Source organism: Hypanus sabinus, chromosome 6 (genome assembly GCF_030144855.1).
Source record: "Hypanus sabinus isolate sHypSab1 chromosome 6, sHypSab1.hap1, whole genome shotgun sequence".
Taxonomy (NCBI): Eukaryota; Metazoa; Chordata; class Chondrichthyes; order Myliobatiformes; family Dasyatidae; genus Hypanus; species Hypanus sabinus.
Window position 1 is genome coordinate 137,706 of NC_082711.1, and position 576,716 is coordinate 714,421.

The 576,716-nt window shown below is 45.7% G+C and overlaps 2 protein-coding genes and 2 long non-coding RNA genes across 9 annotated transcripts; 2 read left to right on the plus strand and 2 right to left on the minus strand.

Annotated features, from left to right (window-relative positions):
* Positions 1-26,177: 26,177 nt before the first annotated feature.
* Positions 26,178-30,429, plus strand: LOC132395231 (uncharacterized). Its single transcript, XR_009512544.1, has 3 exons — positions 26,178-26,265; positions 26,855-26,985; positions 28,259-30,429. It is a non-coding gene; the product is annotated as an uncharacterized LOC132395231 (long non-coding RNA).
* An 18,533-nt stretch (positions 30,430-48,962) lies between these two features.
* On the minus strand, positions 48,963-479,749 carry LOC132395227 (plectin-like). Of its 6 annotated transcripts, XM_059971513.1 has the most exons (34): positions 479,622-479,749; positions 439,085-439,223; positions 271,470-271,531; positions 265,783-265,872; positions 259,841-259,918; positions 258,891-258,983; positions 245,247-245,413; positions 233,670-233,785; positions 231,008-231,114; positions 230,046-230,165; positions 229,868-229,963; positions 229,302-229,429; positions 205,924-206,017; positions 198,151-198,305; positions 192,965-193,274; positions 192,531-192,608; positions 190,421-190,582; positions 190,093-190,197; positions 185,895-185,990; positions 181,555-181,680; positions 180,804-180,956; positions 180,106-180,260; positions 175,598-175,724; positions 173,898-174,081; positions 160,456-160,613; positions 147,974-148,152; positions 147,034-147,172; positions 138,781-139,137; positions 137,613-137,696; positions 125,568-125,672; positions 110,583-110,681; positions 93,226-96,606; positions 70,612-81,585; positions 48,963-49,479 (listed from the first exon to the last, which is right to left on the minus strand). In XM_059971513.1, the coding sequence occupies exons 2-33, from the start codon at positions 439,209-439,211 to the stop codon at positions 71,383-71,385; spliced, it is 17,634 nt and encodes a 5,877-aa protein (XP_059827496.1). In that variant the 5' UTR covers positions 439,212-439,223; positions 479,622-479,749; the 3' UTR covers positions 48,963-49,479; positions 70,612-71,382. The 6 variants fall into 6 exon arrangements, with proteins under 6 accessions (XP_059827496.1, XP_059827499.1, XP_059827501.1 ...); XM_059971516.1 differs by lacking the exons at positions 439,085-439,223; positions 479,622-479,749 and adding an exon at positions 411,166-411,271; XM_059971518.1 differs by lacking the exons at positions 439,085-439,223; positions 479,622-479,749 and adding an exon at positions 374,489-374,522.
* LOC132395230 (uncharacterized) lies at positions 309,926-318,203 on the plus strand. Its single transcript, XR_009512542.1, has 3 exons — positions 309,926-310,467; positions 311,353-311,409; positions 318,072-318,203. It is a non-coding gene; the product is annotated as an uncharacterized LOC132395230 (long non-coding RNA).
* Positions 321,894-323,073, minus strand: LOC132395229 (small ribosomal subunit protein eS10-like). Its single transcript, XM_059971519.1, has one exon. It carries the CDS (start codon positions 322,759-322,761, stop codon positions 322,234-322,236), a length of 528 nt encoding a protein of 175 aa, XP_059827502.1. The 5' UTR covers positions 322,762-323,073; the 3' UTR covers positions 321,894-322,233.
* Positions 479,750-576,716: the final 96,967 nt, after the last annotated feature.

The following is a 576,716-nucleotide window of genomic DNA, read 5'->3' on the forward strand; positions in this document are numbered from 1 at the left end:
CGTTGTCCTTTCCCGAGACATACCAGATGTCCGTCGTGTATTTGGAGATGTAGGACAGATGTCGCTGCTGGTGGAACGACCAGGAATTGGACGCCTTCATGAACGCAAAGGTAAGTGGTTTGTGGTCCGTGAACGCGGTGAAGGGCCTACCTTCTAAGAAGTACCTGAAATACCGGATTGCCAGGTATAGTGTCAACAGCTCCCAGTCGAAAGCACTGTATTTGAGTTCGGGTGGTTATAGGTGTTTGCTGAAAAACGCCAGGGGTTGCCAGCGACCCTCGATGAGTTGTTCCAGCACTCCACCGACTGCTGTGTTGGATGCGTCTACTGTAAGGGAGGTAGGGACGTCTATTCTGGGGTGCACTAGCATTGTGGCGTTTGCCAAGGCGTCTTTGGTTTTAACAAAAGCGGCTGCGGCCTCTTCGTCCCAGGTAATGTCCTTGCCCTTACCCAACATCAGGGTGAACAGGGAGCGCATGATTTAGGCTGCTGAGGGGAGGAAGCGGTGGCAGAAAATCACCATACCCACAAATTCCTGCAGGCCTTTGAGTGTGTTGGGTCGGGGAAAGTGGCGGACCGTGTCTACCTTGGCGGGCAGAGGGGTTGCCCTGCCTTTAGTAATCCTGTGGTCCGGAAAGTCAATGATGTTGAGTCCGAACTGGCATTTGGCCGGGTTGATCGTGAGGCTGTATTCACTCAGTCAGGCGTAGAGTTGATGGAGGTGGGACAGATGCTCCTGACAACTACTGCTGGCTATGAGGATGCCATCCAAATAGATGAATGCAAAGTCCAGGTTGTGTCCCACCACGTCCATGAGCCGCCAAAACATCTGTGCGGCATTCTCTAGGCCAAACGGCATTCGGAGAAATTCGAGAAGGCCGAACGGAGTGATGAGTGCTGTTTTGGGGATGTCGTCCGGATGCATTGGGATTTGATGGTATACCCGGACGAAGTCTACATTGGAAAAGATCCTTGCGCTGTGCAGGTTTGCTGCAAAGTCCTGAATGTGCGGCACAGGGTAGCGGTTCGGTATTGTAGCCTTGTTCAGTCTGCAGTAGTCGCTGCATGATCTCCAGCCCCCTGTTGCTTTGGGCACCATGTGCAGGGGGGAGGCTCGTGGGCTGTCCGACCGCCGTATGATCCCCAATTCCTCCATCCTCTTGAACTCCTCCTTCGCCAGTCGGAGCTTGTCCGGGAGAAGCCTTCAAGCACGGGCGTGGGGGGGTGGTCCCTGGGTTGGGATGTGGTGCTGTACTTCGTGTCTGGGCATGGCTGCTGTGAACTGCGGTGCCAGAACTGATGGGAAGTCCGCCAGGACTCTGGAGTATTCGTTGTCAGACAGCGTAATGGAGTCCAGGTGTGGGGCTGGCAACTTGGCTTCACCCAGGGAGAACATTTGGAAAGTCTTGACGTGGACTAGTCTCTTCCCTTGCAGGTCGACCAGCAGGCTGTGAGCTTGCAAAAAATCTGCCCCCAGGAGTGGTTGGGCCATGGCGGCCAGTGTGAAGTCCCACGTGAACCGTCTGGAGCTGAACTGTAGCTGCAACGTACGGGTGCTATAGGTCCGTATTGTGCTGCCGTTTGCGGCCCTCAGGGCGGGTCCTGGTTCTCTGTTAGGGGTGTCATAACTCGTCAGAGGTAAGACGCTTATCTCGGCTCTGGTGTTGACCAAAAAGCGGCATCCCGACTATTTGTCCCAGACATACAAGAGGCTGGCCCTGGCGTTTCCCGGGAAGTTGCAGGGCGGGCTACAGCGGCGGGCTTCTGAGCCCCACCGCTGGTAGTAGAAGCACCATTGTTCGTTGGCCTCTGCACTCCTGCCTCTGGGTTTTGTGGGCTCTTCTGCCGGGCCTGGTCTGGTCTGCTGTTGGGCGTGTGGCTTGGTGATCTGTGCAACGGACGCCCAACTCTCCTTCTTGGCTTTCCAAAGCACATCTGCCTGGGCCGCCACCTTCTGGGGGTCACTGAAATCTGCATTGGACAGCAGCAGGGGCATGTCCTCAGGCAGCTGCTCCAGGAACGCCTGCTCAAACATGAGGCAGGGCTTGTATCCTTCAGCCAGAGCCAGCATCTCATTCATTAATGCTGGCAGCAGCCTGTCTCCTAAACCATCCAGGTGCAGTAAGCGGGTAGCTCGCTCGCGCCGTGAGAGACCCAAAGTCCTTATGAGCAGGGCTTTGAATTCTGTGTATTTGCCATCCTCCGGGGGTGGCTGTGTGAACTCCTCAACCTGGGTGGTTGTCTCCTGGTTGAGGGAGCTCACCATGTATTAGTAACGTGTGGAATCCGAGGTTATCTGCCGAATGTGGAATTGGGCTTCTGCTTGTTGGAACCATAGGTGAGGTTGCAGCATCCAGAAGCTTGGCAGTTTTAATGAAACTGCATGAACAGATACGGCGTCGTTCACTTTCGGTCCAAATATTGTTTGGGCTGTCGGGTTCACCATTTGTAGCGGTGTGCTACACACAGCGCTGGAATAACGACACGCAGACGGTGAGTTGCAGTTGTGTAAAAGATTTATTCAAACTTCACGGCCTCGCTTTTAAGCCTTCCTGTTTCTGCCCTCCCCGGGTGGGAATGCTGTTAGGAGTGCATATTCACAGTCCCTTACCGTGCGCGGGCTTTTCCCCTTGTTGGTGAAGAAGGCCTGGCACCCTTTTTGGGGCCGGCCTCTCTGCTGGCACATGCCATTTTGTGAGCCGGTTCAAGTGCACTGGAAAGTCGTTCACCACAACACATTTATTTCTATTATGAAAGTGCGTGAATATACATTTTCCAACATTATTTCATTTGCCACTTCCTTGCCCATTCTCTTTATCTTTCTGCCCTTCTGTATCCTAGCTGTTTCCTCAATACTAACTGCCTTTCCAGCAATCTTCGTTTCGTCTGCAAATTTGGCAATAAAACCATCCATTATCTAAATTATTTATATGAAGCATAAAAAGATGTGGGCCCAGCACCAACTCTTGAGGAACACTGCTAGTCTGGCCCTGTGGCTCAGAAGGCTACAGAAAGGAAGAGGATGGCAGCCGTGATAGGGGACTCTATGGCTAGGGCGTCATATAGCCGATTCTGTGGATGCAAGAAAGAAGTACGGATGGTAGTTTACCTCCCAGCTGCCAGCCTTCAGGATGCTTCTGATCGCGTCCACCATATCATAGAAACATAGTTGTGCCGAACAAGTTCTCACCTGAGAAATTACCTAGGATTACCCATAACCCTCTATTTTTCTGTGCTCCATATACCTGTCCAGGAGTCTCTTAAAAGACCCTATCATATCGGCTTCCACTGCCCATTCCACGTATTCACCACTCTCTGCGTAAAAAAAAATTACCCACGACATCTCCTCTGTATCTACTTCAAAGCACCTTAAAACTGTGCCCTCTCATGCTAGACATTTCAGCCCTGGGAAAAAGTCCCTGACTAGCCACACGATCAATGCCTCTCATCATCTTATACACCTCTATCAGGTTTCATCCTCCGTCGCTCCAAGGAAGAAAGGCCAAGTTCACTCGACCTATTCTCATAAAGCATGTTCCCAAATCCAGGCAACATCCTTGTAAATCTCCTCTGCATCCTTTCTATAGTTTCCATATCCTTCCTGTAGTGAAGCGACCAGAACCGAGCACAGTACTCCAAGTGGGGTCTGACCAGGGTCCAATATAGCTGCAAAATTACCTCTCGGCTCCTAAACTCAACTCCGCGATTGAAGAAGGCCAATGCACTGCATGCTTTCTTAACCACAGAGTCAACTGCTCAGCAGCATTGAGTTTCCTATGGATTCGAACCCCAAGATCCGTCTGATCTTCCACACTGTAAAGAGTCTTACCATTAATACTATATTCTGTCAACATATTTGACCTACCAAAATGAACCACCTCACACTTACCTTGGTTGAACTCCATCTGCCACTTCTCAGCCCAGTTTTGCATCCTATTCATGTCCCGCTGTGACCTCTGACAACCCTCCACAACCTACAACCTTTGTGTCATCAGCAAATTTACTAACTTATCCCTCCACTTCTTCATACAGGACATTTAAAAAAAAAACACGAAGAATACGGGTCCCAGTTATGCCTGCCTTTTTGTTGGCTTTGTGGAACAGTCTATGTTCCAACTCTATATGGGTACCCATCTCCCTCTTTTCCTTCACTTCATCAACGACTGCATTGGCGCTGCCTCCTGCACGCGTGCTGAGCTCGTTGACTTCATTAACTTTGCCTCCAACTTTCACCCTGCCCTCACATTTACCTGGTCCATTTCCGACACCTCCCTCTCCTTTCTTGATCTTTCTGTCTCCATCTCTGGAGACAGCCTATCTACTGATATCTACTATAAGCCTACAGACTCTCATAGCTACCTGGACTATTCCTCTTCCCACCCTGTCTCTTGCAAAAATGCTATCCCCTTCTCACAATTCCTCTTGTCTCCGCCACATCTGCTCTCAGGATGAGGCTTTTCATTCCAGGATGAAGGAGATGTCTTCCTTTTTTAAACAAAGGGGCTTCCCTTCGTCCACCTACTCTCAAATGCATCTCTCCCATTTCCCGCACATCTGCCCTCACCCCATCCACCCGCCACCCCACTCGGGATAGGGTTCCCCTTGTCCTTACCCACCACCCCACCAGCCTCCAGGTCCAACGTATAATTCTCCGTAACTTCCGCCACCTCCAACAGGATCCCACTACCAAGCACATTTTCCCTCCCCCCTTTCTGTTTTTTGCAGGGATTGCTCCCTACGTGACTCCCTTGTTCACTCATCCCCCCCCCATCCCTTCCCACCGATCTCCCTCCTGCCACTTATCCTTGCAAGCGGAACAAGTGCTACACCTGCCCTTACACTTTCTCCCTCACCACCATTCAGGACCCCAGACAGTCCTTCCAGGTGAGGCGACACTTTACCTGTGAGTCGGCTGGTGTGGTATACTGCATCCGGTGCTCCCGGTGTGGCCTTTTATATATTAGTGAGACCCGACGCAGACTGGGAGACCGTTTCGCTGAACACCTACGCTCGGTCCGCCAGAAAAAGCAGGATCTCCCAGTGGCCACACATTTTAATTCCACGTCCCATTCCCATTCTGATATGTCTATCCATGGCCTCCTCTATTGTTAAAATGAATCCAAACTCAGGTTGGAGGAACAACACCTTGTATACCAGTGGGTAGCCTCCAACCTGATGGCATGAACATTGACTTCTCTAACTTCCGTTGATGCCCCTCCTCCCCTTCTACCCCATCCCTGACTTGTTTAGTTGTTTGCCTGTTCTCCATCTCCCTCTGGTGCTCCTCCCCCCCCCTTTCTTTCTCCTGAGGCCTCCCGTCCCATGATCCTTTCCCTTCTCCAACTCTGTATCACTTTCGCCAATCACCTTTCCAGCTCTTAGCTTCATCCCACCCCCTCTGGTCTTCTCCTAACATTTTGCATTGCCCCCTCCCCCCACTACTTTCAAATCTCTTACTATCTTTCCTTTCGGTTAGTCCTGACGAAAGGTCTCGGCCCGTAACATCGACAGCACTTTTCCCTATAGATGCTACCTGGCCTGCAGTGTTCCACCAGCATTTTGTGTGTGTTGTTTGAATTTCCAGCATCTGCAGATTTCCTCGTGTTTATTCTATGAGGCCTCTGCTTTTGATATAAAAATGAAGTAGAAACATTGTAAAAGCCTATATTTCTTTTAGTAGTTGCAGTCAATTTCCAATGTTTTGTTTACAGTTCACATTCAAACATATTTTTAAATACAACATTACTGCATTCATTTGAAATATTCAACAGGCTGATGGACAGTACTTGTTTAATGAACGTTTCTTTTAACACTTACAGCATTGAGAAGATGGTTCTCAGGTTTAGCATGTTTCAGCATTCAAATCTGTTTGAAAGGAAGCGCAAATTTTAAATTGATTTATTTTGCAAGCCATTCCATTTTCTAAGGGTAATTATGCATGCTCCTACAGTTCACATTTGCGAATTTCCTTCCATACAGTTACTGTTCATAGCAGTAATTTCGATAACCCCAAATGCCCCAAGTGTCAATAGACTGACAGGGAGCTACATGCTCGGAGAGACAGCGCGGGATACCGGCTGGATCGAATTGCTTTGCTGAATGTGATAAATAGAAGGACATTTGTTAAACAATATAAGATGAAGAAATGATGCCTATAACGAAACGCTATTTTGGTGAATACCTCTCCCAGTTTTCACCATTACTGTCATCAGATCTTCCATTGTTTAGACTTTCGCAATTAAAACTCTGATTTATTTAGGGATTTATTTTGGATGCCGTCATTAGCTCACTAAGGCAAATTAACTATGTTGAAATCGCCATGTTCATGAGGATATCACATAGAGTATAAAAACCCGGGTAGCTACAGTCTTACATATTATTCCGAAAAAGAATTATTCATTGGACTGAAGAATAAAGGAGCAGGTCGCTTTTCGAAGAAGATGTGGAAAGTTTACCACACCGTACACGGAATACTACATGCGATCATTGCCGTCATCGGAGTTCCTGGTAAGTGAGCTCAATATTACAAGTTGCGAAATTACCTGCATCGTTTGATTCTTCTCCTTTTCCTTTTATGATAACGTTAAAGCCGTTCCAATTGTAGTCCATACCCATGATACCGCTTTGTTCGTTAAATTTAGTTCCAGTCAATATGGCGCCTGCATTCAACGTTCCTTCGGGGGACATCTCCTGGATAGATCCTGAAACCATATATTTCACTTTGTAATATCTTATACGTTTGCCTTCGAATCGGATGTGATTCTGGATCTCTTGGAGCCTGTAATTTGCTGTTTGGGGATCATCTGTGTGTTCCAGCGCTCTGCAGTCTCCGAAAGGATACCGGGAAGCAGAGGCAGCGTGCGCGAAACATGGCTAGAAGATTGCTGGACGGGGCACGATCCGAAGTTCCACTCCATTTCGCCGATCAAAGCAACAAGGGAGATTGAAACATTGGGGCGAATATGGAAACTTGGAAATCATTTGGGAGTTTCAGCGGTGCGCAGTCTCCGAAAGGATTCCGTTAGGCAGAGGCAGTGTTTGAGATCTTCATGGCGGGAAGGCATTTCGATTACATTTCGCCGATTAAAGCAACGAGGGAAATTGAAGCATTGAGGCAAGTGAGGATGGGTGACCGCTGTCTACGGAGAAGGAAAGGGTCTGCCGCTCGGCCCACAGAGTGTTGCTCAGGTTTTCTGCGTTGTGCATATAAATTTGGACTTTTCTTCAGTCTTATAGTGTTTTTTAAAAATATATTCTGTACTTTTCGCCCGATCTTTCTTTTTTTTTGCTGTTCCATTTGATTCGTTCGTTTTTTTTTCTGCAGGATGAGGTATGTGGGGGCTGACGTGCCTTGACTGTTTTGTTCATTTTGTCCCAATGCCTTGTATAATATTTTGTGGGGCGTTGTGGTGCTGGGGGTTCGTGATCGTATTGGTTTTCTTTCTTAGTTTCATGGCTACCCGGAGAAGAAGGATTTCAAGTTGTAATACAGCGATAATAAATTAACATTTGAACCTTTGATGTACTGAATTATCTCCTTGCATTGATCCTGTTGAGTGTGCTAACAATTGCCCACTATTGGCAAATCGCTGGAGACTGAAATAAAAACTTTATTGCTTTAATAAGCTACCAAGTAACATTGATACGAAATCTCAGTGAAGCAGTTATTTGAGTAGAAACATAGAAAACCTACAGTACAATACAGGCCCTTTAGCCCACAAAGTTGTGCCGAACATGCCCCTACCGTAGAAATTACTAGGCTTACCTATAGTCCTCTATTTTTTCCAAGCTCCATGTACTTATCCTAAAGCCTCTTAAAAGACCCTATTGAATCCGCCTCCACCACCGTTGCTGGCAGCCCATTCCATGCACTCACCACTCTCTGAGTAAGAAACTTACCCCTGACATCTTCTCTGTACCTACTCCCCAGCACCTTAAACCATATAACAATTACAACAAGGAAACAGGCCATCTCGGCTCTTCTTGTCCATGCCCAACACTTACTCTCACCTAATCCCACTGGCCCACACTCAGCCCATAACCCTCCATTCCTTTCCTGTCCATATTCCTATCCAATTTTACTTTAAATGACAATACCAAACCTGCCTCTACTACTTCTACTAGAGTCTCGTTACACACAGCTACCACTCTCTGAGTAAAGAAATTCCCCCTCGTGTTACCCTTAAACTTTTGCCCCCTAACTCTCAACTCATGTCTTCCTGTTTGAATCTCCCCTACTCTCAATGGAAAAAGCCTATCCACATCAACTCTGTCTATGCCCCTCATAATTTTAAATACCTCTATCAAGTCCCCCCCTCAACCTTCTACACTCCAAAGAATAAAGACCTAACTTGTTCAACCTTTCCCTGTAACTTAGGTGCTGAAACCCAGGTAACATTCTAGTAAATCTTCTCTGTACTCTCTCTATTTTACGGACATCTTTCCTATATTTCGGTGACCAGAACTGTACACAATACTCCAAATTCGGCCTTACCAATGCCTTGTACAATTTTAACATTACATCCCAACTCCTATACTCAATGCTCTGATTTATAAAGGCCAGCATACCAAAAGCTTTCTTCACCACCCTATCCACATGAGATTCCAAACCTGTGTCCTCTTGTGGCAACCATTTCAGCCCTGGGAAAAAACCTCTGACTATCCACACGATTAATGCCTCTCATCATCTTGTACACCTCTATCACATCACCTCTCATTCTCCTTCGCTCCAAGGAGAAAAGGCCGAGTTAACGTGGAACACTTCATTTAGTTGTTTTTGACATATTGTCAGGAATAAAACCCAGTGATCACATATCACCCTAGGAGACTATGGTGTTGGGAGTCATATAAGTGTGGTTACTAAACAGAGATGAATTGCTAAGCGGATACCAGTGGTTTTAGAGTGTCTGTCACTGTGAATCTCTTATCAATGTAATAATTTCCCATATGGACTATCACTTTGCTACCTGAAGAAATAATTGTTCCATCAATTATTGTTCCTCAATACCCGAAGCCTGGACTGACACCTTGCCCTACTGTCCTGTTTATTATTTATTGTAATGCTTGCACTGTTTTGTGCACTTTATGCAGTCCAGTGTAGGTCTGTAGTTTAGTGTAGCTTTCTCTGTGTTTTTTTTATTATGTAGTTCAATCTAGTTTTTTTTTTGTACTGTGTCATGTAAACCATGGTCCTGAAAAAAGTTGTCTCGTTTTTACTATGCACTGTACCAGCAGTTATGGTTGAAATGACAATAAAAGTTGACTTGACTTGACTTGACTTGAATTGTTCCTGAAACCCTTATCTCTGGGTCACAGAAGGTACATTTTTTTGACAGGACGGCCATGGTTAAATTTGTAAAACTTGTTTCCATATGTGGTTGCCATAGAGGCATAAAGCACAGAAAATGAATTCTCCCTCACATATACGGACCTAGATACATATCTAAGCAAGTTCCATTTGCAATGAACGTCAAAACTCCAAAAACTAAAAATAAAATGAAACGCGCCCACATCTGGGATCCACTGGGGAATTAAATATATCAATATTCAATATTGTCGGATAATAACTATCCTCTTCTTTCTTTTTCTGCAGTGAACTTGTTAGCGATTGTAATCCTCATCCGAGGGAAGTGCGGGCTCTCAACATGCACCACGCGCTACCTGATTGCTATGGCAGCGGCAGATCTATTGGTGATTATCAGTGAAGTCATTTTACGCCAAATCAATTTTCAATACTTCCCAGTGAGTTTTCTACATATTACCCCCGTGTGCAGTCTTATTGTTGCGTTGACTCGTGTTGCCACGGATAATTCTGTCTGGTTCACAGTTACTTTCACTGTTGATCGATATGTCGCCATCTGCTGCCAAGTATTTAAGGCAAAATACTGCACCGGGAAAACTGCAGCTGGCGTTCTGGCAACCACTGGTATTCTCCTCTGTCTGAAGAACATCCCATTCTACTTTACACGCAAACCTGGACGAATCGTCGACAATGTACCGTGGGGATGCTTAACCAAGCCAACTTATTATACTGAATTCGGGTGGGTAGGATTTGACTCGTTCGATAAGGTTTTAACGCCATTTCTCCCTTTCGGTTTAATACTGTTGTTCAATGCTCTGACAATCAGGCACATCTTAGTGACCAGTCGGGTCCGTAAGGGGCTTTGCGCTCAAAAGGATGGAAAGAGTGGTAGTGACCCAGAGATGGAGAGCAGGAGGAGATCTATGGTCTTACTTTTCACTCTCTCTGGTAGTTTCATACTCCTGTGGATGATGTTCGTTATATTTTTTGTCTTCTATCAGGTCACGGGATCAGAGTGGAATGACTCTGAATTTCTCATGTTGCAAGTAGGATATTTGCTGAGGAATGTCAGCTGCTGCACGAACACGTTTATTTATGTGGTGACCCAGTCTAAGTTCAGGGATCAGGTGAACAGTATCGTGAAATATCCGGTCACCACTCTACTTAAGTTCATTCATACAATCCGGGCCCTTAGTGCAAACCATTAGAGTCTGTTGTGCTTCTGGCTCGGAATCCTGCTCCTGAAATTCACCATCCAATCACAATGTGCTCTTCTGGGCTGAAAATCCATCTGGTTGTCAGCTCTAGGATGTACGCCAGCTTGGAGTACCATAGAATTCAACAGACCACTCTTAATCCCTATGCCTCCAGGAGAGACCTGTCTCACAGCCGCTGGGTATAATGGCTCTTCTTCCAACATTAATCCCCACCTACCGTTGATCTCTCACTCACTTCTACCTCTCAACTTTCTTTCTCTATTCTGAGACACCACCTCCCTCCCACCTCACGCTCTGGGAACACCCCAACACCACGCTCACCTCTGGCCCTTCCAATACGTTACCTCCTCTTACCATAGAGGTCTTCACCATCCTATATCTGACCTTACCCTCTCTGAGAAAGGATGCTCTGTCCGCAGCATGGACCTCAACTTTGTCGTGCTATTCTTGTACCTCAATGTGTTACACCATGACACAAACTCCTTTTCTGTTGCCTCCGTCTCTGAACCCACTGTTTTGGCAACCTCTATCCTCATCCAAATTCGGCCTCACTAATGCCTTATGCAACCTCACCATAACAGTCCAACTCTTATACTCACTTTGATGTATAAAGGCCAATGTGCCAAAAGCTCTCTTCACTACCCTATCTACCTGTGATGCCACTTATAGGGAATTTTGTATCTGTATTCCCAGATCCCTCTGTTCTACTGCACTCCTCAGTGCCCTGCTATTTACTATGCATGTTCTACCTTGGTTTTCCTTCCAAAGTGCAATACCTCACACTTGTCTGTATTAAACTCCATCTGCCATTTTTCAGCCCATTTTTCCAGCTGGTCCAAATCCCTCTGCAAGCTTTGAAAATCTTCCTCACTGCCAACTACACCTCCAAACTTTGTATCATCAGCAAATTTGCTGATTCAATTTACCACATTATGACAGTGTGACGTGATGAGGATGTTAGGAGAATTCAGGGTGACTTGGATAGGCTGGGTGAGTGGGCAGATACTTGGCAGATGGCATTTAATGTGAATAAGTCTGAGGTTATCCACTTTGGGAGTAAGAACAGGAAAGCAGATTATTATCTGAATGGTGTAGAGTTGGGTAAGGGAGAAATACAAAGAGATCTAGGCGTCCTTGTTCATCAGTCACTGAAGGTGAATGAGCAAGTGCAGCAGGCAGTGAAGAAGGCTAATGAAATGTTGGCCTTTATTACAAAGGGAATTGAGTACAAGAGCAAGGAAATCCTCTTGCATTTGTACAGAGCCCTGGTGAGACCTCACCTGGAGTATTGTGTCCAGTTTTGGTCTCCTGGGTTAAGGAAGGACATCCTGGCTGTAGAGGAAGTGCAGCGTAGATTCACGAGGTTAATTCCTGGGATGTCAGGACTGTCTTACACAGAAAGGTTAGAGAGACTGGGCTTGTACACGCTGGAATTAAGGAGATTGAGAGGGGATCTGATTGAAACATATAAGATTATTAAGGGATTGGACAAGATGGAGGCAGGAAATATGTTCCAGATGCTGGGAGAGTCCAGTACCAGAGGGCATGGTTTGAGAATAAGGGGTTGGTCATTTAGGACAGAGTTAAGGAAAAACTTCTTCTCCCAGAGAGTTGTGGGTGTCTGGAATGCACTGCCTCAGAAGGTAGTGGAGGCCAATTCTCTGGATGCTTTCAAGAAGGAGCTAGATAGGTATCTTATGGATAGAGGAATCAAGGGATATGGGGACAAAGCAGGAACCGGGGATTGATAGTAATTGATCAGCCATGATCTCAAAATGGCGGTGCAGGCTCGAGGGGCCGGATGGTCTACTTCTGCACCTGTTGTCTATTGTCTATTGTCTATTATCATCCAGATCATTGATATAGATGACAAATAACGATGGACCCAGCATTGATCCCTGTGGCACCAGTAGTCACAGGCCTCCACAGAGAAGCAATCCTCCACTACCACTCTCTGACTTCTCCCACTGAGCCAATGTCTAATCCAATTTACTACCTCACCATGTATACCTAGTGACTGAATCTTCCTAACTAACCTCCCATGTGGGACCTTGCCAGCCTTACTGAAGTCCATGTAGACAACATCCACTGCTTTCCCTTCATCTATTTTCCTTGTAAACTCCTTGAAAAACTCTAATAGATTTGTTAAACATGACCTACCACGCATAAAGCCGTGTTGACTCTCCCTAATACGTCCCTGTCTATCTAATACTTGTAGATCCTATCTCTTAGTACTCCTTCCAATAATTTACCTACTACCGATGTCAAACTTACCAGCCTATAATTTCCTGGATAACTTTTAGAGCCTCTTTTAATTTTATTTATTGTTTTTATAATTGCTCATGCCCAGTTAGAACTGTAGGGGTGCCAGCCAGGATAGGTGAATGCTCCTCTTGCAGAATATTGAAAGACAGGGAGTCCTCCTGCATACCTGGTGATTTCACCTGTATGATGCAAATCCAGCTGCAGCTTCTAACACTCTGCATTAAAGAGTTGCATCTGGAACTGGAAGAACTGGAAGAGATCTTTAAGAGACGTTTGGATAAGCACATGAATATAAGGAAGATGGAGGGATATGGACATGATATAGATAGCAGTGATTAGTATTTAGGTGACTTTGATTTGCTTTTTAGCTGGTTCAGCGTAACACTGTGGGCCAAATGCCCTAATCCTGTGTTGTATTATTCGATGTATTTTGTTCTATGTTCTGTCTCTGGATCAGAAATAGGAAGATCCTACAGTTTAACATGTGGCTAAGGTGTTGGTGTAGGAGAAATCGCTTTAGATTTTTGATTCACTAGGCTATCTTCCAGAAATGGTTGAACATGTACAGAAGAGATGATTTGCACGTAAACTGGATGGGGACTAACATCCTAGTGGGAAGGTTTGCTACTACTACATGAGGGATGTTTAACTAAGAGTTGCAGAGGGTTATGAACCAAAGTGACGGACAGATAGCAGAGTAGTGATGGAGATGATATTGGTAATCTTACCTAAAATGTCTGGAATAAAAAGATTGTGCATTGTTGGACTACAGTTCTGAGTTGCATCTTTCTCAATGCAAGAAGTATTGTAGGAATGGCAGATGAGATCAGGGCATGGATTAACACATTGGATTATGATATTATAGCATGAAGGCAGGGCAGGGCTGACAGCTCAACTTTCCAGGGTTCCGTAGTTTTAGATGTGATACAGTGGGCGGGATTTAAGGGGGAGGGATGGCGTTCCATAGTCAGGAAAAATATGATGGCAGTGCCCTGTCAGGACAAACTGATGAAATCATCCAGTGAGACTTCATGGGTAGAACTGAGGAATATGAAAGGCATGACCACATTAATGGCATTATATACCACATGAGAAGTAGAGGAATTTAGAGGAACAGATTTGATGATACCAGAATTGATTGTAATAGTAGCTGATTTTAACTTTCCACTGGGACCCTATACTGTAAAATGACTAGAAGAGATAGAGTTTGTCAAATGTGTTGAGGAATGTTTCCTTAATCTGTGCATAGAAGACCCAACGAGAAATTGTGCAACATTTGATTTCCTATTAGGGAATGAGACAGGGCGGGCGACAGAAGTTTGTGTAGTGGAACCCTTTGTATCTAGTGATTATAATGCCATCAGTTTCAAGGTAATTATGGAAAAGGACAGTCTGTTCTTCATGTTGAAATTCTAAATTGGAGGAATGGCAGTATTGATGGCATCAGAAAGGATCTCACAAATATGGATTGTTTTCTGGAAAACATGCAGATGGTAAGTATGGGGGTGATTGATATGTTAATGGCCTAAGGTAGAAGGAGATGAGTTATTAACTTTAAATTTTCTGCATAAACACTCAGAGAGTTGACCTGCATGTGCATGTAATGAGAGCTGTATAACTCATTTCCTTCTAGCTTAGGCCACTAACTTATCAATCACCTATCTGTGGACACTTTCTGGAGGTCCAAGATCCATATTCTTCTTGACCGCTGGACTAAGTGTGTAAATGTTGGAAGGGACTATGTTGAAAAATAAATGTGCTAGGTTTTCTAAAATTAACATCTTTTACCTTAGGCCACGATCATATCAATCACCCCTTGTAGCAGCCCGTCGAAAGTGAGATTTTAAGGCTTGCATGTGTTTGCCAAAATAAATGGTAAAATAACAGGTTTAGGGAACCTTGGTTGTCTGGAGATATTGAGGCCCTGGTTAAGAAAGAAAAGAAGATGCATTGTAGGCAGGTAAGATCTAAGGAGATACTTATGGAGTGTAAGAAATGATAGACATCACATAAGAAATAAATCAGGTGGCTAGAAAGGCATGATTTTTCTAGCAGTCAAGATAAATGAGGACCTTAAGGGATTCAATGGAAGACTTAAGAGCAAAAGGATTGCAAGTGACAAAATTGGTCCTCTGGGAGATCACAGTGGCAAACTTTGTGTGGAGCCAAAAAGGGTGGGGGAGATCTTAAATGGAATTTTTTGCATCTGTGTTTATATCGGAGATGACCACAAGAGTCTATAGAAGTTAGGCAAAGTAGCAGCGATGTTCCTATAAGGAATACTGAGGAGTAGGCATCTGCTGTCTTGAGGCAAATCAAGGTAGTTACATGAACAGGGCCTGACAAGATGCTTCCTGTTACCCCATGACAGGCATGTCCAGAAACTGCAGGAGTCCAGGAAGGGATATTTAAATCATTCTCTGCAACAGGTGAGTACCTGAGGATTTGGAAGATAGCTAATGTTACGTTAACCATATAACCATATAACAATCACAGCATGGAAACAGGCCATCTTGGCCCTCCTAGTCCGTGCCGAACCCTTAATCTCACCTAGTCCCACCTACCCGCACTCAGCCATAACCCTCCACTCCTTTCCTGTCCATATACCTATCCAATTTTACCTTAAATGACACCTGAACTGGCCTCTACTACTTCTACAGGAAGCTCATTCCACACAGCTATCACTCTTTGAGTAAAGAAATACCCCCTCGTGTTTCCCTTAAACTTCTTCCCCCTAACTCTCAAATCATGTCCTCTAGTTTGAATCTCCCCTACTCTCAATGGAAACAGCCTGTTCACGTCAACTCTATCTATCCCTCTCAAAATTTTAAATACCTCGATCAAATCCCCCCTCAACCTCAACGTTGCTGCTTAAAAATGCTTTAAGAATTGTAATGCCATGGTAAACATTTTTACTGCTGTGCTGTGGGTATGTCATTTTAACAGTTCTGTAATAGCAGACTGTTACATAGAAACATAGAACATAGAAAACCTACAGCACAATACAGGCCCTTTGGCCCACAAAGTTGTGCTGAACATGTTCCTACCTTAGAAATTACTAGGCTTACCCATAGCCCTCTATTTTTCTAAGCTCCATGTACCTACCTAAAAGTCCAATGCACCGTATGCCTTTTTAACCACAGAGTCAACCTGCGCAGCTGCTTTGAGTGTCCTATGGACTGGGACACCAAGATCCCTCTGATCCTTCACACTGCCAAGAGTCTTCCATTAATACTATTTTCTGCCATCATATTTGATATACCAAAGTGAACCACTTCACTCTTATCTGGGTTGAACTCCATCTGCCACTTCTCAGCCCAGTTTTGCATCCAATCAATGTCCCACTGTAACCTCTGACAGCCCTCCACACCATCTACAACACCGCCAACCTTTGCATCACCAGCAAACTTATTAACCCATCCTTCCACTTCCTCATTCAGGTCATCTATAAAAACCACGAAGAGTAAGGGTCCCAGCACAGATCTTTGAGGCACACCACTGGTCACTGATCTCCATGCAGAATGTAACCCATCTACAACCACTCTTTGCCTTCTGTGTGCAAGCCAGTTCTGGATCCACAAAGCAATGTCCCCTTGGATCCCATGCCTCCTTACTTTCTCAATAAGCCTTGCATGGGGTACCTTATCAAATGCCTTGCTGAAATCCACATACACTACATCGACTGCTCTTCCTTCATCAATGTGTTTAGTCACATCCTCAAAACATTCAATCAGGCTTGTACGGCACAACCTACCCTTGACAAAGCCATGTTGACTATTCCTAATCATATTATACCTCTCCAAATGTTCATAAATCCTACCTTTCAGGACCTTCTCCATCACCCTAACAACCACTGAAGTAAGACTCACTGGTCTATAATTTCCTGGGCTATCTTTAATCCCTTTCTTGAATAAAGGAACAACATCCACAACCCTCCAATCCTCCGGAACCTCTCCCTTCCCCATTGATGATGCAAAGATCATTGCCAGAGGCTCAGCAATCTCTGCCCTCACCTCCCACAGTAGCCTGGGGTACATCTCATCCAGTCCCAGTGACTTATCCAACTTGATGCTTTCCAAAGGCTCCAGCACATCCTCTTTCTTAATATCTACATGCTAAATGCAGCATGTTCTGTTCTGCTTTCAGATTGTTTGGGTTGGAGCTGAGAAAAGAGGCTTGTTGTTCAACTTAGTAATGTGGTGTCACCAAATTAGACTGGTAGAATTGGGAAAATGTTCTAGGAATTGCTGGGCAAAGAGGTCGTTGCTGGTGGGAGCTGGGAGAAGATGAGAGGGAATGGAAGATGCCGTCCCTGTTCCACAAGATGCTTTGAGCAGATGAGTGGCTTTGAGGGGGAAGGACCAGTACTCCCGTGAGAGAGCCCATTTGTTCAAGATGGATTTCGAGCGACCGTCGTAAGATGATGTGTGCTTTCCAGCATGTGAGTTACAGACATGTTCAAGATTTGAGCTCCACCATGCACATTAAATATAATGGCCACTTTTTTTTTCTTTCTTTAAAACATAGAAACATAGAAAACCTACAGCACAATACAGGCCCTTTGGCCCACATAGTTGTGCCAAACATGTCCCTACCTTAGAAATTACTAGGCTTACCCATAGCCCTCTATTTTGCTGAGCTCCATGTACCTATCCAAAAGTCTCTTAAAAGACCCTAGCATATCCGCCTCTACCACCGTTGCTGTTTAATAACTGCTTAAGTTAACATTCTTAAATATACTTCTAATTAATTGCATGCAGTATATAATCTATTATTTCTTGCCACAAGCGATTGCCAGGGGCAATCACACAGCTTTCACATGTCTGAGTTTTGTGTGGGCGAGACATCCCATCCTCACAAAGTTATATACACCCTAGCCTTACGAAGCCCGTAAAGGTGGGTTTCTCACCGTGGAATCCAGTGGCTGTTAGCGAGGGGCTAACGAGCTGCATTTCCAGAGACGCCCAGTAAAAGTCATTAGCAGTGTGCCAGCTGTTGAAGGGTGTGAGGGAAGAGAATTAAGTACAGATACTATTTCAAGAGAGAAGGCGTTGGAAAATCTGAAAGACCTAAGGTTATATAAATTGCCCAGACCTGATGAACTGCATGACAACATTCTAAAAGTGGAAGCATTAGAGACTTTGGAGACATTAGTAATGATCTTTCAAAAATCATTGGATTTATGCATGGTGCCAGAGGACTGCAGAATTGCAAATGGCAGTCCTGTCTTTAACTAAGGACGAAAGCAGCAGAAAGGAAATTGCAGCAGTTAGCCGAACCCCAGTGACTGGGAAGATGTTGGAGCCAAGGTTAAGGATAAGGTTACGGAGTACTTGGAAATAGACAATAAGACAGAACAAAGTCAGCATAGTTTCCTTTAGGAAAGATCTTGCTTGATGATCCTATTTGAATTTTTCAGGAGATTACACATAGAATAGATAAAAGGGATGCCGTCCATGTTGCACATTTGGAATTTCAGAAGGCCTTTCACAAGGTGCCACACATGAGGCTGCTTTACAGTATTATATATGAATGCACATTATAAGAAATAAAGTGGATGAGCTTGAGGCTAAGTTGGAAATTGGCAGGTATGATGTTATAGGAATAACAGAGACATGGCTGCAAGAGGACCAGGGCTGGGAAATGAATATGCAAGGGCATATGTCCTATCAAAAGGACAGACAAGTGTGTAGATGGGTGGCTGTGTTGGTGAGGAATGAAATTCAGTCCCTTGTGAGGGGTGACATAGAATCAGGAGATGTAGAGTCAGTATGGATAGAACTGAGAAATTGTAAGGGCAAAATGGCCTTAATGGGAGTTATCTACAGGTGCTCAAACAGTAGCCTGGATATAGGGTGCAAGTTGAATCAAGAGTTAAAATTGGCCTGTTGCAAAGGTAATGCTATGGTTGTCATGGGGGATTTCAACATGCAGGTAGACTGGGAAAATCAGGTTGGTCCTGGACCCCATGAAAGGGAGTTTCTGGAGTGCCTCCGAGATGGATTCTTAGAGTAACTTGTACTGGAGCCTACCATGTTGGCCTTCATAACAAGGGGAGTTGAGTATAGGAGCAAAGAGGTCCTTCTGCAATTGTACAGGGCCCTGGTGAGACCACAGCTGGAGTATTGTGTGCAGTTTTGGTCTCCAAATTTGAGGAAGGACATTCTTGCTATTGAGGGAGTGCAGTGTAGGTTCATGAGGATAATTCCCAGGCTGGCGGGAATGTTGTATGTTGAAAGATTGGAGCGACTGGGCTTGTATACACCGGAATTTAGAAGGATGAGAGGGAATCTGATTGAAACATATAAGACTATTAAAGGATTGGACACGCTAAAGGCAGGAAACATGTTCCCGATGTTGGGGGAGTCCAGAACCAGAGACTACAGTTTAAGAATAAGGGGTAGGCCATTTAGAACGGAGTTGAGGAAAAACGTTTTCACCCAGACAGTTGTGGATCTGTGGAATGCTCTGCCTCAGAAGGCAGTGGAGGCCAATTCTCTGGATGCTTTCAAGAAAGAGTTAGATAGAGCTCTTAAAGATAGCAGAGTCAAGGGATATGGAGAGAAGGCAGGGACAGGGTACTGACTGTGGATGATCAGCCATGATCTCAGTGAATGGTGGTGCTGGCTCAAAGGGCTGAATGGCCTACTCCTGCAGCTATTGTCTATTAACAGGTTAAGAGCCCATGGTATTAAATGAAAGTTACTTGCGTGGTTAGAGCACTGGCTGATTGGTAGGAGGCAGCGAGTGGGAATACAAGAAACAATTTTTGGTTTGCTGCCAGTGACTGCTGCTGTTCTGCATGAGTCAGTGTTGGGGCCTCTTCTTTTTATCCTGTATATCAGTGATTTAGATGATGGAATAAATAGCATTGTTGCCAGGTTTGAAGATGATACAAAGATTGCTGGAGGGACAGGCAGTGTTGAGGAAATTGGTAGGCTGCAGAAGAACAGATAGGTTAGGAGAATGGGTAAGAGTGTGACAAATGAAATAAAATGTTGGAAAATGCATTGTCATGCACTTTTATAGTAGAAATAAATGTGGAGATTAATTCCTAAATGTGGAGAAAGTCCAAAAATCTGAGATGCAAGGGGACGAGGAGGTCCTTGTGTAAAACCCCCTAAAGGTTAACTTGCAGGTAGATTTGGTGTTGAGCAAGGCAAAGGCAATGTTAGCATTCCCCTCAAGAGGTCTAGAATATAAGAGCAGGGCTGTGATGCTGAAGCTTTATAAGATTCTGATGAGGCATCATCTTGAGTATTGTGAACAATTTTGGGCTCCTCATCGAAGTAAAGTTTTGCTGGCATTGGAGGCGGTTCAGAGGAGGTTCACAGTTTTCTTCCGGAAATGAAAGAGTTATCATACGAGGAACGTTTTATAGCTATGGGTCTATAATCGCTGGAATTTAGAAGGATGATGGGGGGGGGGGTTTCTTATTGAAATGTTTTCAAATATTAAAAGGCCTCGACAGAGCAGATAGGGTGTTTCCCATTGTGGCTGAGTCTAGGACAAGGGGGCACAGCCTCAGGATGGAGGGACATCCATTAATCTTGGTTTTCTTCCAAAAAAATCATTAGAAGCGGGGATTGTGCAGGAGGATAGGCATATTGCTCATGTGGTTCCATTGTTTAAAAAGGGTTCCAAGAGTAAACCTAGCAATTATCAGTCTGTAAATTTGACATCAGTGGTGGGTAAATTAATGGAAAGTATTCTTAGAGATGGTATATATAATTATCTGAATAGACAGGGTCTGATTAGGAACAATCAACATGGATTTATGAGTGGAAGGTCATGTTTGACAAATCTTATTGAATTTTTTAAAGAGGTTACTAGGGAAGTTGATGAGGATAAAGCAGTGGATGTTGTCTATATGGACTTCAGTAAGGCCTTTGACAAGGTTCTGCATAGAAGGTTAGTTAGGAAGGTTCAATCGTTAGGTATTAATATTGAAGTAGTAAAATGGATTCAACAGTGGCTGGATGGGAGATGCCAGAGAGTAGTGGTGGATAACTGTTAGTCAGGTTGGAGGCTGGTGACTGGTGGTGTGCCTCAGGGATCTGTACTGGGTCCAGTGTTGTTTGTCATATACATTAATGATTTGGATGATGGGGTGGTAAATTGGATTAGTAAGTATGCAGATGATACTAAGATAGGTGGTGCTGTGAATAATGAAGTAGGTTTTCAAAGCTTGCAGAGGGATTTAGGCCTGTTAGAAGAGTGGACTGTAAGATGGCAGATGGAGTTTAATGCTGGTTAGTGTGAAGTGCTACATTTTGGTAGGACTAATCAAAATAGGACATACTTGGTAAATAGTAGGGCACTGAGGAATGCAGTAGAACAGAGTGATCTAGGAATAATGGTGCATAGTTCCCTGATGTTTAAATCTCATGTGGATAGGGTGGTGAAGAAAGCTTTTGGTATGCTGGCCTTTATAAATCAGAGCATTGAGTATAGGAGTTGGGATGTAATGTTAAAATTGTATAAGGCATTGGTGAGGCCAAATTTGGAGTATTGTGTACAGTTCTGGTCACTGAACTGGACAGATATCAACAAAATAGAGAGAGTACGGAGGAGATTTACTAGAATGTTACCTGGGTTTCAGCACCTAATTTACAGAGAAAGTTTGAACAAGTTAGGTCTTTATTCTTTGGAGTGTAGAAGGTTGAGGGGGGAATTGATAGAGGCATTTAAAATTATGAGGGGGATAGATAGAGTTGACGTGGAAAGGCTTTTTCCATTGAGAGTAGGGGAGTTTCAAATAAGAGGACATGAGTTGAGAGTTAGGGGAAAAATGTTTAGGGGTAACCAGAGGGGCAACTTCTTTAATCAGAGAGTGGTAGCTGTGTGGAACGAGCTTCCAGTAGAAGTGGTGGAGGCAGGTTCAATATTGTCATTAAAAAAAAAATTGGATAGGTATATGGACAGGAAAGGAATGGAGGGTTATGGGCTGAGTGCAGGTCAATGGGACTAGGTGAGAGTAAGTGTTCAGCATGGACTAGAAGGGCTGAGATGGCCTGTTTCCGAGCTGTAATTGTTATATGGTTATAAGGTTAAAACGGAGATGCAGAGAAATTTCATCAATCAAACGGTGGTGAATTTGTGGAATTTATTACAGAAACATAGAAACATAGAAAACCTACAGCACAATACAGGTCCTTTGGCCCACAATGCTGTGCCGAATATATACTTACTTTAGAAATTACCTAGGGTTTCCCAAAGGCCTCTATTTTTCTAAGGTCCATGTACCTATCCAGGAGTCTCTTAAAAGACCCTATCGTATCTGCCTCCGCCACCATTGTCGGCAGCTTATTTCACGCTCTCACTACTCTCTGCTTACAAAATTTACCCCCCCCCCCACCCCGTACCTACTCCCATGCACCTTAAGACTGTGCCCTCTCATGTTGGCCATTTCACCTCTGAGCAAAAAGCCCCTGATTATCAACACGATCAATGCCTGTCATCATCTTATACACCTCTATCAGGTCACCGCTCATCCTCCGAAGCTCTAAGGAGAAAAGGCCGAGTTCACTCAACCTATTCTCATAAAGCATGCTCCCCAGTCCAGTCAACATCCTTGTAAATGTCCACTGTACCTTTTCTATAGTTTCCACATCCCTTCTGTAGTGAGGTGACCAGAAATGAGCACAGTAGTCCAAGTCAGGTCTGACCATGGTCCTATTTAGCTGCAACATTACCTCTCGGCTCTTGAACTCAATCCCACGGTGGATGAAGGCCAAAGCACTGTATGCCTTCTTAACCACAGAGTCAACCTGCGCAGCTGCTTTGAGCGTCCTATGGACTCGGACCCAAAGATCCCTCTGATCCTCCACACTACCAAGTCTTACCATTAATACTATATTCTGGCAACTTATCTGACCTACCAAAATAAACCACCTCACGCTTATCCAGGTTGAACTCCATCTGTCACTTCTCAGCCCAGTTTTGCATCCTATTGATGTCCACTGACACCTCTGACAGCTCTCCACGCTATCCACAACACCCCCAACCCTTGAGTCATCCCTCCACTTCCTCATCCAGGTTATTTAAAAAAATCACGTAGAGGAAGGGGCTCAGAACACGTCCCTGAGGCACACCACTGGTCACTGATCTCCATGCAGAATATGATGGGTCTCCAACCGCTCTTTATCTTCTGTGGGCAAGCCAATTCTTGATCCACAAAGCAAGGTCGTTTTGGATCCCATGCCTCCTTACTTTCTCAATAACCATATAACCATATAACAATCACAGCACGGAAACAGGCCATCTCGGCCCTCCTAGTCCGTGCTGAACTCTTAATCTCACCTCGTCCCACCTACCCGCACTCAGCCCATAACCCTCCACTCCTTTCCTGTCCATATACCTATCCAAATTTTACCTTAAATGACACAACTGAACTGGCCTCTACTACTTCTACAGGAAACTCATTTCACACAGCTATCACTGAGTAAAGAAATACCCCCTCGTGTTTCCCTTAAACTTCTGCCCCCTAACTCTCAAATCATGTCCTCTCATTTGAATCTCCCCTACTCGCATTGGAAACAGCCTATTCACGTCAACTCTATCTATCCCTCTCAAAATTTTAAATAACTCGATCAAATCCCCCCTCAACCTTCTACGCTCCAATGAATAGAGACCTAACTTGTTCAACCTTTCTCTGTAACTTAAGTGCTGAAACCCAGGTAACATCCTAGTAAATTGTCTCTGCACGCTCTCTAATTTATTGATATCTTTCCTATAATTCGGTGACCTGAACTGTACACAATATTCCAAATTTGGCCTTACCAATGCCTTGTACAATTTTAGCATTACATCCCAACTTCTGTACTCAATGCTTTGATTTATAAAGGCCAGCGTTCCAAAAGCCTTCTTCACCAACCTATCTACATGAGACTCCACCTTTAGGGAACTATGCACAGTTATTCCTAGATCTCTTTGTTCCACTGCATTCCTCAATGCCCTACCATTTACCCTGAATGTTCTATTTGAATTATTCCTGCCAAAATGTAGAACCTCACACTTCTCAGCATTGCCTTCAAGCAATGCTGAGAAGCAATAAGCAATAAGCCTTGCATGGGATACCTTCTCAAATGCCTTGCTGAAATCTGCTCTGACTTCATCAATGTGTTTAGTCACATCCTCAAAAAGTATTCATTCAGGCTCATAAGATACGACGTGTCTGTGACAAAGTCATGCTGACTATTTCTAATCGTATTATGCCTCTCCAAATGTTCGTAATTCCTGCCTCTCAGACTTTTTTCCATCAGTTTACCAACCACCAAAGTAAGACTCAATGGTCTATAATTTCCTGGGTTATTGCTATTCCCTTTCTTAGATAATGGAAAAACATATACAACCCTCCAATCCTCCAGAACCTCTCCTGTTCCCATTGATGATGCAAAGATCATTGCCAGAGGCTCAGCAATCTCCTCTCTCGCCTCCCACAGTAGCCTGGAATACACCTAGATATGGAATATGGCTAGCATGAGAGGGCCTAGTTTTAAAGTGCTTGGAAGTAGGTACAGAGGAGATGTCGGGGTAAGTATTTTTATGCAGAGAATGGTGAGTGTGTGAAATGGGCTGCCGGTGATGGTGGTGGAGGCAGAAACGATAGGGTCTTTTAAGAGACTCCTGAATGACTACATGGAGTTTAGTAAAAGAGGGCTATGGGTAAAGCCTAGGTAGTTCTAAGGTAGCTTTGTGGGCTGAAGGGCCTGTATTGTGCTGTATGTTTTCTACGTTTCTATGTTTCTATCTCGTCTGGTGGCTCAGCAATCTCCCTCACCTCCCACAGTAGCCTGGGGTACGTATCATCCAGTCCCAGAGACTTATTCAACTTGATGCTTTCCAAATGCTCTGCACATCCTCTTTCTTTAAGTCTACATGCTCAAGCTTTTCAATCCGCTGTAAGTCATCCCTACAATCGCCAAGATCCTTTTCCGTAGTTAATACTGAAGTAAAGTATTCATTAAGTACTTAAGCTATCTCCTCCGATTCCATACATTCTTTTCCACTGTCACAGTTGATTGGCCCCTTCCTCGGACATCTTCTTATTCTTCACATACTTGTAGAATGCCTTAGGCGTTTCTTTAATCCTGCTAGCCAAGGGCTTCTCATGGCCCTTTTTGGCTCTCCTAATTTCATTCTTAAACTCCTTCCTGCTAGACTTATAGCTTTCTAGATCTTTATCACTACTTAGTTTTTTGAACCTTTCATAACCTGTTCATTTCTTCTTGACTAGATTTTCAACAGCCTTTCTATACCACGGTTCCCATACTTGACCCTTCTTTCCCTGTCTCATTGGAATGTACCTGTGCAGAACTTTACACAAATATCCCCTGAACATATGCCACATCTCTTTTGTACATTTCCCTGAGAACATCTGTTCCCAATTTATGTTTCCAAATTCCTGCCTGATAGCTTCATATCTCCCTTTACTCCAATTAAACACTCCCTAACTTGTCTGTTCCTATCCCTTTCCAATGCTATGCAAAAGGAGATAGAATTATGATCACTATCTCCAAAATGCTCACCCTCTGAGAGACCTGACACCTGACCAGGTTCATTTCCCAATTCCAGATCAAGTACAGTCTCTCTAATCCACATATTGTGTCAGGAAACTTTCCTGAAAACACCTGTTTGGTTGCTTCCTCTTGTTAATTTTTTTTCCTGTAAGTAATTTCTCACACACCAACTGAAAATGGTTCATATGCATCAAGTCCATACCTCCCTGACCCTGTAAATCAGTAACCTTTTCTCTAATGGTTTTTACCTCCTTCAGTGTCCTCCTTCCAGCTATCTCGCTTGGCTTCAACATTTTGCCAGTATTCTAGGATTTCCTGTCATCAACTATCTCACTCAGCTTCTGTTTTATGTCGAAATTTGTTTTCCGTTTCTCATCTGTGCCGTTTGGTTTAGCGTTTTGTCATAATTCTATCAAATCCTCAATCCAACTGCAACTGTTTTTTGTAATTGTTTGAACTTATTGTTGACAGCTTCCATTTGGGTGATTTTCCACAGGACATCCACAGCAGTTTTCCCTTAAGGGGAAACAGCCAGGGTGACCAACAAACTCTTCATATTGTGGCCACTTCCTCAACACGTATCCGCTCTAATCAAAACTATCCAAGTCCTTTTGACTTGCAGAGATTCATTCATTTTTCATCCTGGGTTAGTAACTGCTAACTACCCAGCTCCATATCTCTCGGTACTGTTACATACCCCGTATCTTGTGACTGTCTTATGACCATGATGTAATTGAGTATCTTGTGAGCATGATGTAATGGTCTTGTGATGGTAGGGTGATGTAATTTCCCACCAGTGTGAGGTCACGTGATGACATGCTCTCAACAGGTATATAACAGGAAACTCTTGTTGTTACGCAATTGAGTTGAGTTGTTTAATTCGTCAGTTACTCCGATATGCTGCGTATTTGTCTCATGATGCTGTTTCGTTTTAAAGTGGAGTTTTACTTTCTATTCTAAGGTACAGAATCATTGTGCTGGCAGTTTTGTCAATTGTTGCCAGTTTTGTTTGGTGTATCTTTGATTTAATTTTAAAGTATTGGAGAATGAAGACCTTACTAAAGTACGGGAACCGGAAGGATCGAGTAAAGTTGGTGTCATTCCGTGGTTTAATACAGGATTGACCTGATTGAATCTTTGTTCAGAAAATAGTGACCTGCACTGAGATAACCCCTGCCTATGAGAGTAGGAAGGTTTGTGCAGAGTTCATTTGCCAAGAAAAACGTCAGTTCCTTTAAGCTGTTTTTATTTTCTTCGTTGTGAATCCATTGGACAAGGCATCTCTCGACTGTGATCAGCAGATACTTCATTTTCTTCGGAGGAATTGCAGTAAAATCTCTCCTTACTGACTGTATAAATCAGTTGGACTTTTGAATTTACCACTTTAAGAATGTGTTTGAATTTACCACTTTAAGAACTGTTCCAGAGTTGCTATATAGCAGTTAACTTCTGGTTAAGTTAGTCGTTAGTTGCTATTGTTGAGCAGAGTTTAATAAATTTTTATATTTGTTTATAAAAACCTGACTCAATTCTATATTCATCGTTGCCAGACACGTAACAGTACCTCATCCACGTCATCCGACTCGAGTCTCCTGCTGAATGAAGAGATTTATCCTCAAGCCCGCTCACAGGGATACGGATTCTATTACAAGAATCACTCCTTCTAATGATGATCAATAAGGTACAGAGAATCTGTATTTACCGAGAAGTAACTTTTATTGTCTCAACTGAAAGGCAAGTGGGTTCACAAACTTACTACTGTACCTGTCTGCACCATACTAGAATCCCTGGCCCTTCGTGAACAGTCAATGAAGAGAAAAGGTGTTACTTGGGAAAGGAGTCTATGCTGGCCAGGCGTTCCTTCTGGTCCTGATCTTCGCGGGTCTGTGGTGTTCTCCTTATCCATGATGGTTTGTCTCTGGTTACAGGAGAGTTATTGCCCCTGTATATTTGGAGCTCCTGACTCTTATAGTGTTCCTCAGCAGTTGAACTGGTGGATCTTCATCCCATTGGCTCAAGGTCACCTGACTACCTGACTACAGTCGTGATGGGAGATTTTAATTTCCCAAATATAGATTGGTATCTCCCTAAAGTGAGGGATTTAGTTGGGGTGGAGTTTGTTAGGTGTGTTCAGGAAGGTTTCGTGACACAATATGTAGATAAGCCTACAAGAGGAGAGGCTGTACTTGATTTGATATTGGGAAATGAACCTGGTCAGGTGTCAGATCTCTCAATGGGAGAGCATTTTGGAGAAAGTGATCATAATTCTATCTCCTTTACCATAGCATTGTAGAGAGATAGGAACAGACAAGTTAGAAAAGCATTTAATTGGAGTAAGGGGAATTATGAGGCTATCAGGCAAGAAATTGGAAGCTTAACTTGGAAACAGATGTTCTCAGGGAAAAGTATAGAAATGTGGCAAATGTTCAGGGAATATTTATTTGAAGCTCTGCACAGGTACGTTCTAATGAGACAGGGAAGTTATGGTAGAGTGCAGGAACCGTGGTGTACAAAGGCTCTAATAAATCTGGTCAAGAAGAAAAGAAAAGCTAACAAAAGGGCTAAGTAATGTTAGAGATCTAGAAGATTGTAGGGCTAACAGGAAGGAGTTTAAGAAGGGACTTAAGGGGCAAAAGTTTAAGGGTAACACGAGGGGGAATTTCTTTACTCAGAGAGTGGTAGCTGTATGGGACGAGCTTCCGGTAGAAGTGGTAGAGGTAGGTTTGGTATTGTCATTTAAAGTAAAATTGGATAGGTATATGGACAGGAAAGGAATGGAGGGCTGAGTGTGGGTCAGTGGGACTAGGTGAGGGGGGACATCACGTGATGACGTAGGATCGAGACGCTGGAACCCAGCCCTCCCGTAAAAAAGTTAATAAATTAATGTCTAAGTGAAGAAAAGTTAATTAATACTTTTTTAAGGTTACTTATAAACTATTCCGGATTGTTTTAAGCTATGCCTCATAAACAGAGGACGAAGAAAACTGCTACCGCGAAGACCGCTCAAGTTGGAACAGAATCAAGGCCTACTTCTACCGAAGAACCGCGGACTCAGGTACAATACACCACCGGTGAAACAGAAAAGGAGACTGCGGCAGCATCGGCCATTTCTAAAGGGAAAGATCAACGAGAACTGGGCAAGCGTAAAGGAACGAGCATGCGCAAAAGAGAACAACCAGAACTACAAATCCCAGCAACGACTGAAACCGACAGTGAAAGTGAGTCTGAGAGAGAGACAGACTCTCTGGAAAAAATCAGATGAAGATGGAGAAGATGAAAGTTCCTCTGAAAGTACAAAAAAGACTTTGAGGCAAATAATGCATAAATTAGAAAAATTAAATGCATTAAAAGTAATTAAAAGTGGGACTAGGTGAGAGTAAGCGTTCGGCACAGACTAGAAGGGCCAAGATTGCCTGTTTCCGTGCTGTAGATGTTACATGGTTATATGGTTAGGAGAGCCAGGAGGGTCCTTGGTGGGCAGGATTAAGGAATACCCCAAGGCATTCTACAATGTGAAGAGCAGGAGGATAAGACATGAAAGAATAGGACCTATCAAATGTGACAGTGGGAAAGTGTATATGGAAATGGAGGAAATAGCAGAGGTACTTAATGACTACTTCTGTATTCACTATGGAAAATGCTCTTGGTGATAGTGACGCCTTGCAGCAGATTGAAAAGTTTGAGCATGTAGATATTAAGAAAAAAGATGTGCTGGAGCTTTTGGAAAGCACCAAGTTGGATATGTACCTGCATGCCAACTTTTTGTGATTCATGCACAAGCACTCCCAAGTCCCTCTGCACAACAACAAGCTGCAATCTTTCACTATTTAAATAATAATTTGCTCTTCTATCATTCCTTCCAAAGTACATGATCTCACATTTACAAACGTTGTATTCCATCTGCCAGAACTTGGCCCACTCACTTAACCTATCTATATCCCTCTGCAGACTCTCCACATCCTCTGTACAATTTGCTTTTCCACTTATTTTAGTGTCATCAGCAAATTTTGCTATGCTACGCTCAGTCCCCTCTTCCAAATCATCAATATAAATGGTAAACAGCTGCGGTCCCAGCACCGACCCCTGTGGCACCCCACTCACCACAGACTGCCAACCGGAGAAATACCCATTTATACCAACTCTCTGCCTTCTATTGTTATGAATTCACTATCCATGCCAATACATTTCCTTCGACTCCGTGTATCCGTATCTTATTTATAAGTCTCTTGTGCTGCACCTTATCAAATGCCTTCTGGAAATCCAAGTTTATGCCATCCATCTGTTCCCCTCTATCCATTACACTCATTATGTCCTCAAAGAACTCCAAAAAGTTTGTCAAACAGGACCTGCCCTTTCTGAATCCATGCTGCGTCTGTCTAATGGAATCACTCCTTTCTAAATGTTCCTCTACTTCTTCCTTAATGATAGCTTCAAGCATTTTCCTGACTACAGAGTTAGCTGACTACAGCTAACTGGCCTATAGTTACCAGGCTTTTCTTTTAAAAAGTGGCGTGACATTTCCTGCCTTCCAATCCACCGGGACCTGCCCAGAGTCTGGAGAGTTTTGACAAATGATTGCCAGTATGTCTACTATAACCTCCGCCAATTCCTTCAGTACTCTGGGATGCATCCCATCAGGACCAGGAGACTTACCTACCTTCAGGCCCTCTAATTTAGACAATAGGTGTAAAAGTAGACTATTCAGCCTTTCGAGCCTGCACCGCCATTCTGAGATCATGGCTGATCATCTGCTATCAATCCCCGGTTTCTGCCTTGTCCCCATATCCCTTGATTCCCTTATCCATAAGATACCTATCTAGCTCCTTCTTGAAAGCATCCAGAGAACTGGCCTCCACTGCCTTCTGAGGCAGTGCATTCCACACCCCCAGAACTCTCTGGGAGAAGAAGTTTTTCCTTAACTCTGTCCTAAATGACCTACCCCTTATTCTCAAACCATGCCCTCTGGTACTGGACTCTCCCAGCATCTGGAACATATTTCCTGCCTCGATCTTGTCCAATCCCTTAATAATCTTATATGTTTCAATCAGATCCCCTCTCAATCTCCTTAATTCCAGCGTGTACAAGCCCAGTCTCTCTAACCTTTCTGCGTAAGACAGTCCTGACATCCCAGGAATTAACCTCGTGAATCTACGCTGCACTTCCTCTACAGCCAGGATGTCCTTCCTTAACCCTGGAGACCAAAACTGGACACAATACTCCAGGTGAGGTCTCACCAGGGCTCTGTACAAATGCAAGAGGATTTCCTTGCTCTTGTACTCAATTCCCTTTGTAATAAAGGCCAACATTTCATTAGCCTTCTTCACTGCCTGCTGCACTTGCTCATTCACCTTCAGTGACTGATGAACAAGGACTCCTAGATCTCTTTGTATTTCTCCCTTACTTAACTCTACACTGTTCAGATAATAATCTGCCTTCCTATACTTACTCCCAAAGTGGATAACCTCACACTTATTCACATTAAACGTCATCTGCCAAGTATCTGCCCACTCACCCAGCCTATCCAAGTCACCCTGAATTCTCCTAACATTCTCCTCACATGTCACACTGCCACCCAGCTTAGTATCATCAGCAAACATGCTGATGTTATTCTCAATGCCTTCATCTAAATCGTTGATGTAAATCGTAAACAGCTGTGGTCCCAATACCGAGCCCTGTGGCACCCCACTAGTCACCACCTGCCATTCCGAGAAACACCCATTCACCGCTACCCTTTGCTTTCTATCTGCCAACCAGTTTTCTATCCATGTCAATATCTTTCCCCTGATGCCATGAGTTCTGATTTAACCCACCAATCTCCTATGTGGGACCTTATTAAATGCCTTCTGAAAATCGAGGTACACTACATCCACTGGATCTCCCTTGTCTAACTTCCTGGTTACATCCTCGAAAAACTCCAATAGATTAGTCAAGCGTGATTTGCCCTTGGTAAATCCATGCTGGCTCGCCCCAATCCTATCACTGCTATCTAGATATGCCACTATTTCATCTTTAATAATGGCATCTAGCATCTTCCCTACTACTGATATTAGGCTGACAGGATGATAGTTCTCTGTTTTCTCCCTCCCTCCTTTCTTAAAAAGTGGGATAACATTAGCCATTCTCCAATCCTCAGGAACTGATCCTGAATCTAAGGAACATTGGAAAATGATTACCAATGCATCCGCAATTACCAGGGCCACCTCCTTTAGTATCCTAGGGTGCAGACCATCTGGACCTGGGGATTTGTTAGCTTTCAGTCCCATCAGTCTACTCATCACTGTTTCCTTCCTAATGTCAATCTGTTTCATTTCCTCTGTTACCCTATGTCCTTGGCCCATCCATCCATCTGGGAGATTGCTTGTGTCTTCCTTAGTGAAGGCAGATCTAAAGTACTTATTAAATTCTTCTGCCATTTCTCTGTTTCCCATAACAATTTCACCCAATTCATTCTTCAAGGGCCCAACATTGTTCTTAACTATCTTCTTTCTCTTCACATACCTAAAAGAACTTTTGCTATCCTCCTTTATATTCCTGGCTAGCTTGCGTTCGTACCTCATTTTTTCTCCCCGTATTGCCTTTTTAGTTAAGTTCTGTTGTTCCTTAAAAATTCCCAAACATGTCTTCCCACTCACCTTTGCTCTGTCGTACTTCTTTTTTTTAATGCTATGCAATCTCTGACTTCCTTTGTCAACCACTGTGGCCCCTTCCCCCCTTTGAATCCTTCCTTCTCCGGGGCATGAACTGATTTTGCACCTTGTGCATTATTCCCAAGAATATCTGCAGTTGCTGTTCCACTGTCTTTTCTGCCAGGATATCCGTCCATTTAACTTTGGCCAGCTCCTCCCTCATGGTTCCATAGTCTCCTTTGTTCAACTGCAACACTGACACCTCTGATCTGCCCTTATCCTTCTCAAATTGCAGATAAAAAGTTATCATATTATGGTCACTGCCTCCTAATGGCTCCTTTACTTCAAGATCGCTTATCAAATCCTATTCATTACACTAAATCCAGAATTGCCTTATCTCTGGTCAGCTCTCGTACAAGCTGTTCCAAGAATACATCCTGTAGGCACTCTACAAACTCCCTATCCTGGGGTCCAGCACCAGCCTGATTCTCCCATTTCACCTGCATGTTGAATCCCCCGTAACTACTGCGACATTACCTTTGCCACATGCCAATGTTAACTCCCTATTCAACTTGCACCCAATATCCATGCTACTGTTTGGGGGCCTGTAGACAACACCCATTAGGATCTTTTTGCCCTTACTGTTCCTCAGTTCTATCCATACAGACTTTACTTCTCCTGATCCTATGTTCCCCCTTGCAAAGGACTGAACCTCATTCCTCACCAACAGGGCCACCCCACCCCCTCTGCCCACATTTCTGTCCCTATGGTAGCACGTATACCCTTGTACATTCATTTCCCAGGTCTGACCTCCCTGCAGCCATGTCTCCGTTATCCCAACAACATCATAGTTACCCATTTGCACCTGAACTTCAAGCTCATCTGCCTTATTTCTGACACTTCGTGTATTCAGATATTTTTAGCCCATTTCTCCTCTCTCTGTTTAAATCGCTGCCTATTGTGCTTAACCCAGCTCTCCGAACTCCCATTGGGCTATATGCCCCTTGAATTTTGTCGTCCTTCCTAAATTTACTTATTCTTTTCTGCACATTTAACTCCATGTTCCGTTAGACCATCCCTGTGTACATGTGTCCTCCTTATCACTTGTTCCGCCTCACCTTTCTCTACTACACACTTAATATTCCAGAACCGTGTAGTCCCCACCTGTCCTTTATTCTTCATCTCGCTATCCTCTTGCACATTCTGGATCCCTGCCCCCTGCAAATTTAGTTTAACCTCCCCCCCCCCCCCACCGAGCTGCACTAGCAAACTTTCCTACAAGAATGTTAGTACTGCACCAGTTCAGGTGTAAACCGTCCTGTCGGAACAGATCCCACCTTCCCTGGAACAAAGCCCAATTATCTAAAAACCTGAAGCCCTCCCTCCTGCACCATCCTCTCAGCCACGTATTAATCTGTATAATCCTTCTGTTCCTTGCCTCACTTTCATGTGGCACAGATAGCAATCCTGAGATTGTTACCCTGGAGGTCCTGCCCTTCAGCTTCTCACCTAACTCCCTGAACTCACTACGCAGGACCCCCTCACTCATCCTACCCATGTTGTTTGTCCCTACATGGACCACAACATCTGGGTTCTTGCCTTCCCTCTCGAGAATAACCTGCACCTGATCTGAGATGTCCCAGACCCCGGCACCAGGAAGGCAACATACCATCCGAGACTCCCGATCTTCCCCACAAAATCTCCTATCTGTCCCCCAGACTATAGAATCCCCTATCACTACCGTTCTCTTCTCTTCCCTCCTCCCCTTCCTAGTCAAGGGTCCAACCTCAGTGCCAGAGACAGGACCACTGCAACTTGTTACTGGTAGGTCATCCCCACCAACAGTATCCAAAATGGTATACTTATTGTTGATGGGAACGGCCACAGGGGTGCTCTGCTCTCTCTGTCATCTCCCCCTGCCTCTCTTGACTGTCACCCATTTGCCTACCTCCTGTCTTTTCGGTGTGACTACCTCCCAATAACTCTTATCTATCTCTATCTCTGCCTCCCGAATGATCAGTAGTTCATCCAGCTCCTGCTCCAACTCCCTAACTCGATCTGATAGGAGCTGCAGCTGGATGCACCTTTTTCAGGTGTGGTCATCAGGGACAACTCTGTTGACTCTGACCTCCCACATACTGCATACGGAGCACACCACTGCTCTAACTGTCTCCCCCATTACCTGATCCCAGAATAGTCAGAATAAATGAAAAAAGTACCTGCCGACCTCACCTCTTTTACCTCAGCAAGCACGTACTCAGGCTCACTGATTTCCTCTCACCAAAGTCCCGTCACGCTGAAGCCCACTGAGCCAAAGCCCAGCACTCTGCTCTCGCGCGCTCCGCTGCCCGCACCAACGCTGTGGGCAGGATAATTTCCACAATCTTGGTGTCTGCAAATATTCCACAAGATTCCACAATCTTCGTGTCATCTGCAAATATGCTGATCCAGTCAACCACATGATCATCTAGATCATTGATATAAATCACAAAAAATGAACCAGCACCAATCTCTGCAGTGCACCACTACTCACAGATCTAATCAGAGAGGCAACCACCTACTACCACTCACTGGCTTCTCCCACAAAGCCAATGTCTCATCCAATTTACTACCTCATCTTGAATGCCAAGCAACTGAACTTTCTTGACGAACTGCCCATGCGGACTTTGTCAAATGTCTTGCTAAAGTAATTGCATTTGCATTCCTCACCACTGACTCAATCTGCAAGTTAACCTTTAAAGTGTTCTGCACAAGGACTCCCAGGTCAGAATCAGAATCAGAACCAGGTTTATTATCATTGGCATGTGACGTGAAATTTGCTAACTTAGCAGCAACAGTTCAATGCAATACATAATCTAGTAGAGAAAAAATAATAGAAATAAAAAAAATAAAAAAACTAATAAACAAGTAAATCAATTATGTATATTGAATAGATCAAAAACTGTGCAAAAACAGAAATACTGTATAATTTAAAAAAGTGAGGTAGTATCCAGAGATTCAATGTCCATTTAGGAATCAGATGGCAGAGGGGATGAAGCTGGTCCTGAATCACTGAGTGTGTGCCTTCAAGCTTCTGCACCTTCTACCTGATGGTAACAGTGAGTAAAGGGGATGCCCTGGGTGCTTGAGGTCCTTAATAATGGACGCTACCTTTCTGAGACACTGCTCCCAGGAGATGTCCTGGGTACTTTGTAGGCAAACACCCAAGATGGAGCTGACTAGATTTACAACCCTCTACAGCTGCTTTCAGTCCTGTGCTGTAGCCCCTCCATACCAGTGATGCAGTGATGCAGCCTGTCAGAATGCTGTCCACAGTACAACTATAGAAGTCTTTGAGTGCATTTGTTGACATCTCAGATTTGCATCCCTTTGCATCTCAGATTTTTGGATCTTCTCCCCCTTCAGAAAATAGTCTGCATATTTATTTCTACTATCAAAGTGTATGGCCATGCATTTTCCAACATTGAATTTCATTTACCACTTTCTTGTCCATTTTCCTAATCTGTCTGAGTCCTTCTGCAGCTTACCTGTTTCCTCAACACTACCTGCTCCTACCCCAATCTTCATATCATCTGCAAATTTGGCAACAAAGTCATCTATTCCATTATCTAAATCTAGAGCATAAAAAGAAGCAGTCCCAACAACAACCCCTGTGGAGCATAAATTGTCCCTGGCAGCCAACCAGAAAAGAATCCTATTATTCCCACTCAAAGCCTCCTACCAATCAGCCAATGCTCTAACCATGCCAGTACCTTTCTTGTAATAGAATGGGCTCTTAACTTGGTAAGCAGCCTCATGTGTGGCACCTTATCAAAGGGCTTCTGAAAGTCCAAATATACAACATCCACTGCATCGTCTTTATCTATCCTACTTATGATCTCCTCAAAAAAATTCTGACAGGTTCTACAGATTTTCCCTTAAGGAAAGCATACTGACTTTGTCATATCTTGTCCTGTGTCACCAAGTACTCCATAACCTCATCCTTAACAATTGACTCCAACATCTCAACCACTGAGGTCAGGCTAACCGGTCTATAATTTCCTTTCTGCCTTCCTCCTTTCATAAAGAGTGGAGAAGAACTGCAATTTTCCAGTCCTCTGGCCCAGAATCCAATGATTTTTCAAGTATCCTGCCAAGTATCCTGCCATTTACTTTGTACTCTGCCTTGGAGTTTGTCCTTCCAAAGTGTACCACCTCAAACTTCTCTGGGTTGAACTCTATCTGCCACTTCTCAGCCCACTTCTGCATCCTATCAATGTCTCTCGGCAATCTTTGACAATCATCTACACTATCTACAACACCACCAACCTTTGTGTCGTCTGCAAACTTGCCAACCCACCCTTCTACCCCCACATCCAGGTTGTTAATAAAAATCACAAAAAGTAGAGGTCACAGAACAGATCCTTGTGGGACACCACTAGTCACAACCCTCCAATCTGAATGCACTCCGTCCACCACGACCCTCTGCCTTCTGCAGGCAAGCCAATTCTGAATCCACCTGGCCAAACTTCCCTGGATCCCATGCCTTCTGACTTTCTGAATAAGCCTATAGTGTGGAACCTTGTCAAATGCCTTACTAAAATCCATGTAGATCACATCCACTGCACTACCCTCATCTATATGCCTGGTCACCTCCTCAAAGAACTCTATCAGGCTTGTTAGGCACGATCTGCCCTTCACAAAGTCATGCTGACTGTCCCTGATCAGACCATGATTCTCTAAATGCCCATGGAATCTTTTTCAACAGCTTTCCTACCACAGACATAAGGCTCACTGGTCTATAATTACCTGGACTATCCCTACTACCTTTTTTGAACAAGGGGACAACATTCGCCTCCCTCCAATCCTCTGGTACCATTCCCATGGACAACAAGGACATAAAAATCCTAGCCAGAGGTTCAGCAATCTCTTCCCTTGCCTCATGGAGCAGCCTGGGAATATTCCGTCAGGCCCCTGGGACTCATCTGTCCTAATGTATTTCAACAACTCCAGCACCTCCTCTCCCTTAATATCAACATGCTCCAGAACATCAACCTCATTCAAATTGTCCTCACTGTCATCAAGTTCCCTCTCAGTGGTGAATACCGAAGAGAAGTATTCATTGAGGACCTTGCTCACTTCCACAGTCTCCAGGCACATCTTCCCACTTTTATCTCTAATCGGTCCTACCTTCACTCCTTTCATCCTTTTGTTCTTCACATAATTGAAGAATGCCTTGGGGTTTTCCTTTACCCAGCTTGCCCACGCCTTCTTGTGCCCCTTTCTTGCTCTTCTCAGCCCCTTCTTAAGCTTCTTTCTTGCTGCCCTATATTCCTCAATAGACCCATCTGATCTTTGCTTCCTAAACCTCATGTATGCTGCCTTCTTCCACCTGACTAGATTTTCCACTTCACGTCACCCATGGTTCCTTCACCCTACCATTCTTTATCTTCCTCACCGGGACAAATTTATCTCTAACATCCTGCAAGAGATCCTTAAACATCGACCACATGTCCATAGTACATTTCTCTGCAAATACATAATCCCAATTCACACCCGCAAGTTAGACAATAGACAATAGACAATAGGTGCAGAAGTAGATCATTCGGCCCTTCAAGTCTGCACCGCCATTCTGAGATCATGGCTGATCATCTACTATCAATATCCGGTTCCTGCCTTGTCCCATATCCCTTGATTCCCCTATCCATAAGATACCTATCTAGCTCCTTCTTGAAAGCATCCAGAGAATTGGTTTCCACTGCCTTCCGAGGCAGTGCATTCCAGATCCCCACAACTCTCTGGGAGAAGAAGTTTTTCCTTAACTCTGTCCTAAATGACCTACCCCTTATTCTCAAACCATGCCCTCTGGTACTGGACTCTCCCAGCATCTGAATCATATTTCCTGTCTCTATCTTGTCCAATCCCTTAATAATCTTATAAGTTGCAGTCAGATCCCCTCTCAATCTCCTTAATTCCAGAGTGTACAAGCCCAGTCTCTCTTACCTCTCTGCGTAAGACAGTCCGGACATCCCAGGAATTAATCTTGTGAATCTATGCTGCACTTCCTCTACAGCCAGGATGTCCTTCCTTAACCCTGGAGACCAAAACTGTACACAATACTCCAGGTGTGGTCTCACCAGGGCCCTGTACAAATGCAAGAGGATTTCCTTGCTCTTGTACTCAATTCCCTTTGCAATAAAGGTCAACATTTCATTAGTCTTCTTCACTGCCTGCTGCACTTGCTCATTCACCTTCAGTGACTGATGAACAAGGACTCCTAGATCTCTTTGTATTTCTCCCTTACCTAACTCTACACGGTTCAGATAATAATCTGCCTTCCTGTTCTTACTCCCAAAGTGGATAACCTCACACTTATTCACATTAAATGTCATCTGCCAAGTATCTGCCCACTCACTCAGCCTATCCAAGTCACCCTGAATTCTCCTAACATCCTCATCACATGTCACACTGCCACCCAGTTTAGTATCATCAGCAAACTTGCTGATGTTATTCTCAATGCCTTCATCTAAATCATTGATGTAAATCGTAAACAGCTGTGGTCCCAATACCGAGCCCTGTGGCACCCCACTAGTCACCACCTGCCATTCCGAGAAACACCCATTCACCATTACCCTTTGCTTTCTATCTGCCAACCAGTTTTCTATCCATGTCAATATCTTCCCCCAATGCCATGAGCTCTGATTTTACCCACCAATCTCCTATTCTAGCCTTATAGCCTTATAGCCTCATAAATTGCCCTCACATTAGGGTTACCTAACACTATATCTAGTATGGCATTCTCCCTCGTCGGCCTCTCTACATACTGTGACAGGAATCCATCCTGGACACACTTAACAAAGTCTGTCCCATCTGAACCCTTGGAACTAATCAAGTGCCAATCAATATTAGGGAAGTTAGTCACCCATGATAATAACCCTGTTATTTTTGCACCTTTCCAAAATCTGTCTCCCAAATTGCTCCTCGGTATCTCTGCTGCTACCAGGGGGTATAGAATACCTCCAGTAGAGTAACTGCTCCCTTCCTGTTCCTGACTTCCACCCATACTGACTCAAAAGAGGATCCTGCTACATTACCCACCCTTTCTTGCAGCTGTAATAGTATCCCTGACCAGTAATGCCACCCCTCCTCCCCTTTCCCCCCCCCTCTCTATCCCTTTTAAAGCACTGAAATCCAGGAATATTGAGAATCCATTCCTGCCTTGGTGCCAGCCAAGTCTCTGTAATGGCCACTACATCATAATTTCAAGTATGTATCCAAGCTCTCAGTTCATCATCTTTGTTCCTGATGCTTCTTGCATTGAAGTACGCCCTTCTACCTTATTACCTTTATACCCTATATTCTGCTGCTCTTTCCTCAAACTAGGGTGCAGTTCATCTGGTCCGTGTGGCTTATGTACCCTTAGGTCTTTCAGCTTTTTGAGCACCTTCTTCCTTGTAAAAGTAACTGCACTGATTTCTCTCCCCTCACACCCTTAAGCATCTGGCACACTGCTAGTGTCTTCCACGGTGAAGAAGGCTGATGCAAAGTATTAATTTAGTTTATCTGCTATTTCTTTGTGCCTTGTTATTATTTCTCCAGCCTCATTTGCTAGAGGTCCTGTATCCACTGATATCTCTCTATTTTTTACATACTTGAAAAAGCTTTTACTATTCTCTTTGATATTGTTTGGTAGCTTGCTTTCATATTTTTTATCTTTGCCTCTTAATGATTCTTTTAGTTGCTCTCTGTAGGTTTTTAAAAGCTTCCCAATCATCTATCTTCCTGCTTTTCCATTAGCTTTGACTTTGTTGTCAGCCTCAGTTGTACTATTTTGTCATTTGAGTATTTCTTCATTTTTAGAATACATTAAGAATGCACCTTCCTCTTTTTTCCCCCAGAAACTCACACCATTGCTGCTCTACTGCCATCCTTGCCAGTATCTCCTTCCAATTTACTTTGGCCAACTCCTCTCATACCACTGCAATTTACTTTATTCCACTGAATTACTGCAACCTCAGACATTACTTTCTTCCTATCAAATATAAAGTTGATCTCAATTATATTGTGATCTCTGTCTCCTAAGGATTCTTTTACTTGCAGCTCCCTAATCACATCCAGTTCATTACATAACACCCAATCCAGTATCATCGATTCTCTATTAGGCTCAATGACAAACTATTCTAAAAACCCACCTTGTAGGCATTCCACAAAGACACTGTCTTGAGATCCATTACCAACCTGATTTTCCCAATCGAACTGCATTTTGTAATTTCTTTCAATGTTCAGTCTCTTCCAATAACTTTCACACAACTGATGTCAGGCACACTGGTCTATAATTAGGGTCTCCACTGACTCTGCACACTGGTCTTTGCTGAACATCTATGGCTCCTCAGTAGAGATCGTTAAGAGTGTCAAATTTCTTGGTGTTCACCTGGTGAAGAATCTAACCTGGTCCCTCAACACCAGCTCCACATTAAGTCACCCGATGCACATTCTCAGTCACCGATCCAAAATCACCACTCACAAAGCTAACCAGTTCCAGTCCCCCCAGTCCCCCCACCTCCACCCTCCCCAACTGGTCAGTCCACTGTCCAACCCTACCGGTGAGTCCGCCACCCTCCCACAGAGGGCACGGAGCAACCACTCCCTGCTGAACATCAACGGCTTCTCAGTAGAGATCGTTAAGAGTACCAGATTTCTTAGTGTTCACCTGGCGGAGAATCTCAGCTATGCCCTCAATACCAGCTCTATAGCAAAGAAAGCCCAGCAGCGTCTTAACTTTCTGCAAAGGCTGAGAAAAGTCCATCTCCCACCCTCCATCCTCATCAAGTTCTACAGAGGTTGTATTGAGAGCATCCTGAGCAGCTGCATTACTGCCTGGTTCGGGAATTGCACCATCTCAGATCGCAAGACACTGGAGCGGATGGTGAGGTCAGCTGAGAAGAGCATCAGGGTCTCTCTTCCCACCATTACAGACATTTACACTACATGCTGCATCTGCAAAGCAAACAGCATTATGAAGGACCCCATGCACCCCTCATACAATCTCTTCTCCCTCCTGCCATCTGGGAAAAGGCACTGAAGCATTCGGGCTCTTACGACCAGACTATGTAACAGTTTCTTCCCATCAGACTCCTTATTACCCGGAGCCTGGACTGACACCAACTTACTGCCCTCTACTGTGCCTATTGTCTTGCTTATTATTTATTGTAATGCCTGTAGTGTTTTGTGCACTTTATGCAGTCCTGGGTAGGTCTGTAGTCTAGTTTTGTTTCCTGTGTTGTTTTTATGTAGTTCAGTCTAGTTTTTGCACTGTTTCATGTAGCACCATGGTCCTGAAAAACGTTGTCTCATTTTTACCGTGTACTGTACCAGCAGTTATGATCAAAATGACAATAAAAAGTGACTTGACTTGACTAATTTCCTTGTTTATTTTAGAGTCTTTCTTAAACAGTGGACATTACCTATCCTCCGATCCTCTGGTACCTCATCTATCGCCAAAGATGATTTGGGTATCACTGCTAGGGCCCTTGCAATTTCTGCACTTGCCTCCCATAGGTTGAAAGGGAATATCTTGTCGGGACCTGAAGATTTATCCATCCTAATTTGCCTCAAGATACCAAACACTTCCTCCTCTGTAATCTGTATAGGGTCCAAGAGATCAATGCTGTTTTGCCTCACTTCTATAGACTCTGTGTCCATCTGCTGAGTAAATACAGATGTAAAAGTATCATTTAAGATCTTCCCCATCTCCTTTGGCTCCACACATAGAGAACCATCTTGATCTTCCATATGACTGGTTTTGTCCTTTGCTATCCTTTTGCTCTTAACATATCTGCAGAATTCCTCAACATTCTCCATCACCTTGCCAGCTGTGGCAACCTCATGCCATCTCTTAGCCCTCTTGAATTATTTCTCAAGTATTCTCTTGCATTTCTTATGCTCGATAAGCACCTCTTTGTTGGGAGTAAGCCAGCAGTGAGAGTAGGAGCATCAGGCTTTGACTCAAGAGGCTTCGATGAGAAGAGACTGAGGCCAAAGAAACAGGTTAGTGAATTTGGTCTTGGTTGCCCATTGTACAGTGCAGGCAGTATGGCAGATACAGCAGTGGAATGCTCCTCCTGTAGGATGTGGGGATTCATGGAACTTGACAGTCTCCCTGATGACTACACCTGCAGGAAGTGCAGGTGCATTGAAGAGCTGGAGTTGGATGAACTTAGGATCATCCAGGATGCAGAGCATTTGATAGATATGACCTTTGAGCAGGTGGTTACACACAGAGTGTAGAATTTGGGGAGTAGATGAATGAACACCACAAGAGGTAAAGGGAGAAGGAAGTCAGTGCAGGGTTCCCCTGTGGCCATTCCCCTCAGCAACAGGTATACACTTTTGGATGCTGCTGTGGGAGATGACCGATCTGGGCAAGGCAGCAGCAGTCATACCAATAGCACTGTGGTCAGTTGTGAACCTCAGAAGGGTAGGGTGAAGTCAGGTGGCAATGGTTATGGGGACAGATAGGACATTCTGTAGCAGCAAAAGAGACACCTGTATAGTGATATGTAGATATGTCAACCAGAGGAGTGGCTGTATTTGATCTGGTACATAAGAACATATGAACATGGGAAATAGGAACAGGAGTCGGCTATCCGGCCCATCGAGCCTGCCCCACCATTCAATAAAATCATGGCTGATCTGTCCATAAACTCAGCTCCATCTACCTGCCTTTTCCCCATAACTCTTAATTCCCTTACTATGTAAAAACCTATTTAACTGTTTCTTAAATATATTAAGTGAGGAAGCCTCAATTGCTTCCCTGGGTAGAGAATTCCACAGATTCACCACTCTCTGGGAAAAACAGTTTCTCCTTATCTGTCCTAAATTTTCTCCCCTGAATCTTGAGGCAATGTCCAGAACCTCTCCTGTCCCCATTGATGATTCAAAGATCATTGCCAGATGCTCAGCAATCTCCTCCCTTGACTCCCACAGTAGCCTGGGGTACACATCATCCAGTCCCGGTGATTTACCCAACTTGATGCTTTCCAAAAGCTCCAGCACATCCTCTTCCTTAATATCTACATGCTCAAGCTTTTCAGTCCACTGCAAGTCAGCACTACTATCACCAAGATCCTTTTCCCCAGTGAATACTGAAGTAAAGTATTCATTAAGTACTTCTGCTATTTCCTCTGGTTCCATGCACACTTTCCCATTGTCATGATAGTTCCTATTATTTCACGTCTTGTCCTCTTGATCTTCACATACTTGAATGCCTTGGGGTTTTCCTTAATCCTGCCCACCAAGGCCTTCTCATGGCCCCTTCTGGCTTCCTAATTTCTTTTTGAAGCTCCTTCCTGTTAGCCTTATAATCTTCTAGATCTTTAACATCACCTAGCTCTCTAGACCTTCTGTAAGCTTTTCTTTTCTTGACTAGATTTATTACAGCCTTTGTACATCACGGTTCCTGTACCCTACCATAACTTCCCTGTATCATTGGAACATACCTGTGCAGAACTCCACACAAGTATCATTAAACCATATAACAATTATAGCACAGAAACAGGCCATCTTGGCCATTCTAGTCCATGCCGAATGCTTACTCTCACCTAGTCCCACTGACCCTCCATTCCTTTCCTGTCCATATACCTATCCAATTTTACTTTAAATGACAATACCAAACCTGCTTCTACCACTTCTACTGGAAGCTCGTTCCACACAGCTACCACTCTCTGCGTAAAGAAATTCCCCCTTGTGTTACCCTTAAACTTTTGCCCCCTATCTCTCAATGCATGTCCTCTTGTTCGAATCTCCCCTATTCTCAATGGAAAAAGCCTATCCAGGTCAACTCTATCTTTACCCCTCATAATTTTAAATAACTCTATCAAGTCCCCCCTCAACCTTCTACGCTCCAAAACATATCCCCTGAACATTTGCCACATTTCATCCGTACATTTCCCTGAGAACATCTGTTCCCAATTTCAGCTTTCAATTTCCTGCCCGATAGCCTCATAATTCCCCTTAGTCCAGTTAAACTCTTTTCTAACTTGTCTGTTCCTAGCTCTCTCCAATGCTAATGTAAAGGAGATAGAATTATGATCACTATCTCCAAAATGCTCTCCTACTGACAGATCTGAGACCTGACCAGGTTTATTTCCCAATACCAAATCAAGTACTGTCTTTCCCCTTGTAGGCTTATCTGCATATTATGTCAAGAAACCTTCCTGAACATGCCTAACAAACTCCACCCCATCTAAACCCCTTGTTCCCAAATTGATATTTGGGAAATTAAAATCTCCCTTCACAACAACTCTGTTATTATCACACCTTTGCAGGATCTGTTTCCCTATCTGCACCTTGATATCTCTGTTACTATTGGATGTCCTATAACAAACACCCAGTAAAGTTATTGACCTCTTCTTGTTCCTAACCTCCACCCACAGAGACTCTATAGAGAATCCCTCCATTACGTCCACCTTTTCTGCAGCTGTGACACTATCTCTGATCAACAGTGCCATGCTCCCACCTCTTTTGCCTCCCTCCCTGTCCTCTTTGAAACACCTGAAACCTGGCACTTGAAGTAACCATTCTGTCCCTGAACCATCCAAGTCTCTGTAATGGCCACCACATCATAGCTCCAAGTACTGATCCATGCTCTAAGCTCACAATACTCCTTGCATTAAAATAGACATATCTCACACGGTTGGTCTGAGCGTTTCTCTTCTCTATCACCTGCCTATCCTCCCTCAAACACTGTCTCCAAGCTTTCTCTATTTGTGAGCCAACCACCTCTTCCCCAATCTCTTCAGTTCGGTTCCCACCCTCCAACAATTCTAGTTTAAGCTCTCCCCAGTAGCCTTAGCAAACCTTCCCGCCAGGATATTGGTCCCCCTGGGATTCAAGTGCAACCTGTCCTTTTTGTACAGGTCACACCTGCCTCAAAAGAGGTCCCAAAGATCCAGAAATCTGAATCCCTGTCCCCTGCTCCAATCCCTCAGCCACGCATTTATCCTCCACCTCATTCTATTCCTATACTTACTGTGCGTGGAACAGGCAGTAATCCCTAGATTACTACCTTTGTGGTCTTGCTTCTCAACTTCCTTCCTAACTCCTTGTAGTCTTTTTTCAGTACCTCCTCCTTTTTCCTACCTATGTCATTGGTACCAATATGTACCACGACTTGTGGCTGTTCTCCCTCCCACTGCGGATATCTTGGATGCGATCTGAAACTTAATATTAATGATAAGACTCTTGGCAGTGTGAAGGATCAGTGAGATATTGGAGTCCATGTCCATAGGACACCTAAAACTGCTGTGCAGGTTGACAGTGTTGTTAAGAAGGCGAATGGTGTGTGGCTTTCATCAACTGTGGAATTGAGTTCAAGAGCTAAGAGGTAATGTTGTAGCTATATAGGACCCTGGTCAGACCCCACCAAGAGTACTGTGCTCAGTCCTCGTCACCTCACTACAGTAAGAATGTGAATACTGTATTGGGAGTGCAGAGATTTACAAGGATGTTGCCTGGATTGGGGAGTATGCCTTATGAGAATAGGTTGAGTGAATTTGGCCTTTTCTCTTTGGAGTGATAGTGGATGAGAGGTGACCTGATAGAGGTGTATAAAATGATGAGAGGTATTGATCATGTAGATAGCCAAAGGCTTTTTCCCAGGGCAGAAATGGCTAAACACAAGGGTGCATAATTTTAAGGTGCCCAATCAACAGCCTCACCTTGCTAGGTATCTTACTACACATTGCCTCTGTTTGTTAACCAGCTACCTTATCTTCAGCACTATCACTCCAGTTCCATCCCTCTGCCAATTTAGTTAAAACCCACCCAAACTCCTCTAAACTTCCTGCCCACAAGTATATTGAACCCCCAGGTTCAAGTATAATCTGTCCCTCTTGTACCAATCATGCCGTCCCTAGAAGAGATCCCAGTGATTTATAAACCTGAACCCCTGTTCACTGCATCAGTTCTTCAGCCATGCATTCACCTGCCAAATCATCCTATTCTTACCCTCATTGGCATGTGGCACAGGCAGTAATTCAGAGATTACTACCCTAGTGGTTCTGTTTCTCAGCTTTCTACATAGCTCCATAAAATCTCTCTTCAGGACCTCGTCACTTAGTCTACCTGTGTCATTGGTGCCAATATGTACCAAGATTTCTGGCTGCTCGCCCTCACCTTTGAGAATGCTCTGCTCCAATCCGAGACATTCCTGACACTGGCACCAGGAAGGCAACATATCATCCAGATGTCTCTATCGTGCCCACTTGCACTGGCAGCTTGTTCTACACTCATGGGAGGCTCATTTGAGAGATTAGAGGCATGGAATATATGGTGAATTGGCTATTTGGGTTCAGACTTGGCTTGCCCATTTAAGTCAGAGGGTAGTGGTTGAAGGGACTTATTCTGACTGGATATCTGTCATTAGTGCTGTTCCTCGGGGATTTGCTGTTTATGATATACAGTAAATTACCTGGATGGAAATGTAGATGAGTGGGTTAGTAAGTTTGCAGATGATACAAAGATTGGTTGTGTTGTGGATAATACTGGCAAAGAATACAGCAGAATATAGATTAGTTACAGATATGGAGAGAGAAATGCAGATGGAGTTTAACCTGGCCAAATGTGAAGTGTTTCACTTTGGTAGTCTAATGTAAAGAGACAGTACACTGTTAAGGGTCTTAACCTTAACAGTGTTGATGAGCAGAAGGATCTTGGGGTCCAAGTTCATTGTTCCATGAAAGTAGCTACAGAGGTTAATAGGGTGGTTAAGAAGGCATTTGGTGTGCTTGCCTTTATTAATCGAGACATTGAGTTCAAAAGTCAGGTAGTTATATTTCAGCTTTATATAACTTCACTTAGGCTGCATCTGGAGTATTGCATATAGTTCTAGCCACCACATTATAGCAAGTATGTCTAGGCTTTGGATTAGAGGTTTACCAAGATGGTGCCTGGATTAGAGGATTATAATGCTATAATGAGAGATTGGACAAACTCCCAGCCCCAAAGGTGGGGAATGAGACAATGTTTGGCTGCTGGAGCAGACTTGGAGACAATTTGAAGTGGCAGAACCAAGGTGAAGAAGATTCATGGTGGCAGGGCCTGGTCCAAGAGTGAGGAATGAGCTAATGTTTGGCCATTGCTGGAGCAGACTAGGAGGTGATTCATTGCAACAGCACTGAGGTGAGGCAGAGTCAAGGTGGTGGGACCGTCTGAGAGTGAGGATCAACCCAAGGTTTGCTGATTTAAGTGCTGGGCCGGATTTAGGAAGAGCTGCTGTTTAGCTTGCTGCTCCATGAGGTTTACTTGATTCTGTACAGAACCTGGACCATCTGCAGTGATGACTGGCTTCATGGCTGTGGATTCACTTCAGTGAACTTCAGTTCTGAATGTTACTTGCTTACTTTTATTGTTTGCATGATTTGTTTTTTTCTCTGTACATTGGGTGTTTGATGGTCTTTTTTTAATGGATTCTATTGGGTTTCTTTGCTTTGTGGCTGCTTGTAAGGAGACAAATCACAGGGTGTATACAGTACATATACTTTGATAACAGATGGACTTTGAACTTGGGTTGTTTTCTCTGGAACAGCGCAGGCTGAGAGAAGATCTCATAGAAGTTTGTAAGATTATGAGGTGCATAGATGGAGTGGATATTTCCAGAGTTAAAATGTTTAATACCAGAGGGCATGTATTTAAGATGTGAGGGGCAAGTTAGTGGTGGGAACCTGGAATGCACTGCCTGGGATAGTGATAGAGGCAGATACATTGGAGACTTTAAGAGATGTTTGGAGAGGCACATGAATCTGAGGAAAATGGAGGGAGATGGGCATTGTGTAGGTATAAGGAATTATAGTTAGCTATTTGATTTAATTGGCTTGGCACAATACTGCGGGCAAAAGTGCATGTTCCTTTGCTGCACTTTCCTATGTTCTGTGTACTAATAAGGGAGAATGTCCTGGTGATACTCAGAGAGGACACTGTGGTGGGCTCATAAACGGGCAATTTGGATGTTCAGAAATATGAAAAATGGAATTACACTGATGGGATTATACTGTAGGACCCACAATAGCCACTGAGAGACAGAGGAACAGATATGTAGACAGATGGCAGAAAGGTGCAGAAACAACAGGGTGGCATAGTGGGGGACTTCCCTCAATGTTGATTGGAACTTCCTTAATACTAGAAGCCTAGAGGAAAATCAAGGACAAAATAGATTGGGCTTAATTTTGGGAAATGAACCAGGCCAGGAACATATTAGGAATAGTGACCATGACTCATTATGTTTTAAGACAATTATGAATAAAGCTAAAATTGGATCTTGTGGGAAGATACTAAAATGGGGGAGGGAAATTACAACAGGATAAGACAGGAGCAGAAGGATGATGATTGGGCACAACTCCTGTTGGACATGTCCACATCTGACATGTGGGAGTTGTTTAAAGACAAGATTAGACTTTAAGATCATCAAGTTCTGTTAAGTAGTGAAGACAAGGATGGTAACACAAGGGATGACCCAAGAGGTCCCAGATTTAGTCAGAAAGGAAGCATACATAAGGGTTAGAAAGCTAAAGTCATACTGTTCACTTGTGGAACATAATAATCACAGGAAAGTGCTCAAGCAGATGTGCAGAATCAATGAGAATCCCAAGGCATTTTATACTGCTATACAGTATCCCATCCCTTTGTGTTACAGAAGGCTGACTGTATAATTACCCAAGCAACACACACAAAATGCTGGTGGAATGCAGCAGGCCAGGCAGCACCTGTAGGAAGTACAGTCGATATTTCGGGCTGAGACCCTTCATGAGGACTAACTGAAAGAAGAGATAGTAAGACTCTTCTTTCAGTTAGTCCTGACAAAGTGTCTGCCTGGCCTGCTGCGTTACACCAGCATTTTCTGTGTGTTGCTTGAATTTCCAGCATCTGCAGATTTCCTCGTGTTTGCGTGTATAGTTACCCACCTATGGTTCAGGGTCCCTAATTGCTCTGTTACTTACTGTGTTCAATGTTATTGTGCTGGATGGTCAATCATTATTCAGTCTTATATATACATATATATATATATTAATTTCTCTTTTATTTGTACTTCTACATTGAGGCCATTAAACAAGTTATCTTCTGTACAGTTGTTAATTTCAGTTCTGGATTACAATTAGTTAGTTTGTTAAACTCACTGTTTTAATATAAACAGGATATTTCCGCTGGCTAGAGGTTTCCTGACAAGTTAGTAGAGCATGCATAACAAAAATTTTCATCATCAAAACAATGAATGGGAAATGGTCAGATTCTAGAGAGGATATAAACTGCGAGCAAGTTTTGGAGGTCTGGCTGATGTTCTGAGATGAAGGGCTTGATTCCAATCAACTCCACAGTAGTTCCATAAGTTCGCATTCAATCCTTTCAGGATGCGGATCATGGAAGCCTCATGAAGGAATAGTGACTGTCCCTGTGATTCTGTATTTGTCCTGGCTGAGTTTCCGGAATGTTCTGGAGAGACAACTCAATCTGAGCGATGTCTGATCATACTCCATGTAACTTTGCACCACCTCCCAAGTAACTGATGTCCACAGGAACTATAAAGGGAACAGATGCATCAAATGTTAAAGCAAGAAAACATGTACAAAATGTGCAAAAAGTGATCCCCAGGCTCATTGAGCCTGTTCCACCATTCATCCTGGCTGATCTGCCAATTCATACTATCCCATATCCCTCAATTCCTTAAAGTCCAAAAATCAACCAATTTGTATTCTAAATGTAGCCAATAAGGCAGTCTTAATGGAGTTGATTTGTTTTAAGATAATTGCAAGTCAGGGACCTAAGCTGGATCAGGGCTAATTTTAAGGGAATTAGGAGGATCTCATGGAGGCTAACTGGGTGAGCCTGTTTGAAGGGATAGTAATGAATAAAAAGTTGGTGGTTTTGAGAGTGATATCAAGAGCCTTGGCAGTACATTACTGTTATGGTGGAAGGTAAACTTGGCAAGTTTAGGGCACCCTAGCTAATGAGAAATATTGAGGCTCTGATTAAGAAAGAGGAGGAAGCTACAATGGGTTTTGGAGATCAGGGTTGAGTGAATCCATTGATGACCAGACAAGGATTAAAAATGCTCTTTATTTTCTCGCAGCTCAAGTAAGAAGAGAGTAAATCAGGTCAGAGCCTAATAGAAGTTGTGATAAGGATAAAAGAAGCAGATTTGGGCAAGGCCAGTCTTTTTGGACTGCACAGGTGCATAAAGTGTCATAAACTCAGCTGCAAATACATAGAGGGTAGGCTCAAGCAGAGTAGCCATTTTGGAGCAACCATTGTCAGAATGTGCCAGTGATAGAATGTGGAGGCTTTGGCTTAATAAGCTTCAGTGTGAACTTGCACATGTAAAGGGGGTTTCTTTTTTCTCTTTGTTACTGTTGGGAAAGGGTTTCCTTTTGTTAACTAGCAGGAATGCTAATTTACTGATAACGAGAATGGTATTCCTTTGTAAACCAAATGGGGATTAATGTTCTTTCTTCTGAGTCTGTAAGCTTTTGTTGACGGGCTTTTGGGCAGATCGGCGCGAGGGGGTCGAGAGAGAGGACGCAATGCTCTAAGCTGGGCGAGGATCGGACCCCAAAGGGGGGTCCGAGGCCGGGAGATTCTCCGGGGGGGGGGGGGGGTGATGAAGCTAGATGTGCTTGGTTGACCACTCGGAGGGTCCTGAGCTGTTTGGAGAGTTGAGGAGTTCGGAGGGTCCTGAGCTGCGAGTCGAGGAGTTCAGAGGGGATTGAATGGTGGCCAGAAGACTTCAGTAATTGAGCTCCAACGGTTGTGCACGAAGTGGTTTGGACTTTGATAAGTTTGGCGCCTTTTCTTTAATTTTCTCTTCATATATACTGTATCGTTATTAATCACTTAGTTATAGTAACCTTTATAAATTGTACTCATTTAATCGCATATGGTGTACTGTCTGTTTTTGGGTGAGGCGGGGACATCACACAGCATCCACACCAGCTGATTACCCAGTTTGGCGGGGCCGAAGGCTGCTCCCCCTAGACAAGAACGAGCTGAGCGAGCCTGAGGCGACCCAGGGAGTTACATTGTGGGGTGCTCGTCTGGTGTTGATTTCTGTGGAAGCTGTGTGATCACCCTCTTTAAATTGTGTCTGCGGCGAAGAGCTGGTGTGCCTTTGTGGGTGTGCGATTGCTGGTTATCGCTGTGTGTGTGTTGGGTGGGGTGGTTGCTGTTGGTAGCCTGGAGGTCGTTGTTCGATTTCCGACTAGTGCTGACGAAATGGTGGTGGGACCATGGGTTGTCCGTACTGTTTGGAGATTGAGGAGTGACAGGTTGGGATGTTTCAGCAGTGGTGAGCTCCGCCCGGTTATTGGAATAATGTCCAGCCCTAAAGGGGCGGAGGCGTGGGCGGAGCGGACCTCTCAGTTGTTGGGTGAGTGGCAGTGCTTGGCTGAGGAAAAGCGACAGGGACGGGTTGGAAGTTTGAGTAGGTGGGCTGGTGACTTTGTTAGAACTGTCAGGCGCAATTACCTCGAAGTGACTGCTGCCAGTTCTGGGAAAGTGTGGGAAAATGCGTGTGGTTCGACTGGAAGTCAAATGCCGCAGCTGGGGGGCTTATTATATCTGTGGCAGGAGATTGGTGGGAAGTTTTTAGGGTATCCCTTTTTGCCTAGAGGGGCAGATAAATTGCTTGTGGTGCTAAGGGGATCTGTCAAGGGGATCAGTTGTTCCGTTGATTCGAGAGGTGTCGGGAAACTTAGAGGAGGCCCAGTGGGGGAACGGCTTGGGGTCTCTGGGGGAGCACGTTCCCAGCAATGTACCAAGGAACTCCCGAAAGGAACAGAACCTATTCCTGAAGGCTTAGAGAGGCCATGCGCACAGGTGTTGTTACGGATGGATGGAAGTCAAGTTAAAGCCATCCTCGGCACCGGGGCGCCGGTGAAGTTGCTGTACAGTTTGTTTCATAACCGTTATTGGAAGCATTTACCCTTGACAACATTGAGGACACTGGAGATTCGGGGTACCAGTGCCGGTGATTATCCAGACAACGGTTGTTGGTCAGTGAAAATGGAGTTCTTAGAGGCAAATGTGGAGGAGACTGAGGTTCATGAATCGTTAATGTTGATGTGTCCGGACCCTGTTGAGACGGGCAGCGTTTCTGTTCTAGAGAGAACCAAAATCCTGCTGGTGTGTTTGGGAGCCTGCCCGGTGGAGGCGGGTGAGCGCTGTTTGGAGGCATTGTCGATGCACCCAGGGTTTTGAGCTGTTTGTGCGGACGTGTGTAGCAGCATTGGGCTGATACCGAATTCAAACAAGAGCCAGCGGTGGTACGGCCTGGGGGAAGAATCTGAGGGTGAGACCCTCTTCGTGGACGCTGCGAAATACCACAAGGGAGGGGAGTTGACTGCTGAAGACACCTCGGAGAGAGAGAGGTTGCGGCGACTGGCCCCTACAGTCGTGGAAGATGTAGGCAGCGTGTGTATGGATTATATTGCGTTGAAGAGGTGCACTGTCAGTGACCAGAATATGGCCCTGAGGGCCAGAGAGGCGATGGCCTGTCTGAGTGGTGTGAAGTGGTTTAAGGTGCTGGATCTGAGGAGTGGATGTTGCCAGATCCCGATGAGTGGGGCCAACAAGGAGAAGACGGCCGTTATAAATTCCCTAGGAGTCTTCGGGTCCGAAAAGATGCCACAGGGCATATCTGGAGCCCTTGCAACCTTCCTGTGGGGCAGGTGGAAGACCATAGGGGATGTGGAGGCGTTTGGAGTTTTGGTGTATGTGGATGATCTCTTGGTATTTGGATTTGCCTCAGGAGAATATGAAGTGAGGTCGTTGCAGGAGCAGCTGAGAACTACCGAGTTCAAGTGTTTTCGGGACATGTGCCAGGGCTGGCGAAGGTCGCAGCTCGTGAGAGACTGTCTCTACGGAATCAAGTTTGAAATGAAGACGGAGAGACTGGAGAAAGTGATCTGGAACCATTCGGAAGACTTACAAGTTGCAGAGAATGAAGAAAGTTGTCTGACTGAGGGTAATAGCAAACTGAGAACCCGGAGAGGGGAGTTTGCAGAGGTGAAGAAATTACAGACGAATCTCAGAAGAGAGAAGCGGAAGCTTGAAGGGAACCTGAAGATGACCATCGACAGTTCAAATGAAGTGCAAAACTTGAAAGTTGATCTGGAAGAAGTCATGAGGAAGAAAAAGCTGGAGAGATGTGCAGTGAATACTGAACAGGAGGCTGAAGAGACTGCGGGAGCAGTGCAGGCCACGTGTTTCCGTTTGGAGAAGATCAAACAGCAGCTACCAATCACAGGAATGAGGAAGAATACAGATTCGATGGATGATGTGCTGGATGTGTGGTACATGCTGCCTTTTGCTGACTTTCCCTCGATTGAGGAAGAGACCTTTGGCCCTTCTCCCATTGAGTCAGGTGTAGCGGGGAGGGTTAGCTGTGTGCAGTGTGGGGCATGAGTGAGAGGTTGAGAGAGGCCCAAGGTATCCCCAGTTGTGTCCGAGCCTGAAGGGTTTAGGTGAGGGGGTACGGAGGCCTCAGAAGGGTTAGGGAACTCCCAGATAGTTGGCCTAAGTAGCACCTGAGGAACAGGGCGTGAGGGTTACTGTGTGGGGAGGAGATGTCACTGTTTGTGCTTGGGTTACGGTGTGTTGGCAGGAAAGGTGGCGAGTTATTTAGTAGTCATGAGGACATGACTTTTATTTGGTGGAGGAAGTGTGTAAAGGGGGTTTCTTTTTTTTTCTTTGTTACTGTTGGGAAAGGGTTTCCTTTTGTTAACTAGCAGGAATGCTAATTTACTGATAACGAGAATGGTATTCCTTTGTAAACCAAATGGGGATTAATGTTCTTTCTTCTGAGTCTGTAAGCTTTTGTTGACGGGCTTTTGGGCAGATCGGCGCGAGGGGGTCGAGAGAGAGGACGCAATGCTCTAAGCTGGGCGAGGATCGGACCCCAAAGGGGGGTCCGAGGCCGGGAGATTCTCCGGGGGGGGGGGGGGGATGAAGCTAGATGTGCTTGGTTGACCACTCGGAGGGTCCTGAGCTGTTTGGAGAGTTGAGGAGTTCGGAGGGTCCTGAGCTGCGAGTCGAGGAGTTCGGAGGGGATCGAATGGTGGCCAGAAGACTTCAGTAATTGAGCTCCAACGGTTGTGCACGAAGTGGTTTGGACTTTGATAAGTTTGGCGCCTTTTCTTTAATTTTCTCTTCATATATACTGTATCGTTATTAATCACTTAGTTATAGTAACCTTTATAAATTGTACTCATTTAATCGCATATGGTGTACTGTCTGGTTTTGGGCGAGGCGGGGACATCACACAGCATCCACACCAGCTGATTACCCAGTTTGGCGGGGCCGAAGGCTGCTCCCCCTAGACAAGAACGAGCTGAGCGAGCCTGAGGCGACCCAGGGAGTTACACACAATTAAGAAGAGCCAAGCATTTCTCTTTTTTGGTATAGGATAGTCAGGAAGGAATGCTCCTTCTGTCAGATGTGGGGAATTCAGGATACCTGTTGGTTTCCCCGATGACAACGTCTATGGGAAAGGCACCCAACTTTACAGCTTGACTGACTGGGCCAAGGAGCTGGATCTGGAGTTGGATGTACTCAGTACCATTTGAGAAGCTGAAAATATTATAGGCGAGATACTTGAAGAGGTAGTCACACCCAGGGTGCAGAAGAGATTTACAAGGAGCATACCTTATGAGAATAGGTTGAGTGAACTCAGCCTTTTCTCCTTGGAGCGATGGAGGAGATGTCAGGGGTAAGTTTTTTAATGCAGAGAGTGTTAAGTACCTGGAATGGGCTGCTGGCAATGGTGGTGGAGGCAGAAAAGGTAGGGTCTTTTAAGAGACTCCTGGATAGGCACATGGAGCTTAGAAAAATAGAGGGCCATGGGTAACCTTAGCTAAGAGCATGTTCGGCACAGCTTTGTGGGCCAATGGGCCTGTATTGTGCTGTAGGTTTTCTATGTTTCTATAAGACCATAAGATATAGGAGCAGAAGTAGGCCATTCAGCCCATCGAGTCTGCTCCACCATTCAACATACCCCGACATCTCCTCTGTACCTACTTTCAAGCACTTTCAAACTGTGCCCTCTTGTGTTAGCCATTTCAGCCCTAGGAAAAAGCCTCTGACTATCCACACAATCAATACCTCTCATCATCTTATACACCTCACATGGCCCCTGCTGTCTTTTCTAATTCCCTTCTTTCGTTCTTTTCTGACTTTTTTTATACTCCTTATGCACTTTGTTTGATCCTTACTAAGACCACAAGACCATAAGACACAGGAGCAGAAGTGGGCCATTCAGCCCATCGAGTCTGCTCCACCATTCAATCATGGGCTGATCTAATTCTTCCAGTCATCCCCACTCCCCTGCCTTCACCCCATACCCTTTGATGCCCTGGCTAATCAAGAACCTATCGATCTCTGCCTTAAATACACCCAATGACTTGGCCTCCACAGCCACTCATGGCAACAAATTCCACACATTTACCACCCACTGACTAAAGTAATTTCTCTGCATCTCTGTTCTAAAAGGACATCCTTCAATCTTGAAGTTGTGCCCTTTTGTCCTAGAATCCCCTACCATGGGAAATAAATTTGCTATATCTAATCTGTTAAGGCCCATTAACATTTGGAATGTTTCTACGAGATCCCCCCTCAACTTGAAGCCGCTCACTCTCTCCACTTCTGATCCCTCTATGAGGATTGGTATTTGTTCCTTCGTCTTCCCCTTCCTGAAGTCCACAATCAGCTCTTCCTTCTTATTGGCGTTGCGTGCCAGGTTGTTGCTGCGGCACCACTCCACTTGTTGGCATATCTCACTTCTGTACGCCCTCTTGTCACTACCTGAGATTCTACCAACAATGGTTGTATCATCAGCAAATTTATTGATAGTATTTGAGCCATGTCTAACCACACAGTCATGTGTATATAGGGAGCAGAACAGTGGGATAAGCACACACCCCTGAGATGTGCTAGTGTTGATTGTCAGCAAGGAGGATACATTATCACCAATCTGCACAGATTGTGGTCTTCCGGTTCGGAAGTCGAGGATGCAATTGCAGAGGGAGGTACAGAGGCCCAGATTCTGCAACTTCTCAATCCCGCTAGGATATTAGTCCCTCTCCAGTTCAGGTGCAAACCGTCCCTTCTATACAGTTCCCACCTTCCCTAGAAGAGAGCCAACGATCCAAAATCTTATGCCCTTCCTCTTACACCAACACCTCAGCCACATATTAAACTGTATAACCATCCTAGACCTGGCCTCACTAGCACGTGGTATGGGTAGCAATCCTGAGATCACAATGCTGGAGGTCCTGCCCTTTAACATAGCACTCCTGAACTCCCTATGCAGAACCTCATTCTACCCACGTCATTGGTAGCTACATAAGACAATAAGACATAGGAGCAGAATTAGGCCGTCTGGCCCATCGAGTCTGCTCTGCCATTCAATTATGGCTGACCTTTTCATTCTATCTCCTTCACAACCCCAGTTCCTGGACTTCTCCCCATAACCTTTAATGCCATGTCCAGTCAAGAACCTATCAATCTCTGTCTTAAATACACCCAATGACCTGGCTTCCTCAGCTGCACGTGGCAACAAATTCACCAACCTTTGGCTAAAAAATTTCTCCACATCTCTGTTTTGAAAGGGCACTCCTCTATCCTGAGGCTGTGCCCTCTTGTCCTCGACTCTCCCACCATGGGACACATCCTCTCTATATCTACTCTGTCTAGGCCTTTCAACATTCAAAAGGATTCAATGAGATTCCCTCTCATCCTTCTGGATGCACTTCTTGCTGTTGTAGTTGTCAGGGTCACTGTAGGACACCTTGCCTTCCCACATCCTGCAAGAGGATCATTCCACTATCCTGCCTGACATCCCTACTGTTCAAGCTCAGCAGATATAAAGAAGAGTAAGAAAAAAACTTGAGCTTCTCTTTGCATTCTCTGAGTGAGGCCTCACTTCGCAGAAGCCTTGAAGAACTAAATCCTCAAGATCACCACTCAGAAGATGGCTGATGCAACAATGGCTGCTGCGCTTGCCCCTTTCTTCCTTTAATTTGCTCTTGCTAATCAATCCTAAATGGTGATTGCACACTTGTCAAAGCCCCTTTTCGCTTTACTGACCAGCTGTTGCCTTTTATCCTCAGGCAGTACATCTGATAGAAGTTCCCTCCTCTCAAAACTTTCAATGTCCAGATTGGCCAGATACAGTATATACATATGCACTGACAGTAATCAGTTTTTCTCTATATCAATCATACATTTCATTGTACTGCTGTAAAGTTAACAAATTTCAGGGCAAATGCCAGTGATATTAAACTTGATTATGGATAAAGATAGATCTGGTCCTCAGACTGAATTCTAAACTGGAAAAAGGCCAAATTTGAAGAAATGAGAAAGGATCTAAAAAGTGTAGATTGGGACAGGTTGTTCTCTGGCAAGGGTGTGATTGGTAAGTGGGAGGCCTTCAAAGGAGAAATTTTGAGAGTGCAGAATTTGTATGTACCTGTCAGGATTAAAGGCAAAGTAAATAAAAATAAGGAACCTTGGTTCTCAAGGGATATTGAAACTCTGGAAAAAGAAGAGAGATGTATGACATGTATAGGAAACAGGGAGCAAATAAGGTGCTTGAGGAGAATAAAAGTGCAAAAAATACTTAAGAAAGAAATCAGGAGGGCTAAGGTGAAATTTTGAGGGTATAGAATCATTATGTTCCTGTTAGGTTGAAAGGAAAGGTTGAAAGTTTGAGAGAGCCATGGTTTTCACGGGATATTGGAAACTTGGTTAGGAAAAAGAGAGATATCTACAATAAATATAGGCAGCATGGAGTAAATGAGGTGCTCGAGGAATATAAAGAATGTAAGAAGAATCTTAAGAAAGCAATTAGAAAAGCTAAAAGATACAAGGTTGCTTTGGCAAGTAAGGTGAAAATAAATCCAAAGGGTTTCTACAGTTATATTAATAGCAAAAGGATAGTGAGGGATAAAATTGGTCCCTTAGAGAATCAGAGTGGACAGCTATGTGAGCCGAAAGAGATGGGGGAGTTTTTGAACAATTTCTTCTCTTCGGTATTCACTAAGGAGAAGGATATTGAATTGTGTAAGGTAAGGAAAATAAGTAGGGAAGTTATGGAAGCTATGACGATTAAAGAGGAGGAAGTACTGGCGTTTTTAAGGAATATAAAAGTGGATAAATCTCTGGGTCCTGACAGGATATTCCCTAGGACCTTGAGAGAAGTTAGTGTAGAAATAACAGGGGCTATGACAGAAATATTTCAAATGTCATTAGAAATGGGGATGGTGCCAGAGGATTGGCTTATTGCTCATGTGGTTCCATTGTTTAAAAAGGGTTCTAAGTGTAAGCCTAGCAATTATAGGCCTGTTAGTTTGACGTCAGTGGTGGGTAAATTAATGGAAAGCATTCTTGGAGATGGTATATATAATTATCTGGATAGACAGGGTCTGATTAGGAACAGTCAACATGGATTTGTGCGTGGAAGGTCATGTTTGACAAATCTTATTGAATTTTTTGAAGAAGTTATGAGGAAAGTTGACGAGGGTAAAGCAGTGGATGTTGTCTATATGGACTTCAGTAAGGCCTTTGACAAGGTTCCGCATGGAAGGTTAGTTAGGAAGGTTCAATCGTTAGGTATTAATATTGAAGTAGTAAAATGGATTCAACAGTGGCTGAATGGGAGATGCCAGGGAGTAGCAGTGGATAACTGTTAATCAGGTTGGAGGCCGGTGACTAGTGGTGTGTCTCAGGGATCTGTACTGGGTTCAGTGTTGTTTGTCATATACATTAATGATCTGGATGATGGGGTGGTAAATTGGATTAGTAAGTATTCAGATGATACTAAGGTAGGTGGCGTTGTGGATAATGAAGTAGGTTTTCAAAGCTTGCAGAAAGATTTAGGACAGTTAGAAGAGTGGGCTGAGTGATGGCAGATGGAGTTTAATGCTGTTAAGTGCGATATGCTACATTTTGGTAGGAATAATCCAAATAGGACATATATGGTAAATGGTAGGGCATTGAAGAATGCAGTAGAACAGAGTGATCTAGGAATAATGGTGCATAGTTCCCTGAAGTTGGAATCTCATGTGGATAGGATGGCGAAGAAAGCTTTTGGTATGTTGGCCTTTATAAATCAGAGCATTGAGTATAGGAGTTGGGTTGTAATGTTAAAATTGTACAAGGCATTGGTAAGGCCGAATTTGGAGTATTGTGTACAGTTCTGGTCACCGAATTATAGGAAAGATGTCAACAAAATAGAGACAGCACAGAGAAGATTTACTAGAATGTTACCTGGGTTTCAGCACCTAAGTTACAGGGAAAGGTTGAACAAGTTAGTTCTTTATTCTTTGGAGTGTAGAAGGTTGAGAGGAAACTTGATAGAGGTATTTAAAATTATGAGGGGGATAGATAGAGTTGACATGGATAGGCTTCTTCCATTGAGAATAGGGGAGATTCAAACGAAGACATGAGTTGAGAGTTAGGGGGCAAAAGTTTAAGGGTAACACGAGGGGGAATTTCTTTACTCAGAGAGTGGTAGCTGTGTGGAACGAGCTTCCAGTAGGTGGTAGAGGCAGGTTCAGTAAAATTGGATAGGTACATGGACAGGAAAGGAATGGAGGGTTATGGGCTGAGTGCTGATCAGTGGGACTAGGTGAGAGTAAGCGTTTGGCAAGGACTAGAAGGGCCGAGATGGCCTGTTTCTGTGCTGTAATTGTTATATGGTTATAAAAGAAGACATGTGGTTACTTTGGCAGTCAAGGTGAAGGATAATCCAAAAAGCTTCGACAGGTATATTAAGCGCAAAAGGATAGTAAGGGATAAAATTGGTCTTCTTGAAGATACAGAGTGGTGGCTATGTATGGAACTAAAAGAAATGGAGGAGATCTTAAAACGTTTTTTTTTGCATCTGTATTTGCTAAGGAAACTGGCATGGAGTACTAAGAGATAGGATCTACAAGTATTTGGATAGACAGGGACTTATTAGGGAGAGCCAACATGCCTTTGTGCGAGGTAGGTCACATTTAACAAATCTATTACAGTTTTTCGAGGAGGTTACAAGGAAAGTGGATGAAGAGAAGGCAGTGGATGTTGTGTACATGAACTTCAGTAAGGCCTTTGACAAGGTCCCACATGGGAGGTTAGTTAGGAAGATTCAGTCACTAGGTATACATGGAGAGGTAGTAAATTGGATTAGACACTGGCTCAATGGGAGAAGCCATACAGTAGTAGTGGAAATTGCTTCTCTGAGTGGAGGGCTGTCACTAGTAGTGTGCCACAGGGATCAATGCTGGGTCCATTGTTATTTGTCATCTATATCAATGATCTGCATGATAATATCGTAAACTGGATCAGCAAATTTGCTGATGATACAAAGATTGGAGGTGCAGTGGACAGTGAGGAAGGTTTTCAAAGTTTGCAGAGGGATTTGGACCAGCTGGAAAAACGGGCTGAAAAATGGCAGATGGAGTTTAATGCAGACAAGTGTGAGGTATTGCATTTTGGAAGGACTAACCATGCTAGTACATACAAGGTAAATGGTAGGGCACTGAGGAGTGCAGTAGAACAGAGGGATCTGAGAATACAGATACAAAATTCTCTAAAAGTGGTGTCACAGGTAGATAGGGTCGTAAAGAGAACTTTTGGTATATTGGCCTTTATACATCAAAGTACTGAGTATAAGAGTTGGAATGTTACGGTGAGGTTGCTTAAGGCATTGGTGAGGCCGAATTTGGAGTATTGTGTGCAGTTTTGGTCACCAAATTACAGGAAGGATATTAATAAGGTTGAAAGAGTGCAGAGAAGGTTTACAAGGATGTTGCCAGTACTTGAGAAAATGAGTTACAGAGAAAGGTTGAATAAGTTATGACTTTATTCCCTGGAGTACAGAAGAATGAGGGGAGATTTGATAGAGGTATATAAAATTATGATGGGTATAGATAGAGTGAATGCAAACAGGCTTTTTCCACTGAAGCTAGGGGAGAAAAAAAACAGAGGACATGGGTTAAGGGTGAAGGGGGGAAAGTTTAAAGGGATCTTCTTCACACAGAGAGTGGTGGGAGTGTGTTATGAGCTGCCAGATGAAGTGGTAAATGCGGGCTCACTTCTAACATTTAAGATAAAGTTGGACAGGTACATGGATGAGAGGTGTATGGAGGGATATGGTCCAGGTGCAGGTCAGTGGGACTAGGCAGGAAAATGGTTCTGCACAGCCAAGAAGGGCCAAAAGGCTGTTTCTGTGCTGTTATGTTCTATGGTCAGAGTCTGATTAGGAGTAGTCAGCATGGCTTTATGCGTGAGAAGGTGTGGTTGATCAACCTTTGAGAGTGTTATGAAGAGGTTACCTAAAATGTAGATGAGGTTAGGGCAGTGGATATTGTCTATTTGGCCTTTAGCAAGGCCTTCAACAAGGTCCCACATGGTAGGCTGGGCTGGAAAGTTAGGTTCTATTAAGTCCAGTGAGTTAGTTAGGTGGATTCAAACTTGGCTCAGAAGTAGGACAGACAGTGAGTGGTGTCATAGATCGACAAGGTGAGGAAAAAGGTATTCAGCTTGCTTCACAGTCAGGGCAGTGATTAAGGGATATTAGTTTGTAGTTGCCTGAGTTGTTGGTGATGCTGTACATGGAGTACTATATATAGTTTTGGTCACCCTGTTATATATGTTGTTAAACTGGAAAGAGTGCAGAAAAGATTTATTATAAATGAATGTATAATAAGATATGAGCACATTGTTGTGGGTTGAATAGTTATGGGTAGAGCATAGGAACTCCAAGGGTAAAAACACCCTTATGGGAGTTATATTCAGACCCCCAAGCAGTAGTAAGGATGTGGTCTACAAATTACAACGGGTGTAGGGTGACTGCACTGACCCTGGTAACGATAGACCAGTAAGTTTAATGTGCATCGTAGGCAAGATAATGGAAACAATCATAAAGAATGAGATGGGAAAGCAGCTGATAAGAACAGGCATGTTAGTAGAAAGCCAGCATGGTTTCAGAAAGGCGAAATCATATTTTACTAACAAGCTGGAGTTCTATGAAAAGGCAACTAGAATTTATGATACAAATAGAGTGGTTGATCTCATTTACCTGGACTATTAGAAGACTTTTGACAAGGTAATCTAAGTGAGGTTAATAATCAAATTACAGAAGATAGGGATTCAGGGTAAGACGTATGAATAGAACCATAGAACATTACAGCACAGAAACAGGCCTTTTGGCCCTTCTTGGCTGTGCCAAACCATTTTTCTGCCTACTCCCACTGACCTGCACCTAGACCATATCCCTCCATACCTCTCTCATCCATGTACCTGGCCAAGTTTTCTTAAATGTTAAAAGTGAGCCTGCATTCACCACTTCAACTGGCAGCTCATTCCACACTCCCACTACTCTCTGTGTGAAGAAGCTCTCCCTAATGTTCCCTTTAAACTTTTCCCTTTTCACCCTTAACCCATGTCCTCTGGTTTTTTTTCTCCCCTAGCCTCAGTGGAAAAAGCCTGTTGGCATTCACTCTATACCCATCATAATTTTATTCACCTCTATCAAATCTCCCCTCATTCTTTTACGCTCAAAAATGTGTGCAGAACTGGCTCAAAAACCGAAAACAATGAGTAATGGTGAGAGGACCTAGTAGATGTTAGAAGTGGGGTTCTGCAGGGTTCAGTTTCGGGGCCGTTGGTGTTTCTAATTTACATTAATGATTTGGATAAGCACGTAACAAATAAACCAGAAAAGTTTGCCAATGACACATAATTAGATGGACAGGCTGATAGCATTCGAATGGCAGAATCAATATAGTTAGATCTACAGAAAATCCAGATGTGGGCAGATAAATAGCAGATAAAACAATGTAAGCAAATTTAAAATATTACAAATAGGAAGCAGAAATATTAGATATAAATGTACAATGGGAAGTCTTGAGTTAGAAAGTGCACTGTATGAGATAGTTTTTGAGTGTCCTGATTTATTCGTCACTATCAACATCCAGACAATGCACAGAAGTAATTAGGAAGGCTATATAATGCACTCAGTGGAGTTCACATTTAGGGACATTCTCCTTAAGCTGTATAATGCATTTCTGAGGCCAAACCCTGAATACTGTGTACAATTTTGATCTCCATATTGTGTGAGGGATGTGAAGGGCCTGGAGCGAGCTCAGAGAAGGGCAACTAGACTCATTCCAGGTCTGCAAGGTATGAGCTATGAAGAAAGATTAAAAGAATTAAATCTGTTTAGCCAAGTAGATATAGGAGACATGTTCAAGATCATTAAGGGTATAAGGAAGGTGGATGCCAGCAGCTACTTCAAAGTTCCATCAAAGAAGACACGGGGCCATAGGTAGAGACTGGTTAAAGGGAGATTTCAGATTAACACCAGGAAACATTTCTTTACACAGTGAGTTGTGGACACATGTGAACAAACTACCTAGTCGTGTAGTTAAGAGTAATACCTTAGAAACTTTCAAATCTAAACTTGATAGTTATTTTGACATATTATGTGAATAGGAATTTGGCAAGGCAAACATGAGGAAATCTGCAGATGCTGGAAATTCAAGCAACACACAGAAAATGCTGGTGGAATGCAGCAGGCCAGCAGCATCTATAAGGAGAAGCGCTGTCGACGTTTCAGGTCGAGACCCTTTGTCAGGACTAACTGAAAAGAAAGATAGTAAGAGATTTGAAAGTAGGAGGGGGAAGGGAAAATGTGAAATGATAGGAGAAGACTGGAGGGGGTGGAGTGAAGCTGAGAGCCTGCAAGGTGATTGGCAAAAGGGATACAGAGCTAGAGAAGGGAAAGGATCGTGGGACAGGAGGCCTAGGGAGAAAGAAAGGGGAAGGGGAGCACCAGAGGGAGATGGAGAAGAGGCAGAGTGATGGGCAGAGAGAAAAAAAACTAAATATATCAGGGATGGGGTAAGAAGGGGAGGAGAGGCATTAACGGAAGTTAGAGAAGTCAATGTTCATGCCATCAGGTTGGAGGCTACCCAGCCGGTATATAAGATGTTGTTCCTCCAACCTGAGTGTGGCTTCAGCTTGACAGTAGAGGAGGCCATGGATAGACATATCAGAATGGGAATGGGACGTGGATTTAAAATGTGTGGCCACTGGGAGATCCCGCTTTCTCTGGTGGACAGAACGTAGGTGTTCAGCGAAACAGTCTCCCAGTCTGTGTTGGGTCTCACCAATATATAAAAGGCCACATCGGGAGCACCGGATGCAGTATACCACACCAGCTGACTCACAGGTGAAATTTCGCCTCACCTAGAAGGACTGTCTGGGGCCTTGAATGGTGGTGAGGGAGGAAGTGTAAGGGCAGGTGTAGCACTTGTTCCACTTGCAAGGATAAGTGCCAGGAGGGCGATCGGTGGTAAGGGATGGGGGGGATGAATGGACAAGGGAGGCGTGTAGGGAGTGATCCCTGTGGAAAGCAGAAGTGGGGGGGGGGGAGGGAAAGATGTGCTTGGTAGTGGGATCCCGTTGGAGGTGGTGGAAGTTACGGAGAATTATACGTTGGATCTGGAGGCTGGTCGGGTGGTAGGTGAGGAGAAGGGGAACCCTATTCTGAGTGGGGTGGTGGGCGGATGGGGTGAAGGCAGATGTGCGGGAAATGAAATTGGCAAGCTTTGTTGGGCTGAATGGCCCGTAATTGTCAAAAACTTTCTAATGTTCAAACTTTCTAGGTACAGACAGGATGTCGGGGTAAGTTTTTTATGCAGGGAATGGTGAGTGTGTGGAATGGGCTGCCGGCAGAAACAATAGGGTCTTTTAAGAGACTCTTGGATGGGTACATGGAGCTTTGGAAAATAGAGGGCTATGGGTAAAGCCTAAGTAGTTCTAAGGTAGGGACATGTTCGGCACAGCTTTGTGTGCCGAAGGGCCTGTATTATGCTGTCTGTTTTCTATGTTTCTATTGTTCTGAAGGGAACCTTTACTGGTTGGCTGCCAGTGTTTAGTGGAATTCCACTGGTGGTGGTGTCAGGACTGCTTCTTTTTACATTATAGGTCAGTGACATGAATGATGAAATTTAAGACCTTGGTCAGACCCCATTTGTAGCTCTGTGTTCAGTTCTGCTCACCTCACTACAGCAAGGATGTGGTCACTAAAGAGAGAGTGCAGCAGAGATTTACAAGGATGTTGCCTGGATTAGAGAACACACCTTATGAGAATAGGTTGAGTGAACTTGGCCTTTTCTCCTTGAAGTGACAGAGGATGAGAGGTGACCTGATAGAGGTGTATAAGATGATGAGATACGTTGATTGTGTGGATAGCCAGAGGCTGTTTTCCAGGGCTGAAATGGCTAACATGAGTAGGCAGAGTCTTAAGGTGCTTGGAAGGTACAAGGGGGATGTCAGAGGTAAGTTTTTCACACAGAGAGTGGTGGGTGCATGGAATTCACTGCCAGTGAAGGTGGTCAAGGAGGGTACAACAAGGTGTTTTAAGAGACTCTTACGCGGAGCTTAGTAAATAGGTACATGGAGCTTAGTAAAATAGAGGGCTATACAGTAGGGAACTTCTAGGCAGCTTCTACATGGCCAGCACAACATTGTGGGCTGAAGGGCCTGTAATGTGCTGTAGATTTTCTATGTTCCATGGAATTGATGTCTTTGTTGCAACATTTGCAACCAATACAAAGGTAGGTGGAGGGGCAGGTAGTGATGAAGAAGTATTGAGGTTATAGAAGGACTTAGACAAGATTAGGAAAATAAGACCATAAGACATAGGAGCAGAATTAGGCCATTTGGGTTAGGGCATCTCGGACTTTTCTCCTTCGAGCGACAGAGGATGAGAGGTGACCTGATGGAGGTGTACAAGGTAATGAGAGGCGTTGATCATGTGGATAGTCAGAAGCTTTTCCCCGGGGCTGAAATGGCTAGTGCGAGAGGGCAGTTTTAAGGTGCTTGGAAGTAGGTACAGATGAAATGTCAGGGGTAAGTATTTGACGCAGAGAGTGGTGTGTGCATGGAATTGACCGCTGGCAACAGCAGTGGAGGCGGAAACGATAGGGTCTTTTAAGAGTCTCCTGGATGGATACATAAGAGTTTGGAAAAATAGAGGTCCATGGATAAGCCTATGTAGTTCTAAGGTCAGGTAAGCTTTGTGAGCCAAAGGGCCTGTATTGTGCTGCAGGTTTTCTACGTTTCTATTTGGCCCATTGAGTCTGCTCTGCCATTCAATCATGGCTGATCTTTTTTTTTCTCCTCCTCAACCCCATTTCCTGGCCTTCTCCCCATAACCTTTCATGCTATGTCCAATCAAGAGCCTATCAATCTCTGTCTTAAATACACCCAATGACCTGGCCTCCACAGCTGCACATGGCAACAAATTCTGGTGAAAGTAATTTCTCCATATCTCTGTTTTGAATGGACACCCTTCTATCCTGAGGCTGTGCCCTCTTGTCCTAGACTCTCCCACCATGAGAAACATCCTTTCCACATCTGTATAGGCCTTTCATCATTTGAAAGGTTTCAATGAGATCCTTTTGAATGAGATAAGGTTTTAATGTAAGAAGACTGAACAAAGCATATGAGCTTAGAGAATGGATCAGTACTTGGAGCTATGATTCCTTCCAGCTGAGGCAACACTTCACTTGTGAGTCTATTGGGGTCATCTATTGTATCTGTTGCTCCTGGTGCAGCCTCTTCTACAACAGCGAGACCTGATGCAGATTAGGGGACCACTTCGTCGAGCACCTCCGCTCTGTCCACCACAACAGACAGGATCTCCCAGTTGCCACCCACTTCAACTCTGCTTCACACTCCCATTCAGGTATGTCCATACATGGCCTCCTCTACTGCCATAATGAAGCCAAACTCAGGTTGCAGGAGCAACACCTCATCTACCGTCTGGGTAGTCTCCAGCCCCTTGGCATGAACATTGAATTTTCCAACTTCCGCTAATTCCCTCCCCCTCCCATCCCAGTTTCACTCTGCCTCCTCCTCCAGCTGCCTATCACCTCTCTCATGATTCTGCCTTCTACTACTACAAAGTGTTTTCCCCTTACATTCCTTCTTCACCTTTCCTGCCTATCCCCTCCCCCACTCCTTGATCTTTCCTCTTACTGGTTTTTCACCTGGCACCTTATAGCCTTCTCCTTCCCACTCTTCCCACCTTCCCACCTTCTTTATAGGGCCCCTCCCTCTTCAGTCCTGACGAAGGGTCTCAGCCTGAAACATTGACTGCTTGTTTCCACGATGCTGTCCGACTTGCTGAGTTCCTCCAGCTTGCTGTACGTGTGTCTTGGAGCTATGATGTTGTGGCCATTACAGATACTTGGAAGGCACAGGGGCAGCAATGGTTACTTAGAGTGCCAGGCTTTAGTTGTTTCATAAAGGACATGAGGGAGGCAAGAGGTGGAGGTGTGGTACTGCTGATCAGAGATAATGTCACGGCTGCAGAACGTCATGGAGAGATTGTCTACTGAGTCTCTGTGGGTGGACGTTAGAAACAGGAAGGTGTCAATAATGATGTTTTTTCATAGACTACCCAATACTACCAGGGACATCGAGAGCAGATAGGGAGACAGACTCTGGAAAGGTGTAAAAATAACAGGGTCGTCATGGTGGGAGATTTTATTTTCCCAAATATAGATTGGCATCTCCCTAGAGTGAGGGATTTAGTTGGGGTGGAGTTTGTTAGGTGTGTTCAGGAAGGTTTCATGACACAATATGTAGATATGCCTACAAGAGGATAGGCTGTACTTGATCTGGTATTGGGAAATGAATCTGGTCAGGTGTCAGATCTCTCAGTGGGAGAGCATTTTGGAGATAGTGATCACAATTCTATCTCCCTTACCATAGCATTGGGGAGGGAAAGGAACAGACAAGTTAGGAAAGCCTTTAATTGGAGTAAGGGGAAATATGAAGCTATCAGTGGTGAGTGCGTGGAATGGGCTGCCGGCAGTGGTGGCGGAGGCAGATACGACAGGGTATTTTAAGAGATTCCTGGATAGGTACATGGAGCTTTGAAAAAGAGAGTGCTATGGGTAATCCTAGGTAATTTCTAAAGTATGTAAATATTCGGCACAGCACTGTGGGCTAAAAGGCCTGTATTGTGCTGTAGTTTTTCTATGTTTCTATCCTCCCTCATCCTTTTAAATTCCAGCAAGAATAGACCCAGAGCTATCAAACATTCCTCATATAATAACCCTTTCATTCATGGAATCATCCTTGTGAACTTCTCCAATTTAGCACATTTCTTCTAAGATGAGGAGCCCAAAACTGTTCACAACTTCTAAAAATGGGCAAAGAAGTGGCAGATGGAATAGTGTCAGGAATTATATGGTCATGCACTTTGGTAGAAGAAATAAAATAGAGAAAAAAATTCAAAAACACAGATGAAAAAGGAATTGAGTGCTTGTGCAGGATTCCTTAAAGGTTAATTTCCAGTTTGAGATATTGGTGAAGAAGGCAAATCAACTCAAGAGGAGTAGAACATAAAAACAAAGATGTAATGTTGAACCATTTTAAAGCACTGGCAATCCTCACTAGAGTATTGTGAGCAGTTTTGGGCCCCTTATCTTAGAAAGGATGTAAGAGGATGCAAGGGAGCTTGACAAACCTGATTCCAGGATTGAACAGCTGTTCATATAAAGAGTGTTTGATGGCTCTGGCACTGTATTGACTGGAATTCAGAAGAATGAAGGGTGACCTAACTGAAACCTATTGATGGTGAAAGGCCCAAGAGAGTGGATGTGGAGAGGATGTTTAGTATGGTGGGGAAGTCTCAGACCAAAGGACACAACCTTTCGCAGAAATGAGGGGAAATTTCTTTATATAGCTAGTGGTAAACCTGTTGAATTTGTTGCCACAGCTGGCTGTCGAAGACAAGTTTTTATGTATACTGAAGGGAGAGGGTTATAGATTCTTGATTGGTCAGGGCATGAAGGGATATAGAGAGAAGGCAGGCGCTTGGGGCTGAGAGGGAAAATGGATCAGCCTTGATGAAATGGTGAAGCAGACTTGTTGGACCAAATGGCCTAAGTTTGCTCTCAGAATTAGCCATTTGGAAGCTTTTGGATAGATTCATGCATTAAGCCAAATTTAGGCCAATATAGGCCAAATTTGAGCCTAGCTGGGTGGGCACTGTAGTCAGCATGGACTGGTGAAGCTGAAGGGACTGTATGTATGCTGTACTGCTCTGACTTTTGAGTATAAAAACAAATGCTACAAGTCTTAAAAAGGAAAGCAACACTGAAAGGGAGGCCTTGCATTTTGAATCAGGTTTTAATGTTATGAAATTTGTTGTTTTGCAGCTATAATTTAAAACAAGTAAATAAATAATGCAAAAGAGGAATAGTGAGGGAGTGTTCATGGACTGTTTAGAAATCTCATGAAATGTAGGGCATGAGGCATGATCTTATAAAGGTGTATACAACCATGAGGTGCATAGATTGGGTGAATAAACTGTCTTTTTCCCCAAGATTGAGGAGTTAAGAACATGAGGCCAGAGGTTTAAGGTGAGAAGGGAGAAATTTAATAGGAACCCGAGGGGCAATTATTTCATCCAGACGGTGGTCAATATATGGAATGAGCTGTCAAAGGAAATGATTAAGGCAGGTACATTAACAATATTTAAAAGGCACTTAGACAGGTACATGGATAGGAAAGGAGTGATACAGGCTGAATTGGGTCAAATGGGATTAGTGTAGTTGGGCAGCACAGTTAGCATTGTCAGAGCTTGTTTCTATGGTGAATGTTTCTGAGTTTGTGATTTCCAATACATTTATCAGACACAATTTCCATCATGACCTCCTTCTACTCTCCAGACTTGCTGGCTGGAAATGTTACCCTCAATGTAATTTAGGAAATCCAAAGCCCCTTCCCCAGAAATAGAGAGCCTGTTCACCAGAAATCATTCCCCTTCCTCAGAGTCTCTTCGCCATACAAGGTGATCAGTTTCACAGGAACTGCTTTGAAACAGAATCTCACAGGACAGCTAAAAATTCATCACTGTCACACTGTCTATCTTAAAATAAATAACTATCAAGAGGGCTAGAATATAAAAGCAAGAATGTAATACTGGAACTTGATAAAGCACTGGTGAGGTCTCACTTGGAGAACTGTGAGCAGGTTTGGGCCCCTTAGAAATGATGTGCTGAAACTGGAGAGCGTTCAAAGGAGGTTCATGAAAATAATTCCAGGAGTGAATGGCTGGTCATATGAACAACATTTGATGGCTTTGGGCCTATGTTCACTAGAATTCAGAAGAATGAGGGGTGACCTCATTGAAACCTTTCGAATAGTGAAAGGCCATGGTAGAGTGGATGTGGAGAGGATGTTTCCTGTAATGGGAGAGTCTAAAACCAGAGAGCAGAGCTGCAAAATAGAGGGGTATCCTTTTAGAATGGAGGTTATGAGAAATTTCTTTGGTCAGAGAGTGGTGAATCTGTGGAATTCTTTGTCATAGACAGCTGTGGAGCCAAGACTGTATGTATATTTAAGGCAAAGGGTTATGGATTCTTGATTGGTCAGGGCATAAAGGGATATGGGGAGGAAGCATGAAGGGATACGGGTGTAGGAGATTAGAGCTGAGAGAAAAATTGGATCAACCTTGATGAAATGGCAGAGCAGATTCAATGGGCCAAATGGCCTAATTCTGCTCCGATAACTTATGGTCTTGTATCTGCCAGCAGAGAAACAGAGAAAAGTCATTGTCAGAAGAAGCATTCTCAGGAAGTTCTACTCACCTGCAGGGCTCTGCTCTTGTATGGAACTGGACAACTCAGCCTAGACTGTTCCTCGTTCTGCATGTGGACAGGGAGATGCAGGAGATACGCTCAGTGGCAGGCAGGCTGATTGGTCTTTATGGCTTAATGGACAGTTCTGGTTCACACAGGGAGTCAGAATTCACTCATCCAGAAATGGTTACTCCAGCCAGTCAGTGCAATGGTTAAAAATGTGATGAAGAAAGCTCAAGAATTCTTCCCGCAGAGTGCAACCTCAGCCTGAGTGCAGGGCTTGATACTCGAAAGACGCACCTTATTAATATTTGGATTAACAGCATCAAGCCTTTATTATAGTTCAGTTAATATTTGCAGCATTTGTCTGGTAATAGAAAGCAGAGATAGCTGGGCACGCTGTGAGTCAGTGCATTCATTGAGAAGATTACAATCCTCCCAGCCATCACTGGGAGGGGGCAGCTGTATTCTGGGGTTAATCTGCCCTGCTCTACAAATAGCAACAGGACTTTCCAGTGGGAGCGGCCAACAGAATCAAATCAAGTCTCCATAAATAGATCCTTTTCAGTTCAAACATATACAGAACATTCAATCTGATCCATTTCAAATTTCAAGATTTATATAAAACTCAGAGGAACTGACGTGATGGGAAATTAAAATAAATTTCTTTGCAATTAGAATGATTCTGATTCTTGTAGTAAAACAGAGGCCATTGGTAGGTGTTTGCTAATTGTGGAGCAGGGTATTGTTTAGAAGTTAGAAAAGGGTAGGGGTGTGGTGTTACATCGTCACGACGCCCTGCAGCAGGGCCTGGGGGAAGACAGAGCTCCCCACTAGGCTGGAGAGAGATTGAGGAACAGTAAGATTCAATCCCCTTCCTCCAGGGACACTGGCTGACAGCCTCCGGCCATAGCTGGGTGATGTGTAGGAGGATGAAGAGAAGGACATGGAGTAACCAGATCCTGTAGCATCAAAGCTTCCACGCCTGGAACCTGTCCTGGAGCCTGTTCGAGAACCTGATCGGGAGCCTGCAGAAGAGCCAGTCCCACTCACATTGTAGGGACTGTAGTATCCTTTGGTGGACTGTGAGGAGGCCTCCAACAAACGCAGACCTGAACCTTCCTCAATCATAGATCGATCCATCGCATCCTTGTAAGAGATCTTCAGTTTGGTTTTGGGGCAAGTTATATACTTTACATAGGCCCCAACATCTCTTAGTTTTTGCACAGTGCGGCTATCAATGGTTCCCTTCTGTAAAGCTTCATCCAAGGACACCCGGCCAGGCACATCTGGTTCAATCAATCCTCCAGTCAGGTACTGCACCTCCAGGAATCTTTGACCAGCTTCATAATACAGCCACCCTTTCTTCAAGGCCTGAGCAGCAGACATCTTGGTCTTGGTTCTTGGATCCTCAAATCCATGGAAAGCCTTCTGAGCCAGATTGATCCTGTCCACCATAATTTTGTCAACAAGATTTTGGCCAACAGCTTCTGTGACCGAATACTTCTCTCCTGTATTGGGATCAATGATTCCTCCAGTGCATGCTTGAGCCTCAAGCAGACGCTGCCCTGTGATATTGTCCACTAGGTTTCGGTGCATTGCCTCTGTAATGGAAACTTTCTCAAGGGTATCAGTGTCCAAGATGCCAGCAACTGGACCAGTCTCCTCTGTTGGGTCACTCCATGCAACTATATGGCTTCTCATTGGACTTGCTTGTTGGCTTGTATATGAAGATGAAGATCCAACTGAGGAAGACCTTGAGCGGAATCCACTCATGTTTCCTGATAACATATCAGCAAATTCAGTTATGGACAAAGCGCCTGAGCGATACAGGTCCAAAGAGCCTTGGTCAATCAAACCTTTGGCTAAAGCATCATCTATGTCATATTGTCTTCCAGATCTCCTGTCAGTTATCATTGACTTTACAACTCCATCTGATGAAGATATGGTTACTTCCTCCCATTCACACTCTTGCTCAGACAGTTCACTGTATGTCTGATGGTCAATCAGTCCTTTGCGATAAGCTTCATAGACAGACATTTCTTTGCCAGTTTCAGGATCTACAATGACTACCCGTCGCTTGCGGACTGATGACTTGGAGGATGTCTTCCTCTCTCGCTTCTTCTCTTTCAAAGGCAATAGACAAAGTCCAGTGTCAGGATCCACAATACATCGCTCTTTCAGCTGCAAGTAGGTCAGATTTTCCTCTGTGTTTGGATCGAAGAAACCTTTAGTGTCATCACCTGGATCTAACAATATCTTGTTCATCTCCTCATCAAACAGTCCACGCTTGTAGGCCACTTCCACTGGGAGCCGATGGCTGTGTTCTGGGTCAATAATGCCTCCTGTAGCAATTTGCGACTCCAGCAAACGGATTCCATGGTCTTTCAGAATCAAACCTTTCTGCATAGCTTGGAAGAGAGACACCAATTTCCCTGAGTAAGGGTCTCTGTAGCCAGTGACAGCACGCTCCGCTGACAGAAGCTTGTCTTTAAATTCTGGTCCAACTACTCCCATCTTAACTGCATCAGCAACAGTTAATTTTCTGTTTTTGATTGGGTCTATCATGTAACCTGTTGCTGCTTGGGCCTCCAACAACTCGAAAGCAGTCCCGGGTCTGATCATGCCTTTCTTCATAGCTTGGTAAATAGACAGCCTCTCCTTGGAGGCCTCAACAAATACACCTGAAATACAACTTGTGCCTTCTAGGTATTTCTTGATACTGTCACTAACCTCTTCAACTGTGGTCTCACCTTCTTCTAGCTTTTGAGCTAAGGAATTTCCAATGATATTTGATTCTATGAGTTGGTCCATCGTGATTTGCTTGCGTAGACCCTTAAATATTATCCTTTTTCTGTCTGTCAGATTCAACAGACGATGGCCTGACTTTTCATCAGTTCTGCATTTCGTAAGGAGTTGAGTGTAACTTGATGCATCATTGGTGCTTGGATCAAGGAATCCTTGAGTGCCTGTGGCTGAGTCAGTGAGGAGGCTGTAGGTTTCACGGTCCAGATAGCCACGTTGAAAGGCAACCTCCAGAGGCAGATGATGGCTGTACTGTGGGTCAATTATTCCACCTGTGGCTAGCTGAGCATCGAGCAACTTCAGAGCATAGTCTTTTACAATAAGCTCTTTCTTCATGGCCTCAAATAGAGAGATGATCTTGGCAGTGTATGGGTCTCGGTAGCCGGTGACAGCTCTTTCTGCTGACAGCAGCTTGTCGTGTAATTCAGGACCCACTACACCTTCCCTTACAGCCTCATCCACAGTCAGTCTCTTATTCCTCACTGGATCAAGGATAAAGCCAGTGGCAGCCTGAGCCTCGAGAAGGGAGTGAGCCACTTCTGGTTTTACCCAGTCTTTTTTCATTGCTTGATAGAGATTAGACACCTCCTTCTCTGCAGACTTGTACACACCACTGACAGCACCAGTGCCAAACAGGAACTTTCTCACGCGCTCCATTTCACACACCTGTTGTATGGTCAGCTGCTTCTCCTTCAGTTTGGTGAGAATTTCCAGATCAATAATTCCTGAGGCATAGAGATGATCGGCACTGACCTTGCCTCGGAAGCAGTTGAAGGAGATCAGTTCACCTCCCCGTCGGATTTCCACTTGCTCAACAATCTCAATGATGATTAAAATGAGACGCTCATGTGTTAGCCTTCCCATCTGAAATTCCTTTGTTAGTCGGCTCCTCTCTTCTTCTGAGATGTAATCAGATTGTAAGATCTCCCAAACTGACATAGACTTTCCACCCAAAAGCCCTGAAGGAATTTCTACTTTTGTTCTCTCAAACTCCTGTTGCATTTCTGTCTCATTATAGATTTTGCTTTCAACCACACTTGGCTTCTCTGCCTCAGTCATGGGCAAGAGGCACAGACCTGTTTCTGGATCTAAAATGCACTTGCTCTTCAACTGTTGGTAAGTGACATCTTCCTTTGTGTTGGGATCAATATATTTCTTGGTGTTGTCATGAGCATCAAGGAACCTTTTGTTCATGCCCTCATCAAACATTCCTCGCATGTAGGCCACGTCAACTGGTAGCCGATGGCTGGTTGTAGGATCAATGATGCCACCAGAAGCCACCTGTGCCTGCAGGAGCTGCACTGCATGGTCCTTGGGTACAAGGCCCTTCCTCATTGCTTCAAATAAGGAGATCATATGCCCAGTGTAGGGGTTTGTGTATCCTGTTACTGCTTTCTCTGCAGCCAGAAGCTTCTCGTGGAGTTCCGGTCCAACAAGACCATTCTTCACTGCGTCATCGACAGTCAGGGTGAGATTGTTCACAGGATCAACGAGGAATCCTGTTGCTGCTTGAGCTTCCAATAAAGTTTCTGCAGTGGACTGACACAACAAATTCTTCTTCATTGCTTGGTAGAAACTCATTTTCTCTTGGGTGGGCTCTACAAATACTCCAGCAATACTATCCGAGCCCTGAAGGTATTTCTTTACTGACTCCAGCTTGCTCACATCTTCTGGTGTTACCTTTCCTTTCTCCAGTTCATCAAAGGTCTTTTTGTCAATGATCTTTGATTCCATCAACTCGCTGGCTGGAAGCTTGTTCCTCAGCCCAGCAAATGTAATTTGAGGCTTTTTCTTCACCTCACATTCTTCAATAATTGTTACAACAATTGTAATAATTTTCTCTATAGTTACTTTACCTGACCTATACTGCCGGATTAAATCTCGGCGTTGATCTTCAGTGAAATACTCTGAATTGATCAATTCCCATATGGTGACATTTTTTCCAGAGAACTTTCCGGATGGGACACTCACCACAGCCTTTTGGAAAACGTCCTTGGTTACCTCCTCAGGGTGGACATCCACTTTCTTCATTGCTTCTTCTGTCAGAGGTAACAGACAAAGTGATGTCTGAGGGTCCTTTCTGCACTTCTCCTTTAGCTGCTGGTAAGTGACTTGTTCATCTGCATTTGGTTCAATGAAGCATCTCATGTCATCACTTGCAGTGGACATCAACCTGTTCATGTCTTCATCAAACAGCCCCCGTTCGTAGGCCACATCAATCGGCAGTCGATGGCTGGATCTGGGATCAATGATGCCACCAGATGCCAACTGTGCCTGCAAGAACTGCATTGCATAGTCTTTGGGTACAAGGTCCTTTCTCATTGCTTCATATAAGGAAATCTTGTGCCCAGTGTAGGGGTCGCTGTATCCTGTTACTGCTTTCTCTGCAGCCAGAAGCTTCTCGTGGACCTCTGGCCCAACAAGACCTTCCTTCACTGCGTCATCAACAGCGAGGGTGAGATTTTTCACAGGGTCAATAAGGAATCCTGTTGCTGCCTGAGCTTCCAGTAAGATCTCCGCTATCCTTGGTCTCAACAGATTGTTTTTCATTGCTTGGTAGAAACTCATTTTTTCTTGGGTGGGCTCTACAAACACACCAGCAATACTGTCTGAACCCTGAAGATATTTGCTTATTGACTCTAACTTGCTCACATTTTCTGGTGTTATTTTCCCTCTCTCCAGTTCATCAAATGTTTTCTTGTCAATGATCTTTGATTCCAACAACTCGCTGGCTGGAACCTTGTCCCTTAGACCAGTGAAGAGGAGTAGTGGTTTTTTCTTTGCTTCTTTCTCTTCAATCACCGTGATAACAATTTTGATAATCTTCTCTACTGTGACCTTTCCTGACCTATATTGTCGGATCAAATCCTTCCTTTGTGCCTCCGTAAAATATTCTGAGTTAATTAGCTCCAAGATGCTGATGGTTTTCCCAGAGAAAATGCCAAATGGAACAGATACTGTTGTCTTGCCAAAAGTATCTCTTGTCTGCTCTTCGTCGTACACAGTTTTGGATGTTACTGCTTTTTCACTCAAGGGAAGCAAAAATAGACCTGATGTGTCGTCCTTTATGCACTTATCCTTCAGCTGCTGGTAGGTGACACGTTCGTCTATGTTTGGGTCATAGAAACCTCTCGTGACATCACTCGGAGTGGACAGAAACGTGTTCATGTCCTCATCAAACATTCCTCGCTTGTAGGCCACATCAACTGGCAGCCGATGGCTGGTTCTGGGATCAATGATGCCACCAGATGCCATCTGTGCCTGCAGGAGCTGCATTGCATGCTCTTTGGGAACAAGTTCCTTTTTCATTGCTTCAAATAAGGAAATTTTACACCCAGTGTAAGGGTCGGTATATCCCATTACTGCTTTCTCTGCAGCCAGAAGTCTCTCGTGGAGTTCTGGTCCAATGAGACCATCCTTCACTGCATCATCGACGGTGAGTGTGCGATTCTTCACAGGGTCAATGAGGAAACCTGTCCCTGCCTGAGCTTCCAGTAAGATCTCTGCTATCCTTGGTCTCAACAGATTCTTCTTCATTGCTTGGTAGAAGCTCATCTTTTCTTTGGTGGGCTCTACAAACACTCCAGCAACACTGTCCGAGCTCTGAAGGTATTTCTTCACCGACTCCAATTTACTCACATCTTCTGGTATTAACTTCCCTTGCTCCAGTTCACCAAAGGTCTTTTTGTCAATGATCTTTGATTCCAACAACTCGCTGGCTGGAACCTTGTCCCTGAGCCCAGTGAAGAGTAGCTGCTTCTTGGTCTCAGTTTCATCGATGGTGGTGATGATGAATTTAATAATACGTTCAATGGTGATTTTTCCTGATCTGTATTGCCAGATTAAATCTTGCCTTTGATCTTCGGTGAGATATTCTGAATTGATCAATTCCCAAATGGTAATGGTTTTTCCAGAGAACCTCCCAGACGGGACACTCACTACAGCCTTTTGGAAAATGTCCTTGGTTACATCCTCAGGGTGGACATCCACTCGCTTCATTGCTTCTTCTGTCAGAGGTAACAGACAAAGTGATGTCTGAGGGTCCTTTCTGCACCTCTTCTTCAGCTGCTGGTAGGTGACTCGTTCATCTGTATTTGGTTCAATGAAGCCTCTTGTATCATCACTTGGAGTGGACACAAACCTGTTCAAGTCCTCATCAAACATTCCCCGCTGGTAGGCCACATCAATTGGCAATCGATGACTGGTTGTGGGATCAATGATGCCACCAGATGCCACCTGTGCCTGCAAAAGCTGCATTGCATGTTCTTTGGGGACAAGGTCCTTTCTCATTGCTTCAAATAAGGAGATCTTTCGCCCAGTGTAGGGGTCGCTGTATCCCATTACTGCTTTTTCTGCAGCAAGAAGCTTCACATGGAGCTCTGGCCCAACAAGACCTTCCTTCACTGCGTCATCAACAGTGAGTGTGAGATTTTTCACAGGGTCAATGAGAAATCCTGCCGCTGCCTGAGCTTCCAGTAAGATCTCTGCTATCCTTGGTCTCAACAGATTGTTTTTCATTGCTTGGTAGAAACTCATTTTTTCTTGGGTGGGCTCTACAAACACACCAGCAATACTATCTGAACCCTGAAGATATTTGCTCACCGACTCCAACTTGCTCACATCTCCCGGTGTTACTTTCCCTCTCTCTAGTTCATCAAATGTTTTCTTGTCAATGATCTTTGATTCCAGCAATTCACTGGCTGGAATCTTGTTCCTGAGCCCAGTGAAGAGGAGAAGTGGTTTTCTCTTTGCTTCTTTCTCTTCAATTACCGTGATAACTATTTTGATAATCTTCTCTACTGTGACCTTTCCTGACCTATACTGTCGGATCAAATCCTTCCTTTGTTCCTCTGTAAAATATTCTGAGTTAATCAGCTCCAAAATGCTGACGGTTTTCCCAGAGAAAATGCCAGCTGGAACAGATACTGTTGTCTTGCCAAAAGTATCTCTTGTCTGCTCTTCATCGTACACAATTTTGGATGTTACTGCTTTTTCACTCAAGGGAAGCAAAAATAGACCTGATGTGTCATCCTTTATGCACTTATCCTTCAGCTGCTGGTAGGTTACACGTTCATCTATGTTTGGGTCATAGAAACCTCTCGTGACATCACTCGGAGTGGATACAAATGTGTTCATATCCTCATCAAACATTCCTCGCTTGTAGGCCACATCAACTGGCAGCCGATGGCTGGTTCTTGGGTCAATGATGCCACCAGATGCCATCTGTGCCTGCAGGAGCTGCATTGCATGCTCTTTGGGAATAAATTCCTTTCTCATTGCTTCAAATAATGAGATTTTACGCCCAGTGTAGGGGTCAGTATATCCTATTACTGCTTTCTCTGCAGCCAGAAGTTTCTCGTGGAGTTCTGGTCCAATGAGACCATCCTTCACCGCATTATCGACGGTGAGTGTGCGATTTTTCACAGGGTCAATGAGAAAACCTGTCCCTGCCTGAGCTTCCAGTAAGATCTCTGCTATCCTTGGTCTCAACAGATTCTTCCTCATTGCTTGGTAGAAGCTCATCTTCTCTTTGGTGGACTCTACAAACACTCCAGCGATACTGTCTGAGCTCTGAAGGTATTTCCTCACCGACTCCAATTTACTCACATCTTCTGGTGTTACCATCCCTTTCTCCAGTTCATCAAAGGTCTTTTTGTCAATGATCTTTGATTCCAACAACTCACTGGCTGGAACCTTGTCCCTGAGCCCAGTGAAGAGTAGCTGCTTCTTGGTCTCAGTTTCATCGATGGTAGTGATGATGAATTTAATGATATGTTCAATGGTGATTTTTCCTGACCTGTATTGCCAGATTAAATCTTGCCTTTGATTTTCGGTGAGATATTCTGAATTGATCAATTCCCAAATGGTAATGGTTTTTCCAGAGAACCTCCCAGACGGGACACTCACTACAGCCTTTTGGAAAATGTCCTTGGTTACATCCTCAGGGTGGACATCCACTCGCTTCATTGCTTCGTCTGTTAGAGGTAACAGACAAAGTGATGTCTGAGGGTCCTTTCTGCACCTTTCCTTCAGCTGCTGGTAGGTGACTCGTTCATCTGTATTTGGTTCAATGAAACCTCTTGTATCATCACTTGGAGTGGACACAAACCTGTTCATGTCCTCATCAAACATTCCCCGCTGGTAGGCCACATCAACTGGCAGCCGATGGCTGGTTCTGGGATCAATGATGCCACCAGATGCCACCTGTGCTTGCAAGAGCTGCATTGCATGTTCTTTGGGTACAAGTTCCTTTCTCATTGCTTCAAATAAGGAGATCTTGTGCCCAGTGTAGGGGTCGCTGTACCCTGTTACTGCTTTCTCTGCAGCAAGAAGCTTCTCATGGAGCTCTGGTCCAACAAGACCTTCCTTCACTGCATCATCAACAGTGAGGACAAGATTTTTCACGGGGTCAATAAGAAATCCTGTCGCTGCCTGAGCTTCCAATAAGATCTCTGCTGTCTTTGGTCTCAACACATTCTTCTTCATTGCTTGATAGAAACTCATTTTTTCTTGAGTAGGCTCCACAAACACTCCAGCAATACTGTCTGAGCCCTGAAGATATTTCCTCACCGACTCCAACATGCTTACATCTTCTGGTGTTACCTCTCCTCTCTCCAGTTCACCAAAGGTCTTTTTGTCAATAATCTTTGATTCCAACAACATGCTGGCCGGAACCTTGTTCCTGAGCCCAGTGAAGAGTAGCTGCTTCTTGGTCTCAGTTTCATCAATGGTGGTGATGATGAATTTAATGATATGTTCTATGGTGACTTTTCCTGACCTGTATTGTCGGATTAGATCTCGACGTTGATCTTCTGTGAAGTACTCAGAATTGATCAATTCCCAAATGGTGATGGTTTTCCCCGAATAGATCCCATATGGCACAGACACAATGGCTGTGTTGAAGATGTCCTGTATCTGTTCCATAGTATATCCTCCCTTTCTTGTTTCTGCTGCCTTGGTCAATGGTAAGAGGCAAAGGCCAGATTCTGGATCCTTCAGACACCTGTCCAGCAGCTGAATGTACGTTAAGTTCTCCTGTGTGTTAGGGTCAAAGAATGCCTTGGCATCATCACTATCACCTGAAACTATCTTGTTCATGTCTTCATTAAATACACCCTGTTTACAGGCCTGGGCCAGGGGAAGGCGGTGGCTATTGACTGGGTCAACGATACCACCGGTGGCAACTTGTGCCTGCAGTAAGCGGATTGCATAACTTGAAGGGATCAAGTCTTTTTGCATTGCTTCAAACAATGATATTTGGTTGCCTGTGTAGGGATCCCTGTAACCAGTCACGGCCCTCTCTGCAGAAAGTAGCTTTTCCTGGAGCTCTGGTCCCACTAGCCCTTCCCTGATTGCCTCATTTACAGGCAGCTTCCTGTTCTTTATTGGGTCAATAATGAAGCCTGTTGCTGCCTGAGCCTCAAGTAATACTGTCGCTGTTGTGGGCTTTAATTGATTCCTTTTCATTGCATGGTAAATGCTCATTTTGTCCTTTGAGGGTTCAATGATCAGTCCTGCAACACAGCTCTTTCCTTCAAGGTAGTTCTGAACACTCTCCTTTTGTGAGAGCTCCTGTACCGTGACTGAGCCTTTCTTTAGTTTGTCTAATTGCTTCTTGCTGAGAATGCCAGCCTGCTGTAACCGAGCTGCTGGCACTGGTTGCCGAAGGCCACTGAAAGTGAACTTGTCCCTGGCACTCTCTGAGACAGAGTCCACCACATCTCTACCATTTGAAATAGCCCCAAGTGGGGCTTGGACCATTGCAGTGTCTTTGGCAACAGTTTCAAGCTTCTGAGCTTTCAGTTGCTCCAGCTTTTCTCTCAGAGCCTGATTCTCATCAGCTAGCTGTTTCTCTTTCTCCAGTCTCCTCTTTTCCATTTCTTGAAGTTCTCTCTGCTTCTCGTGGACTTGCTTTTCAGCCTCTTGCTGCTTCCTTAAGGCTTCTTCCATACTAGCCTGAAGGTGGACTTTGTCTTCCTCCAGTCTCTTCATTTCCTTCATTTGTTCGCCCTTCAGAGACTTTGATTTCTCCAGCTCATCTTCACACAGCTGTTCTAACTTCTCCTTCTCAGCTTCAATCATCCTTTCTTTTTTGATTAACACCTCCTTCTCATTCAAGAATGTTTGCTGAAGGGCCTGAGTTGTCTGGATGATTTCTTTCTTTTGTCCTGCCTCCATCTGTAAAAGCCAAGAGCAAGAAATTCATCAATGACAAAACATCCAGCAGTGATCCAGCGTTAACCAACAACTCCAGTTACATAGTTTGGAAAGACTTTGAAAGATTTAGGAGGTTAAGGGCCAAATACTGGCAGTTGGGACTAACTGGGACAGGCATCTTGCTAAGCACAGAACAGTTGGGCTTGTTTCTGTGCTGTATAACTCTATGATTCTATGCTCTATTTCAGAAAAACACAGGGCAATGGGTAACCCTAGGTAATTTTTAAAGTAAGTACTTCTTCGGCACAGCATTGTGGGCTGAAGAGTCTGTATTGTGATGTAGTTTTTCTGTTTCTATGTCTCTTTAAGAACTTGAAACAGGAATATTCAGTGATCCCTTGTATATCATTCTTCAAGATCATGTCTGATCATTTATCTAAGCTCTACTTTTCTGCATTAACCCGATATTCTTCAAATACCTTCATCTATAAACCTTTATTGATCTTTGTCTTGAAGATACTGAGCAATTGAATTATAGCAGCCCTCTTTGGTAGAGAATCCATAGACACAAAACAGGAACGGATCCTTCATCCACCAAATTTGTGCTGACTATGATGACAAGACAGCACCTAGACCAAGTCCCTCCCATTCCTTGCTTGTTCCTCTGAAATGCCTTTGTAATTACTGGCCTCTCTGGTTTGAATTCTCCTAAGTTCTGTCCTGAATAGCTGAGCCCTAGTTTGAAACTGACCCAGTTCTAGACATATCAGCTGGTGAACATCACCACTGCAGCCAGACTGTACACACCTTACACATATCAATGAGATCAGCTCTCATTCTTCTAAACACTTCAGAGGGAGGCTGAAATGCCACTGAGGGCAGGCCTAAAAGGTGCCAAGAGCAGGCTTAAACACTATTGAGGGCAGCCCTTAATGCTATGAGGCATAAACTCATAAAACAAGGAACACACACAAAAAGCTGGTGGAACACAGCAGGCCAGGCAGCACCTATAGGAAAAAGCACACTCAACGTTTCGGGCTGAGACCCTTCGTAAAGACGTGGCCCAAAATGTCGACTGTGCTTCTTCCTATAGATGCTGTCTGGGCTGTTGCGTTCCACCAGCTTTTTGTGCGTGTTGCAAGGCATAAACTCTCTTGGTTTAAGGCTAATATTCCAGTTGCCTCACAGAACAAACCCAGCATAGCAAGAATACTTTCTTTGGCAGTTTAACAGGGGCACGACTGCGCAAGCGCGTGTAAGTCGGACCATGAGGCAGTGGGAGAACTCAAAGGGAGCAGTTAGATGGAGTGGGCAACGTTGTAGCAGGCGACAGAGTAGAGGGAGACAGGGTAGGAAGGCTTTGTCTCCAGAGGCTTCGACGAGCAGAGGCTGAGGATGAGCTTCACTCCAAGTGAGGTAAGGCTGGGTAAGTTACTTTAAAAAAAAGAATGTTTCAAAAGTTGAGGCAACATATTGGGTAGGTCATGTCAGCTGAGATCGGCCCCGTGGTTTGTTCATCCTTCAGCATGTGGGAAATCAGGGATACTTCCAGTGTCCCTGACGACTATGTGTGCAGGAAGTGTGTCCAGCTGCAGCTTCTGGCAGACTGCATTGAGCGGCTGGAGCTGCGATTGGATTCATACTGGAGCATCCGCAATGCTGAGAAAGTCATGAATAGCACGTTCAGTGAGTTGGCCACACCACAGGTAAAGGCTACACAGGCAGAAAGGGAAGGGGTGGCCACTAGACAGCATAACAGTAGGCAGGTAGTGCAGGAGTCCCCTGAGGTCATCTCCCTCCTAAACAGATATATTGTTTTGGATACTGTTGAAGGAGAGGTCTATTCAGGGGAAGGCAACAGCAGCCCAGTTCATGGCATCATGGGTGGCTCTGCGGCACAGGAGGGAAGGAAAAGGAGTGGAGAGCTATAGTTACAGGGGATTCGATTGTAAAGGGAATAGACAGGCGTCTCTGCGACTTCAAATGAGACTCCAGGATGGTATGTTGCCTCCCTGGTGCAAGGGTCAAGGATGTCTCTGAGCGGCTGCAGGACATTCTGGAGTGGGAGGGTGAACCGCCAGTGGTTGTGGTGCACATAGGTATCAATGATATAGGTAAAAAAATGGGATGAGGTCCTACAAGGTGAATTTAGGGAGTTAGGTGATAAACTAAAAAGTAGGACTACAAAGGTAATAATCTCTGGATTACTCCCAGTGCCACGTGCTAGTCAGAGTAGAAATAGGAGGATATTTCAGATGAATATGTGGCTTGAAAAATGGTGCAAAGGGGAGGGATTCAAATTTCTGGGGCATTGGAATCAGTTCTGGGTGAGGTGGGACTGGTACAAACAGGACGGTCTGCACCTGGGCTGGACTGGAACCAATGTCCTAGAGGGAGCATTTGCTACTGCTGTTCAGGAGGATTTAAACTAATGTGGCAGGGGGATGGGAACAAGTGCAGAGAGACAGAGGGGTGTAAAATGAGGGTAGAAGCAAAAAGTAGTAAGGTGAAAAGTAAAGTGGCAGGCAGGCAAATCCAGGGCAAAAATCAAAAAGGGCCACTTTTCAACGTAATTATATAAGGTCTAAGAGAGTTGTAAAAATAAACCTGAAGGCTTTGTGTGTCAATGCGAGGAGCATTCATAACAAGGTGGATGAATTGAATGTGCATAGTTATTAATGAATATGATATAGTTGGGATCACAGAGACATGGCTCCAGAGTGACCAAGGATGGGAGCTCAACATCCAGGGATATTCAATATTCAGGAGGGATAGACAGGAAAGAAAAGGAGGTGGGGTAGCGTATCTGGTTAGAGAGGAGATTAACGCAATAGAAAAGAAGGACATTAGCCTGGAGGATGTGGAATCGATATGGGTAGAGCTGCATAACTCTAAGGGGCAGAAAATGCTGGTGGGAATTGTGTACAGGCCACCTAACAGTAGTAGTGAGGTTAGGGATGGCATTAAACAGGAAATTATAAATGCATGCAATAAAGGAACAGCAGTTATAATGGGTGACTTCAACCTACATATAGATTGGGTGAACCAGATTGGTAAGGGTGCTGAGGAAGAGGATTTCTTGGAATGTATGAAAATTGGATAGGTATACGGACAGGAAAGGAGTGGAGGGTTATGGGCTGAGTGCGGGTAGGTGGGACTAGGTGAGATTAAGAGTTCGGCACGGACTAGGAGGGCCGAGATGGCCTGTTTCCGTGCTGTGATTGTTATATGGTTATATATGGTATACGGGATGGTTTTCTGAACCAACATGTTGAGGAACCAACTAGAGAGTAGGCCATTCTAGATTGCGTATTGAGCAATGAGGAAGGGTTAGTTAGCAATCTTGTCGTGCGAGGCCCCTTGGTTAAGAGTGACCATAATATGGTGGAATTCTTCATTAAGATGGAGACTGACATAGTTAATTCAGAAACAAAAGTTCTGAACTTAAAGAAGGGTAACTTTGAAGGTATGAGGCGTGAATTAGCTAAGATAGACTGGAAAGTGATACTCGAAGGGTTGGCGGTGGATATGCAATGGCAAGCATTTAAAGATCGCATGGATGAACTACAAGTGTTCATCCCAGTTTGGCAAAAGAATAAACCAGGGAAGGTAGTGCACCCGTGGTTGACAAGGGAAATTAGGGATAGTATCAAGTCCAAAGAAGAAACATATAAATTAGCCAGAAAAAGCAGCACACCTGAGGACTGGGAGAAATTCAGAGTCCAGCAGAGGAGGACAAAGGGCTTAATTAGGAATGGGAAAAAAGATTATGAGAGAAAGCTGGCAGGGAACATAAAAACTGACTGTAAAAGCTTTTATAGATATGTGAAAAGTAAAAGATTGGTTAAGACAAATGTAGGCCCCTTACGGTCAGAAACAGGTGAATTGATCAGGGGCAACAAGGACGTGGCAGACCAATTGAATAACTACTTTGGTTCTGTCTTCACTAAGGAGGACATAAATAATCTTCCGGAAATAGTAGGGGACTGAGGGTCTAGTGAGATGGAAGAACTGAGGGAAATACATGTTAGTAGGGAAGTGGTGTTAGGTAAATTGAAGGGATTAAAGGCAGATAAGACCCCAGGGCCAGATGGTCTGCATCCCAGAGTGCTTAAGGAAGTAGCCCAAGAAATATTGGATGCATTAGTGATAATTTTTCAAAACTCCTTAGATTCTGGATTAGTTCATGAGGATTGGAGGGCGGCTAATGTAACCCCACTTTTTAAAAAAGGAGGGAGAGAGAAACCGGGGAATTCTCAACCAGTTAGCCTGACATCGGTGGGGGAGAAATGCTAGAGTCAGTTATCAAAGAAGTGATAACAGCACATTTGTAAAGAGGTGAAATAATTGGACAAAGTCAGCATGGATTTGTGAAAGGAAAATCATGTCTAATGAATCTTACAGAATTTTTTGAGGATATAACTAGTAGAGTGGATAGGGGAGAACCAGTGGATGTGGTATATTTGGATTTTCAAAAGGCTTTTGACAAGGTCCCACACAGGAGATTAGTGTGCAAACTTAAAGCACACGGTATTGGGGGTATGGTATTGATGTGGATAGAGAATTGGTTGGCAGACAGGAAGCAAAGAGTGGGAGTAAACGGGACCTTTTCAGAATGGCAGACAGTGACTAGTGGGGTACCGCAAGGCTCAGTGCTCGGACCCCAGTTGTTTACAATATATATTAATGATTTAGATGAGGGAATTAAATGCAGCATCTCCAAGTTTGTGGATGACACGAAGCTGGGTGGCGGTGTTAGCTGTGAGGAGGATGCTAAGAGGATGCAGGGTGACTTGGATAGGTTAGGTGAGTGGGCAAATTCATGGCAGATGCAATTTAATGTGGATAAATGTGAGGTTATCCAATTTGGTTGCAAAAACAGGAAAACAGATTATTATCTGAATGGTGGCCGATTAGGAAAAGGGGAGATGCAACGAGACCTGGGTGTCATTGTACACCAGTCATTGAAGGTGGGCATGCAGGTACAGCAGACGGGGAAAAAGTCAAATGGTATGTTGGTATAAATAGCAAGAGGATTCGAGTACAGGAGCAGGGAGGTTCTACGCAGTTGTACAAGGCCTTGGTGAGACCGCACCTAGAATATTGTGTGCAGTTTTGGTCCCCTAGTCTGAGGAAAGACCTTCTTGCCATAGAGGGAGTACAAAGAAGGTTCACCAGATTGATTCCTGGGATGGCAGGACTTTTATATGAAGAAAGACTGGATCGACTAGGCTTATTCTTGCTGGAATTTAGAAGACTGAGGGGGGATCTTATCGAAATGTATAAAATTCTAAAGGGATTGGGCAGGCTAGATGCAGGAAGTTTGTTTCCAATGTTGGGGGAGTCTAGAACGAGGCGTCATAGTTTAAGGATAAAGGGGAAGCCTTTTAGGACCGAGATGAGGAAAAACTTCTTCACACAGAGAGCGGTGAATCTGTGGAATTCTCTGCCACAGGAAACAGATGAGGCCAGTTCATTGGCTATATTTAAGAGGAAGTTAGATATGACCCTTGTGGCTAAAGGGATCAGGGGGTATAGAGAGAGAGCAGGTACAGGGTTCTGAGTTGGATGATCAGCCATGATCATACTGAATGGCAGTGCAGGCTCAAAGGGGCTACTCCTGCACCTATTTTGCATGTTTCTATGTAATATCTTTTATTAGATGTGGAGAACAGACCTGTACATGTACAAGGTACTATCCTTTTCACACCAACCTCTCTCTCTTGAGTTTTTCCATAGTCAATATCTCCACTTTCTTTTGAATTTTTGATCAAACCCTTGATGTTACTTTATATTCTGGCCTTCCCTGCACATACCATTTACCTTTAAAGAAGCAGTTCATGTTTTGTAGACACAAAGTACACTGCAGATGCTGTGGTCAAATCAACACGTACAAACAAGCTGGATGAGCTCAGCAGGTCAGGCAGCATCCGTTGAAATGAGCAGTCAACGTCTTGGCCTGAAACGTTGACTACTCATTTCAATGGATGCTGCCCGACCTGCTGAGTTCATCCAGCTTGTTTGTACATGTTTTGTAGAGGTGTACCACATAGAAACAAGCCCTTTGGCCAACTATGCTCCTCCTAGCCTTTTTTACCAGTCTATACTAATTACATTTTCCCACAGTAGGCCCACAGTGGCCTGAATCTTCTGATCTCACAGGACTCCCATGTTTGTGCAAATAATCTGTAAGTAGCTGCTTTAACTGGGTCTCATTATTTTATATTGAGATCATCCATCTCCCAATTTCTAGATTTGTTATAGCCACCTTACACTTACTGCATCTTATCACTATCCCCAAAATAGTCATGCACAGACATTCCCACAATCTGCCTGGCTTCATTTCCTGACTTGACCTCTCTACCTATTGGCTCTCCTGGATACATTTTGCCTCCCCCTTGGTCTCTCACATCAAGCTGATCTCAGTTATTACTGGGGAAGTTGAAATTTCCTTCTGTCTAATAGTTAATTCTTGCTGCTCTGTGTGATTTGTCGACACATCTGTTCCTCTAACTCCCACTCACCATTAGGAAGTCTGTGTTAAACATAGAAACATAGAGCCTCCAGCAAAGTGATTATTCCTTTCTTTCTAGACAAGGAGTCTGAGACAGAGTTTGGCAGCATGGATCGTCAAAGAGTTGTAGAACTGTGCAGCATGGAAACAGACCATTTGGCCCAACCCATCCACTCTGACCCATGGGCACCTTTTCATAATCCCATCTCACAGCAAGTGGTCTACTGTACTTTATGCCTAAACACTGCCCACGGGCTCCCTTCCCTAATCCCATTTGACAGCAAGTGCTCCACTTTCCTTTACGCCAAACACTAACCATTAGCTCCCTTCCCTAATCCCATGTTACAGCACTTGGTCTACAGCCCTTTATGCCTAAACACTGACCCGTGCAATCCCATCTCACAGCATTTTGTCCACAGTCCTTTATGTCTAAACACTGACCAACACTGACCTGTGGGCTCCCTTCCCTATTCCCATCTCATAGTAAGTGATCCACTGTCCTTTATTTCTAAACAATGTTTGATTAAATAGACATTAGCTCAATGCAACTACTCTCTGGAGCATGTTCCAAGTACTCACCACTCTCTGGGTGAAGAAATTCCTTCACCAATGCTGTCTGTCTCTTCCCCCTTACCCTAAATCCCTGCAGTTTATATCATGAGGAAAGGTTTCCTGCCATCTACTCTGTCTGTATTCTCCAGGAACATATATACACCGCAATCATGTCTCTTCTTAACTGCTTCTGCTCCAGGAAGAACAGACCCAGCCTCTCCAAACTCTTTTCAGATGGAACTATCCCAACCCTGGCAACAATCTGCTGGAGGAACTTTGCAGGTCAAGCAGCATCTGTGAGGGTGGGCTGGGGTATCAGAAGGATCATCAATGTTTTAGGTCAAGATCTGAAGAATCAAGAATACTTTTCCCTCCACAGACAGCCATATCCAGCAGGCAGCGTCGGGAGCTGGCAGCGGAGTGAGAGGGCTTTGGCTCCATGGGCTTCAGTGGTAACGGGAAGAGTGAGGCAGTTGTTGATTGCAAAAGGAGGTAGTGTGTGTGAGGCCAGTTTTCTGCAGTTGGTGTCAGATGTGGGAGGTCCTGGAGTCTCCTGGCGTCCCGTACGGCCCCATCTGCACCCGGTGCATCGAGATGCAACTCCTAAGGGACCATGTTAGGGAACTGGAGCTGCAGCTCGATGACCTTCGTCTGGTCAGGGAAAGTGAGGAGGTGATAGAGAGGAGTTACCGACAGGTGGTCACTCCGGGGCCATGCGGGACAGAGAAATGGGTCACAGTAAGGAGGGGGAAGGGGAAGAGTCAGGTACCAGAGAGTACCCCCTGGGCTGTACCCCTTGACAATAAGTATTGTTTGAGTACTGTTGGGGGGACAGCCTACCTGGGGGAAGCGACAGTGGCCGTGCCTCTGGCACAGAGTCTGGCCCTGTGGCTCAGAAGGGTAGGGAAAGGAAGAGGAAGGCAGTAATGGAAGGGGACTCGATAGTCAGGGTTCAGAAAGGTGATTCTGTGGACGCAGGAAAGAAACTCGGATGGTAGTTTGCCTCCCAGGTGCCAGGGTCCAGGATGTTTCTCATCGTGTCCAAGATATCGTGCGGTGGGAGAGAGAACAGCCAGCGTTCGTGGTACATATTGGTACCAATGACATAGGTAGGAAAAGGGAAGAGGTCCTAAAAGAAGACTACAGGGAGTTAGGAAGTAAGTTGAAAAGCAGGACCTCAAAGGTAGTAATCTCGGGATTACTGCTTGTGCCACACGACAGTGAGAATAGGAATAGAATGAGGTGGAAGATAAATGCGTGGCTGAGGGATTGGAGCAGGGGGCAGGGATTCAGATTTCTAGATCATTGGGACCTCTTTTGGGGCGGGTGTGACCTGTACAAAAAGGACGGGTTGCACTTGAATCCCAGGGGGACCAATATCCTGGCGGGCAGGTTTGATAGAGCTGTTGGGGAGGGTTTAAACTAATTTGGCAGGGGGGGTGGGAATCAGAATGAGAGTGCAGGGATTAAGGTAGAAGGACAAGAGCATGATGCTAAGAGTTCTGAGTTGATGCGGAAGGACAGGCAGGGGACAGAACATAATTGTAGCCAGTTAAAGGGGTTGAAATGTGTCTATTTCAATGCTAGGAGTATTAGGAACAAGGAGGATGAACTTAGAGCATAGATTAGTATGTGGAACTACGATGTTGTGTCTGTTACTGAAACTTGGTTGGAGGAAGGGCAGGATTGGATGATCCAGGTCCTGGGGTTCAGGTGTTTTAAAAAGAATAGGATGGGAGGTAGAAAAGGGGGGAGGGGGGTGGCTAGTGGCATTGCTGGTCAGGGATAGTATCCGGCTATAGAAAGGGAGGATGCTGCAGAAGGAGTGTCCACAGAGTCAGTCTGGGTGGAAGTCAGAAATAGGAAGGGATCCATCACTGTGCTGGGAGTAGTCTATAGGCCCCCAAATGGCCCTCGGGACACCAAGGAGCAGATAAGCAGGCAGATTTTAGAATGGAGCAGGAAATACAGAGTAGTAGTTATGGGTAATTTCAACTTCCCTCATATTGACTGGCACCTCCTGAGTGCAAGGGGGAGAGATGGGGCTGAATTTGTCAGGTGTGTTCAAGAAGGATTCCTGACACAGTATGTGGACCAGCCGACGAGAGGAGAGGCTATACTGGATCTAGTTCTGGGTAATGACCCTGGTCAGGTGACAGATGTCTTGGTGGGGGAGCATTTTGGTGAGAGTGACCACAACTCCCTTAGCTTCAGCATAGCAATGGAAAGGGATAAAATCAGATGAAATAGTAAAGTGTTTAACTGGGGAAGGGTTAACTTTGAAGGGATGAGGCAGGAACTAGCGAGAGTAAATTGGAAACAGATGTTCAAAGGGGTAAGCACAGAAGTAATGTGGGAGAAGTTCAGGGACCATTTGAGCTGGGTTCAGGATAGGTTTGTCCCACTGAGGCAAGGAAAAAATGGTAGGAAAAGGGAACCGTGGCTGACGAAACGTGTGAGGCAACTCGTCAAGAGGAAAAAGGAAGCATATGTTAGATATAAGAAGCAGGAAGTAGGAGGGGCTTATGAGAAATATAGGGTAGCCAGGAAGGAGCTAAAGAAAGGATTTATGAGAGCTTGAAGGGGTCATGAGAAGGCCTTGGCATGTAGGATTAAGGAGAGCACCAAGGCGTTCTATGTGTATGTAAAGAATAGGAGGATGATGAGAACGAAGGTGGGACCGCTAAAGGATAAAGAGGGCAACGTGTGCCTGGAGGCGGAGGAGGTTGGGGAGGTCCTAAATAAATACTTTGCTTCAGTATTCACAAGTGAAAAGGATCTTGATCAGGATGAGGTCAAAGTAGAGCAGGTCTGTGTGCTGGACAGTGTGGAGATTAAGGAAGAACTGCTGGATCTTCTTAAAAACATTAAGATTGATAAATCCTCAGGGCCAGATATGATACACCCCAGGTTGTTGTGGGAATTGAGAGAAGAGATCGCAGGAGCATTAGCCATGTTCTTTGAATCCTCTTTGGCTGCAGGGGAAGTGCTGGAGGACTGAAGAATGGCAAATGTAGTTCCCTTGTTGAAAAAAGGTAACAGGGAGAAACCTGGAAACTATAGACCAGTGAGTCTTACATCAGTGGTATGCAAACTACTGGAAAGGATTCCTAAGGATAGGATCTATGAGCATTTGGAGAAGTACAGTCTACTCATGGATAGTCAACATGGCTTTGTGAAGGGAAGATCATGCCTCACGAGCCTGATTGAGTTTTTTGAAGAGGTAACAAAAGAAATTGATGAAGGTAGGGCAGTGGATGTGGTCTACATGGACTTTAGCAAAACATTTGACAAGGTCCCTCGTGCGAGACTCATCCAGAGAGTCATGAGACATGGGATAAGTGGAACCTTGGCTGTTTGGATAAAAAATTGGCTTAAAGGAAGAAAGCAGAGAGTAGTTGTGGAAGGAAAGTATTCTGCCTGGAGGTCAGTGACTAGTGGAGTGCGGCAGGGATCTGAACTGGGACCCCTGCTATTTGTGATTTTTATAAATGACCTGGATGTAGAGGCGGAAGGATAGGTGAGTAAGTTTGCGGATGACATGAAGATTTGAGGAGTTGTGGATGGAACTGTGGGCTGTCGAAAGTTACAAGAAGATATAGACAGGCTGCAGAGTTGGCAGAGTTGGGCAGAAAAATGGCAGATGGAGTTCAATCTGGACAAGCGTTAGGTGATGCATTTTGGAAGGACAAACCAGAAGACTGAGTACAGGATTAATGGTCAGTTACTTAAGAGTGTGGATGAACAAAGGGACCTTGGGGTTCAAATCCATACATCCCTCAAGGTCGCTGCACAGGTTAATAGGGTAGTTAAGAAGGCCTATGGGATGCTAGGCTTCATTAACAGGGGGACTGAGTTCAAGAGTAGAGAGGTCATGTTGCAACTCTACAAATCGCTGGTGAGACCACACTTAAGAGTATTGTGTTCAGTTCTGGTCACCTCATTATAGGAAGGATGTGGAAGCTATGGAGAGGGTACACAGGAGATTTACCAGGCTGTTGCCTGGATTGGAGAACAAGTCATCTGAAGCAAGGTCAGCAGAGCTGGGACTTTTTCCTCTTTGGAGCGAAGAAGAACGAGAGGGGACTTGATAGAGATCTACAAGATTATGAGAGGCATAGATAGGGTGGGCAGTCAGTACCTGTTTCCCAGGGTACCAACAGCAAACACCAGAGGGCATATGTACAAAATTAAGGGAGGGAAGTTTAGGGGAGACATCAGGGGTAAGTTTTTTTTACACAGAGGGTTGAGAGTGCCTGGAATGACTTGCCAGGGATGGTGGTGGAGGCTAAAACATTAGGGGTATTTAAGAGCCTCTTGGACAGGCACATGGACGAAAGAAAAATGGAGGGTTATAGGGTAGTGTGGGTTTAGTACTTTTTTTTTAAGGATTATATGGATCGGCACAACATGGAGGGCTGAAAGGCCTGTACTGTGCTGTAGTGTTCTATGGTTCAATGCCGCTTCACCTACTGTGTTGGTCCATCAGTTAGGTTGTTGCTCCAGATTCCAGCATCTGTGGTTTCTGGTATCTCCATTCCAGACCTACGTACAATGAAGTCAGGTTAGAGGAGTTAAGTATTCAGTAATATTACCTCTTTGGTTTTTAACTGCAGCAACTCTGCTTCTTTCCTCAATTTCTCCTTCTCACTTTCCAGCTCAGCGATGGCTGCTTGCAGTTCACCAGCCTCTGTCTTGCTTTGCTTCCACTGTAGTTCCAGTTGCTCTAGAATGCTGTTCTTTTCTTTGCTGCTCTGCTCAGTTTCGCGAAGCTTCAAGCTGATCTGCATTGCGTCATCTTTGAACTTCTGGGCTTCCCGCTGTGCTTTGGCTTGGGCCTCCGTCAGTTCTGAGACCAAAGCCTTCAGCTGTTTTGCTTCTTCACTGATCTCCTCTTGCCGCCTGCGTTCAGTGAGCAATGCTTTCTGGAACTCCTCTGCCTCCTCATCTCGACGTTGCTGCATCTCCTGCTTGGCTTCAGAGAGTTTCTTGGCTTGTTCCTGAGCCTGGTCTCTCTGCTTCTGCAGCACTTCAGCCTTCGCTCTCAGCCTGCTTGCCTCCTGAATAGCCTGCATCTTCTCCTTCAACATCTTCTCTGCAAGAGCACGCTGCTGGGCCAAGTCTTCTTCAGCCAGTTTCCTCTGACGGGCAGTCTCCTGAGCCTCCACGCTCAGCCTGGCTGCTTCCTCTGCTAGCTGCTTCATCTTCTCAGCTTCCTCAGCAAGGTGTTTCTGCGTATTGTCCTTGTCTTTTAGCACCAGCATTTTGTTCTCCTCCTCAATCCTGCTCTTCAGTTTCATTAGTTCCTCCATCTGGATTTTGACCTTGAAGAGCTCCCCCTCTGCTTGATTCTTCTGCTTCAGGGCTTCTGTCACCTCTGACTTGAGACGCTGCAGCTCCTCGTCTAGCACTTCCTTCTGGTGGTCAGTCTCGTCCAATTGAAACTTGACCTTGGCCAACTCCTGCTCAATGTTTGCCTTCTGCCTCAGGGTCTGCTCTGCAAATTTCTTGTGCTTCTCCATGTCCATGTCGGCAGCTTGCTTCTGCTTCAGTGCTGCCTGCTCAGCCTGCGCCCTCTTAACTGCTTCCATCTCTGCTTCCTTCCTCAACTTTTCAGCATCCTGCTGGGCTCTGGCCTTCTCTCCTGCCTCCTTCTCTGCTTGCAGCTTCAGACGTTCGGCCTCTTCGGCCTGCTGGCGGCAGAAGGCAGCCTCTTGCTCTGCCTTCAGACGGGCTTGCTCGGCCTCCTCAGCCAGCTGCTTTGCTCGCTCTGCCTGTTCTTTCAAGTTGCTCACCACCGTTTGCTCCTGCATCCTGCTCTGCAACAGCTCCTCCTCCTTCTGCTGCACCATTGCCAGGTGAGCTTTCTCCTCGGCCAAAATCCGCTTGTGTGCAGCCTCCTGGGCCAAGCTAATCTGCTTCTCTGCCTCCTGCTCCGACAGCTCCTTCTGCTTCCAGGCTTCCTCTGACTTCCTTTTCAGACGCTCCACTTCATCCAGGGCTGTCTTGCGCTGGCGTGCAGCTTCTTCCTCTGCAGCAAGGATCTCTTTAACTTTTCTTTCTGCCTCCTGCCTCTTCTTTGCCTCCTGCATGGCCATTTCTCGCTGCCTCTCAGCCTCTTTCTCAGCCTCCTGCTTGCTGTGTTGTGTCTCTTCAGCAACCTTCTTCACTTTAGACAGCTCGATCTCCAGATCAGATTTGCCCTCAGAGGCTTTCTCAAAGTTCAGTTTGAGGATCCGAATCTCTTCCTCAATAATTCTTCTGTGTTTTAATGTCTCCTCCACAATAAGCTTTTGCCGCTCCAGCTCAAGGTCAGAGTTCTTCCTTAGCTGTAAGATTCTTTCCTCAATATCTTGCTTGTGCTGTGTGGCTTGTTCTTCCAGAAGCTTCCGTTGGAAGGCCTCGTCTTCAGCCAATCGCCGCAAGCGCTCGTTCTCAGCCTCTTTCTCTTTAAGAGCCATCTCTGCCTCTGTCTTCAGACGAGTGCCTTCGTTAATGGCTGCCAGCTTCTCCTTCAGGATGCGGTCAGCCTCACTCCTCTGGTGGGCTGCATCATCCTCAGCCAACTGCCTCTGGCGCTTGGCCTCATCTGCATCTGCCCGCAATCTGGCTGCTTCATCTGCCAGTTGCTTCATTTTCTCAGCCTCCTTCTCCAGAATCTGTTTGGTCTTCTCTGAGTTGGACCTTGTCTCCTCCTCTGTCTTTGCTTTAAGCAGCAGCAGAGCCTCCATCTCAGTCTTGACCCTGGCTAGCTCTTCCTCTAGAAGCTTCCTCTGACGGAGAACTTCGTTCACCTCGTTCTTCAGCCGGTATAGTTCCTCCTCCAAGAGCAACCTCTGCTGTTCACCACTCTCTGTCTCTGCCCTTAACCGGATCAGCTCCTGCTCAGCCACTAGCTTCTGCTCAGCTGTCTCATCTGCCAGTTTCCGCTGTTTTTCCAGCTCTTGTTCTGCCATCTCCTTCTGCCGCAAGGCTGACTCCTCCATCTTTGCTCTGCGCCTTGCCTCCCGATCTGCCTCCTCTTTCTGTTTCTCAGCCTCCTCCTGAGCCAATGTCTTCTTGTGAGCTACTTCCTCTGCCTGGAGCCTCAGTCGAAGAGCCTCGTTGGCCTTCTGCTGCCATTTCTCCAGCTCCTTCTCTGCTTCTTTCTTGGAATTCTCTGCGTCTTCCTGTTGCTTCTTTAACCTGGCTGCCTCCTCCTGTAACTGGGTAACAGTCAGGTGCTCCTGCTTGAGAGAAATCTCCAGCTGCATGGTTTTCTGTTCAAATGACATGCGTTTGCTCTGGAGTTCTGCAGCAGCACTTTTCTGGGCCACTTCCTTGGTGACCTGCAGCTGCTTTTCCTTCTCCAGCTCTGCCTGCTTCATCTTCCTTTCTACTTCCTCTGCCAGGTTCTTGAAATGCTGCAAGTCCTCCAAAGCCTTTTGTTTCTCTCGAGCTGCGTCCTGCTCTGCCTGAATCTTCAGCTTCAGTTCCTCCTCGGCCTGCTTCTTCTTCTGAGCTTCATCGTTGACTTGCCGCCGAAGCCTTTCTGCCTCATCATGTGCTACTTTCTTCTGCCTGTCTGCCTCATCAGCACGGGTCTTCAGTTGCTGGAGCTCAGATTCTGCAGCTGCTTTCTGCTTCTGTGCCGTTTCCAGCTGGATATGGATCATCCGAATCTCTTCCTCAATCTTGGTGCGGCTCAGGAGCACCTCCTCCACCATCTTGGTCTTTTTCTTGATCTCCATCTCGGAGGAGCTCTTGAGTTGCTGGAACTCTTGCTGCACATTCTGCTTTTGCTGTTCGGCATCCACTGCCACTGCCTCCCTTCGGGTGACCTCCTCCTCGATCCTCTGCTGCAGTTCCTTGGCTGCCTTCTCGGCTTCAGCTTTGGCCTTGGCATGTGCTGCAGCCAGCTGCTTCTGGCTCTCCAATTGAGCCTCGACCTCCTCTAACCGTTTGAGTTCCTCCTCCTTCAACTTTTCTGCAGCTTTCTAAAGATGAGAAAATGAGAATGGTTAGCAAACAGTGGAAAATGTTTGGTGAAATAACAAACCCTGGCACTGAAATCCATTGCCACACTGTCTACATCTGGTATTTTTAAAACACAGGTTGATATGTTCTTGATTAGTACGGATACCAAAGGTTATGGGGAGGGAGAAGGAGAATGGGGTTCAGAGGAATAATAAATTAGCCATGATGAGAAGGCACAGCAGACACAATGGGCTGAATTGCATAATTCTTTTATGCTTTATGGGCTTTATAAACACACCCATGGGCTAGATATACTCCTGCTGAATATATGGCACATACCCTCATGGGACAATGAGAAGGACAGAAGTGCAGCCTGCCCTAAGGGGAAGGATCTCTGCAAATCCAGTGGGGGGTGGCGGTGGAGAGGATCTCTGCAACAGTGGAAGGGGAGAGAAAGATTTCTGCAAACCTGGGGGGGGGGGTGGTGGAGAGGGGTCTCTGTAACACAGTGGGAGGGGAGAGGAATCTCTGCAAACCTGCGGGGGGAGAGAGATCTCTGCAAACCCAGGGTGGGGGGGGGGCAGAGAGGGTTATCTGAAAACCTGGGGAGGGGAGAGGGATCTCTGCAAACCCGGGGGGGGGGGGGCAGGTGAGAGATCTCTGCAAACCCAGGGCGGGGGAGCAGAGGGGGTTATCTGAAAACCTCGGGAGGGGAGAGGGATCTCTGCAAACCCAGTGGAACAGGAGTGGGACCTTTGGAAACCCAATGGGATGGGGGAAGGACTTCCACAAATGAAGCATGAGAGGGTCAGGGATCTCCACAAATGTAGTGCGAGTGTGGAGAGAGGAGGAGGTTCTCTGCAAACAGAGCAGGAAAGGGGAGAGGGATCTTTGCAAATACAGCAGGAAGAGAAAAAGATCTCTGCCCTCTCAGTGGGGGGAGGAAGCCAGCGGAAGGGGAGAGGGATCTCTCACTGGAAGGGGGAAGGGAGTGCTGGACTGTCATTTGGAGGGGGAGGGAGTGTCCCTCTGTCACTAAGATTGGGAAGAGAGTGCCACTCCATCACTGGTAGGGGAGAGGAAGGTTTGGACTGTTCCTGGGAGGGGGCAGAGAGTGTCGACTGTCACTGGAAAGGTTGGGGGAGTGCTGGACTGCCACAGGAAGGGGGAAGGGAGTGTCCCTCTGTACTGGGAGGGGGCAGAGTGTCCGACTGTCACTGCAAAGGGGGAGGGAGTACAGACTGTCACCGGGAAGGGGGAGGGAATGTTGCTCTGTCACAGTGACAGTCTAACACCACCCTTTCCAAGTGACAGACTGGCATTCCCTTCCCCTTCCATGTAACACTCTGACACTCCCTTCCCATCTCCCAGTAACAATCTGACACTCCTTCCCTCTCCCAGAGAGTCCAGCACTCTCTCCCCCCTCCCAGTGACAGGCTGACACTCCCAACACCCTGCCAGTAACAGACTGACACACCCAACCTCATCCCAGTGACAGGTTAACACTCCCTTCCACCTCCCAGTGACAGGCTGACACTCCCAACACCCTGCCAGTAACAGACTGACACACCCAACCTCCTCCCAGTGAAAGTCTGACACACCCTCGCTCCTTCCAGTAACAGACTGGCACTCCCTCCCCACTCCCAGTGACAGACTGATACTCCCAACGCCCTGCCAGTGACAAACTGACACTCTCAACGTGCTCCCAGTGACTCATTGACACTCCTAAAGCCCTCCCAGTGACAGGCTGACAGTCCCACCCCCATCTCATAGAAACAGAAAAAACCTACAGGCCAATACAGGCCCATTGGCCCACAGAGCTGTGCCAAACATGTCCTCAGCTGAGAAATTACTTAGGGTTACTCACAAGCCCTCTATTTTTCTATGCTCCACCTTAAAACTGTGCCCTCTCATGCTAGCCATTTCAGCCCTGGCTATCCACATGATCAATTCCTCTCATCATCTTATACACCTCTATCCAGTGACCTCTCATCCTCCATTGCTCCAAGGAAAAAAGGCCAAGTTCACTTAACCTATTCCAGTAAGGGATGTTCTCCATTCGAGGCAACATCCTTGTACATCTCCTCAGCACCCTTTCTATGGTTTCCACATCCTTTCTGTGGTGAGATGACCAGAACTGAGCACAGTACTCCAAGTGGGGTCTGACCAGGTTCTATATCGCCGCACCATTGCCTCTCGGCTCCTAAATTCAATCACATGATTGATGAAGACCAATGCACCATATGCTTTCTTAGCCACAGAGTCAATCTGCACAGCAGCTTTGAGTGTCTTATGGACTCATACCCAAAGATCCCTCTGATCCTAACACTGCCAACAGTCTTACAATTAATATTATATTCTGTCATCATATTTGACGTACCAAAATGAACCACCTCACACTTATCAGAGTTGAACTCCATCTGCCACTTCTCAGCCCAGTTTTGTATCCTATCAATGTCCCACTGTAGCCTCCGACAGCCCTCCACACAATCCACAACACTTCCAACCTTTGTTCAACAAATTTACTAACCCATCACTCCACTTCCTCATCCAGGTCATTTATAAAAATCATGAGGCATAGAGGTCCCAGAAAAGAGACCCATTGGTGACCGACCTCCATGCAGATTATGGCCCTTCTACATTTACTCTTTGCCTTCTGTGGGCAAGCCAGTTCTGGATCCACAAACCAATCTCCCCTTGGATTCCAAGTCTCTTTACTTTCTCAATAAGGCTTCATGGGATACCTTCTCAAATGCCTTGCTGAAATCCATATACACTACATCTACCGCTCTACATTCATCAATGAGTTTAGTCACATTCGCAAAAAATTCAATCAGGCTCGTAAGGCATGACCTGCCTTTCACAAAGTCATGCTGACTATTCCTAATCATATTATGCCTCTCCAAAAGTTCATGAAACCTGCCTCTCGGGATTTTCTCCATCAACTTACCAACCACTGAAGTAAGACTCACTGGTCTATAATTTCCTGGACTATCTCTACTCCCTTTCTTGAATAAGGGGACAACATCCGCAACCCTCCAATCCTCCGGAACCTCTCCCGTCCCCACTGATGATGCAAGGATCATCGCCAGAGGCTCAGCAATCTCCACCTTTCTGGGGTACATCTTGTCCGGTCCCAGTGACTTATCCAACTAGATGCTTTCCAAAAGCTCCTGCACAAACTCTTTCTTAATATCTACATGCTCAAGCTTTTCAGTCCGCTGTAAGTCATCCCTACAATCGTCAAGATCCTTTTCTGTAGTGAATACTGAAGCAAAATATTCATTAAGTAGCTCTGCTATCTCCTCCAGTTCCATACACACTTTTCCACTGTCACATTTGATTGGTCCTACTCTCTTACATCTTATCCTCTTGCCCTTAACATACTTGTAGAATGCTTCAGGGTTTTCCTTAATCTGGTCTGCCAAGGCCTTCTCATGGCACCTTCTGGCTCTCTTAATTTCTTTCTTGAGCTCCTTCCTGCTAGCCTTGTAATGTTCTACCTCTCTATCATTACCTAGCTTTTTGAACCTTTCGTAAGCTCTTCTTTTCTTCTTGACGAGATTTACAACAGCCTTTGTCCACCACTGTTCCTGTACCCTACCATCCTTTCCCTGTCTCATTGGAATGTACCCATGCAGAACTCCGTGCAAATATCCCCTGAACGTTTGCCACATTTCTTCCATACATTTCCCTGAGAACATCTGTTTCCAATTTATGCTTCCAAGTTCCTGCCTGATAGCCTCATATTTCCTCTTACTCCAATTACACACTTTCCTAACTTGTCTGTTCCTATTCCTCTCCAATGATATGGTAAAAGAGATGGAATTGTGATCACTATCTCCAAAATGCTCTCCCACTGAAGATCTGACACCCGATGAGGTTCATTTCCCAATACCAGATCAAGTACAGCCTCCCCTCTTGTATGATTATCTACATATTGTGTCAAAAAACCTTCTTGAACACACCTAACAAACTCCACTCCATCTAAACCCCTTGCTCTAGCAACATGCCAATCTATATTTGGGAAATTAAAATCTCCCACCATGACAACCATGTTATTATTACACATTTCCAGAATCTGTCTCCCTATCTGCTCCTCGATATCCCTGTTACTATTGGGTGGTCTATAAAAAACACCCAGTAGAGTTATTGACCCCTTCCTGTTCCTAACCTCCACCCACAGAGACTCTGTAGACAATCCCTCCATGTCTTCCTCCTTTTCGGCAGCCGTGACACATCTCTGATCAACAGTACTGCGACCCAACTCTCAGTGACAGTCCAGCAATTCCATCCCCCCTCCCAGTGACAGACTGGCATTCCCTCCCCCCTCCCAGTGATAGTCTAACACTCCCTGCCCCCTCCCAATGGTTGTCTGTTACTTCCCCGCTCCTCCCATTGATAGTCCAGCGCACCCTCCCTCTTACTGAGACAGAAAGACACTCCTTCCCCCCTCCCAGCGACAGACCGACACACCCTACACCCCTCACAGTGACAGACCGACACTCCCTCCCCATCTCGGTGACGGAATGACACATCCTCCCCCCTCCCGGTGACAGACCGACACACCCTCCCCCTCCCAGTGACAGACCGATACACCCTACACCCTCACAGTGACAAACTGACACTCCCTCTCCATCCTAGTGACAGACCGACACACCCTCCCTCCTCCCAGTGACAGACCGACACACCCTCCCCCTCCCAGTGACAGACCGACACTCCCTCAGTAAGGCATTTGATAAGGTTCCACACGGTAGGCTTATTCAGAAAATCAGAAGGCATGGGATCCAGGGAAATTTGGCCAGGTGGATTCAGAATTGGCTTGTCTGCAGAAAGCAGTGGGTCGTGGTGGAGGGAGTACGTTTGGATTGGAGGGTTGTGAGTAGTGCTGTCCCACAAGGATTGGTTGTGGGACCTCTACTTTTCATGATTATTATTAACGACCTGAATGTGGAGGTAGAAGGGTGGGTTGGCAAGTTTGCAGACGACACAAAGGTTGGTGGTGTTGTGGATAGTGTAGAGGATTGTCGAAGATTGCAGAGAAACATTGATAGGATGCAGAAGTGGGCTGAGAAGAGGCAAATGGAGTTCAACCCGGAGAAGTGTGAGGTGGTACACTTTGGAAGGACAAACTCCAAGGCAGAGTACAAAGTAAATGGCAGGATACTTGGTAGTGTGGAGGAGCAGAGGGATCTGTGGGTACATGTCCACAGATCTCTGAAAGTTGCCTTACAGGTAGATAGGGTACTTAAGAAAACTTATGGGATGTTAGCTTTCATAAATTGCGGGTTAGAGTTTAAGAGTCGCGAGGTAATAATGCAGCTCTATAAAACTCTGGTTAGGCCACACTTGGAGTACTGTGTCCAGTTCTGGTCGCCTCAGTATAGGAAGGATGTGGAAGCATTGGAAAGGGTACAGAGGAGATTTACTATGATGCTGCCTGGTTTAGAGTGTATGCATTATGATGAGAGATTAAGGGAGTTAGGGCTTTACTCTTTGGAGAGAAGGAGGATGAGAGGAGACATGATAGAGGTGTACAAGATATTAAGAGGAATAGACAGAGTGGACAGCCAGCGCCTCTTCCCCAGGGCACCACTGCTCAATACATGAACATGGCTTTCAGGTAAGGGGTGGGAAGTTCAAGGGGGATATTAGTGGAAGGTTTTTTACTCAGAGAGTGGTTGGTGCATGGAATGCACTGCCTGAGTCAGTGGTGGAGGCAGATACACTAGTGAAATTTAAGAGACTACTAGAGAGGCATCTGGAGGAATTTAAGGTGGGGGTTATATGGGAGGCAGGGTTTAAGTGTCGGCACAACATTGTGGGCCCAAGGGCCTATACTGTCCTGTACTATTCTGTGTTCCCTCCCCACTCCCAGTGCCAGACACACCCTCCCCCCCATTGACAGACCAACACTTCCTCCCCCCCCAGTGACAGAGCGACAATCACTCCCCGTCCCAGCGACAGACTGACACTCTCTCCCCAAACACAGTGACAGACCGACACAACCTCTCCTGCCCAGTGACAGACTGACACTCCCTCCCTCCTCCCAGACAGACACTCCCTCCCCCCTCCCTGTGCCAGACCGACACACCCTCCCCGTTTCAGTTACAGACCGACACACCCTGCCCCCTCCCAGTGACAGACTGATAGACCCTCCCCCTTATAGTGACAGACCGACACAGTTCACCCCTTCCAGTAACAGGGTGAGGGAGTGTCCCTCTGTTACTGGGAGTGGGATGAGAATGTCAGACTGTCTCTGGGAGTGGGAAGGGAGTGCTGGACTGTCACTGGGAGAGGGAAAGGTATGTCCCTCTGTCATTGGGAGAGGGGAGTAAGTGCTGGACTGTTACGGGGAGAGGAGAGGGAATGTCTGTGTCATGGGGAGATGGGAGGGTGTGGCGGACTGTCACTGGTAAGGGGAGGGAGGGTAGTGCCTCTCTGTCACTGCGAGGGGGGGGGAAGGAGTACCTTCCCAGTCTGTCACTGGGAAGGGATAAGGGGAGTCGGAGTGTCACTGGGATGAAAGAGGGATCTCAGATCCTGTTAAGCAAGGATTGCTGGATTGTCAATATGAAAGGCAGGGTTATGCTAGATTGCTGGAGAGAGGGAGAGGGAAAAGGCACTGGACTTCAAAGGGAGATGGTACTAGATTATGACACAGCACAGAAACAGTCCATTTAGTCCATGTCGTCCTTTCCCACCATGATGTCGAGGTAGTCCAATCCCATTTTATTGCATTGGACTTTTCCCTCTATGACTTTTCTCTCCATATTGGTCCAAAAGCCTTTTAAACATGGTATTTTTACCTGACTCCACTGCCAGTGATACCACTCTGTATGTGAAAAAAACTGATCCCTAAAATCTCTTAAATTTTACCCCTCTTGCCTTAAACCCGAGTCCTTCAGTTTCCAACTCTCTTCCAGGGAACAATATCTACTCTATCTCTTCCATTCAGTATTTTATAAATCTCCGTAAGTCACCCCTCAATCCCTCCATTCCAATGGGAACCAGCTCAGCCTAGCTAATTTCTCCTTATAACTGCTGTCTGCACTCCAGGTAACATCCTGCTGAATCTTTTCTGCACCCTGTCACAGTGCAGCTTCCTTTCAGCACTGACCTTCCCACATTCTTAATTTTATGTTCCCTCCCCATAATGTCACCCCTTAGCCTTGTACATTCTAGGGACAGCCGTCTCCCTGTAACTCAAGCTCTCCAATCTGAGTAACATTCTTGGAATAACAGTCAGCAGCAAAGACACAGGCCTTCCAGCCCAACTGATCTATACCAACCATGGTGCCTACCAAATTAGTCCCATTTGCCTGTATTTGACCCATATCTCTCTAAACCCCTCCTATCCAGGTAATTGTCTAAATGTATTCTAAACATTATTATTGTACCTGCCTCAGCCACCTCCTCTGACAGCTCAATTCATACATGGACCACCCTCTATGTGAGGAATTTGCTCTTCAAGTCCCTTTTAAATCTCTCACCTAAAACATCTGCACTCTAGTTTTTAGCTCCCCTTCCCTGGGAAACAGACTATATGCGTTCACCCTATTGACTCCTCTAATGATTCTATACTCCTATATAAGGGCACCACTCAATATCCTACATTCCAAGGAATAAAGTTCTAGCCTAACCAACTTCTCCCTTAAACTCAGGTCCTCTAATTCCTGGCAACACCCTTATAAATTTTATATACAATCTTTCTGATTTAATGATGTCATTACTGGAACAGACTGACCAAAACTGTACACTATGCTCCAAGTGCAGTTTCCAATCTCTTGTACAAGTGTAACATAATATCCCCTGTACTCAGTGACCTGACTGATCAAAACCACTATGCCAATACTTTCTTCACCACCCTGTCTATCTATGACACTGCTTTCAACAATGTACTTGTGATCCTAGGTCCCTCTGTCCTACAAACCTCCTCGGGGCTGACAATTCCTACCGATGTTTGACTTCCAAAGAGGGAACACTTGGCATTTATCCACATTAAACATCATTTGTTAATCACTCAACTGATCCAGATACCCCATTTGTCAATCTTCAGCCTACTCAGCTGATTCCTCTATAATTCTTGACAGCCTTTACTGTCCACTAAGACCACAAGACACAGCAGCAGAATTAGGCCATCTGGTCCATCGAATCTGCTCCACCATTCAATCATGGCTGATCCTTTTGTTCTCTCCTCCTCAACCCCAGTTCCCGGCCTTCTCCCTGCAACCTTTGATGGCATGTCCAATCAAGAACCTATCAATCTCTGCCTCAAGTACACACAACGACCTGGCCTCCACAGCTGAATGTGGCAACAAATTCTACAAATTCACCACCCTTTGGCTAAATAAATTTCTCCACATCCTTGCTTTGAAAAGATGCCCCTCTATCTTGAGGATGTGGCCTCTTGTCCTAGACTCTCCCACCACGGGAAACATCCTTTTCACATCTACTCTCTCTAGGCCTTTCAACATTCGAAAGGTTTCAATGAGATCCCCTCTCATCCTTCAGAATTCCAGTGAGTACAGACTCAGAGCCATCAAATGTTCCTCATACGATAATCCTTTCATTCCTGGAATCATCTTTGTGAACCTCCTCTGGACCCTATCTAATGCCAGCACAGCTTTTCTAAGATGAGGGGCCCAAAACTGTTCACAATACTCAAGGTGAGGCCTCACCAGTGCCTTATAAAGCCTCAGCATCACACATCCTCTTTTACAATCATCCCCAAACTTAATAACTGGGCCTTGTATATCATATCCATTTTTGCATCTTTTTCAGTTTAATGAGATTCTTCCTATCAATGAGTGAGCAGATCTGCGCTCACTACTTCAAGTGTGGTCTCACCAACATCCTAACTCTTGTACTCAGTGCCCTGACTGTTGAGAGCAAGTATGTTAAACAGCTTCTTCACCACCAGTGTTGCCACTTTCAGCAGCTATGTACCTGCACCTCCAGATCCTCTAGTTCTACAACTCTCCCCCCCCACTGCCCCCAGAACACTGCTATTCACTGTACAAGGCCTATCTTTCTTTAACTTGCCAAAATTTTTATTTATTTTATTTACTGATACAGCATGAAGTCTTCCCTTCTGGCTCTCTGAGCCAGACCACTCAGCAGAAGCTGACAAGCCCAAGTAACCATAACCTAACACAAGACAATTTACAATGACCAATTAATTTATCCGATACATCCTTGGAGTATGAGAGGAAACCAGAGCATCCAGGGAAATCCCAAACATTCCACAGGGAGGATGTACAGACTCCTTACAAAATGGCACCAGAATTGAACTGCAAACTCTGGATGCCCTGAACTGTAATAGTGTCACACTAACTGCGAGGCTATCGTGGTTTTAATGTATCACTTCACACTCGCCTCAGCTAAATTCCGCCTGCCATTCATCTGGCCACTTTGCAACTTTCCCTGCTGTGACCTCAGATTACTTCTTCACTATCACCACACCACCAGTGAACCCTCTAACCATAGCACCTAAATTCTCACCCAAAACGTTAATGTAGAAACAGGGGCCCAGCACTGACTCCTGTGGCACACCAGTCAAAAACCAACTATACACAACAACCATCTCCTTCCACATGATTAATTTTGTTGCTAATTAGCTAGCTCACCATGGATGACATTTGGCCTAACCAATGTTTTATAGAGTTGTACCAAGACCTCCCTGCTTTTTTATTTTGTGCCCTTCTAATGAAGATGAATATCTCGAATGCCTCCTTCACCACCCAGTGTACCTGTGCTGCCAACTTCAGGGACTGTGCCCTTTGCTCCTTTCAGTACTTCTCAGGGCTCTGTCATTTCCATGGGGAACACTGCTATAATCCCATTAAAGGAAGGTAAGAATGTAGCATCCTACTGGGAAAAGGGAGGGATCACTGGAGTTCCAGTGTGAGAGAGGAGGGAACACTGGGTTGTGGAGGGAGGGATGGGAGGGTGTTGGTCTCTGGGAGATATGGCTGCTTCGATGCCATGGGACGAAACAGCAGCAGAACATCATGAGACATTGGGTGTAGAACCACAGTAAGGTGGAGAAGAGATACAACAGTGATACAGCACTGAACACAATAAGGGAGGGTGATGGATATTCAGGTGATTAACATTCACACAATCAAACAGCCTGACCCAGATCCTGGTCTCCTGAACCTCCAGGATCCCAGAACAATCCCAATTAAGGAACTATCCAGATCCAAGATCCAGAACAGACCAGATGCCAGCATTGTCCAGCTGCAGGAAATGGAATATTGTCTGCCTGAGTCAGAGTGGGTTTACAACCCAGAACATGGACCAGCAGAACCTGGGACAGGGGCAGCCCTGTGGTACATGGCCAAACTGCGGCAGAGAGAGAGAGAGAGAGAGACAGACAGACAGATTGATGGTCAGGCAAGATGGAGCATGCAGTTACGATGGTAATGGCTGGTGTGACAAACTGCATTTACCTCCGTGACTGCCCCAACACATACATTTGGGCAGGCAGCTGCTGCATTGGAAAGGTGAGAAGCAGAGCAAAAATAAGAATGTGTCTTCCAGCAAAGAAAAGGCAGCTTAAAATCACCAATACCAGTCAGTGTGGGTCATGCACAGTGCCACATACCCATGGGAACATTGACCATTCTCTCGTCAAATCCATCCCCTCTTTATCACTCTACACACTTCCACATTCACCTCACTTCACAATCTTTTACACACTCTCCCCACACCGACTTACACACCGCCCCTCATACACTACAGACCCACATACACACTCACTACCCCTCATTCACTACACATCCACTTTACACCCTACACACTCAATTATTCACTCACGCCAGCCCTTATACTCAGTCCATCAGCATTCTTCTACACTGCTTGTGCCACGTGACAGTGAGTATAGGAATAGAGTGAGGTGGAGGATCAATGTGTGGTTGAGGGTTGGAGCAGGGGGCAGGGATTCAGATTTCTGGATCATTGGGACCTCTTTTGGGGCAGGAGTTACCTGTACAAAATGGACGTGTTGCACTTGAATCCTAGGGGGACCAATATCCTGGCAGGGAGGTTTGCTAAGGCTACTGGGGAGAGTTTAAACTAGGATTGCTGGGGGGGGGGGGGGGGGTGGAAACTGAACTGAAGAGACAGAGGAAGAGGTAGTTGGCTCACAGATCGAGAAAGCTCAGAGACAGTGCGAGAGGGAGGATAGGCAGGTGATCGAGAAGGGACACGCTCAGACTGATGGTTTTAGATGTGTCTATTTTAATGCAAGGACATTGAACAAAGCAGATGAGCTTAGAGCGTGGGTCAGTACTTGGAGCTCTGATGTTATGGCCATGACAGAGACTTGGATAGCTCAGGGGCAGGAATGGTTACTTCAAGTGCTAGGCTTTAGATGTTTCAGAAAGGACAGGAGGGAGGCAAGAGGTGGGCGTGGGGCACTGATGATCAGAATAGTGTCACAGCCATAGAAAAGGAGGAAGACATGGAGGGATTGTCTACAGAGTGTCTGCAGGTGGAAGTTAGGAACAGGAAGGGGTCAATGTCTCTACTGGGTGTTTTTTATAGACCACCCAATAGTAACAGGGATATCGAGGAGCAGATAGGGAGACACAGTCTGCAAAGGTGTAATAATAGCAGGGCTGTGGTGGTGGGAGATTTTAATTTCCCAAATATCGATTGGCATGTCCCTAGAGTGAGGGGCTTAGATGGGGTGGAGTTTGTTAGGTGTGTTCAAGAAGGTTTCTTGACATAATATTTAGATAAGCCTACAAGAGGAGAGGCTGTACTTGATCTGGTATTGGGAAATGAACCCGGTCAGGTGTCAGATCTTTCAGTGGGAGAGCATTTTGGAGATAGTGATCACAACACTATCTCCTTTACCATAGCATTGGAGAGGGATATGAATAGACAAGTTAGTAAAGTGTTTAATTGGATTGAGGGGAAATATGAGGCTATCAGGTAGGAACCTGGAAGCATAAATTCGGAACAGATGTTCTCAGGGAAATGTACGGAAGAAATGTGGCAAATGTTCAGGGGATATTTGCGTGGAGTTCTGCATAGATACGTTCCAATGAGACAGGGAAAGGATGGTAGAGAACAGGAAGCATGGTGTACAAAGGCTGTTGTAAATCTAGTCAAGAAGAACTAATGAAAGGTTCAAAAAGCTAGGTAATGATAGAGAGCCGGAAGATTATAAGGCTAGCAAGAAGGAGCTCAAGAAAGAAATCAGGAGAGCCAGAAGGGGCCATGAGAAGGCCTTGGCAGACCAGATTAAGGAAAACCCCAAGGCAGTCTTCAAGTATGTTAAGAGCAAGAGGATAAGATGTGAAAGAATAGGACCAATTAAGTGTGACAGTGGAAGATTGTGTATGGAACCGGAGGAGATAGCAGAAGTACTTAATACTTTGCTTCAGTATTCACTATGGAAAAGGATCTTGGCAATCGTAGGGACGGCTTACAGCAGACTGAAAAGCCTGAGCGTGTAGATATTAAGAAAGAGGTTGTGTTGGAGCTTTTGGAAAGTGTCAAGTTGATGAGAGGAATTGATCATGTGGACAGTCAGAGGCTTTTTACCAGGGCTGAAATGGCTAGCATGAGAGGGCACAGCATTAAGGTGCTTAGAAGTAGGTACACAGGGTCTTTAAGAGACTCCTGGACAGGTATATGGAGCTCAGAAAAATAGAGGGCTATGGGTAACCCCAGGTAATTTCTCAGGTAAGGACATGTTCGGCATAGCTTTGTGGGCCGAAGGGCCTTTATTGTGCTGTACGTTTTCTACTTTTCACACACACATCAATGAGATCCTCATAGCTCGTGCACACCACCACTCCGACTCTTCCCTCACAGATTATTTCACCCATTCACACTCATTAACCTAGCAAATCTCACTCACTCAACTCACATTCCATCTCTCTAATACTTATCCTCCTCACAATTATTGTTCTGCCACTGCACACTCACTCTCACACTTATGTACTATTACTCTTCCTTCTCACTCCATACTGAATGCATCATGGATCACAAACCCATAACCCCTCACACATGGATCCTCCACATCCTCACACACTCCCCTTACCCCCTCCTGAACACTCCCTACACATCTCTCTCTCACACAAACCTCCCACATCACATCACCTCAGACACCCTTTGTACACTCACCCTTTCTTACATATCTCTTGCACACCCATATTCCCTCCCACAACCTCTGGATCACCAGATAATGCATCATGGGACAGAGGTCACCATTTAACAAGAAACCTTGTGGGGAAGGAAGGAGGTCAGCAGGTGTCGGGTCGTGACCCTGCGTTCTTGATGTGACGAAGTCCTGAGGGTCAAAGGGAATCCTCACACCAATGATGCATTACCTTTCACAGTTAGTGATGCTGTTATGTCTGCTGGTGTTTTTCTGCCTCTCTTTGCCTCATTCTCTGCCTTACGCAAAGGCTGGAAGTTTTATTTTATTTCAGAAATCAAAAATGGAAGCCCAGAATTACAGCACAAGTCAACCTCTGCTTGACCTATCTCACCCCTTACCTTCACCCTGACCCCTCACTGGCTCTAACCACACTCTTCCTGAACCTTCACCTTTCTCCCACAATCTGACCTCTCTTGCACACCTTCCAATCATCGTCTCAGTGACCCGTCACCATGACCCCTCATCTTCACGTTGACCCATCAAAGACTGACCCCAACCCTCAGCCTTGCCCCTCACCCTGACTATTCACCTACAACCTAATCCTTCACCATCACTGTGACTGACATGACCGTCACCCACACTCTCACTGTCTCCTTACCTGACCTGACCCAAACACTAACCCCTCAACCACACTCTGATACATCACCCTAATATCTGATCTACATACCCCTCACACTAAGCATCCCAGCCACATCATACAGAATATAATCCCAAATTGCTCACTGGAACCTCTGACCACCCTTGCCAACCACTCACTAAACACTGTAACCTGATCTTGCTCAGTGAACCAACCTCAACATACAGCTTGTCCCTTACCTCCTCGTTTTCAAGTCTGTGAAGGTTGACAGTGATGAACTTGAGGTATTGGCTGGACAGAGTCATCAGCTCGATGTAGCGCGTCCGTAGATCGACAACCTACAAACAGACAAGACCGATCAGATGTTGGCAGCTTGGCTGAAGCAGAACATGGGATCCAGGGTGAGGCGATGTTGTAAAAGGATGAAGAATGCATGGTTTTATAGCATACTTGATGTTTGCTGGACATAGGGTAGGGAAGTCTGGGTACAATTATATGAGATATTAGTTTGGTCACATGGGATCCAGGGTGAGCTAACTTGCTGAATACAAAGTTGGTGGAGAAAGCAGAGAGGATCATCATGTAGCGTTACGACCCGTGGCATGCTGCAGGGATCAGTGCTGGGTGCACTGTTGTTTGTCATCCAAATTAATGATCTGGAGGAGACAGTGACTGGCAGGAACTCAGGAGGCCAGGAAAAGAGTGAACAGTTGATGTTTCTGACCGACCCTTCAGGAGGACTGATTAGGGGCCAGATGAAGGGTCTAACCCTGAAATATTGACTGTTTACTCCTTTCCGTAAATGCTGGAGGAGCGCAGCAGGCCAGATAGCATTTTGTGTGTATTACTTTGATTTCCAGCATCTGCAGATTTTCTCTAGTTTGTGAATGGCAGGAGATAGACCAAGGAGTACAGGAAAATTAATGACCTGGATGAGACACAAAATGCTGGAGGAACTCAGGGGTCCAGGCAGCATCTAGGAAAAGAGTACAGTTGATGTCTTGGGCAAAACCCTTTGGCAGGACTAATGATTTGGATGAGACCTGAAATGTCGAGTGTACTGTTTTCCTAGATGCTGCCTGGCCTGCTGAGATCATCCAGCAGCTTGTGTGTTGCTCGAATTTCCAGCATCTGCAGATTTTCTCTCGTTTGTGATTTTCATTCATCAAGGCAGTGAGTACAGGAAGTCCAACAGGTGTTGGTGAGTCCACACCTGGAGTGGGTATTGCTCTGGTTGTCTAGCTGTATCTACTTGGCGCACTTTTTACAGTGGTGCATTCGCAGTCGAATTGGTGGAGGCGGCCTCATACAGGTCCAAGAGAGTGAGAGATTTAAAAAAGGGGCTCTCATAGGATTTAGTTGTTTTTTTTGGTGGTGCAGTTGTGATTCATTAGGAAGGGTAATTAAAAATAAGGTGGTGAGAAGCAGAGTGGCCGTTATTAGAGGGGACCATTGTTAGAAGGCAAAGCTTTGGTTCATCGGGTTTCAGTGAGGACAGGGTAATGTAAGAATCTGGTGAGTTTCTTCTCAACCAGAGGGTGGTGAATTTATGGAATTCGTTGCCACAGGCAGCTGTGAAGGACAAGTCACTGGATACATTTAAGGTGAAGGTTGATAAGTTCTTGATAAGTCAGGGTGTGAAAAGTGATGGGAAGAAGGCAGGAGAACGTGGTTGAGAGGAAAATGGATCAGCTGTGATGAAATGACAGAGTAGACATGAAAGGCTGAGTAAAACCAGAAGACTATAAGATTGGGGCACAATTTAGGGAGCTAGGTAGATAGCTGTGAAACAGGACCTCCACGATAGTAATTTCTGGATTGCTGCCTGTGCCACATGCCAGTGAGGGTAAGAATAGAATGATATGGCAAGTGAATGCAGGGGGCAGGTTCAAATTTGTGGATCATTGTTATCTCTTCTGGGGAAGGTGTGACCTCTACAAAAGGGGCAAATTACACCTAACTTGAAAGGGGCCAAAATTCTTGCGGGCAGGTTGGCTAGAGGTGTTTGGGTGGATTTAAACTTTTTTTAGTGGGGTATGGGAACCAGAGTGATAGTGCAGAAGATGAGGTGGCTGGCTTACAAACAGAAGCAATGTGCAATGAGAGTTTTAGCAAAGAGAGGCTTGTGATAGGACAAAATTGCAGTCAACAGGATAAGTTGCAATGAAAAAGGTGGACAATATTGAAAAGGGTGAATACAGGACTGATGGTGTCATATTTGAATGCACGCTTATATGGAATAAGGTAGATGGTCTTGTAGCACAGTTGCAGATTGACATTTTTGAATTTAAAAACGCAAACACGAGGGAATATGCAGATGCTTGACATGTTTGATTTAGGCATCACTGAATCAAGGCTGAAAGAAGATTATAGCTGGGAGCTTAATATCCCAGGATACACATTGTTTCAAAAGGACAGGCAGGAAGGCAGAGGAGACAGTGTTGCTCTTGATAAAAAATGAAATCAATTCACGAGAAGGTTCTTGGGAAACTAAAAAGTCTGGTAGACAAGTTCCCTGGGCCATATTGTGTACTTCCTTGTGTGAAAGGTGAAAAGTTTAAAGGGAATATGGGGGGAAGCATCTTCACTCAGAAGATTTATGAGAGTGTGGAATTAGCTGCCAGCACAAGTGGTGCATACAAGCTCGATTTCAATGTTTAAGTCAAGTCTGGATAGCACATGGATAGTAGGGATTATGGAGGGCTATGGTCCTGGTGCAAGTCAATGTAAGTCAATGCGTCCGAGATATCTTGAAGTGGGAAGATGAACAGCCAGAGGCCTTGGTACATATTGGTACCAACGACACAGGTAGGAAAAGGGAGGAGGTCCTGAAACTAACAGGGAGTTAGGAAGGAAGTTGAGAAGCAGGACCTCAAAAGGTAGTAAACTCAGGATTTCTGCCTGTGCCACACAACAGTGAGTATAGGAATAGAGTGAGGTGGAGGATAAATATGTGGCTGCGGGATTGGAGCACGGGGTAGGGATTCAACTTTCTGGATCATTGGGACCTCTTTTGGGACAGGCATGATCTGTACAAAAAGGTCAGGTTGCATTTGGTTCTGAGAGGGACCAATATCCTGGCAGGGAGGTTTTTTAAGGCTATTTGGGAGAGATTAAACTAGAATTGCTAGGGGGTGGGAAATAAACTGAAGAGACGGAAGAAGAGGCAGGTGAAGGTAGGTAATTCACCTGAACCTGATGGTGTACACCCTAGGGTTTTGAAAGAGGTGGCTGAAATGATTGTGGAGACATTAGTAATGATTCTTCAAGGATCACTGGATTTTGGAATGGCTCCAGAAGACTGGAAAATTGGAAATGTTACTCCAGTCTTCAAGAAGGGAGAGCAGCAGAAGAAAAGAAAGTACAGGCAAGACGTGCAAAAACACTGGATGAACTCAGCAGGTCGGGCAGCATCCGTTGAACGAAGCAGTCAATGTTTCGGGTTCAGACCCTTCGTCAGGACTAAAGGAGGGGGCAGGGGCCCTATAAAGGTGGGGGGAGAGTGGAAAACCAATTAGAGGAAAGATCAAGGGGTGGGGGAGGGGAAGCAGGGAGGGGATAGGTAGGAGAGGTGAAGAAGGAATATAAGGGGTGGTTAGATCTTAGTGCTTTCCCCTTAGATTCCTTCTGCACCTCTCCTACCTATCCCCTCCCTGCTTCTCCTCCCCCACCCCTTGATCTTTCCTCTGATTGGTTTTCCACCCTCCCCCCACCTTCTTTATAAGGCCCTTGCCCCCTCCTTTAGTCCTGACGAAGGGTGAACCCGAAACGTTGACTGCTTCTTTCAACGGATGCTGCCCGACCTGCTGAGTTCATCCAGCCGTTTTGTATGTCTTGATTTGACCACAGTATCTGCAGTGTACTTTGTGTTTAAGTACAGGCAAGTTAGTCTGACTTCAGTGGTTGGGAAGAGGTTGGAGTCGATTGTTAAGGATGTGGTTTGGGGTACTTGGAGGCACGTGATAAAATGGGCTATAGTCAGCATGGTCTTCTCAAGGGAAAATTTTGCCTGATAAATCTGTTGGAATTCTTCGAAGAAATAACAACCAGGATAGATAAAGGAGAATCAGTTGATGCTGTGTATTTGGATTTTCAGAAGGCCTTTGACAAGGTGCCGCACATGAGGTTGCTTAACAAGCTACGAGCCTGTGATATTACATGATAAAGCAGTGGCGGACACTTGGAACTTCCACAAGTAAATGTCGATCGGCAATCGCCTCTGATTTGGGCCGGCATTTACGTGCTGGGTGGCACCTAATTAATTAGCTTGTTTATTTCAGCTTTTTTCTTAAAGATGTGCTGGGTACGTGCTGGCTACTGCTGCACCCCTGCATGCTTCGCGGCCCGATATCGGTCCGCGGCCTGGAGTTTGGGGAGCACTGTTTTACACTTTATGTATCCAAAAAATCTTTTGGTGTCCTCCTTAATATTATTGGCTAGCTTACTTTCATATTCCTTCTTTACCTTCTCAATTACTTTTTTAGTTGTCTTCTGCTGGTTTTCAAAAGCTTTCCAATCCTCTAACTTCCCACTAATTATTGCTCTAATATATGCCCTCTCTGGCTTTTATGTAGGCTTTGACTTCTCTTGTTAGCCATGGTTGTGTCACCTTGGCTTTATAATATTCCTTCCTTTTTGGGATGTATTTATCATAAGCCTTCTGAATTGCTTCCAGAAATTTCAGCCATTGCTGCTCTGCCATCATTCCTGCTTCTTTTCCAATCAATTCTGGCCAACTCCTCTCTCATGGTCTGAAATTCCCTTTACTCCAATGTAATACTGATATATCTGATTTTGGCTTCTCCTTCTCAAAATTCAGGATGAATTCAATCATGTTATGATCACTTTCCCCAAAAGGGTTCTTTTACCTTAAGCTCTCTAATCAATTCCGGTTCATTGCACAACACCCATTCATAAAAACATAGAAAACCTACAGCACAGTACAGGCCCTTCAGCCCACAAAACTGTGCCGAACATGTCCCTTCCTTAGAACTACCCAGGATTACCCATAGCCCACTATTTTCCTAAGCTCCAAGTATCCATCCAGGAGTCTCTTAAAAGACCCTTTCATTTCTGCTTCCACCACCAGTGCTGGCAGCCCATTCCACACACTCACCACTGTGTAAAAAATTTACCTTTAACATCTCCTCTGTACCTACTTCCAAGCACCTTAAAACTATGCCCTCTCGTGCTAGCCTATCAGCCCTGGACTATCCTCACGATCAATGCCTCTCATTATCTTATACACCTCTATCAGGTCACCTCTCATCCTCCGTCATTCAATGGAGAAAAGGCTGAGTCCACTCAACCTATTCTCATAAGGCATGCTCCCCAATCCAGGCAACATCCTTGTAAATCTCCTCTGCACCCTTTCAAAAGTTTCTACATCCTTCCTGTAGTGAGGTGAACAGAACTGAGCACAGTACTCCAAGTAGGGTCTGAACAGGGCCATATATAGCTGCAACATTACCTCTTGGTTCTTATACTCAATACCACGATTGATGAAGGACAATGCTCTGCATGGCTTCTTAACCACAGAGTCAACCTGCATAGCAGCTTTGAGTGTCTTATGGACTCAGACCCAAAGATCCCTCTGATCCTCCACACTGCCAAGAGTCTTACCATTAATACTATATTCTGTCATCATATTTGACCTACCAAAATGAACCACCTCACACGTATCTGGGTTGAACTCTATCTGCCACTTCTCAGTCCAGTTTTGCATCCTATGATTGTCCCACTGTAACCTCTGACAGCCCTCCACACTATCTACCACGCCCCCAACCTTTGTGTCATCAGCAAACTTACTAACTCATCCTTCCACTTCCTCACCCAGGTCGTTTATAAAAATCACAAAGAGTAGGGGTCCCAGAACAGATTCCTGAGGCAGACCACTGGACTTACCCAGCTTGATGCTTTCCAAAAGCTCCAGCACATCCTCTTCCTTAATATCTACATGCTCAAGATTTTCAGTATACTGCAAGTCATCCCTACAATTGCCAAGATCCTTCTCCGTAGTGCATACAGAAACAAAGTATTCATTAGATACCCCTGCTATCTCCTCCGATTCCTTACACACTTTTCCACTGTCACACTTGATTGGTCCTATTCTCTCACACCTTATCCTCTTGCTCTTCATATACTTGTAGAATGTTTTGGTGTTTTTTTTAATCCTGTCTGCCAAGGCCTTCTCATGGCCCCTTCTGGCTCTCCTAATTTCTTTCTTCAGTTCCTTCCTGCTAGCCTTATAATCTTCTAGATCCCTATCATCTACTAGTTTTTTGAACATTTCATAAGCTTTTCTTTTCTTCTTGACTAGATTTACAACAGCCTTTGTGCACCACAGATCTTGTACCCTACCATCCTTTCCCTGTTTCACTGGAACGTATCTATGCAGAACCGCATGCAAATATCCCCTGAATATTTGCCACATTTCTTCCATATGTTTCCCTGAGAAAACCTGTTTCCAACTTAGGCTTCCAAGTTCCTGCCTGATAGCCTCATATTTCCCCTTACTCCAATTAAACTTTTCCCTAACTTGCCTGTTCCTATTGCTCTCCAATGCTATGGTAAGGGAGATAGAATTGGAACCACAATCTCCAAAATGCTCTCCCACTGAGAGAACTGACACCTGACCAGGTTCACTTCCCAATACCAGATCAAGAACAGCCTATCCTCTTGTAGGCTTATCTACATATTGTGTGAAGAAACCTTCCTGAACACACCTAACAAACTCCACCCCATCTAAACCCCCCACTCTAGGGGGATGTCAATCAATATTTGGGAAATTAAAATCTCCCACAACAACCCTGCTATTATTACTCCTTTCCAGAATCTGTCTCCCTGTCTGCTCCTTGATGTCCCTGTTACTCCGTAGACAACCCCTCCATGACTTCTTTGAAAATATCAGATATTAGCTAATATTAGAAATATTAGAAAATATTAGCTCTTTTGGAAGAAGACAACGAGGCTTTGAGAGGAAGTGCGGCGGCGGCCATTTTCAAATTGCTTCTCAAATCGGGAGTTAGCGTGAAGGGGGCCTGGGAAGGAGGGAAGATATAAAAAGATATAAAAAGCGGGCAGCTTCGTTTGCGGGCAGCAGAATGAGCCGGGAGCAGAGTGTGTGGCTTGGGCTCAGAGGGCTTAGGTGGAAGAGGGCACAGTAGGCTTATCTTTTAGTTCTTGTTATTTTCAGTTATTCAGAAAGTATGAGTGTGAGGGCAGCTTGTTGTTCTAGGTGTCAGATGTGGGAGATCCTGGAGTCTCCGAGCCTCACGGACATCCACATCTGCGCCAGGTGCACTGAACTGCAGCTCCTGAGGGACCGAGTTAGGGAACTGGAGCTGCAGCTCGATGACTTTCGCCTGGTCAGGGAGAGTGAGGAGGTGATAGAGAGGAGTTACAGGCAGGTGGTCACTCCGGGGCCACAGGAGGCAGATAGGTGGGTCACGGTCAGGAAGGGGAAGAGGCAGGTACTAGAGAGTACCCCGGTGGCTGTACCCCTTGACTATAAGTACTCATGTTTGAGTACTGTTGGGGAGGACAGCCTACCTGGAGGAAGTGACAGTGGCCGGACCTCCGGCACAGAGGACAGCCCTGTAGCTCAGAAGGGTAGGGATAGAAGAAAGAGGACCATAGTAATAGGGGACTTGATAGTCAGGGGTTCAGACAGGCGGTTCTGTGGAGGTGATCGGGAGTCCCGGCTGGTAGTTTGCCTCCCTGGTGCCAGGGTTCGGGACGTTTCTGATCGCGTCCAAGATATCCTGAAGTGGGAGGGTGAGGAGCCAGAGGTCATGGTACATGTAGGTACCAATGACATAGGTAGGAAAGGGGAAGAGGTCCTGAAACAAGAGTATAGGGAGTTAGGAAGGCAGTTAAGAAGAAGGACCGCAAAGGTAGTAATCTCGGGATTACTGCCTGTGCCACGCGACAGTGAGAGTAGGAATGGAATTAGGTGGAGGATGAATGCGTGGCTGAGGGATTGGAACAGGGGGCAGGGATTCAAGTTTCTGGATCATTGAGACCTCTTCTGGGATGGACGTGACCTGTTCAAGAAGGACGGGTTACACTTGAATCCTGGGGGGACCAATATCCTAGTGGGGAGGTTTGCTAGGGTTGCAGGGCAGACTTTAAACTAGTAAGATGGGGGGGGGGAATCAATTTGAGGAAACTATGGGAGAGGAGGTTAGTTCACCAGTAGAGCAAGTAAGTAGACAGTGTGTGAGGGAGGAAAGGCAGGTGATGGAGAAGGGATGCGCTCAGCCCGAAGATGTAGGGGAGAAGAAAGAAAAGGATAATAAATTTGAATGCATTGTTAGGGATGAAAAGAGAGGAGGAGGTGGAGAGTATCTTAAATGTATCTATTTTAATGCTAGGAGCATTGTAAGAAAGGTGGATGAGCTTAAAGCGTGGATTGATACCTGGAATTATGATGTTATAGCTATTAGTGAAACATGGTTGCAGGAAGGGTGTGATTGGCAACTAAATATTCCTGGATTTAGTTGCTTCAGGTGTGATAGAGTAGGAGGGGCTAGAAGAGGAGGTGTTGCATTGCTTGTCCGAGAAAATCTTCTGGCGGTGCTTTGGAAGGATAGATTAGAGAGCTCCTCTAGGGAGGCTATTTGGGTGGAATTGAGGAATGGGAAAGGTGTAGTAACACTGATAGGAGTGTATTATAGGCCACCTAATGGGGAGTGTGAGTTGGAAGAGCAAATGTGGAAGGAGATAGCAGATATTTGTAGTAAACACAAGGTGGTGATTGTGGGAGATTTTAATTTTCCACTCGTAGATTGAGAAGCTCATTCTGTAAAAGGGCTGGATAGTTTAGAGTTTGTGAAATGTGTGCAGGATAGTTTTTTGCAACAGTACATAGAAGTACTGACTAGAGATGGGGCAGTGTTGGATCTCCTGTTAGGGAATGTGATAGGTCAGCTGACAGATGTATGTGTTGGGGAGCATTTCGGGTCCAGTGATCACAATAGCATTAGCTTCAATATAATTATGGAGAAGGACAGGACTGGACCTAGAGTTGAGATTTTTGATTGGAGAAAGGCTAACTTTGAGGAGATGCGAAGGGATTTAGAGAGAGTGGATTGGGTCAAGTTGTTTTATGGGAAGGATGTAATAGAGAAATGGAGGTCATTTAAGGGTGAAATTATGAGGGTACAGAATCTTTATGTTCCTGATAGGTTGAAAGGAAAGGTTAAAGGTTTGAGAGCACCATGGTTTTCAAGGGATATTAGAAATTTGGTTCGGAAAAAGAGGGATGCCTACAATAGATATAGGCAGCATGGAGTAAAGGAATTGCTCGAGGAATATAAAGAATGTAAAAGGAATCTTAGGAAAGAGATTAGAAAAGCTAAAAGAAGATACGAGGTTGGTTTGGCAAATAAGGTGAAAGTAAATTCGAAAGGTTTCTACAGTTATATTAAAAGCAAGAGGATAGTGAGGGATAAAATTGGTCCCTTAGAGAATCAGGGTGGTCAGCTATGTGTGGAGCCGAGGGAGATGGGAGAGATTTTGAACGATTTCTTCTCTTCGGTATTCACTAAGGAGAAGGATATTGAATTGTGTAAGGTGTGGGAAACAAGTAAGGAAGTTATGGAACCTATGACAATTAAAGAGGTGGAAGTACTGGCGCTTTTAAGAAATTTAAAAGTGGATAAATATCCGGGTCCTGACAGGATATTCCCCAGGACCTTGAGGGAAGTTTGTGTAGAGGTAGCAGGAGCTCTGACGGAGATCTTTCAGGTGTCATTAGAAACGGGGATTGTGCCGGAGGATTGGCTTATTGCTCATGTGGTTCCATTGTTTAAAAAGGGTTCTAGAAGTAAGCCTAGCAATTATAGACCTGTCAGTTTGACATCAGTGGTGGGTAAATTAATGGAAAGTATTCTTAGAGATAGTATTTATAATTATCTGGATAGACAGGATCTGATTAGGAGTAGCCAGCATGGATTTGTGGGTGGAAGGTCATGTTTGACAAACCTTATTGAATTTTTTGAAGAAGTTACGAGGAACGTTGACGAGGGTAAGGCAGTGGATGTAGTCTATATGGACTTCAGCAAGGCCTTTGACAAAGTTTCACATGGAAGGTTAGTTAAGAAGGTTCAGTCGTTAGGTATTAATGCTGGAGTAATAAAATGGATTCAACAGTGGCTAGATGGGAGATGCCAGAGAGTAGTGGTGGATAATTGTTTATCGGGATGGAGGCCGGTGACTAGTGGGGTGCCTCAGGGATCTGTTTTGGGCCCAATGTTGTTTGTAATATACATAAATGATCTGGATGATGGGGTGGTAAATTGGATTAGTAAGTATGCCGATGATACTAAGGTAGGAGATGTTGTGGATAATGAGGTGGGTTTTCAAAGCTTGCAGGGAGATTTATGCCAGTTAGAAGAATGGGCTGAACGTTGGCAGATGGAATTTAATGCTGAGAAGTGTGAGGTTCTACATTTTGGCAGGAATAATCCAAATAGAACATACAGGGTAAATGGTTGGGCATTGAGGAATGCAGTGGAACAGAAAGATCTGAAGGTGGAGTCTCATGTAGATAGGGTGGTGAAGCAGGCTTTTGGGACGCTGGCCTTTATAAATCAGAGCATTGAGTACAGAAGTTGGGATGTAATGTTAAAATTGTACAAGGCATTGGTAAGGCCAAATTTGGAATATTGTGTACAGTTTTGGTCACTGAATTATGGGAAAGATATCAATAAATTAGAGAGAGTGCAGAGAAGATTTACTAGGATGTTACCTGGGTTTCAGCACTTAAGTTACAGAGAAAGGTTGAACAAGTTAGGTGTCTATTCATTGGAGCGTAGAAGGTTGAGGGGGATTTGATCGAGGTACTTAAAATTTTGAGAGGGATAGATAGAGTTGACGTGAATAGGCTGTTTCCAATGAGAGTAGGGGAGATTCAAATGAGAGGACATGATTTGAGAGTTAGGGGGCAGAAGTTTAAGGGAAACATGAGGGGGTATTTCTTTACAGAGAGTGATAGCTGTGTGAAATGAGCTTCCTGTAGAAGTAGTAGAGGCCAGTTCAGTTGTGTCATTTAAGGTAAAATTGGATAGGTATATGGACAGGAAAGGAGTGGAGGGTTATGGGCTGAGTGCGGGTAGGTGGGACTAAATGAGATTATGAGTTCGGCACGGACTAGGAGGGCTGAGATGGCCTGTTTCCGTGCTGTGATTGTTATATGGTTACGTTCGAAAATATCTGATCCCCTATTGGACTCAATTGTGAGGAGCTCTAAAAAACTATCTCATAGGTAATCTAGAAATTTCCCCTCTTGGAACCCAGCATGAATCTGATTTTCCCAATCTCCCTGCATATTGAAATCCCCCAGGACTATTGTAATGTTGCCCCTTTGACATACATTTTCTTTCCCCCTTTGTAATTTGTAGACCACATCCTTACTCCTGTTTGGGGATCTCTATACTTCTCTCATCAGAGTCATTTTACCCTTGCAGTTCCTTAGCTCTTTCATCAATGATTCTATACCTTCTGATCTTATGTTACCTCTTTCTAATAATTTGATTTCATTTTTTACCAACAAAGCAACGCTACCCATTCTGCCTTTCTCTCTGTCCTTTCAATACAATGTGTATCCTTGGACATTAGGTTCCCAACTGTAATCTTCTTTCAGCCATGATTCATTGATGCCTACAGCATCATACATGCCATTCTGTAACTGTGTAACAAGTTCATTTACCTTATTCTATTTTCTGTGTGCATTTAAATATAACACCTTCAGTCCTATATTCACCCTTTTTGATTTTGTTCTCTTTTACATTGCAACTCATCCTGTTGACTGCTATTTTGCCATATCAACAGCCTTTCCTGACTACACATTGCTTTCTGTTTGTAAACCAACAACTTCACCTTCAGCACAATCACTCTGCTTCCCAACCACTGTCAAACTAGTTTAAACCCTGCCGAACAACTCTATCCAATCTGCCCAGAAAGATATTGTATCCTGTCTGGTTCAGGGGTAACCTGTCTCTTTTGTAACGGTTGTATCTTCCCAAGAAGAAATCCCAATGATATATAAATCTGAACCCCTTCCTCATGCACCAATGTCTCAGCCGTGCATTCACCTGCTAAATTATCCTATTCCTACCCTCAATGGCACGTGGCACAGGCAGCAATCCACAGGTTACTACTCTGGAGGTCCTGTTTCAAACCTTTCTACCTAGGACCCTAAAATCTCTCTTAAGGACCTCCTCACCTTGTCTACCTTTGTCATTGCTGCAAATATGCACCAAAACTTCTGACTGCTCACTTCACCTTTGAGAATGCCATGGAGAGAAAAAAATCAGGTATGAGCTCAGTCTAGCCAGGAATATAAAAGGGGATAGCAAAAGCTTTTTTAGCTATGTGAAGAGAAAGCAGATAGTTAAGAACAATGTTGGCCCCTTGAAGAATGAATTGGGAGAAATTGTTATGGGAAACAGGGAAATGGCAACAGAATTTAATGCATACTTTAGATCTGTCTTCACCAGGGAGGACACAAGCAATCTCCCAGATGTATGGATGGGCCAGGGTCATAAGATATCAGAGGAATTGAGACAGATTGACATTAGGAAAGAAACTGTGATGAGTAGACTGGTAGGACTGAAGGCTAATAAATCCCCGGGTCCAGATGGTCTGCATCCGAGGCTTCTAAAAGAGGTGGCTCAGGAAATTGCGGATGCATTGGTAATCATTTTCCAATGTTCCTTAGATTCAGGATCAGTTCCTGAAGATTGGAGAGTGGCTAATGTTATCCCACTTTTCAAGAAGGGAGGGAAGGAGAAAACGGAGAACTATCGTTAGCCTAACGTCAGTCGTGGGGAAGATGCTTGAGTCCATTATTAAGGACGAAATAGTGGCACATCTTGATGGCAGAAATAGGATTAGGCCGAGCCAGCATGGATTTACCAAGGACAAATCATGCTTGACTAATCTGTTGGAGTTTTTTGAGGGTGTAACAAGGATGTTAGACGAGGGTAAGCCAGTGGATGTTGTGTACCTAGATTTTCAGAAGGCATTCGATAAGGTGCCACATAGGAGATTGGTGAGTAAAATCAGAGCTCATGGCATTGGGGGCAGGGTTTCAACGTGGATAGAAAACTGGTTGGCAGATAGAAAGCAAAGGGTAGCAGTGAATGGGTGTTTCTCAGAATGGCTGGAGGTGACTAGTGGGGTACCACAGGGCTCTGTATTGGGACCACAGCTCTTTACGATTTATGTCAATGATTTAGATGAGGGCATTGAAAACTATATCAGCAAGTTTGCTGACGATACTAAACTGGGTGGCAGTGTGACATGCGAAGAGGACGTTAGGAGAATACAGGGAGACTTGGATAGGCTGAGTGAGTGGGCAGATACTTGGCAGATGTCATTCAATGTGAATAAATGTGAAGTTATCCACTTTGGAAGCAGGAACAAGAGGGCAGAGTATTGTCTGAACGGTGTAGAGTTAGGTAAGGGAGAAATGCAAAGAGACCTAGGAGTCCTAGTTCACCAGTCAATGAAGGTGAATGAGCAAGTGCAACAGGCAGTGAAGAGGGCAAATGGAATGTTGGCCTTTGTTACAAGGGGAATTGAATACAAGAGCAAGGATGTTCTTTTGCATTTGTACAGGGCCCTGGTGAGACCACACCTGGAATATTGTGTACAGTTTTGGTCTCCAGGTTTAAGGAAGGACATTCTGGCAATTGAGGAAGTGCAGCATAGATTCACTAGGTTGATTCCTGGGATGGCAGGGCTGTCCTACGCAGAGAGATTGGAGAGATTGGGCTTGTACACGCTGGAATTGAGGAGATTGAGAGGGGATCTGATTGAAAGGTTTAAGATAATTAAAGGATTTGATAGGATTGAGGCAGGAAATATGTTCCAGATGTTGGGAGAGTCCAGTACCAGAGGGCATGGATTGAGAATAAGAGGTCAGTTATTTAAAACAGAGTTGAGGAAGAGCTTCTTCTCCCAGAGAGTTGTGGAGGTGTGGAATGCACTGCCTCGGAAGACGGTGGAGGCCAATTCTCTGGATGCTTTCAAGAAGGAGCTGGATAGATATCTGATGGATAGGGGAATCAAGGGATATGGGGACAAGGCAGGGACTGGGTATTGATAGTGAATGATCAGCCATGTTCTCAGAATGGCGGTGCAGACTCGAGGGGCCGAATGGTCTAGTTCTGCACCTATTGTCTATTGTCTATTGACTCAATCTGAGACATGCCTGATCCTGGCACCAGGGAGGCAACATACCATCTGGGTGTCTTTGTCATACCTACAGAATCTCAGCTCTGTTCCTCTGACTGGGGAATCTCTTGTCAACACTGCAGTCTACTTCACCTCTCTGCCCTTCTGAGCCACAGCACCAAACTCATTGCCAGAGATCCAGTCACTTGTGTCTCCCCTCGGTACGTCATCCCCCTCAATAGTATCTAGAGTTTTATACCTATTATTGAGGGGAATGGCCACAGGTGTATTCTGCTCTGGCTGTGCATTTCCCCTCCTCCTGACAGACAACCAGTTATCTGTCTCCTGCAGTCTAGGCTGACTACCTCCCTGTAGCTCCTGTCTATCACATCCTCACTCTCCCGTATGTCGAAGGTTATTGAGCTGCAGCTCCAATTCCTTAATATGTTCTCTCAGGAGCTGCAGCTCGGTGCACCTTGTACAGATGTGTTTATCTGGGAGACTGGGGTATTAAATTAGGAAGAGCATGAGACAGGAGTTGGGAGAGTTAACGGATCTAAATATTAGCTTTTATTTGTCACATGTACATCAAAACATCCAGTAAAATGTGTGGCTTCTGTCAACAACCAACAGTTTGCGCTGTTGGGGGCAGCCTGCAAGTGTCACCATGCTTCCTGTGCCAACATAACATGTCAACAAATTATTGACCCTCACCCATATGTCTCTGAAATGTGGGATGGAGCCGAAACACCCGAGAAAATTATGCTGAATTGTTGCCTGACCTTGCTGAGCTCCTCCAGCATTTTGTGTGTATTTCTTAAGATTTCCAACACTTACAGAAGCTCTTCTGTTTATGGGGAGCTAATGTTGTTCTGAATGACAGAAAGGACAAGCCAGGAAACTGCAGGTCGAGTGTCAAATGAAAGAAGAAATTTTGCAGTTGACGCTAAGTGAAGTTTTTAAGATTGAAAGGGATAGATGGGAATTGTTCAGGTCACTAGAGGTGGGAGAATGGTGTGTAAAAAGCACGTAGCTCCCACCTCCTGAATTATGCTGTCGGATGCAGACACCAATTTCTGCTTCTTCACAGGAGATGCCACTGGTTCACTCTGAACCTTGTATGTCACAAGCTGTAGTTCATAATCCTGAAACAACAAAACATTACATTAGGATTCAATCATGAGTACAAACTACCCCACCAAACACTCACTGTGACCAGTGGGTGTGCAGTGCACTAGTGTAAACTATCCCACAAAACCCTTGATGTGACCAATCGATGTGCAGTGCACCAGTGTAAACTACCCCACAAAACCCTAACTGTGACCAATCGATGTGTAGTGCACTAGTGTAAACTATCCCACCAAACTCTAGCTGTGACCAATGAGAGTGCAATACATCAGTACAAATGAACCTGCCAAACTCGATGTGACACATGGGTGTGCAGTGCAGCAGTGGACATTGCCTCACCAAACCTAAGCCTAGGTGTGACCAATATCCTTGTGGGCAGGATTGCTAGAGCTGTTTGGGAGTGTTTGGCGGGGTATAGTAACCAGAGTGATAGGACTAAGGAAGGGATAGTTGGTTGACAAATAGAGGCAGTGTATACTGAGGATAGAGCAAAAGTGCAGTCAATGGAATGAGTTGTAATGTAAAATGGGGACAAAATCAAATAGGGTAATGAATACAGGACTGAAGGTGAATGCATGCAGAATATGGAATAAGTTAGATGAACTTGTAGCATAGTTACAGACAGATACGTATGACGCTGTGGGCATCATTGAATCATGGCTGAAAGAAGATTATAGCTGGGAACTTAACATCCAAGGATACACTCTGTATTGAAAGGACAGTGCAACAAGTATTGTAGGTAAGGCTGATGAGATCAGGGCATGGATCAACACCTGGAATTATGATACTGTAGCCATTAATTAGACTTGGTTGCAGGAGAGACAGAACCAGCAGCTCAATATACCAGGGTTCCATTGTTTTAGATCTGACAGAGTGGGAGGAATTAAAGGAGGAAGGGTGGCATTACAAGTCAAAAAGTACGTTGTGGCAGTCCTCTGTCAGGACAGACTGAAGAACTCGTATACTGAGGTGTTACGGGTGGAATGAGGAAATAAGAATGGTATGACCATGTTAATGGGACTATATTACAGGCCACTCAACAGTCTGAGGGATTTAGAAGAACAAATTTATAGAGAGATTGTGGACTATTGCAAGAAACATCAGGTTATTAAAGTAGGTGATTTTAACTTTCCACATATTGACTGGGACCCACATACTATCAAAGGACTAGGTGGAATAGAGGTTGTCAAATGGAAAGTTCAGGAAAGATTCCTCAATAAGTACATAGAAGACCCAGTGAGAGAGTGTGCAGTACTGGATCTGCTATTAGGAAATGAGACAGGGCAGGTGACAGAAGTTTGTTTAGAGGAACACTTTGCATCTAGCGACCACAGTGCCACTAGTTTTCCAGTAAATACGAAAAAAGATAGGTCAGGTCTGCGGGTTGAATTTCTAAATTGGAGAAAGGCCGATTTTGATTGTATCATAAGACCATAATACACAGGAGCAGAATTAGGCCATTTGGGTTGTCGAGTCTACTCCACCATTTAATTATGGCTGATCTTTTCTTCTCCTCAGCCCCATTTCCCGGCCTTCTCGCTGTAACCTTTGAGGTCATGTCCAATCAAGAACCTATCAAACTCTGCCTTAAGTACACGCAATGACCTAGCCTCCACAGCTGCCTGTGGTAATAGATTACACAAATTCACCACCATCTAGCTAAAGAAATTTCTCCACCTCTCTGTTTTAAATGGATACCCCTCTATCCTGAGGCTGTGCCCGTTGGTCCTAGACTCCCCCACCATGGGAAACATTCTTTCCACTACTACTCTCTCTAGGAATTCCAATATTTGAAAGGTTTCAATGAGATCCCCTCTCAAAGTGAAGTGATGATGGTGACTCCTTTGCTTGCATCTTTGGAAACAGCTCTATTTCCATCTTTAATATCTTTATTTTTCCCTTTCAGAGTTCTTTTGAAAACCCTGACCTGGAGTTATACGCTGACTATGTTTCTTTGTGGGAATGGGACCCGCTCTCAGGACTTCATAACTGGCAGTTGTTTGGCATGCCAAGGGCTCAGCCTACAAGTTCGGCTTGGCTTTGGAGGCTAGGATTTCAGGGCTCTGGAGATGGGCGGATCGAAGGTTCGGTGTCATGGCAGGAGACCCATGTGTCTTCGGGGGAGTCAGAATATCTATGGCTGTGTGCCCGGAGACTTGAGATTTTGGTTGTTTGTTATGTCTCCCCACTCGCTGCGAAAACGGAGACACCTCTTTCTCTCCTTATTAGGGAGAGAGAGAGCTTGTGGTATGTTGAATGTTGGGTGAACAGTGTAGTCTTTGGGTTAACTGCATGTCTGTGTCTTTACTGTTGCTTTGTTCACACTTGAGTGCTTGGGAGTGGGTGCCAATGCATTTTTTTGCCAGTGGGGGCAGAGGGATTTACACGTGGGAGGGAGGAGAGCTGGAGGGGACTTTGGGGTTCTAACATTTAACTGTCGTTCATTCTTTTGGCACTCCTCTGTTTACATGGATGGTTGTGAAGAAAAAGCATTTCAGGTTTTATATTGTATACATTTCTCTGACATTAAATGTACCTTTGTAACCTTTGAAATCCTTCTAAATTCCAGTAACTACAGATGCAGAGCTATCAAACATTCCTTGTATGAAAACCCTTTCATGCCTGGAATCATTCTGGTGAACCTCCTCTGAACCCTCTCCAATGCCAGCATAATCTTTTCTTAGATGAGGAGCCCAAAACTATTCACAATATTTAAGGCGAGGCTGCACCAGTGCCTTATAAAGCCTCAGCATCACATCTCTGTTCTTGTATTCTAGACCTATTGAAATGAATGCTAACATAGCCTTCTATAACCTGCAAGTTAACCTTCAGGGTATTCTGCACAAGCAGTCCCAAATCCTTTTGCATCTCAGAGTTTTTGATTTTCTCCCTGTTTAGACAAGTGTCTGCACATTTATTTCTACTGCCAAAGTGTAAGACCATGCATTTTCCAATACTATTTCATTTGCCACTTCCTTGCCCATTCTCCTAATCTGTCGAAGTCCTTCTGCAGCCTACCTGTTTCCTCAGCACTACCTGACCCTCCATCAATCTTTGTATCATCTGAAAACTTGGCAACAAAGCCATCTGTTCCATTATCCAAATGGTTTATATACAGCATAAAAAGAAATGGTCCCAACACTGACCCCTGCAGAACACCACAATCCATTGGCAGTCAAATTTTACTCCCACTTGCTGCCTCCTACCAATCAGCCAATGTTCTAACCATGCCATTAACAACCCTGTAATACCATGGGCTCTTAACTTGATAAGCAGCCTCATGTATGGCACTGTGGCAAAAACTATCTGAAAGTCCAATTATACAACATCCACTGCACCCTCTTCATCTACTTGTAATCTACTTAAAGAATTCCAACAGGTTCGTCAGGCAAGATTTTCACTTAAGGAAACAATGCTACTTTGTACTATCTTGTCCTGTATCACCAAGTACTCCATAACCTCATCCTTAACAATTGACTCCAACATCTCCCAACCACTGAGGTCAAGCTAACTGGTCAATAATTTCCTTTCTGCTGCCTTCTTCCTTTCTTAAAGAGTGGAGTGACATTAGCAGTTTTCCAGTCCTCCGGCACTATGAAAGAGTACAATGATATTTAAAAGATCAATAGGAGTTCCTCTACAGTCTCTACAGCTACCTCTTTCAGAACCCTAGGTTTCAGTTCATCTGGCCCGGGTGCTTATGTAGCCTTGGACAATACAGCTTTTTGAGCACCTTCTCCCCTGTAATAGTAACTATGCTCACTTCTCGTCCCTCACACCCTTCGACATCTGGTACAATGCCAGTGAAGACTGATGCAAAGTACTAATTTAATTCCTCTGCCATCTCCTTGTCCCCTGTTATTATTTCTCTGGCTTCATTTACTAGTGGTTCTATATCCATTCTCATCTCATTTTTAATTTTCACATACTTGAAAAACTTTTATTATCCACGTTGATATTGATTGCTAGCTTGCTTGCTTTCATCTTTTCCCTCCTAATGATTCTTTTAGTTGCTCTCTATTGGTTTTTGTCATCTGCTAATTTTTGCATTGTTGTATGCCCTCTCTTTCACTTTTCCACTAGCTTTGACTTGCCTTGTCAGCCATGGTTGTACTATTTTGTCATTTGATAATTCTTCATTTTTGGAATATATCTATCCTGTACCTTCCTCATCTTTCTCAGAAACTCATGCCATTTCTGCTCTGTTGTCATTCCTACCAGATCTCCTTCAAATTTATTTTGTTCAACTCCTCTCTCATACAACTGTAATTACCTTTACTCCACTGAAATACTGCTACATCAGTCTTTACTTTCTATCTAATTTCAAGTTGAACTCAATAATATTGTGATCACTGACTCCTAAGGGTTCTTTTACCTTAAGCTCCTTAATCACCTCCAGTTCCTACATAACACCCAAACTGGTATAAATGATCTCCTAGTAGGCTCAATGACAAACTGCTCTAAAAAGCCATCTTGTAGGCATTCAACAAACTCACTCTCTTGAGATCCTCTCAAGAGGATACAGAGTATATGAGGTACAGACAGAAGATTCTGTGGTCATGACAGAGACTCCCAGATGGTTTGTTGCCTCCCGGGTGCCAGAGTCAGGGATGTCTCTGATCATGTGCACAGTATTCTGAAGTGGGAGGGAGATCAGCCGGATGTCATGGGACACATCAGTACCAATGACATAGGTTGAAAGAGTCAGGAGGTCCTGAAGAGTGAGTACAGAGAGCCTGGTAGGAAGTTGAAAAACAGGATCTCGAGGGTAGTAATCCCCAGATGCCACATGCCAGTAAGGGTAAGGGGAGGAGGGAAGAGAAGAGAGTGGTAGTGATAGGGGATTCTATAGTCAGGGGGCGGATAGGAGATCTTGTGGGGAAGATCAGGAGTCTTGAATGGTATGTTGCCTCCCTGGTGCTGGGGTCCAGGACATCTCAGATTGGGTGCAGGTTATTCTCGAGAGGGAGGGCAAGAATCCAGATGTTGTGGTCTATGTAGGGACCAACGACGTGGGTAGGATGAGTGAGGGGGTCCTGCGTAGGGAGTTCAGGGAGTTAGGTGCGAAGCTGAAGAGCAGGACCTCCAGGGTGACAATCTCAGGATTGCTACCTGTGCCACGTGTGAGTGAGGCAAGGAACAGAAAGATTATACAGATTAATACATGGCTGAGAGGATGGTGCAGGAGGGAGGGCTTCAGGTTTTTAGATAATTGGGCTTTGTTCCAGGGAAGGTGGGATCTGTTCCGAAGGGACAGTTTACACCTGAACTGGAGCGGTACTAACATTCTTGCAGGAAAGTTTGCTAGTGCTTCTCGGGGGGGGGGTTTAACCTAAATTTGCAGGGGGCGGGGATCCAGAATGTGAGAGAGGATAGCGAGATGAAGAATAAAGGATAGGTAGGGACTACACGGTTCCAGAATATTAAGTGTGTAGTAGAGAAAGGTGAGGCGGAACAAGTGATGAGGACACATGTACAGAGGGATGGTCTGATGGAACATGGAGTTAAATGTGCAGAAAGAATAAGTAAATTTAGAAAGGGCAACAAAATTCTAGGGGCGTATAGCCCGATGGGAGTTCCGGGAGCTGGGTTAAGCACAATAGGCAGTGATTCAAACAGAGAGAGGAGAAATGGGCTAAAAATTCTATATCTGAGTGCACGAAGTGTCAGAAATAAGGCGGATGAGCTTGAAGCTCAGGTGCGAATAGGTAACTATGATGTTGTTGGGATAACGGAGACATGGCTGGAGGGAGATCAGACCTGGGAAATGAATGTACAAGGGTATACGTGCTGTCGTAGGGACAGAAATGTGGGCAGAGGGGGTGGGGTGGCCCTGTTGGTGAGGAATGAAATTCAGTCCTTTGCAAGGGGGGACATAGGATCAGGAGAAGTAGAGTCTGAGTGGATAGAACTGAGGAACAGTAAGGGCAAAAGGATCCTAATGGATGTTGCCTACAGGCCACCAAACAGTAGCATGGATATTGGGTGCAAGTTGAATAGGGAGTTAACATTGGCATGTGGCAAAGGTAATGTCGCAGTAGTTACGGGGGATTTCAACATGCAGGTGAACTGGGAGAATCAGGTTGGTTCTGGACCCCAGGATAGGGAGTTTGTTGAGTGCCTACAGGATGTATTCTTGGAACAGCTTGTACGAGAGCCGACCAGGGACAAGGCTATTCTGGATTTAGTGTTATGTAATGAACAGGATTTCATAAGCGATCTTGAAGTAAAGGAGCCATTAGGAGGTAGTGATCATACTATGATGTTTTTATCTGCAATTTGAGAAGGATAAGGGCAGCTCGGAGGTGTCAGTGTTGCAGTTGAACAAAGGAGACTATGGAGCCATGAGGGAGGAGCTGGCCAAAGTTAACTGGACGGATATCCTAGCAGAAAAGACAGTGGAACAGCAATGGCAGGTATTCTTGGGAATAATGCACAAGGTGCAAAATCAGTTCATCCCCTGGAGAAGGAAGGATTCAAAGGGGGGAAGGGACCACAGTGGTTGACAAAGGAAGTCAGAGATTGCATAGCATTAAAAAAAAGAAGTACGACAGAGCAAAGGTGAGTGGGAAGACATATGATTGGGAAATTTTTAAGGAACAACAGAACTTAACTAAAAAGGCAATACGGGGAGAAAAAATGAGGTACGAACGCAAGCTAGCCAGGAATATAAAGGAGGATAGCAAAAGCATTTTTAGGTATGTGAAGAGAAAGAAGATAGTTCAGAACAATGTTGGGCTCTTGAAGAATGAATTGGGTGAAATTGTTATGGGAAACAGAGAAATGGCAGAAGAATTTAATAAGTACTTTAGATCTGTCTTCACTAGGGAAGACACAAGCAATCTCCCAGATGCATGGATGGGCCAAGGACATAGGGTAACAGAGGAATTGAAACAGATTGACATTAGGAAGGAAACGGTGATGAGTAGACTGATGGGACTGAAGGCTGACAAATCCCCAGGTCCAGATGGTCTGCATCCTAGGGTACGAAAGTAGGTGGCCCTGGAAATTGCGGATGCATTGGTAATCATTTTCCAATGTTCCTTAGATTCAGGATCAGTTCCTGAGGATTGGAGAATGGCTAATGTTATCCCACTTTTTAAGAAAGGAGGGAGGGAGAAAACAGAGAACTATCATCCTGTCAGCCTAATATCAGTAGTGGGGAAGATGCTAGAGTCAATTATTAAAGATGAAATAGTGGCATATCTAGAAAGCAGTGATAGGATTGAGCCGAGCCAGCATGGATTTACCAAGGGAAATCCAGTGGATGTAGTGCACCTCGATTTTCAGAAGGCATTTGATAAGGTCCCACATAGGAGATTGGTGGGTTAAATCAGAGCTCATGGCATTGGGGGGAAGATATTGACATGGATAGAAAACTGGTTGGCAGATAGAAAGCAAAGGGTAATGGTGAATGGGTGTTTCTTGGAATGGCAGGTGGTGACTAATGGGGTGCCACAGGGCTCGGTATTGGGACCACAGCTGTTTACAACTTATGTCAACGATTTATATGAAGGCATTGAGAGTAACATCAGCAAGTTTGCTGATGATACTAAGCTGGGTGGCAGTGTGACATGTGATGAGGATGTTAGGAGAATTCAGGGTGACTTGGATAGGCTGGGTGAGTGGGCAGATACTTGGCAGATGACGTTTAATGTGAATAGTTGTGAGGTTATCCACTTTGGGAGTAAGAACAGGAAGGCAGATTATTATCTGAACGGTGTAAAGTTAGGTAAGGGAGAAATACAAAGAGATCTAGGAGTCCTTGTTCATCAGTCACTGAAGGTGAATGAGCAAGTGCAGCAGGCAGTTCCCGGAATGGCAGGACTGTCATATGTTGAAAGATTGGAGCGACTGGGCTTGTAGACACTGGAATTTAGAAGGATGAGAGGGGATCTGATTGAAACATATAAGATTATTAAGGGATTGGACACGCTGGAGGCAGGAAGCATGTTCCCGCCGATGGGTGAGTCCAGAACTAGAGGCCACAGTTTAAGAATAAGGGGTAGGCCATTTAGAACAGAGATGCGGAAAAACCAGAGAGTGGTGGATGTGTGGAATGCTCTGCCCCAGAAGGCAGTGGAGGCCAAGTATCTGGATGCTTTCAAGAGTGAGTTAGATAGAGCTCTTATAGATAGCGAGGTCAAGGGATATGGGGAGAGGGCAGGAACGGGATACTGATTGTGTATGATCAGCCATGATCACAGTGAATGGCGGTGCTGGCTAGAAGGGCCGAATGGCCTGCTCCTGCACCTACTGTCTATTGTTACGATATTAATTGGGATTTCAATATGCAGGTAGATTGGGAAAATCAGGTCGTTGGTAGAACTCAAGAGGGGGAATATCTCAAATGCCTGCAAGATGTTTTTTCAGAGGAGTTTGTGTTTGAGCCCAGCAAGGGATCAGCTATTCTGGATTGGGTGTTGTACAATGAACCTAAATTGACTGGAGAGTTTAAGAGAAAGTAATCCTTCAGACACAGTGATGGCAGAACAGCAAAGGCTAGCGTTTCTGGGAGCAATTTGGAAGGTATAGGATAGACACATCCCAAAGAAAAGATGCAACTGTGGCTGACGAGAAGTTAAAGCCAATATAAAAGTCAATGAGAGTGCATATGATTGAGCAAAGTGCTGGAGAGATTATTACGGGGATAAGGAAATGACATTTTATTTTGGCTTTGACTTTTCTTGTCAGCCAGTTAAGTCATCCTGGCTCTGATCAATTTCAGTTCACTGCAGACACCCAATCTAGAATAGCTAATCCCCGAGTGGGCTCAAGCAGGAGCTGCTCTAAAAAGCCTTGTGATCGGCATTTTAGAAATTCCCCCTCTTGGGATCCAGTGCCAAACTAATTTTCCCAATCTATCTGCATATTGAAATCCCCCATGACTATAGTAACATTGCCTTTTTGACTTGCATTTTCTATCTCTCGTTGTAACTTGCAGACCACATCCTTGCTACCGTTTGGAAGTCTATATATAATTTCCGTGTTAGATAATGTGTGTGTATATTAGATGATAATCAGGGTAGTTAGCTCAGGACTGCTGGGTTGAGTTAAGAATTGGGAAGGGTAAAAGGACCCTAATGGCAGTTGTATACAGACCTCCACAGCTGGGATGTGGATTACAAATTACAGCAGGAGATAGAAAAGGTGAGTCAAAAGGGGAATGTCACGATAATCGTTGGGGATTTTAACATGAAAGTGGATTGGGAAAACCAGGTCAGTACTGGATCTCAAGAGAGAGAATTTGTAGAATGTCTAAGGGATGGCTTTTTAGAACAGCTTGTTGTTGAGCCCACTAGGGGATTGGCTGTTGTGCAATGATCCGAGGTGATAAGAGAGCTTAAGATTAAGGAAACCTTTAGGAACAGTGATCACAACATGATCGAGGTCACTATGAAATCTGAGAAGGAGGATCTAAATTCCAATGTGTCAGTATTTCAGTGGAATAAAGGAAATTGCAATAGCATGGGAGAAGAACTGGCCGAAGTTGACTGGAAAGGGTCATGAGCAGGAAAGACAGCAGAGCAGCAATGGCTGGAGTCTCTGCAGAAAATGAGGGAAGTGCAAGACAGAAATATTCCAAAGAAGAAGAAATTTTTGAATGGAAGTACACTACCGTGGTAGACAAGTGAAGACACAGCCAAAATAAAAGCAAAAGAAAGGGCATACAAGGAGGCCAAAGTTAGTGGGAAGATAAAGGAATGGGAAGCTTTTAAAAACTTGCAGAAGGAAACTAAGAAGGTCATTAGGAAGGAAAAGATGAATTATGAAAGGAAGCTGATGACTAATATCAAAGCAAATACTAAAAACTTAATTTTTGAGTATATAAAGGGCAAAATAGGGTTGAAGGTAGATATAGGACCAAAAGAAAATGATGCTGGGGATATTATAATGGAGACACAGAGGTGGCAGAGGAACTGAATGCATATTCTGCATCAGACTTTACAGTGGAACACATCTGCAGTATACTAGACATTCAAAAGTGTCAGGGAGGTGAAGTTCATGCAGTGAAAATTATGACTGAGAAGGTGCTCAGGAAGCTTAATGGTGTGAGGGTGGATAAACCTCCTGGACCCAATAGAATGCACCCTCAGGCTCTGAAGGAAGTAGCTAGAGATTGTGGAGGCATTAACAGTGATCTTTCAAGAATCTATAGATTCTGACATTGTAGCAGATGACTGGAAAATTGCAAATGTTACTCCGCTCTTTAAGAAGGGTGTAAGGCAGCAGAAAGGAAACTATAGACCTGTTAGCCTGACATCAGTGGTTGGGAAGTTGTTGGAATTGATTGTTAGGAATGAGATTATGGACTACCTGGAGGCGCATGACAAGATAGGCCAATGAACCCTGAAAGGAAAATCCTGCCTGACAAACCTACTGAAATCATTTGAGGAAATTAGTGGCAGCGTAGATAAAGGAGATGCAGTAGACACGGTGTACTTGGATTTTCAGAAGGCCTTTGACAAGGTGCCACACATGAGGCTGCTCAGAAAGATAAGAGCCCATGGAATTACAAGGAAACTACTAGCATTGGTAGAGTATTGGCTGATTGGCAGAAAATAGAGAGTGAGAATAAAGGGATCCTATTCTGGCTGGCTGCCGGTTACCAGTGGAGTTCCACAGGGCTCGGTGTTGGGACCGCTGCTTTTTACAATGTATGTCAATGATTTGGATTATGGGATTAATGGATTTGTGGCTAAATTTGCTGATGATACAAAGATAGGTGGAGGAGCGGGTACTGTTGAGGAAACAGAGAGCCTGCAGAGAGACTTAGATAGTTTAGGGGAATGGGCAAAGAAGTGGCAAATGAAAAATAATGTTGAAAAGTGTATAGATGGTCATGCACTTTGGTGGAAGAAATAAACGGGCAGAATATTATTTAGATGAGGAGAGAATTCAAAATGCAGAGATGTAAAGAGACTTGGGTGTCTTTGTGCAGGATACCCTAAAGGTTAACCTCCAGGCTGAGTTGGTGGAGAAGAAGGCGAATGCAATGTTGACATTCACTTCTGGAGGTATAGAATATAAGAGCAGGGATGTGATGTTCAGGCTCTGTAAGGCACCTGGGACACAACACTTAAGAGTATTCTGTGCAGTTTTGGGCTCCTTATTTTAGAAAGCATATACTGACATTGGAGTGGGTTCAGAGAATACTCATGAGATTGATTCCAGGAATGAAAGGGTTACCGTATGAGGAATGTCTGGCAGCACTTGGTTTGTATTCCCTGGAATTCAGGAGAATGGGGGGGAGGGGGATCTCATTGAAACATTCCAAGTGTTAAAAGGCCTGAACAGGTTAGATATGGCAAAGTTATTTCCTATGGTTGGGGAGTCTGGACAAGATGGCATGACTTCAGAATTACAGGACATACATTTAGAACTGAGATGTGGAGAAATTACTTTAGAGCGTGGTAAATCTGCAGAATTTGTTGCTACGAGCGGCTGTGGAGGCCAAGTCATTGAGTGTACTAAGACAGAGATAGCTAGGTTCTTGACTAGCCAGGGCATCAAAGGTTATGGGGAGAAGGCAGGGAAGTGGGGATGACTGGAAGAATTGGATCAGCCCATGATTGAATGGCCGAGCAGACTCAATGGGCTGCCTGGCCTACTTCTGCTTCTATATCTTATGGTCTTATGATGTGTATGTGTGTGTGTGTATCTACCTATGCCTGTGTGTAAGGCAGGTTGTGAGTTTCAGTGTGTGTGTGTGTGTGTGTGTGTGTGTGTGTGTGTGTGTGTGTGTGTGTGTGTGTGTGTGTGTGTGTGAGAGAGAGAGAGAGAGAGGGAGAGGGAGAGAGGGAGGGAGAGGGAGAGGGAGAGGGAGAGGGAGAGGGAGAGGGAGAGGGAGAGGGAGAGGGAGAGAGAGAGAGAGAGAGAGAGAGAGAGAGAGAGAGACTCAGTGAGGGATGGGTAATGCAGCCACTCTGCTCCCTGGCCTGGATATCAGGGCTTACCTTGATGGCATCAATGTACTGCTTGGCAAACTTCTCGCACTCTTCCACCTTCCCTCGGTTTTTCTCCACCTCCTGCAGAATTTTCTAATAAACCCAAAACACCCAGATTAGCTGAAGTTCAATTATCATTCAATCATTATGAATATAACTATATGAAACAGTATTCCGCTGGGACCAAGGTTCAAAATACATTACCAAAACATATAGCACAAATAGCATATATGTTTCTGATATTAGAAAAATACAGACACATAGAAATAAGTAATATAGCCCAAATCCCTAAGTGACATGTCTGTAGATTTATGGGAAGTTGTCCTTATCCAGGTTGTTCTTTCTCTGACTGAACACTAGAGGACAGCACCAAGCAAATCCTGGAGAGCAGCACCAACAGGAGGTGCCAGTCATCAAACTAGTATGGATTGCAGCGTGCCCCAGAGAGGCCTCTCCCACACAGCCTTGGTGCCTGCTCCCCAGGATGACTGCAACATATGACTCTATCGCATGGTCCTAGCCCTCACCACAACCTTGCTAATGCAGCTCCCCTGCTGTTGGATTCCCCCTTGAACCAGTGAACCTGACTTAAATTGTTAAATGACACACTACCTCAGTACAACGGCACTTAACTAGTCCAGGTCACAACACAACTACTGTGTGTATAAGTCCAATCATTACTATTGAGCAACTCGCTGATGGGATAGTTCTGCAGAATTTGATCTTCTTAGTATCCAGAAGTGCCTTGTGATGGTAAAAAAAGATGTATAGGATGAACAAATACACCTTTGATTGCACACAGAATTGGCTGCTGCATCCAAGTGGCCCTATCTTACCAGAGCTCAAAGGCACAAAGCAACCAATACCAGTGACACAGAAGAGTGGTACTGATCCCAGTGCTGAGTATTTTCCTGGACCTACAGGCACACTCCAAGTCCGTCTCCCAAATTACAGTCCAACAAGTAGCCTGTGTCCACCGACCTCCAGTGCCCATAACAAATCCCTTTTCCTAGTGTCATTGTCTGGTCAACCCAATAATGATGGTTACTCATCACCCCTCCAGTGATCACTCCTAGTAATTGAGGATACCACCGCCGTGGTCCCTCTTAGTTACCGTGGTTAACACCCACCCCTCACCCCCACTAGTGACCCTGGTCACTCCTCACCCACACATTACCTCCTCCTGTTGCAGCTGCTGCTTCAGGCCTTTGCTGTCCCGTATGGGTACAGCCTGGATTTTCTCCTGACGTTCCTTGGCACTCTGGATCCAGTCCATCAGCCAGTCATGAGCCTGGCGGTAGTAGGTCAGCTGGCGTCCGAGCTGCTCCAGCTCCCTTGAGCGGGTGTCAATCTGAGTCTGGATCCCATTCCAGTGCTCCAGGAGCTGCTGTATACATTCGCGGTATCGATCCAGGTCCACATCTCGCTCACTGTGGCTGCGCATCATCTGCTCACTCACTGCCTTTGCTTTCCCCAGCTCACCTTCCAGGTTATCAAAGAGCGGCTGGTGACCTTCCACCTCTGTCCGCATTCCCTAAACAGGATGAAATTCCCAATGGGTAAGTACCTCTGAGCTTGGCACTGGAACCAGAATCTGGGCCCTTCACTGTCAATTTCCAATCCCACACACACAGAGCCCCTCCCCATCCTCATCAAGTCCTACACAGGCCCCTTCCCCTTAGTGTTATCATCCTCTCACCATCCTCTTCCAGTCCTCCACCCCCCCCTTCCCTTTCCAATCCCACACTCCCCCTTCCCATTCAGTACTACACCCCTTCCCCATATCCAGTTCTACATTGATCCTTTCCTTCCCAATCCCACACACCCCTCCCCATCCAGTCCTACCCAGCTCCACCCTTCTTCTTAGTTCTGTAACACCCTCACCGTCATCTTCCTATCCTAAGCTTATGGGGTGCTAGCTTTCATAAGTCGAGGGATAGAGTTTACAAGTCGCGATGTAATGATGCAGCTCTATAAAACTCTGGTTAGGTCACACTTGGAGTACTGTGTCCAGTTCTGGTCGCCTCACTATAGGAAGGATGTGGAAGCATTGGAAAGGGTACAGAGGAGATTTACCAGGATGCTGCCTGGTTTAGAGAGTATGCATTATGATTAGAGATTAAGGGAGCTAGGGCTTTACTCTTTGGAGAGAAGGAGGATGAGAGGAGACATGATAGAGGTGTACAAGATATTAAGAGGAATAGATAGAGTGGATAGCCAGCTCCTCTTCCCCAGGGCACCACTGCTCAGTACAAGAAGACATGGCTTTAAGTTAAGGGGAGGGAAGTTCAAGGGGGATATTAGAGGAAGGTTTTTTACTCAGAGAGTGGTTGGTGCGTGGAATGCACTGCCTGAGTCAGTGGTGGAGGTAGATATACTAGTGAAGTTTAAGAGACTACTAGACAGGTATATGGAGGAATTTAAGGTGTGGGGTTATATTGGAGGCAGGGTTTGAGGGTTGGCACAATATTGTGGGCCGAAGGGCCTGCAATGTGCTGTACTATTCTATCTTCTATGTTCTAAACATATGTCCCTTCCCATTCAATCCCCTACATCCTTCACCTTCCAGTCCCACCCCGCCCCCAATCCTTTGCAATGGAACAGAGGGACACAGGAATACAAGGGCACAGTTCAACAAATGCAGTGTTTCAAGTGGTCACGATGGTGGAAAAGGTACTTAGCACATGGGCCTCCGTCAGTCAGGGCACTGAGTATAGGGGTTGGTATAGTATTTGAGAGGGGTTAGCCAGGCCAGGCCTTTATTCATTGGAATGTAGGAAAACCTTACAAAACAATAGACAAGATGGATGGCAATAATCTATTCCCCAGGGTACAGGAGTCCAAAACTAGGGACATAAATTTAAGTTATAAAGGAAAGATTTAAAAGGTACCTGAGGGGCAACTTCATGAAGAGAGGTGAGTAAATGAATTGAACTGCCAGAGGAACTGAATGAGGGGTGTATAATAAGCTGCTATATAGGACCCTGGTCAGACCCTACTTGGAGTACTGTGTTCAGTTCTGGAAGGATGTGGAAACTATAGAAAGAGTGCAGAGGAGATTTACAAGGATGTTGTCTGGATTGGGGAGCAAGCCTTATGAGAATAGGTTGAGTGAACTTGGCCTTTTCTCCTTGGAGCGACAGAAGATGAGAGGTGACCTGATAGAGGTTTATAAGATGGTGAGAGGCATTGATCGTGTGGAAAGTCAGAGGCTTTTTCCCAGGGCTGAAATGGTTGCCACAAGAGGACACAGGTTTAAGGTGCTGGGGAGTAGGTACAGAGAAGATGTCAGGGGTTAAGTTTTTTACTCAGAGAGTGGTGAGTGCGTGGAATGGGCTGCCAGCAATGGTGGTGGAGGCAGACACGATAGCGTCTTTTAAGGGACTTTTGGATAGGGCTTGTATTGTGCTGTAGGTTTTCTATGTTTCTGTGTTAAGCAGTGCTTGGATAGGTGAAGGAAATAGGGACTATTGGCTGTGGTCAGCATGGAATTGTGGGCTGAGGGGCCTGTATCTATGCTGAATTGCCCTATGACTCTAAGTAATGTAATCAATGCCTCAAACAATGAAATCTACCAAATGTTGATAGGACCAAATAGGGTGGATGTGGAGAGGAATTTTCCTATGGTGGGGGTATCTGGAACTAGAGGGCACTACTTTAGAAAAGAGGTAAGGAGAATTTGTTTTTTAGCCAGAGAGTAGTAAACTTGCAGAATGCTCAGCCACAGACTGCGTTGGAGGCAAAGTCCATGGGTATATTTAAGGTGGAAGTTGATTGTTTCCTGGTGATTCAGGACATCAAAGGATATGGCAAAAAGGCAGGTGTATGGGGTTGAGTGGAATCCAGCATCAGCCATGATGGAATGGCGCCGAAAACTCAATGGGCTGAATGGCCTAATTCTTCTCCTATGTCTTATGGTCTTATGGCAGGTTGTTTTGAGGAAGTAGAGAGGCTACAGGACTGAGACAGATGAGGAGAATGGGCAAAGAAATGGCAGGTGAAATCAGTGTTGGAAAGTGTATGGTTATGCACTTTGGCAGAAGAAGTGAAAGGGTCGACACTTTATAAATAGTGAGAAAATAGTCAAAGGGACTTGGGAGACCTTGTGTAGGAATGCCTAAAGGTTAATTTGCAGGTTGACTCTGTGGTGAGGAAGGCAAATGCAATGTTAGCATTCATTTCAAAAGGACTAGAATATAAAAGCAAGGATGTAATGTTGAGATTTTATAAAGCACTGGTGAGGGCCCCTTATCTTAGAAAGAATGTGCTGAAACTGGAGAGGGTTCAAAGGAGGTTTATGAAAATGATGCCAGGATTGAATGGCCTATCATAGAAAAAGCATTTGATGGCTCTGGGCATTCAGAAGAATGAGAGGTGACCTCATTGAAACCTATCGTATGATGAAAGATTTTTCTTCGGTATTCACTAAGGAGAAGGATATTGAATTGTGTAAGATAAGGGAAACAAGCAGGGAGGTTAGGAAACTATGACGATTAAAGAGGAGGAAGTACTGGCGCTTTTAAGGAATATAAAAGTGGATAAATCTCTGGGTCCTGACAGGATGTTCCCTAGGACCTTGAGGGAAGTTAGTGTAGAAATAGCAGGGGCTCTGACAGAAATATTTCAAATGTCATTAGAAACGGGGATGGTGCCGGAGGATTAGTGTATTGCTCAAATGGTTCCGTTGTTTAAAAAGGGTTCTAAGAGTAAACCTATCAATTATAGGCCTGTCAGTTTGATGTCAGTGGTGGGTAAATTAATGGAAAGTATCCTTAGAGATGGTATATATAATTATCTGGATAGACAGGGTCTGATTAGGAACAGTCAGCATGGATTTGTGTGTGGAAGGTCATGTTTGACTAATCTTATTGAATTTTTTGAAGAGGTTACGAGAAAAGTTGATGAGGGTAAAGCAATGGATGTTGTCTATATGGACTTCAGTAAGGCCTTTGACATGGTTCCGCACGGAAGGTTAGTTAGGAAGGTTCAGTCGTTAGGTTTTAATATTGAAGTAGTAAAATGGATTCAACAGTGGCTGGGTGGGAGATGCCAGAGAGTAATGGTGGATAACTGTTTGTCAGGTTGGAGGCCAGTGACTAGTGGTGTGCCTCAGGGATCTGTACTGGGTCCAATGTTGCTTGTCATATACATTAATGATCTGGATGATCGGGTGGTAAATTGGATTTGTAAGTATGCAGATGATACTAAGATGGTGGTGTTGTGGATAATGAGGTAGGTTTTCAAAGTTTGCAGAGAGATTTAGGCCAGTTAGAAGAGTGGACTGAGTAATGGCAGATGGAGTTTAATGCTGATAAGTGTGAGGTGCTACATTTTGGTAGGAATAATCTGAATAGGACATACATGGTAAGTGATAGGGCATTGAAGAATGCAGTAGAACAGAGTGATCTAGGAATAATGGTGCATAGTTCCCTGAAGGTGGAATCTCATGTAGATAGGATAATGAAGAAAACTTTTGGTATGTTGGCCTTTATAAATCAGAGCATTGAGTATAGGAGTTGGGATGTCATGTTAAAATTGTACAAGGCATTGGTAAGGCCAAATTTGGAGTATTGTGTACAGTTCTGGTCACCGAATTATAGGAAAGATGTCAACAAAATAGAGAGAGTACAGAGAAGATTTACTAGAATGTTACCTGGGTTTCAACACCTAAGTTACAGAGTAAGGTTGAACAAGTTAGGTCTTTATTCTTTGGAGCGTAGAAGGTTGAGGGGGACTTGATAGAGGTATTTAAAATTATGAGGTGGATAAATAGAGTTGACGCGGATAGGCTTTTTCCATTGAGAGTATGGGAAATTCAAACAAGAGGACATGAGTTGAGAGTTAGGGGGCAAAAGTTTAGGAGTAACACAAGGGGGAATTTCTTTACTCAGAGAGTGGTTGCTGTGTGGAACGAGCTCCCACTAGAAGTGGTAGAGGCAGGTTCGGTATCGTCATTTAAAGTAAAATTGGATAGATATATGGACAAGAAATGAATGGAGGGTTATGGGCTGAGTGCAGGTAGGTGGGTCTAGGTGAGAGTAAACGTTCGGCATGGACTAGAAGGGCTGAGATGGCCTGTTTCCGTGCTGTAGTTGTTATATGGTTATATTACATCCTCTCTAGTTAGTACCTCTGTATATTGATTTTAAAAACTTTCCTGAACACATTTTACAAATTCTAACCCATCTAGACCTTTAACAGTACGGGTGTCCCAATTAATATGTGGAAAATTAAAATCCCCTGCTATCACAACTTTATGTTTCCTGCAGCTGTTTGCTATTTCTCTGTAGATTTGCTCCTCCAATTCTCACTGACTATTGGGTGGTCTATAATACAACCCCATTAATTTCCACACGATCAATGCCTCTCATCATCTTATACACCTCTATCAGGTCACCGCTCATCCTCCGTCGCTCCAAGGAGAAAAGGCCGAGTTCACTCAACCTGTTTTCATAAGGCATGCTCCCCAATTCAGGCAACATCCTTGTAAATCTCCTCTGCACCCATTCTATGGCTTCCACATCCTTCCTGTAGTGAAGCGAACAGAACTGAGCAGTATTCCAAGTGGGGTCTGACCAGGGTCCTAAATAGCTGCAACATTACCTCTCAGCTCCTAAATTCAATTCAACAATTAATGAAGGCCAATACACTGTATGCCTTCTTAACCACAGATTCGACCTGTACAATGAGTGAATTTGCAGATGCTGGAAATAAATAAAACACAAAACGCTGGCAGAACTCAGCAGGCCAGACAGCATCTATGGGAGGAGGTAGTGATGACGTTTTGGGTTAGCATTTTTTCTCCCTTTCCCCCTTTCTGTCAATTCCTCCGCTTCCGCCACATCTGCTGTCAGGATGAGGCCTTTCATTCTAGGACAAAGGAGATGTCTTCCCTTCATCCATCAACTCTGCCCTCCATCGCATCTCCCGTATTTCACGCACCTCTGCCCTCACCCCATCCCCCCGCCAGCCCACCAGGGATAGAGTCCTCCTGGTCCTCACCTTTCACCCTACCAGCCTACAGATCAAACGTATAATCCGCTGTAACTTCTGCCACCTTTTACATGATTCCACCACCACCCACATCTTCCCCTCCACCCCACTCTCGGCTTTCCGCAGGGATCGCTTCCTCCGCGACTCCCTTGTCCATTCATCCCCCCCATCCCTCCCCACCAACCTCCCTCCGGGCACTCATCCCTGCAAACGGAAGAAGTGCTATACCTGCCCCCACACTTCTTCCCTCACCACCATCCTAGGCCCCAGACAGTTCTTTCAGATGAGGCACCACTTCACCTGCGAGTCAACTGGGGTGATATACTGTATCCGGTGCTCCCGATGTGGCCATTTATACACTGGGGAGACCCACCGCAGACTGGGAGACCGTTTTGCCGAACACTGGTGCTCAGTCCTCCAGCAGTGGCGGGATCTCCCTGTGACCACACACTTCAATTCCACAGACCATTCCCACTCTGACATGTCTGTCCCACACACTTCAATTCCACAGACCACTCCCACTCCGACATATCTGTCCATGGCCTCCTCTACCGTCAGGATGAGGCCACACGCAGGTCAATGGAGCAATACCTTATCTCTCGCCTAGGTAGCCTCCTACCTGCCTGCATGAACATCCAACTCACAGACCTCGGTTGATACCCCTGCCCCCACCTTACCCCCATCCCTATCTATTATTTTAGTCTGGTTCTCTTTCTCTCTCCTTTTTCCCCCCTCACTATAATCTCCCCCCATCCCTACCTCTCTTTCTCTTTTATTTCCCATAATTCTCCACCTTCCCCCAGCCCATTTCCCTCCAGCCTATCACTTCCCAGCTCTCTACTTTATCCCTCCCCCCACTTCTTATCCCCCCTCGACCATCCCATGTTACTTCACTCCTGATGAAGGGTTTCGGCACGAAACCTTGTCATTACCTCCTCCCACAGATGCTGTCTGGCCTGCTGAGTTCTGCCAGCATTTTGTGTTTTTTTAAAATTCAACCTGCACAGCTGCTTTGAGTGTCCTATGGACTCAGACCTCAAGATCCCTCTGATCCCCCACACTGCCAAGAGTCTTACCGTTAATATTATATTATGTCTTCATATTTGACCTACCAAACTGAACCACTTCACACTTATCTGGGTTGAACTCCATCTGCCACTTCCCAGCCTATTTTTGCATCCTATCAATGTCCCGCTGTAATCTCTGACAGCCCTCCACACTATCCACAACACCTCTAACCTTTGTGTCATCAGCAAACTTACTAACCCATTCCTCCGCATCCTCATCCAGGTCATTTGTAAAACTCACAAAGAGTAAGGGTCCCAGAACAGATCCCTGAGGCACACCACTGGTCTCCATGCAGGGTATGACCCATCTACAACTATTCTTTGCTTTCTGTGGGCAAGCCACTTCTGGCTCCTAACTTTCTCAATAAGCTTTGCATGGGGTACTTTATCAAATGCCTTGCTGAAATCTATATACACTACATCTAAATGCGAGATGCAAAGGGACTTGAGAGTCCTTGTGCAGAACACAAGGTTAACTTGCAGGTCGAGTGGTGGTGAGGAAGGCAAATGTAATGTTAGCATTAATTTCAAGAAGTCTAGAATACAAGAGCAGGGATGTGATGCTGAGACATTACCTTGAGGGTTCAGAACAGTTCTGGGCTCCTCATCTTAGAAGAGATGTGCTGATGTGCTGGCATTGGAGAGGGTTCAGAGGAGGTTCATGAGGATGATTCTGGAAATGAAAGTGTTCTCATAGAAGGAACGTTTGAATGCTGTGTCTGTACTCGCTGATATTCAGAAGGATGGGGGGGGGGGGGGGGGAATCTCATTGAAAACTTCCAAATGTTTAAAGGCCCAGACTGAGACAAGAGAGCACAGCCTCAGGATAGAAGGGTGTCCATTTAAAACAGATGCAGAGAAATTTCTTTAGCCAGATGGTGGTGAACTTGTGGAATTTATTACCACAGGCAGTTGTGGATGCCAGGTCTTTGGGTGTATTCAAGGCAGAGCTTGATAGGTTCTTAATAGAACACAGCATCAAAGGCCACGGGCAGAAGGCCAGGGAGTGGCGTCGAGGAGCTGGAGGGAGAAAAGGATCAGCTGTGACTGAATGGTGAAGCAGACTTGATGGGCCAAGTGGCTTAGTTCTCCTCTTATGTCTTATGGTCTTATATTATGATCACTCCCCTAAGGGTTCCTTTTCCTTAAGCCCCCTAATCAATTCTGGTTCAATGCACAACGTCCAGTCCAGAATCCTCCACATCCTCCCTGGTGAATATGTAAATTATTAAGTTACATTCTTCATTCAGAACCTCTCATATTCCTTAGCTACACACATAACTTATCTCTAATCTTTCCATAGCTACCCTCTTCTTTCTAATGAATTTTGAAATGGTCTCAGGATTCTCAATGTCACTGCACAAACCTACCTTCAGCTGATGTGTGTGGACCTCCAGTGACTTGGTATCAGCAGGAACACTGTTCACCTCTCGCAGCCGCCTTTCATATTTTCTCACCAGCTCTTCAGCCTCCTGCGTACTGCGGATGACCACCTCAATAGTCTTCAATCTGCAGGCAGAAGTTGTGAGATCCTGAGCAATGGGCAAACAGGTTGCTAGCCTTGCTGCACTCCCCATGGAACCAGGCTGATCATAACAGTAGAATGTGTAATATACAAGACATTGGTCAACAACATCTCCCGGTTCTGAGCTTCTGTACTTTGCAATGCAATGCAAAGTCAGTGACCGACAGAGTCCACAAGTGTAGGAAACAGTGCTAGAGGAACTTGGACCTGCGGAAGGAAGTGGGTAGGTGATTCACCTGGATTCTCTTTTCAGATACTGCCTGATCTGCTGACTCCCTCTGAAACTGGGATGTTTGTTCACAATTGTGTAATCAGATTACACCCTCAGAGGGTAGATCTTTTAGGGAAACTGCAGAAGTAGAAGCCTATGGTGTCCATTCAGCCCCTCGACCCTGCCCTGTCTCTCATTCATGGCAGATATTCCAAATTCAGTACCCTGTTCCTGTCCTCTCCCCATATTCATTGCCCACTTTAGCTCAAAGGACTAATAACTTCAATCAAACATACTGATGACGTGTCCTCAACTGTTTTCTAAGGTGGAGAACAGGTTTGCCGTACTCCAGAATGACCCACAGCATTCTCTAATCTCTTATTCCTGACTTCCCTGCCACCAAGAGCATCCTACCACCATCCGGTCTGTCCCATTCTGCATTAGTGAGGTTCCGACCAGAACTGACGATAGACCAGGCTGCACTGATCTCCATCTGTCAGCTGTACATTGCAGAACCAGCCTGGTGCATGCGGTCTCTATACAGTCTAACCCACATCACCCAGCATCGACTCACTTCTCCAGGTACACCGAGGACAGGCTATAGACTCGATCCATCTTCTGCAGAGTGAGGTCAAGCTCAGAACGGAGCACAGGTGCACTGCTCAGCTGTTCAGGTGCAGACAGTACCTTCTCAGTCTTCTCAGTTACCGCGTCCAGGTTCGTTTTAATCCCAGCCAATTCCGAGTGGATTTTCTACCGGAGAAAGATAGACACAGAGAGATGCAATTAGAGACAGATTGAGAAAGAGAGAGAGACAGATTGAGAGAGACAGAGAGAGAGAGAGAGTCCGGGGCTCACATTATTGAGGGGCATGACTGAGGGAGGGTCACACTATGGGAGAGGCAGTACTGAAAGAAGCTCACACTGTTTGAGGTCTCTCTTCTAAAATTGAAGATTTGTGGTAAAATCATCAAATAACAGCTTTAGAGACTGCCCAAAGGCTTTGAGAGTGTAGAGAAAAACCTCAGCAGTGGTCTGGAACAGTTCCCTTTCCTGGAAGGATTCTGCTTTTGGTCCATGTCTCTTTGGTGCTGAGTGGTGGGTGCAGCTGGTGGATTGTCAAAGCTTCGAGTCTAACTTTGCTGGGAGCGAGGATGGATTTATTCTGGTGGTGACGCCAGAAAAACACCTCCCATTTGGAGTGCCTAGCTCAGGGCGACTGAGTGAAGAGCACTTTGGAGCAGCCAGTGGGAGAATGGAGTGGCCCAGGAGATGCTTTCATTTACAGTGGCATGGATGATACGGAGGTTCACCCTGCCTATCTGCTTGTTCCTCCCCTCCCCCTCCTGTCTCAACTCTGAACGCTTTCTTTTGACTCTTTGCTGGTGTTCCACTGAGTGTAGACAATGTAACATCCCAGAGGTGGTGGTAAACTCTTGAATTTTGACTGCGTTAGAATTTTGGGTTGTAGCTCCGAGGAGCTGACATGGCAGTCGTATGTGGAGGCTTTGAGCTCACGAGGAGGACCACCTGTTCAAATTACTGACTTTAAAGAACACTGTGCAATGTATTCCCACTTCAGTAAGTAGGAATGTCGCCATAAAAGCCATGGTTGGCGGTTGTACGGGCATTGTTGTATCAGTGGTTTTGAATGGGAAGACTATTTCCTATTTGAAGTCGGCGATGAGTGTGTTTTTGGCCCTGCAGGTTGACCCCAGTGCAGATGGTAATACTCACAGACGTTCACCCTCATATCCCTGATAAGGCCCTCTTCCCCTACCTGCACTCCCTAGGCGAAGTGAGATCAAAAATAACTTCTGTGGGCTATGAGCACCTATTCTCATTTCAGCAACAACTGCTTTTGCGGTTGGAGTGCTGTTGGGATGCCGAGGGACAATGTCATATACATTTTGTGGAGCATTATTACACCATCCTGTGGTCTACAGGCCGCCCAAGGTGCCATGCCTATAAAGAGCTTAGGCATATTTGGAAGAATTGCCTGAACTGTCAGGCTGTTAACTCTGCCTTGGAGGCACAAGGTGATACCACTGGGCCTTCCCCCGTTGACCCCACTCCTGCTTTTCCTCCCCCGTGCCATTGGCTGTGGAAACCTGGGATGGGCACGGTGCAAATGACGGTAAGGGGTGGTTTCAGGTGGCAGTTTGGAAGGTATGAAGAAGAAGCATCTGAAGGCTTTTCCCCCAGAGAAGGAGTGGGTGGTTATTGTTGAACTGAGCACACAGGGTCCTGTGGCTCCTGAGATCATAAGACAGAGACAGAGGTGGAGTTAAGATCGCACCGAACTGTCCTTTGCTTGCATCTTCAGAAACAGCTTCATTTCTATCTTTAATATCTTTATTTTTACCTTTCAGGGTTCTTTTGAAGACCCTGACCTGCGGTTACACGCTGACTTCGGTTCTTTGTGGGAATGGGACCCATTCTCAGGGTTTCAGGATTGGCTGTTGTTCGGCACACCTGAGAGTCTCGGCCTGAGAGTCCAGCTCGTGTTTGGAAGCCTAAGATCTCAGGGCTCTGGAGACAGGCAGATCGAGGGTCAGTATCTTGGCAGGAGACCCGTGTGTTGTTGGGGGTGTTGGAAAATCTTCTGCTGTGTGCCCAAAGACACGAGATCTTTGCGATCTTCCGATGCAGAGCTCGATAAAAGCGATGTAATGGACTTTTAACGTCGTAAGCTGTTTGTTATGTCTCCCTGCTCGCTGGGAAAATGGAGACACTCCTTCTCCCTTATTAGGGAGAGAGAGAACCTGTGGCACGGCGAATGCCGGTGTGACACACAAAGTCTTTAGGGTAACTGCAAGTCTGTGTCTTTGCTATTGCTTTGCTCACGCTTGAGTGCAATGCTTGCTTTTTCTTGCCAGTGGGGGGAGGGGGGGGAATTGTTGCTCACTGCCGCTTATGCACAGGATTGGGGAGCTGAGGGGGGGGACACTTCTGGGTTTTTATGTTTAACTGTCATTTATTCTTTGGGACACTTCTCTGTTTTCATGGATGTTTGTGAAGAAAAAGCATTTCAGGATGCCTACTGTATACATTTCTCCGACATTACATTGGTCCTTTGAACCTTTGAACAGAGGAGCAGAATTAAGCCATTCAGCCCATCAAGTCTGATCCACCAATCCGTCATGGTTGATCTTGGATCCCACTCAATCCCATACATCTGCCTTCATGCTATATCCTTTGATGCCCTGACTGATCAGGGAACTGATCCAACAAGAACCTGGGAAGTTGGGGGAGGGAAGGTGGTGCCAGAGACTGAGAATGCCTCTGAAATGGAAGTCATTGTACCTCAGCATATCTGTGGCCTGAAACGATGGAGGGATGTGTTCCCTGAGACTGGAGATTAGTGACCACAATATGAGGATGATTTATCCACACTAAAGGTCGTATGCACAGCGTATAATCCCTCAGAGCTGGAGGAAAGCCCTATTGTACAGGGGCTCTAGGCTGCGATGGCATCTCCTGACCATAAGCTGATGAATGGCGCACTGTAGAAGAGATATGTCGGGAGACAGACGTGCTTTCAGTTGAGGCTGCACACTCAGAGCACCTATTCCCTGGGGAGGGGCAAAGCCCTGTAGAACAGGGGTCACTTGTGGGGAGAGTCAGAGTGGGTTAAGTTTCCCAGATTGCGGCCTCATTCGAGGTCAAGTGCCCTGCTGAGGAGTGTCTGGTCCATGAGGGGAACTGAAGCAACCCTGGATCACCTTCCCATGTAGCTAATCAGAGAGGGAGTGCTCCAAGGGGTGAGGAGGGAGTGCTGATTCTGGGCAGGGTGACAATGGAGTGGATATGGGCATGACCCAGCTGGTTCTTAACCTGGCTCTGGGAGGGAATTGGGATCTCGGGGCAGAGGGACTTAATGGGTACTTTGCATCTGTCTTTACTGTGGAAGACTCTAGTGCCAGAGGTCGGTGAGTGGAAGGGAGCAGGAGTGAATGCCATTGCTATTACAAAGGACAATGTGCTAGGCAAACTCAAAGGTCTTAAGGTGGATAAGTCACCTGGGCCAGATGGACATCATCCAGAGTCCTGAGGGAAGTTGCTGAAAAGATAATGGATACATCGGCCATGATCTTTCAAGAATCATTTGATTCCGGCATGGTCAGAGGACTGAAAGATTGCAAACATCACACCACTCTTTAAGAAGGGAGGAAGGAAAAAGAATAGAAATTATAGGCCAGTTAGTCTAACCTCAGTGGTTGGGAAAGCATTGGATTCTATTACTAAAGATGAGGTTTTGAAGTACTTGGAGACAAATGATAAAATCAGCATGGTTTCTATAAAGGGAAATCTTGCCTGACAAATCTGTTAGTGTTCTTTGAAGAAGTAACGAGAAGGTGGACAAAGAAGAGGCAGTGGATGTCATTTACTTGGATTTTCAGAAGACATTTGTTAAGGTGCCACAAATGAGGCTGCTTAACAAGATAAAATCATATGGCATTATAGGAAAGATACTGGCATGGACAGAGGAATGGCTGACAGGTAGGAGACTGCGAGTGGAAATAAAAGTGGCCTTTTATTGGTTGGCTGCCGATCAATAGAGGTGTTCCTCTGGGGTCAGTATTGGGACTGCTACTTTCCACATTTTTTTGTCAATGATTTAGATAATGGAATTGATGGCTTTGTGACAAAGTTTGCAACTAATACAAAAATAGGTGGAGGGGTAGACAGTGCTGAAGAAGCAATGTGATTGCAGCAGGACTTAGACAAATTGTAAGAACGGGCAATAAAGTGGTAAATGAAATACAGTGCAAACACGAGGAAATCTGCAGATGCTGGAAATTCAAAAAACAACACACACAAAATGCTGGTGGAACACAGCAGGCCAGGCAGCATCTATAGGGAGAAGCGCTGTCGACGTTTCGGGCCGAGACCCTCCGTCAGGACTAACCGAAAGGAAAGATAGTAAGAGATTTGAAAGTAGTGGGGGGAAGGGGAAATGCAAAATGTTAGGAGAAGACCGGAGGGGGTGGGATGAAGCTAAGAGCTGGAAAGGTGATTGGTGAAAGTGATACAGAGCTGGAGAAGGGAAAGGATCATGGGACGGGAGGCCTCAGGAGAAAGAAAGGTAAGAAAGGTGGGGGGGGGGGGGGGGAGCACCAGAGGGAGATGGAGAACAGGCAAACAACTAAATATGTCAGGGATGGGGTAGAAGGGGAGGAGGAGCATCAACGGAAGATAGAGAAGTCAATATTCATGCCATCAGGTTGGAGGCTACACAGCCGGTATACAAGGTGTTGTACAACCTGAGTTTGGATTCATTTTGACAATAGAGGAGGCCATGGATAGACATATCAGAATGGGAATGGGACGTGGAATTAAAATGTGTGGCCACTGGGAGATCCTGCTTTTTCTGGCGGACCAAGCATAGGTGTTCAGCGAAACGGTCTCCCAGTCTGTGTCGGGTCTCACCAATATATAAAAGGCCACACTGGGAGCACCGGATGCAGTATACCACACCAGCCGACTCACCGGTGAAGTGTCACCTCACCTGGAAGGACTATCTGGGGCCCTGAATGGTGGTGAGGGAGGAAGTGTAAGGGCAGGTGTAGCACTTGTTCCGTTTACAAGGATAAGTGCCAGGAGGGAGATTGGTGGGAAGGGATGGGGGGGACGAGTGGAGAAAGGAGTCGCGTAGGGAGTGATCCCTAAGAAAAGCAGAAAGAGGGTGGGTGGGAAAAATGTGCTTGGTAGTGGGATCCCGTTGGAGGTGGCAGAAGTTACGGAGAATTATACATTGGACCTGGAGGCTGGTGGGGTGGTAGGTAAGGACAAGGGGAACCCTATCCTGAGTGGGGTGGCGGGTGGATGGGGTGAGGGCAGATGTGCGGGAAATGGGAGAGATGCGTTTCAGAGCAGAGTTGATGGTGGACAAAGGGAAGCCCCTTTGTTTAAAAAAGGAAGACATCTCCTTCGTCCTGGAATGAAAAGCCTCATCCTGAGAGCAGATGCGGCGGACAGAGGAATTGTGAGAAGGGGATAGCATTTTTGCAAGAGAGGGTGGGAAGAGGAATAGTCCAGGTAGCTGTGAGAGTCCGTAGGCTTATAGTAGATATCAGTAGATAGGCCATCTCCAGAGATGGAGACAGAAAGATCAAGAAAGGGGAGGGAGGTGTCGGAAATGGACCAGGTAAATTTGAGGGCAGGGTGAAAGTTGGAGGCAAAGTTAATGAAGTCGACGAGCTCAGCATGCATGCAGGAGGCAGCACCAATGTAGTCGTCGGTGTAGCGAAGGAAAAAAGGGGGATGGATACCGGTATAGACTTGGAACATGGACTGTTCCACAAAGCCAACAAAAAGGCAGGCATAACTGGGACCCAATATAGGTGCCCATGGCTACACCCTTGGTTTGGAGGAAGTGAGAGGAGCCAAAGGAGAAATTATTGAGAGTAAGAACTAATTCCACTAGACGGAGGAGAGTGGTGGTAGAGGGGAATTGGTTAGGTCTGGAATCCAAAAAAAGCAAAGAGCTTTGAGACCATCTAGGTGGGGGATGGAGGTATATAGGGACTGGACGTCAAAGGTGAAAATAAGACGGTGGGGGCCAGGGAACTTAAAATTATTGAAAAAATTCAAAGCATGAGAAGTGTCACGAACATCGGTGGGAAGAGATTGAACAAGGGGGGTAAGACAGTGTCAAGGTATGCAGAAATGAGTTCTGTGGGGCAGGAGCAAGCTGAGACGATAGGTCTACCTGGACAGGCAGGTTTGTGGATCTTGGGTAGGAGGTAGAAATGGGAAGTGCGGGGTGTGGGAACTATGGGGTTGGTGGCAGTGGATGGGAGATCCCCAGAGCTGATAAGGTTGGTGATGGTATAGGAGACAATGGCCTGGTGCTCCTTAGTGGGGTCATGATCAAGGGGTAAATAAGAGGAGGTATCAGAGAGTTGTCGTTGTGCCTCAGCCAGGTAGAGGTCAATACGCCAGACAACAACAGCTCCCCCCTTATCAGCAGGTTTTATAGTGAGGTTGGGATTGGTGCAGAGGGAGCGGAGAGCAGAGCGTTTGCAAGGAGTGAGGTTGGAATTGGAACAGGGTGTGGTGAAGTCAAGATGGTTGATGTCCCATCAGCAATTAGCAATAAAGAGATCCAGAGCAGGCAGAAGACCAGAGCGGGGTGTCCATGAAGAGGTGGAGGGTTGAAGACGGGAGAAGGGGTCATCAGAGAGTCCTCATCAAAGAAGTCGGTGGGGGTAGGAAATACAGTGTTGGGAAATGTATGATAATACAGTTTGGTAAAAGGAACAATAGTACAGACAATGATCTAAATGAGAAAAAGGTTCAATCATCAGAGGTGAAGAGGGACTTAGAAGTTCTCATGCAAGACTCCCAGAAGGTCAGAATGAGAATCAGAATCAGGATCAGGTTTATTATCACCAGCATATGACGTGAAATTTGTTAATTTAGCTGCAGCAGTTCAATGCAATATCTAATATAGAAGAGGAAAAAAAGTAATAATAATAAATAAAATAAAAATAATAGAGAAGATTTACTGGAATGTAAAAGAGATGTAAAAGATTTACTAGAATGTTATCTGGGTTTCAGCACCTAAGTTACAGGGGAAGGTTGAACGAGTTAGGTCTTTATTCTTTAGAGCATAGAAGGTTGAGGGGGGACTTGATAGAGGTATTTAAAATTATGAGGGGGATAGATAGAGTTGACATGGATAGGCTTTTTCCATTGAGAGTAGGGGAGATTCAAACAAGAGGACATGAGTTGAGAGTTGGGGGCAAAAGTTTAAGGGTAACACGAGGGGGAATTTCTTTACTCAGAGAGTGGTAGCTGTGTGGAATGAGCTTCCAGTAGAAGTGGTATAGAGGCAGGTTCAGTATTGTCATTTAAAGTAAAATCGGATAGGTATATGGACAGGATAGGAATGGAGGGTTATGGGCTGAGTGCGGGCCAGTGGGACTAGGTGAGAGTAAGCGTTCCCAGACTGTTTCCGTGCTGTAATTGTTATATGGTTATAATAGTAAGTAAATCAATTACAGTATACGCATATTGAATAGATTTAAAAAGTGTAAAAAAACAGAAATTCTGTATATTAAAAAAAAAGTGAGGTAGTATCCAAGAGTTCAATGTCCATTTAGGAATCAGATAGCAGAGGGGAAGAAACTGTTCCTGAATCGCTGAGTGTGTGCCTTCAGGCTTCTGCACCTCCTACTTGGATTTACAGGTTGGGTCTGTGGTAAAGAAGACAAATGCAATGTTGGCATTTAGCTTAAGGGGGAATATAAAAGCAAGGAGATAATGCTGAGCTTTTATAAGACACTAGTCAGGCCTCACTTAGAGTACTGTCAACAGTTTTAGAGCCCGTATCTCAGGAAGGATGATTTGTCATTGGAGAGAGTCCAGAGGAGGTTCAAGAAAATGATTCCAGGAATGAAAGGGTTAACATATCAGGAGCATTTGGGAGCTTTAGGCCTGTACTCACTGGAATTTAAAAGAATGCAGGTAGGGGGATCTCACTGAAACCTACTGAATGTTGAAAGGACTAGACAGGGTGGATGTGAAGAGGATGTTTCCTATGGTGGGAGTATCCTGAACTAGAGGGGACAGCCTCAAAATTGAGGGGCGACCCTTTAGAACAGAGGTAAGGAGGAATTCTTTCAGCCAGAGAGTAGTAAATCTATGGAATGCTCTGCCACAGACTGTGGTGGAGGCCCAGTCTGTGAATATACTTAAGGCAGAAGTTGATTGTTTCCTGATCGGTAAGGGCATCAAAGGGTCTGGTGAGAAGGCAAGTACATGGGGTTGGGAGGGATCTGGGATCAGCGATGATGGAATGTTGGATCAGACTCAATGGGCTAAATTGCATAATTCCGCTCCTATATCTTATGGTCTTATAGCCCTGGTGATGTGGTGGGGTCTCCCATTAGGATGGTGATGAGGAGTGAGGTGGTCACGTTGAGTGCAGATGGTGACAGCTTGGAGCGTGACAAGAGTGTGGGATGTGGTGTGGGAGAAGAGGGGTCTTTTTTTCAAGCTGAGATGGAAGACTTCCTTGACTCCAGCACTGAGACACAACCTGTCTCTGTGGATGAGATCCAGAAGTTCATGAAGACCTACTGGAGGAAACTGTTTTAAGGCCCAGCTAGCCACTGATCACTAGTCAGGTCTACAAGAGGTCTTTCAGTCTAGCCACACTATCCTCCAAAAGAAAGGGAGGGAGTTGAAATTACCCGCAAGGAGATGCTCCAATTTAAGAGACCCCTGGAGTCCCTGGAGAAGTGTTGTAAGGTGAAGACAGGAAAGGGCTTGAAGGAAAGCTCTGCTTCTTCTTCCTAGGGCTCTGGTGAGAGATCTCAATAAAGTGTGTCAGGAAGTTAAGTGTTGTAACCCTGAACATCAGTGGCGATGGGGGGGGGGGGGTTCTCTCCAGATTTCATAGTCTGAGACGGGAGATAGGGCTGAGCTTCTTGCAGGAACCTGCATCGTTCCAGAGATGAATCCACCTGGCTCCTGGAAAGGCGAGGGCAGGGTCCACATGAGCCACCTCAGCTCCACTTCCAGTGGGGTGGCCATCTTATTGACCCTTTTTTTCCCAGCCAGAGATATTTCAGGTTCAGGAACTCATGCCAGGCTGCCTGCTTCACCTTGCTGTGCACCAGGATGGTGAGCCAATGCATTTAGAGGGGATGGAGGCACGAGGAATGACTGACTGTACATCTCCAGGGCGCTGCCTCCTGGGCCGCAGTACTGGCTGACTCCACGTGGCTGGTTGTGTGCTCAGACCACCTCCTGGTGTGGGCAGAGTTCAACGCCCTACCTACAAAGGTTGGGTCTGTGTACTGGCATTTCAACCACAGGCTGTTGGAAGATGGTCGTTTCTAGGATTTGTTCTGTCAGTTTTGGAGGACCTGGCAGGAAGAACAGGGGAGTTTCCCTCTCTGAGGCTGTGATGGGATGTGGGCAAGGCTCACATCTGACTGTTCTGCCAGGAATATACTCATGGGTTGATCACGCAGTGCATGTCTTGGATCGGTTGGCTTGAGAAGGAGCTGATTGATTTAGAGTCCCAGCCAGGGCCGACCAATGGAGATCCGCCCCTCTGGGATGAGTACCAAAGGAAGGAGGCGCTGAGGCACCTGCAGCTCGAGAGATCCCGAGGTGCTTATGAGAGGTCGCGGGTCTAAATTCAACAGGATCTGGACCATGCCTCATCCTTCTTCTACTCTCTCGAGAAGGGGAGCTGTGTCCGCAGGCAGCTTGTGGAGCTGCTGGCAGATGGCTCCTTCGTCACAGACCCGGTGAAAATAGCTGTGGAAGTACATTCCTTTTATGAGGCTCTATTCTCGCCAGACCTGTGCAGTGAGGATGCACACAGGGTTCTGTAGGAAGATGCCAAGGGGTTCTAGCTGCCCCACTATCTTCGGTGGAGCTGACCAGTGTCCTCAACCAGCTGCAGAGAGGCAAATCCCTGGGACAAGATGGTTTGACTGTTGAATTTCTCCAGCCCTTCTGGGACATCTTAGGGGCTGATTATGCTGGGGTATTGGGGAAGAACATGGCGGTGGGTGAGATGACCCTCTCTTGGTGCAGAGCAGTTGTAACCCTGCTGCCAAAGACAGGGTATCTTGATTGCCTAAGGAATTGGCACACAGTATCTCTCCGCAGTGTGAAGTACAAGATCTTTTCCCAGGCAATGGCCGCCGTCTGGACTCTGTGCTGGCTCAAGTGGTCCACCGTGATCAGACCTGCATGGTCCCAGGGCAGTCCATTCAGGACAATATCCACATCATCACGGATTTGATTTACCTGTGCTGAGAAGCTGGTCCTCAGTCACCCTTCTCTCCCTTGACCAAGGCATTTCCCAGGGTGGACCTCGAGTATTTTTCTTTGGGACTTTGCATGTGTTTGTGCTTGGGCCACATTTTGTGCTTTGAGAAGGGCTGCATCAGGGGTGCCCCATGTTGGGGCAGTTATACTCTGTTTGTGTGGAGCCATTCCTGTGCCTTCTCTGTAAGAGGGTAACTGGTTTGGTTTTGCATGAACCAGACATGGAGATCATCCTTTCAGCTTACACCGACAACATCCTCCTTATGGCCACCATCCCACTGACTCGTAGAGAACGCGAGACTATGAACAGGTCTGCTTGGGTGCTTCATCTGCAAGGGTCAAGTGGAAAATATATGCAGGCCTCTTGGTGGGTCAATGGCAGGTGGATCCCTACCAGAGGGGTTGAGACCCTTTGCGTGGAGCACCACACACCTCCTCTACTTAGGAGTCTACCTGCGCTCGATGGAGGAAGCCTGGCTGGCAAACTGGTGGGATTTGGGGAAAAAGACCTCTACCCAGCTGGGATACTGGTCAGGCCTCCTTTGTGCAATCTCGTACTGGGGAAGAGAGTTGTAATAAATCAGCTCATTGCCTCCATGATATGGTCCTGGCTGGTTATTTTAGTCCAGAAGAAGCCGATGGATTTCTTTTGGGGCAATAGGAGGCATTAGGTCTCTGGTGTGGTCCTGATCACGGAGAGTGGTCAGTCATTAGTGTGCATGTGTACCCTACTCAGGACCCTGTACAGTGACCACTCTCTGAGATGGTATGCACTGGCAATGCACCTCCTCTGCTGCGGACACTGTCTTCCAGCGAACAGTATTAGCTGTGCTTCTTTGAGGGTACTGCCTCGCTTTTACTGAGCTGTTAAGGGTATGGGGTGTACTCATCCAGACAGAGTGCTCCTAAGTGCTCTAGCTGAGAGGGGGATTGGTCCTTCCTATCACAGTGGATGCTGAGGGGGCTCAGGGAAGCAGAGGGGTTCCAGCTGCACCTACATCTGATTGGCTGGAATTGCTTGTTGGACACAGGCCTTGGGATAACATGTGGGAGAGGGTCCTGCATAACATGAACCATCTTACAGGGATGCCCACCGTGCCCTTCCATGATGCTCCAAGGTGTTTCATGTACAGGCTGCTCCTGCACACCTTTCACTTCCTTGCCTTCGTCAGCTGACCAGGGTTGCCTTAGCAGCCTGTTTCACTGTCTGGCAGCAGAGGAGGTCCCCAGTGGAAATCTCTCAATGCTGGGGTCCTTCCCCGTACATTGGGGACCTGGGGTAGAGGTGGTGCACAGGGCAGTACTGTACTCTAGGTTTTTAAGCAGGTTCACTGACACCCCATCCACCTATCCATTCTGTGGGCAGGAGGAGTCAGTATAACATGGAGTGTATATGGAGTGTAAGAGGTTGCAGATCCTGTTAGAATATCTGAAGAGGCTGCTCATCAGGTTCTGGTTGTACTTCAGCCCAAGCTCCTTATCTATGGAAACCCAGTCCGGAAGCGGGTAGCTTGCTCCTGGGCCGTTCACAGGTCTAGCTGGTGGAAAGTCGAGGACTCTGCTAGAGCCAAATGCCTGCCCCTTTTCCAGGGTTACACAGGGGACTTCTTTAGCCAAAGGGTGGTGAATTTGTGGAATTTATGCCACATGCAGCTGTGAAGCCCAGGTCATTGGGTGTATTTAAGGCAGAGATTGATAGGTTCATGATTGGACATGGCATCAAAGGTTACCAGGAGAAGGCCGGGAACTGGGGTTGAGGAGGAGATAGAAAAAAGGATCAGAGCCATGATTGAATAGCGGAGCAGACTCAATGGGCCAGATGTCCTAATTCTGCTCCTCTGTCTTATCAACTTATTTCCGGGAGCGATGGGCCCCACCCCAGTGAATTGACGGTTTTAGACACTAGTAATCAAATTTTAATTTGAATTTATTCACTGTCTTGTTTATAGTTAATGTTTGTAATTTGTATATTTGTTGTGAAAATAAATTTCCATAGTTTTGTAAAACATAAGGGGAGATACTAAGGGGCAACATGATGTGGGGTAGACACAGGACAATGTGATCCTCTGTCCAGCTAAGCACCTTGGGAATGTTCAACTGCTCTTCCACAGTGGTGTCTTCACCTGGCTCACTAGGCTGTGACAGCCTGGGATAAATAGCAGTGAGTCTCACCATTACCGGCACACAGAAGGTGAAAATAATTAATCTGCGGCACCCCTCACCAATCCAACATCATGGTGTTCCCAGTGGGCTTACCCGCTGTTCAATCATCCGTTGTGTGCAGTCCCGCAGGGGCTCTCGGTCCAATGGCTGCCTGATCTTGTGCACTGTTCGATCTTCACATCGATCCAGCTGTAGGCGAATATCCTTCAGCTGCGTCACAAACTTCTTACAGCTCTGCTCAACTTCCTCACCTACAGCACAGGGAAGAAGGTTAGACCATCCCTCCAGAAAAAATCTGTCCCTCACTCTCCCAGCATCTAAAATTACTATAGTCTCATTTTCTCCCACTGACAGCATTTTCATTCTCAGTCTGGAAAGGATTCTGATTGTGTGGCAAAAACATCATGTGTGGTCCTATTCAAAAGTCTGAATGACTACCATCCAGTGGCCCTCACTTCACACATCATGAAGACCCTAAAGACGTTGGTCCTACCTCACCTCAGACCCCTAGTCAGATCAGCACATGATCCCCTGCAGTTTGCCTACAAGCAGCACTGTGAGGATCATCTTTTTTGATTTCTCAAGTGCCTTCAATACCATACAGCCCTTCTTGCTGGGAGAAAAACGCCATTCCATGTAGGATGGCACTTCCATTGTATCTTGGATAATGCATTACCTGTCTGGCAGACCAAAGTACGCGTGGCTTCAGAGCTGTGTGTCAGACATGGCTATAAGCAGCACTGGGACCACATTGGCTCCCTTCCTGTTTACCCTGTATACTTTAGATACGACACTGAGTCATGTCACCTGCAGAACTTTCCTGCTGCCTCAGCAATAGTTGGATGTATAAAGGGAGGATAGGAGGTTGAATACAGGGCCCTGGTGGAGAACTTTGTCAAATGATGCAAGCTGAATCATCTGCAGCTCAACATTAGTAAGACAAAGGAGACGATGATGGTCTTAAAGAAGATTAAGCTTGCATCACTCCCTGTTACTACTGATAGTGAAGATGTGGTTGTGGTGAGGACCTTCAAGTACCTGGGGGTACACCGGGATGGCAGTCTTGAGTGGAGCACCAACACAGAGGCTGTGTGCAAGAAGACCTACTGAACGTTGAAAGGACTAGATAGGGTGGATGTGGAGAGGACGTTTCGTATGGTGGGGGTATCCAGAACTAGAGGGAAACCCTTAGATCAGAGATAAGGAGGAATTTTTTTTAGCTGGAGTAGTAAATCTGTGGAATGCTCTGCATAGTCTTCATTGGAAGCCAAGTCTGCATGTATACTTAACGTGGAAGTTGATTGTTTCCTGATCAGTCTGGACATCAAAGGAGTAGGCAGGTGTATGGGGTTGAGTAGGATCTGGGATCAGCCATGATGGAATGGCGGAGAAAACTCGATGGGCTGAATGGCCTAATTCTGCTCCTATGTCTTATGTTATTATGGTTCAAGGGCCAGAGCTGACTCTACTTTCCAAGGAGACTGAGATCCTTTGGAGTATACAGGCCTCTCCTTCACATGTTCTACCAGTCTGTTGTCACTACTACAATCTTCTATGCAGTGATGTGCTAGGACAATGACATCAACACAGGTGATACCAACAGACTCAATAAACTGATTAGAAAGGCTGGCTCTGTTACAGGAGTTAAACTGGTTGCATTGGAGGCTGTGGTGGAACAAAGGACCCTAAAGAAAATCCTGGCACTTCTGGACAATGTTTCTCACCCTCTGCATGCCACCTTGGCTGAACAGAGGAGCACTTATAGTAACAGACTGAGACAACTGCCCTGCTCCAAACAGTGCTCTATGAGGTCATTCTTATCCTCGGTTATTCAGCTCTATAATGAGTCAACCTATAGCTGGGGAAGTGATGACCCCTTCCTGTTAGACTGTTTGTGGTAACTTACTTCTTATTCTTTCTACTTCTATTCTATTGAACTGAATCAAACTGACTTTATTTCTTACATCTTTCACATACATGAGGAGTAAAAATCTTTACGTTACATCTTCGTCTGAATGTGCAATGTGCAAGTTATAGTAATTTGTATAAATAATATGTACAGTAAGATATACAACAGAACCGTCAATATAGCTTAGAAATGCAGTTGTGCCAGCATATATTAATCAATCTGATGGCCTGGTGGAAGTAGCTATCCCAGAGCTTGTTGGTCCTAGCTTTAATGCTGTGGTACTGTTTCCCAGATGGTAGTAGTGGAATAGTTTATGGTTGGGATGACTCAGGCCCCTAATGATCCTTCGGGCCCTTTTTACATACTTGTCTTTGTAAATGTCCTGAATAGTGGGAAGTTCACATCTACAGATGTGCTGGGATGTCCACACCACTCTCTGTAGAACCCTTGCAATTAGGGGAGGTACAGTTTCTGTACCAGGCAATGATACAACCAGTCAGGATGCTCTCAATTGTGCTCCTGTAGAAAATTCTTAGGATTTGGGGACTCATTCCAAACTTCTTCAACCGTCTGTTATTTCACATGGTAGGGGATCTTAGGACAAGAGCCACGATTTCAGGATTGAAGGACGTCCACTTAGAACAGAGATGTGGAGAAATTACTTTAGTCAGAAGGTGGTAAATCTGTGGAATTTGTTGCCACGAGCAACTGTGGAGGCCAAGTCATTTAAGGCAGGGATAGATAGATTCTTGAATAGCCATGGCATCAAAAGCTACAGGGAGAAGGCAGGGGAGTGGGGATGACTGGAAGAATTGGATCAGTGCATGATTGAATGGCGGATCTAACTCGATGGGCCGAATGGACTACTTCTGCTTCTATATCTTATGGTCTGAGGTAAAAGAGGTGCTATTGTGCTTTTTTCACCACACAGCCGGTATGTACAGACAAAGTGAGATCCTCAGTGATGTGCATACCGAGGAACTTGAAGCGGTCCATCCTGTCAACTCCAGATGCACTCATGATAATAGGGGTTAGCCTGTCTCCGTTCCTCCTATTGTCCACAACCAGCTCCTTTGTTTTTGCAACACTGAAGGAGAGGTTGATTTCTTGACTCCACTGTGTCAGGGTGATGACTTCTCTGCAGGCTGCCTCAATATTATTTGAGATAAGGCCAATCAATGTAGTATGTTGCATGTGGCAACAAATTCCACAAATTCACCATCCTTTGGCTAAAGAAATTTCTCTGCTTCTGTTTTAAAAGGGGCCCCTTTATTGTGTGACTGTGCCCTCTTGTCCTTGACATTCCCACCAGGGGAAACAACCTTTCCACATCTACTTTGTCTAGGCCCTTCAATATTCGAAAGGTTTCAATGAGATTCCCCCCCCCCCCCCATCCTTCTGAATTCCAGCGAGTACAGACCCAGAGCCACCAAACATTCCTTGTCTGATCAACCTTTCATTCCTGGAATCATATTTCTGAACCTCCTCTGGACCTTCTCCAATGCCAGCACATCTTTTCTAAGATGCAGGGCCCAAAACTGTTCACAATACTCAAGGCGAGTGCTTTATAAAGCCTCAGCATCACATCTGAGCTCTTGTATTCTAGACCTCTTGAAATGAATGCTAACATGCATTTGCCTTCCTCACCACTGACTCAACCTGCAAGTTTACCTTTAGGGTGTTCTGCACAAGGACTCCCAAGTCATTTTGCATCTCAGATTTTTGGATTTTCTCCCCGCTTAGAAAATAGTCTGCAAGATATTATGAGGAATAGATAGAGTGGACAGCCAGCACCTCTTCCCCAGGGCACCACTGCTCAGTACAAGAGGACATGGCTTTAAGGTAAGGGGAGGGAAGTTCAAGGGGGATATTTGAGGAAGGTTTTTCCACTCAGAATGCACTGCCTGAGTCAGTGGTGGAGGCAGATACACTAGTGAAGTTTAAGAGACTACTAGACAGGTATATGGAGGAATTTAAGGTGGGGGATTACATGGGAGGCAGGGTTTGAGAGTCAGCACAACCTTGTGGGCCGAGGGGCCTGTAATGTGCTGTACTATTCTATTTTCTATATTTTTCTACTACCAAAGTGCATTTTCCAACATTGTATTTCATTTGTCATTTTCATGCCTGTTCTCCTATCTTTCTATGTCCTTCTGCATCCTTTCTGTTATAAGGCCATAAGACCATAAGATACAGTCAAGTCACTTTTTATTGTCATTTCGACCATAACTGCTGGTACAGTACACAGTAAAAATGAGACAACGTTTTGAGGACCATGGTGCTACATGAACAATATAAAAACTACACTGAACTACGTAAACCAACACAAAAGCTACACTTGACTACAGACCTACACAGGATTGCATAAAGTACACAAAACAGTGCAGGCATTAAAATAAATAATAAACAAGTCAATAGACACAGCAGAGGTCAGTAGGCTCCCCCGTTGGCTTGGGGGAAAATAGGTGCAGAAGTAGGTCATTTGACCCATTGAGTCTGCTTCATCGTCCAATCATGGGCTGATCCAATTCTTCTAGTCATCCACACTCCCCTGCCTTCTCCCCATAACCTTTGATGCCCTGGCTAACCAAAAACCTATCTATCTCTACCTTAAATGCACCCAATGACTTGGACTCTACAGCTGCACATGGCAACAAATTCCACAGATTTACCACCCAATAACGAAAGTAATTTCTCCGCATCTCAGTTCTAAATGGATGTCCTTCAATCCTGAAGTCATGCCTTCTTGTCCTAGACCCTTCGATCATGGGAAATAAATTTGCCATATCTAATCTGTTCAAGCCTTTTAACATTTGGAATGTTTCTATAAGATCTCCCCTCATTCTCCTGAACTCCAGGGAATACAGCTGCCAGACATTCCTCATATGGTAACCTTTCATTCCTGGAATCAATCTCATGAATCTTCTCTGAACCCTCCCCAATGTCAGTATATCCTTTCTACAATAAGGAGCCCAACACTACCTGCCCCTCCACCAATTTTCGTATCATCTGCAAACTTGGCAACAAAGCCATCTATTCCATCATCTAAATCATTTATATACAGCATAAGAAGAAATCATCACAACAATGACCCCTGTGGAAAACCACTAGTCACTGGCAGCCAACCAGAAAAGGATCCTTTTGTTCCCACTTGCTGCCTCCTACCAATCAGGCAATGCTCTAACCATATTAGTAAGTTTCATGTAATACCATGGGCTCTTAATTTGGTAAACAGCCTCATATATGGCACCTTGTCAAAGACTTTCTGAAAGTCCAAATATACAACATCCACTATGTCCCCTTTATCTATCCCACTTGTAATCTCCTCAAAGAATTCCAACTGGTTTGTCAGGCAGGTTTTTCCCTGAAGGAAATCATGCTGACTTTGTACTCTCTTGTCCTGTGTCACCAAGTACTCCATCATCTCATCCTTAACAATTGACTCTATCATCCCCCCAACCACTAAGTATCTATCTGTCTATCTAAGATCATAAGACATAGAGGCAGAATTAGGCCATTCAGCCCAATTCAAATCTGCTGCTGTCTGATTTATTAACCCTCCCAAACCCCAATATTCAATAGACTTCAATGAGATACACCCTCATTCTTCTCACCAGCATATTACTGGGACTGGAGGATAAGTTACGAGGAGATGAAGCTGGGACTGCTTCCCCTGGTGTGAAGGAGGTTGAAATTTATACAATTATGAGGACTATAGATAAGATGGATGATCACAGTCTTTTCCTTGGGTTAGGAAATAAAGAACTATAGGGCAGAGGTTTAAATTGAGGGAGGAGATTTAATCAGAAGCTGAGGGGCAAAATTTTCGCTGTAAGGATGGTCAGTATATGGAATGAATTGCCAAAGAAAGTGGCTGAGGTAGGTACATTAACAACATTTGGAAGGCATTTGGGCAGGTTCATGGACAGGAAAGCTTTAGAGGGAAATGGGCCAAGTGGCAGCAAAAGCAACTAGCTTAGATGAGCATCTTGGTCAGCATAGAGATGGGCCGAATGACCTGCTGTGCGCTGTATGACTGCGCCTCTACGAATGCATTCACTGTGAATCTCTAAAAGGTTAGTCAGGTGATCCCAGCCTTCAGGAAGGATAAGGCAAAGGAACACACACCGATCTTCATAGAGGGATCAGAAATGGAGAGAGCGAGCTGTTTCAAGTTCCAGGGTGTCAAGATCTCTGAGGACCTAACCTGATCCCTACATATCAATGCAGTTATAAAAGAGGCAAGACAGCAACTATACCACATTAGAAGTTTGAAGGAATATGTCAACAAATACACTCAAAAACTTCTATAGATGTACCATAGAGAGCATTCTGACAGGCTGCATCACTGTCTGGTATGGGGGGGGGTCTACTACACAGGACCAAAAGAAACTGCAGAGGGTTTCAAATTTAGTCAGTTCCATCTTGGGTACTAGCCTACAAAGTACCCAGGACAGCTTCAAGGAGTGGTGTCTCAGAAGGGCAGCATCCATTATTAAGGTCCTCCAGCACCCAGGGCACGCTTTTTTCTCACTGAAGTAGGAGGTAGAGAAGCCTGAAGGCACACACTCAGCGATTCAGGAACAGCTTCTTTCCTTCTGCCATCCAATTCCTAAATGGCCATTGAACCCTTAAACATGACCTCACTTTCTTAGTATACGTTACTTATGTTTTTGCATGATTTTTAATTTATTCAATATATGTATACTGTTATTTATTTATTCTTTTATATTATGTATTGCATTTGTACAATGTACTGTGTATGTAATCAAAATGGCTTCTTTGGTTTGCTAGAGTAGGAATGCTTTTATGTCTGATAAGTGTTTTCTCTCGCAGTTGTTTAGCTTTGGACTTGCTGATATGGGGATTGTATTCATTTGTTAACCAATGGGGAATGTTATTTTGTCTTGTGAGGCTGGGAGCTTGGGGGTTTTGCGGTCTTTTCAGGGGAGGCAGGAAAGAGACGCCGAAGAAGGTGGACGTGCGCTGCACTGCTCGGTCGACCACCGGTTTGTCCCAGGTGTGAGGACATGGAGGTCGGAGGAAAGTGACCAGGGGTCGAAGGTAAAAGGTATTGGGCAGGTGGAATTGGTAGCTAGACGGTGTGGTAAAGAGGTAGAGTTCAGTTGGATGTTGGTTCGTACGAGTGCTGACGTCAGGACGTTGGGACTGCCGGTGACGGTCAGTGTACCGGGGGAGGCGGGGCCGTGGGGGCTCCACACCCTCTCCGAGGATGAGGATGACGAGACACCGGCGGAGGAGCTAGAGCTAGAGGCGGCCCCTAGAGAGGTGCCTGTCACTAGTAAAGGGGGGTCGGAGGGGGAAGGTGTGACTAGGCTCCGCCCCCCAGGTAGGGTGGAAGCCTCGGAGCTGGCAGCCGCACTTAACTCCCCGGTGGGAGTGGCCGAGGGGCCACGGTTGAAGCTGGGGGTGTTCTCCGGAGCCAAGCCTACCCCGGATGGGGTGGTGGACTATGAGACCTGGATCGAGCATACGTCCTTGATGTTAGAGGAGTGGCCAGGCTCGGAGGAGGAGAAGAGGTGGCGATTGGTGGGAAGTTTGAGGGGTGCGGCAGCCAAAACCGTCCGGGAGTTGAAAGCTGAAAAGCCTGGGGTTTAAGTGGAGGAATGCATTGAATTTTTGGAGGGAGCGTTTAGGTTGTTGGGGAACCCTGGCTGCTTTTAACAGAGTTCCAACGCCTGGAACAACGGAGAGGGGAAAAGCTCTCTGAGTACATATTTCGGATGGAGGGGATGCTTACGGGGTTGCGGCGCTGGGGGGTAGTGAAGGTGCCTGACGTGGCTAGCGTGAGGATGAGTCAGATATTCAGTGGCTCTCTGGAGGAGGACAAGGTGGCGTGGACTATCCGGCAGGCTTATAGGAAGGGCCCCCCTCCATCCTTCGGGCAACTGATCAGAGAGGTGCGGGAGGAAGAGAGAGCGTTGGGGCGGAAAAGGGGCTCGGGCCACCGGGAGCAATCCTCAGCAATACAGGAAGTGGTGGCTGGGTGGAGGACTGAAAACCTCCAGGGGAGTAGGGACCCCCTCTGGAAGGGAAGAACAGGGAAGGTACTCACTCCCGGGGGCGGCCCATGCAGTGGGTTGGGAGCTGGGGCCGTCCTGGGAGAGGAGGGGCGGCAGGCAGTGTGTGCTTTAACTGTGGGAAAGAGGGGCATTTCAGGCGGGACTGTGGGCGGCCGAGGGTGTGCTATAGCTGTGGAGAGGAGGGACATTTGCGGTGGGATTGTGAGAGAGAAGGAACCCCGTGGAGGGCAAGCCCCCCTGTGACTAAGAAGTGAGAGGTATCGGGAAACTTAGGAGAGGCTCAATGAGGGAATGGACTGGAGCCTCTGGAGGAACATGTTCCCAGAGATCAGCCAGGGGACCACCAGGTGCCCACGCCTCTATTCCAGATGGGCTGGTAGGACCCCGTGCCAGTGTGTGTCTACGGATAGAGGGAGTTTACTCAAAAGCCATTCTTGATATGGGGTCGCAGGTGACCTTATTGTACCAGTCTTTCTACAACAAATATCTAAAGCATTTGCCCGTAACCCCATTTGACGCCCTGCAGATTTGGGGTGCGAGTTAGGGTGACTACCCATACGATGGGTACCTGTCGGTGAGATTGGAGTTCTCAGAGGGCGATGTGGGAGTGTCCAAAGCCATTGAGACGTTGGTGTTGGGTGTGTCTGGATCCGGTGGAAACTAGTGGTGCTGCCCTCCTGGTGGGGACCAACTCCCCCGTTGTGCGATGGTTCCTGGGAGATTGTAAGGAAAAAGGGGAGGAACACTTTCTGGAGACTCTCTCAGTGCATCCAGTGTTTTGAACCATATTCGAAGAAGGGGTTGCCCCCTAAGGGCTGGACCCAGAGTGTAAACGAGGGACGGTGTGGTGTACACAGGCGAGGCCCAAGGTGATTCGACCGGGGGAGGGGGGGGGAGCGCTTGTGATGGGGACCCCCAGATTCCCCGGAGTGCTGATAAGCGAAGCCATGTTAGTAGACGCCCCGGACGATCTTGAAGGGGAGACACGATTTCCAACGGGTGCGCTGGTGAGGCCCGAAGTGCAGAGACCAGGGGTGGTCCTTGTGAGGCGTATAGCCGTAAGTGTCAGGAACACCATGGCAAGAGAAATCACCTTTAAGAGGGGAATGCCACTGGCGCATCTGTTCCCAGTGACGGTAATGTCTAGCACACCAGCGAGGACCCCTAACGGGAGGGGATTGGAGCATCGAGGGGAGCTGACCGCTGAAGCCTTTAACTTCGGGGATTCTCCAGTGTTGCCGGAGTGGAAAAGCAGGCTAGAGGAGAAGATGCTGAAGATGGAAGCTGTTTTTTCTCGGGGCGAGTTTGATGTGGGCTGCTCCAAAAGCACTCGCCACATCATCCGGGTGATGGAGGACACCCCGTCCCGAGAGAGATCGCGGCGGCTGGCCCTGGCAGATGTTGAGGATGTGCAGCAGCACTTGTGCAAGTTGAAGGAAGCCAGAATCATAGCTGAGTCTCGAAGTCCTTATGCGTCCCCAATAGTGGTGGCACGGAAGAAGAATGGGATGTGTGTTGACTACAGGACTTTGAATCGGCGAACGGTCCCTGATCAATATACAGTCCCGAGGGTCGAGGATGCATTGGCCTGCCTGAGTGGAGCAAAACGGTTCAGTGTGCTGGACTTAAGGAGTGGGTATTATCAGATCTCGATGAGTGAGGGTGATAAAGAGAAGACAGCCTTTATCTGCCAGCTGGGGTTCTTCCAGTTCGAACGAATTAGGGGCCCCAGCCACCTTCCAGAGGCTCATGGAAAGGACTGTGGGGGATATGAATCTGTTGGAGGTGCTGGTGTACCTGGACGATTTGATAGTGTTTGGATTGACTTTGGAGGAACATGAAGAGCGGCTGTTAAAGGTATTAAGCCGGCTTAAGGGGGAAAGGCTGAAGCTTTCCCTGGACAAATGCCAGTTCTGCAAGTCGTCAGTCAGCTACGTTGGCCATATCATTTCGCAAGAGGAAGTGGCTACTGATCCAGCCAAGATAGAGGCCGTGACCACCTGGCTGAAACCACAGAAAGTGAACGCTCTGCACTCATTTTTGGGGTTCTGTGGGTATTACCGCCGATTCGTGAAAGGATATGCCAGAATGTGTCACCCGTTGACTCAGCTGTTGTGTGGCTATCCCCTGGTGGGAAAGAAAAGGAAGGGGGACCGGAGGCAAGACGCTGGAGGATACTGGAACCCGGCGAAACCTTTTGGTTCGAGATGGGATGATCGATGTGAAGAAGCGTTCCGACCTTTGAAAAGGGTGCCGACCCAGGCCCCGGTGCTGGCTTTTGCCGATCCCCAGAAGCCATATGTGCTGCACACAGATGCCAGCCGAGAGGGTCTAGGGGCTGTTCTGTACCAGGAGCATGGCAAAGCATTGAGACCGGTAGCATTTGTCAGCCGAAGCTCGTCGCCATCTGAGAGAAACTATCCCACTCACAAGTTGGAATTCCTGGCGCTGAAGTGGGCGGTGGTGGACAAGTTGAGCGATTACCTGTACGGAGCCAAGTTTAGGGTGAGAACAGATAACAATCCTCTAACTTATATTTTGACTTTGGCTAAGCTGGATGCCACAGGACATCAGTGGCTGGCGACCTTGTCGGTATATGATTTCAGCCTGAAGTACCGCCCAGGAAGCAGGAATGTCGATGCGGAAGCTTTGTCATGTCAGGAGCCGGGGGAACAGGAGAAGGACGAGGAGTGGGAGAGTGTCCCTGTCCCTGGAGTGAAGGCGATGTGTCAGTTTGCTATCACTGTGAAGGCCGAGGGAAGAGGGAGGCTGGAGCGAGTTGTGGACCATTTGGGGGTTTTTGACGACGCCATATCCCTAGCTTACTGTGACCTGACCACACTGCGGACTAAACAGTTGCCGGAACTGAGTCCGGGGGAAGTGGCAGCTGCTCAGCAAAATGACCCGGGTCTTGGCACTGTGTGGAGAGCGGTCGAGAAGGGGGATGGGGTGTGGGCCGAGAAGGAGAAACACCCATTTGTGCCTCTGTTGTTGAAGGAGTGGCCTCGGTTAAAGTTAAAGAACCGAATCTTGTACCGGGTCACGGCATCTCAGGACCAACCCCGCCGTTGGCAACTGGTCATGCCGGAGAAGTATCCGCAGACTGTACTCCAGGCCTTGCATGATGATTCTGGACTCTTGGGGGTGGAAAAGACCTATGGATTACTCAAAGACCGGTTCTACTGGCCCCGGATGAGGGGGGAGGTGGAAGAATACTGTAGGGGATGCAGTCGTTGCATCCAGAGGGAGAACCTGCCGGCGTTGGTGGCTCCACTGTCGCACTTGCAGTGCGGGACCTCTGGACCTGGTATGTATGGATTTTCTGTCGATTGAGCCTGACACCAGCAACACTGCGAATGTCTTAGTCATCACTGATCATTACACTCGCTATGCTCAGGCATTTCCCACTAAGGATCAGAAGGCGACGACAGTGGCGAAGGTGTTATGGGAGAAGTATTTTGTTCATTATGGCATTCCCAGGCGAATCCATAGAGATCAGGGGCGGGACTTTGAGAGCCGCCTTATCCATGAATTACTGACTATGCTTGGGGTTGAGAAATCCAGGACTACCCCTTATCACCCACAGGTTGATCCTCAGCCAGAGAGGTTCAACAGGACCCGGTTGCATATGCTTGGGACGCTGGAGATTGGGCAGAAAAGTAAGTTGAGTCGTCATATTGGACAATTGGTCCACTGTTACAACTGTACTCGCAATGATGCTACAGGGTACTTGCCTTATTATCTGATGTTCGGGCGGGAAGCCAGGTTGCCCATTGACTTGTGTTTTGGGGCTGAAGTGGGTGAATTACCCGGGAAGCCCTATCTGAAGTATGTGTCCAATATGAAGAGGGAGTTACAGAGGACGTACGAGTTGGCCGAGGCAGCGGCTACCAAACAAAATCAGAGGAATAAGATGAGTTATGATCAAAAGGTGAAGTTTGCCCAATTATTGCTGGGCGACCGGGTCTTTTTACCTAATTTGGGACTCCCTGGTAAGCTCAAGTTGGCAGATCGATGGGCGGCCAGCACCTATGTAATAGAGAGCCAGATGCCGAATCTACCAGTTTACCCGGTGAAACCTGAGGATGGGAAAGGGCCTATCAAGGTACTCCATCGGAATCACCTGCTGCCCCTGGGTCAAGTGGTGCGGTTGGACAAGGAGTCAGAGTGGGAGGTTGTGCCTAGTACAAGGACTCTGCAAGGGCACGCAGCGAGGGATGAGCCTGCTGCTGAAAAGCCGAGACAGGTCCTTAACCCTGGAATGGATACAGATTCAGAAGATGACGACTCAGTGGCCCCTGCTCCCATTCGCTGGCGTTTCAGTATCAGAAGAACAGGCTCCTGGCCCTTCCCCTACTGAGTTGGGCAAGAGGAGGTAAGGTGTTGATGGTCAAATGGAGAGGCAACCAGCATTGGGGGGAGAGAGGGTGGAACCAGAACATGAGCCAGAGGGTTCTCAGGTGAGGGGGGAACCCCATGAGGGAGGGAGTGAGGATCTGACAGGTAGACCTGGGGTGTCCGAGGCAGAGGGTTCACAGGTGAAGAGGGAGCCCAGTGAGGCGGAAGGGTTGGCAGAAGGGGTACGCAGATCTCAGAGGAGTAGGCGCCCCCCAGAGAGGTTGACATATGTGGTGCCAGGAGAACCGAGTGTGATTTCTGGGTTTTGTGTGTTGCAAGAAGCCTTGGGGAACTCTGGTAATGTCATGGGGACATGACATTTGCTGGTGGGGGGGAGAATGTACAATGTACTGTGTATGTAATCAAAATGGCTTCTTTGGTTTGCTAGAGTAGGAATGCTTTTATGTCTGATAAGTGTATTCTCTCGCAGTTGTTCAGCTTTGGACTTGCTGATATGGGGATTGTATTCATTTGTTAACCAATGGGGAATGTTATTTTGTCTTGTGAGGCTGGGAGCTTGGGGGCTTCGCAGTCTTTTCAGGGGAGGTGGGAAGGAGATGCCGAGGAAGGTGGACGTGCGCTGCACTGCTCAGTCGACCACCGGGGTGGTCCCATGTGTGAGGACGTGGAGGTCTAAGTGACGAGGGGTCGAATGGTTCGAAGGTTGAGTTCCAATGATGTGCACTAAACTGACTGAACTTTGATGTTGGCACCTTTTACTTTATTTTCTTTTCCTTCATATATACTGTATTGCATAGTACTCTTTTAGTTTTAGTAAAATCTTTAAAGTGTATTCCATAACGGTATCTGGTGTGAGTTTGATATTGTGTGTGTACGCACGGCATAAACTTGATTCTCACAGCACCTGCGTGTACGGGAGGTGGGGTAGTGAGTGGCTGGATCTCCTTTTCCCCTAGACATATACAAGCCTGTTGGGTAAGTGTTACACATTGAACTGCCGCTGCTAAGTTAAATTTCACAACACATGTCAGTGATAATAAACCTGATTCTGAATCATTCCTGACCAGTTAATGACACTCCTGTGGTGTCTACATCACTCCCGGCTGGTGTATGTGAATGCCCGTCAGTCTATTTCACTGCCCTACAGTAAATCCTATTCCCCAACAGTCTACATGACTCCTCACTAGCCTACATCAATTCCAGGCAGTTATGTAACTCCCTACCTCTCTCGAAGCTCCATAGCAGCTTCTCATAATGTTGTATCGTCAGTTTGTATTCCCTCTCAGTCTGGAGCCTGTCGTCTGGTCCAAACATGTGAGAATCCTGACTCAGCTGCAGGAAGTCCTGATAGCGCATGTCGATGTTGGAGAACAGGCGTTTGCACTCCTCAAGGTCCAGACTTCGGAACTGCAAAGGGTGGTTTACATCCATCAAAGGCAAGCAAAAGGGGCAATGTTGTTTGTAATATACATAAAAGATCTGGATGATGGGGTGGTAAATTGGATTAGTAAGTATGCTGATGATACTAAGGTAGGAGGTGTTGTGGATAATGAGGTGGGTTTTCAAAGCTTGCAGGGAGATTTATGCCGGTTAGAAGAATGGGCTGAACGTTGGCAGATGGAGTTTAATGCTGAGAAGTGTGAGGTTCTACATTTTGGCAGGAATAATCCAAATAGAACATACAGGGTAAATGGTAGGGCATTGAGGAATGCAGAGGAACAGAGAGATCTAGGAATAACAGTGCATAGTTCCCTGAAGGTGGAGTCTCATGTAGATAGGGTGGTGAAGAAGGCTTTTGGAACGCTGGCCTTTATAAATCAAAGCATTGAGTACAGAAGTTGGAATGTAACGTTAAAATTGTACAAGGCATTGGTAAGGCCAAATTTAGAATATTGTGTGCAGTTCTGGTCACCGAATTATAGGAAAGATATCAATAAATTAGAGAGAGTGCAGAGACGATTTACTAGGATGTTACCTGGGTTTCAGCACTTAAGTTACAGAGAAAGGTTGAACAAGTTAGGTCTCTATTCATTGGAGCATAGAAGGTTGAGGGGGGATTTGATCGAGGTATTTAAAATTTTGAGAGGGATAGATAGAGTTGATGTGAATAGGCTGTTTCCATTGACAGTAGGGGAGATTCAAACGAGAGGACATGATTTGAGAGTTAGGGGGCAGAAGTTTAAGGGAAACATGAGGGGGTATCTCTTTACTCAGAGAGTGATAGCTGTGTGGAATGAGCTTCATGTAGAAGTAGTAGAGGCCAGTTCAGTTGTGTCATTTAAGGCACAATTGGATAGGTATATGGACAGGAAAGGAGTGGAGGGTTATGGGCTGAGTGCGGGTAGGTGGGACTAGGTGAGATTAAGAGTTCGGCACGGACTAGGAGGGCCGAGATGGCCTGTTTCCGTGCTGTGATTGTTATATGGTTATTATATGGTTACATGGAAGGAGAGGAGGGAGAGTGGAGGACAGGGAGACATTTTGAGTGGAAGGCAGTAACGTATCAAGGAGTTGGGGTGGTGGGAAGTATGAGGCAGCAAGTTGGTAAGTGAGGATGGATAAGCATGAGGTTGATGGTAGAGGGGAGGCAGGAGGGTTTGACGAGGTGGGGAGGGCAGGGGTGAGGAAGGAAGAGTAGACAAGGATGAAGACACTGGAGGCAGAGGGTGAGTGGGAGAAGTGGATGAAGTAGATAGGTGACGAGGACTGGAAAAGTGTGAGACATGATAGGAGGAGGAGTGGATAAAGGAGAATGACAAGAAGGGTGGTAGCAGGATCGTCAATGGTGAAAATTAGGATGAGGGTGAGTGAAGTGCGTAAAGCACGCATGAGGAGGAGGGACAGACAGTGGGGAGGGACAGCTGGGGAAGAATGGTTGGGGAGGGAGGGACAACATGAGGGGGCAGATGAGGGATATACTCACCACCAGCAGAGTCCAAGATCGCACCAGTTGCATGTCGCGGTTTAGGTACAGCCAGGGCAGGAGGCTCTGCATGTCAGTGTGCAGCCTGTGCCACTCGCTCACCAGGGTCTGGTGTGTGCTCTCCAGCCTACAGAAAGCAGAGATACCGTCAGCAAGGTTGACATCGCCTCTGGTTCCTCTGTTACCAGTATGGACATGACAAGCACTCTAACCAAACAAAGGAGTGTTACTGAGAGCCCAGGTCAGTGGTCTGGGCAGGCCATCACAGTAGATGAGTCAGTAACAGGAGAGATTTTGCAGATGATCAGTGCAGTACAGGAGAAGGGAGGAATTGAATGGGATGCAGAATGAGTGAAGTCAAGCCCACTCTCAATTAAATTTAGAGGCTATAGAGGAAGAGCAGCGTAGATTCACGAGGTTCATTCCTGGGATGTCCGGACAGTCTTACACAGAGAGGTTAGAGAGACTGGGCTTGTACATGCTGGAATTAAGGAGATTGAGAGGGGATCTGACATTGCAACATATAAGATTGCAATGATCGCACTCTATGCTGCTATGACCTTGCACCTTATTGTCTGGCTGCTCTGCACTTTGTAATTATAATGCCATATGCTGCATTCTGTTCTTGATTTTCCTTGTACACTGAAATGAATTGATCTGTATGGACAGCTAAATATTTTGCAACATATAAGACTATTAAGGGATTGGACAAGATAGAGGCAGGAAATATGTTCCAGATGCTGGGAGAGTCCAGTACCAGAGGGCATGGTTTGAGAATAAGGGGTAGGTCATTTAGGACAGAGTTAAGGAAAAACTTCTTCTCCCAGAGAGTTGTGGGGGTCTGGAATGCACTGTCTCTGAAGGCAGTGGAGGCCAATTCTCTGGATGCTTTCAAGAAGTAGCTAGATAGGTATCTTATGGATAGGGGCACCAAGGGATATAGGGACAAGGCAGGAACTGGGTATTGACAGTAGATGATCAGCCGTGATCTCAGAATGGCGGTGCAGGCTCGAAGGGCCGAATGGTCTACTTCTGCACCTATTGTCTGTAAATTGGTTTATTATTGTCATGTACTGATGTCCAGTGTTTTAAGACCATAAGACATTAAAAGCTGAAGTAGGCCATTCAGCCCACTGAGTCTGCTCCACCATTCCATCACAGCTTATCACATACAAGAAGCCAGGTGTATGGGGCTGAGTAGGATCTGGGATCAGCCATGATGAAATGGCAGAGCAGACTAGATGGGCTGAATGGCCTAATTCTTCTCCTAAGTCTTATGATCTTATTTATTATCCCTCTCAACCCCATTCTCCACCCTTCTTCTCATAACCTTTGATACCTTGATTAATCAAGAATCTATCAACCACTTCTTTAAACATACCCAATGACTTGGCCTCCACAGAGGTATATGGCACTAAGTTCCATGAATCACCACCCTCTGGCTAACCCATTTTTGTTCTAAATGCACGTACCTCTATTCTGTGGCTGTGTCCTCGTTCTGGACTCCCCCACTATAAGAAAAATCCTCTCCATACCCACTCTAACCAGATCTTTCAATCTTTAGTAAGTTGCAATGAAATACCCCTAATTCTTCTAAACTCCAGACCCAGAGCCATTAAAAGTCCTGTTTTGCATGCTGTCCATACAGATCAATTCATTTCAGTGTACAAGGAAAATCAAGAACAGAATGCAGAATATGGCATTATAATTACAAAGTGCAGAGCAGCCAGACAATAAGGTGCAAGGTCATAGCAGCATAGAGTGTGAGGTCAACACTCTGTTATGGTCCGGTCCGTTAACTACTCATTTCAGTTCATTTCCTTTTCCTTGTGTTCCACTGGGCTCCTTGATTAGGGCATCTGATCCTCATTCGAACTGGCAGTATAGAAACTCCAGCTTACATCTACTCGCTGTTGGTTTGCCACCTCAGCAGAAAGGCTTTGCAAGTTCCTAGCCCGAGTCAAGTTCTGAGTCGCCGAGAATAAGGGGCCATCTTCCGAGCCACTGAGAATAAGGGTTTGTCTTCTAAGCCACCACGAGTAAGGGACCCTCTTCCAAGCCACTGAGAGTAAGGGACCGTCTTCTGAGCCACTGAGAATAAGAGACCATCATGAGCTTCTCCGTGTCATGATTGTCAGTATTGTCAGTCATTGGTTGGTTTAGTCGACTCGTTCCCAGCTGAGTAGGTCCGGCTGTTTGCCGCTACTCCGAGTTGGGAATTTTGTTTCTTCGTATCTAGCTGAGGATTGCTGGCCGCTTGCCACTCCTCTGAGCCAAGATATGAATCGTCTGTCTTTGTTTGGTGTTGTCATCTCCATGTTCCAGTTCCAGGCTCCGAGTTCGAGTCCAGTAAGGGCTCCGATTTCCAGCCTGGTCCAAGTAATGTCCAAGTCCGCCTCCATCTCAAGTCTCTGTGCCTGTGTCTTGCACTTGGGTCCACTCCTTGAATTGCACCAGCCACCTCCTTGCAACACACTCATCTTTCTGTACTATAGAACTATTTAATAGTTGTATAACAGTGGGGTAGAAACAGTCCTTGAGACTGGTGTTTGCAAGTTTTTGTATCTGCTGTCTGATGGGGGCTGGTGAGGGAGGAGAAGGGAGAATGTCTGGGAAGGGGGAGGAGACAGAGAATGTGTGGGGAGGAGGGAGTAGAGAATGTCTGGGGGGAGAAGAGAGAATCATTGGGAAGGGGAAGAAGAAAGATTGTCTAGGGAGGGTGAGGACAGAGAATGTCTGGAGAAGAGTGAGGAGAGAGAATGTCTGGGGAGGGGGGAGAAGATAATCTCGGGGGTGTGTGGGGTCAATGATTATGCTGGCTGCCTTACTGAGGCAGTGAGAAGTGTAGACAAGAATCCATGGAGGGGAGGCTGGTTTCCATGAAGTGCTGAGCTGTGTGCACAACTCCCCTATAGTCTCTATTGTTCACAGGCCAAGCAGTTACCATATCAACCCCTGTTGTACCCAGACAGGATACTTTCCATGGTGCATCGATAAAAATTGGCAAGGGGTGATGAGGACATGCCAAACTTTTTTAGACTTATGAAGAAATTGAGGCACTGGTGAACACAGATCTAATGCTCCACATTGACCCCTCTGGAGCATCACACTGAACACAGGATAGTACAGCACAGGGGCAGGCCCTTGGCCTTAAATGTCTGCCCTGTCCACACTATCAAATTAAACGGCTCATTTGTCTGCAAAGTCATAAAAATATAGAAAACCTACAGCACAATACAGGCCCTTTGGCTCACGAAGCTGTTCTGAACATGTCCCTCCCTACCTTAGAACTACCTAGGCTTTACCTATAGCCCACTATTTTTCTAAGCTCTGTGTAGCTATCCAGGAGTCTCTTTAAAGGCCCTATCATTTCTGCCTCCACCACTGCTGCCGGCAGCCCATTCCACGCACTCACCACTCTCTGCATAAAAAACTTACCCCTGACATCTCTATACCTGTTTCCAAGCACCTTAAAACTATGCCCTCTCGAGCTAGCCATTTCAGCCCTGGGAAAAAGCCTCTGACTATCCACACAATCAATGCCTCTCATTATCTTGTACACCTCTATCAGGTCAACTCTCAACCTCCGTCGCTCCAAGGAGAAAAGGCCGAGTTCACTCAACCTATCCTCGTAAGGCATGCTCCCCAATCCAGGCAACATCCTTGTAAATCTTCTCTGCTCCCTTTCTATGGTTTCCACGTCCTACCTGCAGTGAGGTGATCAGAATTGAGCAGAGTACTCCAAGTGGGGTGTGACCCGGGTCCTATATAGCTGCAACTTATCAAATGCCTTGCTGAAATCCATATACACTAAATCTACGGCTTTACCTTCATCAATCTGTTTAGTCATGTCCTCAAAAAATTCAATCAGGCTCATAAGGCATGACCTGCCCTTGACAAAGCCATGCTGACTATTCCTAATCATATTATGCCTGTCCAAATGTTCATAAATCCTGCCTCTCAGGATCTTCTTCATCAACTTACCAACCACTGAGGTAAGATTCACTGGTCTATAATTTCCTGGGCTATCCCTGCTCCCTTTCTAGAATAATGGAACAACATCCACAACCCTCCAATCCTCTGGAACCTCTCTCGTCCTCATTGATGATGCAAAGATCATTGCAAGAGGCTCAGCAATCTCCTCCCTTGTTCCCCACAGTAGCCTGGGGTACATCCCATCCGGTCCCGGTGACTTATCCAACTTGATGCTTTCCAAAAGCTCCAGCACATCCTCTTCCTTAATATCTATATTCTCAAGCTTTTCAGTCCACTGCAAGTCATTCTATAATCACTAAGATCCTATTCTGTAGTGAATACTGAAGCAAAGTATTCATTAAGTACCTCCTCTATTTCCTCCAGTTCCATACACTTTTCACTGTCACACTTGATTAGTCCTATTCTCTCTCACTCCCTCCATTCCCTGCCTGTTCATGTACTGCCCAAACACCAGATAGAGGGTAGAAGAGTGGGAGTGTCTGAGGAAGCGTGTGAGGGAGGGGCATATTTACCTGCTCACTGCATCCAGAGCCTCTTTGTTTGTGGGGGGCACCATAAAGCAGACGGACGGAACAAGAGCTTCGCTCCCTGACCCACTCACCACCTTCCACTTCGATGCTTGGCTGTTGTCAACGAGGACATACTCATCTCCTTTATTCACTGTAATCTGGGTGTCCAAAACACAGTTCAACACTCACAGGGTCCTAGAACACTGCTCCTCTCTCACCCAATACACTGTCTCCTGCTTCCCCCCTTCTCTCCCCCATTCTTGCCCTTTAGGGTTAGGGTTACTCCCCCTTCTTCCTCCCCTTTTCCCAACTCCCACCCTTCCTTCACCCTGCCATGCTCCCGTTTCCCCCCTCTCTGCCCCTACTTCAGCCCTCTCCTCTCCCTCACTCTTTCCCAACTCCCACTCTCCTCTCACCCTCCTCATCTCTCCCCATTCTCCCCTCCCCTCTCCCTCAATCCTCTTTCACATCTCTACCCAACTCCCAAACTCCCCTTCACCTCCCTTCCATTCCCATTCTCTCCTTCTCCCTTCCCCTGCTACATTCACATCTCTTCCTCCCCCACACCCTTTCCACTTTCTACCTCCCATTCCCACCCCCTCCCTCCCTCCTCTCCTCATCCCTTCCCTCCTCTCTACCTCCCCCTCACCTGTTTCATCCTCCCTCCCTCCTTTCCCTACATTTCCCCTCTCTCCCCTCACCTCCATTTGCTTGTAGTCACAAACTGCCTGGACCATCAGCTTCGCCTTCAGAGGATGCCCTGGGTTACGAGGCTTTAGCTGGATGATGGTCTTTGCCCGTTTGCTCAGGCCGTTCAGGTGTGCTCTGTAATCTGAGAGTTGTTCCTTCTCGCCCTGAAGCCAATATAAGCAGCAGGCATGTTACAAGGAGTGAGGCAAGTGTCAGGGTGATAGGTAGTGAATGTGACAAGGAGTGAGTGTGACAGAGCTAAGATGGGGAATGTGTGTGACAGGGTGTGTGTGATCTGGGTGACAGGGAGTGAGTATGACAAGAGGGTGACGAGTGAATGTGACAGGAGATGACGGAGCATGAGCGTCACAATGAGTGAATGTGACAGGTGTGACGGGGAGTGAATGTGACAGTGCGGTGTGATGGGAAGCGTGTGACAAAGACAGGTGACAGGTGTGAGTGTGACGGGGAGAGAGCGTGACAGGAGATGTGACAGGCACTAAGTGTGATGTGTATGTGACAGGTGGGTATGAAGGGGAGTGAAATTAACGGGGGTGAAGAGGAATGAGTGTAACGGCAATGGGGGGCGAGTTCAATGGGGGAGCGAGTGCGACGCAGGGGCAAGGGCGATGGAGTGCGAGGGTGAAAAGGGGGCATGGGTGATGGTGGGGCGAGGGTGACGGTGGTTGGCAATGACTGGGAGGCTGAGTGTGACGGGGGTTCTGACATATATGGGCTGTCAGGAGGTTCAGGGTGACCTACAATGGAATCCTGCAGCAGGTCCTCGAGTCGGGTCACTGTTTGGGATCGATCACACGTGTATTTCTTCCTCATTGTCTCCTGAAGCTTCCTGAGAAAATTCTCTGCATCCTTCACATCTGCAAAATACTGCAGAGAGTTCAAGAGAGGTCAGTGTGTAATCATACAACATGACTCCCCCACATCTGTGAACCATGAGCTCCACTCCTCTGTCATCCTTCCTAATCTACCCATCCTCCCAAGGCCCCATTCTCAACCTCGTCTCACAGAAAATTGCAGCCTCATTCACATAATTCATCCTGCTCTCCGGTTTCTCCCTTGCTCAACACCTCAAGAATCTTTCACACCCTCTCACACCTTTGTATTAAATAATCAGTGTTCCAAGTACTAGAATTTGTTCCTGAAGTTCCCCTGTACCTCCTGGACAAGGACAATGTATCTCAGTCTCTGAACTGTTGTCTCCATGTTTAGTTTTCGATTTTTTTTTTGTGAGAATTTTTTTGATGGAGTACCTGGAGAGTTTTATTTCACTGATAGCTGAACTGGAAACAGAAAATACAAGAAACACCCAGCAGGTCAGCCAGCTTCTGGAGAAGAATTGGGAACAGGAAACACCCTCAGATAACTCATTTTCCATCATTCTGGTCCCCGTGAAAGTCTGGATCCTGAATTGTTAACTGTTCTTGTCTCCACAGATGCTGCCTGCTGTGGTGATATCACGTGCAATGATGAGCCAGTACTTGATTGGCCAGAGCACTGAGCATGCGCAGGATTGCAGAATGTTCCAGCATGAGGCTGGGTTAAGATGTGTTTGTTTATTACTGTAAATAAATGTTCTCTAATTTTTCCAGAATATGATTCTTCACTGTTAACCCACAGTACGTTTAAACTGAAATAACATAACATGGTGTCAGAAGTAGTTCTGGAAGAATAATACGGGAAAATCGAGAATCAAGAAATGAAGATAATGCAAAAAAAAGAGAAGATAAAAGTTTGATGTACATAGTCTTCTCCTTTCGCTTGTTCTTTCTTTCCTCTCTTTTCTAGAAGTGTATACCTCAGATAAATATTGTGATTTGTGGCATATATGACTATATGATATACATGTACAATATCTGAAGTACATCTTATGGAAATGTTTGATGATGAACTTCAATAAAAAATAAATTACAAAGAAAAGAAAAAAGTTTGAACTGTAAACGGTAAAATGGAAGGTTTTCAACCCTCACCAAAAATTCAACTGACTGGCAATGTAGCTGAGAACTGCAGGATATTCAAGCAACAGTTTGAACTGTACTTATCAGCGATCGATTCTGAAGAAAAATCTCAAAAATACAAAGCTGCACTTTTGCTCCATGTAATTGGGAATGATGCAGTAGAGGTATATAATAATTTTGTCTTTGAAGATGGAGATAATTTCAATTTAAAGTTGATAATGGACAGATTTGAAACATTTTGTATACCTAAGTACTTTGTATACAGAGGAGATTTACCAGGATGCTGCCTGGCTTAGAAAATATGGATTATGATTAGGGATTAAGGGAGCTAGGGCTTTACTATTTGGAGAGGAGGAGGATGAAAGGAGACATGATAGAGGTGTACAAGATATTAAGAGGAACAGACAGAGTGGACAGCCAGCGTCTCTTCCCCAGGGCACCACTGCTCAGTACAAGAGGACATGGCTTTAAGGTAAGGGGAGGGAAGTTCAAGGGGGATATTAGAAGGTTTTTCACTCAGAGTGTGGTTGATGCATGGAATGCACTGCTTAAGTCAGTGGTGGAGGCAGATACACTAGTGAAGTGACTAGACAGGTATATGGTGGAATTTAAGGTGGGGGGGTTATATGGGAGGCAAGGTTTGAGGGTCGGCACAACATTGTGGGCCGAAGGGCCCGTATTGTGCTGTACTACTCTATGTTCTATGTTCTAAGCGTAATTTAACATATAAGCTATATAAATTCTTCACGTGTGCACAGAGTTGCTGAAACAATTGATCAGTATGATACTGAGTTAAAGTGTAGTAGAATGTGAATTTGGATTGCTCACGGACTCTCTCATTAAAGATAGAATAGTTTGTGGCATTCAAGATAATGCTCTGAGAGAAAGGCTGTTGAGAGAGCAAGATTTAAATTTTGAAAAAGCTTTGGCACTTTGCAAAGCTTCTGAGACTGTGATGTTACAGGCTGAAGAGCTTTTTGTCGAAAACTGCAATATAAGTGCTGTAAAAAAGCGCAAATATATCAAGAAATACAATAATACATCGACAAAACTGACAGAGAGCAAGGCAGCATTTGAAAGAAAAATGTCATGTGATCACTGTGCACTGGAACGTTGTCCAAATCAGTGTCCCACATAAGGCAAAATTTGCAATGGCTGCGGTAAGATTAACCATTTTTCATGCTGTTGTAAAAGTAGAAAGAAGGAAAATAAAATGAAACAAGTAAATGCTGTGATTGAAGATGAACATGAGGAGTTTTATATAGATGCACTTCGTGAAAATAAACAAAATAAGAATGATTGGACTATTCCATTGCAAGTGAATCAAAACAATATTCTGTTTAAACTTGATACTGGAGCGCAAGTAAATGTTCTTGGAGAATCTGAGTTTAACGCTTTAAAGCCAAGATCTAAGTTAGACATTCCAATTAAAGGAACATGCATGGCAAATGTATCACACAAAAATATTATGCATACACTTTCACTTGCGTTCATGCCAAAAAAGTGTACAGTCAATTCTAGGTTTATCTGCTTGTGAAAGACTTAAATTTGGTTAAAAGAGTTTTAGTCTTGGATAGTGACACAGAGCTGAAGTGACAGAATGTTGCATTACAGTCAGCAGAAGGTGATGTAATTCAACTGCAGGTCCAGCTCATGGAGGCAAATACTGACACGGAAAATATAAAAGCAGTAGCTGCAGTGTCTGAGACGACCAAACAGAAGGCAATTGATGATTTGAAAAAGCAATGGCAAGAGGAGTTTGCTTCAATGCAAGCAATAATGAAAGAGACACTGAGAGAATGAGATTCAGTTTCATCACCGTCTAGAGCAAGAACGTTCACAGTGGGCACAGTATAAGGAAAAAGTGAAAGCACATGTGACTTAAATGAAGAAAAGAAGGTTTGTATTTCATTACAAATGGAAATGGAAAGTGAATTGACTGATCTAAGGAGATGTTTGTCTGAAGGACGAGACAAAGTGAGGATACAAGATAAAATGAACACATGGACACAGACCAGATCATACATGTTCCAAACAGAGGAGGGAGCAGTGTTAAGAAGAAATCACAAAGACCTTAAGACAGAGTCAACTTCAGAGTTTCAGTTATCTGATATAGAAGTGTTTTGATTAACACTGTTAATTGTTTTTTTTTCTTTTTAAGGATGATGTGGTGATATCACGTGCAATGATGTGCCAGCACATGATTGAACAGAGCACTGAGCATGCGCAGGACTGCCAGAATGTTCCAGCACATGGCTAGGTTAAGACGTGTTTGTTTATAACACATGGTACATTTAAACAGAAGTAACATTCGGCACGGACTAGGAGGGCCAAGATGGCCTGTTTCCGTGCTGTGATTGTTGTTATATGGTTAACATAACACTTGCCCTGGCATCCCAACAAACTCTGGAGTGCCTGGCCACTGCCATCTCAAACACCACATACATCTCCACTCATCTACAGCATGCCGGCCTCTCCCACAGCACCTCACCTCAGTCTCTCTCTCTGGCCCCTGCCCGACACCTCCTCCTGACCCATGTCCACTCATCCACAGCATGCCAACCACTCCCATCCCCCCAGTCTCTCTCCACCAACACATCACCATTCATCCACAGTGTGCCAGACCCTCTCCCCCAGCCGATCACCAATCATCCAGTTTGCCAGACCCTCTCCCCCCAGCCCATCACCATTCATCCACAGTGTGCCAGACCCTCTCCCCCCAGCCCATCACCATTCATCCAGTGTGCCAGACCCTCTCCCCCACCCATCACCACTCATTCACAGTGCCAGACCCTCTCCCCCACCCATCACCACTCATTCAGTGTGCCAGACCCTCTCCCCCCACAACCCACCACTCATCCAGTACCAGACCCTCTCCCCCCACAACCCATCACCACTCATCCAGTGTACCAGACCCTCTCCCCCCACAATTCATCACCAGTGTGCCAGACCCGCTCCCCCTCAATCCATCACCACTCATCCAGTGTGCCAGACCCATTCCCCCCAACCCATCACCACTCAGCCACAGTGTGACAACTTCCCTCTGAGTTCTTCTTCTGACTCACCTCCACTCATCCACTATGGCTCTTACCCACCCCTCCTCTCTATGGAGAGCAGTGCACATACCTGGAAGTAGGCTGTGTTCTCCTTGAGGTGAGCCTCAATGCAGCAGCATAGCTGCAGTATCCAACTCCACTGCGTCTGCAGAGCTGCCATAAAAGCCTGGCAACACAAGATGGGTGTGTCAAAGACCAGAATGAGAGAGCAGCAACAGGCCATTTGTCTCTGCTACCTGCCCACCTCCCCGCACCCCCCGCTCTGACCACAGACATGGCTGCCACCTTCACAACGCTACTCAGGAAGGATCAATAAATGTGGTTCCCCACTTCAACTGATCATATCTCTACCTGCCCTTTTCTCATAAGGCCACAGGGCCCTGAACTGGGCAGTTTTGGGGGAATTAGGCATGATCTAACTGAAGTTGGCTAGGTGAGCAAACATCAGCTGAAGAGAAAGGAATTGATAGCAATAGGAAGATGTTTAAATATGTTTAGCAAGAGTTCAGCAGCAGCAGGTCAGTAGAATGGAGAGATGGAAGTGGAATGGACAGAGAGAGAGAACAGTAGAATGGAGAGAGGGGACAATGGAATGGAGAGAGTGATCAGACATGATGAAATGGCAGAGCAGACTCGATGGGATGAATGGCCTCATTGTGCTCCTATGTCTTATGGTCTTATATTCTTTTACGCAGAGAGTGGCAAGTGCATGGAATGAGCTGCCAGCGACGGTGGTGGAGGTGGATACGACAGGGTCTTTTAAGACACTCTTGGATAGGTACATGCAGCTTAGAAAAATAGAGGGCTATGGGCAATCCTAGGTAATTTCTAAAATAAGTACATGTTCAGCACAGCATAGTGGGCCGAAGGACCTGCATTGTGCCATAGGCTTTCTATGTTTCTAGCTAGTGTCTTCCACAGTAAAGACCAAAGCAAAATACTTTTTAAGTTCATCTGCCATTTCTTTGTCCCCCATTACTATCTTACCAGCATCATTTTCCAGTGGTCCAATATCAACTCTCACCTTCCTATTACATTGGGAAGTTTTTAAAAACCAACAGAAGGCAACTAAAAAAGGTACTCAGAAGGTAAAGATGAAATACAAAAGTAAGCCAACCAATAATATTAAAGAGGATACTAAATATTTCTTCAGATACATAAAGTGTAAAAGAGAGACGAGAGTGGATATCGGACTGCTGTTAAACAATGCTTGAGAGGTAGCAGTAGGGGACAAACTGAATAACTATTTTGCATGTCTTCACTGTTCATGTTGTGCAGTTGGATGTTCATAAGGCCTTTGACAAGGTGCCATGCATGAGGCTGCTTAACAAGCTATGAGCATGCGCATTACAGGAAAGATTCTAGCATGAACAAGAACATAGAAATCTACAGCGCATTATAGGCCCTTTGGCCCACAATGTTGTGCCGACCATGTAACCAACTCTAGAAATTGTCTACAATTTCCCTACCACATAGCCCACTATTTTTCTTAACTCCATTTACTTATCTAAGGGTCTCCTAAAAGACCTATTGTATCCACCTCTACTACCATCGCTGGCAGTGCATTCCATGCACCCACCATTCCCTGTGTGAAAAAATTACTTCTGTCATCCCCCTTGTACCTTAAAACTGTGCCCTCTCATGTTAGCCATTTCAGCCCTACTAAAAGCCTCTGATTATCCACATGATCAATGCCTCTCATCATCTTAAACACCTCTATCAGGTCACCTCTCATCCTCTGTCACTCCAAGGAGAAAAGGCCAAGTTTGCTCAACCTATTCTCATAAGGCATGCTCCCCAATCCAGGCAACATTCTTGTAAATCTCCTCTGCACTCTCTCTATAGTATCAGCATCCTTCCTGTAGTGAGGTGACCAGAACTGAACACAGTACTCCAAGTGGGGTCTAGCAAACATCACCTCATGGATCTTGAACTCAATCCCACAGTTGAGGAAGGCTGTCACACCATACACCTTATTAACAACACTGTCAACCTGCACAGTAGCTTTGAGAGTCCCATCGACATGGACTCCAAAACCTTATTGATCCTCCACACTGCCAAGAGTCTTACCATTATTATATTGTCTTCAAATTTGACCTACCAAAATGAGCCACTTCAGACTTATCTGGGTTGAACTCCATCTGCCACATCTCAGCCCAGTTCAGCATCCTATTGATATCCCACTGTAACCTCTGACAACCCTCTAGACTATCCATAATAATCCTAATTTTTGTGTTATCAGTAAACTTACTAACCCACCCTTTTACTTCCTCATCCACATCATTTATAAAAAAACACAAAGAGAAGGGGTCCCAGAACAGGTCCCTGCAGAACACCACTGGTCATTATCCTCCATGCAGAATATGAACCATCTACAACCATCCTTTGCTTTCTTTGGGCAAGCCAATTCTGGATCTACAAAGCAAGGTCTCCTGGATCCCATGCTTCCTTATTTTCTGAATGAGCCTTGCATGGGGAACCTTATCAAATGCCTTACTGAAATCATATAAACTACATACACTGTTCTACCTTCATCAATGGATTTTGTTACATCCTCAAAGAATTCAATCGGGCTTGTAAGGCATGACCTGCCCTTGACAAAACCATGATCTGATTATTCTTAATCAGATTATGTCTCTTCAAATACTCATAAATCCTGCCTCTCAGAATCTTCTCCAACATTTACCCTCCACTGAAGTTAAAACTCACACTTGCCCACCACTGAAGTAAGACTCACTCATGGATAAAGCAGTGGCTGATTGGCAGGAGACAAAGAGTGGGAATAAAAGGAGCTTTTTCTGGTTGGCTGCCAGTGACCAGTCATGTTCCACAGGGGTTTGTGTTGGAACCGATTCTTTTTATGTTGTATGTCAATGATTTCGATGATGGAATTGACGGCTTTGTTGCAAAGTTTGCAGACAAGATGGAGGGGCATGTAGTTTTGAGGAAATAGGGAAGCTACAAAAGAATAGACAGATTAGGAAAATGGCAAAGAAATGGCAGATGGAATACAGTGTTGGGAAGTGAATGGTCAGACACTTTGGTAAAAGAAATGCAAGGGTTGACTATTTTCTTAATGGAGAGAAAATACAAAAAACTAAGGTACAAAGGGACTTGGGAGTCCTTGTGCAGGATTCCCTAAAGGTTAATTTGCAGGTTGAGACTGTGGTGGGGAAGGCAAATGCAATGTTAGCATTCATTTCAAGAGGACTAGAATATAAAAGCAAGAATGTAATGTTGAGACTTTATAAAGCACTGGTGAGACTTCACTTGAAGTATTGTGAGCAGTTTTAGGTCCCTTATCTTACACAGGATGTGCTAAAACTGCAGAGGGTTCAAAGGAGGTTCATGAAAATGATTCCAGGATTGAATGGCTGGTCATATGAAGACTGTTTGATGGCTTTGGGCCTGTATTCATTGGAATTCAGATGAATAAGGGGAGAACGAAATGAAACCTATTGACTAGTGAAAGGCCTTGATAGAATGGATGTGGAGAGTATGTTTCCTATGGTGGGAGAGTCTAAGGCCAGGGGACACAGTCTAGAATAGAGGGGCATCCTTTTACAATGGAGAAGAGAAAGGATTTCTATAGCCACAGAGTAGTGAATCTGTGGAATTCTTTGCTACATGCAGCTGTGCAGGCCATGGTTATGTTAGGCAGAGTTTGATAGCTCCTTGACTGATCACAGCATGAAGGGATACAGAGAGAAGACAGGAGTTTGGGGCTGAGAGGAAAATTGGATCAGCCATGATTAAATGGTGGAATAGACTCGATGAGCCAAATGGCCTAATTCTGTTTCTATATCGTATGGTCTTCTCGAATGGACAGAGGAGACAGTTCAACACACAGAGGGACAGAGGAAAAGAAAGAGGGGACACTGGACCTGAGGGAGGGGACACTGGACTGGAGTGAGGGGACAGCGGAACGGACGGAAGGAACAGGGTGAGGGGACAGTGGAACAGGGTGAGGGAGGGGATAGTGGAACAGAGGGAGGGGACAGGGAACGGAGGTTGTGGACAGTGGAACGGGGTGAGGGAACAGTGGAATAGAGGTTTTGGACAGTGGAACGGGGTGAGGGGACAGTGGAACGGGGTGAAGGAACAGTGGAACGGGGTGAAAAACAATGGAACGGAGGTTGTGGACAGTGGGACAGGGTGAGGGAACAGTGGAACAGGATGAGGGGACAGTGGAATGGAGTAAGGGACTGTGAACAGAGAGGGACAACCTAAAGGAGAAAAGGAAAGTGGGGTGAGGGTTAACAGCTTACATCGATTGTCTGCTTGGCTGGATGTCCATCTCTCAGCAGCTTCTCTCCCATGTTTTGGATGGAGCTCACCTTCCTCTCCCTGGACTCCAGCTCCTTCATCAGGCCCTACGAAACACAGTGTGTAAATTCACCCGTGAAACTCACAACCACCGAGATCGTATCCATGGAAGTGGCACCCGCAGAGAGCTTGTAGTCACAGAGCTCACACCTACTGATACGGCACCCACTGACTCGCACCCATAGAAATCACACATACACTCACATTGGCACCCAAAGTTCACATCAACAGTCACACTGAGACAGTTGGTTGCCCCTGCCACTCCCATACCGAGTAGTTGTCCTTCTTGGCAGCTATGTTGGTGTTGCGCTCACTCCAATCGTACTTCACCTCCTCCTCCTCCTTGTCGTTGAGCCACATCAGCTCCTTGGTCGCCATGGAAACAAATGTGTTGAGGCTCTCTAGGTGACGAAGGCGTGACTTGGAGGAGTTCTGGTGAGAAACCAGAGTCGGTGAGTGATACAGGTGCATGTGGGTTAGACTGGGCCAGGGTGTAGAAGGGAGCAAGATTTCGGGTTGAAATGCAGTGTGGAGCTGAGGTGTGCACCTGCTGTGGGGAACTGAATGGTGGTTTTATGTTAGGGTGGGGGGGTGTGCCCGGTTTGTGTTGGGAAAGGTGCATGTCTGGTTTGTGTTGGGAAGGGTGCGTGCCCAGTTTGTGTTGGGAGGGTTGTGTTGCCTGGTTTGTGTTGGGGGGGTGCGTGTCTGAGTTGTGTTGGTAGGGGTGTGTGTCCAGTTTATGTTGGATGGGGTTGTGAGACTGGTTTGTGTGTGGGGGGCTCTGGTGTGTATTGGAAGGGGCGTGTGTCCTGGTTCTGTCGGAATGAGGGAGATCCAATTTTTGTGTTGGGAGGGATTGTGTCCAGATTGCATTGAGAGGGGTGTGTGTGAGTCTGGTTTGTGTTGTGTGGGGTGGGTGTGCGTCCGGTTTGAGTTGGGGGGGGGGTGTCCGGTTTGTGTTGAGTGGGGTGTGTGTCTAGTTTGTGTCGGTAGGGGTGTGTTTGTGTCTAGTTTGTGTTGTGAGGGGTGAGTGTATCTGGTTTGTGTTGGGGGTGTGTGTCCGGTTTGTGTTGGGAGGGGTGTGTGTCTAGTTTGTGTCAGAAGAGGGGTGTGTGTGTGTCCAATTTGTGTTAGACGGGGTTGTGTGACTGGTTTGTGTGTGAGAGGCACCCCGGTGTGTATGGGAAGGGGTGTGTGTTCTGTTTGTGTCAGAGGGAGGGAGATCCGTCTTTTGTGTTGGGAGGGGTGTGTGTCTGATTGGTGTTGGGGGTGTGTGTCCAATTTGTGTTGTGGGTGTGTGTCCGGTTTGTGTTGGGGGCTGTGTGTCTAGTTTGTGTTGGGAAAGGTGTGTATCTAGTCTGTGTTGGGAAGAATGTGTGTCTAGTTTGTGTTGAGAGGGGTGGTGTTTGTGTTGAACGGGGTTGTGTAACTGGTTTATATGTGTGGGGGGCTCAGTGTGTCTTGGAAGGGGTGTGTGTCCTGTTTGTGTCAGGGGAAGGGAGATACGGTTTTTGTTTTGGGAGGGGTGTGTCCGGTTTGTGTTGGAAGCGGGGTGTGGTATTGGAAGGAGTGGGGTGTTGGGAGAGGTGTGTGCCCAGTTTGTGTTGGATGGGGTTTTGTAATTGGTTTGTGTGTGAGGGGCCCCAGTTGTGTATTGGAAGGGGTGTGTGTCCTGTTTGTGTCAGGGGAAGGGAGATTCGGCTTTTGCGTTGGGAGGGAGATCTGGTTTTTATGTTGGGAGGGGTTGTCCGGTTTATGTTGGGAGAAGTGCGTGTGTTTGGTTTGTGTTGGGGGGCTTGTGTCCAGTTTGTATAAGGAGGGGGAGTGTGTCCATTTTGTGTTGAGGGGTGATGTGTCTGGTTTGTGTAGGAATGGAAGTGTGTGCCTGGTTTGTGTTGGGAGACAATGAATGGGTGTGTCCAGTTTGTGCTGGGAGGGGGGTTGTGTGTCCAGTTTGGTATAAGGAGGGGGAGTGCGTCCAGTTTTTGTTGGGCAGGGGTGTTCGGCTTGTGTTGGGTGGAGAGAGTGTGTATGTGTTGGAGCGGGATCCAGTTTCTACTAGGAGGGGGTTCTGGTCTGGGTTCACAGGGGTGTACAGCTTGTGTTGAGAGGGGTCCATTTTGTGTTGTGAAGAGTCCAGTTTGTGTTGAGAAGAGTCCAGTTTGCATTGAGAGGGGTCCAGTTTGTGTTGAGAGGGGGTTTCCTGGTTTGTGCTGGGAGGGGGTTTCTGGTTTGTATTGGGAGAGGGGTTCTGGTTTGTGTTGCGAGGGGTCCAGTTTGTGTTGGGAGGAGGTCCGGCTTGCGTTAAGAGGGGGAGGGAAGGAGGAGGAGTAGATGTTGTGGAGGGGAAGTGACAGGTGGTTGGGAATGAGACACTCACCAGCAGCTTGGCATACTGAAGGTCCAGTTTACTCAGATAGTCGCAATACGCAGTGTGGCTCCCAGCCGACAGGTGAGCCTGTGGGACAAGCAGTGCCATTAGTTCTCACACCCACTGACTGCCATGTCTCCTCCACCAGGCCCAATAATCTGGCATCACGCCCACCCCCCATCTTCCAAGTGAATCTGATGTGTACGTGCATGTGCCTGCATGTATCTGTGTGCACATGCAAGTGTGATGTGTGTTTGTGCCCACAGTCTGTGCATGCATGGATGAGAGTCTAAAAGCATGCATGCGCTGTTGTGAATATGTGTGTATTGTGTGATGTGTAAGCGTGTACATAAATGTCTGTGTGTGCATTTGTGAGAGAGTGTGTGTGTGTGTGTGTTAATGTTCACATGTACATGTGCATATGTATATGTGAGACTTCTCACCTCATCAGCTCGTGCCCTCTCGATTTTGGGCCGGAATTCCTCGATGGACTGGTGCAGGCCGCGGTGGCTGCCTAGATTAGACTGCACTGTGGGCAGGTCCACACCCCACTCAGCCACGTCGAGACCTCGCTGGTTCTCCTCCACCCACAGCAGCAGGTCCTGGATATACTGGAGGGCAGCTCCGTCTACAGCCAGAGCCACCTTTGCTGTGGAAACACTGGGGACCTGAATAGCCGTTTGTACCCCTGAGCGGAATCGCAGTGAGTAGTCGGTTCGAGTGGCCACAAGGAACTCATGGAGACGGAACACCCTGAGAACGGGAACATGCATTACGGGCGTAGAAACACAGTCCAGTCCACCCCACCCCATACCAGCTCACTCACCCCTCCCTGAAACACCAGGCACCTGGGAACTGGACAAAGTGCGGAGGAGGAAGGGGAGTGAGGATAGAGATGGGGTGGGAGAAGAGGGAAGGGGAGGCAGTATGGAGGGAAGGAGGTGGGAGAGGAGAGAGAAAGAAGGCAGGTGAAGGTGGGAGAGGAGGGAGAGAGTGAGGATGGGAGAGACAAGATGGGCAAAAGGGCATGTCCATGTTTTCTTTGGCAGTTTAACAGGGGCACGACTGCGCAAGTGCATTTAAGTCAGACCGTGAGGCAGCGGGAGTATTTAAAGAGAACAGTTAGATGGAGTGGGCAACGTTGTAGCGGGTGACGGAGTAGAGGGGGACAGAGTAGGAAGGCTTTGTCTCCAGAGGCTTTGGTGAGCAGAGGCTGAGGATGAGCTTCACTCCAAGTGAGGTAAGGCTGGGTAAGTTCCTTTCAAAGAAGAAAGTTTCAAAAGTTGAGGCAAGTAACTGGGTAGGTCACGGCAGCTGAGATTGGCCCCGTGGTTTATTCATTCTGCAGCATGTTGGAAATCAGGGATACTTCCAGTGACCCTGACGACTATGTGTGCAGGAAGTGTGTCCAGCTGCAGCTTCTGGCAGACTGCATTGAGCGTCTGGAGCTGTGATCGGATTCATACTGGAGCATCCACGATGCTGAGAAAGTCGTGAATAGCACGTTCAGTGAGTTGGCCACACCACAGGTAAAGGCTACACAGGCAGAAAGGGAAGGGGTGGCCACTAGACAGCATAGCAGTACGCAGGTAGTGCAGGAGTCCCCTGAGGTCATCTCCCTCCTAAACAGATATACTGTATTGGACACTGTTGGGGGAGATGTCTCATCAGGGGAAAGCAGCAGCAGCCGAATTCATTGCACCATGGGTGGCTCTGTGGCACAAGAGGGAAGAAAAAGGAGTGGGAGAGCTATAGAGATAGGGGATTCGACTGTAAGGTGAATAGATAGGTGTTTCTGCGGCTGCAAACGAGACTCCAAAATGGTATGTTGCCTCCCTGGTGCAAGGGCCAAGGATGTCTCTGAGCGGCTGCAGGACATTCTGGAATGGGAGGGTGAACAGCCAGTGGTCGTGGTGCACATAGGTACTAACGATATAGGTAGAAAATGGGATGAGGTCCTACAAGGTGAATTTAGGGAGTTAGGAGATAAACTAAAAAGTAGGACCACAAAGGTAATAATCTCTGGATTACTACCAGTGCCACGTGCTAGTCAGAATAGAAATAGGAGGAAATTTCAGATGAATATGTGGCTTGAAAATTGGTGGAAGGGGGAGGGATTCAGATTTCTGGGGCATTGGAACCAGTTCTGGGGGAGGTGGGACTGGTATAAACAGGACAATCTGCACCTGGGCTGGACTGGAACCAATGTCCTAGGGGGAGCGTTTGCTACTGCTGTTCAGGAGGATTTAAACTAATGTGGCAGGGGGATGGGAACAAGTGCAGAGAGACAGAGGGGTGTAAGATTAGGGTAGAAGCAAAAAGTAGGAAGGTGAAAAGTAAAAGTGGCAGGCAGGCAAATCCAGGGCAAAAAGCAAAAAGGGTCACTTTTCAACATAATTGTATAAGGGCTAAGAGTGTTGTAATAACAAGCCTGAAGGCTTTGTATGTCAATGCGAGGAGCATTCATAACAAGGTGGATGAATTGAATGTGCAGATAGTTATTAATGAATATGATATAGTTGGGATCACAGAGACATGGCTCTAGGGTGACCAAGGATGGGAGCTCAACATCCAGGGATGTTCAATATTCAGGAGGGATAGACAAGAAAGAAAAGTAGATGGGGTAGCATTGCTGGTTAGAGAGGAGATTAATGCAATAAAAAGGTAGGACATTAGCCTGGAGGATGTGGAATCAATATGGGTAGAGCTACATGACACTAAGGGGCAGAAAACGCTGGTGGGAGTTGTTTACAGGCCACCTAACAGTAGTAGTGAGGTTGGGGATGGCATTAAACAGGAAGTTAGAAATGCGTGCAATAAAGGAACAGTAGTTATAATGGGTGACTTCAATCTACATATAGATTGGGTGAACCAAATTGGTAAGGGTGCTGAGGAAGAGGATTTCTTGGAATGTATGCGGGATGGTTTTCTGAACCAACATGTTGAGGAACCAACTAGAGAGTAGGCCATTCTAGATTGGGTATTGAGCAATGAGGAAGGGTTAGTTAGCAATCTTGGCGTGCGAGGCCCCTTGGGTAAGAGTGACCATAATATGGTGGAATTCTTCATTAAGATGGAGACTGACATAGTTAATTCAGAAACAAAAGTTCTGAACTTAAAGAAGGGTAACTTTGAAGGCACGAGGCGTGAATTAGCTAAGATAGACTGGCAAGTGATACTTAAAGGGTTGGCGGTGGATATGCAATGGCAAGCATTTAAAGATCGCATGGATGAACTACAACAAGTGTTCATCCCAGTTTGGCAAAAGAATAAACCAGGGAAGGTAGTGCACCCGTGGTTGACAAGGGAAATTAGGGACAGTATCAATTCCAAGGAAGAAACATACAAATTAGCCAGAAAAAGCAGCACACCTGAGGACTGGGAGAAATTCAGAGACCAGCAGAGGAGGACAAAGGGCTTAATTAGGAATGGAAAAAAAGATTATGAGAGAAAGCTGGCAGGGAACATAAAAACTGACAGTAAAAGCGTTTATAGATATGTGAAAAGTAAAAGATTGGTTAAGACAAATGTAGGTCCCTTACAGTCAGAAACAGGTGAATTGATCAGGGGCAACAAGGACGTGGCAGACCAATTGAATAACTACTTTGGTTCTGCCTTCACTAAGGAGGACATCAATAATCTTCCGGAAATAGTAGGGGACTGAGGATCTAGTGAGATGGAGGAACTGAGGGAAATACATGTTAGTAGGGAAGTGGTGTTAGGTAAATTGAAGGGATTAAAGGCAGATAAGACCCTAGGGCCAGATGGTCTGCATCCCAGAGTGCTTAAGGAACTAGCCCAAGAAATAGTGGATGCATTAGTGATAATTTTCAAAACTCCTTAGATTCTGGATTAGTTCCTGAGGATTGGAGGGTGGTTAATGTAACCCCACTTTTTAAAAAAGCAGGGAGAGAGAAACTGGGGGATTATAGACCGGTTAGTCTGACATCAGTGGTGGGGAAAATGCTAGAGTCAGTTATCAAAGATGTGATAACAGCACATTTGGAAAGAGGTAAAATCATTGGACAAAGTCAGCATGGATTTGTGAAAGGAAAATCATATCTGACGAACCTTATAGAATTTTTTGAAGATGTAACTAGTAGAATGGATAGGGGAGAACCAGTGGATGTGGTATATTTAGATTTTCAAAAGGCTTTTGACAAGGTCCCACACAGGAGATTAGTGTGCAAACTTAAAGCACACAGTATTGAGGGTATGGTGTTGATATGGATAGAGAATTGGTTGGCAGACAGGAAGCAAAGAGTGGGAGTAAAGGGGACCTTTTCAGAATGGCAGACAGTGACTAGTGGGGTACCGCAAGGCTCAGTGCTGGGACCCCAGATGTTTACAATATATATTAATGATTTAGACGAGGGAATTAAATGCAGCAACTCCAAGTTTGCGGATGACACGAAGCTGGGCAGTGGTGTTAGCTGTGAGGAGGATGCTAAGAGGATGCAGGGTGACTTGGATAGGTTAGGTGAGTGGGCAAATTCATGGCAGATGCAACTTAATGGGGATAAGTGTGAGGTTATCCACTTTGGTTGCAAGAAAAGGAAGACAGATTATTATCTGAACGGTGGCCGATTAGGAAAAGGGGAGGTGCAACAAGACCTGGGTGTCATTGTACACCAGTCGTTGAACGTGGGCATGCAGGTACTGCAGGCGGTGAAAAAGACAATGGTATGTTGGCATTCATAGCAAAAGGATTTGAGTACAGGAGCAGGGAGGTTCTACTGCAGTTGTACAAGGCCTTGGTGAGACCGCACCTAGAGTATTGTGTGCAGTTTTGGTCCCCTAATCTGAGGAAAGACATTCTTGCCATAGAGGGAGTACAGAGAAGGTTCACCAGATTGATTCCTAGGATGGCAGGACTTTCATATGAAGAAAGACTGGATAGACTAGGCTTATACTCACTGGAATTTAGAAGATTGAGCAGGGATCTTATTGAAACGTATAAAATTCTAAAGAAATTGGACAGGCTAGATGCAGGAAGATTGATTCCAATGTTGGGGAAGTCCAGAACGAGGGGTCACAGTTTAAGGATAAAGGGGAAGCCTCTTAGGACCGAGATGAGGAAAAACTTCTTCACACAGAGAGCGGTGAATCTGTGGAATTCTCTGCCACAGGAAACAGATGAGGCCAGTTCATTGGCTATATTTAAGAGGAAGTTAGATATGACCCTTGTGGCTAAAGGGATCAGGGGTATGGAGAGAAAGCAGGTGCAGGGTTCTGAGCTGGATGATCAGCCATGATCATACTGAATGGCAGTGCAGGCTTGAAGGGCCAAATGGCCTACTCCTGCACCTATTTTCTATTATTCTATGTTTAATACAAACAATCTACAACCACCCATTGCCTTCTGTGGATAAGCAAATTGTGGATACACAAAGCATGGCCCCCAGACCCCTTCAGTCCCTCAGTTACGTCATCACTGAAGCCCTCTGTTGATCTCTTCCCTGACACCCTCTCAGTAAAAACACCTTGCTGATCCCCTCACTGAATGCTTCTCATTGACCCCGTCCCCACCCTCTGTTGCAGCTCCCCGTCTTGCTTCCATTGCCCTCTCCCTTGTTATCCCTAACATTCTCCTTGTTGCCCCTATTATTCCCCTCTTTGCAGCACCCACCTGCGATACATGGCTTCCGCCTGCGGGTGCCGGCCATCCTTCAGGGACTGGACATCGTTAAAGAGGCTACGGATCAGTCCGTCCACTTTGTCCAGGTCATGTTCTAGCACCGCTGTGTTGATGGGAGCCTTCCCGGCATTCGCCAGGCGGATATCCTGTCCAAGGTAACAGTACACATCATTCCTCACACTTTCCCCACATCACTCCTCATCCCAAAGCTGCCCTACTGAGGGATTCTCCCACTGTGGTGGTCTGTACTGATGGAATGACACACTGTGGCAGTCCATTACTGATGGAGTGACACAGTGATGGCCCGATACTGATGGAGTGACATACTATGGCGGGACACCACTGATGCAATGACACACTGTGATGGTCCAGTACTGATGGAGTGACAGACTGTGATGGGCTGGTACTGACAGAGTGACACACTGTGGGGAAACAGAACTGATGGAGTGGCACACTGTACTGGTCCAGTGCTGATGGGGTGACATACTGTGGTGGTCTGGTACTGGTGAAGTGACACACTATCAAAGGAGGGGTGGCCAGTACCAATGGCTTGAAGGTCTAGTACTGGTGGGCAAAGCCACTGTTGTGAGAGGGTGGGGGAACAGTACTGAGCATTCGGAGCAAGAAGGCTGCGAGTGAACGGCTGATTTTTCGGAGCGAGGGAGTTTTTTTAACTACTCGGGTTAAAGAGAGGCGAGATTGCGCAGGCACATGATGTCAGCCAGTAGAGCGCAAAAGGTTTAGAAAGAAGACCACCATATCCAGCGGGCAGTGTTGGAGTGGGCAGCAGAGTGAGAGGCAGCAGAGTGATAGGGCTTTGGCTCAATGGGCTTAAGTGGAAACGGGATGAAGCAGGGTAGGAAGTATGTGTGTGAGGCCAGTTTTCTTTGCTCAGTGTCAGATGTGGGGGTCCTGGAGTCTCCCAGCCTCCCGGATGGCCATATCTGCATCAGGTGTATCGAGCTACAGCTCCTGAGGGACTGAGTTAGGGAACTGGAGATGCAGCTTGATGACCTTTTGTCTGGTCAGGGAGAGTGAGGAGGTGATAAGAGAGGAGTTATAGGCAGGTGGTCACATTGGGACCACGGGAGACAGACAAGCGGGTCACAGTCAGGAGGCCCTGAAAGAAGGCTACAGGGAGTTAAGAAGGAAGTTGAGAAACAGGACCACAAAGGTAGTAATCTCGGGATTACGGGCTGTGCCAAACAACAGTGAGTATAGGAATAGGATGAGGTGGAGGATAAATGTGTGGCTGGGAGATTGGAGCAGGGGGCCGGAATTCAGATTTCTGGATCATTGGGACCTCTTTTGGGGCAGGTGTGACCTGTACAAAGAGGACGGGTTGCACCTGAATCCCAGGGGAACCAATATCCTAGATGGTAGGTTTGCTAAGGCTACTGGGGAGAGTTTAACTAGAATTGTTGGGGGGTGGGAACCGAACTGAAAAGACTGGGGAACAGAAGGTTTGCTGACAAATAGAGAAAGCTCGTAGACAGTGCAAGAGGGAGGATACGCAGGTGATAGAGAAGAGACGTAATGCAAGGAGTGCTATGAACAAAGTGGATGAGCTTAGAGCAGGCATGGGCAAACTACGGCCCGCAGGCCATATGCAGCCCATTAAGCTTTTTAATCCGGCCCGCAGAACTTGATGAAATTATATTAATAAACCTTGTTAACGTTTTCTCCCCGCAATTCTGGCGTTTTCCCAATAGATGACGCACTCTATATACATTGACCTTTGTTGAGGTGCAGTGTATTACTCCACATTTGCGCTTTACTTTGTGACCTTGTGGCGACCCATTTCCTGGCACATCCGAACCGGCTCACAATTAGCCAGCGTTCCGGCTAAGGGAGATAGCCTGCGGGGATTTGCGAGCACAGAGCTCCGCATATTGGCGTGCTCTCACTGTTCTGTCATTGTGCGGGTCCTTGTTGAGTTTTGGCACAGGGGACAATTGAATAAGAAGGAGCAGGACAAGTAGACCTGCATCTCCTACCGTTTTTGAAATAAAGACAGTCAGGAGGAGAGTGATGATGATAATATCTTGAAGGATAACAGAATTTTCAGTGCTTTAAAATAATAACTGTTACTATTAAAAAAAGCTGTATTTTATTCATTTAATTTTCAGTGTTTTAAAAGACATTTCAATAAATAGCTAAATACCATGGGACTTCAAAGACAGAAATTTTGTTGTAATGCATTTGTTCATTTTCAATTGAAATTAAAGCACATGTTTTCTACATATCCCATGATATTTTATTTTCTCTTATGAGGTGTATTACCAAAACACTCGTCCATCTGCTCCTGGTCCGGCCCCCCTGTCAAATTTTAGAACCCTTTGTGGCCCTCAAGTCAAAAAGTTTGCCCACCCCTGGCTTACAGCATGGATCAGTACTTGGAGCTATGATGTGGTGGCCAGTACAGAGACTTGGACGGCTCAGGAACGGGTTTGGTTACTTCAAGTGCCGGGTTTTAGATGTTTCAGGAAGGACAGGGAGGGAGGCAAAAGAGGTGGGGGTGAAGCACTGTTGATCAGAGATAGTGCCATGGATGCAGAAAAGGTGAACACCATGGAGGGATTGTCTATGGAGTCTCTGTGGGTGGAGGTTAGGAACAGGAAGGGGTCAATAACTTTACTGGGAGTTTTGTAAAAGGCTGCCTAATAGTAACAGGGATATCAAGGAGCAGATAGGGAAACAGATCCTGAAAAGGTGTAATAATAACAGAGTTGTCGTGATGGGAGATCTTAATTCCCCAAATATCGATTGGCATCTCCCTAGAGTGAGGGGTTTAGATGGAGTGCAGTTTGTTAGGTGTGTTCAGGAAGGTTTCTTGACACAGTATGTAGATAAGCCTACAAGAGGAGAGGCTGTACTTGATTTGGTATTGGGAAAAGAACCTGGTCAGGTGTCAGTTCTCTCAGTGGGAGAGCATTTTGGAGATGTTGATCATAATTCTATTTCCTTTACATTAGCATTGGAGAGAATTAGGAACAGAAAAGTTAGAAAAGTGTTTAATTTGAGTAAGGGGCATTATGAGGCTATCAGGCAGGAAATTGGAGGCTTAAATTGGAAACAGATGTTCTCAGGGAAAAGTACGGAAGAAATGTGGCAAATATTCAGGGGATATTTGTGTAGAGCTCTGTGTAGGTACATTCCAATGAGACAGGGAAGTTATGATAGGGTACAGGAACCGTGGTGTACAAAGGCTGTAATAAATCTAGTCAAGAAGAAAAGGAAAACTTACAGAAGGTTCAGAAAGCTAGGTAATGTTAGAGATCTAGAAGATTATAATGCTACTAGGAAGGAGATTAATAAGGAAATTAGGAGAGCCAGAAGGGGCCATGAGAAGGCCTTGGTGGGCAGAATTAAGGAAAACCCCAGGGTATTCTACATTGTGAAGAGCAAGAGCATAAGACGTGAAAGAATAGGGCCTATCAAATGTGAAAGTGTGTATGGAACCGGAGGAAATAGCAGAGGTACTTAATGAATACTTTGTTTCAGTATTCATGATGGAAAAAGATCTTAGTGATTGTAGTGATGACTTGCAGCAAACTGAAAAGCTTGAGCATGTAGATATTAAGAAAGAGAATGTGCTTGAGCTTTTGGAGAGTCACCAAGACTGGACGAAATGTACCCCAGGCTACTGTGGGAGGTGAGGGAGGAGATTGCTGAGCCTCTGGTGATGATCTCTGCATCATCAATGGGGATGGGAGAGGTTCCCGAAGACTGGAGGGTTGCGGATGTTGTTCATTTATTCAAGAAAGGGAATAGAGATAGGCCAGGAAATTATAGACCAGTGAGTCTTACCTCAGTGGTTGGTAAGTTGATGGAGAAGATCCTGAGAGGCAGGATTTATGAACATTTGGAGAGGTATAGTATGATTAGAAGTAGTCAGCATGGCTTTGTAAAGGGCAGTTCATGCCTTACGAGCCTGATTGAAGTTTTTGTGGATGTGACTAAACACATTGATGAAGAAAGAGCAGTAGATGTAGTGTATATGGATTTCAGCAAGGCATTTAATAAGGTACCCCATGCAAAGCTTATTGAGAAAGTAAGGAGGCATGGGATCCAAGGGGGCATTACTTTGTGGATCCAGAACTGGCTTGCCCACAGAGTGGTTGTAGATGGGTCATATTCTGCAGGGAGGTCGGTCACCAGTGGAGTGCCTCAGGGGTCTGTTCTTGGACCCTTACTCTTCGTGATTTTTATAAATGACCTATATGAGGAAGTGGAGGGATGGGTTAGTAAGTTTGTTGATGACACAAAGGTTGGAGGTGTTGTGGATGGTGTGGAGGGTTGTCAGAGGTTATAGCAGGACATCGATAGGATGCAAAACTGGGCTGAGAGGTGGTAGATGGAGTTCAACCCAGATAAGTGTGAAGTGGGTCATTTTGGTAGGTCAAATATGATGGCAGAATATAGTATTAATGGTAAGACTCTTGGCAGTGTAGAGGATCAGAGGGATCTTGGGATCCAAGTTCATAGGACACTCAAAGCAGCTGCACTGGTTGACTCTGTGGTTAAAAAAGCGTATGGTGTATTGGCCTTCATCAATCGTGGAATTAAATTTAGGAGCCAAGAGGTAATGTTGCAGCTATATAGATCCCATGGAGTACTGTGCTCAGATCATCTCACTACAGGAAGGATGTGGAAGCCATAGAAAGGGTGCAGAGAAGATTTACAAGGATGTTGCCAGGAATGGGGAGCATTCCTTATGAAAACATTTGAGTGAACTCAGCCTTTTCTCTTTGGAGCAAAGGAGGATGAGAGGTGACCTGATAGAGGTTATAAGATGATGAGAGGCATTGATTGTGTGGATAGTCAGAGGCTTTTTCCCAGGGCTGAAATGGTTGCCAGAAGAGGACACAGGTTTACAGTGCGGGGGAGTAGGTACAGAGGAGATGTCGGGGGTAAGTTTTTTACTCAGAGAGTGGTGAGTGGGTGGAATGGGCTGCCAGCAACGGTGGTGGAGGTGGATATGACAGGGTCTTTTAAGAGGCTTTTAGATAGGTACATGGAGCTTAGTAAAGTAGAGGGCTATAGGTAAGCCTAGTAATTTCTAAGGTAGGGATGTGTTCGGCACAACGTCGTGAGCCGAAGGGCCTGTATTGTGCTGTAGGTTTTCTATGTGTCTGTGTTTCTATGGTGTGACACACTATGGTGATCTGGTACTGATGGATTGACAACACTGTTGGGGGGGTAGGGGGGTAGTACATTGAAGTGACACACTATGTGATCCAGGACCAGTAGTGATGGACTGACACACTGTGGGGAGTATCACACTGTGATGGTCTAGTACAGATGGAGTGACACACTGTGGGGAGTGAAGATAGTACTGATGGAGTGACATACTGTGCTGGTCTGGTACTGATGGGAGTGATACACTGTGGGGAGACAGTACTGATGGAGTGACACACTGTGGGAATGGGGGTTGAAGATAGCACTGATGGAGTGTTTGCTTCACCATTTCATCATGACTGATTCAATTTTTCTCAGTCCCAGTCTCTTGCTTACTCACTGTATCCCTTCATGTCCTGACCTACCAGGAGTCTATCAACTACTACCTTAAATATATATAAAGACTTGGCCTCCTCAACTCCCGGTGGCGAAGAATTCCACAGATTCACCCACCCTCTGGCTAAAGAATATCCACCTTATCTCCATTCTAAAAGTATGCCGCTCTGTTTTGAGGCTGTGTCCTCTGGTCTTAGACTCTCCCACCATAGGAAACATGCTCTCCACATTCAAAATATCAAGGCCTTTCACCAAACGATAGGTTTCAATAAGGTCACCCCTCATTCTTCTGAATTCTGGTGAATACAGACCCAGAGGATGTAGATATAGGAAGGATGTGGAAGCATTGGAAAGGGTACAGAGGAGATTTACCAGGATGCTGCCTGGTTTAGAGAGTATGGATTATGATCAGAGATTAAGGGAGCTAGGGCTTTACTCTTTGGAGAGAATGAGGATGAGAGGAGACATGATAGAGGTGTACAAGATATTAAGAGGCATAGATAGAGTGGACATCCAGTGCCTCTTCCCCAGGGCAGCACTGTTCAGTACAAGAGGACACGGCTTTAAGGTAAGGGGAGGGAAGTTCAAGGGGGATATTAGAGGAAGGTTTTTCACTCAGAGAGTGGTTGGTGCATGGAATGCACTGCCTGAGTCAGTGGTGGAGTCAGATACACTAGTGAAGTTTAAGAGACTACTAGACAGGTATATGGAGGAATTTAAGGTGGGGGGTTATATGGGAAGCAGGGTTTGAGGGTCGGCACAACATTGTGGGCCGAAGGGCCTGTACTGTGCTGTACTATCTATGTTCTATGTTCAGAGCCATCAGATGTTCTTCCTATGACAAGCCATTCAATTCTGGAATCATTTTCATGAACCACCTTTGAACCCTTGCCAGTTTTAGCACATCCTTTTGGAGGGACCCAAACCTGCTCACAGTACTCTAAGTGAGGCCTCACCAGTGTTTTATAACATTTCAACATTACAACCTTGCTTTTATATTTTAGGCCTCTTGAAATGAATACTAACATTGCATTTGCCTTCCCCGCCACTGACTCAACCTGCAAAGTTTGTAGACAATGTGAAGCTACATGGAGGAGCAGGTAGTTTTCAGGAAATAGAGAACAGAAGGACCCAGACAGATTAGGAGAATGGGCACAGAAGTGGTTGATAGAACATAATGTCGAGAAGTGTATGGTCATTCACTTATGGTAGAAGAAATGAAAGGGTGTACTATTTTCTGAATGGAGAGAAAATACAAAAATCTGAGGAGCAAAGAGATGTGGGAGTCCTTTTGTAGGATTCCCCAAAGGTTAATTTGCAGGTTGAGTCTGTGGTGAGGAAAGCAAAAGCAATCTTAGCATCCATTTCAAGAGGACTCGAATATAAAGGCAAGGCTGTAATGTTGTGACTTTATGAAGCACTGATGAGGTCTCACTCCATGTACTCTGAGCAGTTTAGGGTCCCTTATCTTGGAAAGGATGTGCTGAAACTGGAGAGAGTTCAAAGAAGGTAGACGAAAAAGATTACAAGATAAAACAGCTTGTCATATGAAAATTGTTTGATGGCACTAGGCTTATATTCACTGGAATTCAAAAGAATAAGGGGTGACCCAATTGAAATCTATTGAATGGTGAAAGGCCTTGATAGAGTGAATGTGGAGAGGATGCTTCCTATGATGGGAGAGTCTAAGACCAGTGATCACAGCCTCAGAATAGACAATAGACAATAGGTGCAGAAGTAGACCATTCGGCCCCTCGAGTCTGCACCGCTATTCTGAGATCATGGCTAATCATTCACTATCAATACCCAGTCCCTGCCTTGTCCCCATATCCCTTGATTCCCCTATCCATCAGATATCTATCTAGCTCCTTCTTGAAAGCATCCAGAGAATTGGCCTCCACCGTCTTCCGAGGCAGAAAGAAAGGCATCTTTTCAGAATGGAGAGGAGGGGGATTTTCTTCAGCCAGAGAGTGGTGAATCTGTGGAATTCTTTGTCACGAGCATCTGTGGCCAAGCTTTTTTATATATTTAAGGCAGAGGTTGACAGATTCTTTGTTGGCCAGGGCATGCAAGAGATATGGAGAGAAGGCAGGAGATTGGGGCTGAGAGGAAAATTGGATCAGCCATGATGAAATGGCAGAGCAGACTCGATGGGCCAAATAGCATAATTCTGCTCCTATGTCATAAGGTCTTATCCCACCCCTCACCCCTTCTTCTTCCTGATCTACTCACTCTCTTTACACTTACCGCTTTGAGGAGACTGTCTGCGTGTTTTAACTGTTCCTCACAGACATTTGAGTCCTGCTCAATCTTCAAGATGATCCGCTGGAATCGCTCCAACCTGTCAGTGACATTTAGGTAGGCGAAACAGTTAATGGGTGGCCTGTTCATTGTGGGCTGAATGGCCTGTTCCTATGCTGTACTGTTCTATGTTTTAATGGGTGCAGGAGTTGAGAATGCATTCATCAGTTGGCAGCCCAATTGAAGGGGTATATGGAGCTCAAAGGAAAGGATCAGGAAGTAATACAAGGCAGCAGTTTGGATAAACAGAGAACACTACAGCATATTACAGGCCTGTATGCTCACCGTGTTGTGCTGATTGTTGGGTTAATCTAACCTTCTCTCCCACAGAGCCCCCTCCATTTTCCAATCAGAAAAAGCATCAGCTGAATAAAGTCTGACTGGTGCATTGGAACATCAGTGCAGTTAGCAGAACGCTTATTACAGCTTGGAGTGTTCCAGAATTGGAGTTCAATTCCGACGTCCTTTGTAAGGAGAGCCTCTACTTCCTCCCTGTGGAATGCACAATCCAAAGATGTAGCGAATAGGTTATGTCAAATGGTCATGTCAATTGTCCTGTCATTAGGTTAGGGTTAAATGAAGATGTCAGGGCTCGTTGGAGCAGTGTTGTTCGAAAGGCTGGAAGGGCCTACTCTGTGCTGTATCACTAAATATGAGAAAATAAATTACACATGGTCTGACAGCATCTATGGCGGCAGAGGGATGGTAAAATTATCTAGTTGGGGCCTTCCATCAGTCCTGAGACACTGTCCCAAAACACCGACCTCAGACACCATCCTGAGACACAGCTCCGGCACCAATGAGATACAGACCTCAGACACCGTCCTGAGACACAGCCCCGGCATCAATGAGATACAGACCTCAGACACCGTCCTGACTCACCGACCTCAGACACCGACCCGACTCACTGACCTCAGACACCGACCCAAATCAGCGACCACGCCTCAGGTCAGCGCGCATGGTTGGTTCCTCAGGTTAATGTCACCAACCTGAGGCACTGACCAGACGCACTGCTCTGAGGCACTGACCTGAGACACCAACCCGAGGCACCAATGAGATACAAACCTGAGACACCATCCCAACTCACCGACCTCAGACACTGTCCTGACTCATCGACCTCAGACACCGTCCTGACTCACCGACCTGAGACACCGTCCTGACTCACCGACCTGAGACACCGTCCTGACTCACCGACCTGAGACACCGTCCTGACTCACCGACCTCAGACAACGTCCTGACTCACCGACCTCAGACACTGTCCTGACTCACCGACCTCAGACACCGTCCTGACTTACTGACCTCAGACACCATCCTGACTCACCGACCTCACTGACCCAACTCAATGACCTCAGACACCGTCCTGACTCATCGAACTGAGACTCAGACCCGACTCACCGACCTCAGACACTGACCTCTGACACTGTCCTGACTCATTGACCTGAGACAACCGTCCTGACTCACTGACCTCAGACACCGTCCTGACTCAGTGACCCTAAGGATTAACTTGAGGCATTGACCTTAGACACCGACCTGAAGCACCAAAATTGAAGAAAGACCAATTTTGCTGGTATCAGAAAAGATCTGACTTAGCTTTGTCTCAGCTTTGACCAGTGGCCAATCTGGACATCAGAGGTTAGGAGAGGAAGGTACTTCAATCAGGTCCACCAGCCAAGGATAAAAAGCAGGAGCAGTTCGTGGTAGTGTAATAGAGCTTTGACCAGCAATCATTCAGCATCTGGGATTGATTAGTAAGAGTAAATTAAATGAAGGCAGGGGCAAGCATAGTGCCCATTGTCTGAGTGGACAAAGTCAGAGTGGTCGTAAGGCTTTAGGTCTTTGAGGTTTCAGCAAAGAGAGACTTCACTCAGAGAAAGCAAAGAAAAGTGTTTTTTTCCCTTCTCTTCTTTATAACTGCTCATTGGCTTCAGAAGAGATGCCAGGCAGGATGGTAAAATATTTGTCTTGCAAGTTGTGGAAGGCAGGGAGACCTCCAGTGTCTCTGATAGCTACAACTGCGAGAAGTGCATCCAGCTGCAGTTTCTAAAAAACCACGCTAAGGAGATGGAGCTTAAACTGGATGAACTCCCGATCATTAGGGAGGCTGAAGGGGTGATACAGGACTTATAGAGAGGTAGTTACACCCAAGGTGCAGGACGTAGGAAATTGGGTACAGTCAGGAAGGGGAAAATGGTTAAGGAGCCAGTGTACAGTACCCCTTTGGCCATCCCCCGCAACAACGGGCATATCACTTTGGATACTGTGGGGGGGGGGGGGGGGGTGGATGATCTAATAGAAGAAAGTCACAGTGCTTGGGTCTCTGACATTAAAATGAGTCTACCTCTGTGATTTGGAAGGGAAGGGATTAGAGAAGAGGCATACTGTGGTGAGAAGGGATTTGTTAGGGGAATGGCCAGGAGGTTCTCTGGAGGAGAATGAGATTCCTGGATGAGGGTCTGGGAAAATCTCGGATCGAGTCCTCAGCATTCTTAAGTGGGAGGGTGAACAGGAAAAAGTTGTGGTCCATATAGATGTGCATAGGGAGTACAAGGAGTTTGGTGCTAAGTTAAAGGGCAGGGACTATCATGGTAGTGATCTCAGGATTGCTAACAGTGCCACATGCTAGTGAAGCTAGAACTAGGAAGATTATACAGTTTAATACGTAGCTAAGGAATGGTGTAGGAGGCAGGATGGGCATAAGATATTTTGATCATTGTCCTCGCTTCCAGTGAAGGTGGGACTTATACAGAAGGGATGGTCGTACCTGAACTGGAGTGGGACTAACATCCTAACAGGAAAGGTTGTTAATGCTGCACAGGGGAGTCTAAACTAGAGTTGTAGGGGGGCAGGAACCAGAGTGCCATAATATTTAGGGGAGAGGGTTGTGCAGGCAGATATTGGTAACTCAGACAAAGCTATGAATCAAAAGATTGAGCATGGTGCGACTAGTGCCCCATACTGCCTAAATTTCAATGCAAGAAGTATTATAGCAAAGGCGGATAACAGTGCTGAAGATGAGGTAGCTGGTTTACAAACAGAGGAGAGATAGGGCAAAATTGCAGTCAACAGGATAAGTTGCAAAAAGGCAGATAAAATTATAAAAGATGAATACAGGACTGAATGCGCACTATACGGCATAAGGTAGATAAACTTGTAGCGCAGTTTCAGATTGACAAGCATGATGTTGTAGGCATCACTGAACCATGGCTGAAAGAAGATTACAGCTAGGAGCTTAATGTCCAAGGATACACATTGTATTGAAAGATCAGGCAGGAAAGCAGAGAGGGTGGTGCTGCTCTCTTGGTAAAAGTGAAATCAAATCATTAGAAAGAGGTGACATAGGTCAGAAGATGTTAGAACATAGAAATCTACAGCACATTTCAAGTCAATTGGCCCACAATGTTATGTCAACCATGTAACCTACTCTAGAAACTGGCTAGAATTTCCTTACATCATAGCCCTTTATTTTTCTAAGTGCCACGTACCTATCTAAGAGTCTCTTAAAAGACCCTACTGTATCCATCTCTACCACTGTCATTAACAGTGCACTCTACACATCCACCATGTTCTGGGTGAAAAACTTATGCTTGGTATTCCTCCTGTTCCTACTTCCAAGTACCTTAAAACTATGACCCCTTGTGTTAGCCATTTCAGCCCTGGGAAAAAGCCTCTGGCTATCCACACGGTCAATGCCTCTCATCATCTTAAACACCTTGATCAGCTCACCCTTTATCCTCCATCGCTCCAAGGAGGAAAAGCCAAGTTCACTCAACCTATTCTCATACTGCATGCTCTCCAATCCAAGGACTTACATCTTTGTAAATCTCCTCTGCACTCTCTCTATAGTATTCAAGTCCTTCCTATAGTGAGGTGACCAGAACTGAACACAGAACTCCAAGTGATGTCCAAAAGATCTTATATAAGTTTAACATTACTACACAGCTTTTGAACTCAATCCCACAGTTGAAGGCTGTCACACCATATGCCTTATGAACAACACTGTCAACCTGCACAGCAGCTTTGAGTGTCCCATCAACATGGACTCCAAATCCTTATTGATCCACCACACTGCCAAGAGTCTTACCATTAATATTATATTTCGTCTTCAAATTTGTCCTACCAAAATGAACCACTTCTCACTTATCTGAGTTGAACTCCATCTGCCATTTCTCAGCCCAGTTCTACATCCCATCGATATTGCACTGTAACCTCTGACAACCCTCCACACTATCCATAACACCCCCAGCTTTTGTGTCAATAGGCAATAGACAGTAGGTGCAGGAGTAGTCCCTTCTAGCCAGCACCGCCATTCACTGCGATCATGGCTGGTCATACACAATCAGTATCCCGTTCCTGCCCTCTCCCCATATCCCTTGACCCTGCTATCTATAAGAGCTCGATCTAACTCTCTCTTGAATGCATCCAGAGACTTGGCCTCCACTGCCTTCTGGGGCAGAGCATTTCACATATCCACCATTCTCTGGGTGAAAAAGTTTTTCCACATCTCTATTCTAAATGGCCTAACTCTTATTCTTAAACTGTGGCCTCCAGTTCTGTACTCACCCAACAGCGGGAACATGCTTCCTGCCTCCAGCGTGTCTAATCATTAATGTATATTGTAAACAGCTGCGGTCCCAGCACCGAACCTTGTGGTACCCCACTGGTCACATCCTGCCATTCCAAAAGGGACCCGTTAATCGCTACTCTTTGTTTCCTGTCAGCCAGCCAATTTTCAATCCATATCTAATTTTCAATACTCTGCCCCCAATACCATGTGCCCTAATTTTGCCCACTAATCTCATATGTGGGACTTTATCAAAAGCTTTCTGGAAGTCTAGGTACACTACATCCACTGGCTCTCCCTTGTCCATTTTCATAGTTACATCCCGAAAAAACTGCAGAAGATTAGTCAAGTATGATTTTCCCTTCATAAATCCATGCTGACTCAGACTGATATTTCTACTGCTATCCAAATGTGTCGTAAATTCCTCTTTTATAATTGACTCCAGCATCTTTCCCACTACTGACGTCAGGCTAACCGGTCTATAATTCCCTGTTTTCTCTCTCCCCCCTTTCTTGAAAAGTGGGACATTAGCCACCCTCCAATCAGCAGGAACTGTTCCTGAATCTATATAACATTGGAAAATGATTACCAATTCATCCACAATTTCTAGAGCCACCTCTTTAAGTACCCTGGGATGCAGACCAACAGGTCCCGGGGGACTTATCAGCCTTCAGACTCAACAGTCTATCCAACACCGTTTCATGCCTAATATAAATTTCCTTCAGTTCATCCTTTACCCTAGTTCCTTTGGCCACTATTACATCTGGGAGATTGTTTGTGTCTTCCCCAGTGAAGACAGATCCAAAGTACCTGTTCAACTCGTCTGCCATTTCCTTGTTCCCCATAATAAATTCACCTGTTTCTGTCTTCAATGGCCCAATTTTGGTTCCTCCTTTATATTCCTGGCTAGTTTACCTTCGTACCTCATTTTTTCTTGGCGTATTGCCTTTTTTGTTATCTTCTGTTGCTCTTTAAAAGCTTCCCAGTCCTCCGGTTTCCCGCTCATCTTTGCTATGTTATACTTCTCTTTTATTTTTACACTGCCCTTTACTTCCCTCGTCAGCCACGGCCGCCCCTTACTCCCCTTAAGATCTTTCTTCCTCTTTGGAATGAACCGATCCTGCACCTTCTGCATTATTCCCAGAAATACCTGCCATAGTTGTTCCACTGTCTTCCCTGCTAGGGTATTGTTCCATTGAACTTTGGCCAGCTCCTCCCTCATAGCTCCATAGTTCCCTTTGTTCAACTGTAATACTGACACATCTGATTTTCCCTTTTCTTTCTCAAATTGTAGGTTAAAACATATCATATTATGGTCACTACTTCCTAATGGTTTCTTTACCTCGATCTCTCTGATCAAATCCGGTTCATTGCTCAACACTAAATCTAGAATTGCCTTCTCCCTGGTAGGCTCCAGTACAAGCTGTTCTAAGAATCCATCTTGGAGGCACTCCACAAACTCCCTTTCTTGGGGTCCAGTACCATTCTGATTCTCCCAGACTACCTGCATGTTGAAGTCCCCCCATGACAACTGTATCACTACCTTTGCGACATGCCAATTTTAACTCTTCATTCAACTTACACCCTACATCCAGACTGCTGTCTGGGGGCCTGTAGATAACTCCCATTAGGGTCTTTCTACCCTTAGAATTTCTCAGTTCTATCCATACTGACTCCACATCCCCTGATTCTATGTCCCCCCTTGCAAGGGACTGAATATCATTCCTCACCAACAGAGCCCCTCTGCCAGTCAGTTTGTCCTTTCGATAAGATGTATATCCTTGAATATCCACTTCCCAGGCCCTGTCCGCTTGAAGCCATGTCTCAGTTATTCCCACAACATCGTACTTGCCAATTTCCAACTGAGCCTCAAGCTCATCTACTTTATTCCTTATACTTCGTGCATTCATATATAATACTTTTAATTCGTTACTCCCCTCACCTTTCATATCAATTCCTATTTCACTTGGCCATACTGTATGATCTCTTCTTGAGCTTTCTACTCCGTTGATTCTGTTGTGCTTTTTAACTTTTCTTATTTTCACTTTCCCTTTAACTCCATCCTTATATTTCCAGTTCATCCCCTCCCCCCCCACTACTTAGTTTAAACACATCTGTGTTGCAGTGGCAAACCTGTCTGCCAGAATGCTGGTCCCCCGCCTATTAAGGTGCAACCCGTCCCTTTTGTACAATTCATCCCTACCCCAAAACAGATACCAGTGGTCCAAGAATGTAAATCCTTGCTTCCTGCACCGGTTCCTCAGCCACACATTCAGATCCATTATCTCCCTGTTCCTGCCCTCTCCAGCACAAGGAACTGGAAGCAAACCAGAGATAACTACCCTGGAAGTCCTGCTTTTCAGCCTTCTTCCGAGTCCTCTGAAGTCCCGTTGCAGAATGTCCTTCCTCTTCTTCCCGATGTCATTTGTGCCGATATGCACTACTACTTCCAACTGTTCACCTTCACCCTTGAGGATTCCCTGCAATCGGTCCGTAATGTCCTGGATCCTGGCACCAGGGAGGCAACATACCATCCTTAAATCTCGCCTGTTGCTGCAGAAACCCCTTTCGGTTCCTCTTACTATGGAGTCCCTACTACCACAGCTCTTCCTGATCTCTGACTCCTCGGCTCTGCTTCTGCACCAATTTTCGGCTTGCAGACCTGTCCGCCTCTCAGACTGGCAGTATCTTCTGTCCTGACAGCTTCCAAGAGGGTGAACCTGTTTACGAGAGGTACATCCCCTGGGGTCTCCTGTACTTCAAACATCCTTTCCTTCCTCAACGTCACCCCCTTTCTCTCTTCCGGTATCCTCAGTGTAACAACCTCACTGTAGGTCCTGTCCAGGAAACTCTTGTTTTCACAGATAAACCTGAGGTCATCCAGTTTTTTCTTCAGTTTTGCAACATGCTCCTTCAGCAGCTGAATCTGGACACACTTTCCACAGCTGTAGCAGCTGGGGGCACAATCAGTGTCCCTGACCTCCCACATCATGCACGTAGCACACTGAATCAGCTTAGCGGTCACGTCTTCACCCTCTCCAATTGTGTCACCAGCCAACATACTAACCCACCCTTCTAATTCCACATCCAGGTAATTTATAAATATCACACAGAGGAGGGGGTCACAGAAAAGATCCCTGAGGAATACCACTTATCACCATCCTCCATGCAGAATATGAACCATCACAACCACCTTTTGTCTTCTGTGGACAAGCCAATTCTGAATCCACAAAGCAAGGTCTCCTTGGATTCCATGCCTCATTACTGTCTGAACGAACCTTGGATAGGGAACCTTATCAAATGCCTTACTGAAATCTATATACACTGCATCCATTGCTCTACCTTCATCAATATGTTTTGTTACATCCTCAGAGTATTCAATCAGGCTCATAAGGTATGACCTGCTCTTGACAAAGTCATGCTGTCTATCCCTTATCAGATTATGCCTCACCATATGCTCAATAAATCCTGCCTCTCAGGATCTTCTCCAACAACTTGCCAACCACCGAAGTAAGACTCAATGATCTATAATTTCCTGGGTTATCTCTACTCCCTTCCTTGAACAAGTGAAGAACATTTGCAACCTTCCAATCCTCTGATACTTCTCCCATCCCTACTGATGATGCAAAGATCATTGCCAGAGCCTCAACTATTTCCTCCCTTGCTTCCCAAAGTAGTCTGGGGTATACCTCGTCCGGTACCAGCGTTTGATCTAACTTAATACATTTCAAAAGCTCCAGCACATCCTCTTTCTTAATATCTCTACACTTAAGAATTTCGGATTGCTGTAAGTCAGCCCCACAATTGCCAACGTCCTTTTCACTGGTGAATACTGAAGCAAAGTATTGATTGTACATCTGCTACTTCCTCCGACTCCATGTACAAATTTCCACTATTGCAGCTGATTGGTCCTATTTTTACATTACTCATCCTCTTGCTCTTCACATACTTGTAGAATGTCTTGAGGTTTTCCTTAATCCTGCTCCCCAAGGCCTTCTCATGGCCACTTATGGCTCTCCTAATTTCATTGTTGAGCTCATTCCAGGCACCCTTGTAATTTTCTAGAGCTCTAACAGTACCTAGTTTCTTGAACCTTTCGTAAGCTTTTCTCTTCTTCTTAATTAGATTTTCTACATCCTTTGTAGACCATGGTACCTTTACCGTGCCATCCTTTCCCCGTCTCAATGGAACATACACTAGAACACCACACTACCCCATAACCCTCTTTTTCTTTCATCCATGTGCCTGTCCAAGAGGCTCTTAAATACCACTAATGTTTTAGCCTCCACCACCATCCCTGGCAAGTCATTTTAGGCACTCACAACCCTCTGTATAAAAAACTTACCCCTGACGTCTCCCCTAAACTTCCATCCCTTAACTTTGTACATATGCCCTCTGGTGTTTGCTATTCATGCCCTGGGAAACAGGTACTGGCTATCCACCCTATCTATGCCTCTCATAAACTTGTAGACCTCTATCGTCACCGCTCATCCTTCTACACTCCAAAGAGAAAAGTCCCAGCTCTGCTAACCTTGCCTCATAAGACTTGTTTTTCAATCCAGGCAACATCCTGGTAAATCTCCTCTGCACCCTCTCCATGGCTTCCACATCCTTCCTATAATGAGGTGACCAGAACTGAACACAATACTCTAAGTGTGGTCTCACCAGAGATTTGTAGAGTTGCAACATGACCTCTCTACTCTTGAACTCAATCCCCCTATTAATGAAGCCCAGCATCCCATAGGCCTTCTTAACTACCCTATCAACCTGTGCAGCGACCTTGAGGGATGTATGGATTTGAAGCCCAAGGTCCCTCTGTTCATCCCCACTCTTAAGTAACCGACCATTAACCCTGTACTCAGCCTTCTGGTTTGTCCTTCCAAAATGCATAACCTCACACTTATCCGGACTAAACCCCATCTGCCACTTTTCTGTCCAACTCTGCATCCTGTCTATATCCCCTTGTTACTTTCGACAACCTACAGCTCCATCCACAACTCCTCCGATCTTCATGTCATCTGCAAACTTACCCACCTATCCTCCGCCTCTTCATCTAGGTCATTTATAAAAATCACAAATAGCAGGGGTCCCAGGACAGATCCCTGGGGCACTCCACTAGTCACCGATCTCCAGGCAGAATACTTTCCTTCCACTACTACCCTCTGCTTACTTCCTGTAAGCCAATTTTTTATCCAAACAGCCAAGATTCCACTGATCCCATGCCTCATGACTTTCTGGATGAGTCTCTCATGGGGGACCTATGCAGAACTCCACGCAAATGTTTCCTGAACATTTGCCACATTTCTGCCATACATTTCCCTGAGAACATCAGATCCCAATTTATGTTCCAAGTTCCTGCTTAATAGCATTATATTTCCATATAACCATATAACAATCACAGCATGGAAATAGGCCCTCCTAGTCCGTGCCGAACTCTTAATCTCACCTAGTCCCAGCTACACGCACTCAGCCCATAACCCTCCACTCCTTTCCTGTCCATATACCTATCCAATTTTACCTTAAATGACACAACTGAACTGGCCTCTACTACATCTACAGGAAGCTCATTCCACACAGCTATCACTCTCTGAGTAAAGAAATACCCCCCTCGTGTTTCCCTTAAACTTTTGCCCCCTAACTCTCAAATCATGTCCTCTCGTTTGAATCTCCCCTACTCTCAATGTAAACAGCCTATTCACACCAACTCTATCTATCCCTCTCAAAATTTTAAATACCTCGATCAAATCCCCCCTCAACCTTCTACTCTACACTCCAATGAATAGAGACCTAACTTGTTCAACCTTTCTCTGTAACTTAAGTGTTGAAACCCAGGTAACATCCTAGTAAATCTTCTCTGCACTCTCTCTAATTTATTGATATCTTTCCTATAACTGTACACAATATTCCAAATTTGGCCTTACCAATGCTTTAAACAATTTGCCCCTAACCCAATTACTTTTTCCCCCCCAAACTGTCTGCTCCTATTGTAATGGAGCTATTGTAATGGAGATAGGAGTTGTGATCACTACCTCCAAAATGCTCTCCCACAGAGAGCTCTGACACCTGACCAGGTTCATTTCCCAATACCAGATCAAGTACAGCCTCTCCTCTAATTGCCTCATCTACATATTACGTCAAGAAACCATCCAGAACACACCTAACAAACCACCCCTTCTACACCCCTTGATCTCAGGAGATGCTAGTCAATAGTAGAAAAGTTAAAATATCCATCACAGCACTATTATTATTGCAGCATTCCAGAACCTGCCTCCCTATCTGCTCCTCAATGCTCTGTTACTATGGGGGGTGGGGGGGGACATATAAAAACCACTCAGTAGAGTTATTGCCCCCTTTCCAGTTTCTGACTTTCACCCACAATGACTCAGTAGACAATCCCTCCACGACTTCCTCCTCTTCTGCAGCTATGGTACTATCCCGATCAGCAATGCCACTCACCCACCTCTTCTGCATCCCTCCCTGTGCTTTTTAAAACATTTAAAGCCTGGCACACTCAGCAGCCATTCCTGCCCCTGAGACATCAAATGTTGATTTATTGCTAAGGGACTATGCTCCCTGGAGCGTAGAAGAATGAGGGGAGATTTAAAAGAGGTATATAAAATTATGATGGGTATAGACAGAGTGAATGCAAACAGGCTTTTTCCACTGAGGCTAGGGGAGAAAAAAACCAGAGGACATGGGTTAAAGGAGCAGGGGAAAAGTTTAAAGGGAGCATTGGTGGGGGGGCTTCTTCACACAGAGAGTGGTGGGAGTGTGGAATGAGCTGCCAAATGAAGTGGCAAATGCGGGCTCACTTTTAGCAATTAAGTAAAACTTGGACAGGTACATGGATGAGAGAGGTATGGAGGGATATGGTCCAGGTGCAGGTCAGTGGGACTAGGCAGAAAAATGGTTCCTCACAGCCAAGAAGGGCCAAAGGCCTTGTATCTGTGCTGTAATGTTCTATGGTTCTATGATAAAAAGTCCCTGGTGGGAGTTGTATACAGACTCCCAAACAGTGATAAGGATATGGCCTACAAATTAAAACAGAAGATAGAAAATGCATGTCAAAAGGGAAAATCAGGTTGGTGCTAGATTACAGGAGGGGGCATTTTTAGAGTACCTACAAGATGGCTTTTTAAGAGTAGGTTGTGGCTGAGCCTACTAAGGTATCAGCTATTCTGGAATAGGTGTTGTACAATGAACCAGAATTGATTAGAAAGCTTAAAGTAAAAGAATAAAAACACATAATGCTGGCTGGCAGAACTCAGCAGGCCAGACAGCATCTATGGGAGGAGGTAGTTATGACGTTTCGGGCCGAAACCCTTCATTAGGAGTCAAGGAACCTTGAGGAAAAAGTGTTCATAATATGATTGAATTCACCCTGCAATTTGAGAAGGAGAAGCTAAAGTCAGATGCATCAATATTACAGTGGAGTAAAGGGAATTACAGAGGCATGAAAGAGGAGTTGGCCAGAATTGACTGGAAAAGAACACGGGCAGGGATGACGGCAGAGCAGCAATGGCTGGAATTTCTGGAAGCAATTCTGAAGGCACAAAATATATACAATCAAAAGGGAAGAAGGAAAGACGACACAACTGTGGCTAACAAGAGAAGTCAAAGCCAACAAAGAGAGGGCATATAATACAGCAAAAATTTGTGGGAAGTTAGGGGATGGGGAAGCTTTTAAAACCCAATAGAAGACATCAAAAACAGTCATTAAAGAAGGTAAAGATGGAATACGAAAGTCAGTTAGCCAATAATATTAAAGAGGATACCAAAAGTTTCTTCAGATACATGACGTGTAAAAGAGGGGCAAAAGTGGATATTGGACTGCTGGAAAATGATATTGGAGAGGTACTAATGTTGGACAATGAAATAGCAGACAACTGAATAAGTATTTTGCATCAGTCTTCTCTTCAGAAGACACTAGCAGTAAAGTGGAAGTTCCATGTGTCACCCAGGGCATGAAGTGTGTGAAGTCCATATAACCATATAACAATCACAGCACGGAAACAGGCCATCTTGGCCCTCCTAGTATGTGCCGAACCCTTAATCTCACCTAGTCCCACCTACCCGCACTCAGCCCATAACCCTCCACTCCTTTCCTGTCCATATACCTATCCAATTTTACCTTAAATGACACAACTGAACTGGCCTCTACTACTTCTACAGGAAGCTCATTCCACACAGCTATCACTCTTTGAGTAAAGAAATACCCCCTCGTGTTTCCCTTAAACTTCTGCCCCCTAACTCTCAAATCATGTCCTCTAGTTTGAATCTCCCCTACTCTCAATGGAAACAGCCTGTTCACGTCAACTCTATCTATCCCTCTCAAAATTTTAAATACCTCGATCAAATCCCCCCTCAACCTTCTACGCTCCAATGAATAGAGACCTAACTTGTTCAACCTTTCTCTGTAACTTAATTGCTGAAACCCAGGTAACATCCTAGTAAATCATCTCTGCACTCTCTCTAATTTATTGATATCTTTCCTATAATTCGGTGACCAGAACTGCACACAATATTCCAAATTTAGCCTTACCAATGCCTTGTACAACTTTAGCATTACATCCCAACTTCTGTACTCAATGCTTTGATTTATAAAGGCCAGTGTTCCAAAAGCCCTCTTCACCACCCTATCTACATGAGACTTCACTTTCAGGGAACTATGCACAGTTATTCCTAGATCTCTCTGTTCCTCTGCATTCCTCAATGCTCTACCATTTACTCTGTATGTTCTATTTGGATTATTCCTGCCAAAATGTAGAACCTCACATTTCTCAGCATTAAACTCCATCTGCCAATGTTCAGCCCATTCTTCTAACCGGCATAAATCTCCCTGCAAGCTTTGAAAATCCACCTCATTATCCACAACACCTCCTACCTTAGTATCATCGGCATACTTACTAATCCAATTTACCACCCCATCATCCAGATCATTTATGTATATTACAAACAACATTGGGCCCAAAACAGATCCCTGAGGCACCCCGCTAGTCACCAGCCTCCATCCCGATAAACAATTATCCACCACTACTCTCTGGCATCTCCCATCTAGCCACTGTTGAATCCATTTTATTACTCCAGCATTAATACCTAACCACTGAACCTTCTTAACTAACCTTCCATGTGGAACTTTGTCAAAGTCGCCATAAATAGGAGGTTCTTAGGAAACCGAAAGGTCTGATTGCGGTTAAGAAATGACCAGGTGGTATACTGGGAAAAGAAGTTGCGGTGAAGGAGTACAAATACTTGGGTGTTCACCTCGACCACAGACTTGAATGGAAATCTACCAGCAAGGCTGCTCACAAGAAGGGGATGAGCAGACTCTATCTTCTAAGGAAGCTGAGGCAGCAGGATGTTGGAGATCTTTTACCAGCCTGTTGTAGTGAGTGCAGTCTTCTTTGCAGCTTTATGCTGGGGAAGCAGCATCGGTGCTGGTGATGCAAAAAGACTAAATAAACTCATCAAAAAGGCTAGATCCATCCTACGCTACAAACCACTCTTTTGAGTTATTGGTGGAGAGGAGGTCACTGAACAAACTATTATCCACTATGGACAATCTGGCATATCCTCTCCATGGCCTACTATGGAGCACCCTTTCGAACAGGCTCATTCAGCTCCGCTGTTACAAGGATTGTTGCAGAAAATCTTTCCTACCAAATGCTATATACAGAAGTTCATCTCTGTACGACAGGAGAACTCACTTCATAGTATTACTTCATACATTATTTATAGGAAAGATATCAATAAATTAGAGAGAGTGCAGAGACGATTTACTAGGATGTTACCTGGGTTTCAGCAATTAAGTTACAGAGAAAGGCTGAACAAGTTAGGTCTCTATTCATTGGAGCGTAGAAGGTTGAGGGGGGATTTGATCGAGGTATTTAAAATTTTGAGAGGGATAGATAGAGTTGATGAGAACAGGCTGTTTCCATTGAGAGTAGGGGAGATTCAAACTAGAGGACATGATTTGAGAGTTAGGGGGCAGAAGTTTAAGAGAAACACGAGGGGGTATTTCTTTACTCAAAGAGTGATAGCTGTGTGGAATGAGCTTCCTGTAGAAGTAGTAGAGGCCAGTTCAGTTGTGTCATTTAAGGTAAAATTGGATAGGTATATGGACAGGAAAGGAGTGGAGGGTTATGGGCTGAGTGCGGGTAGGTGGGACTAGGTGAGATTAAGGGTTCGGCACGGACCAGGAGGGCCGAGATGGCCTGTTTCCATGCTGTGATTGTTATATGGTTATATGTTATATTATTCTTGCACATTATTACAAATTATTGCACATTTGTAAATTATTAGTGTATATAATTATTCTGTACTGTATTATTAAGTCTGCACACTGCTGTGTGTTTTTAAATGTTATTGCTGTAACAACAGAATTCCCACTTGGAAACAATAAAGTATTTATTATTATTATCCTCATTATTATTATACTCCCCAGAGTCCTGAAAGAGGTGGCTGACGAGATTGTTACAAACAAGAAAAAATCTGCAGATGCTGGAAATCCAAGCAACACACACAAAATTCTGGAGGAGGAATCTCTGGAAAAGAGTACAGTTGAAATTTTGAGTTGAGCCCCTTCAGCAGGACCTCAGAAGAGTTTTGGCCTGAAACATTGAATGTACTCTTTTCCATAGATGCTGCTTCGCCTGCTGAGTTCCTCCAGCACTTTGTGTGTGTTGCTGAAGAGATTGAGGAGGTAATAGTAATGATCTTTCAAGAATCACTAATTCTGCAATGGTCCCAGAAGACTGGAAAATTGCAATGTCACTCCACACTTCAAGAAGGGAGAGAGGCAGAAGAAGGAAAACTATAGGCCAGTTTGTCTGACTTAATTGGTTGGGAAGATGTTGGAGCCAATTACTAAGGATGAAGCTTCAGGGTGTTTGGATGCACATGATAAAATAGGCCATAGTTACGAGCCCATCATATTACAGGAAAGATTCTAGCATGGATAAAGCAGTGGATGATTGGCTGGAGACAAAGAGTGAGAATACAGGGAGCCTTTTCTGGTTGGCTGCCGGTAACTAGTGGTGTTCCACAGGGGACTGTGTTGGGACAGATTCTTTTTACATTATATGTCAATGATTTGTCTGATAGAATTAATGGCCTTGTGGCTAAATTTGCAGATGATATGAAGATTGGTGGAAGGGAAAGTTCTGAGGAAATAGGGAAGCTACAGAAGAACTTAGACAAATTAGGAGAATAGTCAAAGAAATGGCAAATGGTATACAGTGTCGAGAAATATGTGTTCAGGCACTTTGGTAGAAGAAATGAAAAGACTGACTATTTTCTTAATGGAGAGAAAATACAAAAAACTACAGTGCAAGGGGATTTGGGAGTCCTTGTGCAGGATTCCCTAAAGGTTAATTTGCAGGTTGAGTCAGTGGTGAGGACTTCGATAGCTCTGAGCCTACATTCACTGGATTTTGAAGAATGACGGGTGACCTCATTGAAACTTATTGAATGGTGAAAAGCTTTGATAGAGTGGATATAGACAGGATGTTTCCTGTGGTGGAAGAGTATAAGACCAGAGGACACAGCCTCAGAATAGTGGGGCATCCTCTTAGAACAGAAATAAGGAGATATTTCTTTAACCAGAGAGTGGTGAATCTATGAAAATCTTTGCCACAGACAGCTGTGGAGATCGCCTTTATGTATATTTAAGCCAGAGGTTGATAGATTCAAGATTGGCCAGGGCATGAAGTGATACGGGGAGAAGTCAGGATATCAGGGCTGTGAGAAAAATTAGTTTAGCCATGATGAAATGGTGCAGCAGACTCAGTGGGACAAATGGTCTATGTCTGTTTGAGATGTCTCTAGTTTAACACAAAGAGTATTGAGAATAAAGCGGATGAGCTTAGAGCATGGATCAGTACTTGGAGCTATGATGTGATGGCTCAGGGACAGGAATGATTACTTCAAGTGCCAGGTTTTAGATGTTTCGGAAAGGACATGGAGGGAGGCAAAAGAGGTGGGGGCGTGGCACTGCTGATCAGAGATAGTGTCATGGCTGCAGAAAAGGTGGATGCCATGGAGGGATTGTCTACAGGTGTCTGTGGGTAGAGTAGAGGTTAGGAACAGGAACGGGTCAATAACTTTACCGAGTGTTTTTTATAGGCCGCCCAATAGTAACAGGGATATCGAGGAGCAGATAGGGAAACAGATCCTGGAAAGGTGTAATAATAAGCGTTGTTGTGATAGGAGATTTTAATTTCCCAAATATCAATTGGCATCTCCCTAGAGTGAGGGGTTTAGATTGGGTGGAGTTTGTTAGGTGTGTTCAGGAAGGTTTCTTGACACAATATGTAGATAAGCCTACAAGAGGAGAGACTGTACTTGATTTGGTATTGGAAATGAACCTGGTCAGGTGTCAGATCTCTCAGTGGGAGAGCATTTTGGAGATAGGGATCATAATTCTACCTCCTTTTCAATAGCATTGGAGAGAGATAGGAACAGACAAGTTAGAAAAGCGTTTATTTGGTGTAAGGGGAATTATGAGGCTATCAGGCAGGAAATTGGAAGCTTAAATTGGCAACAGATGTTCTCAGGGAAAAGTACAGAAGAAATGTGGCAAATATTCAGGGGATATTTGTGTGGAGTTCTGCATAAGTATGTTCCAATGAGACATGGAAGTTATGGTAGGGTACAGGAACCGTGGTGTACAAAGGCTGTAATAAATCTAGTCAAGAAGAAAAGCTTACAAAAGGTTCAGAGAGCTAGGTAATGTTAGAGATCTAACAGGAAGGAGCTTAAAAAGGAAATCAGGAGAGCCAGAAGGGGCCATGGTAGACAGGATTAAGGAAAACGCCAAGGCATTCTACAAGAATGTGAAAAGCAAGAGGATAAGACTTGAAAGAATAGGACCTATCAAGTGTGACAGTGGGAAAGTGGTATGGAACCGGAGGAGATGGCAGAGGTACTTTATAGATACTTCACTTCAGTATTCACTCTGGAGAAGGATCTTGGTGATTGTAGTTCTGACTTGCAGCAGACTGAAAAGCTTGAGCATGTAGATATTAAGAAAGGGGATGTCCTGGAGCTTTTGGAAAGCATCAAGTTGGATAAGTTGCCGGGACTGGATGAGATGTACCCCATGCTACCTTGGCAGGCGAGGGAGTAGATTGCTGAGCCTCTGGTGATGATATAACCATATAATAACCATATAACAATTATAACACTGAAACAGGCCATCTCGGCCCTCCTAATCCATGCCGAAGTCTTACTCTCACCTAGTCCCCCCAACCTGCACTCAGCCCATAACCCTCCATTCCTTTCCAGTCCATATACCTATCCAATTTTTTTTAAATGACAAATCGAACCTTCCTCTACCACTTCTACTGGAAGCTTGTTCCACACAGCTACAACTCTCTGAGTAAAGAAGTTCCCCCTCATGTTACCCTTAAATTTTTGCCCCCTAACTCTCAACTCATGTCCTCGTTTGAATCTCCCCTACTCTCAATGGAAAAAGCCTATCTACATCAACTCTATCTATCCCCCTCATAATTTTAAATACCTCTATCAAGTCCCCCCTCAACCTTCTATACTCCAAAGAATAAAGACCTAACTTTTTCAACCTTTCTCTGTGACTTAGGTGTTGAACCCCAGGTAACATTCTAGTAAATCTCCTCTGTACTCTCTCTATTTGATGTTTGAATTATCAATGGGGACGGGAGAGGTTACGGATGGTTGCAGGTGTTGTTTCTTTATTCAAGAAAGAGAGTAGAAATAGCCCAAGAAATTATAGACCAGTGAGTCTTACTTCAATGGTTGATGATGGAGAAGGTCCTGAGAGGCAGGATTCATGAACATTTGGAGAGGTATAATATGATTAGGAATTGTCAGCATGGCTTTGTCAAGGGCCGGTTGCGCCTTACGAGCCTGATTTAGTTTTTTGAGGATGTGACTATACACATTGATGAAGGAAGAGCTGTCAAAGGTTACAGCAGGACATTGATAAGATGCAAAACTGGGCTGAGAAGTGGTAGATGGAGTTCAACCCAGGTAAGTGTGAAGTGGTTGATTTTGGTAGGTCAAATATGATGGCAGAGTATAGTATTAACGGTAAGACTCTGGGCAGTGTGGAGGATCAGAGGGATCTTGGGGTCAGAGTCCATAGAACGCTCAAAGCAGCTGCACGGGTTGACTTTGTGGTTAAGAAGGCATACGGTGTATTAATCATGGAATTGAATTTAGGAGCCAAGAGGTAATGTTGCAGTTATATAGGACCCTGGTCAACTTGGGAGTACTGTGCTCAGTTCTGGTCACTTCACTACAGGAAGGATGTGGAAGCTATAGGAAGGGTGCAGAGGAGATTTACAAGGATGTTGCCTGGATTGGGGAGCATTCCTTATGAAAACAGTTGAGTGAACTCGGCCTTTTCTCTTTGGAGCGAAGGAGGATGAGAGGTGACCTGATAGAGGTGTATAAGATGATGAGAGTCAATGATTGTATGGATAGTCAGATGCTTTTTCCCAGGGCCGAAATGGTTGCCACAAGAGGACACAGATTTAAGGTGCTGGGGAGTAGGAGATGTCAGGAGTAAGTTTTTTACTTAGGAGAGTGGTGTGTGCATGGAATAGGCTGCTGGCAATGGTGGTGGAGGCAGATACGATAGGGTCTTTTAAGAGACTTTTACATAGGTACATGGAGCTTAGAAAAATAGAGGGCTATGAGTAAGCTGAGTAATTTCTAAGGTAGGGAAATGTTCAGCACAACTTTGTGGGCCAAAGGGCCTGTATTGTGCTGCAGATTTTCTATGTTTCTAACTTACCAACCACTGAAGAAAGAACCACAGAAAAAGGGAGGGCATAGTAGGTATAGGCAAGTAGGAACAGATGAGGTGCTTATGGGCTATAAGCAATGCAAGAGAACACTTAAGAAATAAATTCAGAAGGCATGAAGTTGCCCTAGCAGACAAGTTGAAGGAGAATGTTAAGGCATTCTACAGATATGATAAGAGCAAAATAATTGCAAGGGACAACGTTGGTCCTCTGGAAGACCAGAATGGTAATCTGTGTGTGGAGCCAAAACAGATTGGGGAGATCGTAAATGAATTCTATGCTAATGCATTTACCTGGGAGATGGATACACAGTCTACTGAAGTGAGGCAAAGTAGCATCAATTTCTTGGACCCTGTACAGATTACAGACGAGGAGGTATTTGATGTTGCCAAGTCTGGAACACCTGAGTAGTGTGAAAAGACTGAATAGGATAGGACTTCATTTCTTAGAATGTACAAGATTGAGACGAGATTTGATAGAGATATACAGAATTATGAGATGCACAGATAGGGTAAATGCAAGCAGGATTTTTCCATTGAGGTTGGGTGGGACTGTAACCGGAGGTCATGGGTTAAAGCTGAAGGTGAGATGCTCTCCAAAGTCCGCTCACTGGACAATAAAATGGACTACATCCAACTCCAACGAAATACTCGGCAGGAGTACAGAGTTTGCTCTGCATATGTCTTCACAGAGACATGGCTCACTGATGGAATTTCGGACACTGCCACTCAGATAGACGGGCTAGCCTTGTTTCGTGCGGACAGGGCTGCAGCTTTCTTGGTAAGACTCGCAGTGGTGGTGTGTGTATTTACATCAACACGGAATGGTGTAAGAACTCTGTGCAACACACACAAAATGCTGGTGGAACACAGCAGGCCAGGCAGCATCTATAAGAAGCACTGTCGACGTTTTGGGCCGAGACCCTTCGTCAGGACTAACTGAAAGATAGTAAGAGGGGGAGGATAGTAAAAGTAAGAGGGGGAGGGGAAAATGCAAAATGATAAGAGAAGACTGGAGGGGGTGGGGTGAAGCTGAGAGCCGGAAAGGTATAGAAGCTGCCTGGCCTGCTGTGTTCCACCAGCATTTTGTGTATGTTGCTTGAATTTCCAGCATCTGCAGATTTCCTTGTCTAAGAACTCTGTGCTAGTTTCCAGACACTGCTCATCATTAGTGGAGGTTGTGGCTGTTCGATGCAGACCATTTTATTTGCCACGGGAATTAATCTCTGTCCTTATATTTGGTGTCTACATTCTCCTCAGTGCTAATGCTAAGGAGGTGCTCTGTGAACTGTACAGGGCTATTAGCGAACTACAGAATGCACACCCTGATGGACTGTTTATTGTCGCCGGTGATTTCAACCACATGAATCTGAAGTCAGTGCTCTCCAAATTCCATCAGTATGTAGACCTTGCAATGAGGGGAGAGAACGTGTTGGACCTGGTTTACACAAACATCCCCGACGTGTACCGGGCAGAGCTCCGCCCCCACCTCAGATACTCAGACCACATCTCTGTTTTGCTAATCCCAGCATACAGACCTCTTGTCAGACGCTCCAGACCAGTTCAGAAACAGGTGAAAACCTGGCCAGCAGGAGCTATCTCTGCTCTTCAAGGCTGCTTTGAGCACACTGACTGGCACATGTTCAGGGAGGCTGCAACCGATGGCAACTCTACCAACTTAGAGGAGTACACAGCATCAGTGAACAGCTACATCAGCAAGTGCATTGATGATGTTTCTCTGTCCAAGACCATCACTATACGTGCCAACCAGAAACCATGGATGACCGCGGAGGTGCGTGCGCTGCTGAGGACCTGCGACTCTGCCCTCAGCGCAGGCGACAAGGCAGCTCTAACAACAGCAAGGGTCAAACTGTCCCAAGCCATCAGAGGGGCAAAGCGTGCACACGCCCAGCTAATCCACAGCCACTTCCAGAACAGTGGTGACACGCGGCACATGAGGAAGGGCATCAGTCAGTCAGTCAGTCAGTCAGTCGGGATCGGGAGCAGCATCTCCAACACCATCACATTGAGCACAGGGGCTCCCCAGGGCTGCGTGCTCAGTCCACTGCTGTTCACCCTGCTGACCCATGACTGTGCTGCAACACACAGCTCGAACCATATCTTCAAGTTCGTCAATGACATGACTGTAGTGGGTCTTATCAACAAGAACGACAAGTCAGCTTACAGAGAGGAGGTGCAGCGGCAAACGGACAGGTGCAGAGCCAACAACCTGTATCTTAGTGTGATCAAAACAAAAGAGATGGTTGTTGACTTCAGGAGGGCTGGGAGCGACCACGCCCCGCTAAACATCAATGGCTCCTCGGTAGAGACCTTAAAGAGCACCAGATTTCTTGGTGTTCACCTGACGGAGAATCTCACCTGGTCCCTCATCACAAGCTCCTACAGCAAAGGAAGCCCAGCAGCGTCTCTACTTTCTACAAAAGTTGAGGAAAGTCCATCTCCCACCCCCCATCATTATCACATTCTACAGGGGTTGTATTGAGAGCATTCTGAGCAGCTGCATCACTGTCTGGTTCGGAAATTGCACCATCTCAGATTGCAAGACCCTGCAGTGGATAGTGAGGTCAGCTGAGAAGATCATCGGGGTCTCTCTTCCCGCCATCATGGGCATTTACACTACACACTGCATCCGCAAAGGAAACAGCTTTATATAGGATCCCATTTACCCCTCATACAATCTCTTCTCCCTCCTGCCGTCCGGGAAAAGGCTCCAAAGCATTCGGGCTCTCACAACCAGAATATGTAACAGTTTCTTCCCCCAAGCTATCAGACTCCTCAATACCCAGAGCCTGGACTGACATCTTGCCCTGTTGTCCTGTTTATTATTTATTGTAATGCCTGTACTGTATTTGTGCAATCTACGCAGTCCTGTGTAGGTCTGTAGTCTAGTGTAGCTTTCTCTGTGTTGTTTTTTTACGTAGTTCAGTCTAGTTTTTGTACTGTGTCATGGTCCTGAAAAACGTTGTCTCATTTTTACTATGTACTGTACCAGCAGATATGGTCAAAATGACAATAAAAGTGACTTGACTTGACTTAAGGGGAACATGAAGGGAAATTTCATCACTCAGAGGGCCGTGAGAGTGTGGAATGAGTTGCCAGCACAAGTGGTGGATGCAGGTTTGATTTCAACATTTAAGAAAAGTTTGAATAGGAATATAGATGGGAGGGGTACGGAGGGAGATGGGGCTGGTCAGTTCAAATGATTAAGTGGTTTTAAATAGACTAGATGGGCTGATGGGCTTGTTTCTGTACTGTATCTTTCTGTGACTCTATGACTCTGTTATCCCTGGTGATGTCGGAAGGGTAATAACAGTATCTGAACCTGGTGGTGTGCAATCTAAGGCTCTTGTATCTCCTGCCTGATGATAGTAGCAAGAAGTGAGCATGGCTTGGGATGCTAAGAGTCTCTGATGATGGATACTGCTTTCTTGCAGCAAAACTCTGTGTAAATGGATTCAGTGGTGAGAAAGCCTTTGCCTATGATGGACTGGACTGTATCCCCCACCACTTTCTATAGATTTTTCCATTCCTGTGCATTGGTGGTTCCATACCAGGTCATGATGCAACCAGTCAGGATACTCTGCACTGTGCATCTATAAAAGTTTGTCATAGTTTTAGAAAACATGCTGAACCTGTGCAAACTTCTACAACAAAAGAGACATTGTTCTGCCTTCTTTGTGGTGATACGTAAGTGCTGGTCCTAGGACAGATTGCTAATAAAAGGAATTTAAAGTTACTGACTCTCTCCAGCTCTGATCCCCTAACGCCTATTGGGCAATAGAATTGCGAATTAGGACAACGGGCTTGAGAATTGGGTCAATGGGATTATGGGAATCATTGTACGGAAGTAGCACAAACATAATGTGCTCAGTGGTTATTTTGTACTGAAACTGTACTACAAAGATGTGATTCCCCAATGAACCTCGGCAGCCACATAGACTCAGCATCAGCACTGACCTCTCAAACTCGCTGCGCAAAATTCTCTCCCTCTCCAAGATGGAGACGTGAAGCTTTCCCCATTCCTTCTCCACATCGATGGGATAGTAACCAGCAGGAACTTTCAGCTGACCGTCTTGTACAGCAGCCTAAACAACAGCACAATAAGACAGGACTCAGTGATTATTGTGTCCGGGTATGAGGAGGGACTGACCCAGTAGTGGGGAGAAGGGAAGGTCCCAAATTCAGGAAGGGACACAGTCATAGACTGAGGGTGAGGAATTGACCCGGTTGGCTGGGGAGTGGTGTAGAAGGAAACATCACAAATCCAGGAATGGACACAGGCACAGAACAAAAAGAAGTGGCGCAGACTGAGGAGGAGGTACTGACTCAAGGGAGGGGTGTGAGGAGAGATATAGATCCAAGGGGAGGTCACAGACATAGATTGAGGGGGAAGAGCGAACTGGGCAGTGGAGTTGAGAAGGGGCACTCATCCAGTCCTTCTGGGAATCTTGGAGAGTCTGTACTCCTCCTACTCACAGTCACATTTCAAACAGAGAATCAGGCAGGCTAAAGCAACCACCAACCTCAAAGGATTTGAAGACAGTTTTGCTCCTGTTTTTCTCAATCTCTTTAATGGGCAAATCAGATTCTTTAAACTTCAGGAACTGTCTCCAGAGAACCTAAGAAATACAATGTTCACTGTTACAGTAATGGCAATGATCAAAGCCCATTTAATCCCCTTCCAACTTGCTTTCCACTTACCTCCATCTCCTCATAAGTCCCTGGGAACCTCCTCTCCTCAAACATTGTAATGTGGTGTCGGATCCACTGTAGCAGCAAGGTCACCAGCTCGTAATATTCTTGCCAGTGAAGTTCAATCTCCTGCAGTTACAAAACCTTGTATGAGTGGGGAAGTGTATGATGAGAAATGGTGGTCAGGATGTGCAATGGGATACGGTAGTTGAAAATGCGGGCCAGATGAATGATTGGAGATGGTGGACAGGAACATGTGGACCAGGTGTGCATATGAGGTGATGATAAGAAACACGTGGGCCAGATGTGAATGTGATATCGTGATCAGGAACATGTGGACCAGATGTGCATTGGGAGATGGATGACTGGGAATGTGGGCCAGATGTGCAAATGAGATGGTGATCAAGAATATGGATTAGATGTGCCATGGTAGATGGTAGTTAGGAATGTACAGCAGAGGTGCCATGGAAGACGGCGGCCAGGAAGGCAGGGCAAAGGTGCCATGGAAGATGGCAGCCAGGAATGTACAGCAGAGGTGCCATGGTAGATGGTAGTTAGGAAGGCAGGGCAGAGATGCCATGGAAGATGGTAGTTAGGAAGGCAGGGCAGAGATGCCATGGTAGATGGTAGTTAGGAATGTAGGGCAGAGGTGCCATGGTAGATGGTAGTTAGGAATGTAGGGCAGAGATGCCATGGTAGATGGTAGTTAGGAATGTAGGGCAGAGGTGCCATGGTAGATGGTAGTTAGGAATGTAGGGCAGAGATGCCATGGAAGATGGCAGCCAGGAATGTACAGCAGAGGTGCCATGGTAGATGGTAGTTAGGAAGGCAGGGCAGAGGTGCCATGGAAGACGGCGGCCAGGAAGGCAGGGCAGAGATGCCATGGAAGATGGCAGTCAGGAATGTGGACCAGATGTGCATTTGAGAATATGGCCCAAATGCTGCTTCACCAACAATTCAACAGTACTCACGTTGGCTCGGACCCCTGATTCCACACTGGGGACCCTTGGTAGGGCATCATATAAAGAAGACACATAGGTGATGATTGACTTCTCATCCGGATGGGGGACGTCCACATCTACAGGAGAGAAGTGATGAAAATCAGTGAGAGAGTGCGGAATGTGAAGCAGGAGGGAGAGGAGGGGGAGGGAGAGAGTGGGAGGGAGGAAGGGAGGGGGAGAGAGGGAGAGGACATAAGATACAGTAACTCCAGGAACTCCAGCTGGGAGCTTAATGTCCAAGGATACACAAAGCATCGAAAGGACAGGCAGGAGGCAGAGCAGGTGGTGTGGTTCTGTTGGTAAAAATTGAAATCAAATGAAACAGGTGACATATGGTCATTAGGTGGTGAATTGTTGTAGACGGAGTTAAGGAATTGCAAGGATTAAAATGACCCTGATGGGAGTTGCATATAGACCCCCAAACAGTAGTTAGGATGTGGTCTAGAAGTTACAACAGAAGATGAAAATGAATGCCAAAAGGGCAGTTAGAATAGTCATGGGGGATTTCAATATGCAGGTATATTGGGAAAGTATGGTAGGTGCAGGATTCAAAGAGAGGGAATTTCTAGAATGAGATGGCTTTTTAGAGCAAGTTAATGAGAAGCATTAATCGTGTGGATAGTCAGAGGCTTTTTCCCCAAGCTGAAATGGCTAGCACGAGAGGACATAGATTTAAGGTGCTTAGAAGTAGGTACAGAGGAGATGTCAGGGGTAAGCTTTATACACAGAGAATGGTGAGTGCGTGGAATGGGCTGCCGGCGGTGCTGGTGGAGGTGGAAATGATAGGGTTTTTTAAGAGACTCCTGGATAGGTACATGGAGCTTAGAAAAATAGAGGGCTATTGGTAAAGCCTAGGTAGTTCTAAGGTAAGGACATGTTTGGCACAGCTTTGTGGGCCAAAGGGCCTGTTGGTGCTGTAGGCTTTGTATGTTTCTATGTTTTCTGTGGTTGAGTCCACTAGTGGATCAGCTCTTCTGCGGTGGGTGTTGTGCAATGAACCAGAATTGATTAGAGAGCTTAAGGTAAAAGAACCTGAGGGGAAAGTAATCCTAAAGTCAGATATATTATTACAGTAGAATAAAGGGAATTACAGAGGCATGAGAGAGGAGTTGGCCAGAATTGATTAGAAGAGAACACTGGCGAGGATGATGGCAGAGCAGCAATGGCAGGAATTTTTGACAGCAGTTTGGAAGGCACAGGATATATACATCTCAAAGAGGAAGAAGTATTCTAAAGGAAAGATGACACAACCATGGCTAACAAGAGAAGTCAGAGCCAACATAAAAGCCAAAGGGAGGGCACACAATAGAGAAAAAATTAGTGGAAAGTTATGGAATTGGGAAACTTTTACATACCAACAGAAGGCAACTAATAAAATCATTAAGAAAGTAAGCTAACCAATAACATATAAGAGGATACCAAATGTACATAAAAAAGAGGTGAGAGTGGATATCAGACTGCTGGAAAATGATGCTGGAGAGGTAGCAATGGGGGACAACAAAATGTTGGAAAAAAACTGAAAAAGTATTTTGCATCAGTCTTCACAGTATGGTGGAAGTTCCAGGTGTCAGAGGTTATGAAGTGTGCGATGTTACCATTACTGGAGAGAAGGTTCTTAGGAAACTGAAATGTCTAAAGGTAGATAAGTCACCTGGACCAGATGGTGTATAGCCCAGGGTCTGAAAGAGATGGATGAAGGGATTGTGGAGACATCAGTAATGATCTTTCATTGACTCTGTAATGGTTCCAGAAGACTGAAAAATTGCAGCTGTGGAGGCTAAATCTTGATAGATTCTTGATTGGTCAGGGCATGAAGGGATATGACGGGGTGGGGTGGGAAAGGCAGTGAGATTGGGGCTGAGGAAAAGTGGATCAGCCACAATGAAATGGCGTAGCAGACTCAATGCGCCAAATGGCCTAATTCTGTTCCTATATCTTATGATCTTAAAAGTGGTCTTCCTTGAATCTCTGGTGTGAGGAGGATCACAGAGGATTAGAATATTACAAACTGTTTAAGAAGGGAAGGTGGTAAAAAGGCAGGGTACGACAGACTCATTAATAAACTTGACAGCTAGTACATTTTAGACTCCGTTATTAAGGATGAAATTTCGGAGCAAGATTTACAAGTGTTGTTATGTTTAATGTAATGTGTAAGTTAGAAGTAATTTATATTAAGATTTATATTAACTTACAATTGTCATTTTTGTATAGTACTCTGCTACTGGAGTAAAAGGATAATCCTCTTGCATTTATACCTTGGGAATATGTGCCCATTGGAGTGTGTGACCGCAGAAGAGTGGTCACATTGGACTGTGCAACAGCAGAAGAATGTGACTGCGGGTGTATGGAAGTGTGAGCGACTGTGGGAGTATGTACTCACAGGAGTGTGTGTGTGCCTGCGTCTATGGGAGAGCATGAGACCACAGGAGTGCATGTGCCAAAAACAGTATGTGTGTGCCAACAAGAGCGTGTGCCCTGATGGAAGTTAGCTGGAATACGATAGCAAGGGAGAGACAGAGAGACAGAGACTGAGGGAGTCTTAGAGAGACAGAGATAAAGGTGGGGCATAAGGACTCGGTGAAGAGAGGTGGGCTGCAAGGAGAGAACAAGAAGCCATTGTAATTGGTCTTACCTTCAGGGTCCAGCAGTCTAGTGACACCGAACTCCTTCTCGGCGACACTGAAGGCTTGCTCCAGGTTCTCCTGGTTCTTCTGTCGGTAAACCTTATTCATGTCAATCAGCATTGGCCTGGGGATGAAGGACAGATAGACAGCCATCAAGGGGAGAGGATGACAGGATGATCCTGTAGATGCACAATCAATAGGGGGAGGGAGGGATAGGATGGTCCCTGTGATGTGGAAGGACAGATATACAACTATCAACAATACCACAACCTCTCACTCAATGGTGTGATAACATTGATTCAGGATTATTGACTTCAGAAGGAGGAAACCAGAGGTGCTTGAGCCAGTCCTCATTGAAGGATCAGAGTTGGAAAGGCTCAGCAACTTCAAATGCCTCTGTTTTTATTTCAGAGAGCCTGGCCTGGGCCCACCACTTTAGCGCAATTACGAAGAAAACAAGGCTGCAACTCTTCTTCCTTGCAAGTTCATAAAGATATGACATGACATCTAAAACTTCGACAAACTTCTGTAGATGTAAGGTGGGAAGTATATTGACTGTTTTATGGACTGGTATAGAAACACCAACGCCCTTGATTGGAAAATCTCAAAAAGTAGTGGATACGGCCCAGTCCATCACAGGTAGAGCATTCCCCACCACTGGATATACCTAGTGCTGTTGCACGAAAACAGCATCCATTGTCAAGAACCCCTACCATCCAGGACTTGCTCTCCTCTGGCTGCTGCTATTATTAGGAAGAAGGCACAGGACTCACACCATCAGATTCAGGAACAGTTAGCATCCATCAGACTCTCAAACCAAAGGGAGTAATTTCACTTGCCCCTTCAATGACGTGTTTACACAACCTATGTACTCACTTTCAAAGACTCTTTATCTTAGGTTCCCAATATCTGTTGCTTATTTATTTATAATTATTAGTAGTAGTATTTCTCTTATAACCATCTAACAATTACAGCACGGAAATAGGCCATTTCTGCCCTTCTAGTCCGTGCCAAACGCTTACTCTCACCCAGTCCCACTAACCCACACTCAGCCCATAACCCTCCATTCCTTTCCTGTCCATATACCTATCCAATTTTACTTTAAGTGACAATATTGAACCTGCCTCTACCACTTCTACTGGAAGCTCATTCCACACAGCTACCATTCTCTGAGTAAAGAAATTCCATCTCATGTTACCCTTAAACATTTCCCTCCAGCTCTCAACTCATGTCCTCTTGTATGAATCTCCCCTACTCTCAATGGAAAAAGCCTATCCGCATCAACTCTATCTATCCCCTCATAGTTTTAAATACCTCTATCAAGTCCCCCCCTCAACCTTCTACGCTCCAAAGAATAAAGACCTAACTTGTTCAACCTTTCCCTGTAACTTAGGTGCTGAAACTCAGGTAGCATTCTAGTAAATCTCCTCTGTACGCTCTCTGTTTTGTTGACATCTTTCCTATAATTCAGTGACCAAAACTGTACACAATACTCCAAATTTGGCCTCACCAATGCCTTGTAAAATTTTAACATTACATCCCAACTCAATGCTGTGATTTATAAAGGCCAGCATACCAAAAGCTTTCTTCATCACCCTATCCACATGAGATTTCACCTTCAGGGAACTATGCACCATTACTCCTAGATCACTCTGTTCTACTGCATTCTTCAATGCCCTACCATTTACCATGTATGTCCTATTTGGATTATTCCTACCAAAATGTAGCACCTCACACTTATCAGCATTAAATTCCATCTGCCATCATTCAGCAAACACGAGGAAATCTGCAGATGCTGGAAATTCAAACAACAACATACACAAAATGCTGGTGGAACACAAGAGGCCAGGCAGCATCTATAGGGAGAAGCGCTGTCGACGTTTCGGGATGAGAGCCTTCGTCAGTCCTGAAACCCTTGGCCCGAAATGTCGACAGCGCTTCTCCCTATAGATGCTACCTGGCCTGCTGTGTTCCACCAGCATTTTGTGTGTGTTGTTGCCATCATTCAGCCCACTCTTCTTACTGGTCTAAATCTCTCTGCAAGCTTTGAAAACCTATTTCATTAACCACAACGCCACCTACCTTAGTATCATCTGCATACTTACTAATCCAATTTACCACCCCATCTTCCAGTTTTTTTTCTCTTCTTTTTTTGTATTTGCATAATTTGTCGTCTTTTGCACAATGGTTGTTTGTTTGCTCTCTTGGATGCAGTCTTCTATAGATTACATTTCATCACTGCTCACAAAGAAATGAATCTTATGTGACATATATGTACTTCGATAATAAATTCACTTTGGAGCTTTGATCAGCAGGAGGGAGGGACAGGATGGTAGAAATGGAGAGGAGGAGATTGCAGGAGAGGAAGAGGGGGATAGAGAGAGGATGAAGAGAGACTAGAGAATTCATGACCAGTTGGAGGGCTGGAGAGGATTAGAAAGATTGGGAGAAAAGTGAGAGGAAAGGGAGGAAGAGGAGTAGACTAAAAGATAGAGAGCGAGAGAAAAGGTAGAGAGGAGATATCAGAGGTAAGTTTTTTAGCAGAGAGTGGTGAGTGCGTGGAATGGGCTGCCGGCGATGGTGGTGGAGGTGGATACGATAGGGTCTTTTCATTTTCAATCTTTTTTTATTGATTTAAAAAATAAGGATAAATACATATCAGAGAAGTTGTATCAAATACATATTTCAATAAAAGTACGAACAAAGAAAGGAATATTGTCAAAATCACGTATAGTATAATATTGAGCTAATATAAAAAAGGAACCACAACTCCTCTTAACAATTCTTTAAAAAAAGAGTCAAAATCTCTATTATTGAGAAGAAAAAAACCCGCTAAACTAACCTAAAACCAAAAAAAAAGACTGAGCAGTCCATTTTGAGGATATAATTACAAAAAAAGGGGAAAAAACCTTTTGGTCAGATCTGAAACTTCACGGAGAAGAAAAAAAAGATTACAGTACCGAAAAAAGTTAAAAAAAAAGAAAATTTAGATCATATGAAAATATTGAATGAGAGGTCGCCAGGTTTGCTCAAACTTAAAAGATGTATCAAATGTCTGACTGGTGAGATGGAGGAACTCAGGGAAATACATGTTAGTAGCGAAGTGGTGTTAGGTAAATTTAAGGGATTAAAGGCAGATAAATCCCCAGGGCCAGATGGTCTGCATCCCAGAGTGCTTAAGGAACTAGCCCAAGAAATAGTGGATGCATTAGTGATAATTTTTCAAAACTCCTTAGATTCTGGATTAGTTCCTGAGGATTGAAGGGTGGCTAATGTAACCCCACTTTTTAAAAAAGGAGGGAGAGAAAAACTGGGGATTATAGACTGGTGAGTCTGACATCGGTGGTGGGGAAAATGCTAGAGTCGGTTATCAAAGATGTGATAACAGCACATTTGGAAAGAGGTGAAATCATCGGACAAAGTCAGCATGGATTTGTGAAAGGAAAATCATGTCTGACGAACCTTATAGAATTTTTTGAAGATGTAACTAGTAGAGTGGATAGGGGAGAGCCAGTGGATGTGGTATATTTAGATTTTCAAAAGTCTTTTGACAAGGTCCCACACAGGAGATTAGTGTGCAAACTTAAAGCGCACGGTATTGGGGGTATGGTATTGATGTGGATAGAGGATTGGTTGGCAGACAGGAAGCAAAGAGTGGGAGTAAAGGGGACCTTTTCAGAATGGCAGACAGTGACTAGTGGGGTACCGCAAGGCTCAGTGCTGGGACCCCAGTTGTTTACAATATATATTAATGATTTAGACGAGGGAATTAAATGCAGCATCTCCAAGTTTGCAGATGACACGAAGCTGGGCGGCGGTGTTAGCTGTGAGGAGGATGCTAAAGGATGCAGGGTGACTTGAATAGGTTATGTGAGTGGGCAAATTCATGGCAGATGCAATTTAATGTGGATATATGTGAGGTTATCCACTTTGGTTGCAAGAACAGAAAAACAGATTATTATCTGAACGGTGGCCGATTAGGAAAAGGGGAGGTGCAATGAGACCTGGGTGTCATTGTACACCAGTCATTGAAGGTGGGCATGCAGGTACAGCAGGCAGGGAAAAAGGCAAATGGTATGTTGGCATAAATAGCAAAAGGATTTGAGTACAGGAGCAGGGAGGTTCTACTGCAGTTGTACAAGGACTTGGTGAGACCGCACCTGGAGTATTGTGTGCAGTTTTGGTCCCCTAATCTGAGTGCAAAGAAGGTTCACCAGATTGATTCCTATGATGGCAGGACTTTCAAATGAAGAAAGACTGTATCGACTAGGCTTATACACACTGGAATATAGAAGATTGAGGGGGGATCTGATTGAAACGTATAAAATTTTAAAGGGATTGGACAGGCTAGATGCAGGAAGATTGTTTCCGATGTTGGGTAAGTCCAGAATGAGGTGTCACAGTTTAAGGATAAAGGGGAAGCCTTTTAGGACCGAGATGAGGAAAAACTTCTTCACACAGAGTGGTGAATCTGTGGAATTCTCTGCCACAGGAAACAGTTGAGGCCAGTTCATTGGTTATATTTAAGGGGAAGTTAGATATGGCCCTTGTGGCTAAAGGGATCGGTGGGTATGGAGAGAAAGCAGATACAGAGTTCTGAGTTGGATGATCAGCCATGATCATACTGAATGACAGTGCAGGCTCAAAGGGCTGAATGGCCTACTCCTGCACCTATTTTCTATGTTTCTAATTTTCTCCAAGCTTAAACATGATATAATGGAGGAGAGCCCAAAAAAAAAACAGTAGGTGGATTGGGATCCTTCCAATACAACAGAATAGCTCTCCTAGCCAATAAAATTGAAAAGCTAATATACGTTGAGCGGATGCAGGAACATTTCCTGCTTCCTTTGGAGTGATCCCAAAGATTGCTGTAAGTGAATTAAGTTGTAGGTCCAAACCTAAGACTTTTGATAATGTTCTAAAAACATCTCTCCAAAAATGACTTAACTTTATACAAGACCAAAACATATGAGTTAGGGTAGCCACCTCAGCGTTACATCTATCACAGGTAGGATTTATATTAGAAAAAATATGCACTAGTTTATCTTTTGACATATGCACCTTGTGCACTACCTTGAACTGAATCGAGGAGTGACGCAAATAGATGAATTGTTAACTAAATGATAAATTTTATTCCATTGATCATCTGGAAGTGACTCCTGAAGTTCCAATTCCCAAACATGTTTAACCTTATCATTAGACATCATTCGAAAATTCATTAGCCATTTATATATAATGGCTATCAATCCTTTTTGAAATGGTTTAAGCTGAATAGTAGAATCCATCATATTTGGTAAATGAGCAAATGGATAATTCAGTAACAAACTGCGTAAAAAATTCCTAACTTGTAAATATCTAAAAAAATTGTGCATTAGATATATCATATTTATCCACTAGCTGTGAAAAAGACATTAACCAATTCTCTAAAAACAAATCTGAAAAAGTTTTAGAGACTCCTGGACAGGGATATAGAGCTCAGAAAAATAGACGGTTATGGGTAACCCCAGGTAATTTCTCAGGTAAGGACATGGTTGGCACAGCTTTGTGCTGTATTGTGCTGTAGGCTTTCTATGTTTCTAAAAGTGATAATAGGGAAGAAAGAGAAATTAAGAAATGGGACTGAGGTGTCAGTGGAGGAGAACTGCAGGACAGGTGACCATAATTCTGATACTCTTAAATTAGTTGTGGAAAAATACATAAGTCCACAAGCTGAAGTCCTAAATTGGGTCAAGGCCAATTTTGACAGTACTAGAAATACAAAACTCCAAACGCAACCTCACTAGTGGCTTGTACACACAGCGTCCTAACTGATAAGGTTGCCGCTAAGTTAACAGATTTCACAACATATGCTGGTGATATTAAACCTGATTCAGGTTCTGATGAAGGCCAGCATGGTAAATGTCTTCTTTAGCACCCTATTTTTCTCCAACACCTTTCAGCAAACCACCTACTTATACCCCTAGATCCATGAGCTCTGTACATCTACACCTCTGATATCACAAGCAGGCAACTTGGTACACAGAACTTTGTAACTGCAGCAGCCGGGAAGAACAGGCTGAGGATTTGTGCATTGGAAACTCACACTCAGCATCACACCAGATCTGTAGTTTTGGTCAGACCACCAGTGTCAATCAGGTCACTGGTTACAGTCAGCTCAGTCTGGTTACCAATGCCTGTCAGATCACCAATCCTCCAACTTTGATAAGGAAACAAGTGACTAGCTTATTTCTGAGGAGTGATTACAAACCATAGTTTGAACGATTGTAAGATAGTGAGAATGTACATTGACCTGGATGGAGTTCAGCCAGTGATATGGACAAAGGAGAAGGTTATTTTAAAATTTTGTGGCTGGCACAGACTGACCAGTAGGGTTGGACATTGGCTGACCAGTGTGGAGGGTGGTGGATTGACCGGTGAGGTTGGACGGTGGACAGACACTACGGTGGGGAGGGTGGTAGACTGATCGGTAGGGTTGGACAGTGGACTGACCAAGTCAAGTCAAGTCACTTTTTATTGTCATTTCGACCATAACTGCTGGTACAGTACATAGTAAAAATCAGACGACGTTTTTTCAGGACTATGGTGTTACATGACACACTAGTCTAAGCTAAGTAAAAAACAACACAGAGAAAAAATACACTAGACTACAGACCTACCCAGGACTGCATAAAGTGCACAAAACAGTGTAGGCATTACAATAAATAATAAACAAGCCAATAGGGCAGTAAGGTGTCAGTCCAGGCTCTGGGTATTGAGGAATCTGATAGCTTGGGGGAAGAAACTGTTACAGAGTCTGGTGATGAGATCCCGAATGCTTCGGTGCCTTTTCCCAGATGGCAGGATGGAGAAGAGTTCGTATGAGGGGTGTGTGGGGTCCTTCATAATGCTGTTTGCTTTGCGGATGCAACATGTAGTGTAAACGTCCGTAATGGTGGGAAGAGAGACCCAGATGATCTTCTCAGTTGGCCTCACTATCCACTGCAGGGTCTTGCGAACTGAGATAATGCAATTTCCAAACCAGGCAGCGATGCAGCTGCTCAGGATGCTCTCAATACAACCCCTGTAGAATGTGATGAGGATGGAGGATGGGAGATGGACCTTCCTCAGCCTTCGCAGAAAATAGAGACGCTGCTGGGCATCTTTGTTATAGAGCTGGTATTGAGGGACCAGGTGAGATTCTCCACCAGGTGAACACCAAAAAAATTTGGTGCTCTTAACGATCTCTACTGAGGAGCTGTTGATGATCAGCAGGGTGTAGTGGCTCCGTGCCCTCCTTGGGAGGGTGGTGGACTGACCGGTAGGGTTGGACAGTGGACTGACCAGTAGGGAGGGTGGAGGTGGGGGGGACTGGAACTGGTTAGCTTTGTGAGTAGTGATTTCGGATCAGTGACTGAGAACGTGCATCGGGTGACTCAACATTTGCTCACCTCCCACAGCTGAGAGTTAAAAGCTCAGCACACACAAGCTTTGCTCGGAGCAATACAAGCTTTTAACTGTTCCTCAGGACATGACAATAAACTAATTTCAAATCCTGTCAGCCAGCTGAACAAGTTGCCACATAGAAAGAAGTGGAGCAACTCTGCTCTGAAGCTGAAGCTCATCTGGATAGAGGGGACTAGGAGAGGGGCAGTGTTGGAGGGACAGAAGAGGGAAACAGGGACAAAGAGCAAGAGTGTGGGGGTGAGAGAGGGGGGTTGAGGGGGTGGGAGAGAAGGGGAGAGTAGGGATAGAGATGGTAGGTGTGAGTGGAAGAGAGAGAGAGAGAAAGAGAAAGAGAGAAAAGTAGAGGGTGTGGGGTTGGAATGGGGGAGGGGGACGTGTTGTGGTAATAAGTAGCAAGGGGATGGGAGAATCGGAGCAGGGTTGAGAGATCTTGCTTACACCTCGGTGAGCCGTAGATTGGAGCAGAAGGAGTAAACTGGCCCAGACATCCTTGCGCTATGTTGCTGACCAGGAGCTGAAGGAACATCCTCACATATCATCACCACCCGGTCCTCAGAGTCCGAGGCCGATCCTGAGGTGCTGCTGAGGTGAGGCCTCCTCTTCCTCCTCCTCGTCCTCTTCAGAGAATATAACATTATTCTGAAGCACTGCTATCCCTGCCTGTCCCAGCTCTTCACAAGCACTCTCCTAGCTGAAGCTAGCCACTGTGTGAGACAGTGGTGGGTGAGGCAGGGTAACCTGATCCGCAGAGGGAGGGGGAAAACATCCCTGCAGGTAATGTTTAAAATCAGCCACTTCCTCTGAGTGCAGGCAGCTGGGACACTCCCTGCACGAACATCTTTGTTTGTGTTGGAAGATTGCATCTTTGCAACAGGCTCAAACAGAGATCAGAAACAAGGAGAAAAACTCAAATCCCCATCAATCAGTCACTCCTTGGGAGGGAATGGTGAGAGAGAAAGGGAGTGACAATGTAGAAGAGAGAGAGAGAGGGCAAAAGGGAGAGGCAGCAAAAGGGGGAGAGCGTGCAAAAGGGAGAGAGAGAGGGGCGGTAAAAGGGAGAGACAGGCAGCAAAAGGGAGAGTGCTGGAAAGTGTCAGGGTGAGACTCAGAGAGTTACGAAGAGTGGGGACTGAAGCTCAAGAGTGGGGGAGAGGTGGTGTAGAGATTGGGGAGAGAAGGAAAGGACAGAGGGAGAGAAGAGGAAGAGGAGAGGGGAGAGGGGGAGAGAGGGGGATGAGTGAGTGACGAGAGAGGGGGAGAGGGAGGGGGATGCGTGGGTGACGAGAGAGGGGGAAGGGGAGAGGGAGGGGGATGGAAAATGGGGAGAGGGGATGAGAAAACCAGAAAAGGTTTCCTTTATCCCCCTCTGTATTGAACCCTGCACAAGGACTCCCAAATACCTTTGTACCTCAGATATTTGAATTTTCTTTCCATTTAGAAAAGTCTACACCTTTATTATATCAAAGTGCAAAAACATACACATCCTTGCATTATATTAAATCTGCCTTTTCTTTTCACATTCTCCTGTTGGCCATGGTGGACTTAAAATATGGAAGAAAATGTCGAACTCGATTGGGTCAAGGACAGTGGAAGCAGACAGATCAAATGTATTTGTTCCTGCCATGTGCTTGGAGAGGGAGGCTGCCATTTTGTGGAGCTGTTTCACATCCTCCATTTTGTGAGATGAAGTTGCTTCGCTTTCTGTATTGAGACAATGCGGCTTCAGGTTATCTGCTGAACTCGAGATCATCTCCAAAGAAGTTATTTGTGAGGTGTTCTTTGATAAAATATCACATGCAGGTTTCTAAGTGCTGGGGTTGGTGCCTGCCTGGACTGATTCAATCTGGTTACTGAAGAGAACAAAGAGCCATAAATTACCAACTGCGACCTAGACAATAGGTGCAGAAGTAGACCATTCGGCCCTTCGAGCCTGCACCACCATTCTGAGATCATGGCTGATCATCTACTATCAATACCCGGTTCCTGCCTTGTCCCCATATCCCTTGATTCCCCTATCCATAAGATACCTATCTAGCTCCTTGCTGGAAAGAGGGCAATAAATGGATGCTGGCATAGAGCAAAGCCAATAAAAAGGTGTTAAAGGTTAATCAAATGGCCTATAGCCAGTGACACTGGAATGCAATTTTTGAATTGGTAAGGGATGAATATAAAAAGTGGTCACTTCCAGCATGCTATCAGCGATAACTCTCTCAAGAGACCCACCAAAGCAAGGAGAAACCCCCACGCTAGAAGCCGGACGAAGAAAGGATCAATCATCTAGGCAACAGAGATCCCCTATTTCTTTGTTATAAATTGGACAAGTGGTCTGAGTGAATATTGCAACACAGGAAACATTAGAACATGTTCTAAGTTGTTGGCCCGGGGTCATCATAGTTATGTTATTGTTTGTCCAGGGACTATAAAGTGTGAGCTTCGATTAATTACAAGTTGCATAATGAATTTCCTTACCTACTTCCGTTGACGATCTAAATCTATCGTCAGCACACCAAATCTATCCTCCTCTAGCCTCCCTGCTTCCTCAACACTACTTGTCTTCCATATATCTATCACAAAGCCAATAATTCCATCATCAAAATCAATTATGCATAGTGTAAAAATAAGTGGTCCCAACACAGTCCTCTGTGGAACACCACTAGTCACTGGCAGCCAACCAGAAAGTAGACACAAAGTGCACTGCAGATGCTGTGGTCAAATCAAGACTTACAAAAAAGCTGGATGAACTCAGCAGGTCAGGCAGCATCCGTTGAAAGAAGCAGTCAACGTTTCGGGTCGAAACCCTTCGTCAGGACTAAAGAAGGAGGGGGCAGGGGCCCTATAAAAAAGGTGGGGAGAGGGTGGAAAACCAATCAGAGGAAAGATCAAGGGGTGGGGGAGGGGAAGCAAGGAGGTGATAGGCAGGAGAGGTGAAGCAGGAACCTAAGGGGAAAGCACTATGGGTAGTACAAGAAGGCAGTCATGAGAGGTGATACGCAGCTAGAAGAGGAGACAGAGTAGAGGTGGGATGGGGAAGGGAGAGAAAGTAGAAACCAGAAAGTATTCCTTTTATTTCCACTCTTTGCCTCCTACCAATCAACCACTGCTTTATTCATGATAGAAACCTTTTTGTAATACCATGGGTTTTAACTTGTTAAGCAGCCTCATGTGTGGCACCTAGGCTTCTGAAAAGCCTAGTACACAACATCAACTGATTCTCCTTTTTCTATTTTGCTTGTTATTTCTTCAAAGAATTCCAACAGATTCCAACAAAAATTTCCCTTGAGTAAACCATGCTGACTATGACCTATTTTATCATGTACCTCCAAGTACCCTAACATTTCATTCTTAATAATCGACTCCAACATCTTCCCAACACTGAGGTCAGACTAACTGACTTAGTTTCCTTCTTAAAGAGTGAAGTGACATTTACAATTTTCCAGTCTTCCAGAACCAATCCAGAATCTAGAGATTCTTGAAAGATCATTACTAATGCCTCCATAATTTCTTCAGCCACCTCTTTCAGAACACTGGGGTGTAAAACATCTGGTCCAGGTGACATATCTACCTTCAGACCTTTCAGTATCCCAAGAACCTTCTCTTTAGTGATGATAACTTCACACACTTCATGACTTCTGACACCTGGAACTTCAACCGTACTATGAATGTCTTCCACAGTGAAGACTGATGCAAAATACTTATTCAGTTCAATTGTCAAAATGCTGGAGGAAGTGCTGCATGGCCTGTGGTGTTCCTCCAGCATTTTGTGAGTGTGATGGGTAGGTGTGTGATGTGACTGTGTGTTTGTGTGTGAGACAGTGTGTATAGGTATGCTTTGTTGGTGTAACTGTGTATAAATGAGTGTGTGTGATTGTGTATATACTTGTATGTGTGTGTATGTGTGTCTATGTACATGCATGTATGTGTGTGTGAGACAGTGTGTATATGTGTCTCTGCATTGTGTGAGTGTACACGTGTGTGTCTGCGTCTGTGTCTCTCCCTCTCAGTGTGCATCTGTGTATGTGTGTTACTGTGTATGTATTTGTGTGTATTGATGTGTGTGAGAGACTGTGCATGTGTGTGTGTGCACATATGTGTGTTGTGTGCTTGACTGTGCATGTGCCTCTACTGTGGGTGTCCATTGGTACCTGTGACGGTGAATGACGGCGTTGAAGACTTTCCCATCTCTCCAACTGCTGGTGAAATTGTCACAACGCAGATCACGATATCCCTCCACCATCCGTTGGGACCACAGCAGCAGCTTTTCCTTGGCAGTCATGTCATCAGACTGACCGCTTACCTGGATGTCCGATATCTACAAACACAACATATCCTTTTATCAGTACCAGAACCCCATACTGTCCCAAAAAATGACACTCACCCGCACTCACAAGCCAATCAGTACAAGTGTCCCATATTCCACAAAACATTGACATTACACACACACACACACACACACACACACACGCACGCGCGCGCACGGAACCCCTGTACTCTCCAGAAGAAATCTAGAACACAAGAGCTTGGATGTGATGGTGAGGCCTCACCTTGAGTAGTGTGAACAGTTTTGGGCCCCTCATCTTAGAAAAGATGTGCTGGCAATGGAGAGGATTCAGAGGATGTTTACAAGGATGATTCTGGGAATGAAAGGGTTATCATACAAGGAACGTTTGATGGATCTGGGTCTGTACTTGCTAGAGTTTAGGAAGATGAGGGGGGATCTCATTGAAACCTTGCAAATGTTGAAAAGCCTAGACAGAGTAGATGTGGAAAGGATGTTTCCCATGGTGGGGGAGTCTAGGACAAGAGGTACAGCCTCAGGATACAGGGAGGTCCATTTAAAACAGAGATGCGGAGAAACTTCCTTAGTACAGTCAGCCCTCCTTATCTGCGAGTTACGCATGCGCGAATTCAACCAACCGCGAATCGAGAAAACCCGGAAGTGCTCTTCCAGCACTTGTTGTTCAAACATGTATAGACTTTTTTCCTTGTCATTATTCCCTAAACTAGTAGACGCCAACCCGTCAATCGTGATCGACTAGTCAATCTTTGAAACTTTCCCAGTAGATCCTGAAAAAAAAGAAAATTAAATACACAAATACTGTTGAGAGATTGTTTCCGGGTTGCAGGGTTTTAGTTCCGTTCTTTCTACCCAGTACACATGCGTGTAGCTCCCCCACACTACACAGTGTACTTCAGTGTTCCCCAACCACTGGGCCGCGAGGAAACGACATGAGTCAGCTGCACCTTTCCTCATTCCCTGTCATGCCCACTGTTGAACTTGAACCCACGTGAGGTCATCAGTCGCCTAAACGCAGTGATACCCTCGCACCAGGGATCACCGGTTGGCCTCAGGCGGCCAGCGATAAGTGCTGTCGCTACTGGTCTGAAGCGCTGCCTCTAAACCTGTTTGACACACCGAATGTTCTTGGGGAACCTGGTGCTAAAATATTCGCAGACGACCTAATTCGGGCTCAGGGTTCCGTAAGTATCAGAGCAGCTACCGCGCTGCGATCTACTGAAGCAAACTTTTGTCAGCTGATAGATCCTACAAGGGGGGGCGGGTGCATGCCCTGTTGCACTTCACACTCAGTCGCTTGTTCTCTCTGGACTGCGACTGCCATGGCCCCGGCATGGGGACCTCCGGCCCTTACTTCGTCCTCTCACCCCACCCACGACCAGCTGCACCTGGCCAAGGCATCTATCAACGGGCGGGCGGGAAGCTGGAGTTCAGGCCCGGAGGCTGTCCAATAAGGCAATGAAGCCCTCAAAACTGCTTTGGTACCTTGAGTCCAAGCACCCAGCACTTAAAAGACAAACCCGTTGAGTTTTTTCAGCAGAAAAAAACGTGACCGGCGCGGGACAGAAGCTAAGTGCCAAGAAACACGAAAATTAAATTGCGGAACAGACTGGACATAAGGAACCTGTTTTGAGTATCACTGAATTCCCGTCGTGTTTAACACCAACACCCCCCCACCCCCGCCCCATCAGCCGGTCTGCAAGAATATTGTCAATATTATACCAGTCCGCTGTACAACAAAAAGGTGGGTACCCCTAGTGTTTATACATTATTTCTACTTCTGGGTTGCGGGGTTTTACGTCCGGTCTTTTCTGCCCGGGTGCGCATGCGTGTAACTAATTGATCTGGGGTCGATCTTGCCTTTTACTAAGGCCAAGGTAGGGGATCTTGGGCTTAAAAAGGTTGGTGACCATTACCCTAAACAATGCAGTATAACAACTATTTTACATAGCATTTGCATTGTATTAGGTATTATAAGTAATCTAGCGATGATTTAAAGTATATGGGAGGATGTGCATAGGTTATCGTGGATCCGGATCAAAAAAAATTGGAAGTTCTCCTACTAAGTAAGTCAGAAGAGATACATCTGGTATTATTTAGCATCAGTTAGTCAAACATTTGTCTTAGTATATAGTACATATTTTACCTTTCTATGCATATGAATTGCTTAAGAACATATGTATCAGTGCTGGGAGGATCAAAAACCCAAAAACCCAAAACCCAATAATTAAACCACTGCGTTGCTTAGTAATAATTGTAGCTTTCATCAGGGTAGGGCCTTTCTCACTTTATCCTTTAAAATTGTTCCGATCATTGACCAACGTAGCCTAACACTTTTCCAATGACCGATGGCGTTTCACCTCTTTCCGATCGCTTTATTATTTCTACTTTATTTTGAATCGTGATCGTGATTATTTTCGTGAACAGAAACACTGCAGATTCAGAGCTCCACCGCCGGGTCCTAATGTCCACTGCACTGAGATAGGTTAAATAAGGTCTGGGGTTCCGCTGAGTCCTAAGGTCACTGCATTGAGACAAGTTGAATAAGGGACTTCAGCATCCGCGTTTTTTTATATCCGCGAGGGGCTCCAGAACCAATCCTTTGTGGATAACAAGGGCCGACTGTATGGCGAATTTGTGGAAGCTGTTGCCACAGGCAGCTATAGAGGCCAGGTCATTGGGTGTATTTAAGGCAGAGCTTGAAAGGTTCTTGATTGGACACACATCAAAAGTTATGGGGAGAAGGCTGGGGAGTGGGGCCGAGGAGGGAAAAAAAAATAGGATTCAGCCATGATTGAATGGCGGAGCAGACTGGATGGGCCATATGCCCTAATCCTGTTCCTAAGGCTTATGGTTTTTCTCTTCCTCATCTTCTCTTCCCCCATCCTATCTCGCTCCCCTTCTTTCTCTTCTCTGTCTCAGTCTGCACCAGCCCCCAGCGAATGCTTGATTTTCCTGGCCTGCTGGAACTTTGTTCTGGAACTCCCCATTCCATTTCTACTAAAACCCTGTGCTGTTGACACAGAGAAGCTTTCAGCAAACAATGAGTGCTCTGTGCTGTAGAAGAAAGTGTTCATCACATACTTGCTCAGAGAAATTCAGCCCCACCCAGTGGGGGTGGAGGAATGGACTACCAGCATCTCTCGTTCTCAAGTTAGAATGATCAAAAAGTACAGCACACATCTAGTCCGTGTCGAGACATTTAAACTGCCTAATCCTATTGATCTGCCCTATGACTAGAGTTCTCCATATCCCTATCATCCATGTACCTATCCAAAATTCTCATAAATGTTAAAATTGAGCTTGCATGCATCACTTACACTAGCAGCTCCTTTCACACTCTCATGAACCTCTGTGTGAAGAAGTTTCCCTCATGTTCCCCATAAACTTTTCACCTTTCACCCTTAATCTATGACCTCCCACCCAACCTCAGTGGAAAAAGCCTGCCTGCATTTACCTAATCTACACTCCTTGGTACCACCACAGGACTACTTCTTCCTCCACCTCTACCAAGGGAGACCTCTCCCCACCAGTCCACTTCTGCTCACCTTCACACCTGGAGCACCTCACCCCAACTCCACCACTGTAGGAGGAGCATTAGGCCATTTGGCCCATCGAGTCTGCTCCACCAATTCACCATGGCTGCTCCATTTTCCTCTCAGCCCCAGTCTCCTGTCTTCATCCCGTATCCCTTCATTTCTTAACTAATCAAGAAACTATCTACATCTGCCTTGTATTCATCCAATGACTTGACCTTCACAGTTGCCTGTGCCAATGAATACCACAGATGTACCACGATTTGGCAGATTAAATTTTAGGAGTCCTGCACAAGGACTGCTAAGTTCTTTTCAACCTCAGATTTTTAAATTTTCTCCCCATTTAGGAAATAGTCTGTGAAGTGCATGACCACACTCTTCTGGACACTGCATTCAATCTGCCATTTCTTTGCCCATTCTCCAAATCTCTCGAAGTCCTTTCATAGCCTTTCTACTTCCTCAAAACTACCTACCCCAACAACTATCTTTGTTTTATCCACAAAGTCATCAATTCTGTCATCCATGTCATTGACATATAACATAAAAAGACGCGGTTCCAACACTGACCCCCATGGAACACACTGGTCACTGGCAGCCAATCAGAAAAGGCTCCCTTTATTCCTCCTCTTTAGGGAATAAGAACATACCATAAGATATCAAAGCAGAATTAGGCCATTCAACCCCTTGAGTCTGATTTGCCATTCCAACATGGCTGATTCCGAATCCCACTCAATCCTATACACCTGAGTTTTCGCCATATCATTTGATGCCTGACAGATCAGAAAACAATCAACTTCCCCCTTAAGTATACCCACGGACTTGGCCTCCACGGCAGTCTGCAGCAAAACATTCCATAGATTTTCATGACATTCTAGCTTTAAAAAAAATCCTCCTTACCTCTGTTCCAAGAGGTCACACTCTAGTTCTGGATACCCACACCACAGGAAACATACTCCCCATATCGATCCCATCTAGTTCAACATTCAGTAGGTTTCAATGAGATCCCCACACATTCCTCTATTTTCCAGTGAATACAAGCCCAAAGCTGCCAAATGTTCCTCATATGTTAACCCCTTCATTTTTGGAATCATGCTCGTGAATCTCCTCTGGACTCTCTCCAATGACAACTCATCCTTACGGAGATATGGGGCCCAAAACCATTGACAATACTCTAAATGTGGCCTGGCTAGTGTTTTATAAAGGTTCAACAAAATCTCCTTGCTTTTATATTCTATTCCCCATGAAATAAATGCCAACATTGTATTTGTCTTCTTTACCATAGACTCAGCCGGTAAATTAACTTTCTGGGAGACTTGTACGAGGAATCCAAAGTCCCTCTGCAGCTCTGATGCTTGAACCTTCTCCCCATTTAGAAAATTTTCCACACAATTGTTCCTTTTACTAAAATGTATCATCTTATATTTCCCAGCACTGTATTCCATCTGCCACTTCTTTGCCCATTCTTCCAATTTGTCTAAGTCTTGCTGCAATCTCATTGCTTCCTCAGCACTACCTACCCCTCTATCTATCTTCATATCATCCGCAGACTTTGCTACAAAGCCATCAGTTCCATTATCCAAATCACTGACAAACAACGTGAAAGGTAGCAGTCCCTATACTGACTCCTGAGGAACACCACTAGTCTCTGGCAGCCAAACAGAAAAGGATACTTATATCCACTTGCTACCCCTGTCCGTTAGCCATTCTGCTACCAATGCCAGTAACTTTTCTGAAATGCCACAGGATTTTATCTTGTTAAGCACCTTATCAAACACCTGAAAATCCAAGTAAATGACATCCACTGCCTTTCCTATGTTCACCCTACATGTTACTTCCTGAAAGAAATCGAACAGATTGGTCAGGCAAGATTTCCCTTCACAGAAACCATCCTGACTTTGATTTATTTTATCATTAGTCTCCAAATACATCGAAACCTCAGCCTTAATAATAGACTCCAACACTTTCCCAACCACTGAGTTTAGGCTAACTGGCCTATAATTTCCTTTCTTTTGCCTTCCTCCCTTCTTAAATAGTGGAGTGACATTTGTAATCTTACAGCTCTCCGGGACCATGCCAGATCAAGTGATTCTTGAAAGATCATGACAAATGCATCTGTTACCTCTTCAGCAACCTCTCTCAGGACTCTGAAATGTAGTCCATCCAGCCCAAGTGACTTATGCACCTTAAGACTATAAGATATATGAACAGAAATAGGCTATTTGGCCCATCAAGTATGCTCCACCAATTGATCATGGGCTGATCCAATTCTTCCAGTCATCCCCACTCCACCAGCTTCTCCCCATACCCTCTGATACCCTGGCTAATCAAGAATCTATCTATCTCTGCCTCAAATACACCCAATGACATGGCTTCTACAGCCACTCGTGGCAACAAATTCCATAGATTTACCACACTCTGACGAAAGTAATTTCTCCATATCTCTGTTCTAAATGGACGTCCTTCAATCTTGAAGTCGTGCCCTCTTGTCCTAGATTCACCCACCATGGGGAAAAACTTTGCCATCTCTAATCTGTTCAAGCGTTTTAAAACTTGGAATATTTTTATGAGATCCCCTCTCATTCTCCTGCTACTTCCTTCTGAACCCAAGGGTGAATACCATCAGGTCCAGGAGATTTATCCACTGTCAGACCATTAAACTTTCTGAGCACCTTCTCAGTCGTAATTTCCACTGCACGTACTTTACTTTCTTGAATGTCCGGTAAACTGCAGATGTCTTCTACTGAGAAGACTGATGCAAAATATGCATTCAGTTCCACTGCCACCTCTGCATCTCTCATTACAACATCTCCAGCATCATTTTCTATTGGTCTTATATCTACCCTCAACTTTTTTTTACCCTTTATGTACTTAGTATCTTCTATGATATTAGTTATGAGCTTCCTTTCATAATTCATCTTTTCCTTCCTATTGACGTTCTTAGTTTCTTTCTGCAGGTTTTTAAAAGCTTCGCAATCCTCTATCTTCCCACTAGCTTTGGCTTCCTAATATGCCCTATCTTTTGCTTTTACTTTGGCTCTGACTTCATTTGTCCGCCATGGTAGTGTCCTTCTTCCATTCGAAAATTTCTTCTTATTTGTAACATAGCTGTCTTGCACTGCCCTCATTTTTCGCAGAAACTCCAGCCATTGCTTCTCTGCTGTTCTTGCAAGTGTCCCTTTTCAGTTAATTTTGGACAGTTCCCCACTCTCATGCCATTGTAATTTCCTATATTCCACTGAAATACTGACACCATATAACAATTACAGCATGGAAACAGGCCATCTTGGCCCTTCTAGTCTGTGCTGAACGCTTACACACATCTAGTCCCACTGACATGCACTCAGCCCATAACCCTCCATTCCTATCCTGTCCATATACCTATCTAATTTTACTTTAAATGACACATCAAACCTCCCTCTACCACTTCTACTGGAAGCTTGTTCCACACAGCTACCACTCTCTGAGTAAAGAAGTTCCCCCTCATGTTACCCTTAAACTTTTGCCCCCTACCATTCAACTCATGTCCTCTTGTTTGAATCTCCCCTACTCTCAATGGAAAAAGCCTATCCACGTCAACTCAATCTATCCCTCTCATAATTTTAAATACCTCTATCAAGTCCCCCCTCAACCTTCTACACTCCAAAGAATAAAGACTTAACTTGTTCAACCTTTCTCTGTAACTTAGGTGCTGAAACCCAGGTAACATTCTCGTAAATCTTCTCTGTACTCTCTCTACTTTGTTGACATCTTTCCTATAATTTGGTGACCAGAACTATACCCAATACTCCAAATTCGGCCTTACCAATGTCTTGTACAATTTTAACATTACATCCCAACTCCTATACTCAATGCTCTGATTTATAAAGGCCAACATACCAAAAGCTTTCTTCACCACCCTATCCACATGAGATTACACCTTCAGGAAACTATTCACCATTATTCCTAGATCACTCTGTTCTACTGCATTCTGCAATGCCCTACCATTTACCATGTATGTCCTATTTGGATTATTCCTACCAAAATCAGAATCAGAATCAGACTTTAATCGCCAAGTACCTGTGCACATACAAGGAATTTACTTCTGGCAGATGTTGTCTCTCTGCTCATAACAATAATAATGATAAATATAAATGAAAATATAGATTATACATACAAGTACTGCAATCCAAGTAATAGTTAGCCGACAGTTAACCGGCAGTTAACTGTTCAGCAAAGTGACCGCAGTAGGGAAAAAACTTCTCCAGTGCCTATTAGTCTTAGTCTGGAGGGATCTAAAGCGCCTACCAGATGGAAGCAGTTCAAACAGTCTGTGCGCAGGATGGAAGGAGTCCTTTATATTCCCCACCCTCTTCTTCAACCTGGAAGAGTACAGGTCCACAATAGAGGGCAGGGAGGCTTCACTTATCAGCATTAAACTCCATCTGCCATCGTTCAACCCACTCTTCTAACTGGCCTAGATCTCTCTGTAAGCTTTGAAAACCTACTTCATTATCCACAATGCCACCTACCTTAGTATCATCTGCATACTTACTAATCCAATTTACCACCCCATCACCCAGATCATTAATGTATATGACAAACAACATTGGACCCAGTACAGATCTCTGAGGCACACCACTAGTCACTGGCCTCCAACCCGAGAAACAGTTATCCACCACTACTCTCTGGCATCTCCCATCCAGCCACTGTTGAATCCATTTTACTACTTCAATATTAATACTTAACGATTGAACCTTCCTAACTAACCTTCCGTGTGGAACCTTGTCAAAGGCCTTACTGAAGTCCATATAGACAACATCCACTGCTTTACCCTTGTCAACTTTCCTCGTAACCTCTTCAAAAAATTCAATAAGATTAGTCAAACATGACCTTCCACGCACAAATCCATGCTGACTGTTCCTAATCAGACCCTGTCTATCCAGATAATTATATATACCATCTGTAAAAATACTTTCCATTAATTTACCCACCACTGACATCAAACTGACAGGCCTATAATTGCTAGGTTTACTCTTAGAACCCTTTTTAAACAATGGAACCACATGAGCAATATGCCAATCCTCTGGCAGCATCCCCATTTCTAATGACATTTGAAGTATTTCTGTCGGAGCCCCTGCTATTTCTGCACTAACTTCCCTCAAGGTCCTAGGGAACATCCTGTCAGGACTTGGGAGATTTATCCGCTTATATATTCCTTAAAAGCGCTAGTTCTTCCTACTCATTAATTGTCATAGATTTCATAACTTCCCTACCTGTTTCCCTTACCTTACACAATTCAATATCCTTCTCCTTAGTGAATACAGAAGAAAAGAAATTGATCAAAATCTCCCCCATCTCTTTCAGCTCCACACATAGCTGTCCACTCTGATTCTCTAAGGGACCAATTTTATCACTCACTATTCTTTTGCTATTAACATAACTGTGGAAACCCTTCCGATTTATTTTCACCTTACTTGCCAAAGCAAACTCCTATCTTCTTTTAGATTTTCTAATTTCTTTCTTAAGATTCTTCTTACATTCTTTATATTCCTCGAGCACCTCATTTACTCTATGCTGCCTATATTTATTGTAGCTATCTCTTTTTTTCCTAACCAAGTTTCCAATATCCGTTGAAAACCACGGCTCTCTCAAACTTTTAACCTTTCTTTTCAACCTAACAGGAACATGAAGATTCTGTACCCTCAAAATTTCACCTTTAAATGACCTCCATTTCTCTATTACATCCTTCCCATAAAACAAATTGTCCCAATCCACTCCTTCTAAATCCTTTTGCATCTCCTCAAAGTTAGCCTTTCTCCAATCAAAAATCTCAACCTTGGGTCCAATCCTATCCTTTTCCATAATTATATTGAAACTAATGGCATTGTGATCACTGGACCTGAAGTGCTCCCCAACACATACCTCCGTCACCTGACCTATTTCATTCCCTAACAGTAGATCCAATACTGCTCCTTCTCTAGTTGGTACCTCTATGTATTGCTGCAAAAAACTATCCTGCACACATTTTACAAACTCCAAACCATCCATCCCTTTTACAGTATGGGCTTCCCAGTCTATGTGTGGAAAATTAAAATCTCCCACAATCACAACCCTGTGCTTACTACAAATATCTGCCATCTCCTTGCAAATTTGCTTCTCCAATTCTCGCTCCCCATTAGGTGGTCTATAATACACCCCTATAAGTGTTACTACACCTTTCCCACTTCTCAATTCCACTGAAATAGTCTCCCTAGACGAGCCCTCTAATCTATCCCGCCAGAGCACCGCTGTAATATTTTCTGACAAGCAATGCAACACCTCCCTTTTCTTGTCCCTCCAATTCTATCACACCTGAAGCAATGAAATCCAGGAATATTTAGTTGCCAATCACTCCCCTCCTGCAACCATGTTTCACTAATAGCTACAACATGATATTTCCAGGTATCAATCCATGCTCTAAGCTCATCCACCTTTCTTACAATGCTCCTAGAATTAAAATAAATGCATTTAAGAAATTCTCCACCTCTTCTTCTCTGTTTATCTCTAACAGTACAAAGAACTTTACTGTCTTCTTTTTCTTCCTTTTCTACACTCTGTTTCCCCTACCCCCTCATATCTAGTTTAAATCCACTGGAGCCTCTCTTAACAAACCTGCCTGCAAGAATATTTGACACATTGGAATTTAGTTTCTCCTTCTCAAGTTTCAAAGTGAACTCGATCATATTGTGATCACTGTTCCCTATGGGTTCCTTAATCTTAAGCTCTCTTATCGCCTCCGGATCATTGCACAACACCCAATCCAGCACAGCTGATCCCTCAGTAAGCTCAACAACAAGTTGTTCTAAAAAGCCATCCTTTAGACATTCTACAGATTCTCTCCTGAGGTCCAGTATTGGCCTGGTTTTCCCAATGCACTTTCATGTTAAAATCCCCAACGATTATCATTGCATTGCCCTTCTGACACGCCTTTTCTATCTCCTGCTGTAATTTGTAATCCACATCATAGCTACTGTTTGGAGGCCTCTATACAACTGTCATTAGAGTCCTTTTACCCTTGCCATTTCTTTTCTCAAACTATAGAGACCCTATACCTTCCAATCCTATGTCATCCATTTCTAATGATTTAATATTATTTCTTATACACAGAGCCACACCACCCCCTCTGCCTACTAACCTATCTTTCCGATACACTGTATATCCTTGGACATTCAGCTCCATCCTTTAGCCAAGTTTCAGCGATGGCCACAACATCATACTTGATAATCTGCAGCTGAATTTCAAGATTGTCCATTTTATTTCTTATGCTATGTGCATTCAAATATAACACTTTCAGTCCAGTATTTGTTGCTTTTTGTTTTAATTGCACCACGCCTCTATTGCCCTGTAAATCATCCTACTGACTGTCATTATGCCTCATCTCCTGCCTATCCTTTCAATAATCTCTGTTGCTTGGTATCTGTTTATTTCTGTTTTCTCCTTCCTCATCCCTATCACTCTGGATCCCAGCCCCCTGCCAAATTAGTTTAAACCCTCCCTAACAGCTCTATAAAACCTGCCTGCTCGGTTATCGGACCCCTTAGGGTTCAGGTGTAACCTGTTTTTTTTTTAAAACAGGTCGTACGTCCCACAGAAGAGACCCCAATGATCCAGGAATCTGAAGCCCTGTCCCCTACACCAGTCTCTCAGCCACACATTAATGTGCTTGATCATGGTATTCTTGCGCTTGTTAGCACATGGCGCAGACAGCAATCCTGAGATTACTTCCCTGGAGGTCCTGCTTTTCAGCTTCCTCCCCAACTCCCTGAATTCTCTCTTCAGGACCTCCTCCTGTTTTGTACCAAATAAGACTGAAAGAGTACAGAGAAAAATTACAAGGATGTTGCCAGGTCTGGAGGACCTCAGTAATAAGGAAATATTGAATAACTTAGGACATTATTCCTTAGAACGTAGAAGATTGAGGGGAGATTTGATAGAGGTATATAAAAGTGGGATAGTCAGCATGGCTTTGTGAAGGGCAGATCGTGTCTAACAAACCTGTTAAAGAGTTCTTTGAGGAGGTGACCAGGCATATAGATGAGAGTAGTGTGGTGAATGTGATCTACATGGATTTTAGTAAGGCATTTGATAAGGTTCCACATGGTAGGCTTATTCAGAAAGTCAGAAGGCATGGGATCCAAGGAAGTTTGGCCAGGTGGATTCAGAATTGGCTTGCCCGCAGAAGGCAGAGGGTCATGGTGGAGGGAGTACATTCAGATTGGCGGGTTGTGACTCGTGGTGTCCCACAAGGATCTGTTCTGTGACCTCTACTTTTTGTGATTTTTATTAACGACCTGGATATGGGGGTAGAAGGGTGGGTTGGCAAGTTTGCAGATGACACAGCGGTTGGTGGTGTTGTGGATAGTGTAGAGGATTGTTGAAGATTGCAGAGAGACATTTGATAGGATGCAGAAGTGGGCTGAGAAGTGGTAGATGGAGTTCAACATGGAGAAGTGTGAGGTGGTACACTTTGGAAGGACAAACTCCAAGACAGAGTACCAAGTAAATGGCAGGATACTTGGTAGTGTGGAGAAGGAAAGGGATCTGGGGGTACATGTCCACAGATCCCTGAAAGTTGCCTCACAGGTAGATAGGGTAGTTAAGAAAGCTTAAGGGGTGTTAGCTTTCATAAGTCGAGGGACAGAGTTTAAGAGTCGCAGGGTAATGATGTAGCTCTATAAAACTCTGGTTAGGCCACACTTGGAGTACTGTGTCCTGTTCTGGTCGCCTCACTATAGGAAGGATGTGGAAGCATTGGAAAGGGTACAGGAGAGATTTACCAGGATGCTGCCTGGTTTAGAGAGTATTCATTATGATTAGATATTAAGGGAGCTAGGGCTTTTCTCTTTGGAGAGAAGGAGGATGAGAGGAGACATGATAGAGGTATACAAGAAATTAAGAGGAATAGATAGAGTGGACAGCCAGTGCCTCTTCCCCAGGGCACCATCGCTCAATACAGAGGACATGGCTTTAAGGTCAGGGTTGGGAAGTTCAAGAGGGATTTTAAAGGAAGGTTTTTCACTCAGAGAGTGGTTGGTGCGTAGAATGCACTGCCTGAGTCTGTGGTGGAGGCAGATACACTAGTGAAATTTTTAAGAGACTACTAGACAGATATATGGAGGGATTTAAGGTGGGGGGGTTATATGGGAGGCAGGGTTTAAGGGTCGGCACAACATTGTGAGCCGAAGGGCCTGTACTGTGCTATTCTATGTTCTAAAAGGGCAATGGTTGGGGTAAATGCAAGCATGCTTCTTCCACTTACGTTGAGTGAGACTACAACTAGAGGTCATGGTGAAAGGTGAAAGTTTAAGGGGAACATGAGAAGAAACATCACTCAGAGGGTGGTGACAAAGTGGAATGAGTTGTTAGTGCATGTCATAGAATCAAAGAAAATTACAGCACAGAAACAGGCTCTTTGGCAAATCTAGTTCAAGCCAAATCTACTTAAGCTGCCTACTCCCATCGACCTGCACCAGGACAACAGCCTTTCATACCCCTGCCATCCATACCTATGCAAACTTTGCCTGAACATAGATGTCGAGCTTGCATGAACCACTTGTACTGGCAGTTCATTCCACACTCAGAAGTTTCCCCTCATATTCCCCTTAAACTTTTCACTAGTCACAGGCCTCCAGACAAAGAGGCAACCGTCTACTACCAAGTGTAAATGCTGTATCAATTTCAATATTCTGGGGAAATTTGGATAGATACATGGACGGGAGGGGTATAGAAGGCTATGGTATGGGTGCAGGTCAATGGGACTAGGCAGACTCATGTTTGCCATGAACTAAATGGCTGAAGGGCCTAGTTCTGGGCTGTGGTGACACACAAACTCCCAAACAGACACACACATCTGCACATACATACACACTAACACACACACACCAGTGTGTGCATGCATACACACAGACACACACATATTCACACCCACATCCACAGACCTGGAAATGCAGGATGATGGTCCAGATGAGACCCAATGTGAGTTTGGGGTTCCCGTCAGCAATGTCGTCATTTCGGATGTTAACCAGCCGGACCTAGTATGACAAAAGCAGATTTCAGAGAGGGGAGAGAGGAGGAATGTGGTTGGAGGAGGAGGGAGAAGGGGAGAAAGAGAGGGCGGACAGGGGGTGAGAGGGGGAGAAGGAGAGGGTGGAGGGGAGGGAAATTGAATGGAGGAGAGGGAGAGTAGGAAATGGGGAGGAAATGGTGGATGGGGAAGGGGAGGGGAGAGGGTGGATGGCAGGAGAGGGGGAGAAGTAGTGGGTGGATAGGGGAGGGTAGAGGGTGGATGGGGGCAGAAGGACAAGAAGAGAGTGTATGGGGAGAGGGAGAGAAAGCAAGGGTGGACGGGGAAGGGGTGGAAGAGATGCTGGATGGGGTGGGAAAGGGGGAGACGGTGGATGAGGGAGGGGAAAAGGAAATGGTGGAGGGAAGAGAGGAGAAGGGGAGGGGAGACAGTGGATGGAGAAATAGAGGGTGGTTGGGGGAGGGCTAGAGACAAGAAGGGGAGGGGACGTAGGAGCGGGTAGATGGTGAGGAGAGTTGAAGGAGGAGACTGGACATTGTTAGAGAGAAGTGGGAGAGGGTGGACGGGGAGGAGGGAGAGGAGGGTGGAGGTGGAGTGAAGAAGAGTGGAGGGGAACAAAAAGATGGTGGACAGTGTGTGGAGAGGTGGATGGAAGAAGGAGGTGGTACAAGGGGGCAGGCAAGGGGAGGGTAAAAGGCGGAGGTTGGACAAGAGGTGGGGGTAAGGGTAAGGGAGAGGAAGGGGGTGCGTGGTGAAAATGGAGGAGTGATTGTGGATAATGAGGGGGAGCAGGGGCTGGAGGAGGAGTAGTGGAGGTACAAGGGAAAGGTAGAGCAGGTGGGGATGGGAAGTGATGTCCCTTACCTGCCGGTGCTTCAGATACTCCAGGGCGATACCAACATTCTGCAGTTTGTGGAACCTCATTCGACCCTTCTCTCGAGGCTGAGGGAGAGAAAACAGTGGTAACTCCCTGTTGCACCCAGTCACTCAGACAGTGGTCACTCGCTGTCATACCCAGTCATTTGCAGTGTAGTCACTCACCATTGTAACCAATCACTCCAACAGTGGTCACTCCCCTTCGTACCCTGTCAATTGGACAGTGGTTACTCTCCACTGTACCCATTCACTCAGATAGTGGTCATTCCCTGCCATATCCAGTCACTCAGACTGTGGTCACTTCCCATCATATCCAGTCACTTCCCATCGTACCCGGTCGCTCAGACAGTGGTCACACTTTGAGAAAGCCAGTCACTTAGGGACAGTGGTCACTTCTCACTACAAGCCCGTAAGATGTAGGAGGAGAATTTGGTTATTTAGCCCATCAAGTCTGCTGCACCATTTCATAATGGCTGAATCATTATTGTTCTCATTCCCATTGACCTGCCTTCACCCTGTAACCTTTCATACTCTTCCCAAGAACAATCAACCTCTGCTTTAAATATACTCAATGACTTGGCTTCCACAGCCATCTGTGGCAACAAATTCCACAGATTCACCACCCTCTAGTTAAAGATCCTTTCAACACTTACTCTATTCAATACTCAATAGGTTTCAGCGAGATCTCCCTCATTCTTCTAAACTCAACCGAGTACAAGCCCAGAGCCATCAGGATCCCGTTCATTCCTGGGATCATTCTTGTGAACCTCCTCTGGACCCTCTGCAATGCCAGCACATGGTTTCTTAGATAAGGGAACCAAAACTGCTTACACTACTCCAAGTGTGGTCCGAACAATGTCTCAGAGAGGGAAGGGCAGGTCCATTGGAAGGGGGGAGGGGGAGAGAGGGGGAGAGAGGAGGAGAGAGGGGGAGAGAGGGGAGAGGGAGAGAGGGGGAGAGGGGGGAGAGAGGGGAGGGGGGGAGGGGGGAGAGAGGGGGAGAGAGGGGGAGAGGGGAAGAGAGGGGAAGAGAGGGGGAGAGAGGGGGAGAGAGGGGGAGAGAGGGGGAGAGAGGGGGAGAGAGGGGGAGAGAGGGGGAGAGAGGGGGAGAGAGAGGGGGAGAGAGAGGGGGAGAGAGGAGGAGAGAGGGGGAGAGAGGGGAGAGGGAGAGAGGGGGAGAGGGGGGAGAGAGGGGAGAGGGGGAGGGGGGAGAGAGGGGGAGAGGGGGGAGGGGGGAGAGAGGGGGAGAGAGGGGGAGAGGGGAAGAGAGGGGGAGAGAGGGGGAGAGAGGGGGGAGAGGGGGAGAGAGGGGAGAGAGAGGGGAGAGGGGGAGAGAGAGGGGAGACGGGGGAGAGGGGGAGAGAGGGGGAGAGAGGGGGAGAGAGGGGGGGAGAGAGAGGGGGACAGAGAGAGGGGGAGAGGGGGAGGGGGAGAGCGAGGGAGAGAGGGGGAGGGGGAGAGCGAGGGAGAGAGGGGGAGAGGGAGGGGGGAGAGAGGGGGAGAGAGGGGGAGAGAGGGGGAGAGAGGGGGAGAGAGGGGAGAGAGAGGGGAGAGGGGGAGAGAGAGGGGAGACGGGGGGAGAGGGGGAGAGAGGGGGAGAGAGGGGGAGAGAGAGGGGGACAGAGAGAGGGGGAGAGGGGGAGGGGGAGAGGGGGAGGGGGAGAGCGAGGGAGAGAGGGGGAGAGGGAGGGGGGAGAGAGGGGGGAGAGAGGGGGAGAGAGAGGGGGGGAGAGAGGGGGAGAGAGAGGGGGAGAGAGAGGGGGGTGAGAGGGGGGGAAGAGAGGGGGGAGAGAGGGGGGAGAGAGGGGGAGGGGGAGAGGGGGAGGGGGAGAGCGAGGGAGAGAGGGGGAGAGGGAGGGGGGAGAGAGGGGGGAGAGAGGGGGAGAGAGAGGGGGGGAGAGAGGGGGAGAGAGAGGGGGAGAGAGAGGGGGGTGAGAGGGGGGGAAGAGAGGGGGGAGAGAGGGGGGAGAGAGGGGGGAGAGAGGGGGAGAGAGGGGGGAGAGAGGGGGGGAGAGAGGTGGGGAGAGAGGGGGGGAGAGAGGGGGGGAGAGAGAGGAGTGTGGGTCAATTGGGACCGCAGACAATAGGGAGAATTGAAAGGGCGGGTGCGGGGGAGAGAGAAGAAGGTCGATCCATTGGGAGTGTGGATACGGGGGGGGGGGGGGAATGTGGAGAAGAAAGAATTCTTTAGTCAGTCAGAAAGAAAACACATTCTAAAGATCAAAGATTATGACTATAAAGGAATTCTCAGTTCTCCTTGCCTCTTGGCTTGGATTTGGCTCAGGTTTACTTACAATCACCACTTCCAGGGTACCCAAGTCCTGCTTGGTATTTAACAATAAACTGGGCCGGATTTCACTGAATACTGAACCTCTCCATTACCCAGGCAATAACAGCTCTCCAAAATACCAGATGTATTTTGTGGTCTTGCTTTCTGTGTGAATCGGTCACTCAGACAATGGTCACATCCCATCGTACCCAGTCAGTCCCCGGCATAACTGCACTCTCCATGCCATCTCAATCTGAGTGAAAGGGGAAGGAGTGTACCAACAAGAATCCAGAACAGGTCTGAGGCAAAATACTGCTCTCGCTCACAGTTTGCTACTTTTCCCAACCTGGGAACCATATGTAACCAATGTCCCCTCGCTGCCGCCCAATGACCGATAATCTGAGCTGAGATATTTGGTCTGCAGGAACAGCATTCAGAATGAGGTGCAGGGAGCTTCATTCACAATGTAGGGAGCTGCCCCTGCAAAGCTCTTCAATGAGAGAAATGATGACATGCAGTAGCCACCCACTTACACACAGATAGACACCAACACACACACACTGGGCTAGAGCATATGTGGTCACCCAGACTGGACGCTGCTAGAGCAGCTCCACAAATGCTGGCTCCAACCAACAATCAGGGTTCCATGCCCAAACAGCCAGGTAATGAGATGGGAAGGTCCTGGCACTGGGCTGGTGAAGTAAAGACCTCCTGTTATCAGAGGTCAGTTGAAATCTGTGATGGTCTGACCTCATGGACAGGCATGCGGCAGAGTGGAACGGCAGACACACTCACCAGACGCTTCCTCATCTCTCGTTCCTTCCGCTACACAGCAGGAGCGGTGCGGGAAGGGGCAGGGAATAAAGTGCAAAGGTCATAGGTAAGGGAACAATTCAGCAAAAAATACAAAGCAGGAGAAGAATGAAGCAGGAAAGAAACCCCAAACCAGGTCCCTCAGGGTGTGGAATGGGCACTGACCGGGAAAGTGACCTCAAACCTGACCCCTCAGGGCATGGAACAGTCACTGACCTGGAGAGAACCCAATCTGGACCCCTTGGGGCACTGACCCAGACTGACCCCACTCCAGACCTGGACCACCCCAACACTCCCCAGACCCAGAGGACTGCACCCCGCCCCCACTCCTAGATCTGGACTGACCTAATCCACCCAAAAATCTCCTCTGCTCACTAAACCCCACTGAAGGGCAGCATCCATTGCCCTCCTCCTCTCTGCTTACCCTCCAGCCTCACCTTCCATGTCCCTCCATCCTCACCCTCACCCTCCATTCTCACTCTTCTCCTTCCAACCTCTCCCTCTGTACTTTTCTATCCTGTCCTGGCACACACCTGTCCCTTCCTTGCAGAACCCACTTGTCCCTTCCTTGCCTGTCTCATCCCTGCACCCACCTAAACGAAGAAGAGAGGCTTCAACATAAAACCAAAGATCACACATTGAGACCTTCAGAGCAAAAAGAACACTCAATGGAGAACCCCCACCCCCAGTGAGGAGTACTCCCCAGTAAGAGTGAGAAATCCCACACAAGCACCTCTGTGTGTGCATGTGCTATTTTATAGAGAGGGGAAGAACAGTTGGTCTTCTCAGCTGAGGAAGGGGGAGGGCAAATGGGTGCTTTCTGCTGACAGTTGGGGAGGGCAGGTAGATGCTCGCTGCTGAGAGATGGGGACAGGTAGATGCTCTCTGCTGAGAGATGGGGAGGGCAGGTAGATGCTCTCTGCTGAGAGATGGGGACAGGTAGATGCTCTCTGCTGAGAGATGGGGAGGGCAGGAAGATGCTCTCTGCTGAGAGATGGGGACAGGTAGATGCTCTCTGCTGAAAGATGGGGAGGGCAGGAAGATGCTCTCTGCTGAGAGATGGGGACAGGTAGATGCTCTCTGCTGAGAGATGGGGACAGGGAGATGCTCGCTGCTGAGAGATGGGGACAGGTAGATGCTCGCTGCTGAGAGATGGGGACAGGTAGATGCTCGCTGCTGAGAGATGGGGACAGGTAGATGCTCGCTGCTGAGAGATGGGGACAGGTAGATGCTCGCTGCTGAGAGATGGGGACAGGTAGATGCTCTCTGCTGAGAGATGGGGACAGGTAGATGCTCTCTGCTGAGAGATGGGGACAGGTAGATGCTCTCTGCTGAGAGATGGGGACTGGTAGATGCTCTCTGCTGAGAGATGGGGACAGGTAGATGCTCGCTGCTGAGAGATGGGGACAGGTAGATGCTCGCTGCTGAGAGATGGGGACAGGTAGATGCTCTCTGCTGAGAGATGGGGACAGGTAGATGCTCTCTGCTGAGAGATGGGGACAGGTAGATGCTCTCTGCTGAGAGATGGGGAGGGCAGGAAGATGCTCTGTGCTGAGAGATGGGGAGGGCAGGAAGATGCTCTGTGCTGAGAGATGGGGAGGGCAGGAAGATGCTCGCTGCTGAGAGATGGGGACAGGTAGATGCTCGCTGCCGAGAGATGGGGACAGGTAGATGCTCTCTGCCGAGAGATGGGGACAGGTAGATGCTCTCTGCTGAGAGATGGGGACAGGTAGATGCTCGCTGCCGAGATGGGGACAGGTAGATGCTCTCTGCTGAGAGATGGGGACAGGTAGATGCTCTCTGCTGAGAGATGGGGACAGGTAGATGCTCTCTGCTGAGAGATGGGGAGGGCAGGAAGATGCTCTCTGCTGAGAGATGGGGACAGGTAGATGCTCTCTGCTGAGAGATGGGGAGGGCAGGAAGATGCTCTCTGCTAAGAGATGGGGACAGGTAGATGCTCGCTGCTGAGAGATGGGGACAGGTAGATGCTCGCTGCTGAGAGATGGGGACAGGTAGATGCTCGCTGCTGAGAGATGGGGACAGGTAGATGCTCTCTGCTGAGAGATGGGGACAGGTAGATGCTCTCTGCTGAGAGATGGGGACAGGTAGATGCTCGCTGCTGAGAGATGGGGACAGGTAGATGCACTCTGCTGTGAGATGGGGACAGGTAGATGCTCGCTGCTGAGAGATGGGGACAGGTAGATGCTCTCTGCTGAGAGATGGGGACAGGTAGATGCTCGCTGCTGAGAGATGGGGACAGGTAGATGCTCTCTGCTGAGAGATGGGGAGGGCAGGAAGATGCTCTCTGCTGAGAGATGGGGACAGGTAGATGCTCTCTGCTGAGAGATGGGGACAGGTAGATGCTCTCTGCTGAGAGATGGGGAGGGCAGGAAGATGCTCTCTGCTGAGAGATGGGGACAGGGAGATGCTCGCTGCTGAGGGATGGGCACAGGTAGATGCTCGCTGCTGAGAGATGGGCACAGGTAGATGATCTACCGAGAGATGGGGAGGGCAGGTAGATGCTCGCTGTTGAGAGATGGGGACAGGTAGATGCTCGCTGCTGAGAGATGGGCACAGGTAGATGATCTACCGAGAGATGGGGAGGGCAGGTGGGTGTTTCTGCTGACATATAGGGAGGGCACTTGGTTGCTATCAGGCGGGGGGAGGAAGGTTGGTGTTCTCTGCTGAAGGAGGGGAAGGATAGCTAGATGCTCTCTGCTGAGGGAGGGGGAGGACAGGTAGATGATGTCCGGATTTTTGGTTAGTTCAAACCTGTTAGTAGGAAGATGTGGTGGAGTTGCAAAAGCAAAAGACAAAGTCAGACAAAAAATTCACTCTCCAAGACTCACCAATGAATCTCCTGAGAGAACTTCAAGCAGCGAGATCAAGTTATGTCCATCACGCAGATCTTCATACAGGTCATCGATACTGCGGTGGGCCTGGCAAAAATGATGCAGTGTGATCACTTCCCCGGATAGACTACATATTAATCCCATCATGATGCTTAAAATCTCCATCCCACTTAACTCAACCCAACCTGACCTGGCCCACCCCAAACCTGTTTCGACCAAACCAAACCCAACCCAATCCAAACCCAACCAGACCAAACCCAACCCAACCTGACCTGACCAAACCCAATGCCACCCCACGAAATCTGACCAGACATGACCAGCCCCAACACAACCTGACCAAACCCAACCTAATTTGGCCAAACCCAACCAAACTCAACCTGACCCAACCCAGCCTGACCAGATCCAAAAAACCAAACACAAACCAACCAAACATGATCCAATTTGACCAAACCCGACCCAACCAAACCCACCCAACCCAACCAAACACTACATGACCAAACCCAACCTGACCCAGTCCAAAACAACTAAATCCCAATCCAACTCGGCCAAACCTGACCTGATCTAACCAAACCCAACTCAAGCTGACCAAACCCAACCCAACCTGACCAAACAAAACCCAACCAGACCCAACCAAACCCAGCCTGACCTCACCCAACCTGACCCGACAAAATCCAACCTTAGCCCACCAAATACGACTAGACACGACCAGCCCCAACACAATCTGACCAAACCCATCCTAATTTGGCCAAAACCAACCCGATCCAATAAGACGAAACCCAACCTGACCTGATCCAAAACGACCAATCCCACCCCAACCTGACAAAACATGATCCAACCAAACCTAAACCAACCCGACCCAATCAAACACAACACGACCAAACCCGATCCAACCTGACCAAACCCGACCCGACCTGACATAACCAAACGCAACCAGACCAAACCCAGCCTGACCCAATCTAACACAACCTAACCCAACCTGACCCGATCCATACCTAACCCAACCCGATCCAACCAAACCCAGCCTGACTCAATCTAACATAACCTAACCCAACCCGATCCAACCAAACCCAGCCTGACTCAATCTAACATAACCTAACCCAAACTGACCCAATTCATTTCCAACCTGACCCAATCCATACCCAGCCCGGCCTGACCCAATCAAACCCAACCCACTCCACCAAACCTAACGTGATCCAACAAGACCAAACCTACCTGATTCCACCAACCCTCCTGACCTGACCAGCTCCAACCTGAACTGACCAAACCAGCCAATGTCAACTTGACCAGACCAATCAAGACCCAATCCAACCAAACCCAGCCAGCAAACTCCAACACCTCAATGCTGGTAGCAGCCTGGGTCACAATGTTACTTTCCACTTGCATATCCCTGAATATTGGTTGTAGTGGATGCAAACATGGACTGAATCAGTTACTGAAGGTTGCAAATGGAACTGACCAGGCCACCATCTCTGACCTTTTGTTGGAAGAAAGGTCATGATGAAGCAGCTGAAGATTGCTGGGCCTGGGACACTGATCTGAGGGACTCCTGAGTTGATAGTTGGGAGGACTGACCTCCAACACCTTCATTCATACAATGGAAATGGCAGCAATTGGACTGTTCCCTCTTGGTAACTTTGACTAGTAGCTTGCTACTCTGTTTGATGATGTCAGGACAGGCACAAGTGAGGGATTTACAGGACAACTTCAGGGCCAAAGCATTGCTTATGCCACAGTTAGAGAGTGCGGTTCTAGTCACACCACAGGAAAGATGTGGTATTAATAGAGAGTGCTAAGAGACTCACCAGGATGTTGTCTGGAATGGAGAGGTGTAGTTATAAGGAGAGACTGAATAGGCTGCAGATGCTGGAATGAGGAGCAACACACCAAACACCCAAAAAGATTTCCGTCCAGTTACTTTGTATGGTACATTGCACATGCTGAGGAGTGACTACAGTAGAAGTGATAGATCTTTTTCAAAGTAGAGGGGAGTTCAGAACTGTTTGGGAAATTAAACTAGGGCTAGTCATACAAGAGAACAGCAAGTCCCTGTGAAAGACCCAGAAGTACAAGAACATAGATCACTGAAAAAGGACACAGGTAGATGGGTTAATGAAGACGACATTTGGCATGCTGTCCTTTATCAGACAAGGATATTGGGATGCCATATTATAGTTATACAAGACATTGGTGAGGCCACACTTGGTGTAGTGCATGAGCTATAGTTGCCCTCCTGTAGTAAGGGTGTCAGTAAAGGGGAAGGTTTGAGTTATGAGGTGAGACTGGATAGACTGGGACTGTTTTTCCTGGAATGAAGGAGGCTGAGTGGTGAAAAATAAGTTTATAAAAAACATGAGGGACATAGAGAGGATGAATGGTCACAGAATTTCCCCAGGTTAAGGGAGTTTAAATCTTGAGGGTTTAAGGTGGGGGGGGGGGAGATTTAAAGGGGAGCTGAGGTATATTTTCCACATATCTATATGGAATGAGCTGCCAGAGGAGGTGGAAGCACGTACAATAATAACATTTAAGAGGCACTTGAACAGGTTCACACACAGGAAAGATTAAGGGGGATCTGGGCCAAATGCAGGTTAATGAGACGAGGTCAGAGAAGCATCAAGGTTGGCATGAAAAAGTTGGGCCAAAGAGCCTGTTTACATGCGATTGAAGTGTCACATATAAACTGAGTCAGGAGCCAACTGTAATCTCAATGCTTCAATGTGATCCCAGTTTTTTCCAGTCTTCAGTGGGTACAAGCCAGTCTCTTGACTCATCTGTGGCTGTGTCGATGACCCAGCCACTCAGCTATAGATCACCCTAATGGAGGAAGGTGTTGAGGGTGATGGAGCAGGGAGGAGGTGATGAGGGCAGCAGGGGAGATGGAGCAGGGATGGTCACTCTGATTGTGGGAAGGGTGCATGATGGAGTGGGGGAGTGACAGAGCAGAGTGTGGAGCAGGAGGTGAAGCAGGAGTGGAGGGGACACACTCCTTGAGGGTGGGGTCAGTGGAGGGAGAGTTAGTGGGAGACAGAGGACAGGGTTAGGCACAGTCGAGGAGTAGGAAGGTTCCCCTTTGGCAGAGATGCTGCAACAATGAACATGGACAGAGACCAACAAAGACCATCACCTACCTCAACTTTCCAATGCTACAGGGGAAGAGTGGAGGTGGGGAGAGAGACAGGGTAACAAGGAGGAGGAGGAAAAGAAGGGAGAGAAAGAGGGATGGAGCGAGGGAGGGAGGGGCATTAGGAAGGAAAGATGAAAAGAAGGAATGTGAAAGCAGAGGTAGACAAAAAGGGTGAAGGGATGAGATGGAGAGAAGAAAAGAGCATCGAGAATGTTAGTATCTGTGTAGAGAATTTAAGTTGTGCAATGCCAGCAGGACTCACTGGCAGCAGTTTCTCACAGCATGCAATGGTGTATGTGCAGACACACTGGTAACTGGTAATCTTGTCTGATTCTAGGACACGCCCTTCACCCAGAGAGATTATCAATCTGCATCTCACCTGTACATCACCCAGAGAGGTTAACAATCTGCCTCTCAGCTGCCCTGCTCATTTCCCTGGATCTAGATGTCTTACAAACTGATGGCCAGGATGGAAGAGGTTAAGACTATAAGACATGGGAGCAGAATTAGGCCATTCAGCCCATTGAGTCTGCTCTGCCATTCCATCATGACTGATCACATTACCACTCAACCTCATCCCCTGCCTTCTCGCTACACAGTGTCATTCTACCTGCACTGAGCTTCCTCAGGGATCTAGACTCTCATACTTCCTGATCCAACACAAGTTCAGGAACCTTTCTCAAGCATCTGTCTGGAGCTTCCTGTATGACCCTGCCTGAAGCTGTCTATGTGACCCCCTCCTCCCCTGTCTGCATGACCCCTCCTCTCACAGTCTAATCAAACTCAGGTTCCTCCAAGAAAGTGTTTGTTGCTCATCAGTGTTCCCAGAACACAAGAACTCACATCTATCTTGATTAAACTCCACCTGCTACTTCTCAGAACAATTCACTGTTATCGCCCTGTAATCCAATACCACCCTCCACACTGTCTACAATTCTATCCATCTTTGTGTCTCAGTCTTACTGATCACTCCACCCATTTGTTCCCTAAACAACAATTCTACGATTCAGCAGGTTTCATTTCCTAAATTGAGGTCAAGTATAGCCTCTTTTCTGGTAAAATATAAAGTCACTTGCAGGTATAACATTATTGGATGACCTGTCCTGGGCCCAGCACATTGATACAATTATAAGGACAGCAGGCCAACATCTTTCATTTCTTAGGAGGTTAAGAAGGTTTGGCTTGTTACTGAACACGAACAAATTTTGACAGAAGTACAGTTCAAATTTTCCTGACTGCTTGATCATGATCTGCCAGAACAATTTGAATGTGCTGAAAAGTAAGCAACTGCAGAGAGTAGTGGACACTGCCCTTGCATGAGGGTTAACCCTAACCCTAACTGCAGAGAGAAGTGGATGCTGCCCAATACATCACAGGCACATCCCTCCCATCATCAGTATTATCTACAGGAGGCACTGCCTCAAGAAGGCAACATCCATCAAAGATCCCCACCACCTTCTCACAGTGACCATGAGGCAGGAGGTACAGAAACCTGAAGTCTCACACCACCAGATTCAGGAACAGTAACTTCCTTTCAACCATTCATGAAGTTACCAGCAAAACCCAAATCACTGCAGTTTAGCAATACTATGGCCAATTTGATAGCTTTGAATTAAAACAAATTTAATTTTTTTAAAGCTTTAATTCAGGTCTTTCTTGCAAAATTGTGTATAATTTATGTTTGACCTTGTGAATGCTGCTTAACTGATGCTCTGTACCTGTGATGCTGCTGTAAGTTTTGCATCACGCCTGTGCACACATGGACTTGTGCAGATAACAATAAACTCCATTTTCACTTTTAACTTTTAAGAAATCCACAGTCAATACTGGAAAAGTTGAAATTCTCAAACTAAAACCTATGGCGTTTGGACCTTTCTGTGATTCCTGCTGATGACAGTAACATTATCATAGAAACACTGGGGGAGGAGGAGAGGGGAAAGAGAGTGTGCTTATATGAGGGGGGTTGGGGGTGTTTGGGGTTTGCAAGTTTTTGAGTCTTTTTCTTTTCATGCGGGGGATGGATGTCTTTCTTTCAACTGCTTATATAGTAATCTGCATTTTATGGCGATCTGGAGAAGACAAATATCAGTTTTGTATTTTGCATACATACTTTGATAATAAACTTCCAACCCTCAGTAAATATATTTAAGACAAGGTTGGATAGATTTTTGCATAGTAGGGGAATTATAAAGTTTATGGGGAAAAGGCAGGTAGGTGGAGATGAGTCCATGGCCAGATCAGCCATGATTTTATTGAATGGCAGAGCAGGCTAGACGTGCAAGATGGCCTACTCCTGCTCCAATTTTTATCTTCTTATGCCCTGCTTATGGTCTTTTTGGACCTTTGTACAGCCTGCCAGCCCCATTATTACACACATACTGCTTCATTCATTACTCACTCCACCAACCCTATCACCACCCACAAGCAGTCCCCAGTGTCACTTCATTATCCCACTCCACCAACCTCATCACAATCCATATGTGGTCTCCAGTGTCCTCTCCACAACCCTCCCAATTAGTCACTTGCCTTCCTCAGCCCCTGTCCTGCCCCCATGACTCACCTTCATCAGGTGTTTGTTGACCCATTTGGTGAATGTTTTCTTCTGGACTCTGTCCCGTTCATCTGAAAAAAAGCTTTCAATTAACATTCATATTACAGTGTGGTGAAACTGCCAGTGAAGCCACTAATACCACAGGTAACACCATCTTCTGTCGGGTAAAGCTCTCAGATGTGTATAACACCTCCTGAATGAATTGGAAACACACTTCTCTCCCCCCCCCCCAGACTGGGTTATAAAACCCCTCCCTACTAGGGCAGAAAACCCCTCCTGAATGGGGCAGGAGCCCCCTCAGATTATTAAATCTTCTTAACTAGGACAGAAACCCCTCTAAACTGGGTTATAAAACCCTCTCTACTAGGACAGAAACTTCTTCCGATTGGGGTAGAAAAGAAATGTCCATCAGACCAGTGCTATTCACTCCCAACAGGCTGAATGTATCTTACACCTGGTTTGATGCACAGAACAAAGTACTAGCAAGGAAGGCACCCATCTCCATCTGGCTGGAGCTAAGGTGAGGAAGACCCTGGCCAGAGTCAATCTACACAAAGCTGTGGGGCCCAATAATATACCAGGTTCAGTACTGAAAGAATGCACCAGGTGACGAACGTGCTGACAGATATATTTAATATCTCTCTGGTATAATCCATCATCCCTTCGGTTTTCACCATCATTCCACTGTCAAAGAAGGCAATGGCAACCTGCTTAAATGACTATCGTCCAGTGGTATTAATATCAATCATTATGAAATGCTTTGAACAGCTGGTCATGGAGCACACAAAAGCCCTTCTCCCGGCTTCACTGGACCCTTTCCAGTTCACTTATCGTTCAGCTCGATACATTGATATTGCAATAGTCTCTGCCCTGTTCCACCTGGAATACGGGGTCTAATATGCTCGGTTGCTGCTTATAGACTTCAGTTTGGTGTTTAACAGCATTTTACCTCAGAAAATGGAAGGAAAATTGCTTTTGCTGGGTCTCAACACCTCCCTCAGTAACTGGATCCTGGACTTCTTAACAGAAAGGCCACAGTCAGTCCATGTGGGCAGTAACAGCTCTTGTCCTGAACACAAGCACTCCCCAAGGCTGTGTGCTTAGCCCACTGCTGACGCATGACTGTGTGGCAGGATTCAGCTCAAACTGAATGAAACAACAGTGGTTGGCCTCATCAACGATGACAAGAGGGAGTACAGAGAGGAAGTGGAGCAGCTGGTGGACTGGTGTGAGTACAACAACCTAAGTCTGAATGTGGATAAGAAAGGAAATCATTGTGGACTTTAGGAAGGTACAGATGAACCATCCCATCCCCTTCTGCGCATACATGGCTCCTCCATTGGGAGTTAACTGCACCAAGTACCTGGGAGTTGACATCATCTCTCTGAATATGAAGGCTCTGCAGCGTTTCCACTTCCTGAAGAGATTGAGGCAAGTGGGCCTCCCCCACCATCTGAAGTGAATTTTACAGGTGCAGAGTTGAGAATGTCCTAGCAAGCTGCATCTCCATATCCTATGGAGGCAGTTGGGCATTACTCTGGAAGTCCCAACAAAATGGCCAAGAGAATCATAGGGGACTCTCTACCATCCATTGGGGATATTTATCAGGAGCGCTGCACAATCAGGGCCCTCAGCATTATCAAGGATCCCACCCATCCAGCATTTGTTTTGACTTTCTACCATCAGTAAACACACGAACAGTCAGGATGGGTAACAACTTCTTCCCTCAGGCCATTAGGCTTCTGAACTCCCTGCCAAATCACATTTGAAGTGTTACTGAATAATCTGTACTGTACCTTACAGTATTTCATTTAACAACACACACAAAATGCTGGTGGAAAAACAGCAGGCCAGGCAGCATCTATAAGGAGAAGCACTGTTGACATTTCGGGCCGAGACCCTTCGTCAGGACTAACCGGAAGGAAAGATAGTAAGAGATTTGAAAGTAGTGGGGGGAGGGGGAAATGTGAAATGATAGAAGACCGAAGGGGGTGGGATGAAGCTAACAGCTGGAAAGGTGATTGGCGAAAGTGATACAGAGCTGGAGAAGGGAAAGGATCATGGGACGGGAGGCCTCGGGAGAAAGAAAGTGGGGGGGGGGGGGGGGAGTACCAGAGGGAGATGGAGAACAGGCAGAGTGCACTTTAGTTTATCTATGCTTAAATCATTTGTAGAGTTATTTCTTACATTTCAAAGTTATTGTGTGTTATATGTATGTTATGTATTTTACTGCAGGGGTGTCAAACTCATTTTAGGTCACGGGCTGGATTGAGAAAAATGCGACTTCATGTGAGCCGGATCAGTTGTACGCGCGCGTGCTCCCACAGCTTTCGTTGCCTTCATTTTTTCAACCTGCTCTCATGTGTCTCAGTCTCTGCTATATCTAAAATTGTTTCACTTTACGAATTTCGTTTTTTATGAAGCAGATTGCCTAGCAAGCATTCTTTTTATGATTGGTATTAACTTACAGACGTAGATTACAAGAAAGTAGGCAACGAGAAAGAAACGATGCTATTTCGGCTAAGATTGTTTTGGGAGCCATACCTTTTCCATTAATAAACCGTTTGAAATCAAGCATTAGCAAACACAAATGTAGACCTAATGCAGGGGTGTCAAACTCAAATACACAGTGGGCCAAAATTTAAAAATCGGTACAAGTCGAGGGCCGGACTGGTTCAGCGTTTATTGCAAAACTTATTGAAATGAACTTATTACACATATTAACCTGGAACTAACAAAGCTTAGGTTATTGCCTACAAAAACAACATTGAACATCAAATAAATAAAAAATCAGTTGCATTTATTTCTTATGGCTTTATCTGCAGCTTCTCCGGAGTAATTTCTAATGAAAACATTTTTCCACAGGCCAACACTCTGTGATTCACACTAGTCTAAGCCAGATACTTGGCATCTCATCTTGGATGCAAGTTCATCAATGTTTGGAGTTAGGCTCTGAGCTGAGGAAATCCTCAGAATTGAGTGAAGGTGTTCGTCAGAAAGACGACTCCTGTGTGATGTTTTGTTTATCTTCATCAAAGAGAACAGTTGTTCACACAGATATGTGCTGCCAAACATAGAGAGCACTTGAGCAGCTTGGGTACGCAGCTGGGGCATTGTGTCGGGAATGAAACGTAGAATCTGTGCAGCGCCCACCGAGTCATACTTTGCCTTGAGTGTGTCACTACATTGGAGTTCAATCAGCTCCATTTGTATGTTGGTTGGTGCGCTTTCCACGTCAGCTGCAAATGGATTACTGAGCAGTTCAAACCTGCTTTTTTGGGCTTCAGAGTCGGCAAATCGCCGTGTGAAGTCGGCACCAAGTATGCTAAGTTTTTCAGCAAACTTTGCACGTGGGAACACTACGGTAGAAACCTGCTCTTTCATAGTTTGGCAACACGGAAAATGGCTCAAGTTTTCTTGCTGCATCTGCGTCTCCCACAGGCGCAGCTTGGTTTTAAAAGCCCTCACTGCAGCGTACATGTCTGTGATCACACGACCCCGCCCCTGAAGCTGCAGGTTGAGCACATTGAGATGGCTCGTGATGTCACACAGAAACGCCATTTCACAAAGCAACGTTTTATCCCGGAGCTGTGTTGTGTCTTTCCCTTTGCTTTCCATGAACTGACAGATCTCCTCACGCAACTCGAAACATCTTTTCAGCACTTTTCCTTGGCTTAACCATCACACCTCTGTGTGATAGGGCAAATCATTATATTCTGAACCCAACTCCTCCAGAAACGACTTGAACTCGCAGTGATTTAAACCTTTGGCTCTTATGAAGTTAACTGCTCGTGTTATGGTGCTCATTATATGTTCCATTTTCAAGGCTTTGCCACACAACGATTCCTGGTGTATGATGCAGTGATAAGCTGTCAGCTCACCTGCGCCGTTTTCCTCCCGCATCTTCTCCCGGATCCTGCCCACCAATCCACTCTTTTGACCGCACATCCCGGGCTTCTGTTTCTTGTCCAGATGCTTGTATTTGTCGTGGTGTTTCGTTTCATAGTGTCATCTTACGTTATATTCTTTAATTACAGCCACACCGTCTCCGCACACAAGACAAACAGGTTTGCCCTTTATATCTGCGAACATATACTCTGCCTCCCACCTGCCTTGAAAACCCCCGTTTTCAAAGTCCACCTTTCGTTCAGCCATTTTTGGGGTGAGGGATAGCTGAAAGTTGACCACACGAGACTAGCGCCATAAGGATGCTGATGAGAGAGTAAGGCAAGCGCGAGCAATGCACTGGCAGTGCATTGTGGGATTTGTAGTATTAGTGGTGCATGCAATATACCGGCGGGCCAGCTCTAATAGAACAAAAATTATTCATTAATGATATTCAGGAAAGAAACCAGGGAAACCGAATAAACACTAAAAACCCTGAAAACCTGGTACCTGAATAAACTCAGCATTAGCCATATCATACGCCATAGGCGCTTCGATTACTGGGGCCAGCTTTAATAGTAATTAGATATTATCTCGTGGGCCAAAGATAATTCCACCGCGGGCCGGATTTGGCCCATGGGCCTTGAGTTTGACATATATGCTTTACAGGCTGGTCCGAAGAAACTTTGTCTCAATAGTTGTAAATGTATATATTATGTATAGTTACATGACAATAACCTTGACTTTATAGATGGAATATCTGGTCAGTAAAGACACTCCTAAGAGGCTGGGATTTATGGATGACAATTCTGTCTATAGTACTATAAAATTCCATACAAACTTATCACCAAACCCCTGGTCCAAGGACTCTGCATTCCCACTGCAGATAGACCTTTGACTTCCTAACTAACAGACCACATTCCACAAAGAAAGGCAGGAACACTTCTGTCACGATTATTCTAAACACTGCTTGCCCAAGGCTGCGACCTCAGCCCCCCAACTTTCCTCCTTGTGCACTCCTGACTGCGTAGCTACGTTCTGCTCTGGTTCCATCTACAAAATGATACCAACAGACTGAGTTGGATCTCAAATAACAATGAAGCAGAATACAGGGGGAGATTGGGAAAAAGGAGGGGGGAGATGGGGGAGGGACAGGGCAAGTGGGGGGAGAGAGGGGACTGGAGGGACGGGGAGAGAGAAGGGGAGAGAGTTGGACGAGACAGGAGTATGGAGCGAGGGGGAAGAGGAGGGAGAAGGGGTAGGGAGAGGGGGAGAGGAAGAGGGGGAAAGTGTAGAAGGGAGGGGGAGGGGAAGGGGAGGTGGAGGGGAGAGGTGGTGGGAGGGAAGGGGTGAGGGGTGAGAGGTGCAAAATGGGTGAGTGGGGGTGTGTGTGAGGGAGAGAAAGGTGCGGAGAGGGGGAGCGGCAGAGAGGGGGGACAGAAGAGGAAGGGGAGATGGGGAGTGGGAGAAGGGGCAAGATGGGATGGGTGGAGAGGAAGATGGGATGGAGGGGGTAGATGGGGAAGGGGAGAGGTGGAGGGGCAGAGGGGAGAGTGAGGAGAGTCAGGAAAGTGGTGAGGGGAGAGGGAGAGATGGGGAGATTAGAGACAGAGAGTGTGGGAAACAAGGAGGATAGAGTTTAGACATAGAAGTGATGTCGGAGGTTGAGGGGTCTTCGGAGGTGGGGGGGGGTCGTCTCTGGTTGAGGGAGCCGTCAGAGGCTGAGGAGTCATCGGAAGCTGTGGGGGGACTATTCGTTATTGAATGGGTTTGTGGAGGTAGAGGGGAGGTTGGAGGTGGAAGAGAGAGATTGGAGGTTGGGGAGAGATGTTGGATGTTGAGAAGGGACATCAGAGGTTGTGGGGGGAGGTTGGAGGTTGTGGGAGAGATTGCAGGTAGAGGGGGGAGGTTAGAGTGTGAGGGAGGTAGTTGGAGGGCCAGGGGATGGTGGGAAGGTGAGGGGGGACGTTTGGTGTTGAATGCAAGTTTGTGAAGGTTAAGGGAAAGGTTTTGACGATTTCGACCATAGCTGCTGGTACAGTACATAGTAAAAATGAGACAATGTTTTTTCAGAACCATGGTGTTACATGACACAGTACAAAAAGTAGACTGAGCTACATAAAACACAACACAGAAAGAAACTACACTAGACTACAGACCTACCCAGGACTGCATAAAGTGCACAAAACAGTGCAGGCATTACAATAAATAATTATCAAGACAATATGACAGTAAGGTGTCAGCCCAGGCTTCAGGTATTGAGGAGTCTGATAGCTTGGGGGAAGAAACTGTTACATAGTCTGGTTGTGAGAGCCCGAATGCTTCGGTGCCTTTTCCCAGACGGCAGGAGGGAGAAGAGTTTGTATGAGGGGTGCGTGGGGACCTTCATAATGCTGTTTGCTTTGCGGATGCAGCGTGTAGTGTAAATGTCTGTAATGGCGAGGAGAAAGACCCCGGTTGGGGGGAATTAGGAGGGTGAGAGGGATGTTGGAGGTTGTGGAGGGACGTCAGAGTTTCAGGAGGGACGTTGGAGGTTGGATTTTGAGATTGGAGGTCGAGAGGGGACGTTGGAGGTTGAGAGGCAGGATGGAGTTCGAGAGGGTATGCTGGAGGTTGGGGGGAGGATTTGTTGTTTAATGGAAGTTTGTGAAGATTGAGGAAAAGGTCAAAGGTTGAAGGGGAAGGCTGGAGGTTGAGGGGGATGTCGGAGATTGTGAAGGTTGAGGGAAAGGTTAAAGGTTAAGGGGAGGTTGGAGGATGAGAGGAAAGTTGGAGGCTGAGGAGGGACATTGGAGGTTGGACATTGAGGGGGCGAGATGTTGGTTGAGTTTGACTTGGAGCTCAAGTGGGGATGTTGGAGTTTGAGAGGGGACGATGGAGGTCGAAAGGGATGTTGGAGGTTGAGAGGGGACGATGGAGGTCGAGAGGGATGTTGGAGTTTGAGAGGGGACGATGGAGGTCGAGAGGGATGTTGGAGTTTGAGAGGGGACGATGGAGGTCGAGAGGGATGTTGGAGGTTGAGTGGGGAGACATCGGAGGTTGAGGGGAGATGTTGGAGGTTGAGTGGGGAGACATCGGAGGTTGAGGGGGACATTTGTTGTTGATGGGAGTTTATGAAGGTTGACGATAAGGTTGAAGGTTGGACACTGGAGGTTGTGGGGGTGTTAATATGTTGGGTATGGGGAGGGTTGAGAAGGAGTGGCAGTGAACAGGGCCCAGGAAATCACCCTGTCATCACTGGTGTTGGATCTAGTGGAGGGGAGAGTCATAGAGTCATGGAACCCAGAAACAGACCCTGTTCCATGCTAACTATGTTGCCCAGTGATCTGGTCCCATCTGCCTGCTTTGGGCTTTGGCACTCTAAACCTCTCCTATCCATATACATATATATGTGGCTTTTAAACGTTCTAATGTGCTCACCTGAACCACTATTTCTGCCAGCTCACACCACCCTTTACGTGAAGAAACTGCCCCTGATGTTCCGTTTCAATCTCACACTTCCTCGGCCTTTTTGTTTTAGCAACCCCTTCCTGGGGAAAAAAGATGTGCTTTCACCCTGTCTATGCCTCTCATAACTGATAAAGATCTATCAAGTTATTTTTTTCATTTCCTACCTTCCAGGGAATAAAGTCCAAGTCTATATAACTCTGCCACCTGGATTCAGACAACATTTTGGTAAATCTATTCTGCACTCTTAATAGTTTGGTAACATTTTTTCCATTACAAGGTGTCCAAAACCATCCACAGTAATCCAAGTGTGGCCTCACTGAATGGAGATCAAAGGAAGTTAGCTAGACCATTACAGCACAGTACAGGCCTTTGGGCACAATATATTGCCAATCTTCTAACCTACTCCATCATCAACCTAACCCTTCCCTCCTACATAACAAACCAGTTTTCTATCTTTTATTCACCTAAGGATTTCTTAGATATCACTAATATATCTGCATCCGCCACCACCCTGGCAGAGCGTTTCACACACCCACCACTCTTTGATTACAAAGGACGATACGCCTCCAATGACCTTAAAGTTATGGCCCCTTGAATTAGCCATTCCTGCCCTCGGAAAAAGTATCTGGCTGCCCCAGTAGATCTATGGCTTTTATGACCTTGTACACCTCTATCACGACACCTCTCTCCTCCTTCGCTCTGAAGAGAAAACCCCTAACTCATTCAGCTAAGAATCCTGGAGAATTTACTGGAACAGGGAGTGGCAAGCTCAGGGAAAGAGTGAAAAAAAGATGAATATTTAAGATCAGAAGATTGTGTAACCAGGACCATTGGGGGTCAGTACAGCGCGGGTGTCGTGGTTATTATGCGGGTCTGGAAGTTCGGAATCAGGAAGTCAGAACAGCAAGATAGGAAACAGAGGTGACCGTTTCGGCAATTGGTGAACTGAGTGAGCAGTGAGCAGCAGCAGCAGGAACGGGGAGACGACAGATTTACTTTACTTCGAGAGCAGGGACTCTGCGAGGAATATCCATAGACAGAAGTCTCTGACTGGGAGGGGACACAACTAATCCTGGCGTGAAACGGTTAAAAATCAGAGCTGGCAGCCGAACATCATACACAGCCATCCTCCTCCTGCGTGTTCGGAAACATCGCCTGTTCCCAACACTATAAGAGCAGAAAATACCTTTCCGGGCCTCAGTGGACCTGAGCGCGTCCAGATACAACCTATCTTCGGAGGTCAGCCGACCGCGGGGCTCCTGTCCGTGGTACATGGGGTAAAGCGGGTGGAACGCTTCTTTCCGCTCTCTCACTGAGGGCTCCGTGTTAATGCAGTTCGACTTGTCCCAGCCTTTCAATCACTGCCCCACCCAGAGAGCCAAGGTGTGGCCGAGGTGTGGCTACACTCAGAGAAACACCCAGAGTACAGCCAGAACCGAGAGAGGGGGAGGGATCTGTATGTCTGAGAGCAGTGAGGGAGCTCAGGGTGTGGGGGAGGGATCTGTACATCTGAGGGACTGTGAGGGAGCTCAGGGTGTGGGGGAGGGATCTGTATGTCTGAGAGCAGTGAGGGAGCTCAGGGTGTGGGGAAGGGATCTGTATGCCTGAGAGCAGTGAGGGAGCTCAGAGTGTGGGGGAGGGATCTGTACATCTGAGAGCGGTGAGGGAGCTCAGGGTGTGGGGGAGGGATCTGTACATCTGAGAGCGGTGAGGGAGCTCAGGGTGTGGGGGAGGGAACTACGTCTGAGAACGGTGAGGGGGAGGGATCTGTACATCTGAGGGACTGTGAGGGAGCTCAGGGTGTGGGGAAGGGATCTGTACATCTGAGAGCGGTGAGGGAGCTCAGGGTGTGGGGGAGGGAACTACGTCTGAGAACGGTGAGGGGGAGGGATCTGTACATCTGAGGGAGTGTGAGGAAGGGATCTGTACATCTGAGAGCAGTGAGGGAGCTCAGGTTGTGGGGGAGGGATCTGCACATCTAAGGGTGTGAGGGAGCTCAGGATGTGGGGGATCTGTACATCTGAGAGTGGTGAGGGAGCTCAGGGTGTGGGGGAGGGAACTGTACGTCTGAGTGAGGGAGCTCAGGGTGTGGGGAAGGGATCTGTACATCTGAGAGCGGTGAGGGAGCTCAGGGTGTGGGGGATGGCACTACGTCTGAGAACGGTGAGGGAGCTCAGGGTGAGGTGGAGGGATCTGTATATCTGAGAGCAGTGAGGGAGCTCAGGGTGTGGGGAAGGGATCTGTATGTCTGAGTGTGAGCAGGGTGTGGGGGAGGGATCTGTATGTCTGAGAGCAGTGAGGGAGCTCAGAGTGTGGGGGAGGGATCTGTACATCTGAGGGACTGTGAGGGAGCTCAGGTTGTGGGGGAGGGAACTGTACGTCTGAGAGCGGTGAGGGAGCTGGGTGAGGGGGAGGGATCTGTACATCTGAGGGACTGTGAGGGAGCTCAGGGTGTGGGGAGGGAACTACGTCTGAGAGCGGTGAGGGAGCTCAGGGTGAGGGGGATCTGTACATACATCTGAGAGCGGTGAGGGAGCTCAGGTTGTGGGGGAGAGATCTGTATGTCTGAGAGCAGTGAGGGAGCTCAGGTTGTGGGGAGGGATCTGCACATCTAAGGGAGTGTGAGGGAGCTTGGTGTGGGGGAGGGATCTGCACATCTAAGGGTGTGAGGGAGCTCAGGGTGTGGGGAAGGGATCTGTATGTCTGAGGGAATGTGAGGGAGGGATGGATCTTTGCAGCTGAGGAAGCATAAAGGAGGGATCTCTAAGGCTGAGTGAGGTGGCTCAGGGAGTGGGGTAGGGATGTCTCAGTTCTATCCGTCACTTAATGACTCTCTGTGACCATCTGAACCCAGAACTGCACGATTCTCACCCTCCTCCTACCCCACTGAACCGCACCTTTCAGTGTTGGTCACTCCTCCTATTAAACTGTATACAGTCCTGCCGCCCACAGTCCAAAACCTTCCAGCAGATTGTCCACAGCAGCACAAGTGCTCCTATTCTGGCAGCTTGTGCTAAGCACAACGGTGATGACATCCGCTCACTTCACTGGAGTACGTGGACAGGTCTATGGAGAGGAAATGGTCAGAGGGAAACGGTTACGGAGAGGAAACGGTCAGAGGGAAACGGCCACAGAGAGGAAATGGTCAGAGAGAAATGGTCCACGTAGAGGAAACAGTCCCGGAGAGGAAACGGTTCACGACAAGGAAATGGCCCAGGGAGAGAAAATGGTCATGAAGAGAAAGGGACTGGTCCACGTAGAAGAAACGGACGATGGAATGGGAACAGTTAGGTGGAAATGATCTACACAAGGAGCAGTTCAGCCGAAGGGGCTGTGCCATGTGCTGTAGGTCTCCGAGTGTCAGTTCTAGGCCCACTATGACCAGTTGAAAATACTATGATCTCTACCATTTCAGGCAACTAAGCCCAGATCCCTCAAGAGGAAGACCTGCCTTTCATTTCCCAACAACTCTGGTGATCTATAGACATGACCCTCTCTCTTGGATTCTGGTGACCTCTGGACATGACCCTCTCATTTCCTCCCTACTCTCAGGGAACACCAGCCTTTCCTCACCCCCTCCCCTGCACCACCTTTGTCCTCCAGTCAAGGATCTCAACTACCCCATCGGCAGTTGCCACACATCTTCTTTTGGTCTCACTTGCAACACCTGACCTTTGTGACAAGAGAGTTAGACACAACCCATTGCATCATCCTTATCTACATCAAGGAAACAGCTTGCAAGTGTCCAGAGGCCAACTCATCCACGTCACCTTTCAAAACTATACTGGCATTAGTCAGGCATGGGTTGGTCCACACTGCCTCATCTCAGTCACCCAGGCTTGCAAGAGAGATGACTGAAACTGCAGCAGATGATTTCCCCTCCATCTGAATGGGCAGACAGTGTAGGAAAGGTCTCTTATACTCTGCATTCACATCTCCACTTCCTTCTCTCAGACTGATCTCTCCATTCCTCCTTTGCTATATAAATACAGTGGGTGCACACAGACTTTTCCCCGTAGAAAGGGAACTGAAAAGTAGGGGGCATAGGTTTACAGTGAGAAGGGAAAGATTTAAAAAGGAACCTGAAGGACAACTTTTCAACACAGAATGTGGTGAGAGGATAGAACAAGCTACCAGAGAAAGTGTTCCAGGAAAATACAATGTCAAAGTTTACAGGAAATGTAGATAGGTATGTGGATAGGCACGTGGACAGGAACATGGATGGGTAGGTAGACAGTTATATGGATAGGATGGTTTAGAGGGATCTGGGTCAAACAAGGGAAAATAGTTGACATGGATGAGTTTGGGCCAAAGGGCCTGTTTGCATGCTATATTACTCTGTGATTTCCTATGTCCCTCCCTTCTTCTCTCTTTTGATACAAAGATAGCTGAGAATACAGGAGGTAATGGCAATGGGCAGGAGTTGGCCAATGGATGTGATACGGGAAAATAAGAGATTCTTTGTGGAGAGGAAGAATGGAAAGGCAGAAGTTTTTCCACAGGGAGCTAAAGCCTCATTATATTAGAAACATTGCACAGAAATCAGCCAGCCTCCTCCATACTGACCATGAGGTCTACCAAAACAAATCCAATTTGCAAATTAAGCAGAGAAACATCATGAAGATACCAGGTTATCAGTAAGTTCAATGGAGAGCTGACGTTCAATGATGCAACCTCACAGGGTGAGGTGCGAGTACCTGAGAAACGTGTACAGTTAGGTTATGCTCTCGCCTCCCTCTATTCCCTCTCTCCTTCCCCTCCACCTCTCTCTCTCTCTCTCTCTCTCTCTCTCTCTCTCTCTCTCTCTCTCTCTCACTTAAACACAGCTCGCTACCTTCACACTGCAAGCTGTGACTTGGACAAAAGTGCTAGTGATCTGGATAGAGGGTGGGGCTGAGGTGGGCATGTTCACAGCTTGAGATAACCGCCCTGGGACAGGGGAGGGAGAATGCACGGCACGAGGCACATCCCTCAGCTTGTCTCAACAGCTCTACGTGCGCTGCTCAGAAAAGAGCTGAGTTCCTCCACATCCAGTTCAGACATGGCTAGTTTGTAGCAGTAGAGACCAGCCATTTTGTGAGAGAGGCAGCAGTGAGGAGGAGAAAGGGATGAACAGGGTACACAACTGATACCATTCCATCCACATAGCACCAAGTAACACGGGCATCAGATCCAGTTGTAACTAATCAACCCTCCCTCCCACCTTTATGTTACGTTTATTATTAATACTGCAGGATTACAACTCTACAACACTCCTCTACCAGATTATAAACACGATAAACCTCTACAATGATAACTAAACAGCAGCTGACCATAAGACATAAGAGCAGAATCAGGCCATTCAGCCCATTGAGTCTGCTCCACCATAAAATCCCTCTCAACCCCATTCTTCTTCCTTCTCCCCGTATCCTTCGATGCCCTGACTAATCAAGAATCTATCAATTTCTGCTTTAAGCATATCCAATGACTTGGTTTCCATCGCCTTTTAGCTGAAGAAATTCCTTATCAGCGATATTCTAAATTGGCATCTCTATTGGGAAGCTATGTCCTCTGGACCTAGATTCCACCATCATAAATTAAAATATGTCCATCCTTATCCACGATGAAGTTTACCCCACGGTCCCGGAACATCTCCACATAGCCTGTTTACCATCCTGGATCAGTCCTCAGAACGGTCCCACTGCTCATAGCCCAGATGCTGAATGACAAATTCATCCCCTCCCCAACCCCTCCCCTGAGCCCCAACTTCACCTCATTTCCCCCCCCCCCCAAAACAATGGGAAGCAATTCAGAGTAGCCTCTGAGTTCATGAGTTCAGACCAGGAGCCACATCATTCTGTAATGGAGCAGGAGGCCTGAAGCCTCTCCAGAACCTCCAGGGAATCAACCCCCTCCCTGATGGCTGAAGGCATTAAGGGAAAGACAATGAGAATGAGGAACCTTGAGGGGGTGGGATTGTAGAATGCCTGTGGGGGATGGGGGAGTGATCTGCCATCTCTGAGTCACCAGTATGTATGACAGTGCTGGAGCAGCAGAGGGCAAGATTGGAGATGACGGAGAGGGCAAGGAACCTCTGGAATGTAGGGAGAACGTCCTGACCGCACCCTAAGGCTACAGGCGGAGTTCCAATACTTGGCACTGACTCACTGCCTGATCAGCGGAAGCTACTGACTGCGACCGGTTACACCCATTTGAATCACACACACAGAGTGCCAGAAATGACTGTAACTCCCCCATTCCTGAATTCCACAAACCTCTCTGTCAGCAGTCCGACACAGACCAAAGATCTGCACAAGTCAGCATCAGGAATGCATTACCCGACCATCAGCACTGCCCCAGATACCCATCCGCAGAAGCAGACTGAACAGCAGTAGGCCATTTAGAGCCTCGAAACAGTACTGTCAGTTCACAGTGATCCTCTCCCTCAGCATCATGCTTCTGCACTAGACCAAATCTCTTGAACCTCAAACCCTTTTCAGGGAGACAATTCGACACATTCACCACTGGCTGGGTAACAAAGGTCCAAAAGGCCATCAGATACAGGAGCAGAATTAGGCCATTTGGCCCATCAAGTCTGCTCTGCCACTTCATCATGGTTGATCCATTTTCCCACTCAGCCCCATTCCTCTGTCTTCGCCCTGGATCCTTTCATGCCCTGACCAATCAAAAATCTAACAGCCTCTGCCTTAAATATACCCAGTGACTTGGCACCCATAGCTGTCTGTGGCAATGAATTGCACAGATTCACTAATTTCTGGGTAAAGAAGTTCCTCCTCATCTCCATTCTAAAATTACATCCCTCTATTACGAGGCTGTGTCCTCTGGTCTTAGACTCCCTTGCCAATAAGAAACATCCTCTTCACACCCACTCAATCTAAGCCCTTTAACATTCGATGTCTCAGTGAGAACCCCCCTCCCCCGCTTTCTACTGAATTCCTGAGTACAGGACTAGAGCCATCAAACACTCCTGATTATGACAAGCTTTTCAATCCCGGAATAATTTTCACGAACCTCCTTTGAACGCTCTGCAATGTCAGCACCTCCTTTCTTAGATAAGGGGCTCAAAACTGCTCACAACACTCCAAGTGAGGCTTCACCATTGCTTTATAAAGCCTCAACATTACATCCTTGCTTTTATATTCTAATCCTCTTGAAATGAATGCTAACATTGCATTTGTCTTCCTCACCACTGACTCAGCCTGCCTATTAATCTTTAGGGAATCCTTCATGAGGACTCCGAAGTCCTTTTGCAGCTCAAATTTTTGTATTTTCTCCATTTAGAAAATAATCTACACTTACATTTCTTCTATCCTTCAATCAACTCTGCCCCCTGACACTCTCAAATTGCTCCTTGCCTCCACCACTGACTCAAGCAGTGCATTCCACGCACCAACCACTCTCTGAGTAAAAAACCTTCCTTTAATATCCCCCTTGAACTTCTCACCCCTTACCTTAAAGCCATGCCCTCTTGTCTCGAGCAGTGCTGCCCTGGGGAAGAGGCGCTGGCTGTCCACTCTATCTATGCCTCTTAATATCTTGTAGACCTCTATCATGTCTCCTCTCATCCTCCTTCTCTCCAAAGAGTAAAGCCCAAGCTCCTTTAATCTCTGATCATAATGCATACTCTCTAAACCAGGCAGCATCCTGGTAATTCTCCTCTGTACCCTTTCCAATGCTTCAACATCCTTCCTATATTGAGGCGACCAGAACTGGACACAGTACTCCAAGTGTGGCCTAACCAGAGTTTTATAGAACTGCATCATTACCTCACGACTCTTAAACTCTATCCCTCAACTTATGAAAGCTACACCCCATTAGCTTTCTTAACTACCTGTGAGGCAACTTTCAGGGATCTGTGGACATGTACCCCCAGATCCCTCTGCTCCTTCACACTACTAAGTATCCTACCATTTACTTTGCACTCTGCTTTGGAGTTTGTCCTTCCAAAGTGTACAACCTCACACTTCTCCTGGTTGAACTCCATCTGCCACTTCTCAGCCCATCCCTGAATCCTATCAATGTCCCTCTGCAATCTTCAACAATCCTCTGCACTATCCACAACACCACCAACCTTTGTGTCATCTGTAAACTTGCCAACCCACCCTTCTACCCCCACATCCAGGTCGTTAACAAAAATCACAAAAAGCAGGGGTCCCAGAACCGATCCTTGTGGGACACCACTAGTCACAAACCTCCAATCCGAATGTACTCCCTCAACCACGACCCTCTGATTTCTGCAGGCAAGCCAATTCTGAATCCACCTGGCCAAACTTCCCTGGATCCCATGCCTTCTGACTTTCAGAATAAGCCTACCATGTGGAACCTTGTCAAATGCCTTACTAAAATCCATGTAGATCACATCCACTGCACTACCCTCATCTATATGCCTGGTCACCCCCTCAAAGAACTCTATTAGTCTTGTTAGACATGATCTGCCCTTCACAAAGCCATGCTGACTATCCCTGATCAGACCATGATTCTCTAAATGCTCATAGATCTTATCTCTAAGAATCTTTTCCAACAGCTTTCCCACCAGAGACATAAGGCTCACTGGTCTATAATTACCCAGACTATCCCTACTACCTTTTTTGAACAAGGGGACAGTATTCACCTCCCTCCAATCCTCTGGTGGACAATAAGGACATAAAGATCCTAGCCAGAGGTTCAGCAATCTCTTCCCTCGCCTCGTGGAGTAGCCTGGGGAATATTCTGTTAGGCCCTGGGGACTTATCAGTCCTAATGTATTTTAACAACACCTCCTCTCCCTTAATATCAACATGCTCTGGAACTTCAAGCTCACTCATATGGTCCTCACCGTCATCAAGTTCCCTCTCAGTGGTGAATACCGAAGAGAAGTATTCATTGAGGACCTCACTCACTTCCACAGCCTCCAGGCACACCTTCCCACCTTTACCTCTAATCGGTTCTACCTTCACTCCTGTCATCCTTTTGCTTCACATAATTGAAGAATGCCTTGGGGTTTTCTTTTACCCTACTTGCCAAGGCCTTCTCATGCCCCCTTTCCTTCTCTCTTCAGCCCCTTCTTAAGCTCCTTTCTTGCTACCCTATATTCCTCAATAGACCCATCTGATCCTTGCTTCCTAAACCTCACGTATGCTGACAGAGTGGTCAGCAGCACTGGGGTTCCACAGGGGACTGTCCTGTCTCCCTTTCTCTTCACCATCTACACCTCGGACTTCAACTACTGCACAGAGTCTTGCCAACTTCAGAAGTTTTCTGATGACTCTGCCATAGTTGGATGCATCAGCAAGGGAGATGAGGCTGAGTACAGGGCTACGGTGGGAGACTGTCAAATGGTGTGAGCAGAATCATCTGCAGCTTAACGTGAAAAAGACTAAGGAGCTGGTGGTGGACCTGAGGTGGGCTAAGGCACCGGTCACCTGTTTCCATCCAAGGGGTCAGTGTGGACATAGTGGAGGATTACAGATACCTGGGGATACGAATTGACAATAAACTGGACTGGTCAAAGAACACTCCAAGGCTGTCTACAAGAAAGGTCAGAGCCATCTCTATTTCCAGAGTAGACTGAGGTCCTTTAACATCTGCTGGATGATGCTGAGGATGTTCTACAAGGATTTGGTGGCCAGTGCTATCATGTTTGCTGTTGTGTGCTGGGGCGGCAGGCTGAGGGTAGCAGACACCAACAGAATAAACAAACCCACTTGTAAGGCCAGTGATGCTGTGGAGGTGGAACTGGACTCTCTGATGGTGGTGTCTGAAAAGAGGATGCTGGCCAAGTTGCATGCCATTTTGGACAAAGACTCCCATCCACTCCATAATGTACTGGTTAGGTACAGGAGTACATTCAGCCAGGGAGTCATTCCACCGAGATGTAACACTGAGCGTCATAGGAAGTCATTCCTGCCTGAGGCTATCAAACTTTACAACTCCTCCCTCAGAGTGTCAGACACCCTGAGCCAATAGACTGGCCCTGGACATTTCCACTTGGCATGATTAATTTGTTATTATTTAATTATTTATGGTTTTATATTGCTATATTTCTACACTATTCTTGGTTGGTGCAGCTGTAACGAAACCCAATTTCCCTCAGGATCAGTAAAGTATGTCTGTCTGTCTGTCTGTCTGTTCTCCCACCTGACTAGATTTTCCACCTCACTTGTCACCCATGGTTCCCTCACCCTACCATTCTTTATCTTCCTCACCAGGTCAAATTTATCCCTAACATTCTGCAAGAGATCTCTAAACATCGACCACATGTTCATAGTACATTTCCCTGCAAAAACATCATCCCAATTCACACCCGCAAGTTCTAGCCTCCTAGCCTCATAATCTGCCCTTCCCCAATTAAACAATTTCCTGTCCTCTCTGATTCTATCCTTTTCCATGATAATGCTAAAGGTCAGGGAGCAGTGGTCAATGTCCCCAGATGCTCACCCACTGAAAGATCTGTGACCTGACCCGGTTCATTACTTAATACTAGATCCAGTATGGCATTCCCCTAGTTGGCCTGTCAACATACTGTGACAGGAATCCATCCTGGACACACTTAACAAACTGCCCCCATCTGAACCATTGGAACTAATCAGGTGCCAATCAGTATTAGGAAGTTAAAGTTACCTATGATAACAACCCTGTTATTTTTGCACCTTTCCAAAATCTGCCTCCCAATCTGCTGCTTGATATCTCTGCTGCTACTAGGGGGCCTATAGAATACTCTCAATAGAGTAACTGCTCCCTTCCTGTTCTTGACTTCTACCCATACTGACTCAAATGAGGATCCTGCTACATTACCCACCCTTTCTGTAGCTGTAATAGTATCCCTGACCACCCCTCCCCTCCTCCCCTTCCCCCCCTATCCCTTTTAAAACACTGAAATCCAGGAATATTGAGAATCCATTCCTGCCCTGGTGCCAGCCAAGTCTCTGTAATGGCCACTACATCATAATTCCATGTATGTATCCAAGCTCTTAGTTCATCACCTTAATTTTGTCCCTCAGGATTCCCTACAGTAACTTCCCTACAGCTGGAGTCACCTTACCAGTCTGTAATACCTTAGCCTGTTGTTGCGAACAATGACACAACATTAGCTGCCCTCCAGTCTTTGGAACTTTGTCGGTGGCTAACCCAAAGCTAATATCCCTAACAAAGGCCTCCACAATTTCTTTCCTGGCCACCAGGTGGTGCACTTGGTCAGGCCCAGGGATTTGCCCACTTTAATGCCTTCAAGGCTGAAAATATCTCTTTCCTCATAATATGCTTATGTACCCAGACCTCACAACTTATTATTCTTCGGCATCCATGATATTCTCCTTAGTAAGCACAAAGGATAAACAGACATTAAAAATCTCAGCCACCTCCTGTGTGGCTCTCATGGTCTTGAAGAGAACTTGGTCCCTCTCTGGTCACCCTTTCACTGTTAATATAACTGAAGAACCTCTTGCAATTATCTTTAGCCCTGCCTACCAAATCCAACTCATACTTTCTTTTCTCCCCCTCCTGATTTCCTTTTTAACACGGTCTGCAACTTTGCTAGATTTGTCAAGGGATTCAGCTTCCTAAACACAAAGGAAGATTCCTTCTTTTTCCTGACCAGAGCATCAATATCTCTCATCAGCCAGGCTTCCCTGAACTTAGTAATGACAATACTTCATCCTCGTGGGAACATACTACCTCTGGACCCTTTTAAAAACCACCCACTTGATAACTGTTCCTTTACCTTTAAGGAATCACCCAGTTGATGCTAACTAGATCCTGCCCAATGCCCATAAAGTGGGCTTGCTCCATTCATGACTTCAACTCGCGGCATGAGAGAGCAGCTTGCCTGGGTCGACTAGAGGAGGATACTGGCGGGGATGACAGCAGAGTTGAAGTGGCAGATGTTTTTGGGAATAGTTCACAAGGTGCAGCATAGATTATGTCCCACAGAGGAAGAAGTTCTCAAATGGCAGGGGTAGACAACCATAGCTGACAAAAGAAGTTAAGGACTGCATAAAAGCCAAGGAAAAGGCATATGAAGTAGCAAAAGTGATTGGGAAGTTGAATGACTGGGAAGCTTTTTAAACCCAAAAAAGGCAACTTAAAAGCTATAAGAAAGGAAAAGATAAGGGCAGACTAGCCAATAATATAAAGCAGGATACCAAAAGAGTTTTCAGTAATACAAGGAGTAAAAGAGAGGTGAGATGATATTGGGCCACTGGAAAATGATACTGGTGATGTAGTAATGGGGGACAAAGAAATGGCAAATGAACTTCATGGGTACTTTGCATCTGCCTTCACTGCGGAAGACACTACAGTGTACCAGAGGTTTGTGAGTGTCAGGAAGCAGAAGTGAGTGCCATTGTTATTACAAAGGAAAAACTGCTAGGCAAACTGGAAAGTTTTAAGGTGGATAAGTCATCTGGACCAGATGGACTACATCTTAGAATCCTGAGAGAGGTTGTTGAAGGGATAACAGATGCATTGGTCATGATTTTTCAAGAATCACTTGATTCTGGAATGGTCCCGGAGGACTGGAAGATTGCAAATGTCATGCCACTCTTTAAGAAGGGAGGAAGGCAAAAGAAATTATAAGCCAGTTAGCCTAAACTAAGTGGTTGGAGTCTTTATTATTAAGAATGAGGTTTTGGAGTACTTGGAGACTAATGATAAAATAAATCAAAGTCAGCGTGGTTTTTGTCAAGGAAAATCTTGCCTGACAAATCTGTTTAGAGTTCTTCGAGAAAGTAATAAGCAAGGTGGAAAAAGGAAAGGAAGTGGATGTCAGTTACTTGGATGTTCAGAAACATTTGATAAGATGCCACACAAGGCTGCTTAACGAGATAAAATCCTATGTTGTTACAGGAAATTTTCTGGCATGCATAGCAGAATGGAGGCAGGGGGCAGCAAGTGGGATTAAAGGGGGTCTTTTGTGGTTGGCTGCCAATGACTGGTTCCTCAGGGGTCAGTATTGGGAACACAACTTTTCATATTGTTTGTCAATGATTTGGATAATGGAATTGATGGTTTTGTGGCAAAGTTTGCAGATGATACAAAGTTAGGTTGAGGGGTTAGTAGTTCTGAGGAAGCAGTGTGATTGCAGCAGCAGGGTCCATAATATTACCCTACCAAGGTAACTATCCCCTTCTTATTTCTGAATTCCACCTAAATGGCTTCATTGATGATTTCTCAAGAATATAGTCCCTAAGCTGTTATGTCCTCCCTTATCAATCTGTCCACTCTCACCTGTTCTTCAGACACACCTAAAGCTTTGTTATCCCAAAACATTGAGCTGCCAGTCCTGCTTTTTGCACTTTATTCTGCTGAATTCCTCCAGCATTTTATGTGTTCTGCATTCTGTTATTGTTTTACCTTGTTTAATCTCAGTGATCTGATCTCTTTGTAGGATAAACTTTTCATTCCATTGACATATTGACATTGACACATATGACATTAATAAACCCATTCCAATTACTTTCTTTCAGCTACATTTGACAGGTATGTGGACCTCAGCCACATTTGACAGGTACACAGACCTCAGCCACATTGGACAGGTAGTGGATAGAAAAGGTTTAGAACCAAATACTGGTAAACGACACTAATGTGGATGGGGTGGTGTGGTCAGTATGGGCCAGATGGGCTGAACAGCCTGTTTCCCCTACAGTGATTCTGTGGCTGGGGGGGTGGGGGTGGGGCGCAAAGTGAGGGGGTGGGGGATGAGCGAGGTGCGGGGACTGAGAGAAATCCAGGGGAGTGAGGGTGGTCTGGAGGAGACTGTGGGAGGTCCGGAGAGGACGGAGGGAATCTCTGTGTCAACCACAGACCAATTCTGTGGGAGAGGACAGTGCAGATGCTGTGAAATGGAACTGCTTCCATAGATGCTGCTCGACACAGATCCTCTAGGATGGTATTGTTGTCTGTGAAGATAACACTTTCCACACTTGGTTTGCAGTTCCCCATTCAAACTCAAGGTCCTTACTCTAGGACATAGATTCTGTTTCTCTCCACACTGACACTGTCTGATCTGTGGGAAATTCATCTTTTAGTCCCACAGTCATCAGGGAGGAGGCTACGTAGCATCCACACCAGGAACACCAAACTCAAAAACTGTTATTTTTCCCTAAGCAGTAAGGCTGATCAACACCACCACCCACTAACTCCACCCCTCCACGCCCCCATGACCAGTACTTTATCATTTCCTGTCAGTCACCCTTTGTGCAGACACTCCAGAGCCTAGTGTCACTTTATAGACACACAATCAATTTATGTATAGTCCCTATAAAAAGTATTCACACCCCTCCTTGAAAGTTTTCATATTTTATTGTTTTACAAGATTGAATCACGGTGGATTTAATTTGGTTTTTTTGCCACTGATCAACAGAAATAGATTCTTTCATGTCAGATTTCTACAAAGTGATCTAAATTAATTACAAATCCAAAACACAAAATAATTGACTGCCATTATCCTTGAATGAACAAGGATGCAAACTCTTTGTTCACAGAGAAACTCTTTGATCACACCACTGGGACCATTTGAAAAGTTGGCAACTAGCAGGAAGGATAGAGGAATGAGTCTTCAGGGAAATTCCAGAGATCTGGAAAAGGCATCGAATGCTGATAATGAGAATTACAGCTATTCAAAAACAGACTGGGAACGTAGTAACACAGAGGGCTGAGGGGGTAGGTGAGTTCAGTACTATGTGCACAATATCCTGCATCTCCAGATCTCTGGGGAGAGTCAAGCTCAGGACTCACTGTTTGGGGACAAGACTTTCAGAGTGAGATTTAGGGGTACAACTTCAGGAGATCTACAAGGGTTTTGGTTCTGGAGCTGTTTTCTGAGTGAAGTTTTGGAGGTTATTTAAGAGAAGATTTTCAGTTATGCGGTGATGTGGTTGAAAGAGTGTTTAACCCAGCGTCAAGTTTCAAGAGGCGGAGGGTTTAGGGGAAAATATCAGGGAGCCCCTGGGGGGGGGGGGGGTGGCAGGTAGAGCTCTTGTTTCAGGGTTTCAGAGACATGGTTCAGTCCTTAACTGAAAGGATTCTGGGGGCTGAGGTTGGGGTGGGGTTAAAGCCTCCTTTGAACCTCCTAATACTCACCTCTGATTTTAAACACCTTTGTCCTCTGGAAAGGTTTAATACTATCAGAACTACCTTTGTCTCTCTATCACACCTCCTTAGTCTCTTCCACTCCACAGATATGAGACCCATCCCTTCCCTTCTCCAGTCTCTGTAACGTTCCATCCCAGCCAACATCTTGGTGAATCTCCTCTGCTTCCTCTCTAGTGCCATCATATCCTTCCTCTCGTACGATAACCAGAACTTCAGTCATTAATTTCAAAAAGGGAGGACGGGGAACATGTCCACATCTTTATCAATGTTTTTGAGATTGCAAGGGTTGCAAACTTCAAGTTACTAGCAATGAACATCACTGATATCCTGTCTTTGTCTAACCTCACAGTTAACATGACTGAGAAAGTGCACTAAAGCCTTTACTTCCTTAGGAGGTTAAAGAAATTTGGCATGCCCCCGTCAACTCTTATCATTGAAGTACTCCAGAAAGTATTCTAAGTGTGTCACAAGTAACTGCACTGCACATGACTGCAAAAAACTATGGAGTTGTGGACATAGCTCAGCACATCACAGAAATCAGCCCCCCTTCTCATTGACTTTGTGTATATTTCCCTCTGCCTCATTTAAGCAGCCAGCATAATCAGTGACCACAGCCACCCCAGACATTCTCTCTTCTCCCCTCTCCCAATAGGCAGAAGATACAAAAGCCTGAAAGCAAATACCAAGAAGCTCAAGGACAGTTTATACAGTCGGCCCTCCTTATCAGGGGGTTCCGCATCTGTGGATTCGACCAAACGCGGATCGGGAAAACCCGGAAGTTCTCTCTCCAGCACTCGTTGTTTGAGCATGTACAGACTATTTTTTTCTTGACATTTTCCCCTAAACAATACAACGTAACAACTATTTACATAGCATTAATATTGTATTAGGTATTATAAATAATCTAGAGATGATTTAAAAGTACAGGCAGTCCCCGGTTTATGAACGAGTTCTGTTCCTAAGTCCGTCTTTAAGTCGGATTTGAAGTCGGGACAGATACATCCGGTACTATGTAGCCTCAGTTAGTAAAACGTTTGTCTTAGTATTTATTTTACCTTTCTATACATATGAAACACTTAAGAAACATATCTATTTCAATAATTAAACGACTGCATTGCTTAGTAATAATTGTAACTTTCATCGGGACAGGGCCTTTCAAATGCTCCATTAAAATTGTTCCAACCGTCGACCGACTGTAGTCTAACGCTTTTCCAATGACCGATGGCATTTCACCTCTTTCCAATCGCTTTATTACTTCCAATTTATTTTCAATCATGATCGTGATCATTTTCGTGAACAGAAACCCTGCAGATTCAGAGCTGTGCCAGGTCCTAAAGTCCACCACACCGATACAGGTTAAATAAGGTCCGGGGTTTCGCTGGGTCCTAAAGACCACCACATTGAGACAGGTTAAATAAGGGACTTGAGCATCCGTATCTTTTGGTATCTGCGGGGGGGTCCCGGAACCAATTCCCCGCAGATAAGGAGGGCCGACTGTACTCCACTGTATAAGACTACTGAATGATCCCTGAGTACAATAAAATGGAAACTCAGCTTCACAATCCACATCATTATGATCTTGCACCTGTCTCCCTGCACTGTATATTCTCTGTCACTATCACACGTCTTTCTGTATTGTAATTGTTTTACACAGTTCTACTCAATAGAATACATAATTAAGTGATTTGAATGAACAGTGTGCAAAACAAGCTTTTCCTGTCTGTGTGTATATGTGTGTGACATTGTTAAACAAATCCAAATTCCAGTTTCAATGCCAACTTTCTGGCTATGATCCTCCCAATGTTCTATCAGGTAGAAAGCCGTTGTGCCAAGATCTCCCCACTCCTGTATTCTCTACCCAGGTTATTGAGGACAAGTTTCTGTGTGCTTTCCCCATCACCTACCTATCTGTGCTGCCACCTACAGGGATTGTAAACACCGCCTCTTTGTTTCTTGGTGCTTTTGGGATCAGTTCCTTTGTGATATTTGACCTACCCACATTATTACTAATAACATGAATCACCTTACACAACATCCTTCCCTATCACATTATCCCAAACCCATCCTCCTTTACATTAACACTGCCAAATTTAACGTTCATTCTCATTTAGTCATACATATGAACACAACGAAATAAAACAGTGCTTCTCCGGGGCCAAGATGCAAAACACAGTACATAGAGTTACACACAGCACGTACAGTCACATACAGCACACAGTACATACAGTCACACACAGAACACAGTACACAGAGCTACGCACAGAACGCAGTCACACACAGCACACAGTGCATAGTCACACAGTACACTTAGTGCATGCAGTCACACACAGCACACCATGCATACAGTCCATAGAGTCAACCACAGCACACAGTACATAGTCACACACAGAACACAGTCAAACCGTCACACACAGAACACAGTACAAGCCGTAACACACAGAACAGTGCATACGGATACACACAGAACAATACCTAGTCACATACAGCCACCCACAGCACACAATACATACAGTCACACACAGAACACAGCACTGCCTACAGTCACATACAGCCACACACAGAACACAGTAGATAAAGTCACACACAGCACATAGTACCTATAGTCACACCAAGCACACAGTGCTTACCGTCACACACAGCACATAGTTAAACACAGAACACAATACATACAGTCACACAGCAGACGGTACACACAGAACAGAGTACAAACCGTGCAGTAACACACCGCACAGTGCCTAGTCATGCAGAGCACACAGTGCCTAGTCACGCAGAGCACACAGTACATAGTCACACACAGAACACACTACATACTGTCACACACACAGTGCGTACAGTCACACACAGCACATAGTCAAACAGAACACAAAACATACAGTCACACACAGCAGACAGTGCATATAGTTACACACCAAACACAGCACATGCAGTTACAATAAGCACACAGTCACACACAGAACAGAGTACAAACCATGCAGTCACACAGAGCACACAGTACACACACAGCATACGTACAAACCATCGAACATACAGTACATATAGTCACAAACAGCACATGTACAAACCGTAAAACACAGAACACAGTACATACAGTCGCACACAGTGCAAGCAGTCACACACAGCATACAATAGGTACAGTCACAGAGCTCACAGTACATACAATCACACACATTGCTAGTGCATATAGTCACACACAGCTGCCTTTTATCCATGTCCCTCCATGCCCTGACCAAGCAAGGATCAATCAACCTCTGCTTTAAATACACATAATAGCATGGCCTCCACAGCTGCCTGTGGCAAAGGATTTCATAGATTGACCACTCTCTAGCTAAAGAAATTCCTTCTCTTCTCCATTCATTTACAAGGATGTTACCTGGATTGGGGAGCATGCCTTATGAGAATAGTTTGAATTGGAGTGACGGAGGATGAGAGGTGACCTGATAGAGGTGTATAAGATGATGAAAGGTATTGATTGTGGAGAGTCAGAGGCTTTTTCTCAGGGCTGAAATGGCTGGCATGAGAGGGCACAGGTTTAAGGTGCTTGGAGTAGGTATGGAGGAGATGTCAGGGTAAGTTTTTACAGAGAGAGTGGTGAGAGCATGGAATGGGCTGCCAGCAACAGTGCTGGAAATGGAAACAATAGGGTCTTTTAAGAGACTCCTGGATAAGTATATGGAGCATAGAAAAATAGAGGGCTATGGGTAACCCTAAGTTTATTTCTAAAACTTAGGTAAGGACATGCTCAACACAGCTTTGTGGGCCGAGGGGCCTATATTGTGCTGTAGGTTTTCTAAAAGGATGCCCCTCTATTGAGGCTGTGTCCTCCGGTCTTAGACTCTCCCACTATAAGACATAGGAGCAGAATTAGGCCATTCAGTGCATCATGTCTGCTCTGCCATTCCATCATGGCTGATCCTGGCTCCCACTCAACTCCATATACCAGCCTTCTTCCCATATCCTTTGATGCCCTGACTGATCAGGAAACAATCAACTTTTGCCTTAAATATAGCCATGGACTTGGCCTCCACTGAGTCTGTGGCAGAGCATTCCACAGATTCACTACGCTCTGGCTGAAAAGAAATCCTTCTTAGATTGGTTCTAAAGGGTCACCCTTCAATTTTGAAGCTGTGCTCTCCAGTTCTGGATACCTCCACCACAGGAAACATCCTCTTTACATCCACCCTGTCTAGTCCTTTCAAAATTCAATGAGGCTCCCCCCGCCCACATTTTTCTAAATTCCAGTGAGTACAGGCCTAAAGCTGCCAAATGCTCCTCATGTTAACCCCTTCATTCCCGAAATAATCCTTGTGAAACTACTCTGGAATCTCTCCAACGACAACACATCCCTTCTGAGATATGGGACCTAAAACCATTGACAATACTCCAAGTGAGGCCTGACTAGTGTCTTATAAAGGCTCAGCATTATGTCCTTGCTTTTATATTCTATTCACCTTGAAATAAATGCCAACATTGCATTTGCCTTCTTTACCACAGACTCAACCTGTGAATTAACCTTCTGGGAGTCTTGCATAAAGACTCCCAAGTTCCTCTGAACATCTAATGTTTGAACCTTTGCCTCACTTAGATAATAGTCCTTTAGATATTGATCCTTTTACCAAAATGCATTATCATACATCCGCAAACTTTGCTACAAAGCCATCAATTCCATTATCCAAATAATGGAGGAACTTCATCATTCACTGGAAGCCAAACACTTTTATTCCCACTCACTGCCTCTAGTCTGTCAGCCATTCCTCTAGTCAATAGACAATAGGTGCAGGAGTAGGCCATTCAGCCCTTCGAGCCAGCACCGCCATTCAATGTGATCATGGCTGATCATCCACAATCAGTTCCCCGTTCCTGCCTTCTCCCCATATCCCTTGATTCCACTATCTTTAAGAGCTCTATCTAACTCTTTCTTGAAAGCATCCAGAGAATTGGCCTCCACTGCCTTCTGAGGCACAGCATTACATAGATCCACAAATCTCTGAGTGAAAAAGTCTTTCCTCAACTCCGTTCTAAATGGCCTACCCCTTATTTTTAAACTGTGGCCTCTGGTTCTGGACTCCCCCAACATAGGGAACACGTTTCCTGCCTCTAGAGTGTCTAATCCCTTAATAATCTTATATGTTTCAATCAGATTCCCTCTCATCCTTCTCAATTCCGGTGTATACAAGCCCAGACTCTCTAATCTTTCAACATATGACAGTCCCGCCATCCCGGGAATGAACCTTGTGAACCTACGCTGCACTCCCTCAATAGCAAGCATGTCCTTCCTCAAATTTGGAGACCAAAACTGCGCACAATACTCCGGGTGTGGTCTCACCAGGGCCCTGTACAACTGCAGAAGGACCTCTTTGCTCCTATACTCAACTCCCCTTGTTATTGATGGCAGTTATCTTTCCTGTAATGCCATAGGATTTTATCTTAAGCAATAAAGGAAACATCCTCTCTACATCCACTCTATCAAGGCCTTACACTATTCGATAGTTTCAATGAAGTCACTCCTCATTCTTCCAAATTTTTGTGAATACAGGCCCAGAACCATTAAACGTTTTTCATATGACAAGCTATTCAATCCAGGAAACATTTTCGTGACCGTCCTTTGAACCTTCTCAAGTTTCAGCACATCTTTTCTAAGATAAGGGGCCCAAAATTGCTCACAATACTTCAATCGAGGCCTCACCAGTGCTTTATAAAGTCTCAACATTACATCCTTGTTTTTATATTCTAGTCCTCATGAAATGAATGCTAATATCACATTTGTTTTCCTCACCACAGACTCAGCCTGCAAATTAGCCTTTAGGGAATCCTGTACAAGGACTCACAAGTCCTTTTGCCTGTCAGTTTTTTTGCATTTTTTTCTCCATTTAGAACATAGTCAACCCCCTTATTTCTTCTGCCAAAGTAGATGATCATACACAATCCTAAGGGCCCAGCAAATACAGTGCTTGTCTGATAACTATCTCTGATGGATGGAAGAGAGGCCCTGATGATCCTGTCAGAGGTCCTCACAATCCTTTGTAGGGGCCTCAAGTCAAGTCACCTTTTAGTGTCATTTCGACCATAACTGCTGGTACAGTACACAGTAAGAACGAGATGTTTTTCAGGACTATGGTGCTACATGAAACAACACAAAAACTACACTGAACTATGTAAAACAACATATTAAAAAAACTACACTAGACTACAGACCTACCCAGAACTGCATAAAGTGCACAAAACAGTGCAGGCATTACAATAAATAATAAGCAAGACAATAGGCACAGTAGAGGGCAGTAAATTGCTGTCAGTCCAGACTATGAGTATTGAGCAGTCTGATGGCTTGGGGGAAGAAACTGTTACATAGTCTAGTCGTGACAGCCCGAATGCTTTGGTGCCTTTTCCCAGATGGCAGGAGGGAGAAGAGTTTGTACGAGGGTGCACGGGGTCCTTCATAATGCTGTTTGCTTTGCGGATACAGCGGGTAGTGTAAATGTCTGTAATGGCGGGAAAAGAGACCCCGCTGATCTTCTCAGCTGACCTCACTATCTGCTGCAGGGTCTTGCGATCCGAGATGGTGCAATTTTCAAACCAGTCAGTGATGCAGTTGCTCAGGATGCTCTCAATACAACCCCTGTAGAATGTAATGAAGATGGGGGGTGGGAGATGGACCTTCCTCAGCCTTTGCAGAAAGTAGAGACGCTGCTGGGCTTTCTTTGCTATGGAGCTGGTGTTGAGGGACCAGGTGAGATCCTCTGCCCGGTGAACACCAAGAATCTTGGTGCTCTTAATGATCTCTACCGAAGAGCCTTCGATGTTCAGCGGCTCTGATCTTGTGGTCAGATAGTTTGCAATTCCTGTGCCAGATGGTGATGTAGCCGGTGAGGACACTCTCTCAATGGTGCCTTAGTAAAAATTGCCTAAAATGGTGGGTTGCAGGGGAAGGGCTGATCTTTGGGCTGGTGAACTTGTAGGGGTAATTGTGAGGGGTGTGGCATTGGGTGAAGGTTTGGAGGCACTCAGTTTGGTTTCTTAGAGTTCCATCAAGTGTATTCAGGGGGACCTGCCTGTAAGAGGTGGAGCTGTGCAGAGGGCAAGTCATGCAAGTGAGGAGTCAGAGATCCAGGGGCACACCAAGCTAATGTTTCTTACAGCAGTCACAGACCCGAGACAGTTTGAGAACACTCCTGTTCCCACATCTGGTCCACGTTAAACCCTATCTAACAATTAATTTTAGCTGCTTTCGACAGACTGAGCTCAGGCGGAAACAAACTGTGAGTAAGGCATTCCTGTCATGCAAAACGTGTATTTTTAATCCAGGCCAAACCCCACAGTCCACAGACACAGGCAGTGGGGCACTGCAAGACCACACAGAGGCAGTGGGGCACAGCAAGAGCCCACACACTGGTAGTGGGGGACTGCAAGACCCCACACACAGGCACTGGGGCACAGCAAGAGCCCACAAACAGGTACTGTGCACAGCAAGAGCCCACACATAGGTACAGTGTACCGCAAGAGCCCACAGACTCAGGTACTAGGTGAAAGGGGAGCTTGCCCAGGTGGATTGGTGGAAGATACTAGCAGTGATAACAGCAAAGCAGAGATGGCTGAGATTTCTGGGAATAGTTCAGAAAGCACAGGATAGACATGTCCCACAGAGGAAGAAGTTCTCAGATGGCAGCAGTAGGCAACCATGGCTGACAAAGGAAGTTAAGGACTGCAAAAAAGCCAAGGACAGGGCATACAAGGTAGCAAAAGTGAGTGGTAAGTTGGATGATTGGGCAACTTTTAAGAACCAAAAAAGACCATAAGACCGTAAGACATAGGAACGGAATTATTCCATTCAGCCCATCAAGTCTGCTCTGCCATTCCATCGTGGCTGATCCCAGATCCCATGCAACCCCATACACCAGCCTTCTCACCATATCCTTTGTAGCCTTGGCCAATCAGGAAACTAACATTTGCACCATAAATATACACACGGACTTGGCCTCCACCACAGTCTGTGGCAGAGTATTCCATAGATTTACTACACTCTGACTAAAAAAAAATCCTTGTTACCTAAAGAGTTTCTCCTCAAGTTTGTGGCTGAGCTCTCTAGTTCTGGATACCCACAAAAGGCAACAAAAAAGACTATGAGGGCTGACTAGTCAATAATTTAAAGCAGCATACCAGAAGTTTTTTCAGTTATATAAAGAGTAAAAGGAAGATGAGAGCTGATATTGAAACAGTAGAAAATGATGATGGTGAAGTGATAGTCGGGGAGGGGGGGGGATAGAAATGGCAGATGAACTTAATGAGAGTCAAGAGAAAATCTGCAGATGCTGGAAATCCGAGCAACACACATAAAATGCTGGAGGAACTTAGCAGGCCAGGCAGCATCTATGGAAAAAAGTACAGCCCAAAACATCGACTGTACTTTTTTCAACTGAGTGTTGTAGTCAATTATTAAGGATGAAGTTTGGGGTACTTTGAGACTAATGATAAATTAAGTAAAAGTCAGCATGGTTTCTGTAAAAGGAAATCTCTGACATATCTATTGGAGTTCTTCAAGGAAGTAACAAGCAGGGTGGACAAAGCAGAGACAGTAGATGTCATTTATTTGAATTTTCAAAAGGTATTTAATAAGCTGCCACATATGAGGCTGCTTAACTAGATTAAATCCTATGGCATTACAGGAAAGATACTGGCATGAATACAGGAATGGCTGACAGGCAGGAGGCAGTGAGTTGAAATAAAAGGGGCCTTTTCTGGTTGGCTGCTGGTGACCAGTGGTGTTCCTCAGGGGTCAGTATTGGGAACACTACTTCTCACATTGTTTGTCAATGATTTAGATAATGGAATTTGTGGCAAAGTTTGCTGACGATACAAAGATAGATGAAGGGATAGTGCACTGAGGAAACAAAGCAATTGCAGTAGGACTTAGACAAATTGGAAGAATGGGCAAAAAATGTGGAAGATGGAATAAAGTGCTTGGAAATGTATGATAATGCAGCTTGGTAAAAGGAACAATAGTGCAGACTTTTATCTAAATGGGGAGAAAATTCAAACATCAGATGTGCAGAGGGATTTAGGAGTCCTCGCGCAAGACTCCCAGAAAGTTAACTTACAGGTTGAGTCTGTGGTAAAGAAGGCAAATCCAAAGTTCCCTATTTCAAACGGAATCGAATATACAAGCAAGGTGATAATGCTGAGCCTTTATAAGAAACTACTCAGGCCACACAATGAGTATTGTCAACAGTTTTGGGCCCCTTATCTCAGAAAGGTTGTATTATCATTGGACAGAGCCCAGAGAAGGTTCACGATGGTGATTCCAGAAATAAAACGTTTAGCATATGAGGAGCATTTGGCAGCATTGGGCTTGTACTCTCTGAAATTTAGAAGTATGTGGGGGATCTCATTGAAATCTACCAGATGTTGAAAGAACTAGATAGGGTGGATGTGGAGAGGATGTTTCCTATAGTGGGGTTATCCAGAACTAGAGGGTACAACCTCAAAATTCAGAGGCGACCTCTTAGAACAAGAGGAAGAATTTTTTTTAGCCAAAGAGTGGTGAATCTATGGAATGCTTTGCCACAGATTGCGATGGAGGTCGTCTGTTGGTATCTTCAAAGCAGAAGTTAATAGTTTCCTGATTAAGCAGGGCATCAAGGGATTTCAAGTGGAATTAAAGATTATGGGGAAAAGGCAGGTAGGTGGAGATGATTCCATGGTTATGGAATGGTGGAACAGGCTCGATGGGCCAAATGGCCTACTCCTGCTCCTATTTCTTATGGTGAGAGGACAGGTGTAAAGCAGTTGAATGGTATCCAGGATCAGCAATAATGAAATGACAAGCAGATCAATGGGCTGAATGAACTCATTCTTCTCCTACGTCTTATGGTGTAAGAGCCTACAGACACAGGCATTGGGGCACGGCAAGAACCCACATGCGCACACTGGGGCACGGCAAGGGCCCACACGCGCACACTGGGGCACGGCAAGGGCCCACACGCGCACACTGGGGCACGGCAAGGGCCCACACGCGCACACTGGGGCACGGCAAGGGCCCACACGCGCACACTGGGGCACGGCAAGAACCCACACGCGCACACTGGGGCACGGCAAGGGCCCACACGCGCACACTGGGGCACGGCAAGGGCCCACACGCGCACACTGGGGCACGGCAAGGGCCCACACGCGCACACTGGGGCACGGCAAGGGCCCACACGCGCACACTGGGGCACGGCAAGGGCCCACACGCGCACACTAGGGCACGGCAAGGGCCCACACGCGCACACTGGGGCACGGCAAGGGCCCACACGTGCACACTGGGGCACGGCAAGAACCCATGCACACTAGTTTGGCAAGAGCCCACACATGCACACTGGGTCACAGCAAAAGCCCATGCACACTGGGGCACGGCAAAAACCCACATGCGCACACTGGGGCACGGCAAGGGCCCACACGCGCACACTGGGGCACGGCAAGGGCCCACACGCGCACACTGGGGCACGGCAAGGGCCCACACGCGCACACTGGGGCACGGCAAGGGCCCACACGCGCACACTGGGGCACGGCAAGGGCCCACACGTGCACACTGGGGCACGGCAAGAACCCATGCACACTAGTTTGGCAAGAGCCCACACATGCACACTGGGTCACAGCAAAAGCCCATGCACACTGGGGCACGGCAAAAACCCACATGCGCACACTGGGGCACGGCAAGGGCCCACACGCGCACACTGGGGCACGGCAAGGGCCCACACGCGCACACTGGGGCACGGCAAGGGCCCACACGCGCACACTGGGGCACGGCAAGGGCCCACACGCGCACACTGGGGCACGGCAAGGGCCCACACGCGCACACTGGGGCACGGCAAGGGCCCACACGCGCACACTGGGGCACGGCAAGGGCCCACACGCGCACACTGGGGCACGGCAAGGGCCCACACGCGCAAACTGGGGCACGGCAAGGGCCCACTCGCGCACACTGGGGCACGGCAAGGGCCCACACGCGCACACTGGGGCACGGCAAGGGCCCACACGCGCACACTGGGGCACGGCAAGGGCCCACACGCGCACACTGGGGCACGGCAAGGGCCCACACGCGCACACTGGGGCACGGCAAGGGCCCACACGCGCACACTGGGGCACGGCAAGGGCCCACTCGCGCACACTGGGGCACGGCAAGGGCCCACTCGCGCACACTGGGGCACGGCAAGGGCCCACACGCGCACACTGGGGCACGGCAAGGGCCCACTCGCGCACACTGGGGCACGGCAAGGGCCCACACGCGCACACTGGGGCACGGCAAGGGCCCACACGCGCACACTGGGGCACGGCAAGGGCCCACACGCGCACACTGGGGCACGGCAAGGGCCCACACGCGCACACTGGGGCACGGCAAGGGCCCACACGCGCACACTGGGGCACGGCAAGGGCCCACACGCGCACACTGGGGCACGGCAAGGGCCCACTCGCGCACACTGGGGCACGGCAAGGGCCCACACGCGCACACTGGGGCACGGCAAGGGCCCACACGCGCACACTGGGGCACGGCAAGGGCCCACACGCGCACACTGGGGCACGGCAAGGGCCCACACGCGCACACTGGGGCACGGCAAGGGCCCACACGCGCACACTGGGGCACGGCAAGGGCCCACACGCGCACACTGGGGCTCGGCAAGGGCCCACACGCACACACTGGGGCACGGCAAGGGCCCACACGCGCACACTGGGGCACGGCAAGGGCCCACACGTGCACACTGGGGCACGGCAAGAACCCATGCACACTAGTTTGGCAAGAGCCCACACATGCACACTGGGTCACAGCAAAAGCCCATGCACACTGGGGCACGGCAAAAACCCACGCACACTGGGCACGGCAAGGGCCCACACACGCACACTGGGGCACGGCAAGGGCCCACACACGCACACTGGGGCACGGCAAGGGCCCACACGTGCACACTGGGGCACGGCAAGGGCCCACACACGCACACTGGGGCACGTCAAGAACCCACGCACACTGGGGCACAGCAAGGGCCCACACACGCACACTGGGGCACGGCAAGAACCCTCACACGCACACTGGGGCACGGTAAGGGCCCACACACGCACACTGGGGCACGGCAAGGGCCCACACGCGCACACTGGGGCACGGCAAGGGCCCACACAAGCACACTGGGGCACGGCAAGAACCCACGCACACTGGGGCACAGCAAGGGCCCACACACGCACACTGGGGCACGGCAAGAACCCACACACGCACACTGGGGCACGGCAAGAACCCACGCACACTGGGGCACAGCAAGGGCCCACACACGCACATTGGGGCACGGCAAGGGCCCACACACGCACACTGGGGCACGGCAAGAACCCACGCACACTGGGGCACGGCAAGAACCCACATGCGCACACTGGGGCACGGCAAGAACCCACGCACACTGGGGCACAGCAAGGGCCCACACACGCACACTGGGGCACGGCAAGGGCCCACACGCGCACACTGGGGCACGGCAAGGGCCCACACAAGCACACTGGGGCACGGCAAGAACCCACGCACACTGGGGCACAGCAAGGGCCCACACACGCACACTGGGGCACGGCAAGAACCCACACACGCACACTGGGGCACGGCAAGAACCCACGCACACTGGGGCACAGCAAGGGCCCACACACGCACATTGGGGCACGGCAAGGGCCCACACACGCACACTGGGGCACGGCAAGAACCCACGCACACTGGGGCACGGCAAGAACCCACATGCGCACACTGGGGCACGGCAAGAACCCACGCACACTGGGGCACAGCAAGGGCCCACACACGCACACTGGGGCACGGCAAGAACCCACGCACACTGGGGCATGGCAAGAACCCACACACGCACACTGGGGCACGGCAAGAACCCACGCACACTGGGGCACGGCAAGGGCCCACACACGCACACTGGTGCACGGCAAGGGCCCACACACGCACACTGGGGCACGGCAAGAACCCACGCACACTGGGGCACGGTAAGGGCCCACACACGCACACTGGGGCACGGCAAGGGCCCACACATGCACACTGGGGCACGGCAAGGGCCCACACACGCACACTGGGGCACGGCAAGGGCCCACACGCGCACACTGGGGCACGGCAAGAGTCCACACGCGCACACTGGGGCACGGCAAGAGTCCACACGCGCACACTGGGGCATGGCAAGAACCCACACACGCACACTGGGGCACGGCAAGAACCCACGCACACTGGGGCATGGCAAGAACCCACACACGCACACTGGGGCACGGCAAGGGCCCACACACGCACACTGGGGCACGGCAAGGGCCCACACGCGCACACTGGGGCACGGCAAGAGTCCACACGCGCACACTGGGGCACGGCAAGAACCCACACACGCACACTGGGGCACGGCAAGAACCCACGCACACTGGGGCATGGCAAGAACCCACACACGCACACTGGGGCACGGCAAGGGCCCACACACGCACACTGGGGCACGGCAAGGGCCCACACGCGCACACTGGGGCACGGCAAGAGTCCACACGCGCACACTGGGGCACGGCAAGAGTCCACACGCGCACACTGGGGCACGGCAAGAGTCCACACACGCACACTGGGGCATGGCAAGGGCCCACACACGCACACTGGGGCAAGGCAAGGGCCCACACGCGCACACTGGGGCAAGGCAAGGGCCCACACACGCACACTGGGGCACGGCAAGAGTCCACACGCGCACACTGGGGCACGGCAAGAACCCACACACGCACACTGGGGCATGGCAAGAACCCACACACGCACACTGGGGCATGGCAAGAGTCCACACGCGCACACTGGGGCATGGCAAGAACCCACACACGCACACTGGGGCACGGCAAGAACCCACGCACACTGGGGCACGGCAAGGGCCCACACACGCACACTGGTGCACGGCAAGGGCCCACACACGCACACTGGGGCACGGCAAGAACCCACGCACACTGGGGCACGGTAAGGGCCCACACACGCACACTGGGGCACGGCAAGGGCCCACACATGCACACTGGGGCACGGCAAGGGCCCACACACGCACACTGGGGCATGGCAAGAACCCACACACGCACACTGGGGCACGGCAAGAACCCACGCACACTGGGGCATGGCAAGAACCCACACACGCACACTGGGGCACGGCAAGGGCCCACACACGCTCACTGGGGCACGGCAAGAGTCCACACGCGCACACTGGGGCACGGCAAGAGTCCACACGCGCACACTGGGGCACGGCAAGAGTCCACACACGCACACTGGGGCATGGCAAGGGCCCACACACGCACACTGGGGCAAGGCAAGGGCCCACACGCGCACACTGGGGCAAGGCAAGGGCCCACACACGCACACTGGGGCACGGCAAGAGTCCACACGCGCACACTGGGGCACGGCAAGAACCCACACACGCACACTGGGGCATGGCAAGAACCCACACACGCACACTGGGGCATGGCAAGAGTCCACACGCGCACACTGGGCATGGCAAGAACCCACACGCGCACACTGGGGCATGGCAAGAACCCATGCACACTAGTTTGGCAAGAGCCCACGCATGCACGCTGGGGCATGGCAAGAGCCCACAAGCTCACACTGGGGCACAGCAAGAGCCCATGCACGCTGGGGCACGGCAAGAGCCCATGCACACTGGGGCACGGCAAGAACCCACACACGCACACTGGGGCATGGCAAGAGGCCACACGTGCATACTGGGTCACGGCAAGAGCCCCCATCAGGCTGTCTTCATCAAATCCTGATGAAGTGTCTAGCTTTAAATATACTCAATGACTTGGCTTCTACAGCTGTCTATAGCAATGAATTCCACAGATTCACCACTTTCTGGCTCAAGAAATTCCTCCTCATCTCTATTCCAAACAGATGTCCTGCTATTCTGAGGCTGTGCTCTCTAGTTCTAGACTCTCTTGCTAATGGAAACATCCTCTCCAAATCCACTCTATTGAGGCTTTCAATACTCGATAGTTTTCAATGAGATCCCACCCTTCCCATTCTTCTAAACTCCTGTGAGCAGAGACCCAGAGCCATTAAACGCTCCTCAGACATTAAACCTTTCATTCCCTGAATCAATCTCATGAATCTCCTTATGACCCTCTCCAGTGCCAGTACATCTTTTCTTAGAAATGGGACCCACTACTTCTCACAATACTCCAAGGGCATCCTGACCAATGCCTTATAAAGTCTCAGCATTACATCCTTGTTTTTATATTCTAGTCCTCTTGAAATAATGGCTAACATTGCATTTGCTTTCCTCACCACTGACTCAAGCTCCAAATTAACCTTTAGGGAACCCTGCATGAGGGGAAGAAGCTGGTACTTCTTAAATGTATCTAATGTCCCTTCCTGCCTCAGGCACTTCCCCCGGCAGTTGGTCGCCTATATCCATCACCTTCTGTGTAAAATGCTGCCCCTCAGGCTCTCGTTATGCTTTCCTCCTCTAACCTTATTTCTATATTTCTAATTCTTGATTCCCCTGGCAAAAGGACTCTGTCCATCATGGTTTGATACACCTTGAGAAGTCTCCGATGCTCCAAACAGGAAACTCTGCAGATGCTGAAAATCCAGAGTAATACATTCAAAATGCTGGAGGAACTCAGCAGGTCAGGGAAACAAACAGTCACTATTTTGGGCTGAGATCCTTCATGAAGTTGACTGTTTATTCATTTCCCAATATGCTGCCTCACTTGCTGAGTTCCTCCAGCATTTTGTGTTACTGAGGCACTTTAACTGTTCCCCCTCCCAGCCCCCCCCCCACCTGCCTATGTCGTACACAGCTCGCCTCATATTTGACATGTCCATGCTGCTAAAGTGATTATCTGTTGCTGGACTCTCCCCTGGAATAAATTGTTTATTTTGGTTAATCCCAAAATTAAAGACAAATCCCTTCTCACCAAAATGGGGGGGAAAAAACAAGAGATTGCAGGATGTGGGTGAGGATAGCTTGCAAAGGGTTAACAAAGTGAAGGTGACTGACAAGGGCAGGAAACAGAGTAACATAGGTTCACATGGGATTAATGAGGCTCATTCTTGGAGTGACATAAATTCACAAGGGATTAACTAGGTACAGTGATGTCGGTTCACATGGGGCTAATGGGGTCATTCTTGGAGTGATGCTGGTTCACAATGGGTTAAATGACACAGTGACGGTTCACAGGAATTATTGGGACATGGTGGTGCTGGTTCACAAATGGTTAACAGGGCAGAATGATGCTGGCTCACATGGGGTTATTAGGGCAAGGTACTGAAGTTGGTGCATGTGGGGGGTTAACAGGGTAGTTCCTAAAGTGATGCAGTTCATAAGGGGTTAACGGCAGTGATTGGTTCACATGGAGTTAATGGGAAACAATGACACTAATATACAAGGGGTTAACAAAACAGAGTGTGGGTTCACGTAGGATTATTGGGCAAGGCAGAAGTTGGATCATGTGGGGTTAAAAAGGCAGTTCCTAGAGTGACGCTGGTTTGCAAGAGGTTAACAGGGTGCAGTGACGTTCATTGGTGTAAGGTTAACCAGGCAGAGCAGTGACGTAAGTTGACGCGAGGTTAACAGAGCAGTGAGGAAACATGATACCCACCCAGACAGCACATCTGTGTCAGTAGGTAATGGTTAATGTCCCTCTCCCTGGTGTAGCTGCACCACGCTGACGTCTCTAGCCTCTGCCCGCTCCACATGGTGTCCCGTATCCACCAGCACCGGGCTCCCGATACGGCTCACTCCCTCCACTGGGTGTGCTCACACAATCCCTCAGCGAGCAGTATGCACAACACTCTCTCGGCTGACACACCCATCTACAAACCAACTATCCCAAGCCTGGCCTCAGTGAACAGCCACACCCTCCACACGGCATAGCGGACTCTGAACCTTGGCTCAGCCAACACCCACGGCACACTACGCTGTTAAAAGGGCAATGTTACCAATCGCTCTCAACACCAGAACCCCCTCATCAACCGATTAGCAGCAAGAATCCAGGGCAAGGAACAACAGCAGGGGTGGGGGATGGGAAGATAGTGGGGGAGAGGGAGAGTCCATAAGACCATTAGACAGAGGAGTAGATTTAGGCCATTCAGCCCATCGAATCTGCTCCAGCATGGCTCATCTCTGATCCCACTCAACCCCATAAACCTGCCTTCTCGCCATATCCTTTGATGTCCTGACCAATCAGCTACCACTTTTAGATACACCCATGGACATGGCCTCCAATACAGTCTACGGCAGTACAGATTTTGTACTATGGCCACAGATTTTCTGGCTAAAATAATCTTCCTTACCTCAGTTCTAAAAGGTTGCCCCTCAATTTTGAGGTCGTGCTCCCTACGTCTGGATGCCCCCATCATAGGAGACATCATCTATACATCAACCCTATCTAGTCCTTTCAGCATTCAGTAGGTTTCAATGAGATCCCCCTACCAGCATTCTTCTGAATTCCAGTGAGCACAAGGCTAAAACTCTCCAATGCTCCTCATATGTTAACCCTTCCTTCCCAGAATCATCTTCGTGGACCTCCTCTGGATCTTCTACAATGACAATACATCTTTTCTGAGGTATGGGGCCCAAAACTGTTGATAATACCGCAAGTGCAGCCTGACTTGTGTCTTATAAAGCCTCAGTATTAATTCCTTGCTTTTATATTCTATTCCCCTTTAATAAATGCCAATATTGCATTTGTCTTCTAATCAAAGATTCAATCTGTGAATTAACCTGCTGGGACTCCAAAGTCCCTTTGCACCTCAGACATTTGTATTTTCACTCCACTTAGATAATAGTCTGCACTATTATTCATTTTACCAAAATGCATTCTCATACATTTCTCAACATTGTATTCCATCTGCTACTTTTTTGCCAATTCCAATTTTTCTAAGTCCATCTGCAATCACATTGCTTCCTCAGCACTACCTACCCTCCACCTATCTTCATATCATCCGCAAACTTTACCACAAAGCCATCAATTTCATTATCCAAATCATGGACAAACAATGTGAAAAGCAGTAGTCCCAATACTGATCCCTGAAGAACACCACTAGTCACTGGCAGCCAACCAGAAAAGGCCCCCTTTATTCCCTCTCACTGCTTCCTGCCTGTCAGCCATTCCTGTATCCATGCCAGTATCTTTCCTGTAACACCATAGGATTTTATCTTGTTAAACAGCCTCATGTGTGGCAGCTTATCAAATGCCTTCTGAAAATCCAAGTAAATGACATCTGCTGCTTCTCCTTTGTCCACACTGCTTGTTACTTCCTCAAAGAACTTGAGCAAATTTCCCGTTACAGAAACCATGCTGACTTTGGCTTATTTTATCACTAGTTTCCAAGTACCCCGAAAGCTTATCCTTAATAACAGACCCCAACACTTACCCAACCACCGAAGTTAGGCTACGTGGCCTATAACTTCCTTTCATTTGCCTTCCTCCCCTCAAAGAGTGGAGTGATATTTGCAGTCTTCCAGTTCTCTGGGAGCATGCCAGAATCAAGTGATTCTTGAAAGATCATGACCAATGGATCAATTATCTCTTCAGCAACCTCTCTCAGGATTCTGGGGTGTATTCCATCTGGCCCAGGTGACTTATCCATCTTAAGACCTTTCAGTTTGCATAGCACTTTTTCTTTTGTAATAGTAATGGCACTCATTCCTGCTCCCTGACACTCGCAGACCTCTGGCACACTGGCAGTTTTCCACAGTGAAGACTGCTACAGATGCAAGGTACCTATTAAGTTCATCTGCTATTTTTTTTTGTCATCCATTACTACCTAACTAGCATCATTTTACAGTGGTCCAATATTAACTTTCACCTCCATTTTACTCTTCATATAACTGAAAACACCTGATATTATTAGCTAGTTTTCCCTTGTATTTTATCTTTTCCCTTCTTATAGCTTTTTTAGTTACCTTTTGTTGTATTTTAAAAGCTTCCTAATCATCCAACTTCCCACTCACTTTTGCTACCTTATATGCTCTTTCCTTGACTGTTACATAGTCCCTAATTTCCCTTGTCAGCCATAGTTGCCTACACTGCCATTTGAAAACAACTTCTTTTGTAGGACATATCTATCTTGTGTCTTGTGAACTTTTCCCAGAAACTTTAGCCATCTTGGCTCTGCCGTCATCCCCTCCAGTATTCTCCAATCTAGCTGAGCAAGCTCTTCTCTTATGCCTCTAAAATTCCCTTTATTCCATTGCAATACTGAAATATGTGAGTTATGCTTCTCCCTCTCAAATTGCAGTGTGAATTCAATCATATTATGATCACTATCTCCTTGAGTTCCTTTACATTGAGCTCCCTTATAAGTTCTGGGTTATTGTACAACACCCATTCTAAGATAGCATTTCCCTGAGTAGGCTCAAGCATAAGCTGAACTAAAAAGGTACCTCATAAGTATTCAACAAATTCCCTATCTTGTCATCCAATACCAACCTTATTTTACCAACCTCCCTGCATATTAAAGTTGTACATTTCAATTGTGTCATTACCCTTAATACATGCCTTTTCCAGCTCCCTTTGCAATCTCAACCCCACATCTTGGCTACTATTTGTTGACCTATATATGATTCCCATATGGCTTTTTTTAAAAACATAGAAAACCCACAGCACAATACAGGCCCTTCGGCCCTCAAAGCTGTGCCGAACATATCCTTACCTTAGAAATTACCTAGGTTTACTCATAGCCCTCTATTTTTCTAAGCTCCATGTACCTATCCAGGAGTCTCTTAAAAGACCCTATTGTTTCCGCCTCCACTGCTGGCAGCCCATTCCACGCACTCACCACATGCTGCGTAAAAAAACTTACCTCTGACATCTCCTTTGTACTTACTTCCAAGCACCTTAAAACTATGCCCTCTCATGCCAGTCATTTCAGCCCTGGTAAAAAGCCTCTGACTATCCAAATGATCAATGCCTGTCATCATCTTGTACACTTCCATCAGGGTACCTTAAATCCTCCATTGCTCTAAGGAGAAAAGGCCAAGTTCGCTCAAACTATTCTCATAAGGCATGCTCCTTAATCCAAGCAACATCGTTATAAATGTCCTCTGCACCCTTTCTATGGTTTCCACATCCTTCCCGTAGTGAGGCGACCAGAATTGAGCACATACTCCAAGAGGGGTCTGACCAGGGTCCTATATAGCTGCAACATTACCTATTGGCTCTTAAACTCAATCCCACAGTTGATGAAGGCCAATGCACTGCATGCCTTCTTAACCACAGCGTCAACCTGCGTAGTAGCTTTGAGCATTTTATGGACTCGGACCCTAAGATCCCTCTGATCCTCCACACTGTCAAGAGTCTTACCATTAATACTATATTCTGTCATCATATTTGACCTACCAAAATGAACCACCTCACACTTATCTGGGTTGAACTCCATCTGCCACTTCTCAGCCCAGTTTTGCATCCTATTGACACCCTGCTGTAACCTCTGACAGCCCTCCACACTGTCCACAACACCCCCAACCTTTGTGTCATCAGCAAATTTACTAACCCATCCCTCCACTTCCTCATCCAGGTCACTTATAAAAACCACAAAGAGTAGGGGTCCCAAAACAGATCCCTGAGTCACCGACCTCCAAGCAGAATATGACCTGTCTAAACCACTCTTTGCCTTCTATGGACAAGCCAGTTCTGGATCCACAAAGCAATGTTCCCTTGGATCCCATGCCTCCTTACTTTCTCAATAAGCCTTGCATGGAGTACCTTATCAAATGCCTTGCTGAAATCCATAAACATTACATCTATTGCTCTTCCTTCATCAATACGTTTAGTCACATCCTCAAAAAATTCAATCAGGCTCATAAGGCAAGACCTACTTTTGACAAAGCTATGCTAACTGTTCCTAATCATATGATGCCTTTCCAAATGTTCATAAATCCTGCTTCTCAGTTTTCCATTAACTTCCCAACCACTGAAGTAAGACTCACTGGTCTATAATTTCCTGGACTATCTCTACTCCTTTTCTTGAATAAGGGAACAACATCTGGAACCCTCTAATCCTCTGGAACCTCTCCTATCCCCATTGATAATGCAAAGATCATCACCAGAGACTCAGCAATCTCCTCCCTCGCATCCCTCAGTAGCCTGGGACATCCAGTCCAGTCCCGGTGACCTATCCAACTGGATGCTTTCCAAAAGCTCCAGCACATCCTCTTCCATAACATCTGGATGTTCAAGCTTTTCAGTTTGCTCCAAGTCATCCCTACAATCACCAAGATTCTTTTCTGTAGTGAATACTGAAGCAAAGTATAGCATTCATTAAGTACCACCACTATCTTCTCCGGTTCCACACACACTTTTCCACTGTCACACATAATTGGTCCTGTACTCTCGCATCTTATACTCTTGCTTTTCACATAGTTGCAGAATACCTTGCAGTTTTCCTTAATCCTCTCTGCCAAGGCCTTCTCATGGCCCCTTCTGGCTCTACTAATTTCATTCTTAAGCTCCTTCCTGCTAGCTTTATAATCTTCTAGATCTCTATCATTACCTAGCTTTTTGAACCTTTCGTAAGCTCTTCTTTTCTTGTCCAGACTTACAACAGCTTTTGTACATCACCTACCATCCTTTCCGTCTCATTGGAATGTACCTATGCAGAACCTCACGCAAATATCCCCTGAACATTTGCCACATTTCTTCCGTACGTTTCCCTGAGAACATCTGTTTCCAATTTATGCTTCCAAGTTTCTGCCTGCTAGCCTCAAATTTCCACATACTCCAATTAAATGTTTCCCTAACGTGTCTGTTCCTATACCTCTCCAGTGCTATGGTAAAGGAAATAGAACTGTGATCACTATCTTCAAAATGCTCTCCCACTGAGAGACCTGACACCTGACCAGGTTCATTTCCCAATACCAGATAAGTACAGCCTCTCCTCACCTAACAAACTCCACCCTATCTAAACCCCTCACTCTAGGGAGTTGCCAATCAAAAATTTGGGAAATTAAAATCTCCCACCACAAAAACCCTGTTATTATTACAAATTTCCAGAATCTGTCTCCCTATCTGCTCCTTTTAACTCCCATGCAGTTTCTTAACTCCACCCACAAAGATTGAACATTCACTGGCACAATGCTTCAGCTGCATGCAGTCCATATCCCAATCTCTGCACATGGTCTGTATCACCCCACCACCAATCTCTGCACGTGGTATTGGTGGAGATTGTGGAGGCATTAGTAATGATCTTTCAAAACTCATTGGGCTCTGGCATGGTGCCAGAGGACTGGAAAATTGCAGACGTCACTCCACTCTTCAAGAAAGGAGGAAGGCAGCAGAAAGGGAATTATAGACCACTTAGCCTGACTTCAGTGTTTGGGAAGATGTTGGAGTCATTTGTTAAGGATGAGGTTGTGGAGTACTTGGTAACACAGGACAAGATAGGACAAAGTCAGCATAGTTTCCTCAAGGTAAAATCTTGCCTGATAAACCTGTTTGAATTCTTTGAGGAGATTACAAGTAGGATAGATAAAGGAGATGTAGTGGATAATTGAACTTTCAGAAGATCTTTGACAAGGTGCCACACATGAGGCTGTTTACCAAGATAAGAGCCCATGGTATTTCAGGAAAGTTACTGACACAGTTAGAGCATTGGTGATTGGTAGGAAGGAGGCAGTGAAAGGGAATAAAAGGATCCTTTTCTGTTTAGATGCCAGTGACTCGTGGTGTTCCAGAGGGGTCGGTACTGGAACTGCTGTTTCACTCTGTTTGTCAATGATTTAGATAATGGAATTGCTGGCTTTGTGGCATGAAGATAGGTGGCGGTGTAGACAGTGCTGAGGAAGCAATGTGATTGCAACAGAACTTAGACAAAGTGGAAGAATGGGCTGATGGAATAGCCTGGTGGGAAATGTATGATAATGCATTTTGGTAAAAGCAACTATAGTGCAGACTATTAATAAAATGGGGAGAAGGTTCAAACATCAGAAGTGCAGAGGGACTCCCAAAAGGTTAATTTACAGGTTGAGTCTGTGATAAAGAAGGCAAATCCAATGTTGACATTTATTTCAAGGGGAATAGAATATAAAAGCAAGAAGGTAATGATAAGGCTTTAGAAGAGACTAGTCAGGCCACACTTGGAGTAGTCAACAGTTTTGGGCCACATCTCTCAGAAAGTATGTGTTGTGATTGGAGAGAGTCCAGAAGAGATTCACAAAGATAATTCCAGGAAAGAAGGGGTTAACATATGAGCGTGCTTGGCAGCTTTGGGCTGTATCATCCCCCAATCTCTGCACGTGGTCTGTATCATCCTCCAAACTCTGTACGTGGTCCGTATCATCCCCCAATCTCTGTACATGGGTCGTATCATCCCCCAATCTCTGTACATGGTCCATATCATCTCCCATTGTCTGCACGTGGTCTGTATCCCCAATCTCTGCACATGGTCCATATCATCCCCCCTCCAATCTCTTCATGTAGTCTGCATCTCTTCCCCCCCCCCAAACTCTACACATGGGCTGCCGACGACAGTGGTGGAGGTGGATACGATAGGGTCTTTTAAGAGGCTCCTGGATCTTAGTAAAATATAGATAGGGCTATGGGTAACCCGAAGTAATTTCTAAGGTAAGTACGTGTTCAGCGCAGCACTGTGGGCCAAAGGGCCTGTATTGTGCTGTGGGTTTTCTGTGTTCTATGCTTCTCACCTCACCTTCTGTTACCAACTTGTTCACAGCACAACTCACCCCCTGCACAAAGATTTTCAATCACTGCATGCTTCGTCCTTTTAAGAAGCCCCCATCCCCACTATGTTAACAGCCCTTCTAAGCAGGTCCTCACAAAGCATAGAGCACTTTTAAGCAGATCGCATTTGGTATATTTACCAAATAGGTTGATAGGTTATTGTTTAATCAGGGATAATAAATTAGCTATGGTGGAATGGCAGAGCTGGCGAAGGGCTGAATGGCCTAATTCAGCTTTTAAGTATTCCCATGGTATACATAGTCCTTTTAAACCAGTCCCCATAATGTACATATTTTAAGCCAGTACATAACCCTTTTAAGCGGTCCCCACTGTACATAACCCTTTTAAGCCGGTCCCGTTTGGTGATAGCACGACGGGTTGCCATGGAGACGGACAACACACTGCTTCAATTTCCTTTGTTAAATGCCGACTGTTTGTTTAAATCAGCTGATATTGGCTGCCGGTGGCCCTTCCCAGCTCGCTTCAGCACCCCGTACACACCCTCCGCCCTCCTTACCTGATCTCTGCCTCTGCTTCTTCCTCCAGTGCCAGACCACCAGCAGAGTGACAACATGTCCCACTACCACCAAAGAGGGCAAGATCCGGCCTGTCGAACCCTGAGGCATGGGAGGGGTGTGTCTGAGTTCCACAGCCCGGAGAGAACCAGACTAGAGCGGCGGATCACCGGCAGGAGGAGTGGCAACTGCAGAGGGACTACAGGCCCTGCCCAGTGTCTGCAATGCAGCAAAGTCACTCCCTCCCTCACTCCAAGTCCAGCGTCAACCGGCAATCCACGCCACTAACCCACACACGAAGGCTGTAGATCTAGGATAACCCAGGACAGAGAGCACGGGAGAGACTGACTGACGACAGTCCCAAACCAAACACTGCACAATGTCAGCCTGAAGGCAGAGAGTGCGCTGTCGACTCAAACCATAGCACACGGTTACAGGCAAACTCCCCACACCCTCCGTCCAGCTCGATCTCAATCTGTCTCTCGTTACCTATCGGTCTGTTTCTCCCTGCAATTGTCCCTACGTCTACTACAGACGCTCCCTCTTCCTCCCTTTCTCTCTCTCCCCACTACCCCTTCCTGTCCCGTCTCTCCCTCTCCTCTTCTGTCCTCTCACCCTGACCTCTCCTCCCTATCTCGCTCTTCCAACTCCCTTCCCTTTGGTCAACTTTCCTGCTGCTCTGTTTCACGGAGTTTATTGTCCTCTCTTTCTCTCACTCACACACAGATCACAACCTGTTTTCATTACAGGTGTCACCTTTTCAAAGTAACCTATTCTTCCAAACCAGCACAGACGCCAATAGTTCCCTGGCACCCAGCCAGAGGAGACCAGGAGGCGGCGACACGAGTATTTTAGGATAAGTTGCACTTTAGTTGCTGCCAGTAAATTCAAAACAGATGCCAACCCACTCCATTTAAAACGAGAAAAGTATAGGCATCGCATCAAGGTCATGGATACACCTACCAGGAATTAGCTTCATTCACCTCGACGCCTACAAGCCACAGATGAGGAGGCAGTAGGAAGGGACGAGGGAGGCAAAGAGCTGGAGAAAGAGAGAGGGGTACACACACCCGCCCCCAGCTGCGGCTCGAATACAGGACAGAAGACCACAGACAAGAGCTGTGTTGTCCCCTGTGAGGGGCAGTGGTTATAAATACCCTCTGATTAAAGTCTGTGCACATGAGAGCACTGCTCAAGGACTTGGCAACACACTGACACTGAATCTGGCTGGAGTGAGCAGACAAGACACACTAAACCTCAAACACCAACTGCTCACACTCAGCCACACAATTTGATCACACTTACCCTGACACACCAATACCCTCACATTCACCCTGAAAAGGTGACTCCCTCACACTCACAGTGACCCATGACACCCTGAGACAGTGACCCATTACACTCACCCCAACACACCGATACTCTCACATTCACCCCGAAAAGGTGACCCCTCACACTCACCCCGACACATAGATATCCTCACTCACCCAACACAGTAACCACTCACACTCACCCAGCCACACAGTGACTCGTCACACCCACAACACACCGATACCCTCACACTCACCCTGACACAGTGACCACTCACACTTAACTTGACACACCGATACTTCACCGACACACTGATACATTCCTGAACTGCTCAGGCTCTTTAGCCCATTGTAAGTGTGTGATAACCAATAAACTAAATCTCCTCTACCCATACATGATCCACATTCTCTACACAAGATATCATTGTACTATCTGTTCAGAACATTCCAGGCACCCACCACTCACTGAGTAAAAAGACTTGTTTTGAACCTCTCCTTTGAAATTAACCTCTCTGACACAAGGCATTGATGGTTTGTAGAATCAGTACAGCAATGTCAGGCCGATTGGCCTTACAACAGTTGTGGGAAATGACTCACATCATATACTCTGTGCTTGATTAGACAGAGCCCCTTGCTGCCTATGATTACACAGACACCTGTCTGTATACAGTTACACAGAACCTTCTCTGCATAGAAATACACAGACCCCTGTCTGTATACAGTTACACAGAACCTTCTCTGCATAGAAATACACAGACCCCTGTCTGTACAGTTATGTGGACCCTCTCTGTGCATGACTACATGGATCCCAATTTGCGCATGACCTTACAGGTCACACTCAGTGCACAATTCACATTGTCAACTCTATGTATGGTTAAGCAAGCCCTCGTCTGCATAAGGATATGTGGGCTATATTCTGTGTATGGCTGCACAGACATCAGTCTGGACATGACTACACACTTCCCCTGCTGTGTACAATTCACATCTTCCACTCTGCGTACGGTTGTATGGTTCCAGATATGCCTGTGACTTACATCCCCTACTCTGAGTACGTTATGTGGACCCTTGTCTGCGCACGATTACATGTGTCCCTGACTGCCAATGACTTACATGCCCTACTCTGAGTATGGTCACATGGAACCCTCTCTGCATGCAAACACATCACACAGTCACCTCTCACTTGATTTTACATTCCTCATGAGCACTGAAGAACTGTCGCAGGCTGTGATTATAGAGCACTACGGCACAGAAGAGCGATCGTCGAGACACATTTGGAAATGCTGGGCTGTGTAAAATCTGGCTTGGTCCCACACAATATTAGAGTGGAGTTCTGGGGAGTACAGGGTGGCTGGTATCTCTCTGCACTCTCTCCAAGATGTGCAAACCTTCCCCCAAAGTGAGTCAGCACAACTGCACACAGAAACAAGAGAAAATCTGCAGTTGCTGGAAATCCAAGCAGCACACACAAAGTGCTGGAGGAACTCGGCAGGTAAGGCAGCAGGCCTCGCCGCCTGGCCTGCTGAATTCCTCTAGCATTTTGTGTGTACAGCAGTATACAGGCCTCTTACTGAGGCTGATCCTATGGTTTATAAAGTTCTTCATATACAGACATTCGAGAGGGTTTAGATAGGTACATGGATGTACAGAGGCATATGGACATTGTGTAGGCAGAAGGAATTAGTCTAGGTAGGTCCTCTGGAACCTTGTGTGTCTCCTTCTGCACCTCCTGACCTGTCCTGCCCCTGAGTGAACACTGCATATTCCCCCAGCCCTGTTCCTGTGTCATCTCTCCTCATTCTCCCTACAACACTTCCCCGTTTCTCAATGTCAAACAGCCACCTGTTCACCCAGTTTTTATTTTATTAAGTTTCCGGATCTGGGCCTCACTGGTAACACCCAAGGTTTCTACTCTGGTTGGCTGGGTGTCTCACCCAATGACTCCATGAGAGGGTGTGACGTACAGACTGGATCTCCACCCCAATGGCACAGTCAGCAGGAACTCTCCAAATGCTCTTTCTGCCCTTTGTACTTCAACATTCAAAATAAATTTATTATCCAAGTATGTATATATCACCATATACAACTCTGAGATTCATTTTGATGCAGGCAATCACAGTAGAATAAGGATTCAAGAGAATCAATGAAAAACAATCAATGTACTAAAGGTAAACTGCAAATTCAAAATAAATAAATCATCATTATTAAAGACTGATCATCCTCATTATTAGATAAAACTCCTATAAATGCCCTGAAGGCAAACGTGTCCACCCTCTGGTGCACAGACAGGCTCAGCTTCCTGTCAGTGTCCTGACTGAGGCCAGCTAGGGACCACCAGCATTTGAAGATTCTCTCCAAAACAGGAAGAGGCACTAGACACCAATCACTGTCCTCATATACATGCACATTGATATGTGCACTACCATGATACATGTACACACAGACTGAAAAGCCCACCAATCAGACTGTGTATGTAGTCAGCAGGTTCGCAATTCCATCCCCCAACACCCGGAACACACACACACACACACACACACACACACAAAAAAGTCCTGTAATCACCTTCTCATCTAACTCCACGCTCTGGCCACCCCTAACTAACCAAACCACCACCAGCTCACAGCTTGGAGCAGGGTCCCACATATGGTACTTGGGGGGTGGGGAACAGAACGTGTGAAAGGGAATCAAGGAAAAGAAATGGAGGTTAGAGATCAGTAGAAGGGAGAGAAAGTGGGGAGAAAGAGGAGGAGGGGGAAAGTCGGGAGGGGAAGGTGGACAGGGTTGAGGGGGAGGGGAGAGCGGGGGGAGAGAGGGGAGGGGAGAATGGAGAGGTAGGTGAGCACATCACATGCACAGAGGGGGTGTGGCAACATGCAATCAGGGTCAGTGCTAACCTGGCAGAGTCCTGTCGAGCCTTGGCCGCTGTGGGGACCCTTTCTCTCTCAGCTGGTTGAGTGGCCGGTACTCCTGGTTGTCATGCCGGCCAAGGGAGGAGGAGGAGGAGGAGGAGGGAGTTGACTGAGTGGGGGAGGGAGCAGGCCGGGTGAGGCTGATACGGGATGCAGGCTGGTGCGAGAGCTGAGGTCCCAGCATGCGGCCTCGGAGTCTGGCCCTGGGTATGGGCTGCAGTGGGGCTGGAATGACATGAGGTGGGAGGTGGAGGTATTGCTGTAGGAAGACCAAGCCCTCCTCAGTCAGGTACCAGTAGTGATGCCTCCAGGTGAAGGTCTTGCGGACCAGGCCACGGGAACGCAGGGAGCCCAGTGCACATAGCACCTGCAGGTTGGAAACACCGTGCACCTCGGGGTGCTGAGAGCGAGGGCAGCGGGTGTCCTGGGCCACCAACACTCCGTCCCTCAGCAGCACCTCATAGATAGCCCTCAGCTGGGGCAAGGGCATCAACATGCCTGCAACCATGGTGTGGGGCAAGCTGTGGATCAGCCTGGGTCAGGAGGGGGAGAGTCAGCAAAGGGTCAGGGTCAGTGGAGAGCTCAGGGGAACCAGCCTCGCAGTGGGACTGGACAGCAGACACCCTGGGGTCTGTTTAGTTCACGCCGGCTGGCTGAGGCAGTGAATGGGCAGGAGGGAGAGCAGGAAAGCAGCCACACACTGACAGCTCAGTTCTGTGTCTGGAGGTTGGCCAGGCGGTGAATCAGGATCTGAGGGAATGTCGTCACAGAGACAGAGACAAGCCCAGTAGTGGGAGCACGAGGTTGGCCAGGAGCCAAAGTCACGGCTGGCTGTGTGGGAGGGAGTGATGTGTCCTCAGGCCTGTCAGCTGGGGCACCACCCTTTCCCCAGATGCATCTCTGATACACTACACTACCCCCCCCCCACTGACACACACACACACACACACACACCCCCCCCAACCTGCACTCACCACTCGCTCAAAGACATACAAACATACCCCAGATTCCCTCCGAGCCCACAGGACAAAGAGCACCTATAAAAGGCACGGGAAGAGCATGCTCTGCTCCTGATTTAACACTGGTATTTCAAAGTCCAGAATAGTCCTGTCATTATGGGAATTGTAACTCGAACCAGAGTAATCAATCCGTAGCCTCCCCGGGTAAGGCTCCCAACACACCCCAACATAATCCCACTGACATCTCCCCCACACAGACAACACTACTCCCACAACATCCAACAGCACCCAACTCACCACTGAACACTGCTCACTGCCCAACAGCACCCAATCAAACCCACTCCACCACACCCTACAAAACACTACTCCCACAACACCCAACACACTACACACTCCACCCACCCAGGTCACTGTCATCATCAGTGACCCAGTGCCAAGCAGGTCTGTGAGACGTGGACAGGGGCTCAGTGACCCTCAAGGGACAGGGTGAGGGGGGGGGGCTATGTTCCGGAGGGGTGGGCACAGGGAGGGAGAGGAACAACAGCAGAATAACCCTTAGGTAGGAGACAGTTCATTCACTCCTTCTCCACATTAGCCCAGACAACCAGGCTGAAGAAAGCCCGGGTCCCACTACTGCTGACAACCCCCCCAAACCCCTAACCCTCCTGAACATCTAAACCCCACAATTATTGTCACTTCAAACTCAGGCTGCACTGTGACATTCTGCACCATGCTCCATCACATGCCTGGCACTGCATTTATTGTATCAAAGGTCCTTTGGCCCAACTATTCAATGCTGACCAACATTCTCATCTAACCTAGTCCCTTTCCATAAGACATGGGAGCAGAATCTGGCCATTTGGCCCATCAAGTCTGCTTCACGATTCAATCATGGCTGATCCTTTTTCCCCTCCTCAGCCCCACTCCCCAGCCTTCTCCCCATAACCTTTGAGGCCGTGTCCAATCAACGATCTATCAAGCTCTGCCTTAAATACACCCAACAACCTAGTCTCCACAGCTGCCTATGGTAATAAATTCCACAAATTCACCACCCTCTGGCTAAACAAATTTCTCTGCATCTCTGTTTTAAATGGATGCCCCTCTATCATAAGGCTGTGCCCTCTTGTCCTAGACTCTCCCACCAAGGGAAAAATCCTTTCCACATCTGCTCTGACTAGACCTTTCAACATTCAAAAGGTTTCAATGTGATCCCCCTCATCCTTCTGAATTCCAGCGAAAACAGACCCAGAGCCATCAAACATACGTCCTCGTACGATAACCTTTTCATTCTCGGAACCATCCTTGTGAACTTCCTCTGAATACTCTTCAGTGTCAGCACATCTTTTCTTAGATGAAGAGCCCAAAATTGTTCACAATAATCAAGGTGAGGCTTCACCAATGCCTTAAAAAGCCTCAGCATCATATCCTTGCCCTTGTATTCCAGATCTCTTAAAATGATTGCTAACATTGCATTTGCCTTCCTCACCACCAACTCAACCTGCAAATTAACCTTCCAGGTGTTCTGCACAAGGACTCCCAAGTCTCCTTGTATCTCAGATTTTTAAATTTTCTGCCCATTTAGAAATTAGTTTGCACATTTATTTCTACTACAGAAGTGCATGACCATATTGTATTTCAGCATTGTATTTCATTTGCCATTCTCCTAATCTGACTAAGACCTTCTACAGCCTACCTGTTTCCTCATCACTATCTGTCCCTCTACCAATCTTTGTATCATCTGCAAACTTGGCAACAAAACCATCTATTCCATCACCTAAATCATTGATATACAGCATAAAAAGAAGCGGTCCCAACACTGACTCCTGTGGAACCCCACTAGTCACTAGCGGCCAACCAGAAAGGGATCCTTTTATTCCCACTCACTGCCTCCTACCAATCAGCCAATACTCTAACCATGCCAGTAACTTTCCTGTAATGCCATTGGCTCTTAAGCTGGTAAGCAGTCTCACGTCTGGCACCTTGTCAAAGGCCTTCTCATCTGACCTACACCCATTCCCACCCAACCTCGTCCCATTCCCATCTAAAGCAACACACACAAAATGCTGGAGGACCTCAGTAGGTCAGGCAGCATCTATAGAAAAGAGTAAACAGTCAACGTTTTGGGTCGAGCACCTTCTTTAGGACCTTTTCCATTCCCATTCAACCTATATCATAAGACCGTAAGATATTATGGTCTTATTACAGGATATTACAGGAGCAGAATTAAGTCACTCAGCCTATCAAGTGTCCTCCGCCATTCCATCATGGCTGATTTATTATCCCTGTCTACCCCATTCTGCTGCCTTCTCCCCATAACCCTTAAGAACCTATCAACCTCCACTTTAAATATACCCAATGATTTGGCCTCCACAGCGGGCTGTGGTAATGAATTCCACAGATTCACTACCCTCTGGCTGAAGAAATTCCTCATGTTTGTTCTAAATGGAAGTACCTTTTTTCTGAGACTCTGCCCAGTGGTCCTAGGCTCACCAACTATAGGAAACATTCTCTTCACATCCACTCTATCTATGCCTTTCAACATTAGATAGGTATCAATGAGATTCCCCCCTCATTCTTCTAAACTCCAATGAGTACAAGGCCAGAGCCATCAAACACTCCTCATACATTTGTAAAGAGGGTTTCTTCTTTTTGTTAACTAGCAGGAATGCTAATTTACTGATAACGAGAATGGTATTCCTTTGTAAACCAAATGGGGATTAATGTTCTTTCTTCTGAGTCTGTAAGCTTTTGTTGACGGGCTTTTGGGCAGATCGGCACGAGGGGGTCGAGAGAGAGGATGCAATGCTCTAAGCTGGGTGAGGATCGGACCCCAAAGGGGGGTCCGAGGCCGGGAGATTCTCCAAGGAGGGGGGGGGGGGGAATGAAGCTAGATGTGCTTGGTTGACCACTCGGAGGGTCCTGAGCTGTTTGGAGAGTCCGAGGAGTTCGGAGGGTCCTGAGCTGCGAGTCGAGGAGTTCGGAGGGGATCGAATGGTGGCCAGAAGACTTAAGTAATTGAGCTCCAACGATTGTGCATGAAATGGTTTGGACTTTGATAAGTTTGGCGCCTTTTCTTTAATTTTCTCTTCATATATACTGTATCGTTATTAATCACTTAGTTATAGTAACCTTTATAAATTGTACTCATTTAATCGCATATGGTGTACTGTCTGTTTTTGGGCGAGGCGGGGACATCACACAGCATCCACACCAGCTGATTACCCAGTTTGGCGGGGCCGAAGGCTGCTCCCCCTAGACGAGAATGAGCTGAGCGAGCCTGAGGCGACCCAGGGGGTTACACATTCATTACACTTTCAGTCCTGGAATCACTCTCGTGAACCTCCTCAATGCCTGCAACATCTTTATATAGATAAGGAGCCCAAAACTGTTTATGAAACTGCCTTATAAAGCCTCAGCATTACATTCTTGCTCTTACATTTTAGTCCTGTCAAACTGAATGCTAACATTGCATTTGCCTTCCTCACCACCAACTCAACCTGCAAATTAACCTTTTGGGAATCCTGCAAAAGGCCTCCCAAGTCCATCTGCACCTCTGATTTTTTAATTTTCTCCTCATTTAGTAAAATAGTCTACATTTTTATTCCTTCTACCAAAGTGCGTGACCATATACTTCCCCACACTGTATTCCACCTGCCATTTCTTTGCCCATTCTCACAATCTGTCTAAGTCCTTCTGCAGACTCCCTTCTTCCTCAACACCACCTGCCGCTGCACCTATCTTCATATTATTTGCAAACTTGCCATCAATTCTGTCAACTAGGTCACTGACATATAACATAAAAAGAATCCTTCTCAACATCTCTAGTCACCAGCAGTCAACCAGAAAAGGTTCCCTTTAATCCCACTCTTTGCTTCCTGCCAGCCAATCTTCTATCCTTGCTAATATCTTCCATGTGTTACCACAGGCTCTTGTTAAGTAGCCTCATGTGTGGCATCTTGTCAAAGGGCTTCTGAAAGTCCAATTATACAACATCCATCGATTCTCCTTTGTCTATCCTACTTGCTGTTTCTTCAAAGAAATCAAACAGATTCGTCAGGCAAGAAACTATTGTTGAGGAAACCATGCTGACTGACCTATTTTACTATGTGCCTCCAAGTACCACTGAACCACTTCCTTAACAATCAACTCAAACATCTTTCCAGCACCTGAGGTCAGACAAACTGCTCTATAATTTCCTTTCTTCTTCATCTCTCCCTTCTTAACAGGTGGAGTGACACTTACAATTTTCCAATCTGCTGGAACCATTCCAGAATCTATTGATTCTTGAAAGGTTGTTACAAATGCGCCCACAAACTTTTCAGCCACCACTTTCAGAACATTGGGGTGTACACCATCTGGTTGAGGTGAATTATCTACCTTTTGATCTTTCAGCTTCCCAAGCACCTTCTCCTTAGTAATAGTAATGACACTCACTTCTGCCCACTGACACATTCACATTTCTGTCATACCTCTAGTGTCTACCACAGTGAAGACTGGTGCAAAACATTAATTAACTTCATCTACCATTTCTTTGTCCCCCATTTATCTACTCTCAATAATCCCCTCAAAACTAAATAAGCTTGAAGACCTTGACCTCAATACCTCCTTGTGCAGTTTGATCCTCAACTTCCTCAACAACAACCTCTTACTGAATGTCAGCAAGACCAAGGAGCTGATTACTGACTTATAACCATATAACAATTTCAGCACAGAAACAGGCCATCTTGGCCCTTCTAGTCTGTGCTGAACATTTACTCTCACCTAGTCCCACCGACCTGCACTCAGCCCATAACCCTCCGTTCCTTTCCTGTCCATATACCTATCCAATTTTTTTTTAAATGACAATATTGAACCTGCTTCTACCATTTCTACTGGATGCTTGTTCCACACAGCTACCACTCTTTGAGTAAAGAAATACCCCCTCATGTTACCCCTAAATTTTTGCCTCCTAACTTTCAACTCATGTCCACTTGTTTGAATCTCCCCTACTCTCAATGGAAAAAACCTATCCACATCAACTCTATCTATCCCCCCCATAATTTTAAATACCTCTTATCAAGTCCCCCCTCAACCTTCTACGCTCCAAAGAATAAAGAACTAACTTGTTCAACCTTTCTCTGTAAATCAGGTGCTGAAACCCACGAAATGTTCAAGTAAATCTCCTCTGTACTCTCTCTAATTTGTTGACATCTTTCCTATAATTTGGTGACCAGAACTGTACACTATACTCCAAATTTGGTCTTACCAATGCCTTGTACAACTTTAACATTACATCCCAACTCCTATACTCAATGCTCTGATTTATAAAGGCCAGCATACCAAAAGCTTTCTTCACCACCCTATCCACATGAGATTCCACCTTCAGGGAACAATGCACTATTATTCCTAGATCACTCTGTTCTACTGCATTCCACAATGCCCTACCATTTACCACGTATGTCCTATTTTGATCAGTCTGACCAAAATGTAGCACCTCACACTTACCAGCATTAAACTCCATCTGCCATCTTTCAGCCCACTCTTCTAACTGGCCTAAATCTCTCTGCAAGCTTTGAAAACCTACTTCATTATTCACAATGCCACCAATCTTAGTATCATCTGCATACTTACTAATCCAATTTACTACCCCATCATCCAGATCATTAACGTATATGACAAACAACATTGGACCCAGTACAGATCCCTGAGGCACACCACTAGTCACCGGTCTCCAACCTGACGAACAGTTATCCACCACTACTCTCTGGCATCTCTCATCCAGCCACTGTTGAATCCATTTGAATCCATTTTACTACTTCATGGGGAGGAAACCATTGACCCATGAGCCAGTCCCTGTTGGGGAATCAGAGGTGGAGAGGGTCAGCAACTTTAAATCCCCTGCTGTTATCATTTCAGAGGACCTATGCTGGGCCTGGCATGCAAGCGCAATTATGAAGAAAGCACGGTAGCAACTCTATTTCCATAGAAGTTTGCGAAGATTCGCATGACATCTAAAACTTTGATGAACGTCTTGGTGTGTGGTGGAGAGTATATTGATTGACTGTATCACAGCCTTGTACGGAAATATCAATGCCCTTCATTGGAAAATCCAACAAAAATGTAGTGGATACAGCCCATTCAATCATGGGTAGAACCCTCCCTACCATTAAGCACATCTACATAGAGCGCTGCCGCAGGAAAATAGCATCCATCATCAGGGACCCCCACCACCCAGGCCATTCTCTCTTATCGCTGCTACCATCAGTAAGAAGGTAGAGGACCCACATCACCAGGGTTTACGGGATGGGAGAGGGGGAAGGGAAGAAGTGGGTGGGAGAGAGAGTAATAGGATAGGAGAGGGGGAAATGGGATAGGAGGGGGAAGGGAGGAGATGGAGGATAGGGATAAACAGGGAGGGAGAGGGGGAAGGGAAGATATGGAGCGGGACAAGGGAAGGGAAGAGATGGGGTGGGACAAGGGAAGGGAAGAGATGGGGTGGGACAAGGGAAGGGAAGAGATGGGGTGAGAGAGAGAGTAATAGGATAGGAGATGGGGATGGGAGGAGATGGGGGATAGGGACAAACAGGGATGGGGAAGGGGAAGGGAAGAGATGGTGTGGGAGAGGGAAAAGACCATAAGACATAGGAACAGAATTAGGCCATTCACACCATTGAGTCTGCTCCCCCATTTCATCATGGCTGTTCCCAGATCCCATACAACCCCATACACCTGCCCTCTCACCATAAGATACAGGAGCAGAAGTAAGCCATTTGGCCCATTGAGTCTACTCCACCATTTCATCATGGGCTGATCCAAGTCTTCCAGTCATCCCCACTCCCCTGCCTTCACCCCATACCCTTTGATGCCCTGGCTAATCAAGAACCTATCTATCACTGCCTTAAATGCACCCAAAGACTTGGCCTCCACAGCTGCTCGCGGCAACAAATTCCACAAATTTACCACCCTCTGACTAAAGTAATTTCTCCGTATCTCAGTTCTAAATGGACATCCTTCAATCCTGAAGTTGTGCCCACTTGTCCTAGAATCCCCTACCATGGGAAATAACATTTGCCATATCTAAGCTGTTTAAGCCTTTTAACATTCAGAATGTTTCTGTGAGATCCCCCCTCATTCTCCTGAACTCCAGGGAATACAGCCCAAGAGCTGCCAGACGTTCCTCATAACCTTTTCATTCCTGGAATCATTCTTGTGAATCTTCTCTGAACCCTCTCCAATGTCAGTATATCCTTTCTAAAATAAGGAGGCCAAAACTGCACACAATTCTCCAAGTGTGTTCTCACAAGTGCCTTATAGTGCCGCAACATCACATCCCTGCTCTTATAACCTATATCTCTAGAAATGAATGTCAATATTGCATTTGCCTTTTTCATCACCGACTCAACCTGGAGGTTAACCTTTAAGGTATCCTGCACAAGGACACCCAAGTCCCTTTGTATATCTGCATTTTGAATTCTCTCCCCATCTAAAATAATAGTCTGCCCATTCATTTCTTTCACCAAAGTGCATGACCACACACTTTCCAACATTATATTTCAGTTGCCACTTCTTTGCCCATTCTCCTAAACCGGGGGTCGGCAACCTGCGGCTCCCGAGCCATTTGTGGCTCTTTCACCTCTGTGCTGCGGCTCCCTGTGGCTTTGGGAAATAATTGGTCAGTATTTAATTAAAATGTATTTTATGTTAGTTTGTTAGCTTTTGAAATGTAATTCTAAATTTGAAGATTATGGTGATCTTGTACAATCTAAGTGTGGCGACACATTTCCTGGCACATCCGAAACGGCTCACAATTAGCCAGCATTCCGGCTAAGGGAGATAGCCTACGGGGGTTTGTGAGTACGCGTCTTTTGCAGCATCCGCGTCCATGGGGGCTGGGTTGAGGGAGGCTTAAAAGCAAGGCTGTTTAGTTCGAATAAAGTTATTCGACTGCAGTTTACTGACTGCGTGAGCACACCGCTACAATGTGTTTTTATCGCTATTAATATACGTCACCACTGCCAATACCTGACACCCGCCAGTGCGCGATTTCTTTAATTTTTCGATCCAAGGTAAGCCAACTATGGAGAATTCTAAAAAAAGAAAAGTGACTGAAGAAAACAGAACGTTTAATGATACGTGGACAGATTCATTTGCTTTCACTGTTGACGAGACTGGTTTACCGGTATGCTTAATATGCAATGAGAAACTAGCAAACAACAAAAAGTCAAATGTCGCAAGGCATTTCCAGAGTAAACACGCAGCCTTTGCTCAAAAATATCCGGATGGAGATGAGAGAAAAAAAGCCGTTTCGGAACTGATGCGGAAGGTTGATCTGAGCAAAAATCATTTCCAGAAATGGATGAAGTCTGGAAAATCAACGACATACGCCAGTTATATTGCCGCTCAGGAAATAGTCAGGCACGGGAAGCAGTTTACAGATGGTGAATATATAAAGAATCTTTCATTAAGATTTCAGAACATCTATTCACGGACTTTAAAAACAAGAGTGAAATTGTGCAGAAAATCAGGGATATGCCCCTCTCTGCAAAGACTGTCAAAGACAGAACCATAAAAATGGCAGAAGACATCACAAGACAGCAAATTAAAGACATCAATTCAGCTGTGGCCTACTTGATTGCCTGTGACGAGTCTAAAGACAAAGGTGATATTGAACAAATAGCGTTGTTCTGCCGGTATGTAAACTCTGCCGGGCCACAGGAAGAACTGATTGAGTTGATACCTCTAAAAGACCAAACACGGGGGGAGGACATCTGTGAGGCTGTCTTGAATTGTTTAAGAGCCAAAGGAATAAAGACCACCCATCTGGTGTCAGTAGCTACTGATGGGGCTCCGAATATGACGGGAACGCACAAGGGATTTGTGGCTTTACTGCAGAAGTCGCTGGACAGAAAGCTGCTGACTTTTCACTGCATCTTGCACCAAGAGGCACTGTGCGCTCAAACATTTCCTCCGGAATGCACAGAAGTAATAGATGTTGTCATTCAGATTGTCAATAAAATAATGGCAAAAAGTTTAAATCACCGTCAATTCCGTTTGTTACTGGACGAGCTGGAAAGCGAATATTCTGATCTCCTGCTGCACAACAAAGTCCAGTGGCTGTCAAGAGGGGAGGTGCTGAAACGCTTTGTCGCGCGTCTGGAAGAAGTGAAAACTTTCCTGGGCAGCAAAGGGCTCACCTTTCCTGAGCTGGAACAGCCAGAGTGGCTGGAAAAGCTACACTTCATGGTAGACATGACAGCGCACCTGAACACGCTGAACACAGCTCTTCAGGGGAAAGGACGCAAAGCCCTGCACACGTTGGAGGATGTTTTGGCATTCGAGCGCAAGTTGACAGTGCTTGCCAGAGATTTACAGAAAGGCACTTTGTCTCACTTCCCCAATTTGAGAGAGTTCAAACAAGCTCACGACATGATAAATTCGGAGTATTTACATTCTGCAATCATCGCAATGCAAACATCGTTTGGGAAACGCTTCTGTGAGTTCAGAGAGGAAAAAAACACATTATCCTTCCCGGTCACTCCCTTAAGCATCGATCCTTCCCTACTGAATACGACTGCATTGGCAGGTGTGAGTCAACCTGATCTTGAGATGGAACTGGCCGACATAGCCGACAAAGACATATGGGTGTCCAAGTTTAGACGCTTGACAGCAGACCTTGAAGATGTTTCCCGTCAGAAGGCCGTTCTTGCTCAGAATCACAAATGGAGTGATATTGAAAACCTTCCAAAACCGGACAAACTTGTGTTCGAAACATGGAATGCTATGCCCGACATTTATGTAAACATGAAAAAGTATGCGCTTGGAGTCCTGTCGATCTTTGGATCCACATATGTATGTGAGCAGGTGTTCTCCAACATGAACTTTATTAAAAACAAACATCGCGCACGCCTCACAGATGACAGCTTGCGATCCTGTGTAAAGATGAAGGTGACGTCATACAGCCCTGATGTACAGACGCTGTGCGCTGAGGTCCAGGAGCAGAAATCCCATTAACCAAGTATGATAAATATTTTAATTGCCTATTATTTTATGTATATTCATATTTTTTCATTGTTCAGTGAAATAGTCCTTTTATTTTTCAGGCTGACAGCTGGCTGATGTTATTTTTGGTTTGCTGCTGGCGGAAAATTTAAGTTCGGCGTTTTTCATAAATACAAGAAGGACTCAAATAGACATTGAGTATTTTACTTAAAAGTAACTTTCAACCCAACGTCTTTTTTTCGGAGTTCAAAATGTTTTTGTTGCATGCAGAAATGTAATTTCGTTTTCTCTGCAGGAGTTCATCAATTTCATAAATGCAACACATTATAGTTTGTTTATACATAGCATAAAGGCAAAAAAAACGTTGTATGCAGTGTTATTTCATTTTAAATGTCAAACGGGTTTTGCGGCTCCCAGTGTTTTCTTTTCTGTGGGAAACGGGTCCAAGTGGCTCTTTCAGTGGTAAAGGTTGCTGACCCCTGTCCTAAACTATCTAAGTCTCTCTTCAGGCTCTATGTATCCTCAACACTACCCGCTCCTCCACCTATCTTTGTATCATTGGTATATTTAGCCACAAATCCTTTAATACTGTGGTCCAATTCATTGACATACATCGTAAAAAGCAGTGGTCCCAACACCAACCCCTGAGGAACTTCACTGGTAACCAGCAGCCAGCCAGATTAGGATCCCTTTATTTCTACTCTATGTTTTCTGCCGACCAGCCAATGTTCCACCCATGCTACTAACTTTCCTGTAATTCTATGGGCTCTTATCTTACTAAGCAGCCTCATGTGTGGCACCTTGTCAAAGGCCTTCTGAAAATCCAAGTACACCATGTCTACTGCATCTCCTTTGTCTACACTGCCACTAATTTCCTCAAATAATTTCAGTAGGTTTGTCAGGCAGGATTTTCCTTTCAGGAAACCATGCTGGCTTTGGCCTATCTTGTCATGTGCCTCCAGGCACTCCATAATCTCATCCCTAATAATCGATTCCAACAACTTCCCAAGCACTAATGTCAGGCTAATAGGTCTATAGCTTCCTTTCTGCTGCTTCCCACCCTTCTTAAATAGTGGAGTAACATTTGCAATTTTCCAGTCATCCAGCACAATGCCAGAATCTATTGATTCTTGAAAGATATCTCTTGATATCCCTTGATGTCATGACCAATCAGGAATCGATCAACTTCCACTTTGAATATACTAAGAGTTAGCCTCCACCGCAGTCTGTGACAGAGCAATCTACAGATTCACCATTCCTTAGCTAAAACAAAATGCTCTTTACTTCTGTTCTGAAAGGTCACCCTTCAATTTTGAGGCTGTGCCCTCAGTTCTGAATACCCCATCAGAGTAAACATCCTCTCCACATTCAACTTATCTAGACCTTTCAACACCTGTTTCCATCCAAGGGGTCAGTGTGGACATGGTGGAAGATTACAAATACCTCAGGATACGAATTGACAATAAACTGGACTGGTCAAAGAACACTCAGGGTGTTCTACAAGAAGGGTCAGAGCCGTCTCTACTTCCTGAGGAGACTGAGGTCCTTAACATCTGCCAGACGATGTTAAGGATGTTCTACGAGTCTGTGGTGGCCAGTGCTATCATGTTTGCTGTTGTGTGCTGGTGCAGCAGGCTGAGGGTAGCAGACACCAACAGAATCAACAAACTCATTCATAAGGCCAGTGATGTTGTGGGGGTGGAACTGGACTCTCTGACAGTGATGTCTGAAAAGAGGATGCTGTCCAAGTTGCATGCCAACGTGGACAATGACTCCCATCCACTCCATAATGTACTGGTTAGGCACAGGAGTACATTCAGCCAGAGACTCATTCCACCGAGATGCAACACTGAGCATCATAGGAAGTCATTCCTGCCTATGGCCATCAAACTTTACAACTCCTCCCTCGGAGTGTCAGACACCCTGAGCCAATAGGCAGGTCCTGGACTTATTTCCACTTGGAATAATTTACTTATTGTTATTTAATTATTTATGGTTTTATATTGCTATATTTCTACACTATTCTTGGTTGGTGTGACTGTAACAAAACCCAATTTCCCTCGGGATCAATAAAGTATGTCTGTCTGTCTGTAGGTTTCAGTGAGATCCCCACACATTCTTCTAAATTCCAGTGAGTACAGGCCCAAAACTGCCAAACGACCCTCATGTGTTACCTTCTCTGGACTCTTTACAATGACAACATATCCTTTCTGAGATACCGGGGACCAAAACTGTTGCCAATACTTCATGTGCAACCTGACTAGTGCTTTATAAAGCTTCAGCATTATCTTCGTTTTTATATTCTACGCCCCTTGAAATAAATTCCAACATTGCCTTCTTGACCAAAGATTCAACCTGTGAATTAACCTGCTGGGAGTCTTGCAAGAAGACTCCAAAGTCCCTTTGCACCTCTGATGTTTGTATTTCCTCCCCAGTTAGATAATAGTCCCACTATTGTTCCTTTTAGCAAAATCCATTATCATACATTTCCCAACACCGTATTCCATCTGCCACTTTATTGCCCATTCTTTAAATTTGTCTAAGTCCCCCTGCAGTCACATTGCTTCTTCAGCACTACCTACCCCCCGCCTATCTTTGTATTATCCGCAAACTTTGCCACAAAACCATCAATTTCATTATCTAAATCATTGACAAGCAGCGATTCCAATACTGAGAAATACCATAACCACCCAGAAAAGGCCTTTATTCCATAAGATAAGATACATGAGCAGAATTAGACCAATAGCCTGTTGAGTCATCTCCTCCATTCCATGATGGCTGATCCATTTTCCCCCTTCTCAGCCCCACTCGCCGGCCTTCTCCCTGTAATCCTTGATGGCACAATAATTCAATCAACAATTTATCAATCTCCACCTTAAACACTCTCAGCCACCTGGCCTTCACAGCTGAATGTGGTAGCAAAACCCACAACTTCACCACCCTCTGGTTTTAAGAAATTTCTCCACATCTGTTTTAAATGGATATCCTTCTATCCTGAGGCTGTGCCCTCTTGTCCCAGACTCCCCCACCATGGAAAGAGTCCTTTCCACATCTACTCTGTTTAGGCCTTTCAACATTCAAAAGGTTTCAATGAGATCCACCTTCATCCTTCTAAATTCCAGCAAGTACAGACAGAGCTGTCAATCATTCCAGGTATGACAACGCTCTCATTCCCAGAACCATCCTTGTGAGCCACCTCTGGACCCTCTCCAATGCCAGCACATCTTTTCTCAGATGAGGAGCTCAAAACAGTTCACAATACTCGAGGTAAGGCCTCAGCATTGCATCCCTGCTCTTCTATTCAAGAACTCTTGAAATGAATGCTAACATTGTATTTGTCTTCCTTACCACTAACTCAATCTGCAAGTTAAACTTTAGGGTGTTCTGCAGAAGTCCCTTTGCCTCAGATGTTTGAATTTTCTCCTCATTTAGAAAATAGTCTGCACATTTATTTCTACTACCAAAGTGCATGACCATGCATTTTCCAACATTGTATTTCATTTGCCACTTTCTTGCCCATTCTGCTAATCTGTCTATGTCCTTCTGCATCCTACCTGTTTCCTCAACACTACCTGCCCCTCCACCAATCTTCATATCATTTACTAACTTGGCAACAAACCCACTTATTCCAAGTCAAATCAAGTCACTTTTATTGTCATTTCGACCATATCTGCTATGTACAGTACATAGTAAAAATGAGACAATGTTTTTCAGGACCATGGTGTTACATGACACAATGCAAAAACTAGACTGAACTAAGTAAAAAAAAACAACACAGAGAAAGCTACACTAAACTACAGACCTACACAGGACCGCATAAAGTGCACAAAAATCTAAATCATTGATATACAACATTAAAAGAAGCAGTCCCAACACCAACCCCAGCGGAACACCACTAATCACTGGCAGCCAATCAGAAAAGGATCCTTTTACTCCCACTCACTGCCTCCTACCAATTAGCCAATACTCTAGCCATACCAGAAAATTTCCTGTGATGCAATGGGCTCTGCACCTGGTAAGCAGTCTCGTATGGCACATCCACTGCATCCCCCTTTATCTATCATACGTGTAATCTCCTCAAAGAATTCCAATAGGTTTTTCAGGCAAGTTTTCCCTTAAGGAAACCATGCTAATTTTGCCTTACCTCGTCCTGTGTCACCAATTACTCCAAAGGATGATTTGGCAGATAAATGCATGGATGAGAAGCTACTGCAGGGGGCAGGGCTTCAGGTTCTTGGATCATTCAAATCTCTTTTAGGGAAGGTATCATCTGTCCAAAAGTGACAGGTTGCACCTGAACCTATGGGGGACCAATATTCTTGTGGGCAGGTTTGTTAGAGCTGTTGGGGAGGGTTTAAACTAACATGGCAGGGGAGTGGAACTGGAGTGAAGGGACTCATGATAGCACAGATGGTAAAAAAGTAAAGATATTGTGCAGTCTGACTGTCAGGAAGGACAGGCAGTTGATGGGACTTAAGTTGCAGCTAACAGGCTGAGTATCAAAACATGGATGCAGAATCATAAAGGATAGCAAATACGGTACTCAAGGTGTTGTATCTAAGTGCACATAGTATAAGAAATAAGGTGGATGATTTTGTTGCAATATTACAGATTGCCAAGTATGATGTTGAAGCCATCACTGAAGAGTGGCTGAAGGATGGTTGTAGTTGGGAGGTGAAGGTCCAATGTTACACGTTGTATCAGAGAGATAGGAAGGTAGGCAGTGGGGATGGTGTAGCTCCACTGGTAAAGAATGGCATCAAATCAGTAGAAAGATGTGACATAGGATCGGAAGATGTTGAATCCTTGTGGGTTGAATGAAGAAACTGCAAGGGTAAAAGGACCCTGATGGCAGTTACATACAGGCCTCCCAACAGTGGCTGGGAGGTGGACCACAGATTACAACAGGAAATAAAAAAGGCAAGTCAAAGGGGCAATGTTATGGTAGTCATGGGAGATTTTAACATGCAGATCAATTGGGAAAATCAGATTGGTAATGGATCTCAAGAGAGTGAGTTTGTTGAATTCCCAAGAGATAGCTTTTGAGAGGAATTTGTCATTGAGCCTACAGAATCAGCTATACTGGTTTGGATGTTATGTAATGAACTGGAGGTGATTAGGAAGCTTAAGGTAAAAGAAACCTAAGGATCCAGTGATCACAATATGATTAAGTTCAATTTGAAATTTGATAGGGAGAAAGTAAAGTCTGATGTAGCAGTATTTCAGTGGAGTAAGGAAAATTACAGTGGTATGAGAGAGAAGTTGGTCAGAGTAAATCGGAGGGAGCTGTCTGCAGGGTTGACAGCAGAGCAGCAATGGCTCGTGTTTCTGGGAAAAATGAAGAAGGTGCAGGATACATGTATTCCAAAAATGAAGAAATGGTAAAACAGTACAACCATGACTAACACAAGAGGAGTCATAGCTGTTGTAAAAGCAAAGGAAAGGGCATACAACAAAGCAAAAATTAGTGGGAAGATAGAGGATTGTGAAGTCTCTATTTCCTGAGGAGACTGAGGTCCTTTAACATCTGCCGGCCAATGCTGAGGATGTTCTACAAGGCTGTGGTGGCCTGTGCTATCACGTTCGCTGTTGTGTGCTGGGGCAGCAGTCTGAAGGTAGCAGACACCAACCGAATCAACAAGCTCATTCGTAAGGCCAGTGATGTTGTGGGGGTGGAACTGGACTCTCTAATGGTGGTGTCTGAAAAGAGGATGCTGTCCAAGTTGCATACCATCTTGGACAATGACTCCCATCCACTCTATAATGTACTGGTTAGGCACAGGAGTACATTCAGCCAGAGACTCATCCCACCGAGATGTAACACTGAGCGTCATAGGAAGTCATTCCTGCCTGTGGCCATCAAACTTTACAACTCCTCCTTGTCAGACACCCTGAGCCAATGGGCTGGTTCTGGACTTATTTCCACTTGGCATGATTAACTTATTATTATTTAATAATTTATGGTTTTATCTTGCTATATTTCTACACTATTCTAGGTTGGTGTGGCTGTAACAAAACCCAATTTCCCTCGGGATCAATAATGTCTGTCTGTCTGTTTTTAAAAAAACCTACAGAGAGCAACTAAAAGAATCATTAGAAGGGAAGGGATGAAATGTGAAAGCAAGCTGGCAAATAATGAGTTTTTTCAAGTACGTTAAAAATAAGAGAGAAATGAGAGTGGATAGAAGACCACTAGAAAATTAAGCAAGAGAAATAATAATGGGGGAACAAAGAGATGGCTGATGAACAAAATAAGTACTTCGCATCAGTCTTCATTGTGGAAGACACTAGCAGAATGCCTGATGTTGTGTGTGAAGGAAGAGAAGTGGGTGCAGTTACTATTACAAGAGAGAAGGTGTACAAAGACCTACAGGTACACAAGTCACCCAGACCAGATGAACTGCATCCTAGGTTTCTGAAAAAGGTTGTGGTGGCATTAGAAATGATCATTCAGAAATCATTGAACACTGGCACAGTTTCCTTCTGGGAAAATCCTGCCTGACGAACCTGGGATGGGAGAGTAATAAATGGATGGGAGAGTAGTAAACAGGGTTGGAAAGGAGGAAATGGAGTGGGAAAAGGGAGGAAATTGAGTAGGAGAAAGGAGGAAATGGAGTGGGAGAGGGGTGAAAGGGGTGGGAGGGGGAAAAGGGAGAGAGGGTGGAAACAGAGAGGGAGGGAGGAACATGGAGAGAGAGGGGAGAAATGGGGTGGGGGAAGGGGGAGAGGGGGAAGGAGGTTGTAAGGGGGAAAGTTTGGAGGGGGAAAGGGTTAGAGGGGGAAGGGGATGGGAGAGGGGAAATGGTGTGCAACAGGGGAAAGGAGGAAATGTGGTGGGAGTGCAGGAAATGGGGTGAGAGAGTGGTAAATGGGGTGGGTCTGGTAAGTGGGGTGGGAGTAGGGGGAAAGCTGTCAGAAAAGGGGTAATAGAGTAATGGAATAAATTGGGTGAGAGGAGGAACTGGGGTGGGAGAGTGGTAAATGGGATGGGAGAATAATAAATGGGTGGGAGAATAGTAAACGGAGTTGAAAAGGAGTTTACTGGAGCAAACAGGGTGGGAGAGGGGGAGTGGGAGTGGGAGATGGGCAAAGAGGGGAAATGGGGTCCAAAAGGAGAAAGCAGGAACTGGGGTAAGTCCAAAGGGGACACGGGGTGGGTTAAGAGAAATGGAATGGGTAAGGGGGGAAATAGGGTGGGGGAGGAACATGGTGAGGGGGAATGGGGTGTGAGGAAGGAAATGGAGTGGGAAATGGAAACATAATGGGAGATGGGGAACAGTGTCTGGGGGAAAACCTGGTGCGAGATGGGTATGGGGAAGCATGATGAAAGAGGGAAAGAGGGGTAAACTGAATGGGCAAATGGGAAATGGGTGGGAGAATGGGAAATGGGATGGGAGAGGGAAGAATGGTATTGGAGAATGAGGTAGAGGGTTGGAGAGTGAGGAAGGTGGATGGAGAAGGGAGAATGGAGTTGGGGAAGGGGTTGGGGGAGGGGTTTGGGGGGAAAGGTTTGAGGGGGAAGGGTTTGAGGGAGGGAAACAGAAAAGGGGAAGGGAGGAAATGATGTGGGTGAAAGCAAAAAGGAATGGTAGAGGGGAAAAGGATGGGAGAGGGGAAAAGGGGATAGGAGAGAGGGGGAAAGAGGATTAGAGAGAGGGAAATGAGTGGGAAACGGGTTGGGAGATGGGAAATGGGCTGGGAGATGGAGAAATGGGCTGGGTGATGGGGAAATGGGGGAAGTGTGAAAGTGTGAGAGGGGTAAAGCGTGGAAACTGTTAGAGGAATAAAGCGGGGAAGACCATGACCATTAGATTCAGGAGTAGGATTAGGCCACTCACCCCATCGAGTCTGCTCCGCCATTCCATCATGGCTGATCCCACATCCCAATCAACCTCAAACACTTGCCTTCTCACCGTATCCTTTGATGCCCTGACCTAACAAGAAACTATCAACTTCTGCTTTAAGTATATGTATGGACTTGGCCTCCACTCCAGTCTGTGGCAGAGAATTCCACAGGTTCACTACTCTTCAGCTAAAAAAAATTGCTCCTTACCTCTGTTCCAAAGGTTCGTCCCTCAATTTTGAGGCTGTGCCCTCTAGTTCTCAATACACACAATATAGGAAACATCCTCTCCATATCCACTCTATCCAGTCCTTTCAACATGAGATCCCCCCACATTCTTCTAAATTCCAGTGAGTAGTGGCCCAGAGCTGCCTCCTCATATGTTAACTGGTTCATTTCAGATACATCTTTGTGAACCTCCTCTGGACTCTCTCCAATGACAACACATCTGTTCTGGGGCCCAAAACTGTTGACAATACTCCAAGCGCGGCCTGACCAGTGTCTTATAAAGGCTCAGCATTATCTCCTTCCTTGCATTTTCTATTCCCCTTGAAAATAACTATCAGCATTGCATTGGCCTTCTTTACCAGCGACTCAACCTGTAAATTAACCTTCAGGGAGTCCTTCTGCACCACTGATGCTTGAACCTTCTCCACATTTAGTTAATAGTCCTTACTATTGTTTGTTTTACCAAAATGCAACATTATTCATTTTCCAACATTGTATTCCATTTGCCACTTTTTACTCATTCTTCCAATTTGTCTGTCCTGCTGCAATCGTGGTGCTTCCTCAGCACTAATTACCCCTCCTCCTATCTTTATATCATCTACAAACTTTGCCACAAAGCATTCAATTTCATTATCCAAATCACTGACAAACAATGTCAAAAGTAGCGGTCCCAATACTGACCCCTGAGGAACACCACAAGTCACCGGCAGCCAAACAGAAAAAGCCCCATTTTATTTCCACTCATTGCTTATTTACCTGTCAGCCATTCCACTATCCATGCCAGTATCTTTCCAGTAATGCCATACATAGGATTTTATCATGTTAAGCAGCCTCATGTGTGGCAACTTATCAAACATCTGAAAATCCAAGTAAATGACATCCACTACCTCTCCTTTATCCACCCTGCCTGTTACTTCCTCGAAGAACTCGAACAGATTCGTCAGGCAAGATTTCCCTTGACAGAAATCATGCTGACTTTGACTTATTTTATCATTAGTCTCCAAGTACCCGAAACCTTATCCTGAATAATAGACTCCAACACTTTCCCAACCACTGAAGTTCAGCAAACTGGCCTATAATTTCATAGAAGCATAGAAAACCTATAGCACAATATAGGCCCTTTGGCCCACAAAGTTGTGCTGAATATGTCCCTATCTTAGAAATTACTAGGGTTACCATATAACCATATAACAATCACAGCACGGAAACAGGCCACCTCGGCCCTCCTAGTCCATGCTGAACTCTTAATCTCACCTAGTCCCACCTACCCGCACTCAGCCCATAACCCTCCACTCCTTTCCTGTCCATATACCCATCCAATCTTACCTTAAATGACATAACTGAACTGGCCTCTACTACTTCTACAGGAAGCTCATTCCACAAACATAGCCATAGTCTTCTAATTTTCTAAGCTCCATGTACCTATCCAAAAGTCTCTTAAAAGACCCTATCGTATCTGCCTCCACCACCATTACTGGCAGCCCATTCCACGCACTCATCACTCTGTGTAAAAACCTTACCCCTGATACCTCCTCTGTACCTATTCCCAAGCTCTCATCCTCCATCGCTCCAAGGAGAAATGGCTGAGTTCACTCAACCTATTCTCATAAGGTATGCTACCCAATCCAGGCACCATCCTCGGAAAGGATGCAGAGGAGATTTACATGGTTTCTACATCCTTCCTGTAGTGAGGCGACCAGAACTGAGCACAGTACTCAAGGGTCCTATATAACTGCAACATTACTTCTCGGCTCCTAAATTCAATTCCATGATTGATGAAGGCCAATACACTGTATTCCTTCTTAACCACACAGCCAACCTGCGCAGCTGCTTTGAGCGTCCTATGGACTCGGACCCCAAGATTCCTCTGATCCTCCACACTGCTAACAGTCTTACCATTAATACTATATTCTGCCATCATATTTGACCTACCAAAATGAACCACTTCACATATTTCTGGGTTGATCTCCATGTGCCACTTCATAACCCAGATTTGCATCTTATCAATGTCCCGCTGCAACCTCTGACAGCCCTCCACACTATCCACAACACCCCCAACCTTTGTGTTATCAGCAAACTTGCTAACCCATCCCTCCACTTCCTCATCCAGGTTATTTATAAAAATCATAAAGAATAAGGGTCCCAGAACAAATCCCTGAGGTACACCACTGGTCACCGACCTCCATGCAGAATACAATCCGCCTACAACCACTCTTTGCCTCCTATGGGCAAGCTAGTTCTGGAACCACAAAGCAATGCCCCCTTGGATCCCATGCCTCCTCACTTTCTCAAAAGGCCTTGCATGGGGTACTTTATCCAATTTCTTTTCTTTTGTAGTGACATTTGCAATCTTCCAGTCCTCTGGAACCATGCCAGAATCACATGATTCATGAAAGATCATGACCAATGCATCCGTTATCTCTTCAGCAACCTCTCTCAGGACTCTGCAGTGTAGTCCACCTGGTTCAGGTGACTTAAGACACTTGAGTTTGATTAGCACTCTCTCCTTTGTAATAGCAATATTACATGGACCTCCGGCACACTGCTAGTGTTTTGGGACAGTGATGACAGATGCAAAGTACCCATTAAATTAATCTGCCAATTCTTTGTCCCCCATTACTGCCTCAACAGCAGCTTTTTCCAATGGTCCAATATCAACTCTCGCCTCCCTTTTAATCTTTATATAACTGAAAAATCTTTTGGTATCCTGCTTTATATTATTGGCTAGTCTGCCCTCATATTTTTATCCTTTTCCTTCTAATAGCTTTTTTGTTTGGCTTTTGATGGATTATAAAAGCTTCCCAATCATCCAACAACTCACTCACTTTAGCTACCTATGTGTCCTTCCTTGGCTTTCATGTTGTCCTTAAACTTCCCTTGTCAGCCACAATTGCCTACCTCTGGCATTTCAGAACAACTTGTTCTGTGGGATATACCTATCCTGTGCCTTGTGAACGATTCTGAGAAACTTCAGCCATCTCTGCTCTGCCGTCGTTCCTGCCAGTATCCTCCTCCAATCCACCTGGGCAAGCTCCTCTCTCATAACTCTGTTATACCCTTTATTCCATTGCAAAATTGATAAATGTGACCTGCTTCTCCTTCTCAAAGTGCAATATGAATTCAATCATATTATGATCACTGTCTCCTATGGGTTCTTTTACATTAAGCTCCCTAATAATATCTGGGTTCTGCACTACTGAGGCAGTGAGTGGGAATAAAAGGATTCTTTTCTGGTTAGCTGCCAGCGACTAGTGGTGGTCCACAGGGGTTGGTGTTGGGACCACTTCTTTTTAAGCTGTATAGAAATAATTCAGATGATGGAAAAGATTGTTTGTTGGCAAGTTTGCAGATGATACAAGGATAGGTGGAGGAGCAGGTATTGTTGAGGAGACAGATTATGAGAATGGGCAAGAAAGTGGCAAATGAAATACAATGTTGGAAATTGCAGAGTCATGCCCTTTGGTAGTAGAAATAAATGTGCAAACTATTTTCTAAATAGGAAGAAAATCCAGGAATCTGAGATGCAGAAGTTCTTGGAAGTCCTTGTGCAGAACACCCTGAAGGTCAACTTGCAGGATAAGTCGGTGGTGAGGAAGGCAAATGTCATGTTAGCATTCATTTAAAGAGGTCTAGAATACAAGAGCAAGCGTGTGATGCTGAGATTTTATACTGGTGAGGTCACCTTGAGTATTGTGAACAATTTTGGGCTCCTCATCTTAGAAAAGATGTGCTGGCATTGGAGAGGGTCCAGAGGAGGTTCACAAGGATGATTCCAGGAATGATAGGGTTATCATACAAGGAACGTTTGATGGCTCTGGATCTGTACTCGCTGGAGTTCAGAAGGATGAGGGAGGGGATCTCATTGAAACCTTTTGAATGTTGAAAGGTCTAGAAAGAGTAGATTTTTCCCATGGTGAGAGCGTCTAGGACAAGATGGCACAGCCTCAGGATAGAGGGGTACCCTTTTAAAAGAGAGATGCAGAAAAATTTCTTTGGCCAAAGGGTAGTGAATTTGTGGAATTTGTTGCTACATGCAAATGTGGAGGCCAGGTCGTTGGGTATATTTAAGGCAGAAATTGATAGGTTCTTGATTGGACATGGCATCAAAGGTTACCGGGAGAAGGCCAGGGAACTGGGGTTGAGAAGGAGATTAAAAAAGAAAAGCATCAGCTATGATTGAATGGTGGAGCAGACTTGATGGGCTGAGTGGCCTAATTCTGCTCCTATGTCTTATGGGGCAGGAGAGGGATGAAATGGGGTGGGAGAGGGGGAAGGGATGGGACAGTGGAAATGGGAGGAAATGGGGTAGCAGAGGGGAAAGGGCATTAACAGGGTGAGAGCGTTGCTGAAGGAATTTTAAAAGGTTGATATAATCACAATATTGGAGAGCATTTGGACATGTTTTTGACAGTGTCAGCTCCGTGCAGATGGGTGAAGGATCTGTTTCTGCTAAAGTATTCTTTGAACAGAGAGAATGAGAGGGAGTGGGAGGAAGCAGTGGATAACCCCTGCTCTCCCTATCAGTATTGGATAGGATCACTGACCTTTCTTCTAAGATAAATCATTGTTGGATGAAGGTGGCTGTATTCTTTATTCACCGATTCAGTGCATTCTTGCAGGGTCAGAGAACATTGAACAGTGTAGCCCTTTGGACCACAATGTAGTGACGTGCTAACTAAATTAGTAATCAAATACCTACATAAGCTAAACATTTCTGCTGATACAACGTCCATATCCCTCTATGTTCTGCACATTCATGTGCCTATCTAACAGCCTCCTCCACCGCCCCAGGAAGCCACCACTGTTGTTTGGACAAACGACCCAAGTTTATTCAACCTCTTCTTAATACCTCATGCCCTCACAACTGATTACAAATCTCAAGATGAGGCTGAAAAAGTGTTTTATAAAGCAGCATCTAAATACTCCATGCACTCCTTTTACCTTTATCATCCACAGTTCTCTCATCGTTACCCTTACTAAACCATGCTGTTCATTAACTCCAGTTTAAAAGACTGTCGGATATTTTACCCAGAACTATCTGTTCCCACCCTACTTTCATGGGGACTCTCACTTGTGATTTTGAGTTCTGCCTCACCCCAGTTTGGCAAGAAAAAAAACTTAATTCCTTTCAATAACTACCTACAAAATTGTGCTAGCTATTTCCAAAGTGTTCCCCACTGACACCTTAGATCTTGCCTTAGGAAATGCCACTTTTGCAAAGCAGCAAGTCTGATTAACATCTCCATGCATCAACTCCACCATTACTTTATTTCCCATAAGTCATCGATGTACAGCCTAGTGTCATTTTATGGGCATACAATCAATATAATACTTGTATGTAATATATTTAAAATACTGTGTTCTTTATCTTTTCTACTGCATTGGATCAAGAACTACAATTATTTTGTCTCCTTACACTTTTGTACTGGAAAGGGCATTAAAAATCTTCAGTCTTCAGCCTTCAAGTGTGTAGGACTAGTAGGACTAGCAACATATTGTGTTAGACTTGGATCCAATTAACAATTCCCACCTCTGAGTATCATTGTGAGTGTTCACCAGTGATGTTGGCAGGGCAGAAGAGTCACGCGTGAGCCTGCTTTCCAAAGTTACCAAGTATTGCAACAGCTGAAAGACCCATTTGGTGCACAGCAATACTCTACATTACAAATAAACTATGACTCCTTCATTATATATACTATATATAAACATCTATATAGCCACACTTTTGCAGAGCTATTACAGTCAACATTACTGGCACATGCCCTTTAAACTAGATGCTTTAACATAAATAACTCGGCTACTACAGTGGGATTTGAACTCACATCCCTGGACTGCAGGCAGGCCCCTGTTTACTGGTCCAGGAGTAACCACCATGTTATTGGATCCCTTAAACTGCAGTCTCCATGGCAATGGGCTCAGCTCTACATGGAAACATTTTCAGAGCTCACAGTGGGACAGAATGGGAACGGAACTCTATCCGAATGCCAATTTCCCAATACATGATATTTATAACTCAGTCTGAAGGCCGGGCTGCCAGCTGCGTCCTTCTGTCAACCACACCAGCAGCACTGAACTATCAATGAGTGATGGGGGCATGGTAGAGAGAGACAGAAATTGAGAGGGTAGAAGGCGAGAGGGTGACAGGAGTAGCAATCAGCCTCTTGATTCCTTGGATATCCCCAGTACTCGCCTGCTCTGTCTTCAATCCTTAGCACCGTGACCTTTACTTCAGAAGTAATCTGAGACTCATCTTCAAGAGGCAGTGGTGGCATCTATCGTTAAGGACCCTCACCATCTCTCATGTTGTTACTATCACTGGTGAGGAGGTACAGGAGACCAATGATCCACATTCAAATGATTCAGAAAGACCTTCTTTACCTCAGATTTCTGAATGGTGCGAGAACATTACCTTTTGCTGAACTGGCTATTTATTTTGTAAACATGGAGGTTTTCACCCCAATGGGTGAATGTCAGGAGAGGGAAGGGGGAATTTCAGATAGTGGAGAGCACCCCTGTGGCTGTCCCCCTCAACAATAAGTTTTGAGTACTGTTGGGGGGAAGAGCCAACCTGGGGAAGCAACAGTGGCCGTGTCTCTGACACTGAGTCTGGCCCTGTGGCTCAGAAAGGTAGGGAACTGAAGAGGATGGCAGCAGTAATAGAGGACCCTATAGTCAGGGGGACAGATAGGTGATTCTGTGGAGGCAAAAAGGAAATGCGGATGGTAGTTTTCCTCCCAGGTGCCGGGGAAATTATAGGCCAGTTAGCCTAACCTCAGTGATTGGGAACGTTTTAGAGTCTATTGTTCAGGGTGAGGTGTCGAGATACTTGGAGACTAATGACAAAATAAGTCAAAGTCTGCATGGTTTCTGCAAAGAGAAATCTTGCCTGACAAATCTGATGGGGTTGTGGCAAAGTTTATGGATAATTGGGAGGGTTTGGGGAAGGGGGGAAGGGAACGGGGAATAAGGAATGGGAGACAGAGAATGGGGGATGCGGATGAAGGGAGATTGGGGAGGGGATGAGAGGGTGGGGGGCGTTGAAGGTGGATGGTGGTGTGAGGGAGTATGGGGAGGGGAGCTGAGGAGGGGGATTGGGAAGGGGTGATGGGGAAGGGGATAAGGGATGGCGGTTGGGGGTGAGGGATCGGATGAGGGAAGAGAGGGGGAATGGGAGATGGGGATGGGGGATTGGGGAAGGATGAAAGAGCGGGTAGGAAAGACGGGTGAAGGGGAGGGGGGAGAGGGGTCGAAAGTGGAGGGTGGTGAGAGGGGTGAACAGGGAGGGTAAGAGGGGAACAGGGAGGGAATGGAGAAGAGGGAGGGGATGGAGAAGGGGTGGGGGAGAGGGATGAGGGAATGTTGGGACAGAGGGGGTGAAGGGAAAGTTGGGAGAGGGGTTGAAGGTGGCAGATTCTGAAGGGCAGAAGGGGAGGGTAAGGGGGGATGGGAGTGGGAACAGGGGAGGGAGGGGAGAGTAGGGGACGGAAGGTGATATATGGTGACGAATGGCGAAAAGAGTGATGGGGAGGGGGGATGAAGGACAGGGGAACTGGGGAGAGGGGGACAGGGGAGGTGTAAGGATGAGGGGCTTGGGGGAGAAGAGGATGGGGTGGGGGAGATTGGAGAGATGTAAGGGGGAGGGTCGGGATGGATAGGGTAGGGGGGGTGAGAGAAATGAGGGGAGACAATGTGGGGGAGTATGTGTCAACAAGAATGCAGAGTTTGAGTTCAGGATCAGATGTGATCGATGTGACCAGAGCACCTTGAGGACGTGTGCTTACCTGATTGCTCTGTTCTCTGTACCTATAACTGTGCTGCCAGGCACAGCTCTGGCAAAATTTGAGATGGTGATGAAGAGGCATACAGGAGAGAAATATATCAACTGGTTGAATGGTGTCACAGCGACAGACTTGCACTCAACGTCACTAAGAACAAGGAATTGATTGTGGACTTCAGGAAAGAGAAGTTGAGCAGCACACACCAGTCCTCATCAGTGCAAAGTGTGAGCAGCTTCAAGTTCCTGGGTGTCAATATCTGAGGATCTGTCCTGGGCCTAACATATTGATGCAATTACGAAGAGGCACAACAGTGACTATATTTTATTTGGAGTTTGTGGAAACTTGGTATGTCTCTAAAGACTCTCGCGAATTTCTGCAGATGTACCATGGAGAGTTTTCTAACTTGCTGCTTTATCGACTGGTATGCAGGGGCCACAGCAAGGGATTGGAAAAAGTTGCAGAAAGTTGTGAACTCTGCCAACTCCATTATGGGCATTAGCCTCCCCAGCATCCAGAACACATTCAAAAGGTGAAGCCTCAAAAATCTGGCATCAATCATTAAGACCATCATCACCCAGGACATGTCCTCTTCTCATTGCTACCATCAAGCAGGTGGTACAGGAGCCAGAAGGCACATATCAAAGTTTTATGAACAGCTCTGCTCCTCTGTCATCAGATCTCCGTATGGACCCTGAACCCATGAATATTAGCTCACTATATTTGTGTATTTTTTAAACTAGATACCGTCTTTATATATATTTTTTTTCTAAGTGTATAGAATATTTTATGTATTCCACTATACTGCTGCCTGAAAACAACAAGTTTCATGACAGATGTCATAGAATCAGAGTCATATAACACAACAGCAAAGAAATAGGCCCTTCAGCCATTCTGATCCATGCCAATCTATCTGCCTAATTCCTTTGACATACATCTGCAACATGGCCCTCCATACCCCTCCCATCCATGCACCTGTACAACATTTCCAATGTAGAAATAGAAGCAGCATCCACTACTTTAACTGGCAGCTCATTCCAAACTCTCACAACCAAATGACAAAGCTTCCCCTCATGTTCCCCTTAAACATTCCATCTTTCACTCTTAACCAATGATTTCATTGAAAAAAAAGCTTGCGTGCATTAACCCTACACTACCCCTCATAATTTTGTATACCTCTATCAAATCTCACCTCTTTCTCCTATACTATAGGGAATAAAGTCCTAACCTATTCAACCTTTCCCTGTAACTGAGGTCCTCAAGTCCCAGCAATATCTTGTAAATTTTCTTTTCACTTTCAATCTCACTGACATCTTTCCATAAGATGCTAAGACCATAAGACATATAAGCAGAATCAGGCCACTGAGCCCATCAAGTCTACTCCGTCATCCAAACACGTTCCTTTTCATCTCCTCCACAACCTCATGTCCTCAACTTCCTCCAAGGAATCTTGGGGTCTGAGTCCATAGGACGCTTGAAGCAGCTGCGCAGATTGACTCTGTGGTTAAGGCAGCATATGGTGTATTGGCCTTCATCAATCATGGAATTGAATTTAGGAGGTAATGTTGCAGCTATACAGGACCCAGGTAGACCCCATTTGGAGTACAGTGCTCAGTTCTAGTTGCCTCACTAAAGGAAGGACGTGGATGTGGAAGAAAGGGTACAGAGAAGATTTACAAGGATGTTGCCTGGATTGGGGAGCATGCCTTATGAAAATAGGTTGAGTAAATTTGGCCTTTTCTCCTTGGAGCAACGAAGGATGAGAAGTGACCTGACAGAAGTGTATAAGATGATAAAAGGCATTGATCATGTAGACAGTTACGAGGCTTTTTCCTAGGGCTGAAATGGTTGCCACAAGAGGACACAGGTTTAAGGTGCTGGGAAGTAGGTACAAAGGAGATGCCAAGGGTAAGTTTTTTACTCAGAGAGTGGTGAGTGCATAGAATAGGCTGCCGGCAACTGTGGTGGAGGTGGATACGATAGGATCTTTTGGATGAGTACATGGAGCTTAGAAAAATAGAGGGCTATAATTAAGCCTGGAAATTAAGGTAGGTACATGTTCGGCACAACTTTGTGGTCTGCAGGGCCTGTATTGTGCTATGGGTTTTCTATGATCTACATTTTCTATGTTCTCTCCCCATAACCTATGATGTCATCTCCAATCAGGAACAATTCAATCTCTGCCTTAAATACACCCAACAACCTGGCCTCCAGCGCTGCAACTGGCAACAAATTCCACAGATTCATTGCCCTCTGGCGAAAGAAATTTCTCCACATCTCTGTTTAGAAAAGGCGCCACTCTATCCTCAGGCTGTGCCCTCTTCTCCTAGACTCTCCCACCATGGGAAACATCCTTTCCACATCTACTCTGCCTAGGGTATTCAACGGGTTCAACATTCCACATGGTAGGCTTATTCAGAAAGTCAGAAGATATAGGATCCAGGAAAGTTTGGTCAGGTGGATTCAGAATTGGCTTGCCTGCAGAAGGCAGAGGGTCGTGGTGGAGGGGGTACATTTGGATTGGAGGGTTGTGACTAGAGGTGTCCCACAAGGATCGGTTCTGGAACCCCTACTTTTCATGATTTTTATTAACAACCTGGATGTGGGAGTAGAGGGGTGGGTTGGCAAGTTTGCAGATGACACAAAGGTTGGTGATGTTGTGGATAGTGTGGAGGATTGTGGAAGATTGCAGAGAGACATTGATAGGATGCAGAAGTGGGCTGAGAAGTGGTGGATGGAGTTCAAGCCAGAGAAGTGTGAAGTGGTACACTTTGGAAGGGACAAACTGCAAGGCAGAGTACAAAGTACAACATTCAACAGGTTTCCAGGAGATCGCCCCTCAACCTCCTAAATTCCAGCGAGTACAGACCCAGAGCCATCAAATGTTCCTCGTATGATAGAACATAGAATAGTACAGCACAGTACAGGCCCTTCGGCCCACAATGTTGTGCCAACCCTTAAACCCTGCCTCCTATATATCCCCCCACCTTAAATTCCTCCATATACCTGTCTAGTAGTCTCTTAAATTTCACTAGTGTATCTGACTCCACCACAAGAACTCAGGCAGTGCATTCCACGCACCAACCACTCTCTGAGTAAAAAACCTTCCTTTAATATCCCCCCTTGAACTTCCTACCCCTTGCTTTAAAGCCATGTCCTATTGTATTGAGCAGTCGTGCCCAGGGGAAGAGGTGATAGCTGTCCACTCTATTTCTCTTAATATCTTGTACACCTCTATCATGTCTTCTCTCATCCTTCTTCTCTCCAAAGAGTAAAGCCCTAGCTCCCTTAATCTCTGATCATAATGAATACTCTAAACCAGACAGCATCCTGGTAAATGTCCTCTTTACCTTTTCCAATGCTTCCACATCCCTCCTATAGTGAGGCGACCAGAACTGGACACAGTACTCCAAGGGTGGCCTAACCAAAGTTTTATAGAGCTGCATCATTACATCGCGACTCTGAAACTCTGTCCCTCGACTTATGAAAGCTAATACCCCATAAGCTTTCTTAACTACCCTATCTACCTGTGAGGCAACTTTCAGGGATTTGTGGACATGTACCCCCAGATCACTCTGCTCCTCCACACTACCAAGTATCCTGCCATTTACTTTGTTCTCTGGTTTGGAGTTTGTCCTTCTAAAGCAGGCATGGGCAAACTACGGCCCGCGGGCCATATGCGGCCCGTTAAGCTTTTTAATCCGGCCCGCAGAACTTGATGAAATTATATTAATAAACCTTGTTAACGTTTTCTCCCCGCAATTCTGGCGTCTTCCCAATAGATGACGCACTCTATATACATTGACCTTTGTTGAGGTGCAGCGTATTACTCCACATTTGCGCTTTACTTTGTGACCTTGTGGTGACCCATTTCCTGGCACATCCGAACCGGCTCACAATTAGCCAGCGTTCCGGCTAAGGGAGATAGCCTGCGGGGATTTGAGAGCACAGAGCTCCGCATATTGGCGTGCTCTCACTGTTCTGTCATTGTGCGGGTCGTTGTTGAGTTTTGGCACAGGGGACAATTGAATAAGAAGGAGCAGGACAAGCAGACCTGCATCTCCTACCGTTTTTGAAATAAAGACAGTCAGGAGGAGAGTGATGATGATAATATCTTGAAGGATAACAGAATTTTCTGTGCTTTAAAATAATAACTGTTACTATTAAAAAAAGCTGTAATTTATTCATTTAATTTTCAGTGTTTTAAAAGACATTTCAATAAATAGCTAAATACCATGGGACTTCAAAGACAGATATTTTGTTGTAATGCATTTGTTCATTTTCAATTGAAATTAAAGCACATGTTTTCTACATATCCCATATTTTATTTTCTCTTATGAGGTGTATTACCAAAACACTCCGTCCATCTGCTCCTGGTCCGGCCCCCCTGTCAAATTTTAGAACCCTTTGCGGCCCTCAAGTCAAAAAGTTTGCCCACCCCTGTTCTAAAGTGTACCACCTCACACTTCTCCAGTTTGAACACCATCTGCCACTTCTCAGCCCACTTCTGCATCCTATCAATGTCTCTCTGCAACCTTCGACAATCCTCTACACTATGAACAACACCACCAACCTTTCTGTCGACTGAAGACTTGCCAACCCACCCTTCCCCCCACATCCAGGTCGTTAATAAAAATCACGAAAAGTAGGGGTCCCAGAACCAGTCCTTGTGGGACACCATGAGTCACACCCTCCAATCCAAATGTACCCCCTCCACCACGACCCTCTGCTTTCTGCAGGCAAGCCAATTCTGAATCCACCTGGCCAAATTTTCCTAGATCCCATGCCTTCTGACTTTCTGAATAAGCCTACAATGTGGAAACTTGTCAAATGCATTACTAAAATCCATGCAGATCACACATCAAATGCACTACCTTCATCTATATGCCTGATCACCTCCTCAAAGAACTCTATCAGGCTTGTTACACACGATCCACCCTTCACAACGCCATGCTGACTGTCCCTGATCAGACCATGATTCTCTAAATGCCCATAGATCCTATCTCTAAGAATCTTTTCCAACAGTTTTCCCACCACAGAATCATCTTGTGAACCTCCTCTGGACCATCTTCAATGCCAGCACATCTCTTCTAAGATGAGAAGCCCAAAACTGTACACAATACTCAAGGTGAGACCTCCCCAATGCCTTAATAAAGCCTCAGCATCACATCCCTGCTCTTATATTCTAAACCATTTGAAATGAATGCTAACAATGCATTTGCCTTCCTCACTACTGACTTAACCTGTAAGTTAACCTTTAGGGTGTTCTGCAAAAGGACTCCCAAGTCCCTTTGCATCTCATAATCTTGGATTCTCTCCTCTTACAGAAAATAGTCTGCACATTTATTTCTAGCACCAAAGTGCATGACCATGCATTTTACAGCATTATATTTCATCTGTCACTTTCTTGCCCATTCTCCTAATCTGTCTAAGTCCTTCTGACGTGCTCAGACCGATAGTTGAGATATATCTATTTTAATACAAGGAATATTAAGAACTAAGCGGATGATCTTAAGAGCATGGATCAGTACTTGGAGCTATGATATTGTGCCCATTACAGAGACCTGGAAGGCTCAGGGGCAGGAGTGGTTAATTCAAGTGCCAGGCTTTAGATGTTTCAGAAAGGACAGGGAGGAATGCAAAAGAGGTGGCGGCATGCCATTGTTCATCAGAGATAGTGCTGTACAAAAGGAGGAAGACAAGGAGGGATTGTCTACGGAGTATCTGTGGGTGGAAGGTAGCAAAAGGAAGGGGTCAATAACTCTACTGGATGTTTTTTTATAGAGCACCCAATAGTGACAGGGACATCAAGGAGCAGATAGAGAGACAGATTCAGGAAAATTGTAATAATATTACAGTTGTTGTGGTGGGAGATTTTAATTTCCCAAATATTGAATGGCATGTCCCTAGAATGAGGGGTTTAGATGGGGTGGAGTTTGTTAAGTGTGTTCAAAAAGGTTCCTTGACTCAATACGTAGATAAGCCTACAACAGGAGAGGCTGTACTTGATCTGGTATTGGGAAATGAACGTGATCAGGTGTCAGATCTCTCAGTGGGAGAGCATTTTGGAGATAGTGATCACAATTCTACCTCCTTTACCATTGCATTGGAGAGGGATAGGAACAGACTTCAAGAAAGCATTTAATTGGAGTCAGGGGAAATATGAGGCTATCAAGCAGGAACTTGGAAGAATAAATTGTAAAGACATGTTCTCAGGGAAATATACAGAAGAAATGTGGCAAATGCTCAGAGGATATTTGCGTGGAGTTCTGCATAGGTATGTTCCAATAAGACACGGAAAGGATGGTAGGGAACAGGAACCATGGTGTACAAAGGCTGTTGTAAATCTAATCAAGAAGAAAAGAAGAGCTTACAAAAGGTTCAAAAAACTAGGTAATGATAGAGAGCTATAAAGTTATAAGGCTAGCAGGAAGGAACTCAAGAAAGAAATTAGGAGAAACAGAAGGGGCCATGAGAAGGCATTGGCGGACAGGATTAAGGAAAACCCCAAGGCATTCTACAAGCATGTTCAGAGCAAGAGAACAAGACATGAGAGAATAGGACCAATCAAGTATGACAGAGGAAAAGTGTGTATGGAACCGGAGAAGATAGCAGAGATACTTAATGAGTACTTTGCTTCAGTATTCATTACGGAAAAGGATCTTGGCAATTGTCAGGACGACTTACAGCGGACTGAAAACCTTCAGCATGTAGATATTAAGAAAGAGAATGTGCAGGAGCTTTTGGAAAGCATCAAGTTGGATAAGTCACTGGGACTGGACGAGATGTACCCCAGGCTACTGTGGGAGGCAAGGGAGGAGATTGCTGAGCCACTGGCAATGATCTTTGCATCATCAATGGGGACGGGAGAGGTTCCAGAAGATTAGAGGGTTGCAGATGTTGTTCCATTATTCTAGAAAGGGAGTAGAGATAGCCCAGGAAATTATAGACCAGTGAGTCTTACTTCAGTGGTTGGTAATTTGATGGAGAAGATCCTGAGAAGCAGGATTTATCAAAATGGCTTTGTGAAAGGCATGTCATGCCTTATGAACCTGACTGAATTTTTTGAGGATGTGACTAAATACATTGATAATGGTAGAGCAGTAGATGTAGTGTATATGGATTTCAGCAAGGCATTTGACAAGGTACCCCTTGCAAGGCTTATTAGGAAAGTAAGGAGGCATGGGATCCAAGGGGAAATTGCTTTGTGGATCCAGAATTGGCTTGCTAACAGACAGCAAAGAGTAGTTGTAGGCGGGTCATATTCTGCATGGAGGTTACTGACCTGTGGTGTGCCTCAGGGATCTGGGACCCTTACTCTTCATGATTTTAATAAATCATCTGGATGAGGAGGTGGAGGGATGGGTTAGGAAATTTGCTGATGACACAAAGGTTGGAGGTGTTGCGGATAGTGTGTAGGGCTGTCAGAGGTAACAGCTGGACATTGATAGGATGCAAAAATGGGCTGAGAAGAGGCAGATGGAGTTCAACCCAGAGAAGTGTGAGGTGGTCATTTTGGTAGGTCAAATATGATGACAGAATATAGCATTAATGGTAAGACTCTTGGCAGTGTGGAGGATCAGAGAAATATTTGGGTCCAAGTCCATAAGAAACTCAAGGTGGCTGCGCAGGTTGACTCTGTGGTTAAGAAAGCATATGGTGCATTGGCCTTCATCAATCGTGGTATTGAGTTTAGGAGCCAAGAGGTAATGTTGCAGCTTTGTAGGACCCTGGTCAGACCCCACTTGGAGTACTGTGCTCAGTTCTGGCCGCCTCACTATAGGAAGGATGTGGAAACCATGGAAAGGGTGCAGAGGAGATTTACAAGGATGTTGTCTGGATTGGGGAGCATGCCTTATGAGAATAGATTGAGTGAACTCAGCCTTTTCTCCTTGGAGCAACGGAGGATGAGAGGTGACCTGAGAGAGGTGTACAAGACAATGAGAAGTGACATGATAGAGGAGTATAAGATGATGAGAGGCATTGATCGTGTTGATAGTCAGTCAGAGGCTATTTCCCAGGACTGAAATGGCTAGCACAAGAGGGCATGGTTTTAAGGTGCTTGGAAGTAGGTACAGAGGAGATCTCAGGGGTAAGTTTGTTTGTTTTTTTTTACACAGATAGCGATGAGTGCGTGAAATGGGCTGTTGGCGACGGTGGTGGAGGCAGGTATGATAGGGACTTTTAAGAGACTCCTTAACAGGTATATGGAGCTCAGAAAAATAGAGGGATATGGATAACCCTCAGTAATTTCTCAGGTAAGGAAATGTTTGACACAGTTTCATGGGCCGAAGGGTCTGTATTGTGCAGTAGATTTTCTATGTTTCTGCATCCTACCTGTTTCTCAGTACTACCTGCCCCTCCACTAATCTTCGTATCATCTGCAAACTTGGCAACAAAGCTATCTATTTCATCATCTAAATCATTTATATACAGCATATAAGAAATCATCCCAACGCTGACCCCTGTGGAACACTATTAGTCACTGGCATCCACCTAGAAAGGGATCCTTTTATTCCCACTCCCTGCCTCCTATCAATCAGCCAATGCTCTAACCATGCCAGCAACTTCCCTATAAGTCCACGGGCTCTTAACTTGGTAAGCAGCCTCATGTGTGGCACCTTGTCAAAGGCCTTCTGAAAGTCCAAATGTACAACATCCACTACATCCCCTTTATCTATCCTACGCTTAATCTCATCAAAGAAATCCAACAGGTTAGTCAGGCAGGATTTTCCCTGAAGGAAACCATGCTGACTTTGTACTATCTTGTCCTGTGTCACCAAGTACTCCATCACCTCATCCTTAACAATTGACTCCAACATCTTTCCAGCCACTGAGGTCAGGCTAACTGGTCTAAAATTTCTTTTCTGCTGCCTTCCTCCTTTCCTAAAGAGTGGCATAACATTTGCAATTTTCCAGTCCTCTGGCACCATGCCAGAGTCCAATGATTTTAGAAAGATCATTTCTAATACCTCCACAATCTCTAATGCTACCTCTTTCAGAACCCTAGGTTGCAGTTCATCTGGTCCGAGTGGCTTATATACTTTTAGGTCTTTCAGCTTTTTGAGCACCTTCGCCCTCGTAATAGTAATTGTACCCACTTCTCTTCCTTCACACACTACACCATCTGGCACACTGCTAGTGTCTTTCACAGTGACAAGTGATGAAAAATACTCATTTAGTTCATCTGCCATCACCTTGTCCCCATTATTATTTCTCTGGCCACATTTTCTAGCGATCCTATATCCTGTCTCTTCTTTTTTTTATATACACACTTGCAAAAGCTTTTACTATCCACTTTGATATTATTTTCCAGTTTGCTTTCATATTTCTTTTCCCTTTTAATGATTTTTTTTAATTGCTCTCTGTAGGTTTTTCAAAACATCACAATCCTTTATCTTCCCACTAATTTTTGCTTTGTTGTATGCTCTCTCTGCAACACGGATGTGTTTAAACTAAGTAGTGGGGGGAGGGGATGAACTGGAAATATAAGGATGGAGTTAAAGGGAAAGTGAAAATAAGAAAAGTTAAAAAGGACAACAGAATCAATGGAGTAGAAAGCTCAAGAAGAGATCATACAGTATGGCCAAGTGAAATAGGAATTGATATGAAGGGAGGGGAGTACCGAATTAAAAGCATTATATATGAATGCACGAAGTATAAGGAATAAAGTAGACGAGCTTGAGGCTCAGTTGGAAATTGGCAAGTACAATGTTGTGGGAATAACTGAGACATGGCTTCAAGCGGACAGGGCCTGGGAAATGAATATTCAAGAATATACATCTTATCGAAAGGACAGACTGACTGGCAGAGGGGGTGGGGTGGCTCTGCTGGTGAGGAATGATATTCAGTCCGTTGCGAGGGGGGGGGGGGGACATAGAATCTGGGGATGTAGTCAGTATGGATAGAACTGAGAAATTCTAAGGGTAGAAAGACCCTAATGGGAGTTATCTACAGGCCCCCAAACAGCAGTCTGGATGTAGGGTGTAAGTTGAATGAAGAGTTAAAATTGGCATGTTGCAAAGGTAATGATACAGTTGTCATAGGAGATTTCAACATGCAGGTAAACTGGGAGAATCAGAATGGTACTGGACCCCAAGAAAGGGAGTTTGTGGAGTGCCTCCGAGATGTATTCTTAGAACAGCTTGTACTGGAGCCTACCAGGGAGAAGGCAATTCTAGATTTAGTGTTGTGCAATGAACCGGATTTGATCAGGGACCTCGAGGTAAAGGAACCATTAGGAGGTAGTGACCATAATATGATATGTTTTAACCTACAATTTGAGAAGGAAAAGGGAAAATCAGATGTGTCAGTATTACAGTTGAACAAAGGGAACTATGGAGCTATGAAGGAGGAGCTGGCCAAATTTCAATGGAACAATACCCTAGCAGGGAAGACAGTGGAACAACAATGGCAGGTATTTCTGGGAATAATGCAGAAGGTGCAGGATCGGTTCATTCCAAAGAGGAAGAAAGATCCTAAGGGGAGTAAGGGGCGGCCGTGGCTGACGAGGGAAGTAAAGGGCAGTATAAAAATAAAAGAGAAGAAGTATAACATAGCAAAGATGAGCAGGAAACCGGAGGACTGGGAAGCTTTTAAAGAGCAACAGAAGATAACAAAAAAGGCAATACGCTAAGAAAAAATTAAGTATGAAGGTAAACTAGCCAAGAATATAAAGGAGGATAGTAAAAGCTTCTTTAGGTAAGTGAATACCAAAAAAAATAGTTAAGACCAAAACTGGGCCATTGAAGACAGAAACAGGTGAATTTATTATGGGGAACAAGGAAATGGCAGATGAGTTGAACAGGTACTTTGGATCTGGTCTTCACTAGGGAAGACACAAACAATCTCCCAGATGTAATAGTGGCCAAAGGAACTAGGGTAAAGGATGAATTGAAGGAAATTTATATTAGGCAAGAAACAGTGTTGGATAGACTGTTGAGTCTGAAGGCTGATAAGTCCCCGGGACCTGATGGCCTGCATCCCAGGGTACTTAAAGAGGTGGCTCTAGAAAACATGGATGCATTGGTAATCATTTTCCAATGTTCTATAGATTCAGGAACAGTTCCTGCTGATTGGAGGGTGGCTAATGTTGTCCCACTTTTCAAGAAAGGAGGGAGAGAGAAAACAGGGAATTATAGGCCAGTTAGCCTGACTTCAGTGGTGGGAAAGATGTTGGAGTCAATTATAAAAGAGGAAATTATGACACATTTGGATAGCAGTAGAAGGATCAGTCCGAGTCAGCATGGATTTATGAAGGGAAAATCATGCTTGACTAATCTTCTGGAGTTTTTTGAGGATGTAACTATGAAAATGGACAAGGGAGAGCCAGTGGATATAGTGTACCTGGACTTCCAGAAAGCTTTTGATAAAGTCCCACATTGAAGATTAGTGGGCAAAATTAGGGCACATGGTATTGGGGGCAGAGTACTGACATGGATTGAAAATTGGCTGGCTGACAGGAAACAAAGAGTAGTGATTAACGGGTCCCTTTCGGAATGGCAGGCTGTGACCAGTGGGGTACCGCAAGGTTTGGTGCTGGGACCGCAGCTGTTTACAATATACATTAATGATTTAGATGAAGGGATTAAAAGTAACATTAGCAAATTTGCTGATGACACAAGGCTGGGTGGCAGTGTGAAATGTCAGGAGGATGTTATGAGAATGCAGGGTGACTTGGACAGGTTGGGTTGAGAATGTGAAGAGGGTAAGGGGTACGTGTAGATGGGGTGGGCGAGGGGTAAGTGTAGCAAAATATGCGGTCAGGATCAGGGAAAGGATACGTCATTGGGGAAGTGTAGTAGAACTGGGAAAAGGTAGCTAAAATAAGATTCCAGACAGCATGTGGCAACCACAAAGAAGAGGAACCTTGCGACCATAATAAGACAATGTGTTCAGCAAAGTATTTTGAGCTATATACCTATTTCGAGTGTTTTGCTTGCGTCCATACCTATTCCAAGTATCACGCTTGTGCCTATGCTTATTCCAAGTATTTCGCGAACTTAGCTATGCAATAGCCAATCAATTGATGAATTTGAATCGGTAACCATATTTGCGAATGTAGTACCCTGCTTTTGGGTATAAGTATGACCTTTGTAAACCGACAAATTGGAAGTTGGCTACCTTACACCCGAAGTGCGTGGGGCTGCGAACTCCTCTCTGAATAAAAACTGTTTCAGAGGTAATTTCGTGTCTCTGATGTTTTTCCTCAACTGAGCAGATTAATAATTTCAGGTTGACAATTTGGTGAGCCAGCCAAGAGCCAAACGGCTGGCAGTTCGGGGATCCGGCGTAAGAGATCGGTGGGCAGGTATGAGTGGGTTGAGACGGAAGGGCCCTCCGAGAGATTTTTCTCTGTCTCTTTCTGACTCCCCGTTCCGACCCCTTCGGCTCCGGCTGACCATCCTACGGCCTCCACGGACCAAACGGAGAACCTCAGTTGGTAGACACGGATAACAGGTAAGAACTGCGTAGAAGTTGGGGTTAGAGGCCCCTGGTTTAAGAAGTTGGGGTTAGAGGCCCTGCATAGAGTTTGGGGTTCGAGTCCCCTGGTTTAAGAAGTTGGGGTTAGAGGCCCCTGGATTAAGAAGTTGGGGTTAGAGGCCCTGCATAGAGTTTGGGGTTCCAGTCCCCTGGTATAGGAAGCGGGGTTAGAGTCCCTGCGTGGGGTTTGGGGTTGGAAGCTCCGGAGCAATACATATTTAATTTGATTAAGATCTGGTTCCAACATCTAACTGAAACCGCATCCTGCCTTAGACTGGTTGTTAAGAGCAGAAATCTGCCACGTGAAGGTCAGGACACTGAAGTGGATGCGAGAGTAAGTTACCAAAATGGGCCAGACTCTGGATAAATCAGGACCAAATACACCATTGTGGAAAATGTGTAAAGAATTCCCTGAAAACGAGGCAGATTTATGGAGATTGAGTGTGCGGATGAACAAGAAGTTGGGGAATGAACTTTGGCCATTAGGGGAAACCTGGGATCTTGAGAAGTATAAGCGAGCAGAGGGACAGGTGTGGTGACAGAATATCTCACAGAAATGTAAAGATCTAATTACACGTGGTAAACCGTGGCCAGCAGACTTATTGAGCGCTCCCGCCAGACCTCCTGGGAGGTGAATGCAAAAAACAGAAAGATACACATCAATGATAGTAACAGAAAACCCTTGGGCTGGCCGGTACTGAAGGCCTTATGTGAAATCTATGATGAACAGCGTAGGACTGATGATCACAATGTAAAACTTGGTGATAGAAGGCCAGCACCGGATATGACTGGGCTGCAGACCCTATTTGACCCTAATGAGGACACTGAGGAGGAGGAGGAGGAGCAGCAGGTCCCTTCGCCTGCGGGGGCTGCGAATCCCGCCCCACCTGTACCTTCAGAACCTTCCGCTCCCCCTGCGCCCTTGACCCATGATTGTCCCTCCCCCTTATGCACTCCTGACTTCCCTTTTCGGGATTGTCAGCTCTGGTGCAGGAGTTCCAGATGACCGAAGAACTCCCCGCTCACTATAACCACCATGAGTCTCCTATCAGATTTGCAGTGACCCCCAATTTGGGCGTCAACCTGGCAGGAAGGGATATACTCTGTCGTTTCCATCTAACCGTTATCTGCACCAGTGATGGTCTCACCCTGACCGAACCTCCTACCCATTGGACGTTCTGGCTTCACATTCCCCCGCAATGGTGGGCGTTGGACCTCACCCACCTCCCTTCCTGCTCACCAGTCACCCAGCCCCCGTACACTCCCCATGTGACCCTTGCATACGACCCTTCAGGATGCTCAGAGGTCTTGGCAGCCTTGTTTGCCCCACACTTGGGAACTGAATTCCCAGTTTCAGTTTTTGCCATTGTGACTGCGGAGGCAGGCACAGCCCTAGCCGCCCGTGTTCCCAACTTCCTGTGGCAGCAATCCCCTGGAATAAGCCCCCATATAACCCTCCGCGTAAATGAGGGTCATGCAGCTAAGGAATTAGGCCCTGCCGTCTTTAGGGTGCTGCAGCAGGCAGACTCTTCCCTGACGGGAAACCCGCAGGAAATGGATAGTGGTGGTATTCTTTTTTTCGACAAGCAATGTGACACCTCAGGGACCATGTACCACCATCAGCCTCCGACTGACCCCTGCTGCGAACCCCCCACTGAGATCTGGGCAACCTCCAAGACCGACGTAGGCCTTACCCAGGTAGCTCCCATCCAGATACAGGTAAAGCCCAACTCACGATTGCCTCGGATCCCGCAGTACCCTCTCAAAGCAGAAGCCATTCAGGGTGTCCACCCACTTATTACCTCCTTCTTAGAACAGGGCGTCCTAGTTCCCTGCCTTTCGTCCTTTAATACCCCGATCTTAGCAGTGCCAAAGCCCGGATGCCCCGTGTGGCGCCTTGTGCAAGATTTAAGGGCAATTAATGACATAATCCCTCCCCTACATGCCACTGTCCCCAACCACGCAACCATTCTGGGCCAGATACCCGCCACTGCACGATGGTTCACCATTATAGATTTACAACACGCCTTCTTCTCCATACCCCTACATGAGGATTCGCGCTGCTTATTCACCTTCACCTTCCAGGATCGCCAATACACCTGGATCCGACTCCCCCAGGGCTTCAGGGACTCCCCCACTATTTTCTCCCAGACCCTTTGTGGTCAACTTAAGGACCTCACCTTCCCCAAAAACTCAGCACTCATCCAGTATGTTGATGACCTGCTTTTGGCTAGCGACACTCAGCATGCCTGTGAGGAGGGCACAAACTATCTCCTCCATGCCCTACATTCCCTGGGATACATGATTCCTCCGATAAAGGTGAAACAAACTCAGACACAGGTGAAGTTTTTAGGTGTCCTACTTAGTGCCGCAGATCGAGCACTTACAGTTGACAGAACTCGACCCATAACCCTGACACCCCCTCCACAGACTCTGAAGCAAATGCGTAAATTCCTTGGGCTAGTGAACTTTTGCAGGCAGTGGATCCCTAACGCTGCATGCCTGACTAAGCTACTCACCCCTTTAACCTCTCCAAAGGCCCCCTCTCCCTTGATAATGGACGAGCACCAATCAGCCGCTTTTAACTCTCTTAAGGTCTCCCTTTCTGCCCCACCTGCACTGGGTTAGCCACTGTATGACAGGCCTTTTCAGCTCTACATTTCCATAGTTGATTTATGTGCAACAGCTATTCTCACCCAGACACATGGGGACCAGCGGCATCCGGTTGCCTATTATTCAGTGCTGCTGGACCCAGTAGCCCAGGGATACCCCCCGTGCACTCAAATTCTTCCTGCCATTTATCTTATGGTCACTGCAGCATCCAACTTAACCCTAAATCAACCAGTGACGGTCTACTCTTCCCATGCGGTAACTGCCCTTCTAACCACACACCAAACTCAACATGTCACTCAGGCGAGACTCTGCCGCTATGAGATTGCTCTTATCCATAATCCGTTGCTGACGTTCCCCTATTGTACCACACTTAACCCTGCTACCTTTGTGGATCACCCGCCTGACCTTCTACCCGAGCCTCCCCACTCCTGCGTAGAGCGAAACCACTTCCTCATTTCTCCGCGGCCAGACCTCCAGGACATTGAGTCCGACAATCCAGACCTGATAATTTTTGTGGACGGCTCGTCCTCTGTCTCCCCGGATGGTGTCCGGCAATCAGGTTGTGCCATTGTGACCCCACCCTGGAGGCAGCAGCCTTCCACCCACCAGTCTCGGCCCAACAGGCTGAGCTTCTCGCCCTCACTCGCGCATGCATCCTCGCCTCGGGTCAGACAGCCAATATTTACACGGATTCACGCTATGCATTTGGCACACTATGGGCGCAGCGGGGCTTCCAAACGTCGGCTGGCAAAAGCATTGCCAACGACCCCTACATTGACAATTTGCTCAAAGCCATCCAGCTCCCCGGTAAGCTTGCTATTATAAAATGTGCCGCCCACTTATCCGATGACTCTCCCGTTAGTAAAGGCAATGCTAGAGCAGACCTGGCAGCCAAGCGAGCCTCCTCCTCTAAAATAGTAACTGTGGATTCGGCCCCTCGCCTTCTGCCTGCCAGGCAGCCGGTTGATAGCCCAGACATATCCGACATCGCGCGATTACAGGGGGACGCCCCTGCGATGGAAATTGATGTTTGGAAGAAACATGGTTGTATTATTAAAAACGCAACGGGCCTCTGGAAGACCCCAGCAGGTCAGATTTGTATTCCTGATACTCTCCTGCCTGTCCTGGTCGACCGCCTCCACTCTGATACCCACCTCTTCTACCACTTCTACTGGAAGCTCGTTCCACACAGCTACCACTCTCTGAGTAAAGAAATTCCCCCTCGTGTTACCCCAAAACTTTTGCCCGGTAACTCTCAACTCATCTTGTTTGAATCTCCCCTACTCTCAATGGAAAAAGCCTATCCACGTCAACTCTATCTATCCCCCTCATAATTTTAAGTACCTCTATCAAGTTCCCCCCTCAACCTTCTATGCTCCAAAGAATAAAGACCTAACTTGTTCAACCTTTCCCTGTAACTTAGGTGCTGAAACCCAGGTAACATTCTAGTAAATCTTCTCTGTACTCTCTCTATTTTACGGACATCTTTCCTATATTTCGGTGACCAGAACTGTACACAATACTCCAAATTCGGCCTTACCAATGCCTTGTACAATTTTAACATTACATCCCAACTCCTATACTCAATGCTCTGATTTATAAAGGCCAGCATACCAAAAGCTTTCTTCACCACCCTATCCACACGAGATTCCACCTTCAGGGAACTATGCACTATTATTCCTAGATCACTTAGCCAATTAAAAAACAAAAGGTGACAAGCCGTTATGTAATATTCCCGTCAATGTGGGGACGAACCACCACATACTGTGAAAAACATGTTTTTAAAAGATATAAATTGATAAAAATACAAATTATATCAGTAAAAAGAAACTATGTTTAAAACTATGACTTTAATCTTGCATTAATTCCAATAATATCTTATAAAAAGTATAAAAAACCAATTTGAACAGCTCCCCCCACCTTTGATTCTATAAAGTACACGGTTATAATCATTACATCTGAAAATTCAGAAGCAGAAAAACATAAAACACAGAACAGAGAAAATCTACAGCACATTATAGACCCTTTGACACACTGATGCACTATCAATAATTCAAAAAGTCTAGTTTAGTTGTGTGTGTGTGTGGTTTTTTTTTCCTCTGTATTTTTTTTTACGTAGTTCAGTGTAGTTTTTGTATTGTTTCATGTAACACCATGGTCCTGAAAAACATTGTCTCATTTTTACTATGTACTGCACCAGCAGTTATGGTGGAAATGACAATAAAAGTGACTTGACTTGACTTGACTTGAACCCTGTATTTTTCTTTCATCCATGTGGCTGTCCAAGAGGCTCTTAAATACCCCTAATGTTTTAGCCTCCAACAGCATCCCTGGCAAGTCATTCCAGGCACCCACAACCCTCTGTGTAAAAAACTTACCCCTGATGTCTCCCCTAAACTTCCCTCCCTTAATTTTGTACATATGCCCTGGGAAACAGGTACTGGCTATCCACCCTGTCTATGCCTCTCATAATCTTGTAGACCTCTATCAAGTCTCCTTTCATCCTTCTACGCTTCAAAGAGAAAAGTCCCAGCTCTGCTAACCTTGCCTCATAAGACTTGATTTCCAATCCAGGCAACATCCTGGTAAATCTCCTCTGCACCCTCTCCATAGCTTCCACATCCTTCCTATAATGAGGTGACCAGAACTGAACACAATACTCTAAGTGTGTCTCACCAGAGATTTGTAGAGTTGCAACGTGACCTCTCTACTCTTGAACTCAATCTCCCTATTAATGAAGCCCAGCATCCCATAGGCCTTCTTAACTATCCTATCAACCTGTGCAACGACCTTGAAGGATGTATGGATTTGAACCCCAAGGTCCCTCAGTTCATCCACACTCTTAAGTAACCGACCATTAACCCTGTACAACCTGCAGCACAATACAGGCCCTTCAGCCCACAATGCTGTGCTGAACATGTACTTACTTTAGAGATTACCAAGGGTTACCCATAGCCCTCTATTTTTCCATATACCTAACCAGGAGTCTCTCAAATGACCTTATCGTATCTGCCTCCACCACCGTTGTCGGCAGCCCATTCTACCTGAAGGTCACTGGTTTGAGCCTCAGCTGAGGCAGCGTGTTGGTGTCCTTAAGCAAGGCACTTAACAACACATTGCTCTGCGACGTCACTGGTGTCAAGCTGTATGGTTCCTAGTGCCTTTCCCTTGGACAACATCGGTGGCGTGGAGAGGGGAAGGCCTGCAGCTTGGGCAACTGCCGGTCTCCCATACAACCCTGCCCAGGCCTGCGCCCTGGAGACTCCAGGCACAGATCCATGGTCTCTCGAGACCAACGGATGCCACCACCAATATACCTCACCAGGAGTCTCTCAAAAGACCATATCGTATCTGCCTCCACCACCATTGTCGGCAGCCCATTCCACGCACTCACCACTCTCTGCATAAAAAACGTACCCCTGACATCTTCTCTGTACCTACTTTCAAGCGCCACAAAACTGTGCCCTCTCATGCTAGCCAGGATTGAATGGCAGAGCAGACTCAATGAGCTGAATGGCCTAATTCTACTCCTATGTCTTATGTTCTAAGTACAAAGTGATACATTTTGGGAAATCAAACCAGGACAAGACTTACACTTTGAATGTCAGGGCCTTGGAGAGTGTTGTAAAATGGAGACAATGGGGTACAGGGACATGGTTCCCTGAAAGTGGTGATACAGGTCAACAGGCTGATGAAGGTGGTGTTTCACACAGTGGCCTTCATCAGTCAGTCCACTGAGATAAGCTATACAAGAAGTTCGTGCAGCCACACGGAGCAGTGTGCCTAGTTGTGTCTGCCAGCTTATAGGACAGATCTCATTAAGCTACGGAGGGTGGTGCAGATATTTAGGTCAACATTACTAAGATTGAGCTATGAGGAGAGGATGTATAGGTGTAAAGGGGGTTTCTTCTTTTTTCTTTGTTACTATGTATGTATATGTAATCAAAAAGGCTTCTTTTGTTTTGTTAACTAGCAGGAATGCTCCTTTGTTGCGAGAGAGTGCTGGAAGCTTGTTTGGGTTAAAATTTACTGATAATGAGAATGGTATTCCTTTGTAAACCAAATGGGGATTAATGTTCTTTCTTCTGAGTCTGTAAGCTTTTGTTGACGGGCTTTTGGGAGATCGGCACGAGGGAGTTGAGAGAGCGGACGCAATGCTGTAAGCTGGGCGAGGATCGGACCCCAAGCTGGGGTCCGAGGCCCGGAGGTACTCCGAGGAGGGGGGATGAAGCTAGATGTGCTTGGTTGACCACTCGGAGGGTCCTGAGCTGCGAGTCGAGGAGTTCGGAGGGGATCGAATGGTGGCAAGAAGACTTCAGTAATTGAGCTCCAACGGTTGTGCACGAAGTGGTTTGGACTTTGATAAGTTTGGCGCCTTTTCTTTATTTTTTCTCTTCATATATACTGTATTGTTATTAATCGCTTAGTTATAGTAACCTTTATAAATTGTACTCATTTAATCACTTATGGTGTACTGTCTGTTTTGGGGCGAGGCGGGGACATCACACAGCATCCACACCAGCTGATTACCCAGTTTGGCGGGGCCGAAGGCTGCTTCCCCTAGATGAGAACGAGTTGAGCGAGCCTGAGGTGACCCAGGCGGTTACATTGTGAGGTGCTCGTCCGGGATTGATTTCTGTGGAAGCTGAGTGATCACCCTCTTTAAATTGTGTCTGCGGCGAAGAGATGATGTGCCTTTGTGGGTGTGCGATTGCTGGTTATCACTGCGTGTGTGTTGGGTGGGGTGGCTGCTGTTGGTAGCCTGGAGGTCGTTGTTCGAGTTCCGACTAGTGCTGACGAAATGGTGGTGGGACCATGGTGGTACTGTTTGGAGAGTGAGGAGTGACAGGTTGGGATGTTTCAGCAGTGGTGGGCTCTGCCCGGTTGTTGGAATAATGTCCAGCCCTAAAGGGGCAGAGGCGTGGGCGGAGCAGACTCTTCAGTTGTTGGGTGAGTGGCAGTGCTTGGTGAGGAAAAGCGACAGGGACGGGTTGAAAGTTTGAGTAGGTGGGCTGGTGACTTTGTTGAACTGTCGGGCTCAATTACCTCGAAGTGATAGCTGCCAGTTCTGGGAAAGTGTGGGAAAATGCGTGTGGTTCGACTGGAAGTCAAATGCCACAGCTGGGGGGCTTATCATATCCGTGGCAGGAGATTGGTGGAAAGTTTTTAGGGTATCCCTTTTGCCTAGGGGGGCAGATAAATTGCTTGCGTTGCCAAGGGGATCTGTCAAGGGGATCAGTTGTTCCGTTGATTCGAGAGGTGTCGGGAAACTTAGAGGAGGCCCAGTGGGGGAACGGCTTGGGGTCTCTGGGGGAGCACGTTCCCAGCAATGTATCAACGAACTCCCGAAAGGAGCAGACCCTATTCCTGAAGGCTTAGAGGGACCAAGCGCACAGGTGTTGTTATGGATGGATGGAAGTCAAGTTAAAGCCATCCTTGGCACCGGGGCGCCGGTTAAGTTGCTGTACAGTTTGTTTTATAACCGTTATTGGAAGCATTTACCCTTGACGACATTGAGGACACTGGAGATTCGGGGTACCAGTGCCGGTGATTATCCAGACGACGGTTGTTGGTCAGTGAAAATGGAGTTCTTAGAGGCAAATGTGGAGGAGACTGAGGTTCATGAATCGTTAATGCTGATGTGTCCGGACACTGTTGAGACGGGCAGCATTTCTGTTCTAGAGAGAACCAATATCCTGCTGGTGCGCTTGGGGGCCTGCCCGGAGGAGGCGGGTGAGCGCTGTTTGGAGGCATTGTCGATGCACCCAGAGTTTCGCTGCTTGTGCGGACGAGTGCAGCAGCATTGGGCCGATACCGAATTCAAACAAGAGCCAGTGGTGGTACGGCCTGGGGGAAGTATCTGAGGGTGAGACCCTCTTAGTGGACGCTGCGAAATACCACGAGGGAGGGGAGTTGACTGCTGAAGACACCTTGGAGAGAGAGAGGTTGCGGCGACTGGCCCCTACAGCTGTGGAAGACGTAGGTAGTGTGTGTGTGGATTATAGTGCGTTGAAGAGGCGCACTGTCAGTGACCAGAATATGGCCCTGAGGGCCGAAGAGGCGATGGCCTGTCTGAGTGGTGCGACGTGGTTTAAGGTGCTGGATCTGAGGAGTGGATGTTGCCGGATCCCGATGAGTGAGGCTGACAAAGAGAAGACAGCCGTTATAAATTCCCTAGGAGTCTTCCGGTCCGAAAAGATGCCACAGGGCATATCTGGAGCCCTTGCAACCTTCCTGCGGGGCAGGTGGAAGACCATAGGGGATGTGGAGGCGTTTGGAGTTTTGGTGTATGTGGACGATCTCTTGGTGTTTGGATTTGCCTCAGGAGAATATGAAGTGAGGTCGTTGCAGGAGCAGCTGAGAACTACTGAGTTAAAGTGTTTTCTGGACACGTGCCAGGGCTGGCGAAGGTCGCAGCTCGTGAGTGACTGTATCTACGGAATCAAGTTTGAAATGAAGACTGAGAGACTGGAGAAAGTGATGTGGAACCATTCGGAAGACTTACAATTTGGAGAGAATGAAGAAAGTTGTCTGACTGGGGGCAATAATGAACTGAGAACCTGGAGAGGGGAGTTTGTGGAGGTGAAGAAATTACAGACAAATCTCAGAAGAGAGAAGCGGAAGCTTGAAGGGAACCTGAAGATGACCATCGATAGTTCAAATGAAGTGCAAAACCTGAAAGTTGATCTGGAAGAAGTCATGAGGAAGAAAAAGCTGGAGAGAAGTGCAGTGAATACTGAACAGGAGGCTGAAGAGACTGCGGGAGCAGTGCAGGCCACGTGTTTCCGTTTGGAGAAGATCAAACAGCAGCTACCGATCGCAGAAATGAGGAAGAATACAGATTCGATGGATAATGTGCTGGATGTGTGGTACATGTTGCCTTTTGCTGACTTTCCCTTGATTGAGGAAGAGACCTTTGGCCCGTCTCCCATTGAGTCAGGTGTAGCAGGGAGGGTTAGCTGTGTGCAGTGTGGGGCATGAGTGAGAGGTTGAGAGAGGAGTTGGTAGTGGGCCCAAGGTATCCCAAGTTGTGTCCGAGCCTGAAGGGTTTAGGTGAGGGGGTACGGAGGTCTCAGAAGGGTTAGGGAACTCCCAGATAGTTGGCCTAAGTAGCGCCTGAGGAACAGGGCGTGAGGTTTACTGTGTGGGGAGGAGATGTCACTGTTTGTGCTTGGGTTACGGTGTGTTGGGAGGAAAGGTGGCGAGTTATTTAATAGTCATGAGGACATGACTATTTGGGGGGAGAGTGTAAAGGGGGTTTCTTCTTTTTCTTTGTTACTGTGTATGTAATCAAAAGGGCTTCTTTTGTTTTGTTAACTAGCAGGAATGCTCCTTTGTTGAGAGAGAGTGCTGGAAGCTTGTTTGGGTTAAAATTTACTGATAATGAGAATGGTATTCCTTTGTAAACCAAATGGGGATTAACATTCTTTCTTCTGAGTCTGTAAGCTTTTGTTGACGGGCTTTTGGGAGATCGGCACGAGGGAGTTGAGAGAGAGGACGCAATGCTGTAAACTGGGCGAGGATCGGACCCCAAGCTGGGGTCCGAGGCCCGGAGGTACGCCGAGGAGGGGGGATGAAGCTAGATGTGCTTGGTTGACCACTCGGAGGGTCCTGAGCTGCGAGTCGAGGAGTTCGGAGGGGATCGAATGGTGGCCAGAAGACTTAAGTAATTGAGCTCCAACGATTGTGCATGAAATGGTTTGGACTTTGATAAGTTTGGCGCCATTTCTTTATTTTTTCTCTTCATATATACTGTATCATTATTAATCACTTAGTTATAGTAACCTTTATAAATTGTACTCATTTAATCGCTTATGGTGTACTGTCTGTTTTTGGGCGAGGCGGGGACATCACACAGCATCCACACAAGCTGATTACCCAGTTTGGCAGGGCCGAAGGCTGCTCCCCCTAGACGAGAATGAGTTGAGCGAGCCTGAGGTGACCCAGGGGGTTACATAGGCTTGGACTGTTTTCCCTGGATAGAGGAGGCTGAGGGGAGAGCTTCAAGGCCCATATTCATAATTTTCTGTTCGCAAGGCCTTTGAGAAAGTCCTATATGGGAGGCTGGTCAGCAAATACAGCGAAAATTTACAAGGATGTTGCTGGGATTTGTGGACCTGAGTTATCGAGAAAGGTTACACAGGTAAGTTTATTCCCTGGAGTGAAGGGAATGAGGAGAGGTTTGCTAGAGGTATACATAAATATGAGGGTGCAGATAGGAAAAAATGCAAGAAAGGCTTGTTCCACTGAGGCTGCGTGCAGATGGGTCAAGGGTAAAAGGTGAAATATTTAAGAGGAACATGAGGGGGATCTTGTTCACTCAGAAGGTAGTGAAAATGTGGAATGAGCTACCAGCGCAAGTGGTGGGTGCGGAATCAATTTCAATGCTTAACAGAACAGAGCAACATAGAAAACCTATAGCATGATACAGGCCCTTCAGCCTACAAAGTTGTGCCGAACATATCCCTACCTTAGAAATTACTAGGGTTACACATAGCCCTTTATTTTTCTAATCTCTGTGTACCTATTCAAGAGTCTCTTAAAAGATCCGATTGTATCCACTTCCACCACCATCGCTGGCAGCCCATTCCACGCACACACCACTCTCTGAGTAAAAAACTTACCCCTGACATCTCCTCTGTACCTATATCCCCAGCACCTTAAACCTGTGTCCTCTTGTGGCAGCCATTTCAGCCCTGAGAAAAAGCCTCTGACTATCCACATGATCAGTGCCTCTCATCATCTTATTCACCTCTATCAGGTCACCTCTCATCCTCTGTGGCTCCAAGGAGAAAAGGCTGAGTTCGCTCAACCTGTCTTCATAAGGCATGCTCCCCAATCCAGGCAACATCCTTATAAATCTCCTCTACACCCTTTCTATGGTTTCCACATCCTTCCTGGAGTGAGATGACTAGAACTGAGCACAGTAGTCCAAGTGGGGTCTGACCAGGGTCCTATATAGCTGCAACATTACCTCTCGGCTCCTAAACTCAGTTACACGATTGGTGAAGGCCAATACAGTGTACGTCTTCTTAACCACAGAGTCAACCTGCGCAGCTGCTTTAAGTGTCCTATAGACTCGGACCCCAAGATCCCTCTGATCCTCCACACTGCTAAGAGTCTTGTCATTAATACTATATTCTGCCATCATATTTGACCTACCAAAATGAACCACTTCACATTTATCTGGGTTGAACTCCATCTGCCACTTCTTAGCCCAGTTTTGCATCCTATCAATGTCCCGGTGTAACCTCTGACGCCCTCCACCCTATCCACAATACCCCCAACCTTTGTTTCATCAGCAAACTTACTAACCCATCCCTTCAGTTCCTCATCCAGGTCATTTATAAAAATCACGAAGAGTAAAGGTTCCAGAACAGTTCCCTGAGGCACACCACTGGTCACCAGCCTCCATGCAGAATATAACCGGTCTACAACTTTAGAGAAGTTTCGATAGGTACATGACAAACACAAGAAAGTCTACAGATGCTGGAAATCCAAAGCAATTCACACAAAATGCTGGAAGAACTTCAGGCATACTCCCCCTTCCTTCTTAGTCCTGAAGAATTATTGTGGCCTAAAATGTCAACTGTTTACTCTTTTCCATAGATGCTGCATGACCTGCTGGGTTCCTCCAGCATTTTATGCATGTTGCTTTGGATAGGTCCATGGATGGGAGGGGTATAGCCTGGGTGCAGGTCAATGGGACGAGGCAGTTAAATGGTTCAGACAGACTAGATGGACCGAAGGGCCTGTTCCTGTGCTGCATTTTTCTATGATCCCCACATGACATAGATCCAAACATGTGTCCCCTCACTGAATATATCCAACACAGATGACCGTTCAGAGATCCAACATGTGAGCCCCACATCACATGGATCCAACACACGTAACCCATCCCCGAAGATATCTAACACGTGACCCCTCATCAGAGATCCAACAGATGTGTCCCCTCCCTGAAGGCTACAGTTCTGTATGGGGCAGTTTCTCCTCTGGGCCAGCTCCACGCAGGAAGGACAGGGCCATGAACCCTGTGTCGACTCCATTCACTCAGTTCCCTCTATACACCCCCGCCCACTGAGCCCAGTGTTCCCTCCACACACCCCCACCCGGTGTGAGCCCAGTGTCCGCTCTATACACCCCCACCCAGTGTGAGCCCAGTGTCCCCTCTACACACCCTACCAACTGTGAACTCCATTCACCCCACCTACGGTGAGCCCAGCCTGTGCCCTGTCAGTCCTGTTCACCCAGTGAGTATCTGAATCTGGCCCCTGTGAGCCCAGTCCCCTTCACACCTCCCCCACCCATGATGAGTCAACCTCTCCACAGCCATCTGCAATCCTCCTGCCCATTTACCTTGGTGTCGGTGGTACATAACAGAAAGTTTTCCAGGCTGCCAGAACCAGTGGTGACGCAGGGCACAGTCTGCGTTACTGTGGGGCTGTGTTTGGTTGCACAGTGCGAGGTGATTCTGCACTTCCTACACGGTCTGGAATTTGAACAGCCATAAAAGAGTGGCTCAGCCGCACCTGTACTGGCAGCCTGACAGCCACACTGGGACCCAACATTACCACACCCTGTTGCACAGCCGGGGGTGGGGGGGGCTGGATGCAAAGGGCGAAGACTGGGGAGGGGAGTGGTAAGTGACATGGGTCAGGACATCAGGATATTCAGCGACAGGAACAGACAGTGTGAGGAGTTTCAGGGGTTCCCAACAGTGCCCGTGGGGCCCACCAGGACAAGGCTCAGTTGAGGAAACCACTCTCAGTGCCACTTTAAGCTGAAACTTTAGTTAAATTCCAACCTAAAGTAGACAGGCCATTGCAGCCTCGTGACTCACGGACAGCCCTCTCTGCCAGACTGATGATATCGCATTCTACACTGCAACGGCCGGGATTTACTCCCGAAGGACTCTCACATACAGCTCCCCACTGAACCTCACCATTCCCTGAGAACTTCACAAGAATGATTCCAGGAATGAGAGGGATATCCTGTGAAGGGTATTTGATGGCTCCGGCACTGTTCTCACTGAAATTCAGAAGAGTGATGGGGAAATCTCATTGAAACCTATCAACTATTAAAGGTCTCAACAAAGTGCATGGAGAGGATGTATCCTATGGTGGGGGAGTCTAAGATCAGAGGACTGCATCAAAATAGGAGGGGGTAGGGGGAGGGGGATGGGGCAAGGAGCAGGGGGGAGGGGAGGGGGAGCTGGTAGTGGGGAGAGGGCAAGGTGGAGGGCAAGTTGGGGTGATGGGACAAACTGGGGGGCAGAGTTGGGGGTTTGTGGGGGAACAAGATGGTCTCTGGCATTTCACTTCACATGGACCCACTGAGAATATCAGTCCATTGAAAAATGTCAAATTGTTGACAGTGAATATTCTCCTCCAACCCCACTAATATTCTCCACACAAGCTCCCTTCTTCTGACTCCCAAAAAACCCTTACATCATCTCCTTGTGTCCAAGAACCCACCATTCTCTCCCTCTCCCAACATGTCCCCATCTCCAGGACTCTCACACACCTGGGACTGATTGTCTCTCTGTCCCCTCATACACCCGCTATCAACATCACCCTGTACCTGCATACATCCGGGATCCCCTCACACACCTGATATGGATTATCTTTCCATTCCCTCACATGCTTGGGAACGGTCATCTCCCTATCCCTCACACTCCCAATTTGGATCATATCCCTGTCCCTCAACACTCGGAATTGATCATCTTCCTGTCTCTCACACACCTGGGTTCGGTCATTTCCCTGTCCCTCACACACCCGGGATCGATCATCTCCCTGTCTCTCACACACCCGGGATCGATCACCTCTCTCTGTCCCCTCACACACCCAGAATCGGTCATCTCCCTGTCTCTCACACACCCAGGATCGATCACCACTGTCTTTCCCCTCACACACCCGGGATCGATCACTTCTCTCTGTCCCCTCACACACCCAGAATCGGTCATCTCCCTGTCTCTCACACACCCAGGATCGATCACCACTGTCTGTTCCCTCACACACCCGGGATCGGTCATCTCCCTGTCTCTCACACACCCGGGATCAGTCATCTCCCTGTCTCACACACCCGGGATTGGTCATCTCCCTGTCTCACACACCCAGGATCGGTCACCTCTGTCTGACCCCTCACACACCCGGGATCGAATGTCTCACTCTCCCCTCACCACCAGGATCGATAGTCCCTCTGCTCCTCACACACCTGGGATATACTGCCCCTTCCCACTGCTAACAACACTTGATCAAAAGAATCCCTGGGAGCTGGAAAAGGCATATATTAAGGGTAAAGACACAATTGTAATAGAGAATTCAATATGCAAGGGGATTGGGAATATCAGGTTGGTTGGTGTCAGAACGCAAGAGAGGGAACTTGTTGAATGCCTACAAGACAGCTTTTTAGAGCAACTTGTGCTTGAGTCTACTTAGAGAAAAGGCTATCTTGAGATTGGGTGGTTTATGATAACCCAGATCTTATTAGGGTGCTTAATGTAAAGGAACCCTAAGGAGGCTAGATTCATAATACGATTGAGTTCATGCTGCAATTTGAGAGGGAGAAGCACATGTCACATGTATAGGTATCACAATGGAATAAAGGGAATTACAGAGGCATGAGAGAGGAGCTTGCCCAGCTGGACTGGAGGAGGATAACAGCAGAGCAGAGATGGCTGAAGTTTGTGGGAATAATTCACAAAATGCAGAATAGATATGACCCACAGAAGAAGTTGTTCTCAAATGGCAGGGGTAGCGAACACACTTGGGATCGATCGTCTCTCTGTCCCCTCACACTCGCAGGATTGATGGACCCTACTGCCACAACCTCTGAATCCGTGTTCAGTTAGCTTCTTCTCCCACCTACACACCCGCCCTTTCTCCCCCACCCCACCTGCCCTTTCCCCCCACCCCCACACCTGCCCTTTCCCCCCACCCTGCCTGCCCTTTCTCCTCCACCCCCACACCCGCCCTTTCTCCCCCACCCCACCTGCCCTTTCCCCCCACCCCCACACCTGCCCTTTCCCCCCACCCTGCCTGCCCTTTCCCCCCACCCCCACACCTGCCCTTTCCCCCCACCCTGCCTGCCCTTTCTCCTCCACCCCCACACCTGCCCTTTCCCCCCACCCTGCCCTGTCACCACTCTCCCCTCCTCTCAGGACAGATTGCTCTGCAGCACCAGCTCTCAGCCGCAGCAGCCCCCTGTGCATTTCTGCTGCAGCAATGCAGCTTATTTGCAGTAATGAGGGGTTTGTACAGTCGGTGGTGCTGTGTCCAAAAACAGTGCAGTGTCAGCACTACAGCAGAACCCGTCCCCTACATCACACCAACTTCATTTTTCTCCTTCCCTTTCCCGACAGATCTCTCCACCTCTGTGCCTACCAGTGTCCTCTCCCCTTCCCCTCCCTATCCTTACCATGCAAGACCCATCCCCAATTGCACTACCCCTCCCCATCGTCCCCCATCGCACTATCCCTCCCCACCATTCCTACTGCACTTCCCCTCCCCTTTCCCCTCCCCATCGTCCCCTACTGCACTACCCCTCCCCATCGTCCCCTATCCCTCCCCACCATTCCTACTGCACTTCCCCTCCCCTTTCCCCTCCCCATCGTCCCCTACTGCACTACCCCTCCCCATCGTCCCCTACCTATCCCCTATTGCACTACCCCTCCCCATCGTCCCCTATCCCTCCCCACCATTCCTACTGCACTTCCCCTCCCCTTTCCCCTCCCCATCGTCCCCTACTGCACTACCCCTCCCCATCATCCCCTACCTATCCCCTATCGCACTATCCCTCCCCACCATTCCTACTGCACTTCCCCTCCCCATGGTCCCCTACCCATCCCCTACCGCAATACCCCTCCCCACGATCCCTATTGCACTTCCCCTCCCCTTTCCCTTTGTCCCCTACCCTTACCCTCCCCTTTCCCCTTCCTCATCATCCCCTACTGCACTACCCTTCCACCATCCCTACTACACTACTCCTCCCCACCGTCCCCTACTGCATTACCCCTCCCCACCGTCCCTACTGTACTTTCCCTCCCCATCGTCCCCTACCCATCCCCTACCGCACTACCCCTCCCCACCATCCCTACTGCACTTCCCCTCCCCTTTCCCCCTCCCCAGCGTCCCCTACTGCACTACCCCTCCCCATCGTCCCCTACCTATCCCCTACCGCACTACCCCTCCCCACTTCGTCTTTGAGTCCCTATCCGTCCCTACTCTCCCTTACTTGCCCTCTACCCCTTCCCCTACCTGTACACTCCGCACCACCTTTATGTCCCCTACCTGTCCCTACTCTCCCCTACCACACTTCCTCTCCCCCCTTCCCTTACCTGTCCACTCCCCACTTTGTGTCCCCTACCCATCCGTAATCTGCCCTGCCCAACCCCTACCACACTTCCTCTCCTGCTTTCCCCTACTTGTCCCTACCATCTCCTACCACACTGCCCCTCCCCTTCCTCCTACTGACACCCTGCCCACACATCACGACCCCCCCATGCCTCTTCAGATCGCACTGCCCCCTCCACATCCTCTCCCCTGCACACACTGAACCTTCTCCAATCCCTTCACAACACACACCAGCACCCTTGCCCAAGGCCCAGACATACACACACACACCTTTGAGAGAGCTGATTTCCTGCTGGATAGCACGGGAGCTGTCCATGGGCCAGGGAGGAAACACTGTGTCCCAGCGCTGCTTTGCTGCACAACCCGACTTACACTGCAACCCTGCAGCATCAGCACAGCCCTCAGCCAATCACTGCACTAACTGACCCCTCCCCGGTCTAATCTCCCTGGCATGATGAATAGGGGGTAGAGGGAGGGAGTGGGATAGACTGACGATGAGAGAGAGAGAGAGAGAGAGAGAGAGAGAGAGAGAGAGGGAAAGAAAGAGGAGAGAGAGGGAAAGAAAGGAGAGAGAGAGGGAAAGAAAGAGAGAGAGAGAGAGAGACAGACAGACAGACAGACACTCACACAGAGCAAGAGAGACAGAGAGGATGCAAGGGGGGGCAAGGGGGGGAGCTCAGGGGGGACACGAGAGGGAAGGGGGCGTAAGGAAGACAGAGCAAGAGGGAGACGGAGCAATATAGAGAGTGAGGGGGAGACAGAAAGATAAGACAGACAGGAAGAGAGAACAGTATAGACAAAGAGAGGGACAGAAACAGAGAAAGCCTCTGAGACAGACAGGTGGGATGGAAGAACAGGATGCAGTTGATTTAATGTGTGGACAGAGACTGGGTGCAGTGTGTCAGAAACAGATGACCCTGTTGAGATTTCTTCCTTCCCTCACTGTCTCCTGAGTTGGAATGGAGAAAGAGAGGGTGGAGGGAGATGAGTGGGAACTGTGTGGGTAGTGCAGCCGAAGGGAAGGGATGGAGAGTGGAGTGCAGAGCCGATGACCCTGCTGAGATACCACCCTCCCCTACCCTCAGAACTGACTCCGGGATGAATGCTGTGGGTCCGAGATAGGTTAACCACATCTGTGAATCAGTCTGGATATAAATATCCAGTCAGCAACGGAGCTAAGACAGACACCTGAGCCTCACTGCTTAGCTCCAGTCAAACAGGTAGTGTCATACAGAAAAATAGTACAATATAGGCCTTTTGGCCCATCAGTCCATGCAAACCACAGTATCCACTCAACTGGTCTCAATTTCCTGCATTCAGCCCAACGTGTCCATGGACCAATACAAGAGCTTTTATTGTAACATGATAACTCAAACATTGCCCAGCGGTGGTTAGCCGTGCGAACAAACATGGATTAACTACCAGTACAACAGACCAAATTTGAACTTTAATCAGAACAACATTCAGTAACAAGCCCCTTAATCTATTCTTGTTGTGTTGCCCAGTGAGTTCCTTCTATCTGCCTGCAATTGGCCAACAGCCCTCTAAACCTCTCCAATCAATATACTTACCTAGAATGCTTTTAAATGTTGCTAATATGCCCGAGTCCAGGCAACATCCTGGTAAATCTTTTCTGCACTCTTTCTGCTTTAATAATGTCCTTCCTATAACAGAGCTACCAAAACTGTATACAATACTCCAAGTGTAGCCTCACCAATATTTTATACAACTACAACACAATTTCCCAATTCCTATACTAAATGCCCTGACTAACGAAGGCCAGCAATAGAAACATAGAAAACCTAAAAGACAATACATGCCCTTCGGCCCACAAAGTTGTGCTGAACATGTCCCTACCTTAGAAATTACTAGGCTTACCCATAGCCCTCTATTTTTCTAAGCTCCATGTACCTATCCAAAAGTCTCTTAAAAGACCATATCATATCCGCCTCCACCACTATTACCGGGAGCCCATTCCATGCACTCAACACTCTCCGAGTAAAAAACTTACCCCTGACATCTCCTCTGTACCTATATCCCCAGCACCTTAAACCTGTGTCCTCTTATGGCAACCATTTCAGCCCTGGGAAAAAGCCTCTGAATATCCACACGATCAATGCCTCTCATCATCTTATACACCTCTACCAGGTCACCTCTCATCCTCCGTCACTTGAAGAAGAAAAGGCCGAGTTCACTCAATCTATCCTCATAAGGCATGCTCCCCAATGCAGGCAACATCCTTGTACATCTCCTCTGCACCCTTTTTATGGTTTCCACATCCTTCCTGTAGTGAGATGACTAGAACTGAGCACAGTACTCCAAGTGGGGTCTGACCAGGGTCCTATATAGCTGCAACATTATCTCTCGGCTCCTAAATTCAATTCCATGATTGATGAAGCCCAATACACCATATGCCTTCTTAACCACAGAGACAACCTGCACACCTACTTTGAGCATTTGACCACTCTGTCAGCATACATGAGGTTTAGGAAGCAAGGATCAGATGGGTCTATTGAGGAATTTAGGGTAGCAAGAAAGAAGCTTAAGAGGGGGCTGAGGAGAGCAAGAAGGGGGCATGAGAAGGCCTTGGCAAGTAGGGTAAAGAAAAACCCCAAGGCATTCTTCAATTATGTAGAGAACAAAAGAATGATAGGAGTGAAGGTAGGACTGATTAGAGATAAAGGTGGGTATATCTGCCTGGAGGCTGTGGAAGTGAGTGAGGTCCTCAATGAATACTTCTCTTCAGTATTCACCAGTGAGAGGGAACTTGATGAAGGTGAGGACAACATGAGTGAGTTTGATGTTCTGGAGCATGCTGATTTTAAGGGAGAGGAGGTGTTGGAGTTGTTAAAATACATTAAGTCGGTTAAGTCCCCAGGGACTGACAGAATAGGCCCCAGGCTGCTCCACGAGGCGAGGGAAGAAATTGCTGAGCCTCTAGCTAGGACCTGTATGTCCTCGTTGCCCACGGGAATGGAACCAGAGGTTTGGAGGGAGGCGAATGATGTCCCCTTGTTCAAAAAAGGTAGTAGGGATAGTCCGGGTAATTATAGACCAGTGTCTCTGGTGGGAAAGCTGTTGGAAAAGATTCTTAGAAATAGGATCTATGGGCATTTAGAGAATCATGGTCTGATCAGGAACAGTCAGCATGGCTTTGTGGAGGGCAGATCATGTCTAACAAGCCTGATAAAGTTCTTTGAGGAGGTGACCAGGCATATAGATGAGGGTAGTGCAGTGGATGTGACCTACATGGATTTTAGTAAGCCATTTGACAAGGTACCACACGGTAGGCTTATTCAGGAAGTCAGAAGGCATGGAATCCAGGGAAGTTTGGCCAGGTAGATTCAGAACTGGCTTGCCTGCAGAAAGCAGAAGGTCATGGTGGAGGGTGTACATTCAGATTGGAGGGTTGTGACTAGTGGTGTGCCACAAGGATCAGTTCTGGGACCTCTACTTTCCATGATTTTTATTAACGACCTGGATGTGGGGGTAGAAGGGTGGGTTGGCAAGTTCGCAGACGACACAAAGGTTGGTGATGTTGTGGATAGTGTAGAGGATTGTTGAAGATTGTAGAGAGACACTGATAGGATGCAGAAGTGGGCTGAGAAGAGGCAGGTGGATTTCAAACTGGAGAGGTGTGAGTTAGTACATTTTGGAAGGACAAACTCCAAGGCAGAGAACAAAGTAAATGGCAGGATACTTGGTAGTGTGGAGGAGCAGAGGGATCTGGGGGTACATGTCCACAGAACCCTGAAAGTTACCTCACAGGTAGATAGGGTAGTTAAGAAAGCTTATGGGGTGTTAGATTCAAGTTGAGGGAAACCACAAGGTAATGATGCAGCTCTATAAAACTCTGGTTAGGCCACACTTGGAGTACTGTGTCCCATTCTGGTAGCCTCACTATTGGAAGGATGTGGAAGTATTGGAAAGGGTATAAAGGAGATTTACCAGGGTGCTGCCTGATTTAGAGAATATGTACTATGATCTGAGATTAAGGGAGCTATGGCTTTACTCTTTGGAGAGAAAAGGATGAAGAGGAGACATGATAGAGGTATACAAAATATTAAGAGGAATAGACAGAGTGGACAGCCAGTGCCTCTTCCCCAAGGCACCACTGCTCAATACAAGAGGACATGGCTTTAAGGTGGTAAGTTCAAGGGGGATATTAGAGGAAGGTTTTTTAGTCTGAGAGTGGTTGGTGCGTGGAATGCACTGCCTGAGTCAGTGGTGGAGGCAGATACACTAGTGAAGTTTAAGAGACTACTAGACAGGTATATGGAGGAATTTAAGGTGGGGGGTTATATGGGAGGCAGGGTTTAAGGGTCAGTATAACATTGTGGGCCAAAGGACCTGTACTGTGCTGTACTATTCTATGTTCTATAAATTCCCCAATGTATCCCCAGTGTTTATGGGGACTTCCAGGGAAATCCCCAGTGTCTGCAGGAAGTTCCACAATGTTTGCCCAGTGGGGGACTTCCCCAGTGTTTGCCCAGTGTCTACAGGGACTTCTCCAGTGTTTCCCCAGTGTCTACAGGGACCTCACCAGTGTTTTCCCAATGCTTACAGGGACTTGCTCAATGTTTCCCCAGTGTTTACAGCTACTTCCCCAATGTTTCCCCAGTGTTACAGGGACTTCCCCAGTGTTTACTGGGAATTCTCCAGTGGTTACCCAGTGTTTACTGGGAATTCCCCGATGCTTCCCCAGTGTTTAAAGTTGTTTTTCCTAGCGTTTCCAGGGACTTTCCCAGTGTTTATAGTGACTTCCCTGCTGTTTCCCCCTTGTTTAGGGGGACTGTCCCAATGTTTACAGGGAATTCCCCATTGTTTACTAGAACGAGCTACAAGCCGTGGGCTCAGATTGTGCACAATTATGTTAAAAGTTAAAGATTAGTCTTATTTTTCACACGTACATCCAAACATACAGTGAAATGCATTGTTTGTGTCAATGACCAACACAGTTTGAAGATGTTTTGGGGGCAGCTTGCATATTTCAGTATTCCTCTGGTGCCAACATAACATGCCCACAATTTACTCACTAGTACGTCTTTGAAACATGGGACGAAAACAGAATACCCAGAGGAAACCTAACCACTACTGTGATCTGGATTGCCAGTATCTGCAGAACCTGGTGGGTTTAGGATTTGCTGAAGTCCCTTTACAATATGTCTGCCCTAAAGATATTCTATCTCACTGCTTCCCCTCTGTGATCTCTGGCCCTCCAACACTTCAACCCTTCCCACCCACCTGGCTTCACTTATCACCTTCCAGCTTGTCCTCTTTCTCCTCCCTCCATCTTATTATGGCATCTTGCCACTTCCTTTCCAGTCCTGATAAAGGGTCTCAATCTAAAGCATCAACTGCTTATTCATTTCCATGGATGCTGCCTAACCTGTTGAGTTCCTCCAACATGTGTGTGTTGCTCTAGTTAAATTCTACTGGCCATTTCTCAGCCCATTTCACCAAAATGGGGAAAGACAACCTTCCACCAATCTTCATGTCACCTGACAGTCCTCCTGATCTCGCCACCCATATCCACAAAGTCACTTGTATACATCACAAACAACAAGGGTCTCTGGTTATTCTTTTCCCTATAACATCTATACACCCTTAAATTATCTTAACAGAGTACTAAGCAATTCAGCAGGATACAGGCTCTTCAACCCTGCCAGCGAGTCCAGATTTCCTGAACTTGGTCCCACATCCCTCCAAGCCCCACCCCGCCATGTACCTATCTACATGCATCTTAAATTTATCATTGCACCTTCCAAAACCACTTCCTCTGGCAGCTCAAACCATATACTCTCCACATTCAAGGAAAAAGTTTTGCTTAGGCACCTTTCTTTCCCCATTCACCTGAAATCTATGCTATTTATTTTTAGTCTACACTACCCTGGGGGAAAGATTGTTACCGTCCAGCTTATCTACACCTCTCATAATGTTCCACATTTCTGTAAGCTCATTCCTCAGTCTCCTACATTCCCAGAAATACAGGCTTAGCCTGGCAAAACTCTCCCTATAACTCAGGCCTACTGGTCCTGGCAAGATCCTCGTAAATATTTTCTGCACTCTTTCCAGTTTAACCACATCCTTTCTGCAAAAGGCTGATCAAAACTGTTACACAGTATTCTAAGTGTACCCTCTGTGACTTACACAACTCCATGTGACCGTCTGCCTGTTATTTCTCATTACCCCTCTTTGAAAAGAAAGGTTAGTTTTACTTGTCAATATACATTGAAACATGCAGTGAAATGCTTCATTTGGACATAGAACATAGAATAGTACAGCACACTACAGGCTCTTCGGCCCACAATGTTGCGCCGACACTTAAACACTGCCTCCCATATAACCCCCCACCTTAAGTTCCTCCATATATCTGTCTAGAGGTCTCTTAAATTTCAAGAGTGTATCTGCACCACTGTCTCAAGCAGTGCACTCCATGCACCAACCACTCTGAGTGAAAAATCTTCCTCTAATATCCCCCTTGAACTTCCCATCCCTTACCTTAAAGCCATATCCTCTTGTACTGAGCAGTGGTGCCCTGGGGAAGAGGTGCTAGCTGTCCACTGTATCTATTCCTCTTAATATCTTGTATACCTCTATCATGTCTCCTTTCATCCTCATTCTCTCCAAAGAGTAAAGCCCTAACTCCCTTAATCTCTGATCATAAAGCATACTCTCTAAACCAGGCAGCATCCTGGTAAATCTCCTCTGTACCCTTTCCAATGCTTCTACATCCTTCCTATAGTGAGGCGACCAGAACTGGACACAGTACTCCAAGTGTGGCCTAACCGGAGTTTTATAGAGCTGCATCATTACCTTGCGATTCTTAAACTCTTTCCCTCAACTTATGAAAGCTAACACCCCATAAGCCTTCTTAACTACTCTATCTACCTGTGAGGTAACTTTCAGGGATCTGTGGACAGGTACCCCCAGATCCCTCTGCTGCTCCAAACTACCAAGTATCCTGCCATTTACTTTGTACTCTGCCTTGAAGTTTGTCCTTCCAAAGTGTACCACCTCACAACTCTCCGATTTGAACTCCATCTGTCTCTTCTCAGCCCACTTCTGCATCCTATCAGTGTCTCTCTACAATCTTCAACAATCCTCTACACTAACCTTTGTGTTGTCTGCGAACTTGCCAACCCACCCTTCTACCCCCTCATCCAGGTCATTAATAAAAAATCATGAAAAATAGAGGTCCCAGAACAGATCCTTGTGGGACACCACTAGTCACAACCCTCCAATCTGAATGTACTCCCTCCACCACGACCCTCTGCCTTCTGTAGGCAAGCCAGTTCTGAATCCACCTGGCCAAACTTCCCTGGATTCCATGCCTTCTGACTTTCTGAATAAGCCTACCATGTGGAACCTTGTCAAATGCCTTACTAAAATCCATGTAGATCACATCCACTGCACTACCCTCATCTATATGCCTGGTCACCTCCTCAAAGAACTCTATCAGGCTTGTTAGACACAATCTTCCCTTCACAAAGCCATGCTGACTGTCCCTGATCAGACCATGATTCTCTAAATGCCCATAGATCCTATCTCTAAGAATCTTTTCCAACAGCTTTCCCACCACAGACGTAAGGCTCACTGGCCTATAATTACCTGGACTATTCCTACCACCTTTTTTGAACAAGGGGACAACATTCGCCTCCCTCCAATCCTCTGGTACCATTCCTGTGGACAACGAGAACATGAAGATCCAAGCCAGAGGCTCAGCAACCTCTTCCCTCACCTCGTGGAGCAGCCTGGGGAATATTCCATCAGGCCCTGGGGACTTAGCTGTCTTAATGTATTTTAACAACTCCAACACCTCCTCTCCCTTAATATCAACATGCTCTAGAACATCAAACTCACTCATATTGTCCTCACTGTCATCAAGTTCCCTCTCAGTGGTGAATACCGAAGAGAAGTATTCATTGAGGAGCTCGCTCACTTCCACAGCCTCCAGGCACATATACCCACCTTTATCTCTAATCGGTTCTACCTTCACTCCTATCATCCTTTTGTTCTTCACATAACTGAAAAATGCCTTGGGGTTTTCCTTTACCTTACTCGCCAAGGCCTTCTCAGGCCTCCCTTCTTGCTGTTTTTAAATTCATTTGTGTTAAATTAATTCAACGAGTATTACTTGGACAACCCACAAGTGTCACCACACTTTCAGCACCAACATAATACCAGAATTTGGCCAACCAACCCATTGTGTCTACTCCACCATTCTATCATGGCTGATATATTATCCCTCTCAACCCCATTCTCCTACCTTCTCACCGTAACCTTTGGTGCCCTAACCAATCAAGAAGCTATCAACCTGTACTTTAAATATACTGAATGACTTGGTCACCGCAACCATCTGTGGCAATGAATTCCAAAGACATTTCTCCTCATCTCTGTTCTAAAGAGACATCCTTTTATTCTGAGACTGTGCACTCTGGTCCTAGACTCCCCCACTATAAGGAACATCCTCGCCACATCCACTCTGTTCAGGCCTTTCAATATTTAATAGGTTTCAATGAAATTCCCCATTCATTCTTCTAAACTCCAGCAAAGTACTGGACCAGAGCCATTAAATTCTCTTCATAGGTTAACATTTTCCTTGTTGGAATCATTTTTATAAACTACCCTGGACCCTTTCCAATGCTAGCAATCACAATAAAGCCTTAGCATTACACCTTTGCATTTATACTCTAGTTCTCTTGAAGAGAATCCCAACATTGCATGCCTACAACTCACTAATCTCCAACTGTATATATATCAGGAACAAGAAACAAGAGTCCTACAAGAGGAAGAAGAAGTATAGGTTCACTTAGGGACAATGCAGAGAGTTCAATTCTGGACTACATTTGAACACTTGAATCACTGAAGGATGTTCCACAGCTGTGGTAGGGCTTGAATGCTATCACCTCCTACAAAGTTAAACCAAGCATAACAACAAGGCTTCGTTCTCACATGAGCTCAATGCCTTTTATGCTCATTTTGACCAATAAAACATGGAGGCACCTTAACAAACTTCCCAGTTGCTAACGACTGTGTGATTTCAGTCTCTTGAGGCCGATGTGATCCTTCAGGAGGATAAACCCATGAAAAGCATTCAAACTCCAGACAGGATATCACATCGAGTACTAAAGATCTAAAATACATAGAAACATAGAAAAATTACAGCCCTTTGGCCCACAGTGCTGTGCCAAACATGTAACTTAGAAATTACCTAGGGTTATCCATAGTCCTCTATTTTTCAAAGCTCCATGTACCTTTCCAAAAGTCTCTTAAAAGACCCTATCGTATCTGCCTCCACCAGCATCGCCAGCAGCCCATTCTACACACTCACCACTCTCTATATAAAAAACTTACCCCTGACCTGTACCTACTTCCAATCACCTTAAAACAGTGCCCTCTCATGGTAGCCATTCCAGCCCTGTGAAAAAGCCTCTGACTATCCACATGATCAATGCCTCTCATCATCTTATACACCTCGATCAGTCACCTCTCATCCTCCGTCGCTCCAAGAAGAAAAGGCCAAGTTCACAGCTTATTCTTGTAAGGCGTGTTCCCCAATCCAGGCAACATCCTTGTAAATTTCCTCTGCACCCCTTCTATGGTTTCCACATCCTTCCTGTGGTGAGGTGACCAGAACTAAACACAGTACTCCAAGTGGGGAATGACCAGGGTCCTGTGCTGATTAACTGGCTGGAGTGTTCTCTGGGTACCTTAACCTCTCATTTCCGCAGTCTGAGGTACCCACCTGCTTCAAGTAGGCATCAATTATATCAGTTCCTAAGAAGAAAATGGTAACCTGCCTCAATGACTATTGCCCCGTAACACTTATATCACAGTGATGAAGTGTTTTGAGAGGATGGTGATGAAACATACCAGCTCCTGCCTGAGAAGTGACTTGGATCCACTCCAATTTGCCTACCAGCATAACAGGTTCACGGCAAATGGGGCTTCATTAGCTCTTCACTCAATCCAGGAACATTTGGTCACCAAAGATGCATACACCAGGATGCTGTTCATTGACTACAGCTCTGCATTCAATAAAACCACAAGACATAGGTGCAGAATTAGGCCACTAAGCCTTTTCAGTCTGATGCACCATTCCATCGTGGCTGATTTATTATACCTCTCAACCCCTCTCAATATTATCATCCCCTCAAAACTAATCAATAGCATTTAAGACCTTGGCTCAATACTTCCCTGTGCAATTGGATCTTCAATTTCATCACTTGCAGACACCAGTCATTTTGTTTTAGCAACATCTCCTCCCCAATCTCCGTCAGCACAGGTGCACCATAAGGGTGTGTGCTTAGCCCCCTGCTCTGCTCTCCTCACACTTTTGACTCTGTGACTACGCACAGCTCCAATTCCACCTTCAAGTCTGCCGACAACAACACTATCATTGGCCGAATCAAAGGAGATAACAAATCAGCATACAAGAGAGAAACTGAAAATTTGGATTAGTGGTGAGGCAACAACAACTTCTTACTTAACGTCAACAAGACCAAGGAGATGGTTATAAATTTCAGGAGGAGAAAACTGGAGTACCATCTGCCAGTCCTCCTCAGAGGATCAGTGGTGAAGAGGATTGGCCGCTATATTGGTGAGATCATTTTGGAGGATCTCTCCTGGGCACAGCATGTAAGTGCCATTACAAAGAAAGCATGATAGCAACTCTACTTCCTTAGAACTGCGCTAAATGTGCAGTGGAGTGTAGTAACCAAAGGGATCCGTGGACTCCAGGTTGGTTTACAGATAGAAACGTAGAAAATCTACAGCACAATACAGGCCCTTCTGCCCACAAGGTTGTGCTGAACATGTCCCTACCTTAGAAATTACTAGGCTTACCTATAGCCTTCTATTTTGCTAAGTACCTATCCAAAAGACTCCTAAAATACCTTATCGTATCCGCCTCCACCACCTTCGCTGGCAGCCCGTTCAACACACTCACTACTCTCCGAGTGAAAAACTTACCCCTGATATCTCCTCTGTACCTACTCCCCAGCTCTTCGGAGCATACAAGAATGGGAGGGGACTTGATAGAGGTCTACAAGATTATGAGAGGCATAGGGTGGGTAGTCAGTACCTGTATCTCAGGGCACCAATAGCAAACACCAGAGGGCATATGTACAAAATTAAGGGAGGGAAGTTTAGGGGAGACATCAGTTTGTGAGTGCCTGGAATGACTTGCCAGGGATGGTGGCAATGGCTAAAATATTAGGGGTATTTAAGAGCCTCTTGGACAGGCACATGGATGAAAGAAAAATGGAGGGTTATGGGGTAGTGTGGGTTTAGTACTTTTTTTCTTGAGGATTATATGGGTCGGCACAACATGGAGGGCTGAAGCGCCTGTACTGTGCTATAACTTTCTATGGTTCTAAACCAGTGTTCTCTTGTGGGAACCATTTCAGCCCTGGGAAAAAACATCTGACTATCCACATGATCAACACCTCTCAACCTCTTATACACCTCTACCAGGTCACCTCTCATCCTCTGTTGCTCCAAGGAGAAAAGGACAAGTTCACTCAACCTATTCTCATAAGGCATGCTCCCCAATCCAGACAACATCCTTATAAATCTCCTCTGCACCCTTTCTATGGTTCCACATCCCTCCTGTCGTGAGGCGACCAGAACTAAGCACAGTACTCCAAGTGGGGTCTGACCAGGGTCCTAAATAGCTGCAACATTACCTCTCGGCTCCTAAATTCAACTCCATGATTAATGAAGCCCAATACACCATACGCCTTCTTAACCACAGAATCAACCTGCGCAGCTGCTTTGAGCATCCTTAGGACTCGGACTCCAATATCCCTCTGATCCCCCACACTGCCAAGAGTCTTAACATTAATACTATATTCTGCCATCATATTTGACCTACCAAAATGAACCACTTCACACTTACCTAGGTTGAACTCCATCTGCCACTCTTTGCCTTCTGTGGGCCAGCCAGTTCTGGATCCACAATGTCCCCTCACTACAGGAAGTGTGTCTGGTTGTCTCACTACAGGAAGGATGTGGAAACCATAGAAAGGGTGCATAGGAGACTTACAAGGATATTTCCTAGATTGGGGAGCATACCTTATGAGAGTAGTTTGAGTGAACTCGGCCTTTTCTCCTTGGAGTGAAGGAGGTTGAAAGATGACCTGATAGAGGTGTATAAGATGATGGGAGACATTGATCGTGTGCATAGTCAGAGGCTTTTTCCCAGGGCTGGAATGACTATCCCAAGAGGGCACAGTTTAAAGGTGCTTGAAAGTAGGTACAGAGGAGATGTCAGGGATAAGGGGTCACTCAGAGAGTGGTGAGTGTGTGGAATGGGCTGCCAGCAATGGTGGTGGAGGCAGATACGATAGGACTTTTTAAAGAGACTCCTGAATAGGTACATGGAGCTCAGAAAAATATTGGATTAATGGTTAACCTTAGGTAATTTCTAAGGTAAGGACATGTTTGGCACAGCTTTGTGGACCAAAGAGCCTGATATTGTACTGTAGGTTTTCTATGTTTCTATGACCCTCTGAGTGAAGAAATTTCTCCTCAAAATTTTCAGCTTTCATCCTTAATCCATGATCTCTAGTTATCGTCTCACCCAAACTCAGTGGAAAAAGTCTGCTTGCATTTACCCTATATATACCTCTCATAATTTTGTAAACCTCTATCAAATGTCTCATTCTTATACATTCCAATGAATATAGTCCTAACCTATTCAATGTTTGCTTTTTACTCAGATCTTCTAGTCCCGGCAACATCCATCAAAATTTTCTCTGTACTCTTTCAACCCTTTACATCTTTCTTGTAAGACAGTGACCAAAACTGCACACAATGCTTTAAATCAGGGCTGACCAATATCTCATACAACTTCATAGAACCATAGAACACTACAGCACAGTACAGGCCCTTCAGCCCTCCATGTTGTGTCGACCCATATAATCCTTTAAAAAAAGTACTAAACCCACACTACCCCATAACCTTCCATTTTTCTTTCATCCATGTGCCTGTCCAAGAGGCTCTTAAATACTTCTAATGTTTTAGCCTCCACCACCATCCCTGGCAAGTCATTCCAGGCACTCACAACCCTCTGTGTAAAAAAGCTGATGTCTCCCCTAAACTACCCTCCCTTAATTTTGTACATATGCCCTCTGGTGTTTGCTATTGGTGCCCTGGGAAACAGATACTGACTATCCACCCTATCTATGCCTCTCATAATATTGTAGACCTCTATCAAGTCCCCTCTCATTCTTCTACGCTCCAAAGAGAAAAGTCCCAGCTCTGCTAACCCTGCTTCATATAACTTGTTCTCCAATCCAGGCAACAGCCTGGTAAATCTCCTGTGTACCCTCTCCATAGCTTCCACATCCTTCCTATAATGAGGTGACCAGAACTGAACACAATACTCTTAAGTGTGGTCTCACCGGAGATTTGGAGAGTTGCTACATGACCACTCCACTCGTGAACTCAATCCCCCTATTAATGAAGCCAAGCATCCTATAGGCCTTCTTAACTACCCTATCAACCTGTACAGTGACCTTGAGGGATGTATGGATTTGAACCCCAACGTCCCTTTGTTCATCCACACTCTTAAGTAACTGACCAGTAATCCTGTACTCAGTCTTCTGGTTAGTCCTTCCAAAATGCATCACCTCACACTTGTCCGGATTGAACTCCATCTGCCATTTTTCAGCCCAACTCTGCAGCCTGTCTACATCCTCTTGTAACCTTCGACCACCTACAGCTCCATCCACAACTCCTCCAATCTTCATGTCATCTGCAAACTTACCCATCCTTCTGCCTCTACATCCAGGTTATTTATAAAATTCACAAATAGCAGGGGTCCCAGGACAGATCCCTGCAGCACTCCACTAGTCATAACATAACATAACTCAACATAACATCCTATCTCCTGTACTCAATACTTTGATCTACTAAGGCCAATATGCCAAAATCTTTCTTTTCCCCCTTATCTATTTTCAATAAATTTGAAAAAATAAATTTTGCTGCTTTCTATAAATTATGGATCTGTGTTCCTAGAACCCTTGTTCTACTGCTCCCCTCAGTGCCCTACTGTTCACTGTGCAAGACCTACCTTGGTTGGTCCCCCCAAGTACTGCACCTCACACTTGTCTGAATTAAATTCCATCTGCTATTTCTCAAACCATTTTTCCAGCAGGTCCAGATCCTGCTGTAAGCTCTGATAGGCTTCCTCACTGTCCACTACACAAGCAAATTTGGCGTCATCCATAAATTTGCTCTTCTCACTACTGCCATCAGGAAGGCAGAACAGAAGCCCCAGGACTCACACCACCTAGTTCAGGAACAGTTATTACCCTCAGCCATCAGACTTTTGAACCACAGGGGAAAACTTCACTCAACATCACTGCCCCATCACTGACTGCTCCCAAAACCAATGGACTCTCAAGGACCTTATCATCTGGTGTTCTTGATATTTATTGATTATTTATAAAATTATTATAAATTCTTTTTTCTTTTCTTTGTATTTGCACAGTTATTTTTTTCCTCATTGATTATTTGCCTGTCCTGTTAGGTGCAGCCTTTCACTGCTTCCATTGTGTTTCTTGTGTTTACAATGATTGCCTGCAAGAAAGTGGATCTCAGAGCTGTGTATGGTGACGTATAAGGACTTCAAAAATAAACTTACTTTGAATTTTTGAACTTTCATGTGCGGAAGTAGATGAGTTATTTACAGCAGGATTCACGAAGGATGTAGTAGAAAGTCTTAGACTCTCAGACTGTGCAGAGAATGGAAAGATTTGGATTTGGATTTGGATTTTAAGATTTGGAAGGAATTTATGTAATTCGGTGTCTTACATGAATTCAAGTTTAATTGTCATTTAACCACATCTGAATACTCATGAATACAGCCAAAAGAGACAGTTACTACAGGAAACACACACAAAATGCTGGTGGAACACATTCACCATGGGTCCTGACGAAGGGTCTTGGCCCACAACGTCAACAGTGCTTCTCCCTATAGATGCTGCCTGGCCTGCTGCGTTCCACCAGCATTTTGTGTGTGTTGCTTGAATTTCCAGCATCTGCAGATTTCCTCGTGTTTGCAGTTACTACAGGGTAAAGGTGCAATGTACATTACCCACAGACACACACAAGATCACAATCATGTAACGAGAGTCCCAAGGCTCACCTCCTTCCACTCCACAACGCCACAGCTTGATGCATACAAGTCAAAAAACCCATATAGAATATCAGTAAAAATACAATGCAGAATATGCCTCTCAGTCCACTAGTATCATCTGTCAACTGGCCCCCAACTCCCACTCGGTGACATCATGGCTTTGAGGCCCAGTCCTTGTCCCAGTGCCCGATTCTCACTAAGTGTATCCATGGATTTGAAGCTCAGTCCTCACATAAACAAAACAAAAATATATGTATATAGTCCAAACACCTCAGTCCATTTTAAATCTTCAGTCACCACAACTGTGCTAGGCCGCCGCAAATAGAGCCCAATAGTTTGGACGCCTCACTCTGGAGGCTGAAAAGCAAGTGACCCTGCAGTGCCACCAAAAAATCTGCAGCTGGCCTCATCAGTGCTTGACTTCTGCCGAGCAAACCCCGGGAGGGCAGCTCTGACCCTGTTCTGGACACCATCCCAAGGCGCACCCCAGTGAAGCACAACGGCTTCTCCCCCTCACTCTGGGTGGCTGCATACAGGTGACACCATGGCTTCAGGCCTGGGTCTCACTTTGACCAAGGATGTAGCCCCTCCATCCACCCCAGCTGGCATCCAATAAATCAGCCAATTGAACTTGCAGCATAACAGATTAACAATGGTTCAGCACAACATTGTGGGCTGAAAGGCCTGTTTCTGAGTTCTATTGTTCTCTGTTCTGCACTCTAGCTTTACATGTCTCAGCTTCTATCTGCTCTATCTTCTGTTTTCAATCATTTTATTTTAGTTAGGTCCCTCTTGGCCTTCTCCATAAGCCAGTCACTCCCCAGAACTAAATACAACATTCCAGGCAGCACCCCCTCTGCACCCTCTCCAGTAATGTCATATCTTATCATGTGGCCACCAGAACTGTACACAGTACTCCAGCAGTGGCCAAACGATACCTTATAAAGTTGGAGCATAACATTCCTGTTAATGTTCTATGCCCTGACTAAATAAGGCAAGGATGTCGTATGCCTCTGAACTACAGTGGTGAAGAAAGCATTTGGCATACTGGTCTTCATCAGTTATTGCACTGAATACACTGTAGATATTGGGATGTTATGTGGCAGTTGTACAAGATGTTGGGGACACGGCACTTGGCATATTTGTGTTCGGTTTTGGTCACCCTGCTATAAGAAATACATGGTTAAAATGGAAAGAAAGCAGAAAAGATTTACGAGGATGCTGCCAGGACTGGAGGGCCTGAGCTATAGAGAGAGGTTGGCCAGGCTAGGACATTATTCCATATACGGAACAATCTGTGAGAGGAAGCAGTTGAGACAGATCCAGCAACAGCATTTAAAAGGCACTTGGACAGGTACATGGATAGGAAATTTAAAAGGCACTTGGACAGATACTTGGATAGGAAAGGTTTAAAGCAGAGGATCCCAACCTTTTCTATGTCATGCACCAATACCATTAAGCAAGGGGCCCCTGGTTTAGAGGATATGGGCCAAAACAGGTAAAATGTGGGGAGGAGGGTGTGGGAACTGGAGTGATGGGAATCAGGATAGGACAGATGGTAAAAAAGTAAAGATAGTATGCAGTCAGACTGTCAGGAAGGGTAGGTAGGTGATGGGACACAGTCACAGCCAACAGGGTGAGTATCAGTACATTAGAAATGCAGTATTAAAAAGGGTAGCAAATACGGTACTCAAGATGTTGTACCTCAATGCGCAGAGTGTACGAAATAAGGTGGATGATCTTGCTGCACGACTAAAGATTGCCAGGTACAATGTTGTGGCCATCACTGAATTGTGGCTGAAGGATGGTTATAGTTGGTAGCTGAATGTCCAAGGTTACATGTTGTATCAGAGAGACAGGAAGGTAGGCAGAGGGGGTGGTGTGGCTCTACTAGTAAAGAATGGATCAAATCAGTAGAAAAATGTGACATAGATTCAGAAGATCAAGTCAAGTTACTTTTATTGTCATTTCAACCATAACTGCTGGTACAGTACATAGTAAAAATGAGACAATGTTTTTCAGGACCATGATGTTACATGACACAGTACAAAAACTAGACTGAACTATGTAAAAAACAACACAGAGAGAAACAACTACACTAGACTACAGACCTACCCAGGACTGCATAAAGTGCACAAAACAGTACAGGCATTACAATAAATAATAAACAGGACAATAGGGCAGGTGTCAGTCTAGGCTCTGGGTATTGAGGAGACTGACAGCTTGGGGGAAGAAACTGTTACATAGTCTGGTCATGAGAGGAAGATGTTGAATCTTTGTGAGTTGAGTTAAGAAACTGCAAGGGTAAAAGGACCCTGATGGCAGTTACATACAGGTCTCCCGACAGTAGCTGGGAGGTGGACCACAGATTACAACAGGAAATAGAAAAGGCATGTCAAAAGGGCAATATTATGGTAGCCATGGGAGATTTATCTCCTACCTCTTTCTCCTTTACCATAGCATTGGAGAGGGTTAAGAACAGGCAAGTTAGGGAAGCGTATAATTCAAGTAAGGGGAAATATGAGGCTATCAGGCAAGAACTTGGAAGCATAAATTGGGAACAGATGTTCTCAGGGAAATGTACGGCAGAAATGTGGCAAATGTTCAGCAGGTATTTCCATAGAGTTCTGCATTGGTACATTCCAATGAGACAGGGAAAAGACAGTAGGATACAGGATCCATGGTCTAAAAACTGTTGAAAATCAAGTCAAGAAGAAAAGAAGAGCTTACAAAAGGTTCAAAAAAAAGGTAGTGATAGAGATCTAGAAGATTATAGGGCTAGCAAGAAGGAACTTAAGTAAGAAATTAGGAGAGCCTGAAGGGGCCATGAGAAGGCCTTGGCAAGCAGGATTATGGAAAACCCCAAGGCATTCTACAAGAATATGAAGAGCAAGAGGATAAGATATGAGAAAATAGGACAAATCAAGTGTGATTGCGGAAAAGTGTGTATAGAACCAGAGGAGATAGCGGAGGTACTTACTGAATACTTTGCTTCAGTATACACCACGGAAAAGCACCTTGGCGATTGTAGGGATGACATACAGTGGACTGAAAAGCTTGAGCATATAGACATTAAGAAAAGGATGTGCTGGAGCTTTTGGAAAGCATCAAGTTGGACAAGGATCCGGGACTGGATGGGAAATAATTCAGGCTACTATGGGAGGTGAGGGAGGAGATTGAAAAGCCTCTGGCAATGATCTTTCATCATCAATGAGGATAGGAGAGGTTCCTGTGGATTAGAGGGTTGCAAATGTTGTTCCCTTATTCAAAAAAGGAAGTAGAGATAGCCCAGGAAATTACAGACCAGTGAGACTTACTTCAGTAGTTGGTAAGTTGATGGAGAAGATCAGAAAGGCAGGATTTATGAACATTTGGAAAGACATAATATGATTGGGAATAGTCAGCATGGCTTTGTCAAAGGTAGGTTATGCCTTACTCGCCTGATTTTTTTGAGGATGTGACTAAACACATTCATGAAAGTAGAGCAGTAGATGTAGGCATTTGATAAGGTACCCCATGCAAGGCTTATTGAGAAAGTAAGGAGGCATGAGATCCAAGGGGACCTTGCTTTGTAGATCCAGAATTGGCTTGCACACAGAAGGCAAAGAGTGGTTGTAGCTGGGTCATATTCTGCATGCAGGTTGGTGACCAGTGGTGTGACTCAGGATCTGTTCTGGGACCCTTTCTCTTTGTGATCTTTATAAATGACCTGGATGAGGAAGTGGAGGGTTGGGTTAGTAAATTTGCTGATGACACAAAGGTATGTGGTCTGTGGATAGAGTGGAGGGCTGTCGGGAGGTCACAGTGGGACATTAATAGACAGATGTAGACAATAGACAATAGGTGCAGAAGTAGACCATTCGGCCCCTCAAGTCTGCACCGCCATTCTGAGATCATGGCTGATCATTCACTATCAATACCCAGTCCCTGCCTTGTCCCCATATCCCTTGATTCCCCTATCCATCAGATATCTATCCAGCTCCTTCTTGAAAGCATCCAGAGAATTGGCCTCCACCGTCTTCCGAGGCAGTGCATTCCACACCTCCACAACTCTCTGGGAGAAGAAGCTCTTCCTCAACTCTGTTTTAAATAACTGACCTCTTATTCTCAATCCATGCCCTCTGGTACTGGACTCTCCCAACATCTGGAACATATTTCCTGCCTCAATCCTATCAAATCCTTTAATTATCTTAAACCTTTCAATCAGATCCCCTCTCAATCTCCTCAATTCCAGCGTGTACAAGCCCAATCTCTCCAATCTCTCTGCGTAAGACAGCCCTGCCATCCCAGGAATCAACCTAGTGAATCTACGCTGCACTTCCTCAATTGCCAGAATGTCCTTCCTTAAACCTGGAGACCAAAACTGTACACAATATTCCAGGTGTGGTCTCACCAGGGCCCTGTACAAATACAAAAGAACATCCTTGCTCTTGTATTCAATTCCCCTTGTAACAAAGGCCAACATTCCATTTGCCCTCTTCACTGCCTGTTGCACTTGCTCATTCACCTTCATTGACTGGTGAACTACGGCTCCTAGGTCTCTTTGCATTTCTCCCTTACCTAACTCGACACCGTTCAGACAATACTCTGCCCTCTTGTTCCTGCTTCCAAAGTGGATAACTTCACATTTATTCACATTGAATGACATCTGCCAAGTATCTGCCCACTCACTCAGCCTATCCAAGTCTCCCTGTATTCTCCTAACGTCCTCTTCACATGTCACACTGCCACCCAGTTTAGTATCGTCAGCAAACTTGCTGATATAGTTTTCAATGCCCTCATCTAAATCATTGACATAAATTGTAAAGAGCTGTGGTCCCAATACAGAGCCCTGTGGTACCCCACCAGTCACCTCCAGCCAGTCTGAGAAACACCCATTCACTGCTACCCTTTGCTTTCTATCTGCCAACCAGTTTTCTATCCATGTTGAAACCCTGCCCCCAATGCCATGAGCTCTGATTTTACTCACCAATCTCCTATGTGGCACCTTATCGAATGCCTTCTGAAAATCTAGGTACACAACATCTACTGGCTTACCCTCATCTAACATCCTTGTTACACCCTCAAAAAACTCCAACAGATTAGTCAAGCATGATTTGCCCTTGGTAAATCCATGCTGGCTCGGCCTAATCCTATTTCTGCCATCTAGATGTGCCACTATTTCGTCCTTAATAATGGACTCAAGCATCTTCCCCACGACTGACGTTAGGCTAACAGGGCGATAGTTCTCCGTTTTCTCCTTCCCTCCCTTCTTGAAAAGTGGGACAACATTAGCCACTCTCCAATCTTCAGGAACTGATCCTGAATCTAAGGAACATTGGAAAATGATTACCAATGCATCCGCAATTTCCTGAGCCAACTCTTTTAGAACCCTCGGATGCGGACCATCTGGACCCGGGGATTTATTAGCCTTCAGTCCTACCAGTCTACTCATCACAGTTTCTTTCCTAATGTCAATCTGTCTCAATTCCTCTGATATCTTATGACCCTGGCCCATCCATACATCTGGGAGATTGCTTGTGTCCTCCCTGGTGAAGACAGATCTAAAGTATGCATTAAATTCTGTTGCCATTTCCCTGTTTCCCATAACAATTTCTCCCAATTCATTCTTCAAGGGGCCAACATTGTTCTTAACTATCTTCTTTCTCTTCACATAGCTAAAAAAGCTTTTGCTATCCCCTTTTATATTCCTGGCTAGACTGAGCTCATACCTGATTTTTTCTCTCCGTATTGCTTTTTTAGTTAAGATCTGCTGTTCCTTAAAACTTTCCCAATCATCTGTATTCCCACTCATCTTAGCCCTGTCATACTTCTTTTTCTTTAATGCTATATAATCTCTGACTTCCTTTGTCAACCACTGTGGCCCCTTCCCCCTCTTTGAATCCTTCCTTCTCATTGGAATGAACTGCATTTGCATCTTTTGTATTATGCCCAAGAATATCTGCCACTGCTGATCCACTGTCTTTCCTGCCAGGGCATCCGCCCATTTAACTTTGGCCAGCTCATCCCTCATGGCTCCGTAGTCTCCTTTATTTAATTGCAACACTGACACCTCTGATCTGCCCCTATCCCTCTCAAATTGTAGATAAAAACTTATCATGTTATGATCACTACTTCCTAATGGCTCCTTTACTTCAAGATCACTTATCAATTCCTGTTCATTACACATCACCAAGTCCAAAATAGCCTCGTTCCTGGTTGGCTCAAGCACAAGCTGTTCCAAAAATACATCCCTTAGACACTCCACAAACTCCCTATCCTGGGGTCCAGCACCTACCTGATTCTCCCAGTTCACCTGCATGTTGAAATCTCCCATAACGACTGCATTACCTTTAGCACATGCCAATGTTAACTCCCTAATCAACTTGTACCCAATATCCACGCTACTGTTTGGGGGCCTGTACACAACACCCATTAGGGTCTTTTTACCCTTACTGTTCCTCAGCTCAATCCACACAGACTCTACTTCCCCTGTTCCCAAGTCACCTCTTGCTAAGGACTGAATCTCATTCCTCACCAACAGGGCCACCCCACCCCCTCTTCCCATATTTCTGTCTCTACGATAGCACGTATACCCTGGTACACTCAATTCCCAGGCCTGATCCTCTTGCAGCCATGTCTCCGTTATCCCAACAATATCATAGTTCCCCATTTTCATCTGAGCTTCAAGCTCATCTGTCTTATTTCTGACACTACGCGCATTCAAGTATAGAATTCTTAGCCCATTCCTCCTCTCTTTGCTTAAAACACTGTCTACTGTACCTAACCCAGCTCCTTGAACTTCCATCGGGCTAATTGCACCCTGAATTTTGATCACCTTCTCAAGATCACCCAAACCTTGTACACATTTAACCCCATGCACCTTCTGACCAACCCTCTGGATCTGGATCCCTGCCCCCTGCACATCTAGTTTAAACCCCCCCGAGCAGCACTGGCAAATACTCCTGCAAGAATATTAGTACCCCTCCGGTTCAGATGTAGACCATCCCTTCGAAACAGATCCCAATGTCCCTGGAACAAAGACCAATTATCCAAAAACCTGAACCCTTCCTTCCTGCACCATGCTCTCAGCCTCGTATTAATGTGCATAATCATTCTATTCTTCGCCTCACTCGCACGTGGCACAGGTAGCAATCCCGAGATTGTCACCCTGGAGGTCCTGCCTTTCAGCTTCACTCCTAACTCCCTGAACTCTCTAAGCAGGACCCCCTCACTCACCTTACCTACATCATTGGTCCCTACATGGACCACTACATCTGGGTTCATGCCCTCACTCTCAAGAATAGCCTGCACCCGATCTGAGATGTCCCGGACCCTGGCACCAGGGAGGCAACATACCATCCGAGACTCCCGATCTGCCCCACAAAATCTCCTATCTGCCCCCCTAACTATAGAGTCCCCTAAAACTATCGCTCTCTTCTCTTCCCTCCTCCCCTTTCTAGTTGAGGGTTCAACCTCTGTGTCAGAGGCAGGACCACTACAACTCATTCCTGGTAGGTCATCCCCATCAACAGTATCCAGTACGGTATACTTATTGTTAATGGGAATGGCCGCAGGGGTGCTCTGCTCTCTCTGCCTGCTCCCCCTGCCTCTCTGGACCGTCAACCATCTGCCTACTTCTTGGTTTTTTTGGTGTGACTACCTCCTGATAACTCCTATCTATCTCTGCCTCCACCTCCCGAATGATCCGTAGTTCATCCAGCTCCTGCTCCAACTCCCTAACTCGGTCTGATAGGAGCTGCAGCTGGACGCACCTTTTGCAGGTGTGGTCATCAGGGACAACTGTGTTGACGCTGACCTCCCACATACTGCATACGGAGCACACCACTGCTCTGACTGTCTCCCCCATACCTGAACTGGATTAATAGAATAAGTTTAAAAAGCACCTATCGACCTTACCTTCTTCCCCTCAGCGAGCAATCACACAAGCTTACCGAAGTCCCCTTACGCCGAAGCCCACTTAGCCAAAGCCCAGGACTCTGCTTCCACGGACTCCGCTGCCCGCTCTGAAAAGAAGTCCTGTCTTTTAAAGTGCGCGCTCGACGCTGACGTCACTCGCGCCTGCGCAGTTCCCCCTCCTCCACAGGTATTGACCAGGTAGGCTTAAATCCTACCTACACGGTCGAATTCTCTGAGCTCCCAGCTGAATCACAAGCTGTAACTTGCTCCCGATTCAAAATGTACTTTATTGATCCCGAGGGAAACTAGGTTTCGTTACAGCCGCACCAACCAAGAATAATGAAGAAATATAGCAATCGAAAACCATAAATAATTAAATAATAGTAAGTTAATCATGCCAAGTGGAAATAAGTCCAGGACCAGCCTATTGGCTCAGGGTGTCTGACACTCTGAGGGAGGAGTTAATAGGATGCAAAAGTGGGCTGAGAAGTGGCAGATGGAGTTCAACCCAGATAAATGTGAAGTGGTTCATTTTGATAGGTCAAATATGTTGGCAGAATATAGTATTAATGGTAAGACTCTTGGCAGTGTGGAGGATCAGAGGGATCTTGGAGTCAGTGTCCACAGGACACTCAAAGCTGTTGCGCAGGTTGACTGTATGGTTAAGAAGGCATACAGTGCATTGGCCTTCCTTAACCATAGGATTGAGTTCAAGAGCCGAGAGTAATGTTATGGCTTTATATGACCCTGATTGACCCCACTTAGAGTGCTGTGCTCAGTTCTAATCGCCTCACTACAGGAAGGATGTGTAAACTACAGAAAGAGAGCAGAGGAGATTTACACGGAAGTTGCCTGGATTGGGGAGCATGCCTTATGAAAATAGATTAAGTGAACTTGGCCTTTTCTCCTTGGAGCAACGGAGGATGAGGGGTGACCTGATAGCAGTGTATAGATGATGAGAGGCATTGATCGTGTGGATAGTCAGAAGCTTTTTCCCAGGGCTGAAATGGCTAACATGAGAAAGCACAGTTTTAAGGTGCTTTGAAGTAGGTACAGAGGGGATGTCAGGGTAAGTTTATTACACAGAGAGTGGTGAGTGCGTGGAATGGGCTGCCGGCGGCTGTGGTGGATGGATACAATAGGGTCTTTTAAGAGGCTCCTGGATCGGTACATGGAGTTTAGAAAATTAGAGGGCTTATGGGTAACCCTGGGTAATTTCTAAAGTAAGTAAATGTTTGGCACAGCATTTGGCACAGCTGTCGGTTTTCTATGTTTCTGTGTCTTATGTTTCATTGGACTCTGGCATGGTGTCAGAGGACAGGAAAAGTGTAAATGTCACTCCACTCTTTAACAAAGGAGAAAGGCAGAAGAAACAAAATTATAGACCAGTTAGCCTGGTCTCAGTGGTTGGGAAGATGCTGGAGTCAATTGTTAAGGAGTATTTGGTGACGTAGGACAAGATAGGACAAAGTCAGCATGGTTTCCTTCAGGGAAAATCTTCCCCGTTGAATCTGTTGGAATTCTTTGAGGAGATTACAAATAGGATAGATAAAGGGATTGTAGTGGATGTTGTAGAAACATAGAAAACCTACAGCACAATACAGGCCCTTCAGCTCACAATGCTATGCCGAATATGTACTTACTTTAGAAACTACCTATGCTTACTCATAGCCCTCTATTTTTCTGAGCTCTTTACCTACTTTACACCTTAAAACTGTGCCCTCTCATGTTAGCCATTTCAGCCCTGGAAAATCCTCTGACTATCCACACGATCAATGCCTCTCATCATTTTATACATCTCTATCAAGTCACCTTTCATCCACTATCTCTCCAAGGAGAAAAGGCTCAGTATTTGGATATTTGGATTTTCAGAAGACCTTTGATAAGTTGCCACACACATTGCCAAGTTAAGAGGCCGTGGTACTACAGGAAAATTGCTGGCATGGTTAGAGCATTGGGTGATTGATAGGAGGCAGTGAGTGGAAATAAAAGGATCCTTTTCTGGTTGGCTGCCAGTGACTAGTGGTGTTCTGCGGGGGTCAGTGTTGGGACCACTTCTTTTTATGCTGTATATAAATGAGTTTGGTGATAGCTCTGTGCCAAGTTTGTAGATGATATGAAGATTGCTGGAGGGGCAGTAGTGTTAAGGAAACGGGTAGGATGTAAAATGACTTAGATTAGGAGCATGGGCAAGAGAGTGGCAAATGAAATATAATGTTGGAAAATGCATAGTCTTGCACTTTGGTAGTAGAAATATATGTGCAGACTATTTTCTGAACAGAGAGGAGATCCAAAAATCTGAGATGCAAAGGGACTTGGGAGTCATCGTGCAGAACATCCAAAAGGTTAACTTACAGTTGAGTCAGTGGTGAAGAAAGCAAATGCAATGTTAGCATTCGTTTCAAGAGGTCTAGAATACAAGAGCAGTGAGGTGATGCTGAGGCTTTATGAGGCACTGGTGAGGCCTCACCTTGAGTATTGTTTACATTTCTGGGCTCCTCATATCAGAAGAGACGTGCTGGCATTGGAGAGAGTCCAGAGCAGGTTCACAAGGATGATTCCAGGAATGAAAGGGTTATCATACGAGGAAAGTTTAATGGTTCTGGGTCTGTACTCGCTGGAATTTAGAAGATTGCGGGGGGGGGGGATCTCATTGAAACCTGTCGAAGGTTTAAAGTCCTAGACTGAGTAGATGTGGAAAGGATGTTTCCCATGATGGGTGAATCTAGGACAAGAGGGCATAGCCTCAGGATAGAAGGGCATCCATTCAAAACAGAGATGCTGAGAAATTTCTTTAACCAGAGGTTAGTGAATTTGTGGCATTTGTTGACATGTTCAGGTGTGGAGGCCAGGTCAGTGGGTGTTTTTAAGGCAGAGATTGATAGGTTCTAGATTGGATATGACATCAAATGTTACAGGGAGAAGGCAGGGAAATAAGGTTGAGGAAGAGAAAAAAAAAAGGATTAGCCATGGTTGAATGGCAGAGCAGACTTGATGGGTTAGATGGGCTAATTTTGCTCCTATGTCTTATGGTTTAAAATGGAACTAGTTTAGGTGGGCACCTTAGCTGGCATGGATAGATAGGTCTGAAGGGCCCATTTCCAAGTTGTGTGGCTGACTCTGTTGGCCTCTACAGTAGCCGTCAGGGACATTCAGCCGACTTCATCAATCTACTTGCATTTTAGCGAGACCCTATTGACTTCTACTGTAGCCTTCAGGGACACATGAACTTCTACATCAAGCTCCTTGTATTTCTCAGTTTCCAGGGGTTCCATCAATCACTGCGCATGTCCTATCATTACTTGCATTCCCAAATTGGAGTTGTACATTTTGTAGGATTACATTCCACATGTCACTGCTCAGTCCATTCTACCAACTCATCAACTGGGTAATCACCAGTGGAGAACCTGTGTTCAGTGAATTGTTGGTCCTAAACTTCCTCATGTCTGTTACTAATTTCTGTCCCTCTGTACATTCCTCTGCAACTGAATTTTCAACTTCCTCATTCTGAGACCAGTCAGTGTGGATTGTAATAACATCTCCTCTTCAATACAATCAATACTAGAACACCTCGAGAATGCATGCCTAGCCCACTGCTCTACTCTCTCTACAGCTATGACTATGTGGCTAGGCACAGTTCAAACAGCATCTATAAATTTATCAATGACAACATTGTTGTTGGTAAAATCTCATGGTGTCAAGGAGATAAATAGCAGCAAGACAGATTGGCTGATGAGAATGTCACAACAACCTTGCAGTCAATGTCAGTAGAATTGATTGTGGACTTCAGGAGGGAGGAATCCTCATCAAGGAATCAGCAGTGGAAAGGGTGAGTAGCTTTAAGATCCTGGACATCAGTATCTTGGAATATATATCTTTGGCTCAAAGCATGGATGAAATCATGAATAAAGTATGCTTGTGGCTCTTTGTTAGGATTTTGAGGAGGTTTGTTGTGTCACCAAAGATTTACAAATTCACCACTAGGTATGGAGGCTCCAGTACACAGGACAGGAAAAAGCTACAGATGGTTGTAGACTCAGCCAGCTCCATCGTGGGCACGAACCTCCCCACCATCAAGGACATCTACAAGAGGTAGTGCCTCAGGAAGGCAGCATCTATCACTAATGGACCCGTATCATCTGGGACATGCCCTCCACTCAGTACTACCTTTAGGGAGGAGATACAGGAGCCTGAAGACCTATACTCAATGATTCAGGAAGGTTCTTCCCTACCACCATCAGATTTCTGAACAGACCATGAACACGAAACACGATTTCACTATTCATTCATTTGTACTATTGACGTCTGAAATTTATAGTATTCTTATGTCTTGCGTTTCATAGTAAAACTGATTCTGATTCTGTCTGTAGCTTCATAACATAAGAACATAAGAGATAGGAGCAGGAGTAGGCCAATCGGCCCCTCAAGCCTGCTCCGCCATTCAACAAGATCATGGCTGATCCAATCTTAACTTTAGTTATCACCGAATCCCACAAGGCAACAGTGCCAACCAACAGGGCACCATGCCGCCCATTTTATTTTATTATTCATCCCGCCCAAACCCATGTGAACACCAGGGGGAAAAAAAATCCAATTTGCCAATTGAGGAGAAAAAATCTGGAAAATTCTCTCCAACCCATCCAGGCTATCAAAAACTGGCCCAGGAGATCACATGGCTGATCTAAACCTAGCCTCATGTCTACTTACCTGCTCGCTCACTGTATCCCCTAATGCCATTTTTATCCAGGAAAATGTCTATCTCCGTTTTGAATTTATTGAGTGTAGTAGCTTCCACAGCTCTCTGGGGCAGTAAATTCCACAGCCCCACTACCCTCTGAGTGAAGAAATTTCTCCTCATCTCAGTCCTGGAATGGCATCCCCTTATTTTAAGATTATGCCCCCTAGTCCTAGTTTCACCCATCATTGGGAACATTCTCCCCGCATCCACCCGATCAAGCCCCTTCACAATCTTAAATATTTCAATAAGATTGCCTCTCATTCTTCAGAACTCCAATGAGTAGAGTCCCAATCTACTCAACCTGTCATCAACATCAACCCACCCATCCCCGGAATTAACCTAGTGAACCTTCTCTGCACTGCCTCGAGAGCCAGTATGTCCTTTCTTAAATATGGACACCAGAACTGCACGCAGTACTCCAGGTGTGGTCTCACCAATACCCGGTACAACTGCAGTAAGACCTCCCTGTTCTTATACTCCATCCCCCTAGCAATAAAAGCCAGCATTCCATTGGCCTTCTTGACCACCCGCTGCACTTGCATACTAACTTTTTGTGTTTCCTGCACCAGGACCCCCAGATCCCTTTGCACAGAAGCACTTTCCAGTTTCTCTCCATTTAGATAATAACTTGCTCTATTATTTTTCCTGCCAAAGTGCAAGACCTCACACTTGTCAGTATTATATTTCATCTGCCAAATGTCTGCCCAATCACTCAGCCTATCTATGTCCCCCTGCAGGTTTCAATGTCCTCCGCACTCATTACACTCCCTCTCATCTTTGTGTCATCAGCAAACTTCGATACGTTGCACTTAGTCCCTTTCTCCAAATCATTAATATAGATTGTAAAGAGTTGGGGTCCCAACACCAACCCCTGCGGAACACCACTAGTCACCAACTGCCAGTCTGAGAATAAACCATTTATCCCAACTCTCTGTTTTCTGTTAGAAAGCCAATCCTCCACCCATGCCAGAATATTATCCCCAATCCCATGATTTTTTACTTTAAGTAATAATCTTTGGTGTGGCACCTTGTCAAATGCCTTTTGGAAGTCCAAATACACCACATCCACTGGTTCCCCTTTATCTACCCTATATGTTATGTCCTCAAAGAACTCCAACAAATTTGTCAAACATGACTTCCCTTTTGTAAAGCCATGTTGACTTTGTCCTATTAAGCTATGTTTATCCAAATGCCCTGTTACTGTTTCCTTAATTATCGATTCCAACATTTTGCCAACCACAGATGTTAGGCTAACTGGCCTATAATTCCCAGCCTTCTGTCTATTGCCCTTTTTAAAGAAAGGAGTTACATTAGCATTTTTCCAATCTGCCGGGACCATTGCCAAGTCCAGCGAGTTTTGAAAAATTATCACTAATGCATCCACAATCCCGACCGCCACTTCCCTTAAGACCCTAGGATGCAAGCCATCCGGTCCAGGGGATTTATCCACCTTCAGTCCCATTAATTTATCAAGTACCATTTCCTTGGTGATTTGAATTGTAGTTAGCTTCTCTCCCCCTACTTAGCCACGGATAACTATTTTTTCTTTTACACCCTTTTTTCTTCAGTGGAATATATTTTTCTTGATAGTTGTAAAATAACTCCTTAAATATACACCACTGATCAAGTACTGATCTACCCTTTAATCTATTTTCCCAATCCATCTTAAGCAATTCCGCTCTCATACCATCATGTAGAGAAATGCGAGGAGGAACAGCTGACCTTGGAGCTAAGCAAGAAAAATAGAGGGCTATGGGTAACCCTAGGTAATTTCTGAAGTAAGTACATGTTTGGCACAGCATTGTAGGCCGAAGGGTCTCTATTGTGCTCTAGGTTGTCTATGTTTCTAACACCTTTGGGGGGGGGGTCACTTTCTCTGAGTCAGAACAGGTGGTGAGGGAGCTTTCTCTATGACATCAGCTCATGTTCTCATTCTCTCTCACATACACACACACACACACACACACACACACACACACACACGTCCAAGGTTATAACAGCATCTGGAAAAACTAGACATCGAGACATATACAACGGTGGTTTTCCAAAGCATTTTCCCCACCAACCCAACCCCCCACTCCCACTTCTCAGGACCAAAATGCAGAATGAGAAGCAGACAATGGAGGGAAATAGTCACTGTGCAGGCAGAAGGGAATAGTTCACTTGGCAATTAGCTGCTAATTCAGCACAACACTGGGTTCAATGGCCTGCTTTTGTGCTGAAATTTTCTATGTTCCCTTTGGAGGAACAGAAAATGAGAGGCAACGTGACAGCAGTAGAGAAGCACTCAGAGTGGATAGCAAATGCCTTTTTACCAGGGTGGCAATATCAAAGATCATCCTTTGGCCCGGATGGAGAGGCATGGGTGCCGGGGGGTGGGGGGGGGGGGTGAGGAAAGAGGCGGTGTGTGCGTGAAGAGAGAGTAGGGAGCCAGAGGAGCAGCAATGAGCCAGATCATTTTGCTGTGGCTGTCAGTGAACAGCAAATGGGCTGTTCCTTTTTAAGCTCTGAACCTGACAGTATGCAGAGCACCAAATATGGTGAAGGAGACAGGACAGTCAAGGAAGTGGGGTGGGGGGCAAGTGGCTGGTGGGACGTAAGAGGGACGCTGGAAGGCATGGCACACGTGAGGAGGGTGAGGGAGAACAGCAAGAAATTTTGAAGTGCCCTTTCATACAATTTCCTACCCTACCCGTTAAGTTGATATGGTCTGTGGAGGGACAGGGTAATGTCCTCACTCACTGACACATATTCTTGCTCTTCCAGCACCAATACTCTTTTACCCAGTTCAATCTCAATGCATTGTGCAATGATCTGATCCATATGGACAAGCTTCTCTCTGTATCTCAGTTAATGTGAAAATTAAAAACAATTTACCTGCTCCTCCACAAAGGTTGTCAACCACCCACCCACCCTTCTCCCTGAACCCAATCTTTCCTCCTCTTTCAGCGTTCAATATCTCTCCAACACAGATATACACACATACTCCACTATACAACCATACACTTAACCGAGCAAGCTCATACATACACACACACGCAAGCGCATACAAATACACACACACCTGTACACAGAGTACTCCCACGTACACTTCCACTAGGCAGCCATAGGGCAGGAGGCAGCCATTCGGCCCATTGAGTCTGTACTGTCCCCATGCAAGAATCATTCCCTAGCCTCATCCCTCAAATTCTTGGCTGTCAGATACTCCTCCATCATCATGAAATTGGCTCCAGCCCATTTCTGCCAATAACTCCCATACCCATTCCCCCTACCTGTACCTCACACACCTATCCACCCCCTGCCACCTGTAATCCCACATCCTCACCTCCCACCCCACCCTTCTCACGTTACCTTCACCTCATCTCCCCCTCCCATCATCTGCTGCCCATCTCCCCTCCCATCATCTTCTTCCCCTCATTTCCCCCTCTTACGACACTCTCCCACTCATGTCCCCCTCCCACCCCTCTCCTGTCACCTTCAGCCGCTCGTCTACCCCTCCCATCCTTCTCCTATTACCCTCTCTCTCCCACCCTTCCCTGTCACCTTCTCCCCCTCCACCCTCCCATCACCTTCACCCACTCATCTCCCCATCCCACCCTCACTCATCACCCGCCACCGTCCTCACCCCCTCCCACCCCTTTATCTTGGGGTCCGTGTCCATAGGACACTCAAAACTGCTGCACAGGTTGACTCTGTGGTCAAGAAAGCATACGGTGCATTGGCCTTCAACTGTGGGATTGAGTTTAGGAGCTGACAGGTAATGTTACAGCAATATAGGACCCTGGTGAGACCCCACTTGGAGTACTGTGCTCAGTTCTGGTCACCTCACTATACGAAGGATGAGGAAACTATAGACAGGGTGCAGAGGAGATTTACAAGGATGTTGCCTGGATTGAGGAGCATGCCTTATGAAAATAGATTGAGTGAACTCAGCCTTTTCTCCTTGGAGCGACGGAGGATGAGAGGTGACATGATAGAGGTGTATAAGATGATGAGAGGCTTTTCTCCAGGGCTGAAATGGCTAACATGAGAGGGCACAGTTTTAAGGTGCTCGGAAGTAGGTACAGAGGAGATGTCATGAATAAATTGATTTTAAATGCAGAGTGGTAAGTGCGTGGAATGGGCTGCTGGCGGCAGTGATGGAGGTGGAAACAATAGGGTCTTTTAAGAGACTCTTGGTGGCTATGGGTAACCCCTAGGTAATTTCTAAAGTAAAGACATGTTTGGCATAGCATTGTGGGCCAAAGGGCCTGTATTGTGCTGTAGATTTTCTATGTTTCTATCTCCTCCTCCCACACCCTCCCATCACTTTTACTCCTTCACTTCCCCCTCCAACCCTCTCTCATCACTTTCAGCCTCCCCTTCCATCCTTCTCCCATCACCCTCTCCCACTCATCACCACCTCCCACCCTCCTCCCCTTTCTCGTCACTCACTCCCTCTTCCACCTCACAACACCCATTCCTCCTTCTGCTCATCTCCCTTTCCCACCCATCTCCGTTACCTTTTCCGCTCACCCCTCTCCCCCTCCTTTCCTGTCACCCTTTCACCTTCATCAGCCCCATCTAACCATCTCCCATCACCCTCATCCCCCTCTCCCCGTACTCCTGTCCTGTCACCCCTCTGCTGTTTCTCTTTCCCCCTCCAGCCCCTCTCCCATACAGCCGCTTCCCCTAGTGCTCAGCCCACAACACTCTCCATGCTGCTGTTTCTCATACGCACTGCCCCTTCATTCTGCCCTTTCCCCTTCTCACTTTCTATCGGTCAATCTTTCTCTGCCACACTCACACAGAGAGTTTGAGAGAGAGTGAGAGAGAGAAAGTTTCTAACTCTTGCACTCCCCGTCACACACTCTCTCCCGCCGCACCCGCCATTCTCACAGTACCCCTCCCCAGTCACCTTTGTATTTCTCCCGGACGTCCTCGAACGCTTGAATATAATCCTGTTCCTGGGCATCGGCGGGTAGCTCCCAGGGCGGCCGACAGGCCATCATGTGTCCGCTCCGGACACGACAGGGCACAGCCGCTTAAAGCGACCGCCTGCCCGGCACCGTGCGGTACAACACCGCTGCTTGATATAGTCCGACGGGTGCGAGGGGAGGGGGAGGAGGGGGAGGGGGAGAGGGGGAGGGGAGGGGAGGGGGAGGGGAGGGGAGGGGAGGGGGAGGGGAGGGGAGGGGAGGGGAGGGGAGGGGAGGGGAGGGGAGGGGAGGGGAGGGGAAGGGGAAGGGGGAGGAGGGGGAGGGGGGGAAGGGGGAGGGGGGAAGGGGGAGGGGGAAGGGGGAGGGGGGAAGGGGGAGGGGGGAAGGGGAGGAGGGGGAGGGGGAAGGGGGAGGAGGGGGAGGGGGAAGGGGGAGGAGGGGAGGGGGGAAGGGGGAGGAGGGGGGAAGGGGGAGGGGAGGAGGGGGGAAGGGGGAGGAGGGGGAGGGGGGAAGGGGGAGGGGGGGGAGGGGGGAAGGGGGAGGGGGGAAGGGGGAGGAGGGGGAGGGGGGAAGGGGGAGGAGGGGGAGGGGGGAAGGGGGAGGAGGGGGAGGAGGGGGAAGGGGGAAGGGGGAGGAGGGGGAAGGGGGAGGAGGGGGAAGGGGGAGGAGGGGGAGGGGGGAAGGGGGAGGAGGGGGAGGGGGGGAGGGGGAGGGGGAGGGGGGGAGGGGGAGGGGGAGGGGGGAAGGGGGAGGGGGGGAAGGAGGAGGGGGAGGGGGGAAGGGGGAGGAGGGGGAGGGGGGAAGGGGGAGGAGGGGGAGGGGGGAAGGGGGAGGAGGGGGAGGGGGGAAGGGGGAGGGGGGAGGGGGGGGAAGGGGAGGGGGGGAGGGGGGAAGGGGAGGGGGGGAGGGGGGGAAGGGGAGGGGGGAGGGGGGGAAGGGGAGGGGAGGGGAGGGGGAGGGGAGGGGGAGGGGAGGGGGAGGGGAGGGGAGGGGGAGGGGAGGGGGAGGGGAGGGGAGGGGGAGGGGAGGGGGAGGGGAGGGGAGGGGGAGGGGAGGGGAGGGGAGGGGAGGGGGAGGGGAGGGGAGGGGAGGGGAGGGGAAGGGGAAGGGGGAGGAGGGGGAGGGGGGGAAGGGGGAGGGGGGAAGGGGGAGGGGGGAAGGGGAGGAGGGGGAGGGGGAAGGGGGAGGAGGGGGAGGGGGAAGGGGGAGGAGGGGGAGGGGGAAGGGGGAGGAGGGGGAGGGGGGAAGGGGGAGGAGGGGGGAAGGGGGAGGGGGAGGAGGGGGGAAGGAGGGGGAGGGGGGAAGGGGGGAGGAGGGGGAGGGGGGAAGGGGGAGGGGGGAAGGGGGAGGAGGGGGAGGGGGGAAGGGGGAGGAGGGGGAGGGGGGAAGGGGGAGGAGGGGGAGGGGGGAAGGGGGAGGAGGGGGAGGGGGGAAGGGGGAGGAGGGGGGAGGGGGGAAGGGGGAGGAGGGGGAGGGGGGAAGGGGGAGGAGGGGGAGGAGGGGGAGGGGGAGGAGGGGGAAGGGGGAAGGGGGAGGAGGGGGAAGGGGGAGGAGGGGGAAGGGGGAGGAGGGGGAAGGGGGAGGAGGGGGAGGGGGGAAGGGGGAGGAGGGGGTGGGGGGAAGGGGGAGGGGGGGAGGGGAGGAGGGGGAGGGGGAAGGGGGAGGGGGGGAGGGGAGGAGGGGGAGGGGAGGAGGGGGAGGGGGGAGGGGGAGGGGGAGGGGGGAAGGGGGAGGGGGGGAAGGGGGAGGGGGAGGAGGGGGAGGGGGGGAAGGGGGAGGAGGGGGAGGGGGGAAGGGGGAGGAGGGGGAGGGGGAAGGGGGAGGAGGGGGAGGGGGGAAGGGGGAGGGGGGAAGGGGGAGGGGGGGAGGGGGGGAAGGGGAGGGGGGAGGGGGGGAAGGGGAGGGGAGGGGGGGAGGGGGGGAAGGGGAGGGGGGGAAGGGGGAGGGGGGAAGGGGAGGGGGGGAGGGGGGGAAGGGGGAGGGGGGAAGGGGGAGGAGGGGGAAGGGGAGGAGGGGGAAGGGGGAGGAGGGGGAAGGGGAGGAGGGGGAAGGGGGAGGAGGGGGAAGGGGAGGAGGGGGAAGGGGGAGGAGGGGGAGGGGGGGAAGGGGGAGGAGGGGAAGGGGGAGGAGGGGAAGGGGGGGAGGGGAGGGGGAGGAGGGGGGAGGGGAGGGGAGGGGAAGAGAATGAGAGAGGGGAGTGCAAGGGCGATGGAGGTGTGGGGTGAAGGGGAAGGGAGAGGGGAAGTCAGGGACAGGAGAGACGCGAAGGTCAGGGGAGGAAGGGGGGAATGGAGAGGGGGTAAAGTCGAGGGGGTGGGAGGGTTGAGAGGGTGAGGGGTGTGAGTGGAGAGGGTAAGGAGAGGAGAGAGCAAGAAGGGGAGCAGAGGGGGAGGGAGGGGTGGTGAGAGTGGAGGGGGTGAGGGACAGGAGAGGGAGAGAAGAGTGGAAGAGGAGGGTAGGGAGGAAGGTCGGGGAGTGGACGCAAAGTAGATGTGGAGGGTGGAAGTGGGGGAGGGAGAGGGCAATGGAGGTGGTGGGGAGGGGAGTTTTGAGAGAAGAGAAGGGAATGGGAGGGGCAAGAAGGAAGAGTGGGTGGGGGTACGAGGGGAGGGGAGAGGAGGAGAAAAGAAGTGGTGGGTGTGGGAGGGGGATGGGAAGGAGGGAAGAGAGGGAAATGAGGAAGGCAGTGGAGGTGGGAGGGGTAGAGAGGGGAGTGGGAAGGGGAGAAGGGAGGGAGCTGAGAGGGGGAGGTGGAGGAGAGAGGTGGGAATGGAGAGAGGGGTGAGGGAGGGATGGTTGGGAGGAGAGATGGGAGAGGTCAGGGGTGAGGAAGGTGGTAGGGAGTGGGGGAGCGAGGAGAGGGGAAGGGGAGAGTGAGGCAGAGAGGAGAGAAGGGTAGGGGAGGATTGAAAGGGGGTAGGAATGGGAGGGGCAAGAAGGAAGAGTGGGTGGGGGAGGGAGGGGAGAGAGGAGGATGGAAAAGAGAGGGGGTGAGTGTGGGAGGGGGAGGAAGGAAGTGTTGGGGAAGGAGGGAGGGATAAAGGGGCAGAGAGGGGATTGGGAAGAGGAGAGGAGGGAATGGAGGGGGAGTGGGGTGGAGGTGGGAATGGAGGGGTGGAGTGGTAGGACAGGGGGAGGGTCATGGATGGGGAAGGGGAGGGTGGTGGGGAGTGAGGAATGGGGAGAGAGGGGAGGGGTAGGGAATGGTGTTTTGCAAGAGTCAGGGTGGGAAGAGGAATAGTCCAGGTAGCTATCAGAGTCCGTAGGTTTATAGTGGACATCCGTAGAGATAGAGACAGAAAGATCAAGAAAGGGGAGGGAGGTGTCGGAAATTGACCAGGTAAATTTGAGGGCAGGGTGAAAGTTGGAGGCAAAATTAATGTAGTCAACAAGCTCAGCATGCGTGCAGGGAGCAGCGCCAATGCAGTCGTTGATGTAGCGAAGGAAAGTGAGGAATGGATACCTCTATATGCTTGGAACATGGACTGTTGTTCCACAAAGCCAACAAAAAGGGAGGTTTAGCGGGACCCATACAGATGCCCTTGGCTACACCTTTAGTTTGGAGGAAGTGGGAGGAGCCAAATGAGGCTTTTCTTTCCAGGACGGAAAAGATATCTTCCCTTTTTAAAGAAAGTAAGGGGCTTCCCTTCTTCCACCGTCAACTCTGCTCTCAAATGCATCTCTCCCATTTCCTGCACATCTGCTCTCACCCCATCCTCCTGCCACCCCACTAGGGATAGGGTTCCTCTTGTCCTCACCTACCACCCCACCAGCTTCTGGGTCCAACATATAATTCTCCATAACTTCCGCCACCTCCAACAGGATCCCACCACCAAGCACATTTTTCCCTCCCACCCACTTCTGCTTTACACAGGGATCGCTCCCTACACGACTCCCTTGTTAATTCGTCTCCCCCATCCCTTCCCACCGATCTCCCTCCCGGCACTTATCCTTGTAAACGGAACTAGTGCTACACCTGCTCTCACCTCCCTCACCACCATTCAGGGCCCCAGACAGCTCTTCCAGGTGAGGCGACACTTCACCTGTGAGTCGGCTGGTGTGATATACTGTGTCCAGTATTCCATGTGCAGCCTTCTATATATTCGTGAGACCCGACGCAGACCAGGAGACCGTTTCGCTGAACACCTATGCTCTGTCTGCCAGAGAAAGCAGGATCTCCCAATGGCCACAAATTTTAATTCCACGTCCCATTCCCATTCTGATATGTCAATCCATGGCCGCCTCTACCGTCAAGATGAAGCCACACTCAGGTTGGAGGAACAACGCCTTATATTCCTTCAGGGTAGCCTCCAACCTGATAGCATGAACATTGATTTCTCTAACTTCCGTTAATGCCCTTCCTCCCCTTCTTACCCCATCCCTTATTTATTTATTTTCCCTTTTTCCTCTCTCTGTCCCTCTCACAATCACTCCTCCTTTCTTTCTCCCTAGCATCCCGTCCCATGATCCTCTCCCTTCTCCAGCTCTGTTTCCCTTGTGCCAATCAACTTCCCAGCTCTTAGCTTCATCCCTCCCCCTACGGTCTTCTCCTATCATTTCAGATCTTTTCCTCCCCCTCACGAATCTCTTACTATCTCTTCTTTCAGTTAGTCCTGACAAAGGGTCTCCGCCCGAAACGTCGACTGTACTTCTTCCTATAGATGCTGCCTTGCCTGCTGTGTTCCACCAACATTTTGTGTGTTGCTTGAGTTTCCAACATCTGCAGATTTCCTCATGTTAACACTACCTTCTGCTCTCTTTTTGCACTATATTTTCATTTTGATTTTATTTCTCATTGTAATTTATACTATTTTAACTGTATTGCACTGTACTGCTGTCACTAACTTCGCAACATAATTCAGTGATAAAAACGCAGAGCACAACGCAGGAGCAGGACTTCCAGTCCATAACATTTTGCCAGTTTATTATGCCAGTTTAAACACACCCTTTCAATGTGCACATCCCGCCTTTCTCTGCACATTAATGTGTCTGTCTAACAGACACTTAAACAACACACACAAAATGCTGGAGAAACTCAGCAAGTCAGGCAGCATTTAAGAAATGAATAAACAGTCATCGTTTCAGATCCTGATGAAGGGTTTCATCCTGTTTATTCCTTCTCCATTGCCTTGGATTCCAGGATCTGCAGATTTTTTCATGTTTTTGAGCCTCTGAAACACATCTGTGTATCTACAGACACCAACAGCCCTGGCAGCACATTCCACACACCCACATGGGATCCAGAGAAACTTGGCTGTGTGGGTTCAGAACTCGCTTGCCAACAGAAGGCAGAAGGTGGTTCTGTGTGGACAGTATTCTGTCTGGAGGTCAGTGACCATTAGTGCTCCACAGTAATCTGTTGTAGGGCTCCTGACAGCTGTGATTTTTAAAAATGATTTGGAGAAGGGGTGGATTAGTTAAATTGGCAGATGACACAAAGGTTGGAGGTGAGATGGACAGTGTAGATTGCACTATGCTACAAAGAGACATTGGTAAGATGCAGAGCTGAGCTGAGAAGTGGCAGTTGGAGTTCAGTCTGGAAAAATGTGAGAAGATGCACTTTGGAAATTCAAGTATGAAGGCAGAATACAATATTAATGACCAGATTCTTAGCAGTGTGATGGAACAGACAGCTTGGTGTCTATGTCCATAGATCCCTCAAAGATGCCACACGTGTTGATAGGGTGCTTAAAAAGGTGCATGCTGTGTTGGCCTTTATTAGTAAGGGTACTGGGTTCAAGAATTGTGAGGTAATGTTCCACAATCCTTGTTAGTCCACACTTGGAGTATTGTATTCATAAACACGAGAAAATCTGCAGATGCTGGAAACCCAAAGCAACACACACAAAATGCAAGAGGAACTTAGCATAGAAAAGAATAAGCAGTCAGCATTTCAGGCCGAGACCCTTCTTCAGGACAGGGAAGGAACTAGCATGGGTGGAGCATTGGCTGTTCAGCAGAAAACAAAGAGTGGGAATAAAGGGATCCTATTCTGGCTGGCTGCCGGTTACCAGTGGAGTTCCACAGCGGTCAGTGTGCTTTTTACGATGTGTGTCAATGATTTAGACTATGGTATTAATGGATTTGTGGCAAAAGATAGGTGGAGGAGCAGGTAGTGTTGAGGAAACAGACAGCCTGCAGAGAGACTTAGATAGTTTAGGGGAATGGGCAAGGAAGTGGCAAATGAATTACAATGTTAGAAAGTGTATGGTCATGCACTTTGGTGGAAGAAATAAATGGGCAGACTATTACTTAGATGGGGAGAGTATTCAAAATGCAGAGATGCAGAGGGATTTGGGAGTATTTGTGCAGGATACCCTAAAGGTTAACCTCCAGGTTGAGTCGGTTGTGAAGAAGGCAAATGCAATGTTGGCATTTATTTCTAAAGGTATAAATTATAAGGGCAGGGATGTGATGTTGAGGCTCTATAAGGCACTCATGAGACCATACTTAGAGTATTGTGTGCAGTTTTGTAAAAGCTACTTATTTACTTTACTTTATTGTCACCAAACAATTGATACATCACAGCGATATTTGATTCTGCACTTTGCTTCCTTTGGGCTCCTTATTTTAGAAAGGAAATACTAACATTGGAGAGGGTTCAGAGAAGATTCTGAGAATGATTCCAGGAATGAAAGGGTTACTGTATGAGGAACATCTGGAAGCTCTTGGGCTGTATTCCCTGGAGTTCAGGAGAATGGGGTGGGGTGGGGGGGGAATCTTATAAAAACATTCCGAATATTAAAAGACCTGAACAGATTAGATACGGCAAAGTTATTATCCATGGTAGGGGATTCTAGGACAAGAGGGCACGACTTCAGGATTGAAGGATGTCCTTTTAGAACTGAGATGTGGAGAAACTACTTTAGTCAAAGGGTGGTAAATCTGTGGAATTTGTTGCCACAAGCGGCTGTGGAGGCCAAGTCATTGGGTGTATTTAAGACAGAGATAGATCGGTTCTTGGTTAGCCAGGGCATCAAAGGGTATGGGGTGAAAGCAAGGGAGTGGGGTTGACTGGAGGAATTGGATCAGCCCACGATTGAATGGCAAAGCAGACTCAATGGGCTGAATGGCCTACTTCTGCTCCTATATCTTATAGTCTTATAATCAATTATCAAGAACAGAAATGCAGAGAGAACATCCAGATCTCAGAATCCAGATCCAGATCCAGCCTTGCTATAGTTGAAGAGATATGTGACGTCATGCTGTGTTGCCTAGATCATTCCTACTGTTGATGCTGTGTTCTCACGAGTGAGAACATCCAATTTGGCCATAGTGATCAGCAGACAGATGACATAATATCTTGGCAACTATCTACATATTAATTCAGGTTAACATGAAACACATAAGGCCCTGATAATGATAGGTGCTGGAATGTTCCTGGAATTGGCTCAATCTGATGTCTATTCTTGATGCTTTGGAAAAGATAGACAGGAAGCTGAAAGGGGGGCTGTTGCAATACTAATAAAAGCCAATACCACAGTGGAACACAAAGGATATATAATGAATCTGCAGGGTAGAACTTAAGACATAGGACAAGCTTGGTTTTTGTTTTCTCTGGAGCAGCAAAGGCTGTGGGAAATCTGAGAGGTTCAGAAGATAATGAGAGACAATAATGGAGTAGAATCTCATTAACAGGATTGAAGTGTTAAGTACCAGAGGGCAGGTGTTTAGGGTGAGAGGGGTAATTTCAAAGGAGATGTGATGGGAAAGTCTTTTACACAAAAAGTTGTGTGGAGGTGCAGTTAATGTTGAGAAAAGAGAGAATCTGCAAAATGATAGACAGATTCTTAGAATGGGCAAAGAGGTGCCAGATGGAATACAGTTTTGGGAATTGTTCTGACATGCACTTTGCTAGAAGGAATAAAGGTGTAGACTATTTTCTAAACCTGTAGATACTTCATATAATGGATGTACAAATGCACTTATCAGTCTACATGTAGGATTTCCAAAAGGTTAACTTTCAGGTTGAGTCAGTGGCAAGCAAAGCAAATGAAGTTTTATCATTTACTTCCACAGAATTGGAATTATCGATTCTTGAAAGATCATTGTTAATGCCTCCACAATCTCTCCAGCTACTTCCTTCTGAACCCATGGGTGCATTCCATCAGTTCCAGGAGATTTATTCACTCTCAGACCATGAAGCTTCCTGAGCACCTTCTCAGTCGTAATTTTCACTGCATAAACTTCACTTCTCTGACACTTTTGAATGTCTGGTATACTGCAGATTTCTTCCACTGTGAAGACTGATGCAAAATATGCATTCAGTTCCTCTGCCATCTCTGTATCTCTTATTGCAATATCTCCAGTGTCATTTTCTATTTGTCCTATTTATACACTTAAAAATGCTTTTAACATCTTCTTTGACATTAGTCATCAGCTTCCTTTCATAATTCATCTTTTCCTTCCTAAGGACCTTCTGTAAGTTCTTAAAAGCTCCCAATCCTCTATCTTCCAATTAGCTTTGACTTCTTTGTATGCCCCCTCTTTTACTTTTACTTTCGCTCTAATTTCATTTGTCAGCCACAGTAGTGTCCTTCCATTCGAAAAATTCTTCTTATTTGGAATATATGTGTCTTACATTTCCCTCATTTTTTTGCAGAAACTCCAGACATTGCTACTTTGCTGTCCTTCCTGCTAGTGTCCCTTTTCAGGTAACTTTTGGCCAGTTCCCCTCTCATGCCATTGTAATTTCCTTTATTCCACTGAAATACCAACACATTGGGATTTAGTTTCTCCTTCTCAAATTTCAAAGTGAACTCGATCATATTGTGATCACTGCTCCTAAGGGTTCCTTAACATTAAGCTCTCTTATAACTTCTGGATCATTGCACAACACCCAATCCAGCATAGCTGATCCTTTAGTGGGCTCAACAACAAGCTGTTTTAAAAAGCCATCCCTTACACATTCTACAAATACTCTCTCTTGAGAGATGCAAAGGGACTTGGAGTGAAGTAAAGAGCTGGGAAGCTGGTTGGTGAAAGAGATAGTACTAGAGAAGGAGAAATATGATAGGAGAGGACAGAAGACCATGGAAGGAGGGGAAGTACCAAAGGGAGGTAAAGGGCAGGAAGGAGATTGGCTGAGAGAGGGAAACAGGAATAGGTAAAGATGAAGAAGGAAGTTGGAGAAATTGGTGTTCATACAATCAGGTTGGAGGCTTCCCAGATGGAATGTCCAAGATGGCGGCACGATGCAGCTTGCCGCAGCCACTCCGGAACTGATTATCTGTTATTTGTGAAGTGGGGTGCCGTGCACAATCATAATCGATTGAAAACGGACGTGGAAGCACGGAGAAACATCGGGAAATTCCAGGAAGACCTTCTTCGTTGCTGCTGCTGCTGTGAGGTCCGGGACTCTGCTGGGAAGAATAGGCCCCCAGTCCTCGGGGTCGCGTTGCTGATGGCCGTTGGCGGGGCCATCTTAATACGCTCGGATTTTCTGGTGTAGTCTGTTTTGTCATATGCTTTTGTGATATCATTCTGGGGGAACGTTAATTCATTTTTTTTACTGCATTGCATTTGTAATTTCTAAATGACAATAAACTGAATCTGAGATGTTGCTCCTCCAACCTGAGTGCAGCCTCACCATGGCAGCAGAGGAGGCCATGGGCTGATATGTTGGAATGGGAGCATACATCATAGAACATAGAAAACCTACAGCACAATACAGGCCCTTCGGCCAACATTGCTGTGCTGAACATGTACTTACATTAGAAATTACCTTGGATTACCCATAGCCCCCTATTTTTCTAAGCTCCGTGTAACTACTGAGGAGTCCCTTAAAATAATCTACTGTATCTGCTTCCACCACCATTGCCGGGAATCCATTCCAGGCACTCACCACTCTCTGTGTGAAAAACTTACCTCTGACATCTCTGTACCAACTTCCAAGCACCTTAAAATTGTGCCCTCTCATGTTAGCCATTTCAGCCCTGCAGACAATGCCTCTCATCATCTTATACACCTCTGTCAGATCACTTCTCATCCTCCATTGCTCCAAGGAGAAAATGCCAAGTTCACTCAACCTATTCTCATAAGGCATGCTCCCCACTCCAGGCAACATCCTTATAAATCTCCTTAATACCCTTTCTATGGTTTCCACATTGTTCCTGTAGTGAGGTGACCAGAACTGAGCAAGTACTACCCCAAGTGGGGTCTGATCAGGATCCTATATAGCTGCAACACTACCTCACGGCTCTTAAACTCAATCCCACAATTAATGAAGGCCAATGCACTGTATGCTTCCTTAACCACAGAGTCAACCTGCACAGCAGCTTTGAATGTCCTATGGACTCAGACTCCAAGATCCCTCCGATCCTCCACACTGCCAAGAGTCTTTCCAGTAATACCATATTCTGCCATCATACTTGACCTGTCAAAATGAACTGCCTCATACTTATCTGGATTGAACTCCATCTACTACTACTCATCCCAGTTTTTGCATCCTATCAATGTCCCACTCTACGCTCTGACAGTCCCCCACACTATCCACACCTCCAACCTTTGTGCCATCAATCCTACCTCTCAGGATTTTCTCCATCAACTTACTAACCACTGAAGTAAGACTCACTGGTCTATAATTTCCTGGGCTATCTCTACTCCCTTTCTTGCATAAGGGAACACATCTGCAACCCTCCAATCCTTCGGAACCTCTCCTGTCCCCACTGCTCATGCAAGGATCATTGCCAGAGGCTCAGCAATCTCCTCCCTCACTTCCCACAGTAACCTGGGGTATATCTCATCTGGTCTTGGTGACTTATCCAACTTGATACTTTCCAAAAGCTCCAGCACATCCTCTTTCTTAATGTCTATCTGCTCAGGCTTTTCAGTCTGCTGTAAGTCATCCCCAGAATTGCCAAGATCCTTTACCAGAGTGAATACTTAAGCAAAGTATTCATTCAGTACCTCCGCTACCTCCTTGGGTTCCATACACACTTTTCCACTGTCACATTTGATTGGTCCTATTCTCTTATGTCTTACCCTCTTGCTCTTCACATATTTGTAGAATGCTTGGGGTTTTCCTTAATCCTGCTTGCCAAGGCCTTAACATAAGAACATAAGAAATAGGAGCAAGAGTAGGCCATCTGGCTCATTGAGCCTGCCCCACCATTCAATAAGATCATGGCTGATCTGTCCATAAACTCAGCTCCATCTACCTGCCTTTTCCCTATAACCCTTAATTCCCTTACTTTGTAAAAACCTATCTAACTGTATCTTAAATATATGTAGTAAAGAAGCCTCAAATGCTTCCCTGGGCAGAAAATTCCACAGATTCACCACTCTCTAGGAAAAACAGTTTCTCCTCATCTCCGTCCCAAAAGGGCGAGCACAGCTGTCCCTGATGACTACACCTGTAAAAGGTGCATCCAGCTGCGCCTCCTGACAAACCGTGTTAGGGAACTGGAGCTTGAGCTGAATGACCTTCGGATCATTCGGGAGGCAGAGGCAGAAATAAACAGGAGTTTCAGGAAGATAGTCACCCCTAGGAGTCAGGAGACAGGTAGTTGGGTGACTGTCAGGAGAGGGAAGGGGAGTAGACGGGAAGAGCAGAGCACCCCTGTGGCCGTTCCCATCAACAATAAGTATACCGTTTTGGATGCTGTTGGTGGGGATAACCTGCCAGGGACAAGTTGCAGTGGTTGCGTCTCTGGCACTGAGACTGGACCCTCAGCTCAGAAGGGAAGGAGGGAAAAGAGGAGAGCAGTAGTGGTAGGGGATTCGATTGTTAGTGGCACAGATAGGAGGTTCTGTGGAAGAGATTGAGAACTCCGGATGGTCTTTTGCCTCCCTGGTGCCAGGGTCCGCAATATCTCGGATCGAGTTCTCAGTATTCTCAAGAAGGAGGGTGAGCAACCGGATGTCGTGGTCCATGTAGGGACCAATGACGTGGGTAGGAAGAGTGAGGAGGTCCTGAAAGGTGAGTTTAGGGAGCTAGGTGCCAAGTTAAAGGACAGGACCTCCAGGATAGCAATCTCAGGATTGCTACCAGTGCCACATGCAGGCGAGTTTAGAAACAGTAAGATAGTGCAGATCAACACGTGGCTGAAGACATGGTGCAGGAGGGAGGGCTTCAGATTTATAGATAATTGGGCAGTTTTCCAGGGAAGGTGAGACCTTCCCTGTAGCTATTAGTGAAACATGGTTGCAGGAGAGGTGTGATTGGCAACTAAATATTCCTGAATTTCGTTGCTTCAGATGTGATAGAATCGGAGGGACAAGAGGGGGAGGTGTTGTGTTGCTTGTCAGAGAACATATTACAGTGGTGCTCTGGCAGGATAGATTAGAGGGCTTGTCTAGGGAGACTATTTGGGTGGAATTGAGGAATGGGAAAGGTGTAGTAACACTGATAGGGGTGTATTATAGACCATCTAATAGGGAGCGAGAATTGGAGGAGCAAATTTGCAAGGAGATAGCAGATATTTGTAGTAAGCACAGGATTGTGATTGTGGGAGATTTTAATTTTCCACACGTAGACTGGGAAGCCCATACTGTAAAAGGGATGGATGGTTTGGAGTATGTAAAATGAGTGCAGCATAGTTTTTTGCAGCAATACATAGAGGTACCAACTAGAGAAGGAGCAGTGTTGGATCTTCTGTTAAGGAATGAAATAGGTCAGGTGACAGAGGTAGGTGTTGGGGAGCACTTCGGGTCCAGTGATCACAATGCCATTAATTTCAAAATAATTATGGAGAAGGATAGGACTAGACCCAGGGTTGAGATTTTTGATTGGAGAAAGGCTAACTTTAGGAATGGATTGGGACAATTTGTTTTATGGGAAGGATGTAATGGAGAAATGGAGGTCATTTAAAGGTGAAATTTTGAGGTACAGAATATTTATGTTCCTGTTAGGTTGAAATGAAAGGTTAAAAGTTTGAGAGAGCCATGGTTTTCAAGGGATATTGGAAACTTGGTTAGGAAAAAGAGAGATACCTACAATAAATATAGGCAGCATGGAGTAAATGAGGTGCTCGAGGAATATAAAGAATGTAAAAAGAATCTTAAGAAAGAAATTAGAAAAGCTAAAAGAAGATACGAGGTTGCTTTGGCAAGTAAGGTGAAATAAATCCAAAGGGTTTCTACAGTTATATTAATATAGTGAGGGATAAAATTGGTCCATTAGGGAATCAGAGTGGACAGCTATGTGTGGAGCTGAAAGAGATGGGGGAGTTTTTGAACAATTTCTTTTCTTCGGTATTCACTAAGGAGAAGGATATTGAATTGTGTAAGGTAAGGGAAACAAGTAGGGAAGTTATGGAAACTATGATGATTAGAGGAGGAATATAAAAGTGGATAAATCTCTGGGTCCTGACAGGATATTCCCTAGGACCTTGAGGGAAATTAGTGTAGAAATAGCAGGGGCTCTGACAGAAATATTTCAAATGTCATTAGAAACAGGGATGGTGCCGGAGGATTGGCGTATTGCTCATGTGATTCCATTGTTTAAAAAGGGTTTTAAGAGTAAACCTAGCAATTATAGGCCTGTTAGATTGACGTCAGTGGTGGGTAAATTAATGGAAAGTATTCTTAGAGATGGTATATATAATTATCTGGATAAACGGTCTGATTAGGAACAGTCAGCATGAAAGGCCATGTTTGATGAATCTTATTGAATTTTTTTGAAGAGGTTATGAGGAAAGTTGACGATGGTAAAGAAGTGAATGTTGTCTATATGAACGTTAGTAAGGCCTTTGTTATGGTCCAGTCCGGAGCCAACATTCCGATTCTTCATCCTGTCCACGGACTCCGGACTCCAGCACTTGTAGCCATCCCTCCTTTCACCCTTAAGCCCAAGTAGTCACACCTGTGGATCATCATGACTTGTCTGGATTCGAGGAGGTGCACCTGATGCCCATCGGCTGGCGGTGTAAATATGGGGCTCTAGGACTGAGTGGAGTTGGGGGGTTGTCCTGCTCACCCTGCCTGGACTGGGTTGTCCTGTTCACCCTGTTCGCTCTGTTTGCCCGGTTGCCCTGGCTTGGAGTTTCCCTTGTTAAAGACGAGTTCTTCGAGTAAGTCTGGTAGTCACCTAGTTCCCTTCCTATCCCTTGCCTCCATCAGGCAAGCCTGGCTGGACTGCCGTTGCCCGGCAGGGGACTCTGCCCCTTTCCATCCCTCGCTGCTGACGGGTTGTGCCCCGCAACCTGCCCAGGTGCCCCACAACCTGCCCAGGCCCCCGTGTTCCTGCCTGGGAGGTCCAGATCCTGCCCAGGAGTTATGCGGCCCACCCAGAGGACTCTTCCCCTTCCTATCCCTCTCCTTTGACGCGTTGTGCCCTGCAACCTGCCCAGGTGTCCCGTGATCTGCCCAGGCCCCCGTGTTCCTGCCTGGGAGGTCCGTGCCCTGCCCAGGAGTTAAGTGGCCCACCCAGTGAACTCCTAGATCCTGCCTGAACTCTGGGATCCTCCTGTCTGCCTGAACTCTAAGACTCTCTTGGAACCCCAGCATCACCTTGAACGTCACGTCCCTCACGCACACCACGGTCTCCATGTCTTGTTTCTCATTTAGTTGTTCCCGTTCTGCCCCTAGTACTTCAGTGCCTGCGTCCTGCTCTTGGGTCCAGCCTCCTGTCCATTTATGACATTGACATGGTTCCGTATGGAAGGTTAGTTAGGAAGGTTCAATCGTTAGGTATTAATATTGAAGTAGTAAAATGGATTCAACAGTGGCTGGATGGGAGATTCCAGAGAGTAGTGGTGGATAACTGTTTGTCAGGTTGGAGGCCGGTGACTGGTGGTGTGCCTCAGGGATCTGTACTGGATCCAATGTTGTTTGTCATATACATTAATGATCTGGATGATGGGGTGGTAAATTGGATTAGTAAGTATGCAGATGATACTAAGGTAGGTGGTGTTGTGGATAACGAAGCAGGTTTTCAAAGCTTGCAGAGAGATTTAGGCCAGTTGGAAGAGCGGGATGAACAATGGCAGATGGAGTTTAATGCTGATAAGTGTGAGGTGCTACATTTTGGTAGGAATAATCCAAATACGACATACATGGTAAATGGTAGGGCATTGAAGAATGCAGTACAACAGAGTGATCTAGGAATAATGGTGCATAGTTCCCTGAAGGTGGAATCTCATGTAGATAGGGTGGTGAAGAAAGGTTTTGGTATGCTGGCCTTTATAAATCAGAGCATTGAGTATAGGAGTTGGGATGTAATGTTAAAATTGTACAAGGCATTGGTAAGGCCGAATTTGGAGTATTGTGTACAGTTCTGGTCACCAAATTATAGGAAAGATGTCAACAAATTAGAGAGAGTACAGAGGAGATTTACTTGAACATTTCGTGGGTTTCAGCACCTGATTTACAGAGAAAGGTTGAACAAGTTAGTTCTTTATTCTTTGGAGCGTAGAAGGTTGAGGGGGGACTTGATAAGAGGTATTTAAAATTATGGGGGGGGATAGATAGAGTTGACATGGATAGGCTTTTTCCATTGAGAGTAGGGAAGATTCAAACAAGAGGACATGAGTTGAGAGTTAGGGGGCAAAAGTTTAAGGGTAACACGAGGGGGAATTTCTTTACTCAGAGAGTGGTAGCTGTGTGGAATGAGCTTCCAGTAGAAGTGGTAGAGGCAGGTTTGGTATTGCCATTTAAAGTAAAATTAGATAGGTATATGGACAGGAAAGGAATGGAGGGTTATGGGCTGAGTGCGGGCTATTAGGACTAGGTGTGAGTAAGCGTTCGGCACAGACTAGAAGAGCTGAGATAGCCTGTTTCCGTGCTGTAGTTGTTATATGGTTATAAATTTTCTCCCCTGAATCTTGAGGTCCCCTAGTTCAGGTCTCACCTACCAATAGAAAAGTTTCCTTCTATCTTATTTGTTCCTTTCAAAAATTTGTATGTTTCTATAAGATCCCCTCTCATTCTTCTGAACTCCAGAGAGTATAGTCCCAGGCAACTCAATCTCTCCTCATAGGTTAACCCCTTACTATCTGGAATCAACCTGGTGAACCTCCTCTGCACTGCCTCCAAAGCCAGTAAGCCAGTATATCCTTCCTTAATTATGGAGAGCAGAACTGCACACAGTACTCCAGGTGCAGCCTCACCAATACCCTGTATAGTTGCAGCATGACCTTCCTGCTTTTGAATTCAATCCCTCTAGCAATGAAGGCCAATATTCTGTTTGTCTTCTCAATGACCTGTTGTACCTCCAAGCCAACTTTTTGTAATTTACGCACAAGCATTCCCAATTCTCTCTGCATGACAACATGCTGCAATCTTTCACCATTTAAGTAATAATCTGCTCTTCTATTATTCCTTCCAAAGTGCATAATCTCTCATTTACCAACGTTGTATTCCATCTGCCAGACCTTGGCCCACTCACTTAGCCGATCTATATCCCTCTGCAGACTCTCCACATCCTCTGTACAATTTGCTTTTCCACTCAGTTTAGTGTCATCAGCAAATTTTGCTACGCTACACTCAGTTCCCTCTTACAAATCATCAAGTTAAATGGTAAACAGCTGCGGGCCCAGCACCGACCCCTGTGGCAACTCACTCACCACTGACTGCTAACCGGAGAAACACTCATTTATACCAACTCCCTGCCTTCTATTGGTTAACCAATCCACTATCCCTGCCAATATACTTACTCCGACTCCATGTATCCATATCTTATTTATAAGTTTCTTGTGCGGCACCTTAACAAACGCCTTCTGGAAATCCAAGAATACAATGTCCACCTGTTCACCTCTATACACTGCACTCATTATGTCCTTAAAGAACTCCAGTAAGTTTGTCAAATAGGACCTGCCTTTTCTGAATCCATGCTGTGTCTGTCTAATAGAACCACTTCTTTCTAAATGTTTCACTATTTCTTCATTAATGACAGCTTCAAGCATTTTCCCAACTACAGACGTTAAGCTAATTGGCCGAGAGTTGCCCGTCTTTTGCCTACATCCTTTTTAAAAAAGTGTTGTGACATTTGCTGTCTCCAATCCGCTAGGACCTGCGCAGAGTCTAGAGAGTTTTGATAAATGATTACCAACGTGTCTAGTATAACCTCTGCCAAGTCCTTCAGCACCCTGGGATGCATCCCATCAGGACTAGGGGACTTATCTACCATCAGGCCCTGTAGTTTGTTCATCACTTTCTCTTCAATGACAGAGATTTTATCTAAGTCCTCACCTCCCATTTCGTCCATAACATCCTTCTATGGCATATTAGACGTGTCCTTCTCATGGCCCCTTCTGGCTCTCTTAATTTCATTCTTAAACTCCTTCCTGCTCACCTTATAATTTTCTAGATCTCTATAATTACCTAGTTTTTTGAACCTTTTGTAAGCTTTTCTTTTCTTCTTGACTACATTTCCAAATGCCTTTGTATACCATGATTCCTATACCCTATATTCCTTTCCTAATGGAATGTATCTACGCAAAACTCCACGCAAATATCTCCTAAACATTTGTCACATTTCTGCCATACATTTCCCTGATGCTTCCAAGTTCCTGCCTAATAGCTTCATATTTCCCCTTACTCCAATTAAACACCTTCCTAACTTGTCTGTTCCTATCACTTTCCAATGCTATGGTAAAGGAGCTAGAATTGTGATCACTATCTGCAAAATGCTCTCCCACTGAGAAATCTGACACCTGATTCCCAATTCCCAATTTCCCAGTTCATTTCCCAATACCAGATCAAGAACAGCCTCTTCCCTTGAAGGCTTATCTACATATTGTGTCAGGAAACCTTCCTGAACACACCTATCATGTTTGCTGTTGTGTGCTGGGGCAGCAGGCTGAGGGTAGCAGACACCAGCAGAATCAACAAACTCATTTGTAAGGCCAGTGATGTTGTAGGGTAGAACTGGACTCTCTGACGGTGGTGTCGGAAAAGAGGATGCTGTCCAAGTTGCATGCCATCGTGGACAATGACTCCCATCCACTCCATAATGTACTGGTTAGGCACAGGAGTACATTCAGCCAGAGACTCATTCCACCGAGATGTAACACTGAGCGTCATAGGAAGTCATTTCTGCCTGTGGCCATCAAACTTTACAACTCCTCCCTCAGAGTGTCAGACACCCTGAGCCAATAGGCTGGTCCTGGACTTATTTGCACTTGTCATAATTTTATTATTATTATTATTATTATTATTATTATTATTATTATTATTATTATTATTATTATTATTATTATTATTATTATTATTATTATTATTATTATTTAATTATTTATGGTTTTATATTCCTATATCTCTACACCATTCTTGGTTGGTGCGACTGTAACGAAACCCAATTTCCCTCGGGATCAATAAAGTATGTCTGTCTGTCTAACAAACTCCACCCCATCTAAACCCCTTGCTCTAGCATTGGGGAAATTAAAAACACCCAGTGGAGTTATTGACCTCTTCCTGTTTCTAACTTCCACCCTCAGAGACTCAGTAGACAATTGTTCCATGACTTCCTCCTTTTTTGCAGCAGAGACTCTATCTCTGAACAGCAGTGCCACACCCTCACCTCTTTTGCCTCCCTCCCTGTCCTTTCTGAAACATGTAAAGCCTGACACTTTAAGTAGCCATCCAAGTTCTGTAATGTCCTCAACATCATAGCTCCAAGTACTGATCCACGCTTTAAGCTCATCCACTTTGTTTATGATACTTCTTGCATTAAAATAGACACATCTCAAACCATCAGTCTGAGCACATCCCTTCTTGATCACCTGCCTATCCTGCCTCTTACACTATCTACAAGCTTTCTCTATTTGTGAGCCAACTGCCTCTTCTGCCGTCTCTTCAGTTCAGTTCCCACCCCCAAGCAATTCTAGCTTAAACTCTCCCCAATAACATTAGCAAACCTCCCTACCAGGATATTGGTCCCTCTTGGATTCAAGTGCAACCTGTCCTTTTTGTACAAGTCCCGCCTGCCCAAAAAGAGATCCTGATGAAATCTGAATCCCTTCCCCCTGCTCCAATCCCTCAGCCACGCATTTATCCTCCACCTCATTATATTCCTATACCCACTGTCGCATGGCACAGGCAGCAATCCCAAGATTACTAGCTTTGAGGTCCTGCTTCTCAGCTTCTTTCCTAACTCCCTGTAGTCTGTTTTCAGGACCTCTTCCCTTTTCTTACCTACGTTGTTGGTACCGATACGTACCCCGATGTCTGGCTGTTCACCTTCCCACTTCCAGATATCATGGATGCGATCAGAAACGTCCAGTATCCTGGCTCCTGGAAGGCAAACTACCATCCACATTTCTTTACTGCGTCCACAGAATCTCCTGTCTGACCCCCTAACTATAAAAACCCCTTTCACTACTGCCATCCTCTTCCTTTCCCTACCCTTCTGAGCCATAGAGCCAGACTCTGTGCCAGAGGCGCAGCTGCTGTTGCTTTCCCAGGTAGGTTGTCCTCCCCAGCAGTACTCAAACAGGAGACTTATTGTTAATGGGGACAGCCACAGGGGTATTCTTTAGCATCTGACTCTTGCCCTTCCCTCTCCTGACTATTACCCACTTATCAGTCTCCTGAGGCCCCAGTGTGCCTACTTGCCTATAGCTCCTCTCTATCACCTCCTCACTCTCCTTGACCAGACAAATATCTTCAAGCAGCATCTCCAGTTCCCTAATTCGGTCCCTAAAGAGCTGCAGCTCGATGCACCTGGCACAGATGTGGCTGCCTGGGAGACTGGGAGTCTCCTGGACATCCCACATCCAACACCAGTACAGAACACTGACCTCACAGACATACTTCCTATTCCTATTCTTCACAAGTAACTTACCTTGCCTCGACCTGTAATCGCCAAAGCCCCATTAAGTCAAAGCCCTTCTACTCTGCCTCCCTCTATATCATCTGCTCAATAAAGCTGTCTTGTTTTTAATATTCTTCCCGCCAGTCTAACTCACTGATGTCCACACGTCCTTCCCCCTCATTTTCTGCTTTCCACAGGGACCATTTCCTTTTCCCACTGATCTCCCTGCTGGTACTTATCGTTGCAAGCAGAGCAAGTGCCACACCTGCTCCAATACCTCCTCCCTCACTATCATTCAGAGGCCCTAACAGTTCTTCCAGGTGAGATGACATTTCACCTGTGAGTCTTTTTGAGTGATCTACAGTATCCAGTCCTCCCAGTGTAGCCTCCTGTAAATCAGTGAGACCCATTGTGTTCAGTGCGCTAGACTACGACCGCACCCTCCTTATCCGTGGGATTAATGGTGAGGTTGGGATTAGTGCAGAGAGTGTGGAGAATAGCATGTTCAAAGGGAGTGAGGTTAGAATTGGAGAAAAGAAATTGGGAAAGTGCTTTGCTGGTCACCTTCACTCCATATGACACAAAAAGTGGGATCACCCGGTGGCCACCCATTTCATTTCTACTCCCCAGTCCCATTCTGACGTGTCAGTCCATGGACTCCTCTCCTGCCAGCATGGCCTCAGGTTGGAGGAACAGTACCTTACATTATGTCTGGGTAGCCTCCAACTTGATGGCATCAACTGTGATTTCTCAAACTTCCAGTTCTGCCCCCCAACCCCCCCCTCACCATTCCCGTTTCCCACTCTCAACTTCTCCTTTGTTGCCCATCACCTCCCTTTGGTACTCTTCCCCCTTCCCTTTCTTCCATGCTCTTCTATCCTCTCATATCAGAAACCCCACTTCTCCAGCCCTTTATCTTTTTCACCAATCAACATCCCAGCTCTTTCCTTTGCCCCCCCCCCCGCCCCTCTCTCTCTCTCTCTCTCTCTCCCCCTTTTTCATAAAAGATGAAATAACGGCACATTTGGATAGCAGTAACAGGATCGGTCCGAGTCAGCGTGGATTTATGAAGGGGAAATCATGCTTGACTAATCTTCTAAAATTTTTTGAGGATGTAACTATGAAAATGGACAAGGGAGAGCCAGTGGATGTAGTGTACCTGGACTTTCAGAAAGCCTTTGATAAGGTCCCACATAGGAGATTAGCAGGCAAAATTAAAGCACATGGTATTGGGGGTAGGGTACTCACATGGATAGAAAATTGGTTGGCAGACAGGAAACAAAGAGTAGGGATTAACAGTTCCTTTTCAGACTGGCAGGCAGTGACTAGTGGGGTACCGCAAGGCTCAGTGCTGGGATCGCAGCTACTTACAATACGCATTAATGATTTAGATGAAGGGATTAAAAGTAACATTAGCAAATTTGCAGATGACACAAAGCTGGGTAGTAGTGTGAAATATGAGGAGGATGTTAGGAGAATGCAGAGTGATTTGGACAGATTGGGTGAGTGCGCAGATGCAGTTTAATGTGGATAAATGTGAGGTTATCCACTTCGGTGGCAAGAACAGGAAGGCAGATTAATATCTAAATGGAGTCAAGTTAGGAAAAGGGGAAGTACAATGAGATCTAGGTGTCATTGTTCATCAGTCACTGAAAGTAAGCATGCAGGTACAGCAGGCAGTGAAGAAAGCTAATGGGATGCTGGCCTTCATAACAAGGAGAGTTGAGTATAGGAGCAAAGAGGTCCTTCTACAGCTGTACAGGGCCCCAGTGAGACCACACCTGGAGTATTGTGTTCAGTTTTGGTCTCCAAATTTGAGGAAGGACATTCTTGCTATTGAGGGAGTGCAGCGTAGGTTCACGAGGTTAATTCCTGTGATGGCGGGACTGTCATATGTTGAAAGATTGGAGTGACTGGGCTTGTATACACTGGAACTTAGAAGAATGAGAGGGGATCTGATTGAAACATAAGATTATTAAGGGATTGGACATGCTAGAGGCAGGAAACATGTTCCCAATGTTGAGGGAGTCCAGAACCAGAGGCCACAGTTTAAGAATAAGGGGTAGGCCATTTAGAACAGAGTTGAGGAAAAACTTTTTCACCCAGAGAGTTGTGGATCTATGGAATGCTCTGCCTCAGAAGGCCAATTCTCTGGATGCTTTCAAGAAAGAGTTAGATAGAGCTCTTAAAGATAGCGGAGTCAAGGGATATGGGGAGAAGACAGGAATGGGGTACTGATTGTGTATGGTCAGCCATGATACCGTTGAATGGCGGTGCTGGCTCAAAGGGCCGAATGGCCTACTCCTGCACCTATTGTCTATTGTCTCCCAGTTTCGCATATCACCTTTCCCCTTCTACATCTCCCTCCCTACCTTCTACTATTGACTTCTCCCCTTCCTTTACAGTCCTGAAGAGTATCGTGTTCAGTTCTGTTCACTTCATTATGGGAAGAATGTGGAAACATTAGAGAGGGTGCAGATTTACCAGAATGCTACATGAATTAGAAAATATATGCTGTGAGGACAGGTTGAGTGAGCAAGAGCTTTTTTCATTGCAGAGAAGGAGCATGAAAGGTGACTTGATACAGGTGTACAAGATGAGAAGAAGTCAAGTCAAGTCACTTTTATTGTCTTTTCAACCATAACTGCTGGTACAGTACATTGTAAAAATGAGACGTTTTTCAGGACCATGGTGTTACATGACACAGTATAAAAACTAGACTGAACTACATAAAAAAAACACAGAGAAAGCTACACTAGACTACAGACCTACACAGGACTGCATAAAGTGCACAAAAACAGTGCAGGCGTTACAATAAATAATAAACAGGACAATAGGGCAAGGTGTCAGTCCAGGCTCTGGGTATTGAGGAGTCTGATAGCTTTGAGGAAGAGACTGTCACATAGTCTGGTCATGAGAGCCCAAATGCTTCGGTGCCTTTTCCCAGGCGGCAGGAGGGAGAAGAAATTGTATGAGGGTGCATGGGGTCCTTCATAATGCTGTTTGCTTTACGGATGCAGCGTGTAGTGTAAATGTCCGTGATGGCGGGAAGAGAGACCCCGATGATCTTCTCATGTATGAGGGGTGCATGGGGTCCTTCATAATGCTGTTATATATATATAAAGTGGGCAACTAGAGACATTTTCCCAGTGCAGCATGGCCTACACCAAGGTGAAAAGAGGAAAGTTTAGGGGAGATGTCAGAGTTAGATTTTTTTTTACACACAGAGAATAATGGGTGCCTAGATGAAACTGGTGTGGAGGGGGCGGTGGGAAAGGCTGGTACATAATGAACTTTTATAAGACTCTGAGAGAAGGATGAATGTTAGAAAAATGGGGAGTTATGGGCTAGGTAGGAGTGAAGGATAAATGATTTGTATAGGTCTGCACATGTTGGGCTGAAGGGCCTGTATTGTACTGTAACATATTCTGTTCTTGTGTTGTTTCCTTATAGAACACACTCTCTAATCCAAACAGCATCCTAGTGAACCATCAGATGTTCCTTTTATGATAATCCTTTCATTCCCGGAATCGTCCTTGTGAACCTCTTCTGAACTCTCTCAAATGCTAGCACATCTTTTCTTAGATGAGGAGCCCAAAACTGTTCACAATACTCAAGGTGAGACCTCATCAGTGACATATACAGCCTCAGCATCACATCCCTGTTCTACTATTCTAGACCTCTTGAAATGAATGCTAACATTGTATTTGCCTTCCTAACCACTAACTCAACATGCAAGTTAACCTTTAGGGTGTTCTGCACAAGGACTCCCAAGTCTTTTTACATTTCCAATTTTTGGAAATTCTCCCCATTTAGAAAGTAGTTTGCACATTTATTTCTACTACCAAAGTGCATGACCATCTGTTTTCCAACATTGTATTTGATTTGACACTTTCTTGCCCATTCTCCTAATCTGTCTAAGTGTTTCTGCAGCCTACCTGTTTCCTCAGCACTACGTGCCTTTCCACTAATCTTCATATCATCTGCAAACTTAGCAACAAAGCCATTTATTCCATCTTCTCAGTCATTGATATGCAGCATAAAAAGAAGCAGTCCCAACACCACCAGTCACTGGCAGCCAACCAGAAAAGGACCCTTTTATTCCCACTTGCTGCCTGCTATCAATCAGCCAGTACTCTAACTATGCCAGCAACTTTCCTGTAATACCACAGCTCTTAACTTGGCAAGCAGCCTCATGTGTGGCACCTTATTAAAGAACTTCTGAAAATCCAAATATATGACATCCACCACATTCCCTTTATCTACCCTACTTGTAATCTCCTCAAAGAATTCCAACAGATTCACTAGGCAAGATTTTCCCTGAAGGAAACAATGCTGACTTTGTCCTATCTTGACCTATGTCACCAAATACTCCTTAACAATTGACTCCAACATCTTCCTAACCACTGATGTCTATAATTTCCTTTCTGATGCCTTCCTCCTTTCTTAAAGAGTGATATTTGCAAATTTCCTGTCCTCTGGCGCAATGCTCGATTCCAACGATTTTTGAAAAAACATTACTAATGCCTGCACAATCTCTACCACTGCCTCTTTCAGAACCCTAGGGTGCAGTTCTCTGGTCTGGTTGATTTATGTACCCTTAGGTCTTTCAGCTTTTTGAACACCTTCTCCTTGTAATAGTAACTGCACTCACTTCTCTTCCCTCATATCCTTCAACATCTGGCACACTGCTAATGTCTTCCACATGAAGACTGATGGAAAATATTCCTTTAGTTCATCTGCCATCTCCATGGCTCCCCTTTATTATTTCTCCGACCTCATTTTATAGTGGTCCTACATCCACTCTTTTCTCTCTTTTTTTAATGTATTTGAAAAATCTTTTACTATCCACTTTGATATTATTTGCTAGCTCGCTTTCATATTTCATAAAAGATGAAATATTTTTATCTTTCTATTTTACCCTTCTATTAATTCTTTTAGTTATTCTCTGTAGGCTTTTAAAACTTCCCAATCTTCTATCTTCCCACTAGTTTTTGCTTTGTTGTATGCCCTCCCTTTTGCTTTTAGATTAGCTTTGACTTCTCTTGTCAGCCACAGTTGTACTATTTTGCCATTTGAGTATTTCTTCAGCTTTAGAATATATCTATCATGCACCTTTCTCATTTTTCTCAGTGGCTCATGCCATTGCTGCTCTGCTGTCATCCTATAGGCATCCCCTTCCAATTTTTTTAGCCAAATCCTCTCTTACACCACTGTAATTTTCCTTACTCCACTGAAATACTGTTACATCAGAATTTACTTTCTCCCTATCAAATTTCAAGTTGAACTCAATCATATTGTGATCACTGTCTCATAAGGGTTCTTTTATCTTAAACTCCCTAATCACCTTCGGTTTGTTACATAACAGCCAATTCAGTATAGCTGATCTCCTAGTAGACTCAACAAAAAATTGCTCTAAAAAAGCCATCTCGTAGGCATTCAGCAAACTCACTCTCTTGAGATCCATTACCAACCTGATTTTCCCATTTGAACCTGCATGTTGAACTCTCCTATGATGATCATAACATTGTCCTTTTGATATGCCTTTTGTATTTCCTTTTCTAATCTGTAGTCCACATTCCAGCTACTGTTGGGAGGTCTGCATATAACCACCATTGCAGTTTCTTAACTCAACCTACAAGTATTCAACATCTTTCAATCCTATGTCACATCTTTCTACTAATTTTATGCCATTCTTTACCAGCAGAGCTACGCCACCCCATCTGCCATCCTTCCTATCCTTCCAATGCAATTTGTAACCTTGGACATTCAGCTCCCAACTACAATCATGCTTTAGCCATGATTCAGTGATGGCCACAACATCCTACCTGACAATCTGTAACAGTGTAACCAAATCATCCTTCTTATTTCTTATACAGGCAGTCCCCGTGTTATCTTTAAATCGGATTTGTACGTAATTCGGAACAAGTACATCCGGTATTATTTAGCGTCAGTTAGTCAAACGTTTGTCTTAGTATATAGTATATATTTTACCTTTCTATGTATGTAAAACACTTAAGAAATGCATGTATTCCATTAATTAAACCACTGTGTTGCTTAGTAATAATTGTAGCTTTCATCGGGGCAGGGCCTTTCACATGCTCCATTATTTTCACTTTATCCTTTAAAATTGTTCCAATTGTGGACTGACTGTAGCCTAACATTTTTTCCAATGACTGATGATGTTTCATCTCTTTCCAAACACTTTATTATTTCCACTTTATTTTCAATCGTGATCATTTCCTGACAATGGAACAGAAACACTGTGGGCTGCCGGTCCCGAGCTCTGCCGGCTCCTGAGCTCCACCGGGTCCTAAGGACCACAGCACTGAATTTCCCCGGGTCCTAAAGTCCACCGCACTGAGACAAGTGGGGGCTGTGCTGGGTTTGGGTATTTGATCCTCCACAATATACTGTGTGAGAATTTAAACTGGAAGTGGCAGTATTTTTTTTACGAGGTCGAGTTGCGAGCTCGACATCAACCCAGCACAAATGGAGAGCGTGCTCGGGAGCGGTCTGTCACTGGATCGAACTTGGGAACCTCTGTTCTTGAGCACGGTGCTGATCTCACTGTGCCACCAGCCGACCTGAAAAGAGGGGGGCGGGGCCAGGGTGAATCTTGCTAAGAAAAATTTAAGTCAAATACAAAGTTACACACTCAACACAGTGTCAATGCCAATGACTTAAGATGGCGGACAGTGTCATGATCTGACTTAAAATGGCGGATGGCGTCGCGATCTAACTTAAAATGGCGGATGGCGTTTTCCTTCCTCGGTTTGCAGGTACAAGTTGTCCGTAAGTTGGATGTTCGTAACTCAGGGACTACCTGTACTCTGTACATTGAGATATAACACTTTGAGTACTGTATTTGCTACCCTTTTTGATTCTACATCCCTTATGTATTGATACTGGCTGCAAATTTGTCCTATCATTTGCCTGCCCTTCCTGACAGTCTGACTGCATGCTGACTTTGTTTTTTAACAATCTGTCCTATAACGAGTCCCTTCACTCTGGTTTTTATGCCCCTACAATATTAGTTTAAACCCTTCCTAACAGCTCTAACAAACCTGCCCAGAAGAATATTTGTCTCCCCAGGGTTCAGGTGCAACCATCACTTTTGTACAGGTCATACCTTCACCAGAAGAGATCCCAATGATCTAAGAATCTGAAGCCCTGCCCCCTGCACCAGCTTCTCAGCCATGCATTTATCTGCCAGATCATCCTGTTTCTACTCTTACTGGTGTGTGGCACATTCAGAAATTACTGCCCTGAGGTCCTGCTTCTCAGTTTTCTGTCTTGCTCTCGAAATTCTCTTTTCAAGACCTCTTTGCTTCTCCTTCCTATGTCATTGGTACCAATATGTACCAAGACATCAGGCTGCTCTCCTTCCCCCTCCAAGATGTAGACTAACTAGAGTTTTACAAAATTGCATCATAACTTCCTGACTGAACTAATAAATGCAAGTATGCCACGTGTCTTCTTTACCACCCTGCAAACCCGTATAGCACTTTCAGGGAGTGATGGACTTGGACCCCTAGATCACTCTGTACATAAATGCCGTAGAGACTATACTGTCTCTTTATTCTTAGCCTTCCAAGATACAAAACTTCAGATTTAGCAGTGTTCATCTCCATCTGCCATTTCTACACCCATATCTGCAAATGATCTATATCTCTTTGTATCCTTTGCCAATCTTCTATAATATCCACAGCACTATGTATCTTTGTATCCTCTGCAAACTTACCAACCCAGCCATCTACATTTTCATCCAGGTCACATCACACTCAATGGAAAGGTGCAGTATTGGAGATACCATCTGGCCTGTGTTCTCTGTAAATTCCAGAACTCCTGTGACCCAGAACCCATTGATGGTCCCTGGATTCCATCAAGCTTCCCTCCTTACATTATATTTTGTGGGAATAGATCAGGAATTCTCCCAGTCAAGAGGTCAGGAGATAGGTGAAAACCATGGGGAGCATCCAAGGCCAGCACCTCCTGTCTCCAGCACACAGTCCACCTCAGATACATTATGCAGCACCTAAGATTGACTAACACAGCACCTATCCAAATAACACATGGTCATCATTTATACAGCATCACCCACCATATACATATCCACACCCTTCCCAGTACATCAATCAATTCCACCCACACAGATACAGCCAGCAGCCATGCACACACCGCTACACCTGGCATAGCCCTACCTGCTATCCTGAGCACTGCACGCTCTGGTGGCTCCATCACCCTGCCCGCCTCTGCCACACGTGGCCGGTTCCAAGGCAATGTGTCACCAGGCAGCCGTTCCCGCTTTGTCTCCAGTTCCCACTCCATCTTGTTGCTGACCTAAGGATATTAGATCATAGGTCACACATTAGATCAATGTGATCGAATGATCGACAATTGATCAATAATCTCCCCCCCATCTGTTGATAACAACCTGCAAATAAAAACACCACCCTGATCAATTCCTCCAACACAATCCCTTGATCAATAACCCCAATCTCCCCCAACACAGTCTCTTGATCAACAACCTCAATCATTCCAACCCAATATGTTAACCAATAATTCCAATTATCCCATTTAATACCTAGATCAATAATCCCAAACTACCCAATCTCATCCCTTGATCACTAACTCCAATTCCTCCAACACAATCCCTTGATCAATAACCCAAACTAATTCCTTAATCAATAATGCAAATCCCTCCAACTCAATCATCCAAGAGAACTACAAACTATTTGTTGGGTTTGAAGGCTTGCATGCCTCCATTTCCTTGAGAATTATGTTGGCTGGAGTCAGGGCTTCATGCTTTGGTTCTTAGTAGGGTCACCCATATCAAATTGATTAAAGGGTAGAGGCCAGATTAAGAGTTGTCTCCTGGTCTTCCAGGTTCAGGGGGGTCGAGAAGAAGCTACTGACATGATAAAGAAAGTCCTGTACATTACCAGATATGGAGGACCTCTACTGCTTCCCTAAACACCAGTAGTGTAATGGTCAGTTACATCCCCAATCCCCCAACCCAATCCCTTGATGAATAACCCTCAATATCTGACATAATCCCTCAACTCTGTCCCTTGATCAATAATCCCAATACCTCCAACTGAATCCCTTAATTAATAACCACAATCTCTTGATCAACAACCCTAATCCCTCAGCACATTCCCTGATCATTACCCCAATACCCCAACCCAATCCCTTAATCAATAACCCAATACACCAAGCCCAAACCCTTGATCAATAACCCTAATTCTCAACCCAATCCTTTGATTGATACCCCAGTCCACCAACCCATCTCTTGGTCAACAACTAGAATTCCCCCAGTATGATCCCTTGATCAATAACCCAAATCCCCCAACACAATCGCTTGATCAGCAACCTCAATAACCCCAATTCAATCCCTTTTTCCATTCTTTAGAAAGGGAGCAAGGGCCATAACCCTCAATATCCCTACCATCCATTTACCTAACTAACAATCTCTTAAATATTGAAATGGAGCTAACATGCACCACTTGTGCTGGAAACTCAATCCACACTCTCACCACAATCTGAGTGAAGAAGTTCCCCCTCTTTTTCCCCTTTAACTTTTTACCTTTCACTCTTAACCCATTACCTCTAGTTGTAGTCCCACCCAAACTCAATGGAAAAAGCCTGCCTGCTTTTAACCCATTTACACTCATCAAAATTTTGTGAGCCTACCATATGTCTCTTCAATCTTCTAAGTTCCAGGAATAAAGTCCTAACCCATTCAATCTTTCTTTATAACTCAGGTCCTCCAGACCTGGCAACATCCTTGTAAATTTTCTCTGTATTCTTTCAACCTAGTTGGATCTTTCCTGTAGCTAGTTGACCAAAATTGTACACAATACTCTAAATTAGGCCTAACATCTTATATAACTTCATGCATACAGGAGTGAGATACACCCCAACTAGTGGGCTGGTGCCACAATAACAACTTGGCACTCAAGGTCAGTAAGACAAAAAAGCTGATTGTGGACTTCAGGAAGGTTAAGATGAAGGAACGCATACCTATCCTAACAGAGGATTCAGAGGTGGAGAGAGTGAGCAGCTCCAGTTCCTGGGTGTCAAGATCTCTGAGGATCTAAACTGATCCCAACATAATGAGGTAGTTATAAAGAAGGCAAGACAGCGGCTATACTTTATTAGGAGTTTGAAGAGATTTGGCATGTCAACAAATACATTCAAAAACTTCTATAGTTGTACCGTGGAGAGCATTCTGACAGTCTGCATCTCTGTCTGGTATGGAGGGGCTGCTGCACAGGACCGAAAGAAGCTGCAGAAGGTTGTAAATTTAATCAGCTCCATCTTGGGTACTAGCCTACAAAGCACCCAGGACATCTTTAGGGAGCGGTGTCACAGAAAGGCAGCGTCCATTATTGAGGACCTCCAGCACCCAGGGCATGCCCTTTTCTCACTGTTACCATTAGGCAGGAGGTACAGAAGTCTGAAGGTACACACTCAGCACTTCAGGAACAGCTTGTTCCCCTCCACCATCCGATTCCTAAATGGACACTGAATCTTCGGACACTACTTTATTTTCTTTTTAATATATAGTATTTCTGTTTTTGCATGTTTAAAAAAAATCTATTCAATATACATTAATTGATTTTCTTGTTTATTTATTATTTATTTTATTTTATTTATTATTATTTTTCTCTGCTAGGTTATATATTGCATTGAACTGCTGCTGCTAAGATAACAGATTTCATGTCATATGCCGGCGATAATAAATCTGATCCTGATTCAACATAACACTCTTCTATATTCAATACTTTAATTTACAAAGGGCAGTGTACCAAAAGTTTCTTTGCAACACTATCTAACTGTTCATGCACTTTCAATGAATAATGGACCTGTATTCCCCAAACCCTTTGTTTTACTGAAATCCTCAGCCCATTTTTACAGTGTGTCCAATCCCGCTGCAAATTTTTCAGCCTGTTTTTCCAGCTGATCTGCAAACCATGATAGTCTTCCTCACTGTCCATTACACCCCCTATCTTGGTGTCATTCACAAATTTGCTGAATCAATTAACCACATTATCATCCAGATTGCTGATATAGATGATAAACAACAACAGAGCCAGCACCGATCCCTGCGGCACACCACTAGTCACAGGCCTCCAGTCAGAAAAGCAGCCATGTACTTCCACACAACACACACAAAATGCTGGAGGAACTCAGTAGGCCAGGCAGCATCTATGGAACAGAGTACAGTCGACATTTCAGGCTGAAACCCTTCGGCAGGTCCTGTATTCTTTTCCATAGTTGCTGTCTGGACTGCTGAGTTCCTCCAGCATTTTGTGTGTGTTGCTTGGATATCTGGCAACTGCAGATTTTCTCTTGTTTGTGATTGGCATATACTCCCACTCTTTGGCTTTTCCCACAAAGCTATTATCTAATCAAATTTATTACTTCATCTTGAATGCTGAGGATGTTGTCTATTTGGTCTGAAAGTTTAGGTCCCAGGAAATCCAAAGAGAGTTAGTTAGGTGTATTTAAACTTGACTCAGAGGTAGGAAGCAGAAGGTAGTGGTTGAAGGTTATTTCTCAGAATGGAGGGTGGAGACCAGAATCAGAATCAGAATCAGAATCAGGTTTATTATCACCAGCATATGGCATGAGATTTGTTAACTTAGCAGCAGCAGGTTAATGCAATATATAATATAAAAGAAAAAAGTAAAATAATAATAAATAAAACAATTACAGTATATGTATATTGAATAGATTAAAATAGTGCAAAAAACAGAAATAATATCTATAAAAAAGTGAGGTACTGTTCAAGGGTTCAATGTCCATTTAGAAATCAGATGGCAGGGGGGAAGAAACTGTTCGTGAATCACTGAGTGTGTGCCTTCAGGCTTCTGTACCTCCTCCCTGATGGTAACAGTGAGAAAAGGGCATGCCCTGAGATCCTTAATAATGGATGCTGCTTTTCTCAGACATCGCTACTTGAAGATGTCCTGGGTATTTTGTAGGATAGTGCCCAAGATCAAGACGACTAAACTTACAAACCTCTGCAGCTTCTTTCGGTTCTGTGCAGTAGCTCCCCGCACTTCCCCCGCACCCCCCCCCCCTCCACACCAGACAGTGATGCAGTCTGTCAGAATGCTCTCCATGGAACATCTATAGAAGTTTCTGAGTGTATTTGTTGGCATACCAAATCACTTGAAACTCCTAAGGAAGTATAGTGTTCTTTATTAACTGCATTGATATGTTGGGACCAGGTTAGCAACTCAGAGGTCTTGACACCCAGGAACTTGAAACTGCTCACTCTCTCTATTTCTATTCCTTCTTTGAGGATTGGCATGTGTTCCTTCATCTTACCCTTCTGGAAGTCCATAATCATCTCTTTAGTCTTACTGACATTGAGTGCAAGGTTGTTGCTGCGACACTACTCCACAAGTTGGTATATCTCACATCTGTATGCCCTCTCATCACCATCTAAGATTCTACCAATAATGGTTGTATCATCAGCAAATTTATACATGGTATTTGAGCTATGCCTAGTCACACAGTCATAGGTATACAGAGAGTAGACCACTGGGCTTAGCACACACCCCTGAGGTGCACCAGTGTTGATCGTCAGTGAGGAGGATATGTTATCACCAATCTGCACAGATTGTGGTCTTCTGGTTAGGAAGTCGAGAATCCAATTGCAGAGGAAGGTATAGAGGCCCAGGTTTGGCAATTTCTCAATCAGGATTGTGGGAATGATGGTATTAAATGCTGAGGTATAGTCAATGAACAGCATCCTGATGTCGGGGTTTGTGTTGTCCAGGTGGTCTAAAGCCATGTGAAGAGCCATTGAGATTGCATCTGCCATTGACCTATTGTGGCAATAGGCAAATTGTAATGGGTTCAGGTCCTTATTAAGGCAGGACTTCAGTCTAATCATGACAAACCTCTCAAAGCATTTCATCACTGTAGATGTGAGTGCTACCGGGCAATTGTCATTAATGCAGCTCATATTACTCTTCACTGGTACTGTTATAATTGTTGCCTTTTTGAAGCAAGTAGGAACATCCGCCCGTAGCAGTGAGACCTTGAAAATGTCCTTGAATACTCCTGCCAGTTGGTTGGCACAGGTTTTCAGAGCCCTACCAAGTACCTCACTGGGACCTTCCATCTTGCAAGGGTTCACTCTCTTTAAAGACAGCCTAATATCAGTCTCTGAGACAGAGGTCACAGGGTCATTTCCTCCTATGCATTTCCGGTTGCTTCTTCTCTGCCATGTCTGTACACCGAGGCAAAATAGATGAACCAAATCATCAAATCTACCCGTCGACATGCAAAAATGTTTGAAATGCATTTCCTCGTCCATGTCTCTCACGAAGAAACTCAACACAGTGGCATAGAAACCCCACCGCCAACTAGCATTTTGGAGCACACCATCGCATGCTCGCTATGGCATAGAGCTACGTAGAAGTGAAAATCAGTGTTATGGTGTAGCCCATCGCACAAGTATAAATCAGCCTTAATATGGCAGAGGGATGGGAACCACTATGATAGAGCTGAGGATGAGCCAGCAGGTTTACATGTAGATAATGGATGTAACAGGAATGTAAGGAGGGACAAGCCAGTGATTGGGTACAAATTCAGACAGAGCAAAGTGTTAAGTTGTACCACAGAGGTAAAATTCAAAAGGGCGAAGAATGAGGGACTGAATGTGCTGTATTTAAATGTGCATAGCATTCAGAGTAAGGTGGATGAACTCATGGCGCTTTTACAGATTGGTCAGTGTGACATTGTGGGTATCATTGAGCTGTGGCTGAAAGAAGTCCACAGTTGGGAGTTTAACATCAAAATGTGCTTTGCATGAAAAGGGCAAGCAGGAAGGCATAAGCAGTAGTGTGGCTCTGTTGGTAAAAGATGGAAAAAGGTAACATAGGGTCACAGAATGTTGAATCTTTGTGGGTGGAGTTCAGAAACAGCAAGCATAAAAACACCTTTATGGGAATCATATAGTAGTAGCCAAGATGTGGGGTTGCGATTGTAAGAGAGCAGGAAAAGGCATGTAATAAGGGTAATGACACAACAGTAAAGGGGGACTTCAATGTGCAAAGGGATTGGGAAGGTGCAAAAATAACAGGGTTGTTATCATGGATGACTTTAACTTCCCTAATATTGATTGGCACCTGATTAGTTCCAATGGTTTAGATGGGGCGGAGTTTGTTAAGTATGTACAAGATATTAAGAGGAATAGAAAGAGTGGATAGCCAGTGCCTCTTCCCGAGGGCATCACTGCTCAGTACAAGAGGTCATGGCTTTAAGGTAAGGGGAGGGAAGTTCAAGGGGGATATTAGAGGAAGGTTTTTTACTCAGAGAGTGATTGGTGCGTGGAATGCACTGCCTGGGTCAGTGGTGGAGGCAGATACACTAGTGAAGTTTAAGAGACTACTAGACAGGTATATGGAGGAATTTAAGGTGAAGGGTTATATGGGAGGCAGGGTTTGAGGGTCAGCACAACATTGTGGGCCGAAGGGCCTGTAATGTGCTCTACTCTTCTATGTTCTATGTGTCCAGGATGGATTTCTGTCACAGTATGTAGACGGGCCAACTAGGTGGAATGCCATACTAGATCTAGTGTTAGGTAACAAATCGGGTTAGGTCACAGATCTCTCAGTGAGTGAGCATTGGGGGACAGTGACCACCGCTCACTGGCCTTTAGCATTATCATGGAAAAGGACAGAATCACAGAGGACAGGAAAATTTTTAATTGGGAAAGGGCAAATTATGAGGCTATAAGGCTAGAACTTGTGGGTGTGAATTGGGATGATGTTTTTGCAGGGAAATGTACTATGGACATGTGGTCAATGTTTAGGGATCTCTTGCAGCATGTTAGGGATAAATTTGTCCCGGTGAGGAAGATAAAGAATGGTAGTGTGAAGGAACCATGGGTGACAAGTGAGGTGGAAAATCTAGTCAGGTGGAAGAAGGCAGCATACATAAGGTTTAGGAAGCAAGGATCAGATGGGTCTATTGAGGAATATAGGGTACCAAGAAAGGAGCTTAAGAAGGGGCTGAGAAGAGCACGAATGGGGCACGAGAAGGCCTTGGCGAGTAAGGTAAAGGAAAACCCCAAGGCATTCTTCAATTATGTGAAGAACAAAAGGATGACAGGAGTGAAAGTAGGACCGATTAGAGATAAAGGTGGGAAAATGTGCCTGGAGGCTGTGGAAGTGAGCGAGGTCCTCAATGAATACTTCTCTTCGGTATTCACCAATGAGGGGGAACTTGATGACTGTGAGGACAATATGAGTGAGTTTGATGTTCTGGAGCATGTTGATATTAAGGGAGAGAAGGTGTTGGAGTTGTTAAAATACATTAGGACAGATAAGTCCCCGGGCCCTGACGGAATATTCCCCAGGCTGCTCCATGAGGTGAGGGAAGAGATTGCTGAGCCTCTGGCTGGGATCTTTATGTCCTCATTGTCCATGGGAATGGTACTGGAGGATTGGAGGGAGGCGAAAGTTGTCCCCTTATTCAAAAAAGGTAGTAGGGATAGTCTGGGTAATTATAGATCAGTGAGCCTTACATCTGTTGTGGGAAAGCTGTTTGGAAAAGATTCTTAGAGATAGGATCTATGGTCATTTTGAGAATCAAGGTCCGATCAGGGACTGTCAGCATGGCTTTGTGAAGGGCAGATTGTGTGTAATAAGCCTGATAGAGTTCTTTGAGGAGGTGACCAGGCATATAGATAAGGGTAGTGCAGTGGATGTGATCTACATGGATTTTAGTAAGGCATTTGACAAGGTTCCACACAGTAGGCTTATTCAGAAAGTCAGAAGGCATGGGATCCAGGGAAGTTTGGCCAGGTGGATTCAGAATTGGCTTGCCTGCAGAAAGCAGAGGATCGTGGTGGAGGGAGTACATTCAGATTGGAGGGTTGTGACTACCGGTGTTCCACAAGGATCAGTTCTGGGACCTCTACTTTTCATGATTTTTATTAACTACATGGACGGGGGGGTAGAAGGGTGGGTTGGCAAGTTTGCAGACGACACAAAGGTTGGTGGTTTTGTGGATAGTGTAGAGGATTGTTGAAGATTGCAGAGAGTCATTGATAGGATGCAGAAGTTGGCTGAGAAGTGGCAGATGGAGTTCAACCCAGAGAAGTGTGAGATGGTACACTTTGGAAGGACAAACTCCAAGGCAGAGTACAAAGTAAATGGCAGGATACTTGGTAGTGTGGAGGAGCAGAGAGATCTGGGGGTACGTGTCCACGGATCCCTGAAAGTTGCCTCACAGGTAGATAGGGTAGTTAAGAAAGCTTATAGTGTGTTAGCTTTCATAAGTCAAGGGAGAGAGTTTAAGAGTTGCGAGGAAATGATGCAGATCTATAAAACTCTAGTTAGGCCACACTTGGAGTACTGTGTCCAGTTCTGGTCACCTCACTATAGGAAATGTGTGGAAGCATTGGAAAGGGTACAGAGGAGATTTACTATGATGCTGCCTGGTTTAGAGAGTATGGATTATGATCAGAGATTAAGGGAGCTAAGGCTTTACTCTTTGGAGAGAATGAGGATGAGAAGAGACATGATAGAGGTATACAAGATATTAAGAGGAACAGACAGAGTGGACAGCCAGCGTCTCTTCCCCAGGGCACCACTTCTCAAAACAAGGGGACCTGGCTTTAAGGTAAGGGGAGAGAAATTCAAGGGGAATATTAGAGGAAGGTTTTTCACTTAGAGAGTTGTTGGTACATGGAATGCACCACCTGAGTCAGTGGTGGAGGCAGAAACACTAGTGAAATTTAAGAGACTACTAGACAGGTAAGTGCAGGTATTTAAGGTCGGGGGTTATATGGGATGCGGGGTTTAAGGGTCAGCAAAATATTGTGGGCCGAAGGGCCTGTACTGTGCTGTATTATTCTACGTTCTATGTTCTAAATCAGAATGGTGTCGGATTGCAAGAGAAGGAACTTGTTGAATGCCTACGAGATGGCTTTTCGAGCAGCTGGTACTTGAGCCTACTCGGGAAAAGGCTATCTTAGGGTAGGTGTGGTGTGCTAACCCAGATCTTATTAAGGAGCTTAACATAAAGGAACCCTTTGGAGACAGTGATCATAAGATGATTAAATTCACACTCCAGTTGGAGATAGAGAAGCATAACTCACATGCATCAGTATCACAATGGAATATAGGGAATTATAGGGACGTGAGAGAGGAGCTCACCCAGGTGGATTGGGGGGAAGGAGGATACCGGCAGAGATGGTGGCAGAGCAGCGATGGCTGAAGTTTCTGGGAATAGTTCACAAGGTGCAGAATAGATATGACACAGAGAAAGAAGTTGTCAAATGGCAGGAGTAGGCAACCATGGCTGACAAAGAAATTTAAGGACAGCAAAAAAGCCAAGGATAGGGCATATAAAGAAGCAAAAGTGAGTGAGAAGTTAGATGATTGGGAAGTTTTTAAAGTCCAACAAAAGGTGACTAAAAAAGCTATATGAAGGGAAAAGGTGACACATGAGGGCAGATGAACCAGTAATATAATGCAGAATACCAAAAGATTTTTCAGTTATATTAAGTGTAAAAGGGAGATGAGAGTTGATATTGGACCACTGGAAAATGATGCTTGTGAGGTAGTAATGGGGGACAAAGAAATGGCAAATGAACTTAATGTGCACTTTGCATCTGTCTTCACTGTGGAAGACACTAGAAATGTGCCAGAGGTCTGTGAGTGTCAGGCAGTCAGAGTGAGAGCCATTGCTATTACAAAGGAAAATGTGACAAGGCAAGCTTAAAGGTCTTGAGGTGGATAAGTCACCTGGACCAGATTTACTACAACCCAGAGTCCTGAGAGAGGTTGCAGAATAGATTGAAGATGCAATGGTCATGTTCTTTCAAAAATCGTGGCATTATCCCAGAGGACTGAAAAATTGAAAATGTCAGTCCACTCTTTAAGAAGGGAGGAAGGCAAAAGAAAGGAAATAAAATGCCAGTTAGCCTAACCTCAGTGGTTGGGAAAGTGTTGGAGTCTATTATTAAGGATGAGGTTTCGAAGCACTTGGAGACTACTGATAAAATAAGTCAAGGTCAGCATGGTTTCTGTTAAGGGAATCTTGCCTGACAAATTTGTTAGACTTCTTCAAGGACAAAGGAGAGACAGTGGATGTCATTTACTTGGATTTTCAAAAGGCATTTGATAATATGCCACACATGAGGCTGCTTAACAAGATAAAATCCTGTGGCACTGCACGAAAGATACTGACATGGATAATGGAGTAACTGACAGGCAGGATGCAGTGAGTGGGAATAAAAGGGTCCTTTTCTGGTTGGCTGCCAGTGACTAGTGGTATTCCTCAGGGGTCAGTAATGGGACCACTACTTTTGACATTGTTTTGGATAATGTAACTGATGGCTTTGTGGCAAAGTTTACAGATGATACAAAGATAAGTGGAGGGGTAGGTAGTGCCATGTAAGCAATGTGATTGCAGTAGGACCTAGGGAAATTGGAAGAAAGGGCAAAAATGTGGCAGATGGAATACAGTGTGGGGAAATATATACAAAAGAAAACCTACAGCATAATACAGGCCCTTCGGCCCACAAAGTTGTGCCAAACATGTCCCTTAGACATTACTAGGGTTACGCATAGCCCTCTTTTTTTCTAAGCTCCATGTACAGATCTAAAAGTCTCTTAAAAGACCCGCCTCCCCCACTGTAGTCGGCAGCAAATTCCACGCACTCACCACTCACTGCGTTAAGAAACTTATCCGACGTCTCCTCTGTACCTACTCACAAGCACCTTAAACCTGGGCCCTCTTGTGGCAGCCCTTTCAGCCCTGGGAAAAAGTCTCTGACTATCCACACCATCAATGCCTCTCATCATCTTATACACTTCTATGATAATAAGTTTTGGTAAAAGGAACAATAGTGTGGACTATTATCTAAATGTGGAGGAGGTTCAAACATCAGAGGTGCAGAGGGGCTTAGGAGTCCTCATGCAAGACTCCAGAAGGGTAATTGAGAGGTTCTGTGGTAAAGAAGGTGAATGCAATGTTGGCATTTATTTCAAGGGGAATAGAATATAAAAGCAAGGAAATAATGCTGAGCCTTTATAAGGCACTAGTTAGGCCACAGTTGGAGTACTGTCAACAGTTTTTTGCACTATATCACAAAAAGGATGTATTGTCATTGGATAGAGTCTAGAGGACTTTCACAAGAATTATTCTAGGAATGAAGGGGTTAACATATCAGGAGCACTTGGCAGCTTTAGGCCTGTATTCACTGGAATTTAGAAGAATGTGGAGTGGGGCCGAGTGATTCTCGTTAAAACCAGCCGAATGTTGGAAGGACAAGATAGGGTGGATGTTTCCTATGGCGAGGGTATCCAGACTAGAGGGCACAGCCTCAACATTGAGAGGTGACCTTTTAGAAAAGAAGTAGTGAGAACTTTTTCTTAGCCAGAGGGTAGTTTTGAGCAAGTTACGAGGAATGTGGATGAAGGTAAGTCAGTGGATGTTGTCTACCTGGAATTTAGCAAGGTATTTGATACCTCATAGTTGTCTGATCAAGAAGCTTCAGTCACTTGGCATTCAAGATGAGGTAGTAAGTTGGATTAGACATTGGCTTTGTGGGAGAAGCCATAGATTGGTAGTAGAAGGTTGGCTCCCTGACTGGAGGCCTGTGACTAGAGGTGTGCCACAGACATCGGTGCTGATCCTTTCTCGTTTGTCATTTATATCTGTGATCTGGATGATAATGTCGTTAACTGGATCAGCAAATTTGTGGATGACACCAAGATTGGGAGTATAATGGACAGTGCAGAAGGCTTTCATGACTTGCAGATCAGCTGAAAAAACAGGTTGAAAAGATGGCAGATGGAATTTAATACAAACAAGTGCAAGGTTTTGCATTTCAGTAGAACCAACCAGGGTAGGTCTTACACAGTGAATAGTAGGGCACTGAGGAATGTGGTAGAACAAAGGGATCTGGGAATACAGGTCCATAATTCGTTGAAGGTGATGTCACAGAAAGATAGGGTCGTAAAGTCATCTTTTGGCATATAGACCTTCAGAAATCAATGTACTGAGTATAAGAGATGGGATGTTCTGTTGAAGTTGTGTACTGTAAAATGTTGATGAGGCCTAATTTGGAGTATTGTGTGTAGTTTTGGTCACCTACCCACATGAAAGATGTAAGTAAGTTTGAAAGAGTACAGAGAAAATTTACAAGAATGTTGCCGGGTCTGGAGGACCTGAGTTAAAAGGGAAGATTGAATAGGTTAAGACTGTGTTCTTTAGAACGTAGATTAAGAGGAGATTTGATAGAGGTATACAAAATTATGAGGGGTATAGATTGGGTAAATGCAGGCAGGCTTTTCCCTCTGAGGTCAGGTGGGACTACAACCAGAAGTCATGGGTTAAGAGAGAAAGGTGAAAAGTTTAAGGGGAACATGAGCTATAGAAGACTGTGGTCAGATCCCACTTGGAGTACTGTGCTCAGTTTTGCTCACCTCACTACAGGAAGGTTGTGGAAACCATAGAAAGGGTGCAGAGGAGATTTACAAGGATGTTGCCTGGATTGGTGAACATGCCTGAAAGGACTAATCAAGTTTGACAGTGGAAAAGTGCATTTGGAACCGGAGAAGATAGCTGAGATAATTAATGAATACTTTGCTTCAGTATTGACTATGGAAAAAGACCTTGGTGATTGTAGATATGACTTACAGTGGATTGAAAAGCTTGACAATATGGACAATAGACCTATATTTTCTATGTTTCTATGTAGGTGCAGGAGGCCCTACTAGCCAGCACCACCATTCACTGTGATCATGGCAGATCATACACAATCAGTACCTCGTTCCTGCCCACTCCCCATATCCCTTGACCCCGCTGTCTATAAGAGCTCTATCTAACTCTCTCTTGAAAGCATCCAGAGAATTGGCCTTCTGAGGCAGAGCATTCCATAGATCCACAACTCTCTGGGTGAAAAAGTTTTTCCTCAACTCTGTTCTAAATGGCCTACCCCTTATTCTTAAACTGTGGCCTCTGGTTCTGGACTCCCTCAACATTGGGAACATGTTTCCTGCCTCTAGCATGTCCAATCCCTTAATAATCTTATGTTTCAATCAGATCCCCTCTCATTCTTCTAAGTTCCAGTGTATACAAGCCCAGTCGCTCCAATCTTTCAACATATGACAGTCCCGCCATCACAGGAATTAACCTCGTGAGCCTACGCTGCACTCCCTCAATAGCAAGAATGTCCTTCCTCAAATTTGGAGACCAAAACTGAACACAATACTCCAGGTGTGGTCTCACTGGGGCCCTGTACAGCTGTAGAAGGACCTCTTTGCTCCTATACTCAACTCTCCTTGTTATGAAGGCCAGCATCCCATTAGCTTTCTTCACTGCCTGCTGTACCTGCATGCTTACTTTCAGTGACTGATGAACAATGACACCTAGATCTCATTGTACTTCCCCTTTTCCTAACTTGACTCCATTTAGATAGTAATCTGCCTTCCTGTTCTTGCCACCAAAATGGATAACCTCACATTTATCCACAGTAAACTGCATCTATCATACATTTGCCCACTCACTTAGCCTGTCCAAGTCACCCTGCATTCTCATAACATCCTCCTGACATTTCACACCGCCACCCAGCTTTGTGTCATCGGCAAATTTGCTAATGTTACTTTTAATCCCTTCATCTAAATCATTAATGTATATTGTAAACAGCTGCGGTCCCAGCACAGAACCTTGAGCATATAGACATTAAGAAAGAGGATGTGCTGGAGCTTTCAGAAAGCATCAAATTGGATAAGTCTCTGGGACCAGATGAGATGTACCCCAGGCTACTGTGGTAGGTGAGGGAGGAGATTACTGAGCCTCTGCCAATGATCTGCATCATCAATGGGATGGGAGCGGTTCCAGCATATTGGAGGGTTGCAGATGTTGTTCCCTTATTCAAGAAAGTGAGTAGAGATAGCCCAGGAAATGTTAGACCAGTGAGTCTTACTTTGTGGTTGGTAAGTTGATGGAAAAGATCCTAAGAGGTAGGATTTATGAACATTTGGAGAGACATAATATGATTAGGAATAGTCAGCGTGGCTTTGTCAAATACAGGTCATGAGGGATCTTGGGGTCAATGTGCAGGTTGACTGTGTGGTTAAGAAGGCATACTGTGCATTGGCTTTCATCAACCGTGGGATTGAGTTCAAGACCCGAGAGGTAATGTACAGCTGTATAATACCCTGGTCAGACCCCAATAGGTCACACCAAGGAGAAAAGGCCAAGTTCACTCAACCTATTCTCATAAGGCATGCTCTCCAATCCAGACAACATCCTTGTAAGTCTCCTCTGCACTCTCTCTATAGTATCCACATCCTTCCTGTAGTGAGGTGACCAAAACTGAGCACAGTACTCCAGGTGGAGTACTGAGGTCTTGTCTTGCTATAACATTACCTCACGGCTCTTGAACTCAATCCCGCGGTTGATGAATGTGAGCACACCATTCGCCTTCTTAACAACACTGTCAACCTGCACAGCAGCTTTGAGTGTCCTATGAGCATGGACCCCATGACCTCTTTGATCCTCCACACTGTCAAGAGTCTTACCATTAATATTATATTGACTTCAAATTTGACCTACCAAAATGAACCACTTCACACTTATCAGGGTTAAGCTCCATCTGCCACTTCTCAGCCCAGTTTTGCATCCTATCAATGTCCCACGGTAGCCTCTGCCAACCCTCCAGACTATCCACAACACCCCCAATCTTTGTGTCATTAACAAATCCACTAACCCACCCTTCTACTTTCTTATTCAGGTCATTTATAAAAATCTCAAATAGGAGGGGTCCCAGAACAGATCCCTGTCAAACATCATCCTCCATGCAGAACATGAGCCATCTACAAACACCCTTTCCCCTCTGTGGGCAAGCCAATTCTTGATTCACAAAGTAAGGTATTCTTGGATCCCATGTATCAATACTTTCTGAATGAGCCTTTCATGGGAACCTTATCAAATGCCTTACAGAAATCCATATATACCACATCCACTGCTCCATCTTGATCAATGTGCTTTGTTCCATCCTCAAGGAATTCAATCAGGCTTGTAAGGCATAACCTGCCCTTGACAAAGTCATGCTGACTTTCCCCAATAAGATTTTGTCTCTACAAATGCTCTTAAATCCTGCCTCTCAGGATCTTCTCCAGCAACCTGCCCACCACTGAATAAGATACCACCTTTTCAGTCTTCTGTATGTCATCCCTAAAATCGCTAAGGTCCTTTCCCATAGTGAATACTGAAGCAAAGTATTCTTGCTTTGAGAGGTTGGTTATGACTAGACTGAACTCCTGCCTTAGCAAGGACCTGGACCCATTGCAATTTGCCTATCGCCACAATAGGTCGATGGCAGACACAATCTCAATGGCTCTCCACACGGCTTTAGACTGCCTAGGCCAGTGGTCCCCAACCACCGGGCCGCAAAGCATGTGCTACCTGGCCGTGAGGAAACAATATAATTTGCCAGTATGAAATAATATGAGTCAGATACACACTCAGTGATTCAAGAACAGCTTCTTCCCCTATGCCATCTGATTCCTAAATGGACGTTAAAGCTTTGGACTACCTCACTTTTTTTAATAAATCAGTATTTCTATTTTTTTGCATGTTTTATTAAAAATCTATTCAAAATATGTTTCTTTGTAATCTATTCAACATATGTAATTGATTTATTTATTATTATTATGTTTAATTTTTTTTCTCTCTCTGCTAGATTATGTATTGCATTGAATGGCTGCTACTAACAGATTTCATGCTGGTGATGATAAACCAGATTCTGATTAAGTACCTACGCTACCTTCTTCAGTTCCATACACACTTTTCCACTGCCACACTTAATCAGTCCTATTCTGTCACGTCTTATCCTCTTGCTCTTCACATACTTGTAGAATGCCTTGGGGTTTTCCTTAATCCTGCTTGCCAAGGCCCCCTCATGGCCCTGCTGGCTCTCCTAATTTCATTCTTAAGCTCCTTCCTGCTGGCCTTATAATTTTCTAGATCTCTATCATTAACTAGTTTTATGAACCTTTTGTAAGCTTTTCTTTTCTTCTTGGCTAGATTTTCAACAGCCTTGTACACCATGGTTCCTTACCCTACCATCCTTCATTGTTTCATTGGAACGTACCTATGCAGAACTCCACGCAAATATCTCCTAAACATTTGCCACATTTCTGCAGTACATTTCCTTGAGAACATCTGTTCCCAATTTATGCTTCCAAGTTCCTGCCTGATAGCTTCATATTTCCCCTTACTCCAATTAAACATTTTCCTAAATTGTCTGTTCCTATCCCTCTCCAATAGATAGAATTGTGATCACTATCTCCAAAATGCTCTTCCACTGAGAGATCTGACACCTGACCAGGTTCATTTCCTAATTCCAGATCAAGTACAGCCTCTCCTCTTGTAGGCTTATCTACATATTGTGACAGGAAACCTTCCTGAACACACCTAACAAATTCCATCCCATTGAAAACCCCTTGTTCTAGGGAGATGCCAAGAATATTTAGAAATTAAAATCTCCCACCATGACAACCCTGTTATTATTGCATCTTTCCAGAATCTGTCTCCTTATCTGCACTTCAATGTCCCTGTTAATATTGGGTGGTCGAATAAAAAATACCCAGTAAAGTTATTGACCCTTTCCTGTTCCTAACTTCAACCCACAGAGACTCAGTAGACAATTCCGCCATGACATCCTCCTTTTCTGCAGCCATGACACTATTTCTGATCAGAAGCACAATACCCACCTCTTTTGCCTCCCTCCCTGCCCTTTCTGAAACATCTAAGCCCTAGCATTCTAAGTAGCCATTCTGGCCCCTGAGCCATCCAAGTCTCTGTAATGGCCGCAACAAGAAAAGAAAAGCTTACGAAAGGTTCAGCGAGCTAGATAATGTTTGATATCTAGAAGATTATAAGGCTAACAGGAAGGAGCTTAAGAAGAAAATTAGGAGAGCCAGAAGAGGCCATGAAACAGCCTTAGTGGGCAGGATTAAGGCATTCTACAAGTATGTGAAGAGCAAAAGGATAAGACATGAAAGCATAGGACCTATGAAGTGTGTCGGAGGAAAAGTGTGTATGGAACCGGAGGAAATAGCAGAGGTACTTAATGAATACTTTACTTTAGTATTCACTATGGAAAAGGATCTTGGTGATTGTAGTGATGACTTGCAGTGGACTGAAAAGCTTGAACATGTAGACATAAAGAAAGAGGATGTGCCAGAGCTTTTGGAAAGCATCAAGTTGAATAAGTCGCCGGGCCTGGATGAAATGTACCCCAGGCTACTGTGGGAAGTGATGAAGGAGATTGATGAGCCTCTGGCAATGATTTTTGCATCACCAATTGGGAAGGGAGAGGTTCTGGAGGATTGGAGGGTTGCAGATGTTGTTCCCTTAGTCAAGAAAGGGAGTAGAGATAGCCCAGGAAATTATAGACCAGTGACTCTTACTTCAGTGGTAGGTAAGTTGATGGAGAAGATCCTGAGAGGCAGGATTTATGAACATTTAGAGAGGTATAATATGATTAGGAATAGTCAGCAGGATGTGACTAAACACATTGATGAAGGAAGAACAGTAAATGTAATGTATATGGATTTCAGCAAGGCATTTGATAAGGTACCCCATGCAAGGCTTATTCAGAAAGTAAGGAGACATGGGATCCAAGGGGACATTGCTTTGTGGATCCAGAACTGGCTTGCCCACAGAAGGCAAAGAGTAGTTGTAGATGGGTCATATTCTTCATGGAGGTCGGTGACCAGTGGTATGCTTCAATTACCTGTTCTGGTGCCCTTATTCTTCGTTATTTTTATAAACGACCTGGATGAGGAAATGGAGGGATGGGTTAGTAAGTTTGCTGATGACACAAAGGTTAGGGGTGCTGTGGATAGCGTGAAGGGCTGTCCAAGATTACAGCAGTACATTGATAGGATGCAAGTCTGGGCTGAGAAGTGGCAGATAGAGTTCAACCCAGATAAGTGTGAAGTGGTTCATTTTGGTAGGTCAAATATGAAGGCAGAATATAGTATTAATGGTAAAACTCTTGGCAGTGTGGAGGATCAGAGGGATCTTGGGGTCTGAGTCCATAGGACACTCAAAGTAGCTGCACAGTTTGACTCTGTGGTTGAGAAGGCGTATAGTATATTGGGCTTCATCAATTGTGGAATTGAATTTAGGAACTGAGAGGTAATGTTGAAGCTATATAGGACCCTGGTCAAAACCCACTTGGAGAAATGTGCTCAGTTCTGGTCGCCTCACTACAGGAAGGATGTGGAAACCATAGAAAGAGTGCAGAGGAGATTTACAAGGATATTGCCTGGATTCCGGAGCATGCCTTATGAAAACAGGTTGAGTGAACCTGGCCTTTTCTCCTTGGAGTGACAGAAGATGAGAGGTGACCTGATAGAGGTGTATAAGATGATGAGAAGCATTGATTGTGTGGATAGTCAAAGGCTTTTTCCCAAGGCTGAAATGGCTGCCACAAGAGAGCACAGGTTTAAGGTAAACACAAAGTACACTGCAGATGCTGTGGTCAAAAGAACACATACAACACGCTAGAGGAACTCAGCAGGCCGGGCAGCATCCGTGGAAATGAGCAGTCACCTGTCCCTACACCTCCTCTCTAACCACCATTCAGGGCCCCAAACAGTCCTTCCAGCTGAGGCAACACTTCACTTGTGAGTCTATTGCGGTCATCTATTGCATCCGGTGCTCCCAGTGCAGTCTCCTCTACATCGGCGAGACCTGACGCAGATTGGGGGACCGCTTTGTCAAGCACCTCTGCTCCGTCTGCCACAACAAACAGGATCTCCCAGTTGTCACCCACTTCAACTCTGCTTCACGTTCCCATTCGGGTATGTCCATACATGACCTCCTCTACTGCCATGATGAGGCTAAACTCGAGTTGCAGGAGCAACACCTCATATACCACCTGGGTAGTCTCCAGTCCCTTGGCATGAACATCGAATTCTCCAACTTCTGGTAATTCCCTCCCTCTCCCTTCCCCCATCCCAGTTTCACTCTGCCTCCTCTTCCAGCTGCCTATCACCTGTCTTATGGTTCTGCCTTCTTCTACTACACAGTGTTTTCCCCTTACATTCCATCTTCACCCTTCCTGCCTATCCCCTCCCCCACCCCTTAATCTTTCCTCTGATTGTTTTTTCACCTGGCCCACCCTCCCCCAACCTTCTTTATAGGGCCCCTGCCCCCTCCAGTCTTGATGAAGGGTCTTGGCTCGAAACGTTGACTGCTCATTTCCACAGATGCTGCCCAACCTGCTGAGTTCCTCCGGTGTGTTGTATATGTTACAGGTTTAAGGTGCTGGGGAGTAGGTACAGTGGAGATGTCCGTGGTAAGTTTTTTTTACTCAGAGTGGTGAGTGTATGGAATGGGCTGCCAGCAATGGTGGTGGAGGCAGATACGATAGGGTTTTTTAAGAGACTTTTGGATAGGTACATGGAGCTTAGAAAAATAGAGGGCTATGGATAAGTTGAGTAATTTCTCAGGTTGGGACATTTTCGGCACAACTTTGTGGGCCAAAGTGCCTGTATTGTGCTGTAGGTTTTCATGTTTCTATGTAACATCATAGCTTCAAGTACTGATCCATGCTCTAAACTCATCTGCTTTGTTCATGATTCTCCTTGCATTAAAATAGACACATCTCAAACCATCGGTCTGAGCATATCTCATCCTTATCACCTGCCTATCCTCCCTCTCACATTGTCTATAATCTTTCTCAATTTGTGAGCCTACCGCCCCTTGCTCCATTTCTTCAGTTCGGTTCCCAACCCCCAGCAGTTCTACTTTAAACTCTCCCCAATAACCTTAGCAGAATCGCTGGGGTGTGGGAAATGAACTGAAGAGACAGAAGATGGAGCGGTTGGCTCACAAATCGAGAAAGCTTGCAAGTGCAAAGGAACTTTGGAGTCCTTGTGCAGAACACCTTGAAGGTTAGCTTGCAGGTAGACTCGGTGATGAGGAAGGCAAATGCAATGTTAGCATTCATTTCAAGAACACAATAGCAGGGGTATGATGCTGAGACTTTATGATGTGTTGGCATTGGGGAGGGTTCAGAGGAGGTTCACAAGGATGATTTTGAGAATGAAAGGTTTATCATACGAGGAGTATTTGATAGCTCTGGGTCTGTACTCACTGGAATTTAGAAGATTGAGGGGGGATCTCATTGAAACCTATCGAATGTTGAAAGGCCTCATTAGAGTAGATGTTTCCCATGGTGGGGGAGTCTATGCCCAGAGGGCACAGCCTCAGGAGAGAGGGGAGTCCATTTAAAACAGAGATACAGAGAAAATTATTTAGCTAGAGGGTGGTGAATTTGTGGAATTTATTACCACAGGCAACTGTGGAGGCCAGGTTGTTGGGTGTATTGAAGGCAGAGCTTGATTGGACACAGCATCAAAGGTTATGGGGAGAAGGCCAGGGAGCTGAGGAGGGGAGTAAAAGGATTTCCCATGACTGAATTGTGAAGCTGACTCAATGGGCCAAAATGGCCTAAATCTGCTCCTATGTCATATGGTTTTATATTCATGCAATTATAAGAAGTTTCAAAGTAAATATGGAAAAAGATAGGTCTGGAAAATATGGAGAAAGGCCAGTTTTGATGGTCTGGCTAGTGTGGTTTGGGACAGGCTGTTTTCTGGCAAATGAGTACTTGGAAAGTAGAAGGCCATACACCTGTCTTCTCACCAGATTCTGTGATGCCATGACTGATCAGGAAATGATCAACTTCTGCCTTAAATACACACAAAGACTTAGCATCCACTGCAGTCTGTGGCAGAGCGTTCCACATATTTATGACTTTCTGGCTAAAAAAATTCCTCCTTACCTCTATTCTAATGGATTGTCCCTCAATTTTTTAAGTATATAAAGCGTAAAAGAGAGTCAAGGTTATGTGACCAATAGAAAATTACACTGGAGATATTGTAATGAGAGATGCACAGATGGCAGAGGAACTGAATGCATATTTTGCATCAGTCTTCGTAGTGCAAGACGTCTGCAGTATACCGGACATTCAAGAGTGTCAGGGAAGTGAAGTTTGTGTAGTGGAAATTACGACTGAGAGGGAGCTCTGAGGAATAATCTCCTGGACCTGATGGAATGTACCCTCTGGTTCTGAAGGAAGTAGCTGGAGAGATTGCAGAGGCATTAACAATAATCTTTCAAGAATCGATAGATTCTGGCATTGTACCAGATGACTGGAAAATTGCAAATGTTACTCTGCTATTTAAGAAGGGCGGGAGGCAGTAGAAGGAAACTATAGACTTGTTAGCCTGACATCAGTGGTTGGGAAATTGTTGGAATCGATTGTTAGGGATGAGATTACGGAGTACCTGGAGGCACATGACAAGATAGGCCAAAACCAGCATGGTTTCCTGAAAGGAAAATCCTGCCTGACAAACCTACTGCAATTATTTGAGGAAATTACAAGCAGGGTAGACAAAGGAGATGCAGTAGACATGGTGTCCTTGGATTTTCAGAAGGCCTTTGACAAGGTGCCATACATGAGGCTGCTTAGCAAGATAAGAGCCCAAGGAATTACAGGGAAGTTACTAGCACGGGTGGAGCATTGGCTAATTGAAAGATGATACAGTTAAAATGGGACTGCATTACATTCTACATCACCTCGACAACCCAGGAACTTCTGTGAGGGTCCTGTTTGTTGACTTCAGCTTGGCGTTTAACACCATCACCCCAGAAATCCTCCAGTCCAAACTCCCCCAGCTTACTGTCTCCCCTGCCATCTGTCAGTGGATCACAAGCTTCCTGACTGACAGGGTGCAGCAAGTGAGGCTGGGGAGTATCATCTCTAGCACCCGGACAATCAGTACTGGTGCCCCCCCAGGGATGTGTGCTCTCCCCACTGCTCTTCTCTCTTTACACTAATGACTGTACCTCACAGGATCCATCTGTTAAACTCCTGAAGTTTGCAGACGACACAACAGTCATTGGCCTTATCCGAGATGGTGATGAGTTTGCATACAGACGGAAGGTGGAACGGCTGGCCCTCTGGTGTGGTCAGAACAATCTGGAGCTAAGTACGCTCAAGACTGTGGAGATGACAGTGGACTTCAGGAGGAGCCCCCCAATACTCCCCCCACTCACTATACTCAACAGTATTGTGTCTGCTGTGGAGACCTTCAGATTTCTGGGTGACACAAACTCCCAGGACCTGAAGTGGACACCCAACGTGGACACTCTTATCAAAAAGGCTCAGCAAGGTTGTATTTCCTACGTCAACTCAGGAAGAACAACCTGCCTCAGGAGCTGCTGATTCAATTCTACCCAGGAATAACCCAGTCTGTTCTCGGTTCGTCCATCACTGTCTGGTTTGGATCAGCTACCAAACAAGACAAGAATAGCCTCCAAAGAACCGTCAGGGCTGCGGAAAGGATTACTGGTGTGAAGCTGCCCTCTATCCAGGACTTATATGCATCTAGAGTCAGGAAGCGAGCAAGCAGCGTTATTTTAGACCCATCACACCCTGGACATCACCTGTTCCAACTCCTTCCTTCTGGTAGGCGCTTTAGATCTCTGTATGCCAGGACAAATAGGTACAAGAACAGTTTCTTTCCGTATGTCATCAGTCTTATGAACACTTGAATGTTAGTCTATCATAAATCAAGTCCACCTGTACATTCAATGAGATGGACCTCATTGTATATAGTTTATGATTATTTGCACTATTGTTTTTGTTTGCTTTTAATTCTGTACAGAGAGAGCTCAGGGAAACCGGCATCAAATTCCCTGTATGTGTCCTCATACTTGGCGATAATAAAGGATTCTAATTCTGATTCTGAAAACAGAGAGTGGGAATAAAGGGATTCTATTCTGGCTGGCTGCCAGTTACCAGTGGAGTTCCACAGGAGTCGATGTTGGGACTGCTGCTTTTTACGATGTACGTCAATGATTTAGACTATGGTATTAATGGATTTGTGGCTAAATTTGCCAATGATACAAAGATAGGTGGAGGAGCTGGTAATGTTGAGGAAACAGAAAGCCTGCAGAGGGACTTAAATAATTTAGGGGAATGGGCAAAGAAGTGGCAAATGAAGCACAATGTTGGGAAGTGTATGGTCATGCACTTTGATGGAAGAAATAAACAGGCAGACTATTATTTAGATGGGGAGAGAATTCAAAATGCAGAGATGCAAAGGGACTTGGAAGTCCTTGTGCAGGATACCCTAAAGGTTAACCTCCAGGTTGAGTCGACGGTGAAGAAGGTAAATGCAATGTTGGCATTCATTTCTAGAGGTATAGAATATAAGAACAGGGATGTGATGTTGAGGCTCCATAAGGCACTCGTGAGACTTGGAGTATTGTGTGCAGTTTTGGGCTCCTTATTTTAGGATGGATATACTGACATTGGAGAGGGTTCAGAGAAGATTCACAAGAATGATTCCAAGAATGAAAGGGTTACCAGATGAGTAACGGCTGGCAGCTCTTGGGGCTGTATTCCCTGGAGTTCAGGAGAATAAGGGGAGATCTCATAGAAACATTCCAAATGTTAAAAGGCCTGAACAGATAAGAAACAGAAAACCTACGGCACAATACAGGTCCTTTGGCTCATAAAATTGTGCTGAACATGTCCCTACCTTAGAAATTACTATTCTTTGATATTGAATTGAACCATTTGAATCTTGCATAATTCAATATACTGACACAACTTGTCGATGCCTGTAAGGAGTTTGTACATTCTCCCCATTTGTGTGTTCATCTCCGGGTATTCTGGCTTCCTCGCTCAGTCCAAAGAAGTGCTGGTTGGTAGGTCAACTGGTGATTGTAAATTGTCCACTGATTAGGCTAGGGTTAAATTGAAAGTTGCTGGGCGGCATGGCTCGAAGGGATAGAAAGGCCCATTCCACATTGTATCTCAATAAAATAAAGTTTAAAAATAAGACGCAACTGAAATATATATAGCACTGTACAGTAGGCTTGTAATCTAAGCGACTTTGCATTAATTCCACTTTTACGATCTGTGTGATTACCATAGAACATTACATTAAAGCACAGTACAGGCCCTTCAGCCCTCCATGTTGTGCTGACCCATATAATCCTTAAAAAAAGTACTAAACCCACACTACCCCATAACCTATTTTTCTTTCATCCATGTGCCTGTCCAAGAGGCTTAAATACCCCTAATGTTTTAGCCTCCATCACCATCCCTGGCAAGTCATTCCAGGCGCTCACAACCCTCTGTGTAAAAAAACTTACCCCTGATGTCTCCCCTAAACTTCCCTCCTTTAATATGCCCTCTGGTGTTTGCTATTGATGCCCTGGGAAACAGATACTGACTATCCACCCTATCTATGCCTCTCATAATCTTGTAGACCTCTATCAAGCCCCCTCTCATTCTTCTACGCTCCAAAGAGAAAAGTCCCAGCTCTGCTAACCTTGCTTCATATGACTTGTTCTCCAAACCAGGCAACATCCTGATAAATCTCCCCTGCACCCTCTTCTAGCTTCCACATCCTTCCTATAATGTGGTGACCAGAATTGAACACAATACTCTAAGTGCGGTCTCACCAGAGATTTGTAGAGTTCGAACATGACCTCTCTACTCTTGAACTCAATTCCTCTGATAATGAAGCCGAGCATCCCATAGGCCTTCTTAACTACCCTATCAACCTACGCAACAGCTTTGAGGGATGTATGGATTTGAACCCCAAGGTCCCGACTAGGAACCCCAAGGTCTCGACTAGGAAGGGGAGGAGGGAAGAGAAGAGAGCGGTAGTGATAGGGGATTCTATAGTCAGGGGGGCAGATAGGAGATTTTTTGGGGAAGATCGGGAGTCTCGGATGATATGTTGCCTCCCTGGTGCCGGGGTCTGGGACATCTCAGATCGGGTGCAGGTTATTCTCGAGAGGGAGGGCAAGACCCCAGATGTTGTGGTCCATGTAGGGACCAACGACATTGGTAGGATGAGTGAGGGGGTCCTGCGTAGTGAGTTCAGGGAGTTGGGTGCAAAGCTGAAGGGCAGGACCTCCAGGGTAACAATCTCAGGATTGCTACCTGTGCCACGTGCGAGTGAGGCAAGGAACAGAAGGATTATACAGATTAATACGTGGTTGAGAGGATGGTGCAGGACGGAGGGCTTCAGGTTTTTAGATAATTGGGCTTTGTTCCAGGGAAGGTGTGATCTGTTCTGACGGGACGGTTTACACCTGAACTGGAGCGGTACTAACATTCTTGCAGGAAAGTTTGCTAGTGCTTTTCGGGGGTGTTTAAACTAAATTTGCAGGGGTCAGGGATCCAGAATGCGAGAGAGGATAGCGAGATGAAGAATAAAGGACTATGCGGTTCCAGAATATTAAGTGTGTAGTAGAGAAAGGTGAGGCGGAACAAGTGATAAGGAAGACACATGTACAGAGGGATGGTCTGACGGAACATGGAGTAGAATGTGCAGAAAGAATAAGTAAATTTAGGAAGGACAACAAAATTCAAGGTGTGTATAGCCCGATGGGAGTTCGGGGAGCTGGGTTAAGCACAATAGGCAGCGATTTAAATAGAGAGAGGAGAAATGGGCTAAAAATTCTATATCTGAATGCACGAAGTGTCAGAGATAAGGCGGATGAGCTTGAAGCTCAGGTGCAAATGGGTAACTATGATGTTGTTGGGATAACGGAGACATGGCTGCAGGGAGATCAGACCTGGGAAATGAATGTACAAGGGTATACGTGCTATCGTAGGGACAGAAATGTGGGCAGAGGGGGTGGGGTGGCCCTGTTGGTGAGGAATGAGATTCAGTCCTTTGCAAGGGGGATATAGGATCAGGAGAAGTAAAGTCTGTGTGGATAGAACTGAGGAACAGTAAGGGCAAAAAGACCCTAATGGGTGTTGTCTCCAGGCCACCAAACAGTAGCATGGATATTGGGTGCAAGTTGAATAGGGAGTTAACATTGGCATGTGGCAAAGGAAATGTCGCAGTAGTTACGGGGGATTTCAACATGCAGGTGAACTGGGAGAATCAGGTTGGTTCTGGACCCCAGGATAGGGAGTTTGTTGAGTGCCTACAGGATGTATTCTTGGAACAGCTTGTACGAGAGCCGACCAGGGACAAGACTATTCTGGATTTAGTGTTATGTAATGAACAGGATTTCATAAGCGATCTTGAAGTAAAGGAGCCATTAGGAGGTAGTGATCATACTATGATGTTTTTATCTGCAATTTGAGAAAGTTAAGGGCAGCTCGGAGGTGTCAGTGTTGCAGTTGAACAGGGGAGACTATGGAGCCATGAGGGAGGAGCTGGCCAAAGTTAACTGGACGGATATCCTAGCAGAAAAGACAGTGGAACAGCAATGGCAGACATTCTTGGGAATAATGCACAACATGCAAAATCAGTTCATCCCCCGGAGAAGGAAGGATTCAAAGGGGGGAAAGGGACAACAGTGGTTGACAAAAGAAGTTAGAGATTGCATAGCATTAAAAAAAAAGGAAGTATGACAGAGCTAAGGTGAGTGGGAGGACAGATGATTGGGAAATTTTTAAGGAACAACAGAACTTAACTAAAAAGGCAATACAGGGAGATAAAATGAGGTACGAACGCAAGCTAGCCAGGAATATAAAGGAGGATAGCAAAAGCTTTTTTAGGTATGTGAAGAGAAAGAAGATAGTTCAGAACAATGTTGGGCCCTTGAAGAATGAATTGGGTGAAATTGTTATGGGAAACAGAGAAATGGCAGAAGAATTTAATAAGTACTTTAGATCTGTCTTCACTAGGGAAGACACAAGGAATCTCCCAGATGCATGGATGGGCCAAGGACATAGGGTAACAGAGGAATTGAAACAGATTGACATTAGGAAGGAAACGGTGATGAGTAGACTGATGGGACTGAAGGCTGACAAATCCCCAGGTCCAGATGGTCTGCATCCTAGGGTACGAAAGTAGGTGGCCCTGGAAATTGCGGATGCATTGGTAATCATTTTCCAATGTTCCTTAGATTCAGGATCAGTTCCTGAGGATTGGAGAATGGCTAATGTTATCCCACTTTTTAAGAAAGGAGGGAGGGAGAAAACAGAGAACTATCATCCTGTCAGCCTAATATCAGTAGTGGGGAAGATGCTAGAGTCAATTATTAAAGATGAAATAGTGGCATATCTAGAAAGCAGTGATAGGATTGAGCCGAGCCAGCATGGATTTACCAAGGGCAAATCATGCTTGACTAATCTATTGGAGTTTTTCGAGGATGTAACCAGGAAGTTAGACAAGGGAAATCCAGTGGATGTAGTGCACCTTGAATTTCAGAAGACATTTGATAAGGTCCCACAAAGGAGATTGGTGGGTAAAATCAGAGCTCATGGCATTGGGGGGAAGATATTGACATGGATAGAAAACCGGTTGGCAGATAGAAAGCAAAGGGTAATGGTGAATGGGTGTTTCTTGGAATGGCAGGTGGTGACTAGTGGGGTGCCACAGGGCTCGGTATTGGGACCACAGCTGTTTACGATTTACATCAATGATTTAGATGAAGGCATTGAGAATAACATCAGCAAGTTTGCTGATGATACTAAGCTGGCTGGTAGTGTGACATGATGAGGATGTTAGGAGAATTCAGGGTGACTTGGATAGGCTGAGTGAGTGGGCAGATTCTTGGCAGATGATGTTTAATGTGAATAAGTGTGAGGTTATCCACTTTGGGAGTAAGAACAGGAAGGCAGATTATTATCTGAACAGTGTAGAGTTAGGTAAGGGAGAAATACAAAGAGATCTAGGAGTCCTTGTTCATCAATCACTACTGTGCCCTCTTCCGCCTAAGCCCTCTGAGCCCAAGCCCTACACTCTGCGCCCGGCTCACTCCGCTGCCCGCAAACGAAGCTGCCCGCTTCTTAAGGCGGCGTTCTTTATATATCTTCCCTCCTTCCCGGGCCTCCTTCACGCGCCTGCACAGTCCCGCCTCTCAGAACTCCGATCTAAGAAGCAATTGGACAATTTGAAAATGGCCGCCACCGCACTTCCTCTCAAGCCTCGCTGTCCTCTTCCAAAAGAGGACAAAATCATCTCAGGCTCATTACACAGCACCCAATCCAAAACAGCTGATCCCCTGGTGGGCTTATGGTCAAGCTGCTCCAGAAAGCAATCCCATACAAACTCCTTCTCCTGAGATCCAGTATCTTCCTGATTTTCCCAATCCACTTTCATATTAAAATCTCCCATAATTATCTTGACCTTTTCCTTCTGACACGCTTTTTCTATTTCCAGCTGTAACTTGCAGTCCACATCCCGGTTGCTGTTTGGAGGCCTGTATATAACTGCTATTAGTGTCTTTTTACCCTTGCCATTTCTTAACTCGACCCATAGGGATTCTACTTCTTCTGATCCTATGTCCCTTCTTTCTAGTGATTTAATATCATTGCTTACCATCAGGGCCATGCCACCCCCTTTACCTACCTTCCTATCTTTCCTATACACTGTGTATCCTTGGACATTCACCTGCCTGTCCTTCTTGCCATCTTTGCTGCACAGTATCTTTGACTTATTACTATTTTCCTCTCCTCGACCCTAACACCCATTTTCATTCCCCTTGCCAACTTAGTTTAAACCCTCCCTAACCGCTACATTAAACAATCCTGCCAGGATATTAGTACTCTTTGAGTTCAGGTGTAACCCATTGTTTCTGTATAAGTCATGCCTCCCCCAAAATAGATCCCAGTGATCTAAGAATTTGAAACCCTGCCCCCTGCACCAGTTACTTAGCCACACATTCATCTGCTTACTTCTGCTATTCTTACCATCATTGGCACGCGGCTCAGGCAGCAACCCCAAGATTATTACTCTGGAAGTCTGGCATTTCAATTTTCTTCCTAGCTCCCAGTAATCTTACTTCAGGACCTCCTCTCTCTTTCTGTCTATGTCATTGGTACCAACATGTACCAAGACTTCCGGTTGCTCGCCCTGTCTTCTCAGAATACTCTGAACCTGATCCGAGATAGCCCACACCCTGGTACCAGGGAGGCAACACACCATTTGGGTATCCTTGTCCGGCTTGCAGAATCTCTTGTCTGTTCCCCTCACGATGGAATCCCCTATAACGACGGCATTTCTCCTTGCTCTCTTGATCACGGCACTGGGCAGAGTGCCAGAGTCCTGTTTGTTGTGGTCTTCCTCTGTCTGGTCAACCTCTCCAAAAGTATCTAAAACTATATATCGATTCCGGAGGGGGACTGTCACGGAGGTGCTGTCCACTATCTCTTTATAGGTACTATCGATCACCTCCTCACTTTCTCCAATTAGCTGAAGGTCATCAAGTTGTTGCTCCAGATCCCTCACACGATTCCTAAGGAGCTTCATCTCATTGCATCTGGAGCAGATGTAATCCTGGGGGAGGTTGGAAGTCTCCCAAGGTCCCCACACCTGGCACTCGAGGCACAACACTAATCCTAAATGCATACCTTTAATGCTACTGTTAGCTCTAAATAAATATACCTGTAACCTACAACGTTACTATAAGAGTCAACAGCCGCAGAAAGCCTCTTCCCGTTTCCGCCTAAGCCCATTGAGCCAAAGCCCTATCACTCTGTACTCTCTCACTCTGCTGCCCGCACAGACGCTGCCCGCTGGATACTGCAGTGTTCTTTTTAAATCTTCCACGCTCTGAGGTCATGCACCTACGCAATCGTGTCTCTTTTATCCCAAGTAGTTTGGAAAAAAAACCTGAAATTTTTCCCGAAAACCAGTAACTTACTCCGTATCATACGTATATAAGTATCATCTGCATACTTACTAATCCAGACACTAATCCTTGAAGAATGAATTGGGAGAAATTGTTATGGGATACAGGGAAATGGCAACAGAATTTAATGCATACTTTAGATCTGTCTTCACCAGGGAGGACACAAGCAATCTACCAGATGTATGGATGGGCCAGGGTCATAAGATATCAGAGGAATTGAGACAGATTGACATTAGGAAAGAAACTGTGATGAGTAGACTGGTAGGACTGAAGGCTAATAGATCCCCGGGTCCAGATGGTCCGCATCCGAGGGTTCTAAAAGAGGTGGCTCAGGAAATTGTGGATGCATTGGTAATCATTTTCCAATGTTCCTTAGATTCAGGATCAGTTCCTGAAGATTGGAGAGTGGCTAATGTTATCCCACTTTTCAAGAAGGGAGGGAAGGAGAAAACGGAGAACTATCGCCCTGTTAGCCTAACGTCAGTCATGGGGAAGATGCTTGAATCCATTATTAAGGACGAAATAGTGGCACATCTTGATGGCCGTAATAGGATTAGGCCGAGCCAGCATGGATTTACCAAGGGCAAATCATGCTTGACTAACCTGTTGGAGTTTTTTGAGGGTGTAACAAGGATGTTAGACGAGGGTAAGCCAGTGGATGTTGTGTATCTAGATTTTCAGATGGCATTCGATAAGGTGCCACATAGGAGATTGGTGAGTAAAATCAGAGCTCATGGCATTGGGGGCAGGGTTTCAACATGGATAGAAAACTGGTTGGCAGATAGAAAGCAAAGGGTAGCTGTGAATGGGTGTTTCTCGGACTGGCTGGAGGTGACTAGTGGGGTACCACAGGGCTCTGTATTGGGACCACAGCTCTTTACGATTTATGTCAACGATTTAGATGAGAGCATTGAAAACTATATCAGCAAGTTTGCTGACGATACTAAACTGGGTGGCAGTGTGACATGCGAAGAGGACGTTAGGAGAATACAGGGAGACTTGGATAGGCTGGGTGAGTGGGCAGATACTTGGCAGATGTCATTCAATGTGAATAAATGTGAAGTTATCCACTTTGGAAGCAGGAACAAGAGGGCAGAGTATTGTCTGAACGGTGTAGAGTTAGGTAAGGGAGAAATGCAAAGAGACCTAGGAGTCCTAGTTCATCAGTCAATGAAGGTGAATGAGCAAGTGCAACAGGCAGTGAAGAGGGCAAATGGAATGTTGGCCTTTATTACAAGGGGAATTGAGTACAAGAGCAAGGATGTCCTTTTGCATTTGTACAGGGCCCTGTTGAGACCACACCTGGAATATTGTGTACAGTTTTGGTCTCCAGGTTTAAGGAAGGACATTCTGGCAATTGAGGAAGTGCAGCGTAGATTCACTAGGTTGATTCCTGGGATGGCAGGGCTGTCTTACGCAGAGAGATTGGAGAGATTGGGCTTGTACACACTGGAATTGAGGAGATTGAGAGGGGATCTGATTGAAACGTTTAAGATATTTAAAGGATTTGATAGGATTGAGGCAGGAAATATGTTCCAGATGTTGGGAGAGTCCAGTACCAGAGGGCATGGATTGAGAATAAGAGGTCAGTTATTTAAAACAGAGTTGAGGAAGAACTTCTTCTCCCAGAGAGTTATGGAGGTGTGCAATGCACTGCCTCGGAAGACGGTGGAGGCCAATTCTCTGGATGCTTTCAAGAAGGAGCTGGATAGATATCTGATGGATAGGGGAATCAAGGGATATGGGGACAAGGCAGGGACTGGGTATTGATAGTGAATGATCAGTCATGATCTCAGAATGGTGGTGCAGACTCGAGGGGCCGAATGGTCTACTTCTGCACCTATTGTCTATAATCCAATTTACCACCCCATCATCCAGATCATTAATGTATATGACAAACAACATTGGACCCAGTACAGATCCTTAAGGCACACCACTAGTCACTGGCCTCCAACCTGACAAACAGTTATCCACCACTACTCTCTGGCATCTCCCATCCAGCCACTGTTGAATCCATTTTACTACTTCAATATTAATACCTAACGATTGAACCTTCCTAACTAACCTGCCATGTGGAACCTTGTCAAAGGCCTTACTGAAGTCCATGTAGACAACATCCACTGCTTTACCCTCGTCAACTTTCCTAGTAACCTCTTCAAAAAAGTTCATTAAGATTTGTCAAACATGACCTTCCATGCACCATGTCATGTTAGCATTCTTTTCAAGAGGTCTAGAATACACGAGCAAGGACGGGATGCTCAGGCTTTATAAGGTACTGGTGAGTGCCTTATGTATTATGAACAGTTTTGCACCCCTCATCTTAGAAGAAATGTGCTGGCAATGGAGAGGGTCCAGAGGAGGTTCACAAGGATGATCCCTGGAATGAAAGGGTTAGCATATGAGGAACATTCGATGGCTATGGGTCTGTACTTGCTGAAATTCAGAAGGATAAAACCTTTCAAATGTTGAAAGGCCTAGACCGGGAGTCGGCAACCCGCGGCTCCAGAGCCACATGTGGCTCTTTTACGTCTGTGCTGCGGCTCCCTGTTGCTTTGGGAAATAATTGGTTGTGGCGACCCTTTTCCTGCCACATCCGAACCGACTCACAATTGGACAGCCTACGGGGGTTTGCGAGCACAGAGCTTTGGAGCCTCTGCGCCATGGGGGGCAGGTTGAGGGAGGCTTAAAAGTGAGGCTGAAGATTTCGAATAAAGTTTTTTCCTTCGACTGCAGTTACCGACTCCGTGTCGTAATTTTAGCGCTGCGTGTAGCACACCGCTACATGGTCAGTATTTAATTAAAATGTATTTTATGTTAGTTTGTTAGTTTTTGAAATGTAAATCTAAATTTGAAGATTATGGTGATCTTGTACAATCTAAATAAGACGTTGTGGCGACCCATTTCCTGACACATCCGAACCGGCTCACAATTAGCCAACGTTCAGGCTAAGGGAGATAGTCTACGGGGGTTTGTGAGTACGTGTCTTTTGCAGCATCCGCGCCCATGGGGGGCGGGTTGAGGGAGGCTTAAAAGCAAGGCTGTTTAGTTCGATTAAAGCTATCTTTGACTGCAGTTTACTGACTGCGTGTAGCACACCGCTACAATGTGTTTTTATCGCTGGCTGTCCAGAGGGGAGGTGCTGAAACGCTTTGTCACATGTCTGGAAGAAGTGAAAACTTTCCTGGGCAGCAAAGGGCTCACCTTTCCTGAGCTGGAACAGCCAGAGTGGCTGGAAAAGCTACACTTCATGGTAGACATGACAGCGCACCTGAACACGCTGAACACAGCTCTTCAACGGGGTAAGGACGTACAGCCCTGCACATGTTGGAGGATGTTTTGGCATTCGAGCGCAAGTTGACGTTGCTTGCCAGAGATTTACAGAAAGGCACATTGTCTCACATCCCCAATTTGAGAGAGTTCAAACAAGGTCACGACATGATAAATTCGGAGTATTTACATTCTGCAATCATCACAATGCAAACATCGTTTGGGAAACGCTTCTGTGAGTTCAGAGAGGAAAAAAACACATTATCCTTCCCGGTCACTCCCCTAAGCATCGATCCATCCCTACTGAATACGACTGCATTGTCAGGTGTGAGTCAACCTGAACAAGTATGATAAATATTTTAATTGCCTATTATTTTACGTATATTCATATGTTTTCATTGTTCAGTGAAATAGTCCTTTTATTTTTCAGGTTGACAGCTGGCTGACATTATTTTTGGTTTGCTGCTGGCAGCAAATTTAAGTTTGGCGTTTTTCATAAATAGACGTTGAGTATTTTACTTAAAAGTAACCTTCAACCCAACGTCTTTTTTTCGGAGTTGAAAATGTTTTTGTTGCAGAAATGTAATTTCGTTTTCTCTGCAGGAGTTCATCAATTTCATAAATGCAACACATTATAGTTTGTTTATACATAGCATAAAGGCAAAACAAAACGTTGTATGCAGTGTTATTTCATTTTAAATGTCAAACGGGTTTTGTGGCTCCCAGTGTTTTCTTTTCTGTGGGAAACAGGTCCAAGTGGCTCTTTCAGTGATAAAGGTTGCTGACCCCTGGCCTAGACAGACTGGATGTGGAAAGCATGTTTTTCAAAGGGCAAGAGGGCACACCCTCAGGGTAGAGTCGCACTCTTTCAAAACAAAGATGCAGAGAAATTTCTTTAGCCAAAGGGTGGTGAAGTTGTGGAATTTGTTGCCACATGCAGCTCTGCAGGCAGGTCGTTGGTTGTATTTAAGGCAGAGATTGATAGGTTCTTGATAGGACATGGCATCAAAGGTTAAGGGGAGAAGGCTGGGACCTGGGGTTGAGGAGGAAAAGAAAAAGGATCAGCCATGATTGAATGGCAGAGCAGACTTGATGGGCCAAATAGCCTGATTCTGCTCGTATGTCTTATGGTTTTATGGTATAAGAACATAAGAACATAAGAGATAGGAGCAGGAGTAGGCCAATCGGACCCTCAAGCCTGCTCCGCCATTCAACAAGATCATGGCTGATCCAATCTTAACTCTGGTTATCACCGAATCCCACAAGGCAACAGTGCCAACCAACAGGGCACCATGCCACCCATTTTATTTTATTATTCATCCCGCCCAAACCCATGTGATCACCCGGGGAAAAAAAAAACGATTTGCCAATTGAGGAGAAAAAATCTGGGAAATTCCTCTCCGACCCATCCAGGCCATCAAAAACTGGCCCAGGAGATCACATGGCTGATCTAAACCTAGCCTCATGTCCACTTACCTGCTCACTCACCATATCCCCTAATGCCATTTTTATCCAGGAAAATATCTATCTCCGTTTTGAATTTATTGAGTGAGGTAGCTTCCACAGCTCTCTGGGGCAGTAAATTCCACAGCCCCACTACCCTCTGAGTGAAGAAATTTCTCCTCATCTCAATCCTGGAATGGCATCCCCTTATTTTAAGATTATGCCCCCTAGTCCTAGTTCCACCCATCATTGGGAACATTCTCCCTGCATCCACCCGATCAAGCCCCTTCACAATCTTATATATTTCAATAAGATCACCTCTCATTCTTCAGAACTCCAATGAGTAGAGTCCCAATCTACTCAACCTCTCATCATACATCAACCCACCCATCCCCGGAATTAACCTAGTGAACCTTCTCTGCACTGCCTCGAGAGCCAGTATGTCCTTTCTTAAATATGGACACCAGAACTGCACGCAGTACTCCAGGTGTGGTCTCACCAATACCCGGTACAACTACAGTAAGACTTCCCTGTTCTTATACTCCATCCCCCTAGCAATAAAAGCCAGCATTCCATTGGCCTTCTTGACCACCTGCTGCACTTGTATACTAACTTTTTGTGTTTCCTGCACTAGGACTCCCAGATCCCTTTGCACAGAAGCACTTTCCAGTTTCTCTCCATTTAGATAATAACTTGCTCTATTATTTTTCCTGCCAAAGTGCAAGACCTCACACTTGTCAGTATTATATTTCATCTGCCAAATGTCTGCCCAATCACTCAGCCTATCTATGTCCCCCTGCAGGGTTTCAATGTCCTCCGCACTCATTACACTCTTACGTGTATGGTCTTATATTCTATTCTCTTTGAAATATATGGCAACATTGCATTTGCTTTCTTTACCAGAGACTCAACCTGTGAGTTAATGTTCTGGGAGTCGTGCATGAGGGCTCCTTAGACCCTCCACACCTCTGATGTTCGAATATTCTCCCCATTTAGATAATAGTCCACACTATTGTTCCTTTTACCAAAATGCATTATCATACATTTCCCAAAATCTGCCACTTTTTACCTATTCTTTCATTTTATCTAAGACCTGCTACAATCGCATTGTTTCCTCAGCAGTACCTACCCTTCCACCTATCTTCATATCATATGCAAACTTTACCACAAAGCCATCCATCCCATTATCCAAATCATTGACAAACAATGTGAAAAGCAGTGATCCCAATACTGACCCCTGAGGAACCCCACTAGTCACTGGCGGTCAACCACAAAGGGCCCCTTTCATTCCCAGTCACTGCCTCCCACCTGTCAGCCATTCCTCTGATCATGCCAGTATCTTTCCTGGAAGACAATAGGATTTTACCTTGTTAAGCAGCATCATGTGTGGCACCTAATCAAATGCTTCTGAAAAATCAAAGTAAATGACAGCCACTGCCTCTCCTTTGTCCATACTGCTCCAAAGTCCCTCTGCAGCTCTGATGCTTGAACCTGCTCCCCACTTAGATCATTTTCTGCACAATTGTCACTTTTACTAAAATGTATTATCATACATTTCCCAACACTGTATTCCATCTGCCTCTTCTTTGCTCATTCTTCCAATTTGTCTAAGTCTTGCTACAATGGCATTGCTTCCTCAGCACTACCTACCCCTCCACCTATCTTCATATCATCTGCAGACTTTGCTACAAAACCATCAGTTCCATTATCCAAATCATTGACAAACAATGTGAAAGGTAGTGATCCCCACACTGACTCCTGAGGAACACCACTAGTCTCTGGCAGCCAGCCAGAAAAGGATTCTTACATCCACTTGCTGCCTCCTGGCTGTTAGCCATTTCATTACCAATGCCAGTATCTTTCCTGTAACGACATAGGATTTTAACTTGTTAAGCACCTTATCAAACACCTGAAAATCCAAGTAAATGACATCCACTGCCTTTCCTTTCTCCACCCTACTTGTTACTTCCTGAAAGAACTCGAACAGATTTGTCAGGCAAGATTTCCCTTCACAGAAATTATGCTGACTTTGACTTATTTTATCATTAGTCTCCAGGTACATCAAAACCTCACCCTTAATACAAACGTTGTAATGGACTCCAACACATACGCAACTACTACAGATAGACTAACTGGACTATAATTTCCTTTGTTTTGCCTTCATTTAGAAGAGTGGAATAGAACATAGAACAATACAGCACAGTACAGGCCCTTTGCCTCACAATGCTGTACCGACACTTAAACCCTGCCTCCCATACAACCCTCCACCTTAAAATCCTCCATATACCTGTCTAGTAGTCTCTTAAATTTCACTAGTGTATCTGCCTCCACCACTGACTCAGGCAGTGCATTCCACGCAGCAACCACTCTCTGAGTAAAAAACCTTCCTCTATTATCCCCTTGAACTTTCCACCCCTGACCTTAAAGTCATGTCCTCTTGTATTGAGCAATGGTGCCCTGGGGAAGAGGTACTGGCTGTCCACTCTGTCTATTCCTCTTATTATCTTGTACACCTCTATCATGTCTCCTCTCATCCTCCTTCTCTCCAAACAGTAAAGCCTTAGCTCCCTTAATATCTGATCATAATGCACACTCTCTAAACCAGGCAGCATCCTGGTAAATCTCCTCTGTACCCTTTCCAATGCTTCCACATCCTTCCTATAGTGAGACAACCAGAACTGGACACAGTACTCCAAGTGTGGCCTAACCAGAGTTTTATAGAGCTGCATCATTACATCGCTTCTCTTAAACTCTGTTCCTCGACTTATGAAAGCTAACACTCCATAAGCTTTCTTAACTACCCTATCTACCTGTGAGGCAACTTTCAGCGATCTGTGGACATGTACCCCCAGATCCCTCTGCTCCTTCGCACTACCAAGTATCCTGCCATTTACTTTGTACTCGGCCTTGGAGTTTGTCCTTCCAAAGTGTACCACCTCACACTTCTCTGGGTTGAACTCCATCTGCCACTTCTCAACCCACTTCTGCATCACATCAATGTCTCTCTGCAATCTTTGACAATCTTCTACACTATCCACAACACAACCAACTTTTGTGTCGTCTGCAAACTTGCCAACCAATCCTTCTACCCCGACTTCCAGGTCGTTAATAAAAATCACGAAAAGTAGAGGTCCCAGAACAGATCGTTGTGGGACACGACAACCCTCCAATCTGAATGTACTCCCTCCACCATGACCCTCTGCTTTCTGCAGGCAAGCCAATTCTGAATCCACCTGGCCAAACCTCCCTGGATCCCATGCCGTCTGACTTTCTGAATAAGCCTATGCCTTGCTAAAATTCATGTAGATCACATCCACTGCACTACCCTCATCTATATGCCTGGTCACCTCCTCAAAGAACTCTATCAGGCTTGTTAGACAAGATCTGCCCTTCACAAAGCCATGCTGACTGTCCCTGATCAGACCATGATTCTCTGAATGCCCATAGATCCTATCTCTAATAATCTTTTCCAACAGCTTTCCCACCACAGACGTAAGACTCACTGGTCTATAATTACCCGAACTATCCCTTTTTTGAACAATGGGACAACATTCGTTTCCCTCCAATCCTCTGGTACCATTCCCGTGGACAACAAGGACATAAAGATTCTAGCCAGAGGCTCAGCAATCTCTTCCCTCGCCTCGTGGAGCAGCCTGGGAAATATTCCGTCAGGCCCCGGGGACTTATCCATCCTAATGTATTTTAACAACTCCAACACCTGCTCTCCCTTAATATCAACATGCTCCAGAACATCAACCTCACTCATATTGTCCTCACTGTCATCAAGTTCCCTCTCATTGGTGAATACCGAAGGGAAGTATTCATTGAGGACCTCACTCACTTCCACAGCCTCCAGGCACATCTTCCCAAGTTTATCTCTAATCGGTCCTATCTTCACTGCTGTCAACCTTTTGCTCTTCACATAATTTAAGAATGCCTTGGGGTTTTCCTTTACCCTACTCGCCAAGGCCTTCTCATGCCCCCTTCTTGCTCTCCTCAGCTCCTTCTTCAGCTCCTTTCTTGCTACCCTATATTCCTCAATAGACTCATCTGATCCTTGCTTCCTAAACCTCATGTATGCTGCCTTCTTCCATCTGACAAGATTCTTCACTTCACTTGTCACCCATGGTTCCTTTACCCTACCATTCTTTGTCTTCCTCACTGGGACAAATTTATCCCTAACATGTTGCAAGAGATCCCTAAACATCGACCATATATCCATAGTACATTTCCCTGCAAGAACATCATCCCAATTCACACCTGCAAGTTCTAGCCTTATAGCCTCATAATTTTCCCTTCCCCAATTAAACATTTTCCTGTCCTCTGACAAGAATGACAGTTGCAATCTTCCAGTCCTCCAGGACCATGCCAGAATCAAATGATTCTTGAAAGATCATGACCAATACATCCATTATCTCTTCAGAAACCTCTCTCAGGACTCTGGGAAGCAGTCCATCTGGTCCAGGTGATTTATCCACCTTAAAACCTTTCAGTTTATCTCACACTTTTTCCTTTGTACTAACAATGGCTCTCACTCCTGCTACCTGACACTCACAGACCTTTGGTACACTGCTAGTGTCTTCTACAGTGAAGACAAAGTATCCATTACGTTCATCTGCCATTTCTTTGTCCCCCATTACTAATGCACCAGCATCATTTCCCAGTAGTCAAATATCAACTCTCACCTCCCTTTTACTCTTTATACAATTGAAAAAATTTTGATATCTTGCTCTATATTAATGGCTAGTCTGCCTTCATATTTCATCTTTTTCCTTCTCAAAGTGTGGTGCATGCAAGCTTGATTTCAACATTTCAGGGAAGTTTGGATAAGTACAAGGATGGTAGGGTTATAGAGGGCTCTGATCTCAATGCAGGTCAATGGGAATGGGCAGTTTGAATGGTTTTGGCATGGAGTAAATTGGCCAAAGGACCTGTATCTGTGCTGTTCTCTCTGACTCTAGTAGTGTGCCAGCAGTTGAGGCAGGTAAAATCACCATGATTAAAAGATACTTGGAGAGGTAGGTGGTAGGAAAGGTTTAGAAGGATATGGGCCAAATATAAGTAAATGCGATTAGCTTAGTGATCACAGAGCTGCTGGGCTGAAGAGCCTATTCCTATGGACAGGGTGGGGAATCCCTTCATTGAGTGCTCACTGCTTACACAATCACAGAACGAAACTAATGGTCACTGAACTTAAAGCACACGGTATTGGGGGTATGGTATTGATCTGGATAGAGAATTGGTTGGCAGACAGGAAGCAAAGCGTGGGAGTAAACGGGACCTTTTCAGAATGGCAGACAGTGACTAGTTGGGTACCGCAAGGCTCAGTGCTGGGACCCCAGTTGTTTACAATATATATTAATGATTTAAACGAGGGAATTAAATGCAGCATCTCCAAGTTTGCGGATGACACGAAGCTAGGCGGCAGTGTTAGCTGTGAGGAGGATGCTAAAAGGATGCAGGGTGACTTGGATAGGTTAGGTGAGTGGGCAAATTCATGGCAGATGCAATTTAATGTGGATAAATGTGAGGTTATCCACTTTGGTTGCAAGAACAGGAAAACAGATTATTATCTGAACAGTGCCCAATTAGGAAAAGGGGAGATGCAACGAGACCTGGGTATCATTGTACACCAGTCATTGAAGGTGGGCATGCAGGTACAGCAGGCGGTGTAAAAAGGCAAATGGTATGTTGGCATTCATAGCAAAAGGATTTGAGTACAGGAGCAGGGAGGTTCTACTGCAGTTGTGCAAGGCCTTGGTGAGACCGCACTGAGAAAATTTTGTGCAGTTTTGGTCTCCTAATCTGAGGAAAGACATTCTTGCCATAGAGGGAGTACAGAGAAGGTTCACCAGATTGATTCTTGGGATGGCAGGACTTTCATATGAAGAAAGACTGGATCAACTAGGCTTATACTCACTGGAATTTAGAAGATTGAGGGGGGATCTTATTGAAACGTATAAAATTCTAAAGGGATTAGACAGGCTAGATGCAGGAAGATTGTTTCCAATGTTGGGGAAGTCCAGAACGAGGGGTCACAGTTTAAGGATAATGGGGAAGCCTTTTAGGACGGAGATGAGGAAAAACTTCTTCACACAGAGTGGTGAATCTGTGGAATTTTCTGCCACAGGAAACAGTTGAGGCCGGTTCATTGGCTATATTTAAGAGGAAGTTAGATATGGCCCTTGTGGCTAAAGGGATCAGGGGGTTTGGAGAGAAAGCAGGTACAGGGTTCTGAGTTGGATGATCAGCCACGATCATACTGAATGGCGGTGCAGGCTCGAAGGGCCGAATGGCCTACTCCTGCACTTATTTTCTATGTTTCTATGAACCTACCTGATCTTCCACCAATTTAGCTGAGGACGCTACGAAGCTGGAGATCTTCCCACTCTTCCTTTTCCTGCTTCTCCTAGACTGGGTGGAGAGTTGTTCCACTGCTGATGTATCACTTTCAATGTAAACCTTCACCTCACCTGCCCGTTTCTTGAGTTCCGACCGCTTGTTCTTCTTCTACAATAGACAGGCAAGCATGTTAGCAAGTACAGTGATCAGAGTCAGCACTGGGGACTCCACTTGGTTAAGTCAGCTCTGTGGACCCCACTGGATCATGAGTGCAGAGACAGCACTGGGAATATGAATGGATACAATCAGCACTGGGCCCAGAGAATACTGTGCACTTTGCTGGATAAAGAGGGCAGAAGTGGCACTGGAATTGCCACAGGCTGATGTCAGTACTGAAGACTCCACTGGATATAGAAACACTGGATAGACAGAGAAAACATTCTACTCCATCTATGCCTCACATAATTTTATAAATCTCCAGTAGGTCTGTCTTCAGCCCCTGAGAAAAGCCCAAGTTTGTCCAACTTTGTTTTTTCAACATTTCAGAGAAATTTGGATAGAGGGGTATGGAGGACTATGGTCTGTGTGCAGGGTGACGGGACCAGGAAGATTAATGGTTTGGCACAGACCAGATGGGCCAAAGGGACTGTTTCTGTAGAATTCTAGGATTCTGTGACTCTAACCTTGCCTTAACAGCTCATACCCTCTAACCTAGGCAGCATCCTGGTGAACCTTCCAGAGTTCAAGAGTACCAGCTAAGCTATATCTGGAGTATTGCAGACCATTTTAGTCACCATTTCTGGTTCCAGGCAACGTCCTGGTAAATATTTGCACCCTCCTGAAAGCTTCCACAAACTTCCTACAATGAGACGACAAGAACTGAACACAATATTCCAAGTGTGGTCTAACCAGGTTTTACAGAACTGTATCTCGATACTCTTGACTCAATTCCAACCACACCATATTCTGTCTTAAACCCCCTTTCAATTTGCCTGGCAATTTGAGGGCCCTCTGGACATGGACCCTAAGATCCCTCTGTTCCACCACACTGCCAAGAATCCTGCCATTAGCCTTCAGATTCATCACTCCAAAGCAAATCACTTCACATTTTTCTGGGTTGAATACCATCTGCCACTCACAGCCCAGTTCTACATCCCGTTAATGTCCCGTTACAACCTACATGAACCCTCCACACTATCCACAACACTATTAACCTTCATTTCATCTACAAACTTGATAGTCCAACCTTCTACTTCCTCATCCAAGTCATTGATACAAATCACAAAGGGCAGTTGCAGTACAGACTCTCCTTTGTCTTTCCTGAGGAAATAAAAAGCAGTAAAGACAAAGGAAAATTGGTGGATGTTCTGTACTTGATCTTTCAGAAGGTCTTTGACAAGGTATTACATGAGGCTGCTTAACAAGCTACGAGCCCATGGTGTTACAGGAAATATACTTACATTGGCTGATAAGCAGGAGGCAAATAATAGGGATAAAGAGAGCCTTTTCTGTCTAGCTGTTAGTGAGTAGTGGTTTTCCACAGGGGTCTATATTCAGATTGCACCTGACCTCTACTCGTTAGCCTTACCCAATCCTTCCCCTCCACTTGAACTCCAAATTGTGCAGATTTAACTGTTTAATTAGAATGGGACCTTCTCTTAATGTTATTCATCACTAGCCCAATAGTTAAGATTCATAAGTATAATTCCTTTAATCATATCATGACATTAATTTGTAACAGGGTAGCAAATTGCACAGCATCAACACAAACAGGAGGTTTGAGGGGGACTCGCACCTCAATCTCACGTTGGGTGGGACCAGAGATCGCCTTCCCTAGACTTGCACAGCTGAGGAAACCAGAGTTTTTCATTTATAACTCAGCTCCTCCATTCTTGGCAATTATGTGAAGGACAAAAGATTGACAGGAGTGAGGATGGGACCAATAAGAGTTAAAGGTGGGAAGATGTGCCTGGAGGCTGTGGAAGTGAGTGAGGTCATGAGTACTTCTCTTCGGTATTCACCAATGAGAAGGAACTTGATGACAGTGAGGACAATATGAGTGAGGTTGATGTTCTGGATGATGCACCATCAATAACTCTCCGAGACGTGAGGTGAGATATAGGCTTTTATTGGCTGGAAGAAAGAACAAGCAGCAATTGACCACCATACTACATCCTGGAGACTGAGGCCGGGGCTCAGGCTCCATTCGCCTTTATACCGGGGTCTGTGGGAGGAGCCACGGTCAGTGGGAGGAGCCACAGGAGCAGTCAGCGGGGGGGGGGGGGCGGGGGGCCTGTCTAGACAGGGATATGTAGTTAACCACAATGGAGCATGTTGATATTAAGGGAGAAGAGGTATTGGAGTTGTTAAAATACATTAGGACGGACAAGTCCCCGGGGCTTGATGGAATATTCCCCAGACTGCCCCACGAGGTGAGGGAAGAGATTGCTGAGCCTCTGGCTAGGATCTTTATGCCATTGTTGTCCATGGGAATGGTACCAGAGGATTGGAGGGAAGTGAATGTTGTCCCCTTGTTCAAAAAAGGTTGTAGGGATAGTCCAGGTAATTATAGACCAGTGAGCCTTACGTCTGTGGTGGGAAAGCTGTTGGAAAACAATCTTACAGAAAGAATCTATGGGCATTTAGAGAATCATGGTATGATCAGGGACAGTCAGCATGGCTTTGTGAAGGGCAGATCGTGTCTAACAAGCCTGATAGTGTTCTTTGAGGAGGTGACCAGGCATATAGATGAGGATAGTGCAGTGGATGTGATCTATGTGGATTTTAGTAAGGCATTTGACAAGGTTTCACACAGTAGGCTTATTCAGAAAGTCAGAAGGCATGGGATCCAGGGAAGTTTGGCCAGGTGGATTCAGAATTGGCTTGTCTGCAGAAGGCAGAAGGTCGTGGTGGAGGGAGTACATTCAGATTGGAGGGTTGTGACTAGTGGTGTCCCACAAGGATCGGTTCTGGGACCTCTACTTTTCGTGATTTTTATTAACGACCTGGATGTGGGGGTAGAAGGGTTGGTTGGCAAGTTTGCCCACGACACAAAGGTTGGTGGTGTTGTGGATAGTGCAGAGGATTGTTGAAGATTGCAGAGAGACATTGATAGGATGCAGAAGTGGGCTGAGAAGTGGCAGATGGAATTCAACCTGCAGAAGTGTGATATGGTACACTTTGGAAGGACAAATTCTAAGGCAGAGTATAAAGTAAATGGCAGAATACTTGGTAGTGTGGAGGAGCAGAGGGATCTGGGGGTACATGTCCACAGATTCCTGAAAGTCACCTCACAGGGAGATAGGGTAGTTAAGAAAGCTTATGGAGTGTTAGCTTTCATAAGTCGAGGAACAGAGTTTAAGAGACGCGATGTAATGATGCAGCTCTATAAAACTCTGGTTAGGCCACACTTGGAGTACTGTGTCCAGTTCTGGTTGTCTCACTATAGGAAGGATGTGGAAGCATTGGAAAGGGTACAGAGGAGATTTATCAGGATGCTGCCTGGTTTACAGAGTATGCATTATGGTCAGAGATTACAGGAGCTAGGTGTTTACTCTCTGGAGAGAAGGAGGATGAGAGGAGACGTGATAGAGGTATACAAGATACTAAGAGGAATAGATAGAGTGGACAGCCAGTACCTCTTCACCAGAACACCATTGCTCAATACAAGAGAACATTGCTTTAAGGTAAGGGGAGGAAAGTTCAAGGGGGATAATAGAAGAAGGCTTTGTACTCAGAGTGGTTGGTGTGTGGAATGCACTGCCTGTGTCAATGGTGGAGGCAGATACACTAGTGAAGTTGAAAAGACTACTAGACAGGTATATGGAGGAATTTAAGGTGGAGGGTTATATGGGAGGCAGGGTTTAAGGGTTGGCACAACATTGTGGGCTGAATGGCCTGTACTGTGCTATATTGTTCTGTGTTCTATCCTTGCAAATTTCCTCTGCATTTTTACAGCCTCTTTTACATCTTTCTAACAGGTAGTTAACAACAACTGCACACAATATTCCAAATTAGGTCTCTCCAATGTCCTATTCATGTCAGTCGGTGTGCAGTGGCATCAGCACTGGACCTCGGGGTGTGTGGTCAGAATCTGGCTTGCTCCTTGCATGTTTCCCATTCATGCTGGATTGAGTGTTGAGCTAGCAACTTTGCCTTGTAAAAATAGACAAAATGCTAAAGAAATGGTAATGTTACTGCCTGATCCACCACAAGGGATGAAAAGAAACAACATTTTATACATCTTCAACATAACATCCTATCTCCTGTACTCAGTACTTTGATTTATGAAGGCTAATAAGCCAAAAGCTCTTGTTACAATCCCATCTACCTGTGATGCCACTTTCAAGGAATTATTGGTCTGCATTCCCAGATCCCTTTCTTCTACAGCATTCCTCAGTGCTCTACTCTTCACTGTGTAAGAGTTATCCTGGTTTGTCACTGGCAAACTATAACAATTTGCACTTGTCTGTATTAAATTCCATCTGCCATTTTTCAGCCCAGTTTTCTAGCTGTTCCTGATCCCACTGCAAATCTTATAACCATATAACAATTACAGCTCAGAAACAGGCCATCTCGGCCCTTCTAATCCGTGCTGAACGCTTACTCGCACCTAGTTCCACCTACCTGCACTCAGACCATATCCCTCCATTCCTTTCCTGTCCATATACCTATCCAATTTTGTTTTAATGACAAAATTGAACCTGCCTCTACCACTTCTACTGGAAGCTCGTTCCACACAGCTACCACTCTCTGAGTAAAGAAATTCCCCCTTGTGTAACCCCTAAACTTTTGCCCCCTAACTCTCAACTCATGTTCTCGTTTGAATCTCCCCTACTCTCAATGGAAAAAGCCTATCCACATCAACTCTATCTATCCCCCTCATAATTTTAAATACCTCTATCAAGTCCCCCCTCAACCTTCTACGCTCCAAAGAATAAAGACCTAACTTGTTTAACCTTTCTCTGTAACTTAGGTGCTGAAGCCCAGGTAACATTCTAGTAAATCTCCTCTGCACTCTCTCTATTTTGTTGACATCTTTCCTATAATTCGGTGACCAGAACTGTACACAATACTCCAAATTTAGCCTCACCAATGCCTTGTACAATTTAACATTACATCTTAACTCCTAATGCTCTTATTTATAAAGGCCAGCAAACCAAAAGCTTTCTTCACCACCCTATCCACATGAGATTCCACCTTCAGGGAACTATGCACCGTTATTCCTAGATCAATCTGTTCTACTGCATTCTTCAATGCCCTACCATTCACCATGTATGTCCTATTTGAATTATTCCTACCAAAATGTAGCACCTCACACTTATCAGCATTAAATTCCATCTGCCATCATTCAGCCCATTCTTCTAACTGGCCCAAATCTCTCTGCAAGCTTTGAAAACTTACTTCATTATCCACAACGCCACCTATCTTAGTATTATCTGCATACTTATTAATCCAATTTACCACCCCATCATCCAGATCATTAATGTAATATGACAAACAACATTGGACCCAGTACAGATCCCTGAGGCACACCACTAGTCACCGGCCTCCAACCTGACAAACAGTTATCCACCACTACTCTCTGGCATCTCCCATCCAGCCACCGTTGAATCCATTTTACTACTTCAATATTAATACCTAATCATTGAACCTTCCTGACTAACTTTCCATGTGGAAACTTGTCAAAGGCCTTACTGAAGTCCATATAGACAACATCCACTGCTTTACCCTTGTCAATTTTCCTGGTAACCTCTTCAAAAAATTTAATAAGGTTTGTTAAACATGACCTTCCTTGCACAAATCCATGTTGACTGTTCCTAATCAGACCCTGTCAATCCAGGTAATTATATATACCATCTCTAAGAATACTTTCCATTAATTTACCCACCACTGACCAGCCTATAATTGCTAGGTTTACTCTTAGAACCCTTTTTAAACAATGGAACCACATGAGCAATACGCCAATCCTCCAGCACCATTCCCTTTTCTAATGACATTTGAAATATTTCTGTCAGAGCCCCTGCTATTTCTACACTAACTTCCCTCAAGGTCCTAGGGAATATCCTGTCAGGACTCAGAGATTTATCCACTTTTATATTCCTTAAAAGCACCAGTACTTCCTCCTCTTTAATCGTCATAGTTTCCATAAATAGACAATAGACAGCAGGAGCATGAGTAGGACATTCGGCCCTTCTAGCCAGCACCGCCATTCACTGTGCTCATGGCTGGTCATACACAATCAGAATCCCGTTCCTGCCCTCTCCCCACATCCCTTGACCCCACTATCTATAAGAGCTCTATCTAACTCTCTCTTGAATGCATCCAGAGACTTGGCTTCCACTGCCTTCTGGGGCAGAGCATTCCACATAACCACCACTCTCTGGGTGAAAAAGTTTTTCCGCATCTCTGTTCTAAATGGCCTACCCCTTATTCTTAAACTGCGGCCTCTAGTCCTGGACTCACCCATCAGCGGGAACATGCTTCTTGCCTCCAGCGTGTCCAATCCCTTAATAACCTTATATGTCTCAATCAGATCTCCTCTCATCCTTCTAAATTCCAGTGTATACAAGACCAGTCGCTCCAATCTTTCAACATTTGACAGTCCTGCCATTCCGGGAATTAACCTTGTGAACCTACGCTGCACTCCCTCAATAGCAAGAATGTCCTTCCTCAAATTTGGAGACCAAAACTGCACACAATACTCCAGGTGGGGTCTCACCAGGGTCCTGTACAGCTGCAGAAGGACCTCTTTACTCCTATACTAAATTCCTTTTGTTATAAAAGCCAACATGCCATTAGCTTTCTTCACTGCCTGCTGTACCTGCATGCTTGCTTTCGTTGACTGATGTACAAGAACACCTAGATCTCGTTGTACTTCCCCTTTTCCTAACTTGACTCCATTTAGATAGTAATCTGCCTTCCTGTTCTTGCCACCAAAGTGGATAACCTCACATATATCCACATTAAACTGCATCTGCCATACATTTGCCCACTCACTCAACCTGTCCAAGTCACCCTGCATTCTCATAACATCTTCCTGACATTTCACACTGCCACCCAGCTTTGTGTCATCAGCAAATTTGCTAATGTTACTTTTAATCACTTCATCAAAATCATTAATGTATATGTAAACAGCTGCGGTCCCAGCACCGAACCTTGCGGTACCCCACTGGTCACAGCCTGTCATTCCGAAAGGGACCCGTTAATCGCTACTCTTTGTTTCCTGTCAGCCAGCCAATTTTCAATCCATGTCAGTACTCTGCCCCCAATACCACGTGCCCTAATTTTGCCCACTAATCTCCAATGTGGGACTTTATCAAAAGCTTTCTGGAAGTCCAGGTACACTACATCCACTGGCTCTCCCTTGTGCATTTTCATAGTTGCATCCTCAAAAAACTCCAGAAGATTAGTCAAGCATGATTTTCCCTTCAGAAATCCATGCTGACTCGGACTGATCCTTCTACTGCTATCCAAATGTGTCGTAATTTCCTCTTTTATAATTGACTCCAGCATCTTTCCCACCACTGACGTCAGGCTAACTGGTCTATAATTCCCTGTTTTCTCTCTCTCCCCTTTCTTGAAAAGTGGGACAACATTAGCCACCCTCCAATCAGCAGGAACTGTTCCTGAATCTATAGAACATTGGAAAATGATTACCAATGCCTCCACGATTTCTAGAGCTACCTCTTTAAGTACCTTGGGATGCAGACCATCAGGTCCCAAGGACTTATCAGCCCTCAGACTCAACAGTCGATCCAACACTGTTTCATGCCTAATATAAATTTTCTTCAGTTCATCCTTTACCCTAGTTCCTTTGACCACTATTACATCTGGGAGATTGTTTGTGTCTTCCCTAGTGAAGACAGATCCAAAGTAGTTGTTCAACTCATCTGCCATTTCCTTGTTCCCCCTAATAAATTCCCCTGTTTCTGTCTTCAATGGCCCAATTTTGGTCTTAACTATTTTTTTGCTATTCACATATCTAAAGAAGTTTTTATTATCCTCCTTTATATTCCTGGCTCGTTTACCTTCGTACCTCATTTTCTCTTGGCGTATTGCCTTTTTTGTTATCTTCTGTTGCTCTTTAAAAGCTTCCCAGTCCTCCGGTTTCCCGCTCATCTTTGCTATGTTATACTTCTCTTTTATTTTTATACTGTCCTTTATACAGTCCACTCTGATTCTCTAAGGGAATAATTTTATCCCTGACTATCCTTTTGCTATTAATATAACTGTAGAACCCCTTTGGATTTATTTTCACCTCACTTGCCAAAGCAAACTCATATCTTCTTTTAGCTTTTTGAATTACTTTCTTAAGATTCTTTTTATATTCTTTATATTCCTCGAGCACTTCATTTACTCCATGCTGCCTATATTTATTGTAGGTATCTCTCTTTTTCTGAACCAAGTTTCCAATATCCTTTGAAAACCATGGCTCTCTCAAACTTTTAACCTTTCCTTTCAACCTAACAGGAATATAAATATTCTGTACCCTCAAAATTTCACCTTTAAATGACCTCCATTTCTCTATTACATCCTTCCCATAAAACAAATTGTCCCAATCCATTCCTAAAGTTAGCCTTTCTCCAATCAAAAATCTCAACCCTGGGTCCAGTCGTATCCTTCTCCATAATTATATTGAAACTAATGGCATTGTGATCACTGGACCTGAAGTGCTCCCCAACACACACCTTCATCACCTGACTTATATCATTCCCTAACAGGAGATCCAACACTGCCCCTTCTCTAGTTGGTACCTCTACGTATCGCTGCAAAAAACTATCCTGCGCACATTTTACAAACTCCAACCATCCAACCCTTTTACAGTATGGGCTTCCCAATCTATGTGTGGAAAACTAAAATCTCCCACAATTACAACCCTGTGCTTACTACAAATATCTGCTATCTCCTTACAAACTTGCTCCTCCAATTCTGACTCCCCATTAGGTGGTCTATAATACACCCCTATAAGTGTTACTACACCTTTCCCATTCCTCAATTCCACCCAAATAGCCCCCCTAGATGAGCCCTCTAATCTATCCTGCCAGAGCACCACTGTAATATTTTCTCAGACAAGCAATGTAACACCTCCCCCTCTTGCCCCTCCAATTCTATCACACCTGAAGCAACGTAATCCAGGAATATTTAGTTGCCAATCACACCCCTCCTGCAACCATGTTTCACTAATAGCTACAACATCATATTTCCAGGTATCAATCCATGTTCTTAGCTCATCCACCTTTCTTATAATGTCCCTAGCATTAAAATAGATGCATTTAAGAAACTCTCCGCCTCTTCCTCTCTGTTTATCCCTAATGGTGCAAACAACTTTATTATCTTTTTCTTCCTTCTCCCCTACATCTTCAGTCTGAGCGCTCCCCTTCTCTATCACCTGCCTATCCTCCCTCACACACCACCTATTAGCTTTCTCTATTATAGTTTTCTTCACTGTCTATTACACTCCTAATCCTGGTGTCATCTACAAATTGCTGATCTAGTTAACCACATTATCATCCAGATCATTGATATAGATGATAAACAACAATGGACCCAGCACTGATCCCTGCAGCATTCCACTAGTTACAGGCCTCCAATCAGAGAGACAACCAGCACCGGGACCAGATGGTATGAACCCCAAGGTCCTGAATGAGTGTGCTGAGCAACTGTGTGGAGTTCTCAGAGGACATGGAGAGTCTGCAGAGAGAGATAGATAGGCTAGTGGGCAAGGGTTTGCAGATGGAGTACAATGTTGGTAGATGCAAGGTCATCACTTTGGAAGGAAAAATGGAAGATCAGATTTATTATATAAATGGTAAAAGATTATAGCGTACAGAAGGATTTGGGAATGCTTGTGCATGAATTGCAAAAGGTTGGTTTGCAGGTGCAGCAGGCCATCAAGAACACAAATGGAAGGTTGACCTTCATTGCTAGAGGAACTGGATTTAAGAGCAGGGAAGTTATGTTGCAACTGTATTGATGAGAACCACATCTAGAATATTGTGTACAATTCTGGTCTCCTTACTTGAGAACAGACATACTGGCTTTGGAGGTGGTGTAGTGAAGGATCACCAGGTTCATTCCAGAAATGAGAGGGTTAGACTGTGAGGAAAGATCAAGTCTCCTGGGACTGTATTTGCTGGAATCCAGAAGGATGAGAGAAGGTCTTATAGAAACATATAAAATTATGAAAGGGATAGAGACAGAAAAGTTTCCACTGGTAGGTGAGACTAGAACTAGGGGACATAGCCTCAAGATTCTGGGGAGTAGATTTAGGATGGAGATCTGGAGGAACTGCTTTTCCCAGAGAGTGGTGAACCTGTGGAATTCTCTGCCCAATGAAGCAGTGGAGGCTACATCAATAAATATATTTAAGACAAGGCTGTATAGATTTTTGAATAGTAGGAAAATTAAGGGTTATGAGGAAAGGGCAGGTAGGTGGAGATGAGTCCATGGCCAGATCAGCTATGATCTTATTGAATGGTGCAGCAGGCTCGATGGGCCAGATGGCTGCCTCCTGCTCCTAGTTCTTATGTTCTCCAGCATATTTTCAATCTGAGTCTCAGCCTAGAAAGGGTCCTGACTGTATGGAAAACATAATTTTTGGTCCCAGTACCCAAGAAGGGTCGACCGATAGTCTTGAATGACTACCATCCAGTGACCCTGGCCTCACACATCATAATGACCCTTGAGAGGCTGGGCTTGGCTCAAATCTGGTCCCTAGTCAGATTAGCCCTCAATCTGCAGTTTGTCTACAAGGAGCACATTGGAGTCAACGACGCAGTCATCTACCTGCTGATCAGAGCCTAGTCCCATTTGGATAACCAGGACAGCACAGTGAGGATCATCTTTTTTTTGATTTTTCTATTGCCTTCAATACCATACAGCCCTCCTTGCTGGGGGAAAAAGCTCCATTCAAAGTAGGTTGGCATTTCCATTGTATCCTGAATAATGGGTTGTCTGACTGGCAGACCAGAGTATGTACAGCTTCAGAGCTATGTGTCAGACATGGCTATAAGCAGCACTGGGACCCCACAGGGTACTGTTGGTTCCCTTCCTATTTACCCTGTATACTTCGGACTTTAGATATAACACTGAGTCACGCCATTTACAGAAATTCTCTGATAACTCAACAATAGTTGGGTGTATAAAGGGAGGACAGGAGGATGAATACAGGGCCCAGGTGGAGAACTTTGCCAAATGGCTCAAGCTGAATCATCAACAACTCAACATCAGTAGGACAAAGAGTTTGCCAGAAGGAATATGGGAGCACTTTAGGAAAACCAAGCCTGCACTGTTCTCCATTACTATTGATGGTGAGGACGCAGATGTGGTGAGGACCTATAAGTACTTGGGAGTGCACCAACACAGAGGTTGTGTACAAGAAGGGCCAGAGCTGCTTCTACTTCCTGAGGAGTCTGAGGCCCTTTGGAGTATGCAGTTCTCTCCTTCACATGTTTTATGAGTCTGTTGTTGCCTAGATGATCTTCTACGCAGTCGTGTGCTGGGGCAATGGTATCAACACGGGTGATGCCAACAAACTCAAAAACTGATTAGAAAGGCTGGCTCTGTTATAGGCGTCAAACTGGACCTACTGGAGTTTATGGTAGAATTAAGGACCCTCCAGAAAATCCTAGCAATTCTGGACAATGTTTCTTACCAACTGCATGCCACTTTGGCCGAACAGAGGAGCATTTTCACAAATAGACTAAGACAACTGCACTGCTCCAAAGAGCACAGTATGAGGCCATTAGGTCCTATAATGGGTCAATTTATAGCCAGGGAAGTGATGATCCCCTCCTGTTAAACTGTTATTAACCTCTTTTAAGTCTGTTCACCACTTCCAGCTATCACAAACACTCTGCAATTCTTATCTGGATGGTGTGAATGTGCACCCATTACTGTATAATATTACAGTAATTATTGCAGTACCATCCTATCAGTGTGAACTTGTAAATCTTGTGATCTTTAATGTACATCTGTAATGAGATTCTGTACATCTCATTTTAAGTTAACTTATTTTGTATATTCTTTCTTACTTCTCTTCTAATATTTGTATATTTGTGCACTTATAATGCTACTGAGACACTGTCATTTCCTTTGGGATCAAAAAGTACCTATCTATAGTGCCTATAAAAAGTATTCACCCCCCCTTGGAAATTTTCATGTTTTATTGTTTTTAACATTGAATCACAGTGGATTTAATTTGGCTTTTTTGACACTGATCAACAGAAAAACTCCGTGTCAAAGTGAAGCCAAATCTCTACAAAGTGGTCTAAAATCATTACAAATATTAAACATAAAATAATTGATTACTTAAGTATTCACTCCCTTTAATATGACACGCCAAATCATCACTGGTGCAGCCAATTGGTTTTAGAAGTCACATAATTAATTAAATGGAGATCACCTCCACATCTTTGTTCAGCACAGCTTTGTGGGTCAAAGGGCCTGTATTGTTCTTTCTATGTTTCTATATTTCCATCTCCAAATGGAGACTCAAAATGTTTCAACTGTGTAGTAAAAATATACCTGTATCTGGAAGGTCCAACTGCTGGTGAGTCAGTATCCTGGCAAAAACTACAACATGAAGGCAAAAGAACACTCCAAGCAAATCTGCTAAAAGGTTTTTGAAAAACACAAGTCAGGAGATGGATACAAGAACATTTCCAAGTCACTGAATATCCCTTAGAGTTAAGTTAATCATCAAGAAATGTAAAGAATACGGCACAGCTGTAAATCTGCCTAGAGCAGGCCGTCCTCAAAAAGTGAGTGACCGTGCACAAAGGGGATGAGTGAGGAAGACCACCAAGAGACCTACAACAACTCTGAAGGAATTACAAGGTTCAGTGACTGAGATGGGAGAGGCTGCGTATACAACAGTTGTCCAGGTGCTTCACCAATCACAGCTTCATGGGAGAATGCCAAAGAGAAAGCCACTGTTGAAAAATCTCACATGAAATCTCAGCTAGGGTTTGCCAGAAGGCATGTGGGAGACTCTGAAGTCAGCTGGAAGAAGGTTCTATGGTCTGATGAAACTAAAATTGAACCTTTTTGGCCATCAGACTGAATGCTATGTTTGGCTTAAGCCAAGCACCTCACATCATCAAAAGCACACCACCCCTACCATGAAGCATGGTGGTGTCCACATCATTCTGTGGGATGCTTCACTGCAGCAAGCTCTGGAAGGCTTTGAAGGTAGAGGGTAAAATGAATGCAACAAGATACAGGGGAATCCTGGAGGAAAACCTGAAGCAGTCTGCAAGAGAACTGCGACTTGGGAGATTTCTTTGCCAGCAAGACAATGACTCCAAGTATAAAGCCAAAGCTTCATAGGAATGGCATAAAAACAACAAAATTAATGTCCTGGAGTGGCCAAGTCAGAGTTTAGACCTTAATTCAATTGAGAATTGATGGCTGGACTTGAAAAAATTGCAGTTTCCAGATGTGCAAAGCTGATATAGAGGCCTATCCACATAAACTCAAGGCTGTAATTGCTGCCAAAGGTGTATCTACTAAATACTGACTTCAAGGGGGTGATTAATTATGCAATCAATTATTTTGTGTTTAATTAGTATAATAAATTTGAACCAATTTGCAGAAATTTGTTTTCACTTTGACATGAAAGAGTCTTTGCTGTTGATCAGTGTCAAAAAAGCTGAATTAAATCCACTATGATTCAATGTTGTAAAACAATAAAACATGAAAACTTCCAAGGGGGGTGAATACTTTTTATAGGCACTGTATTTATCTATTTAATTTCTCCCACAAAGACAAATCCAATCCAATTTACAACCTCATCTTGAATTCCAAGCAACTGAATCTTCTTGACTAAATTCTCATGCAGGACTTTGTCAAAGGCCATCAGACAACATCCACTGCATTACCTACATTAACTTACCTAACTTCCTCAAAAACTTCTTCAGCCTCATAAAGTGGAAAAGAAAGGTGACTGTAGATATTGGACCGCGGGAAAATGACGCTGGAGAGGTAGGAATGGGGTTCAATGAAATGGCGAGCAAACTGAATGAGCACTTTGCATCAGACTTCACAGTGGAAGACACTAACAGCATGGTGGAAGTTCCAGGTGTCAGGCATCATGAAGGGTGTGAAGGTACCATAACTACAAAGAAGGTTCCTGGGAAAGTGAAAGGTCTATAGGTAGATAAGTCACCTGGACCAGATGGTGTACACCACAGAGTTCTGAAGGAGGTGGCTGAAGAGATCATGGAGGCATTAGTAATGATTTTTCAAGAACCATTAGATTCTGGAATGGTTCTGGAAGACTGGAAAATTTTGAATGTCACTCCACTCTTCCAGAAGGGGAGAGGCAGATGACAGAAAACTATAGACCAGTTAATCTGACCTCAGTGGTTGGGAAGATGTTGGAGTCAATTATTAAGGATGAGATCTCAGGGTACTTAGAAACATAGAAACAGAGAAAACCTACAGCACAATACGGGTTCTTTGGCCCACAAAGTTGTGCCAAACATGTCCCTACCTTAGATATTACTAGGGTTACACATAGCTCTCTATTTTCCCAAGCTCCATGTACCCTTCCAAAAGTCTCTTAAAGGACCAAATCATATCCACCTCCACCACCGTTGCCATCAGCCCATTCCATGCACTCACCAATCTCTGAGAAAAAAACTAACCGCTGACATCTCCTCTGTACCTACTCCCTAGCATCTTAAACCTGTGCCCTCTTGTGGCAGCCATTTCAGCTCCGGGAAAAAGCCTCTGACTATCCACATGACCAATACTCTCATCATCTTACACACCTCTATCAGGTCACCTCTCATCTTCCATCACTCCAAGGAAAAAAGGCCGAGTTTCCTCAACCTGTTTTCATAAGGCATGCTCCCCAATCGAGGCAACATCCTTGTAAATCTCCTCTGCACCCTTTCTATGGTTTCCACATTCTTCCTATAGTGAGGTGACCAGAAATGAGCACAGTACTCCAAGTGGGGTCTGACCGGGGTCCTATATAGCTGTAACATTACCTCTCAGATCCTAAATTCAATTCCATAATTGATGAAGGCCAATACACCATATGCCTTCTTAACCACAGAGTCAACCTCGCAACTGCTTTGAATGTCCTATTGACTCGGACGCCAAGATCCCTCTGATCCTCCACACTGCCAAGAGTCTTACCACTAATGCTATACTCTGCCATCATGCTTGACCTACCAAAATGAACCACTCACACTTATCTGGGTTGAACTCCAGTTGCCACTTCTCAGCCCAGTTTTGCATCCTATTGATGTCCTGCTGTAACCTCTGACAGGCCTCCATACAATCCACAACACCCCCAACCTGCGTGTCATCAGCAAATTTACTAACCCATCCCTCCACTTCCTCATCCAGGTCATTTATAAAAATCACAACGAGTAGGGGTCCCAAAACAGATCCCTGAGGCACACCACTGGTCACCGGCCTCCATGCAGAATATAACCCATCTACAACCACTCTTTGCCTTCTGTGGGCAAGCCAGTTCTGGATTCATAAAGCAATGTCTCCTTGGATCCCATGCCTCCTTACTTTCTCAATAAGCCTTGCATGGGTACCGTATCAAATGTCTTGCTGAAATCCATATACACTACATCTACGACTCTACCATCATTAACATGTTTAGTCACATTCTCAAAAAATTCAATCAGGCTCGTAAGGCATGACCTACCCTTGACAAAGCCATGCTATTCCTACGCATATGTTACCTCTAGAAAAGGTTCATAAATCCTGCCTCTCAGGATCTTTTCCATCAACTTACCAACCACTGAAGTAAGACTCACTGGTCTATAATTTCCTGGGCTATCCCTACTCCCTTTCTTGAATAAGGGAACAACATCCACAAACCTCCAATCCTCCGGAACCTCTCCCTTCCTCATTAATGATGCAAAGATCATTGCCAGAGGCTCAGCAATCTCCTCCCTTGCTTCCCACAGTAGCCTTGGGTGACATCCCGTCCAGTCCTGTTGACTTATCCAACTTGATGCTTTCCAAAAGCTCCAGCACATCCTCTTCCTTAATACCTACATGCTCAAGTTTTTTAGTCCACTGCAAGTCATCCCTACAATCGCCAATATCCTTTTCCATAGTGAATACTGTAGCAAAGTATTCATTAAGTACCTCTGCCATCTCTTCCAGTTCCATACACACTTTTCCACTGCCACACTTGATTGGTCCCATTCACTCGTGTCTTATCCTCTTGCTCTTCACATACTTGTAGAATGCCTTGAAGTTTTCCTTAATTCTGTCCGCCAAGGCTTTCTCATGGCCCATTCTGGCTCTCCTAATTTCTTTCTTGAGCTCCTTCCTGCTAGCCTTATAACTTTATTGCTCTCTATCATTACCTAGTTTTTTGAACCTTTTGTAAGCTCTTCTTTTCTTCTTGACTGGATTTACAACAGCCTTTGTACACTATGGTTTCTGTACCCTACCATCCTCTCCCTGTCTCATTGGAACGTATTTACGCAGAACCTCACGCAAATGTCCCCTGAACATTTTCCTGAGAACATCAGTTTCAAATTTATGCTTCCAAGTGCCTGCCTGATAGCTTCATAATTCCCCTTACTCCAATTAAACACTTTTCTAAATTGTCTGTTCCTATCTCTCTCCAATGCTATGGTAAAGAAGATACAAAGGCTGTTATAACTCTAATCAAGAAAAGAAGTGCTTACGAAAGGTTCAAAAAATTAGGTAATCAGAGGAATCTAGAATATTATAAGGCTAGCAGGAAGGAGCTTAAGAATGAAATTAGGAGAGCCAGAAGGGGCCATGAGAAGGCCTTGGTGAGAAGGATTAAAGAAAACCCTAAGGCATTCTACAAGTATGTGAAGAACAAGAGGATGACACGTGAGAGAATGTTTGGTGCAGCTTTGTGGGCTGAAGGGCCTGTATTGTGCTGTAGGGTTTCTACGTTTCTAGAATAGGACCAATCAAGTGTGACAGTGGAAAAGTGACTGGAACTGGAGGAGATAGCAGAGATACTGAATGAATACTTTGCTACAGTATTCATTACAGAAAAGGATCTTGGTGATTGTAGGAATGACTTACAGAGGACTGAAAAGCTTGAGGATATAGACATTAAGAAGAGGACATGCTGGAGCTTTTGGAAAGCATTAAGTTGGATAAGTCACCAGGACTGGATGAAATGTACCACAGGCTACTGTAGGAGGCGATGGAAGATATTGCTGAGCCTCTGGCGATGATCTTTGCATCATCAGTCGGGAAAGGAGAATTACCAGAGGATTGGAAGGTTGCAGATGTTGTTTCCTTATTCAAGAAAGGAAGTAGAGATAGTCCAGGAAATTATAGACCAGCGAGTTTTACTTCAGTGGTGGGTAAGCTGATGAAGAAGATCCTGAGAAGCAGGATTTATCAACATTTGGAGAGGCATAATATGATTAGGAATAGTCAGCATGACTTTGTCAAAGGGTGGGTCGTGCCTTATGAGCATGATAGAATTTATTGAGGATGTGACTAAACATCCTGATAATAGTAGAGCAGTAGATGTAGCGTATATGGATTTTAGCAAGGCATTTGATAAGGTACCCTTTGCAAGTTTTATTGAGAAAGTAAGGAGGTATGGAATCCAAGGGGAAATTGCTTTGTGGATCCAGAACTAGCTTGCCCGCAGAAGGCAAAGAGTGGTTGTAAACAGGTCATATTCTGCACGGAGGTCAGTCACCAGTGGAGTGCCTCAGGGATCTGTTCTGGGATCCCCAACTCTTTGTGATTTTTAGAAATGACCTGGATGAAAAAGTGGAGGAATGGATAAGTAAATTTGCTAATGAAAACGGTTAGGGGTTTTGAGGATAGTAAACATAGAAACATAGAAAATAGGTGCAGGAGTAGGTCATTTGGCCCTTTGAGCCTGCACCACCATTCAGTATGACCATGGCTGATCATCCAACTCAGAACCCTGTACCTGCTTTCTCCCCAAACCCCCTGATCCCTTTAGCCACAAGGGCCATATCTAACTCCCTCTTAAATATAGCCAATGAACCGGCCTCAACTGTTTCCTGTGGCAGAGAATTCCACAGATCCACCACTCTCTGTGTGAAGAAGTTTTTCCTCATCTCCGTCCTAAAAGGCTTCCCCATTATCCTTAAACTGTGACCCCTCATTCTGGACTTCCCCAACATCGGAAACAATCTTCCTGCATCTAGCCTGTCCAATCCCTTTAGAATTTTATATGTTTCAATAAGATCCCCCTTCAATCTTCTAAATTCCAGTGAGTATAAGCCTAGACGATCCAGTCTTTCTTCATATGAAAGTCCTGCCATCCCAGGAATCAATCTGGTGAACCTTCTTTGTACTCCCTCTATGGCAAGAATGTGTTTCCTCAGATTAGGGGACCAAAACTGCACACAATATTCTAGGTGCGGTCTCACCAAGGCCTTGTACAATTGCAGTAGAACCTCCATGCTCCTGTACTCAAATCCTTTTGCTATGAATGCCAACATACCATTTGCCTTTTTCACAATGACACCCAGGTCTCGTTGCACCTCCCCTTTTCCTAATTGGCCACCATTCAGATAATAATGTGTTTTCCTGTTCTTGCAACCAAAGTGGATAACCTCACATTTATCCACATTAAGTTGCATCTGTCATGAATTTGCCCACTCACCTAACCTATCCAAGTCACTCTGCATCCTCTTAGCATCCTCCTCACAGCTAACACCGCTGCCCAGCTTCGTGTCATCTGCAAACTTGGAGGTGCTGCATTTAATTCCCTTGTCTAAGTCATTAATATATATTGTAAACAACTATGAAGGGCTATTGTAAACAATAGTGTGGAGGGCTGACAGAGGTTACAGCAGGACATCAATAGGATGCAAAACTGGGCTGAGAAGTGGCAGATGGAGTTCAACCTAGATTAAGTGTGAGGTGGTTCATTTTGGCAGGTCAAATATGATAGCAGATTCTAGTATTGATGGTAAGACTCTTTGCAGTGTGGAGGATCAGAGGGATCTTGTGGTCAAAGCTACTGCATAGATTGACTGTGTGGTTAAGAAGGCATATAGTGCATTGGACTTCATCAACCGTGGGATTGAGGTTAAGAGCCAAGAGGTAATGTTACAGCTATACAGGACCCTGGGCAGACCCCACTTGGAGTACTGTGCTCAGTTCTGGTCACCTCACTATAGGAAGCATGTGGAAACTATAGAAAGTGTGCAGAGGAGATTTACAGGGATGTTGCCTGGATTGGGGAGCATGCCTTATGAGAATAGGTTGAGTGAACTTGGCCTTTTCTCCTTGGAGTGTCAGAGCAGGAGAGGTGACCTGATAGAGGTGTACAAGATGATGAGAGGAATTGATCCTGTGGATAGTCAGAGGTTTTTTCCCCAGGGCTGAAATGGCCAGAATGAGAGGGCACAGTTTTAAGGTGCTTGTAAGTAGGTACCAAGGAGATGTCAGTGATTTTTTTTTAAATGCAGAGAGTGGTGAGTGTGTGGAATGGACTGCCGGCAATGATGGTGGAGGCGGATATGATAGGGTCTTTTTAGGGACTCCTGGACCAGTATATGGAGCTCAGAAAAATAGAGGGCCATGGGTAATCCTAGGTAATTTCTAAGTAAGTAGATGTTTGGCACAGCATCGTGGGCTGAAGGGCCTGTAGTATGCTATAGGTTTTCTCTGCTTTGTTTTCTAAATTTCAAATTGAAATAGGTCATATTGTAATCACTGCCTCCTCAGGGTTCTTATACCATAAGCTCCGTAATCACCTCTGGTTCATTATATAACCCCCAATCAAGTATAGCTGAACTCCTAGCAAGCTTAACAACAAACTGTTCTAAAAGCTATCTTGTAGGGATTCAACAAACTCACTCTTTTAAGCAACAACTCACACAAAATGCTGGTGGAACACAGCAGGCCAGGCAGCATCTATAGGGAGAAGCGCTGTCGACTTTTCAGGCCGAGACCCTTCGTCAGGACTAACCGAAAGGAAAGATAGTAAGAGATTTGAAAGTAGTGGGGGGAGGGGGAAATGCTAAATAATAGGAGAAGACCGGAGGGGGTGGGATGAAGCTAAGGGCTGGAAAGGTGATTGGCGAAAGTGATACAGAGCTGGAGAAGGGAAAGGATCATGGGATGGGAGGCCTTGGGAGAAAGAAAGGGGGGGGGAGGGGGAAACACCAGAGGGAGATGGAGAACAGGCAAACAACTAAATATGTCAGGGATGGGGTAAGAAGGGGAGGAGGGGCATTAATGGAAGTTAGAGAAGTCAATGTTCATGCCATCAGGTTGGAGGCTACCCAGCCGGTATATAAGGTGTTGTTCCTCCAACCTGAGTTTGGATTCATATTGACAGTAGAGGAGGCCATGGACAGACATATCAAAATGGGAATGGGATGTGGAATTAAAATGTGTGGCCACTGGGAGATCCTGCTTTTTCTGACGGACTGAGTGTAGGTGTTCAGCGAAACGCTCTCCCAGTCTGTGTCAGGTCTCACGAATATATAGAAGGCCACACCGGGAGCACCGGACGCAGTATACCACACCAGCCGACTCACAGGTGAAGTGTCGCCTCACTTGGAAGGACTATCTGGGGCCCTGAATGGTGGTGAGGGAGGAAGTGTAAGGGCAGGTGTAGCACTTGTTCCGTTTACAAGGATAAGTGCCAGGAGGGAGATCGGTGGGAAGGGATGGGGGGGGACAAGTGGGCAAGGGAATCGTGTAGGGAGCGATTCCTGCGAAAAGCAGAGTTGGGGGGGGGGAGGGAAAAATATGCTTGGTAGTGGGATCCCGTTGGAGGTCGTGGAAGTTACGGAGCATTATACGTTGGATCTGGAGGCTGGTGGGGTGGTAGGTAAGGACAAGGGGAACCCTATCCTGAGTGGGGTGGCGGGTGGATAGGGTGAGGACAGATGTGCGGGAAATGGGAGAGATGCATTTGAGAACAGAGTTGATGGTGGACGAAGGGAAGCCCCTTTGTTTAAAAAAGGAAGACATCTCCTTCGTCCTTGAATGAAAAGCCTCATCCTGAGAGCAGAAGCGGCAGAGACAGAGGAATTGTGAGAAGGGGATAGCGTTTTTGCAAGAGACAGGGTGGGAAGAGGAATAGTCCAGGTAGCTGTGAGAGTCTGTAGACTTATAGTAGATATCAGTAGATAGGCCATCTCCAGAGATGGAGACAGAAAGATCAAGAAAGGGGAGGGAGGTTTCGGAAATGGACCAGGTAAATTTGAGGGCAGGGTGAAAGTTGGAGGCAAAGTTAATGAAGTCGACGAGCTCAGCTTGCATGCAGGAGGCAGTGCCAATGCAGTCGTCGGTGTAGCGAAGGAAAATAGGGGGATGGATACCCATATAGACTTGGAACGTGGACTGTTCCACAAAGCCAACAAAAAGGCAGGCATAACAGGGACCCACACAGGTGCCCACGGCTACACCCTTGGTTTGGAGGAAGTGGGAGGAGCCAAAGGAGAACTTATTGAGAGTAAGAACTAATTCTGCTAGATGAAGGAGAGTGGTGATAGAGGGGAATTGGTTAGGTCTGCAATCCAAAAAGAGCTTCAAGACCATCTCGGTGGGGGATGGAGGTATATAGGGACTGGACATCCATGGTGAAAATAAGACTGTGGGGGCCAGGGAACTTAAAATTATTGAAAAAATTCAAAGCATGAGAAGTGTCACGAACATAGGTGGGAAGAGATTGAACAAGGGGGGATAAGACAGTGTCAAGGTATGCAAAAATGAGTTCAGTGGGGCAGGAGCAAGCTAAGACAATAGGTCTACCTGGACAGGCAGGTTTGTGGATCTTGGGTAGGAGGTAGAAACGGGAAGTGCAGGGTGTGGGAACTATAAGGTTGGTGGCAGTGGATGGGAGATCCACAGAGCTGATAAGCTTGGTGATGGTATAGGAGACAATGACCTGGTGCTCCTTAGTGGGGTCATGATCAAGGGGTAAATAAGAGGAGGTATCAGAGAGTTGTCGCTGTGCTTCAGCCAGGTAGAGGTCAGTACGCCAGACAAAAACAGCTCCCCCCTTATCAGCAGGTTTTATAGTGAGGTTGGGATTGGTGCGAAGAGCAGAGCATTCGGAAGGAGTGAGGTTGGAATTGAAACAGGGTGTGGTGAAGTCGAGATGATGGCATGAACATTGACTTCTCCAACTTTCATTAATGCACCTCCACCCCTTCTTACCCCATCCCTGACATATTTAGTTGTTTGCCTGTTCTCCATCTCCCTCTGATGTCCCCCCCCACCTTTCTTTCTCCAGAGGCCTCCCGTCCCATGATCCTTTCCCTTCTCCAGCTCTGTATCACTTTTGCCAATCACCTTTCCAGCTCTTAGCTTCATCTCACCCCCTCCGGTCTTCTCCTATCATTTTGCATTTCCCCCTCCCCCCACTACTTTCAAATCTCTTACTATTTTTCCTTTCGGTTAGTTCTGACGAAGGGTCTCGGCCCGAAACGTCGACAGCGCTTCTCCCTATAGATGCTGTCTGGCCTGTTGTGTTCCACCAGCATTTTGTGTGTGTTGTTTGAATTTCCAGCATCTGCACATTTCCTCATGTTCACTCTTTTGAGATCCATTTCCAACCTCATATTCCCAATCAAACCTGGATGTTGAAATCTCCCATGACTATCATAACATTGCCCTTTTGACACACCTTTTCTATTTCCTGTTATAATCTATGGTCCGCATCCCAGCTTCTGTATATAACTGCCAGAGTCCTTTCACCCTTGCAGTTTCTCAAGTCAACCCACAAGGATTCAATCTTCTGATCCTATGTCACATCTTTTTACTGATTTGATGCCATTCTTTACCAGCAGAGTCACACCACCCCCTCTGCTGATCTTCCTATCCTTCCAATACAAGGTGTAACCTTATACATTCAGCCCCCTACCACAACCATCCTTTAGCCACGATTCACGAGCATATTGATATCACCCTGTAACCGAAGGCTACCTTTAACTATGGGAACAGACGGGATGGAGAATAACATTCCCGAGGTCACTCTGCCCCTCTAACAGCTGCACCTCCCCAAGAGCCATTGCAACGTTCAAGTCCTGCCCCTGACCAGGACCGCACTCTGCTGTTTGTCTCCTCCGTCTACGGGATCTTGCCGTGCCAAAGAACGGTAAGGCAGCAACGGAGGGCCGAGAGCCGAGACGTTCCTGTGTCTGAAGTCTTGGTCTGGTGACTCGGGGAGCGGAGGCAGTGCAACGAACGGCTGCCCGATCCTTGAGCTGTGGGCGGGGGTACGCCGAGTCGAGCCTGCCTATCCTGTTTCAATGGAGGGTGTGACACTGGGCGGTCCCTCGCACAGTAGCCGCCACTTCCACTCCCCGTACCTTAACCCTGTCCCTGCTGCTCCGTCCATCAGTCCCTCTTTCTCCCTCCGTCTCTTACCGTTACATTCATTGTCAGCTCCCTCCTCCCCCCCGCTGACTCTCCCCTCCCTTCTCGGGACCTTGTTCCTGTCAACCTGTCACCGTGACCCTCTCCAAAGCTGCCGCGCGAACCCAACGCTATCCGGGTGCGACAGGCTAGAGGAGAGACGTGCCGTATAGGAAGTGTTCCCTGTTCCCTTGTCCCTCACCTACCTGAGCAGCCGTCACACCACCTCCCAATAAATAAATAGACACAAACGGCTCCAAAACAGCCGGTGACATCAGAGGGCGGCAGCTCGCTGATTGGCGGATTGCTATCTCCACTTACTTGAGTTCTACAGTTAAAGTTGCGCGTTAAATGTTAAATTTCGGGCAGATGTACTCTGGTTGGAGTTTACATTCTGCTGTAAGAGGGATGGGGTGTAACCCGAACAAAGTACAGCGCTGCGTTCCAGTTGTAGATTATACATCTGCGCCCTGTGTTGATGTCTCCCCCACCCCACATCCAGATGTCTCCCCCCCACCACCCACTGACCTCAGGTCACAGAGACGCCACAGCTGGGGCCACCATTGCGATCTTGCGAGGATAAAATCAGCAGTGGAACAGAGCAGATCGTTCAGCATTCATTCAGTCCACCTTCACTAGCAAAAGAGCAAGTCTGTTCCCACTCCCCAGCTCAATCCACTGAACCAATAGCCTTCCGTTCTGTGGCCTGAAAGAAGTGTTTAGACCAGCACCCGAATCTCTCGGGTATTGAGGGTTGTGGACAAGTGCTGGGATTAACATGAAGGGCTGCCCACGGGTTAGAATAGGTATCTTGGGCCAAATAGCCTGTTTCATGCCACGAGATTCTCTGCCACTTTCAAAACCCCTAAGTAACTTATCATTCACTGTTTATCCTCACTAACATTTCACTCTCTCTTCGAACTATTTCACCAACATCATCCCTCATCAACTGAATGATTCCCCGTCTACATCAGCCCCTCCACACAGAGGTCACCTTGATGGTTCCAGCCCACCCTCGCTCTATCCCCGGATCCTCTTATCTTTTTTTTTAAACTTTTAACCTGGAAGCATTTCTTCATGACTCTTTTCTTTCCTAATTTCCTCTGAAATATTAACCCAGCACTTCCTACTCACTACTTTGTCAGTCTATCTGTTTTATTAGCATTCACTGCCTTGCCTTATCCAGAAGAGAAGATCCTGGGAAATATATTCTGCATCAGAAGGGGGCCAGTTTACTCAGGCTGAAAATGTATCTAGCTAAAGTAATTCAGGTTCAAGTATAACACAAGATACTGTGACTAATAAGACCAATTGACCTAGGAGGAGACTTAGGTCACTTGGCCCATCATGTCTGTTCCACCATTCCATCATTGCTCATTTTAAAAGTTGAAAGAGTTACATAGAGCTTTTAAAGATAGTGGAGTCAAGGGATATGGGGAGAAGGCAGGAACAGGGTACTGTTACGTACTCGTGACACATGACAGTGGAGCCCTTGTCACGTGACTGGGGTTGAAGCTGTACTGGACTTGAGGTGATGGTCTTGTGATGGTGGTGACGTCATTTTCCCGCCAGTAGAGATCATATGACGGTTTTTTTTTACAGGTTATAAAAGGTAGACCCCACCCTGTGAGGAGGGGCAGTTCGTGGCTGGATTTGCCAGGTTGACTTCATGCCACTGCGTGTTTTAAGTGATGACGCAGTTTAGTTGAAGGATGAAGTTTTTATTTAATGCCTAAAGTTTAAAAGGTCATTGCCAGCAGGTTCTTTATGATTCTGTTAGTTCGAAATTAGTGGAGAGTGAAGATTGGAAGTTCGGAAGTTAAAGATCAAGGAGAATCGCTTTCTACGGTGAAACGGGGGTGACCTTTGTTTGATCCTTATTTGGAAGGATTTCGTTGACTATCTTCGTGTTAATCCCTAGGTTTAACTAGAAAGGATTGAAGGTAGTGGAGAAGGAAAGGTCAGTGCCTTTAAGCCGTTCTGTTTCGTAAATTCTTCGTGGGAAGTTCGACGTCGGGGATCGAAGCAAGCGATGTGAAAGAGAACCTAAATCGTCCTGTAAAGTCTCTCCTTTTAAATGGACTGTGAGCATATCGAACTTTTGGCAATACCACTTTAAAGAACTGTTTTTGGCAATGCCACTTTTAAGAACTGTTTTTGGAATATCACTTTAAGAACTGTTTGGGCTGCCGCTCAGCAGCTGTTTCCGGTTACGGTAGTGTTTGTTTACCTTTGGGGGGTTTGTTTTCTGTGTTTAATAAACGTGTTGTTTGTTATAAGAAACCCTTGCCGAACTCATCTATTTATTGTTGCCTGAATACGTAACAGTACTGATTGTGGATGATCAGCCATGATCACATTGAATGGCGGTGCTGGCTCAAAGGGCTGAATGGCCTACTCCTGCACCTATTGTCTATTGTCTATGTATTATCCCTCTCAACTCCATTTTCCTGCTTGTCCCCATAACCACTGACATCCTTACTAATCAAGAATCTATCAACTGCTGCTTTAAATATGAATGAAGGCAGATGTATGGGGTTGAATGGGATCAGCCATGATGGAATGGTGGAGCAACTCAATGGGCTGAATGGCCTAATTCTGCTTCTATGTCTTATGGTGTCTTGTGGACATAGCAGATATGAGGCTAATAATACTCGGGAGAATGGGCTGCATACAGAAATCAGGGAGTCAGTATGAAGAGATCCTGAGATGGATCGCAATCAAAATGTTTCTGGAATGGTGCCTGACACCTGGAAGATTGGGAATGTTGGACTTTTTTCAGAAGAGAGTGCTAAATCTTACAATCATAATGTTTCAGAGACATTGGACACTATGTGAATAGGAGAGGGTTAGATGGTAGACTGGATTCCAAATTGGCTTGTCCATAGAAGACAGAAGGTAGTGGGGGAGGGGTGATATACTGGCTGATTCACTCTTCTGAATTCCAATTAGTCCAAACCAGCTCAATCTCTATTTACAGACTACACCCTTATCCCTGAAATCAACCTGCTGAACTTTCTCTGCACCACCTCCAAATCCATTATAACTTTACTCAAGTCAGGAGACCAGAAATGCACACAATACTCCAGGTGCAGCTTTGCCAGTACCATGTATTGAACTGACTTTATTTCTTACATCCTTCACATACATGAAGAGTAAAAATCTTAAAAAGAGTAAAAAAAATGATGCTGAGGATGTTCTACGAGTCTGTGGTGGCCAGTGCTATCATATTTGCTGTTGTGTGCTTGGGCAGTTGTCTGAAGGTAGCAGACACCAACAGAATCAACAAACTCATTCGTAAGGCCAGTGATGTTGTGGGGGTGGAACTGGACTCTCTGATGGTGGTGTCTGAAAAGAGGATGCTGTCCAAGTTGCATGCCATCTTGGACAATGCCTCCCATCTACTCCATAATATACTGGTTAGGCAGAGGAATACATTCAGCCAGAGACTCATTCCACCAAGGTGCAACACTAAGCGACATAGGAAGTCATTCCTATCAAACTTTACAACTCCTCCCTTGGAGTGTCAGACACTCTGAGCCATTAGACTGGTCCTGGACTTATTTCCACTTGGCATAATTTACTTATTATCATTTAATTATTTCTGGTTTTATTTTGCTATATTTCTACTCTATTCTTGGTTGGTGCAACTGTAATTAAGCCCAATTACCCCCAGGATCAATAAAGTATGTCTGTTTGTCTGTCTGTCTATCTGTTTACATTACATCTCCATCTAAATGTGCAAGGTACAATCATAGTAATTTATAATAAATAGAACAGTCAATGCAATATAGAATACACTCAAATAGGCATGAGTTCATCAGTCTGATGGCCTGGTGAAAGAAGCTGTTCGGGATCCTGTTGGTCCTGACTTTTATGCTGCAGTACCACTTCCTGGATGGTAGCAGTTGGAATAGATTGTGGTTGGGATGGCTTGGGTCCCCAATGATCCTACAGGCCCTTTTTACACACCTGTCCTTGCAAGTGTCCTGAATCATGGGAAGTTCACAACTACAGATGTGTAGGGCTGTCCAAACCACTCTCTACTGAGCCCTGCGATTAAGGAAGGCAATGATTCAGCCAGTCAGGATGCTCTCAATTGTGCCCCTGTACGAAGTTCTTAGGATTTGGGGGCCCATACCAAATTTCCTCAACTGTCTGAAGTGAAAGAGGCGCTATTGTGCCTTTTTCACCACACAGCTAGTGTGCACAGACCATGTGAGGTCCTCAGTGATTTGGATGCCAAGGAACGTGAAGCTGTTCATCCTCTCAACCCCAGGTCCATTGATGTCAATAGGGGTTAGCCCATCTCCATTCCTCGTGTAATCTACAACCAGCTCCTTTGTTTTTGCGACATTGAGGGAGAGGTTGTTTTCATGATACCACTGTGTCAGAGAAATGACCCTGTATGCCGCTTCGTTATTGTTTGAGATTTTAGACCATTCAATGTAGTATTGTTGGCAAATTTAATTAGCAGGTCAGAGCTGTGGATGGCAATACAGTCATGGGTATACAGGGAGTAAAGGAGAGGACTCAGTAGGCAGCTCTGAGGGGCTCCTGTATTGAGAATCAGAGGGTTGATGAGAGGGAGCCCACTCTTAAAACCTGCTGGCAATCCGACAGGAAGTCCAGGATCCAACTGCACAAGGCAGGGTCAAGGCTGAAGTCTCTGATCTTCTTGTCGAGTCTGGATGGAACTATGGTGTTGATTGCTGAACTGTAGTCCAGGAACAGCATCCTCACATAAGCATCCTTCTTCTCTAGATGTGTAAGGATGGTACATAGAGCAGTGGCTATTACGTCGTCTGCTGATCAGTTGTGTTGGTAGTCGGATTGTAGGGGGTCCAGGTTGGGTGGTAGCAAACTGCAGATGTAATCCTTGACCAGCCTCTCAAAATATTTGCTTATTATTGAGGTGAGTGCAACAGGGTGCCAGTCGTTCAAGCATGTTACCTTGGTCCTTTTTGGTACAGGAACAATGGTGGATAATTTGAAGCAGGAGGGCACTCTACATTAGGAGAGGAGAGATTAAAAATGTCTGTAAACACACCTGCCAGTTGTGCTGCCCACATCCTGAGTACTCGCCCTGGGATGCCGACAGCCTTGTGACTGTCCACTTGTTGGAAACATCTGTGTACCTCAGCCTCAGAGATGACCAGGTTGCAGGTTGTAGCGGTGGCTTTCCTCGGAGGCTCAGAGTTAGTGACATCAAACCAAGCGTAAAAGCAATTGAGTTCATCTGGGAGAGAGGCCACGATGTTGGTGGCACCACAATGCTTGGCTTTGACGTCTGCGATGGTATGCAGACCTTGCCAGAAGTCACATGTGCTCTTCATTGTGAATCATGACTCAATCTTGTCCCTATATTGTTGTCTCTCAGCTTTGATAGCTTTGTGCAGATCATAGCTGCTTTTCTTGAGCTCCTGCTTATTACTGGCAACGTAAGCTTTATGTCACGTGGTAAGTGCTGCTTGCTCAGAACTATTGATCCAAGGGTTCTGGTTCAGGAAGACCTTGACCAACTTCTGGGGGACAACATTGTCGATGCACATAGAAAATAGAGCAGTACAGCGTGAAGACGGCCCTTCAGCCCACCATCCTGTGCTAAACTAATTAAGCTAATTACACAAAACCCTTCTGCCTACACCGGGCCTATATTTATGTACAGAGGGATCACAGGGAGCAAATTGACATCTTGAAGAGACAATGCCTCAGAAAAGCAGCATTCATCATTAAGGACATGGGCCTGAAGACATACATGCAATGTTTTAGAAAAAGCTCATTTCCCTCTGCCATCAGATTTCTGAATGGTAGTGAACTCATTAACATCACCTATCTATTCTTGCTCTCTTTTTTCACTACTTATTTAATTTTAAAATACTATATATTTCTTACTGTAATATAAAGTACATGCATTGCATTGTACTGCTGCTGCAAAACAACGCATTTCATGACAAATGTCAGTGATTATGAACTTGACACCGATTCTGAGCACAAGGGCTAAAATGGTAAAGAAGGCAAGCATGCCTTTGTTTGTCAGGGGTTAAACCATAAAACTAAAAGACATCGGAAAAAATTAGGGTACTCGGCTTATCAAATGGTAAGATGGCGGCATGTGCAGATGCAACAGACTCTCATGGGCAAACCAAAGGTACTTTTTCTTTGTTAAATATACTGTGTTATTTTTTACGTAGTTCAGTCTAGTTTTTGCACTGTTTCATGTAACACCATGGTCCTGAAAAACGTTGTCTCATTTTTACTGTGTACTGTACCAGCAGTTATGGTTGAAATAACAATAAAAAATGACTTGATTTGACTTTTTAATCATCTATACTGGACTCCAATAACAACAGGTCTACTGCATGAGGGAGCTGCTCATTACTTGGAGTAGCCTGCCAGCGTGTCATGGCAGCCAGCTGGCAGTTTTAAGACAGGGAAGCTGGTCATTGGACTACAGGAAGAGAGTCAGGCTGCTGGGCAGCAATGGAAAGTCGGGCTGTCGGACCATGATGGGAGAATACAGCCATTGGGCTGCAGGAGGAGAGTCAAGCTGCCAGAGTGTGGGAGGGGCCGGATTGGGTTGGAGGAGCTGACCTGGGTGCAGACTGTGCTGCTGTCTGCTACTCAAAGGCACCAGAGTTGGTGCACAAAGGCAGCATGCAGAGAAAACCTGATTACCTGTCTTGAACATTTCTCTTGTGATTGCAAGACCCCATTGGACAGGCCTGTTTCCCTTGTTTGGTGGGGAGTCAGGAGGCGAGGCAGCAGTATCACCTCTGTTGTAGCAAGGACTAGGCCTCAAGCCTCGAGCCTACCTGCTGCCGCATTCCAGGGGAGGAGAAGACGCCAGAGGCACTCTAGGTTGGCATTCCGGAGGCGGTGTAGCATGGCGTCCATGCTTGGTTTGAGGGGGAAGCCTCTTCCATTGATGCTATCGTTCCGTGTTGGATAGATGAAATTACAGGTTGGACTGCCAGGAACCATCAGTTTGTGGGACATGGCACTCAAGGTCTTGGACTAAAAATGTGCTTTCCTGCACGACTATGCTCTTTTTATTCTCTCACGTTATTTTGAATGCTCTTTATTTTTGTTTTACGTTTTGCACCTTGGCTCCAGGAGAATACTATATCATTTCGCTATATCCATATATGGGTTGAATGATAATTAAACAATTTTGATTTGAGTCTTTTCTCCTGATTTCTCCCCATAACCTTTGACACTCGGACTAATCAAGAACCTATCAACTTCCACTTTAAATGTACTCAATGACAGCCTCGCCAGCTATTTGTGGCAATGAATTCCACAGATTCATCAACCTCAGGTTGAAGAAATGTCTCCTCATCTCTGTTCTAAGGCTGAGCCCTCTGGTCCTAGACTTCCCCATGACAGACATCCTCTCCACATCCACTCTATCCACACAAGATGATTCCCCACAGTCTCAACACATGTTACAATTGAATCCATTCCACACCCATCTGAGTAAAGATGAGCCCCCTTAAATATTTCACCTTTCACCCTAAACCTATGATATCTACATCCAGTCTCAACCAACCTGAGGAGAAAAGCTTTTCTTATTCCCTATAATCTACTCTATCTATACTGCTCATCAATTTGTACATTTCTATCAAGTCTCTCCTCATTCTCCTGCACTCCAAGGCATAAGACCTAACTTATTCAACCTGTCCATATAACTCAGGCCCTCATGCCTCAGCAACATCCTTGAAAATTTTGTCTCCACTCTCTCAATCTTATTGATGTCTTCCCTCTTGATAGGTGACTAGAACAAGCAATACACCAAATTCAGTTTCACCATTGTCTTACACAACTTCATCATAACATCCAATCTCCTTACTCAGTACTTTGATATATGAAGGCCAATGTAGCAATAGTGTTCTTTATGACCCTTCTACCTGTGACATCACTTTCAATGAATTTTGGATCTGCATTCCCAGGTCTCTTTGTTCTACCATACTCCTCTGTTCTCTGTGTGATAGAACAAAGAACTGTGCAGGAGACCATTTTTCCAAAAATGTTGTATTAACCATTTAACCTACTCTAAGATCAATCTAACTCTTCCCTTCCACATAGCCCTCTATCTTTCTATCATCCAATTGCCTAACAAAGAGTCTCTTAAAGATTCTTAATGTATCTTGCTTCTACCACCACTCCTGGAAGTGTGTTCCATGTAAAAAAAAACTTACATCTCACATCCCCTTATACTATCTCCAATCACTTTAAAATTATGTCCCCTTGTATTAGTTATTTCCACCCTGAGAGTGAGTCTCTGGCTATCCACTCGATCTTTGCCTCTTATCACCTTGTACACCTCTATTGTCACCTCTATTGTTGAACCCTCAACTAGAAAGGGGAGGAGGGAAGAGAAGAGAGCGATAGTTTAAGGGGATTCTATAGTCAGGGGGGCAGATAGGAGATTTTGTGGGGCAGATTGGGAGTCTCGGATGGTATGTTGCCTCCCTGGTGCCAGGGTCCGGGACATCTCAGATCGGGTGCAGGCTATTCTTGAGAACGAGGGCATGAACCCAGATGTAGTGGTCCATGTAGGGACCAACGATGTAGATAAGATGAGTGAGGGGGTCCTGTTTACAGAGTTCAGTGAGTTAGGAGTGAAGCTGAAAGGCAGGACCTCCAGGGTGACAATCTCGGGATTGCTACCTGTGCCACGTGCGAGTGAGGCGAAGAATAGAATGATTATGCACATTAATACGAGGCTGAGAGCATGGTGCAGGAAGGAAGGGTTCAGGTTTTTGGATAATTGGTCTTTGTTCCAGGGACATTGGGATCTGTTTCGAAGGGACGGTCTACATCTGAACCGGAGGGGTACTAACATTCTTGCAGGAGTGTTTGCCAGTGCTGCTCGGGGGGGTTTAAACTAGATGTGCGGGGGGCAGGGATCCAGATCCAGAGGGTTGGTCAGAAGGAGCATGGGGTTAAATGTGTAGAAGGTTTGGGTGATCTTGAGAAGGTCATCAAAATTCAGGGTGCAATTAGCCCGATGGAAGTTCAAGGAGCTGGGTTAGGTACAGTAGACAGTGTTTTAAGCAAAGAGAGGAGGAATGGGCTAAGAATTCTATACTTGAATGTGCGTAGTGTCAGAAATAAGACAGTTGAGCTTGAAGCTCAGATGAAAACGGGGAACTCCGATATTGTTGGGATAATGGAGACATGGCTGCAAGGGGATCAGGCCTGGCAATTGAGTGTACCAGGGTATACGTGCTATCGTAGAGACAGAAATATGGGAAGAGGGGGTGGGGTGGCCCTGTTGGTGAGGAATGAGATTCAGTCCTTAGCAAGAGGTGACTTGGGAACAGGGGAAGTAGAGTCTGTGTGGATTGAGCTGAGGAACAGTAAGGGTAGAAAGACCCTAATGGGTGTTGTGTACAGGCCCCCAAACAGTAGCGTGGATATTGGGTACAAGTTGATTAGGGAGTTAACATTGGCATGTGCTAAAGGTAATGCAGTCGTTATGGGAGATTTCAACATGCAGGTGAACTGGGAGAATTAGGTAGGTGCTGGACCCCAAGATAGGGAGTTTGTGGAGTGTCTAAGGGATGTATTTTTGGAACAGCTTGTGCTTGAGCCAACCAGGAACGAGGCTATTTTGGACTTGGTGATGTGTAATGAACAGGAATTGATAAGTGATCTTGAAGTAAAGGAGCCATTAGGAAGTAGTGATCATAACATGATAAGTTTTATCTACAATTTGAGAGGGATAAGGGCAGATCAGAGGTGTCAGTGTTGCAATTAAATAAAGGAGACTACGGAGCCATGAGGGAAGAGCTGGCCAAAGTTAAATGGGCAGATGCCCTGGCAGGAAAGACAGTGGATCAGCAGTGGCAGATATTCTTGGGGATAATACAAAAGATGCAAAAGCAGTTCATTCCAATGAGAAGGAAGGATTCAAAGGGGGGAAGGGGCCACAGTGGTTGACAAAGACAATAGACAATAGACAATAGACAATAGGTGCAGAAGTAGACCATTCGGCCCCTCGAGTCTGCACCGCCATTCTGAGATCATGGCTGATCATTCACTATCAATACCCAGTCCCTGCCTTGTCCCCATATCCCTTGATTCCCCTATCCATCAGATATCTATCCAGCTCCTTCTTGAAAGCATCCAGAGAATTGGCCTCCACCGTCTTCCGAGGCAGTGCATTCCACACCTCCACAACTCTCTGGGAGAAGAAGCTCTTCCTCAACTCTGTTTTAAATAACTGACCTCTTATTCTCAATCCATGCCCTCTGGTACTGGACTCTCCCAACATCTGGAACATATTTCCTGCCTCAATCCTATCAAATCCTTTAATTATCTTAAACATTTCAATCAGATCCCCTCTCAATCTCCTCAATTCCAGCGTGTACAAGCCCAATCTCTCCAATCTCTCTGCGTAAGACAGCCCTGCCATCCCAGGAATCAACCTAGTGAATCTACGCTGCACTTCCTCAATTGCCAGAATGTCCTTCCTTAAACCTGGAGACCAAAACTGTACACAATATTCCAGGTGTGGTCTCACCAGGGCCCTATACAAATGCAAAAGGACATCCTTGCTCTTGTATTCAATTCCCCTTGTAACAAAGGCCAACATTCCATTTGCCCTCTTCACTGCCTGTTGCACTTGCTCATTCACCTTCATTGACTGGTGAACTAGGACTCCTAGGTCTCTTTGCATTTCTCCCTTACCTAACTCGACACCGTTCAGACAATACTCTGCCCTCTTGTTCCTGCTTCCAAAGTGGATAACTTCACATTTATTCACATTGAATGACATCTGCCAAGTATCTGCCCACTCACTCAGCCTATCCAAGTCTCCCTGTATTCTCCTAACGTCCTCTTCGCATGTCACACTGCCACCCAGTTTAGTATCGTCAGCAAACTTGCTGATATAGTTTTCAATGCCCTCATCTAAATCATTGACATAAATCGTAAAGAGCTGTGGTCCCAATACAGAGCCCTGTGGTACCCCACTATTCACCTCCAGCCAGTCCGAGAAACACCCATTCACTGCTACCCTTTGCTTTCTATCTGCCAACCAGTTTTCTATCCATGTTGAAACCCTGCCCCCAATGCCATGAGCTCTGATTTTACTCACCAATCTCCTATGTGGCACCTTATCGAATGCCTTCTGAAAATCTAGGTACACAACATCCACTGGCTTACCCTCATCTAACATCCTTGTTACACCCTCAAAAAACTCCAACAGATTAGTCAAGCATGATTTGCCCTTGGTAAATCCATGCTGGCTTGGCCTAATCCTATTTCTGCCACCTAGATGTGCCACTATTTAGTCCTTAATAATGGACTCAAGCATCTTCCCCACGACTGACGTTAGGCTAACAGGGCGATAGTTCTCCGTTTTCTCCTTCCCTCCCTTCTTGAAAAGTGGGATAACATTAGCCACTCTCCAATCTTCAGGAACTGATCCTGAATCTAAGGAACATTGGAAAATGATTACCAATGCATCCGCAATTTCCTGAGCCACCTCTTTTAGAAGCCTCGGATGCAGACCATCTGGACCCGGGGATTTATTAGCCTTCAGTCCTACCAGTCTACTCATCACATTTTCTTTCCTAATGTCAATCTGTCTCAATTCCTCTGATATCTTATGACCCTGGCCCATCCATACATCTGGAAGTCAGAGATTGTATAGCATTAAAGAAAAAGAAGTATGACAGGGCTAAGATGAGTGGGAATACAGATGATTGGGAAAGTTTTAAGGAACAGCAGATCTTAACTAAAAAAGCAATACAGAGAGAAAAAATCAGGTATATGCTCAGTCTAGCCAGGAATATAAAAGGGGATAGCAAAAGCTTTTTTAGCTATGTGAAGAGAAAGAAGATAGTTAAGAACAATGTTGACCCCTTGAAGAATGAATTGGGAGAAATTGTTATGGGAAACAGGGAAATGGCAACAGAATTTAATGCGTACTTTAGATCTGTCTTCATCAGAGAGGACACAAGCAATCTCCCAGATGTATGGATGGACCAGGGTCATAAGATATCAGAGGAATTGAGACAGATTGACATTAGGAAAGAAACTGTGATGAGTAGACTGGTAGGACTGAAGACTAATAAATCCCCGGGTCCAGATGGTCTGCATCCGAGGCTTCTAAAAGAGGTGGCTCAGGAAATTGCGGATGCATTGGTAATCATTTTCCAATGTTCCTTAGATTCAGGATCAGTTCCTGAAGATTGGAGAGTGGCTAATGTTATCCCACTTTTCAAGAAGGGAGGGAAGGAGAAAACGGAGAACTATCGCCCTGTTAGCCTAACGTCAGTCGTGGGGAAGATGCTTGAGTCCATTATTAAGGACTAAATAGTGGCACATCTAGGTGGCAGAAATAGGATTAGGCCAAGCCAGCATGGATTTACCAAGGGCAAATCATGCTTGACTAATCTGTTGGAGTTTTTTGTGGGTGTAACAAGGATGTTAGACGAGGGTAAGCCAGTGGATGTTGTGTACCTAGATTTTCAGAAGGCATTCGATAAGGTGCCACACAGGAGATTGGTGAGTAAAATCAGAGCTCATGGCATTGGGGGCAGGGTTTCAACATGGATAGAAAACTGGTTGGCAGATAGAAAGCAAAGGGTAGCAGTGAATGGGTGTTTCTCGGACTGGCTGGAGGTGAATAGTGGGGTACCACAGGGCTCTGTATTGGGACCACAGCTCTTTACGATTTATGTCAATGATTTAGATGAGGGCATTGAAAACTATATCAGCAAGTTTGCTGACGATACTAAACTGGGTGGCAGTGTGACATGCGAAGAGGACGTTAAGAGAATACAGGGAGACTTGGATAGGCTGAGTGAGTGGGCAGATACTTGGCAGATGTCATTCAATGTGAATAAATGTGAAGTTATCCACTTTGGAAGCAGGAACAAGAGGGCAGAGTATTGTCTGAACGGTGTCGAGTTAGGTAAGGGAGAAATGCAAAGAGACCTAGGAGTCCTAGTTCACCAGTCAATGAAGGTGAATGAGCAAGTGCAACAGGCAGTGAAGAGGGCAAATGGAATGTTGGCCTTTGTTACAAGGGGAATTGAATACAAGAGCAAGGATGTCCTTTTGCATTTGTATAGGGCCCTGGTGAGACCACACCTGGAATATTGTGTACAGTTTTGGTCTCCAGGTTTAAGGAAGGACATTCTGGCAATTGAGGAAGTGCAGCGTAGATTCACTAGGTTGATTCCTGGGATGGCAGGGCTGTCTTACGCAGAGAGATTGGAGAGATTGGGCTTGTACACGCTGGAATTGAGGAGATTGAGAGGGGATCTGATTGAAACGTTTAAGATAATTAAAGGATTTGATAGGATTGAGGCAGGAAATATGTTCCAGATGTTGGGAGAGTCCAGTACCAGAGGGCATGGATTGAGAATAAGAGGTCAGTTATTTAAAACAGAGTTGAGGAAGAGCTTCTTCTCCCAGAGAGTTGTGGAGGTGTGGAATGCACTGCCTCGGAAGACGGTGGAGGCCAATTCTCTGGATGCTTTCAAGAAGGAGCTGGATAGATATCTGATGGATAGGGGAATCAAGGGATATGGGGACAAGGCAGGGACTGGGTATTGATAGTGAATGATCAGCCATGATCTCAGAATGGCGGTGCAGACTCGAGGGGCCGAATAGTCTACTTCTGCACCTATTGTCTATTGTCTCTCATTCCTCATTCACTCCAAAGAGAAAAGCTCTATCCTCATAAGGCATTTTCTTTAGTCTAGGCAGAATCCTAGAAACATAGAAAACCTACAGCACAATAAAGGCCCTTTGGCCCACAATGCTGTGCTGAACATGTAAAAACATACTTACTTTAGAAATTACCTGGAGTTACCCATGGCCCTTTATTTTTCTTTGCTCCATGTACCTACCCAGGAGTCTCTTAAAAGACCCTATTGTATCCGCCTCCACCACAGTTGCTGGCAGCCCATTCCACAACACTCACCACTCTCTGTGTAAAAAACCTACACTTGACATCTCCTCTGTATCTGCTTCCAAGCTCCTTAAAACTGTGCCGTTTTGTGCTAGCCATTTCACCCCTGGGAAAAAGCCTCTGACTATCCACACGATCAATGCCTCTCATCATCTTTTACACCTCTATCAGGTCACCTCTCATCCTCCGTCGCTCCAAGGAGAAAAGGCCAAGTTCACTCAACCTGTTCTCATAAAGCATGCTCCCCAAACCAGGCAACATCCTTGTAAATCTCCACTGTACCCTTTCCTTGGTTTCCACATTGTTTCTTTAGTGAGGTGACCAGAACTGAGCACAGTACTCCAAACGGTGTCTGACCAGGGTACTATATAGCTGTAACATCATCTCTCAGCTCTTAAACTCAATCCCATGGCTGATGAAGGCCAATGCACTGTATGCCTTCTTAACTACACAGTCAACCTGTGCAGCAGCTTTGAGTATCCTATGGACTCTGACCCAAGATCCCTCAGATCCTTCACACTGCCAAGAGTCTTACCATTAATACTACATTCTGCCATCATTTTTGACCTACCAAAATAAACAACTTCACACTTATCTGGGTTGAACTCCATCTGCCACTTCTCAGCCCAGTTTTGCATCCAATCAATGTCCCGCTGTAACCTCTGACAGCCCTCCACACTATCCACAACACCTCCAACCTTTGTGTCATCAGCAAATTTACTAACCCATCCCTCCACTTCCTCATCCAGGTCATTTATAAAAATCAGAAAGAGAAGAGGTTGCAGAACAGATCCCTGAGGCACACTACTGGTCACCATCCTCCATGAAGAATATGACCCAGCTACAACTACTCTTTGCCTTCAGTGGGCAAGCCAGTTCTGGATCCACAAAACAATATCCCCTTGTATCCCATACCTCCTTACTTTCTCAATAAGCCTTGCATAGGGTACCTTATCAATTGCCTTGCTGAAATCATCTTGGTAAATCTTCTTGGCACTGTCTCTAATTCCACAATTATGAAATGCTTAATGAAGGTGTATTAATAAACAAAAGGCAAAGGAGGATTCTCCAGCACCAGAAGACCCTGTATCAGGGGTTTCCAACCTTTCTTATGCCATGGATCCCTTCTATTGACTGAGGGGACTGTGGAGGCCAGGTTGGGAATCCTTGCTACAGCAATGTAAACTTTGCCAGCATCCCGTCTGCTGCAGAAACTCAGCCAATATAGGAGCATTTGTGGGGTTGGAGGAAGTGATGTTCTAGGTCAAAGCCCCGCATCGGGAATCTCTGGCAGTCGCTCGTGCCTCAATTAAAACTTTCATTCCTAGTCAGGCAATCCTGACAATTGTATTCCCCTCTCTTCCCCATCTCCCAGAAAATTCATCCTTCCCCATCAGGAAAAATTGTAATTAACAAGGCTAGTTTGAGATTATATTGTAACTTGCATTGAAACAAAGGACCATAATGTTGCTCAAAGGTCAGAGAGCCTGAGGAAAACAAGCACTTGAGTGGATAGGTGAGAACAACTTGTCTGATCAGAAGCACCATCTCCATGGATTCCTCTCTGTTAACTCTGCTTATTACATCCTCAGAACTCAAGTTACTTGGTCAAACAACATTTACCTTCTAAGAAACCATGCTGACTCAGTTTGATTACATCTCTCTAAACAACCCGCCATTTCTTTCTTGATTACAGACTGCAGCATCTTGTCCATAATAGATGTTAAGCCATTTGGCTTATAGTTACCCAGTTTTTGTCTTCCTTCCTCCTTGCACAAGGGAGTGACATTTGTGGTTTCCAATTCGTTAGCAGCTTCCTAAAACAGTGAATTTTGAAAATCTAGAGCCTACGTCTCTATTTCTGCAGACACTTCTTTTGAAACCCATGGTACAGGCCACTGTGACCTGGCAACATGTCTAACTTTGCTCTCAATGGTGATTCCAATAACTTGTCCCTCATTCCAAGTTCATCCCTACTGTTAGAAACAAATCCATTAGAGATCTTATGGATCTCCGTTGTGATCCTCTGTTGAGTCACAGAAATACATAGCTTGGAGACAAGGCCCTGGCCCAACTGGTCCATGCCAATGAACGTGCCCACCATGGTAGTCCCATTTGTCAGTATTTGCCCCATAACCTTCTAATTTTTTTCCTATCCGTGTACCTGTTGAACTCTGTTTTAAAAATCCTTATTGTACCTGCTTCAACTACTTCTTTGGTTTCCCTGATTCCAGAGACAGAGACAAAAAAAGTTGCCCTTGAAGTCATGTTAAATCTTTTCCCTCTCACCTGAAATCTATGACTGATATTTCTAACACTGAGAGCTCAGCTTTTCCGTGCCCCTCATGATTTTATACACCTCTGCAAGATCACATCTCAATCTCCTACACACCAAGAAATAAATACCTGCCTGTCCAACCTCTCCCTATAACTCTGCCCCTCAAGACCTGGTGCCTTGGTACATCTTTACTGTACTCTTTCCAGTTTACTAGGAAGGATGACCAAAAGTACTCAAAGTCTGCCCTCTTCAACTGGCCTCCCAACTTTTATACTCAGGGCCCTGACTGATTAAGGCAGGGGTGTCAAACTCAAATACACAGTGGGCCAAAATTTAAAAAATCGGTACAAGTCGAGGGCTGGACTGGTTCAGCGTTTATTGCAAAACTTATTGAAATGAACTTATTACACATATTAACCTGGAACTAACAAAGCTTAGGTTATTGCCTACAAAAACAACATTGAACATTAAATAAATAAAAAATCAGTTGCATTTATTTCTTATGGCTTTATCTGCAGCTTTTCCGGAGTAATTTCTAATGAAAACATTTTTCCACAGGTCAACACTCTGTGATTCACACTAGTCTAAGCCAGATACTTGGCATCTCATCTTGGACGCAAGTTCATCAATGTTTGGAGTCAGGCTCTGAGCTGAGGAAATCCTCAGAATTGAGTGAAGGTGTTCATCAGAAAGATGACTCCTGTGTGATGTTTTTATCTTCATCAAAGAGAACAGTTGTTCACACAGATATGTGCTGCCAAACATAGAGCGCATTTGAGCAGCTTGGGTACGCAGCTGGGGCATTGTGTCGGGAATGAAACGTAGAAACTGTGAAGCGCCCACCGAGTCATACTTTGCCTTGAGTGTGTCACTACATTGGAGTTCAATCAGCTCCATTTGTATATTGGTTGGTGCGCTTTCCACGTCAGCTGCAAGTGGATTACTGAGCAGTTCAAACCTGCTTTTTTGGGCTTCAAAGTCGGCAAATCGCCGTGTGAAGTCGGCACCAAGTATGCTAAGTTTTTCAGCAAACTTTGCACGTGGGAACACTGTGGTAGAAACCTGCTCTTTCATAGTTTGGCAACACGGAAAATGGCTCAAGTTTTCTTGCTGCATCTGCGTCTCCCACAGGCGCAGCTTGGTTTTAAAAGCCCTCACTGCAGCGTACATGTCTGTGATCACACGACCCCGCCCCTGAAGCTGCAGGTTGAGCGCATTGAGATGGCTCGTGATGTCACACAGAAACGCCATTTCACAAAGCAACTTTTTATCCCGGAGCTCTGTTGTGTCTTTCCCTTTGCTTTCCATGAACTGACAGATCTCCTCATGCAACTTGAAACATCTTTTCAGCACTTTTCCTTGGCTTAACCATCGCACCTCTGTGTGATAGGGCAAATCATTATATTCTGAACCCAACTCCTCCAGAAACGACTTGAACTCACGGTGATTTAAACCTTTGGCTCTTATGAAGTTAACTGCTCATGTTATGGTGCTCATTATATGTTCCATTTTCAAGGCTTTGCCACACAATGATTCCTGGTGTATGATGCAGTGATAAGCTGTCAGCTCACTTGCGCCGTTTTCCTCCCGCATCTTCTCCTGGATCCTGCCCACCAATCCACTCTCTTGACTGCACATCGCTGGCTTCTGTTTCTTGTCCAGATGCTTGTATTTGTCGTGGTGTTTCGTTTCACAGTGTCATCTTACGTTATATTCTTTAATTACAGCCACACTGTCTCCGCACACAAGACAAACAGGTTTGCCCTTTATATCTGCGAACATATACTCTGCCTCCCACCTGCCTTGAAAACCCCCGTTTTCAAAGTCCACCTTTCGTTCAGCCATTTTTGGGGTGAGGGAGCTGAAAGTTGACCACACGTGACTAGCGCCATAAGGATGCTGATGAGAGAGTAAGGCAAGCGCGAGCAATGCACTGGCAGTGCATTGTGGGATTTGTAGTATTAGTGGTGCATGCAATATACCGGCAGGCCAGCTCTAATAGAACAAAAATTATTCGAAACCGAATAAACACTAAAAACCCTGAAAACCTGGTACCTGAATAAACTCAGCATTAGCCATATCATACGCCATAGGCGCTTCGATTACTGGGGCCAGCTTTAATAGTAATTAGATATTATCTCGTGGGCCAAAGATAATTCCACCGTGGGCCAGATTTGGCCTGCGGGCCTTGAGTTTGACATATATAGATTAAGGCCTGTGTGCCAAATGTCCTCTTCACCAAATTGCCTACCGGCGACTTCAGCTAAGAAGCTCATTGTATTACTACCCTATCTGTAGCTGTACTTCTGTTCCTCTGTTCTGCAACACTTCCCAAGGCCTGAGCAGTCACTGTGAAGGACCTACCTGGTTTAGCCTTTCCAAATTGCAACACTTTACAATGAATAAAACCTCATTTGTCATTCTTCGGCCCACATACTCAGCTGAAAAGGATACCTCTCTAATTTCTGATAACCTTTTTCATTTTACACTGTACCACCTACTTTAGTGTCACCTGCAAACTTACTAAAACTTTCCATCAGTTTTATTAAATTTCTCCCTTCTCACTATAAATTTATGCCCTCTGGTTGTTGATTCCCTTTCCATGAGAAAACCGACAGACAGACAGACATACTTTATTGATCCCGAGGGAAATTGGGTTTCGTTACAGTCACACCAACCAAGAATAGTGTAGAAATATAGCAATATAAACCATAAATAATTAAATAATAATAAGTTAATCATGACAAGTGGAAATAAGTCCAGGACCAGTCAGGGTGTCTGACACTCCGAGGGAGGAGTTGTAAAGTTTGATGGCCACAGGTAGGAATTACTTCCTATGATGCTCAGTGTTACATCTCCGTGGAATGAGTCTCTGGCTGAACGTACTCCTGTGCCTAACCAGTACGTTATGGAGTGGATGGGAGTCATTGTCCAAAATGGCATGCAACTTGGACAGCATTCTCTTTTCAGACACCACAGTCAGAGAATCCAGTTCCACCCCAACAATATCACTGGTCTTACGAATGAATTTGTTGATTCTGTTGGTGTCTGCTACCCTCAGCCTGCTGCCCCAGCACACCACAACAAACATGATAGCACTGGCCACCAGAGCCTCGTAGAATATCCTCAGCATCGTCCAGCAGATATTAAAGGACCTCAGTCCTTTAGACTGAGAGTCTAAAGTAAAAAGAGAATGCATTCACCCTATCATGATTTTATACACCTCTGTAAGGACACCCCTCAATCTCCTACACTCTAAGAAGTAAAATCCTAGCCTGACTAACCTCTACTGTAACTTAAGTCATAACATCTTGGCAATATCCTTGTAAATCTTCTCTGAATGCTTTCCAGCTTAATGATGTCTTTCCTATAGTGGGGTGACAAAAACTGTCAATGGTACTCCAAATGCAGTATCACCAATGTCTCGTTACAACTGCAAAATAACATCTGGACATCTACATCCAATACCCTGAGTGATGAGTGCCAACATGCCAAAAGCCTTCTTCACCAACGTGTCTACTTGTGTCACCACTTTCAGGGATTCAGGACTTGGGCTACAACTACCATTTAGCAATACTACGACTCTGATTACCTTGCAATGAAATGGACTTTGCTTCTTTTTGTTCTAATTCTGCTTTTGTTGTATAATTTATGTGTTTCTTGTTATCTCTGTGATCTCGTGTGCCTATGATGCTGCTCAAGTAAAGTTTTCATTCCACTCATCTATATAGGTAGACATCACAATAAACTGGACTTTGATTTTTGTATCTTTGGCAAACTTACTAACCCACCCATCCATCCTTTCCTCCAGGCAATTTATATACACTCATTTGCCACTTTATTAGGTACACCTGCTTGCATATGTAAATAGCCAATCATGTGACAGCAACTCAATGCATAAAACCATGGGGACATGGTCAAGAGGTTCAGTTGTTGTTCAGACCAAGCATCAGAATGAAGAAGAAATGTGATCAAACTGATTGTGACCATGCTGATGCCAGATGGAGTGATCTTGCTGGTGTCTTCCACAGTGAAGGCTGATTCAGTTTGTCTGCCATTTCCTTGTCCCCATTACTTCCTCTCTAGCAACATTTTCCAGTGGTCTGATATCCACTCTCACTACTCTTTTGCACTTTGTGTAACTGAAGAAAATTTGATGTCTTCTTTAATATTATTGGCTAGCTTAATTTTGTATTCCATCTTTACCTTCTTAATAACTTTCTATTAGTTTTTAAAAGCTTCCCAATCCTAAAACTTCCCACTAATTTTTACTCTATTATATGCTCTCTCTTTGGCTTTTATGTTGGCTTTGACTTCTCTGGTTAGCCATGGTTCTGTCATCTTGCCTTCAGAACACTTCTTCCTCTTTGGGATGTGTATATCCTATGCCTTTCGAATTGCTTCCAGAAATTCTAGCCATTGTTGCTCTGCAGTCATCCCAGCCGCTGTGCAGAAAGTGCACTTTCTGCAGTCCTGGATAGTCTAGTGTAGTTTTTTTTCTGTGTTGTTTTTACTTAGTTCAGTGTAGTTTTTGTACTGTTTCATGTTGTACCATAGTCCTGAAAAACATTGTCTCGTTTTTACTGTGTACTGTACTAGCAGTTATGGTCAAAATGACAATAAAAAGTGACTTGACTTGAGTTGAAACTGTTCTTTTCCAATTGGTTCTGGCCATGCCTCTCATGCCATTCCACCTCTCATGCCTCTGCATTTCCTTTTACTCCACTCAAATAATGATATATCTGACTCTAGCTTCTCCTTCTCAAATTTTAGGGTAAATTCAATCATAATTATGATCACTTTCTCTGAAGGGTGACGTTGTGGGGGTGGAACTGGATCTCTGATGGTGGTGTCTGTAAAGAGGATGCTGTCCAAGTTGCATGCCATCTTGGACAGCGACTCCCATCCACTCCATAATATACTGGTTAGGCACAGGAGTACATTCAGCCAGAGACTCATTCCACCGAGATGAAACACTGAGCGTCATAGGAAGTAATTTCTACCTGTGTGTGGTGAACTACATATACCTGTCTGGACACGCTCCCCCCCCGCTGACTGCTCCTGTGGCTCCTCCCACTGACCGTGGCTCCTCCCACAGACCCCGGTATAAAGGCGATTGGAGCCTGAGCCCTGGCCTCAGTCTCCAGGATGTAGTGTGGTGGTCAATTGCTGCTTGTTCTTTCTTTCAGCCAATACAAGCCTATATCTCACCTCACGACTCGGAGAGTTATTGATGGTGCGTCACTGTGGCCATCAATCCTCCCTCAGAGTGTCAGACACCCTGAGCCAATAGGCTGGTCCTGGACTTATTTTTCCACTTAGCATGATTAACATTATTATTTAATTATTTATAGTTTTATATTGCTTTATTTCTTCACTATTCTTGGTGGTGCGGCTGTAACAAAACCCAGTTTCCCTCGAGATCAATAAAGTATGTCTGTCTGTCTGTACATTAAGCTTTCTAATCTATTTGGCTTCATTGGGGCACCACACCCAATCCAGAATAGCTGATTCCCTGGTGGACAAAACCATAAGCTGCTCTCAAAAGCCATCTTTTAGGCATTCTAGAAATTCACTCCTCTGTTCCCCCCTCCACCACACCCTCTTGAAATTTAGCACCAACCTGATTTTCCCAATCTACCTGCATATTGAAATTTCTCAAGACTATTCTAACCTTCCCCATTTTGGCTTGCATTTTCTATTTCCCATTGTAATTTGTAGACCACATCTTTACCACTGTTTGGAGGTCTGTATGTAACTCCCATCAGGGTCTTTTTAACCTTGCAGTTCCTTAGCTCTACCCACAACAATGCAGCACCTTCTGATCCTATGTCTCCTCTTTCTAATGAGCTGAATTCATTTTTTACCAACAGAGCGATGCCACCCCCTCTGCCTTCCTGCCTGTCCTTTTGATATATTGTATATCTTTGAACAGTAAGCTCCCAGCTATAATCTTCTTTCAGCCATGATTCTACATCATACCTGCCAATCTGTTACTGTGCTACAGATTAGAAACATAGAAACGTAGAAAATCTACAGCACAATACAGGCCCTTCAGCCCACAATGCGTACCAAACATGTCCTTAGTTGAGACTTAAGGACTAGACAGCTAAAGGAATAACAGTTCTTTTCAACATATTGAAAGAAGGAACACTGTTCAGTTTTGAAATGCTTAAAGAGAAACACTTATTAGAAAAACAAGATTTTTATCGGTATTTACAGATGTGACAATATGTTAATAAGATGCTTTAAAATGTAACCAAGGCAAATACATGCTTGATAGAGCTATTTAGAAAAGCATATAATTCAGATAATGATAGTAGAATCATTTCAAACATGTATAAGGGGTTGTCAAATCTTAAAACACATTTGACTTCATACATTAAAACAAAATGAGAGAAGGAAGGAGGGATAATTATATCTGAGGAAGAATGGACAACAGTATGGAGTTATCAATGGAAATGTACCAGTTAACAGAAATGGAGGGAGTTTGGATGGAAAAACTTGATAAGATATTTTATTACACCCTCTCAGAAATCCCATTATGATAGTAACCTCCCTGTTTGCTGGACAAATTGTGGAAATCAAAATGCAAATCATTTTCATATTTTTTGGGACTGCCCTGTTATCAAAAACTATTGGAGGTGGATACACAATGCCCTACAAGACATCTTTAAATGTGAAATACCCTTAGAGAGTAAGACCATATATTTTGGATCTATACCTCAAGAATAGTTGAAAAAAGATAAATATTTAATGAATATACTGTTGGTGGCTGATAAAAAGACTCTTACTAGGAAATGGTTATCAGAGGAGAGCCCAACTTTAAATACATGGATGGAAATTACAATGGACATTTACAAAATGGAGAAGGTAACAGCATCTGTTAACCATAAGCTGGAACAATTTGATTCATACTGGGAAAAATGTTTTAACTACATAATGCCTCTTAGGCCTGATTTTGTTCTCACAAATCAATGAATCTGTTGTTAAAAAAAAAGATCACTCCCTACTTGTACATAGTTCTTTCCTTTTGCTTGATTTTTCTTTCCACTCTTTTCTATAAATGTATACCTCAGATAAATACTTTGTGGAAATTTGTGATATATGTGATTATATGATATATATGTACAATGTCTGAAATACATCTTATGGAAATGTTTGTTTGATGATGAACTTCAATAAAAAAATAAATTGCAAAGAAATTACCTAGGGTCACCTATAACCCTCTACTTTTCTAAGCTCTATGTACCTATCCAGGAGTCTCTTAAAAGACCCTATCATATCCACTTCCACCACTATTGTCAGCAGCCCACTCCATGCACTCCAGGATAGGTACATGGAGCTTAGACAAATAGAGGGCTATGGGTGACCCTAGGTAATTTCTAAAGTAAGTGCATGCTCAGCACAGCATTATGTAGGTTTTTTATGTTTCTATTTTTCGAAATGACCTGGCAAATATGGATTAAATGGATATGGATTAAATATGGCAAATATGGTAGTAGAAGAAGGCAGAATCATGAGAGAGGTGATAGGGCCACTTTCACTCTGTCTTCTCTTCTAGTTGCCTATCACCTCTCTCGTGATTCTGCCTTCTTCTACTACCCATAGTGCTTTCCCCTTACATACCTTCTTCACCTCTCCTGCCTATCCCCTCCCTGCTTCCCCTCCCCCAACCCTTGATCTTTCCTCTGATTGGTTTTCCACCCTCCCCCCACCTTCTTTATGGGGCCCCTGCCCCCTCCTTCTTCAGTCCTGATGAAGGGTCTCAGCCCGAAACGTTGACTACTCATTTCAACAGATGCTGCCCGACCTGCTTAGTTCATCCAGCTTGTGTTGATTTGACCACAGCATCTGCAGTGTACTTTGTGTTTACTGAAGTCCGCCATGAAGTTACCCTAGTAGACAAGATGAAGGACAATCCTAAGGGATTCTACAGCCATGCTAAAAGCAAAAGAACAGTAAGGGACAAAATTGGACCTCTGGAAGATCAGAATGGAGATCCATGTGTGGAGCCAAAAGAGATGTGGGAGATCTTAAACAAGAGAAAATTTCAGATGCTGGAAATCCTAGCAACACACACAAAATCCTGGAGGAACTTAGAAGGCCAGACAGTATCAATGGAAGAGGTGACGTTTCAGGTGGAGACTCTTCATCAGTCCTGGTCAGCTACTTACTCTTTTCCATTGATGCTGTTGGCCTGCTGAGTTCCTTCAGCATTTTGTATGTACAGGAGATATACACATTGGCGTATTGTGTGCAGTTTTGGTCACCTACCTACAGGAAAGATGTAAATAAGATTGAAAGAGTACAGACAAAATTTACAAAGATGTTGCTGGGCCTGGAGGACCTGAGTTATAAGGAAAAATTGAATAGTATAGGACTTCATTCCTCAGAACATTGAAGATTGAGAGGAGATTTGATAGAGGTATACAGAATTATGAGGGGTATGTAAGGACTGGGTAAATGCAAGCAGGCTTTTTCCACTGATGTTTGCTGCAACTGTAAACAGAGATTATGGGTTAAGGGTGAAAGGTGAAAAGTTTAAGGAAAACATGAGGGGAAATGTCTTCACTCAGAGGGTTGTGGAGTGTGGAATGAGCTGCCAGCACAAGTGGTGCATGTGAGCTCGATTTCAATGTTTAAGTGAAATTTGGACAGGTGCATAGGGGTATGTACGGTTATGATTCTGGTATAGGTCGATTGGAGTAGGCAGTTTAAATAGCTTCATCATGGATTAAATAGGATGAAATGCCTGTTTTTGTGCTGTTCTAAGATTCAATGATTGTTCTTGTCAAATTTTCTATAGAAGTGGCTTGCCATTGACTTCTTCTGGGCAGTGTCTTTAGAAGGTGGGTGACCCCCAGCCCTTATCAATACTCTTCAGAGACTGTCTGCCTGGTGTCAGTGGTCCCATAACTAGGGCTTATGATATGCACCAGCTGCTCATCTACCACCTGCTGATAAGGCTTCATGTGACACTGATGGGTGGATTAAGTAGGTGCTACACCTTGCCTGTGGGTGACCTCCAGGCCAGTTGAGGGAAGGAGCACCTTACACCTCCTTTGGTAGATTTGTATTGCCACCCATGGCTGGTTCTTTACTTATGGCTAAAGATGATGCTGACATCTGTACCAAGGCTCTTGGTATTTCATTCCCCTCTCCACCATGTCCTGGGATTCACTTGGTCAGTCCATTGGAACTTAATTGACCTACTTGTCACTGATGATCAAAGGGTATGGAGGGAAATTGGAGCATGCAGCAGATGGGAGTTGGGAGGGGTGCAGACAGGAGGAGAGGTATGACAGTCTCCTCTGACTATACCACTTTAGAGATGCAGAACAGAGGTGGTGGGGGGGGGGAGGTGAGATGGGGGAGGTGGAAGACAGTGAGTTTGGGAAAGGCAGTGTTTTGGGGATTGGAAGGTGGGGGATGGTGTAGAGGAAGATGAAGGAAGTGGGAGATGAAGTGGGGGAGGGGAAGGAGAAAGAGAGGGGAAGTAGAGGAAGGAGGAATAAATCTCTCTCAATACTATTTGATTGCCTGTGCCTTCTGGTCCTAGACTTCCCCACCATCGGAAACATCTCCTCGATCATCCACAATACCAGATTACTGGCTAGTGGGCAAAGGGGATTGTGGGGGTAGGGGAGGAGGGGAAGGTGAGCTGTGGATAGTCATCAGGCCCCCAGGCTGCTCTCTGCCTTTGCATTCAGCCTAAGGCTCAGCTCTGCATTCTGCATGTTATACAGACCTACAGGCTTCAGTGGACTGTTGCCAAAGCTGCAGATTTACAGTGGAGTCCATCACAAAGTGAGTGTCTGAGAGTCTCCATCTCGGCAACAAAAACTGCCTCTGAGCTGAGCTGGACAAAGGCATGTTTGTCGATTTGCTCACCACAGGAACCTTCTTACAGAGCACTGCCCACTCACTGCTAGCTGCTTCAACTTCACACATGGCTTCAGTCCCAGAACAGCCCGCAGATCAGCAGAGGACAATGCAAACAGCCTGGTCAGCAGCTTCCTGGCCTGCTCATCCCTGTCAAAACCTGAATCGACATACAGGCATTTGCTGCACAGCGAGCAAACCTCTGTTCACAGTGTAGGGAATTTGAAAATTCAGATCACAGGAGTGGGGGAGGTTTTACACACAGTTGTGAGCATGTGGTCCGAGCCAACAAAGGAAGTGGGAGAGCTGGATACAGTTATAATGGGACAACACTGGTTGACCAGGATACAATTACAAGGAGTTGGCAGTGTAAGATCTGGGTACAATTACAAATTGTGGATAGTGCTCGACATGGGTACAATTACCATATGTAGACAGTGATAGACCTGGGTACAATTTGGCAGTTTGAACGGGGCACAACTGTGCAAGCACGTGAAAGTCAGCCCATGAGGCAGCGGGAGAATTTAAAAAGCGAGCAACTAAATATTCCTGGATTTCGTTGCTTCAGGTGTGATAGAATCGGAGGGACAAGATGGGTAGGTGCTGCATTGATTGTCAGAGAAAATATTACAGTGGTGCTCTGGCAGGATAGATTAGAGGGTTAGATTAGATAGATTTTGGTTTTCCACCTTCCCCCCCACCTTCTTTATGAGGCCCCTGCCCCATCCTTCTTCAGTCCTGATGAAGGGCCTTGGCCCGAAATGTTGACTGCTCATTTCAATGGATACTGCCCAACCTGCTGAGTTCATCCAGCTTGTTTGTATGTGTCAATTAGAGGGCTCATCTAGGGAGGCTATTTGGGTGGAATTGAGGAATAGGAAAGGTGTAGTAACACTTATAGGGGTGTATTATAGACGATCTAATGAGGAGTGAGAATTGGAGGAGCAAATTTGTAATGAGATAGCAGATACTTGTAGTAAGCACAGGGTTGTGATTGTGGGAGTTTTTAATTTTCCACACATAGACTGGGAAGCCCATACTGTAAAAGGACTGGATGATTTGGAGTTTGTAAAATGTGTGCAGGATAGTTGTTTACAGCAATACATAGAGGTACCAACTAGAAAAGGGGCAGTGTTGGACCTACTGTTAGGGAATGAGATAGGTCAGGTGATGGAGATATGTGTTGGGGAGCACTTCGGGTCCAGTGATCACAATGCCATTGGTTTCAAATAGTGTGAGTGTTCAGGAGTGTGAGGGGTCACTGTGAGTGTTCAGGAGTGTGAAGGGTTACTGTGAGTGTTCAGAAGTGTGAGGGGTCAGAGTGAGAGTTCAGGATAGTGATTAGTTCCAAGGGTTTAGATGGTGCAGAGTTTGTTAAGAGTGTCCAGGATGGATTCCTGTCACAGTATGTTGACAGGCCAACTAGGGGGAATGCCATTCTAGATCTAGTATTAGGTAACGAACCAGGTCAGGTCACAGATCTGTCAGTGGGTGAGCGTCTGGGGGACAGTGATCACTGCTCCCTGACCTTTAGCATTATCATGGAAAAGGATAGAATCAGAGAGGACAGGGAAATTTTTAATTGGGGAAGGGCAAACTATGAGGCTATAAGTCTAGAATTTGTTGTGTCGGGAAATGTACTATGGACATTTGGTCGATGTTTAAGGATCTCCTGCAGGGTGTTAGGGATAAATTTGTCCCGGTGAGGAATATAAAGAATGGTAGGGTGAAGGAACCATGGGTGACAAGTGAAGTGGAAAATCTAGCCAGGTGGAAGAAGGCAGCATACATGAGGTATAGGAAGCAAGGATCGGATGGGTCTATTGAGGAATATAGGGTAGCAAGAAAGGAGCTTAAGAAAGGGCTGAGAAGAGCAAGAAGGGCATAAGTAGGCCTTGACGAGTAGGGTAAAGGAAAACCCAAAGGCATTCTTCAATTATGTGAAGAACAAAAGGATGACAGGAGTGAAGGTAGGACCGATTAGAGATAAAAGTGGGAAGATGTGCCTGGAGGCTGTGGAAGTGAGCGAGGTCCTCAATGAATACTTCTCTTTGGTATTCACCACAGAGAGGGAACTTGATGACGGTGAGGACAATATGAGTGAGGTTGATGTTCTGGAGCATGTTGATATTAAGGGAGAGGAGGTGTTGGCGTTGTTAAAATACATTAGGACGGGTAAGTCCCTGGGGCCTGATGGAATATTCCCCAGGCTGCACCATGAGGGAAGGGAAGAGATTGCTGAATCACTGGCTAGGATCTTTATGTCCTCGTTGTCCACGGGAATGGTACTGTAGGATTGGAGGGAGGCGAATGTTGTCCCCTTGTTTAAAAAAGGTAATAGGGATAGTCCAGGTAATTATAGACCAGTGAGCCTTATGTCTGTGGTGGGAAAGCTGTTGGAAAAGATTCTTAGAGATAGGATCTATGGGCATTTAGAGAATCATGGTCTGATCAGGGACAGTCAGCATGGCTTTGTGAAGGGCAGATCGTGCCTAACAAGCCTGATAGAGTTCTTTGAGGAGGTGACAAGGCATATAGATAAGGGTAGTGCAGTGGATGTGATCTACATAGATTCTAGTAAGGCATTTGACAAGGTTCCACACGGTAGGCTTATTCAGAAAGTCAGAAGGCATGGGATCCAGGGAAGTTTGGCCAGGTGGATTCAGAATTGGCTTGCCTGCAGAATGCAGAAGGTTGTGGTGGAGGAAGTACATTCAGATTGGAGGGTTGTGACTAGTGGTGTCCTACAAGGATCTGTTCTGGGACCTCTACTTTGTGTGATTTTTATTAACGACCTGGATGTGGGGGTAGAAGGGTGGGTTGACAAGTTTGCAGAGGACACGAAGGTTGGTGGTGTTGTTCATAGTGTAGAGGATTGTCGAAGATTGCAGAGAGACATTGATAGGATGCAGAAGTGGGCTGAGAAGTGGCAGATGGAGTTTAACCCGGAGAAGTGTGAGGTGGTACACTTTGGAAGGACAAACTCCAAGGCAGAGTACCAAGTAAATGGCAGGATACTTGGTAGTGTGGAGGAGCAGAGGGATCTGGGGGTACATGTCCACAGATCCCTGAAAGTTGCCTCACAGGTAGATAGGGTACTTAAGAAAGCTTATGGGGTATTAGCTTTCATAAGTCGAGGGATAGAGTTTCAGAGTCGCGATGTAATGATGCAGCTCTATAAACTCTGGTTAGGCCACACTTGGAGTACTGTGTCCAGTTCTGGTCGCCTCACTATAGGAAGGATGTGGAAGCATTGGAAAGGGTACAGAGGAGATTTACCAGGATGCTGCCTGGTTTAGAGAGTATGGATTATGATCAGATATTAAGGGAGCTAGGGCTTCTCTGTTTGGAGAGAAGGAGTATGAGAGAAGACATGATAGAGGTGTACAAGATATTAAGAGGAATAGACAGAGTGGACAGTCAGCACCTCTTCCCCAGGGCACCACTGCTTGGTACAAGAGGATGTGGCTTTAAGGTAAGGGGAGTGAAGTTCAAGGGGGATATTAGAGGAAGGTTTTTCACTCAGAAAGTGGTTGGTGCATGGAATGCACTGCCTGAGTCAGTGGTGGAGGCAGATACACTAGAGAAGTTTAAGAGACTACTAGACAGGTATATGGAGGAATTTAAGGTGGGGGGGTTATATGGGAGGCAGGGTTTGAGGGTTGGCACAACATTGTGGGCTGAAGGGCCTGTAATGTGCTGTACTATTCTATGTTCTATGAGAGTGAGGGTCATTGTGAGTGTTCAGGAGTGTGAGGGGTCAGTGTGAGTGTTCAGGAGTAGATGGGTACAATTGATAAGGATACCCCCATATTGGCTACCCCGCAGAGTGTTATACGGTCAGTTACATCATGGTCAACGCTCAGCTGGAGGGCCAAAGAAGCGCTATAAGGATCAGATGAAGAATGCTTTAAGGACGTGCAAGATCAGACCTAAGGACCTGGAGGATGTTGCTGCTGACTGTAACACTTGGCAACAGCTATGTAGGTACGGTTTCGTATTGAGGAGATGGAGAGAACCAGAAGAGAGCCAGGAGAAATGCAGCCGTGGTTGCCATCACTACCACCACTACCACATATATGTGTCCCACCTGCAATAGAACTTGTGGGTCCAGGATAGGACTGTATAGTCATCAAAGATCTCACCGTTAAAGGAGTGGACGTCGTCATCGGATTCCGATGGACTACCGAATAGGAAGATGGGTAAGTGTGAGTGTTCAGGATTGTGAGGGGCAGTGTCAAGAGTTCAGCAGGTGGGAGAGGGCAGGGTCTGTTTAGGAGGTGGGAAGGGTTAGTGTCAGTGTTCAGGGGTGCAGAATGCAGATTCCCAGCTGGAGTTGGTGAGGTGGGTGTCAGCTGTCTTTCTGGAGGTTTGGGGTGGTTCACTTTGCCCAATCAGATGGGGGTTTGAGTGTCTGCACCTGTTAGAACAGCACCATTCTCTCCCGCCATGCTCAGGCAAATAGAAAACCTACCTCAGGATCGCTCCTTCGCTTCACCCGTCGTTCCCCTGTGCCTGTGGGGCAAAAACAGACATCAGAACTGCAGAGGGATGTGAGAGGCTTTCCGTCAGCACAACATATCTATACCAGATGAATGCAGGAGCAGTCAAATCCACAGCACTCCTGTGCCCCACCTGACCCTCGCTCACCCCACTCCCCTCCCCATTCCTTTCAGTATTGTCCTTCCCACTACCCTCCCCACCCATTCCCCTCCCTGCTCCTCTCCTATCCACTTTCCCCATCCCACTCCTCTCCCCTCACCAGATACCCCTCTACCCTCCCCAGCTCTTGCCTTCCCACTCCCTTAAGACCATAAAATATAGTAGAATTAGGACATTTGGCTCATCACGTCTGCTCTGCCCTTCAGTCCTGGCTGCTCCAGCTTTTCTCTCAGTCCCAATAGAACACAGAACATAGACCATAGAAATCTACAGCATATTACAGGCCCTTCAGCCCACAATGTTGGGCCAACCATGTAACATACTCCAGGAATTGCCTAAAATTTCCCTACCTCATAGCCCTCTATTTTTCTAAGCTCCATTTAGCTATCTAAGAGTCTCTTCAAAGACCCTATTGTTTCTGCCTCTACCACCGTCGCCAGCAGTACATTTCAAGCACCCACCATTCTCTGTGTGAAATACTTACCCCTTGACATCCCCTCTGTACCTACTTCCAAAGACGTTAAATCTATGCCCCTTCCTGTTAGCCATTTCACTCCTGAGAAAAAGCCTCTGGCTATCCAAACGATCAAAGACTCTCATCATCTTATATACATCTATCCAGTCACCTCTCATCCACTATCACTCCAAGGAGAAAAGGCCAAGTTCACCCAATCTGTTCTCAAAAGGCACACTCTCCAATCCAGGAAAGATCTTTGTAAATCTCCTCTGTATTCTTTCTATAGTATCCACATCCTTCCTGTGGTGAGGTGACCAGAACTGAACACAGTATTCCAAGTGGGGTCTAACAAAGATCTTATATTGCTGTAACATTACCTCACAGCTCTTGAACTCATTCCCATGGTTGATGAATGCCAACACACTGTACGCCTTCTTTACATCACTGTCAAAGCTTTGAGTGTCCTATGGATACGGACCCCAAGATCTCTCTGATCCTCCACACTGCCAAGTGTCTTGCCATTAATATTATAATCTGCCTTCAAATTTGACCTTCCAAAATAAACCACCTCACACTTGTTGAACTCCATGTGCCACTTCTCAGCCCAGTTCTGCATCCTATCAATGTACCGCTGTAACCTTGTAACTCCAGACTATCCACAACATGCCCAACATTTGTGTCATCAGCAAACTTACTAACCCACCCTTCTACTTCTTCATCCAGGTCATTTATAGAAATCACAAAGAGGAGAAATCCCAGAACAGATCCCTGCAGAACACCACTGGTCACTGATTTCCATGCAGAATACGAACCATTTACAACCACCCTTTGCCTTCTGTGGGCAAACCAATACTGGATCCATAAAGCAAGGTTTTCTTGGATCCCATGCCTCCTTACTTTTGAAATGAGCCTTGCAAGGGAACGGTATCAAGTGCCTTCCCCACCCCCCCCCCCCCAATATCTCTTAATGCCATGACCAATTAAGAATCTGTCAACCTCTGCCTTAATATATACAGAATTGTTAGAACTTGAGAAGGAGAGGATTCATGGGCTTTTTCAGTTTTTTAAACAGCCAACCAATTAGGAGCGGAGGAGCTGAAGACAGCCGGTCAGCTAGCGCACTATAAAAAAAGTTCCGTCTAGTGAAGTGGCCATGATCGGAGTGGATTCAGTCAGAGTGGGACAGCTTTGGCACAACAGGCTTCGGTGTGAACAGGCAGAGGCGAGGGTAGGTTCCGGTAAGTTGTTTTTTTCTCATTCGATTTCTTTTTTAGCTAGTAAGTTTAGAGAGAATGCCAGGCAGGATGTTGGAATGCTCCTCTTGCAGGATGTGGGAAGTCAAGGAGACCTCCAGTCGCCCTGACAACAACACCTGCAAGAAGTGCATTCAGCTGCAGCTCCTAACAAACTGTGTTAGGGAACTGGAGCAGGAGCTGGATAACTCCAGATCATTCGGGAGAATGAGGAGTTTACAGATAGTAGTTTCAGGAAGTAGCTATGCCAAAGGAGCAGGGCACAGGTAATTGAGTTACCATCAAGTGAGGGAAGGGGAAAGGGCAGGCAGAGCAGGGGCCCCTGTGGCCATTCCCCTCAACAACAAGTATACCGATTTGGAAACTGTTTGGGGGGATGGCTTACCTGGGACAAGCTGCAGCAGCCGGATCTCTGGCACTGAGTCTGGTTCTGCAGTGCAGAAGGGAGGGTGGAAGAAGAGGAGAGCGGTATTGATAGGGGACTCGACAGAGGTACAGACAGGAGGTTCTGTGGTCGTGACAGAGACTCCCGGATAGTTTGTTGCCTCTCAGGTGCCAGGGTCAGGGGTGTCTCTGATCACGTTGCACAGCATTCTGAAGTGGGAGGGTGATCAGTCAGATGCCATGGTACACATTGGTACCAATGACGTAGGAAGAAAGAGTGAGGAGGTCCTGAAGACTGAGTATAAACAGCTTGGTAGGAAGTTAAAAAGCAGGACCTCAAGGATAGTAATCTCAGGATTGCTACCTGTGCCCTGTGCCATTGAGGGTAAGTGTAGGATGCTCTGGAGGATGAACATATGGCTGAGGAACTGGTGTAGGGGGCAGGGTTTCAGATTTTTGGATCATTGGGACCTCTTCTGGGGCAGGTGGGACCTGTACAAGGGAGATGGGTTACACCTGAATTACAGGGGACCAATATCCTCACAGGGAGGTTTGCTAGTGCTATTGGAGAGGGTTTAAACTAGATTTGCAGGGGGATGGGAACCAGAGTGCAAGATCAGATAGTGGAGCAGGGGTGAAAATAAATGATGTTAAAAGTTCATGCAAAGTCAGAAATAGAAGGGTTGTGTGTGGTGGTAATAATCTTCTGAGGTGGGTCTTTCAATGCGAGGAGTATTGTGGGGAAGGCAGATGAGCTGAGGGTGTGGATTGGCATGTAGAATTATGAGATTATAGCCATTAGTGAAACTTGGCTACAGGAGGGGCAGGACTGGCAGCTTAATGTTCCAGGGTTCCAATGTTTCAGACATGATAGAGGCAGAGGGATGAAAGGTGGGGGGGGGGGGGGGTGGCATTGCTAGTCAGGGAAAATGTTACAGTAGTGCTCAGGCAGGACAGATTAGAGGTTTTGTTTACTGAGGCCATATGGGTGGAGCTGAGAAACAGGAAAGGTATGACCACATTAATGGGGTTGTATTATAGACCACCCAATAGTCAGTGAGAATTGGAGGAGCAAATCTGCAGAGAGATAGCAGACAACTGCAGGAAACATAAAGCTGCGATAGTAGGGGATTTTAATTTTCCACGTATTGATTGGGACTCCCATATTGTTAAAGGTCTAGACGGGTTAAAGTTGTTCAGTAAAGTTCTCTAAATCAATATATAGAGGTACCAACTAGAGAGGATGCAATATTAGATCTCCTATTAAGAAATGAGTTAGGACAAGTGACAGAAGTGTGTGTAGGGGAACACTTTGGTTCCAGTGATCATAATGCCATTAGTTTCAACTTGGTCATGGATAAAGATAGATCTGATCCTTGGGTTGAGGTACTAAACTGGAAAAAGGCCAAATTTGAAGAAATGAGGAAGGATCTAAAAAGCGTGGATTGGGACAGGTTGTCCTCTGGCAAGGATGTGATTGGTAAGTGGGAGGCCTTCAAAGGAGAGATTTTGAGAGTGCAGTGTTTATATGTTCCTGTTAGGATTAAAGGCAAAAAGAATAAGGAACCTTGGTTTTTGAGGGATATTGGAAATCTGATAAAGAAGAGCGAAATGTATGACAGGTATAGGCAAGAAGGAGCAAATAAGGTACTTGAGGAGTATAAAAAGAGCAAGAAAATACTTAAGAAAGAAATCAGGAGGGCTAAAAGAAGACATGAGGAGGCTTTGGTAGTCAAGGTGAAAGTTAAGCCAAAGAACTTCTACAAAAGAAGCCAAAGAGCAAAAGGATAGTAAGGGATAAAATTGGTCCTCTTGAAGATCAGAGTGGTTGGCTATGTATGGAACCAAAAGAAATGGGGGAGATCTTAAATGGGTGTTTTTGCATCTGTATTTACTAAGGAAACTGGCAAGGAGTCTGTGGAAATAAGGCAAACAAGTAGTGAGGTCATGGAACCTATACAGATTACAGAGGAGGAGGCATTTGCTGTCTTGAGGCAAATCAGAGCAGATAAATCCCCAAGACCTGACAGAGTATCCCCTCAGACCTTGAAGGGGACTAGTGTTGAAATTGCAGGGGCCCTGGCAGATATAATTTTTTTTTGTAGTTTATTTTTTTATTGAAGTTCATCATCAAACAAACATTTCCAAAAGATGGATTTCAGACATTGTACATATATATCATATAATCATATATATCACAAATCTCCGCAAAGTATTTATCTGATGTATACATTTATAGAAAAGAGTGGAAAGAAAAAAACAAGCAAAAGGAAAAAACTATGTACAAGTAGGGAGTGATTTTTTTTTGCAACATATTCATTGATTTGTGAGAATAAAATCAGGCCCATGAGGCATTATGTAGTTAAACCATTTTTCCAAGTATGAATCAAATTGTTACAGCTTATGATTAACAGATGCTGTTATCTCCATTTTGTAAATGTCCATCGTGATTTCCATCCATGTATTTAAAGTTGGGCTCTCCTCTGATAACCATTTCCTAGTAAGAGTCTTTTTATCAGCCACCAACAGTATATTCATTAAATATTTATCTCTTTTCAACCATTCTTGAGGGATATATCCAAAATATATGGTCTTACTCTCTAAGGGTATTTCACATTTAAAGATGTCTTGTAGGGTATTGTGTATCCCCCTCCAATAGTCTTTGATAACAGGGCAGTCCCAAAAAATATTATAATGATTTGCATTTTGATTCTCCAGCACACAGGGTGGTTACTATCATAATGGAATTTCTGAGAGGGGGTAATAAAATATCTTATCAAGTTTTTCCATCCAAACTCCCTCCATTGTTGTTAACTGGTACACTTCCATTGATACCTCCAAATTATTATCCCTCCTTCCTTCTCTCATTTTGTTTTAATGTATGAAGTTGAATGTGTTTTAAGATTTGACAACCCCTTATACATGCTTGAAATGATTCCACTACTGTTATCTGAATTATATGCTTTTCTAAATAGCTCTATCAAGCATGTACTTGCCTTGGTTGCATTTTAAGTGTCTTATTAATAGACAACAGACAATAGGAGCAGAAGTAGACCATTCGGCCCTTTGAGCCTGCACCACCATTCTGAGATCATGGCTGATCATCTACTATCAATAACTGGTTCCTGCCTTGTCCCCATATCCCTTGATTCCCCTATCCATAAGATACCTATCTAGCTCCTTCTTGAAAGCATCCAGAGAATTGGCCTCCACTGCCTTCCGAGGCAGTGCATTCCAGACCCCCACAACTCTCTGGGAGAAAAAGTTTTTCCTTAACTCTGTCCTAAATGACCTACCCCATATTCTCAAACCATGCCCTCTGGTACTGGACTCTCCCAGCATCTGGAACATATTTTCTGCCTCTATCTTGTCCAATCCCTTAATAATCTTATATGTTGCAATCAGATCCCCTCTCAATCTCCTTAATTCCAGCGTGTACAAGCCCAGACTCTCTAACCTCTCTGCGTAAGACAGTCCGGACATCCCAGGAATTAACCTTGTGAATCTACGCTGCACTTCCTCTATAGCTAGGATGTCCTTCCTTAACCCTGGAGACCAAAACTGTACACAATACTCCAAGTGTGGTCTCACCAGGGCCCTGTACAAATGCAAAAGGACATCCTTGCTCTTGTACTCAATTAGCGTTGTAATAAAGGCCAACATTCCATTAGCCTTCTTCACTGCCTGCTGCACTTGCTCATTCACCTTCAGTGACTGATGAACAAGGACTCCTAGATCTCTTTGTATTTCTCCCTTACCTAACTCTACACGGTTCAGATAATAATCTGCCTTCCTGTTCTTATTCCCAAAGTGGATAACCTCACACTTATTCACATTAAATGTCATCTGCCAAGTATCTGCCCACTCACTCAGCCTATCCAAGTCACCCTGAATTCTCCTAACATCCTCATCACATGTCACACTTCCACCCAGCTCAGTATCATCAGCAAACTTGCTGATGTTATTCTCAATGCCTTCACCTAAATCGTTGATGTAAATCGAAAACAGCTGAGGTCCCAATACCGAGCCCTGTGGCACCCCACTAGTCACCACCTGCCATTCCGAGAAACACCCATTCACTGTTACCCTTTGCTTTCTATCTGCCAACCAGTTTTCTATCCATGTCAATATCTTCCCCCAATGCCATGAGCTCTGATTTTACCCACCAATCTCCTATGTGGGACCTTATCAAATGCCTTCTGAAAATTGAAGTACACTGGATCTCCCTTGTCTAACTTCCTGGTTACATCCTCGAAAAACTCCAATAGATTAGTCAAGCATGATTTGCCCTTGGTAAATCCATGCTGGCTCAGCCCAATCCTATCACTGCTATCTAGATATGCCACTATTTCATCTTTAATAATGGACTCTAGCATCTTCCCCACTACTGATATTAGGCTGACAGGACGATAGTTCTCTGTTTTCTCCCTCCCTCCTTTCGTAAAAAGTGGGATAACATTAGCCATTCTCCAATCCTCAGGAACTGATCCTGAATCTAAGGAACATTGGAAAATGATTACCAATGCATCTGCAATTTCCAGGGCCACCTCCTTTAGTACCCTAGGATGCAGACCATCTGGACCTGGGGATTTGTCAGTCTTCAGTCCCATCAGTCTACTCATCACCATTTCCTTCCTAATGTCAATCTGTTTCATTTCCTCTGTTACCCTATGTCCTTGGCCCATCCATACATCTGGGAGATTGCTTGTGTCTTCCCTAGTGAAGACAGATCTACAGTACTTATTAAATTCTTCTGCCATTTCTCTGTTTCCCATAACAATTTCACCAAATTCATTTTTCAAGGGCCCAACATTGTTCTTAACCATCTTCTTTCTCTTCACATACCTAAAAAAGCTTTTGCTGTCCTCCATATTCCTGGCTAGCTTGCATTCGTACCTCATTTTTTTCTCCCCGTATTGCCTTTTTAGTTAAGTTCTGTTGTTCCTTAAAAATTTCCCAATCAACTGTCCTCTCACTCACCTTAGCTCTGTCATACTTCCTTTTTTTTAATGCTATGCAATCTCTGACTTCCTTTGTCAACCACTGTGATCCCTTTCCCCCCTTTGAATCCTTCCTTCTCCAGGGGATGAACTGATTTTTCACCTTGTGCATTATTCCCAAGAATACCTGCTATTGCTGTTCCACTGTCTTTTCTGCTAGGATATCCGTCCATTTAACTTTGGCCAGCTCCTCCCTCATGGCTCCATAGTCTCCCCTGTTCAACTGCAACACTGACACCTCCGATCTGCCCTTATCCTTCTCAAATCTCAAATTAACATATTGTCGCACCTGTAAATACCTATAAAAATCTTGTTTCTCTAATAAGTGTTTCTCTTTAAGCATTTCAAAACTGAACAGTGTTCCTTCTTTCATTATGTCGCAAAGAACTGTTATTCCTTTAGTTGTCCAGTCCTTAAATCTAGCATCCAATTTATTTGTTGCAAAATCTGAGTCATATGCGCACCATTTAGTGTTGCAATATCTCCCTCTAGATTATATTCTTTTATAGTAGTTTTCCATATTTTAACAGTCAATTTCACCCATGGGTTATCAATAGTATTTATGTACCTTTGCAGGTTGTTATCAGCTAAAATTGCTTGTATGGGGATGGGAAGTACCCACTCCTCAATGTTTTTCCATTGGGTGTCATATGATGGGTTGCACCAACATATCACAGCTCTTAACTGTGCTGCAAAATAATAATCTGTAAGAGAAGGTAGGCCCCGTCCCCCCTTTTCCCTTGCTAATTGCAAAGTTTTGAGACGAACTCTAGGCCTTTTACCCTGCCAAATATACCTTGATAACATCTTGTTCCATTTGTTGAATTGATTTTGATTAATCTCTATTGGTAGGGTCTGAAAGAGATGTAACAGTCTGGGCAGTAAATTCATTTTAATAGACACAATCCTTGAAATGAGTGTGAAAAAAGGAATCAGGTTCCATCTTGCCATATCTTCCTTAATTTTTTAATATAAAGGCTGATAATTACATTCTGATAATTTTGCCAAATCTTTTGGCATAATGATGTCCAAATGTTTGAAAAACTCTGTGTGCCATGCCCAGAGATATCTACTTTCAATTTCTCTTGGTGGGCTATAGTAATATGAAAGTTTTATCTATGTTGATCGTGTATCCTGATAATTGAACATATTGTTCAACGTATTGCATCAATTTAGGTAAAGAGTATCTACTATAAGCCTACAGACTTTCACAGCTACCTGGACTACTCCTCTTCCCGTCCTGTCTCTTGCAAAAATGCTATCCCCTTCTCACAATTCCTCAGTCTCCGCTGCATCTGCTCTCAGGACGAGACTTTTCATTCAAGGACGAAGGAGATGTCTTCCTTTTTTAAACAAAGGGGCTTCCCTTCTTCCACCATCAACTCTACTCTCAAACGCATCTCTCCCATTTCCCGCACATCTGCCCTCACCCCATCCACCCGCCACCCCACTCGGGATAGGGTTCCCCTTGTCCTTACCTACCACCCCACCAGCCTCCAGGTCCAAAGTATAATGCTCTGTAACTTCCACCACCTCCAACCGGATCCCACTACCAAGTACATTTTTCCCTCTCCCCCTCTTTCTGCTTTTCTCAGGGATCACCCCCTACGCGACTCCCTTGTCCACTCGTCCCCCCCATCCCTTCCCACTGATCTCCCTCCTGGCACTTATCCTTGTAAACAGAACAAGTGCTACACCTGCCCTTACACTTCCTCCCTCACCACCATTCAGAGCCCCAGACAGTCCTTCCAAGTGAGGCGACACTTCACCTGTGAGTCGGCTGGTGTGGTATACTGCGTCTGGTGCTCCTGGTGTGATCTTTTATATATTGGTGAGACCCGACGCAGAGTGGGAGACCATTTCGCTGAACGCCTATGCTCGGTCCGCCAGAGAAAGCAGGATCTCCCAGTGGCCACACATTTTAATTCCACATCCCATTCCCATTCTGATATGTCTATCCATGGCTTCCTCTACTGTCAAATGAAGCCACGCTCAGGTTGGAGGAACAACACCTTATATACCGGTTGGGTAGCCTCCAACCTGATGGCATGAACATTGACTTCTCTAACTTCTGTTAATGCCCCTCCTCCCCTTCTTACCCCATCCCTGACATATTTAGTTTGTTTTTTCTCTCTCTCTCTCTCTGCCCATTCTCCATCTCCCTCTGGTGCTCCCCCCCTTTCTTTCTCCCGAGGCCACCAGTCCCACGATCCTTTCCCTTCTCCAGCTTTGTATCACTTTCGCCAATCACCCTTCCAGCTCTTAGCTTCATCCCACCCCCTCCGGTCTTCTCTTATCATTTCACATTTCCCCCACCACTTTCAAATCTCTTAGTATCTTTCCTTTCAGTTCCTTTCCTTATAGATGCTGCCTGGCCTGCTGTATTCCACCAGCATTTTGTGTGTGTTGTTAGGTAAAGAGTACGTTGGTTGCCCTAAATAGATCAAAATGTCATCCGCATAACAAGCCAATTTATGCTCTGTCCCTTTAATAGTAATTCCCCTGATATCTTCATTTTGTCTGTTGTATTGAGATAATGTTTCCAGATATAACCAAAAGAGTAGCGGTGACCAGGCACAACCCTGTCTCGTGCCCCTTTCTAGGGTAAGACTATTTTATAAATATCCATTGATTTTAAGCCTAGCAGTAGGGTTGTCATATAGTGTCTGTATAATTTTAATAATTGTGTCTTGAAAAACAAGTCCATGTAAAACTCTGTAAAGAAAATTCCAATTAACCAAATCATATGCCTTTTCAGCATCCACGCTTATCACTATTGCTTCGATTTTATTTTTTTGTCTATGATCCATAATGTGAAGTGTCCTTCATATATTGTCTTGTGTTGGGCATTGTCATATAAGACCTGTCTGATCGTTACGTATCAGTATGGGTAGAAATTCCTCTAATCGTTTGGCCATGATGGAGGTAAATAATCTATAATCTACATTAAGAACGGATATTGGTCTAAATGACCCGCATTCCATTTTATCCTTGCCTTCTTTCGGTATAGCTGAGATTATTGCTTCCTTCCAACTGGGTGGCATTTGTGTCTTTTTTAGAGCCCAGTTCAGTGTGGGGAGTAAAACAGGATTTAACTCATTTTTAAATTCTTTGTACCACTCTGCTGTATACCCATCTGATCCTGGTGACTTGCTTAATTTAAGCCTACTAATTGCAGCTTTTAATTCAACTTCAGTTATATCAGCAGTCATTGTTCTATTTTGTTCTTTGCTTAAAGTGGGTAACTCTAGAGAATTCAAGAAGATGTCAATTTGGGTTGTGCTTCCCCCTGGAACTTTGGAATATAGAGTTTTGTAAAACACTTCAAAAGCTTCTTGAATTTCACTTAGCTTTTTTTTTTATCATTTTCATTCTTGGGTCCCTAATTCTATGAATTGTATTTTCTGCTATCTTTTTTTTCAATTTTAACGCCAGTATTTTCATAGATTTTGATCCACTTTCACAATGTCTCTGTTTCAGAAACATTACATTTTTCCTGATTTTTTGTGTAGACAAACTACTAATTTCATTCCTAATTCTTTTAATTTCCCCTAATGTATCCTGTGCCAAATTCAATTTGTGTTTTTTCGCTAGTTCCTTCAGCCTATTTTGTAATTCCTCTAATATTTTATTCCTTATATGAAGATGTCGCTACAATTTTCCCTCTTAAGACTGCCTTCAGAGTATCCTCTCCATTATCATTAAATTCTAAGTAGAGACCAATTTCTTTTTTAATTTGTTCCTTAAAGTACAGATCATTGAGTGGACTTGAATTTAGTTTCCAAATATTATTCTTTGGTTGTAGGTCAAAATCAACAGATAAATATATAGGTACATGGTCACTTACATCTATTGTCCCAATTCCACCGGTGTTTATTTTGTCTTTGTCTTTTCCAAATGTTATGAAATAGTCTATTCTTGTATATACAGAATGGGGAGCAGAATAACGAGTGTAATCCCTTCTGTCAGGGGAAAGGTCCTTCCATATATCAATTAAACCAACACCCTCAAAAAGTGTATTAACTTTCTTAAGTAAAGATTTTGTTTCATAGGTTTTTCTATTGGAAGAGTCTAAGTTTGGTTGTAATTGTAAATTTAAGTGTCCCCCACATATCAGGAGACCTTCTGTTTCTGTTACCATAATATCAGTAATTTTCTGAAAGAAACCAATATCACTTCCCAGGGGTGCATATATATTCAATAGAGTAACTGAATTTCCATCTATATTCCCCTTTACCAGAATATATCTGCCCTCTTTATCTCCTATTTCAAATACTTTTTCAAAATTTAGCTTACTAGAGAAGAATAGTAACTCCTCTCCTATGTCCTGATTTATATGAGGAGAAAAACAAATTAGCGACGCCCATTCTCTTTAGTTTTCTATGCACATTATCACTTAAATGAGTTTCCTGTAAATATACTACATGGGCTTGTTATTTTTACATTTTGGATAAAATTCTCTTATGCTTGATTGGATTTAATAGCCCATTGACATGAAAAGAAATGAATTTTACTTTGTCCTTAGCCATCTGTATTTATCTGTCAATGTATCATTGAAATTAGCAGAATAAAACTTAATCAATCTACTCCCTGAACAAATAAGACCCCAGAAATGCAAATAATAACAAAACTGGCAACGAACGTGTGATTCCAAGGCTGAGGTCTCTAGTAGATGACCCTGTGTTGAGCTAGAGGAAACGTCTATCTGTGGAGGATAACCCCTCCTACTTGTGAGTTGAGGGCCCCCATTGCAGCATTCATAAAAGTCAGTGAACAAATCCATTACACAGAAAAGATTACCCTGTGTACTCCTTATATATATATATATATATATATATATATACAACTCACACACTCACACACTCACACACTCACACACTCACACACTCACACACTCACACACTCACACACTCACACACTCACACACTCACACACTCACACACTCACACACTCACACACTCACACACTCACACTCATTTTGGTGCGGAAAAAGGAATGAGTGAGTAATATAAAATCCACATTATAATAAGTATTTCTGGAAGATATATTTAAGATGATGGTATCTGTGGGTGAGGTGCCAAAGGACTGGAGGATAGCTCATGTTTTTGCATTGTTTTAAAAAGGCTCTAAAAGTAATCTAGGAAATTATAGCCCGGTAAGTTTGATGTCAGTAGTAAGTAAGTTATTAGAAGGAGCACTAAGAGATAGGATCTACAAGTATTTGGAAAGACAGGGACTTATTAGGGAGAGTCAACATGGCTTTGTGCATGGTATGTCATGTTTAATCAATCTATTAGAGTTTTTCAAGGAGATTACCAGGAAAGTGGATGAAGGGAAGGCAGAGGATGTTGTCTACATGGACTTCAGTAAGGCCTTTGACAAGATCCCGCATGGGGAGGTTAGTTAGGAAGATTCAGTTGCTAGGTATACATGGTGAGGTAGTAAATTGGATTAGACATTAGACCTAAAAGCGACGTCACAGGTAGATAGGATCGTAAAGGGAGCTTTTGGCACATTGGCCTTTATAAATCAAAGTTTTGAGTATAAAAGTTGGAATGTTTTGGTGAGGCCAAATCCGGAGCATTGTGTGCAGTTTTGGTTACCTAATTACAGGAAGGATACTAATAAGGTTGAAAGAGTGCAGAGAAGGTTTACAAGGATGTTGCCGGGGCATGAAAAAGTTACAGAGAAAGGTTGAATAGGTTAGGACTTTATTCCCTGGATCGCAGAAGAATGAGGAGCGATTTGATAGAGGTGTATAAAATTATGATGGTTATAGATAGAGTGAATGTAAACTGAGGCTAGGAGAGAAAAAAACCAGAGAACATGGGTTAAGGGTGAAAAGGGAAAAGTTTAAAGGGAACATTTGTTCCCTTTAAACTACTCACACAGAGAGTAGTGGGAGTGTGGGATGAGCTGCCAGCTGAAGTGGTGAATGAAGGCTCACTTTTAACATTTAAGAAAAACTTGGACAGGTATATGAATGAGAGGGGTATGGAGGGATATGGTCTAGGTGCAGGTCATTGGGAGTAGGCAGAAAAATGGTTTGGCACAGCCAAGAAGGGCCAAGAGGCCTGTTTCTGTGCTGTAATGTTCTATGGTTCTATGGTTCTAGAATGGCTTGGCCTCCACAAAGGGCATACAACACAAACATTAACGGAGAGATAGAGGATTGTGAAGTTTTTAAAAACCTACAGAGCAACTAAAAAAATCATTAGAAAAGATGAATTATGAAAGCAAGCTAGCAAATAATATCAAAGTGAATAGTAAAAATTTTTTCACGTATTAAAAATAAAAGAGAAACAAGAGTGAATATAGGACCATTAGAAAGTCAGACAAAAGAGTTACAAGCAGGAGTTGCACCTTTATTGTGTAGAATGGGACTTTACTTCCTGAAACGTAGGAGATTAAGGGGCCACCTGATGGAGGTGGGAAGATCAAATGCAGTCATTATGTAGTTTTTTCCCAAGGGGGAAGGCTAAAACAAGAGAGTAGGGGTTAAAGATCAGAGGTGAGAGATTTTATTAGTCAGCTGAATGTAAAGGAACCCTTAGTGATCATAATATGACTGAATTCATACTGCAGTTTAGGAGGAAGAAGCATAACTCTCATGCTTCAGCATCACAATGGAGTAAAGGGAATTACAGAGACATGATAAAGCTTATCCAGATGGATTGGAGGAGGATACTGGCAGGGATGATGGCCAAATAGAGGAGGCTGAAGTTTCTGAGAATAGTTTACAAGGTGCAAGACAGATATGTCCACAGAAGAAGTTCTCAAGTGGCAGGGCTGGGCAACTGTGGCAGATAAGGGAAGTTAAGGGCTGCATGAAAGCCAAGGAAAGGGCATATAAGGAAGCAAAAGTGAGTGGGAAGTTAGATGATTGGGAAGCTTTTAAAATCCAACAAAAGGCAACTAAAAAAAACTACAAGAAGGGAAAAGATGAAATATGAGGGCAGACTAGCCAATAATATAATGCAGGATACAAAAAGATTCTTTTCAGTTATATGAAGAATAAAAGGGAGGTGAGAGTTAACATTGGACCACTGGAAAATGATGGCTGGTAAGGTAGTAATGGGGGACAAAGAAATGGCAGATGAACTGAATAAGTACTTTGCTTCAGTCTTTACTGTGGAAGACACTAGCAGTGTTCCAGGGGTCTAGAGGTCCATGAGTGTCAGGGAGCAGGAGTGAGAGACATTGTTATTACAAAGGAAAAAGCGCAAGGCAAACTGAGAGGTCTTAAGGTGGATGGACTACATCCCAGAGTCCTGAGAGAGGTTGCTGAAAAGATAATAGATACATTAGTCATGATCTTTCAAGAATCACTTGATTCTGGCATGGTCCTGGAGGACTGGAAGATTGCAAATGTCACTCCACTCCTTAAGAGGGGAGAAAAGCACAAGAAAGGAAATTACAGGCCAGTTAGCCTGACCTCAGGGTTGGGAAAGTGTTGGAGTCCATTAATAAGGATGAGGTTTTAGGGTACTTGGAGACTAATGATAAAATAAGTCAAAGTCGGCATGGTTTCTGTCAAGGGAAATCTTGCCTGACAAATCTGTTAGAGTCCTTTGAGGAAGTAACAAACAGGGTGGACAAAGGAAAGGCAGTGCACGTCATTTACATAGATTTTCAGAAGGCATTTGATAAGATGTCTCACATGAGGTTGTTTAAAATGATAAAATCCTATGGTGTTACAGGAAATATACTGGCATGTGTAGAGGAATGGTGGGGATGCAGGAGGCAGCGAGTGGGACCAAAGGAGGCCACTGTGAAGAAGGCACGCAGGATGCTTGCTCCATTAACTGCGTCATTTACATTAAAAACAGGAAGGTAATTGCGATGTCACAGCTATAGTCCTGTGCCTGAGCCACATGCCAGTGAAGGTAGAAACAGGATAATTTGGTAGATTAATGCATGGCTGAGAAGCTGGTGCAGGGGGCAGGCCTTCAGGTTCTTCGATAATTGGGATCTCTTCTGTGGGATGTATGACCTGCTTGAGAGTGACAGGTTGCACCTGAATCCAAAGGGGACCAATATACTTGTGGGCAGGTTTTTTAGAGCTGTTGGGGAGGGTTTAAACTAATATTGGCAGGTGAATATGTACACAACGCTGGAAGAACTCAGCAGTTCAGGCAGCATCTGTGAGAAAAGAGATTTTCTCACACTGACTCAAACTTTTCACAAACAAACCCACTGACTCCCATAACTATCTTGACTATACCTCTTCCCACCCTGCCCAATGCAAAAATGCCATTCCCTATTCCCAGTTCCTCCGTCTCCGCCACATCTGCTCCCAGGATGAGGCTTTCTGTTCCAGGACTTCTCAAATGTCCTCTTTCTTTCAGGATCGTGGTCTCCCTTCTGGCGTCATCAAAGATGCCCTCACCCTCATCTCTTCCACTTCCCGCACTTTTTTTAGCTACTCTTTTCTCACGGATGCTGCCTGACCTGCTGAGTTCTTCCAGCATTGTGTACGGATTCTTTGATCCACAGCACCTGCAGTTGTATTTTTGCGTATTGGCAGGTGGGTGGGAACCAGTGTGAATGGACTCATTTTAGGACAGATGGTAAGAAAGCAAAAACAGTGTGCAGTCAGACTGTCAGGAGGGCAGGCAGATGATAGGACATAATTGCAGCCAGCAGGGTGAGGATTCTAGACAGATTAGAAAAATGGGCAAGAAAGTTCCTCGGTGTCAAGATCTCTGAGGATCTAAACTGGTCCCAACATATTGATGTAGTCATAAAGAAGGCAGGACAGCAACTATATTGGGAGTTTGCAGAGATTTGGCATGTCAACAAATAGAACATAGAACATAGAATAGTACAGCACAGCACATTACAGGCACTTCGGCCCACAATTGTGTGCCAACCCTCAAACCCTGCCTCCCATATAACCCCCCCACCTTAAATTCCTCCATATACCTGTCTAGTAGTCTCTTAAACTTCACTAGTGTATCTGCCTCCACCACTGACTCAGGCAGTGCATTCCATGCACCAACCACTCTGAGTGAAAAACCTTCCTCTAATATCCCCACTCAAATACACTCAAAGACTTCTATCGTTGGACCATGGAGAGCATTCTGACAGGCTGCATCACTGTCTAGTATGGAGGGGCTGCTGCACAAGACCAAAAGAAGCTGCAGAAGGTTATAAATGTAGTCAGCCCCATCTTGGGTACTAGCCTACAAAGTACCCAGGACATCTTTAGGGAGCAGTGTCTCAGAAAGGCAACATCCATTATTAAGGACATCTAGTGCCCAGGGCATGCCCTTTTCACACTGTTACCACTGGGTAGGAGATGCAGATACCTGAAGGCAAACACGAGTTTGCTTACTGGGCAAATCACTCCATTGAGGATGCAATCACAACAGCCCTCCATATTGCTCTGACTCACCTAGAGGAACTGAACACTTATGTGAAGATGTTATTTGTGGACTTTAGTTCTGCATTTAACACAGTCATCCCCCATAAACTGGTCAGCAAACTGAACACTCTTGGCCTTGGTTCCTCCCTGTGCTCATGGGTCATGGACTTTCTCACAGACCGACCACAGCAAGTCGGAGTTGGTAAGCACACCTCCACCACCCACATCTGAAAAACAGGCACCCCGCAGGGCTGTGTGCTGAGCCCTATGCTCTACACACTCTTCACACATGACTGCACCCCCACCTACACCTCCAACTCCATAATTAAATTTGCGGATGATACCACAGTGGTTGGCCAGATCTCGGACAAGGATGAAACAGCCTACAGGCTCGAGGTAGATCTTCTGACGGAGTGGTGTAAGGACAACGACTTGGTCCTTAACACTTCTAAAACAAAAGAGTTGATCATTGACTTCAGGAGATCAAAGGACAGAGTACACACACCCCTCCATGTACATGGAGAGGTAGTGGAAAGTGTGGAACACCTGAAGCTCCTTGGAGCTATGTTGTCAAAAGCAGCTGACATGGACCACCAACACCTCGATGCTTGTAAAAAAGGCACGACAAAGACTCTTCTTCCTCAGAAAGCTGAAACAGGCCAAACTTCCACAAAAGCTGTTGCTTAACTTCTACAGAAGCACAATTGAATCCATCCTGACCAACAGCACCACGGTATGGTATGCTAGCTGCACAGCCACTGAGCAACAAGACCTGCATCGTGCGGTGAAGGCGGCCCAGTGAATTGTCAGGATGGAGCTCCCAGTACTGGACACCATCTACTCCAGCAGACTCAGGAGGAAAGCAATCAGCATAACCAGAGACACCGCACACCCCGGCCCCTCCCTGTTTGACATGCTTCTGTCCAGGATGTTCAGGACACTAAAAACCAGAACAAATAGACTGAGGAACAGCTTCTACCCCAGAGCTGTGGCCTCCATCGCATCACTCCCACAGGACAGTGACTGAAACTGTGAGCACACACATGCACACACAAGGACTCAAATACTTGCACTAATGGCACTTTGTGCATTACTGTGACATTCTGGTGCTGCTGTAACTTATTTTATGCTACTTATCTATTTAATACCGTTTTTCTATTACTGTCTTGTTTTTATCTACCGCTTTGTTTGATTGCCTGAGAGGAAGCCAAACAGAGTTTCATTGTACCTATGATTAATGACAATAAAGATCATTCAATTCAAATTCAATTCAATTCAAATTCAAGACACACACTCAGTGATTCAGGAACAGTTTCTTCCCCTCTGCCATCTGATTCCTAAATGGACACTACATCACTTTTTAAAAAAATATACAGTATTTCTGTTTTTTGCACCTTTTAAAAAAATCTATTCAATACACGGAATTGATATACTTGGCAAACACGAGGAAATCTGCAGATGCTGGAAATTCAAGCAACACACACAAAATGCTGGTGGAACGCAGCAGGCCAGGCAGCATCTATAGGGAGAAGTGCTGTCGACGTTTCGGGCCGAGACCCTTTGTGAGTCCTGACAAGTTTATTTATTATTGTTTTATTTTATTTTTTATTATTATTATCATTTTTTTCTCTATCTTCTAGGTTATGTATTGCATTGAACAGCTGCTGCTAAGTTAACAAATCTCATGTCACATACCAGTGATAACAAACTGGATTCTGATTCTGATTCTGAAGTGGCAAGTGAAATATAATGTCGGAAAATCCATGGTCATATGCTTTGGTAGTAGAAATAAATATTCAGACTATTTTCTAAGTGGGGAGAAAAATCCAAAAATTTGAGATGCAAAGGGACTTGGAAGGTTAACTTGCAGGTTTACTCAGTGGTGAGGAACACAAATGAACTAGGAGGGGGACTGGAACAGACGGGGACTGGACTGTGGGTTGGGGAGTGAGGGAGGTGGGGAGAGAACTGGGGGTTGGGGAATTGGAGAGGAGAGGGAGGACTGGGTTGGGGAATGGGAGAGGAGGGGGTGAGGACTGTGGGTAGGGAAGTGGAGGGAGAGGACGGTGGGTGGGAGTGCGTCCACAATATCCTGAAGTGGGAAGGAGAATAACTAGAGGTTGTGGTACATATCGGTAGCAACGATATAGGCAGGAAAAGGGAGGAGATCCTGAAAGCAGACTACAGGGAATTCGGAAGGAAGTTGAGAAGCAGGACCACAAAGGTAGTCATCTTTGTGGTAGTCATCAAAGTGCCTGTGCCACGTGACAGTCAATATCGGAATAGAGTGAGGTGGAGGATAAATGCGTGGCCCAGGGATTGGAGCGGGGCACAGGTTCAGATTTCTGGATCATTGAGACCTCTTTTGGGACAGGAGTGACCTGTACAAAAAGGACAGATTGCACTTGAATCCCAGGGGGACAAATATCCTGGTGGGGTGGTTTACTAAGGCTGTTGGGGAGAGTTTAAACTAGGATTGCTGGGGGGTGGGAACCAAACTGAAGAGATGGAGGAAGAGGAGGTTAACAAAAGAACATAAGAAATAGGAGCAGGAGTAGGCAATCCAGCTCATCGAGCCTGCCACGCCATTCAGTAAGATCATGGATGATCTGTCCATAAACTCAGCTCCATCTACCTGTCTTTTCCCCATAACCCTCAATTCCCTTACTATGTAAAAACCCATCTAACTGTTTCTTAAATATATTTAGTAAAGAAGCCTCAACTGCTTTCCTGGGCAGAGAATTCCACAGATTCACCACTCACTAGGAAAAACAGTTTCTCCTCATCTCCGTCCTAACTCTTCTCCCATGAATCTTGAGGTAATGTCCCCTAGTTCTAGTCTCACCGACTAATGGAAAAAACATTCCTACTCTATCTTATCTATCTCTTTCAAAATTTTGTATGTTTCTATAAGATCCCCTTTCATTTTTCTGAATTCCAGGGAGTATAGTCCAAGTATGGGCAAACTACAGCCCGCGGGCCATATGCGGCCCGTTAAGCTTTTTAATCCGGCCCGCAGAATTTGATGAAATTATATTAATAAACCTTGTTAACGTTTTTTCCCCGCAATTCTGGCGATTTCCCAATAGATGACGCACTCTATATACATTGACCTTTGTTGAGGTGCAGCGTATTACTCCACATTTGCGCTTTACTTTGTGACCTTGTGGCGACCCATTTCCTGGCACATCCGAACCGGCTCACAATTAGTCAGCGTTCCGGCTAAGGGAGATAGCCTGCGGGGATTTGCGAGCACAGAGCTCCGCATACTGGCACGCTCTCACAGTTTTGGCACAGGGGACAATTGAATAAGAAGGAGCAGGACAAGTAGACCTGCATCTCCTACCGTTTTTGAAATAAAGACAGTCAGGAGGAGAGTGATGATGATAATATCTTGAAGGATAACAGAATTTTCAGTGCTTTAAAATAATAACTGTTACTATTAAAAAAAGCTGTATTTTATTCATTTAATTTTCAGTGTTTTAAAAGTCATTTCAATAAATAGCTAAATACCATGGGACTTCAAAGACATATTTTGTTGTAATGCATTTGTTCATTTTCAATTGGAATTAAAGCACATGTTTTCTACATATCCCATGATATTTTATTTTCTCTTATGAGGTGTATTACCAAAACACTCCGTCCATCTGCTCCTGGTCCGGCCTCCCTGTCAAATTTTAAAACCCTTTGTGGCCCTCAAGTCAAAAAGTTTGCCCACCCCTGGTATAGTCCCAGGTGACTCAACCTCTCCTCATAGGTTAACTCCTTCATCCCTGAAATCAACCTGGTGAACCTCCTCTGCACTGCCTTCAAAGCCAGTATATCCTTCCTCAAGTATGGAGAGCAGAACTGCACACAGTACTCCAGGTGCAGCCTCACCAGTAACCTGTATAGTTGCAGCATGACCTTCCTGCTCTTGAATTCAATCTCTCCAGCAACGAAGGCCAACATTCCGTTTGCCTTCTTAATAACCTGTTGTACCTGCAAGCCAACTTTTTGTGATTCATGCACAAGCATTCCCAAGTCCCTCTGAACAACAGCATGCAGTAATCTTTCACCATTTAAATAATAATCTGCTCTTTTATTATTCCTTCCAAAGTGAATGATCTCACATTTACCAACATTGTATTCCATCTGCCAGATCTTGGCCCACTCACTTAACCTATCTATATGCCTCTGCAGACTCTCCACATTCTCTGTACAATTCGCTTGTCCACTCAGTTTAGTGTCATCACCAAATTTTGCAGTGCTACACTCAGTCCCCTCTTCCAAATCATCAATGTAAATGGTAAATACCTGTGGGCCCAACAATGACCCCTGCAGCACCCCATTCACCACAGACTGCCAACTGAAGAAACACCCATTTATACTAATTCTCTGCCTTCTATTGGTTAACCAATGCACTATCCATGCCAATATACTTCCTCCGACTCCGTTCATCCGTATCTTATTTATAAGTCTCTTGTGCGGCACCTTATCAAACGTCTTCTGGGAATCCAAGTATATGACATTACCTGCTCCCCTCTATCCACTGCACTCATTATGTCCTCAAAGAACTCCAGCAAGTTTGTCAGACAGGACCTGCCCTTTCTGAATCCGTGCTGTATCTGTCTAATGGAACCACTCCTTTCTAAATGTTTCGCTGTTTAAATGATTGGATCACAAATACAGAAAACTTGGAGACTGTGTGAGACGCAGGACAGGCAGGTGATAGAGAAGGGACGCACTCAGACCAATGGTTTGAGATGCACCTATTATAATGCGAGGATTATTATGAACAAAGTGGAAGATCTTAGAGCGTGGATTAATACTTGGAGCTATGGTGTGGTGGCCATTACAGAGACTTGGATGGCTCAGGGGCAAAAATGGTTACTTTGAGTGCCAGGATTTAGATGTTTCAGACAGGACAGGGAGGGAGGCAAAAGAGGTGGGTGCGTGGCACTGCTGATCAGAGATAGTGTCAAGGTCATAAAAAAGGAGGAAGACATGAAGGGATTGTCTACAGAATCTCTGTGGGTGGAAGTTGGTAACAGGACGGGTCAATAACTCTACTGGGTGTTTTACAGGCCACCCAATAGTAACAGGGACATTGAGGAGCAGATAGGAAGACAGATTCTGGAAAGGTGTAAACAGGATTGTCAGAGGGGTGGGAGATTTTAATTTCCCAAATATTGACAGGCATGTCCCTAGAGCAAGGGGTTTAGATGGGGTGGAGTTTGTTAGGTGTATTCAGGAAGGTTTCCTGACACAATATATAGATAAGCCTACAAGAGGAGAGGTTGTACTTGATCTGGTATTGGGAAATGAAGCTGGTCAGGTGTCAAATCTCTCAGTGGGAGAACATTTTGGAGATAGTGATCACAATTCTAGCTCCTTTACCATAGCATTGGAGAGGGATAGGAACAGACAAGTCAGGAAAGTGTTTAATTGGGAGTCAGGGGAAATATGAGGTTATCAGGCAGAAACTTCGAAGCATAAATTGGAAACGGATGTTCTTAGGGAAATGTACAGAAGAAGTGCAAATGTTCAGGGAATATTTGCATGGACTTCTGCATGGGTACGTTCCAATAAGACAGGGAATGGATGGTAGGGGACAGGAACCATAGTGTACAAAGGCTGTTGTAAATATAGTCAAGAAGAAAAGAAGAGCTTACAAAAGGTTCAAAAAACCAGGTAATGATAGAGATCTATAAGGCTAGCAGGAAGGCATTAAGAAAGAAATTAGGAGAGCCAAAAGGGGCCATGAGAAGGCCTTGGTGGACAGGATTAAGGAAAACCCCAAGGCATTCTACAAGTATGTGAAGAGCAAGAGGATAAGACGGGAGAATAGGACCAATCAAGTGTGACAGTGGAAAAGTGTGTATGGAACTGGAGGAGACAGCAGATCTAATTAATGAGTACTTTGCTTCAGTATTCACTATGGAAAAGGATCTTGGCAACTGTAGGAATGACTTACAGCAGACTGAAAAGCTTGAGCATGTAGATATTAAGAAAGAGGATGTGCTGGAGCTCTTGTAAAGCATCGAATTAGATAAGTCACTGGGACCAGACGAGATGTACCCCAGGCTACTGTGGGAGTCGAGGGAGGAGATTGCTGAACCTCGGGTGATGATCTTTGCATCAACAATGGGGTCAGGAGAGGTTCTGGAGGATCGGAGGGTTATGGATATTGTTCCATTATTCAAGAAAGGGAGTAGAGATAGCCCAGGAAATTATAGACCAGTGAGGCTTGCTACAGTGGTTGATAAGTTGATGGAGAAGATCCTGAGAGGCAGGATTTATAAACTCTTGGCGAGGCATAATATGATTAGGAATAGTCAGCATCGCTTCGTGAAAGACAGGTCATGCCTTATGAGTCTGATTGACTTTTTTTAGGATGTAACTAAACACATTGGTGAAGTTAGAGCAGTAGATGTAGTGTATATGGATTTCAGCAAAACATTTAACAAGGTACCCCATGCAAGGCTTATTGAGAAAGTAAGGAGGCATGGGATCCAATGGGACATTGCTTTGTGGATCCAGAACCAGCTTGCCTACAGAAGGCAAGGATTGGTTGTAGATGGGTCATATTCTGCATGGAGATTGGTCACCAGTGATGTGTCTCAGGGATCTGTTCTGAGACCCCTGCTCTTCACGATTTTTATAAATGACCTGGATGAAGAAGTGGAGGGATGGGTTAGTAAATTTGCTGATGACATAAAGTTTGGGGGTGTTGTGGATAGTGTGGAGGGCTGTCAAAGACTGTCAACCAGAAAAGGATCCTTTTATTCCCACTCGCTGCCTCTTACCAATCAGCCAATGTTCTAACCATGTTAGTAGCTTTCCTGTGTTACCCTGGGCTTTTAACTTGGTCAACATCCTCATGTGTGCACATTGTCAAAGGCCTCTGAAAGTCCAAATATACGACATCCACTGCATCCCCTTTCTCTATCCTGCTTGTGATCTCCTCAAAGAATTCCAACAGGTTTGTTAGGCAAGATTTTCTCTGAAGGAAACCATGCTGACTTTGTCCTATCTTGTCTTGTGTCACTAAATACTGCATCACCTCATCCTTACCAATTGACTCCAACATCTTCCCAACCACTGAAGTCAGGCCAATGGGTCTATAATTTCCTTTCTGCTGCCTTCCTCCTTTCTTAAAGAGTGAAGTGACACTTTCAATTTTCCAGTCCTGTGGCCCCATGCCAGAGTCCAATGGTTTTTGAAAGATCATTACTGAAGCCTCCACATCTTTAACACTATCTTGCCAGTGACAGCAAGAATAGGATGATTTGGCAAGTGAATGCGTGCTTGAGGTTGGGTTCTCTACTGGGGAAGGTCTGAGCTGCACAAAAGGGATGGATTACACCTGAATTCATTGGATGAGTGGGTCCAATATCCTTGCGGGGAAATTGCTAGAGTTGTTTGGGTAGATTTAAACTAATTTGGCAGGGGATAGGAACTGCAGTGATAGTGCTGAAGACGAGGCAGTTGGTTTACATATAGAGTCAATGTGTAGTGAGACTCCTAGCATGGAGAGGCTGATGATTAAGCAAAATCACAGGCAACAGGGTGAGTGTGCACGTGCGCGTGCTCCCACATCTTTCATTGCCTTCGTTTTTTTTCCAACCTCCTCTCATGTGTCTCCATCTCTGCTATAACTACAAAGTGTTTCACTTTACGAATTTCGTTTCTTATTAAGAAGATTGCCTAGCAAGCATTATTTTTATGATTGGTATTAACTTACAGTCGTAAGCTGCAAGAAAGTTGTGATGAAAGACAAAAAATGATGCTATTTTGGCTAAGATTGTTTTGGGAGCCACACCCTTTCCATTGTGCCGACCATGTAACCTAATCTAGAGACTGCTTAGAATTTCCCTAGCACATAACCTTCTATTTTTCTAAGCTCCATGTAGCTATCTAAAAGTCTCTTAAAATGCCTTTTTGTATCCGCCTCTTACCATCATTTCCAGTAGTGTACTCCACGCACCCACCACTCTGTGAAAAACTCACCCTACCATCCCCTCGGTATCTATTTCCAAGCACCTTAAAACTATGTCCCCGAGTGTTAGCCATTTCAGCCCTGGGAAAAAGCCTCTGGCTATCCACACAATCAATGCCCCTCATCATCTTTTACACCTCTACCAGGTCACCTCTCATCCTCCGTCACTCCAAGTAGAAAAGGCAAAGTATAATCAAGCTATTCTCATAAGGTATGCCCTTCAATTCTGGCAACATTCTTGTAAATCTCCTCTGCACTCTCTCTATAGTATCCACATCCTTCCTGTAATGAGGTGACCAGAACTGAACACAGTACTCCAAGTGGGGTCTGACCAAGTTCTTATATAGCTGTAACACTACCCCACAGCTCTTGAACTCAATCCCACAGCTAATGAATGCCAACACACCCTATATGCCTTCTTAACAAGATGGTCAACCAGCACAGCAGCTTTGAGCGTCCCATTGACACTGATCCCAAGACCTCTCAGATCCTCCACACTGCCAAGATTCTTACCAATATCATATTTGGTCTTCAAATTGGACCTATCAAAATGAGCCACTTCACACTTATCTGGGTTGAAGTCCGTCTGCCACTTCTCAGCCCAGTTCTGCATTCTATCGATGTCCCGCTGAAACCTCTGACAACCCTCCACACTATCCACAACACCCTCAACCTTTGTGTCATCAGTAAACTTACTAATCCACACTTCTACATCTTCATCCAGGTCATTTATAAAAATCACAAAAAGGAGAGGTCCCACAACAGATCCCTGTGGTGACTGCCCTCCATGCAGAATACAAACCATCTACAACCACTCTTTGCCTTCTGTGGGCAAGAGAATTCTGGATCCACAAAGAAAGGTCCTCTTGGACCCCATGCCTCATTACTTTCTGGAGGGGCCTTGCATGGGAAACCTTATCAAATGCCTTACTGAAATCCACAGACATTACATTCACTGCTCTACCTTCATCAAAGTGATTTTTTCCATCCTCAAAGAATTCAGTCAGACTCCTAAGGCACGATCTGCCCTTGACAAAGCCCTGCTGACTATCCCTAATCAGATTATGTCTCTCGAAATGCTCATAAATACTGCATCTTAGGATCTTCAACAACTTGCCCACCACTGAAGTTAGACTTACAGGTCTTGAACAAGGGTACAACATTTAGACAACAGACAAAAGACAATAGGTGCAGGAGTAGGCCATTTGGCCCTTCGAGCCAGCACTGCCATTCACTGTGATCATGGCTGATCATCCACAATCAGTACCCCGTTCCTGCCTTCTCCCCATATCCCTTGACTCCACCATCTTTAAGAGCTCTCTCTAACTCCCTCTTGAAAGCACCCAGAGAACTGGCCTCCACTGCCTTCTGAGGCCAAGCATTTCACAGATCCACAACTCTCTGGGTGAAAAAGTTTTTTGCTCAACTCTGTTCTAAATGGCCTCCCCCTTATTCTTAAACTGTGTCCTCTGTTTCTGGTCTCCCCCAACATTGGGAACAGGTTTCCTGCCTCTAGCATGTCCAATCCCTTAATAATCTTATGTGTTTCAATCAGATCCCCTCTCATCCTTCTAAATTCCAGTGTATACAAGCACAGTCACTCCAATCTTTCAACATGTGACAGTCCCGCCATCCCGAGAATTAACCTTGTGAACCTACGCTAAACTCCATCAATAGCAAGAATGTCCTTCCTCATACTTGGAGACCAAAACTGAACACAATACTCCAGGTGTTGTCTCACCAGGGCCCTGTACAACTGCAGAAGGACCTCTTTGCTCCTATACTCAACACCTTTTGTTATGAAGGTGAACATGCTATTAGCTTTCTTCACTGCCTGCTGTACCTGCATGCTTACTTTCAGTGACTGATGTACAAGAACACCTAGCTCTCATTGTACTTCCCCTTTTCCTAATTTGACACCATTTAGATAGTAATCTGCCTTCCCATTCTTGCCACCAAAGTGAATAACCTCACATTTATCCATATTAAACTGCATCTGCCATGCATCTGCCCACTTGCCCAACCTGTCCAAGTCACCCTGCATTCTCATAACATCCTCCTCACATTTCACACTGCCACCCAGCTTTGTGTCATCTGCAAATTTGCCAATGTTACTTTTAATCCCTTCCTCTAAATCATTAATGTATATTGTAAATAGCTGCATTCCCAGCAGCGAGTCTTGCAGTACCCCACTAGTCACTGCCTGCCATTCTGAAAAGGACCCGTTAATCCCTACTCTTTATTTCCTGTCTGCCAAACAATTTTCTATCCATGTCAATACCCTACCCCCAATACCATGTGCTCTAATTTTGCCCACTAATCTCCTATGTGGGACCTTATCAAAGGCTTTCTGAAAGTCCAGGTACACTACTTCCACTGGCTCTCCCTTATCCATTTTCATAGTTACATCCTCAAAATTCCAGAAGATTTGTCAAGCATGATTTCCGCTTTGTAAATCCATACTGACTCAGACCGATCCTGTTACTGCTATCCAAACATGGGGACGTGGAGACTGGACCCAAATGCAGGACACAGGCACTGAAGTACTAGGGGCAGGATCGGAACAACTAAAGGATAGAACAAGATGGGGAGACCATGGCATGCAAAGGTGATCCTGGGGTTCAGAGAGTTCATGGCGAAGGCAGGACTCTGGCTAGGCTAAAGGATGGGTCTATGGGACAAGGAATGCTGTGAGGATAGCCCCCTGGGCAGGCCGCATAACTCCTGGGCAGCACCCGGCCTCCCAGGCAAGAATACAGGGGCCTGGGCAGGTCACAGGGCACAACCCATTGGAAGCGAGGGGTAGGAAAGGGTCAGAGTACCCCGCCAGGCAACAGCAGTCCAGCCTGATTACCCAATGGAAGAAAGGGATTGGAAAGGAGCTCAGTCCAGGGTGAATACAAGAATGGACTTACAGAACTAGATGATTAATGGTAGGTACTTCAAGCCAGGGTCGAAATGGGATAGACAGACGAACAGCACGACAGTGCGAACCAGACTGAAGAGCAGGACCAGCGCATACAAGGCAAACAGAGGAACAGGACACCCCCAATTAGACTCAGTCCTAGAGCCCCTTATATACACCTGCCAGCCGATAGGCATCAGGTGCGCCTCCTTAAGCCAAGTTGATCCTATTTGGTTTAAGGGTGAAAGGAGGGATGGCTACAAGACACGGAGTCTGGAGTCCACAGACCGGATCATGACCCGGAATGCGGACTCTGGACTGGACCATAACAGCTATTTCATCTTTTATAATTGACTCCAGCATCTTCCCCTCCACTGATGTCAGGCTAACTGGTCTATATTTCCCTATTTTCTCTCTCCCTCCTTTCTTAAAAAGCGGGATAACATTAGCTATCCTCCAATCCACAGGAACTGATCCTGAATCTATAGAACATTGGAAAATGATTACCAATGCATCCACGATTTCTAGAGCCTCCTCCTTAAGTACCCTGGGATGCAGACCATCAGGCCCTGGGGATTTATCAGCCTTCAGTCCCATCAGTCTACCCAACACTATTTTCTGCCTAATGTGAATTTCCTTCAGTTCCTCCATTACCCTAGGTCCTCTGGCCACTATTACATCTGGGAGATTGTGTCTTCCCTAGTGAAGACAGATCCAAGATACCTGTTCAACTCATCTGCCATTTCCTTGTTCCCCATAATAAATTCACCCGTTTCTGCCTTCAAGGGCCCAACTTTGGTCTTAACTAATTTTTTCCTCTTCATATACCTAAAGAAGATGTTACTATCCTCCTTTATATTCTTGGCTAGCTTACCTTCGTACCTCATCTTCTCTCCCCATATTGCCTTTTTAGTTATCTTCTGTTGCTCTTTAGAAGTTTCCCAATCCTCTGGCTTCCCACTCATCTTTGCTATGTTATACATCTTCTCTTTTATTTTTATACTGTCCTTGACTTCCCTTGTCAGCCACGGCTGCCCCTTACTCCCCTTACTCACTCTTCCTGTAGTGAGGTGACCAGAACTGAGCACAGTACTCCAAGTGGGGTCTGACCAGGGTCCTACATAGCTACAACATTACCTCTCATTTCTTAAACTCAATACCACGATTGAGGAAGGGTAATGCTCCGTATGCCTTCTTAACCCCAGAGTCAACCTGTGAAGCAGCTTTGAGTGTCCTATGGACTCAGACCCCAAGATCCCTGTGATACTCCACACTGCCAAGAATAACGCCATTAATGCTATATTCTGCTATCATATTTGATCTACTTATCTGGGTTGAACTCCATCTGCCTCTTCTCAGCCCAGTTTTGCATCCTATCAATGTCCCGCTGTAAACTCTGACAGCCCTTCACACTATCCACAACACCCCTAATCTTTGTGTTATCAACAAATTTACTAACCCATCCCTCCACTTCCTCATCTAGGTCATTTATAAAAATCACAAAGAGTCAGGGTCTCAGATCAGATCCCTGAGGGAAATTACTGGTCACTGGCCTCCATGTAGAATATCACCCATCTACAACCACTCGTTGCCTTCTGTGGGCAAGCCACTTCTGGATCCACAAAGCAATATCCCCTTGGATCCCATGCCTCCTTACTTTCTTAATAAGCCTTGAATGGGGTACCTTATTAATACTCCTTAATAAGCCTTGAATGGGGTACCTTATCAAATGCCTTGCTAAAATCCATATACACTACATTTACGGCTCTACCTTCATCAATGGATTTAGTCACACCTCAGAAATTCAGTCAGGCTCGTAAGGCATGACCTGCCTTTCACAAAGCCATGCTGACTATTCCTAATTACATTATGCCTCTCCAAATGTTGATAAGTCCTGCCTCTCAGGATCTTCTCCATCAACTTACCAACCACTGAAGTAAGAATCACCGGTCTGTAATTTCCTGGGCTATCTCTACTCCCTTTCTTGACTAAGGGAACAACATCTGCAACCCCCCAATCCTCCAGAACCTCTCCCGTCCCCATTGGTGATGCAAAGATCATTGCCAGAGGCTCATCAATCTCCTTCGTCACTTCCCACAGTAACCTGGGGTACATTTCATCCAGGCCCGGCGACTTATTCAACTTGATGCTTTCCAAAAGCTCCATCACATCCTCTTTCTTAATGTCTACATGATCAAGCTTTTCAGTCCGCTGCAAGTCATCCCTACAATTGCCAAGAACATCTCTGTAGTGAATACTGAAGCAAAGTATTCATTAAGTACCTCTGCCATCTCCTGTGGTTCCATACACAATTTTCCACTGTTACGCTTGATTGGTCCTATCTCTCATGTCTTATCCTCTTGCTCTTCACATACTTGTAGAATGCCTCAGGGTTTTCCTTAATCTTGTCCACCAAGCCCCTTCTGGCTCTCCTAATTTCATTCTTAAACTCCTTCCTGCTCGCCTTACAATCTTCTAGAACTCTATCATTACCTTTGTACACCACGGTTCCTGTACCCTGCTATCCTTTCCCTGTCTCATTGGAACATATCTACGCAGAACCTCACGCAGTTATCCCCTGAAGATTTGCTACATTTTTTCCGTATTTTTCCCTGAGAACATCTGTTTCCAATTTATGCTTCCTAGTTCCTGCCTGATAGCCTCATATTTCCCCTTACCCAATTAAACACTTCCCTTACTTGTCTGTTGCTATCCATCTCTAACGCAATGGTAAAGGAGGAAGGATCATGATCACTGTTTCCAAAATGCTCTCCCACTGAGAGACCTTACACCTGACCAAGTTGATTTCCCAATACCAGATCAAGTACAGCCTCTCTTCTTACAGGTTTATCTACATATTGTGTCAAGGAACCTTCCTGCACACCTCCCCGCCCAAATTTTTGGTCTCCCTTGGCTTCAAGTGCAACCCGTCCTTTTTGTACAGGTCATACCTGACCCAGAAGAGGTCCCAAAGACCCAAAAATCTGAATCCCTGCTCCGTTCCTATCCTTCAGCCACGCATTAATCCTCCACCTCATTCTTCACCTTTACTCACTGTCGCGTGCACGGGCAGCAATCCCAAGACTACTACCCTTGAGGTCCTGCTGCTCAGCTTCCTTCCTAACTCCCTATATCCTGCTTTCAGGACCTTCTCCCTTTTTTTACCTATATCGTTGGTACCAAAATGTACTATGACATCTGTCTGCTCGTCCTCACAGTTCAGGATATTGTGGACACTCTTAGAAACATCATAAACCCTGGCACCTAGGAGGCAATCTACCATCCTGGTTTCTTTTTAGTGTCCACAGAATCTCCTGTGTCCCCCTAACTATAGAGTCTCCTGATACTACTGCCCTCCTCTTCCATTCCCTACCCTCTTGAGCCACAGGGCCAGACTTGGTGCCAGAGGCATAGGGGGATAGATAGAGGTGATGTGGATTGCCTTTTTCCATTGTGAGTCGGGGAGATTCAAACAAGAGGACACGAGTTGAGAGCTAGGGGGCAAAAGTTTAAGGCTAACACAAGGGGGAATTTCTTTACTCAGAGTGGTAGCTGTGTGGAACGAGCTTCCAGTAGAAGTGGTAGAGGCAGGTTTGGTATTGTCATTTAAAGTAAAATTGGATAGATATATGGACAGGAAAGGAATGGAGGGTTATGGGCTGAGTGCCCAGTTGGATTAGGTGAGAGTAAGCGTTCGGCATGGACTAGAAGGGCTGAGGAAGCCTGTTTCCGTGCTGTAATTGTTATATGGTTATAAAAGCAAGGAAGTAATGCTGAGACTTTATAAGACATTGTTCAGGTTGCATTTGGAGTATTGTCAAAAGGTTTGGGCCAGCAAGTAATGAATCTGTGGAAAGCTCAGCCACAAAACTGTGGTGGAGGCCAAGTCCATAGGTATATTTAAAGAAGAAGTTGATAGTTTCATGATTGGTCAGGGAATCAAAGGATAAGGCTAAAAGGCAGGTGTATGGGGTTGAGTGGGATCTAGGATCAGCCATGATGGAATGGTGGAGCAGACTTGATGAGCTGAATGGTCTAACTCTGCTCCTCTGTCTAATGGTCTTACGGAGGCATCTGGAATTCTCTCCAAAGTTGAGTGGAATGATTGGGCCATGCCTGTCACTCTGGTGATCAAGAAAGAGAAGGCCGGAGCCATTCGCTTATGTGGGTATTTCAAGATGAGCATCAACCCGGTGTTACGTACTGTGAAGTATCCCCTGCCATGAACAGAAGATATGTTTCAATCTTTGGCAGGCGGGGAGAGGTTTTAAAAGATTAATAAACACAAAGTATACTGCGGATGCTGTGGTCAAATCAACGCTGACTGCTCCTTTCAACGGATGCTGCCCAACCTGCTGAGTTCATCCAGCTTGTTTGTACGTCTTGTTTTAAAAGATTGACTTGTCACAAGCCTACCTGCAAACTGGAGATTGAGGAACTAAGCAGGAAGTTTGTCACAATTAACACTCACAAGGGACTATTCCAGTATGATTGTCTCATGTTTGCTGTTGCATTAGCTCCAGTAAATTGGCAAAGAGCAATGAACTAAGTACTCCAGGATATCCCAGGAACACAATGTTACCCTGACGATATCATCATGATTGGCAAGAAAGAGGAACAGCACCTCCAGAACCTTGGTAAACTTAAGTAAGTATGGTCTGTACACAAAGAGAAAGAAATGAAATCTCATATTGTGAACAAGTCTTTAACAAGCATGGCTTATGTAATTCACAAGAGAAAAATGAAGCAGTGCTACAGGCATTCAAACTGTAAAGTATATTACAACTCAGGACATACTTGGGCCTTGTAAACTACTACCACTAGTTTCTCCCAAACATTGCTACAGTGCTGCACCCATTGAACACACTGTTACAGATAAGAGCAAAGTGGGAATGATCAGAAAGATGTAAAAAAGCATTCAAGGAAACAAAGAGATTAATAACATCAGATGAACTGCTCACCCATTATGACCCATCCCTGCACATCAGACTAGCGTGCCACATGTCCCCTTATGGCATTAGAGCCTTTTTGTCACACATTATGAAAGATGGATCTGAAAGCCCAATTGTGTTTGTTTCAAGATCACTGACAAGCGCAGAATACAACTATTCACAAATTGACCAAGAGGCCCTTAGTCTAGTATGGGGAATAAAGAAGTTCCACCACTACCTCTATGGACAAAAGTTTACGCTAGTGGCAGATTACCAGCCCCTTGTGTCTATTTTCAATCCCAGGAAGGGAATTCCAGTGATGACTGCAACCCGGTTACAACATTGGGCACTATTCCAAGGCACTCACTCTTATGACATAGAGTTCAAACAACTGATGGCTTATCATGTCTTCCACTATTGGTAACTGAAGAAGTAAAGTCTTCATACTGTGACCCAGCAGAAGCATTCCACAAATGAGAGAAAATCTGCAGATGCTGGAAATCCATCTTGCCAAAGGGTTTTGGCCCAAAACTTTGACTGTCTTCTTTTCCATTCATGCTGCCTCCCTGTTGATTCCTCCACCATTTTTTGAGAAGTGTTCCACACCAGTTGCCGGTAACAAACACCAAAATACAAGGGAAACAAGGAATGACCCGATATTGTCAAAAGTCTGTGAAATCTCCAGGCTAGGATGTGCAAGCTCATGGTAATCCTGTGTTTCCAGAGTTCTCAGCAAAATGAGACCACAGCTGCCGGAGGCAAAGAATTCCACAGATTCAACACTCTCTAGCTAAAGGAATTCCAAGTCATCTCCATTCTAAAAGGACGCCGCTCTATTCTATCCTCTAGCCTTAGCCTCTATCACCACAGGAAACATCCTCTCCACATCCACTCTATCCTTTCACTATTCAATAGGTTTCAGTGAGGTCACCCCTCAGTCTGCTGTATTTCAGTGAATATGGGCAGAGCTATTATATCCTGGAATCATTTTTGTGAACCTTCTTTGAACCCTTTCCTTTCTAAGATAAGGGGTGAAAATCATCTCACAATACTCCAAGCGAGACTTCACCAGTGCTTTATAAAGTCTCAACATTACATCCTTTTATATTCTAGTCCTCTTGAAATGAATGCTAATATCACCACATACTTAACCTGCAAATTAGGGAATCTTGCACAAGGACCCAAGTCCCTTTGCACCTTAGAGTTTTGAATTATCTTTCCATTTAGAAAACAGTCAACCCTTTCATTTCTTCTATCAAAGTGCATGACCATACATTTCCCAACACTGTATTCCAGCTGCATTTCTTTGTCCATTCTCCTAATCTGTCTGTCCATCTATAGTCTCTCAGTTCCCTCAGAACTACCTGCCCCTGCCACCTGTCCTTATATCATCTAAAAAATTTGTAATGAAGTCATTAATTCCATCGTCCAATCATTAGCATTTAACTTTAAAAGAATCGGTCCTAACATATCATAACATAACATAACTGCTCTCTACACATCCATGTACCTGTGAAAGAATCTCTGAAAGTTTTCTTTTATTTCTGCCTCTGCCACACTACCAGTGTGTTCCAAACACCCACCACTGTCTGTGCAACATACTTGCCACCCACATCCCCTTTCAACAGGCCCCACACAGCTCACAGCTCTCACAGCTGAATTGCATATTCCCTGGGATCAGATATTTCCAAACTGGGCAGCACGCTTTGCCAGTCTACCCAGCAAACGCCTATGTTCATTGCACCTCCTTCCATTGCTGGGCACTTCAACCTTGCGGCTGTCACCCAAGGGTTGGGGACTGGCAAACAAAGGCTTGGAATCTCTCCTTGGGCAGAGGGAGGGGAGCTGGCAGGGAGGCAGGGCCAGTCCATAAGGGAGAGGTGGATGGGGGGGGGGATTATGGCTGTTTGGTATATATTATACAGGTGGGGGTGATGAATGGTGGAGTTTGATCCGTGTGGATGATGGGAGTGGGAATGGGTGGTTGTGATGACTGGGGGTTTGTTGAGTGTGGAAATAGGTGGGGGTGAGTAATCGATGGAAGGTGGTGTGTGGGGATGATTGGTTGGAGGTGTGTGATAGATTAGGTGTGATGGATGGAGGGTTGATGGGAGAGAGGGGTGTGATGGGTTGGGACTGATGTATGGGGGAAGTGAATGGTGGGAGGGGTGTGATGTGTGGAGGGAGTGATTAGGTTGGGTGTGATGGATGGAAGGGTGATGGGTGGGAGAGGTGTGATGAGTTAGGTGTAATGTATGGGGGTAGTAATGAGCTGAGTGTGATGTGTGAGGAGAGTGATGGGTAGGAAGGGTGTGATGGGTGGGAGGAGTGTGATTGGTTGAGTGTGAGGTGTGGGGCAGTAATGGGTAGGAAGGGTGTGATAAGTGTCTAATGTGTGGGAGATAGGGATGGGTGGTAGGAGTGTAATGGGTTAGGAGTGATGTGTGGGGGAGTGATGGGTGGGTGGGACGTCATGGGTTGGCTATGATATGTTGGGGGGTAAAGAGTTGAGTGTGATATGTGGGAAGAATGATGGGTGGGAAGGGAGTGATGGGTGGGATGGCTGTGATGGATGGGAGGAGTGCGATGTGTGGGGCAGTATTGGGTGGGGGGGGTGTAAACAGTTGGGTGTGATGTGTGGAGAGTGGTGAGGGGTGACAGGGAGTGGTGGATTAGGTATGACGGAGCTTGGTGATAGGAAGGACAGGTGTGCTGGGTTGGGTGTTATGGTTGGGAGGGACGTGATGAGTTGGGAATTATGTGTGGATGGTGTGATGGGTGGGAGGAGTGTGATGGGTTGGATGTGATGTGTGGGGGTAGTGAAGGGCATGATTGGTTGTGCATGATGTGTGGGGTGAGTGATCGGTGGGAGTGTGTGATGATTGTGTGGTGTGATGTGTGTGAGAGGTATGATGATTTGGGTGTGATGTGAGGGTGGATGAAGGATAGGTGGGGTAGAAATATAGAAACATAGAAAATCTACAGCACAATACAGGCCCTTTGTCCCATGAAGTTGTGCTGAACATGTCCCTACCTTAGAAATTACTAGGCTTACCTATAGCCTATTTCACTAAGCTCCATGTACCTATCTAAAAGCCTCTTAAAAGACCCTATTGTATCCACCTCGACCACTGTTGCTGGCAGCCCATTCCACGCACTCACCACTCTGAGTAAAAAACTTACCCCTGACACCTCTGTACCTACTCCCCAGCACGTTAAACCTGTGTACTCTTGTCGCAACATTTCAGTCCTGGGAAAAAGCCTGTGACTATCCACATGATCAATGCTTTTCATCATCTTGTACACCTCTATCAGGTCACCTCTCATCCTCCTTTGCTCCAAGTAGAAAAGGCTGAGTTCACTCAACCTATTCTCATAAAGCATGCTCCCCAATCCAGGTAACATCCTTGTAAATCTCCTCTGCACTCTTTCTATGGCTTCCATATCCTTCCTGTAGTAAGGCGACCAGAACTGAGCACAACACTCCAAGTGGGGTCTAATCAGTGTCCTATAAAAGCTGCAACATTACCTCTCGGCTCCTAAAATCAATTCCATGATTGATGAAGGCCAATACACCATACTCCTTCTTAACCACAGGGTCAACCTGCACAGCTGCTTTAAGCGTCCTATGGACTGGGACCCCAAGTTCCCTCTAATCCTCCACACTGCCAAGAGTCGTAGCATTGATACTATATTTTGCCATCAAATTTGATCTACCAAAATGAACCACTTCACACTTATCTGGGTTGATCTCCATCTGCCATGTGTCAGCCCAGTTTTGTATCTTATCGATGTCCTGCTGTAACCTCTGCCAGCCTTCCACACACAACGCCTCCAACCTTTGTGTCATCAGCAAACTTACTAACTCATCCCTCCACTTCCTCTTCCAGGTCATTTATAAAAATCACCAAGAGTAAGGGTCCCAGAACAGATCCGTGAGGCACTCCACTGGTGACTGACTTCCCTGCAGAATATAACCTGTCTACACCCACTCTTTGCCTTCTGTGAAGCCACTTCTGGATCCAGAAAGCATTGTCCCCTTGGATTCCATGCCTCCTTACTTTCTCAGTAAACCTTGCATGGGATACCTTATCAAATGCCTTGCTGAAATCCATATACACTACATCTACTACTCTTCCTTCATCAATGTGTTTAATCACATCTTCAGAAAATTCAATCAGATTCATAAGGCAGGACCTGCCATTGACAAAGCTATGCTGATTACTCTTAATCATATTATACCTCTCTGAATGTTCATAAATCCTGCCTCTCAGGATCTTCTCCATCAACTTACCAACCACTGAAGTAAGACTCACTGGTCTATAATTTCCTGGGCTATCTCTACTCCCTTTCTTGAATAAAGGAACAACATCCGCAACCCTCCAATCCTCTGGTACCTCTCCCGTCCCCATTGATGATGCAAAGATCATCGCCGGAGGCTCAGCAATCTCCTCCCTCACCTCCCACAGTAGCATGGAGGTGAGTCCAGTCCCGGCGACTTATCCAACTTGATGCTTTCCAAAAGTTCCAGCACATACTCTTTCTTAATATCCACATGCTCAAGGTTTACAGTCTGCTGCAAGTCATCACTACAATCACTAAGATCCTTTTCCATAGTGAATACTGAAGTATTTGTTAAGTACCTCTGCTATTTTCTCTGGTTCCATACACACTTTCCCACTGTCACACTTGTAGGTCCTATTCTTTCATGTCTTATCCTCTTGTTCTTCACATACTTGTAGAATGCATTGGGGTTTTCCTTAATCCTGCCTACCAAGGCCTTCTCATGGCCCCTTCTGATTCTCTTAATTTCCTTCTTAAGCTCCTTCCTATTAGCCTTATAATCTTCCAGAGCTCTAACATTACCTAGTTCTTTGAAACTTTTGTAAGCTTTTCTTTTCTTCTTGACTAGATTTATTACAGCCTTGGTACACCACAGTTCCTGTATCCTACCATCACTTCCCTGTCTCATTGGAATGTATCTATACAGAACTCTACACAAAATATCCCCTGAATATTTGCCACATTTCTTCTGTACTTAAGCCTCCAATTTCCTGCCTGATAGCCTCATAAGTCCCCTTACTCCAAATAAACGCTTTTCTAACTTGTCTGTTTCTATCTCACTCCAATGCTATTGTGAAGGAGATAGAATTGTGAACACTATCTCCAAAATGCTCTCCCACTGAGAGATCTGAAACCTGACCAGGTTCATTTCCCAATACCAGATCACGTACAGCCTCTCCTCTTGTAGGCTTATCTACAGACTGTGTCAAGAAACCTTTCTGAACACACCTAACAGACTCCACCTCATCTAAACTCCTTGCTTAAAGGAGATGTCAATCAATATTTGGGAAATTAAAATTTTCCATCACAACAACTCTGTTATTATTACATCTTTCCAGCATCTGTTTCCCTATCTGCCCCTCGATATCCCTGTTACTATTAGGCGGCTTTTTACATACATCCAGTAAAGTTATTGACCCCTTCCTGTTCCTAACCTGCACCCACAGAGACTCCGTAGACAATCCCTCCACGGCGTTCACCTTTTCTGCAGCTGTGATACTATCTCTGATCAACAATGCCATACCACCACCTCTTTTGCCTCCCTCCCTGTTCTTTCTGAAACATCTAAAATCCGGCACTTGAAGTAACCAATCCTGTTCATGAGCCAACCAAGTCTCTGTAATGGCCACCACATCATATCTCCAAGTACTGATAACCATATAACCATATAACAATTACAGCACGGAAACAGGCCATCTCGGCCCTTCTAGTCCGTGCTGAATGCTTACTCTCACCTAGTCCCACCAACCTGCACTCAACCCATAACTCTCCATTCCTTTCCTGTCTATAAACCTATCCAATTTTACTTTAAATGACAATATTGAACATGCTTCTACCACTTCTATTGGAAGCTCGTTCCACACAGCTACCACTCTCTGTGTAAAGAAATCCCCCCTCATGTTACCCCTAAACTTTTCACCAGTAACTCTCAACTCATGTCCTCTTGTTTGAATCTCCCCTACTCTCAATGGAAAAAGCCTATCCATGTCAACTCTATCTATCCCCCTCATAATTTTACATACCTCTATCAAGTCTCCCCTTAACCTTCTATGCTCCAAAGAATAAAGACCTAACTTGTTCAACCTTTCTCTGTAACTTAGGTGCTGAAACCCAGGTAACATTCTAGTAACACGAGTGAATCTGCAGATGCTGGAAATAAATAAAAAACACAAAATGTTAGCAGAACTCAGCAGGCCAGATAGCATCTATGGGAGGAGGTAGTGGTGATGTTTTGGATGGAAACTCTTCATCCGGAATTTTGACTCCTGATGAAGGGTTTTGGCCCGAAACGTCGTCACTACCTCCTCCCATATATGCTGTCTGGCCTGCTGAGTTCAGCCAGCATTTTGTGTTTTTTAACATTCTAGTAAACCTCCTCTGTACTCTCTCTATTTTGTTGACATTTTTCCTATAATTTGGTGACCAGAACTGTACACAATACTCCAAATTTGGCCTTACCAATGCCTTGTACAATTTTAACATTACACCCCAACTCCTATACTCAATGCACTGATTTATAAAGGCCAGCATACCAAAAGCCTTCTTCACCACCCTATCCACATGAGATTCCACCTTCAGGGAACTATGCACCATTATTCCTAGATCACTCTGTTCTACTGCATTCTTCAATGCCCTACCATTTACTATATATATTCTATTTTGATTATTCCTACCAAAATGTAGCACCTCACACTTATCAGCATTAAACTGCATCTGCTATCTTTCAGCCCTCTCTTCTAACTGGCCTAAATCTCTCTGCAAGCTTTGAAAACCTATTTCATTATCCACAACACCACCTATCTTAGCATCATCTGCGTACTTACTAATCCAATTTACCACCCCATTATCCAGATCATTAATGTATATGACAAACAACATTGGACCCAGTACAGATCCCAGAGGCATACCACTAGTCACCGGCCTCCAACCTGACAAACAGTTATCCACCACTACTCTCTGGCGGGGTGTGATGGGTGAGAGGGGTGTGATGGGTAGGAGGGGTGTGATGGGTAGGAGGGGTGTGATGGGTAGGAGGGGTGTGATGGGTGGGAGGGGTGTGATGGGTGAGAGGGGTGTGATGGGTGAGTGGGGTGTGATGGGTAGGAGGGGTGTGATGGGTAGGAGGGGTGTGATGGGTAGGAGGGGTGTGATGGGTAGGAGGGGTGTGATGGGTGAGAGGGGTGTGATGGGTAGGAGGGGTGTGATGGGTAGGAGGGGTGTGATGGGTGAGAGGGGTGTGATGGGTAGGAGGGGTGTGATGGGTGGGAGGGGTGTGATGGGTAGGAGGGGTGTGATGGGTAGGAGGGGTGTGATGGGTAGGAGGGGTGTGATGGGTAGGAGGGGTGTGATGGGTGAGAGGGGTGTGATGGGTGAGAGGGGTGTGATGGGTGGGAGGGGTGTGATGGGTGAGAGGGGTGTGATGGGTGAGAGGGGTGTGATGGGTGAGAGGGGTGTGATGGGTGAGAGGGGTGTGATGGGTAGGAGGGGTGTGATGGGTGAGAGGGGTGTGATGGGTGAGAGGGGTGTGATGGGTAGGAGGGGTGTGATGGGTGAGAGGGGTGTGATGGGTAGGAGGGGTGTGATGGGTAGGAGGGGTGTGATGGGTAGGAGGGGTGTGATGGGTAGGAGGGGTGTGATGGGTGAGAGGGGTGTGATGGGTGAGAGGGGTGTGATGGGTGGGAGGGGTGTGATGGGTGAGAGGGGTGTGATGGGTGAGAGGGGTGTGATGGGTGAGAGGGGTGTGATGGGTGAGAGGGGTGTGATGGGTGAGAGGGGTGTGATGGGTGAGAGGGGTGTGATGGGTGAGAGGGGTGTGATGGGTAGGAGGGGTGTGATGGGTAGGAGGGGTGTGATGGGTGAGAGGGGTGTGATGGGTGAGAGGGGTGTGATGGGTGGGAGGGGTGTGATGGGTGGGAGGGGTGTGATGGGTGAGAGGGGTGTGATGGGTGAGAGGGGTGTGATGGGTGAGAGGGGTGTGATGGGTGAGAGGGGTGTGATGGGTAGGAGGGGTGTGATGGGTGAGAGGGGTGTGATGGGTAGGAGGGGTGTGATGGGTAGGAGGGGTGTGATGGGTAGGAGGGGTGTGATGGGTGAGAGGGGTGTGATGGGTAGGAGGGGTGTGATGGGTAGGAGGGGTGTGATGGGTGAGAGGGGTGTGATGGGTAGGAGGGGTGTGATGGGTAGGAGGGGTGTGATGGGTAGGAGGGGTGTGATGGGTAGGAGGGGTGTGATGGGTGAGAGGGGTGTGATGGGTGAGAGGGGTGTGATGGGTGAGAGGGGTGTGATGGGTAGGAGGGGTGTGATGGGTGAGAGGGGTGTGATGGGTGAGAGGGGTGTGATGGGTGAGAGGGGTGTGATGGGTGAGAGGGGTGTGATGGGTGAGAGGGGTGTGATGGGTAGGAGGGGTGTGATGGGTGAGTGGGGTGTGATGGGTAGGAGGGGTGTGATGGGTGAGAGGGGTGTGATGGGTGAGAGGGGTGTGATGGGTAGGAGGGGTGTGATGGGTGAGAGGGGTGTGATGGGTAGGAGGGGTGTGATGGGTGAGAGGGGTGTGATGGGTAGGAGGGGTGTGATGGGTAGGAGGGGTGTGATGGGTAGGAGGGGTGTGATGGGTGAGAGGGGTGTGATGGGTGAGAGGGGTGTGATGGGTGAGAGGGGTGTGATGGGTGAGAGGGGTGTGATGGGTGAGAGGGGTGTGATGGGTAGGAGGGGTGTGATGGTGAGAGGGTGTGATGGGTAGGAGGGGTGTGATGGGTGAGAGGGGTGTGATGGGTAGGAGGGGGTGTGATGGGTGAGAGGGGTGTGATGGGTAGGAGGGGTGTGATGGGTAGGAGGGGTGTGAATGGGTGGGGGGGGGGTTGTGATGGGTAGGAGGGGTGTGATGGGTGAGAGGGGTGTGATTGGGTAGGAGGGGTGTGATGGGTAGGCGGGTGTGATGGGGTAGGAGGGGTGTGATGGGTGATGAGGGGTGTGATGGGTGAGAGGGGTGTGATGGGTGAGAGGGGTGTGTGATGGGTGAGAGGGGGTGTGATGGGTGAGTGGGGGTGATGGTGAGAGGAAGGTTGGTGCATGTGTCGGTGAGGGGTGTGATGGTGAGAGGGGTGTGATGGGTAGGAGGGGTGTGATGGGTAGGAGGGGTGTGTGATGGGTGAGAGGGGTGTGATGGGTGAGAGGGGTGTGATGGGTAGGAGGGGTTGTGATGGGTGAGAGGGGTGTGATGGGTGAGAGGGGGTGTTGTGATGGGTGAGAAGGGGTGTGTGTGGTGAGAGGGGTGATGGGTGAGAGGGGTGTGATGGGTGAGAGGGGTGTGTTGGGTGAGAGGGGTGTGATGGGTGAGAGGGGTGTGATGGTGAGAGGGGTGTGATGGGTTGGAGGGGTGTGATGGGTAGGAGGGTGTGATGGGTAGGAGGGGTGTGATGGGTAGGAGGGGTGTGATGGGTGAGAGGGGTGTGATGGTGAGAGGGGTGTGATGGGTGAGGGGGGTGTGATGGTGGTGGGGTGTGATGGGTGTGAGGGGTGTGATGGGTAGGAGGGGTGTGATGGGGTAGGAGGGGTGTGATGGGTGGAGAGGGTGTGATGGGTAGGAGGGGGTTGTGATGGGTAGGAGGGGGTGTGATGGGTGAGTGGGGTGTGATGGGTGAGAGGGGTGTGATGGGTAGGAGGGGTGTGATGGGTGAGAGGGGTGTGTGATGGGTAGGAGGGTGGTGTGTTGGGTGTGAGGGGGTGTGATGGGTGAGAGGGGTGTGATGGGTGAGAGGGGTGTGATGGGTGGGAGGGGTGTGATGGGTAGGAGGGGTGTGATGGGTGAGAGGGGTGTGATGGGTGTGAGGGGTGTGATGGGTGAGCGGGGTGTGATGGGTAGGAGGGGTGTGATGGGGTGAGAGGGGTGTGATGGGTGAGAGGGGTGTGATGGGTGAGGGGGTGTGGTGATGGGTGAGAGGGGTGTGATGGGTGAGAGGGGTGTGATGGGTGAGAGGGGTGTGATGGGTGAGAGGGGTGTGATGGGTGAGAGGGGGTGTGATGGGTGTGAGAGGGGTGTGATGGGTGAGAGGGGTGTGATGGGTAGGAGGGGTGTGATGGGTGAGAGGGGTGTGATGGGTAGGAGGGGTGTGATGGGTGAGAGGGGGTGTGATGGGTGGAGGGGTGTGATGGGTAGGAGGGGTGTGATGGTGTGAGAGGGTGTGATGGGTAGGAGGGGTGTGATGGGTGAGGAGGGGTGTGATGGGTAGGAGGGGTGTGATGGGTGAGAGGGGGTGTGAGTGGGTTGAGGAGGGGTGTGATGGGTGAGGAGGGAGGTGTGATGGGTGAGAGGGGTGTGATGGGTTGAGGGTGTGAGGGGTGTGTGATGGGTAGGAGGGGTGTGATGGGTGTGTGGGAAGGGGGTGTGATGGGTGAGAGGGGTGTGATGGGTGAGGAGGGGTGTGATGGGTAGGAGGGGGTGTGATGGGTGAGGAGGGGTGTGATGGGTGAGAGGGGTGTGATGGGTAGGAGGGGGTGGTGATGGGTGAGAGGGGTGTGTGATGGGTTGAGAGGGGTGTGATGGGTAGGAGGGGTGTGATGGAGTGAGAGGGGTGTGGATGGGTGAGGAGGGGTGTGATGGGTAGGAGGGGTGTGATGGGTAGGAGGGGTGTGATGGGTACG

Bases quoted from the DNA above. Each gene is read 5' to 3' on its own strand.
- LOC132395227 (XM_059971513.1), bottom strand. From the start codon at position 439,211: ATGGAGTGGGAACTGGAGACAAAGCGGGAACGGCTGCCTGGTGACACA. The intron at 259,919-265,782 runs GTGAGTCTTGGA...TCTCTCCCTCAG, and splicing joins TTCTCTCAGGAGATTCATTG to CCTCGAGAGAAGGGTCGAAT. The intron at 190,198-190,420 runs GTATGGGAGTGG...TGTGTTTCGTAG, and splicing joins CCAAGAAGGACAACTACTCG to GGCCTGATGAAGGAGCTGGA.
- LOC132395229 (XM_059971519.1), bottom strand. From the start codon at position 322,761: ATGGTTGCAGGCATGTTGATGCCCTTGCCCCAGCTGAGGGCTATCTAT.